The sequence below is a fragment of the Odontesthes bonariensis genome, chromosome 12 (genome assembly GCF_027942865.1).
Source record: "Odontesthes bonariensis isolate fOdoBon6 chromosome 12, fOdoBon6.hap1, whole genome shotgun sequence".
NCBI classification, from domain to species: Eukaryota; Metazoa; Chordata; class Actinopteri; order Atheriniformes; family Atherinopsidae; genus Odontesthes; species Odontesthes bonariensis.
Window position 1 is genome coordinate 37,054,725 of NC_134517.1, and position 455,000 is coordinate 37,509,724.

The 455,000-nt window shown below is 43.9% G+C and overlaps 1 protein-coding gene across 7 annotated transcripts; it reads left to right on the forward strand.

The window, feature by feature from the left end:
• Nucleotides 1-164,809: 164,809 nt before the first annotated feature.
• cntnap5a (contactin associated protein family member 5a) lies at nucleotides 164,810-408,577 on the forward strand. Of its 7 annotated transcripts, XM_075480316.1 has the most exons (24): nucleotides 164,810-164,956; nucleotides 204,389-204,499; nucleotides 222,040-222,233; nucleotides 256,012-256,159; nucleotides 270,134-270,337; nucleotides 272,609-272,793; nucleotides 275,994-276,137; nucleotides 282,993-283,260; nucleotides 300,078-300,221; nucleotides 300,304-300,463; nucleotides 317,622-317,728; nucleotides 328,248-328,367; nucleotides 336,876-337,076; nucleotides 342,694-342,850; nucleotides 347,031-347,158; nucleotides 348,778-348,948; nucleotides 349,971-350,189; nucleotides 365,282-365,521; nucleotides 371,175-371,396; nucleotides 378,597-378,730; nucleotides 385,366-385,453; nucleotides 385,543-385,743; nucleotides 394,987-395,055; nucleotides 403,775-408,577. In XM_075480316.1, exons 1-24 carry the CDS (start codon nucleotides 164,884-164,886, stop codon nucleotides 403,966-403,968), a joined length of 3,882 nt encoding a protein of 1,293 aa, XP_075336431.1. In that variant the 5' UTR covers nucleotides 164,810-164,883; the 3' UTR covers nucleotides 403,969-408,577. The 7 variants fall into 7 exon arrangements, with proteins under 7 accessions (XP_075336431.1, XP_075336432.1, XP_075336436.1 ...); XM_075480317.1 differs by lacking the exon at nucleotides 270,134-270,337; XM_075480322.1 differs by lacking the exons at nucleotides 164,810-164,956; nucleotides 204,389-204,499 and adding an exon at nucleotides 206,070-206,205.
• Nucleotides 408,578-455,000: the final 46,423 nt, after the last annotated feature.

Consider the following 455,000-nt stretch of genomic DNA (forward strand, 5'->3'; position numbering starts at 1 on the left):
TAAGCACCTTATAGGCACCTTATAAGCACCTTATAGGCACATTATAAGCACCTTATATGCACCTTATAAGCACCTTATAAGGACCTTATAAGCACCTTATAGGCACCTTATAAGCACCTTATAGGCACCTTATAAGCACCTTATAAGGACCTTATGAGGACCTTATAAGCACCTTATAGGCACCTTAGAAGCACCTTATAAGCACCTTATAGGCACCTTATAGGCACCTTATAAGCACCTTATAGGCACCTTATAAGCACCTTATAAGGACCTTATAAGCACCTTATAGGCACCTTATAGGCACCTTATAAGCACCTTATAGGCACCTTATAGGCACCTTATAGGCGCCTTATAGGCACCTTATAGGCACCTTATAAGCACCTTAAAGGCAACTTATAAGCACCTTATAGGCACCTTATAGGCGCCTTATAGGCACCTTATAGGCACCTTATAAGCACCTTAAAGGCAACTTATAAGCACCTTATAGGCACCTTATAGGCACCTTATAGGCACCTTATAAGCACCTTATAAGCACCTTATAGGCACCTTATAGGCACCTTATAAGCACCTTATAGGCACCTTATAGGCACCTTACAGGCACCTTACAGGCACCTTGAAGCCAAAATGAATTGTAGAAATATTTGAGTTATCTCTCTTTTTAAAAGGAATGAAATGTTGGAATCACTGTTGGTGACAGCAGAAGATTCACGCTGCTTAAATAACTCAGTCCCACATCTTAAAGACACATCAGAGAATCTCATCAACTAACATTTTCTTCCCATAGATATGAGTACAGCTCCGTGTTTCCCACTGTGCAGCATCCCCTCTTCTTTTAACAACATCTGTAAGCATCTGGGCCTCTGGCAGAGGACTCCTGGCTCTTCTTTGTTGTGTTTGACATGTTTTCAGGTCAGCTGAGCTGTGTTCACTGGTTCCTGGAAGTGTTCCTGAGCCCAGGCAGTGGTTTCCAGGACAGAATCAGGTCTGTTTTTAATGCCTGACACTGGACTGATGTCCGGCTGTGTCCCTGCTCACACTGATGTCTCTCTGGCAAAGAGGCAGCTTGGTTGTTTTTCCTGATTGGACAGAGCAACCGTGGAGCTAAAGCAGAATAAAGTAGCTAAATCTGACAGCAGAGCTGGCAGCGCTGGAGGTGTCAGTGTCCTCTTTTAATGCTGCACTGCCATCAGTTGTTGTTCGCTGTGGGAATGTGAATGTTTGGCCTGAGAGCGAGTGAAAAGTGTGAAACGTGTGAAATGTGTAAGTCTCTCACTGAATCAGCTAAAGTCACTAATACTGTTTCCTCCTATTGGCTTCCGATTCCCTGCGGCCTAAATGTTGTTCCCCATTCATCTTCAACTATCATGAAATCACAAGATACAGGGAAAGACAGGGAGAAACAGGGAGGAAACAGGGAGAAAAAAGGGAAAAAAGGGAGGAAACAGGAATAAAACAGGGACAAAAAGGAGGAAAAAGGGAAAAATATGGACAAAACAGGGACAAAAAGGGAAAAATAGGGACAAAACAGGGACAAAAAGGGAAAAATAGGGACAAAACAGGGACAAAAAGGGACAAACAGGGACAAACAGGGACAAACAGGAGGTTTAAACAGGTTCAAACATCACAGATGCTTTAAGACAGAACTGCTCACAGATGTTCTCCGGAGCTCTCAGGAAACAGGGATCATTCAGCTCTGAATCTCTGCTTTGCTGCTTTCTCATGGCTTTTATCAGCAAACCACCGTTTAACTGGTGTTTCTGCTGGGGAACCGTCGGTTTGTGGCGACAGCAACACCCTGGTGGTTCTGCTGAACATTTAGCAGGTGTGAAACTCTGTCTCCACACGGTAAATATGACTCTCCCGTTGCCTCCTGAAATAGTCCTGTTGATGAGATCATCCATAATAACAGTAAATCTGTCTTCGGCTGCAGATTGGACAGCTTCTGGAGAGGTTTGCCTGGTTTCTGCTGCTCCGTCTTTGTGTGTTCAGACACTCACCAACCGTCCTGCTGCTCTGGATCTCAGCATGAAACAAGTTCAGCTGGTTTGCACTGAAGCAGATGGAGGAACTGGCTGAGTAAATAAGTTGAATTCTTTTCCTTAAAAAGCCTTTATTTCTAAATCAGAAGCATCTGTGTTTCCACAGACTGTCGGCAGTCCTAACTCATGTTGGTTTTGTTCAACACATTTCTTGTTCCATGATGTTTTAATCAATACAATCTATTCGACGTGTGTCTCTGAATATCACAGAGTTGGGCGTCAAATTCAGATCCACAGCGATAAATCATAACCACACAAATAACTCCGCTCTGAGCTGAAGTCTCACTCAGATCCACTGATGCGTCTTTAAATCAAATCAAATCAAATCAAGTTTATTTGTAGCACATTTCATGTCAAAAACAATTCAAAGTGCTTCACATAAAATAAAAGCATTGCAGCAGGGTGTGGAAGAAGCATTAGAAATACATAAAAGAAAATAAAGAGAAACAAATAAAATCATTTAAATGAATTTAAAAAGAAGCAACAGTCCAGATAAGTTCAAAGATATCGTGCAGATTTCATGCATAGACACATGAGAACAGAAATGTTTTTAACCTGGATTTCAAAATGTCTCCATTTGGTGAAAGTTTAATCTCCACTGGCAGTTTGTTCCACTTGTTTGCAGCATAACAGCTAAATGCAACGCACTTCCGGTTATTTTCACAAAATAAAATACCCGTTGCCTTTTATCATTGGGAAAGCCATTACCATACAATTGGTGCTTTTGTTTTGAAAACAGGAAGTGAAGCTACCCTCGTTGTAGCTAGCTTGAAACTGCCGTTTTGACAGGAAATGACGATCGGCGACGTCACGTTACGTTGCATCTTGGGTAGTTTGAGTATGAGTAGTAACCTCATGATGCATACCCAACATTTCAGAGAATCTAGTATGCATCCGGGAACTTCTCGCTTACTCAAACTCGCATACTAACTCAGAAAGTTAGTATGAGTAGTAGGAGAAGTATGCGATTTCGAACACAGACCTGGAGAAACTCATCCATGCATTCATCTCCAGGAGACTCCATCACTGTAATGCTCTTTTAAAGCAATACTATGTAACATTTCTACCTTAAAATAACAGCTTGAAAAAAATTGTGCGGCTGGAATGAGTTTTAATATTACGATTGGCCTGTCTCCTATGCCCTTCGGGGGTCTGAGTTGGAAAAACTGCGCTATGTAACTTTGCTGGAGCGGCCCGGGAGCTGAGCGGAAGTACTTCGACTTGCTTTCTGGCACACCTACCGCAAAAACAAATAGACCCCTCTCACGCTCCCAGGTACATTTGATTACTCTTACCTTCTCGGTCGACATAGCTTGCACCTTCTGACTCCTCACCGGTTCGTCAACAAACATGAAACGTGAAAGCGAAAGGGTGTTGTGTTTACGACAGTGTAACCGTACATTACCTCCAAGCCTTTGAGAAGGTACATTGTATTGCTTTAACTGGACTTCCCAAAAAGAGCGTTACAGTAATGGAGTCTACTGGAGATGAATGCATGGATGAGTTTCTCCTGGAAACCTTTAATTCTGTTGATGTTTCTGAGATGGTAAAAAGCTGCCTTGGTGACAGCTTTGATGCGGCTGCTGAAAGTCAGATCTGAGTCTATCAACACTCCGAGGTTACCGACTCGCTCAGTGATTGTAAGGGCCCGAGTCTCAAGATATGTACCAACGCTGACCCTCTTCTCTTTGCTGCCAAACAGAATGATCTCAGTTTTGTCTTCATTTAACTGTAGAAACTTCCCTCTCATCCAGGTGTTTACTTCCTGCAGACACTGACACAGTACGTCTGCTGGGCTGCAGTTGCCATGGTGACAGAGTCACGTAAAGTTGTGTATCGTCTGCATAAACTGTGATAATTGATGTCAAAGTTCTGTAATATCTGACCCAAAGGGAGCATATACAAGTTAAACAGAAGAGGTCCAAGAATTGACCCCTGGGGGACTCCACAAGTCACGGCCACTCGCTCAGATTCATAGCTGCCAATTGTAACAAAGTAACTCCGGCCTTCTGAACCGGTTAAGGACCGCTCCAGACCTGTTCGGTCCTTGATGTGTTCGGGCCTCTGTGGGGTTTCATCCCACTCAGGAGGGGCAGTTCAGCGCCCTTACGCTGTGATGTCATCAGTAGAGAAATCTGCCGCCTTCTGAGATAAAAAAGCTGTTTCATCCATTCTTTGTGATGCAAATAATGTTATAAGCTTCTCTGGCATGGACAGAAAATCCTTCCTGGACACTTTCCTTTGGTGTGTGCACGTGACTGTGATAAACGTGTGAACCCATCCAGGTCTTTACATCTCTGGTGCGTCCCACCCATCCGGCTTGGATGCGACAGCTCGGCGGCAGCAGCAGGGGAGGAAACGCCCCCCCCCACTCCGCCATCCGACACGCCTCCCTCAACTTTTTCAACTTTTTCATCTTAATCATCTTGTTGCTGCTGCCGGTGTTTCTGAGCTCATCAGGGATTCCACACACACCCACATTAAAGATCACACCATCCGCTGATCACGTCGGCTTTGCAGAAAAATAAAAAAACATTTCTTCTTCCGCGCGCTGATGAGGAAACGTGCTCATTAAGTGCGTTTATGCAAATGAGGCAGCCTGGTTGGGGTAATAGAAGGCAGGGATCCGCAGCAGCATAATCAGGCATGGAAGGTCAGGAGAAGTGATGGAGCAGCAGTTCTCTCCCTCCCCCCCCCCCCTCAGCCGGAGGATGGAGTGAGCCACCTGGCTCATCCATCACAGCTGGAACTGCTGAGACGGTGAGTGCTGCCAATAAACAACCCTCACAAAACCGGAGCGCGCCGAAAATCCACTTACAGGCACGCAGCGAGGATCCCAGCGCTCAGAGTCAGCCCCGTCAGCGGCCTGCGTCCTCAGCTCCGTCCGTTAAAGGGCGAGTCCAGATGGTCCAATCCGCTTCTCTCTGGACCCTCGTCCTCCCTCAGCGGGGGTCCGGCGTGCGCCTGCAGATGGCCGTGCGTGATAGCGGCGTTCTCTCCAGAATCCGGAAGCTCGTGCAGCAGCAGATTCCAGCTGTGATCAGGCCCCGCTGAGGCGCTGCCTTCTCCATTAAAGGGATAATCTGTCAAATTATCCCCATTTAAACCCCAGCCAACCAGCCGGACTACCTTCATCAACATATTTTCATAAAAAGGCTCATATTTTCATAAAAAGGCTCATATTTAGGCTCATATTTTCATAAAAAAGGTTCATATTTTCACATAAAAGGCTCATATTTTTATAAAAAGGCTCATATTTTCATAAAAAGGCTCATATTTAGGCTCATATTTACATAAAAAGGCTCATATTTTCATAAAAAGTCTCATATTTTTATAAAAAGGCTCATATTTTCATAAAAAGCTCATATTTAGGCTCATATTTTCATAAAAAGGCTCATATTTTCATAAAAAGTCTCATATTTTTATAAAAAGGCTCATATTTTCATAAAAAGCTCATATTTAGGCTCATATTTTCATAAAAAGGCTCATATTTTCATAAAAAGCTCATATTTAGGCTCATATTTTCATAAAAAGGCTCATATTTAGGCTCATATTTACATAAAAAGGCTCATATTTTCATAAAAAGGCTCATATTTTCATAAAAAAGGTTCATATTTTCATAAAAAGGCTCATATTTAGGCTCATATATCCATAAAAAGGCTCATATTTTCATAAAAAGGCTCATATTTTTATAAAAAGGCTCATATTTTCATAAAAAGGCTCATATTTTTATAAAAAGGCTCATATTTTCATAAAAAAGGTTCATATTTTCACAAAAAAGGCTCATATTTTCATAAAAAAGGCTCATATTTAGGCTCATATTTACATAAATGGCTCATATTTTCATAAAAAAGGCTCATATTTAGGCTCATATTTACATAAATGGCTCATATTTTCATTAAAAAGGCTCATATTTTCATAAAAAAGGCTCATATTTAGGCTCATATTTACATAAATGGCTCATATTTTTATAAAAAGGCTCATATTTTCATTAAAAAAAGCTCATATTTTCATAAAAAGGCTCATTGCTGATATGGGATGTCACACAGCTTCATGTCAAAAGAGGCGAACTATCCCTTTAAAGTGTGTGTTTGATAAGTTTTCATTAATCCACCCTCATTCGTTTGTTTCAGAATGATTCTGCCTGCGTGTGCTGACAACAGATTTATTCTTTTACCGTGTTGCATCAGGAGAAACAGGTTTGGATGTGAGCCGACCTCCGGCGCTGCGCTCATGTTATTCATGCACCTGAAATCCACTGGAACACAGCTGGAAAACAACCTGATGAAATACTAAAACACCTTTTTTAGGAACAGCTCTGTTAAAGCTTTTCAAGGCTGTCCCAAAAGATGTGAATAACAGGTTTCACCTTGTAGCACCCACAGTTGCAGATATGCAACAAGCTTTTTATTTATTTACATTTTTTAATTACATTATATTTTTATTTACATTACATTTTGTGCATTTTATATGTGCTTCACTTTTTCACAACAAAGATCTGTGAAATCTGTTTGATTTGTTGTTGAATGGAAAGTTTATGATGGTTGCGTTCCGCACTTTGTATTAAGAATGTTCAATAAAGGTTTATTATATACATTTTATTGTGGCAGCAGCAGTTACTGGTGAACTTTCACTATACCTTTTTAGCCAAACGATCTGCAGAGAATGACTTGGTTTTGGGAACAAAATTAATCAGGAAAGCCCACAGCTGCAAATATGCAACATTGCCTAAAATGATCAAAAATAGCCCAATTCCAAAAATATTGGTTTATTCCACCCAAAAAGATGCAAGAAGAGCCAAAATGATTTTTTTCAGTGATTATTCATATGCTTGGGTGCTACAAGGTTAACATGTGAAGACAGACAGAGATCTGCATCCATCTGAGACCATTATTACTCAACTATCAGACAGATGTTTACAGTAAACAATCACACTGTGAGAGTGTAAGCCTGCTGAAGAGTGGACAATGCACACGCGTCTTATTAAGAATGATGATTGAAAGGAATCAAAGAAGCATGTTTAAAGGTTAATGAAGGTTAATTTGCATAAAATACCCGTCAGGGTTAGAGATCTCTGTGGAAACTGTGAGATTACATCAACACTGTTCATTTCACGATGTGTGTGTGGCAGTGTGATTACAAGCTTAGACGGATGTTGCTGCCTTATAAGGCCCGTTTCCTGTTAGGCTGACTTTTATGCCACAAGACCTTGAACAACTGATGACGCAAATACTGAAATGTATAATCAGAAGGAAGGAAAAATCCCCAGATCCCACTTAGCAACGGGACAGAAAGCATATCATGTAACTGTGAGATCTCCAGAAGCTTCTGCGATAAACCAACTAAACCTTGGACTGAGGGCTTCAACAAAACATAACATTTCTGTTCTTTCAGTGACAGAAACCAGGTGTGAGCGGGTGAAGTAATATAAATATATATATATATTATATATTTTATATTAATATAATATAAAGACTGCAGAACTCAACAATAAACCAAAGTAAAGCAAGTAAATTGACCTGATTCACAGTCCAAACGAAGCCAACCCACATCACAGACCATGAGAAACAACAGCTGACAGCGGATCAACAGCTCAGTCACAGGACTGCTTCTGAAAAGAAGTTCAATAGTTCCACCATTTAAGAAGGTTCCTGACACTGTGGGGCAGATATCAGGGCGTCTGAGGTCACCAGCAGGTGTAAAACTCCCCAAAAACACAACCCTGGGAGCAGGGAAAGTGTAAATAATTCCACATGGTTTATTTATTGCAGTGGCGGCTGCTGACTTTTAAAACAGGGGAAGCACATATTACGCGTTCAGGGTTGTAGTAGCTCGTGCCATCCCAAAGCAGAAGATAGCAAAGTTAAAAAGAATTAGTTATAACATAGCTGTGTCTAGTACGACAAATATGCCCAGCAAATACACAGAAAGAAGGTATAGACTTTGCAAATTCACAAAGTGAAAGTAAATGCAGTATTGGGCATATCTTGTGTTTTGTGAATAACTGTTTTATCGTCAATTTAACATTGAAGATGTAGCAATTTGGCCAGAGAATGGGAGAGGCTGTCCGGCTTCCCGTGTTGTCTCTGAATAGCCGCGGCTGATTTATTGAGTTATTTTCTCCTTTAGCAGCAGCTAACGCTAACAGCTTAGCTAATGAAGGTGACGTACACCAGCTTCTAAGGAGTTATTGCTGCTCCTTCCTGAAAAATGAACAATACTTTGTTAGCTGAAGCTTTCTCGCTGAACGGTTCCGTTCTGCAACTGTGTGGATAAGGTGTGTTTCCAACACAACACCGGTCCTCTCCTCCTGCTGAAAACAAACTGCTAACAGAGAGCCGCTGTGCTTAAACCAACAGGTTTGACCAAACTTTGACCGAACTTCCATTCTCCACAGATTCCCAGCTCTGGGAACCACTGAGGTCCTGTTTTACTTCCATTCTCCACAGATTCCCAGTTCTGGGAACCACTCAGGTCCTGTTTTACTTCCATTCTCCACAGATTCCCAGCTCTGGGAACCACTCAGGTCCTGTTTTACTTCCATTCTCCACAGATTCTCAGCTCTGGGAACCACTGAGGTCCTGTTTTACTTCCGTTCTCCACAGATTCCCAGTTCTGGGAACCACTCAGGTCCTGTTTTACTTCCATTCTCCACAGATTCTCAGCTCTGGGAACCACTGAGGTCCTGTTTTACTTCCATTCTGCACAGATTCTCAGCTCTGGGAACCACTGAGGTCCTGTTTTACTTCCATTCTCCACAGATTCTCAGCTCTGGGAACCACTCAGGTCCTGTTTTACTTCCATTCTGCACAGATTCCCAACCCTGGGAACCACTCAGGTCCTGTTTTACTTCCATTCTCCACAGATTCCCAGCTCTGGGAACCACTGAGGTCCTGTTTTACTTCCATTCTGCACAGATTCTCAGCTCTGGGAACCACCGAGGTCCTGTTTTACCTCCATTCTCCACAGATTCTCAGCTCTGGGAACCACTCAGGTCCTGTTTTACCTCCATTCTCCACAGATTCTCAGCTCTGGGAACCACTCAGGTCCTGTTTTACTTCCATTCTGCACAGATTCCCAGCTCTGGGAACCACTCAGGTCCTGTTTTACTTCCATTCTCCACAGATTCTCAGCTCTGGGAACCACTGAGGTCCTGTTTTACTTCCATTCTGCACAGATTCTCAGCTCTGGGAACCACTCAGGTCCTGTTTTACTTCCATTCTCCACAGATTCTCAGCTCTGGGAACCACTGAGGTCCTGTTTTACTTCCATTCTCCACAGATTCTCAGCTCTGGGAACCACTGAGGTCCTGTTTTACTTCCATTCTCCACAGATTCTCAGCTCTGGGAACCACTGAGGTCCTGTTTTACTTCCATTCTGCACAGATTCTCAGCTCTGGGAACCACCGAGGTCCTGTTTTACCTCCATTCTCCACAGATTCTCAGCTCTGGGAACCACTCAGGTCCTGTTTTACTTCCATTCTCCACAGATTCTCAGCTCTGGGAACCACTCAGGTCCTGTTTTACTTCCATTCTCCACAGATTCTCAGTTCTGGGAACCACTCAGGTCCTGTTTTACTTCCATTCTCCACAGATTCTCAGCTCTGGGAACCACTCAGGTCCTGTTTTACTTCCATTCTCCACAGATTCTCAGCTCTGGGAACCACTGAGGTCCTGTTTTACTTCCATTCTCCACAGATTCTCAGCTCTGGGAACCACTCAGGTCCTGTTTTTACAGGAAGAAACTCGACGCACTTCTGATTCTTTCATTCACTGCAGCTGAAGTCGGTCCTTTAACAAGCTGCTGTTGCAAATCAATGCCTCTAAATTATAGATGACCTTGTTAATTGATTTTCAGGAGAGCGTCAGGAGTGTGTCTGGTTACATCTGACATTCAGGTACCTCCAAGGTGTTTCACGTCTGAGCCCCACCGCTGGAGGGACCCTGGGCAACGTTTTCATCTTTGTGGGCTACATTTCATACCATGCACTCAGTGTCCAAAGCTGAATTTGACACATAAATCCCAAATTTCTATGAAAATATTACTTCATGCAGGGAATGCAGCTACGTCAGCGCTGCACCTGGAGCGCGAAGCATCGAACATGTGACCGTAACACGTAAATATCCCCTCAGATGGAAGTCTGGAAGAAATGAGGCTGGATCAGGACTGTTAGCTGTTTTAGCTGCTGAAACATGTTGACTCCCTCCACCATCAGCTCTTCTCTGGCTGTAAACTCGCATCAGAGGCCACTTCAGGCTGGACCCCCCCCAGCTGAGGGACTCGTGTCAGGGTGCTGTGAGAAAATGTTCATAAATGATGTTGCTGATATAGAAGAAAGAAAGAATAGAGAAATACTTTATTTATCCCCCAATGGGGGAAATTCAAATTCGTCAAGTAGCTCAACATTTAAAAAAAATATATATTTACAATGATTGAATTAACAACAATAAAACAACAATAATAATACGACTACTAACTAAATAATAATGAATGACTAAATGGGATGTCATACGGCTTCATGTCAAAAAGAGCCGAACTGTCCCTTTAAACCATCCAATCCGAGGTCGGGTCAGAACCAACAGGTCCGGGATAGAAACCCACACATAAACCTCCTTTTTTATAATTCACAGAACAGAGACTGAAGCTGTAGAAACGCCTCAGATTTTTATTCACTTCAAACCGGTGTCCCGAAAACTGTGAGTCGGCATAATTTCAGCCGACTCAGCCGCTCTGACTCCTTTGTGCTGAGCTGGTTAAACACACACAGACAGCGTTTAGGCAGATGATCTGAGAATAACCGGCCTAATCTGTGGTTTCTCAGAGTAATGGATTCTCTTTGGTCCCAGAGGAACAGAGCACTCGTGCTGCTGCCTCAGAGGGCGACTCTGCGCTTATTCTCAGCCCACAGTCCCGACCTTTCACACCAGCAGGCCTCCATCTTAACTCCGCCCGGCAGGCCTCCATCTTAACTCCGCCCAGAAGGCCTCCATCTTAACTCCGCCCGGCAGGCCTCCATCTTAACTCCGCCCAGAAGGCCTCCATCTTAACTCCACCCACCAGGCCTCCATTTTAACTCCGCCCGGCAGGCCTCCATCTTAACTCCGCCCAGAAGGCCTCCATCTTAACTCCGCCCAGAAGGCATCCATCTTAACTCCGCCCAGCAGGCCTCCATCTTAACTCCGCCCAGAAGGCCTCCATCTTAACTCCGCCCGGCAGGCCTCCATCTTAACTCCGCCCAGCAGGCCTCCATCTTAACTCCGCCCGGCAGGCCTCCATCTTAACTCCACTCGGCAGGCCTCCATCTTAACTCCGCCTAGAAGGCATCCATCTTAACTCTGCCCAGCAGGCCTCCTTCTTAACTCCACCCAGAAGGCCTCCATCTTAACTCCGCCCAGCAGGCCTCCTTCTTAACTCCACCCAGAAGGCCTCCATCTTAACTCCGCCCAGCAGGCCTCCTTCTTAACTCCACCCAGCAGGCCTCCATCTTAACTCCACCCGGCAGGCCTCCATCTTAACTCCGCCCAGAAGGCCTCCATCTTAACTTCGCCCGGCAGGCCTCCATCTTAACAACCCCCAGAAGGTCTCCATCTTAATTCCGCCCGGCAGGCCTCCATCTTAACTCCGCCCAGCAGGCCTCCATCTTAACTCCGCCCGGCAGGCCTCCATCTTAACTCCGCTCAGCAGGCCTCCATCTTAACTCCGCCCGGCAGGCCTCCATCTTAACAACCCCCAGAAGGTCTCCATCTTAACTCCGCCCGGCAGGCCTCCATCTTAACAACCCCCAGAAGGCCTCCATCTTAACTCCGCCCAGAAGGCCTCCATCTTAACTCCGCCCAGCAGGCCTCCTTCTTAACTCCACCCAGCAGGCCTCCATCTTAACTCCGCTCAGCAGGTCTCCATCTTAACTCCGCCCAGAAGGCATCCATCTTAACTCCGCCCAGCAGGCCTCCTTCTTAACTCCACCCAGCAGGCCTCCATCTTAATTCTGCCCAGCAGGCGTCCATCTTAACTTCACCCAGCAGGTCTCCATATTAACTCCACCCAGCAGGCCTCCATCTTAACTCCACCCAGCAGGCCTCCATCTTAACTCCACCCAGCAGGCCTCCATATTAACTCCACCCAGCAGGCCTCCATCTTAACTTCACCCAGCAGGCCTCCATCTTAACTCCACCCGGCAGGTCTCCATATTAACTCCACCCGGCAGGCCTCCATCTTAACTTCACCCAGCAGGCCTCCATCTTAACTCCGCCCGGCAGGCCTCCATCTTAACTCCACCCAGCAGGCCTCCATTTTAACTCCACCCAGCAGGCCTCCATCTTAACTTCACCCAGCAGGCCTCCATTTTAACTCCACCCAGCAGGCCTCTATCTTAACTCCACCCAGCAGGCCTCCATATTAACTCCACCCAGCAGGCCTCCATTTTAACTCCACCCAGCAGGCCTCCATATTAACTCCACCCGGCAGGCCTCCATCTTAACTCCACCCAGCAGGCCTCCATCTTAACTCCACCCAGCAGGCCTCCATTTTAACTCCACCCAGCAGGCCTCCATTTTAACTCCACCCAGCAGGCCTCCATCTTAACTCCACCCGGCAGGCCTCCATCTTAACTCCACCCAGCAGGCCTCCATCTTAACTCCACCCAGCAGGCCTCCATTTTAACTCCACCCAGCAGGCCTCCATCTTAACTCCACCCGGCAGGCCTCCATCTTAACTTCACCCGGCAGGCCTCCATCTTAACTCCACCCGGCAGGCCTCCATCTTAACTCCACCCAGCAGGCCTCCATCTTAACTCCACCCAGCAGGTCTCCATATTAACTCCACCCAGCAGGCCTCCATCTTAACTTCACCCAGCAGGCCTCCATCTTAACTCCACCCAGCAGGCCTCCATCTTAACTCCACCCAGCAGGTCTCCATATTAACTCCACCCGGCAGGCCTCCATCTTAACTCCACCCAGCAGGCCTCCATTTTAACTCCACCCAGCAGGCCTCCATCTTAACTCCACCCGGCAGGCCTCCATCTTAACTCCACCCAGCAGGCCTCCATCTTAACTCCACCCAGCAGGCCTCCATTTTAACTCCACCCAGCAGGCCTCCATTTTAACTCCACCCAGCAGGCCTCCATCTTAACTCCACCCAGCAGGCCTCCATCTTAACTTCACCCAGCAGGCCTCCATCTTAACTCCACCCGGCAGGCCTCCTTCCTCTCTGACCCGGCAGCAGCCCCCCTGCAGATGCCCCACAGCTCTTCAAACACTCCCCTCTCTCATTGTTCCTCCAGCAGCAGGTACGCCGGACCAGGCAGGCAGCCATAAATTTTACATGGATATTCATAGTTCCCTCAAGGATTATTATAAATGATTTAACTGACCTTTGGTGTAGCACCAGCAGTAAATAAAAAACAGGATCCCAAGAATGTACACGGCCAATCCGAGGCTGATGAATATTTATGAAGCTTCAGGTTCAAAAAGAAAACTGGTTTGGTTTCATCATCTGAAGAAACAAAGACTGAGACAAAACACAGAAGCAGTGAGTGAGAAACTAAGTGAACCCCTGATCCAGCAGCTGGTAGCAGCAGTGAGTGAGAAACTAAGTGAACCCCTGATCCAGGAGCTGGTAGCAGCAGTGAGTGAGAAACTAAGTGAACCCCTGATCCAGGAGCTGGTAGCAGCAGTGAGTGAGAAACTAAGTGAACCCCTGATCCAGCAGCCGGTAGCAGCAGTGAGTGAGAAACTAAGTGAACCCCTGATCCAGCAGCCGGTAGCAGCAGTGAGTGAGAAACTAAGTGAACCCCTGATCCAGCAGCTGGTAGCAGCAGTGAGTGAGAAACTAAGTGAACCCCTGATCCAGCAGCTGGTAGCAGCAGTGAGTGAGAAACTAAGTGAACCCCTGATCCAGCAGCTGGTAGCCGCAGTGAGTGATATTTATTATTTTCGGACATGTTTCTTGATATTTGAATGATTGGAGAGAGAGTCGGATGTGATGACACAGTTTAGTTTAAAACCTTCTCTACTTACGTCTACATGCACTTGTTTACAGCTTTATGATTTAATTTTCTGTGCCATGCACACATAGTTCCTTTAGCTGTTTTACAAAATATGAACACAATTAATATTATTAACAACCCCCAGAATTGTTGTTAGTTCCACTGGAATGGGACGCTGTGATGAGGTGAATGAATGTTTGGGGTGTAATCTGACGTGGTTTAGGACAGACTGAGCTCTCTAAGTGCATCCATCTCCCATGAGCTGCCGTCCTCTGCGGTGATGATGGAGGAGGTGCTGCAGCCGGGCCCTCTGCCTCCTCCTCCTTTGTGTCCTCCACTCTGTCGCTCCTCCAGATTCTCTCCCGTTGGATGTTGTTTGATGTCCCCTGTGACTAATGGAGAAATCTGGGAGCCGCCGGCGCCTGGTTATGTTTTGAAATAGGGAAACAAACTTGGAAAGATAAATAATTTGTGGAGTGGGGTTCCAGATCCTAAAACCTCTGGCAAAAAAAGATGGAGTCGCTATTTCTGCAGCTGCTTATTTATGAGAATAAAAACGATACAAAACTCTTTTAACGACTGGAAATTCTGGTTTTATAAAGGCTGAAAGAATGGATGAAGAACGGGACTATATATACGGGACTATATATATCATGATTAAAGGGCAGGTGAGCAGGAAGGTGGGGGCACATATGGAGAACAGCTCCTTTAAAATGAAAAACAGGAGAAGCACAACAAAGCAAAACCATGGACACCAAACAGAAGCAGGAGCTGAAATCTGAAGAAAAACAATATACTTCATCAGGCTGAGACTTTCTACAGCCTTTTTCTTCAGTTTCCACCTTAAATCTGAACTCACTCCTTTACCTGCCATCTCCCCCGGTCCTTTACCTGCCATCTCCCCTGGTCCTTTACCTGCCATCTCCCCCGGTCCTTTACCTGCCATCTCCCCCGGTCCTTTACCTGCCATCTCCCCTGGTCCTTTACCTGCCATCTCCTCTGGTCCTTTACCTGCCATCTCCCCTGGTCCTTTACCTGCCATCTCCCCTGGTCCTTTACCTGCCATCTCCCCCGGTCCTTTACCTGCCATCTCCTCTGGTCCTTTACCTGCCATCTCCTCTGGTCCTTTACCTGCCATCTCCCCCGGCCCTTTACCTGCCATCTCCCCCGGTCCTTTACCTGCCATCTCCCCCGGTCCTTTACCTGCCATCTCCCCCGGTCCTTTACCTGCCATCTCCCCCGGTCCTTTACCTGCCATCTCCCCCGGTCTTTACCTGCCATCTACCCCGGTCCTTTACCTGCCATCTACCCCGGTCCTTTACCTGCCATCTACCCCGGTCCTTTACCTGCCATCTCCCCTGGTCCTTTACCTGCCATCTCCTCTGGTCCTTTACCTGCCATCTCCCCTGGTCCTTTACCTGCCATCTCCTCTGGTCCTTTACCTGCCATCTCCTCTGGTCCTTTACCTGCCATCTCCTCTGGTCCTTTACCTGCCATCTCCTCTGCTCCTTTACCTGCCATCTCCCCCGGTCCTCTACCTGCCATCTCCCCATGTCCTTTACCTGCCATCTCCCTATGTCTTTTACCTGCCATCTCCCCTGGTCCTTTACCTGCCATCTCCCCTGGTCCTTTACCTGCCATCTCCTCTGGTCCTTTACCTGCCATCTCCCCCGGTCCTTTACCTGCCATCTCCCCTGGTCCTTTACCTGCCATCTCCCCCGGTCCTTTACCTCCCATCTCCTCTGGTCCTTTACCTGCCATCTCCTCTGGTCCTTTACCTGCCATCTCCCCAGGTCCTTTACCTGCCATCTCCCCCGGTCCTTTACCTGCCATCTCCCCTGGTCCTTTACCTGCCATCTCCCCCGGTCCTTTACCTGCCATCTCCCCCGGTCCTCTACCTGCCATCTCCCCCGGTCCTTTACCTGCCATCTCCCCCGGTCCTTTACCTGCCATCTCCCCCGGTCCTCTACCTGCCATCTCCCCTGGTCCTTTACCTGCCATCTCCCCCGGTCCTTTACCTGCCATCTCCCCCAGTCCTTTACCTGCCATCTCCCCCGGTCCTTTACCTGCCATCTCCTCTGGTCCTTTACCTGCCATCTCCCCCGGTCCTTTACCTGCCATCTCCCCCGGTCCTTTACCTGCCATCTCCTCTGGTCCTTTACCTGCCATCTCCCCTGGTCCTTTACCTGCCATCTCCTCTGGTCCTTTACCTGCCATCTCCCCTGGTCCTTTACCTGCCATCTCCCCCGGTCCTTTACCTGCCATCTCCCCCGGTCCTTTACCTGCCATCTCCTCTGGTCCTTTACCTGCCATCTCCCCTGGTCCTTTACCTGCCATCTCCCCCGGTCCTTTACCTGCCATCTCCTCTGGTCCTTTACCTGCCATCTCCCCTGGTCCTTTACCTGCCATCTCCCCCGGTCCTTTACCTGCCATCTCCCCTGGTCCTTTACCTGCCATCTCCTCTGGTCCTTTACCTGCCATCTCCCCTGGTCCTTTACCTGCCATCTCCCCCGGTCCTTTACCTGCCATCTCCCCCGGTCCTTTCCCTGCCATCTCCCCCGGTCCTTTACCTGCCATCTCCCCCGGTCCTCTACCTGCCATCTCCCCTGGTCCTTTACCTGCCATCTCCCCTGGTCCTTTACCTGCCATCTCCCCCGGTCCTTTACCTGCCATCTCCCCCGGTCCTCTACCTGCCATCTCCTCTGGTCCTTTACCTGCCATCTCCCCCGGTCCTCTACCTGCCATCTCCCCTGGTCCTTTACCTGCCATCTCCCCCGGTCCTTTACCTGCCATCTCCTCTGGTCCTTTACCTGCCATCTCCCCTGGTCCTTTACCTGCCATCTCCTCTGGTCCTTTACCTGCCATCTCCCCCGGTCCTCTACCTGCCATCTCCCCTGGTCCTTTACCTGCCATCTCCCCCGGTCCTTTACCTGCCATCTCCCCTGGTCCTTTACCTGCCATCTCCCCTGGTCCTTTACCTGCCATCTCCCCCGGTCCTTTACCTGCCATCTCCCCCGGTCCTCTACCTGCCATCTCCTCTGGTCCTTTACCTGCCATCTCCCCCGGTCCTCTACCTGCCATCTCCCCTGGTCCTTTACCTGCCATCTCCCCCGGTCCTTTACCTGCCATCTCCTCTGGTCCTTTACCTGCCATCTCCCCTGGTCCTTTACCTGCCATCTCCTCTGGTCCTTTACCTGCCATCTCCCCTGGTCCCCTGCAGCCTGTAACGGCGCTCAGCAGAAAGTTAAAACAGGAGGTTACAGAGGGCGATGGGAGGTGGGGGCTCAGGCATCTGAGCATGAAATCAATTATTTCATCAAAGGCAGCTCAGCTATTAATCTTTAATGTTTTATTTTTTCCTCTCTGACTGACAGGAGTTTTCTGTGTTTTTGTTTGACTCTGTTTGTGTTCTTAGTATTTAGGAGTTATTGGTTTGTATCAGGAGGGTCACAGGTCGACTGGTTACCTCTGACCTTTGACCTGTCAGGTGGGCCCTGCCTCTCACCCAATGACAGCTGCCCCCCCCCCAGGATTACAGAAATGGATGGATGGAATCAGGATTTATTGTTCGGCTCTCGTTGTGCCTTTTTGTTTCCGGCCTCTCTTTTATGATTTGCCTTTGTTTCTGTTTTATTTCTCAGTCTGGTCCTGCCTCAGTTCATCTTTCAGCCCAAATCTCAGTTTAGTTTTGTCTTTTTTTTGTTTTATTTCTATCTTTCCAGCCTTTGTGTTTGTTTAAATCAAATCTGCAGTTAAAAGTGCATCTCATGTGGCTGCTTTCAGCAGCAGAAACTTCTTGTTCAGATGCTCTCACAACCTCTACTGTAGGTTTCAAACCTCCAACATGCCGCAGACATGAAAGAATCCTCCCACAGAAAGCCTTTTTGTGCTCTGAATCACAGGAAAAGCACCAGCTGGGGGAACGAGGCTGGGTGGAACGGTGATGCTGCGCGGCTACAACCTGAACCTGTTTGTAGGAATCAGAGTAATTAGATGCAGGACACGCCACCGATGGGATTAAAACTCTCATCTTTCACACAGCTCCAACTGTTCAAACCGTATTGTGATGTGAGTTATTCCATCCGGTCAGACTCTTTCACTGAGTTTGAACACCAGATACCGGCTGCCTCCCTCCCTCCTCTGTGGCCTGTTTGCAGCTGAGTGGCTTCCAGTAAATGGATTTAAAGTTGGTATTACTCACCTTCTGTATGTGGCTCTGAATAGCCTCCCAGCTGCACACTGAACAGGTTTGCTCGATCATTGATCTTCAGATCAAGGCGTCTCATCTGTTCAGCTCCTCCTTAACTTTGGAGGAACAAACATCCTCATTTAATCAGATCTGATGAAAGTTTAGAGTCTTTTCATGGAGGCTCTCTTTGTGCTTTTAATTCTGATTAAATCATGTATAAACGATGACTGGAAGAATGTGTCTGTGATGTGTCCTTGGTTTTAATAACTGTCTAATTAATTAATTAATTAACTCCTGCAGGAGGCTGTTTCTCAGAGTCCAATGCTGGAGCTTTAGTTTGGTCCAATGAAACACAGAAAGATGACCGGCTGAAGGAAACCAGCACATTTCCACCGTCACTGATTATGTGGGGCGTCACTGTGATTCGTATCAATCACGAACCTGCCATCTCCCCCAGCCGACAGACGCGCCTGTTACGGTGTTTGCTGCTCGGAAGCAGGGGACTGCTCGCTCTGCACAGCAGGTAAAGGAAAGGAAAGGAAAGGAAAGGAAAGGAAAGAGAAGAGAAGAAAGGGAAACAAAAGGAAAGGAAAGGAAAGAGAAGGAAAGGAAACAAAAGGAAAGGAAAGGGAAAGAGAAGGAAAGGAAACAAAAGGAAAGAAAAGGGAAAGAGAAGGAAAGGAAACAAAAGGAAAGGAAAGGAAAGGAAAGGAAAGGAAAGGAAAGGAAAGGAAAGGAAAGAGAAGAGAAGAAAGGGAAACAAAAGGAAAGGAAAGGAAAGAGAAGGAAAGGAAACAAAAGGAAAGGAAAGGGAAAGAGAAGGAAAGGAAACAAAAGGAAAGGAAAGTATGCTGTGTAAACCGTGCAGACCGAGCAGCAAACACCATAACAGGCGCAGCTGTCGGCGGGCGGCAGCAGGCAGTGATATGAAGGGAGAGAAAATAGGGCCAAGAGATTGTGAGGTCTGACTTTTTCCTGGAGAACCATTTTGTGATGCAAATGTATTACTCTGTTGAACGCATATTGTTCTGAGAAGCAAAACGCTTTATTTTTTAAACCCCAGCCAACTAGCCGGACTACCTTCATCAACACCAAAACGAGGCTGGAACTCTGCTCACAGGACGCAGCAGGGGGTAAGAAGATGTTCAGAAATGATGCTGCTGATATGGGATGTTACACAGCTTCATGTAAGAAGAGGCGAACTGTCCCTTTAACTTTGATGTGGAGCTGTTTTAGCTGCTGAAACATGTTGACTCCCTCCACCATCAGCTCTTCTCTGGCTGTAAACTCACACCAGAGGCCACTTCAGGCTGGACCCCCCCAGCTGAGGGACTCGTGTCGGGGTGCTGTTCAGAGTTAAAGGTTCTTCTCAGCTGAGGAAACGGTCACTTACTGCACTGAAAGGAATTTTTATGAGACTGAAATTCTAGTTTCTATGGAGACGGTTTATTTTTTTTGTACCCACAGTTGGCAGAACTGTTATTACTTTCACTGTTGTCATGCAGCTCACGGATGAGTTAAAGAAAGATTTCAGAACCGATTCTTTTATTTTTACGATTTCATGCTAATTCTCTCTTATAAATATACTTGGTAAAATTAAAGTCTCACCAAGTATATTTGTCTCATTTCTAGTCGAAATATCTCATTACACTTAATATAAGACACAACTAAGCACCATTTCAGCCAGATATAGGGACTTGTTTTAATACAAAACATCTGGAATATCTTGTTAAATGAAAAAGTCTTGAAAACAAATTGTTTTGAGTCACATATCACATGAAACAAGCTTTTTTTTTTTACATTTGAAGAGGTTTTTAAGCTAATTTCAAGATCACTTTTATCTCAAAAGTCCTAAATATCACATTTTATTTCAAGAAATCTGGACAAGCCGATTTTCACTAGTTCCATTAGCAGATTTTTTTTTTGTGATCAATTTTTTATTGACATCAATTCTGAAATTCAACACTTACATATCTTTGCTTGTGGTACATTTACATTTAAAAGATCTTCCTGTACAGGTAGAGTATCTTGATGTCTTTTTGTATTAACTTTCTCCTTATTCACAGAATGATATAAGAACAAAACAAGGTTTCCCAACCACCCTCCCCCCACCCCGCGGTCTGCTGAGAAAAAAAAACACCCACACATAAAATAAGAATAAAACAAAACAAAATAAAAAGTAAAAATGAATCACACCTTGTCTAATCATCCTCTACAGAACCCATTGGCAGATTTTTTTTTGCTTATTTCAAGCAAAAGCGTCTTTTATTTGTTGTGTTTTTACTTATTTTTGGAGGGGCATTTTTCCAGTTCATCTGATCTTGGTGTTGTATGATCACTGACTGCATCTGTCTCCTGAGTGAACTCCCCCTCCGTGTCCAGCAGACAGTGAAGCCCACCGAGACTCCGAGTGACTCGTGGACATGAAGTCCCTCATCGATAAGCGAGTGAACATCAGACCAAAGAGCGCTCATTGACTGTGAAGCGTCTGAAAGAGCACGGCTGCAGAAAGCAGATCTGACAGGAAGCAGACAGTCTGCAGGTCACATCTGTGATGGGAAATCAATCAGCTGTCATTAAGGGTATTGATAGGTTCGCCCGGTCAGAGAGCGCTCTGCCCTGCAGTGTTCCCTGCCTTCATTCATCAGCGTAAGCTGCAGCTAACAGACAGCTGCTGCGCGCTAAATCCTTTCAAAATGTTCAAGTATGAGGTCAAAGTCTGAGGTCTGAAGGGTTCTCCAAATAAGAAAATGTGAGGTTGAGGTCATTTTGGTTTGTTTGTGACACCGTGTTGTGTCTCTGCTGCTTCTACGTTGTTTTCTGCACACACAGACCCTGCACTGGAAAAAATGCCCCCCAAAATTAGGTAAAAAAACAACAAATAAAAGACGTTTTTGCTTGAAATAAGCAAATAAATCTGCCAATGGAACTAGTGAAAATCGGCTTGTCAAGATTTCTTGAAATAAGATGTGATATTTAGGACTTTTGAGATAAAAGTGATATTGAAATGAGCTTAAAAGCCTCTTCAAATAAAAAAAAAAGAAAGCTTGTTTCATGTGATATGTGACTCAAAACATTTTGTTTTCAAGACTTTTTCACTTAACAAGATATATTGTCTTCAAACAAGTCCCTATATCTGGCTGCTATGGTACCTGTTAGGCAGTTGTGTCTGATATTAAGTGTAATGAGATATTTTGACAAGAAATGAGACAAATATTGGTAAGATTTAGATTTTTTTCAGTGTGAAGAATCATGTTTCTGTACTTTAACTGTAAGATCAGTCCATTTCTACTCCTCATGAACTCTGGTGAACCGCAAGTGGTGAAAAAACTTCAAGATTAAAGCAGATTAATTAAGATAATTCGTTTCATGACTAAACGACGTCCCAGCACATGACTCCATCGCTTCCCTCATCCAACAGATTTCATATCTAATCAAAGTGAATAAAAACTAACCAGCCAATGTCCAAACATGTCACACAGTGGGACGCCCGTCCACATTCTGAACAGACGGCTTTCTTCTTTACAAACATCACTGGATGTGTTTGTGTCCATTGGACAAAACATCTCAGGATTGTAAAATACTTCTTTAATAAACAGTTTGAAAATCTGCGTGCAGGCGAATCATCAGATGCAAATATTCATGCTGTCTGTCCAGGGCTCGAAATTAACTTTTTTTCTTTGTGTCCCCCAGTGGTCCCGAATTCTGTGTTGTATTGTCCCGAATGCAAGCCATAGTGTCCCCATTTTTCTCTTGTCTGAAATTGAGCGGAGTGGTTAAGAATCATCTGAATATTGTATTAGGCCTATATTTGTAACTGCAATGTTACAATAAAAGTTACAAAACGCAAATGACATGTCCTGTCATATACAATATCTTCTTCAAAATAAGACTTATTCCATTTCCAGTTTTTTTAACTTTGGCGACCGCACTGAATAGACACCTGTTTATTTAAAGGAGCCAAACAGCTCATTTAGAAAATGTTTCATCTCACAACATCTGCACTACACTATAGTTGAAAACAACACCCCTTTCATGTTCATTTCATCTACTTGTACCTTCAATATTTGATGCTACTAAAGCTAGCCGCAGGCAAAACGGTTTTGCCGTTTTGCCTGCTCTCGTCCCGTTAACGGAAAAGAGCTACTGTAAAGCAGATATCAGAAATGCACTGCTGATAAAGAGTTGTGTTGCATGAATTGTGACAACGACAAACCCAAGCGACAACCACACAGTAGTGCAGACTCAGTACTACTGAGTTTTCCCATCAAAAGAACTTCACTCAAATGCTTAGCCAACTTTACACCACATATGCCATACAATACGTGCCTTAACACAGTACTTAACAGAACAAACAGATAGGTGGGAAGTCTTTAAAAGCAGCTTCAGAGCGGCGTTCTGAGAGGTTATTCAATTTCAGCTTTCAGAATTCGGCGCTACTAAAGCTAGCCGCAGTGAGTAACGCACTTCCCGTTTTGCCGTTTTGACAGCTCGTCACGGCCCGTTTTAAATTAAGATTTTCAGTCTTCAGCTCTTGTCACGCGTGTGAGAATGATTTGATTCTGTAAACTGTGTCTTGCACGTAGTAGACCTAGTACTAGCGTTAGTTCTAACTCTAGCAAGTGAGGGCAGACTTGGGCCAAAGATTCTAGAACAGAATGCGCTGCTCTGTACTGATGCACCGACATGCATGAACATCAATGTATTTTTCGCTGTTAGCTTTTTAAACAATTAAAATGGACAGGGGGGGCTTATAATAAGTAACTAATAATAATAACTTTTTTTTTTTAAGTTTTTTTCTCATTGTCCCGCGATTGTCCCACATATGATAATGTTGTGTCCCTGTGTAATTTTTTATGGTCCCCGGGACGTCGGGACACCGTTAATTTCGAGCGCTGTGTCTGTCTAGTTTTAAGGGATGAGTGCACTAGCAAAGCATTAGCAGCTAGCCACTAGCATTGGCAGCTAGCCGCTAGCCTTAGCAACTATCCGCTAGCCTTAGCAGCTAGCCGCTAGCATTAGCAGCTAACTTGCTTGATGCTTCTTTATTTCATCCCGATGCAAAACACAGCCAATACAGTCACTCCCTACAAGTACCCAGGACTGGTCCTGTAGGAACAAAGGAAATACAGGCTGTCTGACCTCACCGCCCTGAGACTACCTGAGACATATTCAGAGCAGAAATCCCAACAATAGCATTGATTGCTATATTTGCTCAGATGTATTGAAACTTAAAAAAAAAAACATAGATAAAAGACAATAAAAAAGATCAAATACTTCATCGTAACCAACCTTGAGCTCAGACCAGCCGCGGCTGTTCAGAGACAACAGGGGAAGCCGGGCAGCCTCTCCCATTCTCTGGCCAAACTGCTACATCTTCAATGTTAAATTGACGATAAAACAGTTATTGACAAAACACAAGATATGCCCAATGCTGCATTTACTTTCATAACTACAACATGTTGTCCTGTAGCTTAATGAAGTGATTTGTTCACTGAGGAAATCATGTTATGAAGCCGCCACTAACAGCCGGGCTTCCGAGCCGAGGGCTGCCCGGCTTCAGGAGGGGGGAGAGGAGAGTTTTTTCTACAATTCTAGGTCATCATTGGCTAAATCGACAAAAACTCATCACTTCCGAGGCTGCCCGGCGTCTCTGGGGGTAGATTAGACGTGGGCGTGTCAGTATGAGGGGCTGTGTCGGGATGATTGGAGTTAGTGTTTGTCCATCATGAGAGATTCTGTGGCAGCCGAACTTTTAAGCGGGGAGAAGCACGCTGGAGCTTCAGTCCCAAAGCGGATACCAGAGAGACTGGTTGTCTGTGAAAGTGCTGTCGGAGTTTCACTCATTTCCCATCGTTTCCATTTCCATCCTCACACACATACACTTCTGCAAATATTACGCTGTAAATAAGAAACACATCCTTGTTGATTAGAAGTTTTGTCAATCATATTTGTTTGTGGTGTTAGCTAGTAGTTTTGTCACAATGGCGTAATATGGGCTTCCCCTGTTTTAAAAGTCAGCAGCCGCCACTGGATCAGACAATATATAAAATCTTAATTTAAGGTGCTTTGTGTGCAGTTTTGGCTCCTCATTAAGGTTGCCAAACGTCCCTTGAAAAATGGAATCATCCCGTATTTAGAAACAAATGTACGCGTCCCGTATTGAGCTGAAAAGGGACGCACTTTGTCCCGTATTATGGTGATAATAAAAAATAGTCCATAAAATGTCAGTGGAATAAATGAATAACACGGCGCTTTATATGAAAATGTAAGGTAAACCTGCTCCCTGGCCCTCTCCTGCTCTGTGACCAATGAGCTGACAGCACATTCATAAAGGAGTACGGCAATACGGAATCCCGCTCATCTCATTGGTCGAGGTTGCCTAGCTGCGAAGAAGATAGCGGAAGACAACAAAGCAGCACGGGTGACCTCCCCAACAACCAAGCAGCCGTATCCTTTGTCCTCAGCATCCATCTTCCACTGGGTTTGTGGAGAGGATTTTCTCTTTTATGAAGAACAAGTGGACGGATGTGCGGAACAAATGTTCCACTGCATTAATTAAAGGTGAGCTCATTGTTGAAATGTCTTGCTCAGAGTTTTACTCTGTGCCCAGGGGCGCTGCTAGGTATTTTGGGGCCCCACAAAAATCATTTTTACTGGGCCCCCAAACAGCCGGCCAGGAGGTCGGCGAAAATTTGTGATGCTATTTTACATAAAACTATGCATTTTAATGGTATTTCTGACTATCGTTCCCATATTTGTGAAAAAAGAAAAACATGACAGTTGAGGTAGGTAACACTGAGCACGAGGAATCCAATTTCATTTATTTGCTGCAACACTGATTCTAAACTCTAAATTAGGCTACCTGAAAAATACAAAACATAAACGTAATGTTTCCAAAACAAATAAAGTTATTGTTACCAGTAAATTGTAAATAAGATATATTTGTGATTATAAGTTAGTTAATAACTTAGTGTCATATTATTTTTTGCCAGTATTATAATTTTATTAGGGCCCCTCTTAATCACGGGCCCCTAGAATCCTTCTCGTTTCGCCCCCTTTTCGGCGCCCCTGTCTGTAGCACTCAAAGACAAACAGCTCAGAGGAAGTACAGATGGAAAAAGTAGCGTTGAGTTGTGCTGCATTAAATTCATAAGTTCTATTTTTAAATATGTTTACAAGTCTGTTTGCACTTTTGTTATTGTCTATCTATTGTTTTATATTTATTTATACAGTTCTAAGTTTAAGACAGATTTCTGTTTAAGAAAGATATTTATTTTATTCAGTTTATTTTCTAATAAAGTACATTTCTGGTAAACATTTGTTTTCCATGTGTTTATATCACTCAAAAATATGCATTTAATTCAATTCAGGTTCCAGTCAAATAGTTAAAAAATCATTTCAAAAAGAGCCAAAAAAAAAATCACCAGGCCAGGAAGGGTGAAGGCCGTTCCTGCCAATGAGGTGTCCCTTCTTTTTTTTTCAAGGAGTTGGCAACCCTACTCCTGATCCTTCGGTGCTGCACACTCCGTGAGCCTTCATTAAACTTTACTGAGGACACGCCTCAGACTCCGGGACAGATCCGACACATTTAGCCCGCCACCAGACGCCTCCAAGAATATTGAAAACCTCAGTTGTCAGTTCCAACACTTCCACGCCGAGCGGTTTATGGACAGTACCCCCCCCCCCCCCCCCCCCCCGAGGCTGCTGGCAGAGCCTCAGGCCTGTTCTCATGTTTTCATAATGACCCTCATGTTGGATCAACTTTAGTGCCAGAGGACAAAATTTAGATAAACTTCAAGCTGTTATAGGCATCAACGTCTCTATTTTCTGTTGTTTATCACCAGATGACCAGTGGATGAGGAGGTTCTCTCTCCTGTAGGTGCCTTAAAACCAGGGCTGGGCAACCATTAAAATGTTTAATCTGATTAATCACATGATTTCCCTGATTAATCACGATTAATCACATTTGTACGCAGAATCCAAAAATGAATCCAAAAGTAGCGTATAGCTTTTAGCATTTAGCTTTATTTTAAATGTGCTGCCATATGAATGAAAGTGCCATAACATTTGTTGTGCAAACACACTTTTAACATCAGCATCTTTCTGTAGTTTTTATGTAGAAGCCTCGCTCCACTGTCTGTTTCCTTGAATGACTTGCTGCTATCAGTTGTGTGTTTTGCCTTTAAGTGATATTTTAGACTGGAACTACTACGCTGAGAAGACAATTCAACTTGGCAGTGTTTACAGATGACTTTGGTTCTGTCGACTCCGCCGTCTGGAAGAACTTTAACATGAAAATGGCCGAGTAAAAGTTCCGTACCCTTCTCCATGTTTGGTGGATCCGCCGATTACTTTCTTTTCCTGTTCCACAGCAGACAGCAGCAGACTTTTACAAAATAAAAGCCTGTGAGCAGCAGACTTTTACAAAATAAAAGCCTGTGAGCGACAGACTTTTACAAAATAAAAGCCTGTGAGCAGCAGACTTTTACAAAATAAAAGCCTGTGAGCAGCAGACTTTTACAAAATAAAAGCCTGTGAGCAACAGACTTTTACAAAATAAAAGCCTGTGAGCAACAGACTTTTACAAAATAAAAGCCTGTGAGCAACAGACTTTTACATAATAAAAGCCTGTGAGCAACAGACTTTTACAGAATAAAAGCCTGTGAGCAACAGACTTTTACATAATAAAAGCCTGTGAGCAACAGACTTTTACAAAATAAAAGCCTGTGAGCAACAGACTTTTACATAATAAAAGCCTGTGAGCAACAGACTTTTACAAAATAAAAGCCTGTGAGCGACAGACTTTTACAATAATAAAATAAATAATAAAACAGGGGTGGTCCGTGGCGTAGTGGGTTGAGCAGGCGCCCCATGTACAGAGGCTATAGTCCTCGCTGCAGCTGGCCCGAGTTAGAATCCCACATCGGACTGCCCTGTGCTGCATGTTGTTCCCCCTCTCTCTGCCCCCTGCTTCCTGTCTCTCTGAACTTTCCATTAAAGGCACAATAGCCCCCCCAAAAAAATTTTAGAAACATTTTTTAATAAAAAATAAATTAATAAAACCTGCGTTTTTGCGTGATAAAATGTTTATTATTAACGAGTTAACTCGCCCAGCCCTACTTAAAACACTCCCATCGATGGTCGCGCCACTTCCACAGTTTATCTGGTGCTAGCTGTGCAGTAAGAGGTGTGGAATAGTCCAATAATATATAAAATATAAAGCCAGCAGAGCTCTTAGATCCAAGGACTCAGGTCAGCTGATCCAGTCCAGAGTCCAGACTAAACATGGAGAAGCAGCATTTAGCTGTTATGCTGCCAACAAGTGGAACAAACTGCCAGTGGAGATTAAACTTTCACCAAATGGAGACATTTTTAAATCCAGGTTAAAAACACTTCTGTTCTCATGTGTCTATGCATGAAATCTGCACGATACCTTTGAACTTATCTGGACTGTTGCTGGTTTTTAAATTAATTTAAATCATTTTATTTGTTTCTCTCAGGGCCGGCCCAAGCCTTTATGGGGCCTTAAGCAGAATTTCATTTGGGGCCCCCCTACCATCACCTCAGCTCCAGATGCCTCATTATTCCATAGGCTACACTGTTATGTGTGTAACGGACCCACAATCATCAGCATTATTTGTAATCATCTTACATTTAACAGTTGTTATTCTTGTTTTTAAACTTAAAGGGATAGCAAACTAATAAATATGGTTTAATTAACTTCTACATAAAGAGTGATGTGTAAGTATGGCTCATTAATTTAATTATTTGAAAGTAACATCAGCAGGCTGGAGAATGCATTTATAGTAAACACGTTAAATAGTTTAATTTCTTTCAGATGTGCAATGGTGTGCAAAATGTTCAAAATCCAAACACAAAATAGAATCAAATGACATTCACATTATCTTACAGAAAAGTAAAGTTGTAATCAAAATTAAATTCAAAATTGCCCTGGTGGCGTGGGGGCCCTAAGCGACCGCATAGTTGGCATATGCCTTGGGCCGGCTCTGGTTTCTCTTTATATTCTTAATGCTTCTTCCACTCCCTGCTGCAATGCTTTTATTTTATGTGAAGCACTTTGAACTGTTTTGTACATGAAATGTGCTACAAATAAATTTGATTTGATTTTGATTTGATTAACGTTTTGAACCAGTTTCCAGCATCGTGTCATATCAGCACCGAGCCTCAAAGCTGCCAGTTTCTGTGTCTTTTAGTGCATCTTTGCCACCAGCAGACACACTAAAAACAAGCCGGAGAGCATCAGTGAGGAGCAGAGGGACCCGTATTATCCAGCGAAGGGCTCCAGCTGCCAACGCTATGATACCAGAGGGGGCGATTATCTGCCCCCAAAGGGCCAGCCCCTCTCACAGCTGTGACCGGCTCCTTGGCAAAGACAAACTGCTCGGATGGAGCCTCCGCAGAGGGCTGAGGAGTTGTGGGGAAGCATACCGATCCACAGCTCCAGAGGGCTCGTTCACGCTTCCTTTTGAAGCCGTGGTGAATTCATTTATATGTTGAGCCGGCATCACACAACGGTCAGCTCGGAGGTTGCACCCCAGCAGCCAGTGGTGTTATTATTATTAGCTCAGTTCGTTAAAAATGTTTCCGGGCGCCCTTGCTTGTAAACTTCTTGGATAATTGGATGACACTATCACCACATGCTAATTTCACTCAGAAAAACAGCTAAACAAACCGAGTCATTTGGAAGCTTTTTTTTTTTATCAGAGCTGAAAGTTTCCAGACTCAATAAGTTGTGCCCCAGTTTCCACATTTTCTTCTTCTGCTCGTTTTAAAGAGAAACCCTTTTATTTAGTCAAATAAGGTTTTCATGTTTCGTAACCATTCCATTTTGGAGTAGTTTCCTCCAAAGTGTCAGGCACAAACAAACAACAGTAAATAGAATTTCTCTTTGTGAGTGAAAATCTGGCAAAAGAAAGGAGATTGGCTGCCAGAATTGGACTTCTTCGTCCTTCTGCAGATTGCAGGAATACAGCCAGCGCTGTGGTTTATTCAGTTTGGGGTGAAATAGAGAACCGAGCAGTACTTCCACTTCAATGATTTTCTGAGAGTTGGCACTTTAGAAAACACACTTCTGAGTCGTTTTTTCATCTTCCATCTAATCAGCAATGAGAGCACAGAAACAGGCTGATAGCAACACAAATAAAAAATGATCACATAATGTTTTAATGCAACAGTGACACCCGATCAATACTGATGATGAGAAACCCAGAGAAAGCACAGGAGTTCACGGTCACCGTGTTCTGCTTGTGAGGCGTGACGACCTCATTACATCATGATGTCAGCACCTGCAGCAGCGGCCTGGACGGGTTCAACACGTTCAGCTGGAGTCTGATGGAGTCTGCAGCAAACTGAATCCTGCAGGTTCTCCATGTGCATCTTATGGGATCTGAAAGGAAAAACTCCCGTCCAGGGTGTTTCCTGCTTCTCGCCCAATGGCGGCTGGGATAGGCTCCACCCCCTGCGACCCTGAGTTGGACTAAACGTGCACAGATGGATGGTGATGTTTTGTTGGGAGGTTTTTCCTGTGCACGCTGTTTCTAAGGCTCACATTTAAGTTTTGTCTTCTGAGGAACACGATTCCAGCCCATTACTCAGATAATGTTCGGCTCAAACGTGGCCGAACATCTGCAGTTCCCTTTAGCAGAGATGGGACCAAGTCACACATGTGCAAGTCCCAAGTAATTTTTTCGTGGTCAAGTCACCTTATTATTGCAGTTTTACCTGCAGAATCTGATCTTAATAAAGTGAAAACACAAAGATATAAGTAACTGTCAGTAAACATCTTTGGCCAATGTGTCCAACCTGTCCACCCCGTATCATATCAAGCTAACGTTAGCTAACTACCGACTAGGCTAACAGGATAATATTAGCTAATTTGACAGCACTCACTGGTCAGAATGGATCTTCAGATGACGAACAAAGTTGGAAGTTGTCGTCTGGCTGTCTGAGATGTTGATGCCGCATGTCTTGCACTGTGCTGTTCGTCTTTTGCCGTCAAAACGGTGATTATGAAAGCCGAAGACAACGACTCTCGGTCCCGCTGACATGTTGATGCATATCTGATATGAGTTTATTCTCTCCAATAAACACTAAGGTATGCAGAGAGGGCATGGCTGACTGACAGGGTAGGGATCCAATCAGGACGCCATTCTCAGCCTGCGCTCCTACCGGGTAATCCATGTTATTTTTTTAATTAATTTATTCATTTAAATCAAATTTATTTGTAGCACATTTCACGTACAGAACAGTTCACAGTGCTTCACATAAAATAAAAGCATTGCAGCAGGGAGTGGAAGAAGCATTAAAAATACATAAAAGAATATAAAGAGAAACAAATAAAATAATTTAAATGAATTTAAAAACCAGCAACAGTCCAGATAAGTTCAAAGATATCGTGCAGATTTCATGCATAGACACATGAGAACAGAAATGTTTCTAACCTGGATTTAAAAATGTCTCCATTTGGTGAAAGTTTAATCTCCACTGGCAGTTTGTTCCACTTGTTTGCAGCATAACAGCTAAATGCTGCTTCTCCATGTTTAGTCTGGACTCTGGACTGGACCAGCTGACCTGAGTCCTTGGATCTAAGAGCTCTGCTGGTGTTTGCTGCTAGAAATGTTTCTGTGTTTGGATTTACTGAGTAACGAGTCCAACACGAATGTGCTGCTGACACACAGCAAAGCCGTCACTGGACTCGTGCTTCAGTGTCAGGAAAAAAAGATGCAGAACATTTCCATTCGCTTGGATACATTCTGTCTGAGTCTATCTCTCTGAAACTGTGCAGGAAAGGTAATTCTGTGCATGTGTGGGCTGCAGAAATGTAAAAAAGGAACTTTTCTGCCTGGCTTGTTCTCGACACACACTGCACTCGAAGCAAGAAAACTCCAACCAGCCATAAAGTTGGAGTACAGCTGTGTTTTCCCCCCGAGGATTCGGCTCACTTATTTCAGTCTCCAGCACCGACGGCCGGCTGCAGTGAGAGGGAAGGGAGAAAGAAGTCTGAGTCTGAGACACAGTCGCTTCTGAAAGGACAATCCTAATAAGTTACTCTATTTGAGAACAGACTCTGAAGAATATCTCTGTTGAGAATCTAATTTATTTCAGACTTTTCATCTACAAGCTGAAGCATGAAAGTGTCACTCAAATAATACTTTCCCATCCTGGATGTTCCTCTCTGTAAGAAAATACAACATTTTCCTCTGAGGGCTGCAGAGCGTACAGCGAGGACGCGGTCCAGTGGAACTGATTTAAATGGGCGGGGCTTCAGTGCTCAGATCTCAAGCTGAGTCTATGGCTGTGGTGTCTATGGTGTTCAAAACCGCCTACTACATACTACATACTGCATACTACATACTACATACTGCATACTGCTTACTGCATACTGCATACTACATACTGCTTACTGCTTACTGCATACTGCATACTACATACTACATACTGCATACTGCATACTACATACTGCATACTACATACTGCATACTGCTTACTGCATACTACATACTGCTTACTGCATACTGCATACTACATACTGCATACTGCATACTACATACTGCTTACTGCATACTGCATACTACATACTGCATACTACATACTGCATACTGCATACTACATACTGCATACTACATACTGCATACTACATACTGCATACTACATACTGCATACTGCATACTACATACTACATACTGCTTACTGCATACTGCTTACTGCATACTACATACTGCATACTGCATACTGCTTACTGCATACTGCATACTACATACTGCTTACTGCTTACTGCATACTGCATACTGCTTACTGCATACTGCTTACTGCATACTGCATACTACATACTGCATACTACATACTGCATACTGCATACTACATACTACATACTCATCAATCAGACAGTATGCAGAGCATTTACCCACAATGCATTTCGCTCCTGCCCGAGCCGAAATCAGCCGGCCTGAAGCTGATTTCTCTTAAGCTCTAAACTCTGTAAACTTTAGCAACATTTGAAACATTTTCAGGAGAGAAAGTAGTCGTTTAGATCCCCAACGTGTTGAAAACCTGACAAAATACCGGCTGTTTACAACTTTGTTCCCACGAATTCGGCGCTACTAAAGCTAGCCGCAGTGAGCTAACGCACTTCCGGTTATTTTCACAAAATAAAATACCCGTTGCCTTTTATCATAGGGAAAGCCATTACCATACAATTGGTGCTTTTGTTTTGAAAACAGGAAGTGAAGCTACCCTCGTTGTAGCTAGCTTGAAACTGCCGTTTTAACAGGAAATGACGATCGGCGACGTCACGTTACGTTGCATCTTGAGTAGTTTGAGTATGAGTAGTAACCTCATGATGCATACCCAACATTTCAGAGAATCTAGTATGCATCCGGGAACTTAAAAAAAGTTAAAGTTAGTAGTAGTAGTAGGAGTAGTAGGAGAAGTATGCGGTTTCGAACACAGCCATTGTGTTTCAAAGTCCTCTCGTCCAGAGAGCCCAAGGTTGTTCATTTTGGTCTCTGAGTTGTGGAGCCGGGGCAGAACATAGGGATGTTATTCCATTTTCCACTAATAACTCAGAGACTTTCAGTCAGAACAATGAACGGGTCCCAGCGGATCGATGGGAGGTGGGAGCAAGCAAACTGTAAGGCGGTGACAGGACTGCAGGCCGGGGACGCAAAGTGGCTGCTGAGGCAGTTCGTACCGGGTCCATTCATGCCGCGCTGACACCTCCATCCATCATGTGGTTTATCAGAGCCGAGTCCAAATGGCTGCGCTGCCAGTGTCCTACAGCTGTCCATTACGGGAAGAAATGGCCCTCAGTCCTGAGAGTGGAACTGGAAGCTGAAAAGTTTCATAGTTTCTGACCTTTGAAACTTCCCAAAACTGATGAACTGTTGCTGGAGTTCATCCAAACTCGGAGAAGGACCTCCTCGTTAATCTCTGAGGGCATAAAAACTTTCTGCTCGTGTTGGTCTCTTTGTTCCTGAGAGGTAAAAATCTGCTCCTTTCACAGTACAGATGCACTCACTTTTATTCCACAATCAGCAAATCAAATCAAATCAAATTTATTTATATAGCACATTTCATGTACAGAACAATTCAAAGTGCTTCACATAAAATAAAAGCATTGCAGCAGGGAGTGGAAGAAGCATTAAAATACATAAAAGAATATAAAGAGAAACAAATAAAATCATTTAAATGAATTTAAAAACCAGCAACAGTCCAGATAAGTTCAAAGATAGCGTGCAGATTTCATGCATAGACACATGAGAACAGAAATGTCTTTAACCTGGATTTAAAAATGTCTCCATTTGGTGAAAGTTTAATCTCCACTGGCAGTTTGTTCCACTTGTTTGCAGCATAACAGCTAAATGCTGCTTCTCCATGTTTAGTCTGGACTCTGGACTGGACCAGCTGACCTGAGTCCTTGGATCTAAGAGCTCTGCTGGCTTTATATTCTCTGAACAGATCACAGATGTAAACCATCAGCAGGCTTTTAAAATCTATTCTGTGACTGACTGGAAGCCAGAGTAAAGATTTTAAAGCTGCTGTGATGTGTTCAGATCTCTTAGTCCGGGTTAAAACTCCAGCAGCAGCTAGTAAAAAATGTAAACTGTTTGAGTGCGACTTCAGAAGGTTTAGGATTGGCAAGCCGACAACTTTTTTAAAAATGTTGTTGCAGGTGGAAGCTGACAAATGAAATAATAACCGGATCAGGCATAAATGCGACACCTTTGGGCTAAGGCTGCAGGTAAAGCACTTGTTGCTGCACATATCAAACCAGAAATTAGTATTTTATTCGCTCCTTAAACCCTCCTGTTGTCTTGCAGGTCAAACGTGACCCACGACCATGTTTAGCTGTAGAAAAAATACCTTAAACTATCTTTTTCCAACTGTAAATGTTATGACTTTTCCTAAAGCAACCCCATCATTAGAAAAAGTCACACTTTATTTTTGTTTATGTTTCCATGTGGGCTGTACACCACTAGGGTACAAAGATTGTCTTATGGGTCATTTTTGACCCGTGAATTATAAAAACATTTAAACACCAGAAAAAAGTTCACTGTTTTTTTCCCTTTCAATATAATTAATTCAGAAGTAATTATTTCACATTTATATAATAGCAATAATAAACCTTTATTATGTCAAAGAAAACTGAGAAAACAAGAAAACTGTTGGTCCAACTGACAGTTGGTTTGTGGTAAAAAAAAAAGTGTAATCCTGAAAACTGGTGATTGTCTTTTTGTATTGTGTAACAAAAAATACATGATAAAACATGTATTGAATTGAGTTGAATAGATAAATAACAGGTGGGTTCATCATACAAAATAGATTTTGGATTTAAAATTCAATTAAGTTGCTTTATTTTGGGGCTTTGGTAGGGCAAAGGGAGTAAACACAATGTTAAGACCGCACAAGGGTTAAAGAAAATTCTATTTTTTTCAGTCCATATTTTGCCTTTATTTGGTTGTAAAATACTGAAACATCTGCGATCGTACCCACATTGGGTTAGGGTTGGGTTTAACAGCTGTGACTTAGTAACACCCAGATTTCTGGCTTCTTTTGTGGTTCTTAAGTCAGAGCTCAGATTTTCACGTCCATGTTTTTAGTTTTATGTTTTAGGTTGTGTCATGTCTTGGTTTTTGAGTTGATGTTTTGTTTTAGTTTTGCCATCGTTTTTCCCCTCAGTTCCCATGTTCTGATCATTAGTTTCACTCATGTGACCTGTATTCATTGTCCCCAGCTGCACTCATTCACAAATCACTCTCAGTTCACTATTCAGTCCCAAGGCTCTCCTTTCAGTTTGTGATTTCTTTCCCCGATCTCACCATTCCCTTTATGCCACACCACGTCTTTTTTCATGCCATGTCATGCCAAGTCTATTGTTTTGCTTGTCAGAGTTCTAATCATTGTTTTTGATCCCACAGTTCAGTGTCGTCTTCCGGCTCAGCCACGCTTTTTGTTTTGACTTTTTGTTTTTGTGAATAAACCAAGTTTTGCTTTTACCTCTGGAGTCCGCATCCGTGCCAATCCACCCCTGACAACAGCGATCTCTCTTTGTTTAAAGGCGGGGTAGGGGATCTTTTTCTGGAACATTTTTTTTACATATTGCTTGAAATACTCTTCACACCCCCATTGCAACCAATTAATTAAAAGTTTTGACACAAATATGAAAAGTTTTAGTGGCCTCTAGAACGAACAATCTAGGAAAAACACTATCCAATCATACTGAACGGACCATTAACAATGATTGGATTCTGATGCGTCTATCAAACTGCAATCTGCTCCTCCCTCTCCCTCCTTCCCCCTGTGCGCGTACCCTGCTCCGTGAACAAACTACGCGTCCAGAAGCTTAGCAGGAAGCTAAACTAGAGCCAGCTTGGCTAGCACCTAGCATTATTAAACATATAGTTAGCATATACTAAATACTAAATACGGCAACGATCGATGCTTGCTGTCAGAACAGCGCTCGTGCACCTTCGTGCTCGTGCGCGTTCATGTACTCTAGAGGCGTGCCTTCGGGGGGAAAGTGAAGAAAAGGGTTGGGACTTTTTACCTGTGTATTTTCAAAATGCAGCTTCGCTGGACTCAAAATCCAGGATCTCCTACCCTACCTTTAACTGAAGGAAACTCTGGATCATCCAGTTGTTTACTTGGATGAGGCCCTTAGTAAGGGTCATCCACATAACTATGGTAGCACATGTTGTTGCTTTGCATTGTCTGAGCCAGTGGGGGCATGTAAATGTTGAAGAAAAGAGGCCCCAGACCCGAGCCCTGGGGAACTCCTCATTCCACTTTTGTCTGATCAGATGTGTAACTACCTATAAACACGAAGTAGTCTTTGACTTTTAAGTAAGATTCAAACCAGTTCAGTGCTTTGGCAGAAAGTCCCAGAGATCCAGTAACACTAAAATGGAAATGTTGCCATTACTTTATTACTTTAACAAGAACACTCTCAGTGCTGCCGGTCTCAGATTCAGCCATAAATGTCTGTCAGGATGAAACGGGGGGCAGAAGAAGACATTTCTTTGAGGACACAGATGAAAGACAATGTTTTCTTCAGTCTTTCTCCTCCTCCCTGTTGCTCATGAACCCTTAAAGTTCGGTGTTACCTGTCGGGTCCTCAAAAACACAGAGACCGTCCCTCCGTTTAATGACCCGTTAACGAGGATCTAAGAGTCAAGGACTTTACTGTCATACAAGCACGTTTTCACATGGTGTTGAATGAAATTCTGCATTAAGGTCCCATTTAAAAGCCAAAAAATAACAATAACAAACAAACGATTTGTACAAAACAAGAGCAGAAATACAGAATGAGACATATATGTCAAAACATCAAAGCATGGAGTGTGACATTGGTAAGCTTCATGTTTAATATATGTTATTCTGAATTTAGAAGTGACTCATTCACACTTTTACATTAGATGAAAATCTAATCTGTGCTGCAAATTGAATTATTAATGTTTTAGTTGGGTGCGATGGTGCAGGAACAGCATATATTCAAATGTAGAAAGGGGAGTTGGACAGAAATCCTTTCATTAAACAGAGCAGCAGTGTTTTTCTGTTCCATGCATAAAGAAACAGAAACAGCCAACAACGCCTCGTCTAAAAGGACAAACATGGAAACACGTGGTTTTTCTTTATAAATGCAGGTAACAGTGAAGAAGTAACTCAATCAGTTTGGATTCCGGTGTGAAGTTTAATGGAATTCTGCAAACGTGTGAACTTCTCTGTATCGATACTATTCAGATAGATCGGTTATTCCTGCAGGTGGGGAGGGAAAAGGAAGTCGATCGCACATGTGGTGAACACACCGTGGGAGTGGGTGGAGAAAACACTGCTGAGCAGGGGTCAGTTCACACCTCTACAGGGTTAGGTTAGGGTGAAGGTAGGGTTAGGTTAGGGTTAAGGTAGGGTGAAGGTGGGGTTAAGGTGGGGTTAGGGTGGGTTAGGGTTAGGTTAGGGTTAAGGTAGGGTGAGGGTGGGTTACGGTCAGTTCACACCTCTAGATCAGGGGTCTTCAACGTTTTTCAGGCCAGGGACCCCCAAACTGATGGAGAGTTGGAGCAGGGACCTCCCTACTATTTATATGGCATACAATTGTGTTTTATATTTAACGGGGCCTAGTGCCGTGTATAAACATAGCTACTCTGTTATTGTACATTCAATACTAAGCTATTCAAATAATACACAGGTTAATATATTCATGTTTTTATTTTAAACATGTGCAGGGTACAGGGTGGCCGTGCCACTGCCATTTATAAACAAACATCTTGCATACAACACTGAGCTATTCCAATAATCCACAGATTTTCACTTTAAACATGCATGTAGATGGGACAATGAATCCTCAAACCATCTGTGGATGGCACACGTTTGCACACAATTTGTGAGAAAAAACTGTTTGAAAAACAAAAAAAAAAAGAAATGGTAAATATTGTCTAATCAACCAAAGATTTCGCGACCCCCCTGCACTACCTCCGTAGACCCCTTGTTGAAGACCTCTGCTCTAAAGGGTTAGGGTTAGCGTAGATTAGGGTTAGGGTGGGTTAGGGTTAGCGTAGATTAGGGTTAGGGTGGGTTAGGGTCAGTTCACATATGGAGATAGGGCCTTCTGTTCAACTGCCCCTACCCTATGGAACAATCTGCCACTTCACATCCGTTCTGCCCCCTCTCTATTACAGTTAAAAAAGAATCTAAAAACACATCTCTTCTCCATGTCCTACTCTTCTTAAACCCACCCCTCCGGCCCTACCTTTCCCCCCTTCTTTTCTCTTGTTAAGTGACCTTGGGTACCCTGAAAGGCGCTATATAAGTCTGAGTTATTATTATTATAGTTCACACCTCTACAGGGTTACGGTATTGTTAGGGTTAGGGTAGGCGTCTACAGACCCAGGAGGTGTGGATAAAACAACCCGTTTGTCTCTCATTAACTAACCGACGCATTAACAGTGACGGAGCTGCCATGCTTGGTGCTGGCCTGACAAGCAGGAGTGATTTGTGCCTCTTTGTTTTGCTCAAGGACGCTGCCTGTGGGACAGAAGGAGCTGGGGATCGAACAGCCTGTTTAATTAATGGACAACCAGCTCCACCCCCCGAGGCACAGCTGGCTCACCGGTGGGGGACACTCATCAGCTGCTGTGTACTTCAGCAACTCCTTCAGCTTTTTATACACAAAGCCAACATCTGCCTGATGATTACAAATATCATCTGAAGAGGATGACATCACACATAAATCCTTAGCAATGAAGAAGTGAAGGACCAATCGCATCCTGAGAGCGTGCTGGAAGTACATTTAGTTTCACTAAGACTTTGATTTGTGTTACAAAGGATTGTTAACGAAAGGGGCATTTTTGTTATTCCTATTCATATCCATGTCAACCATGAGTCAGCGTGTCACAGATCAATCCTTCAGAATTTTTTTGCCTGAAACATGAGAAACGGAATCATTTGCAAAGCAGAAAATGTTGATCAAACATCCCTTTCTTTTCTCTGCTCGATGTGAACGACCTTGGGTTTCATAAAAAGCACAGCAGCTCTCTCATGCTCTGTTCTGTTCATCAGACTTCCAGCTGAAAATGTTCTGTCATCCATGAAAAACGTAATGCGGCGACCAGACACAGCGGCCCTGACGCATGCTGACCGTGTCAACAAGAATGTCAACAATAGTGTTTTTCTTCTGCGGGTAGAAGGAGATTCAGCTCAAACAGGGACTTTAGTCCAGTTCATCATGATCCAATTCTGATTCTGTTCACCAATTCAGTCCAATCAGATTCAGAATGACAGGAAGTGAGTGTCGGTGTGTGCTGCACGCCGCTAATGACGGCTGTTTAAACGCCAATCAGTGCACGAACAGAACTACGACTCCCAGGCCACGACCCTCATTACTTCGTCAGGAGAAAAGCAAACAAGCAAACAAACAAAATGTAATTATCAAACCTTGCTGCTGTTGTTCTGAATAATTATCCAAAGTCGCCTTTAACCCTTTAACGTCCTCACGGAGAGAAAATATACTTTTTTTGGCATTTTTTCATATTGTCGGGGCAATAATAATCAGAATCAATGTCTTTTTCACAAATGTTTGAGATGATGCTGAATGGTAAAACTTGTAGTTTATTTAGCTTAACTCACAGGTAGAAACGGCTCAGACAGGCGTACTTTCAGTGAACCGTAACTGATATTAGACTTTTAAATGCATGTCGGATTTATGGCGAACTTTGTCATCTAATCACTGATTAAACACATCGACTGATTTCCCAAATAAACTTTAACATGGATAAATAATAACAGCAGCATTCAACATTTTTCATTTCCTACCATTTATTGAAGGGACTACTCAGAAACTGTAAGATATGAGCTGACTTTAACAAAGATTTAAACTCACAAAGCCCAAATTTCCAAATGGCAAACAATCCACAGTAAAGCTTTGGTTGATCAGGAGAACCCCGCAGAGCCGGCTCAGCTCGGTGTCTGGGTCCGTTTTTGGTATTTAATCTAAATTATGATGACGTCCTCCTCACATTCTGCAACACAACAGGCTCGTTGGCTGGCCTCATGTTCTTCAGAACCATTCTCAAGTTAAAACGTACACTGAAAAGCCTGCAGGTGTCATTCATGGTTCTACAGCAGGTGGAACTTGTCAATCTGTTATTACATAGACACTTATTTAAGATACGATTCGTCATCGTAAAACTTCCATCAACCAGATTCTGATTGGGTTATCAATCGGTTTGAGGTACAGTTTAATCAATCCAGGGGTCTCCACACTGATAGGTAAGGGTAGGGTTAGGGTTAGGGTAGGGGAACTGATTCCCTCTCCCAAAGGAAGAGGGAGGTGCGCGGTCCTTCCACCCATCAGATCTCCCATAACTCCGGTTCCATTGGGGTTGGCGGTTGCGCTGGCGGCCCCTGCCATAGCGTACCACCGTCAAACCATCAGACATATTGTTTGATTTAGATTGTTTATTTGGTTTAAACAATGAATTGAACAATGAAATGTTTTTAGAAGGAAAAATTAAATAATTTTTTAAAACAACGAAAGGAGGGTTTCCTAATTGGAAACAGTACTTAAAATGATAATTTTTGTTTAGAAAAAAAGAAGAAAATACATTTTTAAATAAACAACTAAAGGAGGGTTTCCAGAATGGGAAACAATTAACTATTTTGAGGTAAAAGCAATTAAATATTTTTTAACTAACTACTAAATCAAAATAAACTTCTAAAAACAGATTAATTTAGTTTTAAATTGTTTTTTTGGTCTTTGTGATTTTTTTTTTATTGTTTCTGGTCTTTTTATTTTATTTTTTTTTTGGTCTTTGTAATTTTTTTAATTTTTTGGGGCTTTTTATTTTTATGAAATAAACCATGTAAAATAGTGTGCCAAAATTGCAACGTTTCGACCTATTGTAGGTCTTCTTCAGGCTTGGCACACTGAAATAATGGCTGGTCTGCAGTGGCTGGGAGCTGTTGTCTCTTCGCAAGCCAGAGCAGAAAATTAAGGTAAGGTAAGGGAAGGGTTAGGGTAGGGTTAGGGTTATCCTTATCCTAACCCTAACCCTAACCCTAACCCTAACCCCTAACCCCTAACCCTTTAACCTGAAAGCTGTGGTTTTAAGAACAGACCGACTCCTCTGCATCTAAAGGAGACAGTCCAACAAAATACAAAAAACCCCGTCAGAATAAAATGGGAATCTTTTTCCATTGCAGCATTTTTTGGTCATCAGTTCCCTCCGTTTGAATCAGCCACGGCTGCAGACGGCAGTTTAACACCGAAGCCACAAATTTAACCCGCAGGAAGTCGTGTTTCTGCAGCTCAAACTCAGAGATTAAAACGATTCTCAGATCTCGTACTTTCCATTTCAGAGCTACATTGAACGCCGTATAAGTATATTAACACGTGGATAGGGTTAGGGTTAGGGTATATAAGTATATTAATATGTGGAGGCATAAACTGGCTGTGATGGTTTCATAGTTTCATCATCCATCACATCTGATGGATGATGCAGATGTGATGTGGACATCCAGAGGTTCCATCATCTGGAAAACACTAAATCATTCAGTCCGTTAATTCTGTTTGTAACTAATCAGCAATGGTAGACTTTATATTTCATGCAAACTTTCAAAGAAATAGGCAGTTTGCTTCATAATTTGACTCGGATTTTTCATTTAGCAGCTTGTGTTCTGAACATTTTGGGTTATTACTCCTACCTCAGAATGTGGCTTTGTGTTGTTGACAACGAATTTCATTATTAAAAAAAAAAGTAATTTAATTTCTTCATTTATTGAGTCATCTAAAAAATGTGAGTGATTTTCAGATGCACTGCCGATGATTCGACATGTTTTGTTGCAGAGGTAGCTTTATATTCTGTCTTTCTAGCTTTTTTTAATGTGATTCTAAGGATGAAAGGATGTTTCCACAGCTTCTGTCTGCAGCCTGCTTCTGTTTTGCTATTTGTGCCACAGTTTCTCCATAGCCTGCTTATTTCCAGCATTTTTCGCATGGTGCACTGTGACTGATTGATGATAAAGGCTGATTGCATCCATCATGTCTGGCGAGGGAAGAGTGTCAATTCTGTCCCCTGAGCCAGTGATTGAACATGGTGGGGGAGCAAATGTAAAAGCAGTCCGGACTCAGTGAGGCGTAGCGGGATATTTCCACTCAAGTACCTCTCATGGTTCACGTTAAAAAAAGACATACGCCTGATATGGGTCCTTAGTTCCCCTCCAACCTCCATTTCTGCACATTTATTACCGAGTATTCATGTATGAAGCTCTGAAAACGCTGACGTTTTTGAGAGGGGTAACTTTAAGCAAACACTGAAGAAGTAGTGTGACAGAATGACACTTTTACGATTTCATGAGTGATTTATGAAGCCCTTGGACTGACAGATCTCCACCTTCTTACAATATTCAGAGCTGCAGCCCTCAATATGAGCTAACATCTGAATCAAGTTTCCAAAAGTATAAGAAAACATCTACTTTAGTGCCACTGCCAGTCTGTAACCAGGCAGCTCCCACAAGTGTTTCATGGGATACAAAGTTTGTCCCCAACATGTTTTTAATGTTTTTCAGGAAATGACAAACAACAGTGCTTTAAAAAGGACTAAGACGACATGTGAGTAACATGTTCTAATTACTCTCATGCTAGAATATGGTAAGTAATACGTAAAAAGTCCTAATTGTCCACTATTATTTTACGTTCACAATGAGTTCTGGGTTGAAAGGAAACAGGGACTACCACATCTTTGCTGATACTATCGAACCCCCTAACAGCTCATGCAGGTTATCATAGTTCCCAGAAACATAATGTTGAATCTAATTCAAACTGTGTATTCACATAAGTAGATGAGCTGAACCATAATTAAGGATAAGGATACCCCAGAGTGTTACCGAGGATACCCCAGAGTGTTAGCGAGGATACCCCAGAGTGTTACAGAGGATACCCCAGAGTGTTACCGAGGATACCCCAGAGTGTTACAGAGGATACCCCAGAGTGTTACAGAGGATATCCCAGAGTGTTAGCGAGGATACCCCAGAGTCTTACCGAGGATACCCCAGAGTGTTACAGAGGATACCCCAGAGTGTTACCGACGATACCCCAGAGTCTTACCGAGGATACCCCAGAGTGTTACCGACGATACCCCAGGGTGTTACCGAGGATACCCCTGAGTCTTACCGAGGATACCCCAGAGTGTTACAGAGGATACCCCAGAGTGTTACAGAGGATACCCCAGAGTGTTACCGAGGATACCCCAGAGTGTTACCGAGGATACCCCAGAGTGTTACCGAGGATACCCCAGAGTGTTACCGAGGATACCCCAGAGTGTTACCGAGGATACCCCAGAGTGTTACCGAGGATACCCCAGAGTGTTACAGAGGATATCCCAGAGTGTTAGCGAGGATACCCCAGTGTGTTACCGAGGATACCCCAGGGTGTTACCGACGATACCCTAGAGTCTTACCGAGGATACCCCAGAGTGTTACCGACGATACCCCAGAGTCTTACCGAGGATACCCCAGAGTGTTACCGAGGATATCCCAGAGTGTTACAGACGATACCCCAGAGTGTTACCGAGGATACCCCAGAGTGTTACCGACGATACCCCAGAGTGTTACCGACGATACCCCAGAGTCTTACCGAGGATACCCCAGAGTGTTACCGAGGATATCCCAGAGTGTTACAGAGGATACCCCAGAGTGTTACCGAGGATACCCCAGGGTGTTACCGAGGATACCCCAGAGTGTTGCCGAGGATACCCCAGAGTGTTAGCGAGGATACCCCAGAGTGTTAGCAAGGATACCCCAGAGTGTTACCGAGGATACTCCAGAGTGTTACCGAGGATACCCCAGAGTGTTACCGAGGATACCCCAGAGTGTTGCCGAGGATACCCCAGAGTGTTAGCGAGGATACCCCAGAGTGTTAGCAAGGATACCCCAGGGTGTTAGCAAGGATACCCCTAAGTGTTACCGAGGATACCCCAGAGTGTTACCGAGGATACCCCAGAGTCTTACCGAGGATACCCCAGAGTGTTACCGAGGATATCCCAGAGTGTTACAGACGATACCCCAGAGTGTTACCGAGGATACCCCAGAGTGTTACCGACGATACCCCAGAGTGTTACCGACGATACCCCAGAGTCTTACCGAGGATACCCCAGAGTGTTACCGAGGATATCCCAGAGTGTTACAGAGGATACCCCAGAGTGTTACCGAGGATACCCCAGGGTGTTACCGAGGATACCCCAGAGTGTTGCCGAGGATACCCCAGAGTGTTAGCGAGGATACCCCAGAGTGTTAGCAAGGATACCCCAGAGTGTTACCGAGGATACTCCAGAGTGTTACCGAGGATACCCCAGAGTGTTACCGAGGATACCCCAGAGTGTTGCCGAGGATACCCCAGAGTGTTAGCGAGGATACCCCAGAGTGTTAGCAAGGATACCCCAGGGTGTTAGCAAGGATACCCCTAAGTGTTACCGAGGATACCCCAGAGTGTTACCGAGGATACCCCAGAGTGTTACAGAGGATATCCCAGAGTGTTACAGAGGATACCCCAGAGTGTTACAGAGGATACCCCAGAGTGTTACCGAGGATACCCCAGAGTGTTACCGAGGATACCCCAGAGTGTTACAGAGGATACCCCAGAGTGTTAGCAAGGATACACCAGAGTGTTACAGAGGATACCCCAGAGTGTTAGCAAGGATACACCAGAGTGTTACCGAGGATACCCCAGAGTGTTACAGAGGATACCCCAGAGTGTTAGCAAGGATACACCAGAGTGTTACCGAGGATACCCCAGAGTGTTACAGAGGATACCCCAGAGTGTTAGCAAGGATACACCAGAGTGTTACCGAGGATACCCCAGAGTGTTACAGAGGATACCCCAGAGTGTTAGCAAGGATACACCAGAGTGTTACAGAGGATACCCCAGAGTGTTAGCAAGGATACACCAGAGTGTTACCGAGGATACCCCAGAGTGTTACAGAGGATACCCCAGGGTGTTAGCAAGGATACCCCAGAGTGTTACAGAGGATACCCCAGAGTGTTACCGAGGATACCCCAGAGTGTTACAGAGGATACCCCAGAGTGTTACAGAGGATACCCCAGAGTGTTACAGAGGATACCCCAGAGTGTTAGCAAGGATACCCCAGTGTTACCGAGGATACCCCAGAGTGTTAGCGAGGATACCCCAGAGTGTTAGCGAGGATACCCCAGTGTTACCCGAGGAGGGGATTAGGGTCATCTGTGTCTCCATAACAACACAGTTGTTTACACCTTGAAGAATCAGAGTGTGTTGCCTTCAGGATCAGAAGGAAAAAAACAAGAAACAATAACACAAACCCAAAAAAAGGCACAAAAATCCCACAAGTTAAAATTAAAATTACAGTCCTTAAAAAACATGCCGTAAGATCTAAATACAAAGTGCGTTGATCTCTATTTTTTCTCCCCGTCACAGAAGGAGAACATTTCTGTTGCCGATGCGTGGCTAACGGCCACAGAAGGATGCTGTGTGACATTCTGTCACATGACGAGGTGACAGCGTGTGATTGGTCGACCCTAAAATTGTATCAATTTGCCATCATCAGTGTTAATCCAGTAAGCCACATAAATCCCAGTAGTGAGGATTCCTTTTTAGAACAGCTTCATTGTTGGGCAGCATTAAGATGATGGATAGCACAAAACAGAAAGAATCTAAACACGCACCTTAATTTCAATAAAAGCTGGAACAGATTCAGACGTCTTAAAGATTGGACGTCTTCCATTTGAAGCATCCTTAAAAGGCTTCAAAACAGAGTCCTTGAGGCAGGATAAAAGCAGCTATAATTACACAATTAATCAATCGTATTGTTTTGTAGATGCACCACATAATGGAGACGGTCTAGCATGTGTCAAGATGGATCGTCCAATTTTCTACAACAAGGGAATTCTGAAATCAGTTTGAGGACTCCGACTGCCTCCTTGGGCTCCATCAGTTGACTTAGACTTGCAAAGCACTGATCAATACGTAATTTAGCTGCTGTGAATATGAAAAGGAGACGTCGGCCTTAATTATGTGTTTCAGCCACCATTTGTCATTCGCGCTCTGTTTGTGTGGGAATTGAAAAGCAACGTCTCGCTTTGAGCTGCTTATTATCAGAAAAGCTACGCCCCCCCCTTCAGAAAGCCAACGTCTTCCCATAAAGTGCGGCAGATGAGCGCAGTTTAACTTTAGAAAAGTGAAATGGTTTGAGTTTGAAAGGAACTTTAACTCCGAGCAGACTTCAGCCAGCAGATCTGCTTAAAAGATAAGATTAGAGCCCTCCCTGTCCTGACTTATTGCACCGCTCACCTCCATCTTTAACCGCTCTCATATGACTAACATCCTACACTGTAATCAGCATCTGCCCCGATGACAAGACTGCCTGCTTTAAATGCTGCACCCTATTTTTACTCCACGTTCAGCCCGTCCTCCTCTGATTGCTCTTGGAAAATATACTGCAGTCCACGTTCGCCCTGTCTGGAGGCTGGTTAATCCTCCCTCGTTCTGGCACTGTGCGGCTGCAACACTGACAATGCAGCAAACTTTGTGTTGATGCATCTGTTGTCATTAGGGATGGGAATCGAAAACCGGTCCTTGTTGAGAACTGGTTCCCAGTGTTTCAATTCCTTGGAATCGTTTGGCGATTTTGCAAACGCTGGAAAGTTTGGTTCCACATCCCTAAAAAAGACGACAACAGGGCAACTTGCAAAGTGAATATTTCACCAAAGGGAGGAAATACTACCAACATGCAATAACTATGAATGAATGTCGCGTTTTCGATCTGCTCCGGACTAACGTTGGTGAATCTGAACCCAGCAACGTTAGCAACGTTAGCATGTCCTCGGCTAACACTGCAGGTAACTAACTAACTAACACTGCCTATCATGTTAGCACCATTTGCCTGATTGTAAAAGCTGCTGTTAGTAACGGTTAAGGTTAAATGAATGCCTTCTCAGGCATTACATTTAGATGAAATCATGAGAGACAGAGCCTGACTGGCTCAGAGCCAGAGGCTGGTGGTACTACCCCCAGTTCACCTCTACCTCCAGCTTCTCCTTTCACCAGAGCAGGAAGAGTTAAATTACCCAGGCCAGGATAGACCAATGTGGACCTCACCGTTGTTGGGTTTGTGAGGTCACGACTCGTGTTACTTCTAAACTAAACAAAGTTGATGCTAATCGACCGGTTTGTTGTCCTTTTTCTTTAAATGAGAATCGATAAGGGAACCGACAAAGAACCGAATCGTTAAGCAGAATCGAAAATGGAATTGGAATCGTAAAAATCTTATCAATTCCCATTCCTACCCACGACCATGTTTAGCTGTAGAAAAAATACCTTAAACTATCTTTTTCCAACTTTAAATGTTATGACTTTTCCTAAAGGGACCCCATCATTAGAAAAAGTCACACTTTATTTTTGTTTATGTTTCCATGTGGGCTGTACACCACTAGGGTACAAAGATTGTCTTATGGGTCATTTTTTGACCCGTGAATTATAAAAACATTTAAACAGCAGAAAAAAGTTCACTGTTTTTTCCCCTTTCAATATAATTAATTCAGAAGTAATTACTTCACATTTATATAATAGCAATAATAAACCTTTATTATGTAAAAGAAAACTGAGAAAACAAGAAAACTGTTGGTCCGACTGACAGTTAAAAAAAAAAAAGTGTAATCCTGAAAACTGCTGATTGTCTTTTTGTATTGTGTAACAAAAAATACATGATAAAAAATGTATTGAGTTGAGTTGGATAAATAACAGGTGGTTTCATCATGATAGATAGATAGATAGATAGATAGATAGATAGATAGATAGATAGATAGATAGATAGATAGATAGATACTTTATTCATCCTAATTTGGGAAATTGTTGTGTTGCAGCAGCATACAGTAAAAGATATGTAAACAATTAAAGTGTAAACAAGCAATAAAATAAAATAAAATAAAAATAGTGAATAAACATTAGGTATATACAAATAAAATTCAATTAAGTTGCTTTATTTTGGGGCTTTGGTAGGGCGGGTCATTTTTTACCCGTAGGACAAAGGGGAGTAAACACAATGTTAAGACCAAACAAGGGTTAAAAACTAACTTTTAAAATGCATGTAAACATGTTAGTCCGACTAAAATAACACAAAATCCAGCTTCTTAAATCAGACTAACACACCCAGAAAATACAAACAGTGAAGTGTGAATGAATCCAGCTGTTTCTGTGTCTTTAGTCAGAAACTGGGACTGAAAATCAGCCCATTCAGACCCACTTAAAGGTCAGTAATATGCAGCATGTGCATGTGAAAACTCACAGAGATGTGTTAGATGGAGCTGAATGCGCCCAAAGGTGAAGCCACTGCCAGTTGGTCTGCTTTTCAACCCTGAGCTTTGATCATTGGTGACCAAAGGAATGAGAAAGTGAAATCAAGCTGCCAAAATGACGTCTAAACGATGTCCCGCTCGGTTTGATGTGGGGCTCAGAGTGTGAACCTCGCTTATCGGGATCATAAGGAGCCACTTTAGGTGGGCATCTGATCTGGATGCCCAAATCTCAGACCTTTTCACAGGAGATTTCTTTTCCATCTGCAGTCCAAACAGAAGAGGTTTGTCATCATTTTATATCTTTATTTTCTTCAGCCTGATGCTAACCCTCAAGTTGGATTCTTCTGTTCGAAATATTCTGAAGATTTAACGGATGACATAAAGAACAACGTTTGTGACACCAGCAGCTAAATGTGTTCCTGCTAAACTTTTTCACTGCGAACAAACAGAAAAACTAGGGCTGGGCAACGATTAACATGTTTAATCTAATTAATCACATGATTTCCCTGATTAATCACGATTAATGGCATTTGTACGCAGAATCCAAAAATGAATCCAAAAGTAGCGTATAGCTTTTAGCATTTAGCTTTATTTTAAATGTGCTGCCATATGAATGAAAGTGCCATAACATTTGTTGTGCAAACACACTTTTAACATCAGCATCTTTCTGTAGTTTTTATGTAGAAGCCTCGCTCCACTGTCTGTTTCCTTGAATGACTTGCTGCTATCAGTTGTGTGTTTTGCCTTTAAGTGATATTTTAGACTGGAACTACTACGCTGAGAAGACAGTTCAACTTGGCAGTGTTTACAGATGACTTTGGTTCTGTCGACTCCGCCGTCTGGAAGAACTTTAACATGAAAATGGCCGAGTAAAAGTTCCGTACCCTTCTCCATGTTTGGTGGACTTACTTTCTTTTCCTGTTCCACAGCAGCAGACTTTTACAAAATAAAAGCCTGTGAGCGACAGACTTTTACAAAATAAAAGCCTGTGAGTGACAGACTTTTACAAAATAAAAGCCTGTGAGCAACACACTTTTACAAAATAAAAGCCTGTGAGCAACAGACTTTTACAAAATAAAAGCCTGTGAGCGGCAGACTTTTACAAAATAAAAGCCCGTGAGCAACACACTTTTACAAAATAAAAGCCCGTGAGCGGCAGACTTTTACAAAATAAAAGCCTGTGAGCGACAGACTTTTACAAAATAAAAGCCTGTGAGTGACAGACTTTTACAAAATAAAAGCCTGTGAGCAACACACTTTTACAAAATAAAAGCCTGTGAGCAACAGACTTTTACAAAATAAAAGCCTGTGAGCGGCAGACTTTTACAAAATAAAAGCCTGTGAGCGGCAGACTTTTACAAAATAAAAGCCTGTGAGCAACACACTTTTACAAAATAAAAGCCCGTGAGCGGCAGACTTTTACAAAATAAAAGCCTGTGAGCGACAGACTTTTACAAAATAAAAGCCTGTGAGCAACAAACTTACAAAATAAAAGCCTGTGAGCAGCAGACTTTTACAAAATAAAAGCCTGTGAGCAGCAGACTTTTACAAAATAAAAGCCTGTGAGGAACAGACTTTTACAAAATAAAAGCCTGTGAGCAACAGACTTTTACAAAATAAAAGCCTGTGAGCAGCAGACTTTTACAATTATAAAATAAATAATAAAACAGGGGTGGTCCGTGGCGTAGTGGGCTGAGCAGGCGCCCCATGTACAGAGGCTATTGTCCTCGCTGCAGCTGGCCCCGGTTCCAGTCCCACATCGGACGGCCCTCTGCTGCATGTTGTTCCCCCTCTCTCGGCCCCCTGCTTCCTGTCTCTCTGAACTTTCCATTAAAGGCACAATAGCCCTCAAAATTTTAAATTTTAAATAATTAATGCGTTGACGCGATAATAACGAGTTAACTCTCCCAGCGCGTAATAACTGCCTTCCCCAAACCTCACCGCAGTCAACAGTTATCCAGTTTACAGTAAAGAAAGCACCTGTAAAGAACCAGCATCTAAAGGAAAACTGCAAACTGTTGACACAGAGCCGACTTAACCAACTTTTATCTCAAGGAAAATCAATGTTTAATTTGTGACCTGAGCTGAGTTAGTGAATGGTGTGGAGAACACCTGCTGCCTTCTGAATGTGACTCAAACTGAGGAAATAAACTCTCGTCTTCTGTTGTAACAGCGGGACTAAAGTGTCTCCTCACTGTCTGCTTCTCTTTCAAACCACAGTTTCATTCAGGTGCTTCCAGCCATTTTCCCTGAGCTGTCCGAGGAGGAAGAGCGTGAGATCAGGGCCAGCGGGGCGTCTATTCACCCAGGAACTCCCCTCAGCCGGCCTCACAATGATGCAGAAACAGCCTGAAAACTGCTCATCCTGTTTATCCCTACTGTTTTAACCCGACTGTTTTTGTCATCCCCACGGGACTCTGCCCATGTTTTCAGTTGATTTCTTTATGTGTTAATTCACGTCGTAGTTTTTAGTCTTGCCATTGGTTTTCCCCTCACTTCCCATGCTTGTTCATCAGCTGCACTCATTCACAATCACCCAGTTCCCTATTTAGTTTCCAGTCTCCCCTGTCAGTTTGTCAGATCTCCACCTTCTTACCCGTCTTACCCTTCGTGTCCCTCATGCCATGCCACGACCCGTCCTGACTAAGCTAAGTATTTATTTATTTATTCCATGCCTTGCCAAGTCTTTTAGTTTGATTTTCACAGTCACGTTTTTTGAATCCGACTTAGCCGCGCCTTTTGTTTGTACTTTGTTTTTTGATTTGTGGGAATAAATCCAGTCTCTTTTTTGAAAGTCCGCATCCGTGTCCTACTTCACCACCCTGACAGTTTTATCCCAACTGTTTCAACCCGACTGTTTCAACCCGACTGTTTCAACCCGACTGTTTCAACCCGACTGTTTCAACCCGACAGTTTTATCCCGACTGTTTCAACCCGACTGTTTCCCAACACTTCCTTAATGATCTCCTTTAGGAAACACCGGACCGTCCTTTAGGAGAGAAAGGAGCTCATTCTGTCCCATAATTCCTTGCAGCTGCAGCTTTTACAGCGACGCTCGGTTATTTTCCTCCAGTCGTACCAACTGTGATTCATAAATATGAGGACAGGAGGATGAGCGGCCTGTGAAAACTCCACATTTACCTTTTTAGTTTCAGTTACTTTGATAATAAAGTGATATTCTATATTATCCATAACGTGTGAGATCATTTGCACGTCTTAATGAGGTGAGATCACATCAGATGAAGTTTCTAAGGCACAGATTAGCACAATGCTATCAAACTACACTCATCTAAAATACTCTTTTCATAAATTTCTACAGATCAGATGATAACTGAAGCATTTTAGGGACACAAACGGAACAGTTTTCACCTCTTAGAATGTGGGAAACAGTCTGAGGGAGAAAGTTGGATGTGAAACGGATGCTTTGCTGGTGATTGTGTATCTGAGACAGCGGGTTGAACAGAGGTTCACGCTGCGACGTGTTGATGTTGCTGTGTTGGAGCTGCACGCCGCAGCCTCCCATTAGCATACATGATGGCACTGAAAGGAGTTCAAGCTGCTATCTCTTTGAACTTGTTTGTTTTCTTGGTAAAATGGAATGAGATGACTTCTGTTGTGAGCTGCTGCTATACAAATAAACCCAATTCAATTAAACCTCCGCCTGCACACATACATTATTCAGCCCTGTGCTGCTTGGGAGAACGTCTCGTCATCCAGACAGTGATTGGAGTTAATAAAACTCCACATTCAGATGTGTAAAGGATCACCTGATCACACTAAGAGCTTCAAACTGCACCTCTTAACGAGCTCAGCACCAGCAAACGATATGTTTTATCATTTATTTATTCAGCTTTTCTTCTGTCGTCTCCAGTTATCTACCATAAATCACTCCAGGGTTCCTGCACCGCTGATTATCACCGGGGAATTATTCAAGGACTAAATTATAATACTCATGGTTAGGTGGAAAGTAGCACAGATTTGAATAAGTTATTATTCAAATAGAAAGCTGACACCATAAATCACAGCTCGGACCACCGATGGCAGCAGATCGCTGAGCCTGGATCAGGAGTCCACCCAAACTAGCACAACTAATGGAAAGTATTGATATAAAAGAGTAAACTTTAACCCGTTAGATACTTTAGGATGGCAGATCGAAGTTACATTAAAGATCGAGATCAACTTCTGACCATAGAAAACACGATGTTTCACCATCCTGACATGTAACGCAGTCAGTCATGCAGAAACAAAGATGCTGCTGAACGTCAACTAAGTGTTTATGAGTGAAGACACAACAAAGGCTGAGAAACAGTGAGTCTGGGACTCCAGTCGGAGACAGAAACCTTCCTGCAGGTGCTGCAGGATCATCATTCCCAAGGGTTCAGCAGGTCCCAGCCGGCTGAGCATCAGCCAAACATCTGCAGCCAAACATCTGCAGCCAAGCATCTGCAGCCAAACATCTGCAGCCAAGCATCTGCACTCAAGCATCTGCACTCAAGCATCTGCACTCAAGCATCTGCAGCCAAACATCTGCAGCCAAGCATCTGCAGCCAAGCATCTGCAGCCAAGCATCTGCAGCCAAGCATCTGCACTCAAGCATCTGCACTCAAGCATCTGCAGCCAAGCATCTGCAGCCAAACATCTGCAGCCAAGCATCTGCAGCCAAGCATCTGCAGCCAAGCATCTGCAGCCAAACATCTGCAGCCAAGCATCTGCAGCCAAACATCTGCAGCCAAGCATCTGCAGCCAAACATCTGCAGCCAAGCATCTGCAGCCAAGCATCTGCAGCCAAACATCTGCAGCCAAACATCAGCAGCCAAACATCTGCAGCCAAGCATCTGCAGCCAAACATCTGCAGCCAAACATCTGCAGCCAAGCATCTACAGCCAAACATCTGCAGCCAAACATCTGCAGCCAAGCATCTGCAGCCAAACATCTGCAGCCAAGCATCTGCAGCCAAGCATCTGCAGCCAAGCATCTGCAGCCAAACATCTGCAGCCAAACATCTGCAGCCAAGCATCTGCAGCCAAACATCTGCAGCCAAGCATCTGCAGCCAAGCATCTGCAGCCAAGCATCTGCAGCCAAACATCTGCAGCCAAACATCTGCAGCCAAACATCTGCAGCCAAACATCTGCAGCCAAGCATCTGCAGCCAAGCATCTGCAGCCAAACATCTGCAGCCAAACATCTGCAGCCAAGCATCTGCAGCCAAGCATCTGCAGCCAAACATCTGCAGCCAAGCATCTGCAGCCAAACATCTGCAGCCAAGCATCTGCAGCCAAACATCTGCAGCCAAGCATCTGCAGCCAAACATCTGCAGCCAAGCATCTGCAGCCAAACATCTGCAGCCAAGCATCTGCAGCCAAGCATCTGCAGCCAAACATCTGCAGCCAAACATCTGCAGCTACACATCTGCAGCCAAACATCTGCAGCCAAACATCTGCAGCCAAGCATCTGCAGCCAAGCATCTGCAGCCAAGCATCTGCAGCCAAGCATCTGCACTCAAGCATCTGCAGCCAAACATCTGCAGCCAAGCATCTGCAGCCAAGCATCTGCACTCAAGCATCTGCACTCAAGCATCTGCACTCAAGCATCTGCAGCCAAACATCTGCAGCCAAACATCTGCAGCCAAGCATCTGCAGCCAAACATCTGCAGCCAAACATCTGCAGCCAAACATCTGCAGCCAAGCATCTGCAGCCAAGCATCTGCAGCCAAACATCAGCAGCCAAACATCTGCAGCCAAACATCTGCAGCCAAGCATCTGCAGCCAAACATCTGCAGCCAAACATCTGCAGCCAAGTATCTGCAGCCAAACATCTGCAGCCAAGCATCTGCAGCCAAGCATCTGCAGCCAAGCATCTGCAGCCAAGCATCTGCAGCCAAGCATCTGCAGCCAAACATCTGCAGCCAAACATCTGCAGCCAAGCATCTGCAGCCAAACATCTGCAGCCAAACATCTGCAGCTACACATCTGCAGCTACACATCTGCAGCCAAGCATCTGCAGCCAAGCATCTGCAGCCAAACATCTGCAGCCAAACATCTACAGCCAAACATCTGCAGCCAAACATCTGCAGCCAAACATCTGCAGCCAAGCATCTGCAGCCAAGCATCTGCAGCCAAACATCTGCAGCCAAACATCTGCAGCCAAGCATCTGCAGCCAAGCATCTGCAGCCAAACATCTGCAGCCAAGCATCTGCAGCCAAACATCTGCAGCCAAGCATCTGCAGCCAAGCATCTGCAGCCAAACATCTGCAGCCAAACATCTGCAGCCAAACATCTGCAGCCAAACATCTGCAGCCAAACATCTGATGCCAAACATCTGCAGCCAAACATCTGCAGCCAAACATCTGCAGCCAAGCATCTGCAGCCAAGCATCTGCAGCCAAACATCTGCAGCCAAACATCTGCAGCCAAACATCTGCAGCCAAACATCTGCAGCCAAACATCTGATGCCAAACATCTGCAGCCAAACATCTGCAGCCAAACATCTGATGCCAAACATCTGCAGCCAAACATCTGCAGCCAAACATCTGCAGCCAAACATCTGCAGCCAAACATCTGCAGCCAAACATCTGCAGCCAAACATCTGATGCCAAACATCTGCAGCCAAACATCTGCAGCCAAACATCTGCAGCCAAGCATCTGCAGCCAAGCATCTGCAGCCAAACATCTGCAGCCAAACATCTGCAGCCAAACATCTGCAGCCAAACATCTGATGCCAAACATCTGCAGCCAAGCATCTGCAGCCAAACATCTGCAGCCAAGCATCTGCAGCCAAACATCTGCAGCCAAACATCTGCAGCCAAACATCTGCAGCCAAGCATCTGCAGCCAAACATCTGCAGCCTCACTGAGTCCGGATCCGTCTGCAGTCAGAGACACAACTAGAGTTGCAAACCGTCCCTTGAAATAATAAATCGTCCCGTATTACTGTGAGAGTCTAAAAATAGTCAGTGTCATGGCAATGGAAATGAATAACGGGGCTTTATATGAAAATGTACGGTAAACTTGTTCCCAGGCTCTGTCCTGCCCTGTGACCAATGAGCTGACAGCATATTCACACACCAGAATACGCTGTCAGCTCATTGGTCGAGGAGGTACTGTTGCTCATGGAGAAGATAGCGGAAGACAACAAGGCAGCAGCCTGGGCGACAGTAAGCAGACAGCTTTAAGCAGTGGTGGACAAAGTACTTGAGTGAAAGTATTAATACTCATGGTCAAATCTTACTAGACTTCAAGTTCAAAATTTTACTCAAGTTAAAATACTGAAGAACTTACTTTTAAAAATACTTAAGTATTCAAAAGTACAAAGTACGTTTTCTAATATCAGTACATTGCTGTATTGTTTTCTGAATGCTTTTACAGAACCATGTAACTCTCTGAAACCACTTAATGTAGACTTTTTGCACCACTCTGCTACAAAATAACAACAACAGGGCAGCTCTGAGCTAACAGCTAACAGCTCTCAGCTAACAGCTCTGAACTAACAGCTAACAGCTCTGAGCTAACAGCTCTGAGCTAACAGCTCTGAGCTAACAGCTCTGAGCTAACAGCTCTGAGCTAACAGCTCTGAGCTAACAGCTAACAGCTCTGAACTAACAGCTAACAGCTCTGAGCTAACAGCTAACAGCTCTGAGCTAACAGCTCTGAGCTAACAGCTAACAGCTCTGAACTAACAGCTAACAGCTCTGAGCTAACAGCTCTGAGCTAACAGCTAACAGCTCTGAACTAACAGCTAACAGCTCTGAGCTAACAGCTCTGAGTAGATGAACGTATTTTAAGCCAGAAATAAGGTCCAGGTTTTTTTTAAAAAAAACTCTCTTTTAAGAAAGATACTTATTTTATTCAGTTAATTTTGGTATTTTGTATTAAAGTGAATTGCTGGATAATAATTTGTTTCACATGTGTTCATGTCACTCAAAAAATATGCATCTAATTCAATTCAGGTTCAAGTTATATAGTTAAAAAAATGGTTTCACTCACAAAAAAAGGGGCTAAAAAATTCACCAGGCCAGGAAGGGGGAAGGCAATCGGGTCGGCCGGCCCTTCTAATGAGGTGGCCCTGTTTTATTTTTCAGGGAGTTGGCAACCCTAGACACAACATAAAGGACAGAGAAGAGAAGCAGAAGAAGAGAAGCAGAAGAACAACATGTGGAGGGCCTGTGCACAGCTCTGCGGCGTGCACAGCTCTGCGGCGTGCACAGCTCTGCGGCGTGCACAGCTCTGCGGCGTGCACAGCTCTGCGGCGTGCACAGCTCTGCGGCGTGCACAGCTCTGCGGCGTGCACAGCTCTGCGGCGTGCACACTGAGCAACCAGGAGACATCCCGATGATGAGCCGGAGGGTATTTCAGAGAAGAGGCTGGCTGCAAACCGGCTGAATCAGGTGACAGCCCAAAGAAAGCTGAAGACGTCGGCCATGTTTGGGCCAAACGTACTTTTCTGTGCGGCTTTTGCTTTCATATCGACTTAAGTTAAATTCCTCAGTTCATTGTTTGGTGGAGATGAAACAGTGGCTAAATGACAACACCTTGCAGCTAAATGTGGACAAAACAGAAACTGGTTATTGCCCCTGATGACATTCCAGGGATTAACCAGTACTTGGGTGACTTGGTCCGGTCTGTTAAAACGAGCCTCAGAAACTCAGGTGTTGTGTTTGACAAAGACAAGTCAAACAGCCGACCAAAAGCTGCTTTTTTCAACTGAGGAAAATCTCCAAACTCAGGAAAATGGTGTCACAAAATGATTTGGAGCTGATTATCCACGCATTTGTGTCTTCGCGTTTGGACTGTTGTAATAGTTTGTTTTCATGTCTGAACAAGAAGGAGCCGTCTCGCCTGCAGTTAGAGCAAAACTAACTGACCCGCTCTAATAGGAGGACTCACTTAACCCTGTTCTTAACCTTCGTCTTGTGTTGGTTCCCTGTTACCATCTCTTATGTGTTTTAATTTAGATGTAAAATACACTAAAAACAATCATCTATCATCCAATTTGTTTCTCATCTCTTGGTTATCTTGTTAGGCTTCTTTATCCATAAAAATATTGGTTTTAATATTTTTGGTGTGGGCCCCTGGGCCTTGTTTTTGTCAGTATACCCCTCAATTTCAATAAAAACAAAAATGTAAAATGAACCTCAAGAGAATCAATAAATAAAAGGTTGTTATGTCACCCGACTATTACTGAGGGGATTTAGAACACATTTCCTTAATAAATTAGTTTTATTTATTTTTTCATTTTAATATTATTAACTATAGTAACATCTATGGTGTTACGGGTCAGTTTCGACCCATATTTACATCAAGAAAAAGGCAAAAAATCTCTTTTTTTCAGCAATAGAACTTTAGTACAAACACAAAATGAAAAGCAGTGTGTTGGCTGACAGTGAACTTTTGATTTCAGTTTTGGCTCTGATTATTGCTTTATAATCTTATTTTTATAACGGGGTTGAAACCGACCCTAACAACACAAAGGTCTTAATTTCAACTAGAGCATTTTATAATTTAGTGAAAACAATTTTTTTTTGTTTTATTTGGTTGAAATAGAGGTTCCTGACAAAGTCATAAAGCCTTGATGCAATAAACAAATTTATATGGTTATGTTATGCATTTAAAACCTAAAAACGGGTCGGTGCCGACCCTAACACAAGACGAAGGTTAAAGCTCTTCATTGGCTGCCAGTTTCCTCCTGGATAAATTTTAAAATTTTGGTTTTAGTTTTCCGAGCATTGCGTGGTTCAGGCTCCACCCTACATCAGAGATCTGATCCAGCCTTACACCCCAGCTCGGGATCTGAGGTCTGTGGATCAGAACCTACTGATGGTGCCGGACCAGAGGAGACCGATCCTTCCAGGCTGTGGAACCATCTTCCACTCTCTCTGCGCTCGATGGAGTCTGTCGACGCCTTCAACAGGCAACTGAAGACCTTTTTATTTGTTCAGGTTTTTTCTTAATTGTCTTGGGGCTGCTATGACTGTCGCTGAGTTGCTTTGGCCTTTTTAAACTTATACTTTTATGTACTTCTTAACTGTGTTTTTTCTATTGTACCTGTAAAGCGCTTTGTGACTCTGGTCTGTGAAAGGCGCTGTACAAATAAAGATTACTTACTTAAGTTCAGCTGTTCCATCTAAAGGCCTCGGTCTGCTTCTCCGTCAGCTCTCCGTCCTTTGGAAGTTCTCCGTCGGGATGTCAGAAACCCAAGGCAGTTCCCCTCCCGATCAGTAGGCGGCGCTGCGTTAGACGACCCAATCTCTTACGCCTGTGGTGAAAGTGGTTGATTGATTGTTCACCTTCCGGCTCCGTTCCTCCTCACAGTGAACGATGGCGACCGAGAGAGAAAGACTGTTGTTGGAGTTGACCAAATGTTGCCCGGCACACAGTAAACTCTTTCAGAAATGGCGGTGTTGTTGTTCTGAGAGGAAGGAGCTAAACCGGGAAAGTGATTCAGGAAATGAGCCAGACTCTGACAGAATAAAAAAGTAAAGATTCAGTTTGACAGCGTCAACAGAAGCTGAACGCTGTAATTTCCAGTCGACTTGGCGGCAGCTTCGTTGTGTCGCTTTAACTGACAGAGCTGTGGCAGCAGGGCGGATGATAAAGGCTTTTCCTCAGCTAAAAGTGAAGTTGTGTTTCATTACATAAAAGGTGCCAACAGAGTTTGGGCTGCTGAGTGTCGCACTAACTGTTTCCTTCCACCGGGAGCTGAATCATCCCTTAAAGTCAGGATTGGATCACTTGTTTCCTTCAGCGTAATCATCAGGTCCCTATCAGGTTCGTGCAGCGGTCCCACATCTGTAGTGATGGGTCCCACATCTGTAGTGATGGGTCCCACATCTGTAATGATGGGTTCCACATCTGTAATGATGGGTTCCACATCTGTAGTGATGGGTCCCACATCTGTAGTGATGGTCCCACATCTGTAGTGATGGGTCCCACATCTGTAATGATGGGTTCCACATCTGTAGTGATGGGTCCCACATCTGTAATGATGGGTCCCACATCTGTAATGATGGGTCCCACATCTGTAGTGATGGGTCCCACATCTGTAATGATGGGTCCCACATATGTAGTGATGGGTCCCACATCTGTAACGATGGGTCCCACATCTGTAGTGATGGGTCCCACATCTGTAATGATAGGTCCCACATCTGTAATGATGGGTCCCACATCTGTAGTGATGGGTCCCACATCTGTAATGATGGGTCCCACATCTGTAATGATGGGTCCCACATCTGTAGTGATGGGTCCCACATCTGTAGTGATGGGTCCCACATCTGTAGTGATGGGTCCCGCATCTGTAGTGATGGGTCCCGCATCTGTAGTGATGGGTCCCGCATCTGTAATGATGGTTCCCACATCTGTAATGATGGGTCCCACATCTGTAGTGATGGGTTCCACATCTGTAGTGATGGGTCCCACATCTGTAGTGATGGGTCCCACATCTGTAGTGATGGGTCCCACATCTGTAGTGATGGGTTCCACATCTGTAGTGATGGGCTCATGTGCTGGGACACAGTTTCTCTTTGGTTCGGAGGACACTGAGCTCACATCTGTCCGGCTCTGCAGGGAAAGATGGATGGCTGGCTTCAGCAGAGCTGCAGCTTTATGACCGCAGCATTCAGCGGATGAGTAGAAACCAAAGTATTGGACGTATTCTGATCCAGGACCGCGTGCTGAAGGGACATAAATCATATTTAACGATCAGATTTCTGCCTCCACGGAGCTCTGATACGAGTCGTATCAGTCTGCTGATGTGAGCATAGCCTCAAGCACAGAGTGTGTGAGCTCCACCGGCCGGCCTGCAGCCCACATCTGCCCACATCTGTCCCCATCTGTCCACATCTGACCACATCTGACCCCATCTATCCACATCTGTCCACATCTGTCCCCATCTGTCCACAGCTGTCCCCATCTGTCCCCATCTGACCTCATCTGACCACATCTGCCCTCATCTGCCCTCATCTGTCTCCTGCTGAACATGTACGGAGCATCATGAAGAGAAGAACCAGGCAACAACAACCAGGGACTGCTGAGCAGCTGAGATTCAGTAGGAATGGACCCGGATTCCTCTGAGAAAATGCAACAATCAGTGTCCTCAGTTCCCAAAGAGTTAAGAAGGGTCGTTAAAGGAGGCTGAGGGAACAGGATGGGAACAGGATGGGAACAGGATGGGAACAGGATGGGAACAGGATGGGAACAGGATGGGAACAGGACTCTGGAGCAGGATGGGAACAGGACTCTGGAGCAGGATGGGAACAGGACTCTGGAGCAGGATGGGAACAGGACTCTGGAAAAGGATGGGAACAGGACTCTGGAGCAGGACTCTGGAGCAGGACTCTGGAGCAGGACTCTGGAGCAGGATGGGAACAGGACTCTGGAGCAGGATGGGAACAGGACTCTGGAGCAGGATGGGAACAGGACTCTGGAGCAGGACTCTGGAGCAGGACTCTGGAGCAGGACTCTGGAGCAGGATGGGAACAGGACTCTGGAACAGGATGGGAACAGGACTCTGGGACAGGACTCTGGGACAGGAAGGGAACAGGACTCTGGAACAGGATGGGAACAGGACTCTGGAACAGGATGGGAACAGGACTCTGGGACAGGACTCTGGGACAGGAAGGGAACAGGATGGGAACAGGATGGGAACAGGACTCTGGGACAGGACTCTGGGACAGGAAGGGAACAGGACTCTGGAACAGGATGGGAACAGGACTCTGGGACAGGACTCTGGGACAGGAAGGGAACAGGATGGGAACAGGATGGGAACAGGACTCTGGAGCAGAATGGGAACAGGACTCTGGAACAGGACTCTGGAACAGGACTCTGGAACAGGACTCTGGAGCAGGATGGGAACAGGACTCTGGGACAGGATGGGAACAGGACTCTGGGACAGGATGGGAACAGGACTCTGGAGCAGGATGGGAACAGGACTCTGGGACAGGACTCTGGGACAGGAAGGGAACAGGATGGGAACAGGACTCTGGAGCAGGATGGGAACAGGACTCTGGAGCAGGATGGGAACAGGACTCTGGAGCAGGATGGGAACAGGACTCTGGAACAGGATGGGAACAGGACTCTGGGACAGGATGGGAACAGGACTCTGGAGCAGGATGGGAACAGGACTCTGGAACAGGACTCTGGAGCAGGATGGGAACAGGACTCTGGAACAGGACTCTGGAGCAGGACTCTGGAACAGGATGGGAACAGGACTCTGGAACAGGACTCTGGAACAGGACTCTGGAACAGGACTCTGGAACAGGATGGGAACAGGACTCTGGAGCAGGATGGGAACAGGACTCTGGAGCAGGATGGGAACAGGATGGGAACAGGACTCTGGAGCAGGATGGGAACAGGATGGGAACAGGACTCTGGAGCAGGATGGGAACAGGACTCTGGAGCAGGATGGGAACAGGACTCTGGAGCAGGATGGGAACAGGACTCTGGAGCAGGATGGGAACAGGACTCTGGGACAGGATGGGAACAGGACTCTGGGACAGGATGGGAACAGGACTCTGGGACAGGATGGGAACAGGACTCTGGAGCAGGATGGGAACAGGACTCTGGAACAGGACTCTGGAGCAGGATGGGAACAGGACTCTGGAACAGGACTCTGGAGCAGGATGGGAACAGGACTCTGGAGCAGGATGGGAACAGGACTCTGGATCAGGATGGGAACAGGACTCTGGAGCAGGATGGGAACAGGACTCTGGAGCAGGATGGGAACAGGACTCTGGAGCAGGATGGGAACAGGACTCTGGATCAGGACTCTGGAGCAGGATGGGAACAGGACTCTGGAGCAGGATGGGAACAGGACTCTGGAACAGGACTCTGGGACAGGACTCTGGGACAGGAAGGGAACAGGATGGGAACAGGACTCTGGAACAGGACTCTGGAACAGGACTCTGGAGCAGGATGGGAACAGGACTCTGGAACAGGACTCTGGAACAGGACTCTGGAACAGGATGGGAACAGGACTCTGGAGCAGGACTCTGGAACAGGACTCTGGAACAGGATGGGAACAGGACTCTGGAGCAGGATGGGAACAGGACTCTGGAACAGGATGGGAACAGGATGGGAACAGGACTCTGGAACAGGATGGGAACAGTACTCTGGGACAGGATGGGAAAAGGACTCTGGGACAGGATGGGAACAGGACTCTGGGACAGGATGGGAACAGGACTCTGGAGCAGGATGGGAACAGGACTCTGGAACAGGACTCTGGAGCAGGATGGGAACAGGACTCTGGAGCAGGATGGGAACAGGACTCTGGAACAGGACTCTGGAGCAGGATGGGAACAGGACTCTGGAACAGGACTCTGGAGCAGGATGGGAACAGGACTCTGGAGCAGGATGGGAACAGGACTCTGGAACAGGACTCTGGAGCAGGATGGGAACAGGACTCTGGAACAGGACTCTGGAGCAGGATGGGAACAGGACTCTGGAGCAGGATGGGAACAGGACTCTGGATCAGGATGGGAACAGGACTCTGGATCAGGATGGGAACAGGACTCTGGATCAGGATGGGAACAGGACTCTGGAACAGGATGGGAACAGGACTCTGGAGCAGGATGGGAACAGGACTCTGGATCAGGATGGGAACAGGACTCTGGAGCAGGATGGGAACAGGACTCTGGAGCAGGATGGGAACAGGACTCTGGAACAGGACTCTGGAGCAAGATGGGAACAGGACTCTGGAGCAGGATGGGAACAGGACTCTGGAGCAGGATGGGAACAGGACTCTGAGACAGGATGGGAGCAGGACTCTGAGACAGGATGGGAGCAGGACTCTGGATCAGGATGGGAACAGGACTCTGAGACAGGATGGGAGCAGGACTCTGAGACAGGATGGGAACAGGACTCTGGATCAGGATGGGAACAGGACTCTGAGACAGGATGGGAGCAGGACTCTGAGACAGGATGGGAGCAGGACTCTGGATCAGGATGGGAACAGGACTCTGGAGCAGGATGGGAACAGGACTCTGGGACAGGATGGGAACAGGACTCTGGATCAGGATGGGAAAAGGACTCTGGAGCAGGATGGGAACAGGACTCTGGATCAGGATGGGAACAGGACTCTGAGACAGGATGGGAACAGGAATCTGGATCAGGATGGGAACAGGACTCTGGATCAGGATGGGAAAAGGACTCTGGAGCAGGATGGGAACAGGACTCTGGATCAGGATGGGAACAGGACTCTGGATCAGGATGGGAACAGGAATCTGGATCAGGATGGGAACAGGACTCTGGATCAGGATGGGAAAAGGACTCTGGAGCAGGATGGGAACAGGACTCTGGAGCAGGATGGGAACAGGACTCTGGATCAGGATGGGAACAGGACTCTGGAGCAGGATGGGAACAGGACTCTGGATCAGGATGGGAACAGGACTCTGGATCAGGATGGGAGCAGGACTCTGGAGCAAGTCTTTGCTGCTGAGTGTTTCCAGCTCCGCGGGGGCTCTGAATCTAAACGCTCTGAATCTAAACGCTCTGAACCTAAACGCTCTGAATCTAAACGCTCTGAACCTAAACGCTCTGAATCTAAACGCTCTGAACCTAAACGCTCTGAACCTAAACGCTCTGAACCTAAACGCTCTGAATCTAAACGCTCTGAACCTAAACGCTGTGAAACTAAACGCTCTGAACCTAAACGCTCTGAATCTAAACGCTCTGAACCTAAACGCTCTGAACCTAAACGCTCTGAACCTAAACGCTCTGAACCTAAACGCTCTGAATCTAAACGCTCTGAACCTAAACGCTCTGAACCTAAACGCTCTGAACCTAAACGCTCTGAACCTAAACGCTGTGAATCTAAACGCTCTGAACCTAAACGCTCTGAACCTAAACGCTCTGAACCTAAACGCTCTGAATCTAAACGCTCTGAACCTAAACGCTCTGAATCTAAACGCTCTGAACCTAAACGCTCTGAACCTAAACGCTCTGAATCTAAACGCTCTGAACCTAAACGCTCTGAACCTAAACGCTCTGAACCTAAACGCTCTGAACCTAAACGCTGTGAATCTAAACGCTCTGAATCTAAACGCTCTGAACCTAAACGCTGTGAGTCTAAACGCTCTGAACCTAAACGCTCTGAACCTAAACGCTCTGAACCTAAACGCTCTGAACCTAAACGCTCTGAATCTAAACGCTCTGAATCTAAACGCTCTGAATCTAAACGCTCTGAACCTAAACGCTGTGAGTCTAAACGCTCTGAACCTAAACGCTCTGAACCTAAACGCTCTGAACCTAAACGCTCTGAACCTAAACGCTCTGAATCTAAACGCTCTGAATTTAAACGCTCTGAATCTAAACGCTCTGAACCTAAACGCTCTGAATCTTAACGCTCTGAATCTAAACGCTCTGAATCTAAACGCTCTCAATCTAAACGCTCTGAATCTAAACGCTCTGAATCTAAACGCTCTGAACCTAAACGCTCTGAACCTAAACGCTCTGAACCTAAACGCTCTGAACCTAAACGCTGTGAACCTAAACGCTGTGAACCTAAACGCTCTGAACCTAAACGCTCTGAACCTAAACGCTGTGAACCTAAACGCTGTGAACCTAAACGCTCTGAACCTAAACGCTCTGAACCTAAACGCTCTGAACCTAAACGCTGTGAATCTAAACGCTCTGAATCTAAACGCTGTGAACCTAAACGCTCTGAACCTAAACGCTCTGAGCCTAAACGCTCTGAACCTAAACGCTCTGAATCTAAACGCTCTGAACCTAAACGCTCTGAATCTAAACGTTCTGAACCTAAACGCTCTGAACCTAAACGCTGTGAACCTAAACGCTGTGAACCTAAACGCTGTGAACCTAAACGCTCTGAATCTAAACGCTGTGAATCTAAACGCTCTGAATCTAAACGCTCTGAATCTAAACGCTCTGAACCTAAACGCTCTGAATCTAAACGCTCTGAATCTAAACGCTCTGAATCTAAACGCTGTGAACCTAAACGCTCTGAATCTAAATGCTGTGAACCTAAACGCTCTGAATCTAAACGCTCTGAATCTAAACGCTCTGAACCTAAACGCTCTGAACCTAAACGCTCTGAACCTAAACGCTCTGAATCTAAACGCTCTGAATCTAAACGCTGTGAGTAAACGCTCTGAATCTAAACGCTGTGAACCTAAACGCTGTGAACCTAAACGCTCTGAATCTAAACTCTGTGAGTCTAAACGCTCTGAATCTAAACGCTCTGAACCTAAACGCTCTGAACCTAAACGCTCTGAATCTAAACTCTGTGAGTCTAAACGCTCTGAATCTAAACGCTCTGAACCTAAACGCTCTGAATCTAAACGCTCTGAATCTAAACTCTGTGAGTCTAAACGCTCTGAACCTAAACGCTGTGAACCTAAACGCTCTGAATCTAAACGCTCTGAATCTAAACGCTCTGAATCTAAACGCTCTGAACCTAAACGCTCTGAATCTAAACTCTGTGAGTCTAAACGCTCTGAATCCAAACGCTCTGAACCTAAACGCTCTGAACCTAAACTCTGTGAGTCTAAACGCTCTGAATCTAAACGCTCTGAACCTAAACGCTCTGAATCTAAACTCTGTGAGTCTAAACGCTCTGAACCTAAACGCTCTGAACCTAAACGCTGTGAATCTAAACGCTCTGAACCTAAACGCTCTGAACCTAAACGCTGTGAACCTAAACGCTGTGAACCTAAACGCTCTGAACCTAAACGCTCTGAACCTAAACGCTCTGAACCTAAACGCTGTGAATCTAAACGCTCTGAATCTAAACGCTCTGAATCTAAACGCTGTGAATCTAAACGCTCTGAATCTAAACGCTCTGAATCTAAACGCTGTGAATCTAAACGCTCTGAATCTAAACGCTCTGAATCTAAACGCTCTGAACCTAAACGCTCTGAATCTAAATGCTGTGAACCTAAACGCTGTGAATCTAAACGCTCTGAATCTAAACGCTCTGAACCTAAACGCTCTGAATCTAAACGCTCTGAATCTAAACGCTCTGAATCTAAATGCTGTGAACCTAAACGCTGTGAATCTAAACGCTCTGAATCTAAACGCTCTGAACCTAAACGCTCTGAATCTAAACGCTCTGAATCTAAACGCTCTGAATCTAAACGCTCTGAATCTAAACGCTCTGAACCTAAACGCTGTGAATCTAAACGCTCTGAATCTAAACGCTCTGAATCTAAACGCTGTGAATCTAAACGCTGTGAATCTAAACGCTCTGAATCTAAACGCTGTGAACCTAAACGCTGTGAATCTAAACGCTCTGAATCTAAACGCTGTGAATCTAAACGCTCTGAATCTAAACGCTGTGAATCTAAACGCTGTGAATCTAAACGCTCTGAATCTAAACGCTGTGAATCTAAACGCTGTGAATCTAAACGCTCTGAATCTAAACGCTGTGAATCTAAACGCTCTGAATCTAAACGCTCTGAATCTAAACGCTCTGAATCTAAACGCTCTGAATCTAAACGCTGTGAATCTAAACGCTCTGAATCTAAACGCTGTGAATCTAAACGCTCTGAACCTAAACGCTCTGAATCTAAACGCTGTGAATCTAAACGCTCTGAATCTAAACGCTCTGAATCTAAACGCTGTGAATCTAAACGCTCTGAATCTAAACGCTGTGAATCTAAACGCTCTGAATCTAAACGCTCTGAATCTAAACGCTGTGAACCTAAACGCTCTGAATCTAAACGCTCTGAACCTAAACGCTGTGAATCTAAACGCTCTGAATCTAAACGCTCTGAACCTAAACGCTCTGAACCTAAACGCTCTGAACCTAAACGCTCTGAATCTAAACGCTCTGAACCTAAACGCTGTGAATCTAAACGCTCTGAATCTAAACGCTCTGAACCTAAACGCTCTGAATCTAAACGCTCTGAATCTAAACTCTGTGAGTCTAAACGCTCTGAATCTAAACGCTCTGAACCTAAACGCTCTGAACCTAAACGCTCTGAATCTAAACTCTGTGAGTCTAAACGCTCTGAATCTAAACGCTCTGAACCTAAACGCTCTGAATCTAAACGCTCTGAATCTAAACTCTGTGAGTCTAAACGCTCTGAACCTAAACGCTGTGAACCTAAACGCTCTGAATCTAAACGCTCTGAATCTAAACGCTCTGAATCTAAACGCTCTGAACCTAAACGCTCTGAATCTAAACTCTGTGAGTCTAAACGCTCTGAATCCAAACGCTCTGAACCTAAACGCTCTGAACCTAAACTCTGTGAGTCTAAACGCTCTGAATCTAAACGCTCTGAACCTAAACGCTCTGAATCTAAACTCTGTGAGTCTAAACGCTCTGAACCTAAACGCTCTGAACCTAAACGCTGTGAATCTAAACGCTCTGAACCTAAACGCTCTGAACCTAAACGCTCTGAACCTAAACGCTGTGAACCTAAACGCTCTGAACCTAAACGCTCTGAACCTAAACGCTCTGAACCTAAACGCTGTGAATCTAAACGCTCTGAATCTAAACGCTCTGAATCTAAACGCTGTGAACCTAAACGCTGTGAACCTAAACGCTCTGAACCTAAACGCTCTGAACCTAAACGCTCTGAACCTAAACGCTGTGAATCTAAACGCTCTGAATCTAAACGCTCTGAATCTAAACGCTGTGAATCTAAACGCTCTGAATCTAAACGCTCTGAATCTAAACGCTGTGAATCTAAACGCTCTGAATCTAAACGCTCTGAATCTAAACGCTCTGAACCTAAACGCTCTGAATCTAAATGCTGTGAACCTAAACGCTGTGAATCTAAACGCTCTGAATCTAAACGCTCTGAACCTAAACGCTCTGAATCTAAACGCTCTGAATCTAAACGCTCTGAATCTAAATGCTGTGAACCTAAACGCTGTGAATCTAAACGCTCTGAATCTAAACGCTCTGAACCTAAACGCTCTGAATCTAAACGCTCTGAATCTAAACGCTCTGAATCTAAACGCTCTGAATCTAAACGCTCTGAACCTAAACGCTGTGAATCTAAACGCTCTGAATCTAAACGCTCTGAATCTAAACGCTGTGAATCTAAACGCTGTGAATCTAAACGCTCTGAATCTAAACGCTGTGAACCTAAACGCTGTGAATCTAAACGCTCTGAATCTAAACGCTGTGAATCTAAACGCTCTGAATCTAAACGCTGTGAATCTAAACGCTGTGAATCTAAACGCTCTGAATCTAAACGCTGTGAATCTAAACGCTGTGAATCTAAACGCTCTGAATCTAAACGCTGTGAATCTAAACGCTCTGAATCTAAACGCTGTGAATCTAAACGCTGTGAATCTAAACGCTGTGAATCTAAACGCTCTGAATCTAAACGCTCTGAATCTAAACGCTGTGAACCTAAACGCTCTGAATCTAAACGCTCTGAACCTAAACGCTGTGAATCTAAACGCTCTGAATCTAAACGCTCTGAACCTAAACGCTCTGAACCTAAACGCTCTGAACCTAAACGCTCTGAATCTAAACGCTCTGAACCTAAACGCTGTGAATCTAAACGCTCTGAATCTAAACGCTCTGAACCTAAACGCTCTGAACCTAAACGCTGTGAACCTAAACGCTCTGAATCTAAACTCTGTGAGTCTAAACGCTCTGAATCTAAACGCTCTGAACCTAAACGCTCTGAACCTAAACGCTCTGAATCTAAACTCTGTGAGTCTAAACGCTCTGAACCTAAACGCTGTGAACCTAAACGCTCTGAATCTAAACGCTCTGAACCTAAACGCTCTGAATCTAAACGCTGTGAACCTAAACGCTCTGAATCTAAACGCTCTGAACCTAAACGCTCTGAATCTAAACTCTGTGAGTCTAAACGCTCTGAATCTAAACGCTCTGAACCTAAACGCTCTGAACCTAAACGCTCTGAACCTAAACGCTCTGAATCTAAACGCTGTGAATCTAAACGCTCTGAACCTAAACGCTCTGAACCTAAACGCTCTGAACCTAAACGCTCTGAATCTAAACGCTCTGAACCTAAACGCTCTGAGTCTAAACGCTCTGAACCTAAACGCTCTGAACCTAAACGCTCTGAACCTAAACGCTCTGAATCTAAACGCTCTGAATCTAAACGCTCTGAATCTAAACGCTCTGAACCTAAACGCTGTGAGTCTAAACGCTCTGAACCTAAACGCTCTGAACCTAAACGCTCTGAACCTAAACGCTCTGAACCTAAACGCTCTGAACCTAAACGCTCTGAATCTAAACGCTGTGAATCTAAACGCTCTGAACCTAAACGCTCTGAACCTAAACGCTCTGAACCTAAACGCTCTGAATCTAAACGCTCTGAACCTAAACGCTCTGAGTCTAAACGCTCTGAACCTAAACGCTCTGAACCTAAACGCTCTGAACCTAAACGCTCTGAATCTAAACGCTCTGAACCTAAACGCTGTGAGTCTAAACGCTCTGAACCTAAACGCTCTGAACCTAAACGCTCTGAATCTAAACGCTCTGAATCTAAACGCTCTGAACCTAAACGCTCTGAATCTTAACGCTCTGAATCTAAACGCTCTGAATCTAAACGCTCTGAACCTAAACGCTCTGAATCTAAACGCTCTGAATCTAAACGCTCTGAATCTAAACGCTCTGAACCTAAACGCTCTGAACCTAAACGCTCTGAACCTAAACGCTCTGAACCTAAACGCTCTGAACCTAAACGCTCTGAACCTAAACGCTCTGAACCTAAACGCTCTGAACCTAAACGCTCTGAACCTAAACGCTCTGAACCTAAACGCTGTGAATCTAAACGCTCTGAATCTAAACGCTCTGAATCTAAACGCTCTGAATCTAAACGCTCTGAATCTAAACGCTCTGAACCTAAACGCTCTGAATCTAAACGTTCTGAACCTAAACGCTCTGAACCTAAACGCTGTGAACCTAAACGCTGTGAACCTAAACGCTGTGAACCTAAACGCTGTGAATCTAAACGCTCTGAACCTAAACGCTCTGAATCTAAACGCTGTGAATCTAAACGCTCTGAATCTAAACGCTGTGAACCTAAACGCTGTGAATCTAAACGCTCTGAACCTAAACGCTGTGAACCTAAACGCTGTGAACCTAAACGCTCTGAACCTAAACGCTGTGAACCTAAACGCTCTGAACCTAAACGCTGTGAACCTAAACGCTCTGAACCTAAACGCTGTGAACCTAAACGCTGTGAATCTAAACGCTCTGAACCTAAACGCTCTGAATCTAAACGCTGTGAACCTAAACGCTGTGAATCTAAACGCTGTGAACCTAAACGCTCTGAATCTAAACGCTCTGAATCTAAACGCTCTGAACCTAAACGCTCTGAATCTAAACGCTCTGAATCTAAACGCTCTGAATCTAAATGCTGTGAACCTAAACGCTCTGAATCTAAACGCTGTGAACCTAAACGCTCTGAATCTAAATGCTGTGAACCTAAACGCTCTGAATCTAAACGCTCTGAATCTAAACGCTCTGAACCTAAACGCTCTGAACCTAAACGCTCTGAACCTAAACGCTCTGAACCTAAACGCTCTGAACCTAAACGCTCTGAATCTAAACGCTCTGAATCTAAACGCTGTGAGTAAACGCTCTGAATCTAAACGCTGTGAACCTAAACGCTGTGAACCTAAACGCTCTGAATCTAAACTCTGTGAGTCTAAACGCTCTGAATCTAAACGCTCTGAACCTAAACGCTGTGAGTAAACGCTCTGAATCTAAACGCTGTGAACCTAAACGCTGTGAACCTAAACGCTCTGAATCTAAACTCTGTGAGTCTAAACGCTCTGAGTCTAAACGCTCTGAACCTAAACGCTCTGAATCTAAACTCTGTGAGTCTAAACGCTCTGAATCTAAACGCTCTGAACCTAAACGCTCTGAATCTAAACGCTCTGAATCTAAACTCTGTGAGTCTAAACGCTCTGAACCTAAACGCTGTGAACCTAAACGCTCTGAATCTAAACGCTCTGAATCTAAACGCTCTGAACCTAAACGCTCTGAATCTAAACGCTCTGAATCTAAACTCTGTGAGTCTAAACGCTCTGAACCTAAACGCTGTGAACCTAAACGCTCTGAACCTAAACGCTGTGAACCTAAACGCTGTGAATCTAAACGCTCTGAATCTAAACGCTCTGAACCTAAACGCTCTGAATCTAAACGCTCTGAATCTAAACTCTGTGAGTCTAAACGCTCTGAATCTAAACGCTCTGAACCTAAACGCTCTGAATCTAAACGCTCTGAATCTAAACGCTCTGAACCTAAACGCTCTGAATCTAAACGCTCTGAATCTAAACGCTCTGAATCTAAACGCTCTGAACCTAAACGCTCTGAATCTAAACGCTCTGAATCTAAACTCTGTGAGTCTAAACGCTCTGAACCTAAACGCTGTGAACCTAAACGCTCTGAACCTAAACGCTGTGAACCTAAACGCTCTGAACCTAAACGCTCTGAATCTAAACGCTCTGAACCTAAACGCTCTGAATCTAAACTCTGTGAGTCTAAACGCTCTGAATCCAAACGCTCTGAACCTAAACGCTCTGAACCTAAACTCTGTGAGTCTAAACGCTCTGAATCTAAACGCTCTGAACCTAAACGCTCTGAATCTAAACTCTGTGAGTCTAAACGCTCTGAACCTAAACGCTCTGAACCTAAACGCTGTGAATCTAAACGCTCTGAACCTAAACGCTCTGAACCTAAACGCTGTGAACCTAAACGCTGTGAACCTAAACGCTCTGAACCTAAACGCTCTGAACCTAAACGCTCTGAACCTAAACGCTGTGAATCTAAACGCTCTGAACCTAAACGCTCTGAACCTAAACGCTCTGAATCTAAACGCTCTGAATCTAAACGCTCTGAACCTAAACGCTGTGAATCTAAACGCTCTGAATCTAAACGCTCTGAACCTAAACGCTCTGAATCTAAACGCTCTGAATCTAAACGCTCTGAATCTAAACGCTCTGAACCTAAACGCTGTGAATCTAAACGCTCTGAATCTAAACGCTCTGAATCTAAACGCTCTGAACCTAAACGCTGTGAATCTAAACGCTCTGAATCTAAACGCTCTGAACCTAAACGCTCTGAATCTAAACGCTCTGAATCTAAACGCTCTGAATCTAAACGCTCTGAACCTAAACGCTGTGAATCTAAACGCTCTGAATCTAAACGCTCTGAACCTAAACGCTCTGAATCTAAACGCTCTGAATCTAAACGCTCTGAATCTAAACGCTCTGAACCTAAACGCTCTGAACCTAAACGCTCTGAATCTAAACGCTCTGAATCTAAACGCTGTGAATCTAAACGCTCTGAATCTAAACGCTCTGAATCTAAACGCTGTGAATCTAAACGCTCTGAATCTAAACGCTCTGAATCTAAACGCTGTGAATCTAAACGCTCTGAATCTAAACGCTCTGAATCTAAACGCTCTGAACCTAAACGCTGTGAATCTAAACGCTCTGAATCTAAACGCTCTGAACCTAAACGCTCTGAACCTAAACGCTCTGAACCTAAACGCTCTGAATCTAAACGCTCTGAATCTAAACGCTCTGAATCTAAACGCTCTGAATCTAAACGCTCTGAATCTAAACGCTCTGAATCTAAACGCTCTGAATCTAAACGCTCTGAACCTAAACGCTCTGAACCTAAACGCTCTGAATCTAAACGCTCTGAATCTAAACGCTGTGAGTAAACGCTCTGAATCTAAACGCTCTGAACCTAAACGCTCTGAACCTAAACGCTCTGAACCTAAACGCTGTGAATCTAAACGCTGTGAACCTAAACGCTCTGAACCTAAACGCTGTGAACCTAAACGCTCTGAATCTAAACTCTGTGAGTCTAAACGCTCTGAACCTAAACGCTCTGAACCTAAACGCTCTGAATCTAAACGCTCTGAACCTAAACGCTCTGAGTCTAAACGCTCTGAACCTAAACGCTCTGAACCTAAACGCTCTGAGTCTAAACGCTCTGAACCTAAACGCTCTGAGTCTAAACGCTCTGAACCTAAACGCTCTGAACCTAAACGCTGTGAATCTAAACGCTGTGAACCTAAACGCTCTGAACCTAAACGCTGTGAATCTAAACGCTGTGAACCTAAACGCTCTGAATCTAAACGCTCTGAACCTAAACGCTCTGAACCTAAACGCTGTGAACCTAAACGCTCTGAATCTAAACGCTCTGAACCTAAACGCTCTGAACCTAAACGCTGTGAGTCTAAACGCTCTGAATCTAAACGCTGTGAACCTAAACGCTCTGAATCTAAACGCTCTGAACCTAAACGCTCTGAACCTAAACGCTCTGAACCTAAACGCTGTGAACCTAAACGCTCTGAACCTAAACGCTCTGAATCTAAACGCTGTGAACCTAAACGCTGTGAACCTAAACTCTGTGAACCTAAACGCTCTGAACCTAAACGCTCTGAATCTAAACGCTCTGAACCTAAACGCTCTGAACCTAAACGCTCTGAATCTAAACGCTCTGAATCTAAACGCTCTGAACCTATACGCTCTGAACCTAAACGCTCTGAACCTAAACGCTCTGAACCTAAACGCTCTGAATCTAAACGCTCTGAACCTAAACGCTCTGAACCTAAACGCTCTGAATCTAAACGCTGTGAACCTAAACGCTGTGAACCTAAACGCTCTGAACCTAAACGCTCTGAATCTAAACGCTGTGAACCTAAACGCTCTGAATCTAAACGCTCTGAATCTAAACGCTCTGAACCTAAACGCTCTGAACCTAAACGCTCTGAACCTAAACGCTCTGAACCTAAACGCTGTGAATCTAAACGCTCTGAACCTAAACGCTCTGAACCTAAACGCTCTGAACCTAAACGCTCTGAATCTAAACGCTCTGAACCTAAACGCTGTGAATCTAAACGCTCTGAATCTAAACGCTCTGAACCTAAACGCTGTGAATCTAAACGCTGTGAACCTAAACGCTCTGAACCTAAACGCTCTGAATCTAAACGCTGTGAATCTAAACGCTCTGAATCTAAACGCTCTGAACCTAAACGCTCTGAATCTAAACGCTCTGAATCTAAACGCTCTGAACCTAAACGCTCTGAATCTAAACGCTCTGAGTCTAAACGCTCTGAATCTAAACGCTCTGAATCTAAACGCTCTGAACCTAAACGCTCTGAACCTAAACGCTCTGAACCTAAACGCTCTGAATCTAAACGCTCTGAATCTAAACGCTCTGAACCTAAACGCTCTGAATCTAAACGCTCTGAACCTAAACGCTCTGAACCTAAACGCTCTGAACCTAAACGCTCTGAACCTAAACGCTCTGAACCTAAACGCTCTGAATCTAAACGCTCTGAACCTAAACGCTCTGAACCTAAACGCTCTGAACCTAAACGCTGTGAGTCTAAACTCTGTGAGGCGCCTGCAGCATACAGATGAACCCGGAGCGAGCAGAGAATTAGGCAGGTCAGGGTCTTTCAGGTCTCCTTACCATTTCCTCACACTCTTAAGTGATAACAGCAACAGACAATGTTCACGCCTCATTTCACTTCATTATCGGGTCTTCTCGCTCCGCCGCCTCGGTTCCTGGACCGGCCTTTTATCTCAGCGTGCGAGCAATCACTCACGGACAGCAAACATAATGGAAGTGAGGGGGATTGTCTAATCAAAGGTTTGTGAAACCAATTTAAAGCTCTAGAAACAGAACTGCGGAGAAGAAGAAGCGAGCGGCTCTGCATAATGCTGCGTGGGAGGCTGCCGCCTCAGAGGACTCGTAATTAAAAAGCTTCGGCATTCATTCCACTTCTTTCTGGATCCACCACAACATGAACAACCACACTGGAGGAAAAACATTTATTCTGTGGATGTGAAGAAGCCCTCAGCAGGCAGAGGGAACAGGGAGGAAGGTCAGCTTTTACTCATCCTGGAGTTATCAGCAGAACAATGTCACATTACTTGACAAAACAAAACAAAAGACTTGACGTGGCATGGAAAAACACTTAGCTTGGAAGTAGGGTCGTGGCGTGGCATGAGGGATGTTGACGGGTAGGATCTGGCAAACTGAAAGGGGAAACTTGGAAACTAAATAGAGGACTGGGAGAGATTAGTGACCGGGTGCAGCTGGTGACAATAACAGACAGGTGAGGGGAACTGATGATCAGACAGAAACTGTGGGGAAGACAATAGGAAACTAAATGCAGGACATGAACTGAAAACCAAAACATAACCTAAAACACGATAAAACGTTAAACTAAAAACATGGGGAAAGTCCCGTGGGCGTGACAACGAGGACCTCCATGTTACCTGGAATCTCCCAGAAGCTGCTGGAACAGTCAGCGTTGGTTCTGAGGTTTAATGAATCCTGCTCTCATCAGAGGTCAGTGGAGGTCAAACATCTGGAAAACTTTAGGTCTGCGGAGCTGAAAGAAAGCGTGAGATCCTGAGTGTTATTGTTCCTTTCCTTTTCTTCTCAGTCAGAAGTCATAAAGTTAATGTATCAGGACATATTAAAGACATCACATCTGGTCTTGAGGCCAAAGTGCAGGACTGGGACCTGATTCAGGAGACGTACCTCTGCTGCATCATGGGAAAGCTAGCATGAGGCTAGCATGAGGCTAACTGTCTGAGAGCTGAAGCTCAAAAGGATGCAAACAAATCCATCAAAGAACAGAAGGTCACATAAAAGCTCAGATCTGGATGCGTCTGAACTGTGGAGGGTGGAGTTTCTGAAACATCTGCAGCTGAAACATCTGCAGCTGAAGGAGCTCTGAAGGTGAAAACATCTGCAGCTGGAAACATCTGCAGCTGAAACATCTGCAGCTGAAACATCTGCAGCTGAAGGAGCTCTGAAGGTGAAAACATCTGCAGCTGGAAACATCTGCAGCTGAAACATCTGCAGCTGAAACATCTGCAGCTGAAGGAGCTCTGAAGGTGAAAACATCTGCAGCTGGAAACATCTGCAGCTGAAACATCTGCAGCTGAAGGAGCTCTGAAGGTGAAACATCTGCAGCTGAAACATCTGCAGCTGAAGGAGCTCTGAAGGTGGAAACATCTGCAGCTGAAGGAGCTCTGAAGGTGAAAACATCTGCAGCTGGAAACATCTGCAGCTGAAACATCTGCAGCTGAAGGAGCTCTGAAGGTGAAACATCTGCAGCTGAAACATCTGCAGCTGAAGGAGCTCTGAAGGTGAAACATCTGCAGCTGAAACATCTGCAGCTGAAGGAGCTCTGAAGGTGAAAACATCTGCAGCTGAAGGAGCTCTGAAGTTGAAAACATCTGCAGCTGAAGGAGCTCTGAAGGTGAAAACATCTGCAGCTGAAGGAGCTCTGAAGGTGAAAACATCTGCAGCTGAAGGAGCTCTGAAGTTGAAAACATCTGCAGCTGAAGGAGCTCTGAAGGTGAAAACATCTGCAGCTGAAGGAGCTCTGAAGGTGAAACATCTGCAGCTGAAGGAGCTCTGAAGGTGAAAACATCTGCAGCTGAAGGAGCTCTGAAGTTGAAAACATCTGCAGCTGATGGAGCTCTGAAGTTGAAAACATCTGCAGCTGAAGGAGCTCTGAAGGTGAAAACATCTGCAGCTGAAGGAGCTCTGAAGGTGAAAACATCTGCAGCTGAAGGAGCTCTGAAGGTGAAAACATCTGCAGCTGATGGAGCTCTGCAGCTGAAACATCTGCAGCTGAAACATCTGAAGCTGAAAACATCTGCAGCTGAAGGAGCTCTGAAGGTGAAAACATCTGCAGCTGAAGGAGCTCTGAAGGTAAAACATCTGCAGCTGAAACATCTGGAGCTGAAACATCTGCAGCTGAAGGAGCTCTGAAGGTGAAACATCTGCAGCTGACACATCTGCAGCTGAAACATCTGCAGCTGAAGGAGCTCTGAAGGTAAAACATCTGCAGATGAAGGAGCTCTGAAGGTGAAACATCTGCAGCTGGAAACATCTGCAACTGAAGGAGCTCTGAAGGTGAAACATCTGCAGCTGAAACATCTGCAGCTGAAGGAGCTCTGAAGGTAAAACATCTGCAGCTGAAACATCTGCAGCTGAAGGAGCTCTGAAGGTGAAACATCTGCAGCTGAAAACATCTGCAGATGAAGGTGAAACATCTGCAGCTGAATGAGCTCTGAAGGTGAAACATCTGCAGCTGGAAATATCTGTAACTGAAGGAGCTCTGAAGGTGGAAACATCTGCAGCTGAAGGAGCTCTGAAGGTGAAAACATCTGCAGCTGAAGGAGCTCTGAAGTTGAAAACATCTGCAGCTGGAAACATCTGCAGCTGAAGGAGCTCTGAAGGTGAAACATCTGCAGCTGAAGGAGCTCTGAAGGTGAAACATCTGCAGCTGAAGGAGCTCTGAAGGTGAAACATCTGCAGCTGAAGGAGCTCTGAAGGTGAAACATCTGCAGCTGAAGGAGCTGATCTTTAGGAGACATCTCTGATGAAGGAGCTTCAGAAGCTGAGGACGCCTTCACTTCCTTCGTTTCCTCCTCAGAGAAACATTTCCCCGGTTAGCGTCTCCAGGAGCTTGTTTTCTCTGCAGCTCTGTTAACGTGTATATTTTTATATTTTTTATATTTGAATCTTTGTCTCAAAGACGATGAAATGTGTGCAAACAAGTCAGAGAGCCACCAGCTTCCATCATCGACGCACCAGCCTGAGCTTTGACTTAACTCCACCGGAGCATTAGTCATGCTTTTATTGGGTGATTGGCATATTTGCAGAGCTCATTAGACACATTTGCCATCACTCTCTCTGGTAAAACACAGTTTAACCCCCTGTGAGTCTGTGTGTTCTGTTTCTGTGGAAGAACGGGCTGAAAACGCTCCTTAGAGCAGCTGTGAAACTGATGTGGCATCCAGTGAGAGGCGTGTGCAGAGCGCTCTGATGAGAGGAGACGGCCGGCCTCAGAGCTTCTGTTCTCCATGCTTCTTCCTTTATGAGTCAACCTCACGAGCAGCAACTTTAACTTTGTAAACAACTCAGAGCGACCGGCTCCGTGATTATGATTCAGCGGCCGCGTCCTGCGAATCGATCAGCGGAGCAAGATTATCGGCCCGCAGGATTGATGGAGGTTAGGAATTATTAGGTGGAGGGAAAGTAATATCGGAGGAGTGCGGATTGAAGACCTGCAGCGGGAATGACCGACGACTGCAGAGCCGTGGCATGAAACAGACGTTGGTGTGATTTATCAGGCCGGGGAAGGCCCCTGGAGAAAGGCCAAGGCTTATGCAATTAGAGCAGCGAGTCGGGCCCAACCTTCTCACAACAGTCGGCCACTTAGAAGTCCTTCAGTCAGAGGAAGTTGCTCCACTTTACTCTGATGGATAATTCTGCGGCCGCTGTGACAGCCTGAGGCGCCGTGCAGGTACGGCCATCAGTCCCACTCAGAGGTTCAAACACCTCTGTGTTAACCTTGTAGCACCCAAGCATATGAATAATCACTGAAAAAAATCATTTTGGCTCTTCTTGCATCTTTTTGGGTGGGAATAAACCAATATTTTTGGAATTTTAGGCAATGTTGCATATTTGCAGCTGTGGGCTTTCCTGATTAATTTAGTTCTCAAAACCAAGTCATTCTCTGCAGATCGTTTGGCTAAAAAGGTATAGTGAAAGTTCACCAGTAACTGCTGCTGCCACAATAAAATGTATATAATAAACCTTTATTGAACATTCTTAATACAAAGTGCGGAACGCAACCATCATAAACTTTCCATTCAACAACAAATCAAACAGATTTCACAGATCTTTGTTGTTAAAAAGTGAAGCAAATAAAAAATGTGCACATGAAGCTAATAAAAATATGCAAAAAAATAATCATAATAATACAATTTGGAGAGCTGAGCTCCCATTAGCGCTGTGAAAGGTGGACAAAGCAGACCACACCAAACGAGAGCAGAAGGAACTAGAACAGATCACCGCAAAGCAGAGTGTAATTCACTGAGCCAAGGAAATGGTGCTGTGACAACTGTTAATGTAAAAATATATTACACATGAATGTAAATAATGTATGTAAATTTAAAAAAATCAAATAATGTAATGTAAATAAAAATAAATAAAAGCTTGTTGCATATCTGCAACTGTGGGTGCTACAAGGTTAAAGGGACAGTTCGCCTCTTCTGACATGAAGCTGTGTAACATCCCATATCAGCAACATCATTTCTGAACATCTTCTTACCCCCTGCTGCGTCCTGTGAGCAGAGTTCCAGCCTCGTTTTGGTGTTGATGAAGGTAGTCCGGCTAGTTGGCTGGGGTTTAAAAAATAAAGCGTTTTGCTTCTCAGAACAATATGCGTTCAACAGAGTAATACATTTGCATCACAAAATGGTTCTCCAGGAAAAAGTCAGACCTCACAATCTCTTGGCCCTATTTTCTCTCCCTTCGTATCACTGCCTGCTGCCGCCTGCCGACAGCCGCACCTGTTACGCTGTTTGCTGCTCGGTCTGCACAGCAGCCATAAAGAGTAGGGCTGGGCGAGTTAACTCGTTATTATCGCGTTAACCTGCTAATTATTTAACGCCAATAAATATTTTTATCGTGCATTAATGCAGGTTTTATTTATTTATTTCATTTTAAAATATAAATATATTTTTTGGGGGGGGGGCTTTTGTGCCTCTAATGGAAAGTTCAGAGAGACAGGAAGCAGTGGGCAGAGAGAGGGGGAACAACATGCAGCAAGGAACTGTAACCGGAGCCAGCTGCAGCGAGGACTATATTGTAAAAGTGTGTCGCTCACAGGCTTTTATTTTGTAAAAGTCTGCTGCTCACAGGCTTTTATTTTGTAAAAGTCTGCTGCTCACAGGCTTTTATTTTGTAAAAGTCTGCTGCTGTCTGCTGTGGAACAGGAAAAGAAAGTAATCGGCGGATCCACCAAACATGGAGAAGGGTACGGAACTTTTACTCGGCCATTTTCATGTTAAAGTTCTTCCAGACGGCGGAGTCGACAGAACCAAAGTCATCTGTAAACTCTGCCAAGTTGAATTGTCTTCTCAGCGTAGTAGTTCCAGTCTAAAATATCACTTAAAGGCAAAACACACAACTGATAGCAGCAAGTCATTCAAGGAAACAGACAGTGGAGCGAGGCTTCTACATAAAAACTACAGAAAGATGCTGATGTTAAAAGTGTGTTTGCACAACAAATGTTATGGCACTTTCATTCATATGGCAGCACATTTAAAATAAAGCTAAATGCTAAAAGCTATACGCTACTTTTGGATTCATTTTTGGATTCTGCGTACAAATGTGATTAATCATGATTAATCAGATTAAACACTTTAATCGTTGCCCGGCCCTAATAAAGACACAGAACACACACAGATGTGGATAATCTACAGACTTCTGTGTATCTTTGCTGTTGAATAGAAAACAAACTGTGGCTCATATACATCCATATTCTGCTGCCGACGGGTTCATGATGAGAATAACAACCGACCTGAAATTAAAACCTGGGACAGACGTTCATCTTTCACCCTTTCACACAAGCCACAGGAAGTTCCAGTGACGGAGGCTGATAAATCAGCCGCATCTTTATCCGTCTGTGGGCAGCTCTGAGCTGATTACAGCAGGACAAACTTTCCTTTTGTTCAGAAACACGTGGAGCCATCCGAGGAGAAGGACCGTATCTGAATAATGAATTCGGCTGCGGTTGCGATTGTGTTTGAAGCTGTAAGTGGAGCTGCGTGCCCCGTGCTGACACCACACATTTCCATGCTTCCTCTCTGGTTTCCAGCTTCTGAGGAGCTTACCCTCAGTGTCTGTAAATCTGCGGTAATCACATCCCAGCTGAAAGTTTCACGTGGAACAGAGAAACTTAACGCAGTTTCAAACACTTCGGATAATACTCAGCATAATCCCACGGAAAATTCCAACTTTTGTAAAACTTCTTTTTATTTTAGGCCCTCGCCGTCACCGTGCACGGTGCTGGTGCACGGAACTCAGGGATAAAACACGTGCCTCTGCATTGAGACTTTGGGTTAATCTTTCGGTCCAATAAAACCCTGATTTGTCCTGTTTTATCTGTAAAAAAAAACACCTGAAACACTGAGAGGCTTCGGCATTAAAAGTGAGCGCTCCTCATATTTGACTTTAACTGATGCTGCTGGGATTTATTTTGAAGGCTGAAAATGCTCGGATGCAGACAACAGGCCTCCTCTGCTGCAAACTATTGCCCCATCTGAGGGGAAACGCCATGCTAACCTGCTGTGAGGTGCATGCTAACCTGCTGTGAGGTGCATGCTAACCTGCATGCAAAATAAAAGCCTGTGAGCAAAACTTTTACAAAATAAAAGCCTGTGAGCAACAGACTTTTACAAAAATAAAATTAATAATACAACCTGCGCTAATGCGCGATTAAATATTTGTCGTGGTTAAATAAATAACGAGTTAACTCGCCTAATAAAGAAGTGTTACATTGAGTTAAATACTGCAGTCACACACATTAACAAGCTAAATGATGCATTTTAAATCGTTTTATTCCTAATAACAGTCCCAGGATGCTGATCAAACCTGCATCTTCCCCCCTCTTCCTCTCTGAGGACCTGTGTGTAGGTGAATACTCCAGAATGATGTATTTCATGGCATTATTTCTCAGTTTGACCCTCGTTTCCAACCAGGACGGCTTTAAAGTATTTGCGGTTCATTAATGTTGCAACAGAGGAAAAAAAAGGACTTTAAAAGTCTGATATCAGAAAGAAAAGAGAGCTGTTGGAGCAGTTTGCAGGTATTAAGGTCACCTGTCAGCGAGCTGTCAGCAGGACAGTGTTGAGCTTCAGGGAAACACGTATTTAATGTGAAATATTCCTGCATGCATCAGGATTGTCTCCGTCCCTGGAGACATGTTGCTAAACAGCCGTGGCAAATGGCTGAATGCAGCGTGGCACAGAGCGACGGGCACAAATCTGCAAATATGTGTATCTGCTGTCCCAGATGTATGAGTTGGCTGTTTCCTCTGGCAGCTCTCAGTGTCCCCTGCAGTGGTGATGGAGTGGCATTCACCCAGCAGAGATCTGGGTCAGCGGCTGAAAGGCTCGAGCCGGGGATCATTACCGAGGCTCAATAGCTGCTTCAGAAGCCTTCTGCCGCAGACAGGTGTGTCTCCCTCACTCTTTCCTTTTAAGTAGCTGACTTATGGCCAAATTGCGTCTCTGAGAGTGCTTCACATTGTCTCCAAAAATCTCTCAGGCGGAGACAGTTCGATGGTGTGATGTTTTTGTTCAGCTCCACATCTCAAATCTAATCGTTTTCTTTCTTGTGACACACAATCCCAGCGTTTGGCATAATAAGACAGGTGCATGATGGGAGATTCTCTGCAGCAAAGAAGGACGGAGAGTGCAGACGGAGCACCTTTAACACTGGAAACAGCAACAAGCTCAGAGTGTTGTTCCGTCAGACTCTGGCTGTGTTCAAAACCGCCTACTTCCATACTGCATACTACATACTTCCATATTACATACTGCATACTACAAACTGCATACTACATACTACATACTACCATATTACATACTAATCGATCAGACAGTATGCAGAGCGTTTACCCACAATGCATCTCGCTCCTGCCCGAGCCGAAATCAGCCGGCCTGAAGCTGATTTCTCTTAAGCTCTAAACTCTGTAAACTTTAGCAACATTTGAAACATTTTCAGGTGAGAAAGTAGTCGTTTAGATCCCCAACGTGTTGAAAACCTGACAAAATACCGGCTGTTTACCATTTTGTTCCCACGAATTCGGCGCTACTAAAGCTAGCCGCAGTGAGCAACGCACTTCCGGTTATTTTCACAAAATAAAATACCCGTTGCCTTTTATCATAGGGAAAGCCATTACCATACAATTGGTGCTTTTGTTTTGAAAACAGGAAGTGAACCTACCCTCGTTGCAGCTAGCTTGAAACTGCCGTTTTGACAGGAAATGACGATCGGCGACGTCACGTTATGTTGCATCTTGGGTAGTTTGAGTATGAGTAGTAACCTCATGATGCATACCCAACATTTAGGAGAATCTAGTATGCATCCGGGAACTTAAAAAAGTTAAAGTTAGTAGGAGTAGTAGGAGAAGTAGGCGGTTTCGAACACAGCCTTGGAGTTGTTGGATGATAACAGGGTGGGAGGCTCAGCCGGTGGCTCAGACAGGATGATGCTGGAGTTGGATTTACTTCGACTTCTGAGCACAGTCACAGGTCTGGCACGACTCAGGGAAAATCCTGCTTTAACCTTTAACCGTCTCTATGAATGAATAAATTCCCCCCAAACCTGAATCCTGAAAGCTCAGAGTCCGCCTTTTGTTTTCAGGCTTCAAGTCGAGTAAACATGAGGTAAAAAAAAGGTAAATACTTGAACATCCGGCCTTTAGCCTGTTTATTTATGGAACAAAACTGAGATAAAACACAGACGCAGCAAGTGAGAAACTAAGTGAACCCCTGATCCAGATGATCGTTATACATAAAACCTGAGAACTGGAAGTAGTTAGACTTTCTTTCTGACACGTCTGAAGCTTCTTTGGCGGTTCTGTTACCACCGACCGTTGCTGTCAGAAGTTTGTCAGAAATTAGCCTTTTTCTGTCAACAGCTCTCAGTAATGAAAAAATAATGGTTAAACAGATCATTTTTATTAATGTACAATGTGATTTTACTGATGTTTTATTTGTTTTTAACAGAGTTATCAGAAAGTCTCCTGATGTACGTAAATAATTCAAAAGCTTGGAGGGGAAAATAAAAATTGTGAATATATTGGATCCCAGTCATGTTTAGTTGTTGTAATTAAGGTTACAGTTAACCCACATGAGGATGAGGAGTAATTAAAAAGCAAAACTGGCGTTAACATCATGCATCATGTCCGTCCGAAGCCCTCGGGGTCTGCAGTCTGTCCTCATTTAAGTCTAACTCATAATTCTGAGCATGAAATGTGTTGAGGCTGGAAGAATCGCTGCGATTAAAACATCAGCGAGAACAGAAAGGAGCAGTTTCAGCCGTGCTTACACAGTGAAAGCTTTATCTGCCTTTTAAATGCTATGTCAATTTAGCTGCTCTCTGTTTTCATTTCCCCCGCAGAAAGGGAGGTTTTCCGTGGAAGAAATATTCATAAATCTTTAGAAAATGGCTCCATTTACGAGTGCAGCTGCCTCCATGTGAGAGGCCTGAGCTGTTCTGTGCAGATGCCAGATAATAACGGCTTCAGTGTCAAAGAGCAAGTGAGATAAATGACTCAGAAGCATCTGCTGTTGAGCTCTCCTCCTCTGCCTGTCACCGGGTCAGGGACGCTTTCCCTGCTGTGGTCACACTTCTGACACACTAATAACAGCCTGGATTCATGCTCAGGCCACAGAAATCACACTGATTCTGACACTAATAACAGCCTGGATTCACGCTCAGGCCACAGAAATCACACTGATTCTGACACTAATAACAGCCTGGATTCACGCTCAGGTCACAGAAATCACACTGATTCTGACACTAATAACAGCCTGGATTCACGCTCAGGTCACAGAAATCACACTGATTCTGACACTAATAACAGCCTGGATTCATGCTCAGGTCACAGAAATCACACTGATTCTGACACACTAATAACAGCCTGGATTCATGCTCAGGCCACAGAAATCACACTGATTCTGACACACTAATAACAGCCTGGATTCATGCTCAGGCCACAGAAATCACACTGATTCTGACACTAATAACAGCCTGGATTCACGCTCAGGTCACAGAAATCACACTGATTCTGACACTAATAACAGCCTGGATTCATGCTCAGGTCACAGAAATCACACTGATTCTGACACACTAATAACAGCCTGGATTCATGCTCAGGCCACAGAAATCACACTGATTCTGACACACTAATAACAGCCTGGATTCATGCTCAGGTCACAGAAATCACACTGATTCTGACACACTAATAACAGCCTGGATTCACGCTCAGGTCACAGAAATCACACTGATTCTGACACTAATAACAGCCTGGATTCACGCTCAGGCCACAGAAATCACACTGATTCTGACACTAATAACAGCCTGGATTCACGCTCAGGCCACAGAAATCACACTGATTCTGACACACTAATAACAGCCTGGATTCACGCTCAGGTCACAGAAATCACACTGATTCTGACACACTAATAACAGCCTGGATTCACGCTCAGGTCACAGAAATCACACTGATTCTGACACTAATAACAGCCTGGATTCACGCTCAGGTCACAGAAATCACACTGATTCTGACACTAATAACAGCCTGGATTCATGCTCAGGTCACAGAAATCACACTGATTCTGACACACTAATAACAGCCTGGATTCACGCTCAGGTCACAGAAATCACACTGATTCTGACACTAATAACAGCCTGGATTCACGCTCAGGCCACAGAAATCACACTGATTCTGACACTAATAACAGCCTGGATTCATGCTCAGGCCACAGAAATCACACTGATTCTGACACTAATAACAGCCTGGATTCACGCTCAGGCCACAGAAATCACACTGATTCTGACACTAATAACAGCCTCGATTCACGCTCAGGTCACAGAAATCACACTGATTCTGACACACTAATAACAGCCTGGATTCACGCTCAGGTCACAGAAATCACACTGATTCTGACACACTAATAACAGCCTGGATTCATGCTCAGGCCACAGAAATCACACTGATTCTGACACACTAATAACAGCCTGGATTCACGCTCAGGCCACAGAAATCACACTGATTCTGACACTAATAACAGCCTGGATTCACGCTCAGGCCACAGAAATCACACTGATTCTGACACTAATAACAGCCTGGATTCACGCTCAGGTCACAGAAATCACACTGATTCTGACACTAATAACAGCCTGGATTCATGCTCAGGCCACAGAAATCACACTGATTCTGACACTAATAACAGCCTGGATTCATGCTCAGGCCACAGAAATCACACTGATTCTGACACACTAATAACAGCCTGGATTCATGCTCAGGCCACAGAAATCACACTGATTCTGACACTAATAACAGCCTGGATTCATGCTCAGGTCACAGAAATCACACTGATTCTGACACACTAATAACAGCCTGGATTCATGCTCAGGTCACAGAAATCACACTGATTCTGACACACTAATAACAGCCTGGATTCACGCTCAGGTCACAGAAATCACACTGATTCTGACACACTAATAACAGCCTGGATTCATGCTCAGGTCACAGAAATCACACTGATTCTGACACACTAATAACAGCCTGGATTCACGCTCAGGTCACAGAAATCACACTGATTCTGACACACTAATAACAGCCTGGATTCACGCTCAGGTCACAGAAATCACACTGATTCTGACACACTAATAACAGCCTGGATTCACGCTCAGGTCACAGAAATCACACTGATTCTGACACACTAATAACAGCCTGGATTCACGCTCAGGTCACAGAAATCACACTGATTCTGACACACTAATAACAGCCTGGATTCATGCTCAGGTCACAGAAATCACACTGATTCTGACACTAATAACAGCCTGGATTCACGCTCAGGCCACAGAAATCACACTGATTCTGACACACTAATAACAGCCTGGATTCACGCTCAGGTCACAGAAATCACACTGATTCTGACACACTAATAACAGCCTGGATTCACGCTCAGGTCACAGAAATCACACTGATTCTGACACACTAATAACAGCCTGGATTCACGCTCAGGTCACAGAAATCACACTGATTCTGACACTAATAACAGCCTGGATTCACGCTCAGGCCACAGAAATCACACTGATTCTGACACTAATAACAGCCTGGATTCATGCTCAGGTCACAGAAATCACACTGATTCTGACACTAATAACAGCCTGGATTCATGCTCAGGTCACAGAAATCACACTGATTCTGACACACTAATAACAGCCTGGATTCACGCTCAGGTCACAGAAATCACACTGATTCTGACACACTAATAACAGCCTGGATTCACGCTCAGGTCACAGAAATCACAATGATTCTGACACTAATAACAGCCTGGATTCATGCTCAGGTCACAGAAATCACACTGATTCTGACACTAATAACAGCCTGGATTCATGCTCAGGTCACAGAAATCACACTGATTCTGACACACTAATAACAGCCTGGATTCACGCTCAGGTCACAGAAATCACACTGATTCTGACACACTAATAACAGCCTGGATTCATGCTCAGGCCACAGAAATCACACTGATTCTGACACTAATAACAGCCTGGATTCATGCTCAGGTCACAGAAATCACACTGATTCTGACACACTAATAACAGCCTGGATTCATGCTCAGGTCACAGAAATCACACTGATTCTTACTCACTAATAACAGCCTGGATTCTGGTTCTGGTTCTTCCTGCAGATGTTTTCTTCCTCCATTCAGGACCTCCCATGTGTGAAACATCTGGATCACCAGCAGCTGTGGGAGCAGCAGCAGCCAGCAGAACCCTCGCTGCTTCCCACCGTGGACACGTTCAGATCCTTGAGGAGCCTCGTCCTCTGTTCTCAGCCTGCTGGTAAAGACAACTCAGATATTCCCACAGCATCATTTCTGCCTCCTCTGGGCTTTAAACAGCTGTTGCCCCCCCCCCCCCCCCCCCCCCCCCCCCCCCCCACACTTCCAGGGGTGAGAGTCAGCCTCCTGCTGTGAAACAGTAGCTGTGGAAAATGTCATTAAAACTCGGCTTCAGTGTCATCTGTTGGATTCTTCAGCGGGGTTACAGGCCGTTTATACGTTTTTCTCCTGTTGCTTGGCGACCAGGCCTTTAAAAAAATCATTTTAATGAGAATGACTTCTCGTGTTTTTCCACAATATCTTATTTTGTTTACCTCAAAACAAAATCTGCAGCAGCGTACATAAAGTCTTCCACCTCATTTTCACATGGAAGCGTGTTTGTTTGTGAGGAAACCTGACGCCCATTCATGCTTTTGGGAGTCCCTGTGAGCTCTGAGCTGTCCTCATCTGATCCCAGTTTCTATTTGGGTAGATATCGGATTACATTTGACCTTCTGTCCTTTCTCTGGAGGAAGGCTTGAGATGACAGGTTCTGTGTTGCTGCTACTGAAGTCAAACCGACGCTGAGCTCAGCTGTGTGTTTGGGAAAAGTGAACTAACTGAAACTGATTTATCAGGCAGTAACCGGGCGGTTTAAGGGTGGAAACCAGGGCTGAGCAACGATTAAAATGTTTTAATGACAAAATATTTGTCAGCGTTAAATAATAACGAGTTAACTTGCCCAGCCCTCGTGGAAACTTAACCAAATCAAAAATAAAGGGACATTTGAACAGAAGTCATTGTGGAAATAACTTGACGGCCGAGCAGAACGCAGACTGCAACAACAGGTTTATTTACAATGTGCAATGAGAAGAACGTTGTGATTTATGAGAGTCTACATGAGTCCAGCTGGAAGCTGGTGGTGGATAAATAGAGCTTTAACGGCGTCCTGTGGCGTACAGACACATCTCTGTTTACGGCGAGCATTAACGCCGTCTGACTGACTTAAACAAAGCATCTGCAAACAGACCCATCTTATCTGTGTTTGCTTGGGCATCGCAGCGTTGCTCAGTGTGAACATGTTGGATGCATCCTCCCACATGCACAAACATCAGCAGGTATGCACTGACCCATTTCCCTGAAGTCTTCCTGCTGGTTTGTCTCAGACATTAGGAGTTATTCACTCGTTGTATATTTACTCGTGAGAGCTATTTACTTGGTGAAAGGTTTTCTTTCATCATGAACCAACGTTGTTTCAGCCTCCATGAAAGTCTGTGAGAAGCAGAGATGTTCAGAGGATCTCCGGTTTGATTTTTAGATTAAAATTAGATTTCTGAAACCTATATCTGTGCTGCTGGGAGGACTTCTGCAGCTAACTGAGCGTTTTAAAGCCCAAGTAAAGCCTGGATTAAGAGCACGAATCAAGAGGAGTTGAAGAGGAGACGTCTGGGATGCAGAGTTGGGACAAAATGGAGAAAAAGGAGGAAGTTTAAACCATTTCTTCCCTTGATGATTTCAGCTTCTGATTTTAGTCGGTTCATCAGGGAAATGTCAATTAAACTCAACTGGAGACATTTTAGTTCACCTTTAACTTAACAAAGATGCTCAGAGGATATCCAGTTTGTCCACAAATGTGTTTAAAGCAACGTTCCTTAGAGAAAGACTGGAAGGGATCTGCATATTTCTGCCTCTGCAGGGCAGAATATCATGAAAGCATTCAGGGAATCTGGAGGAGTTTCAGTGTAAAGGACGAGGGAGCGAGCCTAAGCTGGACCCCCGTGACCTCTGACCCCTCAGACGGCGCTGCATCAGGAACCCTCGTTCATCAGCAGCTGATAGAAGCACACGAACGAGGGATTACTGTGGGAAACCTTTGTCCAGCACCACGATCCAGAGTTCCATTCACAGGCTTTACTGTGCAGAGAAGAAGCCTGAAGTTAACCTGGTGTTAGCCTGGTCCAGAGGCGGCGTCCGCTTCTCTGGGCTCGGAGGCGTCCGGGACGGAGCGTCCGCTTCTCTGGGCTCGGAGGCGTCCGCTTCTCTGGGCTCGGAGGCGTCCGCTTCTCTGGGCTCGGAGGCGTCCGCTTCTCTGGGCTCGGAGGCGTCCGCTTCTCTGGGCTCGGAGGCGTCTGGGATGTAGCGTCGCAGAAAGCTTGTTTGAACTGAACAGATATTTTCTAACACGACCGTTTAACTTAGAAATTAAACTGCAAGCTTTAGTGTCCAAGTGTTCAGAAACCTGCCAACACTGTAGTTTATTGGTGTTTCCTGCTGTGAATAGGTCAGTTTCAAGTTAGTCGTGCACTGAAAACACACCTGAGGAGATATTCACTGAGCTCTGTGTGAGGAGTGTTTCCCACAGCTGGCAGAACGCTGACATCACGTTGCGTTAGCTTTCTTTTTTCTGCAGGGACAGAAGATGCTCGGTGGCTCAGCCCACTTAGAGCCTGCTGCTTTCAAAGGGTTTGTAAGAAGTGGAGAAAGGTCAGCCTTCTTTGACAAACGGGCTGCACTGTGACTCCCGGCTGCTTAAAGAGTGACGAAAGACCAGAAATTAGATGTAACAATGAGAAAGGTCAGTGTGTAAAAGGCTGCCTGGGATCAGGACCATGTTTGGAAACGTATAAAAGGTTACAAGACAACAATGGAGACATTTAATTATTATTTCTCATCACCACACACTGAAAAAAGGGACTTTTTGGTGAAGTAAACTCTATTAGAGTAACTGTCATAATCTCTACCTTGTATTTTTAAGATTCAGTAAGAACTCGAGCTTCTTAAGTAAAATTAAACATTTTATTAACGTAATACATGAATTATGGGGGAAGAGTAAGTTTTACTTAGGTTTCCTCACAATTTAAATGTTTAATAGTTATATGTACATAAACCTAGAAATACTACATAAACTTTACTCTGAAAGTGTTGCGTTAAAATCTACTAAGTTACTTCATAACAGCAAATACTACAGATATATAACATTTATAGTAAGATGATGTTACTGCCTATGAAAAACAAGTAGACTTTACTTAATTTGTTTAAATAAATATAACTTAAAACTTAGATGTAATTAAGTAAATGTTACTTAATATCTTCAAAACTGTTATGTTTTATGGTGAGTAAAATTTATTTGATATTGCAGCATTCAATATTATTTAAATAATTTGAGTGCAAATACTTACAAAGGGTTTTTAAGTAAATCTTATGAGTTGGTTTTTTTCAGTGTGTGATCCCATTAAAATACCAAAAAGCATCCCACTGGTCCACAGCTCAGATCTGAGTGAGAGCCGAGTTGTTTCCATTGTGCACGATATGTCCAGGAACAGGAGCAGAAAAGCCTTAAATGGCCTGTTTTCAGCTGTTTACTCTGATAATGAAGCAGCACAGCACTGTGCTCCAGTCATATATATTCATACATTGTAAATATCTTGAAATATTAATAGTTTGTGAACAACAGCGGGGCCCTGTGACACAGATACATCAGGATCCTGCATCACACGCATGAGGGAGATAAAAGCTCTGCTGGTTTTTCATCTTTTTAATGGCACGTCCTGACAGTGCAATCCAGAATATTACCCGGCTCGTCCCTTAATGAGGGGATCTGAGAGGAGTTAATGAGGGAACAGTGTCTGTGGAGAACCTCCGCCCTTCTGCTGCACACAGCTGTGCTGCTCACCCACAACAGCGCCTTAACTCGACCGTCTTCGATGTAAACAAACACGCACAGAGTCCCTGACTTTCATCTGCATCGCTGCAGAACTATTTGCATTTCTGTTGCTGTAACTGATACGCAGTCATTCTCTGCCACAGCGGGGAACTGTTTCAGGGGAAATGCTCTGCAGAATCTATAGCAGACACACAGTTAGAGGCTGGTTATTGAATACAGTGGAACATTTAGATGCTCAAAATGCAGTGAAATTGGACTCGCAGGCAGCCAGAAGCACTCCAAATGAATGATAATGATTCTGTGTGGCTGCTGGGCGCCTAAATAAGTGACTGCTTCCTCACAGTTTGGCTACATCAACTTAAAATGTTATGTCAGAGTTGTTTTAAAACCTCTCAGAAGCCAAATGGCCAATAAAAAGCAGTTAAACAACTGCTGGCTAGTTACCCAGCCTGCCTGTCCATTTGTGTGGCAGTTAAAAATACGTGGCGTGGCGTGGCGTGGCGTGGCGTGGCGTGGCGTGGCGTGGCGTGGCGTGGCGTGGCGTGGCGTGGCGTGGCGTGGCGTGGCGTGGCGTGGCGTGGCGTGGCGTGGCGTGGCGTGGCGTGGCGTGGCGTGGCGTGGCAGGTGAAGACAGAGAACGAATTCAGGAAATGAAAGGGGAGCATGGAAACTAAATAGTGAACTGAGTGATTGCCAAATGAGTGCAGCTGGGGAATTGACAAACAGGTGACGTGAGTGAAACTAATAACCTGGCATGGGAAGTGAGAAAAAAGGCAAACTTAACTAAACATAGACTCAAACTAAGCATGATAAACACAAAACCAAAAACATGGGGAAAACCCCATGAACGGGACAGGTTAGGGATACCCTAAGCCTTAAATTATTCCAAAGTGAATACAGATAAACACATCACACAAAGTAAAATAATGTTCACATTCAAATTGGCTAAATGCAAAGTCCAACTACAGCCACACAGCTACTTTAAACCCATCTGGGCAAACAGAGGTGGGACCCTTATCTGCAGCCCAGATTGAAACCTTATGGGCCCCACATGGACATGCTGGCTGGGTAAGAGCTTCTGGTTAAAAGTGACTGGATTAAAACATGAACATTAAAAAACACACACATCTCCACCTCACAGTGGAGTCGATCAATAAACTGATTCAGTTCAGTTTATTTATAAAGCACCAAATCAGAATGTCATCTCAGGGCTCTTCAATGATACAGTCCAATGCGTTCTAATCAGAATCCAGTCCAATTTAAATTTAGTCCAATTCATGCAAACAAAGCCCTTCCTGTGCTCGTATTCCGGGACAAAAACAGTTGAACGGCCTCGTCTTTGGGCCTTAAATCGACTAAATGAAGCACGTAAACATCTGTATGAATCTGTCCTGATTCACAGCTCACACACGTCAGACTGGAAGGATGATTTGACTTGAACTAAATGAACACATTTGACACATTGATGGATTTAAAGGAGCGATTAAAGGAGCCTGATTAGCCCCCAGTTCTTCGGTTAATTGGAGATCCATACAGCTGTGGGTTTTCGTGAGAATAATCAAACTCTGGCTTTAATAATTGGCTCATTAGGAATATTGAATTACATCAAACACAATTCAGTTTTTTCCCTCTTTCATTACAGCAGGATGTCACATATACTGAAGAAAAAGCCTCAGAAAAGAGAAAATATATCAAGTTTTTTCTTCTTGACGTCATAATTCTTATAATTAAGCTTCAGTCGAAATGAAAACAACTCCAGGACATAAAGAAACAGAACCTTAATGCCTTTTTTCTGATGTAGTAATTATTTAAAACTGTGTATATTTATTCAGTCTGTGAAAAAGTCCTGATCAGCAGTTCTGCAGCTTCCTGAAGCTCTCAGAGTTTCTCTTTGGACGTTTTCTGCTTCTTCCCTCATCTTCAGTCCAGTCCTTGTACCTGAGCATCTTCAGAGGAATGTGTTTTTTCTTCATTAAGCCACTTAACTCTGAGCTATGAACCATTCAGGCAGGAAAAAGGCTCCTAACTCAAGGGATGAACCAGTGTTGTGTCCACATTTTAAACTGGATCTTTAGGCACTTTGTTCCCAGCAGCCTGTCACAGAGACACATCATTTGTTCCCATTTCTTTAGCTGCATCTGTGAAAAACAGCAAAATGTACAGATTAGTGAAAAAAAAGCCAAAAATTAGCAACAAATGAATTATTTTTACAAGGAAAAAAGGTTAAATTCGTACATTTGGAAGGAAAAAAGAACAAATTTATGTAAATTTTCACATTATTACAGGAAAAACGAGGATATTGATTGAGATTAAAAAGTGAAAAGAAAGATTGTCACATTGACACTGATGGTGAAAGTTGTTTTTCTCCAGTTCTTCCTCATTTGCTCACGACTCTGTGTTATGAACACATGAACGAGGCTTTGTGCAGATTCTCTGTGAGATGACGTGTCGCTGAGGTCACCGTCTCAGTCACTTACTGCAGGAAAACGTGCTTTTTACTAACCGAGTTCATCAACTTTTACATTTACAAGCTTTTCGTCGGGTGATAGAAAGTTAAAGTTAAAAGGACGAGGACCCAGAATGGAGCCCTGAGGAACTTTAAGTTATCGTGTTTGGATTGGCTCAGAGACACATTTCTGAGCTTTCCCAAGAGCTTTGGGATGTCCTTCAAGAAGCCTGGAGAACTGTTCCTGAAGACTCCTTAAAGAAAGGACAGAAAGCTCGTCTGAGAGGGTTCAGGCTGTGCTGGAGGAGAAAGGAGCTCAGAGCAGATATTCACTTTAAAGCTGCTCAGAGCTGAACTAACTCTGGTTCTGCCTCAGATTCTGGGTTTATGTTCATGTTGGAACATGTTTCAGTGAATCTCTGCAGCTGTTACCATGGAAACATCTGCAGATATTCACTTTAAAGCTGCTCAGAACTGAACTAACTCTGGTTCTGCCTCAGATTCTGGGTTTATGTTCATGTTGGAACATGTTTCAGTGAATCTCTGCAGCTGTTACCATGGAAACATCTGCAGATATTCACTTTAAAGCTGCTCAGAACTGAACTAACTCTGGTTCTGCCTCAGATTCTGGGTTTATGTTCATGTTGGAACATGTTTCAGTGAATCTCTGCAGCTGTTACCATGGAAACATCTGCAGATATTCCCTTTAAAGCTGCTCAGAACTGAACTAACTCTGGTTCTGCCTCAGATTCTGGGTTTATGTTCATGTTGGAACATGTTTCAGTGAATCTCTGCAGCTGTTACCATGGAAACATCTGCAGAGATTCACTTTAAAGCTGCTCAGAACTGAACTAACTCTGGTTCTGCCTCAGATTCTGGGTTTATGTTCATGTTGGAACATGTTTCAGTGAATCTCTGCAGCTGTTACCATGGAAACGTCTGCAGAGATTCACTTTAAAGCTGCTCAGAACTGAACTAACTCTGGTTCTGCCTCAGATTCTGGGTTTATGTTCATGTTGGAACATGTTTCAGTGAATCTCTGCAGCTGCTTCCTGTTTTTATGGAAGTTTATAAAGAAATGAAGCTGATCAGGTGCTGTTCATTTTAAAGTTTGTGCTCAGTGTTGTGAGCTAGAAGAGATGCAGATATAAAGATTTCTGTCTTTTGAATAATTAATTACACGCGTGCTGTAAATAAGTAAAGAAGCTGCCCTCCCTTTTGTCCCCTCATGGTCGCCCTGCTGCCACCACAGAGATCATGTTCCTGCCTGCAGAGTCCCATCAAAGGTCCTGTGGAGTCTCACTTTCGGATAACTTCTAGGATCTGATCTCACTGATGCTGCGTTTCTCTCACTCCACCTGCTTCAAACTACCGTTATCTCTGGCCTGTTAATTAGACCCAACTGTCATCTCCCTCTCTGCTCAGCACGAGCTGTGGATGCATGGATTTATTAATTACTCCAACCTCTGAGTCAGAGGTCTGAGAGGCTCCCGTCCAGGTCTTTTTTCCGCCACTTAGAGCCGCGCTGGGCTTTGTGCATCAGCCCAATCACAGCAGCACAGACGGCACCCTTCATGTCCTCCCACCAGGACCACAGTCTCATTTCCAGCACGGAGAAATGAGCATTTTCAGAGCAACGCAGTAATTATCCAGCCGACTCCAGCAGGACGTTTGAGTGGCCGTCACGGCCCCGGCATCAGCTGCAGATTGCAGGCCGGATGACAGGCGATTTCAAGGCTTCTGTTGGAGCGCTTCATACTGATGAGGCTGGAAATAGACACCTTTGGGCTGAGTATCATTTCCAATTTGGTATTCAGATTTAATCGTATTAGCATATGTGGCAAAGAGCCAGAGCTCGGCTCGTGTTTGTATTCGCAGCACAGTGGTCAGAACGCAGGAGCCAGGGTGTCAGGGATGGTGGGGTAACCGCTGAAAAGCTTCCCCGGAAATGTGACGGGGGCGCTCACAGGGTTCAGGACAAAAGCACCGTAATACAATAAATTATAGATTAGTCAGACCTGACTCTTAAACCGAGCTAACCATGGAGAGCATTCAGAGCAGACACAATGCTGACAGCTTTACATTATTCATGCTTCACACACACGAGCTGCTGCTCAGCCTCAGCAACACGGCGCCTGGTGGCAAACGTCTTTTTACTGCTGAAAACAAGAGGTGCAAATATGGGAAGAGTTTTCCATCCGAGCGAGAGGCAGCCGCCGTGTTAGTGTTTCCATCCGAGGTATCACCTCAGGGTGTTTCCATCCGAGGTATCACCCCAGGGTGTTTCCATCCCAGGTATCACCCCAGGATGTTTCCATCCCGGGTATCACCCCAGAATGTTTCCATCCCAGGTATCACCCCAGGATGTTTCCATCCCGGGTATCACCCCAGGATGTTTCCATCCCGGGTATCACCTCAGGGTGTTTCCATCCGAGGTATCACCTCAGGGTGTTTCCATCCTAGGTATCACCTCAGGATGTTTCCATCCTAGGTATCACCTCAGGGTGTTTCCATCCTAGGTATCACCTCAGGATGTTTCCATCCGAGGTATCACCCCAGGGTGTTTCCATCCTAGGTATCACCTCAGGGTGTTTCCATCCGAGGTATCACCTCAGGGTGTTTCCATCCGAGGTATCACCCCAGGGTGTTTCCATCCTAGGTATCACCTCAGGATGTTTCCATCCGAGGTATCACCCCAGGGTGTTTCCATCCTAGGTATCACCTCAGGGTGTTTCCATCCGAGGTATCACCTCAGGGTGTTTCCATCCTAGGTATCACCCCAGGATGTTTCCATCCTAGGTATCACCCCAGGATGTTTCCATCCCAGGTATTACCCCAGGGTGTTTCCATCCCAGGTATCACCCCAGGATGTTTCCATCCCAGGTATCACCCCAGGATGTTTCCATCCTAGGTATCACCCCAGGATGTTTCCATCCCAGGTATCACCTCAGTTTGTTTCCATCCTAGGTATCAGCCCAGGATGTTTCCATCCGAGGTATCACCCCTGGGTGTTTCCATCCTAGGTATCACCTCAGGGTGTTTCCATCCGAGGTATCACCCCAGGATGTTTCCATCGGAGGTATCACCCCAGGATGTTTCCATCGGAGGTATCACCCCAGGATGTTTCCATCCCAGGTATCACCCCAGGATGTTTCCATCCCAGGTATCACCTCAGGGTGTTTCCATCCCAGGTATCACCCCAGGATGTTTCCATCCGAGGTATCACCTCAGGATGTTTCCATCGGAGGTATCACCCCAGGATGTTTCCATCCTAGGTATCAGCCCAGGATGTTTCCATCCGAGGTATCACCTCAGGGTGTTTCCATCCCAGGTATCACCCCAGGATGTTTCCATCGGAGGTATCACCCCAGGATGTTTCCATCCCAGGTATCACCTCAGGGTGTTTCCATCCCAGGTATCACCCCAGGATGTTTCCATCCGAGGTATCACCTCAGGATGTTTCCATCGGAGGTATCACCCCAGGATGTTTCCATCCCAGGTATCACCCCAGGATGTTTCCATCCCAGGTATCACCCCAGGATGTTTCCATCCCAGGTATCACCCCAGGATATTTCCATCCCAGGTATCACCCCAGGGTGTTTCCATCCCAGGTATCACCCCAGGGTGTTTCCATCCCAGGTATCAGCCCAGGATATTTCCATCCCAGGTATCACCCCAGGATGTTTCCATCCCAGGTATCACCCCAGGATGTTTCCATCCCAGGTATCACCCCAGGATATTTCCATCCCAGGTATCACCCCAGGATGTTTCCATCCCAGGTATCACCCCAGGATGTTTCCATCCGAGGTATCAGCTCAGCTCCAGCTTTAAAGGGGGTTACACATGTGCAAGTCTCAGGTTTGTCTCAAGTCTTAGCTTTCAAGTCCCAAGAAATATTTTTTAGGCAAGTCAAAGTCAAAGTCACCTTATTATTGCAATTTTACCTGCAGAATCTGATCTTAATAAAGTGAAAACACAAAGATATAAGTAACTGTCAGTAAACATCATTGGCCAATGTGTCCAACCTGTCCACCCCGTATCATATCAAGCTAATGTTAGCTAACTACCGACTAGGCTAACATCCCAGGTATCACCCCAGGATGTTTCCATCCTAGGTATCACCCCAGGGTGTTTCCATCCCAGGTATCACCCCAGGATGTTTCCATCCTAGGTATCACCCCAGGATGTTTCCATCCCAGGTATCACCCCAGGGTGTTTCCATCCGAGGTATCACCCCAGGATGTTTCCATCCTAGGTATCACCTCAGAATGTTTCCATCCGAGGTATCACCCCAGGATGTTTCCATCCCAGGTATCACCCCAGGATGTTTCCATCCTAGGTATCACCTCAGAATGTTTCCATCCGAGGTATCACCCCAGGATGTTTCCATCCCAGGTATCACCCCAGGATGTTTCCATCCCAGGTATCACCTCAGAATGTTTCCATCCTAGGTATCACCTCAGAATGTTTCCATCCCAGGTATCACCCCAGGATGTTTCCATCCCAGGTATCACCCCAGGATGTTTCCATCCTAGGTATCACCTCAGGATGTTTCCATCCCAGGTATCACCCCAGGATGTTTCCATCCTAGGTATCACCTCAGAATGTTTCCATCCGAGGTATCACCCCTGGATGTTTCCATCCTAGGTATCACCTCAGAATGTTTCCATCCTAGGTATCACCTCAGAATGTTTCCATCCCAGGTATCACCCCAGGTATTTCCATCCCAGATATCACCTCAGGGTGTTTCCATCCCAGGTATCACCCCAGGGTGTTTCCATCCCAGGTATCAGCCCAGGGTGTTTCCATCCCAGGTATCACCTCAGGATGTTTCCATCCGAGGTATCACCCCAGGATGTTTCCATCCGAGGTATCACCCCAGGGTGTTTCCATCCCAGGTATCACCCCAGGATGTTTCCATCCCAGGTATCACCCCAGGATGTTTCCATCCCAGGTATCACCCCAGGATGTTTCCATCCCAGGTATCACCCCAGGGTGTTTCCATCCCAGGTATCACCCCAGGGTGTTTCCATCCGAGGAATCACCTCAGGGTGTTTCCATCCCAGGTATCACCCCAGGATATTTCCATCCCAGGTATCACCCCAGGATATTTCCATCCCAGGTATCACCCCAGGATGTTTCCATCCGAGGAATCACCTCAGGGTGTTTCCATCCCAGGTATCACCCCAGGATATTTCCATCCCAGGTATCACCCCAGGGTGTTTCCATCCGAGGAATCACCTCAGGGTGTTTCCATCCCAGGTATCACCCCAGAATGTTTCCATCCCAGGTATCACCCCAGGATGTTTCCATCCCAGGTATCACCCCAGGATGTTTCCATCCGAGGTATCACCCCAGGATGTTTCCATCCCAGGTATCACCCCAGGATGTTTCCATCCGAGGTATCACCTCAGGGTGTTTCCATCCCAGGTATCACCCCAGGGTGTTTCCATCCCAGGTATCACCCCAGGGTGTTTCCATCCCAGGTATCAGCCCAGGGTGTTTCCATCCCAGGTATCACCCCAGGATATTTCCATCCCAGGTATCACCCCAGGATGTTTCCATCCCAGGTATCACCCCAGGGTGTTTCCAACCCAGGTATCACCCCAGGGTGTTTCCATCCCAGGTATCAGCCCAGGGTGTTTCCATCCCAGGTATCACCCCAGGATGTTTCCATCCCAGGTATCACCTCAGGATGTTTCCATCCCAGGTATCAGCCCAGGGTGTTTCCATCCCAGGTATCAGCCCAGGGTGTTTCCATCCCAGGTATCACCCCAGGGTGTTTCCATCCCAGGTATCAGCCCAGGGTGTTTCCATCCCAGGTATCACCCCAGGATATTTCCATCCCAGGTATCACCCCAGGATGTTTCCATCCCAGGTATCAGCCCAGGGTGTTTCCATCCCAGGTATCACCCCAGGATATTTCCATCCCAGGTATCACCCCAGGGTGTTTCCATCCCAGGTATCAGTCCAGGGTGTTTCCATCCCAGGTATCACCCCAGGGTGTTTCCATCCCAGTTATCACCCCAGGATATTTCCATCCCAGGTATCACCCCAGGATGTTTCCATCCCAGGTATCACCCCAGGATATTTCCATCCCAGGTATCACCCCAGGATATTTCCATCCCAGGTATCACCCCAGGGTGTTTCCATCCCAGGTATCAGTCCAGGGTGTTTCCATCCCAGGTATCACCCCAGGGTGTTTCCATCCCAGTTATCACCCCAGGATATTTCCATCCCAGGTATCACCCCAGGGTGTTTCCATCCCAGGTATCACCCCAGGATATTTCCATCCCAGGTATCACCCCAGGATGTTTCCATCCCAGGTATCACCCCAGGGTGTTTCCATCCCAGGTATCACCCCAGGATATTTCCATCCCAGGTATCAGCCCAGGGTGTTTCCATCCCAGGTATCAGCCCAGGGTGTTTCCATCCCAGGTATCAGCCCAGGGTGTTTCCATCCCAGGTATCACCCCAGGATATTTCCATCCCAGGTATCACCCCAGGATATTTCCATCCCAGGTATCACCCCAGGATGTTTCCATCCCAGGTATCAGCCCAGGGTGTTTCCATCCCAGGTATCACCCCAGGATATTTCCATCCCAGGTATCACCCCAGGGTGTTTCCATCCCAGGTATCAGCCCAGGGTGTTTCCATCCCAGGTATCACCCCAGGGTGTTTCCATCCCAGGTATCACCCCAGGGTGTTTCCATCCCAGGTATCAGCCCAGGATGTTTCCATCCCAGGTATCAATCCAGGGTGTTTCCATCCCAGGTATCAGCCCAGGGTGTTTCCATCCCAGGTATCAATCCAGGGTGTTTCCATCCCAGGTATCAGCCCAGGGTGTTTCCATCCCAGGTATCACCCCAGGATGTTTCCATCCCAGGTATCAGCCCAGGGTGTTTCCATCCCAGGTATCACCCCAGGATATTTCCATCCCAGGTATCACCCCAGGATGTTTCCATCCCAGGTATCAGCCCAGGGTGTTTCCATCCCAGGTATCACCCCAGGATGTTTCCATCCGAGGTATCACCTCAGGATATTTCCATCCCAGGTATCACCCCAGGATATTTCCATCCCAGGTATCACCCCAGGATGTTTCCATCCGAGGTATCAGCTCAGCTCCAGCTTTAAAGGGGGTTACACATGTGCAAGTCTCAGGTTTGTCTCAAGTCTTAGCTTTCAAGTCCCAAGAAATATTTTTTAGGCAAGTCAAAGTCAAAGTCACCTTATTATTGCAATTTTACCTGCAGAATCTGATCTTAATAAAGTGAAAACACAAAGATATAAGTAACTGTCAGTAAACATCATTGGCCAATGTGTCCAACCTGTCCACCCCGTATCATATCAAGCTAATGTTAGCTAACTACCGACTAGGCTAACAGAATAGTATTAGCTAATGTTATTTTTTTTTTATTAATTTATTAATCTTATATTCAAACTGAAAACATGAACTGAATAACACTGAAGTCATTCAAGTCATCGTGTCTCAAGTCACGTGCCGAGTCTTTAACTTCCAAGTCCGAGTCAAGTCTCAAAGTCTTTTATTTTTTGTCAAATCAAGTCACAAGTCATCAAAACAGCAACTCGAGTCCCCATCTCTGGTAATTACCACACATGAGGAGCTTGGAGCTGATTGAGCAACAGTGATCGTGTAGAAATAATCTCACAAGTTGCATCTTAAGATGAAAGTCCAGCAGCTAAAACACTAAGAGTTTGAAGTGGTAGCGGTTAGCTCTGTTAGCATGTGGGGTAACAGAGCTAACCGCCCCTGCATCACAGCTGGGATGGGCTCCAGGCCCTCCACAGCCCTAAAATGCATCAAGCAGATGTAGATGAATAAATGGATGGATGGAACCTCATCATTTCTCTCTGCTTCGGTGCTTGAGCCCCGAGGCCAGGCTGGATAAATATATATCTGTGGGAGAGTGATGTGTGGAGTCACCTACTTCCATCTGTGGAGGGAAATGTTTGCTATCGGTATCAGACTGACGCGTAGATCAGTTCACCTGCCGATCAATGACTCATCTGTCGGCTCTATCATTACATAATAATGATCATAATAATAGTAATTACATCTCAAACTTCCTGTGAGCAAAAATATCAGAAATGAATGTGAAAACTGAGCTGAGAAAAGGAAATAAACACAAAGAAAAGGAGCAGAGGGATTCACAGCTGCTGCTAAACGTACCTAAATCAAGGTATTATTTCAAATTTAGCCCTGAAGCAACATCAGCTGCTTCTGCTTGGAAAGGTCTGAGGTTAGCTTTGATCAACAGCAACCTGTTATCAGGCCTTCAGTTATCAGGCCCCTCTCTGTGGAACCAGCTGCCAGTTTGGGAGGCAGAGCCTTCAGTTATCAGGCCCCTCTCTGTGGAACCAGCTGCCAGTTTGGGAGGCAGAGCCTTCAGTTATCAGGCCCCTCTCTGTGGAACCAGCTGCCAGTTTGGGAGGCAGAGCCTTCAGTTATCAGGCCCCTCTCTGTGGAACCAGCAGCCAGTTTGGGAGGCAGAGCCTTCGGCTATCAGGCCCCTCTCTGTGGAACCAGCTGCCAGTTTGGGAGGCAGAGCCTTCCGTTATCAGGCCCCTCTCTGTGGAACCAGCTGCCAGTTTGGGAGGCAGAGCCTTCCGTTATCAGGCCCCTCTCTGTGGAACCAGCTGCCAGTTTGGGAGGCAGAGCCTTCAGTTATCAGGCCCCTCTCTGTGGAACCAGCTGCCAGTTTGGGAGGCAGAGCCTTCAGTTATCAGGCCCCTTTGAGGAACCAGCTGCCAGTTTGGGAGGCAGAGCCTTCGGCTATCAGGCCCCTCTCTGTGGAACCAGCTGCCAGTTTGGGAGGCAGAGCCTTCCGTTATCAGGCCCCTCTCTGTGGAACCAGCTGCCAGTTTGGGAGGCAGAGCCTTCCGTTATCAGGCCCCTCTCTGTGGAACCAGCTGCCAGTTTGGGAGGCAGAGCCTTCAGTTATCAGGCCCCTCTCTGTGGAACCAGCTGCCAGTTTGGGAGGCAGAGCCTTCAGTTATCAGGCCCCTTTGAGGAACCAGCTGCCAGTTTGGGAGGCAGAGCCTTCAGTTATAGTTCTTATAGTTATCTTATAGGGTTATTGTCACCTGAGCCATCCCTAACTTATAGTTAAGGATGGCTCAGGTGACCCTGGAACATCCCATAGTTCTGCTGCCATAGGCCCAGCCTGCTGGGGGAGCTCCCATGATGCACCTCTCCTCTCTCTGCTCTCTTTCCTCTCCATGTACACATGACATCATTGTTGTCATTAACTTGTGTACGAGGCAGCGTTCTGACTCATCAGTTCAGGAATGTTAATTCAGATTTGCTTTTAACATGAATGATGTTAATTAGTTCGATTAACCTCCTGTCATCCCAGCTGGTTAATATGCTGTACACATATATATATATATATATATATATATTTATATATATATCAAGTTCAAAGTGAGCAAATATTTGTTCATAAAATAGTAAAAAAAAGTCTCACTTTCAACATCTGATACGTTTTCCACGTTTTATGGGAATTATGTTGATTTTAAATTTGAAAAAGATTTGATTGTTTTTATTTATTAAGCACAGGGGTCAAACAGGGGTCAAACAGTTCAGCTCCCCTCCTGAACCCCTCCAGACTCTAAGTGTGGACACTTTCTGTGCCCCTGCAGGTAAATGACTCTGAACATGTGACTGATGGATTGTTTGTGTCCCAGTTTCCCCGTTTGGCATCAACACCTGAACATCTGTGTCCTCCACTGCTGCAGATACAGCTGAAGTTATTAAGCTCAGGATTTTAACCTCAGAGTCAGCCTTACATTATTTTTGTGAAGGTGTCAGGTGGGACATTGGGACTGTGATGATGGAGATGCTGCAGAGAAAAAGGCGCCAGCTTCTGTGTTTTCCAGCTGAAAGGTTGGATGGGAGGATCAATGTGTGTCTGATAAGCAGCTTGTTAGCTCAGCTCAGCTCAAAGGAAACAGGAGAAGCGCTTCACCTGTGCGGAGACGAGCCGGCCCGCCCACCAGCTCTCTGAAGCGGCCTAATCACCTCCGCTTCTTCTCCTTTAAGCCACACGAACACGGAGAGCAGAAACAACAAGTCAGCAGCCGGCGAGGGTCGGGTACCCGAAGATTTCCTGAGTAGTTGCTAAGCAACCGGCTGATGGAAGACACTGTTGCATCCATTCGATGCAAAGTTGTTGCTTCTAGTTTTTCTTCGCTGTCGGTCAGCGGACCTGAGCGCCCCGCTGGTGCCTCAGCCCGTCCGATGGCGCCCGCCGGGGCGGGCTGAACAGGTGCCTGAAAAAACTTCCTCCGGCCAATTTCTGCTCCCAGACATCTGCTCACCGGAGCGCCGCCGCCGGCTCCTTCCAAGAAATTTCTCACATGAGCAGAGCAGCTTGGACTCAGCCAGCCGGCGTTGGCAAATGTAGGTCAGGGAGGACACGGGGAAGCGAGGAAAAGGGCTCCATCAAACGTGTCAAATGAACCTTTAAACTCTGCGTTTCTAATTAAATTACAGCTTTTATCACGCGTTTATCCCTGTCTTCTTGTTGTGGGATTGTTTCACTGTGAGAACATCTCTGTTGTTTGGTGTTCGGGCCTCGCCGCCGTCATCACACACGTGTTGGCGTCCTCGTCTGGCTGAGCATGGCCGACGCGCACCACCACCCCGGGGGACTCCTCTGATGAAGTCGCAGTGTGTGCACGTGTGCTCGGAGGCTGCAGCCGTCCTCCGGGGCTGCAGGCGCGCTGATAAATATTGATGGTGGGGAGCAGGCCTGTTGACATTCCTGCAGCGAGTGGCTGTGACACACTTACAGCTGGCAGCGAGCGGCTGAATGCCCGAGCTGCTGGAGCTGCACAAAGGGCCTCGAGTGGGTCGCAGCAATCATCAGATCCATCTTTATTTGTGCTGCCACATACAATACGCACAAAGCACGAGATGCACACATCAGCCACAAGGACACGAGCAGAGCCGAGGCCCGGCTGCATCACCTCCGAACATCACAGGCAGAAAGGAAAAGGCTTCTTCCCAGAAGGTTTCCCTCTCTTTGTGGTGACGGGACTCAGAGACTTTCTGGTGTCGGAGCGAGTGTTTTCTGCAGAGGAGCTGCTAAAGAGTTAGAGTTAAAGAGTTAAAGAGTTAAAGTTAAAGAGTTAAAGTTAAAGAGTTAAAGTTAAAGAGTTAAAGTTAAACAGTTAAAGTTAAACAGTTAAAGTTAAAGAGTTAAAAAGTTAAAGTTAAAGAGTTAAAGATAAAGAGTTAAAGAGTTAAAGATAAAGAGTTACAGTTAAAGAGTTACAGTTAAAGAGTTACAGTTAAAGATAAAGAGTTAAAGAGTTAAAGAGTTAAAGTTAAAGAGTTAAAGATAAAAAGTTAAAGAGTTAAAGTTAAAGTTAAAGAGTTAAAGTTAAAGAGTTAAAGAGTTAAAGATAAAGAGTTAAAGTTAGAGTTAAAGAGTTAAAGTTAAAGTTAAAGGGTTAAAGAGTTAGAGTTAAAGTTAAAGTTAAGAGTTAAAGTTAAAGAGTTAAAGAGTTAAAGTTAAAGAGTTAGAGTTAAAGAGTTAAAGAGTTAAAGTTAAAGAGTTAGAGAGTTAAAGAGTTAAAGTTAAAGAGTTAAAGAGTTAAAGTTAAAGAGTTAAAGTTAAAGTGAAAGAGTTAAAGGGTTAAAGAGTTAAAGTTAAAGAGTTAAAGTTAAAGAGTTAAAGTTAAAGAGTTAGAGTTAAAGAGTTAAAAATAGAGTGAAAGTTAAAGAGTTAGAGTTAGAGTTAAAGTTAAAGAGTTAGAGAGTTAAAGAGATAAAGAGTTAAAGATAAAGAGTTAGAGTTAAAGTGAAAGAGTTAAAGGGTTAAAGAGTTAAAGTTAAAGAGTTAAAGAGTTAAAGTTAAAGAGTTAAAGACAAAAAGTTAAAGTTAAAGAGTTAAAGAGTTAAATATAAAGAGTTAAAGTTAAAGAGTTAGAGTTAAAGTGTTAAAGATAAAGAGTTAAAGTTAAAGAGTTAGAGTTAAAGAGATAAAGAGTTAAAGAGTTAAAGTGAAAGAGTTAAAGGGTTAAAGAGTTAAAGTTAAAGAGTTAAAGAGTTAAAGTTAAAGAGTTAAAGACAAAAAGTTAAAGTTAAAGAGTTAAAGAGTTAAAGATAAAGAGTTAAAGTTAAAGACTTAGAGTTAAAGAGTTAAAGTTAAAGAGTTAGAGTTAAAGAGTTGAAGAGTTAAAGTTAAAGAGTTAGAGTTAAAGAGTTAAAGATAAAGAGTTAAAGAGTTAAAGTGAAAGAGTTAAAGGGTTAAAGAGTTAAAGTTAAAGAGTTAAAGAGTTAAAGTTAAAGAGTTAAAGACAAAAAGTTAAAGTTAAAGAGTTAGAGTTAAAGAGTTGAAGAGTTAAAGTTAAAGAGTTAGAGTTAAAGAGTTAAAGATAAAGAGTTAAAGAGTTAAAGAGTTAAAGAGTTAAAGTTAAAAAGTTAAAGAGTTAAAGAGTTAAAGAGTTAAAGTTAAAGTTAAAGAGTTAAAGTTAAAGAGTTAAAGAGTTAAAGAGTTAAAGATAAAAAGTTAAAGTTAGAGTTAAAGAGTTAAAGTTAAAGTTAAAGTTAAAGTTAAAGTTAAAGGGTTAAAGAGTTAGAGTTAAAGTTACAGAGTTAAAGTTAAAGTTAAAGAGTTAAAGTTAAAGAGCTAAAGAGTTTTCTTTAAGAGTCTGAGCTAAAGATGAGATGAAGATTTGCTCGTGGACACGGAGGAATCTGAAGGAGAAGCATTTAGGATTCTCTTCAGTTCCTTCTGAGCTCATTTAAATGAAATATTTGTTTTTGTAAGTCATTATTTTTACTGTTTGGCTTTGATTTGTTTTAATTAGTTAATTATTTTTATATAAACACTTTGTTTATTTTTGCATAATCTTTCCCAGTGAGTTGTGATATTTATAGGAAAGAGCAGCAGGAGGCCTTAAAGCTGCAGCCTGCAAACCAACCAAAGAGCCTCTGAGGGTGACTTCAACAGATTTATGACTCTGTTCGGCCTGATTTGGATGAAACAGGAAACACAGACTCTAGCTGTGTTCCAAACCGCATAATTCTCCTACTACTCATACTACTCCATCTAACTTTCTGAGTTAGTATGCGAGTTTGAGTCAGCGAGAAGTTCCCGGATGCATACTCGATTCGCCGAAATGTTGGGTATGCATCATGAGGTTACTACTCATACTCAAACTACCCAAGATGCAACGTAACGTGACGTCGCCGATCGTCATTTCCTGTCAAAACGGCAGTTTCAAGCTAGCTACAACGAGGGTAGGTTCACTTCCTGTTTTCAAAACAAAAGCACCAATTGTATGGTAATGGCTTTCCCTATGATAAAAGGCAACGGGTATTTTATTTTGTGAAAATAACAGGAAGTGCGTTAGCTCACTGCGGCTAGCTTTAGTAGCGCCGAATTCGTGGGAACAAAATTGTAAATAGCCGGTATTTTGTCAGGTTTTCAACACGTTGGGGATCTAAACGACTACTTTCTCACCTGAAAATGTTTCAAATGTTGCTAAAGTTTACAGAGTTTAGAGCTTAAGAGAAATCAGCTTCAGGCCGGCCGATTTCGGCTCGGGCAGGAGCGAAATGCATTGTGGGTAAACGCTGTGCATACTGTCTGATCGATGAGTATTTAGTATGTAGTATGCAGTATGTAGTATGCAGTATGTAGTATGCAGTATGTAGTATGGTAGTACGTAGTATGTAGTATGCAGTATGCAGTATGCAGTATGCAGTATGTAGTATGCAGTATGCAGTATGTAGTATGGTAGTATGGTAGTATGTAGTATGTAGTATGCAGTATGCAGTATGTAGTATGGTAGTACGTAGTATGTAGTATGCAGTATGCAGTATGCAGTATGTAGTATGCAGCATATAGTATGCAGTATGCAGTATGCAGTATGTAGTATGCAGTATGTAGTATGGTAGTACGTAGTATGCAGTATGCAGTATGCAGTATGTAGTATGCAGTATGTAGTATGCAGTATATAGTATGCAGTATGCAGTATGCGGTATGCAGTATGTAGTATGCAGCATGCAGTATGGTAGTATGTAGTACAGTGAATCCTCGTTTTTCGCGGGGGTTACGTTCCAAAAAGAACCCGTGATAGGCGAAATCCGTGAAGTAGTAACCTTTTTTTTTTTTTACAATTATTATACAATGAAATACTTCATAATGCATTGAAACCAAAGAAAAAAACCTTTTTACAGGCCCAAGCATTTGTTTAACACATAAAAGTACTGTATAAACGTTTTTTTGTTTTTTTACAAATAACTACTGTATTTTAAAATAATCATTTTCATCATCAGTACGAACTGAAGGCTTCAAATTGCGGAGATCAGCGCCGCCTCACCGCGACCCGAGTCATTGGATTAGAACGGGAGAAAATGAAAAATGATTTTGAAAACAAATACAAAGTACAGTACAGTGGGACAAATAGTGACTCACGTGTATTTCACTGCTCTTCTGACTGAGCTGCTGCATCCTGACTCCGCTCTGTAGCGTTTTTTTCTTCTAAAGCCCGCGGTGCAGGTGTGTTTTTTCGAGAGAAGAGCATAGTTATCGGTAGTTGTTGTCGCTCTTTTTTTCTTCTGGGCAAAAAGATTCTTATATACCGACATGCCACCATCGATTATGTTTGAGAACTGTAATGAACGTGTACGTGTACATATTAAACCGCAACGTTATTGACACACAGGTAGAGAAGAAGCGGAGAGACCGTTTAGCCAATCAGAATGCAGAACACAATGCACGATGCAAATCCGTGAAGCAGCGAGACCGTGAAAGGTGAACCGCGTTATAGCGAGGGTTCACTGTATGCGGTTTCGAACACAGCCTCTGACTCTGTGAGTTTACAGGAATCAGCACGACAAGCTGTTAGCCAAACAGGACAAAGAAGCAAACACTGAGGCTCTGATTGGCCCGGCGGCTCGTGGACATGTTTCACCGGTTTGACTTTCAGGTGAAGGACTGATGCTAACGGCTTCTCAGTCCGTGTCCAACACGCTGGGTGGATTTTACTGGATTCCATGAAAGTCTCACTGAATAATGAGCGACTTCCTGCAGCGGTTTCCTTCATGCTTCTGTGGAAAGAGTTTATCTGAAGTTTCTGAAGTGAAACGTGGTGCATCCTCCTCAGAGAGGAGTCCTGCTCTGGTCTCAGAATTCTCCTTTTCTATGAAGACTCCAGACATGTTGTCGACGTTACAAACTTTGACCTCCAGCTCCGGTTTTATTGTGAACTGGCAGAAAAGAAGCGAACAGTTGTGCATCCTGTCAACAAACCGAGCGTCCCAACAGGCCGTTCCTTATCGTGCAGCTTCTTTTCCATCAGCTCAGCAGCTGATACCAGGAAGTGGAACACATTAAATCTAATCTTAAAATGGATCCTGCATTTTCTGGTGTTTAGTGTGATTGGATCAGTGGAGCTCTTGGATGATGCCGGTCCCACCTGTCCCCGGTCACATCAGCACATGTAGCGGCGGTCTGAGTGTGTTTGCTGATAGGACGGCGACGGTATCGTGTGGAAGCTCCCAGCGCCGCAGCAGCGACCCTTCAGCCGCAGCCTCCCCGGGGAGCAGCTTGTTTACCAAAGCGCTGCCTCTCTGATGTTCACTTCTTCATTGTTCAAAGAGATCTGGTGTTGCCATCAGGGCTTCTGTCTCATCGCAGGGAGACTTCAAAGCGTTCGAGTCATTCTTATTTTGTGCTTTCTGGAGGAAACCGGCTCCGTCTCCTGGGAGTTTGTTCCTGCTTTGCTTTCATTTGAGTTCTTTTGTGCCGCGTCACTACAGACAACACAGGGCGTACAGAATCAGTCACATGACCGAAGCTTTTAATATTCATTTCATACGACAGTGTTGACTCTGTTGCATCACAGCTCAGTGAAACAATGCAACACAAATGTATTTATAGAGGAATCCAACAGCAAGGTGGTTCAGAGCGCTCTGCGCAGAACATGAAAGCGTTTCAACTGTCAGTGTTGGGTTTGGCAGGACACGGACTCCAGAGGTAGAAAGCAAACTTGTTTATTCGCAAAAACAAGGTTAACAAAAGGCTCGGCTGAGCCGGATGAAAAAACTAGACTGTGGGGACAAAAGCATGAAAATGACTGTGACCAGAAAAAACAAATGACGAGGCACGGCATGAACAAAAGGACTAAACTTGGACTTTGTGGCGTGGTATAAAGGGTGAAGAAGAAGAAGAGGGAAGTGAGAAAAAAGCAATGGCAAAACTTAACTAAACATGGACTTAAACTAAGACATGACGAAGCATGATAAAAAACACAAAACCAAAAACATGGGGAACCCCATGAACGTGACAGAGCCCCCCCTTCATGGATCCCAGACATCCCAAAAAGAGGGTGGGAGGGAGTGGCTCGAAACTGTGGGTCCTTGGGCTGTGTATGGGCTCTCTAAGTTCTGGCTCTCTGGCCTCTATGGGTGCCAGCTCTGGCTCTCTGAGCTCTATGGGTGCTAGCTCTGGCTCTCTGAGCTCTATGGGTGCTAGCTCTGGCTCTCTGAGCTCTATGGGTGCTAGCTCTGGCTCTCTGGGCTCTATGGGTGCTAGCTCTGGCTCTCTGGGCTCTATGGGTGCTAGCTCTGGCTCTCTGGGCTCTATGGGTGCTAGCTCTGGCTCTCTGGGCTCTATGGGTGCCAGCTCTGGCTCTCTGGCCTCTATGGGTGCTAGCTCTGGCTCTCTGGGCTCTATGGGTGCTAGCTCTGGCTCTCTGGGCTATATGGGTGCTAGCTCTGGCTCTCTGGGCTATATGGGTGCTAGCTCTGGCTCTCTGGGCTCTATGGGTGCTAGCTCTGGCTCTCTGGGCTCTATGGGTGCTAGCTCTGGCTCTCTGGCCTCTATGGGTGCTAGCTCTGGCTCTCTGGGCTCTATGGGTGCTAGCTCTGGCTCTCTGGCCTCTACGGGCGCTAGCTTTGGCTCTCTGGGCTCTATGGGTGCTAGCTCTGGTTCTGGGGCTTCTATGGGCGCTAGCTCTGGCTCTGTGGCCTCTATGGGCGCTAGCTCTGGCTCTGGGGCCTCTATGGGTGCTAGCTCTGGTTCTGGGGCCTCTATGGGCGCTAGCTCTGGCTCTCTGGCCTCTATGGGCGCTAGCTCTGGCTCTGGGGCCTCTATGGGCGCTAGCTCTGGCTCTCTGGCCTCTATGGGCGCTAGCTCTTTCGGTTTCAGTGACTCAGACCCTAAAGGAGCGCCTGCAGGAAGAAGGAAGCAGAGTTTAAACAGATGAAGTGGTTCTCTGGCTGCCCACCTGCACCTGTAGTGCTGCCCAGATGAATGGTTGGAACAGTTTCAGATTTTATGATTAGTTTGGTCCTTTGGTCTGTTTTGGCTGCTGCAGGCGGCTGCAGGTGGCTGCCGCAGGCGACTGCCGCAGGCGGCTGCAGGCGGCTGCTGGGTTGGAAATCCTCAGCTGGAGCTCTGATGTCTTGCTTTGTTGCAGCTCTCCTTGGTATCTCACATGGAGGCGGCTCACAGGCAGGTAAACAAGGTGAAAGCGATTTTCTCCTGGGCGGTAAGGCTTCACTTTGCATATCAATGGAAAGCAGCTCAGGCTTTTCCTGTTTGTTTTACTCGCTGCTCACAGATGATCAAACCTTCTGCCCACGCAGCTCCACCCGTCTCCACCCGTCTTTGATTCGTTCCTGTTTCCTGTTTGTAGCTTAAACGCCGGGCTGACGGGTTAAACACCTGAGGAAGGCGGACATGCCTGTGAACACGAGCAGCAGCCTTCAGGGAGGAAGGAGGCTTGGACCCGAGCAGATGAAGTCAGAGTGACGCTGGATTCCATTAAACCTCCGTTTGGTTCCCTTTGACACCTCCTCCATCTGTGCCGCTCTGATCAAACTCATGGCAGTAAATTAAATGAAGCTTTATCTTGTACAAACTCATTTGCACATGACCTCGTTCCCGACTCGCCGAGCGTTTCTTTGTGTCGTCTGTAGGAGTGAAGCTCTGAAAACAAGTAATGAGGACGGCATCTCTTTGGGCATCTCATGAGTCCCTGTGTGCAGCTCTCTCTCAGAGAGCAACACTTCGCTGTCACTGATGATTTGGGTGGAGATAACCACACTCGGGCTCAAACCATTTGTCTGCACAGGGTTGTTATTGGCAATATCACACATTTACAGTCTCTCCCATCCCTCGTGGGAATGAGATCTTGCTTTCTGCAGCATTAACAAATTACAGGAGGTGATATATCAGATTAGAGATGTCCTCCGGCAGCCAAAGCGCACATTAATCCTGTAATGACCCCCCGCGCTGAGCCCAACATCATTATTTTCCACATGACACGGAGCCAGAGTTGGCAAAGTGTCAGGTCGCTCCATCAGCTGCTCAGATCTGAAGTGGTGTGTCCAAATATCAGCGCCTGGAATACTGAGATGTGAGAGTGTGACTCCAGCAGCGTGAAGCCGGCTGTGAGAATAAATCAGCATCTTCCCTCAGCTGCACTTAGAAATCAGATGCTTCTGAGAGTCTGATCAGCAGCTCATTAACCCAACAAAACAAAAAGATCTTCTCCATCAGGGAGGAAAATAAGGACCAATCAGAGATGGTCAACACCAACGCTGCCTTTCAGCAGGAACAAGGCTCTGGTTACATTACATCACATTACATTACATTACGGTCATTCTGCAGACGCTTTTATCCAAAGCGACTTACAATCAGTGTGTTCCACATCGGGAGGCAAAAGAACTTCAGCTCACAAGAAATCATAAGTGCATTTCCTTCCAAAACCAGACAGCTAAGAGCATAACTAGTGCTAGAGTAAGTTAGGTAAGTTAGGTACCAAGACAAATGGGAAGACCATTTAGAAACAAATAAGTGCGTAAGAAGCTGGGAGGAAACAGGTGACGTCCTCAGAGGGCGGATCAGGGTAGTGTTTCCTGAAGAGGTGATTTTCAGCCTGCGGCGAAAGATGGGCAGCGACTCAACTGTCCTGACATCAGTCGGAGATGCTTGAAATAAGCAAAAATAAATCTGCCAGTGGAACTAGTGAAAATCGCCTTGTCCAGATTTTTTAAATAAGATGTGATATTTAGGACTTTTGAGTTAAAGTGATCTTGAAATTAGCTTAAAAACCTCTTCAAATGTCAAAAAAAGCTTGTTTCATGTGATATGTGACTAAAAACAAGATGTCTTCAAGATGTCTTCATTTAACAAGATATTCCAGATGTATTTTATTAAAACAAGTCCCTAAATCTGGCTGAAATGGTGCTTGTTAGGCAGTTGTGTCTGATATTAAGTGTAATGAGATATTTTGACTAGAAATGAGACAAACATACTTGGTAAGACTTTGATTTTTTCCAGTGTGAACCACTGGAGGATGGAAACAGTCACCTGAGCCGTACTTCCCTCCGCTGCCTGCATCATAAACAGGTGACATGTCGGTTTGTTTCTCCGCCACAGTCACTTCCCTGCATCTGTCTGCTTGCATGTGGGTTGAACCTCCCTCTCCAGCAGGCCACAGAGACAGTCCGTCGGCACAGATCACCGACTCTCTGTCATCTTCCGAGTCTTCCCATCACCAGAGATGCTGAGGCGCCGTCTGAAGCAGCTCTTTGTGATGCCAACTGCCGTTTATAAAACACCAAACGGTGTCGACACAACGTGGCAGATCGAGCTTCGTTCACAGATACTGTAATCCCTCAGAATTAATGATTCATCCCAACCACCATCCGTCTCTTCTGGAAGCAAACACTTTGTTACTTTCCTTAAAAGTTTGGATTAAAAGCGTTCCTGGGACTGAGTTACAGATGTTTGTGAACAGAAAATAATATATATTTATTTTGTCCATCCTGTCCAGGGAGGCAGAGACTGAGGGCAGGAAGCAGAACCGGAGTGATGAGTGAACGACAGCCTGGAGTTTAAAGGGCGAGGAGGGTGGAGCTGAGGGAAGGTGAGGCAGGACTAGGGATGGGAATCGAAAACCGGTTCTCTTTGAGAACCGGTTCCCAGTGTTTCAATTCCTTGGAATCGTTTTGGCAATTTTGCAAACGATTCCCTTATCGATTCCAGTGGGTGCGAATGACGTCACCACGCAGCGTTGCGTGGGGAGTCCAGCGCAGCCAGCAGCCAACAGTAAACATGGCGCCCAAGCGGTACAAACGCTGGAAAGTTTGGTTCCACATCCCTAAAAAAGACGACAACAGGGCAACTTGCAAAGTGAATATTTCACCAAAGGGAGGAAATACTACCAACATGCAATAACTATGAATGAATGTCGCGTTTTCAGGTAACTAACTAACAAACACTGCCTATCATGTTAGCACCATTTGCCTGATTGTAAAAGCTGCTGTTAGTAACGGTTAAGGTTAAATGAATGCCTTCTCAGGCATTACATTTAGATGAAATCATGAGAGACAGAGCCTGACTGGCTCAGAGCCAGAGGCTGGTGGTACTACCCCCAGTTCACCTCTACCTCCAGCTTCTCCTTTCACCAGAGCAGGAAGAGTTCAATTACCCAGGCCAGGATAGACCAATGTGGACCTCACCGTTGTTGGGTTTGTGAGGTCATGACTCGTGTTACTTCTAAACTAAACAAAGTTGATGCTGATCGACCGGTTTGTTGTCCTTTTTCTCCAAATGAGAATCGATAAGGGAACCGACAAAGAACCGAATCGTTAAGCAGAATCGAAAATGGAATTGGAATCGTAAAAATCTTATCAATTCACATCCCTACTCAGAATAAAAGATATTTCCGTTGTTTCTGCAGAATCTGTGGTCCTTTTGTTCCTGGTGGAGAAGAAGCTCCCACACAAACAGCCCCACCTGCCCTTAATGCCTCCACCCAGGGCCAGACTAACACTTTGCTGTACCCTGGGCAACAATATTCAAGGGTCCCATGATCACGACCCCAGGAACACCACAATCTGGCAAAAATACAGAATAAATTAGAGTAATATACAGTAAATATACTCAATACTTCAATAACTGACTGTCATCAAGTGCATTTTAATGTAAAGATGTGCAAATGCTCATAGAACTACGACTGCATAGAGGGAAGGAAGTTTCCTCCATTTTCACAAAAAAAGGAATAAGCAACTACTTTCAAATCACCTAATATTTATTTAATAACACATATTCCCAAAACAGATGTATTGAACTGATAGAGACGTCACAGAGGAAGTCCACAGACAAGACAAGGACAATCAAGTTATAGAGCAACATGTTACTGGAGTGAAGAAATGACCTATTTTTGGTGTATACATTCCATTTTCTGTGTTTCTGATGTCCTTCTCCTTTTTTAATTTCCACTTAGCTTCTCCATGTTTGGATTTTTTTACATTTTCTTGACATCATGCAACCCGTTGATTGGCGTCACCTTTGACCCCGCCTCATATGAGCTGACCAATGGAAGAGGGTCACAGGAAGCCAGGGGCAGAGATTCTGTGCAGCTACAGTGGAAAAAATGCCCCTCCAAAAATAAGTAAAAAAACAACAAATAAAAGACTTTTTTGCTTGAAATAAGCAAAAAAATCTGCCAATGGAACTAGTGAAAATCGGCTTGTCCAGATTTCTTGAAATAAGATGTGATATTTAGGACTTTTGAGTTAAAAATTATCTTGATATTAGCTTAAAAACCTCTTCAAATTAAAAGAAAAAAAGCTCGTGTCATGTGAAATATGACTCAAAACAATTTGTTTTCAAGACTTTTTCTTTTAACAAGATATTCCAGATGTATTGTCTTCAAACAAGTCCCTATATCTGGCTGAAATAGAACTTGTTAGGCAGTTGTGTCTGATATTAAGTGTAATGAGATATTTTGACTAGAAATTAGACAAAAATACTTGGTAAGACTTTGATTTTATAAGCCAGAGATAATCAGATATTTTGCCCCTTAGAGGTCGAGGGCCCCTGGACAATTGCCCATATGGTTAATCCGGCCTTGCCTCCACCACCACTGCTGTACCTGCAGGTACCCCAGCAGTCTCTACTTTAATTACTTCCATTAAACAGGAACGAACAGGAAACACGTATCACGGAGCTGCTTTATTTATGCTGCCAGGCTGCATCTTAATGAGACTTCCCATCCCTGTCTTGGAGGCGTGGACACGTCTGACAGGTGAGCAGCTGCACGGCATCATTACATCGACCGAAGTCTCAACAAATATCTTTCATGCTGCAACATTGTTGTGGAACTCAGAATGAGCCCGGGGCAGCGGTAAATCTCTGGGAAACGGTGACGGCCTCTCAAACTCTTTGCAGGTAAAAAAGCGTCTGTCGGGGGGAGAAACTCCACCTGACGGAGGAGGACAATGACGGAGCAGCAGCACCTGAGGAATGAGCAGCATGACTCATCCAGCTGGCAGCGTGGAAATATCAAACTGCACCGTTATTTCCACCATGAATTTATCCAGAGAACCAGCTGACACCAGCAGGCGGAGAAACTGTTTTCCCCGACAGGTTTGAGTTACCGTCCCCAGCGGTGATCAGCCTCTTTCAGATCCAGGCAGAGGGTGGAATCGTATTGAATCGTATCGAATCGTATCGTATTGTATCGAATCGAATCGAATCGTATCGTATCGTATCGAATCGTATCGTATCGAATCGTATCGAATCGTATCGAATTGTATCGAATCGTATCGAATCGAATCGTATCGAATCGTATCGAATCGAATCGAATCGTATCGTATCGAATTGAATCATATCGAATAGTATCGAATCGTATTGAATCGTATCGAATTGAATCGTATCGAATCGTATTGAATCGTATCGTATCGTATCGAATCGAATCGTAACGACTCGTATCGTATCGTATTGAATCGTATCGAATCGTATTGAATCGTATCGTATCGTATCGAATCGAATCGTAACGACTCGTATCGTATCGAATTGAATCATATCGAATAGTATCGAATCGTATTGAATCGTATCGTATTGAATTCGAATCGAATCGTAACGACTCGTATCGTATCGTATTGAATCGTATCGAATCGTATTGAATCGTATCGTATCGTATCGAATCGAATCGTAACGACTCGTATCGTATCGAATTGAATCATATCGAATAGTATCGAATCGTATTGAATCGTATCGTATTGAATTCGAATCGTATCGTAACGACTCGTATCGTATCGTATTGAATCGTATCGAATCGTATCGTATCGAATCGTATCGAATCGTATCGAATCGTATCGAATCGTATTGTATCGTATCGAATTGTATCGAATCGTATCGAAGGTAACCCGATCAGATGTGGTTATTAGTGTCGGCTGCAGAAAGAAAGAGGCGGATAGTTTGAGTGTTTCTGTTCAGCTGACCTGTAAACTGAGGTGAAACCTTCCTGTTCCCACTGCAGCTGGAAGGTTCTGATGAAGCTGGAAGGTTCTGATGCAGCTGGAAGGTTCTGATGAAGCTGGAAGGTTCTGATGAAGCTGTCCAGCTGATGTGTGCACAGCAGATCTGATGGACTGTAATCTCCAGATGTAGCACAATGCCTGAGTGCAGCAGCAGCTTCTTAGTTTGGGGCATTCGGGGGGGGGGTAATTACGCTGCTGCTGATGAAGAAGAATGGAACTGGGAGTAAAAACTCAGCGAAACGAGAGCCGAGGTTATGAGGAGGCGGTTTGATATGCCGGTGTCAGCTGGCCGTGCCGAAGAATCCCCAGTTGGGAGCTTAGCTCTCAATTAAATCCACTTTGATGGTGGAGGACAGCGCTGTGCGCCGGCCTCCGTGTGAGGCGGCGCCGCCGCCGGCTGAGTGCACTCACTCTGACCTCCTTCCTGTCCTCAAAGAGGAAATTATAATGAAAAGGCAGCAGTGTCCGTATACGGCACCCTCACATAAGCGCAGAAAATTATAGGATCCGTCTTTCTTTTTATCAGGACTTAATGCCTCACATCTGAAAAGGTGCCATCAGCTCGCTGGCCCTGCGGTCTGTTTGCTGCCGTTATGAGGCCGAGACACTTAAAGTCACAGTAAGCACAGCAGTACGAGTTTGACCTCTGACCTTTGTCCTAATTAGCAGGAAGTAGAAAACCACACAGCAGAAAAACTGCAAAGGATTTATTGATTTTAATTGATTTATTTTTTTTAAACATATTTATTATGATTTTCATTGATTTAAACATTGACATTTAAACATTAAACATTATATCCCCATCTGGCAATAACAATAATAATGATAAAAATAAATAAACAGATTGTCACGCCCAGAGACTCTCATTTTTAGTTTTCATGTTTAGGTTATGCTTTTGTTTTCAGTCCATGTTTAGTTTTTTGTCATGCCTTAGTTTCCCTGCACTCTGTTTATTAGTTTACTCACTTCACCTGTGTTTTTTCCCTCAGCTGCACTCACTCCCCAATCACTCTCACTCCCTATTTAGTTTCCTGATCCCCTGTCAGTTTGCCGGATGTTTGTTGTTTGATGTCAAGTTGTAAACCCATGCCAGGATTCCTGCGCCCCATGATTTCCACGTTTTCTAAGCTAAGTATTTATTTATCCATGCCGTGTTAACTTCTTTGTTTTTGTTCACAGCTACGTTTTTTCCAGCTCAGCCGTGTTTTATGTTGGTACTTTGTTTTTGTTGTTAATAAATCAACCTTTTTTTGAAAGTATGCATTCCTTTTCCTCCCTTCCACACCCCAACCTGACACAGATAAACATAGAATAAAACAAACAAAATGATACTAATGTAGATAAATAATAATTAATAAAACAAATTTACATTCCAATAGGGTCACAGCAGTGCACAAATTGCAGAACTTGTACAGTTAATCACAATTCGAGGTTGTGAGTTTCCAGAAAGTCCATATAAGGTCTCCATAAGAGAGCAAAATTCTTTTTCTTTTTTACAATATATGTTAGTCTATCCAAAGCGAGACAATTTAAGGACATTTTGTCTTTCTGTCACTGGAACTTTCCTGAATCCTGTGTGAGAAGGTGTGCTGCAGGGCTCCGTGCTTAGACTCCTGCTGTTCCAGACCGTAGAACCTGAAATAAACACAGAACGCAGGTGGGTTCTGTTTGTGGCGCCCAACAGGACTTTCTCATCTCCAGGTCAAAGCAAACATGACGGAAATATATCGTAGACGAGCAATTCTATCGATACTGCGATATATATCTATATTTCGTTTCCCGATAAAGTATCGATTTTTTTCAGCTGTGATTTTTTTTTTTCTTCTTTTTTTTTAAAGCAAACTTTATTGAAAAGTCAGACGTTCCAATTAGTGAAAACACCGAACATCAAGGTAACACAATACAATGCCAGGGGGTCACATTCTACAAAACAGAGATAAATTAGTTGATAAAAATGTTGTATAAAGTGCACAGCTCTCACGTTTGTGACATGTTCGTTTGTTTCTGTTTGTCTGGCGGTGTTTTCCTTCCGGTTCAAAGGTCGGACCACCGGTCCAATCAGCGACGATTCATGTCAAATCACACTGTCCCTTTTTCCCCCTCAGAAAATGATGTAACTGTATCGTATCGTATCGAATCGAATCGCATCGAATTGAATCGTATTTTATCATATTGAATCGTATCAAATTTTATCGTATTGAATCGTATCGAATTGTATTGTATTGAATCGTATCGAATCGTATCAAATCGTATCGAATCGAATTGTATCGTATTGAATCGTATCATTGTATCAAATCGTATTGAATCATATCGAATTTTATCGTATTGAATCGTATCGAATTGTATCGTATTGAATCGTATCGAATTGTATCAAATCGTATTGAATCATATCGAATTTTATCAAATCGTATCAAATCGTATCGAATCGAATTGTATCGTATTGAATCGTATCGAATTGTATCAAATCGTATCGAATTTTATCGTATTGAATCGTATCGAATTGTATTGTATTGAATCGTATCGAATTGTATCAAATCGTATTGAATCGTATCGAATTTTATCGAATCGTATAAAATTGTATCGAATTGTATCAAATCGAATCGCATCGAATCGCATCGAATCGAATCATATCGTTGGCTGAATATTGTATCGTATTGTGAGATGAGTGTATCGTTACAGCCCTCGTCTGCACCCAGTTAAAACCTGCCCAGTCCTGATGAAAATAAAGAAGATTGTTCTTCAGTTCATGATGTGTTCACTGAGTCTTTTCCACAGACCAGCTCCACGTCATCGCACACATTGCTGTGTCCTCGGACACGAATAGAACAACGCTTCATCGGGTCTCCTGACCTTACATCAGACTGTGTTAGTTTAGCCCAAATCATATGTAAACCATATTCATGACTCTTCATATTCATGCATACGGCCTTGTTATCCGCTCCTCCTCCACTCTGTCTTTGATGCTGTTCAGCTCCATTAATCCCACTTTTTATTGGCGTTAAATGAAAACAAACAACTTTTCGTGCATTTTCATGTGAGCTTACGTCTGATCCTCTGGGTTCTGCTCAGATGGTCCAAATCAAAACGGACAAAGCAAAGACAAGCAGCACGGTCCCTCTTATTATTGGTGATTAGACGTTGTTATTTAATCCCACACTGACGACTTTATCTCTAAGCTGTAAAATAAATCATCTTTTCCTTCTCAGGAATTAACCTTGGGACAGGAAAACATTTTGCTGTTGAACCGGATTACTGTTTTTCTCTTTATGAACTCATCTGAAAGGCTTTCCATTAAATCACAGGCTGTGGACATCTTCTACGCCACCGTTTTTATGACCCTGCTGATAAATTAACTGCGTGTTTGGGCCACATTCACCATCAGTCAAACGTCCTGTTGTTTATCTGATACGCTCAGTGCATTCAGCCATAACACAGACACTTAGACACTGATTGTGGCCTTCAGTGTCGTGCCTCAGAAAGTCTTTGTGTGGACTTCAGCGGTTGAGGATTAAAATCCTCAGATTAGTGGACAGAGTGTTCCACCTCCTGAGCCACAGCCACTCAGCTCAGTGGCAGCCTCTCTGTGGGTTTGCAGACTTTCACTTTGTTGGGATTCATCCCTGAATCTCCTAAAAGGCCACGATCAACATGGCCTCCTCTCTCATTATCATTAGGTCACAGTAAGCACAGCAGTCCCAGTTTGTTCAGAGTTTTAAGGCCCGTCGCTTTGCTCTGTGAGCGTCACACCGGCCTCCACCTCTGACCTCTGACCTTTGTCCTAATCAGCAGGAAGTAGAAAACCACAAAGCAGAAAAACTGCAAAGGTTTTACTGATTTAAAGACATTTTTTTAAACATGTTTTTATTATTTCATTGATTTAAACATTGACATTTATACATGAACATTATATCCCCATCTGGCAACAATAATAATAATAATGATAATAATAATAATAATAATAATAATAATAATAATAAAAAATAGAATAAAAATAAATAAACAGATAAACATTAAAGGGACACTATGTAATAAATTAAGTCATTTATTAGCTCAAATCAACATATTCATACATAAATTAGTCCTCATTGGTGTAAAATTATCTCTGTCAAAAATCTCACTTATCCTCCTGAGTGAAGAATAATTAGTCTGTATCTACATAGAGCAGGTAAGCTCTATGGAGGCTGCCATGTCCTTCCGCTCTATGAAAAATGACGAAGTGCCGAGAGGGACATAAAGCACTTCGAATCGCGATTTCCCCACCAGGCTTACAAGCAGAAATGACGTCATTGTGACGTCATTTCTGCCAAATGGCTTATTACAGCCGCTAATGCTAAATAGATTTTATTCCTTGGCACATATGTCTTTGTGTTCATTAGCTTTCTTTTTGTAAGTGCATCATCTTCTTCTTTTTGTTATTATTCCTATGCTCCCCCTGGATATCTTCTTTTTGGCGTTATGCTCACATTTGTAAACTGTTATTTTGTTGATTTACTAATAAAGTTAAAAAAAAAATGCTAAATAGATTTTATCTCGTAAATGATCCCACTAATAATGCATTGATTGTTACCAAACTTCTGCCGTAGTACACATAGGCTCTTAACTCACAAAACGAGGCATTAGAAAGTTTGTAAGTTTACCGGGAGTTTATTTACCGCTGCTAATGCTCCTATTGCTAACGCTGCTAATGCTAACGCTGCGTCGACGTCACTTCCGGTAACTCCCGGAATATGACTAATTGCATTGCTTGCACACCAAAGGAGATGTTATGTTATCTGTCATCTGTATTCATAGTGTTGTTGTATGTGTGTTATATAATCCTTTGTACTGTGTGTCTTGATTTCTTTTTGTTTGTACGGACCTTGAGTCTGAAGCTATAGCTTCTTGAATCTTGACACATTCCGCTTGCCGTAGTTCAAGAAGTTGCAGCGCACATTTGAAAACGTGAGGCACTAGAGAGCAAATTCATTCAACTTTGCAAAATAAAATTGCACCATTAGATGAGGGAAGAAATTACATAGTGTCCCTTTAAACAACAATAATAAAACAAAATTACATTCCAATAGGGTCACAGCAGTGCACAAATTGCAGAACTTGTACAGTTAATCACAATTCAAGGTTGTGAGCTTCCAGAAAGTCCTTATTAGGTCTCCATAAGTGAGACTGGGCGAGTTAACTCGTTATTTATCTAACGCAGATAAATATTTTATCGCGCATTAACGCAGTTTTTTTTTTTACTCCTTCAATATGTATTATTTCAAAACATAAATTAAAATGTTTATTTCATCACATTTTGTTTAATCGCGGCAGCACGTTTCGCCCAAATTCACCAAAATGAATTCCCCTATTTAAATCTCTAAATGCTGTTTTCTCAAAATCAGTTTTTTGTATTTTTCCAGTATCAGTATCTCAGCCTATGGAGCACCTACTAACACCAAACTTTCCAGTTATACATTTAGCAGTATTCTGAAGACATTTACAGAAGGATTTGTTGATAAATCATTCCTGGCCTGATTTATGTGACATTATAATAAAACAATATGATGAAAATCTATGTTTTTAAGGCTATGGACAGTATATTTTGATTTCCTAGGAAATGAAAGCAGATATCCTGAAATCCCTCTGTAATTTACTTTTCATTTTGTGTGTAAACAAAATGAAACAAGAATTTTGCACCTGGCTTTATCATATGTTCAGATCTAGCTTCCGGAAATATATGCAAATGTGCGCATAATTAATGAGAAAATGCCTCATTTGCATAATTAAACATACAAATTTCTAAAACTTGTAATACATTTTATTTTTCATACTTGTATAAGTAATCAACTGAGGGAGTTTCATTGTGATATCTATTATTTTAAAATATTACCCTATTCAGCTGGAGTGTCTCGCCTTAATAGTTAATGTCTGAGTTTATTTCTGCCATCCAGCCACGAAAACCTTAATAAAAATGGTTTTAGTTGTGCAGTGATGTTGGATTGGATCAGATAAATGTGGATATGTTGGCACAGACGTCATATGATGCAGTTTAGTGGGTTTGAAACGCCTCACACATCCAAATACATCAAAAATATCAACAAAAACCAAAAGATTACACAAGAAATGTGGTCTTTTTCTCCTGGAACACTGTGAGAACTGATGTAAAACAGTTGGATAAAAGTCCATTTCAGAGGATGAAGGGAATAGAATTCTCTCTGTGTGACTGCTCGTGTGTTTGCAGGCTTTTCAAACTGCAGCGGATCTTTTATTGCATATTAAGTGGACATTGTGTTCAACATTAACCGTTCTCCATTCCCAGGGTCTCACATATTGCTGTTGTTTCAAAGCAGCGGGCGTCTCTGAGACACACAAAAGGTCCTTTCAGCCCAACACCGGCAATTCATCCCCGTAATATCAGAGTCTCGCAGCTCAGATGGCCAACATCATTCTCCTGTGTTTGCTGAATGGAAGTGGAATGAACACGGCCTCAGACGTGTTCATTCCACTTCATTTATTTTTTTCTTCATTTGTAGGGCTGGCCAAGTTAACTCGTTATTATCGCGTTAACGCATTAAGTATTCAAAATATAATATTATAATATTATAATATAAATATTTTGAGCAAACAGCTGCCAGCTGGAGATCCTCTCAGCTCAGGAAATGCAGGCTCATTTTCCCAAACTCTGATCCCCTGACTGGCTCGGCTCGGCTCGGAGAGCTCGCTCTGCCTGAGCTGAGGGGTTAACCCGCCACAGCTCCTGGTCGGTGACCGCCTTAATAAAACTGTTGAAAGGCATATAAAATGAATACATTACCATTTAGATACTTCCACTTGCATTTGACCTTGTATAACTCTGTTTCCTCTTCTGGAGAATTGTTGTCTGGCTCAAACAGTTGTGGCTGAATTACCACGAATGTATAAATGTTAAACAGAACAACAACTGGAATGAAGTCTGATATGGGCAGCAAACATTTACATATTTATAGCTCATTCAATAAATGAGCATAGAGGTTAAGCGTCAGCCTCAAACCATCTGAAGACTCAGATCTTATTTCCATGGAAGACTCCAAATCCTATAATTCAGCTTCTTGAATAGAGAAACCACAGTTTGACTCTGACAGGCCAACAAATCCAAAGACTGAAACCTGACAGCGAGCTGCGATCAGAAAGAAATCAGAAGAAAGAGTTTTCTGTCAGACTGGAATCTGAAATACCTGATTGTTGGTTATAATGATCACAGGATTATCCTGGAGACATGAATCTGAATCTGTTTGTTTGAGGCCGGCATTCAGGACGCTGCTCAGAATAACTCATAATAAGCCACACAAAGACTAATGGTGACTGATATTTCCTATAATGGGTGGAGCATGTAAAGTGTCTATTGGAAGGTTTCACCGACACAATATTCAGTTGATTTTTCTTTTGTTGTTTTTCAATTTTGTACAAAAGTAAAAAGATGTCATAAAAATGTAAATATTCCCAAACACATCCACACAGCTAATGTTCACTCAGCGTCACTGGAAAAAATGTCCCTCCAACAAATAAGTAAGAAAAACAACAAATAAAAAAAAAAGTTTTTGCTTGAAATAAGCAAAAAAATCTGCCAATGGAACTAGTGAAAATCAGCTTGTCCAGATTTCTTGAAATAAGATGTTATATTTAGGACTTTTGAGATAAAAGTGATCTTGAAATTAGCTTTAAAACCTCTTCAAATGTAAAAAAAAAAAAAAAAGCTTGTTTCATATGAAGGCTAGCCGCAAATTCAACATGGCAATCGCTCATCAACCATCCAGATCCACATATAAGGCGCTCCTGCATGGGGCTTTACCGGTTCATCGGCAAGCTGCATCCCACCACCTCCCCATCTCCACCCGATGTCTCAAGTCTCGAGATCTCCTTCCTTTGTATGACTCCACCAGGTTCGGGTCCCAAGGGGGGAAGATATTCAGCATCTATCTCCCTATGCCGGACTTGCAAGCTCACAGCGGTTCAGCTTGCATGTCCTCCGCCGGGGCCCGAGCGCCAAAGAAATATTGACAATAAACCTTGCAATTGTCTCCTATCTCTCCGTCTGAGTCTCTCCAGGTTGAAATGATATGTGACTCAAAACAGTTTGTTTTCAAGACTTTTTCATTTAACAACATAAGATGTATTGTCTTCAAACAAGTCCCTATATCTGGCTGAAATGGTGCTTGTTAGGCAGCTGTGTCTTATATTAAGGGTAATGAGATATTTTGACTAGAAATGAGACAAATACTTGGTAAGACTTTGATTTTTTCCAGTGTATTGTTCACTCAGCTACTGGAGGCCACTGGAGGCCATTGGAGGTCATTGGGGACTATTGGAGGCTATTGGAGGCCTTTGGAGGCCATTGGAGGCTTTTGAGGCTATTGGAGGCTATTGGAGGCCACTGGAGGCCATTGGAGGTCATTGGGGACTATTGGAGGCTATTGGAGGCCTTTGGAGGCCATTGGAGGCTTTTGAGGCTATTGGAGGCTATTGGAGGCTATTGGGGACTATTGGGGACTATTGGAGGCTATTGGAGGCTATTGGGGACTATTGGAGGCTATTGGGGACTATTGGTGGCTATTGGAGGCCTTTGGAGGTCATTGGGGACTATTGGTGGCTATTGGAGGCCTTTGGAGGCCATTGGGGACTATTGGAGGCTATTGGAGGCCTTTGGAGGCCATTGGGGACTATTGGAGGCTATTGGAGGCCATTGGAGGCTATTGGAGGCTTTTGAGGCCATTGGAGGCTATTGGAGGCTATTGGAGGCTATTGGGGACTATTGGTGGCTATTGGAGGCCTTTGGAGGTCATTGGGGACTATTGGTGGCTATTGGAGGCCTTTGGAGGCCATTGGGGACTATTGGAGGCCTTTGGAGGCCATTGGGGACTATTGGAGGCTATTGGAGGCCTTTGGAGGCCATTGGGGACTATTGGAGGCTATTGGAGGCCATTGGAGGCTATTGGAGGCTTTTGAGGCCATTGGAGGCTATTGGAGGCTATTGGAGTCCTTTGGAGGCCATTGGGGACTATTGGAGGCTATTGGAGGCCATTGGAGGCTTTTTTAGGCCATTGGAGGCTATTGGAGGCCATTGGAGGCCATTGGAGTCTACTTGAGGCTACTGAAGGCTGCAGAATGTGAATACTTAGGTTTATCGTGGGATTTCACTCTGAATGAGGATGAGCAGAGGTGTAAACATTAACTATAACTGTTTATATTTAAAGACTTTATGAGGAATGAAAAGGCAAACAAAGTGGGCCACTAAGTAAAAGATTCACAGAGCTCAGATATCAACAAAATGTCAACTTAAACAAGTTGACTTATGTTCATATTTTGGAGCAGCTGCTCTTATCCTTCCTTTAAATACTTCTCTCCAACCCTAAAGGCCATCTTGTCCTCAGATATGAGGCAGCCAGTGATTTAGCTTTAGCTTCAGCTCATGTGGACCTTCCATGTTTTCTTTTCTTTCCTTATTGATGGTTTCAAACATATCATCTGACCTGAATCCCAGGCTAACTCTCAGTTCACCTTCAGAGGAGTAAAAATACTCAAAGCCTGTGATAAGTTCAACAACAGAACACACTTCAGTTCATGTTTGCAGGAGTTTGCTCTCTGTAGCCACTGAAATATTTTAGGATGATAGATGCAGAGGATGACCAGGTTAGCCTCATTGCTCTTATTCTGGCTTTAAAGCAGGACTCACTGAACACGTCAGCGTTCTTATTCAGTTCAACAATTAAAGCAGCAGCAAATCAAAAGGCCTGATTGATGGCGTGTGTGATCTCATGACTGACCGCCTGCACTGATCATGGTTGTGGCTAACAGAGATCTCCTTCTCCTCTCTCAGGTGTTTAGTGTTATTAACACTAAACACCTCATATGTATACTCATATGTATGCAGTATGTAGTATGCAGTATGCAGTATGCAGTATGTAGTATGCAGTATGTAGTATGTAGTATGTAGTATGTAGTATGCAGTATGTAGTATGTAGTATGCAGTATGTAGTATGTAGTATGCAGTATACAGTATGTAGTATGCAGTATGCAGTATGCAGTATGTAGTATGCAGTATGCAGTAGGCAGTATATAGTATGCAGTATGCAGTATGTAGTATGCAGTATGCAGTATGCAGTATGCAGTATGTAGTATGCAGTATGCAATATGTAGTATGCAGTATGTAGTATGTAGTATGCAGTATACAGTATGTAGTATGCAGTATGCAGTATGCAGTATGTAGTATGCAGTATGCAGTAGGCAGTATATAGTATGCAGTATGCAGTATGTAGTATGCAGTATTTAGTATGCAGTATGTAGTATGTAGTATGTAGTATTTAGTATGCAGTATGTAGTATGCAGTATGTGGTATGCGGTATGCGGTAGGTAGTATGCAGCATGTAGTATTCAGTATGTAGTATGCAGTATGCAGTATGTAGTATGCAGTATGCAGTATGTAGTATGCAGTATGTAGTATGCAGTATGCAGTATGTAGTATGTAGTATGTAGTATTTAGTATGCAGTATGTAGTATGCAGTATGCGGTATGCGGTATGCGGTAGGTAGTATGCAGTATGTAGTATTCAGTATGTAGTATGTAGTATGCAGTATGTAGTATGTAGTATGCAGTATGTAGTATGTAGTATGCAGTATGTAGTATGTAGTATGCAGTATACAGTATGTAGTATGCAGTATGCAGTATGCAGTATGTAGTATGCAGTATGCAGTAGGCAGTATATAGTATGCAGTATGCAGTATGTAGTATGCAGTATGCAGTATGCAGTATGCAGTATGTAGTATGCAGTATGCAGTATATAGTATGCAGTATGCAGTATGTAGTATGCAGTATGTAGTATGCAGTATATAGTATGCAGTATGCAGTATGTAGTATGCAGTATGCAGTATGCAGTATGCAGTATGCAGTATGTAGTATGCAGTATGCAGTATGTAGTATGCAGTATGCAGTATGTAGTATGTAGTATTTAGTATGCAGTATGTAGTATGCAGTATGTGGTATGCGGTATGCGGTAGGTAGTATGCAGCATGTAGTATTCAGTATGTAGTATGCAGTATGCAGTATGTAGTATGCAGTATGCAGTATGTAGTATGCAGTATGTAGTATGCAGTATGCAGTATGTAGTATGTAGTATGTAGTATTTAGTATGCAGTATGTAGTATGCAGTATGCGGTATGCGGTATGCGGTAGGTAGTATGCAGTATGTAGTATTCAGTATGTAGTATGTAGTATGCAGTATATAGTATGCAGTATGCAGTATGTAGTATGCAGTATTTAGTATGCAGTATGTAGTATGCAGTATTTAGTATGCAGTATGTAGTATGCAGTATGTAGTATGCAGTATGCAGTATGCAGTATGTAGTATGCAGTATGCAGTATGTAGTATGCAGTATTTAGTATGCAGTATGTAGTATGCAGTATGCAGTATGTAGTATGCAGTATGCAGTATGTAGTATGCAGTATGCAGTATGTAGTATGCAGTTTGCAGTATGTAGTATGTAGTATGCAGTATGCAGTATGTAGTATTCAGTATATAGTATGCAGTATGTAGTATGCAGTATGTAGTATGCAGTATGCAGTATGTAGTATGCAGTTTGCAGTATGTAGTATGTAGTATGCAGTATGTAGTATGCAGTATGCAGTATGTAGTATGCAGTTTGCAGTATGCAGTATGCAGTATGCGGTATGTAGTATGCAGTATGTAGTATGTAGTATTTAGTATGCAGTATGTAGTATGCAGTATGCAGTATGTAGTATGCAGTATGCAGTATGCAGTATGTAGTATGCAGTATGCAGTATGTAGTATGCAGTATGTAGTATGCAGTATGCAGTATGCAGTATGTAGTATGCAGTATGCAGTATGCAGTATGCAGTATGTAGTATGCAGTTTGCAGTATGCAGTATGCAGTATGCGGTATGTAGTATGCAGTATGTAGTATGTAGTATTTAGTATGCAGTATGTAGTATGCAGTATGCAGTATGTAGTATGCAGTATGCAGTATGCAGTATGTAGTATGCAGTATGCAGTATGCAGTATGTAGTATGCAGTATGCAGTATGTAGTATGCAGTATGTAGTATGCAGTATGTAGTATGTAGTATGCAGTATGTAGTATGCAGTATGTAGTATGCAGTATGTAGTATGTAGCATGCAGTATGCAGTATGCAGTATGTAGTATGCAGTATGCGGTATGTAGTATGCAGTATGTAGTATGTAGTATTTAGTATGCAGTATGTAGTATGTAGTATGAAGTATGCAGTATGTAGTATGCAGTATGTAGTATGCAGTATGTAGTATGCAGTTTGCAGTATGTAGTATGCAGTATGTAGTATGCAGTATGTAGTATGCAGTATGTAGTATGTAGCATGCAGTATGCAGTATGTAGTATGCAGTATGCGGTATGTAGTATGCAGTATGTAGTATGTAGTATTTAGTATGCAGTATGTAGTATGTAGTATGAAGTATGCAGTATGTAGTATGCAGTATGTAGTATGCAGTATGTAGTATGCAGTTTGCAGTATGTAGTATGCAGTATGTAGCATGCAGTATGTAGTATGCAGTATGTAGTATGCAGTATGTAGTATGTAGTATGCAGTATGCAGTATGTAGCATGCAGTATGTAGTATGCAGTATGTAGTATGCAGTATGTAGTATGTAGTATGCAGTATGCAGTATGTAGTATGCAGTATGTAGCATGCAGTATGTAGTATGCAGTATGTAGTATGCAGTATGTAGTATGTAGTATGAAGTATGCAGTATGTAGTATGCAGTATGTAGTATGCAGTATGTAGTATGCAGTTTGCAGTATGTAGTATGCAGTATGTAGCATGCAGTATGTAGTATGCAGTATGTAGTATGCAGTATGTAGTATGTAGTATGCAGTATGCAGTATGCAGCATGTAGCATGCAGTATGCAGTATGCAGCATGTAGCATGCAGTATGCATTATGTAGTATGCAGGAGCCTGCTAACGATGCATTGATCTGAATCAGGTGTGTTGAAGCAGGGAAACATCTGAAACCTCCAGGACTGGATGTGGACATCCCTGATCTGTAGAAAACACACATATATGTATAAATGTGATGTACACGGCACATGAGGACATCTTGTTTTCCTTCTTCCTGCAGTTCCAGACCTGCAGGGCTGGAGCCAACATGCCCTCAGTTCAAAGCATCGATTCATCCCACTTTTTCCTCACAGATCAAAGTATTCCACAGCCGGTTATTGGCTGCTGTCCTCCGTGCATCTGTCCAATTAGCATTCCAGCGCGCACGTGTAATTATGAAGCTTTACGTGACATGATAATGGAAGTTCCTCCGTCTGTCATCCATATTGATCTGCATTTATCGCCCGTCAACAGGTCGGCGTGCGTAAAGCCCTGAGCTCAGCAGTGGGCTCCAGCCTTTATTTTTCCTCTCAGCGGGTTCCGTTTTAAGTGGAGACTCGGCGGTTCGTCCTTCTCTCAGACCCGCCGCACACTCTCAGCCACTCAGCCGCGCACGGCTAATTGCAGCAGCTAAATCTGCAGCTCCGACCGGTTCGGCTCGGGGATTTTCAGCCAAGGTCGTCCCCATTGTCTCTCTCTCTCACTAATGTAAGATGGTGGGAGTCCAAATGTGACTCACAGTGTTTTGCTCTGCGTTTGACAGGATGACCCAGTGGGCACGAAAAGCTGATATTATGACAAAGCTCCCCTAAAATGAGAGCATGCCTGCCATGTATTGCAGTGTGGAAGGAGCCTGAATGATTCCAGTGTCTGTGCCCACCTGCTTCTCCCGTTTTCTGCCTGAATATGACGTTGTTTTAGAAAGCAGGCTGTTTTCTTTGTTGTTTTTCTCTTTAAGCTGGCGAACAAGTTGAAAAATAAATCCTCAATCTGAATGAACTTGGGCCGGACAACGATTAAAATGTTTAATCTAATTAATCACATGATTTCCCTGATTAATCACGATTAATCGCATTTGTACGCAGAATCCAAAAATGAATCCAAAAGTAGTGTATAGCTTTTAGCATTTAGCTTTACTTTAAATGTGCTGCCATATGAATGAAAGTGCCATAACATTTGTTGTGCAAACACACTTTTAACATCAGCATCTTTCTGTAGTTTTTATGTAGAAGCCTCGCTCCACTGTCTGTTTCCTTGAATGACTTGCTGCTATCAGTTGTGTGTTTTGCCTTTAAGTGATATTTTAGACTGGAACTACTACGCTGAGAAGACAATTCAACTTGGCAGAGTTTACAGATGACTTTGGTTCTGTCGACTCCGCCGTCTGGAAGAACTTTAACATGAAAATGGCCGAGTAAAAGTTCCGTACCCTTCTCCATGTTTGGTGGATCCGCCGATTACTTTCTTTTCCTGTTCCACAGCAGACAGCAGCAGACTTTTACAAAATAAAAGCCTGTGAGCAACAGACTTTTATAAAATAAAAGCCTGTGAGCGACAGACTTTTACAAAATAAAAGCCTGTGAGCAACAGACTTTTATAAAATAAAAGCCTGTGAGCGACAGACTTTTACAAAATAAAAGCCTGTGAGCGAAAGACTTTTACAAAATAAAAGCCTGTGAGCGACAGACTTTTACAAAATAAAAGCCTGTGAGCGACAGACCTTTACAAAATAAAAGCCTGTGAGCGACAGACCTTTACAAAATAAAAGCCTGTGAGTGACAGACTTTTACAAAATAAAAGCCTGTGAGCGACAGACCTTTACAAAATAAAAGCCTGTGAGCCACAGACTTTTACAATAATAAAAGCCTGTGAGGGACAGACCTTTACAAAATAAAAGCCTGTGAGCAACAGACCTTTACAAAATAAAAGCCTGTGAGCGACAGAGTCCCGTATCAAACGGCCTTGTGCTGCATGTCGTTCCCCCTCTCTCTGCCCCCTGCTTCCTGTCTCTCTGAACTTTCCATTAAAGGCACAAAAGCCCCCCCCAAAAAAAGAAAACTGTGTTTATGCGCGATAAAATATTTATCGACGTTAAATAACTAACGAGTTAACTCGCCCAGCCCTCGAATTAACCAAATCTGCTGCACAAACTCTTGTTTTTAATTGAGAGGCTGATCTGCATCCCTCCTGGAAGTCATTCTGAGGCTGAAAGACGAAGATGTTCCAATCTGAAGGATTCAGTCTGAGACCTCGACAACACTTCTCTGGATATTTTTACATCTGAACCTAATCAACAGCTTTTCTTTCTTTTTATCAACAAATATTAAGACAGACGCTGAAACAATCATGTCAGGTCAGGAGGTGGCTTCAGTAACCGTGTGTTAGAATACAAGAAAAGAACATCGTTAGCATCCAGTGAGCTGGGGAAACTTCAGAGTCAGAACGAGCTTACGATGACTGGAAGACAGTTTGTGGACACATGATGAAGGAAAGTTGCGCAACATAACGAGGCGGTGTTAGTTTGAAGAATCTGTGGCTCCAGCCCATCTTTTCTTTTATCTGAAGGGTAATTAGCTGTAAAGTAAAGCAGTAATAAATGTATTATTAATTTGATTAAGACATAAAAGATGAGCTTTAAGGACAGCGAAGGAATGATGCGTGTTTCAGCAATAAAACGGGTAAATACCGTAAAGTCATTGCATCATGATGAAGTTTTTAGGTTTAACATGATGCTGATGGCAGCAACTCAAAGACCCCGAATGTTTCCTTCAAATTTAAATAAGTCAAAGACAGATCGCTAAGAATCACTAAGGGCCACTGTGGGCCCCATCCTGAGCGTGCACGAGGCCACTGTGGCCCCGTCCTGAGCGTGCACGAGCCCACTGTGGCCCCACATGAGCGTGCACGAGCCCACTGTGGGGAAACTCCTGTATGATTCTCTTCAGGATGTTTTTATCTGACATCAAACTGTTTTTAAACAAAGTCTTTTGGCTGATTTTACCTTCAATCTGTTTCCAAGATAATATTTTCCATCATTTCTTCCAGTGAGACTTTTAATCATCTTATTTCAGATGAAGTGATCATCTCAGTAGAGTCAGCTGGTTCTGAACTTCTCCAGAATAAAACACATCATCATTCTGCCTCAGAACGACACGAAGATTTCAGTTTATAAGAGCGCTCGTGTTGCAGTTTGATGAAGAACATGAGCACAAAGACTCTGAGCTCTGAGGTGGTTTTAATGTTCTTTTACATGCTAAAACCTTTAGAATATGTTGGTAATGTTTCTGTAGGTTGTTGCTTAATTATTCATCACATCTGGAGTTGTTTCAGGGAGCTTGTTTCCCATCCATCAGCAGGAAGTGTTTCCCAAACCTTGGACAGATTCAGCTGCTTCATGATTAAACTGGTTTTAGATTAAAGTCATTACTTGAAAAGCATTTAGATGTGAAACCAGCTTTATTAGAGTGAGGATGCTTCTGCACTGAGAGGAGTCCTGGTCAGTTTGATGCTTCTCTGCAGACTCAGTCTGAGGGGCTTCATCATTAATAACTCTTAACTTTAGTTTTCCTGGTCAGACAGATGTGGGCGGGCTGTAAAAGTTAGTCCTTCCTCATTTAGGAGACTTGGTTGTTTTATTTTTAGTCCCAGTGACAGATTGGATCCTTGCGGACGCATCTGGCACACATCTGTGCAGATGTTCCTCACAAAGCAGTCTGTACAGGTGCTCTCTGCTGGAGGCGTTCTGTTGTTCCACTTCCTCTGAACGCTCTGAAAGTTGTCGGGAAGATTCAGGGAAAAGTCAGCTCCTCCACCTCTGCTGCAGCAGGCCTGTCTGAATCTGTCTGAATCTGTTAGAATCTGTCTGAATGTGTCTGAATCTCTCTGAATCTGTCTGAATCTGTCTGAATCTGTCTGAATCTGTTAGAATCTGTCTGAATGTGTCTGAATCTCTCTGAATCTGTCTGAATCTGTCTGAATCTGTCTGAATCTGTCTGAACTGTCTGAATCTGTCTGAATCTGTCTGAACTGTCTGAATCTGTCTGAATCTGTCTGAATCTGTCTGAATGTGTCTGAATCTCTCTGAATCTGTCTGAATGTGTCTGAATCTGTCTGAATGTGTCTGAATGTGTCTGAATCTGTCTGAATGTGTCTGAATGTGTCTGAATGTGTCTGAATGTGTCTGAATCTGTTAGAATCTGTCTGAACTGTCTGAATGTGTCTGAATCTGTCTGAATGTGTCTGAATCAGTCTGAATCTGTCTGAATCTGTTAGAATCTGTCTGAACTATCTGAATGTGTTGGAATGTGTCTGAGTCTGTCTGAATGTGTCTGAATGTGTCTGAATGTGTCTGAATCTCTCTGAATCTGTCTGAATGTGTCTGAATCAGTCTGAATCTGTCTGAATGTGTCTGAATCTCTCTGAATCTGTCTGAATCTGTCTGAATCTGTCTGAATCTGTCTGAACTGTCTGAATCTGTCTGAATCTGTCTGAACTGTCTGAATCTGTCTGAATCTGTCTGAATCTGTCTGAATCTGTCTGAATGTGTCTGAATCTCTCTGAATCTGTCTGAATGTGTCTGAATCTGTCTGAATGTGTCTGAATGTGTCTGAATCTGTCTGAATGTGTCTGAATGTGTCTGAATGTGTCTGAATGTGTCTGAATGTGTCTGAATCTGTCTGAATCTGTTAGAATCTGTCTGAACTGTCTGAATGTGTCTGAATCAGTCTGAATCTGTCTGAATCTGTTAGAATCTGTCTGAACTATCTGAATGTGTTGGAATGTGTCTGAGTCTGTCTGAATGTGTCTGAATGTGTCTGAATGTGTCTGAATCTCTCTGAATCTGTCTGAATGTGTCTGAATCAGTCTGAATCTGTCTGAATGTGTCTGAGTCTGTCTGAATCTGTCTGAATGTGTCTGAATCTGTTCGAATCTGTCTGAACTGTCTGAATGTGTCTGAATGTGTCTGAATCTGTCTGAATCTGTCTGAATCCGTTTGAATGTGTCTGAATCTGTCTGAATCAGTCTGAATCTGTCTGAATCTGTTGGAATGTGTCTGAATCTGTCTGAATCTGTTCGAATCTGTCTGAACTGTCTGAATGTGTCTGAATCTGTCTGAATCTGTCTGAATCAGTCTGAATCTGTCTGAATGTGTCTGAATCTCTCTGAATCTGTCTGAATGTGTCTGAATGTGTTGGAATGTGTCTGAATGTGTCTGAATCTGTCTGAATCTGTCTGAATCCGTTTGAATCTGTCTGAATCTGTCTGAATCTGTCTGAATCTGTCTGAATGTGTCTGAATGTGTCTGAATCTGTCTGAATCTGTCTGAATCTGTCTGAATCTGTCTGAATCTGTCTGAATCTGTCTGAATGTGTCTGAATCTGTCTGAATGTGTCTGAATCAGTCTGAATGTGTCTGAATCTGTCTGAATGTGTCTGAATCTCTCTGAATCTGTCTGAATGTGTCTGAATCTGTCTGAATGTGTCTGAATGTGTCTGAATCTGTCTGAATGTGTCTGAATCTGTCTGAATGTGTCTGAATGTGTCTGAATCTGTCTGAATGTGTCTGAATCTGTCTGAATCTGTCTGAATCTGTCTGAATCTGTTAGAATCTGTCTGAACTGTCTGAATGTGTCTGAATCTGTCTGAATGTGTCTGAATCAGTCTGAATCTGTCTGAATCTGTTAGAATCTGTCTGAACTATCTGAATGTGTTGGAATGTGTCTGAATGTGTCTGAATGTGTCTGAATCTCTCTGAATCTGTCTGAATGTGTCTGAATCAGTCTGAATCTGTCTGAATGTGTCTGAGTCTGTCTGAATCTGTCTGAATGTGTCTGAATCTGTTCGAATCTGTCTGAACTGTCTGAATGTGTCTGAATGTGTCTGAATCTGTCTGAATCTGTCTGAATCCGTTTGAATGTGTCTGAATCTGTCTGAATCTGTTCGAATCTGTCTGAACTGTCTGAATGTGTCTGAATCTGTCTGAATCTGTCTGAATCAGTCTGAATCTGTCTGAATGTGTCTGAATCTCTCTGAATCTGTCTGAATGTGTCTGAATGTGTTGGAATGTGTCTGAATGTGTCTGAATCTGTCTGAATCTGTCTGAATCCGTTTGAATCTGTCTGAATCTGTCTGAATCTGTCTGAATCTGTCTGAATCTGTCTGAATCTGTCTGAATCTGTCTGAATGTGTCTGAATATGTCTGAATGTGTCTGAATCTCTCTGAATCTGTCTGAATCTGTCTGAATCTGTCTGAATCTGTCTGAATCTGTCTGAATCTGTCTGAATCTGTCTGAATCTGTCTGAATGTGTCTGAATCTGTCTGAATGTGTCTGAATCAGTCTGAATGTGTCTGAATCTGTCTGAATCTGTTAGAATCTGTCTGAACTATCTGAATGTGTTGGAATGTGTCTGAGTCTGTCTGAATCTGTCTGAATGTGTCTGAATCAGTCTGAATCTGTCTGAGTCTGTCTGAATCTGTCTGAATCTGTCTGAATCTGTTGGAATGTGTCTGAGTCTGTCTGAATGTGTCTGAATCAGTCTGAATCTGTCTGAATGTGTCTGAGTCTGTCTGAATCTGTCTGAATGTGTCTGAATCTGTCTGAATGTGTCTGAATCTGTCTGAATCTGTCTGAATGTGTCTGAATCTGTCTGAATCTGTTCGAATCTGTCTGAACTGTCTGAATGTGTCTGAATGTGTCTGAATCTGTCTGAATCTGTCTGAATCCGTTTGAATGTGTCTGAATCTGTCTGAATCAGTCTGAATCTGTCTGAACTGTCTGAATCTGTCTGAATGTGTCTGAATCTCTCTGAATCTGTCTGAATCTGTCTGAATCAGTCTGAATCTGTCTGAATGTGTCTGAATGTGTTGGAATGTGTCTGAATCAGTCTGAATCTGTCTGAATCTGTTGGAATGTGTCTGAATCTGTCTGAATCTGTTCGAATCTGTCTGAACTGTCTGAATCTGTCTGAATGTGTCTGAATCTCTCTGAATCTGTCTGAATCTGTCTGAATCAGTCTGAATCTGTCTGAATGTGTCTGAATGTGTTGGAATGTGTCTGAATGTGTCTGAATGTGTCTGAATCTGTCTGAATCCGTTTGAATCTGTCTGAATCTGTCTGAATCTGTCTGAATCTGTCTGAATCTGTCTGAATGTGTCTGAATATGTCTGAATGTGTCTGAATCTCTCTGAATCTGTCTGAATCTGTCTGAATCTGTCTGAATCTGTCTGAACTGTCTGAATCTGTCTGAATCTGTCTGAATCTGTCTGAATGTGTCTGAATCTGTCTGAATCTGTTAGAATCTGTCTGAACTATCTGAATGTGTTGGAATGTGTCTGAGTCTGTCTGAATCTGTCTGAATGTGTCTGAATGTGTCTGAATGTGTCTGAGTCTGTCTGAATCTGTCTGAATCTGTCTGAATCTGTTGGAATGTGTCTGAGTCTGTCTGAATGTGTCTGAATCAGTCTGAATCTGTCTGAATGTGTCTGAGTCTGTCTGAATCTGTCTGAATCTGTCTGAATCTGTTGGAATGTGTCTGAGTCTGTCTGAATGTGTCTGAATGTGTCTGAATCTGTCTGAATCTGTCTGAATCTGTCTGAATCCGTCTGAATCTGTCTGAATCTGTTGGAATGTGTCTGAGTCTGTCTGAATGTGTCTGAATGTGTCTGAATCAGTCTGAATCTGTTGGAATGTGTCTGAATGTGTCTGAATCTCTCTGAATCTGTCTGAATCTGTCTGAATGTGTCTGAATCTGTCTGAATCTGTCTGAATGTGTCTGAATGTGTCTGAATGTGTCTGAATGTGTCTGAATGTGTCTGAATGTGTCTGAATGTGTCTGAATCTGTCTAAATCTCTCTGAATGTGTCTGAATCAGTCTGAATCTCTCTGAATCTGTCTGAATCTGTCTAAATCTGTCTAAATCTGTCTGAATGTGTCTGAATCTGTCTGAATCAGTCTAAATCTGTCTAAATCTGTCTGAATGTGTTTGAATCTGTTGGAATGTGTCTGAGTCTGTCTGAATCTGTCTGAATCTGTCTGAATGTGTCCGAATCGGTCTGAATCTGTCTGAATCAGTCTAAATCTGTCTGAATGTGTTTGAATCTGTTGGAAGGTGTCTGAATCTGTCTGAATCTGTCTGAATCTGTCTGAATGTGTCTGAATCTCTCTGAATGTGTCTGAATCTCTCTGAATGTGTCTGAATCTGTCTGAATCTGTGCTATGAGGAGATGTGGGGTCAGCAGGCAGCGTGAGGAGCTGGGTCATCGGTCCTCTTCAGTCTTTCGTCAGAATGTTAAAGTTGAGCTGGATTAAACCTTCCTGACTTTTCCCAGAGGAAGCGTTTCAGAGCCAGAACTGCAGAGAGCACATCTGTATCCTGGTGGAACAGCTGGATACAGATGTGCTCTCTGACGGACAGAAGATGGATGGACTGTAAAGACTTACCACCGAACAAGAGATGCGAAGGCACAGCTGGATCTGTCTCTGCACAGCTGGATCTGTCTCTGCACAGCTGGATCTGTCTCTGCACAGCTGGATCTGTCTCTGCACAGCTGGATCTGTCTCTGCACAGCTGGATCTGGTTCTGCACAGCTGGATCTGGTTCTGCACAGCTGGATCTGTCTCTGCACAGCTGGATCTGGTTCTGCACAGCTGGATCTGTCTCTGCACAGCTGGATCTGTCTCTGCACAGCTGGATCTGTCTCTGCACAGCTGGATCTGTCTGTCTGAATGTGTCTGAATGTGTCTGAATCTGTCTGAATCAGTCTGAATCTGTCTGAATGTGTCTGAATCTCTCTGAATCTGTCTGAATCAGTCTGAATCTGTCTGAATGTGTCTGAATGTGTTGGAATGTGTCTGAATGTGTCTGAATCTGTCTGAATCTGTCTGAATCCGTTTGAATCTGTCTGAATCTGTCTGAATCTGTCTGAATCTGTCTGAATCTGTCTGAATCTGTCTGAATCTGTCTGAATGTGTCTGAATATGTCTGAATGTGTCTGAATCTGTCTGAATCTGTCTGAATCTGTCTGAATCTGTCTGAATCTGTCTGAACTGTCTGAATCAGTCTGAATCTGTCTGAATGTGTCTGAATCTCTCTGAATCTGTCTGAATCAGTCTGAATCTGTCTGAATGTGTCTGAATGTGTCTGAATCTGTCTGAATCTGTCTGAATGTGTCTGAATGTGTCTGAATCTGTCTGAATCTGTCTGAATCCGTTTGAATCTGTCTGAATCTGTCTGAATCTGTCTGAATCTGTCTGAATCTGTCTGAATCTGTCTGAATCTGTCTGAATGTGTCTGAATATGTCTGAATGTGTCTGAATCTCTCTGAATCTGTCTGAATCTGTTTGAATCTGTCTGAATCTGTCTGAACTGTCTGAATCTGTCTGAATCTGTCTGAATCTGTCTGAATCTGTCTGAATGTGTCTGAATCAGTCTGAATGTGTCTGAATCTGTCTGAATCTGTTAGAATCTGTCTGAACTATCTGAATGTGTTGGAATGTGTCTGAGTCTGTCTGAATCTGTCTGAATGTGTCTGAATCTGTCTGAATGTGTCTGAATCTGTCTGAATCTGTCTGAATGTGTCTGAATGTGTCTGAATGTGTCTGAATGTGTCTGAATGTGTCTGAATCAGTCTGAATCTCTCTGAATCTGTCTGAATCTGTCTAAATCTGTCTAAATCTGTCTGAATGTGTTTGAATCTGTTGGAATGTGTCTGAGTCTGTCTGAATCTGTCTGAATCTGTCTGAATGTGTCCGAATCGGTCTGAATCTGTCTGAATCAGTCTAAATCTGTCTGAATGTGTTTGAATCTGTTGGAAGGTGTCTGAATCTGTCTGAATCTGTCTGAATCTGTCTGAATGTGTCTGAATCTCTCTGAATGTGTCTGAATCTCTCTGAATGTGTCTGAATCTGTCTGAATGTGTCTGAATCGGTCTGAATCTGTCTGAATCTGTCTGAATCTGTCTGAATCTGTCTGAATGTGTTTGAATGTGTGCTATGAGGAGATCTGGGGTCAGCAGGCAGCGTGAGGAGCTGGGTCATCGGTCCTCTTCAGTCTTTCGTCAGAATGTTAAAGTTGAGCTGGATTAAACCTTCCTGACTTTTCCCAGAGGAAGCGTTTCAGAGCCAGAACTGCAGAGAGCACATCTGTATCCTGGTGGAACAGCTGGATACAGATGTGCTCTCTGACGGACAGAAGATGGATGGACTGTAAAGACTTACCACCGAACAAGAGATGCGAAGGCACAGCTGGATCTGTCTCTGCACAGCTGGATCTGTCTCTGCACAGCTGGATCTGTCTCTGCACAGCTGGATCTGGTTCTGCACAGCTGGATCTGGTTCTGCACAGCTGGATCTGTCTCTGCACAGCTGGATCTAGTTCTGCACAGCTGGATCTGTCTCTGCACAGCTGGATCTGTCTCTGCACAGCTGGATCTGTCTCTGCACAGCTGGATCCCTTTCTGCACAGCTGGATCTGTCTGCACAGCTGGATCCCTTTCTGCAGGACCAAAGGCTTGAGAGGCTCCAGGTGATCGGTGCAGGTCAGGGCTGGAGGATGCAAAAAGAGAAGCAGCAACTTCATCAGTTACTGAACAAATAAAGAATTAAGAGTCTGTGACTGTGATGTGAGTCGGTCAGCTGAAGGCCTCGGGTGGGAATCTGATGGTTTCACCGTCTGTCTCAGGCAACAGGACTTAAAGGGTTTCCCTTCCCGTGCAGCTGACGGCTGCACAGTGAGCGCTCGCTGACGGGAGGCCGGGCAGCTGATGAAGATGCTGCTCGACTCGTCCTCGTGTCTCTCTCGGCGCTTCCATCCCGCTCCGCTCAGCAGCTGTACAGATGTGACATGATTACAAAGATGGGGAAGAGCAAACATTTGATGCTTCTGCAGAAGATTGTTGTTCTTTGCTTTGTCTTTGGAAATAATTGGATAGCTCTTGAGCCCCGTGTGCCTGCGGCATCATTCAGATTCAGGGAGGAAGTGAAAATCGGCCTCCTGCTTTCACACATGCAGCCGGTGACAAGGTGTTGCTGAGATTTATGGGGTCAGCAGAGATGTGGAAGCACTGATCTCATGCACAGAAAGCTGATTTATTCACATCTTATCTGTCCGAGCTGTGCTCTGGGAGGCAGACTGTTCCCTTTGTTTGGCTGACTTTGTTTCCTTTGTGTGTTTGATTAGTCGCTCCTCACTCAGGCTGATTCTCTGACTCCACTCTTCCACTGGCTCATAAGAAGATGAATCAGGTCAGAGCAGAGGAAGGAAACTTCCATCAATACCACAACTTGATTTATTAAAAATGAGTTCATCTTAGCTTTGGAGCGAATGAGAGAGGAAAGAAAGTGAAAGGAAAGAAAGTGACACAAATGGAATGAAAGCGAAAGGAAGGAAAGCCAAATGATAGAAAGCCAAAGGAAAGAAAGCGACAGAAATGGAAAGAAAGCGAAACGAAGGAAAGCGAAAGAAAGGAAAGCGAAAGGATAAAAATTGACACAAATGGAAAGAAAGCGAAAGGAAAGAAAGCGAAATGATAGAGAGCGAAAGGAAAAAAGCTAAAGAAAGGAAAGCAAAATGATAGAAAGCGAAAGGATAGAAAGAGAAATGATAGAAAGCGAAAGGAAAAAAGCAAAAGAAAGGAAAGCAAAATGATAGAAAGTGAAAGGATAGAAAGAGAAATGATAGAAAGCGAAAGGCAAGAAAGCGAAAGGAAAGAAAGCGAAAGAAAGGAAAGCTAAATGATAGAAAGTGAAAGGAAAGAAAGCGAAATGATAGAAAGCAAAAGGAAAGAAAGGGAAAGAAAGGAAAGCGAAAGGATAGAAAGCGAAAAGAAAGAAAGCAAAAAAAAGGATAGCGAACTGATAGAAAGCGAAAGGAAAGAAAGCAAAAGAAAGGATAGCGAATTGATAGAAAGCGAAAGGAAAAAAGCTAAAGAAAGGAAAGCGAAATGATAGAAAGCGAAAGGATAGAAAGAGAAATGATATAAAGCGAAAGGCAAGAAAGCGAAAGGAAAGAAAGCGAAAGAAAGGAAAGCCAAATGATAGAAAGTGAAAGGAAAGAAAGCGAAATGACAGAAAGCAAAAGGAAAGAAAGGGAAAGAAAGGAAAGCGAAAGGATAGAAAGCGAAAGGAAAGAAAGCAAAAGAAAGGATAGCAAACTGATAGAAAGCGAAAGGAAAGAAAGCGAAAGAAAGGAAAACGAAAGGAAAGAAAGCAAAAGAAAGGATAGCGAACTGATAGAAAGCGAAAGGCAAGAAAGCGAAAGAAAGGAAAGTGAAATGATAGAAAGCGAAAGAAAGGATAGCGAACTGATAGAAAGCGAAAGGAAAAAAGCTAAAGAAAGGAAAGTGAAATGATAGAAAGCGAAAGGATAGAAAGAGAAATGATAGAAAGCAAAAGGAAAGAAAGGGAAAGAAAGGAAAGCGAAAGAATAGAAAGCGAAAGGAAAGAAAGCAAAAGAAAGGAAAGGAAAGAAAGCAAAAGAAAGGATAGTGAACTGATAGAAAGCGAAAGGCAAGAAAGCAAAAGAAAGGAAAGCGAAAGGAAAGAAAAGAAAGCAAAAGAAAGGATAGTGAACTGATAGAAAGCGAAAGGCAAGAAAGCGAAAGAAAGGAAAGCGAAATGATAGAAAGCGAAAGGAAAGAAAGGGAAAGAAAGGAAAGCGAAAGGATAGAAAGCGAAAGGAAAGAAAGCAAAAGAAAGGAAAGCGAAAGGAAAGGAAAGAAAGCAAAAGAAAGGATAGTGAACTGATAGAAAGCGAAAGGCAAGAAAGCGAAAGAAAGAAAAGCGAAATGATAGAAAGCGAAAGGAAAGAAAGGGAAAGAAAGGAAAGCAAAAGGATAGAAAGCGAAAGGAAAGAAAGCAAAAGAAAGGATAGCGAACTGATAGAAAGCGAAAGGCAAGAAAGCGAAAGAAAGAAAAGCGAAATGATAGAAAGCAAAAAGAAGGAAAGCGAAATGATAGAAAGTGAAAGAAAAGAAAGAGAAAGGAAAGAGAGCGACACAAATGGAAATCTCATGCACAGAAAGCTGATTTATTCACATCTTATCTGTCCGAGCTGTGCTCTGGGAGGCAGACTGTTCCCTTTGTTTGGCTGACTTTGTTTCCTTTGTGTGTTTGATTAGTCGCTCCTCACTCAGGCTGATTTTCTGACTCCACTCTTCCACCGGCTCATAAGAAGATGAATCAGGTCAGAGCAGAGGAAGGAAACTTCCATCAATACCACAACTTGATTTATTAAAAATGAGTTCATCTCGGCTTTGGAGGGAATAAGAGATCACTCCGAGCACTTCGGTGGATTTCGCGTCGCCGTGACGACCACTTCTCCGTGCGGGCCTTTTTTCTCGGCGATTCAAATGAAAGAATGAAAGAAACTAAATTGGATTTTGGAGAGAACAAAGAAGCAGAGAGGAACAAGTAGAAGTGGTGAAAGGAGAAACATTAGAGCTGGAAATGATCTCATCATCCGTGCAATTAAAAGGAAGTGGCTGACATCGTGGGATTGGTGGCAGCGCCATCCCCTTTGATGCTTTCAGGACTCTGAGCTCAGAACAGAGGGGAACGCTCGCTCCAGTTTGTAAAGTCAAACTGAGTTATGATGTGAATGAGAGGAAACATGAGGCCCATTCAAGCTCATCTAATTGCTTTTGTAGAGCTGGAATTATGAAGCTCTTGTCCACCGTTTAAGAGCTCCCAGGTCACCTGAATTCTGTGGCACCTTTCTGATGGCAGCTGAATCTGTGGCACCTATCTGATGGCAGCTGAATCTGTGGCACCTTTCTGATGGCAGCTGAATCTGTGGCACCTTTCTGATGGCAGCTGAATCTGTGGCACCTTTCTGATGGCAGCTGAATCTGTGGCACCTTTCTGATGGCAGCTGAATCTGTGGCACCTTTCTGATGGCAGCTGAATCTTTGGCACCTTTCTGATGGCAGCTGAATCTGTGGCACCTTTCTGATGGCAGCTGAATCTGTGGCACCTTTCTGATGGCAGCTGAATCTGTGGCACCTTTCTGACGGCAGCTGAATCTGAGGCACCTTTCTGATGGCAGCTGAATCTGTGGCACCTTTCTGATGGCAGCTGAATCTGTGGCACCTTTCTGATGGCAGCTGAATCTTTGGCACCTTTCTGATGGCAGCTGAATCTGTGGCACCTTTCTGACGGCAGCTGAATCTGTGGCACCTTTCTGATGGCAGCTGAATCTGTGGCATCTTTCTGATGGCAGCTGAATCTTTGGCACCTTTCTGATGGCAGCTGAATCTGTGGCACCTTTCTGATGGCAGCTGAATCTGTGGCACCTTTCTGATGGCAGCTGAATCTGTGGCACCTTTCTGATGGCAGCTGAATCTGTGGCACCTTTCTGATGGCAGCTGAATCTGTGGCATCTTTCTGATGGCAGCTGAATCTTTGGCACCTTTCTGATGGCAGCTGAATCTGTGGCACCTTTCTGATGGCAGCTGAATCTGTGGCACCTTTCTGATGGCAGCTGAATCTGTGGCACCTTTCTGACGGCAGCTGAATCTGTGGCACCTTTCTGACGGCAGCTGAATCTGTGGCACCTTTCTGATGGCAGCTGAATTCTGTGGCACCTTTCTGATGGCAGCTGAATCTGTGGCACCTTTCAGCCTGTGTCTCTGCTTCAAACCCTCAGAGTCGGCCGTCCTCTGAGGAGAATTTAATTTGGGAAACACAGACTGAGGGTTTCACTCTCACAGATGATGGATCAGCAGAAGTTTTCTGATACAGAGAACTCTCACATTCAGGCCCGAGCGCGTCTGCTGATGGCGTCCTTGAGGGAAGAGTTCTCCCTCATAATCAGTGTCCAACTAAGCAGAAAGAAAGTTACAATCCCATTTCCCAGCAGTGATGAATTTCTCCCTGAGTTCAAAGAACGATGCTGTAATTACGCAGCCGTTGGTTGCTCACTCACTCCTCGGCCCCTGATGTAAAGTCGCAGGTTACATGTGAAAATGCACTCTGGAATAAGTCTTTAATTATTCACTCCTGTGTTTAGTGACGCCTCGCAGTTCGGTGTGAATCCCATTAAAGTATGAAAGGTCTGCGAAAGGTCGTGTTTTCTGCAGAAAATGGCCCAGATTTTCTGCCAGGACACGTAAACACACTTATGTTTCCCTGAGTCGGCCTTCCTCAGGAAACACCAGAGGACATGATTAAAGCCGCTCTCAGAAGTCAGAAAGGCATTCCAACGCTGGCTGCTTTTTAGTGGCTGATGTATGGTGCATATATGTTCTGAATTTAGGTTGAAAAGCTGCTGCTGCGGGTGAGAAGGAGCTGAAAAGATCTGCTCTTTATCACCATTAAGAGCTCTCAGCTCTAAGAAACGTTTGCTTCTTTCCTTTTCTTTCCTTTTCTTTACCTTTCAAGGTGTGGTGAGGATGGAGGACACGGATGCGGACTTTTCAGAAAATAAAGGGTGATTTATCAACAAACAAAACAAAGTTCAAACCAAAAGCGCGGCAGAGCCGGATTCAAAAACTTGACCGTGTAAAAACAAAACAAAGGACTTAACATGGCATGGATTAATAAATACTTATTTCCTTTTCTTGCCCTTTCTTTCCTTTCCTTTTCTTTCCTTTCCTTTTGTTTTGTTTCCCTTTCTTTTCTTTCCTTTCCTTTTGTTTTGTTTCCTTTTCTTTACTCTATGTAACGTGCACAGAAACCCCAGGTTGCACTGAGCCCTGGACTCTGTTAGCTGGGACAGAAACCATGTTTTTTATGGCTTCACCGTGGAAAAGCAGGACTAAGGTTAAGGTTTAAAGATGGAAATTTAGTTTGGATTTCACACCTGGTAAAACCCACCTGACTAAGGGCTTCACGTTTCGGCCCTACGGGAAAACATTTCGCTTTCATTCAGACGGAAGGAGGGTCGGGGAACATCTGGAACAGTGTCCAGCACCATCGAGGGTTCACATCACCGAGGAAAAGAGAGAGAAAGTGTTCTGAAGCAGTAAGCAGACATCCCAACCTTCTGCCTCACAGACACATCTGAGCTAAAGGAGTAAAGTGCCACAAAGTGCTTATTTTCCTGGATAAGTTATATGTGTTTTAGACGGTAAACTGAACATCCTGCTGAATCCTTCTGGCTGCACAGCAGGGGGGGTCTCCAGTGCTCACCGGAGCGGTTTAAGAGTGATGCAGCTGGAATTTAAAGCATCATCTCTGAATCTGAGCTACCGAACGCTCTGTTTCAGGTGGAGTTTACCTCTGAGGTGAGGAGGAGCAGGAGGTGGAGCTCCTCCAGCGTGTTAGCCAACCCTAACCCAGGTGTTAGCCAACCCTAACCCTTACCCAGGTGTTAACTAACCGTAACCCTAACCAAGGTGTTGGCTAACCCTAACCCTAACCCAGGTGTTAGCTAACCCTAACCCAGGTGTTAGCCAACCCTAACCCTTACCCAGGTGTTAGCTAACCGTAACCCTAACCAAGGTGTTGGCTAACCCTAACCCTAACCCAGGTGTTAGCTAACCCTAACCCTAACCCAGGTGTTAGCTACCCCTAACCCTAACACAGGTGTTAGCCAACCCTAACCCTAACCCAGGTGTTAGCCAAACCAAACCCTAACCCAGGTGTTGGCTAACCCTAACCCTAACCCAGGTGTTAGCCAACCCTAACCCTAACCCAGGTGTTAGCTACCCCTAACCCTAACCCAGGTGTTAGCCAACCCTAACCCTAACCCAGGTGTTAGCTACCCCTAACCCTAACCCAGGTGTTAGCCAACCCTAACCCTAACCCAGGTGTTAGCCAACCCTAACCCTAACCCAGGTGTTAGCTAACCCTAACCCTTACCCAGGTGTTAAATAACCGTAACCCTAACTAAGGTGTTGGCTAACCCTAACCCAGGTGTTAGCCAACCCAAACCCTAACCCAGGTGTTAGCTAACCCTAACCCTAATCCAGGTGTTAGCTAACCCTAACCCTAACCAAGGTGTTGGCTAACCCTAACCCTAACCCAGGTGTTAGCTAACCCTAACCCTAACCCAGGTGTTAGCCAACCCTAACCCTAACCCAGGTGTTAGCCAAACCAAACCCTAACCCAGGTGTTAGCTAACCCTAACCCTAACCCAGGTGTTAGCCAAACCAAACCCTAACCCAGGTGTTAGCTAACCCTAACCCTAACCCAGGTGTAAGCCAACCCTAACCCTAACCCAGGTGTTAGCTAACCGTAACCCTAACCCAGGTGTTGGCTAACCCTAACCCTAACTCAGGTGTTAGCTAACCCTAACCCAGGTGTTAGCTAACCCTAACCCTAACCCAGGTGTTGGCTAACCCTAACCCTAACTCAGGTGTTAGCTAACCCTAACCCAGGTGTTAGCTAACCCTAACCCTAACCCAGGTGTTGGCTAACCCTAACCCTAACTCAGGTGTTAGCTAACCCTAACCCAGGTGTTAGCTAACCCTAACCCTAACCCAGGTGTTGGCTAACCCTAACCCTAACTCAGGTGTTAGCTAACCCTAACCCAGGTGTTAGCTAACCCTAACCCTAACCCAGGTGTTAGCTAACCCTAACCCTAACCCAGGTGTTGGCTAACCCTAATCCTAACCCAGGTGTTAGCTAACCCTAACCCTAACCCAGGTGTTGGCTAACCCTAATCCTAACCCAGGTGTTAGCTAACCCTAACCCTAACCCCGCCTCCCGCCCAATGACCGCTGGGATGGGTGGATTGATGTCACAGTTCTAAACCACCTTAAATGTTGGTGGGATTTAAATGTGGAAGTCACAGTTCAGCATCAATTCAGTATTCCTCCTCCCAGAGATAATAAATGTGCATGTAGATGCTTTCTCTGTGAAAGAAGCTGGAACAGAACTGTTGACAGTAAGATGGGTGGACGCGCTGCTTTCATCTCTCCAACATGAAAGGTGTGAGTGGAGGTAAAGAGAAAATGTCAGAGTTGTCTGTTCCAGCAGAGGACTGAGAGCAGAAGCTGGCAGCAGCGAGGACGTGAACACGGGACGAGATCAGGGAGTCTGGCCTGATTTTAATGAGTCAGTTTAGAAATATTCAGCCATGAGAATTTAAATTAATCACACTGGATAATATATATATAGATATATTTCATATATATATCTTACTTTAATGTGTATATATATATATATATATATATATATATATAAGATATACAAGATGTTCAGGTATGTGAGTTGTTATGTTTTTATTGACGTAAAAAAAAAAAAAAGTAAAATCTTCTTGATTCAACTGTTCAAATATTGGGTTTTACTTATAACCTATCAGCCATAACATTAGAACCACCGATAATGATGATAATGATGTTCATTGAAGCAGGTGGGCCGGTGTTTCACCCCAAACATAAACCCAGCGTACATGAGGGGAATAAACCGCCTGCTGGAGGAGGAACCATAGTGTCAGAGCCTGAGGGAACAGCAGCAGAACAACATGTGGAACGGGACCCGGATCCTCTGAAACGTGTCTCCTGTTCAGCTCTCAGCATCCATGAGCCGCTGTTACCTCTAATTTTAACTGACTGTACGTGCCGTATTCATGGATTTAGCTCCGAGGCTACGCGTTCAGTGGGGAGTAATGTGGGGCAACATGTTTCAGTAACGGGGCTGTTAGTGGTGAGGCAGCAAAAAGATGTTTGGAGGGAGAACAGAGGAAATATCACCAGATATAAATACAAATACAAACTCTGTGACGTTTCCTTCTCCCACTCTGTAACGTTTCCTTCTCCCACTCTGTAACGTTTCCTTCTCCTACTCTGTGACGTTTCCTTCTCGTTTCCTTCTCCCACTCTGTGACGTTTCCTTCCCTGAATGCTTTAAAGATATTCTGCTCAGCAGAGGCAGAAACATGCAGATTCCTTCCAGTTGCTTTTAACACTTTGATGATTTTCTCACACACCAGATCACGATTGTAAAACACCTGTTTAAAATAACATTTTACCTCATTACACGCCTGTAATTCACTGTGTTCTCACATCTTTACCAAATGTGTTGCAGCTTTAATTGTATAATGGATCAACAGATTAAATCAGTTCAGTGAGACACGAACTATCTGTGTTTCCACTGAAAGTTGAAATAAATGCAGGAGTCGCTGCTTTGTTTGCATCATTTCTGCATCCTGTGAGTTTCTCACAGTCTAAAACACATTTCATTGTTTATTGTTTGTTTGCACTTTAATAAAACATTACATACAAGAGTATATCACATAAAAGAAAGAAATAGAATAAAATAAATACATAAATATCTATATATATATATATATATATATACATACAATAATAAATGAAAAGAGGTTAGAAACCTGGGAGGGCTTATCCAGAACCTCACCATTAAGATAAATAAACAAAATGAAATGTATCTTATCAGGATAAAACAACAAATGGATTAATGAGAGAGAAAAAAAAGAATAAAAACATCACAAAAATCAATAATCAAGCAATGAATCAAGAAATAAATTACAATAAATCAAAAGACTAAATTGCAATGGCAACTATAAACAAAAAAAGAGAAGAAAAAGTATTAAGACAGTCCCATAGATTACAGGTGATCTTTTAATTTCCTTAATTCTTCAGATTTATTCGATGTATTTGTTTGTTTCAGCAGATTAATCGGTGTCTGGGTGTTTCCTCCGTTAGAAACGTACATCTGGAGGCTGTGGCTGTACGAATCTTTGAGCTGAGAAGTGAGGAAGATGGAGGAGATTCTCCCAAAGCTGCCGCTCAGTCATCAGAATCAGTCCCCAAACACAAACTGAGCAAACTTCAGTGCTGCTCAGCACAGAGCAGCAGGTTATCTGGGCAGCGTGAGCAATCAGACATCTTTCCAAAAAGACAAATTGGCCGGTGACACGAGTTTTCACAGAAAATCCTGGCAGAACGGGCCGAGTCTGGTCTGCCAGCACAGCCTGCTGAATGAAGAAGTCCAGAGAAACATCACCAAGAAGTCCAGAGAAACATCACCGAGAAGTCCAGAGAAACATCACCGAGAAGTCCAGAGAAACATCACCGAGAAGTCCAGAGAAACATCACCGAGAAGTCCAGAGAAACATCACCGAGAAGTCCAGAGAAACATCACCGAGAAGTCCAGAGAAACATCACCGAGAAGTCCAGAGAAACATCACCGAGAAGTCCAGAGAAACATCACCAAGAAGTCCAGAGAAACATCACCGAGAAGTCCAGAGAAACATCAACCAAGAAGTCCAGAGAAACATCAACTGAGAAGTCCAGAGAAACATCACCGAGAAGTCCAGAGAAACATCAACCAAGAAGTCCAGAGAAACATCACCGAGAAGTCCAGAGAAACATCACAGAGAAGTCCAGAGAAACATCACCGAGAAGTCCAGAGAAACATCACCGAGAAGTCCAGAGAAACATCACCGAGAAGTGCAGAGAAACATCACAGAGAAGTCCAGAGAAACATCACCGAGAAGTCCAGAGAAACATCACCGAGAAGTCCAGAGAAACATCACCGAGAAGTCCAGAGAAACATCAACCAAGAAGTCCAGAGAAACATCACAGAGAAGTCCAGAGAAACATCAACCGAGAAGTCCAGAGAAACATCACCGAGAAGTCCAGAGAAACATCACCGAGAAGTCCAGAGAAACATCACCGAGAAGTCCAGAGAAACATCAACCAAGAAGTCCAGAGAAACATCACCGAGAAGTCCAGGGAAACATCAACTGAGAAGTCCAGAGAAACATCACCGAGAAGTCCAGAGAAACATCAACAAAGAAGTCCAGAAAAACATCACCGAGAAGTCCAGAGAAACATCAACAAAGAAGTCCAGAAAAACATCACCGAGAAGTCCAGAGAAACATCACCGAGAAGTCCAGAGAAACATCAACCAAGAAGTCCAGAGAAACATCAACCGAGAAGTCCAGAGAAACATCACCGAGAAGTCCAGAGAAACATCAACCAAGAAGTCCAGAGAAACATCAACCGAGAAGTCCAGAGAAACATCACCGAGAAGTCCAGAGAAACATCAACAAAGAAGTCCAGAAAAACATCACCGAGAAGTCCAGAGAAACATCACCGAGAAGTCCAGAGAAACATCAACTGAGAAGTCCAGAGAAACATCACCGAGAAGTACAGAGAAACATCAACCAAGAAGTCCAGAGAAACATCACCGAGAAGTCCAGAGAAACATCACAGAGAAGTCCAGAGAAACATCACCGAGAAGTCCAGAGAAACATCACCGAGAAGTCCAGAGAAACATCACCGAGAAGTCCAGAGAAACATCAACCAAGAAGTCCAGAGAAACATCAACAAAGAAGTCCAGAAAAACATCACCGAGAAGTCCAGAGAAACATCACCGAGAAGTCCAGAGAAACATCACCGAGAAGTCCAGAGAAACATCACAGAGAAGTCCAGAGAAACATCACCGAGAAGTCCAGAGAAACATCACCGAGAAGTCCAGAGAAACATCAACCAAGAAGTCCAGAGAAACATCACCGAGAAGTCCAGAGAAACATCAACCGAGAAGTCCAGAGAAACATCACCGAGAAGTCCAGAGAAACATCACCGAGAAGTCCAGAGAAACATCACCGAGAAGTCCAGAGAAACATCACCGAGAAGTCCAGAGAAACATCACCGAGAAGTCCAGAGAAACATCACCAAGAAGTCCAGAGAAACATCACCGAGAAGTCCAGAGAAACATCACCGAGAAGTCCAGAGAAACATCACCGAGAAGTCCAGAGAAACATCACCAAGAAGTCCAGAGAAACATCACCGAGAAGTCCAGAGAAACATCAACCAAGAAGTCCAGAGAAACATCAACTGAGAAGTCCAGAGAAACATCACCGAGAAGTCCAGAGAAACATCAACCAAGAAGTCCAGAGAAACATCACCGAGAAGTCCAGAGAAACATCACAGAGAAGTCCAGAGAAACATCACCGAGAAGTCCAGAGAAACATCACCGAGAAGTCCAGAGAAACATCACCGAGAAGTCCAGAGAAACATCACCGAGAAGTCCAGAGAAACATCACAGAGAAGTCCAGAGAAACATCACCGAGAAGTCCAGAGAAACATCAACCGAGAAGTCCAGAGAAACATCACCGAGAAGTCCAGAGAAACATCACCGAGAAGTCCAGAGAAACATCACCGAGAAGTCCAGAGAAACATCAACCAAGAAGTCCAGAGAAACATCACAGAGAAGTCCAGAGAAACATCAACCGAGAAGTCCAGAGAAACATCACCGAGAAGTCCAGAGAAACATCACCGAGAAGTCCAGAGAAACATCACCGAGAAGTCCAGAGAAACATCAACCAAGAAGTCCAGAGAAACATCACAGAGAAGTCCAGGGAAACATCAACTGAGAAGTCCAGAGAAACATCACCGAGAAGTCCAGAGAAACATCAACAAAGAAGTCCAGAAAAACATCACCGAGAAGTCCAGAGAAACATCAACAAAGAAGTCCAGAAAAACATCACCGAGAAGTCCAGAGAAACATCACCGAGAAGTCCAGAGAAACATCAACCAAGAAGTCCAGAGAAACATCAACCGAGAAGTCCAGAGAAACATCACCGAGAAGTCCAGAGAAACATCAACCAAGAAGTCCAGAGAAACATCAACCGAGAAGTCCAGAGAAACATCACCGAGAAGTCCAGAGAAACATCAACAAAGAAGTCCAGAAAAACATCACCGAGAAGTCCAGAGAAACATCACCGAGAAGTCCAGAGAAACATCAACTGAGAAGTCCAGAGAAACATCACCGAGAAGTCCAGAGAAACATCAACCAAGAAGTCCAGAGAAACATCACCGAGAAGTCCAGAGAAACATCACAGAGAAGTCCAGAGAAACATCAACCAAGAAGTCCAGAGAAACATCAACAAAGAAGTCCAGAAAAACATCACCGAGAAGTCCAGAGAAACATCACCGAGAAGTCCAGAGAAACATCACCGAGAAGTCCAGAGAAACATCACAGAGAAGTCCAGAGAAACATCACCGAGAAGTCCAGAGAAACATCACCGAGAAGTCCAAGAAGTCCAGAGAAACATCACCGAGAAGTCCAGAGAAACATCAACAAAGAAGTCCAGAAAAACATCACCGAGAAGTCCAGAGAAACATCAACAAAGAAGTCCAGAAAAACATCACCGAGAAGTCCAGAGAAACATCACCGAGAAGTCCAGAGAAACATCACCGAGAAGTCCAGAGAAACATCAACCAAGAAGTCCAGAGAAACATCACCAAGAAGTCCAGAGAAACATCACAGAGAAGTCCAGAGAAACATCACAGAGAAGTCCAGAGAAACATCACCGAGAAGTCCAGAGAAACATCACCGAGAAGTCCAGAGAAACATCAACCAAGAAGTCCAGAGAAACATCAACCAAGAAGTCCAGAGAAACATCACCGAGAAGTCCAGAGAAACATCACCGAGAAGTCCAGAGAAACATCAGCCGAGAAGTCCAGAGAAACATCAACCGAGAAGTCCAGAGAAACATCACCGAGAAGTCCAGAGAAACATCACAGAGAAGTCCAGAGAAACATCAACCGAGAAGTCCAGAGAAACATCACCGAGAAGTCCAGAGAAACATCAACCAAGAAGTCCAGAGAAACATCACCGAGAAGTCCAGAGAAACATCAACCGAGAAGTCCAGAGAAACATCACCGAGAAGTCCAGAGAAACATCACCGAGAAGTCCAGAGAAACATCACCGAGAAGTCCAGAGAAACATCAACCGAGAAGTCCAGAGAAACATCACCGAGAAGTCCAGAGAAACATCACCGAGAAGTCCAGAGAAACATCACCGAGAAGTCCAGAGAAACATCAACCAAGAAGTCCGAGAAGTCCAGAGAAACATCAACCAAGAAGTCCGAGAAGTCCAGAGAAACATCAACCAAGAAGTCCGAGAAGTCCAGAGAAATATCACCAAGAAGTCCAGAGAAACATCAACCAAGAAGTCCAGAGAAACATCACCGAGAAGTCCAGAGAAACATCACCGAGAAGTCCAGAGAAACATCACCGAGAAGTCCAGAGAAACATCACCAAGAAGTCCAGAGAAACATCACCGAGAAGTCCAGAGAAACATCACTGAGAAGTCCAGAGAAACATCACCGAGAAGTCCAGAGAAACATCACCGAGAAGTCCAGAGAAACATCAACCAAGAAGTCCAGAGAAACATCAACAAAGAAGTCCAGAAAAACATCACCGAGAAGTCCAGAGAAACATCAACAAAGAAGTCCAGAAAAACATCACCGAGAAGTCCAGAGAAACATCACCGAGAAGTCCAGAGAAACATCACCGAGAAGTCCAGAGAAACATCAACCAAGAAGTCCAGAGAAACATCACCAAGAAGTCCAGAGAAACATCACAGAGAAGTCCAGAGAAACATCACAGAGAAGTCCAGAGAAACATCACCGAGAAGTCCAGAGAAACATCACCGAGAAGTCCAGAGAAACATCAACCAAGAAGTCCAGAGAAACATCAACCAAGAAGTCCAGAGAAACATCACCGAGAAGTCCAGAGAAACATCACCGAGAAGTCCAGAGAAACATCAGCCGAGAAGTCCAGAGAAACATCAACCGAGAAGTCCAGAGAAACATCACCGAGAAGTCCAGAGAAACATCACAGAGAAGTCCAGAGAAACATCAACCGAGAAGTCCAGAGAAACATCACAGAGAAGTCCAGAGAAACATCAACCAAGAAGTCCAGAGAAACATCACCGAGAAGTCCAGAGAAACATCAACCGAGAAGTCCAGAGAAACATCACCGAGAAGTCCAGAGAAACATCACCGAGAAGTCCAGAGAAACATCACCGAGAAGTCCAGAGAAACATCAACCGAGAAGTCCAGAGAAACATCACCGAGAAGTCCAGAGAAACATCACCGAGAAGTCCAGAGAAACATCACCGAGAAGTCCAGAGAAACATCAACCAAGAAGTCCGAGAAGTCCAGAGAAACATCAACCAAGAAGTCCGAGAAGTCCAGAGAAACATCAACCAAGAAGTCCGAGAAGTCCAGAGAAATATCACCAAGAAGTCCAGAGAAACATCAACCAAGAAGTCCAGAGAAACATCACCGAGAAGTCCAGAGAAACATCACCGAGAAGTCCAGAGAAACATCACCGAGAAGTCCAGAGAAACATCACCAAGAAGTCCAGAGAAACATCACCGAGAAGTCCAGAGAAACATCACTGAGAAGTCCAGAGAAACATCACCGAGAAGTCCAGAGAAACATCACCGAGAAGTCCAGAGAAACATCAACCAAGAAGTCCAGAGAAACATCACCGAGAAGTCCAGAGAAACATCACCAAGAAGTCCAGAGAAACATCAACCAAGAAGTCCAGAGAAACATCACCGAGAAGTCCAGAGAAACATCACCGAGAAGTCCAGAGAAACATCACCGAGAAGTCCAGAGAAACATCACCGAGAAGTCCAGAGAAACATCACCGAGAAGTCCAGAGAAACATCACCGAGAAGTCCAGAGAAACATCACCGAGAAGTCCAGAGAAACATCACCGAGAAGTCCAAGAAGTCCAGAGAAACATCACCGAGAAGTCCAGAGAAACATCACCGAGAAGTCCAGAGAAACATCAACCAAGAAGTCCAGAGAAACATCACCGAGAAGTCCAGAGAAACATCACCGAGAAGTCCAGAGAAACATCACCGAGAAGTCCAGAGAAACATCACCGAGAAGTCCAGAGAAACATCACCGAGAAGTCCAGAGAAACATCAACCAAGAAGTCCAGAGAAACATCACCGAGAAGTCCAGAGAAACATCACCAAGAAGTCCAGAGAAACATCAACCAAGAAGTCCAGAGAAACATCACCGAGAAGTCCAGAGAAACATCACCGAGAAGTCCAGAGAAACATCACCGAGAAGTCCAGAGAAACATCACCGAGAAGTCCAGAGAAACATCACCGAGAAGTCCAGAGAAACATCACCGAGAAGTCCAGAGAAACATCACCGAGAAGTCCAGAAGAATAGAAGCAGGAAAGCTGTGATGAACAAGATCCCAAAATGAATTAATTCCTTTTCACCACTCCTCCTCAGTGCTGCTCCTGTTATTCCCACCAGAGAAATGTAACTCACACCAGTCTCAGGTTTAACACTTTCCCGCTCTGTGATGTAACTGCTGCCCAGAGGGATTCCTGATGTTTACACGGCCCTGTTTAAGATTAAAGATGGCGACCAAATGTCCGTCCAACACAACCAAAACAGAACAGTCCCGATGTGACAGGTTCACCAGCTTCGTCCTAACTGAGCTACAGAGTCCTGTTCCATCAGCTTCCTTTAATGACCCTTATTAAAGGGACAGTTCGCCTCTTTAAAGGGACAGTTCGCCTCTTTAAAGGAACAGTTCGCCTCTTTAAAGGAACAGTTCGCCTCTTAAAGGGACAGTTCGCCTCTTTAAAGGAACAGTTCGCCTCTTTAAAGGAACAGTTCGCCTCTTTAAAGGGACAGTTCGCCTCTTTAAAGGGACAGTTCGCCTCTTTAAAGGGACAGTTCGCCTCTTTTGACATGAAGCTGTGTAACATCTAGTTGGCTGGGGTTTAAAAAATAAAGCGTTTTGCTTCTCAAAACTACAGAAGCCCAGAGCGGACGTGGTACGTATAAACTTTTTTCTGATGGTTTTCTCCAGATAACGAGTTAATTTACCGATGGTTTTCGAGGCCACTTTTTCTCCCCAGTCCGCCCCTGTTTATATGTGTTTATATGTGTTTATATGTGTTTATATCTGTTTATATGTGTTTATATGTGTTTATATGTGTTTCTGGCAAAGGTTTTTACCCATTGTTACCCCCTTTCATTGGAAACTGAATAAAGTCGCCTATGAATCAAACATGGAATATCGAGTGTTCTTGTGAAAATGAACAAAGTAAATCCCGCTGGTGTGACGAGCGTTTAGTTTTCTCGACATAACGAGTTATTTATCTCGTTATCTCGAGAAACCGATGACGGCACCTATTGTGCATCCTACGGTAACCATGGAGACGGCCTGGTCCCCTCATGTGGTCACTGAAGAAGACGACTACATCAGCAGGATCATTGAGGTGTAAACGCCTGCTGAGCTGCAGGCCGATATGAAAGTTATCTCTACGAGACAAACATATAAACAGGGGCGGGCTGGAGAGGAAAAGTGGCCTCGAAAACCATCGGTGAATTAACTCGTTATCTTGAGATAACGATCAGAAAAAAGTTTATACGTACCACGTCCTCTCTAGGCTTCCATAGAAAACAATATGCGTTCAACAGAGTAATACATTTGCATCACAAAATGGTTCTCCAGGAAAAAGTCAGACCTCACAATCTCTTGGCCCTATTTTCTCTCCCTTCGTATCACTGCCTGCTGTGCAGACCCAGCAGCAAACAGCGTAACAGGCGCGGCTGTCGGCAGGCGGCAGCAGGCAGTGATACGAAGGGAGAGAAAATAGGGCCAAGAGATTGTGAGGTCTGACTTTTTCTTGGAGAACCATTTTGTGATTCAAATGTATTACTCTGTTGAACGCATATTGTTCTGAGAAGCAAAACGCTTTATTTTTTAAACCCCCGCCAACTAGCCGGACTACCTTCATCAACACCAAAACGAGGCTGGAACTCTGCTCACAGGACGCAGCAGGGGGTAAGAAGATGTTCAGAAATGATGCTGCTGATATGGGATGTTACACAGCTTCATGTCAGAAGAGGCGAACTGTCCCTTTAAAGCTTTGGGAACTGAGGACACTGATTGTTGCAGTTTTTCAGAGGAATCTGGGTCCATTCCTGCTGAATCCCAGATCTGTAGATGCTGAAAGACCAAAGTTCTTTACAGTCTGACTGAGAAACATTTGATCTTTTGCTAAACTTTTCCTGATCTCTTCCTGAGAAACATTCTCTGATGGAGTTTGGCCCAAAGCGGTGAGCCCCGACCCGTCCTTGTTGGAGAGGCTGAACCTTTGGATGCTGCTGTTATACCCGACCCTGACACCCTCACCTGTCAGCAGGTAACCTGCTGGTTGGAGCAGCTTCCAGAACGCTGTTCCTGTAGATTCTGTAAAACTTTCTGTCTTTCTGTGTCACGCCATGGGACTTTGTTTAAGTTTTATGTTTTAGTTATCATGTTTTAGGTCACGTTTTGGTTCTTAGTCGATGTTTAGTTTAGTCATGTCTTAGTTTCCCTGCACTCTGTTAATTAGTTCACTCACTTCACCTGGGTTATTCCCCTCCAGCTGCACCCAGTCCCAGAGTGGGAGAAGGAAACCCAGTCTCCCCTCTCAGTTGGTCGGATCTTTGTTTGTTACTCCCCCTTCATGCCACGATCTGTCTTGACCAAGTTAAGTATTTATTTATTAATCCTTGCCATGTTAAGTCCTTGTTTTGTTTTCCCAGTATTTTTCCAGTTGAGTTTTTTTTATATCCGGTTCAGCCGCGCTTTTCGTTTGTACTTTGCTTTTTGATCCCTTGAATCCTGAGAATAAACCCTGTTTTGCTTTTGAAGTCCGCATCCGTGTCCTCCCTCCTCACCCCCACCTGACATTCTGTGACTCCAGAACAACTTTGACTGAGTGCTGCTGCAGCAGGTTCCACGTTTGGTTCTGTTGGTCAGAGAAAACTCTGAAAATCTTTAAAGTTCTGAGTTTCTGTTGCATTTTAGAACATTTTAAATGTTGCATTTATCAATATTAAGCAGCGTAATAAAGGCCAAAGGATTAGGAGTGGATTTGGCCAAAGAAAATGGGACAACCAGCAGAACAGTCTCCTGATGGGTTCTGCTGTTATCGCCTAATGGTTTCTGTTGGACCTGCTGTTATCTCCTGATGGGTTCTGCTGGACCTGCTGTTATCTCCCGATGGGTTCTGATTGACCTGCTTGTATCTCCTGATGGGTTCTGATTGACCTGCTTGTATCTCCTGAAGGGTTCTGATTGACCTGCTTGTATCTCTCGATGGGTTCTGCTGTTATCTCCTGATGGGTTCTGTTGGACCTGATATCTCCCGATGGGTTCTGATTGACCTGCTTGTATCTCCTGATGGTTCTGATTGACCTGCTTGTATCTCCTGATGGGTTCTGATTGACCTGCTTGTATCTCCTGATGGGTTCTGCTGGACCTGCTTGTATCTCCTGATGGTTCTGCTGGACCTGCTGTTATCTCCTGATGGTTCTGCTGTTATCGCCTAATGGGTTCTGCTGGACCTGCTTGTATCTCCTGATGGTTCTGCTGAACCTGCTGTTATCTCCTGATGGTTCTGCTGGACCTGCTGTTATCTAATGATGGGTTCTGTTGGACCTACTGTTATCTCCTGATGGTTCTGCTGTTGTCTCCTGATGGGTTCTGATTGACCTGCTTGTATCTCCTGATGGGTTCTGATTGACCTGCTTGTATCTCCTGATGGGTTCTGATTGACCTGCTTGTATCTCCTGATGGGTTCTGCTGGACCTGCTTGTATCTCCTGATGGGTTCTGCTGGACCTGCTGTTATCTCCTGATGGATTCTGCTGGACCTGCTGTTATCTCCCGATGGGTTCTGATTGACCTGCTTGTATCTCCTGATGGGTTCTGCTGGACCTGCTGTTATCTCCTGATGGATTCTGCTGTTGTCTCCTGATGGTTCTGTTGGACCTACTGTTATCTCCTGATGGGTTCTGTTGGACCTACTGTTATCTCCTGATGGTTCTGCTGTTATCGCCTAATGGGTTCTGCTGGACCTGCTTGTATCTCCTGATGGTTCTGATTGACCTGCTGTTATCTAATGATGGGTTCTGTTGGACCTACTGTTATCTCCTGATGGTTCTGCTGTTGTCTCCTGATGGTTCTGATTGACCTGCTGTTATCTAATGATGGGTTCTGCTGGACCTACTGTTATCTCCTGATGGTTCTGCTGTTGTCTCCTGATGGTTCTGATTGACCTGCTTGTATCTCCTGATGGGTTCTGATTGACCTGCTTGTATCTCCTGATGGTTCTGCTGGACCTGCTGTTATCTCCTGATGGTTCTGCTGGACCTGCTGTTATCTAATGATGGGTTCTGTTGGACCTACTGTTATCTCCTGATGGTTCTGCTGTTGTCTCCTGATGGTTCTGATTGACCTGCTTGTATCTCCTGATGGTTCTGCTGGACCTGCTTGTATCTCCCAATGGGTTCTGATTGACCTGCTTGTATCTCCCGATGGGTTCTGCTGGACCTGCTTGTAGCTCCCAATGGGTTCTGACTGACCTGCTGTTATCTCCTGATGGTTCTGCTGTTATCTAATGATGGGTTCTGTTGGACCTGCTTGTATCTCCTGATGGGTTCTGATTGACCTGCTTGTAGCTCTCGATGGGTTCTGTTGGACCTGCTTGTATCTCATGATGGGTTCTGCTGGACCTGCTTGTATCTCATGATGGGTTCTGCTGTTATCTCCTAATGGACCTGCTGTTATCTAATGATGGGTTCTGTTGGACCTACTGTTATCTCCTGATTGTTCTGCTGGACCTGCTGTTATCTAATGATGGGTTCTGTTGGACCTGCTTGTATCTCCTGATGGGTTCTGATTGACCTGCTTGTAGCTCTCGATGGGTTCTGCTGTTATCTAATGATGGGTTCTGTTGGACCTGCTTGTATCTCATGATGGGTTCTGCTGGACCTACTGTTATCTCCTGATTGTTCTGCTGTTATCTCCTGATGGGTTCTGATTGACCTGCTTGTAGCTCTCGATGGGTTCTGCTGTTATCTAATGATGGGTTCTGCTGGACCTGCTTGTATCTCCTGATGGGTTCTGTTGGACCTGCTTGTATCTCATGATGGGTTCTGCTGGACCTGCTTGTATCTCATGATGGGTTCTGCTGGACCTGCTTGTATCTCCTGATGGGTTCTGTTGGACCTGCTTGTATCTCCTGATGGGTTCTGCTGGACCTGCTTGTATCTCCTGATGGGTTCTGCTGGACCTGCTGTTTTCTCCTGATGGACCTGCTGTTATCTAATGATGGGTTCTGTTGGACCTGCTTGTATCTCCTGATGGGTTCTGATTGACCTGCTTGTATCTCCTGATGGTTCTGCTGTTATCTCCTAATGGACCTGCTGTTATCTAATGATGGGTTCTGATTGACCTGCTTGTAGCTCTCGATGGGTTCTGACTGACCTGCTGTTATCTCCTGATGGTTCTGCTGGACCTGCTGTTTTCTCCTGATGGACCTGCTGTTATCTAATGATGGGTTCTGCTGGACCTGCTGTTTTCTCCTGATGGTTCTGCTGTTATCGCCTAATGGGTTCTGCTGGACCTGCTTGTATCTCCTGATGGTTCTGATTGACCTGCTGTTATCTAATGATGGGTTCTGTTGGACCTACTGTTATCTCCTGATGGTTCTGCTGTTGTCTCCTGATGGTTCTGATTGACCTGCTTGTATCTCCTGATGGTTCTGCTGGACCTGCTGTTATCTCCTGATGGTTCTGCTGGACCTGCTGTTATCTAATGATGGGTTCTGTTGGACCTACTGTTATCTCCTGATGGTTCTGCTGTTGTCTCCTGATGGTTCTGATTGACCTGCTTGTATCTCCTGATGGTTCTGATTGACCTGCTTGTATCTCCTGATGGGTTCTGATTGACCTGCTTGTATCTCCTGATGGTTCTGCTGGACCTGCTGTTATCTCCTGATGGTTCTGCTGGACCTGCTGTTATCTAATGATGGGTTCTGTTGGACCTACTGTTATCTCCTGATGGTTCTGCTGTTGTCTCCTGATGGTTCTGATTGACCTGCTTGTATCTCCTGATGGGTTCTGATTGACCTGCTTGTATCTCCTGATGGTTCTGCTGGACCTGCTTGTATCTCCCAATGGGTTCTGATTGACCTGCTTGTATCTCCCAATGGGTTCTGCTGGACCTGCTTGTAGCTCCCAATGGGTTCTGACTGACCTGCTGTTATCTCCTGATGGTTCTGCTGTTATCTAATGATGGGTTCTGTTGGACCTGCTTGTATCTCATGATGGGTTCTGCTGGACCTGCTTGTATCTCATGATGGGTTCTGCTGGACCTGCTTGTATCTAATGATGGGTTCTGCTGTTATCTCCTAATGGACCTGCTGTTATCTAATGATGGGTTCTGTTGGACCTGCTTGTATCTCCTGATGGGTTCTGATTGACCTGCTTGTAGCTCTCGATGGGTTCTGCTGTTATCTCATGATGGGTTCTGTTGGACCTGCTTGTATCTCATGATGGGTTCTGCTGGACCTGCTGTTATCTAATGATGGGTTCTGTTGGACCTGCTTGTATCTCCTGATGGGTTCTGTTGGACCTGCTTGTATCTCATGATGGGTTCTGCTGGACCTGCTTGTATCTCCTGATGGGTTCTGTTGGACCTGCTTGTATCTCCTGATGGGTTCTGCTGGACCTGCTTGTATCTCCTGATGGGTTCTGCTGGACCTGCTTGTATCTCCTGATGGGTTCTGATTGACCTGCTTGTATCTCCTGATGGGTTCTGATTGACCTGCTTGTAGCTCTCGATGGGTTCTGCTGGACCTGCTTGTATCTCCTGATGGGTTCTGCTGGACCTGCTTGTATCTCCTGATGGGTTCTGCTGGACCTGCTTGTATCTCCTGATGGGTTCTGTTGGACCTGCTTGTATCTCCTGATGGTTCTGTTGGACCTGCTTGTATCTCCTGATGGGTTCTGATTGACCTGCTTGTATCTCCTGATGGTTCTGCTGTTATCTCCTAATGGACCTGCTGTTATCTAATGATGGGTTCTGCTGGACCTGCTTGTATCTCCTGATGGGTTCTGCTGGACCTGCTGTTTTCTCCTCATGGGTTCTGCTGTTATCTCCTAATGGACCTGCTGTTATCTAATGATGGGTTCTGCTGGACCTGCTTGTATCTCCTGATGGGTTCTGCTGGACCTGCTTGTATCTCCTGATGGGTTCTGATTGACCTGCTTGTAGCTCTCGATGGGTTCTGACTGACCTGCTTGTAGCTCTCGATGGGTTCTGACTGACCTGCTGTTATCTCCTGATGGTTCTGCTGTTATCTAATGATGGGTTCTGTTGGACCTGCTTGTATCTCCTGATGGGTTCTGCTGGACCTGCTGTTTTCTCCTGATGGTTCTGCTGTTATCTAATGATGGGTTCTGTTGGACCTGCTTGTATCTCCTGATGGGTTCTGCTGGACCTGCTTGTAGCTCTCGATGGGTTCTGCTGTTATTTCCTGATGGGTTCTGCTGGACCTGCTTGTATCTCCTGATGGTTCTGATTGACCTGCTGTTATCTCCTAATGGACCTGCTGTTATCTAATGATGGGTTCTGTTGGACCTGCTTGTATCTCCTGATGGTTCTGTTGTTATCTAATGATGGGTTCTGTTGGACCTGCTTGTATCTCCTGATGGTTCTGCTGTTATCTAATGATGGGTTCTGTTGGACCTGCTTGTATCTCCTGATGGGTTCTGCTGTTATCTCCTGATGGGTTCTGATTGACCTGCTTGTATCTCCTGATGGGTTCTGATTGACCTGCTTGTAGCTCTCGATGGGTTCTGCTGTCATCTAATGATGGGTTCTGTTGGACCTGCTTGTATCTCCTGATGGGTTCTGACTGACCTGCTGTTGTCTCCTGATGGTTCTGCTGGACCTGCTTGTATCTCATGATGGGTTCTGCTGGACCTACTGTTATCTCCTGATTGTTCTGCTGTTATCTCCTGATGGGTTCTGATTGACCTGCTTGTAGCTCTCGATGGGTTCTGCTGTTATCTAATGATGGGTTCTGTTGGACCTGCTGTTATCTCCTGATGGTTTTGCTGTTATCTAATGATGGGTTCTGCTGGACCTGCTGTTTTCTCCTAATGGACCTGCTGTTATCTAATGATGGGTTCTGTTGGACCTGCTTGTATCTCCTGATGGGTTCTGCTGGACCTGCTGTTTTCTCCTGATGGTTCTGCTGTTATCTAATGATGGGTTCTGTTGGACCTGCTTGTATCTCCTGATGGGTTCTGATTGACCTGCTTGTAGCTCTCGATGGGTTCTGCTGTTATTTCCTGATGGGTTCTGCTGGACCTGCTTGTATCTCCTGATGGTTCTGATTGACCTGCTGTTATCTCCTGATGGTTCTGTTGGACCTGATGTTATCTAATGATGGGTTCTGTTGGACCTGCTTGTATCTCATGATGGGTTCTGCTGTTATCTAATGATGGGTTCTGCTGGACCTGCTTGTATCTCATGATGGGTTCTGCTGGACCTGCTGTTTTCTCCTAATGGACCTGCTGTTATCTAATGATGGGTTCTGTTGGACCTGCTTGTATCTCCTGATGGTTCTGCTGTTATCTAATGATGGGTTCTGTTGGACCTGCTTGTATCTCCTGATGGTTCTGCTGTTATCTAATGATGGGTTCTGTTGGACCTGCTTGTATCTCCTGATGGGTTCTGCTGTTATCTAATGATGGGTTCTGATTGACCTGCTTGTAGCTCTCGATGGGTTCTGCTGTTGTCTCCTGATGGTTCTGCTGGACCTGCTTGTATCTCCTGATGGGTTCTGATTGACCTGCTTGTAGCTCTCGATGGGTTCTGCTGTTGTCTCCTGATGGTTCTGCTGGACCTGCTTGTATCTCCTGATGGGTTCTGATTGACCTGCTTGTAGCTCTCGATGGGTTCTGCTGTTGTCTCCTGATGGTTCTGATTGACCTGCTTGTATCTCCTGATGGGTTCTGATTGACCTGCTTGTAGCTCTCGATGGGTTCTGCTGTTATCTAATGATGGGTTCTGTTGGACCTGCTTGTATCTCCTGATGGGTTCTGACTGACCTGCTGTTATCTCCTGATGGTTCTGCTGTTATCTAATGATGGGTTCTGCTGGACCTGCTTGTATCTCCTGATGGGTTCTGCTGGACCTGCTGTTTTCTCCTGATGGACCTGCTGTTATCTAATGATGGGTTCTGTTGGACCTGCTTGTATCTCCTGATGGGTTCTGCTGGACCTGCTGTTTTCTCCTGATGGACCTGCTGTTATCTAATGATGGGTTCTGTTGGACCTGCTTGTATCTCCTGATGGGTTCTGCTGGACCTGCTGTTTTCTCCTGATGGGTTTTGCTGTTTTCTCCTGATGGTTCTGCTTGGTTCTGCTGCCATTGTTCTGTGTTACAGCCTGCATCGGAGGCAGACTCCGGGAGGAGGGGGCAGGGGGAGGGCCGTACCTCACAGGGAGGAGGGAGGGCGTGCCGCCGTGGAAGAGGTTCGCTCCGCACATCAGACTCCTGCCATCCCTCCGAGCTGGAGGAGCGAGTAGGACACTGAGAGCTCTGCCGACACACGGATAACTGTGCGCGCTGCCCGGCCGGAAGATGCTGCCTCTGCTGCCCGTTATTATCCTTCACACCGTGGGCGTCCTCCGCGGAACGTCCGCCGCCTCTCACCGTGAGTAGCGCACCTTTCCGCGGCGCGCACCTGGCAGCTCCGCGCCTCCGCGGGCTGGAGATGGAGTGATGCTGGGGCTGATGCTGGGGCTGATGCTGGGGCTCGGTGCCTGTGTGCGGGTCATCTCGGACATGACTGCGCTGCTGCCGCTCTCTTAGGTTCAGGAGGAAGTTAGAGATTCCGCTGATGAGCGGTGAAGGTCAGACAGGTTCGCTTCTGTCAGGTTCTGTTCGGTTCTGTCCGTCCGAGCCAGACGCATGTGCGCGTGTGTGTGTGTGTTGGAGAGCTGAAAGTGCGGAGTGTCGGCAGCCGGGAGGTTCGGGCGGCTGCCGGTGCTGAGAGCATCCTCCCCCCGAACACAAGCCGAGCGGGTCGGCTCCGGTTCGGCTGTGTGTGGTTCTGTCCCTGCGTTAGGAGGCCTGAGAGCTGCTCTGTGTTTAACATCCTCACTTCTTTCTAAAAGATGAATCCTCAGACTGAGAGATTTCCTGGAAGCTGTTTGCTTGTTGGACTGAAGTCAGATCAGGAGAATTCTCTTTGTCATGGTTTGAACATGCGGTCACTTCCAGCTTTTTAAAATGATAAATAACTGATAAAATGATAACTGATAAATAAGCTGATAATTAAACTGCGGGGAGGTGAGCAGCATCACATCCTTCAGACGTTGTTTCTGCTTTCAGTGGCTGCAGCGTCTCACTCTAAATGTTTGCAGTCAGTGTGAGAAAAACCTGAGAGAGAGAGCATCTTAAAAGCCAAAGTACCAAAGTGAGAGCAGGTTCTGACTCCAGCATCGATCCGGGGGGTTTCTGTCCTTCCTCCCACTGACAGTCCCAGCCCAACATGGCACCAACCCTGGAACCAGTCTCTGAAATCCTGCAGGAAAGTGAAAGCTGCTGTTTCAGGTCAGCAAAGAGGGGATTTCAACTCGTGTAACGGCTGAATATGGAAGCCTAAAGCTGCCTACGGGACAACTTTAAAGCCCGCCGAGCCCAAAGGGTGCAGAGCTTCTGATGGTGACGCCGGTTTCTACGGGAGAAGAACTCCACATCCAGATAACATCATTATTTCTCCTGCTGGAGTCCCTGAGAAACTCGGGTTTAATGATTAATCAAAGTCTGTCGCTTGAAAAGATGTTTTTTTTTTCATCGTTTCTGTGGATATTTCCACCAGAGGCCGGCGGCTGCTTCTGAAGGCCGTCCCACCTGGATGCTCTCTGGGTTTGGACCAGCGTCATTCTGCTGGTTCTTCAGCAGGAAGACCGCCGGAGCTCACAGGAAGTTTTAGATAATAACATGTTCAGAGCTCAGATTTGCATGCAGTTACTCTCGGGACCACCAGAGGGCACACATTCTGGGATCGTTTCGGCCTGCGTTAGCTAACGAACCGTCTGAGAGCGACCGTGGTCCAGTGTTTCTGTCCGTGAAGGAGCTGCTGTCATGGGTGCCCCTAAGATGCTTCTGGATCAGTTTAAGAAAGAAACTGTTCCGTCATCATCATGGCAGCGTAGCCTCACCCCGAGTCTATAACTTAGATGATTTTTAATAGAGAAAAGGGGGAATGTTGTTCCTGCTGCCTCAGGTGTCGCCCCCTGCTGGCTGTCAGACAGAACACATAGTTGCGTTGGCTTTAATAGTTAAACAGGCGGCTCCGTTCACTCAGTATCTTTATAAAACAAAGGTGTGAGGTAGCATGAGACGTACGCGGGGGGATAAAAATAATGAGGAACTACATGGATAGATTTGTTAACACAAGCATTCAATCAGACAGACAAAAATACTAAATAATCATCTTTAGGCTAATTAGAGTTCATCCAATTGATAAAAATAAATTAAAATGAATTAATTAATTACAAAATAGCTTAAATTAGAATAATCCAGGTAAATTCAAGAACTTCAATAAACTAAAAGGAAATGTTTAAAACATATGTAACCCATATGTAACCTAAAAAACAAACATTCACCTATCCATGGGGGAAAAACGAGTTTAGGAAACTTAGCGCTACATGTTTCCTCAAGTTAGATGTTGAGTTTCTGCTGAAATGTGCGTTTGTTTTGGTTGACACAGAAGACACATAATGTAGCTGCTGTTTCTCACTCTTTGTAAGGTAAACATGCTTTCAGTATGAGGCCTCGTCTGCGTCTTCATTTCCCACCGTTGGTTCTGACATTTTTCATCTGTTTCTTTGTTTGCTACGACTGCTAATGCTAAAGCTAACCCGTCCCGCCGCTGAGATCGAGTACGGTCACGTGACCAGACTGCACGGCTGCGTCTGATTGGTGGAACACAGTCAGGTGGTAGAGCCTTTGGTGGAAGTCTCTCTCTCTCTGTCAGAATAAAACATTAAAATGAGGCGTACGCGGGGGGATAAAAATGAGGCGTAGAATACCAAAGAGGTAAGAAGAAAAGTAACCAGCTCATTGTAGTTAACTCCCTGTTAACGCTCTGTTTACTCCCTGTTTACTCCCTGTTAACTCTCTGTTAACGCTCTGTTTACTCCCTGTTAGCTCCCTGTTAACTCTCTGTTAGCTCCCTGTTTACTCCCTGTTAACTCCCTGTTTACTCCCTGTTAACTCCCTCTTAGCTCCCTGTTTACTCCCTGTTAACTCCCTCTTAGCTCCCTGTTAACTCCCTCTTAGCTCCCTGTTAACTCCCTGTTTACTCCCTGTTGACTCCCTGTTAACTCCCTGTTTACTCCCTGTTGACTCCCTGTTCGCTCCCTGTTTACTCCCTGTTAGCTCCCTGTTAACTCCCTGTTTACTCCCTGTTCGCTCCCTGTTCGCTCCCTGTTTACTCCCTGTTTACTCCCTGTTAACTCCCTGTTTACTCCCTGTTAACTCCCTCTTAGCTCCCTGTTTACTCCCTGTTAACTCCCTCTTAGCTCCCTGTTAACTCCCTCTTAGCTCCCTGTTAACTCCCTGTTTACTCCCTGTTGACTCCCTGTTAGCTCCCTGTTAACTCCCTGTTTACTCCCTGTTGACTCCCTGTTCGCTCCCTGTTAACTCCCTGTTAACTCCCTGTTTACTCCCTGTTAACTCTGTTTACTCCCTGTTTACTCCCTGTTAGCTCCCTGTTAACTCCCTGTTAGCTCCCTGTTAACTCCCTGTTTACTCCCTGTTCGCTCCCTGTTAACTCCCTGTTTACTCCCTGTTCGCTCCCTGTTTACTCCCTGTTAGCTCCCTGTTAACTCTGTTTACTCCCTGTTTACTCCCTCTTAGCTCCCTGTTAACTCCCTCTTAGCTCCCTGTTTACTCCCTGTTCGCTCCCTGTTAACTCCCTGTTTACTCCCTGTTAGCTCCCTGTTAACTCCCTGTTTACTCCCTGTTCGCTCCCTGTTAACTCCCTGTTAACTCCCTGTTTACTCCCTGTTTGCTCCCTGTTTACTCCCTGTTTACTCCCTCTTAGCTCCCTGTTAACTCCCTCTTAGCTCCCTGTTTACTCCCTGTTCGCTCCCTGTTAACTCCCTGTTAACTCCCTGTTTACTCCCTGTTAGCTCCCTGTTAACTCCCTGTTTACTCCCTGTTAGCTCCCTGTTAACTCCCTGTTTACTCCCTGTTAGCTCCCTGTTAACTCCCTGTTCGCTCCCTGTTAGCTCCCTGTTAACTCTGTTTACTCCCTGTTAACTCCCTCTTAGCTCCCTGTTTGCTCCCTGTTTACTCCCTGTTAACTCCCTGTTCGCTCCCTGTTAGCTCCCTGTTAACTCCCTGTTTACTCCCTGTTAACTCCCTGTTCGCTCCCTGTTAGCTCCCTGTTAACTCTGTTTGCTCCCTGTTTACTCCCTGTTAACTCCCTGTTCGCTCCCTGTTAGCTCCCTGTTAACTCCCTGTTTACTCCCTGTTAGCTCCCTGTTCGCTCCCTCTTAGCTCCCTGTTAACTCCCTGTTTACTCCCTGTTGACTCCCTGTTAACTCCCTGTTTACTCCCTGTTTACTCCCTGTTAGCTCCCTGTTAACTCCCTGTTAGCTCTCTGTTAACTCTCTGTTTACTCCCTGTTTACTCCCTGTTAGCTCCCTGTTAGCTCCCTGTTAACTCCCTGTTTACTCCCTGTTTACTCCCTGTTCGCTCCCTGTTTACTCCCTGTTAGCTCCCTGTTAACTCTGTTTACTCCCTGTTAACTCCCTCTTAGCTCCCTGTTTGCTCCCTGTTTACTCCCTGTTTACTCCCTCTTAGCTCCCTGTTAACTCCCTCTTAGCTCCCTGTTTACTCCCTGTTCGCTCCCTGTTAACTCCCTGTTTACTCCCTGTTAGCTCCCTGTTAACTCCCTGTTTACTCCCTGTTAGCTCCCTGTTAACTCCCTGTTTACTCCCTGTTTACTCCCTGTTAGCTCCCTGTTAACTCCCTGTTTACTCCCTGTTCGCTCCCTGTTAACTCCCTGTTAACTCCCTGTTCGCTCCCTGTTAACTCCCTGTTAGCTCCCTGTTAACTCTGTTTACTCCCTGTTAACTCCCTCTTAGCTCCCTGTTTGCTCCCTGTTTACTCCCTGTTAGCTCCCTGTTAACTCCCTGTTTACTCCCTGTTAGCTCCCTGTTAACTCCCTGTTAACTCCCTGTTCGCTCCCTGTTCGCTCCCTGTTAACTCCCTGTTCGCTCCCTGTTAACTCCCTGTTAGCTCCCTGTTAACTCCCTGTTTACTCCCTGTTAGCTCCCTGTTAACTCCCTGTTAACTCCCTGTTAGCTCCCTGTTAACTCCCTGTTTACTCCCTGTTAGCTCCCTGTTAACTCCCTGTTAACTCCCTGTTCGCTCCCTGTTAACTCCCTGTTAGCTCCCTGTTAACTCCCTGTTTACTCCCTGTTAGCTCCCTGTTAACTCCCTGTTAACTCCCTGTTCGCTCCCTGTTCGCTCCCTGTTAACTCCCTGTTCGCTCCCTGTTAACTCCCTGTTAGCTCCCTGTTAACTCCCTGTTAACTCCCTGTTCGCTCCCTGTTAACTCCCTGTTAACTCCCTGTTAGCTCCCTGTTTACTCCCTGTTTACTCCCTGTTCGCTCCCTGTTAACTCCCTGTTTACTCCCTGTTCGCTCCCTGTTAGCTCTGTTTACTCCCTGTTAACTCCCTGTTAGCTCCCTGTTTACTCCCTGTTTACTCCCTGTTCGCTCCCTGTTAACTCCCTCTTAGCTCCCTGTTCGCTCCCTGTTAACTCCCTGTTAACTCCCTGTTAACTCCCTGTTTACTCCCTGTTCGCTCCCTGTTTACTCCCTGTTAACTCCATATTTACTCCCTGTTAACTCCCTGTTTACTCCCTGTTAACTCCCTGTTTACTCTCTGTTAGCTCCCTGTTAGCTCCCTGTTTACTCCCTGTTAACTCTCTGTTTACTCTCTGTTAACTCCCTGTTTACTCTCTGTTAACTCCCTGTTAACTCCATATTTACTCCCTGTTAACTCCCTGTTTACTCTCTGTTTACTCTCTGTTTACTCCCTGTTAACTCCCTGTTAACTCCCTGTTTACTCTCTGTTAACTCCATATTTACTCCCTGTTAACTCCCTGTTTACTCCCTGTTAACGCTTTGCTGGTGCAGAGTGAGAGAAAAAGGGAGTCAGCTGACCTTCCCTGCCCTTTGTTGTCATGTTAAAAAGTGAGAAGTGGCTCCCGGCGGTGAGTGCACCAGAGGCGTGGCGGCGTTTGATCCGCTGGTCTGTGCTCTCTGAGGCTGAGCGTGACACCAGGCCGGTGGTGTTCAGGTGGGGAGCTGAGCCCAGCTGAGCCCAGCTGACAGCTGCGCTCCTCAGCTGTGACAGTCGTGTGATCGGGCCTGACGCTGAGAAGCTGGAGGTCACAGAGCTGCTCTCATATTTACCGTCAGGTGGCTCCCACAGCGGCAGCCATTTTCTCCCAGGCCCCCCCCAGCTGCCAGGTTACCGGACACGTCAGCTCCATCCCTCAGTCTCCGGCGGGACTTAACTGATGTCGTATTGGCAGGCTTTTTCCAGTAATTGCACCAGGGGAGTTATTTATAAATGCATTGAAGTAACAGTTTTCTTTATCAATTATTGGATTATGAACACGGCGCAGGCTTATTAGCCCCGGCTGAGATTTCTGTTGACAGCAGCAAACCACACTCACTCCTCAGCAGCAGTATCAGTGATGGGAACAGGGAGGGCTGCTCCCGTGCTGCAGGGGTGGGTCCTTCCTTTAATGACCCCGCTGCTGGCGTCTCAGATTTAAAATCACCAAACGCTGCCAGGGTGTTAAATTCACATTTACCACTTCACTCTGAGCGTTCATCTGGAGCCAAACCAGCCCAGAGGTGGGCAGAGCAGCCAAAAAATGTGCTCAAGTACAAGTACCGTTACCTGAGAATAATGACTCAAGTGAAATCAAATTTATTTATATAGCACATTTCATGTAAAAACAATTCAAAGTGCTTTACATAAAATAAAAGCATTGCAGCAGGGAAAAAAAATAAAAAGTAGTCATCCAAATAATTACTTGAGTAAGAGTAAAAAAGGTGAAAAAACTCCTCAAGGACTGAGTAACTGTTGAGTAACGTCTGATTTATTTGTTAACACAAGCATTCAATCACAGACAAAAATACTAAATAATCATCTTTAGGCAAATTACAGTTCATCCAGTTGATAAAATGAATTAATTAATTACAAAATAGCTTAAATTAAAATAATCCAGGTAAATTCAACAACTTCAATAAAAAATAAAAGAGACTTAGGAAATGTTTAAAACATATGTAACCTAAAAAACAAACATTCACCTATCCATGGGGGGAAAACGAGTTTAGGAAACTTAGCGCTACATGTTTCCTCAAGTTAGATGTTGAGTTTCTGCTGAAATGTGCGTTTGTTTTGGTTGCCACAGAAGACACATAATGTAGCTGCTGTTTCTCACTCTTTGTAAGGTAAACATGCTTTCAGTATGAGGCCTCGTCTGCGTCTTCATTTCCCACCGTTGGTTCTGACATTTTTCATCTGTTTCTTTCTTTGTTTGCTACGACTGCTAATGCTAAAGCTAACCCGTCCCGCCGCTGAGATCGAGTACGGTCACGTGACCAGACTACACGGCTGCGTCTGATTGGTGGAACACAGTCAGGTGGTAGAGCCTTTGGTGGAAGTCTCTCTCTCTGTCAGAATAAAACATTAAAATGAGGCGTACGCGGGGGGATAAAAATAATGAGGCGTAGAATACCAAAGAGGTAAGAAGAAAAGTAACCAGCTCATTGTAGCCTAATGTAGCGGAGTAAGAGGACAGTTTCTGCTGCACACATCTACTCAAGGAAAAGTAAAAAGTATAGAGATTTAAAACTACTCCTAGAAGTACAATGTTTTGTAAATGTAACTGGTTACCACCCACCTCTGACCACCCCAGAATGCTAAAGCCGTTCAGGACCGAGCTCAGACTCCCAGGCACAAACGATCCGCCGCCACATGACACCCCCAGAGGGCCCGGCCAAAGCCCCAAAGAGCCAGAGCGGCATCTTTGCACTTTCATGTCCAAATTGGCGTTTTGTCGAGTTGTTTTTGACAAAGAACGACGGTGATTGGACCAAAAACAAAGTTTCAGTGCAATTCCTTAGCTAGGAAATTGTTTTTGAAATGGCTCTATATGAACGAATTGGATTATTTTATGAATAATTATGATTACAATTAATTGAATTCCAATTGGCTTGAATTGGACTTTATTATCTAAGTGCCTTGAGATGACATTTGTTGTATTTGGCGCTATATAAATAAAACTGAATTGAATTGATTCTCAGGGAGAAATAAGATAATCACTGGGATCTTTATCGAGTTTGCCACAGTACCAGGGGCCGTCTGAGCAGGTCTTTATGTGCATCTTCTCTTTGTTTGTTGGAGTATTTGGGATCTCACCTTCATTCAGCAGCGGGGGATGTCGTTCTTTTTCATCCCATTGGCTGACTGGAGAGCTCTGAAGATATGATGTTTGGCTTTAAATGAACTGCCCAGCAGTTCTACAAGCAAAGCTGGCATAATAATCAATAAATCAATTAGTCGGCTGACAGGAAACTATTCGGATCACGTTAGGAGCTCCTCTGACAGCCTTCGTCACCTGTCAGTGAGCTTTTACAAGCTAATCAATCGATTGATCGGCTCTCACAGGGACATTTTTTCAACATTTTTACTTCCCGCAGCTCTTTGGCTACTCTGCACTTGGTTGGTTGTTCAGGGTAAATTCTGAAGAAGAGTTCTGCAGTTTGTTAAGTTTGAATCAGAGTTGGATTCAGTGTGAGAACCAGTTTGATCAGTTAGAATCGCTCAATAAATAATATAATTACGTTTGAGATGATCAGTGTCATATCTCCGCATTATTCCCATCATTTGAAAGTGTTTAAGAAGTTTTAATGACATTAAAGTCCTGCTTTCTGAGGCAGGTATATCATTACTGCCACATGCAGTTTTTATTTAGAAGCTCTAAAAGTCTAAATCACACATTTATTATTTCTATTTATGTTCCTGTATTTGTTTCCAGTAAGTGGCTGCTTATGAGTTATGTGAAATATTGAATTATTAATGGTAAACACTTATAGCACAATGTGCTTCTCATTCATCCACTGACAAACACTCCTGCAGTGATTATTTTTAAATACTGGACATAATCTTTTATATATGCAGCACTTTATCTGCACAATCCATGAGCGAACTTGTGGCAGCGGGTGGATTCAGTCTCATCCGAGGACGCTTTGATACGTCGAGATGTTGGCGTTTGAACCACCGACCTTCCGCTCATCCCAAACCCATCTGGTCTGGTCTGATGTGAAGGGCTGTTTCACCAGCTGGTGGGTGAGCTGTGGACTCTTTTCTGTCATATTTTCCCGCAGCGTTACGGTGTGACAGCTCGAGAGTTTCAGCTGCTCTGTTTCTCACTGTCCAATCAGCGTAAGGCTGTTCCTCATGAGGTACCGCCCCTTTCTCACTGTCCAATCAGCGTAAGGTTGTTCCTCATGAGGTACCGCCCCTTTCTCACTGTCCAATCAGCGTAAGGCTGTTCCTCATGAGGTACCGCCCCTTTCTCACTGTCCAATCAGCGTAAGGCCGTTCTCCATGAGGTACCGCCCCTTTCTCACTGTCCAGTCATGTTCTCAGTCGTGTTGTCGGCTTGTATCCAGTCGTGTTCTCGGCTTGTATCCAGTCGTGTTCTCAGTCGTGTTCTCGGCTTGTATCTAGTCATGTTCTCAGTCGTGTTCTCGGCTTGTATCTAGTCATTTTCTCAGTCGTGTTCTCGGCTTGTATCCAGTCATGTTCTCGGCTTGTATCCAGTCGTGTTCTCGGCTTGTATCCAGTCGTGTTCTCGGCTTGTATCCAGTCGTGTTCTCGGCTTGTATCCAGTCATGTTCTCGGCTTGTATCCAGTCGTGTTCTCACTCATGTTCTCGGCTTGTATCCAGTCGTGTTCTCAGTCATGTTCTCAGCTTGTATCCAGTCATTTTCTCAGTCATGTTCTCGGCTTGTATCCAGTCGTGTTCTCAGTCATGTTCTCAGCTTGTATCCAGTCATTTTCTCAGTCATGTTCTCGGCTTGTATCTAGTCATGTTCTCAGTTGTGTTCTCGGCTTGTATCTAGTCATGTTCTCAGTCGTGTTCTCGGCTTGTATCTAGTCATGTTCTCAGTCATGTTCTCAGCTTGTATCTAGTCATGTTCTCGGCTTGTATCCAGTCGTGTTCTCAGTCGTGTTCTAGGCTTGTATCCAGTCGTGTTCTCAGTCATGTTCTCAGCTTGTATCCAGTCATTTTCTCAGTCATGTTCTCGGCTTGTATCTAGTCATGTTCTCAGTTGTGTTCTCGGCTTGTATCTAGTCATGTTCTCAGTCGTGTTCTCAGCTTGTATCTAGTCATGTTCTCGGCTTGTATCCAGTCGTGTTCTCAGTCGTGTTCTCGGCTTGTATCCAGTCGTGTTCTCAGTTGTGTTCTCGGCTTGTATCTAGTCGTGTTCTAGGCTTGTATCCAGTCATGTTCTCGGCTTGTATCCAGTCGTGTTCTCACTCATGTTCTCGGCTTGTATCCAGTCGTGTTCTCAGTCATGTTCTCAGCTTGTATCCAGTCATTTTCTCAGTCATGTTCTCGGCTTGTATCTAGTCATGTTCTCAGTCGTGTTCTCGGCTTGTATCTAGTCATGTTCTCAGTCGTGTTCTCGGCTTGTATCTAGTCATGTTCTCAGTCATGTTCTCAGCTTGTATCTAGTCATGTTCTCGGCTTGTATCCAGTCGTGTTCTCAGTCGTGTTCTAGGCTTGTATCCAGTCGTGTTTTCGGCTTGTATCTAGTCGTGTTCTCAGTCGTGTTCTCGGCTTGTATCTAGTCATGTTCTCAGTCGTGTTCTCAGCTTGTATCCAGTCGTGTTCTCGGCTTGTATCCAGTCGTGTTTTCAGCTTGTATCCAGTCGTGTTTTCAGCTTGTATCTAGTTCCTGTGTTAATTAATGGTAAAGCAGATACAGTGCACAGTGAAAATGAGTACACCCCTGTTGAAAAGTAACATTTTGAACAATATTTTAATACACACACAAGTTATTCCCAAAACGTGCATAGAGTAAGTTTAATACAACATCTGTTCAGCTTACAACAGAAAAGAAAGGTCAATAATATAACTTAAATGGCCTATTTGTCCATTTTTGTGAAATTATGCTGGTGCAAAAGTGAGTACACCCCTATGTTAAACTCCCTGAGAATGGGCCGTGTTGGCCCGAAATGTCATGAAATTAAAAGGGAGGTCATCGTTGTGCGTTTCATCCTTGCCTTACATTGAAATTTTACATTTTGAGTCTGCACCAGGCTAAAAGAGACGTGTGTGAGATTTGACTGAAATCCTATGGAGAGTATCCTGATCTGCTTCAGTAGTCACAGTACATGTTGACAAGCATGTTTCTTTTGGTGAAATTCAGCTTCCTACTGTTGATGGCATCCATACAGCCCCAAACCATGTCACTCCCACTACTATGCTTGACTTTAAGCATGGGGCACTTTTCTTTGCACAAATCACTTTTTACCACCACACAGGCTTGACACCATCGAAAGCAAATTTGTTCATCTTGGTGTCATCAGATCACAGGACATGGTTCCAGCAATCCATATCCTTAGTTTGTTTGTCTCTGATGAGACAATGATAAACAAATTTGCTTTCGATGGTGTCAAGCATGTGTGGTGGTAAAAAGTGATTTGTACAAAGAAAAGTGCCCCATGCTTAAAGTCAAGCATAGTAGTGGGAGTGACATGGTTTGGGGCTGTATGGATGCCATCAACAGTAGGAAGCTGAATTTCACCAAAAGAAACATGCTTGTCAACATGTACTGTGACTACTGAAGCAGATCATGATACTCTCCATAGGATTTCAGTCAAATCTCACACACGTCTCTTTTAGCCTGGTGCAGACTCAAAATGTAAAATTTCAATGTAAGGCAAGGATGAAACGCACAACGATGACCTCCCTTTTAATGCCTTTTCATTTCATGACATTTCGGGCCAACACGGCCCATTCTCAGGGAAATCTCGTGCTTCTGTGCGATGTTGGTGATGTGAGTTGACCAGAAAAAACTAATTGTGACAGCTGACTTGCTACTTATAATTTACCCATTGAACGGGTCACTTTAGCCATCTTTGCTACTGTTGGCCCCCTGAGAAATCTGTCAGGAGCCGCCACTGGTTTCCAGGCAGACTTCAGTGGTTCGGTTTGATACTTTAATGGTTATACTGGAATCATTTGCTCATAAGAAGACTAGTTCATGCATTTTTTTACATTAAAAACTTGGCTCTGAGTGTCAAACCACTCTTAATAAGCATGTGAACGATTAAAAATAAACTGTGGTGTGTAAGCCCTATTCCAAAAATGTTGGGACACTATCATTTATACAACGATTGTAAAATCTTATAAATAATTATTCTATTCACACTAGAACATTGAAAACATAAAAAAAAGGCTGGAAAAGGAAGTGGACCTAAAAGGAAACAGCTGGAGGAACATTTAGTAGCTAATCAAGTTAATTATCAGTGGGGCACTGACATGATTTGGTATAAAAAGAGCACCTTAGAGAGGCAGAGTCTCTCAGATATAAACATGGACAGGGGCACCAAAAAGGCTGGAAAAGGAAGTGGACCTAAAAGGAAACAGCTGGAGGAACATTTAGCAGCTAATCAGGTTTAATTATCAACTTTTATGAGCTGATATGTGTCACTTTCAACATTTGATATGTTTTCTATCTTCTTGGATGAATAAAATATTGATTTCAGAAAAACAGCTTTCCCTCATGAATAAGAAAATCAGGATTAGAAAGTCAGATGAGAGCTCTTTGTGTGGAGCTGCCGGATGTGGAGCGCATTCAGGGAACGTGATGCTGGGATTTGATCCGGCGTTGGGGGGTTAAACTCTGCCTGCTCACGTTTCTGCTGCAGGAACACAGGTGGGGGAATATTAATGAATGATGCAATTAGCTGCTGTAGCTATTTTCCTAATTACTTTTCAGCGAGCATTATGAGAAAATAATTACAGTCATTTATACAAATATGTAAAATAGAGCTGATTATTTTCCCTGTCAATTATTTTCCAATTATTTGGTCCACAGTAGGAAAAAAAAAACAGACAACAAAATGAGAATCTTCCTCCAGGTTTGTTGTAACATAGAAGAAGGCAGCGGAGCAGCTTCAGCTGAAGTGTAACACACCAGCCATCACACGCTGTCACATCCTGCTGTTTCCTCTCAGATCAAATTTTCTCTGTTTTATTTCCCTGCTCTGTGTTTCTGAACTGTTGGCGTTGCACAGTGGCATCGTTCCTAATCTGCTTCGCCTTCCTTAATCAGGCCGGGGAGGCCCGCTCGGCGGCCCACTCGGGGCCCGGCCGGGGAATGGAAGGAAAAGGCTTTCATTAGCAGCTGATATGACACTCCTCAGCGCAGGTCTGTGGGAGGAATATTGCTTCGCTTTCAGTGATCTCCTCACAGGAGACCGCTTCACCAGGCATCCATTTTTTATGAGATGGAATCGGTTTCCGGGGTGGCAAAGCCCCACACACACACACACACACACACACACACGCGTATTTACTTAAGATTTCATGCTTCAAGTTAGCTCAGTGAGCAGATACTTCACTCCTAATTATTTTCTATCTGAAGCACCGGGACGGTGCAGAGCCTCCATGCTGCTTCACAGGAGATGTGTGTGTGTGTGTGTGTGTGTGTGTGTGATGGAAGCCATGCAGCTGCAGATTCACTCACTAATGAATGTGAAGCAGCCACTCAGTGAACTCCTGCCGCCGTACGCGTTCCAGTTCTGATGAATTTATCAGAAGGGAAATGAGGCAGAGCGCTGCGGCGTGGCGGCGCTTTTCCTCACGTTTAAACACGCCGTTTCCTCAGAGACAAAACCAAGCGGAAGTATTCCTGAGGCCGTGCACGGAGAGATGTGTGGCCCAGAGTTCATCTGCAGTGTGAAACTCGTCTCCGGGCTCGGGTCTATGTTCTGTCACGTTATTTTTAAGGCTGAGAAGGAAATATCTGTTCAGATCTGAGGTGAAAATGTGGAGCTGGTGTCGACGTTTTAGAGGAGAAGGTGAGGTTGGGTTAGAATGAGGGAGAAGAACGTCCCTGTTGTCTTTGGTTTTGGCAGCACATTTTCTTGTTTAGGTTTTGGCAGCACATTTTCTTGTTTAGGTTTTGGCAGCACATCTTCTTCTTTAGGTTTTGGCAGCACATCTTCTTCTTTAGGTTTTGGCAGCACATCTTCTTCTTTAGGTTTTGGCAGCACATTTTCTTCTTTAGGTTTTGGCAGCACATTTTCTTGTTTAGGTTTTGGCAGCACATCTTCTTGTTTAGGTTTTGGCAGCACATCTTCTTGTTTAGGTTTTGGCAGCACATTTTCTTGTTTAGGTTTTGGCAGCACATTTTCTTGTTTAGGTTTTGGCAGCACATTTTCTTGTTTAGGTTTTGGCAGCACATCTTCTTCTTTAGGTTTTGGCAGCACATCTTCTTCTTTAGGTTTTGGCAGCACATCTTCTTCTTTAGGTTTTGGCCTTGGACTGCTTCCCACCTTGATGACAGATATGTCGCCACTATCAGAGTAAACTGTGCCCGGTCTCTTGCGGCCTTTTGACCAGCCTGCGTGATGAATAACGGCGCTAAAGGGATCCTGACAGAGTTTGTAGTGAGAATGTCTCGGTCTGGACTTTTATGGGTATATCATGAACACACAAGGCAGTGTAGGCTCCGTCTACCTTTATTAATCATGTTATCCCTGTTAATTTATCTGTTATGCTCTCTGGAAAAGCTGCACATTTGTTTAACAGCAGCCTCCAGGTAAATATGAAATAAAAACCATTCAGGAGCATAAACCCTGATCTTTTCCCATTAGCCATCGTTTATCACATCATATTTATCATTTACATTGAAAACAATGGCGTCACATGTTGAATAAACCACAGCACGTCTGAACGGAAGGAACACGGAGACGTTGCATCAGGTTTTAGCGCTGATTAAAGTCATGGAAATGACGCCTGTTTCACAGAAGATCGTCTGCATTCGATCACATTACTTTAATTGGACGCCTAATCATAAATAATTTACCGCAGAGATCTGTCGACATGTTTGAATCCTGGTATTTGAGTGTTAAAAACAGAAGGCGAACCTGTTACTTATTTTCCGTTGGTGCACATCTGGAAGCCGCGCAGCTGTGTACGTTAGCATGTTTCTGTGTTGGCGTCCCTGGGCCGCTGTGCATTTCCTCCTCAGCCCGTTTCCATCGCCACCACCTGATCTTTCCAGCTGACTCTGCGGAGGATTGTGTGTAATGTGGTTAAATGATTCAACACAAAGTGCTGCAGCTGTGACACCGTTCAGCAGAGACTGTTTCGGCTCTAACTCAGTGTGTCTGTCCACACAAAGGTTTCAAATCACAGCATTGGGAGTTTCAAACCCGTTTTTTTTATCATCTAAACCTTAGAATTAGAAAAAGATGTACTCGCACTGCACTTTTATTTGACTTACTTATGCTGCAATATGTACAATAACCGGATTGCACTGTAACTTTTTACTTTTCACTTTTACTATTTTTATTCTCTTGTATATTATTTAGATATCTTTTTATATTTTTTTATGTATACAAAGCCAAGAGCTCCTGAACTAAATTTCTTTATGCCTGCATAGTGACAATAAAGATTCTTGATTCTTTACATGACTGCAGTTACATTTTCGTTTATTCTTCTCTCATAATTTTCATCATTATTGTTGGATATCTAATATTCTTCAGAGCAGTCCTTGAATCATAAAGCAGGGATGTAACACAGAGACCTCTGACCATAAAGAGGTAAAATCACATTTTCTTCTTTGTCTCTGGGTCTGTTTCTGCAGATCGAGCGAGCAGATCGACGTGCTTTTTGATTGTAATGTAGAAAATACTATGACACACAATATCAGCCTATTTAGAGGAATAAGTTTTTCCCCGTCTCCTAGGAACTGAAAAAAAATCCATCGTGATGAATGCGGCGCCAGTGGAGACCTTTCCACTTCCAGCTGCACCGCTCACGCAGATCCCAATCCATAAGAATGTGCTGCAAATAGCTGTGCAGCCTGTGCGTTTCACCCTCTATTTATTTCACCGTTACTGGCAGAGGGTTCCAAAGGATTATCAACACCCACTTTGTATCGACTGAGCCAATAAGATGGATGCAAAAAAAAACGTGCAGAGACGGCGACGCCGATGGAAAATGAGATAAAAAAAAAAAAAAAGTAAAACAAATTTGGTGTTAAATGAACAGAAAGAAACACAGAGGTCTGCTCACCAGGGGCGAGTTTAGGATCTGGTCTTTAGGGGTGCCCCGGCCCCCCCAGTGCTCACAGAGGCACATTATTTCTCACTAATTGAGGCAAACTAGTAACATTTATAAATTTTGGAGCCGTATTAGTTTTGCTTTGAGTAGTGTTTTCCCCTACAACATTCAATTTTGACCTCTTCATTTCAAAAGACTGTGGCTTGACAGGGATAACAGATCAAATCAAATTTATTTATATAGCACATTTCATGTACAAACAATTCAAAGTGCTTCACATCAAATAAAAGCATTGCAGCAGGGAGTGGAAGAAGCATTAAAATACATAAAATAATATAAAGAGAAACAAATAAAATCATTTAAATGAATTTAAAAACAAGCAACAGTCCAGATAAGTTCAAAGAGAGCCTGAGACAAATGTTGATAACTCAACATTTATTTTGGGAGTTAAAACAAAAACAAATGCTAGATAATAAATAAAATCATCACTAAAATAATGCATCCTTGAGCAAAAAAAAAGTGTTTTTGCATAATATAATATTTTTAAAAATGTGCTGATCCAGGGGTGCCGAGCTATCTCACGGTGGGGCCTTGGCACCACTAAAGATCCCCTAGCCTCGCCCCTGCTGCTCACACAGGCTGGATTTCACAGCTTGTTATTTTATGTAATTAGATGGCGTGCTTACCTGCTGCACGTGGGCGCCGTTTGATTTGAAATTGATCGTGATGCGTCCGCAGCGAGCGCAGAAACACTTCTGCCCGGTTTGTTCAGATCGCTGCTCGTTATCGGCTGAGACTCCTGTCAGTGTAGGCAGGAGATTACTGGCAGTATCTGTAAATGCAGCCACTTAATGTGGCTCTTTACACCGTGTTATTAGGCTGTAACCACCTGCTGCTGGGCTGATTGAGAGCGGCTGCAGCTGTGATTAAGAGCGCAGCCTGGACTCTGCTTTCCTTGTTAGCTGAGGCCGTGTGTTTGTGATGTGTGCCGCTGTGCTGGAGCTGCAGCGTTTGGGTTCAACATGTCGTTTAAGAGGCGGGTTCCACCGCCGTTTCTCTGCTCGTGTTGGTGCAAACTTTATATCCAGAGTGAGCCTTTACAGCCCCGGCAGAAAAGATGGAGTCAGAAAACATGATGCATGTTCAGGTCTTTCTTTTTGTAAAAAAAACTAAATACATGAAAAACAGATTTCATTTAATCAAAGAGCATGCTGGCTTCATAGAACGTATCTCCAAAGATTTTAACATAAATGATGGAAGGAGAACAGAGCCCACCTGCCATCTCCCCCGGTCCTTTACCTGCCATCTCCCCCGGTTCTTTACCTGCCATCTCCCCTGGTCCTTTACCTGCCATCTCCCCCGGTCCTTTACCTGCCATCTCCCCCGGTCCTTTACCTGCCATCTCCCCCGGTCCTTTACCTGCCATCTCCCCCGGTCCTTTACCTGCCATCTCCCCCGGTCCTTTACCTGCCATCTCCCCCGGTCCTTTACCTGCCATCTCCCCGGTCCTTTACCTGCCATCTCCCCTGGTCCTTTACCTGCCATCTCCCCCGATCCTTTACCTGCCATCTCCCCTGGTCTTTTACCTGGTCCTCTACCTGCCATCTCCCCGATCCTTTACCTGCCATCTCCCCTGGTCTTTTACCTGGTCCTCTACCTGCCATCTCCCCTGGTCCTTTACCTGCCATCTCCCCCGGTCCTTTACCTGCCATCTCCCCCGGTCCTTTACCTGCCATCTCCCCCGGTCCTTTACCTGCCATCTCCCCCGGTCCTTTACCTGCCATCTCCCCCGGTCCTTTACCTGCCATCTCCCCCGGTCCTTTACCTGCCATCTCCCCCGGTCCTTTACCTGCCATCTCCCCCGGTTCTTTACCTGCCATCTCCTCTGGTCCTTTACCTGCCATCTCCCCCGGTCCTTTACCTGCCATCTCCTCTTGTCCTTTACCTGCCATCTCTCCCGGTCCTCTACCTGCCATCTCCTCCGGTCCTCTACCTGCCATCTCCCCCGGTCCTTTACCTGCCATCTCCCCCGGTCCTTTACCTGCCATCTCCCCCGGTCCTTTACCTGCCATCTCCCCCGATCCTTTACCTGCCATCTCCCCTGGTCTTTTACCTGGTCCTCTACCTGCCATCTCCCCGGTCCTTTACCTGCCATCTCCCTGGTCTTTTGCCTGCCATCTCCCCCGGTCCTTTACCTGCCATCTCCCCCGGTCCTTTACCTGCCATCTCCCCCGGTCCTTTACCTGCCATCTCCCCCGGTCCTCTACCTGCCATCTCCTCCGGTCCTCTACCTGCCATCTCCCCCGGTCCTTTACCTGCCATCTCTCCCGGTCCTCTACCTGCCATCTCCTCCGGTCCTCTACCTGCCATCTTCCCCGGTCCTTTACCTGCCATCTCCCCCGGTCCTCTACCTGCCATCTCCCCCGGTCCTTTACCTGCCATCTCCCCCGGTCCTTTACCTGCCATCTCCCCCGGTCCTCTACCTGCCATCTCCCCCGGTCCTCTACCTGCCATCTCCCCCGGTCCTTTACCTGCCATCTCCCCCGGTCCTTTACCTGCCATCTCTCCCGGTCCTCTACCTGCCATCTCCTCCGGTCCTCTACCTGCCATCTCCTCCGGTCCTCTACCTGCCATCTCCCCCGGTCCTCTACCTGCCATCTCCCCCGGTCCTTTACCTGCCATCTCCCCCGGTCCTTTACCTGCCATCTCCCCCGGTCCTCTACCTGCCATCTCCCCCGGTCCTCTACCTGCCATCTCCCCCGGTCCTCTACCTGCCATCTCCCCCGGTCCTTTACCTGCCATCTCCCCCGGTCCTCTGCCTGCCATCTCCCCCGGTCCTCTGCCTGCCATCTCCCCCGGTCCTTTACCTGCCATCTCCCCCGGTCCTTTACCTGCCATCTCCCCCGGTCCTTTACCTGCCATCTACCCCGGTCCTTTACCTGCCATCTCCCCCGGTCCTCTACCTGCCATCTCCCCCGGTCCTCTACCTGCCATCTCCCCCGGTCCTCTACCTGCCATCTCCCCCGGTCCTTTACCTGCCATCTCCCCCGGTCCTCTGCCTGCCATCTCCCCCGGTCCTTTACCTGCCATCTCCCCCGGTCCTTTACCTGCCATCTCTCCCGGTCCTTTACCTGCCATCTCCTCCGGTCCTGTGCTGGTTTCATCTGTTGTCGCTGTTTCATTGGATCATTATTTGGCTTCTCTGGGTGTAAATCCCATTTCCCTCAGCTGGTTTCTGACACTTCTCGTAGAAACATCGACTCCTGTTTCCATTTGCAGACGTGTTGCTTTGACTTCTCTGCACCGACTCTTTGACCTGAATGTTTCCCTTTTACAACCTTCCTCAAGACACGTGAGAAAAACCAACCATCAGCGTTATTGCTGAGGATTTCCTCTGAAGGAGCAGAGCTGGCTGCAGGCTTTAAGGTATCAGCCTGTAACATTCAGGGCAATTTAACGGCAGAATTACATTCTAATAACCATGAATATGAATAAAAACACATGTAAATAAGAAATTGTTTTGTAATCAGTGACTGCAAAGAAAAACAAGCAAATTACAGGCAAAAGCGGCCAATACATTTCCCCTCATTCGAGTTATTGCTTTCAGTTTATTTTAGTAATTTGCAGTTAATTAAGTTATTCCCAAAGTATTTCGCTACAAGAAAATGCAGCAAAACGAAACATCTGTCAAAGAAACTAAACATCATTTAATGCCACAATTTTTCCTGACTGCTCATTAGCTGCTGCTGACGCAGCGATCTCAGCAAACATGTTTCTGCTGACGTCAGGGAGACGGATTTAGAGGCAGAAAACAAACACATTTCAGCTTTTAAACGTAACATAAAGGTACAATAAAAGCAGGGAAAATGGGGCCATGTTTATTGGATTCATGTCCCTCTGCGTGATTTGTGAATGATTTCAACCGTTTATTCAACCAGAAATGACACAAAGAAGCATATCAAATATTAAAACTGAGGCTTTTTTATTTCTAACACCATCAAAATGATGTGATCGGTGTCGAGGAAGTGAAATCGTTCCGTTGCAGCAGCGAGTAACAAACATAACGGTACAAAAGAAAACAATTAAAGTAAGATTTCATAAAGATAAAGAAGCAGGGCTAGGCAACAATTAAAATGTTTAATCTGATTAATCACATGATTTCCCTGATTAATCACGATTAATCGCATTTGTACGCAGAATCCAAAAATGAATCCAAAAGTAGTGTATAGCTTTTAGCATTTAGCTTTATTTTAAATGTGCTGCCATATGAATGAAAGTGCCATAACATTTGTTGTGCAAACACACTTTTAACATCAGCATCTTTCTGTAGTTTTTATGTAGAAGCCTCGCTCCACTGTCTGTTTCCTTGAATGACTTGCTGCTATCAGTTGTGTGTTTTGCCTTTAAGTGATATTTTAGACTGGAACTACTACGCTGAGAAGACAATTCAACTTGGCAGTGTTTACAGATGACTTTGGTTCTGTCGACTCCGCCGTCTGGAAGAACTTTAACATGAAAATGGCCGAGTAAAAGTTCTGTACCCTTCTCCATGTTTGGTGGATCCGCCGATTACTTTCTTTTCCTGTTCCACAGCAGACAGCAACAGACTTTTACAAAATAAAAGCCTGTGAGCAACAGACTTTTACAAAATAAAAGCCTGTGAGCGACAGACTTTTACAAAATAAAAGCCTGTGAGCAAGACTTTTACAAAATTAAAGCCTGTGAGCAAGACTTTTACAAAATAAAAGCCTGTGAGCAACAGACTTTTACAAAATAAAAGCCTGTGAGCGACAGACTTTTACAGAATAAAAGCCTGTGAGCCACAGACTTTTACAAAATAAAAGCCTGTGAGCAACAGACTTTTACAACAATAAAAGCCTGTGAGCGACAGACTTTTACAAAATAAAAGCCTGTGAGCAGCAAACTTTTACAAAATAAAAGCCTGTGAGCAACAGACTTTTACAGAATAAAAGCCTGTGAGCAACAGACTTTTACAAAATAAAAGCCTGTGAGCAACAGACTTTTACAACAATAAAAGCCTGTGAGCGACAGACTTTTACAAAATAAAAGCCTGTGAGCAACAGACTTTTACAAAATAAAAGCCTGTGAGCGACAGACTTTTACAAAATAAAAGCCTGTGAGCGACAGACTTTTACAAAATAAAAGCCTGTGAGCAACAGACTTTTACAGAATAAAAGCCTGTGAGCAACAGACTTTTACAAAATAAAAGCCTGTGAGCAACAGACTTTTACAACAATAAAAGCCTGTGAGCGACAGACTTTTACAAAATAAAAGCCTGTGAGCAGCAAACTTTTACAAAATAAAAGCCTGTGAGCAACAGACTTTTACAGAATAAAAGCCTGTGAGCAACAGACTTTTACAAAATAAAAGCCTGTGAGCAACAGACTTTTACAACAATAAAAGCCTGTGAGCGACAGACTTTTACAAAATAAAAGCCTGTGAGCAGCAGACTTTTACAAAATAAGAGCCCGTGAGCAGCAGACTTTTACAAAAATAAAAGCCTGTGAGCAACAAATTTTTACAAAATAAAATAAATAATAAAACATGGGGGGTCCGTGGCGTAGTGGGTTGAGCAGGCGCCCCATGTACAGAGGCTATAGTCCTCGCTGCAGCTGGCCCTGTGCTGCATGTTGTTCCCACTCTCTCTGCCCCCTGCTTCCTGTCTCTCTGAACTTTCCATTAAAGGCACAAAAGCCTTTTCTTATAAAAATAAAATAAAATTAATAAAAACCTACGTTAATGCATGATAAAATATTTATCGGAGTTAAATAATTAACGAGTTAACTCGCCCAGCCCTAAAAAAAGTAGAAGTGGACAAACAATAGCACATGAATCGGCTCACATGGTAGAAGGTAAACTGCAGCCTGAGCACACTGGAAAAAATGCCCCTCCAAAAATAAGTAATAAAACAACAAATACAAGACGTTTTTGCGTGGAATAAGCAAAAAAATCTGCCAATGGAACTAGTGAAAATCGGCTTGTCCAGATTTCTTGAAATAAAATGTGATATTTAGGACTTTTGAGATAAAAGTGATCTTGAAATTAGCTGAAAAACCTCTTCAAATGAAGAAAAAAAAAAGCTTGTTTCATATGATATGTGACTCAAAACAATTTGTTTTCAAGACTTTTTCATTTAACAAGATATTCATGATTTATTGTATTAAAACAAGTCCCTATATCTGGCTGAAATGGTGCTTGTTAGGCAGCTGTGTCTGATATTAAGTGTAATGAGATATTTGGACTAGAAATTAGACAAATATACTTGGTAAGACTTTGATTTTTTTCCAGTGCATGAATCGGCTCCACAGCTTCACAGACAGCAGCTGCAGCTGTGCTCACAGCCGGTCTGTCTGCTCGCTCACATGAACTAACGTGCGTGCGCTGCAGCGAACACATCAAGTGTCACATCATCCTCCAGCTCGAGTGTCTGCACACAGAGTCTCTGAACTCTGTCCTAACCAGACAAATCTCAGCTCCCCGGGGACTTTGTCTCGACTTAAGCTTTAATCGGGCGGTCCTGGCGGCCGTGTCACATGTGCGTCAGCATCCTGGTCGTGTGCTGGAAGCCATGTTAGTGGGATACTCAGCTTTCTGAATGTTTTGTGCAGAAAAAGTGGCTGAAATGAAGTACGACTTTACACTCGTGATCAGAAGAGGACCTCCAGAAATGAATGCAATGAGGTGGATGTAAGAAGGGAGGGATGCACTGATACCCAGGGTCTAACTGGGGTGTTGGTGACCCTGGCTGTGTTCGAAACCGCATACTACATACTACATACTGCATACTGCATACTACATACTGCATACTACATACTGCATACTGCATACTACATACTGCATACTACATACTGCATACTGCATGCTACATACTGCATACTGCATACTACATTCTACATACTACATACTGCATACTGCATACTGCATACTACATACTGCATACTGCATACTACATACTGCATACTACATACTGCATTCTACATACTACATACTGCATACTGCATACTACATACTGCATACTGCATACTACATACTGCATACTACATACTGCATACTACATACTGCATACTGCATACTACATACTGCATACTACATACTGCATACTGCATGCTACATACTGCATACTGCATACTACATTCTACATACTGCATACTGCATACTGCATACTACATACTGCATACTACATACTGCATACTGCATGCTACATACTGCATACTGCATACTACATTCTACATACTGCATACTGCATGCTACATACTGCATACTACATACTGCATACTGCATGCTACATACTGCATACTGCATACTACATTCTACATACTGCATACTGCATACTACATACTGCATACTACATACTGCATACTGCATGCTACATACTGCATACTGCATACTACATTCTACATACTGCATACTGCATACTACATACTGCATACTACATACTGCATACTGCATACTACATACTGCATACTACATACTGCATACTGCATGCTACATACTGCATACTGCATACTACATTCTACATACTGCATACTGCATACTACATACTGCATACTACATACTGCATACTGCATACTACATACTGCATACTACATACTGCATACTGCATGCTACATACTGCATACTGCATACTACATACTGCATACTCATCGATCAGACAGTATGCAGAGCGTTTACCCACAATGCATTTCGCTCCTGCCCGAGCTGAAATCAGCCGGCCTGAAGCTGATTTCCCTTAAGCTCTAAACTCTGTAAACTTTAGCAACATTTGAAACATTTTCAGGAGAGAAAGTAGTCGTTTAGATCCCCAACGTGTTGAAAACCTGACAAAATACCGGCTGTTTATAATTTTGTTCCCTCGGCGCTATTAAAGCTAGCCGCAGTGAGCTAACGCACTTCCGGTTATTTTCACAAAATAAAATACCCGTTGCCTTTTATCATAGGGAAAGCCATTACCATACAATTGGTGCTTTTGTTTTGAAAACAGGAAGTGAACCTACCCTCGTTGTAGCTAGCTTGAAACTGCCGTTTTGACAGGAAATGACGATCGGCGACGTCACGTTACGTTGCATCTTGGGTAGTTTGAGTATGAGTAGTAACCTCATGATGCATACCCAACATTTCAGAGAATCTAGTATGCATCCGGGAACTTAAAAAAAGTTAAAGTTAGGAGGAGTAGTAGAAGTATGCTGTTTCGAACACAGCCCTTGTGTTCCCTGCAGTTCCACTGTCGGAGGAAGGCAAACGTCTTGGACTCCACACGGGAAGCCGGGTGTGATTGTGCTGCTGGGACAGAGTCAGATTTGCAGCTTTAACAGAGATGCAGGAAACAAACTGTTGTAAAAAACGCTGCTGGAGCTTAGGTGTGAAGCATCTCTCATATCCCAGCCAGCATGTCCATGTGGGGCCCTTAAGCTTTAAATTTGGGCTGCAGATAAGGGTCCCACCTGTGTTTGCCCATATGTAGCTGTGTGGCTTCGGTTGGACTTTGCATTTAGCCAATTTGAATGTGACAGTACTTTTATCTGTATTGCCTTTGGAATAATTTAAGGCTTAGACCAGAGATACTCACTATTGTTTTCACAAGAGCCACATTGGCAGAACAAAATTCACTTTTACCACAACATACTAAAGTCCCCTTTTGCAAATAACGAAACAAAACAAAAAAAGAAACAACACAGCCAATACATTTTCAATTCAGACCACATTTACCTTAATACTGGGATGAGCGGAAGCTGGCGTGCATGTCCTCGACTTTCTTCATGTTGTATTTGTAGTTTGTTGTTGTAATCATAGTGAGACATTCAGGATGAGCATGGTTTTTGTGCTGGTTTTTACCCTTTTTTAATTAAAAACCGATCCATTGAATGCCCCTCCAAAAATAGGTAAAAAAAACAACAAATAAAAGACGTTTTTGCTTGAAAAAAGCAAAATAAATCTGTCAATGGAACTAGTGAAAATCGGCTTGTCCAGATTTCTTGAAATAAAATGTGATATTTAGGACTTTTGAGTTAAAAATGATCTTGTAATTAGCTTAAAAACCTCTTCAAATGTAAAAAAAAAGCTTGTTTCATGTGATATGTGAAACAATTTGTTTTCTCTTCCTCGGCCTCCATCAGAGCAGCTGCAGCTCTGCAGCGTTTCCACACCTCTTGGGTTTTTAACCACCGCTCTAACCTCGTAAACACGAGGAGAAACGATATGATGAATCGTTTCGCTCCATGCTGTGACGGATAATTTGTTCGCATGGCTGATTCTGCTCAACAAACAAATAAAAGAAATAAACGAGGTGTTCGGGGTCTCAGCCAGTGTTCCTGATAATAGATCATTAATTAAGCTGTTAAAGCAGATCAGATGGGTTATTACGACAGCTCTGAGGGAGCTAACTATGGAAACTGTTCAAAGAAAGACCAACAACACACCTGATTTTAAATCTGAGGCCTTTCATCTCAGCTTATTTAGAGAATTTCACACCTTTGGGCCTTTTTATTGAATATTAAGGAGGATGAGGTCACATGATGCTCCCCTTTAACCATAAGGCTAACTGTCTGCCTCTAAAGACTGTACATTTGCATTTTTAATGTAAACGCCCCCCTGATCACCGCTGGTTATTACCAGGACATTAGCTGGTGACGGTAGCCTTGTTAGCCTTGTTATCGCCCACCGTCGCCCATCAGGCCCCATTTGTCAGCATGCTGTAGGGATGGGATTCGAGAACCGGTTCTTGTTGAGAACCGGTTCCCAGTGTTTCAGTTCCTTGGAATCGTTTTGGCGATTTTGCAAACGATTCCCTTATCGATTCCAGTGGGCACGAATGACGTCACCACGCAGCGTTGAGTGGCGAGTCCAGCGCAGCCAGCAGCCAACAGTAAACATGGCGCCCAAGCGGTACAAACGCTCGAAAGTTTGGTTACACATCCCTAAAAAAGACGACAACAGGGCAACTTGCAAAGTGAATATTTCACCAAAGGGAGGAAATACTACCAACATGCAATAACTATGAATGAATGTCGCGTTTTCGATCTGCTCCGGACTAACGTTGGTGAATCTGAACCCAGCAGCGTTATTTGACATTTTGTACTGCATGTTGGTTGATATTACTCCGCCACCGCGAAGAAAATAGTGCAAGCATGAACGAGCTGCCAAATAAAACACGACAGAAGCAACTTTTCGCTACGAAATTTGATATGGATTACCAGTGCACACCTGTAACCACTCCGGTGAGTTGATGATTTTGAAAACGGACGTTTATGGTGCTTTTACGGACCTTTTAAGACATGCGCATGACTTGCCGTTCTGAAGCAGGTTGAGAAGAATCAAAATTAGGCAAATACCGGAGACAGCAGTAAACATCAAAAAAGCGGTGAGGGGGGTTCTAAAACATTGCAGACGACTCAGAAAAGAGGCTTAATGTGGAAAATACCGCAGTTCCCCTTTAAAGCCGTGGATAAGTCCTGCCGCGCGCTGCCTGTAAACGCCGGCGGGTCCCTCTGGATCATTTTCAGCGTTCAGAGAAATGAAGTGCTACGGTAAAGCGGCCCGTGTTTCTCAATCACTTCTATTGATGTGCGCTTCCTGCGTTTGGAGCTAATTGTGAAGCGATACCTCGGCTCCACTCAGAGGTCACCGAGCTGCAGAGCCGGTTAGTCCAGGCGGGGTATCGTATGAAGCTTCATCGATAGCGCGCGGAGGTCCGAGGCCCCTCTGACACCAGATCCCATCGCTGCACCCTTTGATATTATCGACTCTGCGGTCTGCGTGTTGGTTAACTTCAGCTCCCCGGCTCTCCGGGCTCCATCACTGCTCTTAAGGTGCTGCACACGCAGGCCTTTAATGGGCCGAGTCTCAGCTTTAATGTGAGCAGAATTACACCGGAGACCAGAGTTTGTCCTCAGAAGGCGGAGACTCCACCAGCAGCCGGGTGGAGGCCGGAGCCACAGCTGATAGATTTTTATTTTCCAACATGTATAAAAAAGAAAATGCATGTAACTATTTGTACACACAAAAGAAAGAAAAAGAGAAATTTAAAAAAAAAAAAATTCAATCACATAAAGTGCTAATACATAACAAAACAAAAGGAATGATAAGAAGGACAATACTTTTTGAGTTTCCCCTTTTTAACTACTCCTCAGTTTGTAGATATCCTAACTACAAATACACATATATAAATATTAGGGCATTAGTTATTTAACGCAGATAAATATTTTATCGCGCAATCACGCTTTTTTTTTTAATTAAAAAAGAAAAATTTGGGGGAGGGGTTTGTGCCTTTAATGGATAGTTCAAAGAGACAGGAAGCAGGGGGCAGAGAGAGGGGGAACAACATGCAGCACAGGGCCGTCTGATGCGGGGCCAGCTGCAGCGAGGACTATAGCCTCTGTAAACGGGGCGCCTGCTCAACCCACTACGCCACGGACCCCCCTGTTTTATTATTTATTTTATTATTGTAAAAGTCTGTTGCTCACAGGCTTTTATTTTGTAAAAGTCTGCTGCTCACAGGCTTTTATTTTGTAAAAGTCTGTTGCTGTCTGCTGTGGAACAGGAAAAGAAAGTAATCGGCGGATCCACCAAACATGGAGAAGGGTACGGAACTTTTACTCGGCCATTTTCATTTTAAAGTTCTTCCAGACGGCGGAGTCGACAGAACCAAAGTCATCTGTAAACACTGCCAAGTTGAATTGTCTTCTCAGCGTAGTAGTTCCAGTCTAAAATATCACTTAAAGGCAAAACACACAACTGATAGCAGCAAGTCATTCAAGGAAACAGACAGTGGAGCGAGGCTTCTACATAAAAACTACAGAAAGATGCTGATGTTAAAAGTGTGTTTGCACAACAAATGTTATGGCACTTTCATTCATATGGCAGCACATTTAAAATAAAGCTAAATGCTAAAAGCTATACACTACTTTTGGATTCATTTTTGGATTCTGCATACAAATGAGATTAATCGTGATTAATCAGGGAAATCATGTGATTAATTAGATTAAACATTTTAATCGTTGCCCAGCCCTAATAAATATATGCCATATATACATTTCCTAAAAATCTATATAAATATACATAAATATGTAAAAATAAATATATACTACACACATGTCCTTGTAAATATAAATGTAAATATGAATATATATATATATAGATATAATAACTATCCCCATAAATAAATATATACCATATACTAATTAAATTACAATATAACAATTAACCCTATTCTATTTATATATTTATCGCTCATCGTCCTCCGTTAACATCCTTTTTAAATGTTTTTTGGCGACATTATTTCTGGCTTTGCACATTAATTGTGCCGTTCTGAATTTGATCAGATCCACAGATTTCCACATGTGTGACTTTCTGAATCGTGGGTTTGTGTGGCCTCTGTGTCCTGTTTGGTCCTTATTGCTCTTTCCTGTGTTCTGCATGTCGGCTGCAGAGTGGGTTTTGTAGGTGTGTCCCTCAGACTTTGACACAGTAAGTCAGATATGGCAGAAATAATGAGTAATATAGAGTGAGCAGCGATTTATAATCCAGGAAATGTTTGGTTTTCCACAGAATTTCTGAGCACTTTGCCAGTTTTGCTCTTACATATCCTACATGAGGTTTCCAGCAGATTTTATTATCTGGAATTTAATTTCCTGAACCCTTTCTAATTTAGCATTGTCTGTTAACAATTCTACATTACAATCTGTTCGTGTCTCCCAAACAACATGATCTTTGTTTTGCTTAGATTTAATGATCATTTATTTTTGTCAAACTGGAGCTAAATGGCAGAGCTGTCCCCATTTAACAGCCACATGTTCCATCCTTTCTCTTCTGATTAAAGCCTCCTTAAAATGAGAGCTACACTTTCATGTTGAAACACAGCTTTCAGTGAACAGTTAGTCTGGACTGTAGCCTCGGCTCGGCTCGGCTCGGCTCGGCTCGGCAGGACTACACAGCTTCAGGTGGAGGCTCTGACATGCTGACAGCAGCAGTGGCAGCTGCCATCTTTAATGCAGGATGATGCAGAGATGAACAGATCCAGACAGGAAAAAGTGGAAAATCCAAAGTCAAATGTGAGATCTGAGGTCACAGCAGGGAGAAAATCAGCAGCGCTCAAACATCTGTGGAAACTAAAAGTGAAGCAGACGTTTTTTAACCCTTTTTCAGGCTCGTTTCTCACATGTTTAAAGCTGTTTAAAGCAGGTGTTCTGCCTCCAAACTGGATGCAGCAGCGTTCAGGGGGCAGAAACGCTGCAGAGAGGCAGCACGGGGGCAACTTTACACCCGGCTTCCTCACAGCCGGCCAGGAGTCCGTTCCTTTCAGGGCGTTAGCACCGCAGGAAGGTTCCTGGCTTTGTGTTTTACCGCTTTCTGTCTGTCACACTCCATCATTCTGGGGCATTTTTTTCATAAATGCAACTAAATACATGTAAACATGTCAGTTTGATCCAAATTATTACAAAACTGAGCTTCTCAAAGGGGAGCAGAGCAGATGATCCAGCTGGGTTTGGATCCCTCCTGATGGTTCCAGCTGCTCCGTTCAGACGCCAAACTTCCATCTTTCTGCATCTTTCTGTAAAAACAGTCAAGTGTTTATTAGGGCTGGGCGAGTTAACTCGTTATTATCGCGTTAACTCGTTAATTATTTAATGCCGATATGTTTTATTGCGCATTAATGCAATTTTTCATTATTTTTTGTGGCTTTTGTGCCTTTAATGGATATGAAAGTTGAGAGAGACAGGAAGCAGGGGGCAGAGAGAGGGGGAACAACATGCAGCACAGGGCCGTCCGATGCGGGACTCAAACCGGGGCCAGCTGCAGCGAGGACTATATTGTAAAAGTCTGTCGCTCACAGGATTTTATTTTGTAAAAGTCTGTTGCTCACAGGCTTTTATTTTGTAAAAGTCTGCTGCTCACAGGCTTTTATTTTGTAAAAGTCTGCTGCTCACAGGCTTTTATTTTGTAAAAGTCTGCTGCTCACAGGCTTTTATTTTGTAAAAGTCTGTTGCTCACAGGATTTTATTTTGTAAAAGTCTGCTGCTCACAGGCTTTTATTTTGTAAAAGTCTGCTGCTCACAGGCTTTTATTTTGTAAAAGTCTGCTGCTCACAGGCTTTTATTTTGTAAAAGTCTGTTGCTCACAGGCTTTTATTTTGTAAAAGTCTGCTGCTGTCTGCTGTGGAACAGGAAAAGAAAGTAATCGGCGGATCCACCAAACATGGAGAAGGGTACGGAACTTTTACTCGGCCATTTTCATGTTAAAGTTCTTCCAGACGGCGGAGTCGACAGAACCAAAGTCATCTGTAAACACTGCCAAGTTGAATTGTCTTCTCAGCGTAGTAGTTCCAGTCTAAAATATCACTTAAAGGCAAAACACACAACTGATAGCAGCAAGTCATTCAAGGAAACAGACAGTGGAGCGAGGCTTCTACATAAAAACTACAGAAAGATGCTGATGTTAAAAGTGTGTTTGCACAACAAATGTTATGGCACTTTCATTCATATGGCAGCACATTTAAAATAAAGCTAAATGCTAAAAGCTATACGCTACTTTTGGATTCATTTTTGGATTCTGCGTACAAATGAGATTAATCGTGATTAATCAGGGAAATCATGTGATTAATCAGATTAAACATTTTAATCGTTGCTCAGCCCTGGAAAAATAGATTACAAAACAGTTCATATCAGCTGTTGGTCAACTGATTGTTATTCTGCTGCGCTGCAGGTCAACCGGGATCGTGGCTCGACCACCTGGCTCCTTTGTTTATGTCCTTTAACTCCGCCCACAGTGGCGTCCTGTAGGGAACCTGCAGGGAATCGGACTCGTGTGAGCGTTCACGTTCATGATGCATGAGTAAGTGGGTGAAAAGCAGCTTCTGTGGGAAATAGATGGAGTTGCAGATTGTGGCAGTTGCCTTGAGCAGACAGCGATCATCAGCAGTTATCAGCGTGTTCATCCTTCACATTAATTCACTGGCAGGTGTAAACATGTTCAGCATCAGCCCCTCCAGGACCTCGGCTGCTTTTTATTCAGGCTGGATGCTTGGTATTCTGCAGCTTTCCTGCAGATATTACACATCAGAAGCTTTTTTTGGAGTGAAGCAGGAGAAAACAGGTAAAGCAGCTGCATATTTTTCCTTTTATAGGTGAAAGGTGTTTGATTTGTGGAAACAAAGCTTTTCAGAGCGCAGAACTCTGGAGATTCAGCCAGTTCAGAGTCCGTCTGTAGATTGCGTGACTGTGTCATGAACATGGGGATTGGTGCCATGTTTTAGTTTCTCACGCTTTGGTGTTTAGTCTTTAGTTTTCTCATATTTAGTTAAGTTTTGCCATTTTCTTTTCCCTCACTTCCAATGCCAGGTCGTTAGTTTCACTCATCAGTCCCCACAGTACTTAGGTTCCCTGTTTGCTCAGTCGGTGTGAGATCCTTGCACCTAGCCAAATCGAGTTAAAGGGACAGTTCGCCTCTTTCTACATGAAGCTGTATGACATCTCATATCAGCAACATCATTTATGAACATTTTCTTACACCACCCCGACACGAGTCCCTCAGCTGGGGGGGTCCAGCCTGAAGTGGCCTCTGGTGTGAGTTTACAGCCAGAGAAGAGCTGATGGTGGAGGGAGTCAACATGTTTCAGCAGCTAAAACAGCTCCACATCAAAGTTAAAGGGACAGTTCGCCTCTTCTGACATGAAGCTGTGTAACATCCCATATCAGCAACATCATTTCTGAACATCTTCTTACCCCCTGCTGCGTCCTGTGAGCAGAGTTCCAGCCTCGTTTTGGTGTTGATGAAGGTAGTCCGGCTAGTTGGCTGGGGTTTAAAAAATAAAGTGTTTTGCTTCTCAGAACAATATGCGTTCAACAGAGTAATACATTTGCATCACAAAATGGTTCTCCAGGAGAAAGTCAGACCTTTCCTTTTCTTTTGTTTCCTTTCCTTTTGTTTTGTTTCCTTTCGTTTCCTTTCGCTTTGTTTCCTTTCGTTTCCTTTTGTTTCCTTTTGTGTCCCTGCTGTGCAGACCGAGCAGCAAACAGCGTAACAGGCGCGGCTGTCGGCAGGCAGTGATACGAAGGGAGAGAAAATAGGGCCAAGAGATTGTGAGGTCTGACTTTTTCCTGGAGAACCATTTTGTGATGCAAATGTATTACTCTGTTGGCCAGGATAGACCAATGTGGACCTCACCGTTGTTGGGTTTGTGAGGTCAGGACTCGTGTTACTTCTAAACTAAACAAAGTTGATGCTAATCGACCGGTTTGTTGTCCTTTTTCTCCAAATGAGAATCGATAAGGGAACCGACAAAGAACCGAATCGTTAAGCAGAATCGAAAATGGAATTGGAATCGTAAAAATCTTATCAATTCCCATCCCTAGGTCCAGGATGGGTCCAGGTTGGGTCCGGGTTGGGTCCAGGATGGGTCCAGGATGGGTCCAGGATGGGTCCAGGATGGGTCCAGGTTGGGTCCAGGATGTATCCAGGTTGGGTCCAGGATGGGTCCAGGTTGGGTCCAGGTTGGGTCCAGGATGGGTTCAGGTTGGGTCCAGGATGGGTCCAGGTTGGGTCCAGGTTGGGTCCAGGTTGGGTCCAGGTTGGGTTCAGGATGTATCCAGGTTGGGTCCAGGATGGGTCCAGGTTGGGTCCAGGTTGGGTCCAGGATGGGTTCAGGTTGGGTCCAGGTTGGGTCCAGGTTGGGTCCAGGTTGGGTCCAGGTTGGGTCCAGGATGGGTCCAGGATGGGTCCAGGATGGGTCCAGGTTGGGTCCAGGTTGGGTCCAGGATGGGTTCAGGTTGGGTCCAGGATGGGTCCAGGATGGGTCCAGGATGGGTCCGGGTTGGGTCCAGGTTGGGCAGCGTGCTCCTCCCTGCACCACCCACTGCCTGCAACAATTACAGCTTCTATTTTTAGTCCGTCCCTTTGGCGTCTTCTTCCTTTCCAACGCTTCCCAGAGACTCCGTATCCGAGTGGAAACTCGGCGCTGTGAGTTTGAGGTGCAGTGACGCCTCTGCAGCTCCAGAGCTTAAAATATCCGGCCTGCGTGCCACAGAAGTCACTTTGTTTCTGATTTCTGTGTGCAGCGGCGTGCGTTTCCTGCGTTGGGAGAAGCTCTGAGTCAGATAATGAAGGACGCCTCTCTGTTCATCCCTTCTCGAAGCCGAACCTGCAGCCTTCCTCTTTCCCCTCCTCGCCACTCGTCCTTGAACTGAGAAGATAATTTTCTACAAAGTTAATTACAGATTTTCCTTTTCACGTGACTCGGATATTGATTGAACGGGACGGAGAGGAGACCGAATTCTTCGTCAGAATCGGAACATGATGGCAGTGATTGATCGAGGACTGAAGGAGGGGAGCATGTTTTATTTCTGAGATGAAAGCAGTGAATAACGGTGCAAGGTTATTGAAAGGCATTTTTCAGATGAGCCTCCATGAGGACTCCGTGTTTTTGTTGCCATAAAATGCAGCAAAAAAAATCCAAAGCTGAGATGAAATTGATCCTATTATCAAGGATTGTCTTTGTGGCCAAGCCTGACGCTCCAGAGCTTATTCCTCTGTGCCGCCGAGCTCCAGTCTCATAATCATGACAGATAACAATGGACACACACACTCACACACCATCCTGCCATAAATATCAGAAGTGCAGCGGATCAGCAACCAGACCGAATCAAGGCGTGAAACCACATTTCTGCCGTCTATCTTTAACAAAATGAAACACTGAAAAGCATCTGCTGGAATCAGAGCTGTGACTGTGACGGCACACGGACCCAACGTGGCGCCGAGGACACCGGCGCCGTGTCTGAAGGGGCTTTAATGAGCTGGTGGGCGGGGCCAGGAGGTTCAAACGCCGGGTCCTGGCCTCAGGAGGGCCTATTAGTGTGAGACTAAAGGCTAAAGGCGAAAGGCTAAAGACTTAAGGCTAAAGACTAAAGGCTAAGACTAAAGGCTAAAGGCTGAAGGCTAAAGGCTAAAGGCTAAAGACTAAAGATTGAAGGCTAAGACTAAAGACTTAAGGCTAAAGACTTAAGGCTAAAGACTTAAGGCTAAAGGCTAAAGACTGAAGGCTAAGGCTGAAGGCTAAAGACTGAAGGCTAAAGACTGAAGGCTAAAGGCTAGAGGCCAGAGGCTAAAGACTGAAGGCTAAGACTGAAGGCTAAAGGTGAAAGACTGAAGGCTGAAGGCTAAAGGCTAAAGGCTAAAAGCTAAGACTAAAGGCTAAACGCTAGAGGCTAAAGACTTAAGGCTAAAGACTGAAGGCTAAAGGCTAAGACTAAAGGCTAAGACTAAAGGCTAAGACTAAAGGCTAAAGACTTAAGGCTAAAGGCTAAAGACTGAAGGCTAAGGCTGAAGGCTGAAGGCTAAAGACTGAAGGCTAAAGACTGAAGGCTAAAGGCTAGAGGCCAGAGGCTAAAGACTGAAGGCTAAGACTGAAGGCTAAAGGTGAAAGACTGAAGGCTGAAGGCTAAAGGCTAAAAGCTAAGACTAAAGGCTAAACGCTAGAGGCTAAAGACTTAAGGCTAAAGACTGAAGGCTAAAGGCTAAGAGTAAAGGCTAAGGCTAAAGGCTGAAGGCTAAAGACTGAAGGCTAAGGCTGAAGGCTAGAGGCTAGAGGCTAAAGACTGAAGGCTAAGGCTAAAGGCTGAAGGCTAAAGGCTAAAGGCTAAAGACTGAAGGCTAAGGCTGAAGGCTAGAGGCTAGAGGCTAAAGACTGAAGGCTAAGACTGAAGGCTAAATGCTAAAGGTGGTCCAACTCAGTATTAGAGTGTGTGACTTTATTTCTCTTCCTTTTGTTATTCTGTACCTTTGCATTCATTTCTGCATTTATTTAGCAAGTTTTCGCTTCAGGAAAAACTCAAAATATTTGATCTTTTCACAGTGAAATTCCGCTTCTCTTCTTACCAACCAGATGAATCGATAATGAGAGACAAATATCTGCTTTGCAGGCTACAACATTCACACTTTGTTTGCATCTTACTCACCTTTTTAAAGGTAATTTTGCATTTAATTTGAGCTGACGGTTAATTCTCTAAGAGAAACAGCACAACTAGCTTCGGGGCAGCACAGCAGTTACTGATCTTATGCTTTAACAACACTGTTGAATGAATTAATGAGACATTTAAAGCAGCTTCTGACTCCACGCACCACAGTTTTACCTGTAGGATAGCTATCCCTGGCAGTCGGTGATGTAACCTTGAGTGTGCTCTCAGCTCAGGAGTGTCAACACGACACATCTTCAGCAGAAATCCATCACTTGTGTAGCTGCAGCAGGGAGCTCTTGGTCTCCGGCATCTGATGTGTTTTTGATTTCGAGAGTGATTAAGTGTTCCCTCTCGGCCGGCACTCGTGTGTTTTTGTTGCTGCATTCAGATGCAGGTCTGCCTTCATTTGGCTCTGACACTCCGGTCCCTGAGGCCTGAGGTCGGCTTCAGAGGATTTCCAGCTGTCCCGGGGGGCCTGGGAGCAGCTTTGCAGACAAATCATCTTCCGTCCATAAGTCGTCCTGACTGACAGCCGGGCATCTGGCCCGAGAACCGCTCTGTAAACAACAACAACAACAATATCATCTCCCTGCACTCACACAGCACCTGCACTGAAAAAAACAACTCATAAGATTTACTTAGAAAACCCTTTGGAAGTATTTGCACTCAAATGATTTAAGTAATATTTAATGCTGCGATTTTAAGTAAATTTTACTCACCATAAAACATAACAGTTTTAGCCTTAGCCTTATCCTTTAGCCTTAGTCTTTAGCCTTCAGTCTTTCGTCTTTAGCCTTAGCCTTTAGTCTTTAGTCTTTAGTCTTTAGCCCTTAGTCTTTAGCCTTTAGTCTTTCGTCTTTAGCCTTAGCCTTTAGTCTTAGCCTTTAGTCTTTAGCCCTTAGTCTTTAGCCTTTAGTCTTTAGCCTTTAGTCTTTAGCCTTTAGTCTTTAGCCTTAGTCTTTAGCCTTTAGTCTTTAGCCTTATCCTTTAGTCTTAGCCCTTAGCCTTTAGCCCTTAGCCTTTAGCCTTTAGCCTTTAGCCTTTAGCCTTCAGTCTTCAGTCTTTAGCCTTTAGCCTTCAGTCTTTAGTGTTTAGCCTTCAGCATTTAGCCTTTAGCATTTAGCCTTTAGTCTTAGCCTTTAGCCTTTGGTCTTTAGCCTTTGGTCTTTAGCCTTTAGTCTTTAGCCTTTGGTCTTTAGCCTTTAGTCTTTAGCCTTCAGTCTTCAGTCTTTAGCCTTTAGCCTTTAGCCTTTAGCCTTCAGTCTTTAGCCTTTAGCTTTTAGCCTTTAGTCTTTAGCCTTCAATCTTTGGTTTTCAGTCTTTAGCCTTCAATCTTAAGTCTTTAGCCTTAGCCTTCAGCATTTAGCCTTCAGTCTTTAGCCTTTAGCCTTCAGTTTCGAAGATATTAAGAAACATTTACTTAATTACATCTAAGTTTTAAGTTGTATTTATTTAAACAAATTAAGTAAAGTCTACTTGTTTTTCATAGGCAGGAACATCATTTTACTATAAATTTTATATATCTGCAGTATTTGCTGTTATGAAGTAACTTAGTAGATTTTAACGATACACTTTGTATTCTATATTCTGTTCTGACTGAATCTTAAAAATACAAGGTATAGATTATGACAGTTACTCTAATACACTGGAAAAAATCTAAATCTTACCAAGTATATTTGTCTCATTGAGTATCTCATTACACTTGATAGAAATAGAATAGAAATAGAAAAATACTTTATTCATCCCCCAATGGGGGAAATTCAAAATTAAATTAAATTATATAATGAATTAAATATATATAATAGAATATATATAATAAATTAAATATATTAAATATAATAAATTAAATGATATAAGACACAACTGCCTAACAAGTACCATTTCAGCCAGATATAGGGACTTGTTTGAAGACAATACATCTGGAATATCTTGTTAAATGAAAAAGTCTTAAACAAATTGTTTTGAGTCACATTTCATATGAAACAAGCTTTTTTTCTTCATTTGAAGAGGTTTTTAAGCTAATTTCAAGATCACTTTTATCTCAAAAGTCCTAAATATCACATCTTATTTCAAGAAATCTTGACAAGCCGATTTTCACTAGTTTTATTGGCAGATTTTTTTTTGCTTATTTCAAGCAAAAACGTCTTTTATTTGTTGTTTTTTTACTTATTTTTTGAGGGGCATTTTTTCCAGTGTAGAGTTTATGTTTGCTAATCTGAGCACCAGGGTCAGAACAGCAGAATATTGTTGCTCGGCTCCTTATCTTCAAAGGTCTGATTCTGTAAAGTGGACTGAATGAGGGAACAAACCAATCGGCTGAGCTCTGAGGTGCACACTCACATCAAAGGGAGGGAAGGTGAGATGAATAAAGAGTCAGAAGCAAACACAGGATCAAGGAGACTGGATAGATTAGGACAACACTTCTTGCATAATAACTGAGCTAAGATGCCGTGCCAGGGCTCTCATTCCCCCCGACGAACATCTGCAGCCGCCGTAATTTCAGTTCCGGACCAAACGGCTCCATCCACTTTAGTCACACTTGAAATCAGGATTAGAAAAATCTCTTGGCAGGAGATCTGAAAGCAGTCAAATCAGGTCAGCTGGAATTCAGCGGGACCCCCAGAAAGAAAAAACAACTGGCACCGTCACTTCTGCTGAGCTCTTACTGAGCAGATGGACGGCCAATTCTGCTCCAGATGTGAGCAGCTTTCAAAAACGAGGGGAAAAAAGTACAAAAATTAGGTGTATTTTTCTTTAAAAAAAGCTAAATTATCTGCCAATGGAACAAGAAAATGTGGCTTGTCAAGATTTTTCAAAACAAGTAAAAATATCTAATCTAAGATTTAGTGTATTTTAACTAATAAGAAGTACATTTTTCTTGATTCTAATTAAATACACGTGGCCTATTTTCTCAATATATTGAAAAATATTCTTGAATTAAGTAAATGCTAGAGCCATTATCTTGACATAGTGGTATGCACTAAGGCCTTATATTTCTTGAAACCAGCTTGGAAACTGTTGATATTCTAGCTTAAAGCATGTACTTACTCAAAACAGCTCATATCAGAATCAGAATCAGAAAAAACTTTATTCATCCCCGAAGGGCAATTAGAAGGGCGAAGAGCGGTCCATTAAAAGAAGAACAAGAAAATGGAATCATAAAGAAAATAAAACACAGAAGGGGGGTGACAAAAAATAAAAAATAAATAATGAAAAATAAAATTAAAAATTAAATAAAATATTTAGCAAATAAATAAAATAAGGCGTCGATTATATTAAAATGACAATGTAATTAAAGTGACAATAAACTACATTCCGACAGTGAAACATAACAAACCGAAAAAAAAACGCACAAAAAAGTAGACATAAAGGAGAAACAACCGCAAGAGCAGTGACCCGGAACCGGAAGGACATCTCAGTAACAAGCTGTAATATCCTATTTAGATAATTAAGGACAGAAACACTTCAAACAAGTGAAACAGTCTGACGTAAAAACTGCTTACTGAGGCTACGTGCCCACGGCAACGGTAACCACAGATAAACGCAGAACATTTCGACAGATGTGCCTATCCTGCACACGGCGACGGCGTTTTTAGGAGTTCAAAACGGAGAAAACACAAGTAAAAAGAGTGGAGATCTTGAAAACTTTCCAACCTCTCGTCGCCGTAGGAACAGTTCAAAACACAGAAGTGCGTTTTTTTTTTTTTTTTTGCACACGCATCTGGAAGTAGCCTACTGACGTTCTACCGCCAAATTTGAGCCTGCCCTTTGAGAACAATATGGATGAACGTGTAGCAGTAGCCGCGTTAAATACTATGCATGAATCATGCCAACAAATGGCGTGTTCAGGAGCAACTGGACCTCATCATCTGTCCAAACAAAGTTTGAAGGCGTTCTGTTGTTGCCGCCGCGCTTCGCCATTTTCTTCCAACTGACGCGGAGGAAGTAGCCACAAAACAGGCATTTGGTGTTGTTGCTACTGCCACCTACGTCCGGGGCGTGCATACTGCGGGTTTTATGAGTTTTATACGTTGTCCCTGTTCCCATGGATAGACACATATCCACCCCCAAGACGCTCGTGAGAACGCAGATAAATTGTGCAGGAAAAAAACGGACATCTGCGTTTCTGCTTCAGAGCGTTGTCGTGGGCACGTAGCCTCAGAAGAACTATCTTATCGGACAAAAAATAAGCATCTATCCCTTTGATCTGAGATATTTCTTTTTACTTAGATTTCACTTTTTGCAGTGCGGAGACAAAGGGAGTGAACTGAAGGGGCGGGGGGGTAATTGTAATCAGGCCGGTGCCGGTTTCCATCAGGGCCTCAGACCCAGGTGCTCATGCAGCTCAGGCACTTGAGGAGGTTGTTGTGGGCGTCCTGCAGCAGCAGAGAGGGTCAGGCCCAGATGAAGCCGACAGCTTCGGATCGCCGGTTTCTTAATCTGCCGCCTGCCTGCAGGACGTGATGTAATCTCACAATGTGGGATTAGGAGGAACACCGGCAGAACACCGGCAGAGCAGGAGGCGCTGCGTCCCTGCTGCAGTTTTTAAGGGTCGCTGCAGGGGTTAATAGACTGCTGGAGCTGTTATTTACCCGTTTTCTGCTTTGAATTCCAGCGCTGACAGGAAGGCGAGCACTTTGAACTCAGACGTGTAACTACTCCAGGATGATTTTCTGTTGTTGCTGAACAAAGCCGGGCGTTTTGAGCAGCACACACCTGAGGATAAAAACATTTGTGTTTCTTGTGTTTCTTGTGTTTTCAGATAATTGCAACGGTCCTCTGGCGTCGGCGCTCCCAGACTCATCCTTCCACGCCTCCTCCCAGTCCTCGGCTGGTTATGCTGCGTTTAACGCCAGGCTCAACAGGAGAGACGGTGAGTTCAGAGCTTCTGACGCAACACCGTGTTCTGAGAAACATCTGCTCGTCCTCCCCATTTAAAACCCATTTAACCCAATAAACACTGCACGAAAAGAGGGATTTGTGTCACTGTGGACGGCAGTGAACTTCCGCGAATTTGCCTAATTTTCGGACGCACCTGGGCGCTTGCAGGCAGACAAACTTTAAGTTTGTTGAGCGAGAAAATCGTCGGAAACGAACCCGACTCGCGGCGGGCTCTCACAGCGGGGTGCTAATGGCCCAGCGATTAGCACCCCGCTGTGAGAGTGCCTGGACCTCTCACTGGCCTCGCTGGTATTGGACAAAAAAGGCACGTGATTACATAAAAAAGCTCCTGTAAAGCTGTCCGCCCATTGGCCAATAAGGTTAATATATGCATACTTTATATGGGCATATCATTCAGCAATTATGATTAATAATTGTGATTATGATTACTAATATTCCTGGGATGTTTGTGTACTTCATATATTCACGTCATTCTTATAAGCTGCACTATGACTAGGCTAATGCAGGCATGAATGACGTGAATCTATTGAGAATGAAAAAGGAAACTTTTTTTTTTTTTAAAGCGCTTTTATTGCCACACCACACAATGTACATAGCTTACTTTGTAATAAGAACCATGTTGATAATAAAGAATTGAAAACTATATACACACACTGCTGTAGCCAACGATATACACAATAAGCCTAAACGCCGCCGTTTGGAATCCGCATTCTTCGCATTACTCCGGTCCCTGCAGGGTCTGCGGAGTTGTCAGACGTCCTCATCCTGGATCAGAAGCTGGCTTCTGGGAGCTGTTGGAATAACCAATAAATAATCAAAACATAGTCTATCCATGCACAGCATATTGACAACTTGTCTATAAAGTAACAAAAGTCATATTGACAGCGTATATGTTCTTACTCGCTTTCACTCTTCTGTGGTGAGACTGGGAGTATTTCGGGTTGGCTTCAAGACGCGCCTGTAGCACAGCACACAGGTCCGTCACGCTGCTGAAAAAAACAACAAGAGGAATGAATAAAATGACCAGTGCTTAAAAGTATCAGTGCCAGCCGGGGTAAAAGTCAGCGCCGCTCACCCTCGATAGTGTCCCCGTCTGCCTCTCTGAAGTTCGGACTGTTTGCCACCGCCTCCTTCAAGCGACTCGTTACATCCATATTGTGAGGTGACAGTAGCCTGTAAAAACAACAGGCCTATGGTTAATAAAAAAAACTGCATTAACGTAACATCGGGTCCAACTCAACTAGATATTGGGAGAACATTCACTTATTCTTACCCTTGACCTGGATTATAATGCCACGGTGAGTTATGCAGGCGGCGAACTGCTTCCTATAAATTGAAAACACGAAATTCATTTTTTTAAATAAAGCAACTCACACTGGTTTTCACGTGATGGACACAATTAAGTTGAGTTTAGCCTAAAGCCACAGTCAATAACCTACTCTTACCGCGGTTTTCGGATTCTGTATCCGCCTTCTCTTGGGGGTGCGCTCTTCAACTTCTCTGGAATGTAACTTCAGTCTGTTCTCGACGGCCATCTTGCCTCCAACCTAGCGAATCTCTGGTCCATTCCCAAAAGCACCCTCTCCACGACCGTATCCACAGTGCTGGCCACCATACGAGACATCCCGGTCATAGCATTCAACAGGACTTTCATTTTATCTGCCTGTAAGCAAGTAAGTAAGTAAGTTTAATATACAGCACATTTAAAATCAGCGAGAACTGTCCCAAGTGCTGTACAGTGTCAACAAGACTAAAATTAAACAATCAAATGGTCATGTGCAAGTAGAAAAAAACACACAAACCTGTAGACCCGCAGAGAGTTGCTGGGGAGTTGAAAGCAAGTCGTCTTCCAGCCATTGTATTGCACAAACCAGGGCAGTTTTTACAGCACGGGACTCTGTCTCCCTTTCTGCCGCCAGATCTGCTCCTTAAACTTTTTGTTTACGCTGCACGACACAATGTTTCTCATACGTGATTGAACGAGAGCTTATGCGAGCCGTTAAAGTGATACTCCGGAGTAAATTCAACCTGGGGTCATATGAACGGTGATATCCAGCCAAGTAGCCCACCCACAGTTTTTTCGATATTGGCTGAACATCAGCTGAGTTACTGAGTTATCCCGAATAGCTTCGTACAAGGGTTAATGGATCCAGGTCCGTATCTCCAAAATTACCACACTAAAATCACATGCCATGACACCAAACTTCTACAGTAGTACAAATACGGTCTGTACTCACAAAGCGATGCATTTGGAAGTTTGAAAATAGTCCAGGAGTTTATTATTATCAACACAAGCCTGATAGCTTCTCTGCAGCTAAAGCTACGTCGACGTCACTCCAAGGCGCCGGGAGCTTCAAAGTAAGATGAGGGTTGATCTACTACTGTAGACAACAAAGTATATGCTATATTCTACATGTTTTTTTATGAATTTTTGTGTTGTAGAGTTGTGAAATTATTTTATCAATGGAGAAATTGAGCAGCCTTGCTTTGTTGTCTACAGTAGTAGATCAACCCTCATCTTACTTTGAAGCTCCCGGCGCCTTGGAGTGACGTCGACGTAGCTTTAGCTGCAGAGAAGCTATCAGGCTTGTGTTGATAATAATAAACTCCTGGACTATTTTCAAACTTCCAAATGCATCGCTTTGTGAGTACAGACCGTGGCCGTTTCTCAATACCAAGAATGCAAAGAACAGACTTGTGTTCTTGAGGAGAATGTTCTTGCTAGTCAACCTCGGAAGAATGAACTCGGGAGATCACAAGTACACATTCTCCGTTTTCAGTTTTGAGACGATGCGTTCTTCGTGCCCGAGGCAGCCTGCTCTGATTAAACAGCTGGGCTTTTTCACCCAAGTGCTCTCTCTCGCTCTAATGTGTGTGATATTTGCGCTGACAAGTTTGAGGCGCAGAATTCTTCCGAAAAAAATGGTAAATAGCTGGTATTAAGACAAATTAACGATAAAATCGGGATCTAAAGGGCTACTTTGTCGCCTCAAAATGTTTTAAACGTGGATAAAGTGATATATTTAAAGAGTTTAGAGCTAAAATGAAATCAGCTTCAGCCTGTTGATTTCGGCTCGGGTAGGAGTGCAGTGCATTGTGGGATATTTGCGCTGACAAGTTAGCACAAGTTAGCTACCGATGCATCCTCGGTAAAATGGGCGTGTCGAGAACACATCCGGGAACTTTCACCGTTCTCGGCGAAATGCGAACTTGTGTATTGGGACAGTACTTGGGCTGCGACTGATGACGTTTCACAAGAACACAAGAACACAAGAACACAAGTACGGACAAGAACGTATATTGAGAAACGGCCCATATTAGTACTACTGTAGAAGTTTGGTGTCATGGCATGTGATTTTAGTGTGGTAATTTTGGAGATACGGACCTGGATCCATTAACCCTTGTACGAAGCTATTCGGGATAACTCAGTAACTCAGCTGATGTTCAGCCAATATCGAAAAAACTGCGGGTGGGCTACTTGGCTGGATATCACCGTTCAAATGACCCCAGGTTGAATTTACTCCGGAGTATCACTTTAAGCTCCACCAATCATATGCGTATACGTCATCACACGGAATACTCGCGAGACAACCTCCCGTCCTTTTGCTATTTAATGTTGTCTGACCACAGCTGGCAATTTGCACTGTTTTGACACAAAAATGGACTCTGCAAGGACAAAGAAAAGACCTCGGCGATATTGTGACCATTGTGACACCGAATTAAGCCATACACAATAAAACACTGAGCGCACTACTGCACATTATGTATACAGGCCAGATTTCTATATTTTTATTTCTATATTTCTATTTTATTTAAGAAACCTTTTAGAATATTGCTGTTGCATGCTTATTTTATCTTTATCTTATCTTTATTATTATACATTTGGACATCCAGTGCGGGCAACAAAGAAAATAATTTCATTGTTCAGGGAAACACGTTTCTAACTGCACACATGACAATAAACCTTTGAATCCTTGAATCCTTGAATTTTGCCCACAAAAAGCGGTTACAAAAGAGGTGTTTGGGAGAGAAAAAAACAGATATGCATCACCTGTCACCAGCAGACAGCGTGCACCTCTTCTTTTTCAAGACAACACAGCAACAAACTTGGCTGGAGTTGGAGGTGATGGTCAGGAACGTGTAGAAACAGGCCTGCCCACCCCCCACCTCACCTCACCCCACCCCACTTGAAAATGACTGTGGCAGCTCCTGACCTGATCACTGGCATTTACATATTAAAGGCTCTCCTAAGTAGGGGAGGGGAGGGGGGCATGGGGGAGCAGTTGCCAGGTCAATTTGCGACAATTTGGGCCAAGTTTTCACTTTTACCACCGCAAATGCAGGGGCTCAACGTATGCGGACATGTAAGGGGCCACATACATCCGCAAATCCCTCTTTTCATGCAGTGAAACCCATTTTTATTCCCTGGCTTTTAACCCAGCACGAGACTCTGTCTCTGTTACTGTTTTTATTGTTTTTATTGTTTTAATATTGTTGTTGTTTTTGCATTGTTCTTGTGTTTTTGCCTTGTATTTCGTGTTGTTCTCGTGTACAGCACTTTGTTTCAGCCATGGCTGTGTTAAAGGGCTTTATAAATAAAGTTTAGTTGAGTTGAGTCCTCGGTTTGTTTGTCTCCAAAGAGTTGGGACGGAGGCTCGCTTCCCACCGCCTTGCATCAGCTCTTCTTTTGACTTTTTAAGCGACATGTTTGCAGCTCCTCAGCAGTTTGTTTCCTCTGTTGTAGTTTTTGTTTCCCCACAGTGTTCTCAGAGGAAAGTAGTTTGTGCTGCTTAGAACAAGAGGAGGCAGCGTGTAAACCTTTAGAAACCTTCAGACAGATGTTCTCATCAGCACCACAGCTGCATTAAGGCACTTTCCCCATGTTTTTAGTTTCATGTTTTATCATGTGTTAGTTTTTAAGTCTGTGTTTGGTTAAGCTTTGCCATCGTTTTTCCCCTCACTCTGATCATTAGTTCAGCTCACCTGTCTGTTACTGCCACCAGCTGCACCCGGTCACTAATCACTCCCAGTCCTCTATTCAGGCCCCGTTTACAGGACAGGAAGACGCAGATATTTTCCTGCGGTTTGGCCTCTCATTTACACCAAAACCCCGTTTTTATCACAGAAAACGATTACTTCTAAAACCTCCGGCCAAAGTGGAGATTTCTGATAACGCCGGTTATGTGTTGCCGTGTCAGCTGGGAGAAACGGCGTTTTAGGTTCTTAAACGTCACATTATGTGCCAGAAGATGCCTAACGCCATGCGAGCGCCTTGTTTACAGTTTGTTTGGCTGCTGATCAGGATTATCATGGATGATGTTAAAGTTCTACTCATTTTTAGAGTTGCTGCGTCCGACCATAGAAGGTCAGACTACTGTTATGCGGTCGCCAGTCAGTGTTGAGAAAAAAGTTGCCCTCACTCTGTACTATTTGGCTATATTGGCATTCGGTCTGTCTAGATCGGCTGTTTCAATAATAATCAGAAAGGTTTGTAGAGCGATTACTGTCCACTTGTGTCCGAAATATATAACACTGCCGAAAACCGAAGTGGCCAATAGGTTTGGCACAGTTATTATGGCGCTTGACGGCGTATTTATGCGGGTTGATGTAAATGATGAGTTTGCTGAAAACGTTGTTGTGTGCACGATGTTATTATTGAAAACGGAGGGGGGGAAATATTCGTTTCTCTATGTGTAAATGTGGCCTTAGTCTCCAGGTTTCCCCTTTCAGTTTGTCAAATCCTACCCGTCATCCATGGGCCTTGTCACAGTAAGCCAAGCCAAGCTAAGTCATTTAATGTCAAGTCAAGTTCAGTGTTTTTTAATTGTATTGTTTTGTTTTCTCACGGTTTAGTTCGTTTTCCGGCTCAGCCGTGTTTTGTGTTATTGTGAAAATAAATTAAACAGAAAGTTGTTCTCTGATGGGTCAGACCTCAGTTCATCTTGGAGGTCCAGTTCACAATGTTTCAATTAGGGGAGATCAATTTAATTAAAAGTTATTGATGTATGAGAGTCGGAGTTTAAAACAGTCTGCTGCAACATCCCAGTGGAGCGGTGGGGAAAGGATGGATGCTGAGGATGGATGCTGAGGATGGATGCTGAGGATGGATGAGCAGAGGCTGGAGGAGCAGAGGCTGGAGGAGCAGAGGCTGGAGGAGCAGAGGATGGATGCTGAGGATGGATGCAGAGGATGGATGCAGAGGATGGATGCAGAGGATGGAGGAGCAGAGGATGGATGCAGAGGATGGATGCAGAGGATGGAGGAGCAGAGGATGGATGAGCAGAGGATGGATGAGCAGAGGATGGAGGAGCAGAGGATGGATGAGCAGAGGATGGAGGAGCAGAGGATGGAGGAGCAGAGGATGGATGCAGAGGATGGAGGAGCAGAGGATGGATGCTGAGGATGGATGCAGAGGATGGATGCAGAGGATGGATGCAGAGGATGGAGGAGCAGAGGATGGATGAGCAGAGGATGGATGAGCAGAGGATGGATGCAGAGGATGGATGCAGAGGATGGATGCAGAGGATGGATGAGCAGAGGATGGATGAGCAGAGGATGGATGAGCAGAGGATGGAGGAGCAGAGGATGGAGGAGCAGAGGATGGATGAGCAGAGGATGGAGGAGCAGAGGATGGATGCTGAGGATGGAGGAGCAGAGGATGGATGAGCAGAGGATGGAGGAGCAGAGGATGGAGGAGCAGAGGATGGAGGAGCAGAGGATGGATGCTGAGGATGGAGGAGCAGAGGATGGATGAGCAGAGGATGGAGGAGCAGAGGATGGATGAGCAGAGGATGGATGCTGAGGATGGAGGAGCAGAGGCTGGAGGAGCAGAGGATGGATGAGCAGAGGATGGAGGAGCAGAGGATGGATGCTGAGGATGGAGGAGCAGAGGATGGAGGAGCAGAGGATGGATGAGCAGAGGATGGATGAGCAGAGGATGGAGGAGCAGAGGATGGATGCAGAGGATGGATGAGCAGAGGATGGAGGAGCAGAGGATGGATGAGCAGAGGATGGAGGAGCTGAGGATGGATGAGCTGAGGATGGATGCTGAGGATGGATGCAGAGGATGGATGAGCTGAGGATGGATGCAGAGGATGGATGAGCAGAGGATGGAGGAGCAGAGGATGGATGAGCTGAGGATGGAGGAGCAGAGGATGGATGCAGAGGATGGATGAGCAGAGGATGGATGAGCAGAGGATGGATGCTGAGGATGGAGGAGCAGAGGATGGAGGAGCAGAGGATGGATGAGCAGAGGATGGATGCAGAGGATGGATGAGCAGAGGATGGAGGAGCAGAGGATGGATGAGCTGAGGATGGAGGAGCAGAGGATGGATGCAGAGGATGGATGAGCAGAGGATGGATGAGCAGAGGATGGATGCTGAGGATGGAGGAGCAGAGGATGGAGGAGCAGAGGATGGAGGAGCAGAGGATGGATGCAGAGGATGGATGCAGAGGATGGAGGAGCAGAGGATGGATGCTGAGGATGGAGGAGCAGAGGATGGAGGAGCAGAGGATGGAGGAGCAGAGGATGGATGCAGAGGATGGATGCAGAGGATGGATGCTGAGGATGGAGGAGCAGAGGATGGATGCAGAGGATGGAGGAGCAGAGGATGGATGCAGAGGATGGAGGAGCAGAGGATGGATGCTGAGGATGGAGGAGCAGAGGATGGAGGAGCAGAGGATGGATGCAGAGGATGGAGGAGCAGAGGATGGATGCAGAGGATGGATGCAGAGGATGGAGGAGCAGAGGATGGATGCAGAGGATGGATGCAGAGGATGGAGGAGCAGAGGATGGATGCAGAGGATGGAGGAGCAGAGGATGGATGCAGAGGATGGAGGAGCAGAGGATGGATGCAGAGGATGGATGCAGAGGATGGAGGAGCAGAGGATGGATGCAGAGGATGGAGGAGCAGAGGATGGAGGAGCAGAGGAGCAGAGGATGGAGGAGCAGAGGATGGATGCAGAGGATGGAGGAGCAGAGGATGGATGCAGAGGATGGAGGAGCAGAGGATGGAGGAGCAGAGGATGGATGCAGAGGATGGAGGAGCAGAGGATGGAGGAGCAGAGGATGGAGGAGCAGAGGATGGATGCAGAGGATGGAGGAGCAGAGGATGGATGCAGAGGATGGAGGAGCAGAGGCTGGAGGAGCAGAGGATGGAGGAGCAGAGGCTGGATGCAGAGGATGGAGGAGCAGAGGATGGATGCAGAGGATGGAGGAGCAGAGGATGGATGCAGAGGATGGAGGAGCAGAGGATGGATGCAGAGGATGGAGGAGCAGAGGCTGGAGGAGCAGAGGCTGGAGGAGCAGAGGCTGGAGGAGCAGAGGATGGATGCAGAGGCTGGAGGAGCAGAGGATGGAGGAGCAGAGGAGCAGAGGATGGAGGAGCAGAGGATGGATGCAGAGGATGGAGGAGCAGAGGATGGATGCAGAGGATGGAGGAGCAGAGGATGGATGCAGAGGATGGAGGAGCAGAGGATGGATGCAGAGGATGGAGGAGCAGAGGATGGATGCAGAGGATGGAGGAGCAGAGGATGGATGAGCAGAGGATGGATGAGCAGAGGATGGATGCAGAGGATGGAGGAGCAGAGGATGGATGCAGAGGATGGATGAGCAGAGGATGGAGGAGCAGAGGATGGAGGAGCAGAGGATGGATGAGCAGAGGATGGATGCAGAGGATGGATGCAGAGGATGGATGCTGAGGATGGAGGAGCAGAGGATGGAGGAGCAGAGGATGGATGCTGAGGATGGAGGAGCAGAGGATGGATGCAGAGGATGGAGGAGCAGAGGATGGATGCAGAGGATGGATGCAGAGGATGGAGGAGCAGAGGATGGATGCAGAGGATGGAGGAGCAGAGGATGGATGCAGAGGATGGAGGAGCAGAGGATGGATGCAGAGGATGGAGGAGCAGAGGATGGAGGAGCAGAGGATGGAGGAGCAGAGGATGGATGCAGAGGATGGAGGAGCAGAGGATGGAGGAGCAGAGGATGGATGCAGAGGATGGAGGAGCAGAGGATGGATGCAGAGGATGGATGCAGAGGATGGAGGAGCAGAGGATGGATGCAGAGGATGGAGGAGCAGAGGATGGATGCAGAGGATGGATGCAGAGGATGGAGGAGCAGAGGATGGAGGAGCAGAGGATGGATGCAGAGGATGGATGAGCAGAGGATGGATGAGCAGAGGATGGATGAGCAGAGGATGGAGGAGCAGAGGATGGAGGAGCAGAGGATGGATGCAGAGGATGGATGCAGAGGATGGATGCAGAGGATGGAGGAGCAGAGGATGGAGGAGCAGAGGATGGATGCAGAGGATGGAGGAGCAGAGGATGGATGCAGAGGATGGATGCAGAGGATGGAGGAGCAGAGGATGGATGCAGAGGATGGATGCAGAGGATGGAGGAGCAGAGGATGGATGCAGAGGATGGAGGAGCAGAGGATGGAGGAGCAGAGGATGGATGCAGAGGATGGAGGAGCAGAGGATGGAGGAGCAGAGGATGGATGCAGAGGATGGATGAGCAGAGGATGGAGGAGCAGAGGATGGAGGAGCAGAGGATGGAGGAGCAGAGGATGGATGCTGAGGATGGAGGAGCAGAGGATGGATGCTGAGGATGGAGGAGCAGAGGATGGAGGAGCAGAGGATGGAGGAGCAGAGGATGGATGCTGAGGATGGAGGAGCAGAGGATGGATGAGCAGAGGATGGAGGAGCAGAGGATGGATGCTGAGGATGGAGGAGCAGAGGATGGATGAGCAGAGGATGGAGGAGCAGAGGATGGATGCTGAGGATGGATGCTGAGGATGGAGGAGCAGAGGATGGAGGAGCAGAGGATGGATGCTGAGGATGGATGCTCAGGATGGAGGAGCAGAGGATGGATGAGCAGAGGATGGAGGAGCAGAGGATGGATGAGCAGAGGATGGAGGAGCAGAGGATGGAGGAGCAGAGGATGGAGGAGCAGAGGATGGATGCTGAGGATGGAGGAGCAGAGGATGGATGCTGAGGATGGAGGAGCAGAGGATGGAGGAGCAGAGGATGGATGCTGAGGATGGAGGAGCAGAGGATGGAGGAGCAGAGGATGGATGCTGAGGATGGAGGAGCAGAGGATGGAGGAGCAGAGGATGGAGGAGCAGAGGATGGATGCAGAGGATGGATGCTGAGGATGGAGGAGCAGAGGATGGATGAGCAGAGGATGGAGGAGCAGAGGATGGAGGAGCAGAGGATGGAGGAGCAGTGGATGGATGCAGAGGATGGATGCAGAGGATGGATGCTGAGGATGGATGAGCTGAGGATGGATGAGCAGAGGATGGAGGAGCAGAGGATGGATGCAGAGGATGGATGCTGAGGATGGAGGAGCAGAGGATGGATGCTGAGGATGGAGGAGCAGAGGATGGAGGAGCAGAGGATGGATGCAGAGGATGGATGCAGAGGATGGATGAGCTGAGGATGGATGCAGAGGATGGAGGAGCAGAGGATGGAGGAGCAGAGGATGGATGCAGAGGATGGAGGAGCAGAGGATGGAGGAGCAGAGGATGGAGGAGCAGAGGATGGAGGAGCAGAGGATGGAGGAGCAGAGGATGGATGCAGAGGATGGAGGAGCAGAGGATGGAGGAGCAGAGGATGGATGCTGAGGATGGAGGAGCAGAGGATGGATGCTGAGGATGGAGGAGCTGAGGATGGATGAGCTGAGGATGGATGCAGAGGATGGAGGAGCAGAGGATGGAGGAGCAGAGGCTGGATGAGCAGAGGATGGATGAGCAGAGGATGGATGCAGAGGATGGAGGAGCAGAGGATGGAGGAGCAGAGGATGGATGCAGAGGATGGATGCTGAGGATGGAGGAGCAGAGGATGGATGCAGAGGATGGAGGAGCAGAGGCTTCTGTTGGAGGCAGATTCAGGGCAACAAAGGGTTTTAAAGAACGGGGATCGGCCCGATTGGATCAGGAAAGAAGACCGCGAGGCCAGAGCTGCGAGCTCAGGGCTGAATGGAGGTGAGAGTGAGGGAAACCCCCAGAGGGAGCAGGTCCTCCTCGGTCCCAGCAGGTCCTCCTCAGGTCCTCCTCGGTCCCAGCAGGTCCTCCTCAGTCCTCCTCAGGTCCTCCTCAGGTCCTCCTCAGTCCCAGCAGGTCCTCCTCAGTCCTCCTCAGGTCCTCCTCAGTCCTCCTCAGGTCCTCCTCAGTCCCAGCAGGTCCTCCTCAGGTTCTCCTCAGGTCCTCCTCAGTCCTCCTCAGGTCCTCCTCAGGTCCTCCTCGGTCCCAGCAGGTCCTCCTCAGTCCTCCTCAGTCCTCCTCAGGTCCTCCTCAGGTCCTCCTCAGTCCCAGCAGGTCCCCCTCAGTCCTCCTCAGGTCCTCCTCAGTCCTCCTCAGTCCTCCTCAGTCCCAGCAGGTCCTCCTCAGTCCTCCTCAGCTCCTCCTCAGTCCCAGCAGGTCCTCCTCAGGTCCTCCTCAGTCCCAGCAGGTCCTCCTCAGGTCCTCCTCAGGTCCTCCTCAGGTCCTCCTCAGTCCCAGCAGGTCCTCCTCAGGTCCTCCTCAGTCCTCCTCAGCTCCTCCTCAGTCCCAGCAGGTCCTCCTCAGGTCCTCCTCAGTCCCAGCAGGTCCTCCTCAGTCCTCCTCAGGTCCTCCTCAGGTCCTCCTCAGTCCCAGCAGGTCCTCCTCATGTCCTCCTCAGTCCCAGCAGGTTCTCCTCAGTCCCAGCAGGTCCTCCTCAGGTCCTCCTCAGGTCCTCCTCAGTCCCAGCAGGTCCTCCTCAGTCCCAGCAGGTCCTCCTCAGGTCCTCCTCAGTCCTCCTCAGCTCCTCCTCAGTCCCAGCAGGTCCTCCTCAGGTCCTCCTCAGCTCCTCCTCAGTCCCAGCAGGTCCTCCTCAGGTCCTCCTCAGCTCCTCCTCAGGTCCTCCTCAGCTCCTCCTCAGTCCCAGCAGGTCCTCCTCAGGTCCTCCTCAGTCCCAGCAGGTCCTCCTCAGGTCCTCCTCATGTCCTCCTCAGTCCCAGCAGGTCCTCCTCAGTCCTCCTCAGGTCCTCCTCAGTCCCAGCAGGTCCTCCTCGGTCCTCCTCAGGTCCTCCTCAGTCCTCCTCAGGTCCTCCTCGGTCCTCCTCAGGTCCCAGCAGGTCCTCCTCAGGTCCTCCTCAGGTCCTCCTCAGTCCCAGCAGGTCCTCCTCAGTCCTCCTCAGCTCCTCCTCAGTCCTCCTCAGGTCCTCCTCAGTCCTCCTCAGGTCCTCCTCAGGTCCTCCTCGGTCCTCCTCAGGTCCCAGCAGGTCCTCCTCAGTCCTCCTCAGTCCTCCTCAGTCCCAGCAGGTCCTCCTCAGTCCTCCTCAGGTCCTCCTCAGTCCCAGCAGGTCCTCCTCAGTCCTCCTCAGGTCCTCCTCAGTCCCAGCAGGTCCTCCTCAGTCCTCCTCAGTCCTCCTCAGGTCCTCCTCAGTCCTCCTCAGTCCTCCTCAGTCCCAGCAGGTCCTCCTCAGTCCTCCTCAGTCCTCCTCAGTCCCAGCAGGTCCTCCTCAGTCCTCCTCAGTCCCAGCAGGTCCTCCTCAGTCCTCCTCAGTCCTCCTCAGTCCCAGCAGGTCCTCCTCAGTCCTCCTCAGTCCCAGCAGGTCCTCCTCAGTCCTCCTCAGGTCCTCCTCAGTCCTCCTCAGGTCCTCCTCAGTCCCAGCAGGTCCTCCTCAGTCCTCCTCAGTCCTCCTCAGGTCCTCCTCGGTCCTCCTCAGGTCCCAGCAGGTCCTCCTCAGTCCTCCTCAGGTCCTCCTCAGGTCCTCCTCAGTCCCAGCAGGTCCTCCTCAGTCCTCCTCAGGTCCTCCTCAGGTCCCAGCAGGTCCTCCTCAGTCCTCCTCAGTCCTCCTCAGGTCCTCCTCGGTCCTCCTCAGGTCCCAGCAGGTCCTCCTCAGGTCCTCCTCAGGTCCTCCTCAGTCCCAGCAGGTCCTCCTCAAGTCCTCCTCAGGTCCTCCTCAGTCCCAGCAGGTCCTCCTCAGTCCTCCTCAGGTCCTCCTCAGTCCTCCTCAGGTCCTCCTCAGGTCCTCCTCAGTCCTCCTCAGGTCCTCCTCGGTCCTCCTCAGGTCCCAGCAGGTCCTCCTCAGTCCTCCTCAGTCCTCCTCAGTCCCAGCAAGTCCTCCTCAGGTCCTCCTCAGTCCCAGCAGGTCCTCCTCAGCTCCTCCTCAGTCCCAGCAGGTCCTCCTCAGCTCCTCCTCAGTCCTCCTCAGGTCCTCCTCAGTCCTCCTCAGGTCCTCCTCAGCTCCTCCTCAGTCCCAGCAGGTCCTCCTCAGTCCTCCTCAGGTCCTCCTCAGGTCCTCCTCGGTCCTCCTCAGGTCCTCCTCGGTCCTCCTCAGGTCCTCCTCAGTCCTCCTCAGGTCCTCCTCAGGTCCTCCTCAGTCCCAGCAGGTCCTCCTCAGTCCTCCTCAGGTCCTCCTCAGGTCCTCCTCGGTCCTCCTCAGTCCCAGCAGGTCCTCCTCAGGTCCTCCTCAGTCCCAGCAGGTCCTCCTCAGGTCCTCCTCAGGTCCTCCTCAGGTCCTCCTCAGTCCCAGCAGGTCCTCCTCAGTCCTCCTCAGGTCCTCCTCAGGTCCTCCTCAGGTCCTCCTCAGTCCTCCTCGGTCCTCCTCAGGTCCCAGCAGGTCCTCTTCAGGTCCTCCTCAGGTCCTCCTCAGGTCCTCCTCAGGTCCTCCTCAGTCCCAGCAGGTCCTCCTCAGTCCTCCTCAGGTCCTCCTCAGGTCCTCCTCAGTCCTCCTCAGGTCCTCCTCAGTCCTCCTCAGGTCCTCCTCGGTCCTCCTCAGGTCCCAGCAGGTCCTCCTCAGTCCCAGCAGGTCCTCCTCAGGTCCCAGCAGGTCCTCCTCAGTCCTCCTCAGTCCCAGCAGGTCCTCCTCAGTCCTCCTCAGTCCCAGCAGGTCCTCCTCAGGTCCTCCTCAGTCCCAGCAGGTCCTCCTCAGGTCCTCCTCAGTCCCAGCACACAGACGCTTCATTTGGAGACTTAACTCGACTTCTGGCTGCTTGGAGAAGCAGCAGAGTTGATATTCTCAGACGAGCCTCGGCCTGTCTGCTGCCTCTCAGCTCTTTGTTTACAGCATGCGTGAGTGATTCTGCAGCTTCCTCTGCCCTGGAAAAAGGATTGTTTACGGTTTAAAGGACCCCAGCAGGGGGTCGCAGTGGAGCTTTATTTCTACCTGGACCGACGGATTTAGGAGCTATTTTTGGCTCCATGTTTTCACTGGTTTCAGTCTTTTTCCTGGAGTCAGGAGTCTCTGTGAGTGACTGCAGATGCAGGGTGGAGTCCTCCTCTCACGCCTCCCTGATGCTCCTTTATACTTTATACAGACTTTCTTTATTGGAAGCAATTTCACAGGTAGCAATGTAGCAGTACAGCGCAACAGAGAAGCCATCCACTCTATAATTTTCCCCCAGTTTTTTATCCCTCCCACAGTCCCACCCCAGAAGAACAGTTCTAAGAATTCAATATCGACATGTAAACAGTACAAGACACATACAACAAACACATGAATACGGAAAATGACAAAGTAAACTAGTAAATTTAAATAAAAATGTTAAAAAAAAAAAAACAATTCTGATGCTCTGTTAACGTCTCACTGAAGACGAGCAGATGAAAACCTTCAGAACATTTCACAGTGAGTTTAAACTGATTTATAAATCACTGCACGTTGCATTTCTGGCAGCGTCCCAATTCTTCTGGAGGTGGACTTGGAGCAGGTCGTTGGAGACTTGTTGTACCGACACATGTTGTCATTCAGAGACGCCCCAGAGACGCTCTGTTGCTGTGAGCTGAAAGGAAATAAAAGCTGAAACACTTTCCACAGACCCACTGAATCCGTCTGTTTGAATCCTGACATCATGGCTGCAGAACTTCCCTCCGTTACAGGAGGTTCAGGGCTGTAGTCCTGGGCTGTGTTCCAAACCACATACTACATACTACATACTACATGCTGCACACTACATACTACATACTACATACTACACATACTATATACTTACATACTGCATGCTACATACTGCATACTACATACTACATACTACATGCTACATACTACATACTACATACTACACATACTATATACTTACATACTGCATGCTACATACTGCATACTACATACTACATACTACACATACTATATACTTACATACTGCATACTACATACTGCATACTACACATACTATATACTTACATACTGCATACTACATACTGCATACTACACATACTATATACTTACATACTGCATACTACATACTGCATACTACACATACTATATACTTACATACTGCATACTACATACTGCATACTACACATACTATATACTTACATACTGCATACTACATACTGCATACTACACATACTATATACTTACATACTGCATACTACATACTACATACTACACATACTATACACTTACATACTGCATACTGCATACTACATACTGCATGCTACATACTGCATACTACATACTACATACTACATGCTACATACTACATACTACATACTACACATACTATATACTTACATACTGCATGCTACATACTGCATACTACATACTACATACTACACATACTATATACTTACATACTGCATACTACATACTGCATACTACACATACTATATACTTACATACTGCATACTACATACTGCATACTACACATACTATATACTTACATACTGCATACTACATACTACATACTACACATACTATACACTTACATACTGCATACTGCATACTACACATACTGCATGCTACATACTGCATACTACATACTACATACTACATGCTACATACTACATACTACATACTACACATACTATATACTTACATACTGCATGCTACATACTGCATACTACATACTACATACTACACATACTATATACTTACATACTGCATACTACATACTGCATACTACACATACTATATACTTACATACTGCATACTACATACTGCATACTACACATACTATATACTTACATACTGCATACTACATACTACATACTACACATACTATACACTTACATACTGCATACTGCATACTACACATACTATACACTTACATACTGCATACTGCATACTACATACTACATACTACACATACTATATACTTACATACTGCATACTACATACTGAATACTACATACTGCATACTACATGCTACATACTGCATACTGCATACTACATACTGCATACTACATGCTACATACTGCATACTGCATGCTACATACTACATACTGCATACTACATACTGCATACTACATGCTACATACTGCATACTACATACTGCATACTACATGCTACATACTGCATACTGCATACTACATGCTACATACTACATGCTACATACTACATACTGCATACTACATATTACATACTGCATACTGCATACTACATACTGCATACTACATACTGCATACTGCATACTACATACTGCATACTACATACTGCATACTACATACTGCATACTGCATACTACATACTACATACTACATGCTGCATACTACATGCTACATGCTACATACTACATACTGCATACTACATACTACATACTGCATACTACATATTACATACTGCATACTGCATACTACATACTGCATACTACATACTGCATACTGCATACTACATACTGCATACTACATACTGCATACTACATACTACATACTACATACTTCCATACTGCATACTACATACTTCCATACTACATACTACATACTTCCATACTGCATACTACATACTGCATACTACATACTACATACTTCCATACTGCATACTACATACTACATACCGGTTATGTTCACAAAATATAATACCCGTTGCCTTTTATCATAGGGAAAGCCATTACAATACAATTGGTGCTTTTGTTTTGAAAACAGGAAGTGAACCTACCCTCGTTGTAGCTAGCTTGAAACTGCTGTTTTGACAGGAAATGACGATCGGCGACGTCACGTTACGTTGCATCTTGGGTAGTTTGAGTATGAGTAGTAACCTCATGATGCATACCCAACATTTAGGAGAATCTAGTATGCATCCGGGAACTTCTCACTTACTCAAACTCGCTTACTAACTCAGAAAGTTAGTAGGAGTAGTAGGAGAAGTAGGAGCGTCAGAGCAAAGGGAACACTGTGGCTGAAGTTCGTCCAGCTACTGGAGCCTCTTAATTCCACCTTAAAGTTTTAACCCGTCATGTTTCTGCTGGTTGATGTTCAGCATGAAGCAGCACGATGAGCATCACTGTTGCTGCAGAGCTGTACTTCAGTTATAAGTGCAGCCGAATCCATTTGAACTCCCGGTGACATTTTCTGACAAATCTGGGTCAAGGAAAAGTTTTTAAAAAAGCCCAGAAGATTGTTTCTTCTGGTTCTTTTTGACTCTCTGATCCAGCTGAAGGCTTTGAGGTGGAATAAAGCTGCTGCTGACTGATTTTCAGGTGATTCTTAGGTGATTTTTCAAGTGATTTTCAGGTGATTTTTCTGGTGATTTAGTCAGGTGACACCACGCCCACTTCCAGCCTCACTTCCTGTGTTTTCTCCCCCCCCCCCCCCCCACACACACACACAGGAGCAGGAGGCTGGTCTCCCTTGGTGACGGACCAGGACCCGTGGCTGCAGGTGGACCTCCGGGAGCAGATGGAGGTGACGGCCGTGGCCACGCAGGGACGCCACGACAGCTGGGACTGGGTCAGCAGTTACCTGCTGCTCCACAGCGACACCGGACGCATCTGGAAGCAGTACAGGCAGGAGGATGGAGTGGAGGTGAGTTATTAAGCTAATCAGTTAGCCTGTGGCGGGGTGGATAACACACCGAGAGAGTCGGTGCAGAAAGGAGGTCTGAGGCAGGTTTCTGGCTCCGGGTGGAGGAGGAGGTTAGTGTAAATGACTGTGCTTTTTGTTGAGGGTTAGAGGAGAAGGTCAAAGCTGTTTCTGTGTGCGCTCAGAGAGTGTGGAGCTGTGGAGTTGATTAGAATAAATTAGCATAAACTCCGGGAGCAGCAGGCAGAGGCAGCCGGGTTTAAAAGGTCGCCGACTGTTTGTGTAATCCGGACAGAAACCGGGACGGGGAAATGTCAGGCTGGGGCTGTGCAGGGAGAATGTGCGACGTTTGTGTCTGAGCGCCAGCTGTTTGGAGAGGAAAATAAGTACACCCCCTGTCAGTTCTAAGGGTTCACATGTCAGGACATCCACCAGGCGCTGAAATCCAGTGAATCCAACCTGAACACCTGACATACTGAGTCATTATTTACTGAACACAAACACAAGCAGTGTGTGAGAAACTAAGTGAACCCCTGATCCAGCAGCTGGCAGCAGCAGTGTGTGAGAAACTAAGTGAACCCCTGATCCAGCAGCTGGTAGCAGCAGTGTGTGAGAAACTAAGTGAACCCCTGATCCAGCAGCTGGTAGCAGCAGTGTGTGAGAAACTAAGTGAACCCCTGATCCAGCAGCCGGTAGCAGCAGTGAGTGAGAAACTAAGTGAACCCCAGATCCAGCAGCTGGTAGCAGCAGTGAGTGAGAAACTAAGTGAACCCCTGATTGTTGTAGATCTGCTGCTGTGTTTGGGATCTGTGCTGTTGATGAGCCAGTTTCAGCTTTAGCTGTCGGACAGATGGCCTCACATCTGACTCTGACACTTTGACTAAAAGTCATATCTCGATATTTTTCAGCTGAATGGCGATACTCGATATATATCGATATTTTTTCTGTGACGTAATTGGGGTTTACCCCAAAGGATTATAGCATATTAGAATATTTTTTTCCCCAGAGGCAAACCCTTTAAAAAACAAACAAACATATGGGCACATAGGTCACATAGGCACCTTTATTAATGTAAACAGAACCTTAAGTGCATCTCTTTGTGCACATTTCACACTTAAATAGATATCTCTGTGCACAAATAACAAAAGAGCAAAAACAAATGAAAACAAAAAGTAACAAACCAACTTCTGTACACGTTACATGAGAGCATCATCCGTACTGTGTCCTATATAACACACACAATTGAAAAACATTTTTTAAAATCACTAATTATTTATTTATAAATAATAAGGTATAATAATCAGGTCAAAGGTTTGTTGTAGAGCACATCTTAAAAACCAAACCAACCAAAGTGCTGTGCAGTTATCAATTATTATCATTAATTATGAATTATTTGTGTATGATTACAGACAGTTATGGAATTTATTAGATACTATTATCCAAAGTGTATTATAGTAAGTTCTGTGTAACCCTAACACAGAACACTTAAACACACACAGTGTTTTACTGAGAATTTTGCCTGTCATATATTTTTTGCTGCAAGCCAAGCAGCAAGACTGGCTCTAACATCCGTGTACATTTTGGGTAGCGCCTCTCTTGCGAAGTAGTTGCGACTGGTCAATTGGTATCTTGGATCCAGTGTTTTTAGCAGCTGTACAAAGCCGGTCTGCTCCACTGTGGATATGGGGGCCATGTAGGGATGGGAATTGATAAGATTTTTACGATTCCAATTCCATTTTCGATTCTGCTTAACGATTCGGTTCTTTGTCGGTTCCCTTATCGATTCTCATTTGGAGAAAAAGGACAACAAACCGGTCGATTAGCATCAACTTTGTTTAGTTTAGAAGTAACACGAGTCATGACCTCACAAACCCAACAACGGTGAGGTCCACATTGGTCTATCCTGGCCTGGGTAATTTAACTCTTCCTGCTCTGGTGAAAGGAGAAGCTGGAGGTAGAGGTGAACTGGGGGTAGTACCACCAGCCTCTGGCTCTGAGCCAGTCAGGCTCTGTCTCTCATGATTTCATCTAAATGTAATGCCTGAGAAGGCATTCATTTAACCTTAACCGTTACTAACAGCAGCTTTTACAATCAGGCAAATGGTGCTAACATGATAGGCAGTGTTTGTTAGTTAGTTACCTGCAGTGTTAGCCGAGGACATGCTAACGTTGCTAACGTTGCTGGGTTCAGATTCACCAACGTTAGTCCGGAGCAGATCGAAAACGCGACATTCATTCATAGTTATTGCATGTTGGTAGTATTTCCTCCCTTTGGTGAAATATTCACTTTGCAAGTTGCCCTGTTGTCGTCTTTTTTAGGGATGTGTAACCAAACTTTCGAGCGTTTGTACCGCTTGGGCGCCATGTTTACTGTTGGCTGCTGGCTGCGCTGGACTCGCCGCGCAACGTTGCGTCCCTAGGGCCATGTCTTTAGCGATATGGAAAGCCACGGCTTTGGTAATATCACGCCACTTGTCACTCGTTCATTCGTGAGGTACAGCATGGGTCAATGAAACTTGCTGCAGGGTTTGTTTCGGGGCAGAAAACTGGGGAGGCTGGGGAGACGTATTTTGACACACTCCTCATACTGCACTTTATGGCGCTGTTTTAAGTGGTGGAAGAGATTTGTCGTGCTCGAGCCTTTAGTTGCAAAAGCTTTTCGACATTCTTTACAGAAAACATTTTGTTGCTGGTTGTCTGCCACTTTAAATCCAAACCATCTCCAAATTATCGAGCCATTGTTCTTTCTCTTACTGACCAACTCCTCTTCTGCAGCAGACTCTGCCTCCATGTTGTCGCTGAGTAAATTAACGATATCGATACAAGCGATATTGTCCCGTGTTATATCTCATTTAGAAATATATCGATATATATTAAAATATCGAGATATCGCCCAGCCCTAGTATCCAGAGGAGTCCGGTGGACTCAATGGCTGCAGAACAAGCCCAGATCATCAGCCCTCCACCACCGTGCTTGACAGCTGGTGTGAGGTGTTTGTGCTGATATGCTGTGTTTGGTTTCCTCCAAACGTGCTGCTGTGCATTATGAGCAAACATCTCCACTTTGGTCTGCTCTGTCCAAAGGACATTGTTCCAGAAGTCTTGTGGTTTGTTCAGATGCAGCTTTGCAAACCTAAGCTGTGCTGCCATGTTCTTTTTAGAGAGAAGAGGCTTTCTCCTGCAGCCCTTCCACACAAGCCACACCTGTTCAGTCTGCTTCTAACTGTGCTGTTATGACCTTTAACCTTTAACATGCTGACTGAGGCCTGCAGAGTCTGAGATGTAGCTCTTGGGTTTCTGACCTTGGGGTGACCTTTAACCTTTAACATGCTAACTGAGGCCTGCAGAGTCTGAGATGTAGCTCTTGGGTTTCTGACCTTGGGGTGACCTTTAACCTTTAACATGCTGACTGAGGCCTGCAGAGTCTGAGATGTAGCTCTTGGGTTTCTGACCTTGGGGTGACCTTTAACCTTTAACATGCTAACTGAGGCCCGCAGAGTCTGAGATGTAGCTCTTGGGTTTCTGACCTTGGGGTGACCTTTAACCTTTAACATGCTAACTGAGGCCCACAGAGTCTGAGATGTAGCTCTTGGGTTTCTGACCTTGGGGTGACCTTTGACCTTTACCATGCTAACTGAGGCCCCCAGAGTCTGAGATGTAGCTCTTGGGTTTCTGACCTTGGGGTGACCTTTAACCTTTAACATGCTAACTGAGGCCCGCAGAGTCTGAGATGTAGCTCTTGGGTTTCTGACCTTGGGGTGACCTTTAACCTTTAACATGCTAACTGAGGCCCGCAGAGTCTGAGATGTAGCTCTTGGGTTTCTGACCTTGGGGTGACCTTTAACCTTTAACATGCTGACTGAGGCCCGCAGAGTCTGAGATGTAGCTCTTGGGTTTCTGACCTTGGGGTGACCTTTAACCTTTAAAGGATTCTGATTCTCTGACTCTGATTATAAACCCTGATAGTCAGAATAGTTTTCAGCCTGCTGCCACATGAGATACTTCCATACTTCCATACTACATACTACATACTTCCATACTACATACTACATACTTCCATACTACATACTTCCATACTACATACTTCCATACTACATACTTCCATACTACATACTTCCATACTTCCATACTACATACTACATACTTCCATACTACATACTTCCATACTACATACTTCCAAACCACATACTTCCAAACCACATACTTCCATACTACATACTTCCATACTGCATACTGATCGATCAGACAGTATGATCGATCTGGATCTGATTGTCAGAGTTGTTTTCAGCCTGCTGCCACATGAGATAGCTTCTCTTTCTAACGCTCTCTCTTTTTAACGCTCTCTCTTTTTAACGCTCCGTGGGCAGGTCAGTGTCAGATAACATCCTCTCACTTTCTCCGACACCTTTCAAGGTGTGGGAAGTGTCTGGTGTCAACACGGTTATTATGCTGCATCTTTCTGTCCTCCGTGTAAACTCCCGACGGCCCGTTCACGGATGCAGAGGCTAAGGAAATAGCCCCACGCTGGCACTTGTCATTAATTCTTCATTGTGTTTGCCCCAGTTATGTCAGAGGCTGCCAACAGGATGTTAAATTGTATTTCGAAGTGTTTTTCTACTTGGCAGTCCAATTAGCAGAGTGTGCAGTTGCCCACTGGCGTGTCGCTGCTGCAAAGTGATCTTTTTTTTTCATTGTCTTTGAATTAAAGGAGCGTCGGCACGGGCGGGTGAACAATATCTGGAGTTCTGCGCCGTTCTGAATTATTCATCCCTCCTCACCTGTTTAAAAATGGATTAACTGAAATGCATTTGAATGTAGGAATCAGACAGCAGGGAGGCTAAAATAAGAAGGTCCTCACACAGATCCGGGCTGAAGGCTGCGGTCCTGCTTCGGTGGAGCGCTGGAAAAAATCTAAGTCTTACCAAGTATATTTGTCTAATTTCTAGTCAAAATATCTCATTACACTTAATATCAGACACAACTGCCTAACAAGCACCAGTTCAGCCAGATATAGGGACTTGTTTGAAGACAATACATCTGGAATATCTTGTTAAATGAAAAAGTCTTGAAAACATCTTGTTTTGAGTCACATATCATATGAAACAAGCTTTTTTTCTTCATTTGAAGAGGTTTTTAAGCTAATTTCAAGATCACTTTTAACTCAAAAGTCCTAAATATCACATCTTATTTCAAGAAATCTGGACAAGCTGATTTTCACTAGTTCCATTGGCAGATTTTTTTTGCTCATTTCAAGCAAAAATGTCTAAACGTATTTACTTCTGTGACCGAGCGGCCCGGCAGGACTGCGCCTCAGCCCGTGGTCATTATCAGCGCCGACAGAAACGTCTGGGCAGGGATTTCAGCTTTATTTACATGTCTGACCATCTCCAGAACCGGCCGAACGATTCTGATCCGGCTGCTCAGCAGCAGCGGCTTTTCAGATCAAGAAAGCCTCATTAACAGGCTGCTGCAGAACTGAACAATCTGTGGAAGAGATCCATTTAATCTGAATCAGGTGTGCTGAAGCAGGGCCAAAACCTCCAGGACATTAAAGCTACAAACACATGTGGGCCGCCTGGGTCGTCTGCTTTAAGATTCAGCAGATGTGTAGAATTTAGGGCTGGGCAACGATTAAAATGTTTAATCTGATTAATCACATGATTTCCCTGATTAATCACGATTAATCGCATTTGTACGCAGAATCCAAAAATGAATCCAAAAGTAGCGTATAGCTTTTAGCATTTAGCTTTATTTTAAATGTGCTGCCATATGAATGAAAGTGCCATAACATTTGTTGTGCAAACACACTTTTAACATCAGCATCTTTCTGTAGTTTTTATGTAGAAGCCTCGCTCCACTGTCTGTTTCCTTGAATGACTTGCTGCTATCAGTTGTGTGTTTTGCCTTTAAGTGATATTTTAGACTGGAACTACTACGCTGAGAAGACAATTCAACTTGGCTGTAAAAGCAGGAGCTTTTTTTAAACATTTATTTTGAAATACGTGCTTTTATGTTGAAACAAGTAAAACAGGAAGTAGCGCCGGTTAGCTCCGTGAGCTTCACACCTGTAGCGGTGATGTTACCTGCTCGATTATCTTTATTTTATTCCTCCATGCTTCGTGGTGTTTGCTGTAACTGTGTGAACGTGATGCGTTCAACAGACTTTGACAATAATAAAACCTGCGTTAATGCGCGATAAAATATTTATCGTGCTTAAATAATTAACGAGTTAACTCGCCCAGCCCTAGTAGAATCAGCTGATAGTAGTTGTAAAATGGGGAGTTTAACCTTTTAAACGTCTGAGAAAAGCAAAAGAAAAACGTTTCTTTGCAGTTTTTCACATCCTGGGCAACAAAAAGCCATCTTTTTCTTTGAGTTGGTGGGTTTATGTCTCACAAACTCTCCAGAGATAAAGGACGGTCAATGGAAACTCTGAATCTCTGAATGTTTGCTGCATCTGGAACACAAACCGATGAATAAATGTATCCGTTCTTCAAACAGAGAGAACAACACGGTCCTTGTGAGCAACACGAAATGTTTGCAGTGATGGAGTTCTGGGAATATTGTGATGAAGCTCACAGTTTCCCCGTCACGCCGTCGGTCCTCAGATGGTTACATCTGAAAGAGGACGGGAGTTTGAATCTGTGTAAACATTAGCTGACCTGCAGCTTCCAGCCTAAGAGACGCTGGCTGTGTTCGAAGCCGCATACTTCTCCTACTAACTTTAACTTTTTTAAGTTCCCGGATGCATCCTAGATTCTCCTAAATGTTGGGTATGCATCATGAGGTTACTACTCATACTCAAACTACCCAAGATGCAACGTAACGTCGCCGATCGTCATTTCCTGTCAAAACGGCAGTTTCAAGCTAGCTACAACGAGGGTAGGTTCACTTCCTGTTTTTAAAACAAAAGCACCAATTGTATGGTAAAGACTTTCCCTGTGATAAAAGGCAACGAGTATTTTATTTTGTGAAAATAACAGGAAGTGCGTTGCTCACTGCGACTAGCTTTAGTAGCGCCAAATTCGTGGGAACAAAATTGTAAACAGCCGGTATTTTGTCAGGTTTTCAACACGTTGGGGATCTAAACGACTACTTTCTCACCTGAAAATGTTTCAAATGTTGCTAAAGTTTACAGAGTTTAGAGCTTAAGAGAAATCAGCTTCAGGCCGGTTGATTTCGGCTCGGGCAGGAGCGAAATGCATTGTGGGTAAATGCTCTGCATACTGTCTGATCGATGAGTATGCAGTATGTAGTATGTAGTAGGCAGTTTCGAACACAGCCGCTGCCATCCTTTGTGATGCTCCCACTCACTGAGGGACGCAGAAGTCTCTGAGCAGCACCTACAGCTCAGCAGGCGTTTGAATCGGACGCCACCGGCCTCGGTCTGTACTGCACGTGCTCAGACGGAGGATGAATGGCAGTGATTAGCAGCCAGTTTGTCTGCAGTCTCTAATGAAACCCAAACCTAAGCTGACTTTGGCTTTCAGCAGGACCTTTTTGGCAGATTCCACCTCACATCCGTCTGGAAGCTCAAAGGTGATGGCTGGCTGTCAGAAACTGAGCCGAGGGGAACTAATGAGCGAGCGGCGGCGGCTGCAGGCATTACAGCGAGCTCCCTCAGCCTCTCAGAGCCCAGCCAAATGAGCTCCATGAAAGAATTCTACAAATACTGCTGCTAACAGGCCGACTGCAACCGAGAAGATCACATAAAAGCTGATTATCTGGCTGTTTTAGAGTCCGGCTTTACATATTTAGAACTACGAACACAATGGTGATGCAGAGCATTTGTTCAGAAGAAAACAATGTAGAATAAATTAAAGTGAGAGCCATGCAAAATGAGTTTTAACACTTAAACAGGAGAAGTGATTCAATTCAATTAAACTTTATGAGTCCCTGAAGGTAAATTATATCCCTGCAGAATGAATTATTACTGAAGATCAGCTGATAAATAACACAATAAAATATAAATAAGCTGATAAAGTGTAGCAGAGAGGAAGGAAAGTAGGCTAACAGAAGCTGACTGAAGTTTGCTTTGGCTCGTTGTCTCGGTTATTTCTGACATTTTCAGCCGAAGGTTCAGAGATTCTGTTCCCAAAGTGTTTTCAAAGTGATTCTTCAGGTGATTTTCAGGTGAACTCTTGGCCTCTTTGCATCCTTTCCTCTTTGCCTCTTGGTCTCTTTGCCTCTTTGCCTCTTTGCCTCTTTTCCTCTTTTCCTCTTTGCCTCTTGGCCTCTTTGCCTCTTTGCCTCTTTTCCTCTTTGCCTCTTGGCCTCTTTGCCTCTTTTCCTCTTTGCCTCTTGGCCTCTTTGCCTCTTTGCCTCTTTTCCTCTTGGTCTCTTTGCCTCTTTGCCTCTTTGCCTCTTTTCCTCTTGGTCTCTTTGCCTCTTTGCCTCTTTGCCTCTTGGCCTCTTTGCCTCCTTTCCTCTTTGCCTCTTGGTCTCTTTGCCTCTTTGCCTCTTTGCCTCTTTTCCTCTTTTCCTCTTTGCCTCTTGGCCTCTTTGCCTCTTTGCCTCTTTTCCTCTTTGCCTCTTGGCCTCTTTGCCTCTTTTCCTCTTTGCCTCTTGGCCTCTTTGCCTCTTTGCCTCTTTTCCTCTTTGCCTCTTGGCCTCTTTGCCTCTTTTCCTCTTTGCCTCTTGGCCTCTTGGTCACTTTGCCACTTTGCCTCTTTGCCTCTTGGTCACTTGGCCTCTTTGCCTCTTGGCCTCTTTGCCTCTTGGCCTCTTTGCCACTTTGCCTCTTGGTCTCTTTTCCTCTTTGCCACTTTGCATCTTGGCCTCTTTGCCACTTTGCCTCTTTGCCTCTTGGCCTCTTGGTCACTTTGCCTCTTTTCCTCTTTGCCTCTTGGCCTCTTTGCCTCTTGGCTTTTTTGCCTCTTTGCCTCTTTGCCTCTTTGCCACTTTGCCTCTTGGCCTCTTTTCCTCTTTGCCTCTTGGCTTCTTTGCCACTTTGCCTCTTTGCCTCTTTGCCTCTCGGCCTCTTGGTCTCTTTGCCTCTTTGCCTCTTTTCCTCTTTGCCACTTTGCCTCTTGGCTTCTTTTCCTGTTTTCCTCTTTTCCTTTTTGCCTCTTTGCCTCTTTGCCTCTTGGTCTCTTTGCCTCTTGGTCTCTTTGCCTCTTGGCCTCTTTGCCTCTTTTCCTCTTTGCCTCTTTGCCTCTTGGCTTCTTTGCCTCTTTGCCTCTTGGCTTCTTTGCCTCTTTGCCTCTTGGCTTCTTTGCCTCTTTGCCTCTCCTGTCAGAGGTTGAAACACGGCAGAATTCAGTTTTAGTTGTAGTTCTTCTTTATATTTGGCAGAGTTGTGGACGGGCTCTTCCCTCTGAGACGAAGCTTCTGAAGGCTTTGCTGCCTGAAACAACAAACAGGTTTATTCTTGATGCTATGTTTAAAGTAAACTCTTTAAAAGCGGCAGTGCCCCAGTTTTAAATCCTGCTTTAACCCAAATCTCTGTATGATATTTGCGATCTCCTCCAGAGTTCATTAGCTGCAAATATTCAAAGGTAGGAAGAGGAACGTATTCCAGCGGGGAGTCCATATTATCCTTCATTATCCGTGCTAAGCCTTATTTAAAAATCTCTTTTTAATGCAAGCAGAGAATAAATGTGTGAAACAAATTCTCCTCCTTGAGGGGAATATTTAAACATTAATTTTCCTGCGTGTTAGCTGTTCAGGTAGATGGGGATCTAACGAGGACTCAAATGTGTTTGCATGAGCGCTAAAGACTCATTTTCTGCTCCTAATCTCCTTTCTTCTTCCAACACTGAGGTGAAAGCACTTCAGACCGGCCTAATGTTGCACAGCCGGAGCTCACAGGAAATTTAAACTACCCTTTGGTCACCATGTCTGAAGGCTGATGGCTCAATAAAGGCTCTGCTGCGTCAGCCAGCCGCGTCTCTCATTGGTGTTCGTGGTCCTCAGAGCTGTTTTTTTTTTGTCAAAACAAGTTGGACGGATTGAAATTAAACTCAAAGTAGGCATTATGAATTTGTCAGTTAAGTTTGAATCTGTGCATGATGTCCTCATGTGTAATCCAAAGTGCTCCGAAGGTCCTTTCGTGTCTGGCTGTTTGAGTAATCTTACGGAGAATAGAAAGTGTGGAAATGTTTTTATGATTAATGCAGCTTTTTGCAGCGTTCGTATGCGGCTGTATGTGGAGGTGTCCTTCACACCACGACAGGTCGTCTTAAAAGCCTAATCATCTCACATCGGGAGATTTATTCTTTGTAAAAGTGCATCCTTTCATCCTCTGGATATGTTGTCCTAGGCTGGTTGTTGGACCTGATGTGCAAAAAGGAAAAAGAGAGAATCAGAGAAAATACCGCAGTGCTTCGAACGTTTCGGCTGGTTTAACCTCCATCTGTAAACGAGCGCGCCGAAGACGCGTGGAACAGATGTTACTCTGGAACTGAAACACCTGACAGGATTAACCTGCATTCTGCAGAGAGAAACATGATCAGAAGAAAAGCTCGAGTAAAGAAAACAACAGTAAAAATCGGGAAATAGAAGCATTTCAACTCACACACTGAAGAGAGTTGAATGTATTTGGGATAAACAGCTTGAGAAAAACCCCGATGAGCAGGGATTAAAAAGGGACTTCTGTTCTGCAGGCTATGATCTGCGGCTGGTCAGGTTGGAGCAGCTGAATAAACTGAATAAAGCAGGACTTCCAGGATGAAAATGTAAGGATCCGTCAGGCTCAGAGTATGAAAGAGTGATTAGGGATGGGAATGGAAAACCGGTTCTTGTCTTTTACTTACCGTGACTACCTGAATCACAACCACCTTACTGCTGCCTACTGCACATTTATGTACACAGGCTAGATTTCTATATTTTTATTTCCAATTTTTTTAAGAATCCTGTTATAATATTGTTGTTGCAAGCTTATTTTATCTTATCTTTTATTATATTTGGACATCCAGTGCGGGCAACAAAGCAAAGAATTTCATTGTAAAGGGAAACACGTTTCTAACTGCACATATGATAATAAACCTTTGAATCTTTGAATCTTTGAACCGGTTCCCAGTGTTTCAGTTCCTTGGAATCGTTTTGGCGATTTTGCAAACGATTCCCTTATCGATTCCAGTGGGCGCGAATGACGTCACCACGCAGCGTTGCGTGGCGAGTCCAGCGCAGCCAGCAGCCAACAGTAAACATGGCGCCCAAGCGGTACAAACGCTCGAAAGTTTGGTTACACATCCCTAAAAAAGACGACAACAGGGCAACTTGCAAAGTGAATATTTCACCAAAGGGAGGAAATACTACCAACATGCAATAACTATGAATGAATGATTAACGTCGGTGAATCTGAACCCAGCAACGTTAGCAACGTTAGCATGTCCTCGGCTAACACTGCAGGTAACTAACTAACAAACACTGCCTATCATGTTAGCGCCATTTGCCTCATTGTAAAAGCTGCTGTTAGTAACGGTTAAGGTTAAATGAATGCCTTCTCAGGCATTACATTTAGATGAAATCATGAGAGACAGAGCCTGACTGGCTCAGAGCCAGAGGCTGGTGGTACTACCCCCAGTTCACCTCTACCTCCAGCTTCTCCTTTCACCAGAGCAGGAAGAGTTAAATTACCCAGGCCAGGATAGACCAATGTGGACCTCACCGTTGTTGGGTTTGTGAGGTCATGACTCGTGTTACTTCTAAACTAAACAAAGTTGATGCTAATCGACCGGTTTGTTGTCCTTTTTCTCCAAATGAGAATCGATAAGGGAACCGACAAAGAACCGAATCGTTACGCAGAATCGAAAATGGAATTGGAATCGTAAAAATCTTATCAGTTCCCGTCCCTAAAAGAGAGGCTCAGGGAACATATGGATTGGACACCACAGTGTCATGCCTGTGTGTTTTTTATTGCCACGTTTTTAGTTTCTGCTTCAGTTCTTAGTTTTAAGTTTTAGCTTCAGGTTTTTAGTTTTGCCACCTTCTTTCTCCTGCCATCAGCTGCACTAGATCACCCTCCACAGTATTTAGTCTCCAGGTTTTTCCATGTTCATGGCCAGATCCTCTTTCGTCACTCGTCATCAGCTAAGTACCTTTCTTGTATTCCATAGTTATGTTTTGCTTTTGTCACGTTTTAGTTTTTGAGATCCGGCTCAGCCGTGTCTCTTTAAAACCTTTTATTGGATATAAACCAAGTTTTGTTTCTGAAAATCAAATCAAATTTATTTATATAGCACATTTCATGTACAAAACAATTCAAAGTGCTTTACATAAAATAAAAGCATTGCAGCAGGGAGTAGAAGAAGCATTAAAAATACATAAAAGAATATAAAGAGAAACAAATAAAATCATTTAAATGAATTAAAAACCAGCAACAGTCCAGATAAGTTCAAAGATATCGTGCAGATTTCATGCATAGACACATGAGAACAGAAATGTTTTTAACCTGGATTTAAAAATGTCTCCATTTGGTGAAAGTTTAATCTCCACTGGCAGTTTGTTCCACTTGTTTGCAGCATAACAGCTAAATGCTGCTTCTCCATGTTTAGTCTGGACTCTGGACTGGACCAGCTGACCTGAGGCCTTGGATCTAAGAGCTCTGCTGGCTTTATATTCTCTGAACAGATCACAGATTGTAAACCATCAGCAGGCTTTTAAAATCTATTCTGTGACTGACTGGAAGCCAGAGTAAAGATTTTAAAGCTGCTGTGACGTGTTCAGATCTCTTAGTCCGGGTTAAAACTCCAGCAGCAGCGTTCTGGATGAGCTGCAGATGTTTAATGCTCTTTGTGGGAAGTCCAGTTAAAAGTTACAGTGATGGAGTCTGCTGGAGATGAATGCATGGATGAGTTTCCCCTGGAAACCTTTAATTCGGCTGATGTTTCTGAGGTGGTAAAAAGCTGCCTTGGTGACAGCTTTGATGTGGCTGCTGAAAGAATGGGCACCCTCCCCACCTGACACACAGAACTCCATCATCAGTAAAAGATGGAGGACAGATAACGCAGCTCGGGACAAACAGAAATGTTGTGGCTTCACATGAACCTGCGAGCTGTGGAAGCTTAGAGGAGGTCCAACAAAAAGCCTCTCAGCTCTGAAAACGGTCAAAAATTAAACGACGTTCAAACCTAAAACAGGTGAAATGTACCTCCTGAGCAGGTGGAAAATCTAACGCACAGTTCAGCTGTTTCACACAGAATAAAGCAGCTTCAGACCAACAAGGTTAAAGTCGGAGAAGTTTCCCGTCCGGGACAAATTCCATTTCATCCAAAGTGACTTTCAGAGGAAGAATAACTTTCAGAGCAGGAGAAAGTGGAGCAGAACAAAGTCAGAGTGAAGAAGAACTTTGAGTTATACAGCACCTTTCATAGATAAAAATCACAAAGTGCTTTACACAGTAAAACAAAATTACAAAGAGAAAACAAGTTCATATATGGATACAAAAAGTGACATCGGGCCAATCAACTAAAAGCCTAAAGAAGAATGTCTTCAGCTGCTTCTTAAAAGAATCCACAAACTCCAGTTAGGCAGCTTGTTCCATAATTTAGCAGCAAAAGCCTGGAAAGCCTGGAGTCTCCTCTGGTTTTAAAGGAAGTCCGTGGGACCATGAGGAGGTTCTGGCCTGAGGACCGAAGGGAGCGGCCGGAGCTGTAGGGACACAGCAGGTCAGAGACATAACCGGGTTCTGCCCCTGCAGGGCTCTAAAAGTCAACACCAAAACTTTAAAATCTATACGATATTTGATCGGGAGCCAGTGCAAGGAGGATAAAATTGGCGTAATATGAGTCCGTCTGCTTGATCCTGTTAAAAGTCGAGCTGCTGCATTTTGGACCATTTGAAGCGATTTAAAACAAATAAAAAGAGAATTGCAATAATCCAAACGTGAAGAGATAAAAGCGTGAATCACAATCTCCAGGTCAGAGTTGGACAGGATTGGCCTTAACTTTGCAATATTTCTTAGTGTCTAGAATGGCAGTCAAGAGACTAAAGCCCTGTTCGGACGGGAGAAGAAATCCCTGTAATATTCCTCTAACATGGGAGGAGTTGTTGGTTACGCACAACCCTCACATCCTGGATGCCATGCACGTCTTCATTTCACTTCCGTAAACCCCATCTGTAAACAGACATGGCGCCGGCCATGCGTGCTTGCAAGCAGCGCTTCATCCAGAACCTCCATGTTTGCAAACAGACACACCTAATTGTTTCTCTCTTTAAAAGGATGTGACGACATATTCCGCACTTATTACCGAAGGTCGCATTCGCACGGGCTTAGTATTACCTATGGTAGATACTCCGGACCGTTTCACAGGAGGTAGAATTCTCGGCAAAGTTTACCGACACACTCCGCTATCTTTACTGGCATGGCGCGTTCGGACGGGACTAGATTTCCCGGTTATTATTACTTTACCCCAGGTCCCCCCATTAAACTAGTCCCGTCCGAATAGGGCTTAAGACTGACCAAACCAGGCAACAAGATTCCTGATGCTCGACTGAACGGACGAGCCCAGAGAACGAGGTGGTTCAGGACCAGGGGAACTTTTCGAGCTAGAGTTCGGAGAGGAGGCGTTCATCAAGAAGTTCTGGAAGGTAGAGCGGGACGCCGGTTCTGATCCACCATCGTAGGGATGCAGAACCGGGCCGGGTTCCTGAGAGGAACTCTCTGCTGCAGACCCAGAAGCCTTTCTGAACCGGTTCTGATCCGTCGGACCCAGAAGCCTCTCTGAACCGGTTCTGGTCGGTCGGACCCAGAAGCCTCTCTGAACCGGTTCTGATCCGTCGGACCCAGAAGCCTTAAAGGGTTAAAGATATAAATATGTTTCAAATATCTGAAAGCTCTGACACGCGTCTCATTAAATACGGCTCCTGCATCTTTGGTCGAATTCTGCAAACAAACAAAACTTTGGCCGAAGAAAAGTAACAGAAAGTGTGTTTGTTTTAAGATAAAACACAGTTTTAATGTACATTAACCTTTAATTTACCTTAAAGTTAACTTTAACAAACCTCCTTTCTTTGTTTAGCTTTTCCACCTGTTATATCCAGGGTGGAAGCTGATACCAGCAGAAGCAGAAATTAAACCTGATTTATTCTCACAGTAATCAGTCTGATTGATCATCTTTGTAGCCGATCGGTTTGTTATCAGCTGATGTCTCCGTCCTCATGGCAGCGAACACACAGACGCCCTCAATAAAGTTGAACTGGACAGAGAATCACACCCATAGATCCCTCAGGAGGTGCAAACCTTTACATTTACAGATGTTAGATGGAAATTTAAAGGAATATTTCACCTTTTCCAGCATCGTCAGCTCTCCAAAAAAGTAAAACAATCAGGATGAAATGAGCTAAATTAGGGCTTAAGTAAAGCGTTCAGCTTTCAGTCTGGCTGAAGGCCAAACCTTTAAAATTACTCATGTAAAAATGCAGTTTGTGAAAGCTGCAGTGAATATCCTTCATAACGGTCTCCGGAGAATACTGCGGGAATAACGGGACATAATGATGCTCATCGGTCAATGAAACCTATCGAGCACGACTCTCCATCAGCAGGACCGAGATCACCGGAGTTAATGCCCAGAGTCAGCAGCCGGCTGTGAAGGCTGCAGAGTTTCACTATTACAGAATAACTCTCCTGGAAAAGGAAAGAAGGAAAGGAGACAAAAGGAAACAAAAGGAAACAAAAGGAAAGGAAGGAAACAAAAGGAAACAAAAGGAAAGGAAACAAAAGGAAAAGAGAAGGAAAGGAAACAAAAGGAAAAGAGAAGGAAAGGAAACAAAAGGAAACAAAAGGAAACAAAAGGAAAAGAAAGGAAAAGAGAAGGAAAGGAAACAAAAGGAAAAGAGAAGGAAAGGAAACAAAAGGAAACAAAAGGAAAGGAAACAAAAGGAAAGGAAGGAAACAAAAGGAAACAAAAGGAAACAAAAGGAAAGGAGACAAAAGGAAACAAAAGGAAAAGAAAGGAAACAAAAGGAAAGGAGACAAAAGGAAAGGAAAGGAAAAGAAAGGAAACAAAAGGAAACAAAAGGAGACAAAAGGAAAGGAGACAAAAGGAAAGAAAAAGAAAGGAAAGGAAAAGAAAAGAAAGGAAACAAAAGGAAAGGAAACAAAAGGAAAGGAGAAGTCACGCTCAGACTCTGAGGAAACATCTGAACCGAGTCACAGAATAACTCTGCTGTTACAGACTCAGTCTCTGAGGAAACATCTGAACCGAGTCACAGAATAACTCTGCTGTTACAGACTCAGACTCTGAGGAAACATCTGAACCGAGTCACAGAATAACTCTGCTGTTACAGACTCAGACTCTGAGGAAACATCTGAACCGAGTCACAGAATAACTCTGCTGTTACAGACTCTGAGGAAACATCTGAACCGAGTCACAGAATAACTCTCCTGTTACAGACTCAGACTCTGAGGAAACATCTGAACCGAGTCACAGAATAACTCTGCTGTTACAGACTCAGACTCTGAGGAAACATCTGAACCGAGTCACAGAATAACTCTCCTGTTACAGACTCAGACTCTGAGGAAACATCTGAACCGAGTCACAGAATAACTCTCCTGTTACAGACTCAGACTCTGAGGAAACATCTGAACCGAGTCACAGAATAACTCTGCTGTTACAGACTCTGAGGAAACATCTGAACCGAGTCACAGAATAACTCTCCTGTTACAGACTCTGAGGAAACATCTGAACCGAGTCACAGAATAACTCTCCTGTTACAGACTCTGAGGAAACATCTGAACCGAGTCACAGAATAACTCTCCTGTTACAGGCTCAGACTCTGAGGAAACATCTGAACCGAGTCACAGAATAACTCTCCTGTTACAGGCTCAGACTCTGAGGAAACATCTGAACCGAGTCACAGAATAACTCTGCTGTTACAGACTCAGACTCTGAGGAAACATCTGAACCGAGTCACAGAATAACTCTGCTGTTACAGACTCAGACTCTGAGGAAACATCTGAACCGAGTCACAGAATAACTCTGCTGTTACAGGCTCAGACTCTGAGGAAACATCTGAACCGAGTCACAGAATAACTCTCCTGTTACAGGCTCAGACTCTGAGGAAACATCTGAACCGAGTCACAGAATAACTCTCCTGTTACAGACTCTGAGGAAACATCTGAACCGAGTCACAGAATAACTCTGCTGTTACAGGCTCAGACTCTGAGGAAACATCTGAACCGAGTCACAGAATAACTCTGCTGTTACAGACTCAGACTCTGAGGAAACATCTGAACCGAGTCACAGAATAACTCTCCTGTTACAGGCTCAGACTCTGAGGAAACATCTGAACCGAGTCACTGAATAACTCTCCTGTTACAGGCTCAGACTCTGAGGAAACATCTGAACCGAGTCACAGAATAACTCTCCTGTTACAGACTCAGACTCTGAGGAAACATCTGAACCGAGTCACTGAATAACTCTCCTGTTACAGGCTCAGACTCTGAGGAAACATCTGAACCGAGTCACAGAATAACTCTCCTGTTACAGACTCTGAGGAAACATCTGAACCGAGTCACAGAATAACTCTGCTGTTACAGACTCTGAGGAAACATCTGAACCGAGTCACAGAATAACTCTGCTGTTACAGGCTCAGACTCTGAGGAAACATCTGAACCGAGTCACAGAATAACTCTGCTGTTACAGGCTCAGACTCTGAGGAAACATCTGAACCGAGTCACAGAATAACTCTCCTGTTACAGGCTCAGACTCTGAGGAAACATCTGAACCGAGTCACAGAATAACTCTGCTGTTACAGGCTCAGACTCTGAGGAAACATCTGAACCGAGTCACAGAATAACTCTGCTGTTACAGACTCAGACTCTGAGGAAACATCTGAACCGAGTCACAGAATAACTCTCCTGTTACAGACTCAGACTCTGAGGAAACATCTGAACCGAGTCACAGAATAACTCTCCTGTTACAGGCTCAGACTCTGAGGAAACATCCGAACCGAGTCACAGAATAACTCTCCTGTTACAGACTCTGAGGAAACATCCGAACCGAGTCACAGAATAACTCTCCTGTTACAGGCTCAGACTCTGAGGAAACATCTGAACCGAGTCACAGAATAACTCTCCTGTTACAGGCTCAGACTCTGAGGAAACATCCGAACCGAGTCACAGAATAACTCTCCTGTTACAGACTCTGAGGAAACATCTGAACCGAGTCACAGAATAACTCTCCTGTTACAGACTCTGACTCTGAGGAAACATCTGAACCGAGTCACAGAATAACTCTGCTGTTACAGACTCAGACTCTGAGGAAACATCTGAACCGAGTCACAGAATAACTCTGCTGTTACAGACTCTGAGGAAACATCTGAACCGAGTCACAGAATAACTCTCCTGTTACAGACTCTGACTCTGAGGAAACATCTGAACCGAGTCACAGAATAACTCTGCTGTTACAGACTCAGACTCTGAGGAAACATCTGAACCGAGTCACAGAATAACTCTCCTGTTACAGACTCTGAGGAAACATCTGAACCGAGTCACAGAATAACTCTGCTGTTACAGACTCAGACTCTGAGGAAACATCTGAACCGAGTCACAGAATAACTCTGCTGTTACAGGCTCAGACTCTGAGGAAACATCTGAACCGAGTCACAGAATAACTCTGCTGTTACAGACTCAGACTCTGAGGAAACATCTGAACCGAGTCACAGAATAACTCTGCTGTTACAGACTCAGACTCTGAGGAAACATCTGAACCGAGTCACAGAATAACTCTCCTGTTACAGGCTCAGACTCTGAGGAAACATCTGAACCGAGTCACAGAATGACTCTGCTGTTACAGACTCTGAGGAAACATCTGAACCGAGTCACAGAATAACTCTGCTGTTACAGACTCAGACTCTGAGGAAACATCTGAACCGAGTCACAGAATAACTCTCCTGTTACAGGCTCAGTCTCTGAGGAAACATCTGAACCGAGTCACAGAATAACTCTGCTGTTACAGGCTCAGACTCTGAGGAAACATCTGAACCGAGTCACAGAATAACTCTGCTGTTACAGACTCAGACTCTGAGGAAACATCTGAACCGAGTCACAGAATAACTCTCCTGTTACAGACTCAGACTCTGAGGAAACATCTGAACCGAGTCACAGAATAACTCTCCTGTTACAGACTCTGAGGAAACATCTGAACCGAGTCACAGAATAACTCTCCTGTTACAGACTCTGAGGAAACATCTGAACCGAGTCACAGAATAACTCTGCTGTTACAGACTCTGAGGAAACATCTGAACCGAGTCACAGAATAACTCTGCTGTTACAGGCTCAGACTCTGAGGAAACATCTGAACCGAGTCACAGAATAACTCTGCTGTTACAGGCTCAGACTCTGAGGAAACATCTGAACCGAGTCACAGAATAACTCTCCTGTTACAGGCTCAGACTCTGAGGAAACATCTGAACCGAGTCACAGAATAACTCTGCTGTTACAGGCTCAGACTCTGAGGAAACATCTGAACCGAGTCACAGAATAACTCTCCTGTTACAGGCTCAGACTCTGAGGAAACATCCGAACCGAGTCACAGAATAACTCTCCTGTTACAGACTCTGAGGAAACATCCGAACCGAGTCACAGAATAACTCTCCTGTTACAGACTCTGAGGAAACATCTGAACCGAGTCACAGAATAACTCTCCTGTTACAGACTCTGAGGAAACATCCGAACCGAGTCACAGAATAACTCTCCTGTTACAGACTCTGAGGAAACATCTGAACCGAGTCACAGAATAACTCTGCTGTTACAGACTCTGAGGAAACATCTGAACCGAGTCACAGAATAACTCTGCTGTTACAGACTCAGACTCTGAGGAAACATCTGAACCGAGTCACAGAATAACTCTCCTGTTACAGACTCTGAGGAAACATCTGAACCGAGTCACAGAATAACTCTCCTGTTACAGGCTCAGACTCTGAGGAAACATCTGAACCGAGTCACAGAATAACTCTGCTGTTACAGACTCAGACTCTGAGGAAACATCTGAACCGAGTCACAGTATAACTCTGCTGTTACAGACTCAGACTCTGAGGAAACATCTGAACCGAGTCACAGAATAACTCTGCTGTTACAGGCTCAGACTCTGAGGAAACATCTGAACCGAGTCACAGAATAACTCTGCTGTTACAGACTCAGACTCTGAGGAAACATCTGAACCGAGTCACAGAATAACTCTGCTGTTACAGACTCAGACTCTGAGGAAACATCTGAACCGAGTCACAGAATAACTCTCCTGTTACAGGCTCAGACTCTGAGGAAACATCTGAACCGAGTCACAGAATGACTCTGCTGTTACAGACTCTGAGGAAACATCTGAACCGAGTCACAGAATAACTCTCCTGTTACAGGCTCAGACTCTGAGGAAACATCTGAACCGAGTCACAGAATAACTCTGCTGTTACAGACTCAGACTCTGAGGAAACATCTGAACCGAGTCACAGAATAACTCTCCTGTTACAGACTCAGACTCTGAGGAAACATCTGAACCGAGTCACAGAATAACTCTCCTGTTACAGACTCTGAGGAAACATCTGAACCGAGTCACAGAATAACTCTGCTGTTACAGACTCAGACTCTGAGGAAACATCTGAACCAAGTCACAGAATAACTCTGCTGTTACAGACTCTGAGGAAACATCTGAACCGAGTCACAGAATAACTCTGCTGTTACAGACTCTGAGGAAACATCTGAACCGAGTCACAGAATAACTCTGCTGTTACAGACTCAGACTCTGAGGAAACATCTGAACCGAGTCACAGAATAACTCTGCTGTTACAGGCTCAGACTCTGAGGAAACATCCGAACCGAGTCACAGAATAACTCTCCTGTTACAGACTCTGAGGAAACATCCGAACCGAGTCACAGAATAACTCTCCTGTTACAGGCTCAGACTCTGAGGAAACATCTGAACCGAGTCACAGAATAACTCTGCTGTTACAGACTCAGACTCTGAGGAAACATCTGAACCGAGTCACAGAATAACTCTCCTGTTACAGGCTCAGACTCTGAGGAAACATCCGAACCGAGTCACAGAATAACTCTCCTGTTACAGACTCTGAGGAAACATCCGAACCGAGTCACAGAATAACTCTCCTGTTACAGGCTCAGACTCTGAGGAAACATCTGAACCGAGTCACAGAATAACTCTCCTGTTACAGGCTCAGACTCTGAGGAAACATCCGAACCGAGTCACAGAATAACTCTCCTGTTACAGACTCTGAGGAAACATCTGAACCGAGTCACAGAATAACTCTCCTGTTACAGACTCTGACTCTGAGGAAACATCTGAACCGAGTCACAGAATAACTCTGCTGTTACAGACTCAGACTCTGAGGAAACATCTGAACCGAGTCACAGAATAACTCTGCTGTTACAGACTCTGAGGAAACATCTGAACCGAGTCACAGAATAACTCTCCTGTTACAGACTCTGACTCTGAGGAAACATCTGAACCGAGTCACAGAATAACTCTGCTGTTACAGACTCAGACTCTGAGGAAACATCTGAACCGAGTCACAGAATAACTCTCCTGTTACAGACTCTGAGGAAACATCTGAACCGAGTCACAGAATAACTCTGCTGTTACAGACTCAGACTCTGAGGAAACATCTGAACCGAGTCACAGAATAACTCTGCTGTTACAGGCTCAGACTCTGAGGAAACATCTGAACCGAGTCACAGAATAACTCTGCTGTTACAGACTCAGACTCTGAGGAAACATCTGAACCGAGTCACAGAATAACTCTGCTGTTACAGACTCAGACTCTGAGGAAACATCTGAACCGAGTCACAGAATAACTCTCCTGTTACAGGCTCAGACTCTGAGGAAACATCTGAACCGAGTCACAGAATGACTCTGCTGTTACAGACTCTGAGGAAACATCTGAACCGAGTCACAGAATAACTCTGCTGTTACAGACTCAGACTCTGAGGAAACATCTGAACCGAGTCACAGAATAACTCTCCTGTTACAGGCTCAGTCTCTGAGGAAACATCTGAACCGAGTCACAGAATAACTCTGCTGTTACAGGCTCAGACTCTGAGGAAACATCTGAACCGAGTCACAGAATAACTCTGCTGTTACAGACTCAGACTCTGAGGAAACATCTGAACCGAGTCACAGAATAACTCTCCTGTTACAGACTCAGACTCTGAGGAAACATCTGAACCGAGTCACAGAATAACTCTCCTGTTACAGACTCTGAGGAAACATCTGAACCGAGTCACAGAATAACTCTCCTGTTACAGACTCTGAGGAAACATCTGAACCGAGTCACAGAATAACTCTGCTGTTACAGACTCTGAGGAAACATCTGAACCGAGTCACAGAATAACTCTGCTGTTACAGGCTCAGACTCTGAGGAAACATCTGAACCGAGTCACAGAATAACTCTGCTGTTACAGGCTCAGACTCTGAGGAAACATCTGAACCGAGTCACAGAATAACTCTCCTGTTACAGGCTCAGACTCTGAGGAAACATCTGAACCGAGTCACAGAATAACTCTGCTGTTACAGGCTCAGACTCTGAGGAAACATCTGAACCGAGTCACAGAATAACTCTCCTGTTACAGGCTCAGACTCTGAGGAAACATCCGAACCGAGTCACAGAATAACTCTCCTGTTACAGACTCTGAGGAAACATCCGAACCGAGTCACAGAATAACTCTCCTGTTACAGACTCTGAGGAAACATCTGAACCGAGTCACAGAATAACTCTCCTGTTACAGACTCTGAGGAAACATCCGAACCGAGTCACAGAATAACTCTCCTGTTACAGACTCTGAGGAAACATCTGAACCGAGTCACAGAATAACTCTGCTGTTACAGACTCTGAGGAAACATCTGAACCGAGTCACAGAATAACTCTGCTGTTACAGACTCAGACTCTGAGGAAACATCTGAACCGAGTCACAGAATAACTCTCCTGTTACAGACTCTGAGGAAACATCTGAACCGAGTCACAGAATAACTCTCCTGTTACAGGCTCAGACTCTGAGGAAACATCTGAACCGAGTCACAGAATAACTCTGCTGTTACAGACTCAGACTCTGAGGAAACATCTGAACCGAGTCACAGTATAACTCTGCTGTTACAGACTCAGACTCTGAGGAAACATCTGAACCGAGTCACAGAATAACTCTGCTGTTACAGGCTCAGACTCTGAGGAAACATCTGAACCGAGTCACAGAATAACTCTGCTGTTACAGACTCAGACTCTGAGGAAACATCTGAACCGAGTCACAGAATAACTCTGCTGTTACAGACTCAGACTCTGAGGAAACATCTGAACCGAGTCACAGAATAACTCTCCTGTTACAGGCTCAGACTCTGAGGAAACATCTGAACCGAGTCACAGAATGACTCTGCTGTTACAGACTCTGAGGAAACATCTGAACCGAGTCACAGAATAACTCTCCTGTTACAGGCTCAGACTCTGAGGAAACATCTGAACCGAGTCACAGAATAACTCTGCTGTTACAGACTCAGACTCTGAGGAAACATCTGAACCGAGTCACAGAATAACTCTCCTGTTACAGACTCAGACTCTGAGGAAACATCTGAACCGAGTCACAGAATAACTCTCCTGTTACAGACTCTGAGGAAACATCTGAACCGAGTCACAGAATAACTCTGCTGTTACAGACTCAGACTCTGAGGAAACATCTGAACCAAGTCACAGAATAACTCTGCTGTTACAGACTCTGAGGAAACATCTGAACCGAGTCACAGAATAACTCTGCTGTTACAGACTCTGAGGAAACATCTGAACCGAGTCACAGAATAACTCTGCTGTTACAGACTCAGACTCTGAGGAAACATCTGAACCGAGTCACAGAATAACTCTGCTGTTACAGGCTCAGACTCTGAGGAAACATCCGAACCGAGTCACAGAATAACTCTCCTGTTACAGACTCTGAGGAAACATCCGAACCGAGTCACAGAATAACTCTCCTGTTACAGGCTCAGACTCTGAGGAAACATCTGAACCGAGTCACAGAATAACTCTGCTGTTACAGACTCAGACTCTGAGGAAACATCTGAACCGAGTCACAGAATAACTCTGCTGTTACAGACTCTGAGGAAACATCTGAACCGAGTCACAGAATAACTCTGCTGTTACAGACTCTGAGGAAACATCTGAACCGAGTCACAGAATAACTCTGCTGTTACAGACTCAGACTCTGAGGAAACATCTGAACCGAGTCACAGAATAACTCTGCTGTTACAGACTCTGAGGAAACATCTGAACCGAGTCACAGAATAACTCTGCTGTTACAGACTCTGAGGAAACATCTGAACCGAGTCACAGAATAACTCTGCTGTTACAGACTCTGAGGAAACATCTGAACCGAGTCACAGAATAACTCTGCTGTTACAGACTCAGACTCTGAGGAAACATCTGAACCGAGTCACAGAATAACTCTGCTGTTACAGACTCTGAGGAAACATCTGAACCGAGTCACAGAATAACTCTGCTGTTACAGACTCTGAGGAAACATCTGAACCGAGTCACAGAATAACTCTCCTGTTACAGGCTCAGACTCTGAGGAAACATCTGAACCGAGTCACAGAATAACTCTGCTGTTACAGACTCAGACTCTGAGGAAACATCTGAACCGAGTCACAGAATAACTCTGCTGTTACAGACTCAGACTCTGAGGAAACATCTGAACCGAGTCACAGAATAACTCTCCTGTTACAGACTCTGAGGAAACATCTGAACCGAGTCACAGAATAACTCTGCTGTTACAGACTCTGAGGAAACATCTGAACCGAGTCACAGAATAACTCTCCTGTTACAGGCTCTGAGGAAACATCTGAACCGAGTCACAGAATAACTCTCCTGTTACAGACTCAGACTCTGAGGAAACATCTGAACCGAGTCACAGAATAACTCTCCTGTTACAGGCTCAGACTCTGAGGAAACATCTGAACCGAGTCACAGAATAACTCTCCTGTTACAGGCTCAGACTCTGAGGAAACATCTGAACCGAGTCACAGAATAACTCTCCTGTTACAGGCTCTGAGGAAACATCTGAACCGAGTCACAGAATAACTCTCCTGTTACAGGCTCTGAGGAAACATCTGAACCGAGTCACAGAATAACTCTCCTGTTACAGGCTCTGAGGAAACATCTGAACCGAGTCACAGAATAACTCTCCTGTTACAGACTCAGACTCTGAGGAAACATCTGAACCGAGTCACAGAATAACTCTGCTGTTACAGACTCAGACTCTGAGGAAACATCTGAACCGAGTCACAGAATAACTCTGCTGTTACAGACTCAGACTCTGAGGAAACATCTGAACCGAGTCACAGAATAACTCTGCTGTTACAGACTCAGACTCTGAGGAAACATCTGAACCGAGTCACAGAATAACTCTCCTGTTACAGACTCTGAGGAAACATCTGAACCGAGTCACAGAATAACTCTCCTGTTACAGGCTCTGAGGAAACATCTGAACCGAGTCACAGAATAACTCTCCTGTTACAGACTCAGACTCTGAGGAAACATCTGAACCGAGTCACAGAATAACTCTGCTGTTACAGACTCAGACTCTGAGGAAACATCTGAACCGAGTCACAGAATAACTCTCCTGTTACAGGCTCAGACTCTGAGGAAACATCTGAACCGAGTCACAGAATAACTCTGCTGTTACAGACTCAGACTCTGAGGAAACATCTGAACCGAGTCACAGAATAACTCTGCTGTTACAGACTCTGAGGAAACATCTGAACCGAGTCACAGAATAACTCTGCTGTTACAGACTCTGAGGAAACATCTGAACCGAGTCACAGAATAACTCTCCTGTTACAGACTCAGACTCTGAGGAAACATCTGAACCGAGTCACAGAATAACTCTGCTGTTACAGGCTCAGACTCTGAGGAAACATCTGAACCGAGTCACAGAATAACTCTCCTGTTACAGACTCAGACTCTGAGGAAACATCTGAACCGAGTCACAGAATAACTCTCCTGTTACAGACTCAGACTCTGAGGAAACATCTGAACCGAGTCACAGAATAACTCTGCTGTTACAGACTCAGACTCTGAGGAAACATCTGAACCGAGTCACAGAATAACTCTGCAGTTACAGACTCAGACTCTGAGGAAACATCTGAACCGAGTCACAGAATAACTCTGCTGTTACAGACTCTGAGGAAACATCTGAACCGAGTCACAGAATAACTCTCCTGTTACAGACTCAGACTCTGAGGAAACATCTGAACCGAGTCACAGAATAACTCTGCTGTTACAGGCTCAGACTCTGAGGAAACATCTGAACCGAGTCACAGAATAACTCTCCTGTTACAGACTCTGAGGAAACATCTGAACCGAGTCACAGAATAACTCTGCTGTTACAGGCTCAGACTCTGAGCAAACATCTGAACCGAGTCACAGAATAACTCTGCTGTTACAGACTCAGACTCTGAGGAAACATCTGAACCGAGTCACAGAATAACTCTGCTGTTACAGACTCTGAGGAAACATCTGAACCGAGTCACAGAATAACTCTGCTGTTACAGACTCAGACTCTGAGGAAACATCTGAACCGAGTCACAGAATAACTCTGCTGTTACAGACTCTGAGGAAACATCTGAACCGAGTCACAGAATAACTCTCCTGTTACAGACTCTGACTCTGAGGAAACATCTGAACCGAGTCACAGAATAACTCTCCTGTTACAGGCTCAGACTCTGAGGAAACATCTGAACCGAGTCACAGAATAACTCTGCTGTTACAGACTCAGACTCTGAGGAAACATCTGAACCGAGTCACAGAATAACTCTCCTGTTACAGACTCAGACTCTGAGGAAACATCTGAACCGAGTCACAGAATAACTCTGCTGTTACAGACTCTGACTCTGAGGAAACATCTGAACCGAGTCACAGAATAACTCTCCTGTTACAGACTCTGAGGAAACATCTGAACCGAGTCACAGAATAACTCTGCTGTTACAGGCTCAGACTCTGAGGAAACATCTGAACCGAGTCACAGAATAACTCTGCTGTTACAGACTCAGACTCTGAGGAAACATCTGAACCGAGTCACAGAATAACTCTCCTGTTACAGGCTCAGACTCTGAGGAAACATCTGAACCGAGTCACAGAATAACTCTGCTGTTACAGACTCTGACTCTGAGGAAACATCTGAACCGAGTCACAGAATAACTCTCCTGTTACAGACTCTGAGGAAACATCTGAACCGAGTCACAGAATAACTCTGCTGTTACAGGCTCAGACTCTGAGGAAACATCTGAACCGAGTCACAGAATAACTCTGCTGTTACAGGCTCAGACTCTGAGGAAACATCTGAACCGAGTCACAGAATAACTCTGCTGTTACAGGCTCATACTCTGAGGAAACATCTGAACCGAGTCACAGAATAACTCTCCTGTTACAGGCTCAGACTCTGAGGAAACATCTGAACCGAGTCACAGAATAACTCTGCTGTTACAGGCTCAGACTCTGAGGAAACATCTGAACCGAGTCACAGAATAACTCTGCTGTTACAGACTCTGAGGAAACATCTGAACCGAGTCACAGAATAACTCTCCTGTTACAGACTCAGACTCTGAGGAAACATCTGAACCGAGTCACAGAATAACTCTGCTGTTACAGGCTCAGACTCTGAGGAAACATCTGAACCGAGTCACAGAATAACTCTGCTGTTACAGGCTCAGACTCTGAGGAAACATCTGAGTGACATCTCTACAGTCTGTTCGCTCCTGGCGAGGTTACGTGCTCGCAGCCTCCTCTTAACTCTTTCTGCCCTCAGGCTGTTTGAGTTTCCTGCTCCAACACTCTGCAGCGTCTTCAGCGCCGGCAGCAGGATTCTCCCCCCCAGTGAATTGATTAAAATAAACGTATGTGCCTGCTCTGTATGCAGCAGAAAGGAAAACTGACACCGGGGAGCTCATCACCGGAGAGGAAGCGTAAAGAGTCTTAATTAACGGGGAGGGAGGCGGCTCCACGGCGACAGCAGCAGAAATAGCAGCGATGAAGTGGCTGTGTTTGTGGGTAGGGACCTCCGGCCCGGTGCTCCGGCCCCGGGGGGCCTCAGGCCGCCAGACTTCGTCTCCCAGCCGGGACACACGGGGACACTCTGCTGCAACACTTTCCACCGACGTCACCGAGTCGGACGGCCGCGGAGCTGCTGGGATTTCTGCTGAGCTCTAATGACTCGTGCTGACGTCCGTCTGAGAGCAGCGCAGGAGCGTCACTGGAAAAAATGCCCCTCCAAAATAAGAAAAACAACAAATAAAAGAAGTTTTTGCTTGAAATAAGCAAAAAAATCTGCCAATGGAACTAGTGAAAATCAGCTTGTCCAGATTTCTTGAAATAAGATGTGATATTTAGGACTTTTGAGATAAAAGTGATCTTGAAATTAGCTTAAAAACCTCTTCAAATGTAAAAAAAAAAGCTTGTTTCATGTGATATGTGACTCAAAACAATTTGTTTTCAAGACTTTTTCATTTAACAAGATATTCCAGATGTATTGTAGTAAAACAAGTCCCTATATCTGGCTGAAATGGTGCTTGTTAGGCAGTTGTGTCTTATATTAAGTGTAATGAGATATTTTGACAATAAATGAGACAAATATACTTGGTAAGACTTTGATTTTTTCCAGTGAAGCCAATGAAATGCAGTTAGCATCAAACCAGAAGTGCAAAGGTGTGCATTTTATATATACAGAATAAATAATATGTACATAATATACACAGAATATATACAGACTAAATATATATATACTATGTAAATAAGTAACTGAAGATTCATAAATTAGATAATTAAATCTAAATAGTACAATGCAAAACAGACTGAAATGAAAAACACTTAATATAAGACACAACTGCCTAACAAGCACCATTTCAGCCAGATATAGGGACTTGTTTTAATACAATACATCTGGAATATCTTGTTAAGTGGAAAAGTCTTGAAAAGAAATAGTTTTGAGTCGGATTTCATATGAAACAAGCTTTTTTTGACATTTGAAGAGGTTTTTAAGCTAATTTCAAGATCACTTTTATCTCAAAAGTCCTAAATATCACATTTTATTTCAAGAAATCTGGACAAGACGATTTTCACTAGTTCCATTGGCAGATTTACTTTGCTTATTCCAAGCAAAAACGTCTTTTATTTGTTGTTTTTTTTACTTATTTTTGGAGGAGTGGGGTATAATCACATCCAGCTTGGCTCATGTGTTCTCTGAAGCCTCAGAGAGAGAATCCACAGCATGGATAAAGTGTCCTTCTGTGTGCTGTGTGGTCGGGAATCATCCCATTTTCCTCTAATCGCTTTGGATTGTTTCATTTGTGTCTCAGGATTCTGACTGACGGATCCGCTCAGCTCAAACGATCCACGCTCTGAGACTAATCAGTTTCTTCTTCACGTCATTATTCATCTGCACTTTAACAGAGTTAACTTCTGGCATCCAGAGATGAAGCAGAACGAGATTCTGCTCAGAGATAATGAGTCACTTCCTGTGTGCGTCACATGGTGCCCGCCCCCTTTTGTTCCATAAATAATGAGAAGGCGTCATGTGTTGTTCATCTTAGGGTGGATTTACTGCGTTTTAACGCCTGCTGATGGTTTCTCATCGTGTTCTAATCTGTCAAACCTTTATTTTTCCTATGAGTTAGATTATTTTTAGAGCTGGGCAACGATTAAAATGTTTAATCTATATAATCGCATGATTTCCCTGATTAATCACGATTAATCGCATTTGTACGCAGAATCCAAAAATGAATCCAAAAGTAGTGCATAGCTTTTAGCATTTAGCTTTATTTTAAATGTGCTGCAAAATAAAAGCCTGTGAGCAACTTTACAATAATAAAATAAATAATAAAACAGGGGTGGTCCGTGGCGTAGTGGGCTGAGCAGGCGCCCCATGTACAGAGGCTACAGTCCTCGCTGCAGCTGGTTCAAGTCCCAAATCGGACGGCCCTGTGCTGCGTGTTGTTCCCCCTCTCTCTGCCCCCTGCTTCCTGTCTCTCTGAACTTTCCATTAAAGGCACAAAAGCCCTCAAATTTATTCAGTTTTTTTAATAAAAAATGAATAATCGATGCGTTAACGAGATAATAACGAGTTAACTCGCCCAGCCCTAATTATTTTACTCACTTACTAACCCACGTAAGTGTTCGAGGCTTTGAAGCGGTGACATCAGAGTGGCCTCCACCCTGATGGAGAACGCCCTCTCAGGGTGGAGGTGTGTGGGGTTAGGCTTCAGCCAGATATAGGGACTTGTTTGAATACAATACATCATGAATATCTTGTTAAATGAAAAAGTCTAGAAAACAAATTGTTTTGAGTCACATATCATATGAAACAAGCTTTTTTCTTCATTTGAAGAGGTTTTTAAGCTAATTTCAAGATCACTTTTATCTGAAAAGTCCTAAATATCACATTTTATTTCAACAAATCTGGACAAGCCGATTTTCACTAGTTCCATTGGCAGATTTTTTTGCTTATTTCAAGCAAAAACGTCTTTTATTTGTTGTTTTATTACTTATTTTTGGAGGGGCATTTTTTCCAGTGTTGTACCTGTACTTGCTCTTTGACGATAAAGTTGAATCTAATCTAATGAGATACTCAATGAGACAAATTTACTTTTTAAGATTTAGATTTTTTCCAGTGTACATGCTCCCACACTGGAAAAAATCAAAGTCTTACCAAGTATATTTGTCTCATTTCTAGTCCAAATATCTCATAACACTTGATATAAGACACAACTGCCTAACAAGCACCATTTCAGCCAGATATAGGGACTTGTTTTAATACAATACATCTGGAATATCTTGTTAAGTGAAAAAGTCTTGAAAACATCTTGTTTTGAGTCACATATCATATGAAACAAGCTTTTTTTTACATTTAAAGAGGTTTTTAAGCTAATTTCAAGATCACTTTTATCTCAAAAGACGGAGAACACCCTCTCAGGGTGGAGGTGGGTGGGGTTAGGCTTCTCCTGGTGCAGCAGGCTGCCTCCACCCTGATGGAGAACGCCCTCTCGGGGTGGAGGTGGGTGGGGTTAGGCTTCTCCTGGTGCAGCAGGCTGCCTCCACCCTGATGGAGAACGCCCTCTCAGGGTGGAGGTGGGTGGGGTTAGGCTTCTCCTGGTGCAGCAGGCTGCCTCCACCCTGATGGAGAACGCCCTCTCAGGCTGCTTTTGTTTCAGTCCACTGTGGTGAATCCACACGAACACGAGCCTCACTTTTCACCATTTTCTCCTGATGAATTATTGCTCAGCGGGCCTCTCTTTCCTCCACATTTCCCTTTTCACTTATTGTTGCTCATGCATATTTGATCTGAATGTACTTAAAGTCTGAATTTACACTCACAGAGGCTGTGATGTGCAGCTTCTGGGTGCTGAGTAGTGAAACTGTCTGTTAAATTAACGTTACGGCTGCAGCCGGCGTGCACGTTTCCATCTGCATGGAAACATGCTGTAAACATGTGCCGTGCATCTTTCTGTCACACTTTCCTTTCCTCTGCAGAGCTGAGGTAATATCTGTGCTTTAACCACTGGAGCAAACTTTAGTGCCGTTAGTTAATCCCTCCTGTGCTGATGTGACTTATTGTGCTGCTTTAATAAGGAAGACTCGGCCACCGGGCTGCACTCTGTGAGAGCTGAAGATCGGGAAAGTGGGGGCATAAATCAGGCTGCTGCTCTGATTATCCAGCAGCCGGCCCCGTGCACACTGGAAAAAATCAAAGTCTTACCAAGTATATTTGTCTCATTTCTAGTCCCAATATCTCAGTACACTTAATATCAGACACAACTGCCTAACAAGCACCATTTCAGCCAGATATAGGGACTTGTTTGAAGACAATACATCTGGAATATCTTGTTAAATGAAAAAGTCTTGAAAACAAATTGTTTTGAGTCACATATCACATGAAACAAGCTTTTTTTCTTCATTTGAAGAGGTTTTTAAGCTAATTTCAAGATCACTTTTATCTCAAAAGTCCCAAATAGCACATCTTATTTCAAGAAATCTGGACAAGCCGATTTTCACTAGTTCCATTGGCAGATTTTTTTGCTTATTTCAAGTGCTTATTTCAGCGGCTCGGCGGCTCGGCTGCTCGGCGGCTCGGCGGCTCGGCTGCTCGGCGGCTCGGCGGCTCGGCTGCTCGGCGGCTCGGCGGCTCGGCTGCTCGGCGGCTCGGCTGCTCGGCTGCTCGGCTGCTCGGCGGCTCGGCGGCTCGGCTGCTCGGCGGCTCGGCGGCTCGGCTGCTCGACTGCTCGGCTGCTCGGCGGCTCGGCTGCTCGGCGGCTCGGCTGCTCGGCTGCTCGGCGGCTCGGCGGCTCGGCGGCTCGGCTGCTCGGCGGCTCGGCTGCTCGGCGGCTCGGCGGCTCGGCGGCTCGGCGGCTCGGCTGCTCGGCGGCTCGGCTGCTCGGCGGCTCGGCGGCTCGGCGGCTCGGCGGCTCGGCTGCTCGGCTTCTCGCTTTGTGCTGCTGCTCGCTGCGTTCTGCTGTTGCCTAAATGTTGCTGAAGGATTCTTCCTGTCTGACTGTGTTGAACTATTCACAAAAGGCCCGCAGCTCTGCTGTCAGGGATCTATCTTTCTGCTGCGTATTGATCTGATGCGTCACCTGCCCAGAATCTGCCCCGGCCGGGCTGGTAATCAGTCATTTGATGGGAGAGGTTGTTTGTCTCTGTTTCAGCCTCCATCCTTCACTCTCCTCTTATTTTCTCTGTTTATGTCCTCTGGTGCTGTCTGCTGCAGACTGGAGGTCGGGGGAGGGGGGTGGGAAACAGAAAAAGAAGAATGAAGAATGGGATCTCACAGTGTGTGTTTTTAGCTCTGCGGGGAGAAAAAACACAACGAGAGCTCTTCTTCTGCCCCGAGCCGCCTCCGTGGTCATTTCTCCTCCGTCTCACCTGGAGACATTAGAACAGATACTCTCATGTTTCTACATCACGCCGTGTTTCTCATCACTTTACATCAAATAGTGTATTCCAGGAGGGGGGGGGTTGGCCTCGCTTTCGCCCTGTTAGCACAGTCCTGTCTTTAGATGTTGGTGCTGCTTCTGTTTGAAGCCTTCAGCAGACAGACATCCCTCCTCCCCGCTGAAACGATTAACATGTTTATTCTAATTAATCACATGATTTCCCTGATTAATCACGATTAATCTCATTTGTACGCAGAATCCAAAAATGAATCCAAAAGTAGCGTATAGCTTTTAGCATTTAGCTTTATTTTAAATGTGCTGCCATATGAATGAAAGTGCCATAACATTTGTGTGCAAACACACTTTTAACATCAGCATCTTTCTGTAGTTTTTATGTAGAAGCCTCGCTCCACTGTCTGTTTCCTTGAATGACTTGCTGCTATCAGTTGTGTGTTTTGCCTTTAAGTGATATTTTAGACTGGAACTACTACGCTGAGAAGACAATTCAACTTGGCAGTGTTTACAGATGACTTTGGTTCTGTCCACTCCGCCGTCTGGAAGAACTTTAAAATGAAAATGGCCGAGTAAAAGTTCCGTACCCTTCTCCATGTTTGGTGGATCCGCCGATTACTTTCTTTTCCTGTTCCACAGCAGACAGCAACAGACTTTTACAAAATAAAAGCCTGTGAGCAACAGACTTTTACAAAATAAAAGCCTGTGGGCAACAGACTTTTACAAAATAAAAGCCTGTGGGCAACAGACTTTTACAATAATAAAATAAATAATAAAACCTGCGTTAATGCGTGATAAAATATTTATCGGCGTTAAATAATTAACGAGTTAACGCGATAATAACGAGTTAACTCGCCCAGCCCTACTCCTCACACACCTCAGGGGGTCCCTGATGTTTGTTCTTCCTCTCTGGTTCCGCAGAGGTTTGTCGGGAACGTGAACTCGGAAGCTGTGGTCCACAACAAGCTGTCCCACCCGGTGAGGACGCGCTTCCTGCGGTTCGTGCCTCTGGACTGGAACCCCAGCGGCTGGATGGGCCTGAGGGTGGAGGTGTTCGGATGCTCCTACAGTGAGTACCCGCGGTCCGGCCCTCTGCGGTTACACCACCTGCACACATTCCTGCACTTATTCACCTGCTCTGCTCCTCCGCCCCTGATTTTCTTTGTGTTGACGTGCTCTTTGATTCTCAGACAGAACTGAAATGACAGAATCAAAGGCTGAGAGTGAATGTGTGAAACATTTCCCCCATTTTTCAGCACCTTTAGAGTAACACAATTAATTAAAATCCTCATTTTTCAGCACCTTTAGAGTAACACGATGAATTAAAATCCCCCACATCGGCCTCAGAGAAACACCTCTGATCCAAGGTTCAAACAGAATACCTTCAAATCGAGATTAAACAAACTCTCACGCAGACGAATGAATATTCATGGGAATGAAATGAATCCTGGTGTCCTGAAATTAGGCAAATATAGCTGTATTTATTGGTTGGTGTGGTTCAGTTAATGTTTTTCTAAATGAAGAACTTTCTGGGGGCTTTAACTCCCCCGTGTTTCTCTGGCTCAGCTCGGCTCAGGCTGACGTTTATCAGAGAAAAGCTTTTATTTCTGTTTCTCATTTGATTCGTGTGACTTGTCAGTTTTCACTGTTTTGTATGTTGATGCCTCTAAACTAAATCTGGACCAGTTCACATAAACGTTTCCCAGTTTCTACATTCCTGGGTGTCAACGAGCTGTTCGTTCGTTCGTTCTACTAAAAATAGCTTTTCTCTCTGCTGCAGTGATATTTTCATGAAAAGAAATTAATTATTTTAGGTTTCCTGACACCTGAGAAACTGAATCTTTTTTTATTTATCTCATTTATCTCACAGAATCTGTTTATAGCAGAGTAAATTCGAAACGTTTGGCATGGAAATGACGCAGTCACCGCACATTTAACACGAATTCCGAACATTTGCGGAAACGAAGCTTGGAAATGACACAGTCCTGGCACATTTAACACTTCCTGGCCCGGCTCACAATAAATATCCATGTCCCACATTTATCTTTTATATTTATTTTTCATCTCTGATGCTCAAATAAAGGGATTAGAAGTTCCTTGAGACAGATTTAACTTGATTTAACACTGATTCTCAGAGATGGAGAGGTTAGTAACTCTTCTGTTTTTCTGTTACTTTGTTGTTTGGTTCACAGCCATATTTATTCATCTGAAAAGCTTATCTATTTATCATGTCTGTAATAATTACTGAAATGGTATTCCGTAAAGATTGGGCTTCTTTTGTGAGTGTTACTCTTACTTTTCCAGCTTTTAGGAGAATATTAGTGTGAAAGCATTTTGTGGAAAAGCTCATAACCTTCATCAGGGTCGACACAAAACCACATTTTTAATTTGGAGCAGACTAATGTAAGAAAAATGTACAAATGAGTCCATCTTTTGAATATTACATTTTTACATTAGAAAGTATTGTGTGAAATGATAAAAACACAAGATACTGACCCATTCATAACTGAATCTATAATACAAGCCACTGTAGAAGCACATAATTGGGACATTCATTAATTAAAAAGTCCTCAGCCATCCCCCCCGGACATAAACTTTGGTTACATTAGTTCAAATGAAATGTCATAATTTTCATTAATGTGTCCTGCAGAAGAACTCATTAAATCATTCTTCTTAATAATTCCCAGTGCTCAGTGATTCGCTCTATAAAGAACTGGACCGGGGAATATTTTACCACATGGACACTGCAATGAAGCCTTTAATGTTCATTCTTGACAGAAAACTGCCTGTTTGCACTGAGCAGAGAAGGTTAGCATTACAGCACGTAATGCTAACCTGTAATCAAGTTTTTATTCATGACTTCACCAACAATCTATTGTTCAAGCCTTAATGTGAGAAACAACAGGTCCAGTCCACGGTTACAGTCCACGGTTACAGTCCCTACGGTTACAGTCCACGGTTACAGTCCCTACGGTTACAGTCCACGGTTACAGTCCCTACGGTTACAGTCCACGGATACAGGCCCTACGGTTACAGTCCACGGTTACAGTCCCTACGGTTACAGTCCACGGATACAGGCCCTACGGTTACAGTCCCTACGGTTACAGTCCCTACGGTTACAGTTCCTACGGTTACAGTCCACGGATACAGTCCCTACGGTTACAGTCCCTACGGTTACAGTCCACGGATACAGGCCACGGTTACAGTCCCTATGGTTACAGTCCCTACGGTTACAGGCCACGGTTACAGTCCCTACAGTTATAGTCCACAGTTACAGTCCCCACGGTTACAGTCCATGTTTACAGTCCACAGTTACAGTCCACGGATACAGTCCCTACGGTTACGGTCCCTACGGTTACAGTATACGGTTAGAGGCCACGGTTACAGTCCCTACGGTTACAGTCCCTACGGTTACAGTCCCTACGGTTACAGTCCATGTTTACAGTCCACAGTTACAGTCCACGGATACAGTCCCTACGGTTACGGTCCCTATGGTTACAGTCCCTACGGTTACAGTCCCTATGGTTACAGTCCCCACGGTTACAGTCCCTACGGTTACAGTCCCTACGGTTACAGTCCCCACGGTTACAGTCCCTACGGTTACAGTCCCTACGGTTACAGTCCATGTTTACAGTCCACAGTTACAGTCCACGGATACAGTCCCTACGGTTACGATCCCTACGGTTACAGTATACGGTTAGAGGCCACGGTTACAGTCCCTACGGTTACAGTCCCCATGGTTACAGTCCCCACGGTTACAGTCCCTACGGTTACAGTCTACGGTTAGAGGCCACGGTTACAGTCCCCACGGTTACAGTCCCTATGGTTACAGTCTACGGATGCAGTCCATGGTGTAACGCTGCCTCCCCTCTGAGATCAGGAGAAGCACTTTTAAACATTTGATGATGAGTAACAGTGAAATATCACCTTTGTGACGATTAAAAAATAAAAGTAAGAATTTCCTTGGATATCCTTGGTCATTTTACAGGTTTTTTTGGTAAAACTGTAGTATTTTTTAACGTGTTACACACTCTCCATCGTTATATTTTTAACGTTTTGTTCATTTTATCTTTTGAATGATGTGAAAACACTGAGCAGAGCTTTTAAATCAGAATGGTACAACATAAACTGGGTGTGTTTTTCCTTGCGTGAACAAATGGTTATTTGTGAGTTTATTTGACAGAGCACATGAATAAATATCTCTGTAAATGTGCCAGAGCTGCCCAGAAGCCTGTTTGTCATCTGCAGTCCCTGGACGGTGTTACAAAGTCACCCCGAAAACAGAATAAAGGATGAAGCTTCAATTATTTACGGTGCATTATTTTAACATAACGGTTGCTTTAGATGAATTTTAAATGAGCTGCAGGTGTCTTCTTCTCTGATAAAATTGAGTCCCAGTCAAACTCAAATGAGCTGGAGCCAACATCAGTGTTCAAGCACAGTACAAAAAAAGAACAGATATTTCTGAAATGACATTCTGAAATTCATTTTATACACCGTATAACACTAAACTGCAAACAGCGACAGCAACTCTTTCATCATCTGTGTTTGCAGCTTATATGAATAATCATAATACGTTAAAAAGTGTTTTCCTCTCATAACGTATTATCTAAGTTATATGTAAGCTTTTCTTTCCAGGACAGAGAATATCAGCAACACACAATCCTTCAGAAACTGGTAGATGGTTGCATTCTGTCAGCTCTCTGTGGGAGAGAGAGGCAGCTCATTGTTGTCAGTTTGAGACCGAAGCTACGGAAGCTCTTAAGGGTCATACATACTTACATTTTATTTTATTCCATTTTATTTTTCCTCCATTTTCAAGGGTTTTCCAGATCATTTTCCTCCGTTTATAACGAGATATTTTTCCTCCATTTTCTCGTGATAACGACATAATTAATCCGAGAGCTCGAGAAAATAAAACGATAGTCTATTAGATCATTGCAGGAAACTTTATTGGATGCGCAATCTAACTGAGCCTGATGTCGTCATTAATACACAGCTGACCAGCTGAGTTTAGAGACAAAACCAGAACAAATACTTCACTGATACACTAAAGGTGTGCATAAGTAGCCTCTTTGGCCCACTTTGTTTTACATGACCAGCACCGGAAATCAGTATTCTCTCACCAGATATGATTTGACTCTGAAATAATAAAATTAACATCGTATTTAAATTTGAAAATCAGTTGAATGCAAAACATTTGAATACAAAAATAAAATACAAAAATATTTCCTCAGTGTGATTTTTATTTTTATTTTTTCATTCCACAACATCTCATCACACTGCAAAATCTTAGTCGAGAAAACGGAGGAAAAAATATCACAACATGAGATGTTCTCTCATGACTTTTGAGTCATAAGAAAACGGAGGGATTATCTCGTTATCACGGGAAAACATATGGAAGAAAATGTATGTATGTATGACCCTTTAGGGCTTCCACAGAACCAGAAATTACCCCCAAAAAATTCAGCTCCCCCAGATATCATGCAAATGTGTTTTGTGATGATGTAACCAAGTAAAGGAAGAAATGAAGCAGCTTCTGTTTAAGAGAAAAACTCTCTTTGCATTTTACATGCATCAAAATCTATAACCCACTGATGGAAAGAGAGGAACAAAAAAGCCCAATTAACCTCTTTAACGCCTCATTATGTCAGATTTACATGCTTTAAACTGTGAAGTCTCTCCACACGGGGGTCCTACCAACACACGAAGCCCACCATGAAGTGCCCTCAGCCATGAACCAGCCTCGGTCAGCTGATGATTGTCATCTGAAACTGTTCCACACACCAGAGGAGCCTCGGGGCAGAAGAAGTCTCAGTACAGCAGCAGAGCTGCTCCTGGGAACAGATACACTGGAAAAAATGCTCCTCCAAAAATAAGTAAAAAAACAACAAATAAAAGACGTTTTTGCTTGAAATAAGCAAAAAAAAATCTGCCAATGGAACTAGTGAAAATCGGCTTGTCAAGATTTCTTGAAATAAAATGTGATATTTAGGACTTTTGAGATAAAAGTGATCTTGAAATTAGCTTAAAAACATCTTCAAATCAAAAAAAAAGCTTGTTTCATGTGAAATATGACTCAAAACAATTTGTTTTCAAGACTTTTTCATTTAACAAGACATTCCAGATGTATTGTCTTCAAACAAGTCCCTATATCTGGCTGAAATGGTACCTGTTAGGCAGTTGTGTCTTATATTAAGTGTAATGAGATACTCAATGAGACAAATATACTTGGTAAGATTTAGATTTTTTCCAGTTTATGCAAAGTGCTTCTTTTCTCGTGCACCCGTCTGCGATGACACACTTAGACGGCAGCGCTTCCCCCTGAAAGAAAGCCGTCTGCATGCGAGTTAAAGCGCTGCTGATAATACGTGGCTTTGTGTAATTATCTTAGGATGATGAAAGTTTCTGTAATTCTCTAAAAGCTCCCGTGCAACATGGATTTAGGAACGTAAAATGATTTAAATAGTGAAGGATTGGCTAAAACAACTCCACACGTGTGGCTGTAATGAGAAGAAACGCGGCCTGCTTCTCTGTGGTTGTACAGGCTGATGAAAGGCAAACACGGAGTCCTTCTCAGACGCCTTTTAAGGGGATCCGTGCACAGCTCGTGCACAGCTCGTGCACACATTGTGAGGCAGCTCCAACTAGATGAGCCGGAGAATTACTGCGCTGTGGATTCTGTCCGAACACGCCACACTGAGCGGTTTTATGCGAGCCGGTCGCTCTCCTGAGTGTGCTTCTGTCCACCATTTCTTCCTCCTCTGCTGATCAAAGGCAGCCGCTGGCTTTCTGCCTCTGATGGAGGGATTAAACTCACACCGACGGCCCATCCTGCGGTCCGCAGAAAGAAAAACGAGCTGAATTAAAGCTCCAGGCGTTAATCTGCCACCACAGACTCAGAGCTAACGTGTTGATCTGTATTATTTTATGTGTTTTAAGGAGTTAGCAAACCAATAACATTCAGTAAAGGAACGGAGAGCTGGCACACCGGAGCCGCCTCTGCAATTAGCTGATGGATTCTGACTCGTCAAAGCTGGAAAAACTGTGGGCATGAATAATTAAAGGTGGCTCCATTCCATGAGCGCGTGCGATATAAAAGCCCTGGAACCGGCTCGCTTAAATGGAATCATCCAGCCATCGTTTTTCCTGCCACGAGGAGAGTCTTAAACCCCACTTTGCAGGCTGTGCATTAAGCACATTTACAGGAAACTCGTGGCAACTTACAAACTCACAAAGTGCTTTTATTACCAAGTGATCAGCGGTGTTTTCATGAGAAATGTAGCCGTCGCTGAGTAAAATTAATGCACTGAAACATGAACATAAACCCAGAATCTGAGTCAGAACCAGAACCAGAGTTAGTTCAGTTCTGAGCAGCTTTAAAGTGAATATCTGCAGATGTTTCCATGGTAACAGCTGCAGAGATTCACTGAAACATGTTCCAACATGAACATAAACCCAGAATCTGAGGCAGAACCAGAGTTAGTTCAGTTCTGAGCAGCTTTAAAGTGAATATCTGCAGATGTTTCCATGGTAACAGCTGCAGAGATTCACTGAAACATGTTCCAACATGAACATAAACCCAGAATCTGAGGCAGAACCAGAGTTAGTTCAGTTCTGAGCAGCTTTAAAGTGAATATCTGCAGATGTTTCCATGGTAACAGCTGCAGAGATTCACTGAAACATGTTCCAACATGAACATAAACCCAGAATCTGAGTCAGAACCAGAGTTAGTTCAGTTCTGAGCAGCTTTAAAGTGAATATCTGCAGATGTTTCCATGGTAACAGCTGCAGAGATTCACTGAAACATGTTCCAACATGAACATAAACCCAGAATCTGAGGCAGAACCAGAGTTAGTTCAGTTCTGAGCAGCTTTAAAGTGAATATCTGCAGATGTTTCCATGGTAACAGCTGCAGAGATTTACTGAAACATGTTCCAACATGAACATAAACCCAGAATCTGAGGCAGAACCAGAGTTAGTTCAGCTCTGAGCAGCTTTAAAGTGAATATCTGCTCTGAGCTCCTTTCTCCTCCAGCACAGCCTGAACCCTCTCAGAAGAGCTTTCTGTCCTTTCTTTAAGGAGTCTTCAGGAATAGTTCTCCAGGCTTCTTGAAGGACATCCCAAAGCTCTTCTTTGGAATTTGGAAAATTAGAACAGAGCAGGCTAAACAAGGCGTTGCCCCGGTAACAGGAGCAGGTGCGGCTCGTCTGTGTCTCTGACATGTACGCTCACTATGGCTTCTTAAAATTACACTATAATTTTGATTTTGACTGTAGCCTACTGTCTCGAACAAACGGTCCCTGTTCGAAAAGTAAAAGCCGTATCCAAATAATTCTGGAACCGTCAGCGCCCCAAGAGACGGCAGAAGCCAGCGGTGTAATTTTCATTCGGCTACTATGTGTAGCTGGTTTTTTATGGCAGTTTTAAAATAATTTTTCACCTGAATTTGATGACTTTAGGCCTTTATAATGGAAATGGAGAGGCTACCTCTGGGCTAGAGGCAATTTTTGAGAAATATGTGTGGCAGAGCTCAATGAGTGGGACTTTGGGTGTAAGAGGACAAAAATACCTACGTTTTGAAGTAAAACTTGTCCAGATCGGGCAGATATTTTGGACATGAGAGACATTTGTTCGAGGAATTGGTACAGTATCGAATTTAGAGTGAGCATCAGAGTGGGAGAGACACCTCAGCTGAGATGTAGTCTTCCTAAAATGTAAACTGCCGTTGTGTCAAAGCTGTATAATGTATCAACAAACCCTTTGGTTCAGTTAAAGCCGAGAGTCTCCTGTCACATATAAACTTTGAATGAAGTCTGTGTGATGCTGTATGGCTGAGTTATGCTTTATGGCACCCTTCCATGGAGCCCATTTCTGATCAGGCTTCCTGACAGCCACCCTTCCATGGAGCCCATTTCTGATCAGGCTTCCTGACAGCCACCCTTCCATGGAGCCCATTTCTGATCAGGCTTCTTGACAGCCACCCTTCCATGGAGCCCATTTCTGATCAGGCTTCTTGACAGCCACCCTTCCATGGAGCCCATTTCTGATCAGGCTTCTTGACAGCCACCCTTCCATGGAGCCCATTTCTGATCAGGCTTCTTGACAGCCACCCTTCCATGGAGCCCATTTCTGAGGAGGCTTGGGCCAACAGCAGATGGATCAGCTGAAGGTCCAGATGCATCTCTCAGCTCCTGTGTCAGGGCTTTGTTGGATGTTTTCCTCTTTCTTAAGGACATCACTTTCAGATCCTGTTCATCTGCTGGAGATAGTTCTTTAGGCCTGACACTTCTTCTTCTGTCCTCCACTTGTCCAGTTTCCTCAAATGTTTTAAGGACACACTGCACACCATGCTGAGATATGCCAAGTTTTCAGCTAACAGCTCTTTGGGAATCACCTTGTTGCTGCAGAAATCCTGTTTTCTGTCTGTCAGACTGCAATAACGACATATTTTTCGCCCGTTTTCCTCCGAGATAATTAATTCAAGATCTCGAGAAAACAAAACGATAGTGTAGTTTATTAAATCTAGTTTATTTAATAAGATGAGGGAAGAAGCAGAAAATGTCCAAAGAGAAACTCTGAAAGAGCTTCAGGAAGCTGCAGAACTGTTGATCAGGACACTTTAAAGGTTACAGGGAACTGTGTGGTTTAAACAGTATCTTATATAACACACTCTAACCAAGGTTTATGAAGCAGTTACTATTTTAAACGCTGCCCCTCCTTTCCTTTGTTACAGAGTCACGCTGCATTCAGTGTCGGTCTTCACTGTAGGATTTAGAAAGAAAAAAAACAGCTTTGTGTTGATTATTTGACCTGAAATTAATCGAGTTCTATTTGTTCTGACGTATAAAAATATAAAAGCCAGAACATTCAGCTGTTAAATAAAACAGTTTCGTGTCATATCTGTGATTAATTTTTCTTTTCTTCTACAAAAACATAAAACAGCTGATTGAACCTTCTCCAAAGATGGTGAATTGAATATGTTTGGCAGGGATTATGACATGCATGCAGCACTAATGTGATATGTCGCAGAGATGGGGACTTGAGACACTGTGACTTGGACTCGAGTCGACTCGAGTCGCTGTTTAGATGACTTGTGACTTGACTTGACAAAAAATAAAAGACTTGAGACACGACTCGGACTTGGAAGTTAAAGACTCGGCACTTGACTTGAGAGTTATTCAGTTCATGTATTCAGTTTGAATATAAAATTAATAATTAGCTAATATTATCCTGTTAGCCTAGCCGGTAGTTAGCTAACGTTAGCTTGATATGATACGGGGTGGACAGGTTGGACACATTGGCCAATGATGTTTACTGACAGTTACTTATATCTTTGTGTTTTCACTTTATTAAGATCAGATTCTGCAGGTAAAACTGCAATAAAAAGGTGAGCTGACTTTGACTTGACTTGACTTGGGACTTACTTGAGACTTGAAAGCTAAGACTTGGGACTTACTTGAGACTTGAAAGCTAAGACTTGGGACTTAATTGAGACTTGAAAGCTAAGACTTGAGACTTACTTGAGACTTGAAAGCTAAGACTTGGGACTTAGTTGAGACTTGAAAGCTAAGACTTGGGACTTACTTGAGACTTGAAAGCTAAGACTTGGGACTTACTTGAGACTTGAAAGCTAAGACTTGGGACTTACTTGAGACTTGAAAGCTAAGACTTGGGACTTACTTGAGACTTGAAAGCTAAGACTTGGGACTTAATTGAGACTTGAAAGCAAAGACTTGGGACTTACTTGAGACTTGAAAGCTAAGACTTGGGACTTACTTGAGACTTGAAAGCTAAGACTTGGGACTTAATTGAGACTTGAAAGCAAAGACTTGGAACTTACTTGAGACTTGAAAGCTAAGACTTGGGACTTACTTCACACTTGAAAGCTAAGACTTGGGACTTACTTGAGACTTGAAAGCTAAGACTTGGGACTTACTTGAGACTTGAAAGCTAAGACTTGGGACTTACTTGAGACTTGAAAGCTAAGATTTGAGACTTACTTCAGACTTGAAAGCTAAGACTTGGGACTTACTTCAGACTTGAAAGCTAAGACTTGGGACTTACTTGAGACTTGAAAGCTAAGACTTGGGACTTACTTGAGACTTGAAAGCTAAGACTTGAGACTTACTTCAGACTTGAAAGCTAAGACTTGAGACTTGAGACTTGAAAGCTAAGACTTGGGACTTACTTGAGACTTGAAAGCTAAGACTTGGGACTTACTTGAGACTTGAAAGCTAAGACTTGGGACTTACTTGAGACTTGAAAGCTAAGACTTGAGACTTACGTGAGACTTGAAAGCTAAGACTTGGGACTTACTTGAGACTTGAAAGCTAAGACTTGAGACTTACTTCAGACTTGAAAGCTAAGACTTGAGACTTACTTGAGACTTGAAAGCTAAGACTTGGGACTTACTTGAGACTTGAAAGCTAAGACTTGGGGCTTACTTCAGACTTGAAAGCTAAGACTTGGGACTTACTTGAGACTTGAAAGCTAAGACTTGGGACTTACTTGAGACTTGAAAGCTAAGACTTGAGACTTACTTGAGACTTGAAAGCTAAGACTTGGGACTTACTTCAGACTTGAAAGCTAAGACTTGGGACTTACTTGAGACTTGAAAGCTAAGACTTGGGACTTACTTCAGACTTGAAAGCTAAGACTTGAGACTTACTTGAGACTTGAAAGCTAAGACTTGGGACTTACTTGAGACTTGAAAGCTAAGACTTGGGACTTACTTGAGACTTGAAAGCTAAGACTTGAGACTTACGTGAGACTTGAAAGCTAAGACTTGGGACTTACTTGAGACTTGAAAGCTAAGACTTGAGACTTACTTCAGACTTGAAAGCTAAGACTTGGGACTTACTTGAGACTTGAAAGCTAAGACTTGGGACTTACTTGAGACTTGAAAGCTAAGACTTGGGACTTACTTCAGACTTGAAAGCTAAGACTTGGGACTTACTTGAGACTTGAAAGCTAAGACTTGGGACTTACTTGAGACTTGAAAGCTAAGACTTGGGACTTACTTCAGACTTGAAAGCTAAGACTTGGGACTTACTTGAGACTTGAAAGCTAAGACTTGAGACTTACTTCAGACTTGAAAGCTAAGACTTGAGACTTACTTGAGACTTGAAAGCTAAGACTTGGGACTTACTTCAGACTTGAAAGCTAAGACTTGGGACTTACTTGAGACTTGAAAGCTAAGACTTGAGACTTACTTCAGACTTGAAAGCTAAGACTTGAGACTTACTTGAGACTTGAAAGCTAAGACTTGGGACTTACTTGAGACTTGAAAGCTAAGACTTGGGACTTACTTGAGACTTGAAAGCTAAGACTTGGGACTTACTTGAGACTTGAAAGCTAAGACTTGAGACTTACTTCAGACTTGAAAGCTAAGACTTGAGACTTACTTCAGACTTGAAAGCTAAGACTTGGGACTTACTTGAGACTTGAAAGCTAAGACTTGGGGCTTCCTTCAGACTTGAAAGCTAAGACTTGGGACTTACTTGAGACTTGAAAGCTAAGACTTGGGACTTACTTGAGACTTGAAAGCTAAGACTTGAGACTTACTTGAGACTTGAAAGCTAAGACTTGGGACTTACTTCAGACTTGAAAGCTAAGACTTGGGACTTACTTGAGACTTGAAAGCTAAGACTTGGGACTTACTTGAGACTTGAAAGCTAAGACTTGAGACTTACTTCAGACTTGAAAGCTAAGACTTGGGACTTACTTCAGACTTGAAAGCTAAGACTTGGGACTTACTTGAGACTTGAAAGCTAAGACTTGGGACTTACTTGAGACTTGAAAGCTAAGACTTGAGACTTATGTGAGACTTGAAAGCTAAGACTTGGGACTTACTTGAAACTTGAAAGCTAAGACTTGAGACTTACTTCAGACTTGAAAGCTAAGACTTGAGACTTACTTCAGACTTGAAAGCTAAGACTTGAGACTTACTTCAGACTTGAAAGCTAAGACTTGGGACTTACTTGAGACTTGAAAGCTAAGACTTGGGGCTTCCTTCAGACTTGAAAGCTAAGACTTGGGACTTACTTGAGACTTGAAAGCTAAGACTTGGGACTTACTTGAGACTTGAAAGCTAAGACTTGAGACTTACTTGAGACTTGAAAGCTAAGACTTGGGACTTACTTCAGACTTGAAAGCTAAGACTTGGGACTTACTTGAGACTTGAAAGCTAAGACTTGGGACTTACTTGAGACTTGAAAGCTAAGACTTGAGACTTACTTCAGACTTGAAAGCTAAGACTTGGGACTTACTTGAGACTTGAAAGCTAAGACTTGGGACTTACTTGAGACTTGAAAGCTAAGACTTGGGACTTACTTGAGACTTGAAAGCTAAGACTTGGGACTTACTTGAGACTTGAAAGCTAAGACTTGAGACTTACTTCAGACTTGAAAGCTAAGACTTGGGACTTACTTGAGACTTGAAAGCTAAGACTTGGGACTTACTTCAGACTTGAAAGCTAAGATTTGGGACTTACTTGAGACTTGAAAGCTAAGACTTGGGACTTACTTGAGACTTGAAAGCTAAGACTTGGGACTTACTTGAGACTTGAAAGCTAAGACTTGGGACTTACTTGAGACTTGAAAGCTAAGACTTGGGACTTACTTGAGACTTGAAAGCTAAGACTTGGGACTTACTTCAGACTTGAAAGCTAAGACTTGGGACTTACTTGAGACTTGAAAGCTAAGACTTGAGACTTACTTCAGACTTGAAAGCTAAGACTTGAGACTTACTTCAGACTTGAAAGCTAAGACTTGGGACTTACTTCAGACTTGAAAGCTAAGACTTGGGACTTACTTGAGACTTGAAAGCTAAGACTTGAGACTTACTTCAGACTTGAAAGCTAAGACTTGAGACTTACTTGAGACTTGAAAGCTAAGACTTGGGACTTACTTGAGACTTGAAAGCTAAGACTTGGGACTTACTTGAGACTTGAAAGCTAAGACTTGAGACTTATGTGAGACTTGAAAGCTAAGACTTGGGACTTACTTGAGACTTGAAAGCTAAGACTTGAGACTTACTTCAGACTTGAAAGCTAAGACTTGAGACTTACTTCAGACTTGAAAGCTAAGACTTGAGACTTACTTCAGACTTGAAAGCTAAGACTTGGGACTTACTTGAGACCTGAAAGCTAAGACTTGGGGCTTCCTTCAGACTTGAAAGCTAAGACTTGGGACTTACTTGAGACTTGAAAGCTAAGACTTGGGACTTACTTGAGACTTGAAAGCTAAGACTTGAGACTTACTTGAGACTTGAAAGCTAAGACTTGGGACTTACTTCAGACTTGAAAGCTAAGACTTGGGACTTACTTGAGACTTGAAAGCTAAGACTTGGGACTTACTTGAGACTTGAAAGCTAAGACTTGAGACTTACTTGAGACTTGAAAGCTAAGACTTGGGACTTACTTGAGACTTGAAAGCTAAGACTTGGGACTTACTTCAGACTTGAAAGCTGAGACTTGGGACTTACTTGAGACTTGAAAGCTAAGACTTGAGACTTACTTCAGACTTGAAAGCTAAGACTTGGGACTTACTTGAGACTTGAAAGCTAAGACTTGGGACTTACTTGAGACTTGAAAGCTAAGACTTGGGACTTACTTCAGACTTGAAAGCTAAGACTTGGGACTTACTTGAGACTTGAAAGCTAAGACTTGGGACTTACTTGAGACTTGAAAGCTAAGACTTGGGACTTACTTCAGACTTGAAAGCTAAGACTTGGGACTTACTTGAGACTTGAAAGCTAAGACTTGGGACTTACTTCAGACTTGAAAGCTAAGACTTGGGACTTACTTGAAACTTGAAAGCTAAGACTTGGGACTTACTTGAGACTTGCACGTGTGACTTGGTCCCATCTCTGATATGTAGTGATATGGAGCTTAATCGACAGTTAGACATTTAAAGCTTTGCACAGAAACACTAACGTTAAACCATGTTTTCAGCACATAATATCCTCTACATGTTGCTTCCTGGCACCTTTTCCCCCTGTTCGCCCCCATCACACCGTGTTACCCTCTCTTCCCCGCAGAGTCCTACGTGGCCGACTTTGACGGCAGAAGCTCGCTGCTGTATCGGTTCAACCAGAAGTCCATGTCGACAGTCAAGGACGTGATTTCTCTGCGCTTCAAGAGCCATCAGGCCGAGGGCGTCCTGCTGCACGGGGAGGGGCAGAGAGGCGATTACATCACCCTGGAGCTGCACCGGGGCAGGCTGGACCTTTACCTCAATCTGGGTAACTGCCCCAGTGTTCAGATTCTGTTGTTTTCTGTTTTCTGTTGTTTTCTCTGGTTTTCTGTTCAGATTCTGTTGTTTTCTGTTCAGATTCTGTTGTTTTCTGTTCAGACTCTGTTGTTTTCTGTGGTTTTCTGTTCAGACTCTGTTGTTTTCTGTTGTTTTCTGTTGTTTTCTGTTCAGATTCTGTTGTTTTCTGTTCAGATTTTGTTGTTTTCTGTTGTTTTCTGTTCAGATTTTGTTGTTTTCTATTGTTTTCTGTGGTTTTCTGTTCAGATTCTGTTGTTTTCTGTTGTTTTCTGTTCAGATTTTGTTGTTTTCTATTGTTTTCTGTGGTTTTCTGTTCAGATTCTGTTGTTTTCTGTTCAGATTCTGTGGTTTTCTGTCGTTTTCTGTTCAGATTCTGTTGTTTTCTGTTCAGATTCTGTTGTTTTCTGTGGTTTTCTGTTGTTTTCTGTGGTTTTCCGTGTGCTGATTGGGACAATCATTGCCTGAGATGGAGCCAGAGATTGGGATTGATTGAGAGGATACGAGAGCCGTATTTTAGAGGATGCCGCCATGATTGAGTTGACATTTCATTTCCAGCTTTCTCACAACATATAGAGGACCAAAGATATTTGGTCAAATTGCTAAATCTGGAGAAAAAGAGGGTGAGGGAGGGGTAAACTTTGCTGTTTCTGAGGGAAGATCCACGCTGAAAGTCACGGGCAGAGGCGGTCCTGGCCAGATTTACGCCCTGGGTGAACCATCCCTAAATAAATAAAAATAAGGAGTTGATAAAAAAATAATAATATTATTATTATTATTTTATAGTCAAAGAGCTTATTGCTGCTCAGCACACAAAACTGAAAATGAAGCTTCTCTTCAGAGTGAACCAAGGCCAAAATGATTAAAACAAACTAGATTTTAAAGGTTCGGGGCTAGAGGTGGTCAAGGTGTGGTACACACTATTTTGTAGGAAATATTTCATTTCTTCGTAAAAGCTCTCCATAGCTGCTGCCGATCACCGAAAGAACGAGAAAAAAACTCTCCGACGCACAGCGCCTAGTAACGGTTACTATGGCTACTACAGCCAATCACAACTGTCCGACGTATGGCCAATCACAATGTACTCCCATTCAAGCGGACGGCCATATTGTGTGATGACATCAGCAGACGACGGAAGCCGAGTCGATCTGGTACCTACACCGGCACACAGTGAACTCTTTCAAAAATGGCGGTTGTTGTTCTGAGAGGAAGGAGCTAAACCGGAAAAGTGATTCAGGAAATGATGTTGTTAGCCGACCAATCAAAACCCTTGTGGTCTCCGCGAGTCTCCGTCTCTTCGACGGATAGATAGATAGGAATGTTGGCCGACGCACGCAAGAGTCGGCCAACGTCTCCGGGAGGGTCTCCGACAACGGAGAGGCGACCATAAATCAGCCTAGCGTGACGTGACAATGATGGCACCCCAGCGCCCACTCCACTAACTTGACATGGAAATGAGCGGTACTCTAGAACAGGGGATCCCAAACCTTTCCATGCCAAGGCCCCCAAACAGGATTAGCTTCTGACCCCTTTGCAAACCACAGACAATGCTACAAAATATGTAAAGAAACATCAACTTTTAGAACGCATTTTCTTTCTTTTCTTCACGGACAGCAGCTCGCTGTGTGAATGCAGCATGACTAAATGCTCTTCTTTACGTCTGAAGAAGTCTGGCGGATGTTTTTGTATCAAGTGACGCTGAAGTTTCGAAGGTTTTGAACACTCATTTGAGAGGGTCTCCAGACAGAGGACGCATTTTTCTGTACGGCTGTAAAGCCAAACTTAATGTATGCTGCCTCATACTTTCTGATTTTAGTCGGCCAGTTCTTTCGGTCTCTTCGTAGTCAAAAATCTGTCCATTTTGGCTAAGCTAGCTACACGCTAGCTTGAGGAGCAGCGCAGCTTCAGAACAGGCGCAAACCGCCAGGTCTACCATGTTTTGACTGGCAGCCAATCATAAAGACAAGCATGGCACATAACATTTTGATATGATATATTATTCTAAATTGTATTTTACAATACTGATTAAAAAAAGTGACAATTTTTTATAATGATGTTTTAAAAAAATTTAGTTCTATTTTTTGAGAATGCGCCCTGGGCGGTCGCCCGCATTGCCCATAGCAAAAACCGGCCCTGGTCACGGGCGTTAAAATTTTTCGGGCAGAAAATGACTCCCCCAATAAGCCAGCTGACACCTGTGTGCATCGTGTAAACTCACTGAGCTGCCGTCTGTGTGTTTGTCCAGATGACAGCCGGCCGAGGTTCAGCAGCCGCCGGGTGGCCGTCACCGTGGGCAGCCTGCTGGACGACCAGCACTGGCACTCGGTTCACATCGAGCGCTTCAACAAGCAGGTCAACCTCACCGTGGACTCCCACACGCAGCACTTCCAGACCAAAGGGGAAGGCCACTCCCTGGAGGTGGACTACGAGGTGAGTCCCATCAGCTGGAGCCGCTCTGTAAATGTTTACCCACAGAGGCAGAATCATGGAAACACTCTGGTGGTAATGAGCCCTGCAGCCAGCATGCGTTACTGCTGGCAGGGCACGCTTTCACATCAGGACAGACACAACAAAGCAGCCATTATGGAGCCAATAAAGGCCCAACACACACCTGAGTGAGCCCACAGCTTCTGAAGACTTTTAGGTTCCGACTCCACTTCAGCTGTGGGCTGTTTTTCACTTTATTTATATCTGACTGATAGTCAGTCCAGCCTCTGTCCCCGAGGGAGACCTGAAACTCTCATTCACTCATTTATTCACTTATTTATTCCCTTATTCATACTACATACTGCATACTACATACTGCATACTGCATACTACATACTGCATACTACATACTACATACTGCATACTACATACTACATACTGCATACTACATACTACATACTGCATACTACATACTGCATACTGCATACTACATACTACATACTGCATACTACATACTACATACTGCATACTACATACTACATACTGCATACTACATACTGCATACTGCATACTACATACTGCATACTACATACTACATACTGCATACTACATACTGCATACTACATACTACATACTGCATACTACATACTACATACTGCATACTACATACTACATACTGCATACTACATACTACATACTGCATACTACATACTGCATACTGCATACTACATACTGCATACTACATACTGCATACTGCATACTACATACTACATACTGCATACTACATACTGCATACTACATACTACATACTGCATACTACATACTGCATACTGCATACTACATACTGCATACTACATACTACATACTGCATACTACATACTGCATACTACATACTGCATACTACATACTACATAATACATACTGCATACTACATACTGCATACTACATACTGCATACTACATACTACATACTACATACTACATACTGCATACTACATACTGCATACTACATACTGCATACTACATACTGCATACTACATACTGCATACTGCATACTACATACTGCATACTACATACTGCATACTGCATACTACATACTGCATACTACATACTGCATACTGCATACTACATACTGCATACTGCATACTACATACTGCATACTACATACTGCATACTGCATACTACATACTGCATACTACATACTGCATACTGCATACTACATACTACATACTACATACTGCATACTGCATACTACATACTGCATACTGCATACTACATACTGCATACTACATACTGCATACTGCATACTACATACTACATACTGCATACTACATACTGCATACTGCATACTACATACTACATACTACATACTGCATATGTGGGAGAAGGATGTCATGACATGTTCATGACTTCTGGCCTAGTTACATCCTGGGCCTTGTTGACTGGTTCAGAATATTGTTGATAGTTAGAAGGAGCGTGTTTATGATAAACTGCGAAAGCTAGGCGCCTCCGGAGAGGGCCACGTACACTTGTTATGATAAAACGGTATAAAAGGGTGTCACTAGATGAGCTCGTCGGACATTTTGTACATTCTGTATGCACATTTGCTGTGACGGTTTGTTCAATAAACTCCCCAATGGACGGCTGACCAACGCGGGATTCGACTCTAATTTCTCCACAACACATACTGCATACTACATACTGCATACTGCATACTACATACTGCATACTGCATACTACATACTGCATACTACATACTTCCATGCTACATACTGCATACTGATCGATCAGACAGTATGCAGAGCGTTTACCCACAATGCATTTCGCTCCTGCCCGAGCCGAAATCAGCCGGCCTGAAGCTGATTTCCCTTCAGCTCTAAACTCTGTAAACTTTAGCAACATTTGAAACATTTTCAGGTGAGAAAGTAGTCGTTTAGATCCCCAACGTGTTGAAAACCTGACAAAATACCGGCTGTTTACCATTTTGTTCCCACGAATTCGGCGCTACTAAAGCTAGCCGCAGTGAGCTAACGCACTTCCTGTTATTTTCACAAAATAAAATTTTGTTTTTGTTTTGAAAACAGGAAGTGAACCTACCCTCGTTGTAGCTAGCTTGAAACTGCCGTTTTGACAGGAAATGACGATCGGCGACGTCACGTTACGTTGCATCTTGGGTAGTTTGAGTATGAGTAGTAACCTCATGATGCATACCCAACATTTAGGAGAATCTAGTATGGATCCGGGAACTTCTGCTTACTCAAACTCGCTTACTAACTCAAACAGTTAGTATGAGTAGTATGCGGTTTCGAACACAGCCAGAAACACAAGTTAATGACAGCAATGATGTCACATGTACATGGAGAGGTGCATCATGGGAGCTCCCCCAGCATAGCTCCCAGTTTGACCTGCAGCAGCCCTGATAACCGGCCCCAGCACCGCAGTGCTTTAATGGCTGCGTCTGCTCAGGCAGGAATTATTCATCTTTGTGTTGTTACTCCCCCAAACACAGGCAGCAAATTCTCCCACAGAATTATTATCATGTTTTATTCCCTTAAAGGTTCGTTTAGTTTCCCCCCATCACAGATCTGATGAGGGGAAACACAGAAAACAGCTCCTTTCAGGGACCAACACTAAACGTTATCATGGTAACTTTTACAGGACTCTTCTCACCCGCTGACTCTTATAACCTCAGGCTGGTTGAGAAATGTTCTTCTCTTCTTCTTCAGTCCCTCTCTTAAATAATTCAGATATCTGGGGTGTGAATCTGTTACAGTAATTGTTAAGTGCAGCCTTGATGAATTCCTGTGCTTCAGATTTGCATTGAGATGCATCAGGCGTGTTCTGGGCTGATGAACTGTGTTTGGAAATGAGACTCAGCTCAGACGGGCTGCTGGGTTAGGGTTAGTTTCCCCTCAGAAAGCTGCAGGGAGAAGGGATCACAAGTCTTTTTTATGGGAAATTAACAGACCGAAATGTTCTTTTACATGAGAGAAAGCTGTTAAGTAACACGGAAAGAGTCCATTTCAGTTTATTACAGTGATGCTGTGAGAGTAAACTGAGCAGAGCTGAGCTGGTGCAGAAACGAGGGAAAACGTGTTTGTGCATCTGAAATATTCAGCTATATGAGATATAAGAACAGCTTACATTAGCAGCTCAGTCTCTGCATGTGCTGATCACAGATCTTCTGTTTTCTCTTCATCAAAGCTGAGCTTTGGAGGCATCCCTCTGCCCGGGAAACCCGGCACTTTCCTGAGGAGGAACTTCCACGGCTGCATGGAGAACCTCTACTACAACGGCATCAACATAATCGATCTGGCCAAGAGACGCAAGCCGCAGATTCACAGCGTGGTAAGTTACTGAATGCACCTTTACGCTCACACACCTGCGATAAACTGGGATCAGACTATCACATGGAGCTGTGCACCAAACTTCTGACATCTCAGGGTGTTCTGCATCGCTGTGTCGCTGCTTCTCCTCCAGATGTTTGCTGCCTCTAAAAGCTCAGGAACGTGAAACATGCTATTCAAGCTTATCTGGCAGCACAGGGCGGCTCCATTAGCACTGATAGCAGAAAAAGGAGGGAACATGCAGAAAGGAGCCATGTGTAGGCGAGCAGCAGAAAGTGGGCGATCGAACTGGAGGAGAAAAATCAAACTGTGAGCAGTTTAATTTGATAATCACACACTCCAGTTCAGTGTAATTCCACAGCATGGAGATGAAGGCATGTTCACAGTGCTGCAGCACAGGCTCTGTGCTCTGTAAAGATGGATAAATATCTGACGTTGTCCCAGGAATCAACAGCTGAGAGTTCCTGCAATAAGCTGCCCGGCTCGGTAAAACTAAAGAAAGATATTTAGAAGAGAGCAGATTTTTTATAGGTCACTGCTTTCTCTGAGTTTGTACCTCTGAAACAGCAGCTGTCAGAAAGAGCTGAGGTCAAGTAGAGAGCTGTTGAAGCTGTTCCTGCTGCCAGGTCCAGGATTACAGCATCTGTTGTTAACCAGCAGGGATGGGAATTGATAAGATTTTTACGATTCCAATTCCATTTTCAATTCTGCTTAACGATTCGGTTCTTTGTCGGTTCCCTTATCGATTCTCATTTGGAGAAAAAGGACAACAAACCGGTCGATTAGCATCAACTTTGTTTAGTTTAGAAATAACACGAGTCATGACCTCACAAACCCAACAACGGTGAGGTCCACATTGGTCTATCCTGGCCTGGGTAATTTAACTCTTCCTGCTCTGGTGAAAGGAGAAGCTGGAGGTAGAGGTGAACTGGGGGTAGTACCACCAGCCTCTGGCTCTGAGCCAGTCAGGCTCTGTCTCTCATGATTTCATCTAAATGTAATGCCTGAGAAGGCATTCATTTAACCTTAACCGTTACTAACAGCAGCTTTTACAATCAGGCAAATGGCGCTAACATGATAGGCAGTGTTTGTTAGTTAGTTAGTTACCTGCAGTGTTAGCCGAGGACATGCTAACGTTGCTAACGTTGCTGGGTTCAGATTCACCAACGTTAGTCCGGAGCAGATCGAATTCGCGACATTCATTCATAGTTATTGCATGTTGGTAGTATTTCCTCCCTTTGGTGAAATATTCACTTTGCAAGTTGCCCTGTTGTCGTCTTTTTTAGGGATGTGGAACCAAACTTTCGAGCGTTTGTACCGCTTGGGCGCCATGTTTACTGTTGGCTGCTGGCTGCGCTGGACTCGCCACGCAACGCTGCGTGGTGACGTCATTCGCACCCACTGGAATCGATAAGGGAATCGTTTGCAAAATCGCCAAAACGATTCCAAGGAACTGAAACACTGGGAACCGGTTCTCAACAAGAGCCGGTTCTAGATTCCCATCCCTATTAACCAGCTCTGTGACCCTCCTCCTTTCCTGTTACCGCTCTGTCTGCAGTCTCTGTCTGCCCGGATAGTCTTAAAGGCTTAAAGTCTAATGTCTAACAACACATTTGATGTATTCTCTCTCAGTTTAGCGCGTTAACAGGGAAGTTGTTCATTGTTCCAGGTGAAAACTGCAGACGTTGGCCTGATGATGGCGCTAAATAAAAAGTCAGGGTTTCATTCAGCGTTTAGTTTTGACTTTTTGCTCTCTGCTGACGACGTTTGATTTGCCAGTATTCAAATGTTTATCGTCAGGAGCAGGTACGAAGACAAAAACAATCATTACATCCATTGTGATCATGGCCACCGTATGATTAAGTCTGAGTGCATTTCAAGTTTCCTCCCACACCAATCACACGGGTCGGCCGAAGAGCCACAAGCCACATCTCATCTGAGACGCATTAAAAGGCCTTTACTGACAACAGAGGCGGAGGCGGGGGAGACGGGCATGATGGAAGCCGTAATGGAATTTCAATGGGACAATCTCCCTGAGGCTGATGGGGGGGATCACATTGAGAGTCAGGGAGCTGTGATTGGTGTGCAGAGCCCGCGGGCTGCAGGACTGATAGGACTCTGACCTCAGCAGCCAAGCCCGGTCAGGTTTGAGTGCGGCTGACACACAATTAAGATTAAATTTAAACTCTGCATTTAGTAAAAAAGAAGCTGCAGCTGAGGGGGGATGCTTGTGATTTCACGTTTGAAATGTCCACCCCCTGATGGGAGTAAATAAACAGCCTGTCTGGCCTTCATTTGGCTCCCCGGTGACAGAGTTTGATGGGTCAAAATGTGTTAATGTCAGACTTTAAGATGAAGGGAAACATGGCTCCTCCCTGTATTCACTCATTCAGCACACAATAACTGAAAGAGCTCGAGGTATGTGAAGAACCACTTAGTTTTTAACTCGCTTCTCCTGTGTTTTGTCTCAGTTTCTGTTCCATAAATAATGAGACAGTGTAACATGTCATGTGTTGTTACTCTGAGGCTGGATTCACATCTGCTGAGGAACAAATTATCTGTTTTTTATCTTCTGATACATGAGAGCTTAGAACTGAGGGAGGTTCATGTTGGATCTGGATCTTTTTTTATTATTCAAGTCTTAATTTGTTTATTTATTAGCAATTCTGTCACCATGTAAAGAAAATCTGTTCATTTCACATGTTGAAACAGCTCTAATGTGATTAACTTTATATGTTCTGAAGCAAACGTCAGCGTGCAACAAAAACAATGGTTGAATTTATTAAAGGTTCATTGTTGTGTTCTACGGCCCTTTTATATCATTATTACAGCTTCATGTTGTTGTGTTCTACGGCCCTTTTATATCATTATTATAGCTTCATGTTGTTGTGTTCTACGGCCCTTTTATATCATTATTATAGCTTCATGTTGTTGTGTTCTACAGCCCTTTTATATCATTATTATAGCTTCATGTTGTTGTGTTCTACGGCCCTTTTATATCATTATTATAGCTTCATGTTGTTGTGTTCTACGGCCCTTTTATATCATTATTATAGCTCCATGTTGTTGTGTTCTACAGCCCTTTTATATCATTATTATAGCTTCATGTTGTTGTGTTCTACGGCCCTTTTATATCATTATTATAGCTTCATGTTGTTGTGTTCTACAGCCCTTTTATATCATTATTATAGCTTCATGTTGTTGTGTTCTACGGCCCTTTTATATCATTATTATAGCTTCATGTTGTTGTGTTCTACGGCCCTTTTATATCATTATTATAGCTCCATGTTGTTGTGTTCTACGGCCCTTTTATATCATTATTATAGCTCCATGTTGATGTGTTCTACGGCCCTTTTATATCATTATTATAGCTCCATGTTGTTGTGTTCTACGGCCCTTTTATATCATTATTATAGCTTCATGTTGTTGTGTTCTACAGCCCTTTTATATCATTATTATAGCTTTATGTTGTTGTGTTCTACAGCCCTTTTATGTCATTATTATAGCTTCATGTTGTTGTGTTCTACGGCCCTTTTATATCATTATTATAGCTCCATGTTGTTGTGTTCTACGGCCCTTTTATATCATTATTATAGCTCCATGTTGTTGTGTTCTACGGCCCTTTTATATCATTATTATAGCTCCATGTTGATGTGTTCTACGGCCCTTTTATATCATTATTATAGCTCCATGTTGATGTGTTCTACGGCCCTTTTATATCATTATTATAGCTTTATGTTGTTGTGTTCTACAGCCCTTTTATATCATTATTATAGCTTTATGTTGTTGTGTTCTACGGCCCTTTAATGTCATTATTATAGCTCCATGTTGTTGTGTTTTACGGCCCTTTTATATCATTATTATAGCTTCATGTTGTTGTGTTCTACGGCCCTTTTATGTCATTATTATAGCTTCATGTTGTTGTATTCTACGGCCCTTTTATGTCATTATTATAGCTTCATGTTGTTGTGTTCTACGGCCCTTTAATGTCATTATTATAGCTTCATGTTGTTGTGTTCTACGGCCCTTTTATGTCATTATTATAGCTTCATGTTGTTGTATTCTACGGCCCTTTTATGTCATTATTATAGCTTCATGTTGTTGTGTTCTACGGCCCTTTTATGTCATTATTATAGCTTCATGTTGTTGTGTTCTACGGCCCTTTTATGTCATTATTATAGCTTCATGTTGTTGTGTTCTACAGCCCTTTTATATCATTATTATAGCTTCATGTTGTTGTATTCTACGGCCCTTTTATGTCATTATTATAGCTTCATGTTGTTGTGTTCTACAGCCCTTTTATATCATTATTATAGCTTCATGTTGTTGTGTTCTACAGCCCTTTTATATCATTATTATAGCTTCATGTTGTTGTGTTCTACGGCCCTTTTATGTCATTATTATAGCTTCATGTTGTTGTGTTCTACGGCCCTTTTATATCATTATTATAGCTTCATGTTGTTGTGTTCTACGGCCCTTTTATATCATTATTATAGCTTCATGTTGTTGTGTTCTACGGCCCTTTTATATCATTATTATAGCTTCATGTTGTTGTGTTCTACGGCCCTTTTATATCATTATTATAGCTTCATGTTGTTGTGTTCTACAGCCCTTTTATATCATTATTATAGCTTCATGTTGTTGTGTTCTACAGCCCTTTTATATCATTATTATAGCTTCATGTTGTTGTGTTCTACAGCCCTTTTATATCATTATTATAGCTTCATGTTGTTGTGTTCTACGGCCCTTTTATATCATTATTATAGCTTCATGTTGTTGTGTTCTACAGCCCTTTTATATCATTATTATAGCTTCATGTTGTTGTGTTCTACGGCCCTTTTATATCATTATTATAGCTTCATGTTGTTGTGTTCTACAGCCCTTTTATATCATTATTATAGCTTCATGTTGTTGTGTTCTACGGCCCTTTAATGTCATTATTATAGCTCCATGTTGTTGTGTTTTACGGCCCTTTTATATCATTATTATAGCTTCATGTTGTTGTGTTCTACAGCCCTTTTATATCATTATTATAGCTTCATGTTGTTGTGTTCTACGGCCCTTTTATGTCATTATTATAGCTTCATGTTGTTGTATTCTACGGCCCTTTTATGTCATTATTATAGCTTCATGTTGTTGTGTTCTACGGCCCTTTAATGTCATTATTATAGCTTCATGTTGTTGTGTTCTACGGCCCTTTTATGTCATTATTATAGCTTCATGTTGTTGTATTCTACCGCCCTTTTATGTCATTATTATAGCTCCATGTTGTTGTGTTCTACGGCCCTTTTATGTCATTATTATAGCTTCATGTTGTTGTATTCTATGGCCCTTTTATGTCATTATTATAGCTTCATGTTGTTGTGTTCTACAGCCCTTTTATGTCATTATTATAGCTTCATGTTGTTGTGTTCTACAGCCCTTTTATGTCATTATTATAGCTTCATGTTGTTGTGTTCTACAGCCCTTTTATGTCATTATTATAGCTTCATGTTGTTGTGTTCTACAGCCCTTTTATGTCATTATTATAGCTTCATGTTGTTGTGTTCTACGGCCCTTTTATATCATTATTATAGCTTCATGTTGTTGTGTTCTACGGCCCTTTTATATCATTATTATAGCTTCATGTTGTTGTGTTCTACGGCCCTTTTATATCATTATTATAGCTTCATGTTGTTGTGTTCTACAGCCCTTTTATATCATTATTATAGCTTCATGTTGTTGTGTTCTACGGCCCTTTTATATCATTATTATAGCTTCATGTTGTTGTGTTCTACAGCCCTTTTATATCATTATTATAGCTTCATGTTGTTGTGTTCTACGGCCCTTTTATATCATTATTATAGCTTCATGTTGTTGTGTTCTACGGCCCTTTTATATCATTATTATAGCTTCATGTTGTTGTGTTCTACAGCCCTTTTATATCATTATTATAGCTTCATGTTGTTGTGTTCTACGGCCCTTTTATATCATTATTATAGCTTCATGTTGTTGTGTTCTACAGCCCTTTTATATCATTATTATAGCTTCATGTTGTTGTGTTCTACGGCCCTTTTATATCATTATTATAGCTTCATGTTGTTGTGTTCTACAGCCCTTTTATATCATTATTATAGCTTCATGTTGTTGTGTTCTACAGCCCTTTTATATCATTATTATAGCTTTATGTTGTTGTGTTCTACAGCCCTTTTATATCATTATTATAGCTTCATGTTGTTGTGTTCTACAGCCCTTTTATATCATTATTATAGCTTTATGTTGTTGTGTTCTACAGCCCTTTTATATCATTATTATAGCTCCATGTTGTTGTGTTCTACAGCCCTTTTATGTCATTATTATAGCTTCATGTTGTTGTATTCTACGGCCCTTTAATGTCATTATTATAGCTTCATGTTGTTGTGTTCTACAGCCCTTTTATATCATTATTATAGCTTTATGTTGTTGTGTTCTACAGCCCTTTTATATCATTATTATAGCTTTATGTTGTTGTGTTCTACAGCCCTTTTATATCATTATTATAGCTCCATGTTGTTGTGTTCTACGGCCCTTTAATGTCATTATTATAGCTTCATGTTGTTGTGTTCCACAACCCTTTTATATCATTATTATAGCTTCATGTTGTTGTGTTCTACGGCCCTTTAATGTCATTATTATAGCTCCATATTCACAAATCGTTGCTGTTATTGACAGGTAATTCAGCTTCATTAATATTTAGCTCGCGGTCAGAATAAGGTCACTGTTTGTGTGCATCAACATGACATTTCCAGACGCGCCGCTGTGAGTTTCCCTCGACAGCAGCCTCTCTCCCACGTCGCCTGTAAATCTGCATCTCCTTTCTCCTCCTCCCGTCCTCCAGGGCAACGTGACCTTCTCGTGTTCGCAGCACCAGGTGGTGGCCTGCACCTTTCTGAGCAGCAGCAGCAGCTTCCTGTCGCTGCCGTCAGCTGCGCCCACCGCGGGGGAATTCTCCGTCGGCTTCCAGTTCAGGACCTGGAACCCCGACGGGCTGCTGCTCTCCGTGCAGCTCAGCCCGAGCCCACAGAAGCTGGAGCTGCTGATCAGCAACAGCTGGCTGCATCTGACCCTGCACAGCGCCGGGCGGCAGAGAACAGAAGTCTCTGCAGGTGAGTCCACACCAGTTCTTACTCCTCCGTCTTACAGCATCTGTGACTCAGTTTGAAACATATTCAGCTGGAATAGTGGGAATGATGTCCTCAGATCAGGTCTGATTAGGGATGGGAATTGATGAGATTTTTACGATTCCAATTCCATTTTCGATTCTGCTTAACGATTCGGTTCTTTGTCGGTTCCCTTATCGATTCTCATTTGGAGAAAAAGGACAACAAACCGGTCGATTAGCATCAACTTTGTTTAGTTTAGAAGTAACACGAGTCGTGACCTCACAAACCCAACAACGGTGAGGTCCACATTGGTCTATCCTGGCCTGGGTAATTTAACTCTTCCTGCTCTGGTGAAAGGAGAAGCTGGAGGTAGAGGTGAACTGGGGGTAGCACCACCAGCCTCTGGCTCTGAGCCAGTCAGGCTCTGTCTCTCATGATTTCATCTAAATGTAATGCCTGAGAAGGCTTTCATTTAACCTTAACCGTTACTAACAGCAGCTTTTACAATCAGGCAAATGGTGCTAACATGATAGGCAGTGTTTGTTTGTTAGTTAGTTACCTGCAGTGTTAGCCGAGGACATGCTAACGTTGCTAACGTTGCTAACGTTGCTGGGTTCAGATTCACCAACGTTAGTCCGGAGCGGATCGAAAACGCGACATTCATTCATAGTTATTGCATGTTGGTAGTATTTCCTCCCTTTGGTGAAATATTCACTTTGCAAGTTGCCCTGTTGTCGTCTTTTTTAGGGATGTGTAACCAAACTTTCCAGCGTTTGTACCGCTTGGGCGCCATGTTTACTGTTGGCTGCTGGCTGCGCTGGACTCGCCACGCAACGCTGCGTGGTGACGTCATTCGCGCCCACTGGAATCGATAAGGGAATCGTTTGCCAAATTGGCAAATGATTCCAAGGAATTGAAACACTGGGAACCGGTTCTCAACAAGAACCGGTTCTCGATTCCCATCCCTAGGTCTGAGTGTCCCTCACACCATGAATCGTTGAACTCTTTGTTATTTTCATTCCTCTGTAACGTTCTTCTGTGGCTCCTGGTTGTCTTGAATGTCCACATAATGATTTAAATTCATTTAGAGCCTCTTTTCCCTGGCCTTCCACGAGCTGAAATGGAGTTTTACCTTGGCTTGCTCCTTTTATTGTTACTGTTTTTGTTATTCTTATTGCTATTTTATTGATGACTCTCTTAATATGTGATACAGTTGCTATTGGGAAGCACTTTGGTCAGCTGAGGTTGTTTTAATGTGCCGTATAAATCGATTTTGAATTGAATTGAATTGAATTAGAGCCCTTAATCATTGTTTCTTATTAGGGCAACGATTAAAATGTTTAATCTAACTAATCACATGATTTCCCTGATTAATCACGATTAATCTCATTTGTACGCAGAATCCAAAAATGAATCCAAAAGTAGCGTATAGCTTTTAGCATTTAGCTTTATTTTAAATGTGCTGCCATATGAATGAAAGTGCCATAACATTTGTTGTGCAAACACACTTTTAACATCAGCATCTTTCTGTAGTTTTTATGTAGAAGCCTCGCTCCACTGTCTGTTTCCTTGAATGACTTGCTGCTATCAGTTGTGTGTTTTGCCTTTAAGTGATATTTTAGACTGGAACTACTACGCTGAGAAGACAATTCAACTTGGCTGTAAATGCAGGAGTTTTTTTTTTAACATTTATTTTGAAATGCGTGCTTTTATGTTGAAACAAGTAAAACAGGAAGTAGCGCCGGTTAGCTCCGTTAGCTCAGTTAGCTTCACACCTGTAGCGGTGATGTTAGCTGCTAGTTTATCTTTATTTTATTACTCCATGATTCGTGGTGTTTGCTGTAACTGTGTGAATGTGATGCATTCAACAGACTTTTACAATAATAAAAACCTGCGTTAATGAGCGATAAAATATTTATCGTGCTTAAATAATTAACGAGTTAACGAGATAATAACGAGTTAACTCGCCCAGCCCTATTTTTTATGCGGCAGAGCAGACCATTCTTGCCTCCCCTTGTGTTTCTGTTAATCATTTCCCAGCCGTACGTATCTTTAGAAATCTTTAGCTTGAAGGTTATTGTTTAATTAATTTGTTTAAAGGACATGGAGTCTCTTTGTTTGAAGAACTGAGGATTAACCCTTTTTCTTCTCCTTTCTTTGAACCGCACATCTAATTCAGACGGAAGGAAGTCGCTGTTACCTGCAGCCAGATATTAAATCAGGATGTTTTAGCTTCCCCGTCACCTGTGACCATCATTTTAATGTGCTTTTTACCTGCTGATTATTCATTTTCTTTGTCATAAATAGGATTCTATCCAAGGGCATATTGGGAGAATCTATCTGCTTTGTCCCACCTGTATGGGATATATATACATATATATATATAATACATCTAATCATGCAACCATTGATCTGAGCTGGCTTCCCACTAATATATTTTTAAATTGGATAAACCTGAGATTATTTCCCTTTTTGAGCATAAAAGTATTTTCAGCCGATCTGGGTTTGTTTTAGCAAAAGAATCATCAGCTCACATTTAAACTCATAATTATGAGGAATTAACAGTAAGAAGCTGAAACATTTAGGTCTGAGCTGAGTTGGTCTGAGCTGAGTTAGTCTGAGCTGAGTTAGTCTGAGCTGGGTTAGTCTGAGCTGGGTTAGTCTGAGCTGAGTTAGTCTGAGCTGGGTTAGTCTGAGCTGGGTTAGTCTGAGCTGAGTTAGTCTGAGCTGAGTTAGTCTGAGCTGAGTTAGTGTGAGCTGGGTTGGTTTGAGCTTTGTTGGTTTGAGTTGAGTTAGTCTGAGCTGAGTTAGTCTGAGCTGAGTTAGTCTGAGCTGGGTTAGTCTGAGCTGGGTTAGTCTGAGCTGAGTTAGTCTGAGCTGAGTTAGTCTGAGCTGGGTTATTTTGAGCTGGGTTAGTCTGAGCTGGGTTAGTCTGAGCTGAGTTAGTTTGAGCTGTTAGTCTGAGCTGAGTTAGTCTGAGCTGGGTTAGTTTGAGCTGGGTTAGTTTGAGCTGAGTTAGTTTGAGCTGTTAGTCTGAGCTGAGTTAGTCTGAGCTGGGTTATTTTGAGCTGGGTTAGTCTGAGCTGGATTAGTCTGAGCTGAGTTAGTTTGAGCTGTTAGTCTGAGCTGAGTTAGTCTGAGCTGGGTTAGTTTGAGCTGGGTTAGTCTGAGCTGGGTTAGTCTGAGCTGAGTTAGTTTGAGCTGGGTTAGTTTGAGCTGAGTTAGTCTGAGCTGAGTTAGTTTGAGCTGTTAGTCTGAGCTGAGTTAGTTTGAGCTGGGTTAGTTTGAGCTGAGTTAGTCTGAGCTGAGTTAGTTTGAGCTGTTAGTCTGAGCTGAGTTAGTCTGAGCTGAGTTAGTCTGAGCTGGGTTAGTCTGAGCTGGGTTAGTTTGAGCTGAGTTAGTTTGAGCTGAGTTAGTCTGAGCTGAGTTAGTCTGAGCTGAGTTAGTGTGAGCTGAGTTAGTGTGAGCTGGGTTGGTTTGAGCTTTGTTGGTTTGAGTTGAGTTAGTCTGAGCTGAGTTAGTCTGAGCTGAGTTAGTCTGAGCTGGGTTAGTTTGAGCTGAGTTAGTTTGAGCTGAGTTAGTCTGAGCTGAGTTAGTCTGAGCTGAGTTAGTTTGAGCTGTTAGTCTGAGCTGAGTTAGTCTGAGCTGAGTTAGTCTGAGCTGGGTTAGTTTGAGCTGGGTTAGTCTGAGCTGGGTTAGTCTGAGCTGAGTTAGTTTGAGCTGAGTTAGTTTGAGCTGAGTTAGTCTGAGCTGAGTTAGTCTGAGCTGAGTTAGTCTGAGCTGGGTTAGTTTGAGCTGAGTTAGTCTGAGCTGGGTTAGTTTGAGCTGAGTTAGTCTGAGCTGAGTTAGTCTGAGCTTGGTTAGTCTGAGCTGAGTTAGTCTGAGCTGAGTTAGTCTGAGCTGGGTTAGTCTGAGCTGGGTTAGTCTGAGCTGAGTTAGTCTGAGCTGGGTTAGTTTGAGCTGGGTTAGTCTGAGCTGAGTTAGTCTGAGCTGAGTTAGTCTGAGCTGGGTTAGTCTGAGCTGAGTTAGTCTGAGCTGAGTTAGTTTGAGCTGGGTTAGTCTGAGCTGGGTTAGTCTGAGCTGAGTTAGTCTGAGCTGAGTTAGTCTGAGCTGAGTTAGTCTGAGCTGGGTTAGTCTGAGCTGGGTTAGTTTGAGCTGAGTTAGTTTGAGCTGAGTTAGTTTGAGCTGAGTTAGTCTGAGCTGAGTTAGTCTGAGCTGGGTTAGTCTGAGCTGAGTTAGTTTGAGCTGAGTTAGTCTGAGCTGGGTTAGTCTGAGCTGAGTTAGTCTGAGCTGGGTTAGTCTGAGCTGAGTTAGTCTGAGCTGGGTTAGTCTGAGCTGAGTTAGTCTGAGCTGGGTTAGTTTGAGCTGAGTTATTCTGAGCTGAGTTAGTCTGAGCTGGGTTAGTCTGAGCTGAGTTAGTCTGAGCTGAGTTAGTCTGAGCTGGGTTAGTCTGAGCTGGGTTAGTCTGAGCTGAGTTAGTCTGAGCTGAGTTAGTCTGAGCTGGGTTAGTCTGAGCTGGGTTAGTCTGAGCTGAGTTAGTCTGAGCTGGGTTAGTCTGAGCTGAGTTAGTCTGAGCTGGGTTAGTCTGAGCTGAGTTAGTCTGAGCTGGGTTAGTCTGAGCTGAGTTAGTCTGAGCTGAGTTAGTCTGAGCTGGGTTAGTCTGAGCTGGGTTAGTCTGAGCTGAGTTAGTCTGAGCTGGGTTATTTTGAGCTGAGTTAGTTTGAGCTGGGTTAGTCTGAGCTGAGTTAGTCTGAGCTGGGTTAGTCTGAGCTGAGTTAGTCTGAGCTGGGTTATTTTGAGCTGAGTTAGTCTGAGCTGGGTTAGTCTGAGCTGAGTTAGTCTGAGCTGGGTTAGTCTGAGCTGAGTTAGTCTGAGCTGAGTTAGTCTGAGCTGAGTTAGTCTGAGCTGGGTTAGTTTGAGCTGAGTTAGTCTGAGCTGGGTTAGTTTGAGCTGAGTTAGTCTGAGCTGGGTTATTTTGAGCTGAGTTAGTCTGAGCTGGGTTAGTCTGAGCTGAGTTAGTCTGAGCTGAGTTAGTCTGAGCTGGGTTAGTTTGAGCTGGGTTAGTCTGAGCTGAGTTAGTGTGAGCTGGGTTAGTCTGAGCTGAGTTAGTTTGAGCTGAGTTAGTCTGAGCTGAGTTAGTCTGAGCTGAGTTAGTTTGAGCTGGGTTAGTCTGAGCTGAGTTAGTCTGAGCTGGGTTATTTTGAGCTGAGTTAGTCTGAGCTGGGTTAGTCTGAGCTGAGTTAGTCTGAGCTGAGTTAGTCTGAGCTGGGTTATTTTGAGCTGAGTTAGTCTGAGCTGGGTTAGTCTGAGCTGGGTTAGTCTGAGCTGGGTTAGTTTGAGCTGAGTTAGTCTGAGCTGAGTTAGTCTGAGCTGAGTTAGTCTGAGCTGGGTTATTTTGAGCTGAGTTAGTCTGAGCTGAGTTAGTCTGAGCTGGGTTAGTCTGAGCTGAGTTAGTTTGAGCTGAGTTAGTCTGAGCTGTGTTAGTGTGAGCTGAGTTAGTCTGAGCTGGGTTAGTTTGAGCTGAGTTAGTCTGAGCTGAGTTAGTCTGAGCTGAGTTAGTCTGAGCTGGGTTAGTTTGAGCTGAGTTAGTCTGAGCTGAGTTAGTCTGAGCTGGGTTAGTCTGAGCTGAGTTAGTCTGAGCTGGGTTAGTTTGAGCTGGGTTAGTCTGAGCTGAGTTAGTTTGAGCTGAGTTAGTCTGAGCTGAGTTAGTGTGAGCTGAGTTAGTCTGAGCTGGGTTAGTCTGAGCTGAGTTAGTCTGAGCTGGGTTAGTTTGAGCTGAGTTAGTCTGAGCTGAGTTAGTCTGAGCTGAGTTAGTCTGAGCTGAGTTAGTCTGAGCTGAGTTAGTCTGAGCTGGGTTAGTCTGAGCTGAGTTAGTCTGAGCTGGGTTAGTTTGAGCTGGGTTAGTCTGAGCTGAGTTAGTTTGAGCTGAGTTAGTCTGAGCTGAGTTAGTCTGAGCTGGGTTAGTCTGAGCTGGGTTAGTTTGAGCTGAGTTAGTCTGAGCTGGGTTAGTTTGAGCTGAGTTAGTCTGAGCTGGGTTATTTTGAGCTGAGTTAGTCTGAGCTGGGTTAGTCTGAGCTGAGTTAGTCTGAGCTGAGTTAGTCTGAGCTGGGTTAGTCTGAGCTGGGTTAGTTTGAGCTGGGTTAGTCTGAGCTGAGTTAGTGTGAGCTGGGTTAGTCTGAGCTGAGTTAGTTTGAGCTGAGTTAGTCTGAGCTGAGTTAGTCTGAGCTGAGTTAGTTTGAGCTGGGTTAGTCTGAGCTGAGTTAGTCTGAGCTGGGTTATTTTGAGCTGAGTTAGTCTGAGCTGGGTTAGTCTGAGCTGAGTTAGTCTGAGCTGAGTTAGTCTGAGCTGGGTTATTTTGAGCTGAGTTAGTCTTAGCTGGGTTAGTCTGAGCTGTGTTAGTGTGAGCTGAGTTAGTCTGAGCTGAGTTAGTCTGAGCTGGGTTAGTTTGAGCTGGGTTAGTCTGAGCTGAGTTAGTCTGAGCTGAGTTAGTCTGAGCTGGGTTAGTCTGAGCTGGGTTAGTTTGAGCTGAGTTAGTTTGAGCTGAGTTAGTTTGAGCTGAGTTAGTCTGAGCTGAGTTAGTCTGAGCTGGGTTAGTCTGAGCTGAGTTAGTTTGAGCTGAGTTAGTCTGAGCTGGGTTAGTCTGAGCTGAGTTAGTCTGAGCTGGGTTAGTCTGAGCTGAGTTAGTCTGAGCTGGGTTAGTCTGAGCTGAGTTAGTCTGAGCTGGGTTAGTTTGAGCTGAGTTATTCTGAGCTGAGTTAGTCTGAGCTGGGTTAGTCTGAGCTGAGTTAGTCTGAGCTGAGTTAGTCTGAGCTGGGTTAGTCTGAGCTGGGTTAGTCTGAGCTGAGTTAGTCTGAGCTGGGTTAGTCTGAGCTGAGTTAGTCTGAGCTGAGTTAGTCTGAGCTGGGTTATTTTGAGCTGAGTTAGTCTTAGCTGGGTTAGTCTGAGCTGTGTTAGTGTGAGCTGAGTTAGTCTGAGCTGAGTTAGTCTGAGCTGGGTTAGTTTGAGCTGGGTTAGTCTGAGCTGAGTTAGTCTGAGCTGAGTTAGTTTGAGCTGGGTTAGTCTGAGCTGAGTTAGTCTGAGCTGAGTTAGTCTGAGCTGGGTTAGTTTGAGCTGAGTTAGTCTGAGCTGAGTTAGTCTGAGCTGAGTTAGTCTGAGCTGGGTTAGTTTGAGCTGAGTTAGTCTGAGCTGAGTTAGTTTGAGCTGAGTTAGTCTGAGCTGGGTTAGTCTGAGCTGAGTTAGTTTGAGCTGAGTTAGTCTGAGCTGAGTTAGTTTGAGCTGAGTTAGTCTGAGCTGGGTTAGTCTGAGCTGAGTTAGTCTGAGCTGAGTTAGTCTGAGCTGGGTTAGTCTGAGCTGAGTTAGTCTGAGCTGAGTTAGTCTGAGCTGGGTTAGTTTGAGCTGAGTTAGTCTGAGCTGAGTTAGTGTGAGCTGAGTTAGTGTGAGCTGGGTTGGTTTGAGCTTTGTTGGTTTGAGTTGAGTTAGTCTGAGCTGAGTTAGTCTGAGCTGAGTTAGTCTGAGCTGAGTTAGTCTGAGCTGGGTTAGTTTGAGCTGAGTTAGTCTGAGCTGAGTTAGTCTGAGCTGAGTTAGTCTGAGCTGAGTTAGTCTGAGCTGAGTTAGTCTGAGCTGAGTTAGTCTGAGCTGAGTTAGTCTGAGCTGAGTTAGTCTGAGCTGAGTTAGTCTGAGCTGGGTTAGTTTGAGCTGGGTTAGTCTGAGCTGGGTTAGTCTGAGCTGAGTTAGTTTGAGCTGAGTTAGTTTGAGCTGAGTTAGTCTGAGCTGAGTTAGTCTGAGCTGGGTTAGTTTGAGCTGAGTTAGTCTGAGCTGAGTTAGTCTGAGCTTGGTTAGTCTGAGCTGAGTTAGTCTGAGCTGAGTTAGTCTGAGCTGGGTTAGTCTGAGCTGGGTTAGTCTGAGCTGAGTTAGTCTGAGCTGGGTTAGTCTGAGCTGGGTTAGTCTGAGCTGAGTTAGTCTGAGCTGAGTTAGTCTGAGCTGGGTTAGTTTGAGCTGGGTTAGTCTGAGCTGAGTTAGTCTGAGCTGGGTTAGTCTGAGCTGGGTTAGTCTGAGCTGAGTTAGTCTGAGCTGGGTTAGTCTGAGCTGAGTTAGTCTGAGCTGGGTTAGTTTGAGCTGAGTTATTCTGAGCTGAGTTAGTCTGAGCTGGGTTAGTCTGAGCTGAGTTAGTCTGAGCTGAGTTAGTCTGAGCTGGGTTAGTCTGAGCTGGGTTAGTCTGAGCTGAGTTAGTCTGAGCTGAGTTAGTCTGAGCTGAGTTAGTCTGAGCTGGGTTAGTCTGAGCTGAGTTAGTCTGAGCTGGGTTAGTCTGAGCTGAGTTAGTCTGAGCTGAGTTAGTCTGAGCTGAGTTAGTCTGAGCTGGGTTAGTCTGAGCTGGGTTAGTCTGAGCTGAGTTAGTCTGAGCTGGGTTATTTTGAGCTGAGTTAGTTTGAGCTGGGTTAGTCTGAGCTGAGTTAGTCTGAGCTGGGTTAGTCTGAGCTGAGTTAGTCTGAGCTGGGTTATTTTGAGCTGAGTTAGTCTGAGCTGGGTTAGTCTGAGCTGAGTTAGTCTGAGCTGAGTTAGTCTGAGCTGGGTTAGTCTGAGCTGAGTTAGTCTGAGCTGAGTTAGTCTGAGCTGAGTTAGTCTGAGCTGGGTTAGTTTGAGCTGAGTTAGTCTGAGCTGGGTTAGTTTGAGCTGAGTTAGTCTGAGCTGGGTTATTTTGAGCTGAGTTAGTCTGAGCTGGGTTAGTCTGAGCTGAGTTAGTCTGAGCTGAGTTAGTCTGAGCTGGGTTAGTTTGAGCTGGGTTAGTCTGAGCTGAGTTAGTGTGAGCTGGGTTAGTCTGAGCTGAGTTAGTTTGAGCTGAGTTAGTCTGAGCTGAGTTAGTCTGAGCTGAGTTAGTTTGAGCTGAGTTAGTCTGAGCTGAGTTAGTCTGAGCTGGGTTATTTTGAGCTGAGTTAGTCTGAGCTGGGTTAGTCTGAGCTGAGTTAGTCTGAGCTGAGTTAGTCTGAGCTGGGTTATTTTGAGCTGAGTTAGTCTGAGCTGGGTTAGTCTGAGCTTGGTTAGTTTGAGCTGAGTTAGTCTGAGCTGAGTTAGTCTGAGCTGGGTTATTTTGAGCTGAGTTAGTCTGAGCTGAGTTAGTCTGAGCTGGGTTAGTCTGAGCTGAGTTAGTTTGAGCTGAGTTAGTCTGAGCTGTGTTAGTGTGAGCTGAGTTAGTCTGAGCTGAGTTAGTCTGAGCTGGGTTAGTTTGAGCTGGGTTAGTCTGAGCTGAGTTAGTTTGAGCTGGGTTAGTCTGAGCTGAGTTAGTCTGAGCTGAGTTAGTCTGAGCTGGGTTAGTTTGAGCTGAGTTAGTCTGAGCTGAGTTAGTCTGAGCTGAGTTAGTCTGAGCTGAGTTAGTCTGAGCTGAGTTAGTCTGAGCTGGGTTAGTCTGAGCTGGGTTAGTCTGAGCTGGGTTAGTTTGAGCTGGGTTAGTCTGAGCTGAGTTAGTTTGAGCTGAGTTAGTCTGAGCTGAGTTAGTCTGAGCTGGGTTAGTCTGAGCTGGGTTAGTTTGAGCTGAGTTAGTCTGAGCTGGGTTAGTTTGAGCTGAGTTAGTCTGAGCTGGGTTATTTTGAGCTGAGTTAGTCTGAGCTGGGTTAGTCTGAGCTGAGTTAGTCTGAGCTGGGTTAGTTTGAGCTGGGTTAGTCTGAGCTGAGTTAGTGTGAGCTGGGTTAGTCTGAGCTGAGTTAGTCTGAGCTGAGTTAGTCTGAGCTGAGTTAGTCTGAGCTGAGTTAGTCTGAGCTGGGTTAGTTTGAGCTGAGTTAGTCTGAGCTGAGTTAGTCTGAGCTGAGTTAGTCTGAGCTGGGTTAGTTTGAGCTGAGTTAGTCTGAGCTGAGTTAGTTTGAGCTGAGTTAGTCTGAGCTGGGTTAGTCTGAGCTGAGTTAGTTTGAGCTGAGTTAGTCTGAGCTGAGTTAGTTTGAGCTGAGTTAGTCTGAGCTGGGTTAGTGTGAGCTGAGTTAGTCTGAGCTGAGTTAGTCTGAGCTGAGTTAGTCTGAGCTGAGTTAGTCTGAGCTGGGTTAGTCTGAGCTGAGTTAGTCTGAGCTGAGTTAGTCTGAGCTGGGTTAGTTTGAGCTGAGTTAGTTTGAGCTGGGTTAGTTTGAGCTGAGTTAGTTTGAGCTGGGTTAGTCTGAGCTGAGTTAGTTTGAGCTGAGTTAGTTTGAGCTGAGTTAGTCTGAGCTGAGTTAGTCTGAGCTGAGTTAGTCTGAGCTGAGTTAGTCTGAGCTGGGTTAGTCTGAGCTGAGTTAGTTTGAGCTGAGTTAGTTTGAGCTGAGTTAGTTTGAGCTGAGTTAGTCTGAGCTGAGTTAGTCTGAGCTGAGTTAGTCTGAGCTGAGTTAGTTTGAGCTGAGTTAGTCTGAGCTGGGTTAGTTTGAGCTGAGTTAGTTTGAGCTGAGTTAGTCTGAGCTGAGTTAGTCTGAGCTGAGTTAGTCTGAGCTGGGTTAGTCTGAGCTGAGTTAGTTTGAGCTGAGTTAGTCTGAGCTGAGTTAGTCTGAGCTGGGTTAGTTTGAGCTGAGTTAGTTTGAGCTGGGTTAGTTTGAGCTGGGTTAGTCTGAGCTGAGTTAGTTTGAGCTGAGTTAGTCTGAGCTGAGTTAGTCTGAGCTGGGTTAGTCTGAGCTGGGTTAGTTTGAGCTGAGTTAGTTTGAGCTGGGAGTGGGATCTCCTTTCACGGACGTCTGAGCAGAAGATGTTTCACTGAGTGGAAGTTTACAGTTTTACTGCAGGGTTGCAGTTAGTTTGTGCTCTAACAAAGAGACCGGGGAGCCTTTAAAGTCTATTTAAAGATACCTAAAACCTTAGAGCTGAGAGGATGGGCTTCCTTTTTCACATCTGAATCCTGAATCTCAGACCTGAAATCAAACTTCACCTCTGCGTGAGCTTGTTTGGGGGAGTCGGCCTTCCAGGAGCTGCCGGTCTGCAGGGAAATATAGACGGAGAGGACGACCGAGTTCCCTTTAATGTGATTTACCCGGAGCTGCATTAGTTCGCCCGTCTGCTGCAGGACGCTGCGTCCTCTCCTGGAAAGTAAAAGTTTCCCTGCAGATGGATTCAGAGACGGGGGAACCTGAGCTCGCTCTGATGTGATGCAGCGCCACATCATTTGTCAATTATTTTCATCAGGATTCCTCGGGTGGGTTTTTGGAGGTCACGGATGAAATTATTATCGAGCTGAAGCTCTGATAGCATCTTGGTTGCAAGTTCCAGCGGCTTAGAGGAGCTTCATCATATCAAACCCCCCCCCGGGTGTTCTGCGTGAGTCTGCCTGATCCTGAATGGAGGCGCGGCTCCGACGTGGGGGGTAAATTCCTTAATTACAGCAGGATGTCGATGTTATCCTGCTGGGGGGGGATGCAGCCGGAGATGTGTCGGATCTGCTGAAACACGACCAAACGCTGAGATTCAAGCAGAGCACTGCAAAAAATAGGGGTCTTCAAACAAGATAAAATTGAACAAAGGCAGTTTTGTGAACAAACATTTGTCATATGCTTAAAATCCAAGAAATAAAGTGTGTTTTCAGATATTTTCTGTGTGACTCTTGAATCAAGCATGTTGAGTTTGTTATTGAATCTTAAAACAAGATTTATTTTGATGAGACTTTGGAGGAGAAACGTAATACATCTTATTTTAAGTGTTAATCGTCTCATTTTATGATTCCCTGCCTGTTTGAGACAAAAAAAAGTAAAATTTAGCTTGATATAAGATTATACTGTTAAGTTGAAGACTTGAAATAAGAAATTAATTCTTAAAACAAGAATAAATATCTAGCACTTCTAAATGTAAGGTTTTTTTTCTTGGTAAGAACGAAATAATTTGCAGTGAGCACACTGGACTCGCAGCAGATGAATGTGACTCTGAAGACTCGGGGGCGCTCCAAGTAGAAATGCAAACCTGCTGCCGGTAGCCTCGGAGCTGTAACACCGACAGCTCTGCGTCAGGAGTGGAGAGGCAGATATTTCTGTTGCAACATTCTGCCAGAGATATGAAAAATGTCATTTTCACCTTTTTCTCCTGTGAAGTTATGAAAGAACCACAAACGGCAATATCGTCTGAGATCATTAAAGCGAGCCCCGGGCTGCGAGTGCTGTTACATTTCGGGTCTAAATTCAACCTCTGCTTTCAGTTTTTATCAAACTGATTCTTTTCCAGTTTGATAGACAAACTTTTACAGTTTTATATAGTTTTATATAGCGCTTTTCCAAATGCTCAAAGACGCTTTACATAAGGAACAAACAGAAAGCAGAGGCAAAAACAAGACATTATAAACAAAAAGACAAGAGAAAAACACTGTTACAGACTTTAGGCACATGGGGGGGGGGACACTCAGGTGTTGTAGGTGATTTTGAACAGGTGGGTTTTGAGCTGGCTTTTGAATGAGGGGAGTGTATCGGAGTTCCGGATGGCGGGGGGCAGAGAGTTCCAAAGGGTGGGGGCAGCGATGGAGAACGCTCTGTCCCCAAGGGTGCGGTACCTGGTCTTGGTGATGGGAGTGAGGAGGTTTGCATCAGAGGAGCGGAGATGTCGAGTGGGGCAGTAGGGGTGGAGGAGGTTTGTAAGGTGTGGAGGTGCAAGGTTATTGAGGGCTTTGTAGGTGATGAGAAGGATCTTGAAGTTGATTCGCTGTTTTATTGGAAGCCAGTGAAGTTGATGAAGGATGGGAGTGAGTGAGCAGGTATATACGCAGGTATACCTACTTATTTGTCAGTCAGCATTGCGTATACACACTTCTAAATCCCCCCTGGTGCGGCCGGTACTCGCTGCCAGCGCCTTCACTGATTACACCGGTTCATTTTAGGCACGAGGACTGGTGAGATAATCAGAGGCAAAGTGGGGCGGGAGATGTGCTGGCCACCTCTGGAACACGATTGGACAACTCAGGTGCCAGGCATGTCTCTTAGAAAGATGCGCGATGCGAATGAGAAACGCGGCATCTTTGAAATGAGTGTGAGGCGTAGAGAGTGTGTGAAGCTACTGTCGGAGTGAACCTACTTTCCTGGAATTCATTATTTTGAGTTAAGTTTTAATGTGATTTCCAAATGGTTTTTTAAAGACACTGCACATTTAGAGAAGAGATTTTGCTGCCAATTGTTACACTGTATGTTTAGGCTAAAGTTGTGAAAGTGCTACGTTAGCATGAAGCTATGTAGCACTATGAAGTGGTACCTTGAGTTAGAGGGTCCCGACATACAAGTTTTTTAAAGTTAGGAGCCGTTATTTCATTGATTACTTTTTTTTTTTTTTTTTGCTTCGATTTGCGAGCAGAAATTTAAGTTATTTATTCAACTTGTTATGAAGCTTCAGGAACTCCGCCGCTAGTGGGCTTGGTGAGTGAATCCGGCCGGCATCCCGCCTCCTACTCGTTCACTTGAAAAGCATCTGTTTTGTTTTGGGCTCACATTTGTGCACTTGTTTAGCCAAACTTTCAAAGTCCGTTGGGAAGAAACACCCTGAAAAAATGCAACTGGTCGTGCGGCTGCAGAAACATTCTGTAAGGCAGGATTAACCAAACCTCCTTGGACAGGTTTTTATTAAAACGCGCTGCAGATGAAAGTGAGGAAAGCGGCGAATAAGCCAAACGTCAGTGAAGATGATTAAGTTTCTTTTTTTTAAGTTGCAAACCTCCTCCGCCAGCATCCTCTGCCAGTCCTGGCGTCTGATCTCCAAGATAAATACACTTTATAAAACCAGCGTATTTCTTTATATTCTCTTTTATTATATATCGTATTATGTTCTCCTACAATGTTTGTTATTTAAGAATAAATTTAAGCCATCACAAAAAAGATTACTACTGACAGATTTTTGGGTAAACTAAACAGAGCACTCTATCTAAAACGGAGCATTTTTCTGGACTTCTTAAAAAAGGGTCAAAATTGAGAGTAGACCCACTTCTCCAGGGACCACTGCACCACTGGGACACACGGACACGGCGTTACTACATCCAAAGCTAGCTTTAGCTTTAGCTAGCTGAGCTTTAGCTCATTTCAGAATGTGGTCATCATATGTGAGGTGTGGCTAAAACCTTCCAGATTGGTCCTGGAGGAAGCAGCTCTGAAACGTTGTTAGATGGAGCTAACTGTTACAGAGGTGTGCTAGCATCAGAGGTGTGCTAGCATCAGAGGTGTGCTAGCATCAGAGGTGTGTTAGCATCAGAGGTGTGCTAGCATCAGAGGTGTGCTAGCATCAGAGGTGTGTTAGCATCAGAGGTGTGCTAGCATCAGAGGTGTGCTAGCATCAGAGGTGTGTTAGCATCAGAGATGTGTTAGCATCAGAGGTGTGCTAGCATCAGAGGTTTGCTAGCATCAGAGGTTTGCTAGCATCAGAGGTGTGTTAGCATCAGAGGTGTGCTAGCATCAGAGGTGTGTTAGCATCAGAGGTGTGCTAGCATCAGAGGTGTGTTAGCATCAGAGGTGTGCTAGCATCAGAGGTGTGCTAGCATCAGAGGTGTGTTAGCATCAGAGGTGTGCTTGCATCAGAGGTGTGTTAGCAGCAGAGGTGTGTTAGCATCAGAGGTGTGTTAGCATCAGAGGTATGTTAGCATCAGAGGTGTGCTAGCATCAGAGGTGTGTTAGCATCAGAGGTGTGCTTCAGTCTGAGCCACATTTATCTGTCTGAGTGACAGGAATACAGTCAGAGCTCAGCGTGGGAGGGAGAGTTTTAATGTGCAGCTTCTGAGAGCTCCAGAACTCTGGCAGCTTTTATAGAACTGAGACAATCCAAAGTGTCGAAGGAAAGTAAAAATATATGTGAAAAAGGAGCGTTCAGAAAAAAACCCGTGTGGGAGGGAAACTGGGCCGAATTTCACTGTTATTCAGGAGTTCCACATTTTATTAAAGATGTTCTGAAGACACAGAATGCGTGTTGATTTGCTGATGTTTGATGTTCAGTTCTGACCCATAATGTTCTGTTCTGACCCGTTCTGACCCGCACTGTGCCTGTTCTGACCGGTTCTGACCCGTGATGTTCTGTTCTGACCCGCACTGTGCCTGTTCTGACCCGTTCTGTGCCTGTTCTGACCCGTTCTGAACCGTGATGTTCTGTTCTGACCCGTTCTGTGCCTGTTCTGACCCGTTCTGTGCCTGTTCTGACCGGTTCTGAACCGTGATGTTCTGTTCTGACCCGTTCTGTGCCTGTTCTGACCCGTTCTGACCCGCACTGTGCCTGTTCTGACCGGTTCTGACCCGTGATGTTCTGTTCTGACCCGTTCTGACCCGCACTGTGCCTGTTCTGTGCCTGTTCTGACCCGTTCTGACCCGTGATGTTCTGTTCTGACCCGTTCTGACCCGCACTGTTCCTGTTCTGACCGGTTCTGACCCATAATGTTCTGTTCTGACCCGCACTGTGCCTGTTCTGACCCGTTCTGTGCCTGTTCTGACCGGTTCTGAACCGTGATGTTCTGTTCTGACCCGTTCTGTGCCTGTTCTGACCCGTTCTGACCCGCACTGTGCCTGTTCTGACCGGTTCTGACCCGTGATGTTCTGTTCTGACCCGTTCTGACCCGCACTGTGCCTGTTCTGTGCCTGTTCTGTGCCTGTTCTGTGCCTGTTCTGACCCGTTCTGACCCGTGATGTTCAGTTCTGACCCGTTCTGACCCGTTCTGTGCCTGTTCTGACCCGTTCTGACCCGCACTGTGCCTGTTCTGACCCGCACTGTGCCTGTTCTGACCTGTTCTGTGCCTGTTCTGACCCGTTCTGACCCGCACTGTGCCTGTTCTGACCCGTTCTGTGCCTGTTCTGACCCGTTCGGACCCGCACTGTGCCTGCTCTGACCCGTTCGGACCCGCACTGTGCCTGTTCTGACCGGTTCTGACCCATTCTGTTCTGTTCTGACCCGTTCTGACTCGTTCTGACCGGTTCTGACCGGTTCTGACCGGTTCTGACCCATTCTGACCCGTTCTATTCTGTTCTGACCCGTGATGTTCTGTTCTGACCCGTTCTGACCCGCACTGTGCCTGTTCTGACCCGTTCTGACCCGTACTGTGCCTGTTCTGACCCGTTCTGACCCGTTCTGACCCGTTCTGTGCCTGTTCTGACCCGTTCTGACCCGTTCTGACCCGCACTGTGCCTGTTCTGACTCGTTCTGACCGGTTCTGACCCATTGTGACCCGTTCTGACCCGTTCTGACCCGCACTGTGCCTGTTCTGACCGGTTCTGACCGGTTCTGACCCATTCTGTTCTGTTCTGACCCGTTCTGTTCTGTTCTGACCCGTTCTGACCGGTTCTGACCCGTTCTGACCCGTGACTGTTCTGTTCTGACCCGTTCTGACCCGTGACTGTTCTGTTCTGACCCGTTCTGACCCGTGATGTTCTGTTCTGACCCGTGCTGTTCTGTTCTGACCCGTTCTATTCTGTTCTGACCCGTGATGTTCTGTTCTGACCCGTTCTGACCCGCACTGTGCCTGTTCTGACCGGTTCTGACCGGTTCTGACCCATTCTGTTCTGTTCTGACCCGTTCTATTCTGTTCTGACCCGTGATGTTCTGTTCTGACCCGTTCTGACCCGCACTGTGCCTTTTCTGACCGGTTCTGACCTGTTCTGTTCTGACCCGTTCTGTTCTGACCCGTTCTGTTCTGACCCGTTCTGACTGGTTCTAACCCGTGACTGTTCTGTTCTGACCCGTTCTGACCGGTTCTGACCCGTGATGTTCTGACCCGTGATGTTCTGTTCTGACCCGTTCTGACCCGTTCTAACCCGTGACTGTTCTGTTCTGACCCGTTCTGACCCGTGATGTTCTGTTCTGACCCGTTCTGACCCGTTCTAACCCGTGATGTTCTGTTCTGAACGGTTCTGACCCGTTCTGACCCGTGTTCTGCCTGTTCTCAGGTCGCAGAGTGAACGACGGGCTGTGGCACTCGGTGGGCCTGAGCACCGGGGACCTGCAGGTCGCTCTGACCCTGGACGGAGAGCCGTCCTCCAGCATGGAGCTCTGGGAGCGAGTGGAGTCCAGAAGCAGCTTCTACTTCGGGGGTGAGTCAGTCTGAACCTGCGTTTTACCGTCTTTCTCCCCAAAGAGAGCAAAGAGAGTAAAGTTTGGGTCGTTTCCACGCAGGCTGCCGCCCCAGGGACTGCCTGGGCCAGACTCCGGCCTTCCAGGGCTGCATGCAGCTCATATTCATCAACAACCAGCTGGTCAACCTCAGCCTGGTGCAGCAAGGGATTCTGGGAAACTACAACCAGCTCCAGTTTGACACCTGCAACATGAAGGACAGGTAACACACTCCGACTGTCGTGTCTGTGCCTGATTTAATTATTATTTTTGACAATTTTTTTCGAATTTCAAACAAAAAAACTCCTTAATTTCTGAAAAGAGACATTTTTGTCTCCTTTTAAAACGACCTAAAACATCATATATTAATATTTTTTTCATAAATCTTTTATTCCACTTCAGTTCTGATCATGAACACCGGTTTTCAATTATTTTCAAAAAATGAACCCTTTAATTACCAGTGTATATGAGGTAAACACCAATTTCTATTAAAAACACACAAAAACTGCTGTATGCAGTGCAAAGTGAAATATTCTATGGGGGGTTATTAGGTCTGGGATATGTCATTGATGAGCTACAACATCAGTTTTTACAGCTTTTTAGTTTTTCTGCAGTGGCAGATTACAGAAACGGCTCCCATAGACATCCATTATAATGAATACAGCATTAATCATAAATCAGACACAGCAAAAAAATAAAAAAAAATCCCTAAAAATCCATGTTGTTGCTGATCATTGACATATCCCAGACCAGAATTATCCCCGCTCAACAATTCCACTTTGCATTCTATATATAGAAAATATAGCAGTTTGTGGGGTTTGTTGTTTTGTTTTACAGAAATTGGCGTTTACGTCATATAAACCAATATTTAAAGGGTTAAATATTTTAAAATAATTGAAAACTTGGTAGTTATGATCAGAACTGAAGTGGAATAAAAGATCTATGAAAAAAAAAGCGGAAAAAAATATTAACACAATGTTTTTAAGTTGTTTTTAAAGGGGACAGAAATGAAGTTGTGTTCGAGGGTTAATTGTCTTTGGAAAGTTTCCCCGCGGAGCTGACATGCAGCGTCTCATTTGACTGATGATTGTCAGGCGCTCTGCGAGCTGGCAGCACAACTCGCCGTGCACTCGCCGTGCCCTCGCTGTTCATTTGCAGCCTGTTGTCTGCAGAGCAGCCTGAAAGTCACTGACGTCCTGTCCTGTCGAGACAAACAAGCCGACCGGATCCTCCAATTAAGCTGCAGCAGAGAGTCGGCGGCGCCTTCTATGCTAACGAGCTGCTCCCGACCGTCCTGGGCGGCGTGCTCGCCCTCATTATCCTGCACAGCTGTGGGCCCCGGCAGCCCGGCGAGCTCCACGTTTAGAAGAACCCAGCAAACATGCAAACTGACACTTCTCCCGGTGTCTGCCCCAGGGAGAATCCTCCTTTGTCTGACTTCAGACTGCCTGCTTTCCTGCACAGATTGCTCGCAGTCGGAGGGTCTGCAAACACAGCGGCGGCGGCGGCGGTCTGTCATGTCGGCGGGTAAAGGGCCGCGGAACGACACGGGGAGATGTTTTCCAAGCTGCACAGCAGTGGTTTTTGTTGAGTTTTCATCACATCTGATGCATCACTGAGCTGTTAGACACAGAGTGGAATGTGGGTTCTTTCAGCTGATGATTCCTCTCTGACTGAAGAGGTTTCCTCTCTGGGGCATCAGCACAGTGTGTAACTCTGAGGATGACTGGTCTCTGTGCCTGCAGCCCGAGGGAACGCAGAGGTTGGCTTTTATAGCAGGTTTACGTCCTTTAAAGAAGGCGGCAGCTCCGTGCACACTGGAAAAAAATGCCCCTCCAAAAATAAGTAAAAAAAACAACAAATAAAAGACGTTTTTGCTTGAAATAAGCAAAAAAATCTGCCAATGGAACTAGTGAAAATCGGCTTGTCCAGATTTCTTGAAATAAGATGTGATATTTAGGACTTTTGAGATAAAAGTGGTCTTGAAACTTCAAGTCACAAGAAATCTTGAGTGCATTTCCTTCCTAAACCAAACAGCTAAGAGCAGAACTACACTGGAAAAAAATCAAAGTCTTACCAAGAATATTTGTCTAATTTCTAGTCAAAATATCTCATTACGTTAAGACACAACTGCCTAACAAGCACCATTTCAGCCAGATATAGGGACTTGTTTTAATACAATACATCTGGAATATCTTGTTAAGTGAAAAAGTCTTGAAAACAAATTGTTTTGAGTCACATATCATATGAAACAAGCTTTTTTTCTTCATTTGAAGAGGTTTTTAAGCTAATTTCAAGATCACTTTTAACTCAAAAGTCCTAAATATCACATTTTATTTCAAGAAATCTTGACAAGCCGATTTTCACTAGTTCCATTGGCAGATTTTTTTGCTTATTTCAAGCAAAAACGTCTTTTATTAGTTGGTTTTCTTACTTATTTTTGGAGGGCATTTTTTCCAGTGTAGTGCTGGAGTAAGTGCGGTAAGTTAGGTACCGAGACAAATGGGAAGACAATTTGGGAAAGAAATAAGTGCGTAAGAAGCTGGGAGGAAACAGGTGATGTCCTATGATTAGCACCGACTGTATGAGTCAGTGCAAGGAGGGAACGAAGCCGGACTGAGCTTGTACAGAGTTCCTCTCCTAGCAAATGACAAACAAAAATAGTGCTACATATAGGCTGTTTTACAATCATGCAGACGTTAATATTAGTATAACATCCTAAAAACAAGGAAAACACTGTTCATGCAGATAATACAAATAAAAAGAAAGAAAGACAAAACAAAGGATTGGGCACACGGAAAGAGGGTAAAATAGAACAATAGTAATAATAATAATAATAAAAATAATAATAAAACTAAATCAAATCAAATTTATTTATATAGCACATTTCATGTACAAACAGTTCAAAGTGCTTCACATAAAATTAAAGCATTGCAGCAGGGAGTGGAAGAAGCATTAAGAATACATAAAAGAATATAAAGAGAAACAAATAAAATAATTTAAATGAATTTAAAAACCAGCAACAGTCCAGATAAGTTCAAAGATATCGTGCAGATTTCATGCATAGACACATGAGAACAGAAATGTTTTTAACCTGGATTTAAAAATGTCTCCATTTGGTGAAAGTTTAATCTCAAAACTAGAAAAAGATAGGGGCGGTAAGTTCAAATGAACTGACTTTAATTGGGAAAAATGAAATAATATGTAAACTGACAAAGGGCACAACATAATTAAGACATGACAAGATGCTTGTTAACAATATTAATAAGTGCAGTAAGACTTTCATGTGAGGCTATGAAGTTGGAGAAAATTGGTAGATAGTGACAGGTCATCAATGTATACAAGAAATAATATGGGTCCCAAAATTGAACCTTGTGGGACTCCAAATAGAATCTCAGCTTTCGGTGAATTAGAACCAGCTACTGACACGTATTGCTGTCTATTATTCAAGTAGTTCTTCCTCTTTATGCAGAATAACTCATCATCACAGGCCAAACCCGAGCAGTAAAAACTCCTCTGTGTACTTTACAAGTTTTTTCCAGGTGAAAAACGTCTTTAAAATGACTTGATTTTGGACTATTTTTCCTCACTGAGTGACGGAGAATCTATGAATATTCTAATGTGGGCCGGCACACATCTCCACCCACCAGCAGCTGACTGCAGCTTCCCTGTTTCTGCAACAAGCATCGCACTTATCGAATGTATTTATATCCAGTGTAAAACATCTCAGCAGATTTATTGTGCGACGCACAGTGAGAGCAGCACCGTCGTTGTTTCCATCTGCAGATTAAACCTTCTTAAACCGAATATTCAGCTTGTTTTAAGCTGCAGAAACAAAGATTTTAGATGGGTAATGTAAAGAAGAGCAGAAGCTGATCAGTTTACAGCTGATTTCAGCAGGAATATATGACAATAAATCCTCTGAAAACGCTGTTATGGATACGAATGTTGGCCATTTGAACGCTGCAGATCAGATTCGGGTTGTTCTGCCAACAGAACGAGGAGCGATTACAGAGTCTAACAGCCGCAGGGAAGATCTGCTGCACCCTGAGGCGACGAGTCTTTTGCTGCATGGGCCTGATGCCCTGCCAGCAGGCAGATGTGAGGGGGGGGGGGCAGAACTTTGGTGTAGAAACTCCACCGGGAACAGAACCATTCGTTGTGGGTGTCGGTCACTTCCTGTAGAAGAATCTAACATCCTGCACAAAGCTCCTCATCATGCTGGAAGTCAGCGGCCACTTCTCTGGTCTCCATGATCACAAAACTTTTACCATTAGGCATTAGCAGGCAACACTTTACAATAAGGGTCCCTTAATTAACGTTAGTTAGTGCATTATTAAGCATTAATTAACAGTTTAATCTTGTAGCACCCACAGTCGCAGATATGCAACAAGCTTTTTATTTATTTACATTATTTATTTACATTATATTTTTATTTATATTTTTATTTACATTACCTTATTTGATTTTTTAAATTTACATACATTATTTACATTCATGTGTAATATTTATTTACATTAACAGTTGTCACAGCATCATTTTCTTGGCTCAGTGAATCACACTCTGCTTTGCGGTGCTCTGTTCTAGTTCCTTCTGCTCTCGTTTGGTGTGCTCTGCTTTGTCCACCTTTCACAGCGCTAATGGGAGCTCAGCTCTCCAAATTGTATTATTACAAAATTAATCAGGAAAGCCCACAGCTGCAAATATGCAACATTGCCTAAAATTCCAAAAATGTTGGTTTATTCCCACCCAAAAAGATGCAAGAAGAGCCAAAATGATTTTTTCAATGATTATTCATATGCTTGGGTGCTACAAGGTTAATAATATATAATCAATCACTATTATGTATTACTTAGCATTAGAAAACACATTAATTAATGCATTAGTAAGCAGTTAATTAAAGTTTACCACTCAAAGTTAGTTAATACATTATTAAGCATTAATAAAGGTTGAATAATGTAGTTATTTATCATTGTGTATGCATTGCTCAGCATTAACTAACACATTAGGTTATATATTAGTAAGCCTTTAAAAATCTTCCTAGTAAGCATTTACTAATGGTAAATGCTTTTGGATTCATTTTGGGATTCTGCGTACAAATGCGATTAATCGTGATTAATCAGGGAAATCATGTGATTAATCAGATTAAACCTTGTAATCGTTGCTCAGCCCTAATAAAAACCTGAACCTTTACTTCTGCACTCCAAAGGAAAAGTGTGAATGAATAAATAAACCCAACACAACTACGTTAAGGAGCTCAGTTTCTTCTCAGTTTGACGTCACATGTGCTCCACATTCAGGTCAGAAGCCTTGGTGATGCTCTTTCTGTGATAATCTCTTGTTTTGTTAGGATTCAGTCGCTGCTCTGCGGCTGTTCCGAACATCCCAAAGCGCTCGGTTAGGTTCAGGAAAGCGTCTTGGCTTCTGCTGAAGCAGAAATGTTGCACTGGGTGACCGGTCCGGCTCAGATAAATGTCCTGGCTCAAACAAAAACAATATAAAACAGTTCCCTGTCCTCAGAAAACCAGCCTGCACAGGACAGCTGAACTTAGTTTGGCTTTTCTGTGGATTTCATCCTCATTTATTTGACAGAGTTAAAGTTAAAGATGCCATTTTTCTCCAGCCAGGAGAAAGAAGACGATTGGTTTGCCCAGGTTTGTCTGGACTAAACATTCAGAGGGAGTTTGGCTCTTTGGAGAGTCCAAAACACCACAAAACGAGACATGAAAACACCACAGTAGGAAAATGCTGTTCGAGGTATTCTCGAGTAAAGTCATCGCCTCCCTGGAGTGGAATAAATAAATGATAGAACAGCAGTAAGCCTGAAGCCAGGGATGTACAGGCCACGCTGGTGTGACATGAATGTTCACAGATCAATAATCCAACAACATTCAAACCCATTGATTTGGTGGAGTCTGCTAAGCATGCAATCAAATTCCACTGTAGGGAGCAAAAAGAGCACTTCAGGGAGAAAGCAGCCCGCTCCCTGTAGCTGGAACTCTGATCTCAGCTCTAAAGCCTGATGTCGGGGAGTTTCCAGGACCACCTTCATATTTTGTTGCCCTTTTAATTCAATTCAGTTTTATTCATATAGCGCCAAATACAACAAATGTCATCTCAAGGCACTTAGATAGTAAGTCCAATTCAAGCCAATTGGAATTAAATTCATTGTAATCATAATTATTCATAAAATAATCCAATTCATTCATATAGAGCCAATTCAAAAACAGTTTCCCAGCTAAGGAAACAGATTGCACCGAAACTTGTCTTCAGTCCTGAGCCTGAGGCGACTGTGGAGAGGAACGGCTCCCTTTGAACAGGAAGAAACCTCTGAGAACCAGAACCAGGGAGGGTGGCCATCAGAACCAGAACCAGGAAGGGTGGCCATCAGAACCAGAACCAGGAAGGGTGGCCATCAGAACCAGAACCAGGAAGGGTGGCCATCAGAACCAGAACCAGAACCAGAACCAGGGAGGGTGGCCATCAGAACCAGAACCAGAACCAGGAAGGGTGGCCACCAGAACCAGAACCAGGAAGGGTGGCCATCAGAACCAGAACCAGGGAGGGTGGCCATCAGAACCAGAACCAGGAAGGGTGGCCATCAGAACCAGAACCAGAACCAGGAAGGGTGGCCACCAGAACCAGAACCAGGAAGGGTGGCCACCAGAACCAGAACCAGAACCAGAACCAGGGAGGGTGGCCATCAGAACCAGAACCAGAACCAGGAAGGGTGGCCATCAGAACCAGAACCAGAACCAGGAAGGGTGGCCATAAGAACCAGAACCAGACCCAGGAAGGGTGGCCATCAGAACCAGAACCAGAACCAGGAAGGGTGGCCACCAGAACCAGAACCAGAACCAGACCCAGGAAGGGTGGCCACCAGAACCAGAACCAGAACCAGGAAGGGTGGCCATCAGAACCAGAACCAGGAAGGGTGGCCACCAGAACCAGAACCAGAACCAGGAAGGGTGGCCATCAGAACCAGAACCAGAACCAGGAAGGGTGGCCATAAGAACCAGAACCAGAACCAGGAAGGGTGGCCATCAGAACCAGAACCAGAACCAGGAAGGGTGGCCACCAGAACCAGAACCAGAACCAGGAAGGGTGGCCATAAGAACCAGAACCAGAACCAGGAAGGGTGGCCATAAGAACCAGAACCAGACCCAGGAAGGGTGGCCATCAGAACCAGAACCAGAACCAGGAAGGGTGGCCATAAGAACCAGAACCAGAACCAGGAAGGGTGGCCACCAGAACCAGAACCAGAACCAGACCCAGGAAGGGTGGCCACCAGAACCAGAACCAGAACCAGGAAGGGTGGCCATCAGAACCAGAACCAGGAAGGGTGGCCACCAGAACCAGAACCAGAACCAGGAAGGGTGGCCATCAGAACCAGAACCAGAACCAGGAAGGGTGGCCATAAGAACCAGAACCAGAACCAGGAAGGGTGGCCATAAGAACCAGAACCAGAACCAGGAAGGGTGGCCATCAGAACCAGAACCAGAACCAGGAAGGGTGGCCACCAGAACCAGAACCAGAACCAGACCCAGGAAGGGTGGCCACCAGAACCAGAACCAGAACCAGGAAGGGTGGCCATCAGAACCAGAACCAGAACCAGGAAGGGTGGCCACCAGAACCAGAACCAGGAAGGGTGGCCACCAGAACCAGAACCAGAACCAGACCCAGGAAGGGTGGCCACCAGAACCAGAACCAGAACCAGGAAGGGTGGCCATCAGAACCAGAACCAGAACCAGGAAGGGTGGCCACCAGAACCAGAACCAGAACCAGACCCAGGAAGGGTGGCCATCAGAACCAGAACCAGAACCAGGAAGGGTGGCCACCAGAACCAGAACCAGAACCAGACCCAGGAAGGGTGGCCATCAGAACCAGAACCAGAACCAGGAAGGGTGGCCACCAGAACCAGAACCAGAACCAGAACCAGACCCAGGAAGGGTGGCCATCAGAACCAGAACCAGACCCAGGAAGGGTGGCCATCAGAACCAGAACCAGAACCAGGAAGGGTGGCCACCAGAACCAGAACCAGGAAGGGTGGCCACCAGAACCAGAACCAGAACCAGACCCAGGAAGGGTGGCCACCAGAACCAGAACCAGACCCAGGAAGGGTGGCCATCAGAACCAGAACCAGAACCAGGAAGGGTGGCCATCAGAACCAGAACCAGAACCAGGAAGGGTGGCCACCAGAACCAGAACCAGGAAGGGTGGCCACCAGAACCAGAACCAGAACCAGACCCAGGAAGGGTGGCCATCAGAACCAGAACCAGAACCAGACTCAGGAAGGGTGGCCACCAGAACCAGAACCAGGAAGGGTGGCCACCAGAACCAGAACCAGAACCAGACCCAGGAAGGGTGGCCACCAGAACCAGAACCAGAACCAGACCCAGGAAGGGTGGCCACCAGAACCAGAACCAGAACCAGACCCAGGAAGGGTGGCCATCAGAACCAGAACCAGACCCAGGAAGGGTGGCCACCAGAACCAGAACCAGGAAGGGTGGCCACCAGAACCAGAACCAGAACCAGAACCAGGAAGGGTGGCCATCAGAACCAGAACCAGAACCAGGAAGGGTGGCCACCAGAACCAGAACCAGAACCAGACCCAGGAAGGGTGGCCATCAGAACCAGAACCAGACTCAGGAAGGGTGGCCATCAGAACCAGAACCAGACCCAGGAAGGGTGGCCACCAGAACCAGAACCAGGAAGGGTGGCCATCAGAACCAGAACCAGAACCAGGAAGGGTGGCCACCAGAACCAGAACCAGGAAGGGTGGCCATCAGAACCAGAACCAGAACCAGGAAGGGTGGCCACCAGAACCAGAACCAGGAAGGGTGGCCATCAGAACCAGACTCAGGAAGGGTGGCCATCAGAACCAGAACCAGGAAGGGTGGCCATCAGTACCAGAACCAGAACCAGGAAGGGTGGCCATCAGAACCAGACCCAGGAAGGGTGGCCACCAGAACCAGAACCAGGAAGGGTGGCCACCAGAACCAGAACCAGACCCAGGAAGGGTGGCCATCAGAACCAGAACCAGGAAGGGTGGCCACCAGAACCAGAACCAGAACCAGACCCAGGAAGGGTGGCCATCAGAACCAGAACCAGGAAGGGTGGCCATCAGAACCAGAACCAGAACCAGGAAGGGTGGCCATCAGAACCAGAACCAGGAAGGGTGGCCATCAGAACCAGAACCAGGGAGGGTGGCCATCAGAACCAGAACCAGGAAGGGTGGCCATCAGAACCAGAACCAGGAAGGGTGGCCATCAGAACCAGAACCAGGGAGGGTGGCCATCAGAACCAGAACCAGGAAGGGTGGCCATCAGAACCAGAACCAGACCCAGGGAGGGTGGCCATCAGAACCAGAACCAGAACCAGGAAGGGTGGCCATCAGAACCAGAACCAGAACCAGGAAGGGTGGCCATCAGAACCAGAACCAGAACCAGACCCAGGAAGGGTGGCCATCAGAACCAGAACCAGGAAGGGTGGCCATCAGAACCAGAACCAGAACCAGGAAGGGTGGCCATCAGAACCAGACCCAGGAAGGGTGGCCATCAGAACCAGAACCAGGAAGGGTGGCCATCAGAACCAGAACCAGACCCAGGAAGGGTGGCCATCAGAACCAGAACCAGAACCAGACCCAGGAAGGGTGGCCATCAGAACCAGGAAGGGTGGCCATCAGAACCAGAACCAGGAAGGGTGGCCATCAGAACCAGACCCAGGAAGGGTGGCCATCAGAACCAGAACCAGGAAGGGTGGCCATCAGAACCAGAACCAGAACCAGGAAGGGTGGCCATCAGAACCAGACCCAGGAAGGGTGGCCATAAGAACCAGAACCAGGAAGGGTGGCCATAAGAACCAGAACCAGGAAGGGTGGCCATCAGAACCAGAACCAGGAAGGGTGGCCATCAGAACCAGAACCAGGAAGGGTGGCCATCAGAACCAGAACCAGGAAGGGTGGCCATCAGAACCAGAACCAGGAAGGGTGGCCATCAGAACCAGAACCAGGAAGGGTGGCCATAAGAACCAGAACCAGGAAGGGTGGCCATCAGAACCAGACCCAGGAAGGGTGGCCATAAGAACCAGAACCAGGAAGGGTGGCCATCAGAACCAGAACCAGGAAGGGTGGCCATCAGAACCAGAACCAGGAAGGGTGGCCATCAGAACCAGACCCAGGAAGGGTGGCCATCAGAACCAGAACCAGGAAGGGTGGCCATCAGAACCAGAACCAGGAAGGGTGGCCATCAGAACCAGAACCAGGAAGGGTGGCCATCAGAACCAGAACCAGGAAGGGTGGCCATCAGAACCAGAACCAGGAAGGGTGGCCATCTGCCTCCATCACAGTTCTTCTGGCGGGTGGAGGGCAGCACGAGGAAGGGGCTGAGACGGACCCTCGTGGATCTATGTCAACCTTCTAGTCTGGGTGGAGATTTTGATCAATCTCCAACCGACATGAAACCCAAATCTTTAAAAGCAAGCCCATGCACCCCAAAACGACCGTAATCCATCTCACGCCACACAACACGGTCCTGGGTGATATCAGTCCAGGGGCAGGGATACGGGAACTCTTAGAAAGACCACAGCGGATCCTATTAGATCATCTTTCACAGCCTCCATCGGGCCGGTAACCACACTTTGATACGACACGAGTACTTTAGTGATGTGTGGTTTATCGGGCCAGATGTGCAGCAGCCTGCTGGGAAACCTCCTGACGGCCGAAGCCCGTCAGAGTTGCTCTTTAGGCTCCATCCTTGGGCCAATTCTCTTTTTTCTCTTTCAAATTTTAAGAAGCGCAATCTTTCTTTTCATCGCTATGCTGATGATGTCCAGATCTACCTGCCTGTGAAATCTAAATCCCTTAACTCTGTACAGACACTACTTGATTGTCAAATCCTGGATGTCTGCAAACTTTTTGAATTTGCATGAAAAGAAGACTGGAATCATAATGTTTGGATGTGGTCCAGCAGACTTTTCCTGCTGGCTTCCTGGCACGTTCCATCTGCAGGATCTTCTGAGGCTTTTAAATCCTCCTTAAAAACACACTCTTTCTCCCCGGCTTTTAATCATATTTAAGTAGACTCTTGGCTGATCGCCTTGATTTGTTTTATATCTTTATTTTATTTATTTTAATGTATTTTATTTGAACTTATTTTATTCTATTTTATTGCACTGTGTTTTAGTATCTATTGATTTTAACTGCTTGGAACGGTAGCAGGGATGTGAACTGATAAGATTTTTACGATTCCAATTCCATTTTCGCGTCTGCTTAACGATTCGGTTCTTTGTCGGTTCCCTTATCGATTCTCATTTGGAGAAAAAGGACAACAAACCGGTCGATTAGCATCAACTTTGTTTAGTTTAGAAGTAACACGAGTCGTGACCTCACAAACCCAACAACGGTGAGGTCCACATTGGTCTATCCTGGCCTGGGTAATTTAACTCTTCCTGCTCTGGTGAAAGGAGAAGCTGGAGGTAGAGGTGAACTGGGGGTAGTACCACCAGCCTCTGGCTCTGAGCCAGTCAGGCTCTGTCTCTCATGATTTCATCTAAATGTAATGCCTGAGAAGGCATTCATTTAACCTTAACCGTTACTAACAGCAGCTTTTACAATGAGGCAAATGGTGCTAACATGATAGGCAGTGTTAGTTAGTTAGTTACCTGCAGTGTTAGCCGAGGACATGCTAACGTTGCTAACGTTGCTGCTGGGTTCAGATTCACCAACGTTAGTCCGGAGCGGATCGAAAACGCGACATTCATTCATAGTTATTGCATGTTGGTAGTATTTCCTCCCTTTGGTGAAATATTCACTTTGCAAGTTGCCCTGTTGTCGTCTTTTTTAGGGATGTGGAACCAAACTTTCCAGCGTTTGTACCGCTTGGGCGCCATGTTTACTGTTGGCTGCTGGCTGCGCTGGACTCGCCACGCAACGCTGCGTGGTGACGTCATTCGCGCCCACTGGGATCGATAAGGGAATCATTTGCTAAATCGCCAAAACGATTCCAAGGAATTGAAACACTGGGAACCGGTTCTCAACAAGAACCGGTTCTTGATTCTCATCCCTAACCTGGGTAGCATTATCTGAGTCACTTTTACCTTTAATGCAGCTTTTATCCTGTACAGCACTTTGGTCAACCTCGGTTGTTTTTTAAATGTGCTCTATAAATAAAGTTTGAGTTGAGTTTAGTCAGATTCAGCGTGTAGAAAAGTGAGATTTCCACCTGCTTCCACCCCCGGCTGCTGTGATTCACAGCGCTGACACAGTGATATGATGCTCTGTTGTGACACGTTGTTGTGGGGAAACTCTGAAGCTTCACCCGGCGGACGCAGAATCCTGAGCAGACAGCGAGTATCACAGCCGCCGTTTCTCTCTGTCACCGCTGCAGATGAGTCTGAAAGAAGCTAACGCACATGTGGCCTGAATGCTGTCCTCACACAGATGGATGAAGACATTAATGCTCCGTATCTCACCGCTGAAAAGGGCTCCAGAGACATAACAATGAATCAAGAGACACAGCGAAGTTGTTCCACCTTTTCTAAAGAGTCTCAGAGATGTTGCATCCGTTTTAATGACGGCGGCACTGGGAGGCCTCTGAGGCGAATGTGCCGCGCTCAGCAACCTTCTCCGGGCGGCGTTTTAATAACAGATGCAGCCCGGTGGTCCCGGCTCAGACACCTCCAGGTCAGCGAGGGATTAATCCTCCAAAATGTTAATGGGATCTCACACAAATGTTCCCACAAATAAAGCCGAGGAGGATGCTGCAACTTCTGAGCTGCCAGCAGAGACTGATGGCGGGCGGGCCCGATGTTAGCCGCCATCTCCCTTTGCCCCACCAAAGCCCCAAAATAAAGCAACTTAATGGAATTTTAAATCCAGAATCTATTTTATATGATGAAACCACCTGTTATTTATCTATTCAACTCAACTCAACACATTTTTTATCATGTATTTTGTGTTACACAATACAAAAAGACAATCACCAGTTTTCAGGATTACACTTTTTTTTTTTTTTGGTCAGTTGGACCAACAGTTTTCTTGTTTTCTCAGTTTTCTTTTACATAATAAAGGTTTATTATTGCTATTATATAAATGTGAAGTAATTACTTCTGAATTAATTATATTGAAAGGGAAAAAAACAGTGAACTTTTTTCTGCTGTTTAAATGTTTTTATAATTAACGGGTCAAAAAATGAGCCATAAGACAATCTTTGTACCCTAGTGGTGTACAGCCCACATGGAAACATAAACAAAAATAAAGTATGACTTTTTCTAATGATGGGGTCCCTTTAGGAAAAGTCATAACATTTAAAGTTGGAAAAAGATAGTTTAAGGTATTTTTTCTGCAGCTAAACATGGTGGTGGCTCCCATAAGACAACAGGAGGGTTAAACCCCCGAGCACGAGAGAAAATTAACTTTTATCAGAGCTAATCTCCTCTTCTCTCAGTCTAATTACACCTCAGTTTATGGCCAGTGTGCACTTCAGCGCGCTGCCTGCTGTAATTTCCCGTCCTGTAAGGGCAGCCGTGGACACAACAACAGAAAATAGCCCGATGGTAATTAAAGCGAGGGCTGCAACCCTATCTGTGTGGCGGCCGGGCCGCTGTGCTGCAGCTAATAGGTGAGAGATAAAGTGTATGAAATTATAGATGCATGCTTGAAAGCCTGGCAATTATGTGAAACCGTAGGAGGCTCGAGGAAGGGACTATTAATCAGAAGAGCGCGGCTTAAATTTTCTGTTGAAATCCCATTAACGGGCGTTCTCTGAAGGTGACGGCGGCGCTTTTGTTTTCACTTTCCTGCGAGGGCGCCGGGCCAGGCGCCGCGCGCTCGATGTGGATTTGTTATTCAGCCTCACGGAGCACAAATCATGGGTACAGTAGCCTTCAGACGGGCTCCACGGCCGGGTTCTCAGCAGAGGAAGCAGAGGCGGAGCCCCGACAGACGCTGTAAAGAGCCCGCATCTTATTAAGTTCCTGTTTCTCTTTATTATTATTATCCCGACAGTTTTTCAGCACATAACTACTCCTGCAGACTTTCAGCTGTTTCTACAATTTTGGTATTTTAAAAGCCTGCTGATGGTTTACAATCTGTGATCTGTTCAGAGAATATAAACCAGTCCAGACTAAACATGGAGAAGCAGCATTTAGCTGTTATGCTGCCAACAAGTGGAACAAACTGCCAGTGGAGATTAAACTTTCACCAGATGGAGACATTTTTAAATCCAGGTTAAAGACATTTCTGTTCTCATGTGTCTATGCATGAAATCTGCACGCTATCTTTGAACTTATCTGGACTGTTGCTGGTTTTTAAATTCATTTAAATGATTTTATTTGTTTCTCTTTATATTCTTTTATGTATTTTAATGCTTCTTCCACTCCCTGCTGCAATGCTTTTATTTTATGTGAAGCACTTTGAACTGTTCTGTATATGAAATGTGCTACAAATAAATTTGATTTGATATCAAAACGTTCAGCTCTTTCAGCAGATTCCTGCTATCATTTTCTGTGTTTTTAACTTTTACACTTTTTAAGATATTCAACTTTTATTCAAATTTTCCCGTCATTCAAATGAATGGAAACTGCTTTCAGCTCATCTAAATCATCTCCCTCTTTCCAACCTAACTACTCCTGCATGCTTTCAGCTAGAGACACCATTCAAACTTTAAAATGTTCACAAGACATTCAGCTATTACCAACTGTTTCAGCTTTTTCAAATCTTCAGCTTATTTTGAAATATGACAGTTTCAAAAACATGAACATTTTGCTCCTTCTTGATTTTTATGAATGAGAACACAGCTGAGTGCGTGCTGATAAGTTTCACATTTTTCATTTTTTTCAAACAAATTACTATAACTTTCATACAGTTTAACTTAGAGAAGCAAATTATACCTTAAAATGTAGGAAAATTTGTCCTCTTTCAGCCAATGTAACTACTAAAGAGCTCACATTTACAGAATACACACACAGTATGAAAATGCTGTTCGAGGTATTCTCGAGTAAAGTCATCGCCTCCCTGGAGTGGAATAAATAAATGATAGAACAGCAGTAAGCCTGAAGCCAGGGATGTACAGGCCACGCTGGTGTGACATGAATGTTCACAGATCAATAATCCAACAACATTTAAACCATACATCCACACAAAATGTTTTCAACAGATTTATTTGTAAGTAGAGTAGAACACGTTCTAATTACTTGTTTCATGGATGAACAAAAACAGGAGTGTTGGGTTCAATATTACCCATCCCCTAACCCTATTTATTCAAAAATGCCCCCCCCCCCCATCCACAAATCTCCACAAAGTCCCATTCAAAATGTTAAATGAAAAATGCCACTCTTCCTCTGAGGATGGAGGCTACAGGTGCAACGGCCTCAGATTCAAGTCATGATGATGCTAAAATATACTTTCCTCAACTATATTTAAGTTCCCTAGAAGAGCCAACCTTCAATTTTTTTTAATTCAAATATTTATTAGTGTTTTAGTTGGTACAAGACATATACAGTATCACAGACCACATGTTCACATTCTGAAGATGAAAAGAAAAACTCAGCTGGAACCGGGGCTGCCACATGAAAAACCAAGTGTATGCACGTCCAAAAACCATCAAAAACAAAAACAAAACAGCATACACCATTAAATACACCTCTCAGGTACCAGTAACAATATATTCAACACATATTTAACATTTTGTTAGGCTTATTTTCCAATCTAATAACTATTTATTGTGATATATGACCAGAAATGATCCCACACTGACACTATAGTTTTGTCCCTATTTTTAAGCTTGCTGAGCATGCATTCATAAGAAGCCATTTTTCTCATTTTATTAGCCCATTCCTTCATTTTTGGAGCAGTTTGTGTTTTCCAGTGGGTTAGAATAACTCTAGCTGCCACCATGATAACTGAGAATTTTCCACCTGAAATGTTTGGTATCCGTGGCCTATCCCCCAATAAACACAGTCTAGGGCAGAGAGGTGAGGGTTCTCCCAGCCAATCACTGAGAGTCCGCATGACCACTAACCAGAAGGGTTTAATCACTATACAGTCCAACCTTCAATTTTGAAAATACTCCCTTAAATTCCCATTAATTCCCATGGAAAGTTTCCGTCTTTGAACATTCCAGGAAAAGAAAAGAAACGTTTACGCGGGCCCTGGAGTCGCAGCAGCGGCTGTGACTTTTACTCCGCCACAAACGTCCAGATTCACAGGTTCATCACAGATTAATTGTTTATTCTTGCGCTGGAAAGTCTGGCAAATGAAAATATAAGCGCATCGTGAAGAAGATTTTTCATTTAATCAGCTGACAAGAAAATTAATTAGCAGCTAGACTGATAATCAATTAATTACAAGCAATCAGGAGCAATAAAGCCAAACATTCTCCGGATGAAGCTTTTAAATGGGATAATTGGTCCGTCTCTTGTTTTTTTTTCTGGTATTCTAATTTACATTTCTTTCAATTTTCAGTTCTAATTAGATTGAACAAGGACTCATTAGGATGTTATATTTATATGGTGCTCTGAGGACCCCCCCACACACTTCTTCCTGTTTCCCTCCAAGCAGCCAGACTCTCCTGGAACCCTTAAAGTGTCCTGATCAGCAGTTCTGCAGCTTTTCTTTGGACATTTTCTGCCTTTTCACTCATCTTCAGTCCAGTTTTTCTCTGTTAAGCCACTTAACTCTGAGCTATGAACCATTCAGGCAGGAAAAAGGCTCCTAACTCAAGGGATGGACCAGTGTTGTGTCCAACTTAGCAAAGAAGCCGTTTTAAACTGGATCTTTAGGCACTTTGTTCCCAGCAGCCTGTCACAGAGACACATCATTTGTTCCCATTTCTTTAGCTGCATCTGTGAAAAACAGCTTCATAGTTTCAACTTTTTTGTACATTTACGTTAAAACTGCTTTCAGTTACCAAAAGAGTCAAATTAATATAACAAATTCAGTTTAAAGAAAATCCTAATCCCAAAATTCTGAATGATATCACGTCTAAAAGTAGAAAAGTAGGAAAAAAACAGACAATAATAAGAATTATATGTTATTCAACATCAATAAAAAGTAAATTAGTTTCAATTTAACTCTGAACTAACTCTGGTTCTGACTCAGATTCTGGGTTTATGTTCATGTTGGAACATGTTTCAGTGAATCTCTGCAGCTGTTACCATGGAAACATCTGCAGATATTCACTTTAAAGCTGCTCAGAACTGAACTAACTCTGGTTCTGCCTCAGATTCTGGGTTTGCATGTTCCAGTGAATCTCTTTAAACGATATAAATGGGAATGAGGGCTCCTCTCTGTGTGTTTTCTCTCAGTCGGAGGACTAATTGACATGCATCAGAGGTGTTTTCCTGGTGCTGAGCTGCTGTGTTGCTGTTGTTTTTTCCCACAGATGCCTGCCTAACCTGTGTGAACACGGCGCCCGCTGCTCCCAGACGTGGAGCTCCTTCTCCTGCGACTGTTCGGGAACAGGATACTCCGGCGCCACCTGTCACAACTGTGAGCATTTTCATTTCTTCACTCCGTCGCAAAGCTGCCATTACACATCCAAACCGATTCAGCCCGTCTCTGTCAGTGCTGCCCTCGCTGTCTGCAGGAAGCCGTCCTGCTCAGGCTTGACGTGACCTCACCATCATCACGTTTCTGCCAGTCTCCTTTTCCCCGCTCCATCCTAAAATAGCCCTCGGCTGGCTGACTTCACGCTGGCTCTGCCTGCCGGAGTTCTTCCTTCCGGGTGTCATTTCTTGACATCTCCTTGATATCTGCGGCGGAGTGTTGTTGGAAGGTGTGTGAAACTTCCCGGCCCCAGAATGCTGATGTCGTGTTTATATGCAGGCGGCTACTGTTCAGTTTGACTGCTGGAGGAAACATGGCAGATAAGAGCATCGGCTGCATTTGAAATAGGTTCTTTCATCAGACTCGACTTTTTGTAGCCGCGACTCAGAGCTGAGTGCCAACAACCCGAGGACCTGAGACAGAGCCAGTTGGTTCTTAGTCAGAAAGGAATGCAGTAAATAACCAGCAACAGGAAACTAACCCAGAGAAGCTGTCCAAGGCAGGCGGGCACACCTTCGACATGTCGGCGGTCCGTCACCTCTTATTCAGCCCGTTCCCTCAGTAGATGCCTGTAAAACTGTTCACAGGACGCCTCCAGCTGTAACCGCTGTTATTTACTAATCTTTGTATTCTATATTTTTAAGTCATGGACTGTGTTCGAAACCGCATACTACTCATACTAACTTTCTGAGTTAGTATGCGAGTTTGAGTAAGCAGAAGTTCCCGGATGCATACTAGATTCTCCTAAATGTTGGGTATGCATCATGAGGTTACTACTCATACTCAAACTACCCAAGATGCAACGTAACGTGACGTTGCCGATCGTCATTTCCTGTCAAAACGGCAGTTTCAAGCTAGCTACAACGAGGGTAGGTTCACTTCCTGTTTTCAAAACAAAAGCACCAATTGTATGGTAATGGCTTTCCCTATGATAAAAGGCAACGGGTATTTTATTTTGTGAAAATAACAGGAAGTGCGTTGCTCACTGCGGCTAGCTTTAGTAGGGCCGAATTCGTGGGAACAAAATGGTAAACAGCCGGTATTTTGTCAGGTTTTCAACACGTTGGGGATCTAAACGACTACTTTCTCGCCTGAAAATGTTTCAAATGTTGCTAAAGTTTACAGAGTTTAGAGCTTAAGGGAAATCAGCTTCAGGCCGGCTGAATTCGACTCGGGCAGGAGCGAAATGCATTGTGGGTAAACGCTCTGCATACTGTCTGATCGATGAGTATATAGTATGTAATATGCAGTATGGAAGTATGTCGTATGTAGTATGCAGTATGCAGTATGTAATATGTAGTATGTAGTATGTAGTGTGTTGTATGTAGTATGCAGTATGTAGTATGTAGTATGTAGTATGTAGTGTGTTGTATGTAGTATGTAGTATGTAGTGTGTTGTATGTAGTATGTAGTATGTAGTGTGTTGTATGTAGTATGCAGTATGTAGTATGTAGTATGTAGTATGTAGTGTGTTGTATGTAGTATGTAGTGTGTAGTATGCAGTATGTAGTATGCAGTATGTAGTATGCAGTATGTAGTATGCCGTATGTAGTATGCAGTATGCAGTATGCAGTATGTAGTATGTAGTATGTAGTATGTAGTATGTAGTGTGTTGTATGTAGTATGCAGTATGTAGTATGTAGTATGTAGTATGTAGTGTGTTGTATGTAGTATGTAGTGTGTAGTAAGTAGTATGTAGTATGCAGTATGCAGTATGTAGTATGCAGTATGTAGTATGTAGTATGCAGTATGCAGTATGTAGTATGCAGTATGTAGTATGTAGTATGCAGTATGCAGTATGTAGTATGCAGTATGCAGTATGCAGTATGCAGTATGTAGTATGCAGCATGCAGTATGCAGTATGCAGTATGTAGTATGCAGTATGTAGTATGCAGTATGCAGTATGTAGTATGCAGTATGTAGTATGCAGAATGGAGTATGCATCCGGGAACTTCTCGCAAACTAAAACTCGTAGTATGAGTAGTAGGGGAAGTAGGATAATTAAGCGGTTTGGAACACAGCCCAGGTTCCAGTCCAACTTTTGATCTGTTGGCTTTCTGAATCTTCCACCTGGAAGTGTGACACTAAACAACGAGCTTCACCCTGTGAGCTGCTGTGCACATATTTACCCAAAAAGCCGGAGCGGGGCCTTTTAATGTGGGCTGTCCCACTTAGAGAGAGCAGTTTCCCTCTGAGACTTTCATTTGTCTCCAGGTTGCCTCGTGTTGGGCTGAATTTAGGATTCTGTGAGCTTCAGAGGCAGAAACATGGTGTCAGGATAGTTGTGGTAGATTCTGTTTAACAGCAACTTATTGGATCAGCACCGGCTGTAACTCACTGAGAGCTGCATTAGATGGCAGGAAACTCTCAGCTCTGCTGTTTTTGCACTGATGCATGAATATAAACTCTGTTCTGAAGGATGAAGCAGCCGAACGCGGCCCTGTTAGGATGAAACACGGCTCTTATCTTCCTTCCCTCCTCCTCATGCCTGAGATACTGATACTAACTGCAGAACAAAGAGACATTTTTCCTGTTCTCCTGCTCGCTGTAGCATGGCTGAGGTCAGTGGGAAACACGAATAACTCGACTGGAGGCCTGATTTTTCAGGCTCACCGGCGCCGCCTCACACTGTGAGCAGCTTCTGTGGCGCAGATGAAGGATTCACTGCCGTCCCTCCTTAATTTACATCCCAGCTGGCCCAGATGAAGCCCCACGTCGGTGTTCCAGGGTCCAGATTAAAGCTGCGAGTGAGCGGGCCGCCTCATCGTTCAGCATTAAAGATGCACCGTCACTGCGAGCTTTCTACACTTCGAGCTTCTCTCCTTCCCCCTATCCGTGTTTAAATCCTTTTTCAGTCATTCGTCTCACGTTTATCAAACTTTTTCAGCCTAAATATCTCCAGCTGGTGAAGTTTTCCGGCTGTTTTAAAACCAGCAGCTGAAATCCAAAGGGTCTGAAGACCCTTCGTCTCTCTTCTTCCTCCTCATCCTCGTTTATTTCCATCGACTCAAAGGCAGCGTTGCCCATCATCAATTTGAGTTTTATATCACAGCGGGACACTTTTAAGGAAACAATGATCTGAAGTAGGGCTGGGCGAGTTAACTCGTTATTATTCATTATTTAATTATTTAACGCTAATAAATATTTGACGCAGTTTTTTTATTTTATTTTATTTTAATTTTTTTGTGCCTTTAATGGATTGGAAAGTTCAGAGAGACAGGAAGCAGGGGGCAGAGAGAGGGGGAACGACATGCAGCACCCCTGTTTTATTATTTCTTTTATTTTGTAAAAGTCTGTTGCTCACAGGGTTTTATTTTGTAAAAGTCTGTTGCTCACAGGCTTTTATTTTGTAAAAGTCTGTCGCTCACAGGCTTTTATTTTGTAAAAGTCTGCTGCTCACAGGCTTTTATTCTGTAAAAGTCTGTTGCTCACAGGGTTTTATTTTGTAAAAGTCTGTTGCTCACAGGCTTTTATTTTGTAAAAGTCTGTCGCTCACAGGCTTTTATTTTGTAAAAGTCTGCTGCTCACAGGCTTTTATTTTGTAAAAGTCTGCTGCTGTCTGCTGTGGAACAGGAAAAGAAAGTAATCGGCGGATCCACCAAACATGGAGAAGGGTACGGAACTTTTACTCGGCCATTTTCATGTTAAAGTTCTTCCAGACGGCGGAGTCGACAGAACCAAAGTCATCTGTAAACACTGCCAAGTTGAATTGTCTTCTCAGCGTAGTAGTTCCAGTCTAAAATATCACTTAAAGGCAAAACACACAACTGATAGCAGCAAGTCATTCAAGGAAACAGACAGTGGAGCGAGGCTTCTACATAAAAACTACAGAAAGATGCTGATGTTAAAAGTGTGTTTGCACAACAAATGTTATGGCACTTTCATTCATATGGCAGCACATTTAAAATAAAGCTAAATGCTAAAAGCTATACACTACTTTTGGATTCATTTTTGGATTCTGCGTACAAGTGCGATTAATCGTGATTAATCAGGGAAATCATGTGATTAATTATATGTTAATCGCTGCCCAGGCCTAGTCTGAAGAACATGAAGCGTTAAAATGGCGTCCATCAGGGTGACGGAGAAGGAAACATGGAGAGGTAATGACCTCAGACAGGCAGCTGCCTCAGTGATTTTGGGCTGAATAACTGTGTTCTCTAGCTTCAGACTGCGCTCTGATTTCCTCTTTGTTCACCAACCTTTCTACCTGTAACTCTGTCTCTGCTCTGAGGAACGCTTTCATCAGAATGTGAGTCATGGAGCGCAGACCCAGCTGGACCTTTCATTTATGAGCCACCTTTGAGAGCTGAGTGGTTTTGGCTGAAAAGGAGCGAGAGAAGCTGGAGATCTGTGACATGTTGAAGGGAAGGAAACCGTTCAGGGGTGTCTGTGTGCTTTTATTGGGACACGATTTCATCTTTGGGTTTATTTTATGGGCAACAGTGGAAGGAAAAGTAATGGGCTGTGTTCCATACCGCATACTACATACTGCATACTGCATACTGCATACTACATACTGCATACTACATACTGCATACTGCATACTACATACTACATACTGCATACTACATACTGCATACTACATACTGCATACTACATACTGCATACTACATACTACATACTACATACTGCATACTACATACTACATACTGCATACTACATACTACATACTACATACTACATACTACATACTGCATACTGCATACTACATACTACATACTGCATACTACATACTGCATACTACATACTACATACTGCATACTACATACTGCATACTACATACTGCATACTACATACTACATACTACATACTGCATACTACATACTACATACTGCATACTACATACTACATACTGCATACTGCATACTACATACTACATACTGCATACTACATACTGCATACTACATACTACATACTACATACTGCATACTGCATACTACATACTACATACTACATACTGCATACTGCATACTACATACTGCATACTACATACTGCATACTGCATACTACATACTACATACTGCATACTACATACTGCATACTACATACTGCATACTACATACTACATACTGCATACTACATACTACATACTGCATACTACATACTACATACTACATACTGCATACTGCATACTACATACTACATACTGCATACTACATACTGCATACTACATACTGCATACTGCATACTGCATACTACATACTACATACTGCATACTACATACTGCATACTACATACTACATACTACATACTGCATACTACATACTACATACTACATACTGCATACTACATACTGCATACTACATACTACATACTACAAACTGCATACTACATACTACATACTGCATACTACATACCGCATACTACATACTGCATACTACATACTACATACTACAAACTGCATACTACATACTACATACTGCATACTACATACTACATACTACATACTGCATACTACATACTGCATACTACATACTGCATAGTACATACTACATACTACATACTGCATACTACATACTGCATACTGCATACTACATACTACAAACTGCATACTACATACTACATACTGCATACTACATACTGCATACTGCATACTGCATACTACAAACTGCATACTACATACTGCATACTACATACTACATACTGCATACTACATACTACATACTGCATACTGCATACTACATACTACAAACTGCATACTACATACTGCATACTACATACTACAAACTGCATACTACATACTGCATACTGCATACTACATACTGCATACTACATACTGCATACTACATACTGCATACTACATACTACATACTACATACTGCATAGTACATACTACATACTACATACTACATACTGCATACTACATACTGCATACTGCATACTACATACTACAAACTGCATACTACATACTACATACTGCATACTACATACTGCATACTGCATACTGCATACTACAAACTGCATACTACATACTGCATACTACATACTACATACTGCATACTACATACTACATACTGCATACTACATACTACATACTGCATACTGTATACTGTATACTACATACTGCATACTACATACTGCATACTACATACTACATACTGCATACTATATACTACATACTGCATACTGTATACTGTATACTACATACTGCATAATACATACTACATACTGCATACTGCATACTGTATACTGTATACTACATACTGCATACTCCATACTACATACTGCATACTACATACTACATACTGCATACTACATACTACATACTGCATACTGTATACTGTATACTACATACTGCATACTACATACTGCATACTACATACTACATACTGCATACTATATACTACATACTACATACTGCATACTACATACTGCATACTACATACTACATACTGCATACTACATACTACATACTGCATACTGCATACTGCATACTACAAACTGCATACTACATACTGCATACTACATACTGCATACTACATACTGCATACTGCATACTACATACTACAAACTGCATACTACATACTACATACTGCATACTACATACTACATACTGCATACTACATACTGCATACTGCATACTACATACTACAAACTGCATACTACATACTACATACTGCATACTACATACTACATACTGCATACTGCATACTACATACTGCATACTACATACTACATTCTGCATACTACATACTGCATACTACATACTGCATACTGCATACTGTATACTACATACTGCCTACTACATACTACATACTACATACTGCATACTACATACTGCATACTACATACTGCATACTACATACTGCATACTGCATACTGCATACTACATACTGCATACTGCATACTACATACTACAAACTGCATACTACATACTACATACTGCATACTACATACTGCATACTGCATACTACATACTACAAACTGCATACTACATACTACATACTGCATACTACATACTACATACTGCATACTGCATACTACATACTGCATACTACATACTACATTCTGCATACTACATACTACATACTGCATACTACATACTGCATACTGCATACTGTATACTACATACTGCCTACTACATACTACATACTACATACTGCATACTACATACTGCATACTGCATACTACATACTGCATACTACATACTACATACTGCATACTGCATACTACATACTGCATACTACATACTACATACTGCATACTGCATACTGCATACTACACACTACATACTGCATACTGCATACTACATACTGCATACTACATACTGCATACTACATACTACATACTACATACTGCATACTACATACTACATATTGCATATTACATACTACATACTGCATACTACATACTGCATACTGTATACTGCATACTACATACTGCATACTGCATACTACATACTGCATACTACATACTACATACTGCATACTGCATACTACATACTGCATACTACATACTGCATACTACATACTACATACTGCATACTGCATACTACATACTGAATACTGCATACTACATACTGCATACTACATACTACATACTGCATACTGCATACTGCATACTGCATACTACATACTGCATACTGCATACTACATACTGCATACTACATACTACATACTGCATACTACATACTGCATACTACTTACTACATACTGCATACTACATACTACATACTGCATACTACATACTGCATACTTCCATACTACATACTACATACTACATACTGCATACTGCATATTGCATACTACATACTACATACTGCATACTTCCATACTACATACTATATACTGCATTCTACATACTGCATACTGCATACTACATACTGCATACTACATACTGCATACTACATACTACATACTACATACTGCATACTGTATACTGCATACTACATACTGCATACTACATACTGCATACTACATACTACATACTTACATACTACATACTGCATACTGCATACTACATACTACATACTACATACTGCATACTGTATACTGCATACTACATACTGCATACTACATACTGCATACTACATACTACATACTACATACTGCATACTTCCATACTACATACTACATACTACATACTGCATACTACATACTACATACTGCATACTGTATACTGCATACTACATACTGCTCACTACATACTGCATACTACATACTGCATACTGCATACTACATACTGCATACTACATACTACATACTGCATACTACATACTGCATACTACATACTGCATACTACATACTACATACTGCATACTACATACTATATACTGCATTCTACATACTACATACTACATACTGCATACTACATACTGCATACTGCATACTACATACTACATACTGCATACTACATACTGCATACTACATACTGCATACTACATACTGCATACTGCCTACTACATACTGCATACTGCATACTACATACTGCATGCTGCATACTACATACTGCATACTACATACTGCATACTACATACTGCATACTACATACTCATCGATCAGACAGTATGCAGAGCGTTTACCCACAATGCATTTCGCTCCTGCCCGAGCCGAAATCAGCCGGCCCGAAGCTGATTTCTCTTAAGCTCTAAACTCTGTAAACTTTAGCAACATTTGAAACATTTTCAGGTGAGAAAGTAGTCGTTTAGATCCCCAACGTGTTGAAAACCTGACAAAATACCGGCTGTTTACAATTTTGTTCCCACGAATTCGGCGCTACTAAAGCTAGCCGCAGTGAACAACGCACTTCCTGTTATTTTCACAAAATAAAATACCTCTTGCCTTTTATCATAGGGAAAGCCATTAGCATACAATTGGTGCTTTTGTTTTGAAAACAGGAAGTGAACCTACCCTCGTTTTAGCTAGCATGAAACTGCCGTTTTGACAGGAAATGACGATCGGCGACGTCACGTTACGTTGCATCTTGGGTAGTTTGAGTATGAGTAGTAACCTCATGATGCATACCCAACATTTAGGAGAATCTAATATGCATCCGGGAACTTCTGCTTACTCAAACTCGCATACTAACTCAGAAAGTTAGTAGGAGTAGTAGGAGAATTATGCAGTTTCGAACACAGCCATGGTTTTAAAAAAGAACCATCTTCATGTGAACTTAGCCTCAGATTTTATTGGCTGAACACAACCAGGAAGTGTTTGTGTGAGTGCAGCAGGTGAAAAACACTGAAAACATCGAGGATGCCTGTGATATGTGATATCCTGTCAGTGTGTGTGGATGTGAGGACCAAAGGTGGAAAAAGCCACTTCAGAAGAAAGATGACCAGCTTAGTGACAGAAAAGGAGTGTTTGAGCGTTTGTCTGGGATGGAAGTCGTTTGGTCGTGACCTCTGCAGTCAGAGATCAGTGCAGAAAGAAGTCTTCAGCAGCAGGTCGGAGTGAGAATGTTGTTCTTTTTAGACCCTTAAGTGGAAATGAAAGAGCTGCTGTTGAACTTTGGGCTGGTGGTGCATTTGTTCACCTGATGAGGGTCTTTCCATCCTTCCCATTCTGCCCGGTAATACCTCATCTGTCCCTGCAGAAGCTGTGCTTCAGAGTAAAGCTGCTAAAAATGTCCACAGACTGACAGAAGCCCATCCCATAATAACTGTGTGAGATGTTAGCATGATAACTGTGTGAAGATGTTAGCATGATAACTGTGTGAGATGTTAGCATGCTAACTGTGTGAAGATGTTTGCATGCTAACTGTGTGAAGATGTTTGCATGCTAACTGTGTGAAGATGTTAGCATGCTAACTGTGTGAAAATGTTAGCATGCTAACTGTGTGAAGATGTTAGCATGCTAACTGTGTGAAGATGTTGGCATGCTAACTGTGTGAAGATGTTGGCATGCTAACTGTGTGAAGATGTTGGCATGCTAACTGTGTGAAAATGTTAGCATGATAACTGTGTGAGATGTTAACATGCTAACTGTGTGAGATGTAAACATGCTAACTGTGTGAAAATGGTAGCATGCTAACTGTTTGAAAATGTTAGCATGATAACTGTGAAAATGTTAGCATGATAACTGAAAATGTTAGCATAATAACTGTGTGAAGATGTTGGCATGCTAACTGTGTGAAGATGTTGGCATGCTAACTGTGTGAAGATGTTAGCATGCTAACTGTGTGGAAATGTTAGCATGCTAACTGTGTGAAAATGTTAGCATGCTAAATGTGTGAAAATGTTAGCATGCTAACTGTGTGAAGATGTTGGCATGCTAACTGTGTGAAGATGTTGGCATGCTAACTGTGTGAAGATGTTGGCATGCTAACTGTGTGAAGATGTTAGCATGCTAACGGTGTGAAGATGTTAGCATGATAACTGTGTGAAGATGTCAGACTGACAGACGCCCATCTCACCGTCACAGATCTCCTCCTTAAGTGGGAAAACATCGGCCTATAAATAAAGACGGGCCGGTTATGTGTATTCGTGACTCAGTGGGGTGACGCTTCGCTCTGCTTCTTGCAGCTATCTACGAGTCGTCCTGCGAGGCCTACAAACTGAGCGGCAGCTCCTCGGGCTTCTACTTCATCGATCCGGATGGGAGTGGTCCTCTGGGGCCCGCCCAGGTGTACTGCAACATGACAGGTGAGATCATCGTGTTCTTTTTCTTTCACAGTCCTGAGAGGAGACAAAACTCTGAAGGGTACAGAGACTCTCACACATCCCTGTATGACCATGTGATTACAAGCTTAGACGGATGTTGCTTAAAATGATCATATAAGGCCTGTTTCCTGTTAATAACCATATAAGGCCCGTTTCCTGTTAATAACCATATAAGGCTGTCAATAACCATATAAGGCCCGTTTCCTGTTAATAACCATATAAGGCTGTCAATAACCATATAAGGCCCGTTTCCTGTTAATAACCATATAAGGCTGTCAATAACCATATAAGGCCCGTTTCCTGTTAATAACCATATAAGGCTGTCAATAACCATGTAAGGCCCGTTTCCTGTTAATAACCATATAAGGCCCGTTTCCTGTTAATAACCATATAAGGCTGTTAATAACCATATAAGGCCCGTTTCCTGTTAATAACCATATAAGGCTGTCAATAACCATATAAGGCCCGTTTCCTGTTAATAACCATATAAGGCCCGTTTCCTGTTAATAACCATATAAGGCCCGTTTCCTGTTAATAACCATATAAGGCCCGTTTCCTGTTAATAACCATATAAGGCTGTCAATAACCATATAAGGCCCGTTTCCTGTTAATAACCATATAAGGCCCGTTTCCTGTTAATAACCATATAAGGCCTGTTTCCTGTTAATAACCATATAAGGCCCGTTTCCTGTTAATAACCAAATAAGGCTGTTAATAACCATATAAGGCCCGTTTCCTGTTAAGAGTTAATTTCCTGTTGAGTCTTGACCTTTATGCTCACACTTGGATCAACAGACTCGGGGCTTCAACAGGTCCCAAAGTCGTCCACAGTAATTAAAAAAGTTGCGCAGCATCAAACCGCTCCTGTTAAAAGGCCATCTCGTGCTCTGAAGTGTCACTGAGAGCAACCGTGCAGAAAAAGATTACAACTTAACAAGCTTATAGATCTAAGCCTCCCTGGTGGCCTCCAGAGGAGCACTTTTCTGTGGAGCGTCGGGTCGTTAGAGTCAGAAGGGTTAATCCTCTCTGCAGCATCAGTCTGCTCAGGGCCGACGTTATCAGCTGATCACAGTCTTTGGACAAACTCAGAAGGAGAAGGTTATAATAATGATGACCCACAGAACTGCAGGCATGTGGCTCTGATGTACATTTGGATCCTTTAGGGAGAGTTTTCCTGAGAGGAAATCCCTGAGAGTTATCTGTAAAACCAGCCCTCATTTTTTTATAATTTATATAAAAACAGGAAACAGCTGCAGAGATTCACTGAAACATGTTCCAACGTGAACATAAACCCAGAATCTGAGTCAGAACCAGAGTTAGTTCAGTTCTGAGCAGCTTTAAGGTGAGATCAGACAGTATGCAGAGCGTTTACCCACAATGCATTTCGGTCCTGCCCGAGCAGAAATCAGCCGGCCTGAAGCTGATTTCCCTTAAGCTCTAAACTCTGTAAACTTTAGCAACATTTGAAACATTTTCAGGTGAGAAAGTAGTCGTTTAGATCCCCAACGTGTTGAAAACCTGACAAAATACCGGCTGTTTACAGTTTTGTTCCCACGAATTCGGCGCTACTAAAGCTAGCCGCAGTGAGCTAACGCACTTCCTGTTATTTTCACAAAATAAAATACCCGTTGCCTTTTATCATAGGGAAAGCCATTACCATACAATTGGTGCTTTTGTTTTGAAAACAGGAAGTGAACCTACCCTCGTTGTAGCTAGCTTGAAACTGCCGTTTAGACAGGAAATGACGATCGGCGACGTCACGTTACGTTGCATCTTGGGTAGTTTGAGTATGAGTAGTAACCTCATGATGCATACCCAACATTTAGAGAATCTAGTATGCATCTGGGAACTTAAAAAAAGTTAAAGTTAGTATGAGTAGTAGGAGAAGTATGCGGTTTGGAAAGCAGCCTTGGACTTTAAGAGTTTGGCGTAGCCATGGTTACTGCGGTTGCTGCTCTGGGCGGAGCAGGTAAACACACAGATGGATGAGCTGACATCATTCACACCGTGCAGCTGCTGTCATCCTGACATCTTATCATGCAGAGGTCCTTTAAATTTGGAACCTCTTTGCTCGTCGGCCCGTCAGACGAATCGTTCACATCTCCTGATGGCTGAGCTCAACGTGTTCTGTATCACCTGAGATGTGACGGCTGACAGACGGGGACTCGTCTGCAGCTAAGTTTTGACACTCTGGAGACGGCATTCATCACTTGACTGTCACAACTTTCCTCGCTGCTCCGTCCCCTCCAAGGTTAATGTGCCGGCCGTGTCCTCCCGGAGCAGACAGCCTCCCTCTCCTCCCCGTAAGGCTGAATCCTTCTGATATCCGTCAGCTTGACCTCAATTAAGAAATCCATTAGACATGTAAATAACTCTAAGCCAGACAACCTGATGAGGGGGATTTTCTCTAATGCAGAGCAAATATAAAGCCACTTAATGAAGTGAGTGAAGGCAGAAATCATCCAGTTTTTCCTCCAGCTTCTGATTATTTGTATCGAGAATCAGTCTCAGAGGGTCGCATCTGAGCAGTCTGCACTCTGCTTTCATTCGTTTTCACGGACCGGGGACGGAGAAGGTCGTCTAATTATCGCTCGGAAACAAGAACGTTCATTTGGTTTTCACACCGGAACAAATGCCCCTCCAAAAATAAGTAAAAAAGCAACAAATAAAAGACGTTTTTGCTTGAAATATGCAAAAAAAACTCTGCCAATGGAACTAGTGAAAATCGGCTTGTCCAGATTTCTTGAAATAAAATGTGATATTTAGGACTTTTGAGATAAAAGTGATCTTGAAATTAGCTTAAAAACCTCTTCAAATGAAGAAAAAAAGCTTGTTTCATGTGAAATATGACTCAAAACAATTTTTTTCAAGACTTTTGTATTTAACAAGATATTCCAGATGTATTGTCTTCAAACAAGTCCCTATATCTGGCTGAAATAGTACTTGTTAGGCAGTTGTGTCTTATATTAAGTGTAATGAGATATTTTGACTAGAAATGAGACAAATATACTTGGTAAGACTTTGATTTTTTCCAGTGTGTGATACAAAACGACAGAGAACAGCAGTGGGCGTAAAACAGGTGTAAAACAAGTGTAAAACAGGTGTAAAACAAGTGTAAAACAGGTGTAAAACAGGTGTAAAACAAGTGTAAAACGAGTGTAAAACAAGTGTAAAACGGGTGTAAAACGGGTGTAAAACAAGTGTAAAACAGGTGTAAAACAAGTGTAAAACAAGTGTAAAACGGGTGTAAAACAAGTGTAAAACAGGTGGAAAACAAGTGTAAAACGAGTATAAAACAAGTGTAAAACAAATGAGACAAATATACTTGGTAAGACTTTGATTTTTTCCAGTGTGTGATACAAAACGACAGAGAACAGCAGTGGGCGTAAAACAGGTGTAAAACAGGTGTAAAACAAGTGTAAAACAGGTGTAAAACAAGTGTCAAACAGGTGTAAAACAAGTGTAAAACAAGTGTAAAACAAGTGTAAAACAGGTGTAAAACAAGTGTAAAACAGGTGTAAAACAAGTGTAAAACAGGTGTAAAACAAGTGTAAAACAGGTGTAAAACAAGTGTAAAACAGGTGTAAAACAGGTGTAAAACGAGTGTAAAACAAGTGTAAAACAGGTGTAAAACAAGTGTAAAACAGGTGTAAAATAGGTGTAAAACAGGTGTAAAACAAGTGTAAAACGGGTGTAAAACAAGTGTCAAACAGGTGTAAAACAAGTGTCAAACAGGTGTAAAACAAGTGTCAAACAGGTGTAAAACAGGTGTAAAACAGGTGTAAAACAAGTGTAAAATGAGTGTAAAACAAGTGTAAAACGGGTGTAAAACGGGTGTAAAACAAGTGTAAAACAAGTGTAAAACGGGTGTAAAACAAGTGTAAAACAGGTGTAAAACGAGTATAAAACAAGTGTAAAACAAGTGTAAAACAGGTGTAAAACAGGTGTAAAACAAGTGTAAAACAGGTTTAAAACAAGTGTAAAACAGGTGTAAAACAAGTGTAAAACAGTTGTAAAACAGGTGTAAAACAGGTGTAAAACAAGTGTGAAACAGGTGTAAAACAAGTGTAAAACAGGTGTAAAACAAGTGTAAAACAAGTGTAAAACAGGTGTAAAACAAGTGTAAAACAGGTGGAAAACTGGTGTAAAACAAGTGTAAAACAAGTGTAAAACAGGTGGAAAACAGGTGTAAAACAAGTGTAAAACAAGTGTAAAACAGGTGTAAAACGAGTGTAAAACGAGTGTAAAACAGGTGTAAAACAGGTGTAAAACGATTGTAAAACAAGTGTAAAACAGGTGTAAAACAAGTGTAAAACAGGTGTAAAATAGGTGTAAAACAGGTGTAAAACAAGTGTAAAACGGGTGTAAAACAAGTGTAAAACAGGTGTAAAACAAGTGTCAAACAGGTATAAAACAGGTGTAAAACAGGTGTAAAACAAGTGTAAAACGAGTGTAAAACGGGTGTAAAACGGGTGTAAAACGGGTGTAAAACAAGTGTAAAACAAGTGTAAAACAGGTGTAAAACAAGTGTAAAACAAGTGTAAAACAAGTGTAAAACGGGTGTAAAACAAGTGTAAAACAGGTGTAAAACAAGTGTAAAACGAGTATAAAACAAGTGTAAAACAAGTGTAAAACAGGTGTAAAACAAGTGTAAAACAAGTGTAAAACAGGTGTAAAACAAGTGTAAAACAGGTGTAAAATAGGTGTAAAACAGGTGTAAAACAAGTGTAAAACGGGTGTAAAACAAGTGTAAAACAGGTGTAAAACGAGTGTGAAACAGGTGTAAAACAAGTGTGAAACTGATGTAAAACAAGTGTAAAACAAGTGTAAAACAGGTGTAAAACAGGTGTAAAACAAGTGTAAAACAAGTGTAAAACAGGTGTAAAACGAGTGTAAAACGAGTGTAAAACAGGTGTAAAACAGGTGTAAAACGATTGTAAAACAAGTGTAAAACAGGTATAAAACAAGTGTAAAACAGGTGTAAAACAGGTGTAAAACAAGTGTAAAACAGGTTTAAAACAAGTGTAAAACAGGTGTAAAACAAGTGTAAAACAGTTGTAAAACAGGTGTAAAACAGGTGTAAAACAAGTGTGAAACAGGTGTAAAACAAGTGTAAAACAGGTGTAAAACAAGTGTAAAACAAGTGTAAAACAGGTGTTAAACAAGTGTAAAACAGGTGGAAATCTGGTGTAAAACAAGTGTAAAACAAGTGTAAAACAGGTGGAAAACAGGTGTAAAACAAGTGTAAAACAAGTGTAAAACAGGTGTAAAACGAGTGTAAAACGAGTGTAAAACAGGTGTAAAACAGGTGTAAAACGATTGTAAAACAAGTGTAAAACAGGTGTAAAACAAGTGTAAAACAGGTGTAAAATAGGTGTAAAACAGGTGTAAAACAAGTGTAAAACGGGTGTAAAACAAGTGTAAAACAGGTGTAAAACAAGTGTCAAACAGGTATAAAACAGGTGTAAAACAGGTGTAAAACAAGTGTAAAACGAGTGTAAAACAGGTGTAAAACGAGTGTAAAACAAGTGTAAAACAGGTGTAAAACAAGTGTAAAACAGGTGTAAAATAGGTGTAAAACAGGTGTAAAACAAGTGTAAAACGGGTGTAAAACAGGTGTAAAACAGGTGTAAAACAAGTGTAAAACGGGTGTAAAACAAGTGTAAAACAGGTGTAAAACAAGTGTAAAACAGGTGTAAAACAAGTGTGAAACAGGTGTAAAACAAGTGTGAAACAGGTGTAAAACAAGTGTAAAACAAGTGTAAAACAAGTGTAAAACGGGTGTAAAACAAGTGTAAAACAGGTGTAAAACAAGTGTAAAACGAGTATAAAACAAGTGTAAAACAAGTGTAAAACAGGTGTAAAACAAGTGTAAAACAAGTGTAAAACAGGTGTAAAACAGGTGTAAAACAGGTGTAAAACAAGTGTAAAACGGGTGTAAAACAAGTGTAAAACAGGTGTAAAACAAGTGTAAAACAGGTGTAAAACAAGTGTGAAACAGGTGTAAAACAAGTGTGAAACAGGTGTAAAACAAGTGTAAAACAAGTGTAAAACAAGTGTAAAACAGGTGGAAAACTGGTGTAAAACAAGTGTAAAACAGGTGGAAAACAGGTGTAAAACAAGTGTAAAACAGGTGTAAAACGAGTGTAAAACGAGTGTAAAACAGGTGTAAAACAGGTGTAAAACAGGTGTAAAACAAGTGTAAAACAGGTGTAAAACAAGTGTAAAACAGGTGTAAAACAAGTGTAAAACAGGTGTAAAACAGGTGTAAAACAGGTGTAAAACAAGTGTAAAACGAGTGTAAAACAGGTGTAAAACAGGTGTAAAACAAGTGTAAAACAGGTGTAAAACAAGTGTAAAACAAGTGTAAAACAGGTGTAAAACAGGTGTAAAACAAGTGTAAAACAGGTGTAAAACAAGTGTAAAACAGGTGTAAAACAGGTGTAAAACAGGTGTAAAACAAGTGTAAAACAGGTGTAAAACAGGTGTAAAACAGGTGTAAAACAAGTGTAAAACAAGTGTAAAACAAGTGTAAAACGAGTGTAAAACGAGTGTAAAACGAGTGTAAAACGGGTGTAAAACGGGTGTAAAACAGGTGTAAAACAAGTGTAAAATAGGTGTAAAACAGTTGTAAAATAGGCCTTTCCATGAGTGGCAGCTCAGCAAACTGTGCAGGAAACTAGCGTTTTCTCTGCCGGGGGTCACACACATGATTTGTCAGCTCTGGATGAGATTTTATTATTTTATTATTGTGGAAGTCACATCACGTTTCACCCTCATGTGCATTTTAAACATTTTGCACGTGGAAATAAAGGTAAAAGAACCTCGACTCTTTCCGCTCGCTGGGCTGAGGACACAGAGTGAATATTTGAGAATGAATTTTAAAGCTCTTTCTAAATCAAATTTGACAACTTGCACATTGTTTGCGCAGCACGGCCTTATAAATGGTTTATACCACGGTCAACTCGATTTTTATTGGCTGCAGTTTCCATTCATTTCTGATAAAACACCCACTAAAAAAGTCCGGGGAGAATCCTCGTTGCCTGGTGTGAAATATTGTGACGAATCTTCTTTGGTCACCGAGTGGCTGCAGACAGCCTGAGATTGGAAACACATTTTTAAGAATCCCTCTTTGTTCCCACACTGAGAATCATCTTTGAGTTCTTATCCTGTAAACTGTGTGATATGAGCAACCATCTCACTTCCTGTTCGCTCTTTAGTCACGGCTGGTCTTATTATTAGACATGCTGGCACATTATTTCTACTGTTTATCAGCAGCCTACATCATTAATTAGTATGCATAGCTTTAGCTCAAAACTCCTCGAGTAGTAAGCAACACCTGCTTTTTAATCAGATTAACTGTCCAATCCTCAATCACATCAGACTGAACTAAATTTGTCTCAAGCAGAATTATCTTAAAATCAGGCTGGTTAAAAAAATTCAAATACACAATGTTTTCACATAATTGTTTCTCACTGGTTGGAATTATTCTTTCTCCATAAAAAATGTTAGCATGATAAATGTTAGCATGCTAACTATGTGAAAATGTCAGTATGATAACTGTGTGAATATGTTAGCATGATAACTGTGTGAGATGTTAGCATGATAACTGTGTGACGATGTTAGCATGATGTGTGAAGGTGTTAGCATGCTCACAAAGTGAGATGTTAGCATGATAACTGTGTGAAGATGTTAGCATGATCACTCAGTGAGATGTTAGCATAATAACTGTGTGAAGATGTTAGCATGATAAATGTGTGAGATGTTAGCATGCTTACACAGTGAGATGTTAGCATGCTAACTGTGTGAAGATGTTATCATGCTCACACAGTGAGATGTTAGCATGATAACTGTGTGAAGATGTTAGCATAATAACCATGTGAAGATGTTAGCATGATAACTGTGTGAAGATGTTAGCATGGTAACCGTGTGAAGATGTTAGCATGATAACTGTGTGAAGATGTTAGCATGCTAACTGTGTGAAGATGTTAGCATAATAACTGTGTGAAGATGTTAGCATGATAAATGTGTGAGATGTTAGCATGCTTACACAGTGAGATGTTAGCATGCTTACACAGTGAGATGTTAGCATGCTAACTGTGTGAAGATGTTATCATGCTCACACAGTGAGATGTTAGCATGATAACTGTGTGAAGATGTTAGCATAATAACCATGTGAAGATGTTAGCATGATAACTGTGTGAAGATGTTAGCATGCTAACCGTGTGAAGATGTTAGCATGATAACTGTGTGAAGATGTTAGCATGCTAACTGTGTGAAGATGTTAGCATGATAAATGTGTGAGATGTTAGCATGCTAACTGTGTGAAGATGTTAGCATGATAAATGTGTGAGATGTTAGCATGCTCACACAGTGAGATGAAGCCAACAGCCTGAATACATGTCTCTACAGCTGTACAGGAGGTTTGCATGGGCTCACAGTTTGACATTAAGGTGACTTGCCGGTAACAAATGAACATTTTTCTTATAGAAAAGAAGGTGTGGACGGTTCTGTCCCACAACAGCACGGCGCCAGTCAAAGTCCAGGGTTCCTCCCCTCAGAAACCTCACATCATGAAGCTCAGCTACAACGCTTCATCCGAGCAGCTGCGAGCCATCGTATCCGGGTCGGAGCAGTGTCAGCAGGAAGTCGTTTACAGCTGCAGGAAGTCCCGCCTCTTCAACACAAAGGGTGAGTTATCACCTCATTATCATCGGATCATACTCCACAGACATGTTGTCAGGCCGAATTTCATGTTTTGAGTTGAACAAGGAGACTTTTTCAGGTTGTTTTAGACAGCATTAAAGATCCATTCCAGTGAAAATCATGCCTTTAATCTTGTGGAAATGTCCTGGTGGTGTTTTAATATGCTAAAGCATCTTGGAACTGCAGCCAACAGCATTGTAGCATTTCAGACTGTGAGATGTGGCTTTTCAGAGCTGGGAACACGGTCTCAGTGACATAAAAACCACCTGCAGGATATTATGTGGGGTCCAATCTGGCTGCCAAACCAAAGGCAGGAACTCCACAAGTCCTCCGAAGGTGTCTTATTGTAGCAGCAGAGCCTTTAAGCCCTGTGAGTGGTGAGGTGGGGCTCCTTTCATATCACACAGATGCTCAACTGGATTGAGATCTGGGAGGTTTTGAAGGCAAAGTTAAGACTCTGAGCTCTGGGTCATGTTCAGGGAGGCGGCATCATCCTGCTGAAAGAGGATCAGCATCAGGTGTGTGGGCTGTGTTCCAAACTGCAAACTGATCGATCAGACAGTATGCAGAGTGTTTACCCACAATGCATTTGGCTCCTGCCCGAGCCGAAATCAGCCGGCCTGAAGCTGATTTCCCTTAAGCTCTAAACTCTGTAAACTTTAGCAACATTTGAAACATTTTCAGGTGAGAAAGTAGTCGTTTAGATCCCCAACGTGTTGAAAACCTGACAAAATACCGGCTGTTTACAATTTTGTTCCCACGAATTCGGCGCTACTAAAGCTAGCCGCAGTGAGCTAACGCACTTCCTGTTATTTTCACAAAATAAAATACCCGTTGCCTTTTATCATAGGGAAAGCCATTACCATACAATTGGTGCTTTTGTTTTGAAAACAGGAAGTGAACCTACCCTCGTTGTAGCTAGCTTGAAACTGCCGTTTTGACAGGAAATGACGATCGGCGACGTCACGTTACGTTGCATCTTGGGTAGTTTGAGTATGAGTAGTAACCTCATGATGCATACCCAACATTTCAGAGAATCTAGTATGCATCCGGGAACTTAAAAAAGTTAAAGTTAGTAGGAGTAGTAGGAGAAGTATGCGGTTTGGAACACAGCCTGTTTACGTCAGGACTTTATGTTTATATTTAGGGCCGGGCAACGATTAAAATGTTTAATCTAATTAATCACGATTAATCGCATTTGTACGCAGAATCCAAAAATGAATCCAAAAGTAGCGTATAGCTTTTAGCATTTAGCTTTATTTTAAATGTGCTGCCATATGAATGAAAGTGCCATAACATTTGTTGTGCAAACACACTTTTAACATCAGCATCTTTCTGTAGTTTTTATGTAGAAGCCTCGCTCCACTGTCTGTTTCCTTGAATGACTTGCTGCTATCAGTTGTGTGTTTTGCCTTTAAGTGATATTTTAGACTGGAACTACTACGCTGAGAAGACAATTCAACTTGGCAGTGTTTACAGATGACTTTGGTTCTGTTGACTCCGCCGTCTGGAAGAACTTTAAAATGAAAATGGCCGAGTAAAAGTTCCGTACCCTTCTCCATGTTTGGTGGATCCGCCGATTACTTTCTTTTCCTGTTCCACAGCAGACAGCAGCAGACTTTTACAAAATAAAAGCCTGTGAGCAGCAGACTTTTACAAAATAAAAGCCTGTGAGCAGCAGACTTTTACAAAATAAAACCTGCGTTAATGCGCGATAGAATATTTATCGGCGTTAAATAATTAACGAGTTAACTCGCCCAGCCCTAATTAATATTCAATATATCAGAGATTTATTACTGCAGTTCAGGATATCCGTCCTAGTAAAAGACTAAAAGATGATCCTGTTGGCCTGCTCATCTGTCGGTGTTATTAAGGAGAAATCCTCAGCAGATGTGGAGCTGCTGCTTGGAAACAGCCTCATGTGCAGATGTTCCCGCCCCAGATGTTCAGATAAACGTATCTCTGTGAGTCGGTCTGTTGCATTGTGAGCTTGAAGCCAGACAGTTTGCCCAGCAGGGAGCCGCTGTCCCCACGGCAACCTGCCGGCCTCTCAGCCTCTCCTGTTCCACTTCAGCAGTAACCGGAGAGGCCGGCCGCGCCGCCTTTGTTCGCCTGGAACCGCTCGAACATCTAAACATTTGCTTTTGAATCATGAAACATTCATGAAGTCCCAGATTCCGTCGCTCCTCTGTGTGAATAAACGAGTTCATTATCGCCTCAGACATGAAAGGGAGGCTGGAAACGGCCCGTTCTACAGATTTTACAGCCAAACGAACCCTTTCAGGCTCAGACGGAGCTCTTCACGCTCGGCTCGGCTGTTTCTCCCGTGGAAAGAAAGTCAAACGCCTCTTTGTTCTCTACTTCTCCGAGTTCTGACACAAACGGCGTCCCTTTCAACGACAACGACAGCCGTATTCCAATCATTCCTGACAGAAACTGGCAGCCATGGTGCTGATTTACAGGAAAAAGAACAACAGCAGCAGCTGTTGGAAGGAGTCCTGTGGGAATACAGATGTGCAGCTCACCTCCAGTTGTTGCTGCTGACAGCACAGAGGTTCCCGTTCCTCTGCTTTAGACTCAGAGTGCTGCTTACAGCCGTAATGAGCCGGCTTTGCTTTAACGTGACGGTGAAATGAGACTCCCAGCAGAGGATGATTGCTTGGTGTTTTTATTTGTTTTCAGAACAGCTTCCTGGTCTCTGAGCCTCGGTGTTCAGGCAGCTGCTGAGTGCAGAAGTGTTTGTGCTTAAAGCGTCTCTGCAGGACGCCCAGCGGGAGCAACATGGCTTCATCCCGATTCATCCCGATTCATCCTGATTCATCCTGATTCCTGATTCATCCTGATTCATCCCGATTCATCCCGATTCATCCCGATTCATCCTGATTCCTGATTCATCCCGATTCATCCCGATTCATCCTGATTCCTGATTCATCCTGATTCATCCCGATTCATCCTGATTCATCCCGATTCATCCCGATTCATTCCGATTCATCCCGATTCCTGATTCATCCCGATTCCTGATTCATCCTGATTCATCCCGATTCATCCTGATTCCTGATTCATCCCAATTCATCCCGATTCATCCTGATTCCTGATTCATCCTGATTCATCCTGATTCCTGATTCATCCCGATTCATCCTTATTTATCCCGATTCATTCCGATTCATCCCGATTCCTGATTCATCCCGATTCATCCTGATTCATCCCGATTCATCCCGATTCCTGATTCATCCCGATTCCTGATTCATCCCGATTCATCCAGATTCATCCTGATTCATCCTGATTCATCCTGATTCATCCTGATTCCTGATTCATCCCGATTCATCCCGATTCATCCTGATTCCCGATTCATCCCGATTCATCCTGATTCCTGATTCATCCCGATTCATCTTGATTCCCGATTCATCCCGATTCATCCTGATTCCTGATTCCTGATTCATCCCGATTCATCCTGATTCCTGATTCATCCTGATTCATCCTGATTCCTGATTCATCCCAATTCATCCCGATTCATCCTGATTCCTGATTCATCCCGATTCATCCTGATTCCTGATTCATCCCGATTCCTGATTCATCCTGATTCATCCTGATTCATCCCGATTCATCCTGATTCCTGATTCATCCTGATTCATCCCGATTCATCCTGATTCCTGATTCATCCCGATTCATCCCGATTCATCCTGAGTCCTGATTCATACTGATTCCTGATTCATCCCGATTCATCCCGATTCATCCTGATTCCTGATTCATCCCGATTCATCCCGATTCATCCTGATTCCTGATTCATCCTGATTCATCCCGATTCATCCCGATTCCTGATTCATCCCGATTCATCCTGATTCCTGATTCATCCCGATTCCTGATTCATCCTGATTCATCCTGATTCATCCCGATTCATCCTGATTCCTGATTCATCCTGATTCATCCCGATTCATCCTGATTCCTGATTCATCCCGATTCATTCCGATTCATCCCGATTCATCCCGATTCCTGATTCATCCCGATTCCTGATTCATCCCGATTAATCCCGATTCATCCTGATTCGTCTCTGAGCAGCTCCGGTTCAGAGAGCTTTTCCTGCAGGTTAAAGTAAGAACAGGCCGGCTTCGTGCATTAGTGGAACAGGAAGATGTGTTCGCCGCCTTGATGAGAAGAAGCTGCGTCGATATGAGCCAATCTGAGAGAGAGGCCGACCTCGCCTGCAGGGACTATTGATTGTTGCCTTTTCTTATTTGTGGATCTGTTCGGTGTTTGAATGCTGGTTGAAAGTGCACGAGGGGCGTGCACGGACGGGGGGACGGGGGGGCTTTCTAATGCAGATGTGGGAGCTCCACCTGCTGCTCCGTCAGGTGACGGCGTTAAAAAGCGTTCAGTCAACAGAGAAAGATGTCCCTTAAAGGGACAGTTCGCCTCTTCTGACATGAAGCTGTGTAACATCCCGTATCAGCAACATCATTTCTGAACATCTTCTTACCCCCTGCTGCGTCCTGTGAGCAGAGTTCCAGCCTCGTTTTGGTGTTGCACTGGAAAAAATCTAAGTCTTACCGAGTATATTTCTCTCATTTCTAGTCAAAATATCTCATTACACTTAATATCAGACACAACTGCCTAACAAGCACCATTTCAGCCAGATATAGGGACAGATATATGGGATATCATACAGCTTCATGTCCAAAGAGGCGAACTGTCCCTTTAAAGCAGCTGTAATGTATGCAGCAGGTGACGCGTGGCTTAACGGGCTTTCCTTGGCCGGCCTCTGTGTTCACATTAAGTGATGGATGGCTGCAGCTGGAGCAGCTCAGCCTGAGTTATGACCTCACAGGAGAAGAAGGAATAACCGGGGTCAAAGAGCCCGATACATAGGAGAGTAGCTCCGTTTATCAGAGGTGATGCTCTGCCTTTACATGTGTGAGTACGCTGGAACTGACATGCTTTATAACTTCACAGGAAGCGGGCCGGAAGAGAGCTTTCTGGAGCTTTGGTTTCAGGCTCATTCTGCTCTGTTCCTAACTCAGTTTCAGATGTGTTTCAGGCTCATTCTGCTCTGTTCCTAACTCAGTTTCAGATGTGTTTCATGCTCATTCTGCTCTGTTCCTAACTCAGTTTCAGATGTGTTTCAGGCTCATTCTGCTCTGTTCCTAACTCAGTTTCAGATGTGTTTCAGGCTCATTCTGCTCTGTTCCTAACTCAGTTTCAGATGTGTTTCATGCTCATTCTGCTCTGTTCCTAACTCAGTTTCAGATGTGTTTCAGGCTCATTCTGCTCTGTTCCTAACTCAGTTTCAGATGTGTTTCATGCTCATTCTGCTCTGTTCCTAACTCAGTTTCAGATGTGTTTCATGCTCATTCTGCTCTGTTCCTAACTCAGTTTCAGATGTGTTTCAGGCTCATTCTGCTCTGTTCCTAACTCAGTTTCAGATGTGTTTCATGCTCATTCTGCTCTGTTCCTAACTCAGTTTCAGATGTGTTTCATGCTCATTCTGCTCTGTTCCTAACTCAGTTTCAGGCCGTTACAGCTGGTCTCTGACAGACTCTGACAGACTCTGACAGACTCTGACAGACTCTGACAGACTCTAATGGACTCTGGTGGGCTTGTGTTTCAGATGGCAGTCCGCTGTCCTGGTGGCTGGACCGTGACGGGGAGAGGAGGAGTTACTGGGGAGGCTTTCTGCCCGGAGTCCAGCAGTGCTCCTGCAGCCTGGAGGAGAACTGCTTGGACATGAACTACTTCTGCAACTGCGACGCCGACACAGACTCGTGGTACGCTTTAGAGTTTCCTTTGTCTTTTTGTTGGAAGGGCAGCAGAGTTAAAGAGGCTGTTGGGCTTCTCTCACCTTTAAATCTGCATCTTTAAAGTCTGCAGGAGCTACAACAGACCGAGTTATTGGCTGTGTTCCAAACCACATTCTGCATACTACATACTACATACTGCATACTTCCATACTACATACTGCATACTACATACTACATACTGCATACTACATACTACATACTACATACTACATACTACATACTGCATACTTCCATACTACATACTGCATACTACATACTACATACTACATACTACATACTTCCATACTACATACTGCATACTACATACTGCATACTACATACTGCATACTGCATACTACATACTACATACTACATACTGCATACTGCATACTACATACTACATTCTGCATACTACATACTACAGACTTATATACTACATACTGCATACTGCATACTGCATACTACATACTACATACTTATATACTACATACTGCATACTTCCATACTACATACTGCATACTACATACTACATACTGCATACTACATACTGCATACTGCATACTACATACTACATTCTGCATACTACATACTACAGACTTATATACTACATACTGCATACTGCATACTACATACTACATACTGCATACTGCATACTGCATACTGCATACTGCATACTGCATACTGCATACTACATACTGCATACTTCCATACTGCATACTGCATACTACATACTGCATACTTCCATACTGCATACTGCATACTGCATACTGCATACTACATACTGCATACTTCCATACTGCATACTGCATACTACATACTGCATACTTCCATACTGCATACTACATACTACATACTGCATACTGCATACTACATACTGCATACTTCCATACTGCATACTGCATACTGCATACTACATACTGCATACTGCATACTACATACTGCATACTACATACTACATACTGCATACTGCATACTACATACTGCATACTACATACTGCATACTTCCATACTGCATACTGCATACTACATACTGCATACTTCCATACTGCATACTGCATACTGCATACTACATACTGCATACTGCATACTACATACTGCATACTGCATACTGCATACTACATACTGCATACTGTATACTACATACTGCATACTTCCATACTACATACTACATACTGCATACTGCATACTACATACTGCATACTGCATACTTCCATACTGCATACTGCATACTACATACTGCATACTTCCATACTGCATACTACATACTACATACTGCATACTGCATACTACATACTGCATACTTCCATACTGCATACTGCATACTGCATACTACATACTGCATACTGCATACTACATACTGCATACTACATACTACATACTGCATACTGCATACTACATACTGCATACTGCATACTGTATACTACATACTGCATACTACATACTACATACTGCATACTGCATACTACATACTGCATACTACATACTACATACTGCATACTGCATACTACATACTGCATACTACATACTGCATACTTCCATACTGCATACTGCATACTGCATACTACATACTGCATACTTCCATACTGCATACTGCATACTGCATACTACATACTGCATACTGCATACTACATACTGCATACTGCATACTGCATACTACATACTGCATACTGTATACTACATACTGCATACTTCCATACTGCATACTACATACTACATACTGCATACTACATACTGCATACTGCATACTTCCATACTGCATACTTCCATACTGCATACTACATACTGCATACTTCCATACTGCATACTACATACTACATACTGCATACTGCATACTACATACTGCATACTTCCATACTGCATACTGCATACTGCATACTACATACTGCATACTGCATACTACATACTGCATACTACATACTACATACTGCATACTGCATACTACATACTGCATACTGCATACTGTATACTACATACTGCATACTACATACTACATACTGCATACTGCATACTACATACTGCATACTGCATACTACATACTGCATACTTCCATACTGCATACTGCATACTACATACTGCATACTGCATACTACATACTACATACTGCATACTACATACTACATACTGCATACTGCATACTTCCATACTACATACTTCCATATTGCATACTACATACTGCATACTGCATACTACATACTACATACTACATACTGCATACTACATACTGCATACTGCATACTTCCATACTACATACTTCCATACTACATACTGCATACTGCATACTACATACTGCATACTTCCATACTACATACTTCCATACTACATATTGCATACTGCATACTACATACTGCATACTTCCATACTGCATACTGCATACTTCCATACTGCATACTGCATACTTCCATACTACATACTTCCATACTACATACTGCATACTGCATACTACATACTGCATACTTCCATACTGCATACTGCATACTTCCATACTGCATACTGCATACTTCCATACTACATACTTCCATACTACATACTGCATACTGCATACTGCATACTTCCATACTGCATACTACATACTACATACTTTTGACAGGAAATGACGATCGGCGACGTCACGTTACGTTGCATCTTGGGTAGTTTGAGTATGAGTAGTAACCTCATGATGCATACCCAACATTTCAGAGAATCTAGTATGCATCCGGGAACTTCTCGCATACTCAAACTCGCATACTAACTCAGAAAGTAAGTATGAGTAGTAGGAGAAGTAGGAGAAGTATGCGGTTTGGAACACAGCCATTCTCTCCCACGGTTCTGCTCCTCCGGGGGTTTTCTTCCTGGATTTGATGACATCATGATAAAACTCATTTGCATAATAGCAGCATAGATAAAGAAGGGTCAGCTGTCCAATCAGAAACGGGAGCTGAAGGATAGCAGAGATGCTTCTGCAGTGTGCAGGTTTATGAACATTAAAGCATCTGTTGCAGTAAAGCAACACTGGAAAAAATGCCCCTCCAAAAATAAGTAAAAAAACAACAAATACAAGACGTTTTTGCTTGAAATAAGCAAAAAAATCTGCCAATGGAACTAGTGAAAATTGACTTGTCAAGATTTCTTGAAATAAGATGTGATATTTAGGACTTTTGAGATAATAGTGATCTTGAAATTAGCTGAAAAACCTCTTCAAATGTCAAAAAAAGCTTGTTTTATATGATATGTGACTCAAAACAATTTGTTTTCAAGACTTTCTCCTTTAACAAGATATTCCAGATGTATTGTCTTCAAAGAAGTCCCTATATCTGGCTGAAATGGTGCTTGTTAGGCAGTTGTGTCTTATATTAAGTGTAATGAGATATTTTGACTAGAAATGAGACAAATATACTTGGTAAGACTTTGATTTTTTCCAGTGAACGTGTCTGCAGGACAGAATATTGACCATTTAAAGTGTTTAAGGAGTCCAACTTCAACATGTTTCTCTCATGTCGACTTTTCCCAGATGTGTTGGATTAGATTTCATCATTTTAGCCTGGAACTGTAGTAATTATGTGAGTAATAAAGTTAGCATTCGGGTAAAATAAAGCTAAAAACCTGACAAATTGATCAGATAACTAACATGGAGGCTCAGTGGAGCGCCTGCTGCCTGGTTAAGTTAAGTTAAAGTTAGCATTCGGGTAAAATAAAGCTGAAAACCTGACAGATTGATCAGATAACTAACATGGAGGCTCAGTGGAGCGCCTGCTGCCTGGTTAAGTTAAGTTAAAGTTAGCATTCGGGTAAAATAAAGCTGAAAACCTGACAGATTGATCAGATAACTAACATGGAGGCTCAGTGGTTTCTCTGATGAAGAGCTGAAAAGTCGTCAGGCTGCAGCACTTTGTTTGCTCGCTCCACTTGTTACAGCTCATTAATTGCTCAGATGTGTTAGCGTTTGCTCTGGGATGATTCATCACATCAGTTATGTCTCATTTCTTCTCTGTGAGTAAAGAAACTCTTGGTGGTTCTCTCTGTTTACGCTGATCAGCTCCCTCCTTCAGGCTGCTGCGCTGTGATGGATGCTCCCTCCTCTGGCTGTGTTCACTGTGTGTTCGCTGCTAATGGAGGAGAATAGGCGGCTGTTTCTGGCCCCCCGGCCCCTGGGGGCCCCGCCTCACTGCTTCTGCTTCTGTGTCTCTCTCAGGGCTAACGACACGGGGGTCCTCTCCTACAAAGACCACCTGCCGGTGAGCCAGGTCGTGATCGGAGACGCCAACAGGACCGGCTCGCAGGCCGTCTACCGCGTCGGCGCTCTGCGTTGCTATGGAGACAGTAGGTGATCACCTTGAACTGCAGCTGCCGTTGGGCTGCAGACGGAGTCAGATTTCAGTTTTTAACCCGGTGTTTGTCAGCGGATGAGGAGCTAAACTCCTTCTGTTCCCGTGCAAAGCTCACAGCCGGCGGAGCTAAATACGAGCCGAAGCTGAGCCGGGCGGGACCGCCGTTTACTCAGCTTTCATTTCGTTGGGTTGTTCAATCACAAAGGGAGTCTTTGAGAAACACTCAAATCAAATCATTTCATGTCCAAAACAATTCAAAGTGCTTCACATAAAATAAAAGCATTGCAGCAGGGAGTGGAAGAAGCATTAAAGAGAAACAATTAAAATAATTAAAATGAATTTAAAAACAAGCAACAGTCCAGATAAGTTCAAATTCAACACATCCAGTGTTTAAAGTAGTTAAATTTCCCAAAATGTTCATCATCTGTGTTTTATGATATAATTAAAGGCTTAAAGAATCAGAAAAACTGCGTTTCAGAGCTTTTTGAAGCTGAAGGGGAAGCGTGGTGGAGCCGGGCGGGACCGCCGTTTACTCAGCTTCATTGTTGTGTTGTTCAATCACAAAGAGAGTCTTTGAGAAACACTCAAATCAAATCAAATCAAATCAAATTTATTTGTGCATTTCATGTCCAAAACAGTTCAAAGTGCTTCACATAAAATAAAAGCATAGCAGCAGGGAGTGGAAGAAGCATCCCACCACAACGACTTTTACAAAATAAAAGCCTGTGAGCAACAGACTTTTACAGAATAATAAAATAGATACTAAAACGGCGTGGTCCGTGGCGTAGTGGGTTGAGCAGGCAGCTGCAGCTGGCCCCGGTTCGAGTCCCGCATCGGACGGCCTTGTGCTGCTTGTTGTTCCCCCTCTCTCTGCCCCCTGCTTCCTTTTTCTCTGAACTTTCCATTAAAGGGATAATCCGGAGTAAAATGCACTTTAGATCAATTTACGGGATGTTGGGAGTACATACGTTGAGTTGACATCAAAATCATGTCATTCGGATGTGTTTTGAGAATTTCGATTTGACCGTTTTTAGCCAAAAGTCGTTAGCCTGGAAGTCAGAGGGGCATATCATGTCACCGCTACAAAACGCTATTTTTATACCTCTTCTACAGCTCCAAACAACATAACACTTACGTGGTAGTGAGTAGAGGGTCCCTAAAGCCAAACCGAAGTGTCCCGAGGTCTTCATGTGGTCGGATAGAGAGTCCAGAATGAATTTAATCAAGCCAGTACCTTTCCAGAGATGTGTCTGCTGCAGCTGCCGCTACAGACCGTGGTGAAGTTGGTTTCATATTGGATATTCGACAGATATTCACAATAAGGAAATAAGGTGTCTTTTTTTTCAAACCAATGTCAAACCAACTTCACCACGGCGTTAAATAAATAACGAGTTAACTCGCCCAGCCCTCGTATTTTCATTTCAGTGTAACGTGGATTAGATCGTTTTAAGACCTGGCAAAGTCGGTATTCATGTGTTCTGATGTATGAAAGCTGGATGTATGTTTCAGGTTTTCTCCATAATTTAATATTCAGATAAATGACTGAACCATCTGATTAAATCCTGCCTGGATGTCTTCAGTGTCCCTCACCGTCCCCGTCTGTCCTTCCAGGGTCCATATGGAACGCAGCGTCCTTCTACCAGGAGTCCTCCTACCTCTACTTCCCCACCCTGCAGGCGGAGCTGGCCTCCGATATCTCCTTCTACTTCAAGACCAGCACTCCCTCCGGAGTGTTTCTGGAGAACCAGGGCCTGAAGGACTTCATCCGAGTGGAGCTCAGCTGTGAGTGAGCGCTCCCACCACACCCAGAGAGAGGCAGTTTACGATAAGACCCCCGAACACAGAGTCCGTACATAAGAGTGTCTACAAAAGCCATCAACGATTTGCTCTGCTCTTCACTCTCAGTGCTGTAGCTGACAGTTCAATTTCCCAGAGAAGCAGTCTGTCAGTGCTGCGCAGCGTGCTGTAATCCCAGCGGCGCCGTCAGCGGCGAGCTGTCATAGATGTACAAAAGCCTAATGAAGTCACTGTACGGGCATAAAGCAGAGAGGTGTCTGAGCCGGAAATAATCAGTCTTACCAAGTGTATTTGTCCCATTTCTAGTCAAAATAACTCATAACTCATGACACTTAATATAAGACACAACAGTTCCATTTCAGCCAGATATAGGGACTTGTTTGAAGACAAAACATCTGGATTATCTTGTTAAATGAAAAAGTCTTGAAAACAAATTGTTTTGAGTCACATATCATATGAAACAAGCTTTTTTTCTTCATTTGAAGAGGTTTTTAAGCTAATTTCAAGATCACTTTTAACTCAAAAGTCCTAAATATCACATTTTATTTCAAGAAATCTGGACAAGCCAATTTTAAATAGTTCCATTGGCAGATTTTTTTGTTTATTTCAAGCAAAAACGTCTTTTATTTGTTGTTTTTTTACTTATTTTTGGAGGGGCATTTGTTCCAGCGTGAGCTGAAAGTTTGCAGTTAATAACTCAGGAGCCGGAGATTTAGTTGAGCCGGCGGCAGCTTTAATAAACACAAAAAGCTGCGTTTTACACCGCGCGGAGCCTCTGATTAAGGCTGCAGAGGTGAGGATGTTTGGAGCCGTTGTGTATTTCTGCAGCATCAGACGCATCATGAAATATTGACAAGCTGTCAGCCGAGCCCCCTCATAAATCCATGCAGGTCATCCAGTTTTCAGCAGCAGTTGTATCGGGTTGCGTCAGAAATGATGGAGAGGAAGATGTGAAGCCTGGTATCTCATTCGGTCTGATCTGACTGCTGTGTGTGTGTGCGTCCCAGCTCCCTCCACCGTGGCGTTCTCCTTCGACGTGGGGAACGGCCCCGCCGTCCTGGCGGTGAAGTCTCACCTGCCCCTGAACGACCGGCAGTGGCACTACGTGAGGGCGGAGCGCAACGTGAAGGAGGCGTCCCTGCAGGTGGACCAGCTGCCCCTGCGCCTCCTGCAGGCCCCGGCCGACGGACACCTCCGCCTAAGGCTAAGCAGCCAGTTGTTTGTCGGTAAGGCGCTCGCCATCAGACCCGATGCACCAGCACCATGAATGTTTAACGCACGTTTGGAGGCAGAAGATGTTGACAGAATATCAATGTGGCTGAAAAACTATGAGCAGCGTTCCCTAGTGGTCCCGGCTGTGTTTTTAATGCAAATCCAACGTGTGCTCTTTGGCTGTGTTCCAAACCGCATACTACCCCTACTACTCCTACTACTCCTACTACCCCTACTACTCCTACTACTCCTACAACCCCAACTACCCCTACTACTCCTACTACCCCTACTACTCCTACTACTCCTACAACCCCTACTACCCCTACTACTCCTACTACCCCTACTACCCCTCCTACTCCTACTACTCATACTACTCCTACTACCCTACTACCCCTACTACTCCTATTACTCCTACTACTCCTACTACCCCTACTACTCCTACTACTCCTACAACCCCTACTACCCCTACTACTCATACTACTCCTACTCTCCTACTACTCCTACTACCCCTACTATTCCTACTACTCCTACTACCCCTACTATTCCTACTACTCCTACTACCCCTACTACCCCTACTACTCCTACTTCTCCTCCTACTCCTACTAACTTTCTGTTAGTTTGAGTATGCGAGAAGTTCCCAGATGCATACTAGATTCTCCTAAATGTTGGGTATGCATCATGAGGTTACTACTCATACTCAAACTACCCAAGATGCAACGTAACGTGACGTCGCCGATCGTCATTTCCTGTCAAAACGGCAGTTTCAAGCTAGCTACAACGAGGGCAGGTTCACTTCCTGTTTTCAAAACAAAAGCACCAATTGTATGGTAATGGCTTTCCCTATGATAAAAGGCAACGGGTATTTTATTTTGTGAAAATAACCGGAAGTGCGTTGCTCACTGCGGCTAGCTTTAGTAGCGCCGAATTCGTGGGAACAAAATTGTAAACAGCCGGTATTTTGTCAGGTTTTCAACACGTTGGGGATCTAAACGACTACTTTCTCTCCTGAAAATGTTTCAAATGTTGCTAAAGTTTACAGAGTTTAGAGCTTAAGAGAAATCAGCTTCAGGCCGGCTGATTTCAGCTCGGGCAGGAGCCAAATGCATTGTGGGTAAACGCTCTGCCCACTGAACTCCTCTGAGACACACGAGCACTTTATTGGGAACACATTGTCGGCCTGCTTTCACACGCAGGGACTCAATAAAGCAATCGAGTGTCAGCAAAGCAGCACCAAGTCCTGCCGAGCTTCAGAAGCAGGGAAACTGGAACAATGGCTGCTCTGAGCGTGCTGCTGCACCGGGAACAACATGATGAAATCACCCATAAACCGACTGTCAGAGTCTGTAAAGTTCACCTCTCTCTCATTGATTTGATCATTTTGGAAATCAGTTATGCAAATGCTTAATCCAGTGATTGGAGGGAATTATTTTTATCTTCTTAAAGAGCAAAAACATATAATTATAAATGAAAAAGCAACAAATTTCATTGTTAAGCAGCATTCGTCTGTTCATCTTGTCCAAACCTGCCGACATTTAACACAAAACCAGCAGCAAATGGTTGCACAACAGCCAGGAAATCCACAACAAAGACCTCCTGAAATCCAGCTGCTAAAAACTCAGGGTTTGCACAAAAACTTTAATCAAATCTGAAGGAAAAGCTAAAGTACAGCCTCAGTAACCCACCTCACTGGGCTGCAACGCAGAGCAGAGATTAAACTCACGAGTTGAGAGAGGTGAGAGCGACCTTTTAGGCAAAATGATGACAAAGGAACATGTTGAGAGGCATCAGGGCAGGTTTATCTGTACGGCAAATACAAGGTGATTCAAAGTGCTTTACAGAGACATTAAAACAGAAGAAATAAAAAGCATGATTTAAATTGTAAACAAAAAAGAAAGAAATACGAACAATAGATAAAATCAGATCAAATCAGACAGAAAATCACACAGTATAGCTAATATTAGCCCTGGGCTAAGACCAGAGACCTGGCTAACACACAATATAGCTAATATTAGCCCTGGGCTAAGACCAGAGACCTGGCTAACACACAATATAGCTAATATTAGCCCTGGGCTAAGACCAGAGACCTGGCTAACACACAATATAGCTAATATTAGCCCTGGGCTAACACCAGAGACCTGGCTAACACACAGTGTAGCTAATATTAGCCCTGGGCTGACACCAGAGACCTGGCTAACACACAATATAGCTAATATTAGCCCTGGGCTAACACCTGAGACCTGGCTAACACACAGTGTAGCAAATATTAGCCCTGGGCTAACACCAGAGACCTGGCTAACACACAATATAGCTAATATTAGCCCTGGGCTAACACCAGAGACCTGGCTAACACACAATATAGCTAATATTAGCCCTGGGCTAACACCTGAGACCTGGCTAACACACAATATAGCTAATATTAGCCCTGGGCTAACACCTGAGACCTGGCTAACACACAGTGTAGCTAATATTAGCCCTGGGCTAACACCAGAGACCTGGCTAACACACAATATAGCTAATATTAGCCCTGGGCTAAGACCAGCGAGCTGGCTAACACACAATATAGCTAATATTAGCCCTGGGCTAAGACCAGAGATCTGGCTAACACACAATATAGCTAATATTAGCCCTGGGCTAAGACCAGAGACCTGGCTAACACACAATATAGCTAATATTAGCCCTGGGCTAAGACCAGAGACCTGGCTAACACACAATATAGCTAATATTAGCCCTGGGCTAACACCAGAGACCTGGCTAACACACAGTGTAGCTAATATTAGCCCTGGGCTAAGACCAGCGAGCTGGCTAACACACAATATAGCTAATATTAGCCCTGGGCTAACACCAGAGACCTGGCTAACACACAGTATAGCTAATATTAGCCCTGGACTAACACCAGAGACCTGGCTAACACACAGTGTAGCTAATATTAGCCCTGGGCTAACACACAGTGTAGCTAATATTAGCCCTGGGCTAAGACCAGAGACCTGGCTAACACACAATATAGCTAATATTAGCCCTGGGCTAACACACAGTATAGCTAATATTAGCCCTGGGCTAACACCTGAGACCTGGGTAACACACAATATAGCTAATGTTAGCCCTGGGCTAACACCTGAGACCTGGCTAACACACAGTGTAGCTAATATTAGCCCTGGGCTAACACACAGTGTAGCTAATATTAGCCCTGGGCTAACACACAGTATAGCTAATATTAGCCCTGGGCTAACACCAGAGACCTGGCTAACACACAATATAGCTAATATTAGCCCTGGGCTAACACACAGTGTAGCTAATATTAGCCCTGGGCTAACACCTGAGACCTGGCTAACACACAATATAGCTAATATGAGCCCTGGGCTAACACCTGAGACCTGGCTAACACACAGTGTAGCTAATATTAGCCCTGGGCTAACACCTGAGACCTGGCTAACACACAATATAGCTAATATTAGCCCTGGGCTAACACCTGAGACCTGGCTAACACACAATATAGCTAATATTAGCCCTGGGCTAACACCTGATACCTGGCTAACACACAATATAGCTAATATGAGCCCTTGGCTAACACCTGAGACCTGGCTAACACACAATATAGCTAATATTAGCCCTGGACGCAGGGAGGCAAAAACTTTGTGTTAAAAATGTGAAATGAAAAGTGGCAGCAAAGCTCAGCAAACTGTAACGAGCACAAATCTGACGAGGATTTCCAAGTGGTTTAACGACGCCTCTAAACTTCTGGAGCAGCAGAAAGAGGCTGTAAAATGAACGAGTGGTTTCCCACGGCTCTGATATCTGGGACTTCTTCGTTATATATGCAAACGTTTGAGCAGGGAAATGAGAAACCGCAGTGAGAACCTCTGTCCCACTTATTTCCTGTTCCATGTAGTCCCATCCAGATTTATCTCCCCACCGCCAGCGGCGCAGATTAAAGCTCTTTAAACCCACATCCATCATCTGAGGGTTGTGCTAAGCTATGCAAGTCTCTGGTACTAAGAAGCCAATATTTAAAAAACTAATTTACTTTATTGTTTTTCATTACTGGCCTGGTTCAGGTGCGTGGCCGCTCTCCCCATCCTGTCACATTCCCACTGCAGCCATCCCCACCCTGACATTTAAACGGACCTCCTAACGACACTCTGGGAGAGATAACAATATAAATATCAGGCCATATTTCCAGGTTATCAGCATTAAAGGCCACAGTTCACGCGTCTAATGGATCATTTACCTTAAAACTCATTGATACGATGAGTGAAAGGACAAATGGAGGTGATGATCCTGTGGATCGCAAATATCGTGTCATTCATTTTTCGCTTGGAAAACAAAGTTTATATGCTAATATCCTGCGTTTTGTTCTGAAATCTGTGCTTTGGCAGAGGAACAGTAGATTAAAGAGATAGAATGAGAGGTAGAAATGTAAGCAGAAACAGCTCACATGCACTGGAAAAAATCAAAGTCTTACCAAGTATATTTGTCTCATTTCTAGTCAAAATATCTCATTGCAATAGTACTCTACTCTACTATATAAGACACAACTGCCTAACAAGTTCTATTTCAGCCAGATATAGGGACTTGTTTTAATAAAATACATCTGGAATATCTTGTTAAATGAAAAAGTCTTGAAAACAAATTGTTTTGAGTCACATATCATATGAAACAAGCTTTTTTTTTTTACATTTGAAGAGGTTTTTAAGCTAATTTCAAGATCACTTTTATCTCAAAAGTCCTAAATATCACATCTTATTTCAAGAAATCTGGACAAGCCGATTTTCACTAGTTCCATTGGCAGATTTTTTTGCTTATTTCAAGCAAAAACGTCTTTTATTTGTTGTTTTTTTTACTTATTTTTGGAGGAGCATTTTTTCCAGTGTAATGTCATATTTACTGAGATTTCCTTTTCTGTGTGCACTGCGTCTGTTTCTTTGTTTAAAAAAAACTCTTCTGTAATATCTATTTTCTAAAATCATTTCTTTGGACTGGTGTCTGATAAAATTACAGATTTAAGTTATTTTTCATGTCAGGAAACGTTTGCCCTTGGATTTCTTTTCCTTTGTGTCCAAACAACAGAAAACATCAAACAGAAAGAGCGGCTTCAGAATTCCAAAAGTCTCAGAAAATAGCAGCAGAATCTAAAATTAAAGCTGCGAGCAGCCTTGAGCAGGACCGAGATGTGGCACGATACCCTCTGCGTACGTACGAGCACACAATAACCCCAATGCGGAGGGGTTTTTGAACATTTCTAGGGGGGGCCACTGAGCCATTTTGCTACGCCCACACACGATTAAAAGGCTTTCAAATCAAAAACGCCATCACACGATTGTCACCGCCTGGTCACGCCGACACCGTTCAGAGTTTGGAAAAGTTTCTCCATGATTCTTTCCCCCCATGCCTTAAGAGTAACCTGGCCAAGTTTGGAGCTGTTACCATTAAATCTGTAGGAGGAGTTCGATCAAATGCGAGGTGTGGAAAAAAAAAGACGTTTCCAACCCCCAGCAGGTGGCGCTATAGGTGGATGTCACTATGTTATATGTGCGTGTTCAGGCTGGGTCCAGCATTCACCGTATGAAGTTTGGGACAGATTGGATAATGTATGTGGGAGTTATAAGCGACTTAATTTTTTGTGGCGAGTTACGGCGAGTCATCGAACTTTGAGGCGTCGCCACGGCCACGCCCTTTGAGTTTTGAAAAAGTTTCCCCATGAATTCCCCCCCCCCCCCCATGTCTTAAGAGTAACCTGGCCAAGTTTGAAGTCTGTAGCATTAAATCTGTAGGACGAGTTCGATCATAAGCAAGGCGTGGAATCGGTCAAAAATGGCACCAAAACTCACATTCCATCCAAAATGGCCGCCTTCCTGTGGACGTGGGACCATGGCGGCAAGAGACTTTTTTGTGCGTCTGGGCATGATCAGAGAGTCTCTATTATGAGGAGAGGGAAAACTGGCGGCTTTTTCCGGGTGGTACTGCACTCTAGGGGGCGCCAACGAAGCAGTGCAGAGCACGTCGAACTCTCTGGTGGTACTATGAAATCCACCTTAGATGCAGCCATTGCTTTTGATAGAATTTTTTATATTTTTTCATTTTAATTTTCCTAAAGGCAGGATAAATTATCCTTTCAAACGGCACTTGGTTTGATTTTTTAGACTCACTAGATCTTTTTAAAATACACATTTATTGTCAGTATTGCCTCACGAGTGACGTCACGCATGTGGCATCACTTTACGGCATGGTCAGTCCTAGCGCTGAGCTAGCAGAGAGGTGTTAGCTCAAATAGTTACAGATTTCAGCACAGCCCTTTTACATACTCTCTGACTAGCCTCTGGTTTAGCTTTGGTTGTTGTTAGCGGCACCAGGTTAGCACTCTGGCACAGTGGACGAGTGCCGTAAAGCAGCCGGTGGTAATCTGCCGTGCGTTCTTCAGATTCCGTTAGCTAGATGCTAGCGGAGACTGACTCGCAAATGCCAGACCTGTAAGAAAACAGAAAGCTATAACTCCCAGGTTATTGTACTTTTGATATAAATCCACATCCCTCTGTCAGAAATCACAGTATTATTTTCAGGTTTCAGCCGCTAGCAGGGACATTTTCTTAGTTATTAGTGCCAGCCCTATGGAAAATGGTCATTCTGCACTCGCTCGCCAGCGCCCCCAGAGAAAATCAACTGAACTGCAGCCAAATTTTTTATAATGGGGCGAATAGGAAGTGGAACGGCTGTCTGTAAAAGGGCTGTGGCATGATGAATGAGTGTACCGAATTTCGTCGTCCCACGTGAAACGAACCCCAATGTGGGGACCATTTTTAAGCATCGTAGGGGGCGCTACAGAGTCAATGAGCGACTCCCAAAAATATAAAGTTTAGATTCTTTCATGTCGTCGACTGGCAGGTGGCGCTCGCAAAATTTCAAGAGTTTTCAAGTACCTTTTGCAACGAATAAGAAAGAATAACTCTTACACTGGAAAAAATCTAAATCTTACCAAGTATATTTGTCTCATTTCTAGTCAAAATATCTCATTACACTTAATATCAGACACAACTGCCTAACAAGTAAAATTTCAGCCAGATATAGGAACTTGTTTGAAGACAATACATCTGGAATATCTTGTTAAATGAAAAAGTCTTGAAAACAAATTGTTTTGAGCCATATTTCATGAGAAACAAGCTTTTTTTCTTTATTTGAAGAGGTTTTTAAGCTAATTTCAAGATCACTTTTATCTCAAAAGTCCTAAATATCACATTTTATTTCAAGAAATCTGGACAAGCTGATTTTTACTAGTTCCACTGGCAGATTTGTTTTGCTTATTCCAAGCAAAAACGTCTTTTATTTGTTGTTTTTTTACTTATTTTTTCCAGTGTAACAGACATATTGATTCTGACATTGTTGGGCGTTTCTTCACGCTGTGACAGGAAAAGGACTAACTGTAGAGTTCACCTGCTGAGATGCTCTGAGGGGAAACTAAACTCTGGCTGCTCCCCTGATAGTTCTGTTCGCCGTTTATTTAAACGTGATGAATCCAGCCTGAGGAGGAGCAGGTCAGCCATGCAGCATCTTGCCAATTAAACAATAATTTGCCTCCATGATGAAGTTTCCCCAACAAAGCTGAGAATCTTTCTTCTAAATACGGTAATGAGGGAAACTAAATGACTTATGTGAACATTTTAAAGTGCTGGTGTTGGGCTGAGTGTGTCGGACCAACTCGTTAGGCAGAAGCTAATGTGAAAAGAGAACTAATGAGTGGAAATAAATCTTTGTCGCCTCATTCGATTGGGAGTTTGAAATTAGTCAAATTAAATGTGACCTTATGAGAGAAAAGGACGGGAATACCAGAGGCTGCTGGTACATTTCTGTGTTTGGGATCTGATCCCTATCAGACATGGAGGCAAAGAGCTACTGAACCACAGCGTCCTCTGGGCCTCCACAACTCTGGCGTGGACCATGTGTTCCCAAAGCAAGAGGAAGCCACAACGCTCTGAAACATACAGACAGTGGCTGTTAGCTGGAACTGGAAGCTTGTTCATGACTTAAAAACACACAGATGTACAATTTTACTACATTTGTAAAATCACAGCTCAGGCTTCTTAAGGCCTACTGACCTAAATTTACCACAGAAAGTTAATCAGAATTACAATTTAAGCATCAGAAACAATCTGCACGAGTCAAGCTCTCAATCAGGAAAGAAAGTGTTGCTGCTGTAAACAACATATTAGCCCTGGGCTAACACCTGAGACCTGGCTAACACTAGCCCTGGGCTAACACCAGAGACCTGGCTAACACTAGCCCTGGGCTAACACCAGAGACCTGGCTAACACACAGTATAGCTAATATTAGCCCTGGGCTAACACCAGAGACCTGGCTAACACACAGTATAGCTAATATTAGCCCTGGGCTAACACCAGAGACCTGGCTAACACACAGTATAGCTAATATTAGCCCTGGGCTAACACCTGAGACCTGGCTAACACTAGCCCTGGGCTAACACCAGAGACCTGGCTAACACACAGTATAGCTAATATTAGCCCTGGGCTAACACCAGAGACCTGGCTAACACACAGTATAGCTAATATTAGCCCTGGGCTAACACCTGAGACCTGGCTAACACACAGTGTAGCTAATATTAGCCCTGGGCTAATACCTGAGACCTGGCTAACACACAGTGTAGCAAATATTAGCCCTGGGCTAACACCTGAGACCTGGCTAACACACAGTGTAGCTAATATTAGCCATGGGCTAACACTAGAGACTTGGCTAACACAAAGTGTAGCTAATATTAGCCCTGGGCTAACACCTGAGACCTGGCTAACACACAGTGTAGCTAATATTAGCCCAGGGCTAACACCAGAGACCTGGCTAACACACAGTGTAGCTAATATTAGCCCTGGGCTAACACCAGAGACCTGGCTAACACACAGTGTAGCTAATATTAGCCCTGGGCTAACACCTGAGACCTGGCTAACACACAGTGTAGCTAATATTAGCCTTGGGCTAACACCAGAGACCTGGCTAACACACAGTATAGCTAATATTAGCCCTGGGCTAACACCAGAGACCTGGCTAACACACAGTATAGCTAATATTAGCCCTGGGCTAACACCAGAGACCTGGCTAACACACAGTGTAGCTAATATTAGCCCTGGGCTAACACCAGAGACCTGGCTAACACACAGTGTAGCTAATATTAGCTGTTTTCATCAGTTTTCTGATGCTGGATCTGTTTTATTACCAAACACTGAGATGTTCAAATTCAAACTGTAATTTTTTTTAAATCGTGCTTTTTGTGCTTAATCTATTTAATTTGATTGATTTTAACAGAGTGCATTTGAGACCTGACAGTAATTTTTTAATGTTTGCCCTCAGAGATCAGAACAATTCTGCTTCTGACACATTAAATAAAACATTAATGGCTCTAAATGATCGTAAACTATGGAGAAAAATCAATTCACTTTACATTTATGATATATCAAATTAAACAATCTCTTTCTAAAACCACACTTTGGTGCTAACGGCATTGTGAGGCACCACTGTGGTGATGGTCAGAGGAGCCCAACAGATCCAAATATAAAGCTCCCTGCTCAGGCTGCAGCCTCCCTTCCTCTCGCCTTTTTTGTCCTGCCAGATGTGACTAATTAGCTCACACACTGATTTAAGCATATTAGCCAGCCGTGGCCGAGTGACAAATGCTTCACTCTAAGAATTAGCATCACTCTAACACAAGATAAGAGGGTTTCTTTAGCTAGTGTTTCTGCTTTTTTTGGTGCCAAGAAGCAAAAGTAAGAAAGGAGGCTGGAGAAAATCATATTTAACTGAGAGTATTCTTTAAAAACAAACAACTAAAACAAAAAAAAGCAAAGAAGCCAGTTACTTTTTGTCCCCAGATGTAGAACAACGGGTCTGAGGTAAATATAATATATTTCAGCTTTGTCTGAAGCATTAATAAGGTAACATAACATCCATCTTCCGTTTCCCTTTTCTTATAAATGTGGTGGGACAGATTAAATCTGTACCTGCTGTGTTCTTTAATTAGGGAAAAATTAGGGCGCTTATGTAATTTAATAACCGGTACAACCCAGATAACCGTTTTTAATATGGGGAAATAAAACGGGGTTACATGTGAAAGCCGAGCAGCAACAGCTCAGACATGAGATGCCTAACAGGGACGTTAACAACAGAGCAGAACAACAGATAAAAACATCTTTGGAGCCGGTCAGAGACTGAGGACAGACTCTGTGAACACAGCCGTCTGGTTGCATCCTTCACTTCTCTCCTTTGTCTCCTTTGAAGCCGTCTTCTGAATCACGCTTTTGTTTCTGCTTTACATCAGTTTGTGTCAGAACCGTCTCAAGGTCTCGTGGCTCCTGCAGACACAGAGAGAGAGAGACTGACTCGGGTTAGTCGGGGAAAAAACAGCTCAAAATTCACAGAAATACGAACCTTGCTCACAGACGTGTTCGTGCACAGCGCTGAATGAATGAAAGTGCCATAACATTTGTTGTGCAAACACACTTTTAACATCAGCATCTTTCTGTAGTTCTTATGTAGAAGCCTCGCTCCACTGTCTGTTTCCTTGAATGACTTGCTGCTATCAGTTGTGTGTTTTGCCTTTAAGTGATATTTTAGACTGGAACTACTACGCTGAGAAGACAATTCAACTTGGCAGTGTTTACAGATGACTTTGGTTCTGTCGACTCCGCCGTCTGGAAGAACTTTAACATGAAAATGGCCGAGTAAAAGTTCCGTACCCTTCTCCATGTTTGGTGGATCCGCCGATTACTTTCTTTTCCTGTTCCTCAGCAGCAGACTTTTACAAAATAAAAGCCTGTGAGCAGCAGACTTTTACAGAATAAAAGCCTGTGAGCAGCAGACTTTTACAGAATAAAAGCCTGTGAGCCACAGACTTTTACAAAATAAAAGCCTGTGAGCAAGATTTTTACAAAATAAAAGCCTGTGAGCCACAGACTTTTACAAAATAAAAGCCTGTGAGCAACAGACTTTTACAAAATAAAAGCCTGTGAGCAGCAGACTTTTACAAAATAAAAGCCTGTGAGCAAGATTTTTACAAAATAAAAGCCTGTGAGCCACAGACTTTTACAAAATAAAAGCCTGTGAGCAAGATTTTTACAAAATAAAAGCCTGTGAGCCACAGACTTTTACAAAATAAAAGCCTGTGAGCAACAGACTTTTACAAAATAAAAGCCTGTGAGCAGCAGACTTTTACAAAATAAAAGCCTGTGAGCGACAGACTTTTACTAAATAAAAGCCTGTGAGCAACAGACTGTGAGAGACAGGAGTTTTTTATTTTTTTATTTTTTAAATACGTGCTTTTATGTTGAAACAAGTAAAACAGGAAGTAGCGCCGGTTAGCTCCGTTAGCTTCACACCTGTAGCGGTGATGTTACCTGCTAGTTTATCTTTATTTTATTCCTCCATGCATCGTGGTGTTTGCTGTAACTGTGTGAATGTGATGCGTTCAACAGATTTTTACAATCAACAACCTGCGTTAATGCGCCATAAAATATTTATTAAATAATTAACGAGTTTAGGCGATAATAACGAGTTAACGCGCCCAGCCTTGGTTTTAATAGTTCTTAAAGCTGTTGTTGGTCGTAGTTGTGCAACTTCTCTGCTGCAGCTCCACCAGGTTTGATGCAATATAAACGAAGCACGACATCCATTTCAGTCCAAACAGTTCCTGAAGCCTCTTCATCCGTTCAGCCTGTGAAAAATGGAGGTGGGTGGCTGTAATAAGAGCGCTGCTGCAGGGATCCGGGCTGAGGGAAGGGTTAACGTGGCGCTCTCACTTTGACTTGAAGGAGCCCGATTTCAGATGAGGGAACTCATTCCAGATGCATGCGACACGTACAGGCCGAGCGTCTCTTCATCTGAAACAATACGGCTTTAACAAGCGTCATTTGTCAGCCTTTAGGGATGGTGAAAGGAGATTATAGCCACGGGTTTGTATTTTTTCCCCATCATATAAATTACAAGCACAACAGAATGATTCATTTTCCATCCCTAGTCATCAGTCTTCCACCTCTGGGAGGTGAGAATCTGCTGGAATCAGCCAGTGGAGTCCATTACTACTGGATTCAGCCTAAGTGAGGGTTTTGTTCTTAAAGTGCCTCCACAGTTGTTCCAGATAAACACAGGACAGAGAACCCCCGGGAGGGAACCATCACTGCAGATTTATTTTTTTTTTTTACAAATCTCTTTATTGAGTTTTTGCAGACAGTGCAGAAAGAAAAACACATCAGTTTCCCGTTGCGTCGAAGCGTCTGCTTTAAAGGGAAGTACAAAGTAAAAAAAAACAAGAGAACCCCAACATAACTATCCCTCCCAACAACCCGTCAGATGTAGTCACAGCAAACAGCTTAGTTATTATACAGCATAGGGCAACATAAGTGAAAAATTGAAAATGAGAAAAAAATAAATAATAATAATAAGAAAATAAAGAAAATAAATAATAATAATAATTAAAATGAAAATGTTTAATAATAATAATTAAAAGGATAAATGACAAATAAATAGATAGAGTGTGTGGAGGGGGGGGGGATTCTCTCTTTCCAACTGTTAAGAAGCGTCCTCGGCATCGTCAGGAGTAAGACAAAGGCTGTGTTCCAAACCACGTACTACATACTACATACTACATACCTACATACTGCATACTACATACTACATACTGCATACTACATACTACATACTGCATACTACATACTGCATACTACATACTACATACTGCATACTGCATACTACATACTACATACTGCATACTACATACTACATACTGCATACTACATACTACATACTGCATACTACATACTACATACTGCATACTACATACTACATACTACATACCTACATACTACATACTGCATACTACATACTACATACTGCATACTACATACTGCATACTACATACTACATACTGCATACTGCATACTACATACTACATACTGCATACTACATACTACATACCTACATACTGCATACTACATACTGCATACTACATACTACATACTGCATACTACATACTACATACTGCATACTGCATACTGCATACTGCATACTACATACTGCATACTACAAACTGCATACTACATACTGCATACTACATACTACATACTGCATACTACATACTACATACTACATACTGCATACTACATACTACATACTGCATACTACATACTGCATACTACATACTGCATACTACATACTACATACTGCATACTACATACTACATACTACATACTGCATACTACATACCTACATACTGCATACTACATACTACATACTGCATACTACATACTGCATACTACATACTGCATACTACATACTGCATACTACATACTACATACTACATACCTACATACTGCATACTACATACTACATACTACATACTGCATACTACATACTACATACTGCATACTACATACTACATACTGCATACTACATACTGCATACTACATACTGCATACTACATACTACATACTGCATACTACAAACTGCATACTACATACTGCATACTACATACTGCATACTACATACTACATACTACATACTGCATACTACATACTACATACTACATACTGCATACTACATACCTACATACTGCATACTACATACTACATACTGCATACTACATACTGCATACTACATACTACATACTGCATACTACATACTACATACTACATACTGCATACTACATACCTACATACTGCATACTACATACTACATACCTACATACTGCATACTACATACTACATACTGCATACTACATACTACATACTACATACTGCATACTACATACCTACATACTGCATACTACATACTACATACTGCATACTACATACTACATACTACATACCTACATACTGCATACTACATACTACATACTACATACCACATACTACATACTACATACTACATACTACATACTGATCGATCAGACAGTATGCAGAGCGTTTACCCACAATGCATTTCGCTCCTGCCCGAGCCGAAATCAGCCGGCCTGAAGCTGATTTCCCTTAAGCTCTAAACTCTGTAAACTTTAGCAACATTTGAAACATTTTCAGGTGAGAAAGTAGTCGTTTAGATCCCCAACGTGTTGAAAACCTGACAAAATACCGGCTGTTTACTATTTTGTTCCCTCGGCGCTACTAAAGCTAGCCGCAGTGAGCAACGCACTTCCTGTTATTTTCACAAAATAAAATACCCGTTGCCTTTTATCATAGGGAAAGCCATTACGATACAATTGGTGCTTTTGTTTTGAAAACAGGAAGTGAACCTACCCTCGTTGTAGCTAGCTTGAAACTGCCATTTTGACAGGAAATGACGATCGGCGACGTCACGTTACGTTGCATCTTGGGTAGTTTGAGTATGAGTAGTAACCTCATGATGCATACCCAACATTTCGGAGAATCTAGTATGCATCCGGGAACTTCTGCTTACTCAAACTCGCATACTAACTCAGAAAGTTAGTAGGAGTAGTAGGAGAAGTATGCGGTTTGGAACACAGCGTATTACTATATATAAGCCAGCAGTGGGTCCCAAGTTTTATGAAATGTTGTCAAAGATTCCTTCTGTGAGAACCTTAACTTCTCTAACTTTAGACATTGTAAAATTTCCCGTATCCAATTGTTGTGAGTCGGTGGAGAAACCTGTTTCCATTTGTATGGTACGGGGGGGTGATACAGGCATCACTGTGACTATGATACATCTTTGCTAATTAGTGAAATGTGAAGCACCTTCCACTGTAACAGGCCGTGCCTGCACAAAGAATGAATCCATTTTAAAATGTCTCTCCACTGAACCGCAGTAATGTCTTCCCCCAAATCCTCCTCCCACACATTTTGAGTGCAATCTTTTTCTAAACGACAGAAATCAGTCGCTTCTGTCGCAGATCCAGAGAGAGAAACTGGTCTGTTTCGGCTTCAGGAGGGCGGTTTGGGAAAGGAGACAGGAGAGGAGACAAGGAGACAGGAAAGGAGAAAAGGAAACGGGAGATGAGAGGAGACAAGGAGACAGGAGAGGACACAAGGAGACAGGAGAGGAGAGGGCGGTTTGGGAGATCTGGGAACTTCTTTGGAATAAACTAACTTTATCGGTGGCCGGCTGGTTTCAGGGGGAACGGCGTCCCAGCAGAGGGGCTTCCTGGGCTGCATCAGGTCGCTGACGGTCAACGGCGTGGGCTTCGACCTGGAGGAGCGGGCCAAGATGACGCCTGGGGTGAGCGCCGGCTGCCCCGGATACTGCAGCGGCTCCAGCAGCCTCTGCCACAACCGGGGCCGGTGCGTGGAGAAGAGCAACGGCTACATCTGCGACTGCTCGCAGTCGGCCTACGGAGGGACCACCTGCAACCAGGGTGAGAACCGCTCGCCGTGGGGGTGTTCGTGGGTCGGTGTTAACCAGCGATATTCTCTATTTATTTCACCAGAGCCACTATAGCCGCTTTCGGACTGTAGGAACCTTTGGCAGTTCTAATAACCTTTTAATCCGCGGGGCCGTTTTCTCCCGTGTTCGGACATACAGGAACTCGGGGCTTTCTCCCTTAGTTCCTATAACTATTTAGCTCCTTCTCCGAGGTCGGGTCTTTTCATGGTTCTATAGAACTAATCTAAGGGAGGTGTGTGGTGGTCGGTAGCTACGCCCCATGTAATTCTATCACGGCTGAAATGTCTCCTCATATGACACAGACACAACCAGCGGGTGTTTAATAAGTTAACTTACACTGGTCTCATTTGTCTGCAGCGCTCTGCTCTCCTTTCTTCCTTCATGAAATAAAAAAGTATCTCCTGACTCTCTCTGTGAGCTCTTCCAGCCTCGATATTAGACGCCTGATGTGATTGTCCATGATTAATATCACCATCATGCAGACCATAAACACAGTGGCCTCCCCGCTCTCCATATTAGCTTCTTGGTGGTGTTTTTTCTACTCTCCTTACTTTTACCGTTTTGTTTTGTGTTTGAATGTAGCGCTAAACGGCTAACGGCTAACACGTCACTGAAGCAGACGGCTGCGCGCGGCGCATCAGTCCCTATCAGGTCCCGACTCATGTGCGAATGCAGACTGAAACAGTTCCGCTGGGGAAGGATAGTTATCAGAACGAAATTCGAGGAGGGTAGTTCTGATAACTACTTTCTTAGAACTGTCTGTCCGAAAGCGGCTATTGGCAGCAGAATCAAGGGCAGAGCCACTTTTACCACAACATACTAAAGTCCCCTTTTTGCAAATCTGCATTTCTACACATAAAACATCCCACAGAAAAAGAATCAACACAGCCAATACATTTTCAATTCAGACCACATGTACCTTAATACTGGGATGAGCAGAAGCTGGCGTGCATGTCCTCGACTTTCTTCTTGTTGTGTTTGTAGTTTGTTGTTGTAATCATAGTGAGACATTCAGGATGAGCATGGTTTTTGTGCTGGTTTTTGTCCTTTTTTAGTTAAAAACCGATCCATTGTGCCTGCATCTCGCGCTGGCTAAAGGAGCTAGCGTGCTCTGACTAAAGGAGCTAGAGTACGCTGGCTAAAGGAGCTAGCATGCACTGGCTAAAGGAGCTAGCGTGCTCTGGCTAAAGGAGCTAGCGTGCTCTGACTAAAGGAGCTAGAGTACGCTGGCTAAAGGAGCTAGCATGCACTGGCTAAAGGAGCTAGCGTACTCTGGCTAAAGGAGCTAGCGTGCTCTGGCTAAAGGAGCAAGCGTGCACTGGCTAAAGGAGCTAGCGTGCTCTGACTAAAGGAGCTAGAGTACGCTGGCTAAAGGAGCTAGCATGCACTGGCTAAAGGAGCTAGCGTGCTCTGGCTAAAGGAGCAAGCGTGCACTGGCTAAAGGAGCTAGCGTGCTCTGACTAAAGGAGCTAGCTTGCTCTGGCTAAAGGAGCTAGCTTGCTCTGGCTAAAGGAGATAGCGTGCTCTGGCTAAAGGAGCTAGCTTGCTCTGGCTAAAGGAGCTAGCTTGCTCTGGCTAAAGGAGCTAGCTTGCTCTGGCTAAAGGAGCTAGCGTGCTCTGGCTAAAGGAGCTAGCGGGCTCTGGCTAAAGGAGCTATCGTGTGCTGGCTAAAGGAGCTAGCATGCACTAATAGTCGGGGAGCCAAAGTCTCAAAAATGGGTTGAACCTGACATGGTCTGCCATACTTTTTATTTGTGTTTTTTATGTTCACTTTGATCCTAAGAAGCAATAAACATCGCGAAAAAAAATTATAGCTATTTTAGTGTATGTGCCCTTCTCATTTTTTGACTGAAAATGTTGGAAAATTACAATTTCCACAAATCCTCAGTGGGTTGGGTAAGCTGTCAATAAATGCATTTCAGATGCACAGAACACATGTGGAGACAACATCCAATGAAATTATAATTCTTAAAATACATTTCTACATGATTTTGGCTCAATTTAATGCAAAGAAATCGTTTTTTCACTTTTTTCCAATATTTTCATCTTTACTTCATTGGCAATCAATTATTCCCCCAAATTCTGACATCAGTCAACATGCCATTCTGTTCACCAGACAGTATGCTCATTCCACAGAAAAAAAATGGAAAAATCACTGGATCTGTGATGATTTCACTGCTGGGCCGAGTTGGCGATCAACAGGCTCATAAGCGGGCTGCGTTGCCAGGTTTAACAGTTCCCCCCTTTAGGAAACACCATCAAGCCTTAATTAATACTTAATAAAAATAATTGATAATACAAAAACGCAAACTTAACAAAAATACTTAATACTACAAAAAAGCAAACTTAATAAAAATACTTAATACTACAAAAAAGCAAACTTAATAAAAAATACTTCATAATACAAAAACGCAAACTTAATAAAAATACTTAATACTACAAAAACGCAAACTTAACAAAAATACTTAATACTACAAAAAAGCAAACTTAATAAAATACCTAATGCTGTGCAGTATTCGCTGTGTGTTATTTGATCAAATGTATTGTTATTGTTAGCATATATGTTATAAGCTGCTATGGAGGAGCCGCACAATGAGAATCTGGGTTAAAGAAAAGCTGCAGCGTGGAATTATTTTAATCAGTTCACGTTGATTCTAACAAACAGAAAATTGATCACTGTCGAGCTTATTCCATTACAGAAAACCAATAAGAACCCAAACAATCCAAGAGACAATTAATCCTTGTCGTGGCTGCGGTGTGAGAACATTTGAAATGCATTAGAACAAATGATGTGCTGCAGAGTGCGAGCAGAGCAGAGCAAACAGCCTCAACAAAGGAATAAATGGAAAAGGCACTCTGAGAGAAACAGTTTACAGCGTTTCCTGCTGCTCAGTGAATCTGAGAGGAACCGCAGCCTGAGCAGCCTGAGCAGACGCAGCATCTTATTGTGGTGAGAGTCACTCTGTGGGTTATTCTCTGGTGCTCGGCTGCCTCTGTGTGCAGCAGGCTGGGGAAGGTAAACAGCCCCGGGTTGGGTTTTTAAGGCGGAAAGGATGACGTCTGAACGGGAAAAATGGAGAAAAAAGATTGTTTTTTACCCTGAACCATAAAACAGGTTTATTTTGTTGTTTTGTTTTAACCAGGAAGAGAATAAATGGTTCTTCAGGTGAACATTAAATGTGTTTGTGACAAAGTGTGAATTCAGTTTACAGTCAGAAAAGGTTTCTCCTTCCAGCTCATCCTGCAGCGTGTTAGACATCCTGCATCCTTCCTTCTGTCTCAGGCAGGAGGACAGAGGAGACAAGGAGACAGGAGAGGAGACAAGGAGAAAGGGGCGGAGATAAGGAGACAAGAGAGGAGACAAGGAAACAGGAGAGTAGACAAGGAAACAGGAGCGGAGACAAGGAGACAGGAGAGGAGACAAGGATACAGGGAAACGGGAGAGGAGACAAGGAGACAGGGAAACGGGAGAGGAGACAAGGAGAAAGGGGCGGAGATAAGGAGACAAGAGAGGAGACAAGGAAACAGGAGAGTAGACAAGGAGACAGGAGAGGAGACAAGGAGACAGGAGAGGAGACAAGGATACAGGGAAACGGGAGAGGAGACAAGGAGACAGGAGAGTAGACAAGGAGACAGGGAAACGGGAGAGGAGACAAGGAGAAAGGGGCGGAGATAAGGAGACAAGAGAGGAGACAAGGAAACAGGAGAGTAGACAAGGAGACAGGAGAGGAGACAAGGAGACAGGAGAGGAGTCAAGGAGACAGGAGAGGAGACAAGGAGACAGGAGAGTAGACAAGGAGAAAGGAGCGGAGACAAGGAGACAGGAGAGGAGAAAGGGGAGTAGACAAGGAGACAGGAGAGTAGACAAGGAGACAGGAGAGGAGAAAGGGGAGTAGACAAGGAGACAGGGAAACGGGAGAGGAGACAAGGAGAAAGGGGCGGAGATAAGGAGACAAGAGAGGAGACAAGGAAACAGGAGAGTAGACAAGGAGACAGGAGAGGAGACAAGGAGACAGGAGAGGAGTCAAGGAGACAGGAGAGGAGACAAGGAGACAGGAGAGTAGACAAGGAGAAAGGAGCGGAGACAAGGAGACAGGAGAGGAGAAAGGGGAGTAGACAAGGAGACAGGAGAGTAGACAAGGAGAAAGGAGAGGCGACAAGGAGACAGGAGCGGAGACAAGGAGACAGGAGAGGAGAAAGGGGAGTAGACAAGGAGACAGGAGAGTAGACAAGGAGAAAGGAGACGAGACAAGGAGACAGGAGCGGAGACATGTTGATGAACATGGAGCACAGTGAAGCCCCTCCCCGCTCTGGTTTTAAGGCAGTTATAAGGCGGTTATAAGGCGGTTTTAAGGCGGTTTTAAGGCGGTATGGTCATCTGGGACGATGGGCTGCTGCCTTAAAGCGGCGGGGGCAGTATGAAGGCTTTGTTGCCCCAGAGGGAGCTGTCTGAGAAATTGCCCCGAGTGATGAAACATGAAATGCTGCAACATATTTTGATGCAGCCGAGCTCTGCAGGACGGACTCTGATGCTGGATAATACAGAGATCTGTGTTAGAAACATCTGTTATAAACATCTGTGTTAGAAACATCTGTTATAAACATCTGTGTTAGAAACATCTGTTAGAAACATCTGTGTTAGAAACATCTGTTAGAAACATCTGTTAGAAACATCTGTGTTATAAACATCTGTTATAAACATCTGTGTTATGAACATCTGTTATAAACATCTGTGTTAGAAACATCTGTTAGAAACATCTGTGTTAGAAACATCTGTTAGAAACATCTGTGTTATAAACATCTGTTATAAACAACTGTGTTAGAAACATCTGTTAGAAACATCTGTGTTAGAAACATCTGTTAGAAACATCTGTTAGAAACATCTGTGTTATAAACATCTGTGTTATAAACATCTGTTAGAAACATCTGTTAGAAACATCTGTGTTATAAACATCTGTTAGAAACATCTGTGTTAGAAACATCTGTTAGAAACATCTGTGTTAGAAACATCTGTTAGAAACATCTGTGTTAGAAACATCTGTTATAAACATCTGTGTTAGAAACATCTGTTAGAAACATCTGTGTTAGAAAGATCTGTTAGAAACATCTGTGTTAGAAACATCTGTTAGAAACATCTGTGTTAGAAAGATCTGTTAGAAACATCTGTGTTAGAAACATCTGTTATAAACATCTGTGTTAGAAACATCTGTTAGAAACATCTGTGTTAGAAACATCTGTTAGAAACATCTGTGTTATAAACATCTGTTAGAAACATCTGTGTTAGAAACATCTGTTAGAAACATCTGTGTTAGAAACATCTGTTAGAAACATCTGTGTTAGAAACATCTGTTATAAACATCTGTGTTAGAAACATCTGTGTTAGAAAGATCTGTTAAAAACATCTGTGTTAGAAACATCTGTTAGAAACATCTGTGTTAGAAAGATCTGTTAGAAACATCTGTGTTAGAAACATCTGTGTTAGCACCACAGCTGTTTGCTCAGGAATGCTTTGGTTAATAATATCCCTTCCTGCAGCCTGAGCTGCCTGATGGCGCTCACCATGAACCTGTGCTCTCCCTGCTGGTAGCTCGCTGCTGACCCTTTTCCCTTCCCTGTGTCTGCAGAGGTGTCGGTGTCCTTCGACAGAGAGTCCTCGGTGACCTACACCTTCCAGGAGCCATTCTCCGTGATGCAGAACCGGAGCTCTCAGGCCTCCAGCGCCTCCACCGACAGCCGGGCCAGAGAGGACGTGGCCTTCAGCTTCGTGACCGCCCAGAGGCCGGCCATGCTGCTGACCGTCAGCACCTTCAGCCAGCAGCACATCGCCGTCATCCTGACCAGGAACGGTGGGTGGGACGCAGGCATAAACACCTCAAATATTTATAATAAGTAAACATATTAAATAAATATATTTATAATAAATAAATATAATAAATAAATAACTAGGGCTGGGCAACGATTAAAATGTTTAATCTAATTAATCACATGATTTCCCTGATTAATCACGATTAATCTCATTTGTACGCAGAATCCAAAAATGAATCCAAAAGTAGCGTATAGCTTTTAGCATTTAGCTTTATTTTAAATGTGCTGCCATATGAATGAAAGTGCCATAACATTTGTTGTGCAAACACACTTTTAACATCAGCATCTTTCTGTAGTTTTTATGTAGAAGCCTCGCTCCACTGTCTGTTTCCTTGAATGACTTGCTGCTATCAGTTGTGTGTTTTGCCTTTAAGTGATATTTTAGACTGGAACTACTACGCTGAGAAGACAATTCAACTTGGCAGTGTTTACAGATGACTTTGGTTCTGTCGACTCCGCCGTCTGGAAGAACTTTAACATGAAAATGGCCGAGTAAAAGTTCCGTACCCTTCTCCATGTTTGGTGGATCCGCCGATTACTTTCTTTTCCTGTTCCACAGCAGACAGCAGCAGACTTTGACAAAATAAAAGCCTGTGAGCGACAGACTTTTACAAAATAAAAGCCTGTGAGCGACAGACTTTTACAAAATAAAAGCCTGTGAGCAGCAGACTTTTACAAAATAAAAGCCTGTGAGCAACAGACTTTTACAAAATAAAAGCCCGTGAGCAGCAGACTTTTACAAAATAAAAGCCCGTGAGCAACACACTTTTACAAAATAAAAGCCTGTGAGCGACAGACTTTTACAAAATAAAGCCTGTGAGCAACAGACTTTTACAAAATAAAAGCCTGTGAGCAACAGACTTTTGCAAAATAAAAGCCTGTCAGCCACAGACTTTTACAAAATAAAAGCATGTGAGCGACAGACTTTTACAAAATAAAAGCCTGTGAGCAGCAGACTTTTACAAAATAAAAACCTGTGAGCGGCAGACTTTTACAAAATAAAAGCCTGTGAGCAGCAGACTTTTACAAAATAAAAGCATGTGAGCGACAGACTTTTACAAAATAAAAGCCTGTGAGCAGCAGACTTTTACAAAATAAAAGCCATTGAGCAACAGACATTTACAAAATAAAAGCCTGTGAGCAGCAGACTTTTACAAAATAAAAGCCTGTGAGCAACAGACTTTTACAAAATAAAAGCCTGTCAGCCACAGACTTTTACAAAATAAAAGCATGTGAGCGACAGACTTTTACAAAATAAAAGCCTGTGAGCGACAGACTTTTACAAAATAAAAACCTGTGAGCGGCACTTTTACAAAATAAAAGCCTGTGAGCAACAGACTTTTACAAAATAAAAGCCTGTCAGCCACAGACTTTTACAAAATAAAAGCATGTGAGCGACAGACTTTTACAAAATAAAAGCCTGTGAGCGACAGACTTTTACAAAATAAAAGCCTGTGAGCAACAGACTTTTACAAAATAAAAGCCTTTGAGCAACAGACTTTTACAAAATAAAAGCCCGTGAGCAACAGACTTTTACAAAATAAAAGCCTGTGAGCAACAGACTTTTACAAAATAAAAGCCTGTGAGCAACAGACTTTTACAAAATAAAATAAATAATAAAACCTATGTTAATGCGCGATGATAAAATATTTATCGGCGTTAAATGAGTAACGAGTTAACTCGCCCAGCCCTAATAAATACTTTTTAGTTGGAGATCGATGATAGTAATTCAGACATGCAGCTCCCTCATGTTCAGCCACAGAACGTAAGAAGGATCCAACATGGACTCATTCTGCTGCTCCTTTCCTGGTCTGAACTCTTCTGACTCCACTCTGTATGTCATGTGATAGCTCCAGCGTAGCCTCCTGTTGCTTTATGGGGAAGATGATATCAGAGTGAGAGCCCTGCAGCTCAATTATTTACATCACTGAATGAGAAACTAAGTGAACCCCTGATCCAGCAGCTGGTAGCATCAGTGAGTGAGAAACTAAGTGAACCCCTGATCCAGCAGCTGGTAGCATCAGTGAGTGAGAAACTAAGTGAACCCCTGATCCAGCAGCTGGTAGCAGCAGTGTGTGAGAAACTAAGTGAACCCCTGATCCAGCAGCTGGTAGCAGCAGTGAGTGAGAAACTAAGTGAACCCCTGATCCAGCAGCTGGTAGCAGCAGTGAGTGAGAAACTAAGTGAACCCCTGATCCAGCAGCTGGTAGCAGCAGTGAGAAACTAAGTGAACCCCTGATCCAGCAGCTGAAAACTTTTTTATTTAAGTCTTTTATTGTTCCAGAAGTCTTGTGGTTTGTTCAGCTGCAGCTTCTCTAACCTGAGCTGACGTCTTCATGTTCTTCTGCTCCTCGGCACAGACGGGCTGAATGTTTCTGGACTTGTTGGCTAACAGCTGATTTCTTCAGTCAGACTTTTATTTTCCCTCTCCTGTTCCTCCTGAATAATTTACGCTAACATTTGGTATAAAGATGTCTGACAGTGAGCAGCACAGCAGCTCGCATCACCCTCACAACACCTGGTTTCTCTGCCTTTAACCCCCTTTCAGGGAAACCAAATGCCCTCTCAGACTGAGACGAATCTGTTGCCACGGTTACCAAATGATCTTGCATAATTACTTCCTTGGCTGTGAATCTGTCCACTTTGCGCTCAGAGTTCACCTGGAGGCGGATGGAGACGGTGGAAGAAATAGATCCAGGTCGGCTCTGGTTAGCGCAGCAGGTGATTAACCAGCAGCGCGGGCAGGTGGGAGGCGCCCGCCTGGATAAGGACGCCTTATTTACCCGATATTACATCAGTTAGGAATTAAAAATGTTAAACAAACACATTATTCATTAGATGAGTTTTATGTTTTTCTCTTAAAATAAAGACTAATTTGACCTTTTCCGGGGAACTCTGGTGCTCTGATGCCAGTTTTCTCTTATCTCCGGAGAACATGCAAAGAGGAAGCTGATGCACTCTGAAATAGATTCTGATGAGCAATGAGAGAGGCAGCCAGTCTAACAGGATGAATGTTCCGCTGGATCCACCCCCACAGCGTTCTGGGTTTCAGCAGATGAGAAGATTTGACCCGCGTGCTCCTCCTCTGCATCGCTTCGTTCTCACGGTCTGCAAAAGAACCAGCAGAAGAAGAAGAGACTCTGACTGTGTTCGAAACCGCCTACTACATACTACATACTACATACTATATACTACATACTACATACTGCATACTTCATACTACATACTGCATATTACATACTACATACTTCATACTACATACTGCATATTACATACTACATACTACATACTACATACTACATACTGCATATTACATACTACATACTACATACTTCATACTACATACTGCATACTACATACTACATACTGCATACTACATACTGCATACTACATACTACATACTACATACTTCATACTACATACTGCATATTACATACTACATACTACATACTACATACTGCATACTACATACTGCATACTTCATACTACATACTGCATATTACATACTACATACTTCATACTACATACTGCATACTACATACTACATACTGCATACTACATACTGCATACTACATACTACATACTACATACTTCATACTACATACTGCATATTACATACTACATACTACATACTACATACTGCATACTACATACTGCATACTTCATACTACATACTGCATACTACATACTACATACTACATACTGCATACTACATACTGCATACTTCATACTACATACTGCATATTACATACTACATACTTCATACTACATACTGCATATTACATACTACATACTACATACTTCATACTACATACTGCATATTACATACTACATACTACATACTACATACTACATACTTCATACTACATACTGCATATTACATACTACATACTGCATACTACATACTTCATACTACAAACTGCATATTACATACTACATACTTCATACTACATACTGCATATTACATACTACATACTACATACTACATACTTCATACTACATACTGCATATTACATACTACATACTGCATACTACATACTACATACTTCATACTACATACTACATACTTCATACTTCATACTACATACTACATACTGCATACTACATACTACATACTACATACTTCATACTACATACTGCATATTACATACTACATACTGCATACTACATACTTCATACTACATACTGCATATTACATACTACATACTTCATACTACATACTGCATATTACATACTGCATATTACATACTACATACTTCATACTACATACTGCATATTACATACTGCATACTACATACTACATGCTACATACTGCAAACTGCATACTCATCGATCAGACAGTATGCAGAGCGTTTACCCACAATGCATTTCGCTCCTGCCCGAGCCGAAATCAGCCGGCCTGAAGCTGATTTCTCTTAAGCTCTAAACTCTGTAAACTTTAGCAACATTTGAAACATTTTCAGGTGAGAAAGTAGTCGTTTAGATCCCCAACGTGTTGAAAACCTGACAAAATACCGGCTGTTTACAATTTTGTTCCCACGAATTCGGCGCTACTAAAGCTAGCCGCAGTGAGTACTCCTGTTATTTTCACAAAATAAAATACCCGTTGCCTTTTATCATAGGGAAAGCCATTACCATACAATTGGTGCTTTTGTTTTGAAAACAGGAAGTGAACCTACCCTCGTTGTAGCTAGCTTGAAACTGCCGTTTTGACAGGAAATGACGATCGGCGACGTCACATTACGTTGCATCTTGGGTAGTTTGAGTATGAGTAGTAACCTCATGATGAATACCCAACATTTAGGAGAATCTAGTACGCATCCGGGAACTTCTGCTTACTCAAACTCACATACTAACTCACAAAGTTAGTAGGAGTAGTAGGAGAAGTATGCGGTTTGGAACACAGCCAGACTCTGTCTGTAACGGAACCAGCAGAAGAAGAGAGACTCTGTCTAACCGTCTCACTTTGGGCCTCATTTCAGAGGAAGGTTGTCACATCTGTGAGGTCTGTGACGGCCCGTCAGCAGCCTCTGACACTCGGCGGCCCTCCCAGCAGTAAGCTGCCGCTGTTTAAGCTGTATCCACACTTCAGAGCGGGATCTTGAGTGGCGTGTGCAGCAGCGACGTGCGTTTTTAGCAGAGTGCTAATCCAGTGCTGCGTGTTAGCGCTGTCCCTCAGGTCTCTGTAAACAGTGAAGGGCAGGGGCGACACTTTATCCACAGTGACCTTCCTCTGCTCTCACCGCTGAAATGAATCACAACACAAAGCCCTTCACACACACACGGGGAATTGTAATATTGACCCAGCTCCACTTGACAATGCATAGCTTTCTGAGCCGTGATCTCCCAGCGCCTGCCTGCGTTGGAGGGAAACTGAGCACATATTGACTTATTCACTTTTAAAGTAAAGAGCTGTGAGTTCATATTTGTAGACTCTAAAGAAAACTGAGGGAGCCCAGAGAGAGTGCTTTATTTATTTATTAATAAGCAGTATATAGAGTCCCGTCAAAAGAAAAGCACGTCCTCTTTGAACTGTAAGGTTTCATGTGTCAGAAACCAGCTCTGAGGATGGCTGAAGCAGCGCTGGAGAGAAGGGAGAGAGACTGGTAACGTCCCACAGGAAACCATTACTACAGCTCCCTGCTGCTGGATTAGGGGTTCACTTAGTTACTCACTCACTGCTGCTACCAGCTGCTGGATCAGGGGTTCACTTAGTTTCTCACTCACTGCTGCTACCAGCTGCTGGATTAGGGGTTCACTTAGTTACTCACTCACTGCTGCTACCAGCTGCTGGATCAGGGGTTCACTTAGTTACTCACTCACTGCTGCTACCAGCTGCTGGATCAGGGGTTCACTTAGTTACTCACACACTGCTGCTACCAGCTGCTGGATCAGGGGTTCACTTAGTTTCTCACTGCTGCTACCAGCTGCTGGATCAGTGGTTCACTTAGTTTCTCACTCACTGCTGCTACCAGCTGCTGGATCAGGGGTTCACTTAGTTTCTCACTCACTGCTGCTACCAGCTGCTGGATCAGGGGTTCACTTAGTTTCTCACTCACTGCTGCTACCAGCTGCTGGATCAGGGGTTCACTTAGTTTCTCACTCACTCACTGCTACCAGCTGCTGGATCAGGGGTTCACTTAGTTTCTCACTGCTGCTACCAGCTGCTGGATCAGGGGTTCACTTAGTTTCTCACTCACTGCTGCTACCAGCTGCTGGATCAGGGGTTCACTTAGTTTCTCACTCACTGCTGCTACCGGCTGCTGGATCAGGGGTTCACTTAGTTTCTCACTCACTGCTGCTACCAGCTGCTGGATCGGGGGTTCACTTAGTTTCTCACTCACTGCTGCTACCATATGCTGGATCAGGGGTTCACTTAGTTTCTCACTCACTGCTGCTACCAGCTGCTGGATCAGGGGTTCACTTAGTTTCTCACTGCTGCTACCAGCTGCTGGATCAGGGGTTCACTTAGTTTCTCACTCACTGCTGCTACCAGCTGCTGGATCAGGGGTTCACTTAGTTTCTCACTCACTGCTGCTACCAGCTGCTGGATCAGGGGTTCACTTAGTTTCTCACTCACTGCTGCTACCAGCTGCTGGATCAGGGGTACACTTAGTTTCTCACTCACTGCTGCTACCAGCTGCTGGATCAGGGGTTCACTTAGTTTCTCACTGCTGCTACCAGCTGCTGGATCAGGGGTTCACTTAGTTTCTCACTCACTGCTGCTACCAGCTGCTGGAACAGGGGTTCACTTAGTTTCTCACTCACTGCTGCTACCAGCTGCTGGATCAGGGGTTCACTTAGTTTCTCACTGCTGCTACCAGCTGCTGGATCAGGGGTTCACTTAGTTTCTCACTCACTGCTGCTACCAGCTGCTGGATCAGGGGTTCACTTAGTTTCTCACTCACTGCTGCTACCAGCTGCTGGATCAGGGGTTCACTTAGTTTCTCACTCACTGCTGCTACCGGCTGCTGGATCAAAGATGATGTTAAAGATGTTAAAGATAATAATTATTGACATTTCCACTGCTTTTACAACCTGATAAGGTGCATTTATTTATTTATTCCCTTCTTTTTAAACGTGATGATGCGTTGGAAGTGGACTTCACGTACAGGCGTCCTCTCACGCTGTTAGAAAGCTGTTAAACCTGATGAAGACTGCATCCCTTCTGCTCTGTGCAGGGAGTCTGCAGATCTGGTACCACCTTCAGACCGACAGGAGTCCGGACGTGTTCAGCCCTGCTCTCAGCAACCTGGCGGACGGGCGTCTCCACCGGATCAGAGTCCACCGAGTGGGGAAGAACCTCTACGTGCAGGTGGGCATCGCACACAGGAAAGGAGGAGCAGTCAGTGGGGTCACATGGCTCTGAAAGGATCGGATTATTGGCTAAATTACAATCAGAATGAGCTGAGCGAGGGTAATTCTCCTTATTTAAGGGTAATTCTCCTTATTTAAGGGTAATTCTCCTTGGATATATGGCGGTGAATGAATGGGATCAGAGGCACAAAGCGTGTCATACCCCGGTATGATAGGTGGCGCTGTACCCATTCCAACTATTGCTAATAGACCCTTTCGCTTTCTATCCTTTCGCTTTCTTTCCATTTGCGTCGCTTTCTATCCTTTCGCTTTCTATCCTTTCGCTTTCTTTCCTTTTGCTTTCTATCCTTTCGCTTTCTTTCCATTTGCGTCGCTTTCTATCCTTTTGCTTTCTATCCTTTCGCTTTCTTTCCATTTGCGTCGCTTTCTATCCTTTCGCTTTCTTTCCTTTTGCTTTCTATCCTTTCGCTTTCTATCCTTTTGCTTTCTATCCTTTCGCTTTCTTTCCATTTGCGTCGCTTTCTATCCTTTCGCTTTCTTTCCTTTTGCTTTCTATCCTTTCGCTTTCTTTCCTTTTGCTTTCTTTCCTTTCACTTTCTTTTCATTTGCGTCACTTTCTTTCCTTTCGCTTTCTTTCCTTTTGATTCTTTCCTTTCGCTTTCTTTCTTTTCGCTTTCTTTCCTTTCGCTTTCTTTCTTTCCTTTCGCTTTCTTTCCTTTCGCTTTCTCGCTTTCTATCATTTCGCTTTCTATCCTTTTGCTTTCTAGCCTTTCGCTTTCTTTCCTTTTGCTTTCTGTCCTTTCGCTTTCTATCCTTTTGATTTATTTCCTTTTGCTTTCCCTCCTTTCGCTTTCTATCCTTTTGCTTTCTGTCCTTTCGCTTTCTATCCTTTTGATTTCTTTCCTTTTGCTTTCTCTCCTTTCGCTTTCTTTCCTTTCGCTTTCTTTCCTTTCGCTTTTTATCCTTTCGCTTTCTATCCTTTTGATTTCTTTCCTTTTGCTTTCTCTCCTTTCGCTTTCTTTCCTTTCGCTTTTTATCCTTTCGCTTTCTATCCTTTTGATTTCTTTCCTTTTGCTTTCTCTCCTTTCGCTTTCTTTTCTTTCGCTTTCTTTCCATGGGATCAGAGGCACAAAGCGTGTCATACCCCGGTATGATAGGTGGCGCTGTACCCATTCCAGCTGTTGCTAATAGAGCCACTTCCTGTTGACCTCTTCACCACCAACAACAACAACAAACTCAGGCATTGGAGAAAGATGGAGAACGCAGAGCCAGATGAAGCTACGTCCCTCTACATTTGCTCTGTGATGAGCTGCTTGTTGCACAAACTCGATGCCCAACGGAGCATTCTCCATCGCGTTGTTTGTTTCTTTCTGACGGCGACAACAACAGGAATATCGTCTCCTTTGACTTCCGGGTCACGACCCCGGGAAAACATCTGGAGCATGCGCAGAACGCAAAGTCTGATTCACCACGTGCTTCAGCGTCTACAAGCAGGTTTAGAGTGACTTTCAGCCCAGTTATCTCGGGGTCTGAATCCCATCCGATCCAGTTCTTAGTCAGATTAAGGTGTCTACATGCACTTAATAACTCAGTCTGATTGTAATTTAGCCAATAATCCGATCCAATTCTTAGTCAGATTAAGGTGTCTACATGCACTTAATAACTCAGTCTGATTGTAATTTAGCCAATAATCCGATCCAATTCTTAGTCAGATTAAGGTGTCTACATGCACTTAATAACTCAGTCTGATTGTAATTTAGCCAATAATCCGATCCAATTCTTAGTCAGATTAAGGTGTCTACATGCACTTAATAACTCAGTCTGATTGTAATTTAGCCAATAATCAGATCCGATCCAATTCTTAGTCAGATTAAGGTGTCTACATGCACTTAATAACTCAGTCTGATTGTAATTTAGCCAATAATCCGATCCTTTCAGTATAATGTGACCCCACTGACTGAGGATCTGTGACAGTTTCCTTCTTTTACTCGGCGTCTGGTTTCCGCCCAACATGCACCTGCTGCTTAACTCAGACGGTTGCTGATAGTACGGCTGATCCAGACACAACTACCATATTTTTTTAAATTATTCATAGTGGTTATGATTGATTGTAGAAAGGAATAGGGTTGTTTTACCCCTTAGCCCCACGAGGAGTTCACTGCGGCAGGATGACAAGATAAGCCACTGAAGGTCAGCTGCAGGCTCCCAGGCAGTGTCATGTTGCTTTGTAACCACATTTTCCTGTGACCTTTACTAAGTGGTTTCTGTGGCCTGACACCCAGATGTTGTAAGAATACCAAATGTAGAAACACTGGCTGACATTTCCCTGATGCTTTTAACTTTGCTGGAGGAAAACCAGATATTTTACGGGCATTAATGGGCCTTTTATTTAGTTTAGAACATTATTCCGTGTAGAATTAGAGGGGAATCTGTGATTCATGATGTGGAGATCTGCAGGTCAAAGACACGGAGAAGCCTCAGACAGGCTTTGGTTTAAATGTCAAGAAGTTTAGTGAAAACTCTGAGTTTATTAACCTGAAATGAGGGACCCGTTTTATCTGCCTTCTTTCTGTTGGCTGAGTAGAAGTCTGTGTTAGTTTAAATAGGCTTAATTATTTAACAGAACATGATATAGATGAGAAGACATAGTTTATGTGTGTGAAAACAGCATTATGTTGGGGATAAAACAACAATAAAATATTTACTTTACAGTGTAAAACATGATCAGAATGAGGTACCCCCATGCCGAGGTCTCAACTGTTTGAACAATGTTTTTATATTTCATCTTAAACTGATGCAGAGTGCGCTTCTCCCCCGCGGGATTGCACCTAAATGAAATAAATGAATGGGCTCCAACCTGGAATTGGAAATCTTAATGCGCTCATACGGCGAGTTTTTAGAAATAATTGCAACACCGCTGCAGCTGCAAAAGTGCAAGTTTAAATGTAGTCCTTTGCAATCACAATAAAATTACAGGGAAAACTGCTTGAATGGGTGAAAAACGTAGCCCCACCTCTTCCCCGTTGCCATGGTGACTCGTCGAATCGGGGCTCCATTGATGCTGGCTTTTTAAAAGTTGTGGCGCACGCGCTAAACTCAAGGTGAAACTACTCAGAGTTGATTAAACTCACTCAAATCAGCGTTTCTGGAACCGAAAACTCAGAGTTTTCTATCTCAGAGTTCAGGAACAGACTCAGAGTTTGTTGAACCTGCTACGTGAAACGGACCCCAGGTAGACCCGGGTAGAGCAGCCAAAAACTGTACTCAAGTAAAAGTAAAAAGTATTCATCCAAATAATTACTTGAGTAAGAGTAAAAAAGTGCTCGGTGAAAAAACTACTCGAGTACTGAGTAACTGTTGAGTAACGTCTGATTTATTTGTTAACACAAGCATTCAATCAGACAGACAAAAATACTAAATAATCATCTTTAGGCAAATTACAGTTCATCCAATTGATCAAATAAATTAAAATAAATGCATTAATTACAAAATAGCTTAAATTAAAATAATCCAGGTAAATTCAACAACTTCAATAAAGAATAAAAGAGACTTAGGAAATGTTTAAAACATATGTAACCCATATGTAACCTAAAAAACAAACATTCACCTATCCATGGGGGAAAAACGAGTTTAGGAAACTTAGCGCTACATGTTTCCTCAGGTTAGATGTTGAGTTTCTGCTGAAATGTGCGTTTGTTTTGGTTGCCACAGAAGACACATAATGTAGCTGCTGTTTCTCACTCTTTGTAAGGTAAACATGCTTTCAGTATGAGGCCTCGTCTGCGTCTTCATTTCCCACCGTTGGTTCTGACATTTTTCATCTGTTTCTTTCTTTGTTTGCTACGACTGCTAATGCTAAAGCTAACCCGTCCCGCCGCTGAGATCGAGTACGGTCACGTGACCAGACCGCACGGCTGCGTCTGATTGGTGGAACACAGTCAGGTGGTAGAGCCTTTGGCGGAAGTCTCTCTCTCTGTCAGAATAAAACATTAAAATGAGGCGTACGCGGGGGGATAAAAATAATGAGGCGTAGAATACCAAAGAGGTAAGAAGAAAAGTAACCAGCTCATTGTAGCCTAATGTAGCGGAGTAAGAGGACAGCTTCTGCTGCACACATCTACTCAAGGAAAAGTAAAAAGTATAGAGATTTAAAACTACTCCTGGGAGTATAATGTTTTCAAAAGCTTACTCAAGTAAATGTAACTCGTTACTACACACCGCGATCATTAAAGCCAATCATGATGCTGGTGGATATATGATGTTTTAAGGGGGCTTAAGGGCATTTTAGGGTCGCTCCATTCCCTCTAAAATAGGCCTAACGGGGTTTAGAGTCGATCCGTCCACTCGGACCGAGAGATGAGAGCAGAGCGCACCCCCACACGGTGAAAACGAAAGCAGCAGACCCCCCCGTTTACAATGCACCATCCCATCTAACATCTGTGGATCACTTTGGGTTTTACAAGAAGAAGGAACCAAAGTCTGCACAGCACTCCCCTGGACGGACGCTAACACAGCTAGCATAACAGGATAAAGACCACAACTGAGAGAGGTCAAAGGTCATCACAGCATCGACTGTCTGCTTTATTGATAAAGATTTATGACCAGACTCTTCTTTGCGGCCCCTTTGGGGATTTAACAGAAACATATATATCACCTCAGCAGCGTCCAAGGATTCCCAAGGACGACAGACTCTGTTATGCCTTCTGAAACAGTTGGTGTGTATGTGGCCAGACACTTCCTCGACCGGGCGCTTCCATGTCGGCTTCCTGCACAAACACCTTGAGGTATTTGCCTGAGCTGAGGTCACCCTGACCCAGAACTCTGTGACCTCGGACCAAACCAAACCAAATCAAACACCGTGAGCCCGTGTTTGTGCCGTTGGTGCAGTCACACACGATGACAAACATCCGATAAAACGCGCCAACCAGACTGTGTTTCACTGACTAATGTGACTCAGACTGCTGCTCAAAGTGAAGAGGGAAGTCAAACATTAGATATAACTGTTTGAACCGATGAATTCTCTAAAGTTTAGATAGAAAATACAAAGAAATGTCTCCTATAAACAGATATTAATGAGATTATCAGCCAGGATCACAAGTAATCCGATCAAATGAATCGTTCTGGTTGAAAATGCTTGAATCGCATCCACAGACTTATGAGGTGGAGCTCCACACCCCTGGAGAATAGAGATGAGTTCTGCACCAACCTGCTCTGATATGAGCCGTACGACGGGACCAGAGGTGGGCAGAGCAGCCAAAAACTGTACTCAAGTAAAAGTAAAAAGTATTCATCCAAATAATTACTTGAGTAAGAGTAAAAAAGTGCTCGGTGAAAAAACTCCTCAAGTACTGAGTAACTGTTGAGTAACGTCTGATTTATTTGTTAACACAAGCATTCAATCAGACAGACAAAAATACTAAATAATCATCTTTAGGCAGATTAGAGTTCATCCAATTGATAAATTAAATTAATTATAAAATGGCTTGAATTAAAAATAATCCAGGTAAATTCAACAACTTCAATAAAAAATCAAAGAGACTTAGGAAATGTTTAAAACATATGTAACCCATATGTAACCTAAAAAACAAACATTCACCTATCCATGGGGGGAAAAACGAGTTTAGGAAACTTAGCGCTACATGTTTCCTCAAGTTAGATGTTGAGTTTCTGCTGAAATGTGCGTTTGTTTTGGTTGACACAGAAGACACATAATGTAGCTGCTGTTTCTCACTCTTTGTAAGGTAAACATGCTTTCAGTATGAGGCCTCGTCTGCGTCTTCATTTCCCACCGTTGGTTCTGACACTTTTCATCTGTTTCTTTGTTTGTTTGCTACGACTGCTAATGCTAAAGCTAACCCGCCCCGCCGCTGAGATCGAGTACGGTCACGTGACCAGACTGCACGGCTGCGTCTGATTGGTGGAACACAGTCAGGTGGTAGAGCCTTTGGCGGAAGTCTCTCTCTCTGTCAGAATAAAACATTAAAATGAGGCGTACGCGGGGGGATAAAAATAATGAGGCGTAGAATACCAAAGAGGTAAGAAGAAAAGTAACCAGCTCATTGTAGCCTAATGTAGCGGAGTAAGAGGACAGTTTCTGCTGCACACATCTACTCAAGGAAAAGTAAAAAGTATAGAAATTTAAAACTAATCCTAGAAGTATAATGTTTTGTAAATGTAACTGGTTACCACCCACCTCTGAACATCAGACTGTGGGCTGCACTGAGCACATTCATCAATAAAACAGCTATTTCAGAGTATAATGCAGCTGACATTTCTGCTAACGCAAAACAAGAGCCGGAGCAGCGATATGCTGAAGAGACGAATCCTCAGCAAACAGTTCTTAATCAGATAAACGTCTCCACCGGCTCCGTGACGTGTTGAAACCGGTTTTCTGCTGCTTTGAAGTGTGCTTTGTTTCATGGTGTGAAGCGTCGGAGCTGAGTCAGCAGGACGGAGACGGGACGGGAGGTGGAAGCCACTCCAGCAGCTCGCTGTGGGCAGAGATGCTTTCACATGAAGCCGCTCACAACACAAATATCAATCTATAAAACCTCACTGCTGATGCTGCTGATGTTACCTGGGTTTACATTTCGTGTAATTGCCTTGTTATTTGATTTCTCTCCACTCGACCAGATCGACCAGGACATCCACAGAAAGTACACACTGTCATCCGATGCAGAGCTGATCTTAATCAGATCCCTGACGTTGGGCAAAGTCATCAGTAAGTCCTGCAGCCGTCTGAAGGAAAGTGCTGAGGAGCTGCAGCTTCTTTTGTTCCTCACTTCCTGTCTTTCATCCTTTTCTCCGCAGGGATGGACAGCTTGGCCGAGGAGGTCGGGAGGGCGGCCTCTAAAGGTTTCGTCGGCTGCCTCTCCTCCGTCCAGTTCAACCACGTCGCTCCGCTGAAGGCGGCGCTGACCAATCGGGGAAGCTCGCTGGTCACCATCCGCGGTCCGATGGTTCAGTCGAACTGTGGAGCTCTGGCTGAGTCCACCTCCCACATTCAGCAGGGTAAAACACACTCTCACACACACTGAACATCATTTCAGGCAATGGGAATCCCAGAACCTGCTTTCATGCACAGATAGCGTTAAGGTTTTTAGTTAAAGGAGAACCCGGTGCAGAGGCAGGAGGCACAAATGAAGCTCTTACAGAGCAAGGCAAAAACCAGGGCACTGCCGGAGCATGAACACCCAGAATCCACCAGAACAGAGTGGACAGCAACAGGAAGTCAGAGTAGGGATGGGAATGGAAAACCGGTTCTTGTTGAGAACCGGTTCCCAGTGTTTCAGTTCCTTGGAATCGTTTGGCGATTTTGCAAACGATTCCCTTATCGATTCCAGTGGGCGCGAATGACGTCACCACGCAGCGTTGTGTGGCGAGTCCAGCGCAGCCAGCAGCCAACAGTAAACATGGCGCCCAAGCGAAACAATCGCTCGAAAAGTTTGGTTACACATCCCTAAAAAAGACGACAACAGGACAACTTGCAAAGTGAATATTTCACCAAAGAGAGGAAATACTACCAACATGCAATAACTATGAATGAATGATTAACGTCGGTGAATCTGAACCCAGCAACGTTAGCAACGTTAGCATGTCCTCGGCTAACACTGCAGGTAACTAACTAACAAACACTGCCTATCATGTTAGCAGCATTTGCCTGATTGTAAAAGCTGCTGTTAGTAACGGTTAAGGTTAAATGAATGCCTTCTCAGGCATTACATTTAGATGAAATCATGAGAGACAGAGCCTGACTGGCTCAGAGCCAGAGGCTGGTGGTACTACCCCCAGTTCACCTCTACCTCCAGCTTCTCCTTTCACCAGAGCAGGAAGAGTTAAATTACCCAGGCCAGGATAGACCAATGTGGACCTCACCGTTGTTGGGTTTGTGAGGTCACGACTCGTGTTACTTCTAAACTAAACAAAGTTGATGCTAATCGACCGGTTTGTTGTCCTTTTTCTCCAAATGAGAATCGATAAGGGAACCGACAAAGAACCGAATCGTTAAGCAGAATCGAAAATGGAATTGGAATCGTAACAATCTTATCAGTTCCCATCCCTAGACAGAGGTGTGACTCCCACAGACTGAGGAGAGGCAGCCGGTAACAGAACCAGGTGGGAAACCCAAAAAGGGCCAAACAAAGAGTCTGAACAAAACCCCGTAAACCAACATGGATGAGTTGAAACGGGAAGTTCAGGAGAGACAGTTCTGAACTGGTTTTAAACTCAACAATAAAAAAGAAAGTTTGTCCTTTTTAGGCCGAAATATGAAAACATTTTCTGCACTAGCTTCTTAAAATTTGTTAACTCTCCTCATAACTAGTAATAGCAATGTTATAACCATGTTTTTATAACAGAGATAGAGCTGCTCTGGGACACTTTTTTTGGTCAGAATTCAAAGGAAATTATTTGAGAAGTGGGACCGTTTACACGCTTTGGACCGATTAACTTTTTGCTGATCTTTTCCAGTCTTAAATTCAATTCAATTCAATTCAAATTCAAATTCAATTCAAAAATACTTTATTTATCCCAGAGGGAAATTAAATGTTGATGTAGCTCAATTAAATCAAGGAGTTATTATAGATGCTGATGGCTGTGGGCAGGAAAGATTTCCTGTAGCGGTCCGTTTTGCATCCAAACTGAAGAAGCCTTTGACTGAAGAGACTCTGTTTTCTGATAACAGTCTCATGGAGAGGATGTTCAGGGTTGTCCATAATTCTCTTGATTTTATGCAAAATCCTTCTTTGCATTATTGTCTCCAGAGGTTCCACAGTCGTCCCCAGAACAGAACCAGCCTTCTTTATCAGGTTGTTGAGTCTTTTTAGGTCCCTGGTTCTGATGCTGCTGCCCCAACAGATGATGCAAGAGGAAATGACGCTCTCAACAACAGACTTATAGAAGATCTGCAACATCTTGTTGCAAACCTTGAAGGACCTTAGCTTCCTGAAGAAGTACAGTCTGCTCTGTCCTTTCTTGTAGATGGCTTCACTGTTGTGTCTCCAGTCCAGTCTGTTGTCCAGATGAACACCAAGGTATTTATATTCCTCAACCACCTCCACTTCTTCTCCCATGATGTTAACAGGGTTTGATCTGACCCTGTTTCTCCTGAAATCTACAATCATCTCCTTTGTTTTGTTAACATTCAAGATGAGATGATTGTTCCCACACCATGCCACAAAGCGGTCCACCAGCTCTCTGTACTCAGCTTCTTGTCCATCTCTGATACACCCGACAACTGCAGAGTCATCTGAATATTTCTGTAGATGACAGGAGTCTGACTTGTACTGGAAGTCTGAAGTGTACAGAGTGAAAAGGAATGGTGAGAGTACAGTCCCCTGTGGTGCTCCTGTGCTGCTGATCACCTGGTTAGACACACAATTCTTCAGTCTGACAAACTGTGGTCTGTTTGTCAGGTAGTCATTAATCCAGGTGATTGTTGAGGCCTCCACCTGAGTCTTCTGGAGTTTCAGACAAAGCAGATCAGGCTGGATTGTGTTAAATGCACTGGAGAAATCAAAGAACATGATCCTCACAGTGCTGCCTGCTTTGTCCAGATGACAGTGGGTTTGTTGAAGCAGGTGTATGATAGCGTCTTCAACTCCAACTCCATGGCGATAAGCAAACTGCAGGGGGTCCTGATATGTGCTGGTTTGCTTACACAGGTGGGTCAACAGGAGTCTCTCCAGGACCTTCATGATGTGGGATGTCAGGGCAACAGGTCTGTAGTCATTGATGTCTGAAGGGTGAGTTTTCTTTGGTACCGGAACCAGACAGGATGTCTTCCACAACAGTGGTACCTTCTCTTGGGTCAAGCTAAGGTTGAAAAGGTGTTGCAGAATCCCACAGAGCTGCTCTGCACAGGCCTTCAGGACTCGGGGGCTGACACCATCTGGACCTGCAGCCTTGTTCCGGTTCAGTCTCTCCACCTGCCTCTTCACCTGACTTCTAGAAACAGAAAATTGGGAGGGGGAGGCAAAGGGGACAGCAGCATCTCCTGATTTGGTTGAAGACAAACTAGTGGAAGCAGAAGAATCCATGACTGAGGTGGAGGTGGAGATGTTACAGGAAAGCTGTGGGTCAGAGGAGGGTGGGATGTCTCTTTGGCTGGGAACAGGATGGGAGGATGGTGAGCTTGTTCCTGAACTGAACCTGTTGAAGAATGTGTTCAGCTCATTTGCTCTGTCCAGACTTCCATCCATCCGATCCTCCCTCTGCTTGAGGCCTGTGATCTTCTTCATTCCTGACCACACATCTCTGATATCATTCCTCTGCAGTTTACTCTCAAGCTTCTTTCTATACACCTCCTTGCTCTCTCTGATCTTGACTTTGAGCTGCTTCTGTATACTCCTCAGTAACTCCCTGTCTCGCTCCCTAAAGGCTCTTTTTTTCTTGTTCAATAGTTCCTTTAGCTCCCTGGTGATCCAGGGTTTGTTATTAGGGAAGCATCTCACTGTTCTGGTGGGGATGGTGTTGTCCACACAGAAGTTTATATAGTCAGTCACACACTCAGTCATGGCATTAATGTCCTCTCCATGTGGCTTACAAAGAGAAATCCAATCGGTTGCATCAAAACAACCCTGTAAGGCTTCTTCAGCTTCATGTGACCACTTTCTAACAGTCCTTTTTGTGACAGGTAGTCTCTGGACAAGGGGTTTATATGCTGAACAGAGAAAAACAAGGTTGTGATCTGATTTTCCCAGGGGAGGTCTTGATTTGGAAATGTATGAATCCTTGACATTTGTGTAAAACAAATCCAATGTCTTGTTTTCTCTGGTAGAGCAGCTGACAAACTGTTGAAAAGTTGGCAGTGTAGCAGAGAGTGAGGCATGATTAAAATCACCAGATATTGCCACAAAAGAATTGGGGTGTTGTGTCTGTATCTTAGCAACAACGGAACTGATGACATCACATGCAGTGTCGGCAACAGCTGAGGGTGGAATGTAAACGGCCACCAAAACAACACTGGTGAACTCTCTTGGCAAATAATATGGACGAAAACTTACTACCAATAGTTCAATGTCAGGACTGCAGATACGACTCTTCACAGTAACATGTCCTGGGTGACACCATCTGTTGTTGACAAGCACTGCCAATCCACCCCCTTTCCTTTTACTGCTACTCTTTAAATCTCGATCTGCTCGTACAGTCAGGAAGCCCGGCAGAGAGACGCTGGAGTCGGGGATATGATCCTGCAGCCATGTCTCAGTAAAACACATAATGCTACATTCCCGATATTCTTGTTGAGTCCTTGTCAAGGCTAGAAGTTCATCCAACTTGTTAGCTAACGATCTTACATTTCCCATGATGCAGGATGGCAGAGATGGTTTGAACTTCTTCTTTCTTTCTCTCCTCTTTGCGCCTGCTCTGCATCCACGACGCCTCCTTTTCAATTCCAGTGGGATTTCTGGCTTCAGTTGTCGAATTATTTCTGCTTTTCCAATGTTAATCAGCTGCTCCCTGTTGTAAACCACCTTGTTGCTATGGTGATGCATCATGACACAACAGCAAAACATACAAAAGTATTGGAAAAAATCAATCCAGCTGCACAGCATCCAAGGCAGGAAGGAACAGTTGTCCAAAAAATGCAATTTCTTCCAAGAAAAAACAGGAATGAAATTTAGAAAAAAGAATAAATCTCAATGTGAGGTACAGAGCTACTCCAATGTGCTGCCACCCTCAGCGGCGCATTCTAGAACTTTTTAAAGTTCCAACGTGAAGTTTTAAAACTGCAGTGTCTGTTCCTACTGCCTCGTGTTTCCTGCTCAGTTTACAGTGCACAGCAAACACAGAGGGAACAAACTTCTGGTTTCTCCTTCGCTCAATAACACGCTTTCTTTAATTAAAAAGACTTGGACAAAGGGGGGATAGCATTTCAGTCCAAACCGGGCGGTGTTGCCCGGGACAGAGATCAATGAGCAGTTTGAAAGGCGGCTCCGTGCTGGCCAACAACACGCCTGATGAAACGTAGGCTTCGACTGCAGAGCGCCGCAGGAGCTGATGGACTGAGAAATTACTGTTTCCTGTTAACTGGTTAACGACTCACTCAGAGATGGAGTTTCTCTGCTGCAAATCACAGATTTACGTTTTAATTTAGGTTATGTGGAGCTTCCATCGACTCTGCTGAGGTTACTCCACGTCAGAGGTGGGCAGAGCAGCCAAATAATATACTCAAGTAAAAGTAAAAAGTATTCATCCAAATAATTACTTAAGTAAGAGTAAAAAAGGTGAAAAAACTACTCAAGTACTGAGTAACTGTTGAGTAACGTCTGATTTATTTGTTAACACAAGCATTCAATCAGACAGACAGAAATACTAAATAATCATCTTTAGGCAAATTAGAGCTCATCCAGTTGATAAAATAAATTAAAATTAATTAATGAGTTACAAAATGGCTTAAATTAAAAATAATCCAGGTAAATTCAACAACTTCAATGAAAAATAAGAGACTTAGGAAATGTTTAAAACATATGTAACCCATATGTAACCTAAAAAACAAACATTCACCTATCCATGGGGGGAAAAACGAGTTTAGGAAACTTAGCGCTACATGTTTCCTCAAGTTAGATGTTGAGTTTCTGCTGAAATGTGCGTTTGTTTTGGTTGACACAGAAGACACATAATGTAGCTGCTGTTTCTCACTCTTTGTAAGGTAAACATGCTTTCAGTATGAGGCCTCGTCTGCGTCTTCATTTCCCACCGTTGGTTCTGACATTTTTCATCTGTTTCTTTCTTTGTTTGCTACGACTGCTAATGCTAAAGCTAACCCGTCCCGCCGCTGAGATTGAGTACGGTCACGTGACCAGACTGCACGGCTGCGTCTGATTGGTGGAACACAGTCAGGTGGTAGAGCCTTTGGTGGAAGTCTCTCTCTCTGTCAGAATAAAACATTAAAATGAGGCGTACGCGGGGGGATAAAAATAATGAGGCGTAGAATACCAAAGAGGTAAGAAGAAAAGTAACCAGCTCATTGTAGCCTAATGTAGCGGAGTAAGAGGACAGTTTCTGCTGCACACATCTACTCAAGGAAAAGTAAAAAGTATAGGGATTTAAAACTACTCCTAGGAGTATAATTTATTCAAAAACTTACTCAAGTAAATGTAACGATTAAACTGGTTATCTTTGATCACAGCAGCTGATGTCAGGCGGCTGTTTTTAACCCGGTGGTTCTGGCTGTTTGGTTTGAGTTTCTGCCGCTCGGGTGTTACTGCAGCAACACGGCATCAGAAGCGTAAAACTAAACCCAGCTCACGAAACAAACCAACGCAAAATAAGGTGAATTCTGCTTCACAGTGACAGGAAGAGACAGCGAAAGGATGAAAAAGTGAGTGAATTCTTGGCTGCCAGCCAGCCGGTTATCCCTGTGGGGACGTTTCTTACGTTTCTGACCGGGTAGCGCAGTCATAAGTGCAGAAGTTTAACCCTTTAAAAGCCTGTGATGGGGCAGATCGCTGGCTTTCTGGCTCCTTCTGGTTAACCACAAATAAATCAATAATATCAGATCAAACAGCATTTGCTGTGATGGAAAAAGGGATGTTTTAAATCTGTGGATGCTCGGCTCAGGTTCATCTCATTTTTAAAGACTTTGTTACAGAACTGAAGGAAAATGTTTTCATCTTTCCTGCTTCTGCTACGACCCGATCATCAGAAATACGGACCGATTCTGAACAGGAAGCTCAGATAATTTCAGATTAAAGTCCAGATTCCAACAGCTAAATGGATGACTGACCTGAACGGAACACAGCCAGTCGGATGGCGTCGTGTGGTTGCCAGGTTTTTGTGTTTACCGTGAAGACATTCAGCCTCACAGGAGAAAGCTTCTGATCTGGTCGTAATCATCTGAGATCAGAGATGAGGCAGCTTAACCACAGCCAGGCTTTATTTGTGTTAGCTGAACCCGAACCTCCACTCAGAGACCACAGGCTCCAGGAGAAAGGAGGGAAACAGGAAATAAACCAACCAGTTGACACTTCACTTCATGTAAGAGCAGTGTTTAAATTGGCTTTTGTAAAGCGGGGGAGCCCTTCACTCGCAGTGGTCAATGTCGCGAAACATTTCTACTATGTGAATACACTGCTACTAACACACCCTTAATTCACATTATGTGTTCTTTATTAGTTATTTATCTCATATGCACATATCACAACAATAACATAACCTTAAAGGTGCACCGTGTAATATTTTTAGCAGTTTCTTTCCAGAATTCATGCTGCCCCTTCACAATTTTTACCTTTTTCACAAATACTTACCACCACCACCATCAGATTAGTATTTATTATGACTGGGAAAATTGCACTTTTCATACATGAAAAAATTAATCTTCTCCATGTCTACCATTTTGAATTTCTAGAAATAGACATTTTTAGCAGCTGGGCCTGCACTTACTCCTTTGCTGCTCCTGACAGTGGTACTGTTAAATGCATACAATATGATGGTTACCAATTATAAACACAAGTTTTAGGAATTTATAATCCAATGTATTAAATATGGCTGTTTTTTTTGTTTTTTGTTTGCCAAAATGACCTCAACATACCCACTGAAAAAGTCCCTCATTGTCAGAGTTACAGCGTCTGAACAGAAAAATCAAGTTAAATACCAATGTATGTGGGGGTGGTCCACTATGCACTGGCTCACAAACTTGAATGTAGTTAAAATCAACATGAGCTACAGTACAGAATGAAAAAGAATTGATCTTCCTAAAGACAGCGTGGCACTGAATCCATCTGATGTTATTAACAAGCGAAGCAAAAAAAAAATAAAGTCTTTCAAAGCTACGTTGCAGCAGGCATTCGTTCAATCAGTCAGCCAACTCTTTTTTTGAAACATTCTGATGTGATATTTAACTAGCACAAAGATACAGCACAGACAGCTAACAACTGCAAACTCGTTTCACTCAGACTGACACGACTTGATGAGAAAATCTGGGACGCGCACGTTGCACCGCCTGCCTGGCTGGATTGAATAATGCTAACTGTGATGTCACGGCTCTGCGCATGTGCACAGTGCTGTAATTCACCTAAACTTGCTTTTATTTTCAGCGTAGTTATTGACAAACCTTCCTGACAATTGTAATATTTTTTAGAAGACTTGAAAAATGAATTTAATCACATTAAAAAAAAATAAAAAATTTTAATATGAACACTGGAGCAGGCGGAGCGGAGCTGGTCCGTCCGAAGTGAGGAGGCGGAGCTGCGCTACGGAGCGCTCCGCCCCAATTTAAACCCTGTGTAAGAGCACGCTGTCTGAATGGAGATTATAAAAAGCTGCAGTTATTATCAGAGGGCTGCAATCAGAAAACTGTTAGCCGTTAGCTACACAAAGTTAAATCTGCCTGCTGTTTATGTTGAGCAGCAAAAAGCTCTTAAACATTTAACTTCAGACTCAAAGAGCTCATTTAGCTCTTATACTGTCCAGAAATAACCTGAAAATCCACTCAATCTCAGAGCAAATCAAAGACAAATTCCTTTTTAATCTGTATAATCCAGCATCATCAGCGTAGAATAGACCCGCCTGCTTTTACTGGGACTTACGGTTTCTTTGGCTCAGCAGGTTTAATTTACAGCGTGTTAATGAAACTCTGAGTTCTGGTTTTATAGTTCAGGTGATTAAAGATTAGAAGATGTGATCGTATTAAGATATTTGGTCAAAGTCTGAGACGATTTTCTGTCAGCCGTCTGACTTATATTGAGCAAACTCTGTGAGCGGAGACTCGGGCGTTTAAATGTTGTTTCAGTCTGAGAATCAGAGCTTTTTACAGATGATCTAACCTGAAAATCTGATCAAAACTGCTCCGGAGCAGCTGATGCGCCCAGCATCGGTTACCATGGAGACCGGGAACGTACTTTAGATTTGAATCTGACTTTGAAGGACGCCGGTCTGGCTTTCAGCTGAGGTCTGTGGTGAGCATGAACTCCACCTGACCTCAGTGTTGGAGCCTTTAACAGGTGAGACCATGTGACTGCACACAGGTAGCTGGCCTGAAATCCTGTTAAACACAGGATCCATTTAACTGAAAAGAGTTCTTTTTGGTTGTAAGAATATGAAACACCGTGGAAGATGCTGCTTTAATGTCTCCGTCGGCTGGGTTTCTGGGTTCATGTCTCATCAGCTTCACTGACTTAATGATGTTGAGGTGAGACGATGAAATCCGTTTTTTAGAAGCAGGGAGACGCAGGGAGTCGGATCCAGAGATGCCAGAGCTCTTTGCATTGTTGTGCCACTAATTAATGAATGTGTTCCTCATTTGTGCTTCTTCAGATCAAGCTGCAAACGAAGATAAGGAGCCGAGCAGCGGCAGCACCCAGAAGGATTTGGCTGTAATCGCAGGTCTGTTTCCCCTCCTCTCCGCCGCTCTTCTTCTTGTGTTTAATTGAAAATGAGTCCCAGCTGTTTGTTTGTCGTTTTCCCCGTTTTTTTCCCACCGTTTCTGCCTCGTCTCCTGACATCTCAGCTGCTGCTCGTTTCCACTCGTTTTGTTTCACGATGAGCTTTCTGATCTCTTTTATTTCACCTCAACTCTCACATGAACAGAAGTGACTGATCAGAAATAAACTTTAGATCTAAGCGTAACCGCTCAGAGAGACGGGACGCTCAACGGCACGCTGTCATCGGCACGCTGTCATCGGCGAATCAAAACACAGCTTGAACTCCGTCTTTGCGCCTGACACCCTGAGAGGAAGTGTGCTTGTTTTAGATAAAAGCGATAGTTTGTCATCTGCCAGAAGTTAAGAGAGGAGATTGAATCCACTTTCATGTCCGGGAGGTAAACAAGAAGACCGTTAACAACGGGAAATCAAAGTCGGGCTTCCAGCATCTTCTCATCGAGCTGTTTAACACAGCGCGCGCTGTTATTAGGCAGGTTGTTTGTTCAGATACAGAGAAGCCTTTTATATCAGCCTGAGATGCTGGAGAACAGGAAACAAAGAAGTGAAACAGAGCTGAAGTGTTTGATGAGGAGCAAAAAGGGATGCTGAGCCAGAAGTTTTCTAAAATTTTCAGAGTTTTCTCTCTGACCAACAGAACCAAACGTAGAACCTGCTGCAGCACTCAGTGAAAGTTGTTCTGGAGTCCACATCTGCCCACATCTGCCCACATCTGCCCACATCTGTCTCCTGCTGAACATGTTGGAGCATCATGAAGAGGAGAACCAGGGACTGCTGAGCAGCTGGAATCTGGGATTCAGCAGGAATGGACCCAGATTCCTCTGAAAAACTGCAGCAATCAGTGTCTGTGGAATCAGTGGAACATCTGTCTGCAGCTGTGGAACATCTGTCCCCAGCTGTGGAACATCTGTCTGCAGCTGTGGAACGTCTGTCTGCAGCTGTGGAACATCTGTCCCCAGCTGTGGAACGTCTGTCCGCAGCTGTGGAACGTCTGTCCGCAGCTGTGGAACATCTGTCTGCAGCTGTGGAACGTCTGTCCGCAGCTGTGGAACGTCTGTCTGCAGCTGTGGAACATCTGTCCGCAGCTGTGGAACGTCTGTCCCCAGCTGTGGAACATCTGTCTGCAGCTGTGGAACATCTGTCTGCAGCTGTGGAACGTCTGTCCGCAGCTGTGGAACGTCTGTCTGCAGCTGTGGAACATCTGTCCCCAGCTGTGGAACGTCTGTCCCCAGCTGTAGAACGTCTGTCTACAGGTGTGGAACATCTGTCTGCAGCTGTAGAACGTCTGTCTACAGGTGTGGAACATCTGTCTGCAGCTGTGGAACATTTGAGCCCAGTTTCATAGCTCCAGCTCCAGGGATTCTTCTTCAGTGGTTGTATTTCAGCTCCTTTACCTTGTTTATGCCTCTGAGCTCTGACGCCCGTCACCACAACGTAAAAACTTCACCGGACTGATGGAATATTAATGGAATATATAAATCTGAGCATCTTCTGAGCCTAATTAAGGACCAGCAGCGAGTTCTGACGTCCTGGAAGAAGGGAAACACCTCTTTTAATTTGAGATACTCCATTTGAAAGCTGAATGCTTGTTTTGTTTAACCGCAGACAGGTAAAGGACACCGATAAAAGCGGGATAACAGACGTGTTTTTCCATTGAAACTGATCACCTCTGTGCTGGATGTGCAGTAAATAAGCAAACAGTTGGAACGTGGCTGCAGAGACTGAAATAAATCCATGTTATTGATGGATCTGAGCTCAAATGAAGCCGTCTGAGAAACATTTAGTCACTTTACTGAGTTTCATTCATTAAAGAACCTGCACCGAGGTAATTATCCAACTCAGACCAGATGTTCGGCCTCTACGTGTTCAGCATCTGGAAGTGGAAAAGGGTGATAATAATTCCCAGCTGCAGTTTTTGCCACCGTGTTAAAACATGTGGCTGCCGGTCACGTCTCATTAGTTCCTTTAAAAAGGTTCAGACCCCCTCGTGTGTTTTACTTTTCTCTTTTTGACCCATTTTTCCAGAACTAATGAAGTTTCTAATGAATCAGACGCAGATTAATCGAATGTGACATCATGTTAGGCCACGCCCTCCCTCATGGCAACAGGTGCATATCACCTGATGGTCTGAAAGCAAAGCATGCTGGGAGGAAAAGTTGGCCTCCTTTCATCGTCACCAAGGCTGTGTTTAAAACCGCATACTACATACTGCATACTGCATACTACATACTACATACTGCATACTACATACTGCATACTACATACTGCATACTGCATACTACATACTGCATACTGCATACTGCATACTACATACTGCATACTACATACTGCATACTACATACTGCATACTGCATACTGCATACTACATACTACATACTGCATACTACATACTGCATACTACATACTGCATACTGCATACTACATACTGCATACTACATACTACATACTACATACTGCATACTGCATACTACATACTACATACTGCATACTGCATACTGCATACTACATACTGCATACTACATACTGCATACTACATACTGCATACTGCATACTGCATACTACATACTGCATACTGCATACTGCATACTGCATACTGCATACTACATACTGCATACTGCATACTACATACTACATACTGCATACTACATACTGCATACTGCATACTACATACTACATACTGCATACTACATACTGCATACTGCATACTACATACTACATATTACATACTGCATACTACATATTACATACTGCATACTACATACTGCATACTGCATACTGCATACAACATACTACATACTGCATACTACATACTGCATACTACATACTGCATACTACATACTGCATACGACATACTTCCATACTGCATACTACATACTACATACTGCATACTACATACTGCATACTACATACGACATACTTCCATACTGCATACTACATACTACATACTACATACTGCATCCTACATACTGCATACTACATACTTCAATACTGCATACTACATACTACATACTGCATACTGCATACTACATACTGCATACTGCATACTACATACTACATACTGCATACGACATACTTCCATACTGCATACTACATACTACATACTGCATACTACATACTGCATACTGCATACTACATACTACATACTACATACTGCATACTGCATACTACATACTACATACTACATACTGCATACTGCATACTACATACTTCCATACTGCATACTACATACTGCATACTACATACTGCATACTGCATACTACATACTACATACTGCATACTGCATACTACATACTACATACTGCATACTACATACTACATACTACATACTGCATACTACATACTACATACTACATACTGCATACTGCATACTTCCATACTGCATACTACATACTACATACTGCATACTGCATACGACATACTTCCATACTGCATACTACATACTACATACTGCATACTACATACTGCATACTACATACGACATACTTCCATACTGCATACTACATACTACATACTACATACTGCATACTACATACTGCATACTACATACTTCAATACTGCATACTACATACTTACATACCGCATACTGCATACTGCATACTACATACTACATACTGCATACTACATACTACATACTGCATGCTGCATACTACATACTACATGCTGCATACTACATACTTCAATACTGCATACTACATACTACATACTACATACTGCATACTGCATACTACATACTTCAATACAGCATACTACATACTGCATACTGCATACTACATACTGCATACTGCATACTACATACTACATACTGCATACTACATACTACATACTACATACTGCATACTGCATACTACATACTTCAATACAGCATACTACATACTGCATACTGCATACTACATACTACATACTGCATACTGCATACTACATACTACATACTGCATACTGCATACTACATACTTCAATACAGCATACTACATACTGCATACTGCATACTACATACTACATACTGCATACTACATACTACATACTGCATACTACATACTACATACTACATACTTCCATACTTCCATACTTCCATACTACATACTACATACATACACAATGCATTTCGCTCCTCCCCGAGCCGAAATCAGCCGGCCTGAAGCTGATTTCCCTTAAGCTCTAAACTCTGTAAACTTTAGCAACATTTGAAACATTTTCAGGTGAGAAAGTAGTCGTTTAGATCCCCAACGTGTTGAAAACCTGACAAAATACCGGCTGTTTACAATTTTGTTCCCACGAATTCGGCGCTACTAAAGCTAGCCGCAGTGAGCAACGCACTTCCTGTTATTTTCACAAAATAAAATACCCGTTGCCTTTTATCATAGGGAAAGCCATTACCATACAATTGGTGCTTTTGTTTTGAAAACAGGAAGTGAACCTACCCTCTTTGTAGCTAGCTTGAAACTGCCGTTTTGACAGGAAATGACGATCGGCGACGTCACGTTACGTTGCATCTTGGGTAGTTTGAGTATGAGTAGTAACCTCATGGTGCATACCCAACATTTCAGAGAATCTAGTATGCATCCGGGAACTTCTCGCTTACTCAAACTCGCATACTAACTCAGAAAGTTAGTAGGAGTAGTATGCGGTTTGGAACACAGCCCACGTCAGGTGACATTAAAAACATCCTCCGTCTGCTCTGATTGGCTGCAGGTTCTTATTCTCACCTGGACAATGAATGGAACAATGAGATTAAAGTGGTGACAGGAGCAACTTTTTCTGGTCTAATATGTCCCTTCTGAGGTTTCTGAGGACTGATTTTCCATATTTGTGCTGCTGTTTGTGTCAGCAACACAAAACATTTCCATCATCAGTTTGCTCCCCCTGAACTGGGAACCAGCACATTTCCTCTGGTGTGGAGCAGCTGATTAAAGGAAATCTTTCTGTTTTCTGACTGGGCGCAGAAAGCTTCGGATGCACATCAGCTCAGACTCTCTTAACAGCAACACATTGATTGTTATATTCGATGTAAAAAGCTTGGCTGAAACAGTACTCTGTGGTATTAATGCTGTTGTGTAAACACTGGGGGTTACATAACATGATAAAAGGCCACAGAACCACAGAACCTGACCAATTTAAAGAAAAATCGATTTAAAGATGACCTTAAAGAAGTCTTTTCTCATTTTAAGATGAATTATGTTTATTCTTGTGATGAAAATGAACAAAAAACAGAACTGTTGTCAGGACTGGATGTTTGGGAAGGATTCTCAGGCACCTGAGAGCTTGAATGGGGGCAACCGGACTTCTTCTTCGTGGTTCTTTAAGACGTTTCAGACGGAAAACCTTCTTCGGTTCTAAACTAGAGTCGAAGAAGCCGTCCGTGTTGAACTGTGAAAACCATCCCTGCACAGAGGAGGAGGTCCCAGGTGTCTTCCTCTGCTCCCCAGGAGGTTTCAGGCCCATTCAGACCTGGGACCAGAACAAGCTCTAGTTTAAGGTCCCAGCTGGTAAAAAGCAGGAAACAGGAAGTTAGAACGAACAAGAGGAACAACTGAGAAGAAGACGAGCTGACAAAGGAGCTGAGGATGAAGAAAAGATGACAGAACAGCAGGGAAACAATACGAAGTTCCGATAAGGAGCAAAGGAAAACCAGGAGAACCAGGAGAACAGGGACTGAGGGACGAATTACACAATGAACGACAGGTGAGGGCAATCAGCAGAAAGCAGGTGGGCAAAAGATCAGGATCTATCCAGATAAAACAGGAAGAAGTCGTGCCATTTAGACCTGAAGAAGCTTTTCCAAAGAGACGTAAAACATCTGAAAGAACTAAGAAGCAGAAAGCCTAACCCTGAGCTCTGAGGACGACTGAGAGGCTAAACCAGTGATACTCACTATTTATTTCACCAGAGCCACGTTGGCAGCAGAATCAAGGGAAGAGCCACTTAACCACAACATACTAAAGTTCCTTTTGCAAATATGCATTTCTACATATAAAACATCCCACAGAAAAAGAAACAACACAGCCAATACATTTTCAATTCAAATCACATTTACCTTAATACTGGGATGAGCGGAAGCTGGCGTGCATGTCCTCGACTTTCTTCATGTTGTATTTGTAGTTTGTTGTTGTAATCATAGTGAGACATTCAGGATGAGCATGGTTTCTGTGCTGGTTTTTGCCCTTTTTTAGTTAAAAACCGATCCATTGTGCCTGCATCTCGTGCTGGCTAAAGGAGCTAGCGTGCACTAAGCGGGCTGCGTTGCCAGGTTTAACAGTTCCCCCTTTAGGTAACACCATTAAGCAAAAACGCAAATTTAATAAAAATACTTAATACTGTGCAGTATTCGCTGTGTGTTATTTGAAAAAAAATATTGTTATTGTTAGCATATTGTTATAAGCTACTATGCGAGTGTGAGCCGCCAGTTAATGCTTGAGGAGCCGCACAGTGAGGATCTCTGGACTAGGACAAGTGTTCTGGGTCACCCGCTGGAGGTTATCAGGGTGAGACTGTGCAATGAGAAAAATATCTGAAAGGTGTCGGAGCCAAAGCAGCCTGTGATGCCTTTAAGAGTTAATTTTAATTCCTTTAATTTGCCTGCTTCCTTTCTTCTCCTCCTGTTCTGAGGAAAGGTGTTTTTGCTGTTCAGAGCGCGCTCAGTAAGCTGCGGTGCGGCAGCACTTCCTGTGTGACACGCACAGTTAGGTTCATTTGGTCTGGACTAACTCTGTGATAGGAACTCTGTGATAGGAACTCTGTGATAGGAACTCTTTGGGTATCTGCTCAGCAGAGCCACAGAAAGGCCTGTTGTCTTATTTCCTCACAGCGAGGTTGAAGGTAATTCTGTTTCCAGGCAACGAGTCAAAGCTGCTGATCCTCCTCCTGCTCACCGCTGAGACACATTAAACATCTCATCTAACTCGTATCTGTTTCAGAAGGAGACCACTTTGAATTCTTTTCATTTGTTCCAGGACCAGGTGCTTCCTGTTTGCTCTGATTATCAGGTTGTTTGGAGCAAACTGAGGCGATTAGAGAGGCTTCCAGTTCCACAGCGAGGGCAGCTGGCAGAGTTCCCGCTGTCTGAAGGGACGGCAGTTATGTTCTGTGCACTTCACATTAAATGTGACCAGGAAGCAGACCAGGAAGCAAACCAGGAAGCAAACCAGGAAGCAGACCAGGAAGCAAACCAGGAAGCAAACCAGGAAGCAAACCAGGAAGCAAACCAGGAAGCAAACCAGGAAGCAAATCAGGAAGCAAATCAGGAAGCAAACCAGGAAGCAAACCAGGAAGCAAACCAGGAAGCAAACCAGGAAGCAAACCAGGAAGCAAACCAGGAAGCAAATCAGGAAGCAAACCAGGAAGCAAACCAGGAAGCAAACCAGGAAGCAGACCAGGAAGCAAACCAGGAAGCAAACCAGGAAGCAAACCAGGAAGCAAACCAGGAAGCAAACCAGGAAGCAAATCAGGAAGCAAATCAGGAAGCAAACCAGGAAGCAGACCAGGAAACAAACCAGGAAGCAGACCAGGAAGCAAACCAGGAAGCAAACCAGGAAGCAAACCAGGAAGCAAACCAGGAAGCAAATCAGGAAGCAAACCAGGAAGCAAACCAGGAAGCAGACCAGGAAACAAACCAGGAAGCAGACCAGGAAGCAAACCAGGAAGCAAACCAGGAAGCAGAGCAGGAAGCAGAGCAGGAAGCAAACCAGGAAACAAACCAGGAAGCAAACCAGGAAACAAACCAGGAAACAAACCAGGAAGCAAACCAGGAAGCAAACCAGGAAACAAACCAGGAAGCAAACCAGGAAGCAAACCAGGAAACAAACCAGGAAGCAAACCAGGAAGCAAACCAGGAAGTAAACCAGGAAACAAACCAGGAAGCAGACCAGGAAACAAACCAGGAAGCAAACCAGGAAACAAACCAGGAAGCAAACCAGGAAACAAACCAGGAAGCAAACCAGGAAGCAGACCAGGAAGCAAACCAGGAAACAAACCAGGAAGCAAACCAGGAAGCAGACCAGGAAGCAAACCAGGAAGCAGACCAGGAAGCAAACCAGGAAGCAAACTAGGAAGCAAACCAGGAAACAAATCAGGAAGAAACAAGAAAACCGTTGCCTTTTATCATAGGGAAAGCCATTACCATACAATTGGTGCTTTTGTTTTGAAAACAGGAAGTGAACCTACCCTCGTTGCAGCTAGCTTGAAACCGCCGTTTTGACAGGAAATGACGATCGGCGACGTCACGTTACGTTGCATCTTGGGTAGTTTGAGTATGAGTAGTAACCTCATGATGCATACCCAACATTTCAGAGAATCTAGTATGCATCCGGGAACTTCTGCTTACTCAAACTCGCATACTAAGAAGTATGCGGTTTGGAACACAGCCTTAATGTCTTAGTTTTTATGTTTATATGTTTGCATGCTTCATACTCACACATATTATGAGTGATATTTCTATGTAAGGATCTATAAATGTGCTGCGAAGCCTCAGAGGATCTTCAGGATAAATGAACATGAAGCAGCAGATGTTTCAGGATCTTCTAATATAGTCTAAAATAGAGATCAAACAGAGGGAGGAAACAGTTTACGAATTAAAGGCTCATTCTGAGTGTTTTTCTGCTTTAAGGTAAAAACCTGACAGCATGAAACCGGGTCAGCGCCCCCCCACTAACTCTCTGCTGTGTCCTCAGGTGTGGTGACGGCGGTGGTCTTCATCGCGGTTTGCGCCCTGGCCGTGATAAGCCGCCTCCTCTACCAGCAGCGGCGCGCCCAGCGGAGCAGCAGCACGAAGGAGGAGCAAAGCCACAGCATGTACACGGACTACAGGACTGAGCTGCACCTCCACAACGCCGTCAGGGACAACGTGAAGGAGTACTACATCTGAGCCCACCCCGTCTTTCTGAGGACGCTGCAGGGTTCCCCACCACGACACATCTCTGTGGCCCGGAGGCCCCCGGGGACACTGCCGCCTCCTGCAGCCGCCGCCGGCCGCTCTTTCAACGCTCCCGTACAAGCTAGTGGCTGAAGCTCTGCAGCCGGTAGTGTGTTTGATGTTGGTGACGTGTCAGAATCCAGCTGCTGTGGTTTCCAGAGGAAGGTCCTGCAGGGTGGGCAGGGGGACGCCGGGAGCGCCGGGAGCGCACGCCCACCACGCCGCTCTGTTGGAAACCGCAGACGCTGCCGATTCTTCCACGCGGCGGGGGGGACTCTGAACTGTCGGTGCCCATCAGACGTGTTCAGGCCTGTAAGATATGCGTTCGCTGCTGTGTTTGTTTTCCAGTGGTGGTGAATGTTGTAGAAGAAACAGGACAATACTGCCTCTAATGTACGAGTGCCTAATTTGCATAAGCGCTTTTTAAAAAAAATTTATTTGGACATTTTCTTTGTGTTGTTCGTGCACCCGGGCAGTCGCATATAGAGACAGAGGAGCTGTTCATTAGCGGCGCTGCATTAAAGGGACGGCCCGCTGATTTGATGTGCGGGGCGACCGTTTCTGTTCCCTGCAGCGTTTGAAGCGGCGCAGAGAAAAAACGTCTTTAACTTTTATCTCATTTATCAAACCCAGAGAGAGAAACACAAGCAGAGAAACTCTCATGTACACCATTTTAAATTAGATCCAACACGATCACATTCTGCCCTGTTTCACCATCTGACTCAGTTCTTATTAAATGTTTTTGGCAGGCTTTGGTCCACAACAGCTTGTTTTCACAGCTCCGCTCACAGCAGCCGGTTTTAAAGGTGCCGCAGCTTAGTTCCTAACCTGAGAGCTCAGACTACCCCACACCGCACTGAAATACTTAGACTTCCCCTCGTCTGCAGATGGTTCTGGTGCATCTTTTAGTGAGGAACTGGTTCAGGCTGTAAAAGCACCACAGAGAGGACGGCTGAAGGCAGAACCAGCCGGCAGATGAGTCCGAATCGTGCCCTAATTCCTCTGATCGGCTCCATAAACTCTGGACTCCATCATGCAGACGATAATCCTGTTCAGATCAGGCTTCAACCCTCAGAGGAGTTAAAGAAAATAGGTCCTGGACTCAGTTCTGTGAATAACTCTTTGAAAAGTTTTACGGTTTAAGCTGCTCGATGACTTTTATAAACAGCAGAAGAAGAAGAAGAACCGAAACTGCAAACAGTTATAAGCAGCTTCTCTCAACCGGTCCCAAGGCGACTCACCGGCGGCGAGCCACCCAGAGTGCATGCACCGTGCACCGTGCACCGTTTTTACTGTGGACCTCAGGTTGATAATCAATCGAATTAAAAGAAGTTTAGCCTTTTAAACACAACATATAGTTCTATGAAATGTTCCTCCCAGATTACGGACGAGGCTATAAACACTCGATACAGATAGGAAAACAGGATGTAGTCATCAGCGTAAAACCTGATAGTAGGCAGGGCGGGATGGTGGCTGTGAGACGGGCTCCCTCCAGTCCAAAGTTTGACTTTTCACCAGGTGAACGCACTCCCCACCGAGGGCAGAAGCCCTCCTGTGTTAGGTTTAGGTTTAGGGTTAGGGTTAGGGTTCTGCGTGTCCGTCTGCTAGCTGCAGATTCTCTACCATTACAGGCATTAATAAAGTGCATTTTAAGTAATTACGCCCCCCCAGCCCCCCTCCGGTAGTACTGGTCACCGTGCTTCAGGGTTTTAGAGACAAATGTTTAGATTTTCGCCTCCATGAGCCACTTTTCCTCCATGTTTGTTTTGTTTTTGCAGGATGACACAATGGGAAATGAGAATTTCAAAGTTCCTCCTGGCAGAAAAAAGCCAATAAGACGTCAGATTTCCTGGTCGTGTTACAGAGCATTAAACGAGGCGCTGGCAGCGTGTTATTGGCTCATTTTTCTCATGTTAGGTGAGCTGTGTGGCTCATGGTGAGAATCCGTTGTTAAAAGCAAACAAAGGAAAGCAAAAGAGTTCTGATTTCCCACTTTGTTGGTACAGAGAAAGCAGCATGATGTGATTGATCTGGTTCTGATCAGAACCCCAAACACTGACACGGGGTTGTTCTGCTGGACCGCCACAGAAATAAACATGAATTCAGCTCAATGAATAAATGTTTTTATCTTTTTTATTTCCTAAAGCCACAATCTGTGGATTAAGATACAAAAAAAAATCTAATTACTATATTAATTCATTTTCCCTTCTAATATCTATTTATAGAAGCATTAATATTGATTAAAACGACAGGAAGTTGCCACAGAGATCATCAATCTGTCCATTTTTTTATTCATTTAGCACCTTTAAACTAATCAGATGTCATTTAAAGATGAATGAGAAAAGGCAGAAAATATATGATGTGTAAATATGAATATTTGTGCACAAAGAACTGTTTCTGATTGAATATGGTGCAATAAAAAGAAACATTGTTAAAGGTATCAGCCTGCAGCCCTCTGAAAGGCTCGTTGGAGCGTTGCATTAAAGGTGTATCCGTCAGGTTTTCTGCAGGGTCGACAGAAAGCCAACAGCTATGCAGAGCTGCAGAATCTGGGACATTTAAACAGCAAAAAGCAGGTTTCTGAGGGGGAGAACATGGCAGCGGGAGCGGCTCCGGTAATTGGTGATTCCTCCCAGATGGGGAGCTGATCTCCACAGAGCTCAGAGGAGGCTGCAGCTCTTTCGTGTTATTCTTAGAGGATGTTTTTTTGCACTTGTTCAGCCTCACAGAAGTAAAACACGACCGGCTGCTCGGCCAAAGGACCCGGCTTCACCGTTGGCTGTGATCACCTGTGGCAGACGTTCCAGGAGGGATTCCAAATTGGCTTTCTTGTGCAAATGAACCCCGGTTTGTCCCGATCCGTGCATGGAAACAACAGCAAACCGTTGTCACGCGTTTGAAAAATGAGGCTCGTTACCGAGCAGGTTTCTCAGGCTCGTCTGTGGGAGTCGCAGAGCAAAACAAATCTATATCTGTTCTGTTTTTTTATGTTGAGAGTTGCAGAAATAAGAAAATGAACGCGAACCTGTGGTGTGGCACGTGCTCGGGCAGCGAGGTTCGAGGAGCCAGCAGCTGAATCATGTTTGATTTTTGTGTAATCCACTGCAGCACAGAGTCTGTCTTTGTGTGAGAGTCCACCTGTACAGAAGTTTAATTTGTTACTTCAGAGCACAAAGCAGCCGCGCTCTGAGCTTTCTGCAGCTCAGAAAAAGGCTAATCTGCCTCCTGATGGAGTCCCTTTATCCCTCATCTCAGCTCCAGGGACTGGAGGGATGTTTTCTGTGGAGCTCAAGCAGAGTCCGGTAGGCCTCACCAGGCCCTGAGAGGCCTCACCAGGCCCTGAGAGTCCTCACCAGGCCCTGAGAGGCCTCACCAGGCCCTGAGAGTCCTCACCAGGCCCTGAGAGGCCTCACCAGGCCCTGAGAGTCCTCACCAGGCCCTGAGAGGCCTCACCAGGCCCTGAGAGTCCTCACCAGGCCCTGAGAGGCCTCACCAGGCCCTGACAGTCACACCGGTAGGCCTCACCAGGCCCTGGGAGTCACACCGGTAGGCCTCACCAGGCCCTGAGAGTCCTCACCAGGCCCTGAGAGTCACACCGGTAGGCCTCACCAGGCCCTGAGAGTCCTCACCAGGCCCTGAGAGTCACACCGGTAGGCCTCACCAGGCCCTGAGAGGCCTCACCAGGCCCTGAGAGGCCTCACCAGGCCCTGAGAGTCACACCGGTAGGCCTCACCAGGCCCTGAGAGTCACACCGGTAGGCCTCACCAGGCCCTGAGAGGCCTCACCAGGCCCTGAGAGGCCTCACCAGGCCCTGAGAGTCACACCGGTAGGCCTCACCAGGCCCTGGGAGTCCTCACCAGGCTCTGAGAGGCCTCACCAGGCCCTGGGAGTCCTCACCAGGCCCTGAGAGGCCTCACCAGGCCCTGAGAGGCCTCACCAGGCCCTGAGAGGCCTCACCAGGCCCTGGGAGTCCTCACCAGGCCCTGGGAGTCCTGGAACACAGCATGGATGACACATACTTTGCTTTTTATAGATGTTTGCTTCTGATTGGCAGGACACGGTTTGACATGTCGGTGAAGCCAGATGAAAGTGATGTTAGCTAAATTTAAAAATGCTCATTATCCGGCTGTCTTTGTCAACATCGGTTCAGCTCCGCGGGCCAAACAAGGCTCGGCCCGCAGGAATGTAAAGATTTCTGGGTGTTATCATCGTTATTTTTCATCTGGGGATTCTACACGCCTGCACAGACAGCTGTGAAAGGTATTTCTCTCTTAATGACGGACTGGAGCTCCAACGCCACCGCGGCAGAAGGCTGGAAACATGGAAGCATGATGAGGAGCGATGAAGGGTCTGCAGCCGATTGGACCCTCGCTGTGCATGTCCTGCAAATACGCCCCATGATGTGATAGTGTGCAGATTTCCTGTGACAGTGAATGAATACATACCTCTGAGTGTTTAGGTTCTATTGCAATGGATAATACAATGTGGTCACTTCTTAATGATTTGTATAGCTGCAGTTTTATTAAGGATCTATTGTATAGATGTATAATTTAATAATAAAAGTGAATATATTATTAACTATCTGTTCTGTCTGTGTCTCATTAAAAAGACATTTCATGTTCAGACTCACTGATGTTGGTCCTGGGAGGATAAAAAAAAGCTTCTAAAGGGGTTGAATAATCCGGAAAAATACAAAGTTAGCAGCTGTTTCTGGGTTTTTGACAGATTTTTTATGAAAACAGGCATTCTGACAGAAACAAAGTCCAGAATTAAGATAAGGTACCTCGGCTAATCTTCACTGTGACAACAGGTCAGAACCATCTTCAGGAGGCTGAACAGAAACACAGAGGCTGCGCTGCTACATGCTAACCGCTAGTTAGCCACAGAAACACAGAGGCTGCGCTGCTACATGCTAACCGCTAGTTAGTTACACTAATAGTCGGGGAGCCAAAGTCTCAAAAATGGGTTGAACCTGACATGGTCTGCCATACTTTTTATTTGTCTTTTTTATGTTCACTTTGACCCTAAGAAGCAATAAACATCGCAACAAAAAATTATAGCCATTTTAGTGTATGTGCCCTTCATTTTTTGACAGAAAATGTTGGAAAATTACAATTTCCACAAATCCTCAGTGGGTTGGGTAAGCTGTCAATAAATGCATTCCAGATGCACAGAACACATGTGGAGACAACATCCAATGAAATTATAATTCTTAAAATACATTTCTACATGATTTTGGCTCAATTTAATGCAAAGAAATCGTTTTTTCACTTTTTTCCCAATATTTTCATCTTTACTTCATTGGCAATCAATTATTCCCCCAAATTCTGACATCAGTCAACATGCCATTCTGTTCACCAGACAGTATGCTCATTCCACAGAAAAAATGGGAAAAATCACTGGATCTGTGATGATTTCACTGCTGGGCCGAGTTGGCGATCAACAGGCTCATAAGCGGGCTGCGTTGCCAGGTTTAACAGTTCCCCCCTTTAGGAAACACCATCAAGCCTTAATTAATACTTAATAAAATACTTAATACTGTGCAGTATTCACTGTATGTTGCATTTCTTTATCTCTGATCTGATGCATTTCTTTATCTCTGATCTGATGCATTTCTTTATCTCTGATCTGATGCATTTCTTTATCTCTGATCTGATGCATTTCTTTATCTCTGATCTGATGCATTTCTTTATCTCTGATCTGTTGCATTTCTTTATCTCTGATCTGATGCATTTCTTTATCTCTGATCTGATGCATTTCTTTATCTCTGATCTGATGCATTTCTTTATCTCTGATCTGATGCATTTCTTTATCTCTGATCTGATGCATTTCTTTATCTCTGATCTGATGCATTTCTTTATCTCTGGTCTGATGCATTTCTTTATCTCTGATCTGATGCATTTCTTTATCTCTGGTCTGATGCATTGCACCTCTTTAAGGATCAGTCCCTGGAACATGCAGATAAATCTGCTCTAAATGTGTTTCTGTGACTTTCTGTGAAAAGAAAAGTGAAGGAAAAGCTGTCCAACATGTTTACACATGTAATCCTGATCTGAGACGAACAGGAAACCAGCAGAATGATGATGTGCACGCTGCAGCTTCACGTGCACTTTCTTTATCAGTGATCAGACACCAACTGCAACCCTTCTGCCTCAGCTTTGCCCCTTCACACTGCCGGGGTTCACTGATAATTCAGTGAGTGGAAGGCGTGGACTGCATGATCTCTGCTTCCAGCCCCGCTGCTTTCCTCCTCCGGGGCAGCGAAGTTCCAGCAGCGACTGAATTAATGGCAGCAACTTATTTAACGAGCTTTGCAGCCGGACTTTCTCTGCTTCCTGAGCCCTCATTTTCTTACATTCCCGGACATGTCTGCGGCGGGTGCTGCTGTGGTGTGGAAACACAGAACAAATCATTGATTTCCAAACCAGGTTATTCTTAAATTATGAGAAGGAGTCGAACAGGAGCTGGAATATCTGAGCAGGACGAGTGGAGCAGCAAGACTTTGTTCTTTATCTACGTGGGTTTACTTGTTTTAAAGTCAAGGATTCTGGAGGAATATCTTCATTCTTCTTGCAGTTTTACTGGTGTTGTCCTGAATGCAGAAGGATGCAGCATCCCTAACACCAGCCTGTGAGCCTGTTTCCGACCACAGCCTGAAACTTTATCAACTTTAACACCAACAGCAGGAATACTGAATGTTTCACAGCTTCCTCCTGTTTTCACCACCTGAGTTCATCTGTAAATACGTTACTTAAAACTTTCCTTCCTGTCTTCCTACATGTTTACTGGATCATGAACTTTCTGACAGAACATCCTTCTGAAAGAGTCCTTCTTTGTATTTGGAAAAACACAAAGGGGAACAGTCCTAATGGCAGTGGAGACACCATCTGTCGGGGCACCACAGGGGCACCACAGGGGCACCACAGGGGCACCGCAGGGGCACCACCGGGGCACCGCAGGGGCATCGCAGGGGCACCACAGGGGCACCACAGGGGCACCACCAGGGCACCACCGGTTCACCGCCGGGGCGCCACCGAGGCACCACAGGGGCACCACAGGGGCACCACAGGGGCACCACCGAGGCACCGCAGGGGCACCGCAGGGGCACCACCGGGGCACCGCAGGGGCATCGCAGGGGCACCACAGGGGCACCACAGGGGCACCACCAGGGCACCACCGGTTCACCGCCGGGGCGCCACCGGGGCACCACAGGGGCACCACCGGGGCACCACAGGGGCACCGCAGGGGCACCACCGGGGCACCACAGGGGCACCGCAGGGGCATCGCAGGGGCACCACAGGGGCACCACAGGGGCACCACAGGGGCACCACAGGGGCACCGCAGGGGCACCACCGGGGCACCGCAGGGGCATCGCAGGGGCACCACAGGGGCACCACAGGGGCACCACCAGGGCACCACCGGTTCACCGCCGGGGCGCCACCGAGGCACCGCAGGGGCACCACAGGGGCACCACAGGGGCACCACCGAGGCACCACAGGGGCACCGCAGGGGCACCACCGGGCCACCACCGGGCCACCACCGGGGCACCGCAGGGGCACCGCAGGGGCACCGCCGGGGCACCGCAGGGGCACCGCAGGGGCACCGCCGGGCCACCGCCGGGGCACCGCCGGGGCACCGCAGGGGCACCGCCGGGGCACCGCCGGGGCACCGCCGGGGCACCGCAGGGGCACCGCCGGGGCACCGCCGGGGCACCGCCGGGGCACCGCCGGGGCACCGCAGGGGCACCGCCGGGGCACCGCAGGGGCACCGCAGGGGCACCGCAGGGGCACCGCCGGGGCAGAGCTGGCAGGAATGGAGAGGAGAAGACAAACTAAAAACACAGATTCTTTCAGGATCTGGATCAGAAGCTGACTGACAGCAGCGGAACTGCTGAGGGCTTGAAAAATATTCACTCTTTACTTTTATTTAATTGTCAAAAAAAGCCTTTGAAACTTCTGAGATGCTTAATTATGCTTCAGAAGACCAAAGAAACGTCCGACAGAAAGATCTGAAAACGCTGCAGCGGCAAAGTTCTGATGAGGAATTAAAGACTTATTTCAGCCACATTAAACCATCTTCTGTCACCATGTGCTGTTAGAGGCAGAACGACAGCTGAAACCAGCACACGGCACATCTTTAAGCATCACTTTTAAGCATGTTTCTATCACTTTTCTCCCCTTCTTGGCAATGATTGACAATCATCATCTTTATATGAAGCTTAATGTGAGATTTGAGCACTTTTTCCCTCCTTAAATGATGGAACAGCTGATGTTTAAGATGCTCAGTCACTATGTTTGTGTGTATGTCAGAGCTTCTTCCTCAGATGCAGCAGGTTCAGCTGCATGAATCAGGGGAGGTTTCATCATATTTTGGATCAATTTGAGATTTTTCTTCGTGATTCTGCTGAATAATTGTTGTAAATCTGAGAAAGTGGAGAGAAGCTGCTTAGAAATGAAGAAGTGCACTGGAAAAAATCTAAATCTTACCAAGTAAATTAGTCTCATTGAGTATCTCATTACACTTAATATAAGACACAACTGCCTAACAAGTTCCATTTCAGCCAGATATAGGGACTTGTTTTAATACAATACATCTGGAATATCTTGTTAAGTGAAAATGTCTTGAAAACAAATTGTTTTGAGTCACATATCATATGAAACAAGCTTTTTTTTCATTTGAAGAGGGTTTTAAGCTAATTTCAAGATTACTTTTATCTCAAAAGTCCTAAATATCACATTTTATTTCAAGAAATCTTGACAAGCTGATTTTCACTAGTTCCATTGGCAGATTTTTTTTCTTATTTCAAGCAAAAACGTCTTTTATTTGTTGTTTTTCTTACTTATTTTTGCATTTTTTCCAGTGTGGAGCTCCAGCTGAAGCTGCTCGGGCTCGCTGCATCTGTCGATCGGCCCACGTGCAGTCGGTGTTTTTGGGCCGAATAAACACGGCGAAAGCGGTCGATTCTAAGCAAATGAAGCAGGACGGGGATCAATGCAACTCGTTCTGCTGACGAGCGAAGCTGAAAGCTGCAGGAGTGAGCCGAGATTGTTTTCTCGTTTACCCGAATATCGACAGGACGTCATCAATTGTTGGGGCCTTTGAAAACATTACAAACCGCTGCTCAGAGATTAGTTTGGAGAGTTCAGACACAGATATCTCATTCGGGGAACATGATGAGCTTCTGTCTTGTTTTTTATGGTGACAACAATAAAGACCAGCTTACGGACCTGGATGTATCTTTAAGGGTTATATGCAAGCTCCAAAATTGAAGAAATTAAGTTATATTGCAATGAAAATATCTGCAGATACATTGTAAAATGTACATAAAAGTGGAACCAATACAGAAATGGGGCACCAGCTCCCACCTCTGGGTTACGTTCACTTAATAAGACAAAGGCTGTGTTCCAAACCGCATACTTCTCCTACTACTCATACTAACTTTCTGAGTTAGTATGCGAGTTTGAGTAAGCGAGAAGTTCCCGGATGCATACTAGATTCTCCTAAATGTTGGGTATGCATCATGAGGTTACTACTCATACTCAAACTACCCAAGATGCAACGTAACGTGACGTCGCCGATCGTCATTTCCTGTCAAAGCGGCAGTTTCAAGCTAGCTACAACGAGGGTAGGTTCACTTCCTGTTTTCAAAACAAAAGCACCAATTGTATCGTAATGGCTTTCCCTGGCTGTGTTTGAAACCGCATACTACATACTACATACTACATACTGCATACTACATACTTACATACTACATACTGCATACTACATACTGCATACTACATACTGCATACTACATACTGCATACTACATACTGCATACTACATACTACATACTACATACTTACATACTACATACTGCATACTACATACTGCATACTACATACTGCATACTGCATACTGCATACTGCATAGTACCGGGACAACATTTGAAACATTTTCAGGTGAGAAAGTAGTCGTTTAGATCCCCAACTTGTTGAAAACCTGACAAAATACCGGCTGTTTACAATTTTGTTCCCACGAATTCGGCGCTACTAAAGCTAGCCGCAGTGAGCTAACGCACTTCCTGTTATTTTCACAAAATAAAATACCCGTTGCCTTTTATCATAGGGAAAGCCATTACCATACAATTGGTGCTTTTGTTTTGAAAACAGGAAGTGAACCTACCCTCGTTGTAGCTAGCTTGAAACTGCCGTTTTGACAGGAAATGACGATCGGCGACGTCACGTTACGTTGCATCTTGGGTAGTTTGAGTATGAGTAGTAACCTCATGATGCATACCCAACATTTCAGAGAATCTAGTATGCATCCGGGAACTTCTCGCTTACTCAAACTCGCATACTAACTCAGAAAGTTAGTAAGAGTAGTAGGAGAAGTATGCGGTTTCGAACACAGCCCCTATGATGAAAGGCAACGGGTGATTATCATCATTATAATCAGCATCATCACGCCTGCAGACACCAGGATCGGACGCATGGATCCCACAATGTGTTCAGACAGTTCTACACTGATGAGTTTTTGCTTCAGTTCGATGTAATTCACTGAGACAGACCTAAAAAAAGATTTGCAGAGTATGAAAAAAGACTCAATGAAAGATTTTCTGACTTTCAAGACTAAAGCCTGATGAGACATTGACGGAATCAGCTTCCTTTGTTCACTCGTGAGGGATTTCAGAGCCTTGGCAAGGACAGAAGAGTTAGAGACGAGCCAATAATTATTCCCTTCTGCAGGGTCAAAAGCAGATTTCCATAAAGGATTTTCCAAGGAGAAAGTAAAAATATGTGTCATAGTGGGACTGAATCTGCTGCTGGGCTCATAAAACTCGTTGTTCTGTTTCTCTGAGCCGGCTGCTGGGTGTTGAGCTCCGGCCTGATTCTGTTTCAGCTGTCAGTCCTGTGCTGGATTCTGGTTTATGTTGCAGTCATTTGTTTTCTTTGTGTCCTGTTTGGTTTCCAGTTTTTGTTCTCAGTCCTCAGCCCAGACTTATGTCTTTAGATCCAGTTTTTTTTCGAGTTCTCTATCTGAGTTTGAGGCTGTGTTTGAAAACAAATACTTCTCCTACTACTCCTGCTAACTTTCTGAGTTAGTATGCGAGTTTGAGTAAGCAGAAGTTCCTGGATGCATACTAGATTCTCCGAAATGTTGGGTATGCATCATGAGGTTACTACTCATACTCAAACTACCCAAGATGCAGCGTAACGTGACGTCGCCGATCGTCATTTCCTGTCAAAACGGCAGTTTCAAGCTAGCTACAACGAGGGTAGGTTCACTTCCTGTTTTCAAAACAAAAGCACCAATTGTATGGTAATGGCTTTCCCTATGATAAAAGGCAACGGGTATTTTATTTTGTGAAAATAACCGGAAGTGAGTTGTAGGGATGGGAATTGATAAGCTTTTTACGATTCCAATTCCATTTTCGATTCTGCTTAACGATTCGGTTCTTTGTCGGTTCCCTTATCGATTCTCATTTGGAGAAAAAGGACAACAAACCGGTCGATTAGCATCAACTTTGTTTAGTTTAGAAGTAAACGTGGGTAAACGCTCTGCATACTGTCTGATCGATGAGTATGCAGTATGTAGTATGCAGTATGCAGTATGTAGTATGTAGTATGCAGTATGTAGTATGCAGTATGCAGTATGTAGTATGTAGTATGCAGTATGTAGTATGCAGTATGTAGTATGTAGTATGCAGTATGTAGTATGTAGTATGTAATATGTAGTAAGTCGTATGTAGTATGCAGTGTGCAGTATGCAGTATGTAGTATGCAGTATGTAGTATGGAAGTATGCAGTATGCAGTATGTAGTATGCAGTATGTAGTATGCAGTATGCAGTATGTAGTATGCAATATGCAGTATGCAGTATGTAGTATGTAGTATGCAGTATGTAGTATGCAGTATGTAGTATGTAGTATGCAGTATGTAGTATGCAGTATGCAGTATGTAGTATGTAGTATGCAGTATGTAGTATGTAGTATGGAAGTATGTAGTATGCAGTATGTAGTATGTAGTATGCAGTATGTAGTATGCAGTATGCAGTATGTAGTATGCAGTATGTAGTATGTAGTATGTAGTATGGAAGTATGCAGTATGTAGTATGCAGTATGCAGTATGTAGTATGCAGTATGTAGTATGGAAGTATGCAGTATGTAGTATGCAGTATGTAGTATGTAGTATGGAAGTATGCAGTATGCAGTATGTAGTATGTAGTATGCAGTATGCAGTATGTAGTATGCAGTATGTAGTATGTAGTATGCAGTATGTAGTATGCAGTATGTAGTATGCAGTATGCAGTATGTAGTATGCAGTATGTAGTATGGAAGTATGCAGTATGCAGTATGTAGTATGTAGTATGCAGTATGCAGTATGTAGTATGCAGTATGTAGTATGGAAGTATGCAGTATGCAGTATGCAGTATGTAGTATGTAGTATGCAGTATGCAGTATGTAGTATGGAAGTATGCAGTATGCAGTATGTAGTATGTAGTATGCAGTATGCAGTATGGAAGTATGCAGTATGCAGTATGTAGTATGTAGTATGCAGTATGCAGTATGTAGTATGGAAGTATGCAGTATGCAGTATGTAGTATGTAGTATGCAGTATGCAGTATGTAGTATGCAGTATGCAGTATGTAGTATGCAGTATGTAGTATGCAGTATGCAGTATGTAGTATGCAGTATGTAGTATGCAGTATGTAGTATGCAGTATGCAGTATGTAGTATGCAGTATGTAGTATGCAGTATGTAGTATGCAGTATGCACTATGTAATATGTAGTATGCAGTATGCAGTATGGAAGTATGCAGTATGCAGTATGCAGTATGTAGTATGTAGTATGCAGTATGCAGTATGTAGTATGGAAGTATGCAGTATGCAGTATGCAGTATGTAGTATGTAGTATGCAGTATGCAGTATGTAGTATGCAGTATTTAGTATGTAGTATGCAGTATGTAGTATGCAGTATGCAGTATGTAGTATGCAGTATGTAGTATGCAGTATGTAGTATGCAGTATGCAGTATGTAGTATGCAGTATGTAGTATGAAGTATGTAGTATGCAGTATGCAGTATGTAGTATGCAGTATGTAGTATGCAGTATGTAGTATGTAGTATGCAGTATGCAGTATGTAGTATGCAGTATGTAGTATGCAGTATGTAGTATGCAGTATGCACTATGTAATATGTAGTATGCAGTATGCAGTATGGAAGTTGGCAGTATGCAGTATGCAGTATGTAGTATGTAGTATGCAGTATGCAGTATGTAGTATGGAAGTATGCAGTATGCAGTATGCAGTATGTAGTATGTAGTATGCAGTATGCAGTATGTAGTATGCAGTATTTAGTATGTAGTATGCAGTATGTAGTATGCAGTATGCAGTATGTAGTATGCAGTATGTAGTATGCAGTATGTAGTATGCAGTATGCAGTATGTAGTATGAAGTATGTAGTATGCAGTATGCAGTATGTAGTATGCAGTATGTAGTATGCAGTATGTAGTATGCAGTATGTAGTATGCAGTATGTAGTATGCAGTATGTAGTATGCAGTATGCAGTATGTAGTATGCAGTATGTAGTATGCAGTATGTAGTATGTAGTATGCAGTATGCAGTATGTAGTATGTAGTATGAAGTATGTAGTATGCGGTTTCGAACACAGCATTGTGAGGATTAGGGTCAGGGGTCATAGGAGTTAGCCTGAGACAGTAAATGGTTGTGGGCAGAGGTCGATGATTCAACTCCAGGTTTTCCAGGTTTTCCAGGTTTTCCAGGTGTATCCATGTTAGATGCAGAACTTAGATAAGTTCCCACGTGCGCTGCAGCTGTTTTCTGCTCATTCTTGGAGGTTAGAAAACGTGACTCTGGGCTGAAAGTTAGTTGCTATTTTCCTTTTGTGATTTGCACTTTCCATCAGTCACTTCTTTTCATGCTCTCCTGCATCCACTTCGTTTGGAAGCCTGCAATTGGCTGCAATTTTACATTAAATCTGGCGAATGCTCTTATCATAAGTTACAGCGATAGAACACTTTACGGCTCAGCGGGGGTGAGCGTCGACGGCGGGAATTATCCTTCAGAAGGACTGACAGCTGATCGTGTGGTCACTTTGAAGGTGATGATGAAGGAAAAAATAGCTGTGAAGGATTAAAGGGAACAAATGTGAGGCAGAATTTTGTGTTATTTCCTTTTAAAGCCGTGCGGATGATGACTCGCGGATGGTTTTTTTAATGAATCTCAGGCAGGGAGGCGAGTGTTGCAATCCCAGCGGGAGGAGGAGGTTTTGGGAGGTTTAAGGAGATACTGCAGGCTGATGTGGGTCCTGTTGAAGGGCTTTACACACTGGAAAAAATCTAAATCTTACCAAGTATATTTGTCTCATTGAGTATCTCATTACACTTAATATAAGACACAACAGCACCATTTCAGCCAGATATAGGGACTTGTTTGAAGACACTACATCTGGAATATCTTGTTAAAGGAAAAAGTCTTGAAAACAAATTGTTTTGAGTCGTATTTCGTATAAAACAAGCTTTTTTTTTTAATTCCAAGAAGTTTTTTTAGCTAATTTCAAGATCAAAAGTCCTAAATATCACATCTTATTTCAAGAAATCTTGACAAGCTGATTTTCACTAGTTCCATTGGCAGATTTTTTTCTTATTTCAAGCAAAAACGTCTTTTATTTGTTGTTTTTCTTACTTTTTTTGGAGGGGCATTTGTTCCAGTGCACCACAGCTGCACAAGCCATGCAAATGTCCGGCCGTCTGTGCACAGGCCTGCAGAGCAGAGGCACAAAGTTCACGGTTCAACGTGCAGAAGGAGTCCTGCAGAGTCACGCAGTCAGAAGCCCTTTATGGATAAAGTCGGAGGCATTGTTCCGTTCACAAAGGGCTCGGGTGTAAATTACAGAGTGCTGGTGGTTAATCACTATCCTCTAAGCCAGTCTATTAATCAGCGTAATAATCTCTCTGCTCATCCGACTGGCCATTCAGGGAAGAAATAAAAAGAAATGAGGTGAGCTCGTTTATTTGCTGTTGTCTGAGCGCGGCGTTCGCTCCATTAATCAGCTTAAGTTCACACATGAAGGCGGCTTCACGCAGAATTATCACGACCACTCGTCATGAGAGTTGGAACGTGTTGCTGCTCCTCACAGCAGGAGGCAGAAATCAGTCTGTTCATGAGTTTACTCACAGGGTGGAAATCCAGTTTTTACTCATTTTATAAGATGCAGGGCTTGTTTGGTTGGGATTCAAACCGACCAGGTTACAAACAAACCCAACCAGCACGAGTTCATCCCTTTTTCTGTGATAAACTAACAACTGGTCTAAAGGCAAAGCTGATTCATTTCTACAGAATAATTCAACAACAAGGCGATTCAGAGTGCTTTACACATACAAGCATTTAAAACAAAATCCATCCATCCTCTTCCTCTAATCTGAGGTCGGGTCAGAACCAGCAGGTCCAGCAGGTAAACCCAGCCCCCCCCTCCAGCTCCTCCTGGGGGATCCTGAGGTGTTCCCAGGTCAGATGGGATGTATATTCCCTACAGAGAGTTCTGGTTCTGACCCGAGGCCTCCTCCCAGGAGGCGTCCTAACCAGAGGAACCACCTCAGCTGACTCCTTTCTATGTGGAGGAGCAGCGGCTCTACTCCCAGCTCCCTCCAGACGGTGGAGCTCCTCCCCCCGGATGATGGAGCTCCTCCCCCCGGATGATGGAGCTCCTCCCCCCGATGATGGAGCTCCTCACCCCGGATGATGGAGTCCCTACCCCCAGATGATGGAGCTCCTCCCCCTGGATGATGGAGCTCCTCCCCCTGGATGATGGAGCCCCTCCCCCAGGATGATGGAGCCCCTCCCCCAGGATAATGGAGTCCCTACCCCCGGATGATGGAGCCCCTCCCCCTGGATGATGGAGTCCCTACCCCCAGATGATGGAGCTCCTCCCCCTGGATAATGGAGCTCCTCCCCCCGGATGATGGAGCTCCTCCCCCTGGATGATGGAGCCCCTCCCCCGGATGATGGAGCTCCTCCCCCTGGATGATGGAGCTCCTCCCCTTGGATGATGGAGCTCCTCCCCCCGGATGATGGAGCTCCTCCCCCTGGATGATGGAGCTCCTCCCCTTGCATAATGGAGCTCCTCCCCCCGGATGATGGAGCTCCTCCCCCTGGATGATGGAGCTCCTCCCCTTGGATGATGGAGCTCCTCCCCCTGGATGATGGAGCTCCTCCCCCTGGATGATGGAGCTCCTCCCCCTGGATAATGGAGTCCCTACCCCCAGATGATGGAGCTCCTCCCCCTGGATGATGGAGCCCCTCCCCCCGGATGATGGAGTCCCTACCCCCGGATGATGGAGCTCCTCCCCCTGGATGATGGAGCCCCTCCCCCCGGATGATGGAGCCCCTACCCCAGGATGATGGAGCTCCTCCCCCTGGATGATGGAGCCCCTCCCCCCGATGATGGAGCTCCTCCCCCTGGATGATGGAGCTCCTCCCCCCGATGATGGAGCTCCTCCCCCCGGATGGTGGAGCTCCTCCCCCTGGATGATGGAGCTCCTCCTCCCGATGTTGGAGCTCCTCCCCCTGGATGGTGGAGCTCCTCCCCCCGATGATGGAGCTCCTCCCCCCGGATGGTGGAGCTCCTCCCCCCGATGATGGAGCTCCTCCCCCTGGATGATGGAGCTCCTCCCCCCGGATGATGGAGTCCCTCCCCCCGGATGAAAGCTGAAAGCTTCTCCTTCCAGACCGGAGCAGCGCCTTCATTGCTGCTGACGGAGCTCCGATCTGTCTATCTCTGACAGCTGATTCAGCCCAATTAATGCCTGGAAAAAGATCCAAAAACCAGGCTGGCTGAAGAGGAAACGTAGCCCCGATGTAGGGAAGTTTAAGTTGTCATTAACTTGTGTATGGCTGTGTTCGAAACCGCATACTTCTCCTACTACTCATACTAACTTTCTGAGTTAGTATGAGAGTTTTAGTAAGCAGAAGTTCCCGGATGCATACTAGATTCTCCTAAATGTTGGGTATGCATCATGAGGTTACTACTCATACTCAAACTACCCAAGATGCAACGTAACGTGACGTCGCCAATCGTCATTTCCTGTCAAAACGGCAGTTTCAAGCTAGCTACAACGAGGGTAGGTTCACTTCCTGTTTTCAAAACAAAAGCACCAATTGTATGGTAATGGCTTTCCCTATGATAAAAGGCAACGGGTATTTTACTTTGTGAAAATAACCGGAAGTGCGTTAGCTCACTGCGGCTAGCTTTAGTAGCGCCGAATTCGTGGGAACAAAACTGTAAACAGCCGGTATTTTGTCAGGTTTTCAACACGTTGGGGATCTAAACGACTACTTTCTCAGCTGAAAATGTTTCAAATGTTGCTAAAGTTTACAGAGTTTAGAGAGCCGGCTGATTTTGGGTCCGGCAGGAGCGAAATGCATTGTGGGTAAACGCTCTGCCTACTGCCATGCAAGTATGTAATATGCGGTTTCGAACACAGCCTTTCTCTCTCTCAGCAGGTGTCCCTGGCCTGGTGTTACGGTGCTTGTTGTCCCCTCTTTCCTGTCCTCTCTGCCCCCAGCTGGTCCAGGCAGATGGTTCCTGGTTCTGGTTCTGGTTCTGAGGTTTCTTCCTGTTAAAGGAACCACAGGAAGGACAGAGGTGACTGGAGGGGACCCCTTGTAACATTACTGTTAACCAGCAGGAGCTCTGCCTGTGTTCTGGAAGCTCCTGATGAACAAACGAAGCTCCTGATGAACAAACGAAGCTCCTGATGAACAAACGAAGCTCCTGATGAACAAACGAAGCCCTGGGTTTCCTTCTCCTGCTCTTAAAGGCAGCGCTCTGCTGGTGCTGATCCGCATCGTCTGCAGGCTGCCGGGGGGCAGCAGAGGAGAGAGACCCGCATCGTTTGCATAATCACATATCCTAGAATACTAAATAAGCCCAAAGCACCAGGGGATTATTTTCATGGAAAAAAATTAAATATGTAACATTAATGAAGAAAGGTTAGTTTTGGGGGTTTATTTCCTACCAGGAGGGTTAATTGGACAAAAGAAGAACTCTTTTCTGATGTGTGTTTACGGCAGCTGCTTTCGGGACTGATCCACTCGCCTCTTCTCAGATCGGTGGCACAGCTTTGAGCTCGACAGAAACTCACCTTTGAATTAGCTAGTTTCTGACCTGAGAGCAGACTCTCACTCACCAAACTAACAGGAAAAGGCTGAACTGGAAGTCTTATTCTCAGACACTTACATCTCCAGTTGGTTCTGATCCAATCTGATCACGAGTGTTGAACTGATGCAGGATGTTAAAGATGCTGAAGTAACGAGCAGTTTCAGAGGCTCGCATTAAGAGCTGCTGCTGCAGATACCATCGACATCTTCGGGATGTTTAAAAGTTCATTTCTGCTGTTGCTCCTGCAGCTGTTTAATGATGCTAACAAACAGGGAAAAACATTCAAACAAATCAAAGAAAACACCAGCTTAAAGTTGGATTCCTCAGTCAGGAACTCCATTAAGTATTTTTTAGCTTCTTTAGGTAAATTGTAAAACTGTTTATCAGCTTTAAATACCTTTGACGCTGAGTTCTGGGATGGAACAAAATAATATGGTCATTAAATTGTCATTAAACATAGACCATCACATTATGCTCCACAGGCTGAGATACTGGGTCTGCTTTGGAGGGTTTGCATCATAGAACCATCATTTTCTGTGGCTGCAGCCCCTCTTCCACTTCTCCTGTTCTACGGTGTCCCACAGGGTTCAGTTCTGGGGCCTTTATCACTCCTAGAATAGAATAGAAATAGAATAGAAAAATACTTTATTCATCCCCCAATGGGGGGAAATTAGTCAAGTAGCTCAAAAAATTGTTAATATTTACAATGATTGTATATTAACAACAACAATAATAATACCAATTCTAATAAAACATACTATTACAAACTAATAATAATAATGATAATAATAATAAATGACTAAATAAATTAAAAATAAATCAATCCATTTGAGAAGAACTCAGCAGTCACTGTTAAAAAGAAAAACTGTTGTATCTGCTCCCTCTTTAAGGACGTGTCCTCCCACTATGCAGATGACACTCAGCTGTATTTCTCTTTATGTTTCTCAGCTGCTCAGACTCTGTTAAAAGTTGGATGTCTGACAGCTTTCTCCAGCTTAATGCAGAGGAAACAGAGTCTGAGCCCCACAGATCTGTGTCTCAGCTCATGGAGACTCTGGGTCCTCCTGCTTCTTCTGATGAATCTTCTATCAGGAACTTTGGGCTAACTTTCCTCTCAGCTTTCACTTTGGATGCTCGTGTCCAATCTCTGCTTCTCGTTTTTACTCTTCAGAAATATTTCACAGTTCAGTCCCATCGTGTCCCGCTCTGAGCTGGAAACCGTTCTTCCCGCATTTACTCCATCAGCTCTGGATTATTAGGATTCTTTGTAAAACTCCTTGTTCAGAACGCTTCGGCGAGGCTTCTAACGGAGTCCTCTGAGTCCTCGCCAGAGGTGGGCAGTAACGAGTTACATTTACTTGAGTAAGTTTTTGAAAACATTGTACTTCTAGGAGTAGTTTTAAATCTCTATACTTTTTACTTTTCCTTGAGTAGATGTGTGCAGCAGAAACTGTCCTCTTATTCCGCTACATTAGGCTACAATGAGCTGGTTACTTTTCTTCTTACCTCTTTGGTATTCTACGCCTCATTATTTTTATCCCCCCGCGTACGCCTCATTTTAATGTTTTATTCTGACAGAGAGAGAGACTTCCGCCAAAGGCTCTACCACCTGACTGTGTTCCACCAATCAGACGCAGCCGTGCAGTCTGGTCACGTGACCGTACTCGATCTCAGCGGCGGGACGGGTTAGCTTTAGCATTAGCAGTCGTAGCAAACAAACAAAGAAACAGATGAAAAATGTCAGAACCAACGGTGGGAAATGAAGACGCAGACGAGGCCTCATACTGAAAGCATGTTTACCTTACAAAGAGTGAGAAACAGCAGCTACATTATGTGTCTTCTGTGGCAACCAAAACAAACGCACATTTCAGCAGAAACTCAACATCTAACTTGAGGAAACATGTAGCGCTAAGTTTCCTAAACTCGTTTTTCCCCCCATGGATAGGTGAATGTTTGTTTTTAGGTTACATATGGGTTACATATGTTTTAAACATTTCCTAAGTCTCTTATTCTTTATTGAAGTTGTTGAATTTACCTGGATTATTTTAATTTAAGCTATTTTGTAATTAATTAATTAATTTTAAATTATTTCATCAACTGGATGAACTCTAATTTGCCTAAAGATGATTATTTAGTATTTCTGTCTGTCTGATTGAATGCTTGTGTTAACAAATAAATCAGACGTTACTCAACAGTTACTCAGTACTTGAGGAGTTTTTTCACCTTTTTTACTCTTACTCAAGTAATTATTTGGATGACTACTTTTTACCTTTACTTGAGTCATGTTATTCTAAAGTAACGGTACTTTTACTTGAGTATAATTTTTGGCTGCTCTACCCACCTCTGGTCCTCACGTTTAAATGGTAATATGTATTCTTGATCATCCCCACCGTGTCTGAACTCACCTGACACTCTTCTTCATCTTCCATCCTCTCTGGTTCTGTTTTTCTTGGCGCTGCCGCTGTTTCCTGCCTGATTTTAAGCTTAAACAAACCCCTCCACGTCCTCCCCTCCTTCTTGTTTACAGACTGTGGATGAGCCAGAGGCAAATTTTCGTGGCCCGGAGCCACATACATCACAGCGGCCGTGCTTGTCATGGAAGCCGAGCTGGGCTGCACAGACCACGGAGCTGTGTGACAGGACGCCATCTGCGTTTACTGAGGTTCCCCGTGCATAATCATCCATACCAATCATGCTAAATTGGGCAGAGAGTAGCAGACACACATTGTGACGAGCAAACGTCTATCAGTTTGATAAAGTAATGTAATGACTCCCCGCCGTTAGAGCCTCACAGCTGGTGCTCGTTTTGAATCCCCACAGATGGGTTCACATGTGTCCCATTAACCAACTGTTGTCCCCCCAACGCTCGGATTTCTCCCCTCACACTCTCACATGTAACAACCCAGAGAAATGATGAGCGGGTTGGAATGACTTCCGTTGCCTCTTCATTAGACTCGGTGCGTTCTGTTTTGGCTTCAGGGCCACCTACACACACTCCTGGGAGCGCAGGTGCTGTTTTTAGCATCAAGAAAAGTTGGAGACAAGTTTCCCCGAGTTAATGAGATGTGGCGGTGAGGATCCTCTTTTAAGCACACTTTTAACTTCCTGTGAAAGAGCTGCTCGAGTTTGCAAACTAAATAATTTGAGTGTTCAGTGTAAAGAATGACTGCTATAAGTGTGGAGGCGAGCTGCGCCGCCGCCGTTTGATGGTTCTCATCCGACGGCGGCCAGCAGGGTTGAGAGTCCCACCGAATAATTACCTGCAGAAAACCAAAGGAAAGTCAAAGTAATTAATGTGAAACCGCACACTGAGCACAGAGCAGCAGGGAACTGGTGGGACAAGCTTCACTTTCAGTCCTGATGAGGGAAACGTTCCTCACAGCCATGCAGGTGGAGCTGAGGGAGTGACAGGCGGGAAGTTGTTCCTGAGGAAGTTTCAGGAAAATGCAAAGACCGCTGGGAAAGTCCAGGACTCTCAAACCTAGGGTTGCCAACTCCCTGAAAAATAAAACAGGGACACCTCATTAGAAGGGCCGGCCGACCCGATTGCCTTCCCCTTCCTGGCCTGGTGAATTTTTTAGCCCCTTTTTTTGTGAGTGAAACAATTTTTTAACTATTTAACTCAAACCTGAATTGAATTAGATGCATATTTTTTGAGTGACATGAACACATGTGAAACAAATTATTATCCAGAGATTCACTTTAATACAAAATACCAAAATTAACTGAATAAAATAAGTATCTTTCTTAAAGGAGAAGTTCATTTTTTTTTAAAAAAACCTGGACCTTATTTCTGGCTTAAAATACGTTCATCTACTCACTGATAACAGTTTGGTGAAAGTCGGCGTCCTTCGGAAGATATTTAGATCACTGGAGATCCGTTTATATCCGTTTATTATCTGTCTTTATTTCACCGACACTTTACGACCAATGAATGAATGAACACGTACTGTTGCGCTGTTAGCTCAGAGCTGTTAGCTGTTAGCTCAGAGCTGTTAGCTGTTAGCTCAGAGCTGTTAACTGTTAGCTCTGAGCTGTTAGCTGTTATCTCAGAGCTGTTAGCTCAGAGCTGTTAGCTGTTAGCTCAGAGCTGCCCTGTTGTTGTTATTTTGTAGCAGAGTGGTGCAAAAAGTCTACATTAAGTGGTTTCAGAGAGTTACATGGTTCTGTAAAAGCATTCAGAAAACAATACAGCAATGTACTGATATTAGAAAACGTACTTTGTATTTTTGAATACTTAAGTATTTTTAAAAGTAAGTTCTTCAGTATTTTAACTTAATTAAAATTTTGAACTTGTAGTCTAGTAAGATTTGACCATGAGTATTAATACTTTAACTCAAGTACTTTGTCCACCACTGCTTAAAGCTGTCTGCTTACTGTCCCAGGCTGCTGCCTTGTTGTCTTCCGCTATCTTCTCCATGAGCAACAGTACCTCCTCGACCAATGAGCTGACAGCGTATTCTGGTGTGTGAATATGCTGTCAGCTCATTGGTCACAGAGCAGGACAGGGCCTGGGAACAAGTTAACCGTACATTTTCATATAAAGCCCCGTTATTCATTTCCATTGCCATGATACTGACTATTTTACAGTAATACGGGACAAAGTGCTGTTGTTTCTAAATACGGGACGATTTAGTTTTTCAAGGGACGGTTGGCAACCCTACTCAAACCCCTGTGGGCAGATCCAACGAGCTGTCAGACGCTTTTTACTGCTGCTTCCTGCGTGTTTTCTGCTCACAGAAAAGCTTCTTCTGACTGGAAAGATGTAAATTACATTAATTAAATGTTTATCCTCCAAAAAGCCCAACTGTGACTGCTTCTTTAGAGGCTTAAAGTGTCCATCACTAGCAATGATTAACCCATAAACGGGTCTAAGTGTTGGCAGTGTGGACTGAACCGGGCAGGATTTGTTTGTTTGTTTGTTTGTTTGTTTGTTTTATTCAGTCACACAGTAAACAACAAATGTGTTCAGTACAATCACAGCATTTGTTAAGTTAAGTTGTTTATGCTTATATTTAAGCCTGTCCTGTTGAACAAAATTAAGCCATCCATCAGCCTATATTTTTACAAATACTAAAGTAGAAGAAGAAAAGATAATAGTAAAAAAGACAAAAAAAAACAGAATTGCATCCAATAAAGCAAAAAAAATAGAAGAAAAATGAAGCAAAATCATAACTAACACAAAATCCTTCACAAATTATAAATACTTGCAGCCCTCAAAAATTGCATTTAGAAACCATCCTTTTGAAAACCAAAAATTTCTTACATTTTGGGGATGGGGAGAAGGAAATATACGAGTTGTATGAGTGTATTCAGTTTTTTGACATTCACTGTTCAACTCCAGCCATTTTAAGGCTTCGCTGACTTCAACTCAAGGTCGATGAGCTGAAAGATGTTCAGTCGCTTGCTTTGGTGGCCAAAAACCATGGACGTCCATTGGGTACGGCAGCTGCTACACCTTGGCTCCAGGGGAAAATGTAAATGTTCGTTTTTCTTTTTTTTTTTTTAAATGAATTTATGGAATTACTCTGTGTCAATTTGTATTGATTATTCTATTATTTAATACATATAAATGAACTACAAATGAAATTCTGAACAACACAATCGATTGATCTAAGTATCATCTTCCCTTTTGAAATGTGGCATCTCCCAACTCCCTCCCACGAGATGACAGAGCCTGGAGGTCAAAGCTGATGTTATTAGCGGGATTTGTTGTTTACTAATTAATGTAAAATATGAAAAGGAAGCAGAGAACTTTAGATTTATTTATCACCAAAAAAAAAAGGGTGATGATGGGTCCAATGTAGGAACCAGAGTGACCTAGTCTATGACACGTCTGGTGGTGGGTCATATGTTGAGGCAGCACTAAACTCCATCGGCGTCAGCAATGAGCAACAGGTGCACAATGTGGCTGAGCGGATCAGGGAAGATATTAAATCTATAAAACTCATCCAATGGCCACCATGGGTTGAAGAACTGGAGGAGGAGGAAGAGCTCTCACCCACCAGTGTCAAAACTAGGTTTGATGATTAAAATAATGTCAGATTCAGAATCCTTATGGTTGACTTGTATGAAAAAGTGCCTTCATACATGATTCTAGGTCCCCAGTCCAAATATGATTGTTTTGGGGGAACACGGCCTAAAAAGGTTGAGAACCGCTGTACTAGATGGCAGCCATCTTGAATTTTGCGTTCAAAACAAAGTTGTAATATCAAAATGATGTCAGATTTGAGTCCTCATGGTTGACTTGTATGAAAAAGTGCCTTCATACGTGATTCTAGGTCATTCAGATCAAAAGTTATTTTTTAGAGATGGCGCCGGGCGCCATTTTGAATTTGGCTCTCTAGCAAAAAATGCCGGGATTTTTGGGAGGGACATGGGGGCTAAATCTTTTCTAAAGGGTCCATAGAGGTCAAATCAATCATCAAAACATTGTTGCCAGAGGATGGTCACAGAATGACCCGACTATAACGAGGCTGTCCACTTCAGCACCTCCGCCGCTAATGCTAATGCTAATGCTAACAGGGAGACGGAGACAAGTCCATTGTTAAGTTAGCGGCTATGTGAGTGAGACTGCACACAGATAAGCTACATAGCAGACTTTTGTGGTGATTATTGTATATTTATTGATTTATTGATACTGTAGTCATGTGACTATAGTGACCTTGCCATACCTTAGCTTTGGCTGAATTACCACCGCTGCCAAAAACAGTCCAAAACAGGACTATGGGGGGATGTTTGGGGGACTGGATATAATAAGACCCATTTATCGGGCAGCAATATTACAAAGAGAGAGTGATAGGGAATGAAATATCCACTGCAGGGTGATTCAACTCATTGTTCCAGGTGGGATTTTAACCAGCAGGAAATGACAGGATGTGGCCTGTAATGGACTCGGACAGACGGCAGCACGAAGCCAAAAAGAGGAAGCCAGAAGCATCTCACAGGACTCCTGGCTGAAGGTGAGTTAGAGTCACCAAACACTGCGTCTTCATGTGCAGATGTGATGCACCGCTGGCACTCAGGGGTATTTAAATGATACGTTTCCATAAATCTGTGGTAAAAATGTGCTTTTACAGCATCTTCTTACTTTGAATAATCTTTTTTCTTGGTATTTTATTTCAGATGTTGCCATGTTTCCAGCAAACACATTTCTGCACATTTCTTCAGAATAAAAAGAGCTTCTTTCATGCAGGATCCGAAACATTTTTCATGTTGGATTACAGCGTCGGACCAGCTCAGGTGATGTTAGAATAATCCCCCCCCCACAGCCAGCGTGAACGGGGCTCAGACTGACAGGAAGCTGACAGTGTGGTTGCCGTTGGCAACAGGCACAGGAGCCCCTGTTCATCTTCCTCCTTGAGAAAAAGAAGAATGAGTTCAGACTCAGTATGTGGAATCTAACCATCTGGATCGTTTCTTCCAGATGTTTTTCACTTGAGTTTTTTTTATTGTTCGTGTTGACAACGAATATTTTAACAGGTAATCAGATGGAATCTGAAGTTTTATGTGTCAAACATAATTAGAGAATCCTGAGTTATTATTTACTGAACAGAAACTGAGAAACCCAAGAGCTACATCTCAGACTCTGCGGGCCTCAGTTAGCACGTTAAAGGTTAAAGGTCACCCCAAGGTCAGAAACTACCAGCTGCTGGATCAGGGGTTCACTTAGTTTCTCACTCACTGCTGCTACCAGCTGCTGGATCAGGGGTTCACTTAGTTTCTCACTCACTGCTGCTACCAGCTGCTGGATCAGGGGTTCACTTAGTTTCTCACTCACTGCTGCTACCAGCTGCTGGATCAGGGGTTCACTTAGTTTCTCACTGCTGCTACCAGCTGCTGGATCAGGGGTTCACTTAGTTTCTCACTCACTGCTGCTACCAGCTGCTGGATCAGGGGTTCACTTAGTTTCCCACTCACTGCTCCTACCAGCTGCTGGATCAAGGGTTCACTTAGTTTCTCACTCACTGCTGCTACCAGCTGCTGGATCAGGGGTTCACTTAGTTTCTCACTCACTGCTGCTACCAGCTGCTGGATCAGGGGTTCACTTAGTTTCTCACTGCTGCTACCAGCTGCTGGATCAGGGGTTCACTTAGTTTCTCACTGCTGCTACCAGCTGCTGGATCAGGGGTTCACTTAGTTTCTCACACACTGCTGCTACCAGCTGCTGGATCAGGGGTTCACTTAGTTTCTCACTCACTGCTGCTACCAGCTGCTGGATCAGGGGTTCACTTAGTTTCTCACTCACTGCTGCTACCAGCTGCTGGATCAGGGGTTCACTTAGTTTCTCACACACTGCTGCTACCAGCTGCTGGATCAGGGGTTCACTTAGTTTCTCACTCGCTGCTGCTACCAGCTGCTGGATCAGGGGTTCACTTAGTTTCTCACACACTGCTGCTACCAGCTGCTGGATCTGGGGTTCACTTAGTTTCTCACACACTGCTGCTACCAGCTGCTGGATCAGGGGTTCACTTAGTTTCTCACACACTGCTGCTACCAGCTGCTGGATCAGGGGTTCACTTAGTTTCTCACTGCTGCTACCAGCTGCTGGATCAGGGGTTCACTTAGTTTCTCACACACTGCTGCTACCAGCTGCTGGATCAGGGGTTCACTTAGTTTCTCACTGCTGCTACCAGCTGCTGGATCTGGGGTTCACTTAGTTTCTCACACACTGCTGCTACCAGCTGCTGGATCAGGGGTTCACTTAGTTTCTCACTCACTGCTGCTACCGGCTGCTGGATCAGGGGTTCACTTAGTTTCTCACTCACTGCTGCTACCAGCTGCTGGATCAGGGGTTCACTTAGTTTTGTGTCTGTTCCATAAGTAATGAGACAGTTTGATGTGTAAACACTGGAACCCGGAGCCTCTCCAGCTTGTGTTTGCTCCTCTTCTGGGCGTGAGCACATTCATTAAAGAGTGTAAAGATGAATTTATTCCTCCGCTAACATGAAAGTCCCATAAAACCTGCTCTGAGGAACATTAGGAGATGAAAGCAGCCGTCCTCTCCGGATGCCCTCACATGTTAGAACACGAGTCACAGAAATGTGCAAAGTGTGATATTAATTCACAGTTGGCTCTGCCTCCCTGACCTGCCTCTCTCACATCAACCGGCATCATCTCACTCACAATAATTACAACGATTAGAAGACGTGAGTGGACAGCAGCTGCGGTTAGCATATTGTCCGGGCCCAACACGAATGCATTCGGTGTGCGTTGTGTGTGTGCGTTGTGTGTGTGCGTTGTGTGTGTGCGTCCTGCCGCCGCCGCACGCCTCCGCTCGCTGGCTGAGGAAGAAAAATCCAATTAACCAACAGCTTGCTCTCAAGTGGAAGTGAGAAATTGAGAAGCTCAGACAAAAGCACAGCCGCAGAGCAGACTGGAATAATAATGCGTGTTACTGGGAAAGCTGCAGGACGTTTCTCTGACAAAGGCCACGTTTACGGGTACAAGAAGATCAGCTTCAGGTCAGCAAAACTGCACTAATGAGTGAGTCGCTCATTAAAACCGTGAGCTGAGGCTCAGCCGCTGGTCTTCCCTTTGGTTTTCAGAGCAGTGGTTTGTGTTTGGGTTCCCGGTCACCTGTCCTCCAGCTGTCAGCAGCCCCGGACCAGCAGAAAGACGAGCGAACCACAGCCTCACAGCACTCATCAGTTATCTGTGGACGGGACTTCATCTTCTGTCTGCAGAATCTTTACATGTGTGTTCAAATCATGCTAACAGAGGTGGAAATATTAGACTTCACATCATACAAAGTCCTGTGGAATACAGCCAGAAAGAAGGCAGAAGATATTACTGCCATAGTTTCAGTAAAATAAGCTGTGGTCTGAGCTCTCAGGTGGGATTCTGTATGATCCCTAACAGGCTTATAATGTTCTTTAAGGGTCACTCAGTGGGGTCACATGGCGCTGAAAGGATCGGATAATTGGCTAAATTACATTAAGAACTAGAAAATTTCTGAAGAAATTTGGATGGGTGCCAATCTACTGCCCACCCAATCGATAAGTTAGTTAATGTTAAGTTAAAGTCGAGAGTCTCCTGTCACATATAAACTTTGAATGAGGTCTCTGTGATGTCGTATGGCTGAGGTTGCTTCCTGCTTCTGAAGAGTGCAGACGTGTCTCTGCTTCCTCCTGCTGCTTATCGCTTTATTTGCTTTTAAATCATTTTACTTCTTTCCACAAGTCTTGGATATAATTTTATTCTTTTTCTTTTAAGTGAACCAAGACTTTTTAAAATAATTTTTATTCTTTTTACATCTTATCTGACGAGTCAGCGACTACAATCCTTTCAACATGCCCTGTGAAAACTGTCGGATATATCAACAAGAAATTTGGGCGCTACAAGTAAGGATTTTTGCCTTAGAAACTGAAATGGGACTTCATGAAACGCTCCCAATGGAATCCAGTGGTAAGAAGTCCACATTTACTTCCAAAGGAAAGGGTGAAAAAACTGCTACCTCCAACTTAAAGCTAAATGATACTGTGTCTTTTCCAAGACTCTGTAAAGGCACGTATGATGGACTTGGTGCAAAGCCGAAGAATCGTCAAACTGTTGGTATCAACAGAGAATATGTAACATCACCCGGAATAAAGTTAACAAACAGATTTTTACCACTGTCAGAGCCAAATGTGACTGAGTGTAACAGACAGAGAGACGGTACAAAGAAGCAGATGGACAGAGAAACTGTGCCGAGTGTCAAGGTCAAAGATACTCTTGTGCTTGGAGACGGAGCCATATCTAATATAAACATAAACAGAATGGTTACATGCAGCTATCCAAGTGCCACTGTCTCTGACATCACAAGATTACTACCAGAGGTACTGGCAAAACACCAAGGGGTGAAACAGCTGATTGTGCACGTGGGTGCAGTGGACATCAGAGAGAATCAGTCTGAAATCTTAAAAAAAGACTTTGAGAAACTGTTTGAGAGTCTTGATAAAGTGACAATACCAACATTCATAAGTGGACCTCTCCCAAACATCGACAGGAGGATCAACAAATTCAGCCGGCTGCTTCAGTTGAACACATGGCTGTCCAAAGTCTGTGAGTCCAGAGGACCTCATTTCATTGAGAACTTTAATCTTTTCTGGCAAAGAGATGATCTCTTTCAAAGAAAAGGCCCACACCTGAACAGAGGTGGAGTGAGACGACTGACGGATAATCTTCTCCACGCTCTGAGGCATCAGAAGGGGCCAGGGCCAGGACCAGGACCAGGACCAGGACCGGGTCCTGTGCTGCCGCCGAGAGAGAAGACGAGCCAGAGAAGAGCTCCTGCCTCGCCACCCAAGGACCCAGCAAAGGATTCAGCCACAGCAGCCACAGCAGCACCTCCAGCATCCCGAACACAGGATTCAGCAGCTCCACCATCGCCTTCACCACGGGCCTCACCACAGGCCTGGGACCCACCTGCTGCATCTACACCCTCCAGAGATGTTTCACCATCGTTCTCTTCTCCACCGTCACCCAGGAGATTTCCTGATCACCTTGAAAGCTTGGTGAAATCGGGGATTAAAATGGTTCCTCTCACGCCAAACATGGCAAGATCAAGAATTCTATCCTCAAAGAAGCATCGAGCCCCTCTCCCTCCCCAGCCTACTCCATCAACCAAAGCCCCCCCAGCTTGGCCCGCCCCCACGGTGCCCACAGCTGTCATTTCCAACAGCGTCAATGCTGTTGTCTAGGACACTAAGGGCCTCTGTGTTGGTAAACACCATCTCAACCAGAGGTCCAAGGATGGAGTGAAGAGAGAGACAATCAGACTGTCCAATCAGAGAAACCTTATCCATATCCCTTGCAAGAACACAGCATCCGGTTCAACTATAACTAATCTCAAACACGCAGTACTCAATGTCAGATCTTTAAGTAACAAATCATTCTTAATTAATAGTTTTATTTCCTCTCACAATCTTGATTTTATGTTTTTAACTGAGACGTGGCTCGACAAAAACACAGCAAATGCAGTCCTGATTGAGTCTAGTCCACCTCACTTCAATTTTGTGTCTGAAACACGAGAAAACCAGAGGGGTGGGGGTGTTTGTGCCATGTTCAGGGACAATATACCCACCCACAAGTTGTCATTTGGGTTTTTTTCATCATTTGAGTATGTGTCATTCAAAATGGAGATAAAACAATCTTCCATACTGTATATCACCATTTATAAACCACCACAGAATTGTTTTATTGATGATTTTACTGAACTACTTTCAATTGTGTGCACTGCTTTTGACTGTTTAGTCATAACAGGGGACTTGAATGTGCATGTGGACGTAACGCATAACAAGGAAGCTAAAGAGCTCACTGCTGTCCTTGAAATGTTTGGTCTAACTCAGCATGTGACTGAGCCCACCCACAACAGAGGGCACACTCTAGATGTGCTCATTTCAAGGGGTGTTGTTATTTCAAACGTGAATGTCGTCGATGTTGCTTTATCTGATCATTTCTGTGTTTTCTTCGACCTATCTACTTTACCCAAAACACCAGCTGGGTCTGCAGTTGTTCGGGGAAGACTCATAAATGACAGAACAGGGACACAGTTTATGGAAATGATTAGGTTTGAGAACACCCCGTGTTCTGATGTTGATGATCTGTTGAACTCTTACACATCAAGTCTCTTAAATGTTTTGGATACCATTGCTCCTGTCAAGGTTAGAATGGTTAAAAGTAGGCAAAGGGCGCCATGGAGGAAAGAAGAGTCGGTCAGGGCACAGAAAAGGGAGTGCCGGAGAGCTGAACGGAAATGGCGCAAGTCAAAGCTCCAGGTTCATTATGAGACTTACAAAGAAAAGCTATGTGTGTTCAACCAGACTTTGCGTAGAACAAGGGAGAGTTATTTTTCTGAAATCATCAAAAACTGCAGTAACAACTCTCGTGTCCTGTTTGCTACAGTAAACAGATTAACAAACCCTCCAGTTTCACTGCCTTTAGAACTCATTTCTACATCCAAGTGTAATGAGTTTGCAATATTCTTTAATGACAAAGTTCAAGGCATTAAAAATGCAATAATTTCCGCAACACAAATAACTACTCTGCAGCCAGCTAGACACCTAGAGCTGACACATTTCACACCTGTTACTGACAAAACAGTCGAAGAGACCATCTGCAGTCTGAGTTCATCAACGTGCTGCCTTGATGAGTTGCCCACTAGATTCCTAAAGTCTGTGCTGAGCAGTTTGTTACCACAACTTGCTCATCTAGTCAACATCTCACTCCAGACTGGAACATTTCCAAAGGCCTTAAAAACCGCTGTCATTAAGCCTCTTCTAAAGAAGAGCAATCTTGATGCCACAGTACTGAACAACTACCGGCCCATATCAAACCTGCCATTCTTAGGCAAAGTCCTAGAAAAAGTTGTATACCAACAGCTTAGTGACTTTCTCCTGTCTAACAATGCTTTTGATACTTTCCAATCAGGCTTTAGGCCCCACCACAGCACTGAGACAGCTCTGATCAAGGTGACAAATGACATCCGCCTGAACACAGATGCAAGTAGAGTCACAGTCTTAGTTCTGCTGGACCTGAGTGCTGCCTTTGACACAGTTGACCATGCGATCTTATTACAGAGGTTAGAAGACTGGGTGGGAATCTCTGGTCGTGCTTTAAACTGGTTCAAGTCCTATCTGGAGGACAGGAAATATTTTGTTGAAATTGGTAACTGTGTCTCAGACCAAATGACTATGACCTGTGGGGTTCCCCAGGGGTCAATCCTGGGACCCGTATTGTTCAATCTGTACATGCTTCCACTAGGCCAGCTAATACGCTGCTATAATGTGTCCTACCACAATTATGCAGATGACACTCAGATCTACGTGTCACTGACGGCAGGAGAACATGGGCCTGTAGATACATTGTCTCGCTGCATCGAACAGATCAGTGTGTGGATGCAAAACAATTTCCTCCAGCTAAACTCAGACAAAACTGAAATCATTGTCTGTGGCCCACAGAAACAAAGAGAAAGTGTTATCAGTCACCTTGAGACTCTCTCTCTAAAACCTAACTATCAAGTTAGAAATCTCGGGGTAATATTGGACTCAGACCTGAACTTTAACAGCCACATTAAATCTGTAACATCAGCAGCTTTTTACCATCTAAAAAACATTGCCAGAATCAAAGGAATAGTGTCTAAACCAGACTTAGAGAGACTGATCCATGCGTTTGTCTCCAGCAGGTTAGACTACTGTAACGGCCTGCTCACTGGGCTCTCTAAACGGGCTGTAAGACAGCTGCAGTACATCCAGAATGCTGCTGCTCGAGTCCTGACTAGAACCAGGAAATACGACCATATTAGTCCAGTGCTCAGGTCTCTGCACTGGCTTCCTGTCGCTCAGAGAATAGACTTTAAAACAGCTCTGCTTGTGTACAAGTCTCTTCACGGTCAAGCGCCAAAGTACATCTCTGACATGTTAGAGCCATATGAACCAATTCGGGCTCTGAGAACCTCAGGGAGGGGTCTCCTGCTGGTGCCCAGAGTCAGGACTAAACAAGGTGAGGCTGCGTTTCAGTTTTATGCCCCTAAAATCTGGAACAGTCTTCCAGAAGATGTGAGACAGGCCTCAACTCTGACAATGTTTAAATCCAGGCTGAAAACAGTTCTATTTAGCTGTGCATATGACACCTGAAAGTATTTTATCTGCACTCTTCACTTTTTAATTAATTAATGATTATTTTAATGGGTCTTAAATTTCTTTCTTTTTTAATTTCTTTCTTTTAGTTTTTTTTTTTTATTCCTTTTTAATGGTTTTATTGCCTTCTTGTGATTTTATGTAGCTGTAAAGCACTTTGAATTGCCCTGTGTATGAATTGTGCTCTATAAATAAAATTGCCTTGCCTTGCCTTGAGTTATGACACCTCCAAAATAGGGCAGTTTTTGGCATTTTTGGCTTGTTAAGTGCTTTTCAATCGATTTTCCCATTGAATTTTGGGCATCAGTTTAAATGAGAAACGCAGATCCGATTAATAACATTCAGCTGTTATAACAGGGCAGCCATCTTGGCTCTGCCCTCATAAGCAGTCTCAGAACAGAGCAGGCTAACAAGGCGTTGCTACGGAGACGGAACCAGCTGCAGCTCGTCTGTGTTAGACAGAGAGCAAACTGATATATGTGCACACACTATGGCTTCTTAAAATTAGACTAAAATTTTGACTGTAGCCTACTGTCTCGAACAAACGGTCGCTGTTCGAAAAGTAAAAGTCGTATCCGAATAATTACTGAACCGTCAGCGCCCCAAGAGGCGGCAGAAGCCAGCGGTGTAATTTTCATTCGGCTACTATGTGTGGCTCGTTTTTTAAAATAATTTTTCACCTGAATTTGATGACTTTAGGCCTTTATAATGGAAATGGAGAGGCGACCTCTGGGCTCAGAGGCGATTTGTGAGCAATATGTGTGGCAGAGCTCAATGAGTGTGACTGATACCTGCATTTTGAAGTACAATTTGTCCAGATCGGGCAGATATTTCGGACATGAGAGACATTTGTTCGACGAATTGGTGCAGTATCGAATTTAGAGTGGGGATTTGAGTGGGAGAGACACCTCAGCTGAGATGTGTCTACCTAAAACGTAAACTGCCGTTGTGTCAAAGCTGTATAATGTATCAACAAACCCTTTGGTTCAGTTAAAGCCGAGAGTCTCCTGTCACATATAGACTTTGAATGAGGTCTGTGTGATGCTGTATGGCTGAGTTATAAGGCCTCTAAAATAGGCCATTTTGGCTCGTTAAGTGCTTTTCAATGCATTTTCCCAACCACAATTTTCCCACTTTTTCCCATTTTTCCGGAATTCCTTTTGACTAATGAGAGCCAAACATAATTGCACACTGATCGAGGTCGTTGCGCACGCAGCGGCGTGTTTTTATGCCGGTCGGACCATCGCTGCGAGCATCAATCCGATCCGATCCAATTCTTAGTCAGAATAAGGGCGTATTCACACCTACCTCGTTTGGACCAAACGACCAAACGGACCAGATTTTCGTTGGTTCGGACCTTTTGGGATGGTCTGAATACAAACCACCGAACTCTGGTCCGGACCAAACAAGCAGACCCGACAGAACAGAGCGTCGTTCTTCTAATTACTAGACCGGCTGTGGTAAAGCTAACAAAAGACCGAAAATAATATTTCTAGACCGAAAATGAGTAGGGGACAAACGTGGGCCGAAGAGGAGACCCGTGCTCTTGTGGACGTTTGGGCAGATACGTCTTGCTTGAAGAGCCCGAATTGTCTCAGCTTGAGCACACATCAGCGTTATCCTCCGTAGCTGCCTTGCCCTTTGTCGTCGTTGTTGATAAATTACTTGTACAGCAGCAGCAGTAATTACACAGTTGTGAAAATAGCAAAACGTTGAAAAAACATATAGTTTTGATTATATTAAAAGCAATAACGGCACGGAAAGCGTCCATGACTACATTCACTTTTGAACTCAGCACTTTGTGTTGCGCGTGTCGATTCTGACCGATAGCCGAACGACTTCAGGGCGCGTGGCTTTGTTGACATATTTTGGTCTGTTTACTGAAATGTACAGTCTGAAAGCGAACCGCACCAAAATGAAAAAAAAAGGTTCGGACCAAATCAAGTGAACTATCGGACTTTCCTGGTCTGAATACGCCCTAAGTCTGATTGTAATTTAGCCAATAATCCGATCCGATCCAATTCTTAGTCAGATTAAGGTGTCTACATGCACTTAATAACTCAGTCTGATTGTAATTTAGCCAATAATCCGATCCGATCCAATTCTTAGTCAGATTAAGGTGTCTACATCCACTTAATAACTCAGTCTGATTGTAATTTAGCCAATAATCCGATCCGATCCAATTCTTAGTCAGATTAAGGTGTCTACATGCACTTAATAACTCAGTCTGATTGTAATTTAGCCAATAATCCGATCCGATCCAATTCTTAGTCAGATTAAGGTGTCTACATGCACTTAATAACTCAGTCTGATTGTAATTTAGCCAATAATCCGATCCGATCCAACTCTTAGTCAGATTAAGGTGTCTACATGCACTTAATAACTCAGTCTGATTGTAATTTAGCCAATAATCCGATCCGATCCAACTCTTAGTCAGATTAAGGTGTCTACATGCACTTAATAACTCAGTCTGATTGTAATTTAGCCAATAATCCGATCCTTTCAGTGCCATGTAACCCCACTGAGTGAGACAGACCCTGCAGAGAAGAGGGATTCATTCTCTGACGACATTTCATCAAGACTTCAGGACACCGTGTCAACCTGTTGAAAAAGGGCAGAAAGCATCTCTTTTAAAACTTTAAAACCGATCTGGTGGCATCAGACTCTCTCTATTGGCTGGTTAATTTCCGTCCGTGTTCTTCAATTAGTTTGAGCAGATTGCTTTCTAACTGAAAAACTTTTAAAAGCTTTATTAACTGTTTCATAAACATTTACGTGGAGCCGGGCCGAACGACCGCATCAGGGCCACCGCGCCGCGTCAACACAGCTGCTCGCTCACGTCTTCACTCTGTTTGCAGGCGTCGGATAAGAAATAATTATTCTGCGAGCAATGCGACAAGCTGTTTCTCATGATGAAGAAGTAATTATTTGGTGAATCTAAAACAACAGCGGAGTGTTTTCCTGTCATCAGCACCAACAGGGGAGACGCACAGCAGTGTGACACAAATGAAATGGACCCGAACACGCAGCCGCTTCCTGATACAGACTTAATGAAACACGTGCTGCAGACATGATGGATCCAGTCATCATTGGGGGGGGGGGGGGGGGTTCTCAGTCGTGTTTATTCATTAATCCAGTGACTCTGCTCTGATTGGGCCTCTCCACAGACTGAGGGGGGGGCATTACCTTAAACCAAACCCGAATGAGTCATCAGACTTATTCAGGTTTTAATTGTGTTTTTAATCAAGATGATGAAAAAGCTGCTGGTTAATGTGACATCAGGATGAATGATTTTTGTTTTATTCTATCTATTATTACAGATCCCCATTGGTCCTCACCACAGCTATTCTTCCTGGGATCCAAATATTCACACTTGAAACTACAAACATAATCCAATAAAATAAAACACAATCATTACAATTAAAACAATTAAAACACAACCAAATCTAACAAAACGGAACTGAGATATAATGCAATTCAACCATTAATTTGTTGCAAAAAACAAAACAACAAAACATTTCATTCTAAACACTGGGGAGTTTCAGAATAGGCCAACGAGCTAAAAATTGATTTCCCTGCTAATTACAGCTTCTCTTAGTTTCTTCTTGAAGGTTACTTTCTTGTTAATCATGGTTAAATGTAACGGGAGCTTATTCCAGTGTGTTACAGCTCTGTATATTGTAGTTTTCTTTAAGGCAGAGTAAAGTGAACACCAGAAGCATATCTGGTAACGTAGCCATGTCTAGTTTTGGTGGGTCCTAGGTGTATTAACAAATTGTTGGGTTTACCAACGCGCCAGATGTTAAACTAAAATGTCACCAGGCTGCATGCCAACCTTTGATCAACTTTTATCCGAGACAGAGCGGCATGCATCCACTCCACACTGCCGCCCTGTACTGGGAAAGCTGGAGTTTATCCAAGTCTTGCCTTCAAATCAAATCAAATCAAATCAAATCATATTTATTTATATAGCACATTTCATGTACAAACAATTCAAAGTGCTTTACATAAAATAAAAGCATTGCAGCAGGGAGTGGAAGAAGCATTAAAAATACATAAAAGAATATAAAGAGAAACAAATAAATGGACCATATTGTTGGACAGTAATGGAGACTGGATAGAACTAACGACTGTAGCGCCAGTTTTACTGTTGATCCGGTCAGCAGGCCAGGCGAGCTCCCCTTCTTATCATTGAAATATTACTGCTCATTTTAGACACCATTCTATTGATATGTGTGGACCAGGAAAGGGTTTCATCGATCATCACACCCAACAACTTGGCCTTTCTGACCCGTTCCATGGCGACACCCTTTAAAACTGTCATTTTCCCCATGTTTTGAGTTCTTAGTTTTGTCTTTTATCATGTTTTAATTTATTTCATGTCTTAGTTTTCTTCGTTCAGGTCTTGTATTTAGTTTTGCCGTGGTCTTCCCCACAGTTTCTGTTTGCTCATCCACCTTCATTCACTTCACCTGTAGTTTTCTCCTCAGCTGCACTCACTCACCCCATGAGCTTGGTCAGATCCTTGCTCCTTCACAACACCAAGCTAATCTAAAACTAATCTAAAATAATATAAACTAATCTAAGCTAATCTAAACTAATCTAAAATAATCTAAACTAATCTAAAATAATCTAAGCTAATCTAAAATAATCTAAGCTAATCTAAAATAATCTAAAATAATCTAAGCTAATCTAAAATAATCTAAGATAATCTAAACTAATCTAAAATAATCTAAGATAATCTAAAATAATCTAAAATAATCTAAGATAATCTAAGCTAATCTAAAATAATCTAAAATAATCTAAGCTAATCTAAAATAATCTAAGATAATCTAAAATAATCTAAGCTAATCTAAAATAATCTAAGCTAATCTAAGATTCTGCAGTCATGGAGTAACTTCTCAGTGTTTTGCATGTCTGGTTTTATGTGCCTGTTTGTCCTTGAAGTTCCCTGTGCAGAACAAGTGTTCTGTTGAGGATTTATGACCTCATTGCTGCGCAGAGCTCCAGGAAGCAGAACGCTGCAGCGGCTGTAAAAGATGAAAGTTCTGCGGTGAACTCAGAAAACAACTGACATGAACTCTGTAGCTTCAGTGCATCACTTCTGCCGCTGCTTTGGTGTTCTGTTCAGCAGCGATTATTCAGACGGCTGCACGCGCTTACAGCTCAGATCATCCCCTCGTCTTCACTCACATCACATGTTTGAATGTGCTAGCTTGTGTCTGAGCATTTGATAAATCCTCACAGATCTTTTTGACTGTTTTTGGACCCGATGCCTGCCCGCAGCGCTGTTTTTACTGCACCTGTGTTTGAACTTAACTCGTTAAACTGCACGGCGCGTTGTGTGTTTGGAGTGTGCTGAGCTGTGACAAGTTGTTTGTTTTAGCTGGGAGCCACTGATTTCAGAAAACGCTTGCTCTGTACGGCTTTGAAACATCAGGGACCGTGAAACAGAAAAATTAAAAGAATCATTGATGTTCTGGGAAAAAAACGGAACCCGGTCTCTGGCCAGAGGGCTGAGGAAGGTGGAGGGAGGCAGGCCCGTGATACAAAAACAAAACAGTTCAAGCGTAAAGCTGTCAGAAGGAGGAATCCAGCAGCTCCATCACCTTCAGGCAGCTGCTCAGAGGAACTGTAACCTGCTGTATGTGCATCTGTGCAGAGGAAGCCTTCAGTTAACTCCAGTCCTCACTGCTTCTTTCATCCAAACACACCCAGTGTTGGTCAGCTGGTTCTTACACTGGAAAAAAATAAGTTAAAGAAAACATCAAATTAAAGACGTTTCTGCTTGAAATAAGCAAAGAAGTCTGCCAATGGAACTAGTGAAAATCGGCTTGTCCAGATTTCTTGAAATAAAATGTGATATTTAGGACTTTTGAGATAAAAGTGATCTTGAAATTAGCTTAAAAACCTCTTCAAATGTAAAAAAAGCTTGTTTCATATGAAATCCGACTCAAAACTATTTCTTTTCAAGACTTTTTCATTTAACAAGATATTCCAGATGTATTGTATTAAAACAAGTCCCTATATCTGGCTGAAATGGTGCTTGTTAGGCAGTTGTGTCTTATATTAAGTGTAATGAGATATTTTGACTAAAAATGAGACAAATATACTTGGTAAGACTTTGATTTTTTCCAGTGTAAAGTCGCAGATGAAATCCTTACAGAGAGAATAAAGTTTATTTCCTTTGCATTCTGACACCGGGTTGTTCCCCAGGTGGGTTTCACCTTTGCTTAATAGCCTCCACCTCTTCCCTTCACCCCACTGCTCTGGTAAAGTCTAGTTAGCCTCAGATTGAATTAAACTGCTGTGAGCACTTAGACGGATGAGATTTCACCAAGAATCCTTTCTTTCTGCTGCTTTCACTGGGTGAAGCACGTCCTTGTGTAATCTAATTCCTAAACTTGACTTCTCACTCTTAGAGAAAGGGCAGAAAGGTTCGGTGAGATAATTCCAGCATTCACACAGGAAGATTAACAGCCCTGCAGAGGGCTCAGCTGCAGCTTGTCAATCATCAACTCGGGGCTCCTTTCCACCGCTTTGTTCTCCGAGCTGACGCAAAGGGCACTCACTCATGTCCATCACTTGCATCTCGTGGAATATCCTCGCCAGAGATCCTCTAAGAGAAAGAAACGGATAAAACAAAGGAGTAGTTGTCATGCATCTCATGATCTTATTGCTCCACAAAAAGGAGAGCTTTTAAACGGTAGTGCACGGCTGAGATAAGGAAATGGCTTTGAAATGGCATTTTCTACACAACCATTTGAATCAGTCGCAAGATAACAAAGTTGATTTGTGTTCACATTATCAGTCTTTGCAGCTTTTATCAGGAGCGGGCTGTGAATTCCTCTTCTGAGCTTTTATCGGGACATTAATTAGCAGAAGAAGAAGAAGTCTGTGTGTGCAGGACCGTGACCCTTCCATCATATCTGAAAATCCTGAGGAGGAATCAACACTCAAAGGAGAGGAAGTCTTTGTTTCCGACATATCGAGTTCTATTTGCAACCACATCAAAAGAAATGTATCACAGCGAAGCTCGACTGAAGCAGACACTGACGCTGTAACACATTTACCATAAAAGTCTGGCTGTATTCTTTGTTTTTATCACCCCAGAATAAACCTATTCTTTTTTAACATATCTCTCATATTAACATTTCCACTTTGGAGCAAACTTCTTTCAACAAGCGACAGAAATCCTCATAAGGGGCTTTCACATGAATTGTGTGTTCACGACCAACAAATCAAATCAAATCAAATAAAGTTTATTTATATTACACATTTCATGTACAAACAATTCAAAGTGCTTTACATCAAATAAAAGCATTGCAGCAGGGAGTGGAAGAAGCATTAAAATACATATAAAAACTCGTGTTACTTCTAAACTAAACAAAGTTGATGCTAATCGACCGGTTTGTTGTCCTTTTTCTCCAAATGAGAATCGATAAGGGAACCGACAAAGAACCGAATCGTTAAGCAGAATCGAAAATGGAATTGGAATCTTAATAATTCCCATCCCTAGTGTAAAGCATGCAAACCTCCTCCAGCTGACTCACAGCTGCAGCAGATGCACACGGGAGGATTAAAACTGTAAGTTTAGTCGTGAAGATAAATAAAAGTCGGAGCAGCTCTTATCCGAGCGTGCAGCTGTCGCCCATCAGTGGTTTTGTGGTGAAGGTTTTGCAGCTCCTTCATGAGATTCTGCTGATATGACCTGCAGCAGCCGTCAGTGCTCAGCCCACAGCTCCTCAGGCGCATGCTGTACACACAGGTTTCAGCTTACGGTCCTCACCGGGTAAAAACACAGCGGGTCAGATCGATGGAGCATTGGACACATCCATGAACACTGGAGGCACTTTTCACTCAAATATCCCAACTGAAGCAGAGCGACACATAAAGCACCAGAGGTGACAGATTATCAATAATCCTATTATCTGACATGTCAGAGGAAATGACAGAGAGCTCAGCCGTCATGTCGCATCACAACAATGTTTGTTATGAGTTTTTGTAGCGATCCAAGCAGATGGCTCGTGTTGTTGCATTCACACTCTGTGTGTCAGCATTTAAAATTAACTTTATCTGCTGTGATGGCAGGACGGAGTGTGAAGGGGAGCCTTCAGTTCACACCGTACATATGTCAGCAATACGAGGATGTGGAGTGGGAGGTGGTTATTCAGCCCGAGTCCCAATTATTCATGGTTAAAAGTCCTGATCAAGCCCTCATTTCTCTACAGATTCACTGAAACATGTTCCAACATGAACATAAACCCAGAATCTGAGGCAGAACCAGAGTTAGTTCAGTTCTGAGCAGCTTTAAAGTGAATATCTGCAGATGTTTCCATGGTAACAGCTGCAGAGATTCACTGAAACATGTTCCAACATGAACATAAACCCAGAATCTGAGGCAGAACCAGAGTTAGTTCAGTTCTGAGCAGCTTTAAAGTGAATATCTGCAGATGTTTCCATGGTAACAGCTGCAGAGATTCACTGAAACATGTTCCAACATGAACATAAACCCAGAATCTGAGGCAGAACCAGAGTTAGTTCAGTTCTGAGCAGCTTTAAAGTGAATATCTGCAGATGTTTCCATGGTAACAGCTGCAGAGATTCACTGAAACATGTTCCAACATGAACATAAACCCAGAATCTGAGGCAGAACCAGAGTTAGTTCAGTTCTGAGCAGCTTTAAAGTGAATATCTGCTCTGAGCTCCTTTCTCCTCCAGCACAGCCTGAACCCTCTCAGACAGCTTTCTGTCCTTTCTTTAAGGAGTCTTCAGGAGTAGTTCTCCAGGCTTCTTGAAGGACATCCCAAAGCTCTTCTTTGGAATTTGGAAAATTAGAACAGAGCAGGCTAACAAGGCGTTGCCCCGGTAACAGGAGCAGGTGCGGCTCGTCTCTGACATGTACGCTCACTATGGCTTCTTAAAATTACACTATAATTTTGATTTTGACTGTAGCCTACTGTCTCGAACAAACGGTCGCTGTTCGAAAAGTAAACGTCGTATCCGAATAATTCTTGAACCGTCAGCGCCCCAAGAGACGGCAGAAGCCAGCGGTGTAATTTTCATTCGGCTACTATGTTTGGCTCGTTTTTTATGGCAGTTTTAAAATAATTTTTCACCTGAATTTGATGACTTTAGTAGCCTGACTACGTCATACTCACGATTCTAGTCAGAATGTGAGTCTGATACCGCTGGATAGAGTTTTGAGTATGGGGCGTGTTTAACCGAACCAGGAGAAAAAATGCCTCTTCGCTCAATTGGATAGACCTACAACCAATCAGAGCAACGTAGTATGTGACGTAGATTAAGCGACACACACTTGTTGTAGGAACGACGGTAAAAACATCTTTTCTATCGATAAAAGCCTTTATCGCGTTCCTCTGTTCGTCTTTCAAAATGAATGCAATGTGGAGATCCTGTAGAACAGACTCGATGGCAGAATCTACACACCCTAGCTCTCCAGCGGCAGCCATGTTTGTTTCAAACGAAGTCAAACCAAGCGCTCTTTAGTGACGTAGTCGATAATGTCCCTGTTGATCATCTGTCCATCATCGTATAAAGCCCGCCCTGGCAATCTGATTGGGTCGACTCTTTTGATGTCGAGCATAGAGATTTCCCAACTGAGCAGAGCCAGACCAAACTTCCCGACCAAAACTTTTATGGGCGGGGCTAAGTTCGGCTGGCACCCAGGCTATGACTTTAGGCCTTTATAATGGAAATGGAGAGGCGATCTCTGGGCTCTTTGTAAGAAATATGTGTGGCAGAGCTCAATGAGTGTGACTTTGGGTGAAAGGACAAAAATACCTACGTTTTGAAGTAAAATTTGTCCAGATCGGGCAGATATTTCGGACATGAGAGACATTTGTTCGAGGAATTGGTGCAGTATCAAATTTAGAGTGAGAAACAGAGTGGGAGAGACACCTCGGCTGAGATGTAGTCTCCCTAAAACGTAAACTGCCGTTGTGTCAAAGCTGTATAATGTATCAACAAACCCTTTGAGTCAGTTAAACATGGATTAAAGTTCTCCGTCGCTGTGACGGATTTCCGTCAGCTGAACTCAACTGGGAGATCGTCCTGATCGAGAAAGGGGAGGGTGGGTTGTGACGGGTGTTTGGTGTATGGATTTTATTATAATACTGATGTGATGTAACAGATTAAATTAACAGCAGTATTTGTTTTGATTCCTTTATGTTTGAGCCGCGCCCTCCCATGATGAGTAAGGTGCGGCAAAAAAAAAAAAAACGAACACGAGTTGTCAACGGCGGGGGCGGGGCGGGGCGTGGGGGCTGGGGCTACAACTGGGTGGAAAAATGACTTACAGTAATTATTAGTCCTAGCTAGCTATAATTTACAAATACACGCCTTAAAATAGTATTTCGTTTGAGCAATATAGAAGGAATGCTGGACCGGTAACTGAGGCCTTTACATATTGGAAACCCCCATTAGAAAAGGCGTTTGTCAAGTCTGTGAAAGTGATGGTTCGGAGTAGATTCACCCTGGGGTCATTTGAACCGTGACATCCAGCCAAGTAGCCCACCTGAAGTCTTTCCGATATTGGCTGAACATCAGCTGAGTTACTGAGTTATCCCGAATAGCTTCGTACAAGCGCTAATGGACCCTGGCAGTATCTCCAAAATTACCACACTAAAATCACATGCCATGACACCAAACTCCTACAGTCGTACAAATATGGTCTGTACTCACAAAACGATGCATTTGGAAGTTTGTACACAGTCCAGGAGTTTATTATTATCACTCCTTCACTTCCTTGATATGGGAGCTTCAATGTAAGATGAGGGTTGATCTACTACTGTAGACAACAAAACAAGGCTGTTCAATTTCTCCATTGATGAAATAAATTCACAACTCTACAACATAAAAATTCATAAAAATTCATGTAGAATATAGCATATACTTTAAGAAATAAGCGAATGCCGTCCTGAAAACAAGCCCAAAAGCAATAAATCTCTGCACTTAATTCGTTTGTTTTTTTTCATTTGTAGGTGATCAACAAAAAGAAGGGCACCTATGACAGTGTAGGCCTCCATAAACACAGCTCAATTAAAAACCACTTGGTATTCAGTAGAATTCTATTCTATAGAATTATATTCTATAGAATTCTATTCTATAGAATTCTAGCATTTTTGCACTGCGCCAACTACAGGAGTTACAGTTCATCATAAACTAACCTACTTAGCCTTTTCACAAAGCTAACACTCTGTGGAATGCCATTAAATAGCCAGAATAGCTATCTAATGTCCTGCCACAAGAATGCATAGACTAAAACTTTTCCCCCCTTCCAGGCGGTTAAAATGAATGCGTGTGTAATCCACTGTGAAAGTTTTTATCACTGAACACTTGCATTAGGTCTTAGGAAGGTATGTGTAAAATTGGGCTAGGACAGCATAAAGGACACACTTTCACATGTTATAGAATCATACAGTCTGCTGAGGCATCTGATCAAGTATCTCCATTATCCCTCCATTCCTAGCATAGAACCAATGTACGTTCTGTATTGAGGGCAGAGGTATGGCTACATTGGTTTCCGAAGAGGTACAAGGGGGGGAACTCAATCTGATGTTTAATCGCTAAAAATTTCAGTCAGACGACTTTTTTTTGCTTTAATCCCTGGTTAAAGCTGAGAGTCTCCTGTCACATGTAAACTTTGAATGATGTCTGTGTTATGCTTTATGGCACCCTTCCATGGAGCCCATTTCTGATCAGGCTTCCTAACAGCCACCCTTCCATGGAGCCCATTTCTGATCAGGCTTCCTGACAGCCACCCTTCCATGGAGCCCATTTCTGATCAGGCTTCTTGACAGCCACCCTTCCATGGAGCCCATTTCTGATCAAGCTTCTTGACAGCCACCCTTCCATGGAGCCCATTTCTGATCAGGCTTCTTGACAGCCACCCTTCCATGGAGCCCATTTCTGATCAGGCTTCCTGACAGCCACCCTTCCATGGAGCCCATTTCTGATCAGGCTTCCTGACAGCCACCCTTCCATGGAGCCCATTTCTGATCAGGCTTCTTGACAGCCACCCTTCCATGGAGCCCATTTCTGATCAAGCTTCTTGACAGCCACCCTTCCATGGAGCCCATTTCTGATCAGGCTTCCTGACAGCCACCCTTCCATGGAGCCCATTTCTGATCAGGCTTCTTGACAGCCACCCTTCCATGGAGCCCATTTCTGATGAGGCTTGGGCCAACAGCAGATGGATCAGCTGAAGGTCCAGATGCATCTCTCAGCTCCTGTGTCAGGTCTTTGCTGGATGTTTTCCTCTTTCTTAAGGACATCACTTTCAGATCCTGTTCATCTGCTGGAGATAGTTCTTTAGGCCTGACACTTCTTCTTCTGTCCTCCACTTGTCCAGTTTCCTCAAATGTTTTAAGGACACACTGCACACCATGCTGAGATATGCCGAGTTTTCAGCTAACAGCTCTTTGGGAATCACCTTGTTGCTGCAGAAATCCTGTTTTCTGTCTGTCACACTGTGTTATCTTTGCTGTTTTTCACACATGCAGCTAAAGAAATGGGAACAAATCTTAATTCCAGTCTAAAACCCACAAAGAGCTTCTAGATTATTCATTTCTGCTGGCATAAAACACTTTAATCATTTCATTTATATTAATTGTTCCATAATTAGTAATTAGATTATATCTTATATTCTTTTTTAAGCTTTAAATTGAATCTCATTTACTTTTTCTTGATGTTGAATAACATATAATTCTTATTATTGTCTGTTTTTTCCTACTTTTAGATGTGATAACATTCATTATTTTGGGATTAGGACTTTTTTTTAAACTGAATTTCTTATATTAATTTGACTCTTTTGGTAACTGAAAGCAGTTTTGACGTAAATGTGGAAAAAAGTTGAAACTATGAAGCTGTTTTTCACAGATGCAGCTAAAGAAATGGGAACAAATGATGTGTCTCTGTGACAGGCTGCTGGGAACAAAGTGCCTAAAGATCCAGTTTAAAACGGCTTCTGTCAGTTTTTTTAGACGCAGTATTAAATTCCCTCTGGATCTGAGACTCTCACAGATCCTGAATTCTAACTTCAGGATCATGTTTCCACACCTAAACTGCAGAATCACCCTCTGAAATAAGGTTCATTTCAAATGTATATCTGTTTAAAGATTGAAACACAGCCTTGAAATCAATAAAATCTCTACATGTGGCTTCAGTAAAACACACTGAATGTATCTGGAGGTTCTATAATTTGCTTGCTTGAGTAAATTGGCCAAAATAATGGAGCCAGGTTTTGCGGAGGACCAGATTTCGGCCCCATACTGGTGTGTTAATTAGCAGGTCTGACATTCAGCAGCTTGATTCAGTTTCCCTCATCAGCTCCATATTCTCCCACATTTTACCATTTCCAACCGCGAAACTGGAACTAACCAGGCAGCAATGGTCGTGGGAAGGGGTAACAATAGAGTAATAATATCACAACACTGCATTACCGCCTTCATATTTTTAATAGTTTCTGAGCGTCACATAAACATTTATGGATTTCATTAACTTTAATTTATAATTTCTTTAAAAGACTCAGAGAATCTGACCTCTAAACACGAGGGACCGAGCTAATATTCATGCCCTCAGGCAGCTCTGCATTAAAAAATCATGACTCTGTGATTACAGAAAGTTGTATTCGGTTTGGTTTGTGTGGAGGTTTTTGTCTTCAGCTGCCGGGAACGAGCCAGAATTATTCTGTTTGTGGCACTCTCACTCAGTCAGGTTTCTGAACGACCTTCTTTACTCTCACCTTCAGCTGCTAACTTTCACCGAGCAGCTCAAGGCCGCGCTCTTCACGGCTCACTTTTCCTTTACAGAAACGTGTTTACCGACCGTAACGTCTCACATGGAGGCTCTGAAACAGACGGCAACATCTCAGAGACAAACAGAGACCAGATTAATGGATTTCTCTCTGCCTGTGAGAGAGCTGACACCCCCCCCCCCCCTCAGTCCTGCTGTCAGAAATATTACTCCTGTAATTATCTGAGAAGCTGTGGTCCGAAACAGCCTGCAGGATACAGTGAAACACCTGTAATTCCTTCATTTAATCAAATTCAGTCATACTTCCTTAATCCCAGACGGGGAATTATTAGCGTTAATTATTATCAAAGATATGCTATTGTTAGTTAAAGTGTAGCAGAGAGGAAGGTGTAGCAGAAACCTTCAGAGGTCTTAGCAACAGCTCAGCTGATGATGTCACACACAGCGTCAGCAGGTAACTCAGGTGAACTCTCTCAGCAGACAACATGGACAGAAGCTCACAGCCAGCAGTTCAACATCTGGGCTGCAGAGACTCCAGGTCCAGGATTACAGCATCTGTTGTTAACCAGCTCTGTGATCCTCCTGCTTTCCTGTTAGCGCTCTGTCTGCAGTCTCTGTCTGTGTTCGAAACCGCCTACTACATACTACATACTACATACTGCATACTACATACTACATGCTACATGCTACATACTGCATACTACATACTGCATACTACATACTACATGCTACATGCTACATACTGCATACTACATACTACATACTACATACTGCATACTACATACTACATACTACATACTGCATACTACATACTACATACTGCATACTACATACTACATACTACATACTGCATACTACATACTACATACTGCATACTACATACTACATACTGCATACTACATACTACATACTACATACTGCATACTACATACTGCATACTGCATACTACATACTACATACTGCATACTACATACTACATACTGCATACTGCATACTACATTCTACATACTGCATACTACATACTACATACTGCATACTGCATACTACATACTACATACTGCATACTGCATACTACATACTGCATACTACATACTACATACTGCATACTACATACTACATACTGCATACTACATACTGCATACTGCATACTACATACTACATACTGCATACTACATACTACATACTGCATACTACATACTACATACTACATACTGCATACTACATACTGCATACTACATACTGCATACTGCATACTACATACTACATACTGCATACTACATACTACATACTACATACTGCATACTACATACTGCATACTACATACTACATACTACATACCGCCAACTACATACTACATACTGCATACTGCATACTACATACTGCATACTGCATACTACATACTGCATACTACATACTACATACTGCATACTACATACTACATACTGCATACTACATACTACATACTACATACTACATACTACATACTACATACTGCATACTACATACTGCATACTACATACTGCATACTGCATACTACATACTACATACTGCATACTACATACTACATACTACATACTGCATACTACATACTGCATACTACATACTACATACTACATACTGCATACTACATACTACATACTACATACTGCATACTACATACTGCATACTGCATACTACATACTACATACTACATACTGCATACTACATACTGCATACTACATACTACATACTACATACCGCCAACTACATACTACATACTGCATACTGCATACTACATACTGCATACTACATACTACATACTGCATACTACATACTACATACTGCATACTACATACTGCATACTGCATACTACATACTACATACTGCATACTACATACTACATACTGCATACTGCATACTACATACTGCATACTGCATACTACATACTACATACTGCATACTACATACTACATACTGCATACTGCATACTACATACTACATACTGCATACTACATACTACATACTGCATACTACATACTACATACTACATACTGCATACTACATTCTACATACTGCATACTACATACTGCATACTGCATACTACATACTACATACTGCATACTACATTCTACATACTGCATACTACATACTGCATACTGCATACTACATACTACATACTGCATACTACATTCTACATACTGCATACTACATACTGCATACTACATACTACATTCTACATACTGCATACTACATACTGCATACTGCATACTACATACTACATACTGCATACTACATTCTACATACTGCATACTACATACTGCATACTACATACTACATACTACATACTGCATACTACATTCTACATACTGCATACTACATACTGCATACTGCATACTACATACTACATACTGCATACTACATACTACATACTACATACTGCATACTACATACTGCATACTACATACTACATACTACATACCGCCAACTACATACTACATACTACATACTGCATACTACATACTACATACTACATACTGCATACTACATACTACATACTGCATACTACATACTACATACTGCATACTACATACTGCATACTACATACTACATACTACATACTGCATACTACATACTACATACTGCATACTACATACTGCATACTACATACTACATACTACATACCGCCAACTACATACTACATACTGCATACTACATACTACATACTGCATACTACATACTACATACTACATACTACATACTGCATACTACATACTGCATACTACATACTACATACTACATACTACATACCGCCAACTACATACTACATACTACATACTACATACTGCATACTACATACTACATACTACATACCGCCAACTACATACTACATACTACATACTGCATACTACATACTACATGCTACATACCGCCTACTACATACTACATACTACATATACTGCATACTACATACTACATACCGCCTACTACATACTACATACTACATACTACATACTACATACTGCATACCGCCTACTACATACTACATACTACATACTACATACCGCCTACTACATACTACATACTACATACTACATACTGCATACTACATACTACATACTACATACTACATGCTACATACTGCATACTGCATACTCATCGATCAGACAGTATGCAGAGTGTTTTACCCACAATGCATTTCGCTCCTGCCCGAGCCGAAATCAGCCGGCCTGAAGCTGATTTCCCTTCAGCTCTAAACTCTGTAAACTTTAGCAACATTTGAAACATTTTCAGGTGAGAAAGTAGTCGTTTAGATCCCCAACGTGTTGAAAACCTGACAAAATACCGGCTGTTTACAACTTTGTTCCCACGAATTCGGCGCTACTAAAGCTAGCCACAGTGAGCTAACGCACTTCCGGTTATTTTCACAAAATAAAATACCCGTTGCCTTTTATCATAGGGAAAGCCATTATGATACAATTGGTGCTTTTGTTTTGAAAACAGGAAGTGAAGCTACCCTCGTTGTAGCTAGCTTGAAACTGCCGTTTTGACAGGAAATGATGATCGGCGACGTCAAGTTATGTTGCATCTTGGGTAGTTTGAGTATGAGTAGTAACCTCATGATGCATACCCAACATTTCGGAGAATCTTGTATGCATCCGGGAACTTAAAAAAAGTTAAAGTTAGTATGAGTAGTAGGAGAAGTATGCGGTTTCGAACACAGTCTCTGTCTGCCCGGAGAGTCTTAAAGCTGAACAGAGAGCTGTTAGAGCTGCTCCTGCAGCCAGGTCTGATATTCCTGCTGTGTCCTCATCAGAGCTCCAAGCTCGTCCATTTTATCCACCAGAGATCTCACATTTCCCACGATGATCGAGGGAAGAAATGCTTTAAACTTCCTCCTCCTTTTCCTCCATTTTGTTGCTGCTCAGCATCCTGGACGTCTCCTCTTCAACTCATCTTCATTTGGGGTCTTATTCCAGGCATCACTCGGGCTTTTGAAAGCTCAGTTAGCTGCTCCGACAGGTTAACAGCTTTCCTGTTGCCACGGTTACGCATCATAACAGAAAGCTCAGTAGTGAATCTGAAGAAAAAGTCGAGGAAGACAGAGTTTGTTCAGCCTCTGGGGAGGCAGCATTCATCCTGCTTTAGTTACAGGCTGCTTCTCCTGGTTGTTACTGAATAAGCTGGCAATGAGAAAGGATTTATTTCAGTTCATTTCACCCAGCGCATCTGCATTAAAAACCTTATCAGATCTATTAGAAGCAGCAGTGTGAAGCTGCTGTCCTTCAGTTTGGGAGAGAACGCAGCCTTTTACCATATATTACTTCCACATGAGACAGACCGGCTTTGATTGTGTCAGCATCCGCTCTGCTAAACCCATAAAGAGTAACGTGAGAGCGCCATTGATGCCGAAACGCATTTACACAACGTTTTTTTTAAGGGAAGTTCTTGATTATTT

Excerpts from the sequence above, each read along its gene's own strand:
- cntnap5a (XM_075480316.1), top strand. The coding sequence starts at position 164,884 with ATGCTGCCTCTGCTGCCCGTTATTATCCTTCACACCGTGGGCGTCCTC. Across the intron at positions 328,368-336,875 it reads GGTGTACTGCAACATGACAG|AAAAGAAGGTGTGGACGGTT; the intron begins GTGAGATCATCG and ends TTTTTCTTATAG. Across the intron at positions 378,731-385,365 it reads GGAAGAACCTCTACGTGCAG|ATCGACCAGGACATCCACAG; the intron begins GTGGGCATCGCA and ends CCACTCGACCAG.